This window comes from Chelonia mydas, chromosome 8, assembly GCF_015237465.2.
Source record: "Chelonia mydas isolate rCheMyd1 chromosome 8, rCheMyd1.pri.v2, whole genome shotgun sequence".
In the NCBI taxonomy this organism is placed as follows: domain Eukaryota; kingdom Metazoa; phylum Chordata; order Testudines; family Cheloniidae; genus Chelonia; species Chelonia mydas.
In genome coordinates this window covers 23174083-23750798 of record NC_057854.1, presented here as the reverse complement: position 1 = coordinate 23750798, position 576716 = coordinate 23174083, and the positions used below count along the sequence as shown (strand labels likewise).

Sequence of the window (576716 nt, the reverse complement as noted above, 5' to 3'; positions counted from 1 at the left end):
ACATTGATGCTCCCACGAGATGGTTATTTGACTTGAAGAAGAAGACTGTGGACTCTCTACAGCTTCCCTGTTTCCAGCTGCCTAGTCCTCATCTGACAGCTGACTTTAGAGATCCAAGAAGCAGCTGTTTTTCTACACTACTGTATACTCACCTGAGACTGGCAATCTGCTGGTGATGGCAGAGCTGCATCAAGGTTTGCTGTGACTGCCTGGTGAGGAGCAGCAGCATCTGGATGCCCCTCTCCCCTTCCAGCAACAATCTCCTGGAAAAACCCCAGCTATCTATGAGCCACTCTCTGAAACTTATAAATATTTCTTGGATCTCTTTGGTTCTAACTTTTTCCTTGTGGTGGTGGCATTCTGAATGTCTCAGGGAGAAAGAGATGCCCCTCATCCTATTGCAGGGCAGTAATTATCCTGCTGCCCAAGAAAGTGGACCTATGTGATATGTGGAACTACAGACCTATTTCCTTCTGCTGTTATAATTACAACATATTACCTAGAGCCTTATTAAAGGGACTGAAGAAATATCTGGAGTGCTTGATACACTTTGATCAGACAGATTGCATCCCTGGCAACTGTTAAGTTACTTTTCACGTGATGTATTTACTGTCAGCGGATTTTTCAATCTGGATGTGGGGTTTCGTTAAGTGGACTAGGAGAATAATGGGGTGACTGTGACATTCTTTTAAAATGTTAAAAGCTTTTGGGATTGGGGATAGCATTTACTTAATATATGTTTCCATCATATCATAATGTTGTTAATGGTTTAAAGATTAATATGGGTCTCAGCTTGCACATGTGTTTGTCGGGTATGCCTTCAGTCTGGGATGTTATATGCTCTGAGTCTCAAACTGTTCTTACTCCTCCCAGAAAGCTGAATGACCAATCTCTCCTTGCTAGGAATGTCAGACACTTCCCTTATTTGTTTGTCAGCCTAGGTGGATGCCATCTCAGTTTTTATCACATCCAAGGGTGATGTGTAGGCGGTTTGCACCTGTTCGCAAATATATGAATGAGCATTCTCTACCGGTATCAACTGGGCCAAAAGCAATTACTTACTGAGCTCTTGGCAGAGTGCTGGTCTCCCACCTCTGCCCTCGCAATTGCAATGGGGAACCTCAGGGATTAAAGTGCTGTGGTATCTTTTGGATCCGAACAATATGTGATGAAGAACTGGGAGGGGGCTGACGAGAAGGTGCAGGACCACCTACAGAAATGTGCTGGCTCCATCCTGGCCTTTCTTTTTGGGGATGGGTTTTGGTTGCCGAAAACCTCATGGCCTCAGTGTTGTTGTGACTGTATTCACTGGCCAATCAACCACTTTTTTGGTTTATTTTAGAATAGTTACTATTGGTTGTATCCTGTCCTGCTGTACTTGTCTTTAGATGAGGCCAGTGACCCATTGAATTGCTCATTAGGGTGGAGATCTTTCATCTCCAGTCTGTTCAGTGGCTTCTGTCCTCCAATTCCCCACTGGAAGGCTGCATATCAGAAGGCCCTGGAACTGAGACAGCTAGAGGCTGACAAAGAAATTGAGGCCCAGAACCAAGCCCTGGAGTTGAAAGACAAAGAAATTCAGCATGAATTGTCTGTAATGGAGTGGAGGAGACAGAAGCCCCCACCAGGGGGCTCCACCTCTCCAAAAATCAGTGGAGCAGTTGTGGGAGAAGTTGTGTCCAGCATACAACCAGTCTGGTGACATGGCTGAATATTTCATCACCTTTGAGAGGCTGTGTATGCTCCAAGCGATTTCTGAGGATCAGAAGATGACCACTTTGGTTGCAAAATTGACTGGTAGAGTTCTGGACATATTCAATAAGATGCCAATGGGTGATGCTTCCAATTATGGTAAATTTAAGGACTTGGTTTTGAAACAGTTTCAGATTACACCTGAAATTTATAGAGTAAAATTTAGAAGCCTTAAGAGCGGGGCTGTATTAAGTAATGTGGCTTATGTGACCCAAATGAGAGATTTACTGGATAAGTGGGTGCGGGGAAAAGGTATTCCAAGCTTTGAAGGAATGTGTGATTTGGTTGCTCAGGAACAATTCCGGAATATGTCTAGTGATGATGTAAAACAGTGTTTATGGGATAAAAAGGTGGAAACGGTCAATGAACTTGCAGTTTTTGCAGATAAATTTGAGCAATCCCACCTAGTAGGAATAAATAGTAGTAAAAAGTAGCACCTAGTAGGAATAAATCACAGGCAGAGGGGTTAAAGTTTGGTGAGAAGCAAGGTCCCCGTTTTGCCCCTGGGAAGAAGGAGGATGGATGGGAGGGTGGACGCTCACCTCCCCAAGTTCACTCCTCCATTCCTCTTCCCAAATCTCCTGTAAAAGCAGAAGAGCCCTGAAGGTGCTATTATTGTAATTCCACTGAGCACCTGAAGAATAAATGCCCTGGGTTGAGTGGGAATAGGCAGCAAGCAACTCATGGAAATGCTGCTGCACAGAGGCACCTCAGGCAGTTGCCACTTATCACATAGGATTTGTAAAGGTTGCCACTTCATAGCCAGGCAGTAAGCACCTGAAGACTGTCAAGTAAATGGCAGAGAACTCCCTGCATGGAGAGATACTGGTGCAGAAGTTTCTGTGGTCAGGAGGGACCTGGTTCATGAGAAAGACATACTGCCAGGACAGATGGCAGAGTTTTTGTTAGTAGGTGGTCACAAAATCCTTGTGCCTTTGGCTAAAGTGCACATGGAAACTAAGGATTTGCAAGCTGAATTAACCATTGCTGCGGTCCCTCAGAATCCTACACAAATTCTTCTGGGAAATGACTTTTTTAATGTGGCTAGGGCTGTCCAGAGATCTGTCAGCAGCAAGGAGGAATCTTGTGCTGAAGCCCCAGTGGGAAGGAGCAAAGCTACAGAAACTGCTGAGGAAATGGGAGAGTGTCTGTAATTCCTCTAGAGCAGTGGAGCACTGTCTACTGACCAGGGTGGGTGTGGTTGAGGCCAGCTCTTACCCAGAGGCTGCAGACAGGCTTTTCTCCTGGGGGGAGGGGAGTGTTTTGCCTGATGGTAGGGAGTCTTTCTAGGTTGCTGGCTGCCAGGAAGTGGCAGTTAAGCAAGAAACAGAACTCACTCTAGAATGCATAGGAAAATGTGTCCTAGGAGAAAGCCCAGAGAAAGGAGGTGGAATCCTGGGAACCGCTGCGGTGGTTAAGGATTCCATGGACCCTGTAACTGGAGGCAAACCCAATTCAGAGAGGGAGGAGGGTACAAAGCTTACCAGTGAAGGGTCTGTTGCAGATTCCACTCTAAAGAACACAGGGAGGGGGTGCCTGGGGGGGGGGGAACGGAGAAAGAAGTTGAGAAGGAATGTGGGGGAGTACAGGAATGTCTTCCCACTTATTACAGGGAAGGGTTTGCCCAGGAGAAATTTGCTGGATCTGCATTGGTAATCCCAGGCACCTCACCTGTGGCTCAGGTTTTAAGAGGGAACTGTATAACTGACCTCCCTTACGGGAGCAACCATACAGCTGACCTCTGGGGAACAGAGAGACAGGAGACTGAGAGTATCCCAATCCAGGTCCCACTGTTGCAAAATGTTTTTCCTGTTGTACTTGTGAAAATTAACTCTGTCCCTCTAAGGGGGGAGGGGTGTTCTTCCAAGCATTCTGGTGTCAGTGAATGTGCTAACAAACCACCTGATGAAAGGGTGGAGACAGTCACTTTCCAGGAAGGTAAACCCCTCCCAACAGCTAAACACCAGACCCTGAGTGATGGGGGTGGGCAGCTCAAAGGAATCCCAGGAGTAGGGGTGGATTCTTCGCATGGGCTTAACCCTGGAGAGGAAATGCAGATCGATAGGTGGGCTCAGTGGTATGTCAGCACATCAGGTGGCAACTTAAGGGGTCCAACCCGTCACAACTTCCTTTTTCCTCTGCCAGACAGACACAGAAATAGTTTGCACAAGTTGAGAAACCGTCATGCTGAAGAATGAAAACCTTTTCCTTAACCAGGTTTACAATAGTTAGGGACATGACATGGTTTCATATAGTTTACATGTATTCATTTAAAATAGCCCATCAGAGAACTTCTTGCCTTTATTCTGCTTCTTCATGACGGTTTTCTTAAATAGAGTGTGGCAGTGAGCTTCAACTTTTGAGTGTTACAGACTTAGCTCTTCTACTGCCTGATCCTCCATCATGACAGCGTTCAGCACCTCACGGCATCGGGCCCTTTGGGAATCAAACTAGACATTCCCTTATCTACTGAATTGAATATTGAAATCTAGCATTTACTTTAATATATTTCATGTTTGCTAGAAATGTTCAAATACCAGAACGATTAGTTTTCTCTAAAGGTATTGATACTAGGGTAATCTCATTTGCCTCAAAAAAGTGAGTTCTAACAAAGGCTCCACGGTGCGGCTTATATGAATACAGATGAAACAGCAGCAACAGACATAGGTATTGTATAGAATAATATGCAGAGCACAAGTTGATGAATAGATCAGTAGAATACCACAGCAAAATGCCTTTTTCTGTCAATCAGAAGTGTATTTAGTCTGGCTAGTATTCAACATGTGTGAACAAAAAGGGTATTTTAAATGTCATATGTCTTCTGTGTTTTCCAGTAAAATGATATAGGTTGTTCAAAGGAAAAAGGTAGTGATTACATTTCTCCCATCTGTATTATGGATGTGTGATAGGTTCCCCTAGGGGTGCTACCTGGAACTGGGGTGCCTCTGAGCCCTCTGACCCACTAGCATGGGCTCCCTCTCACACTGTGCTGCTGTGACAAGTTGCAAAGCCCTCCAAGCTTTCACTTTCACCAGCATTCACACAGGTAAGGACACACCCAGCTTCCCAGCCTAGGACCCCAGAGCAGTACCGTCCTGCCCTGCTCAAATCTGGCCAGTTTATGGGTTTAACACCTGGTCTGCCTCTCCCTCAATGTGAAGAGGACCATGCACACATGTGGTAACCAAGCTGAGATTTCCCCCAAGTACTCCACTGAATGCTCACTGGTTTAGATTAAAACATAAAATAAGTGTATCAACTACAAAAGAATAGATTTTAAGTGATAGCAAACAAAACCTCAAACTGAGCTTAACACACTAGATAGGTAGGATATGAATTAGCAAACTCTCTCCCTTAGTGATAAACAGGCTGGCAGATTCTTAAGGCGCAAGCTGCCTTGGCGCTGCAGCTTGGGTTTTTCAGATTTTCATACACAGGCTAGAAATCCCTCTAGCCTGGGACCCTCACTTACCACAGTTCAGTCCTTGTTCCTCAGGTATTTCCAAGTGTGTTGTTGTAGGGAGAGTGAGGACCCCTCATGATGTCATTTTTCCCCTTTTATATCTTCTCCCCACTTGCTGGAAAGCTCTTTTGCTGTGTCCTGGGTCAAACAGTTCCCATTGTGTAGTGCTATCTCTGAGAGATTTCTATAGTACACAGTTCCTCAATAAGCCATTAACATTGTTTGACCTTTTTAATGTTGTACCTGAAAGGCTGCTTCTGGGTGTTTTCAACCTCACAACATGTTTCAGTAACACATACATAGCCAAACTTCATAATTTCACATATGACGATAGGACATACAATCCAATGAGATTTTAATGTCTAGCAGATCAAGACTTTTCGAATGGTACCTCACAAGGCATATTTTGTACAAAACATATCCTAATTACATGACAGTGGTGAATATTGGGATGCCAAGATGTCACAGGATGCCTGAGGCAAAGAGCTATGGAGGACATCACACGTGGTGGAGGAGACATGCGCCAAAAACAAAGCAAATACTATCCAAAGCCACATAAACATAACAGTTCAGCCATTCCAGTCCAGATCAACTGTTCTGATAAACAGGTACCTTCTCACAACAAATAATAATGCTGAAAGGCTTCGCCTATTTTGGTTTTCTGTTGTGAATGTGTATGATGACTGCATTTGTATTACAGGGTGTGTGAGTTGCAATACTAGGTCCAGGCTATAAGTCTCCGGTATATATCAGTGATTATATCCTAGATGAACTGTGAAGTGAATGTCCTACAGTTTAGAGACAAATATCTCAAACAAATCATATTATTTTCTACTTTCAGGACATTCTGTAATTGAATAATCTATTGGGTTTTCAGAGACGTAATTTAAGGTAGAAACTTCCTTTTTCCCTCTAGTTTTTATTCAATTAAAATTAGGCAAACTTGAACAATCCTAGGCAGTTAAAAGGTCTCATGCCTCCTGCAGATATCCTTCAAGATATCAAACCAATATCCTGTGTTTGTCTACTAAACAGCAGAATTTAAGTGTGGTTTCAATCAAACTCCATCTTTTCTGAGCGCTTAAATCTTATGAACGCTTAAACATTTGTGTATCTCGAGGAGTCCCACAGATTTCAGTGAGAGTCCTTTCATGAATGACATTACTCAGGTGATTAAATGTTTGCAGGATCAGGGTGATAATGAACAGCAGTGGTAATAGCAAATAATTTCACATATTTATCTCAAATGCCTAAGACTTTTTATTTTTGTGATGTATACAGTAAATGTATCATGTGTCTGAAATCTATTACACAGCTGTCATCTCCATTTGTTACACAGATATTCCCTCCATATATATCGTGTGTGTGTATAGGTGTTCACCTGTAGGTAAATAGATATTCATTCACTACACAAATCTGATTCATTCCCTGAGCACCCTTCATACTTTACACTGAATGTAGGAGTCATGTGGGGAACAAAATATTATGTCATCATATATTTAAAGACTGTATCACAATGCATGCACACAAGGATGTTGAATTAACGTTTCATGAGTCAACTGAGATTTTCAGAGGGCCATAACTTGAACAAACTTGGGTGGATTTTCACAGGGACAACAAAAGGCAGTCAGATATCTCTGATACCAGGGCAAACTGACCAAATTCCATGTCCATGGAGATGTTTTTTAACATGAGTCAAAACAATGTATTTTACCCTAACTTTATTCTCAGAAACAGTGAGCCATTTTTGCTGAAATTTTCCCCAAAAGTCAGCCTGTGGCAGTCACCTGGCATAGAAAATTTCAGCCTAAATGGTTCAAGTATGGCAAAGGCATAAGCAGTTGAAAACAGGGTCTTAAAATGGTAAGTGTCAGGCAACTATAAGTGCTATAATTATAGGTGTCTGTGTCCTCTATCATTTTAAACCAATGGGATTTACATACAAGCTTACTTACTTCGCTGAATATGGAGAGATTTAAGCACACGCTTGAATGCTTTGCTGAACTGTGGCCTTAATGGTGAATTACAAGCAGAGCCACTCCTTTTGTTGAATGCAGTCTTCAGCTCTCTACCAAGAACTGTTTTTCACATGCAGCTGCCTATCTTTTCCTTAAAGGCCAGTTTGCATTGCCAATAAGTATAAATCAAGTATGACAAAATAATGAATATGACTATATGACCATAATGACTTGTTGAGAAACAGGTAAATGTAAGAGTAAATGAAATAACGATTTCCATACCTTTAAATAAATCACAGCACAAATTACAACAGCATTTCAAAGGAAAAAACTACAGAAGATTTAAAATATGCCAGGTAGACCAACTGTAACTAATCTAATCTAATTCTAATCACACAGTACTCTTAAAGTCAGATTTTTTTAGGATTTTTTTATTTCAGAAAAGAGCCCCGTAACTCCTTTTGAGTATAATCCAGCTCTGAACCCAGTTCCAGAACCACTAGCCTGAATTCTTATTCAGTATATCACCAACATCAAAAGAAACTTTTGAACCAGTCCTGAGGGCCAGAGAAACTCAAGCCAGCAGGAACAGATGTAAAAAACACCACAAGGCAGGTACTGTAGCACCAAGGATAGAGATGGAAAGATCAGGCTCAGCCACGTCTACCACTTCACCTCCCAGCCTCCTTTAGAATCCGAACTGCACAGGGGATACTCCTCTGTTCTCCATTGGGTTTCCTCAAATTGCTTTAAGCCACGTGAGCTTGGGGAAGAAAGGTGAAGCCAGCCCCAGGGGTCAGGGTGATGAAACTCAAGTCAGAAGGAGCCAACTAAAGAAACAACTTTAGCAGGGCCATTGAATGCTGATGATGTCATCAGTGTGCTATCTACAGGTTTTACTCTGAACTTTTTCTCTCCTGCTGATTGGCTGCTAGCTCCCAGTCCTTTCTGTCACCTCCCTCACAGTCACTGCTCTTCAATCTCACTCCAACTTCCTTTTATACTCCTTTCCTTCCTTCTATCCCTCCTTTCTCTATTCCTTCCTCCCCTCTTTGACTCCTGCCCTATAATACATTTAATATAACAGAAATCAAGTGACTCAGACATGGTCCAATTCAAAAACTGATAGGTAGATTAATAATAAAAAAACTTGGGGTGGGGTTTTGGTTGTGTCACTTTATTAATAATAAATTAGTAAAATTATTATTTAAAAAAAACTCACAACCAAAGAGTGGAGTGAGAAGCATGGAATTTACATGAGGCTGGCAAACCCTCAATGTTCACGTTGCCTACTGACATATCTCTTCTATCTCTTTGCCTGACTTGTTTAGACAGTGAATTGGGAAATGTTATTCACCCCTTCACATAACATAAAAGCCAGGGGTCACCCAGTGACATTAGAGGCAGCAGGTTTAAAACAAACCTAAGGAAGGACTTCTCCACACAATGCTCAGTTAACCTGTGGGACTTGTTTCCAGGGGATGTTGTGGAGGCCAAAAGTATAACTGGGTTCAAAAAAGAATTAGATAAGCTCTTGGAGGATAGGTCCATTAATGGCTATTAGCCAAGATGATCAAAAAAGCAACCCCATGCTCTGGGTGTCCCTGACCCTTTGACTGCCAGAAGCTGGGACTGGACGACAGGGGATGGATCACGCAATAATTGCCCTGTTCTGTTCATTTCCTCTGAAGCACCTGCCACTGGCCACTGTTAGAAGACAAGATGGTGGGCTAGATGGACCATTGGTCTGACCCTGTATTGCCATTTCATTCTTATTTTGAGAGTAAGTTCTTTAGGACAGAAACTGTCTCCTGCTTTGTGGTGGGGTTTTTTTTGTTTTTGTTTTTACATTGTTTCACACAATGTGGCTCCCAGTCCTCTAGGCATTACTAAAATACAAATGATATATAATCAGAATAAGCATTATTAGCTCTTTCCTATTCTTATGCTCTGCACACTGTTGAGAAGTATTTGGAGGACTATCAATGCAGCTGAAATGAAAGATCTTCTGTTTACCTTATTATAGAAAGTTGCTTTGACAGCGGAGTGAGTGAAGTTGATGGTGGTGGTCTTCGTCCTGGACCCTTAGGTGATCTTTTAGATATCCTGGGCCTATGCAATTTGGTGCCTTGACGATAAGGACTGAGATTTTGAACTTGACTCTATATTCTATGGGAAGCCAGTGCAGGGGGTGGAAGACAGGTTTAATGTGTTCTTGTGTTGCTGAGGAAATGTGCTGCAGCTTCCTGTACCAGTTGGCGTTTCCTTGGGGCTGAAGGCATCACTTACAGGTATATTGCATTGCTGCAATTCAAACTAGAGGTGATGAAGGTATGAATAACTGAGGCTACATCATTATTTCCCAGTATAGGGCAGAGTCTCAAGCCAACTGGCAATCTTACAAAACATTGGTCATGTATGCTATTACGTGAGAGCTCAGCATCAGTGAGGAATCCAGAAGCTTACTAAACTATGGACTGACTCAATTAATTCTGGGTATGTGTCTTCAACCAAAGGTGTCTGTACTGTGGCACAAACTCTTCAAAATGCTTTCCTCTGCCCACTAGTATCACCGCCATCTTGTTTGGGTTCAGCTTCAACCAGCTGTTCTTCATTCATGAGCTGATCTTGTCCAAGGACTGGGCCATCTTGGTAGTAGTGGTTTAGTTCTATGTGATAAAGGATAAGTAGTAGTGTGTGTCATTTGCATATTGCTGGCACTTCCGTCTATGTTGTCTGACCAGTACCAGAAAGAACTGATCCTTCTGGGATTCTACAAGTGAGGGGTCTAGTGATGGAGATACAGTTTCCACTACTCATTGAGAACATCCCTCCAGGGACTGAAACAATTTTAGCACGTTACCTTGGACCCCTGCCATCTCTCTCAGGCGAGACAGCAATATCTGATGGTAGATAGTGTCATACGGGGCAGAGAGGCCCAAGAGAATGAGAATGGATATCTGCCCACCATCCATTGGCAGCAGGAGATCATCTATCACTAATGCAATGTCAGTTCTGTGCTCTGGCTTAAATCCAGATTATGCCAGGTCTAGGATATCAGCTTCAATTAGATTATATAAATTCCATACGCTTCTTCTGCAAGGTTACATCAAAGCTTCTATTTAATTGGGCTTGTTGCATATCTAGCAACTTCATCATGAAACAATTACACAATGCTTATTTTCTATTAGAATCTTTTGTCTTAGCTAAATTTGTTAAACCCATTGCCCTGTCCCTGGGGCCTACTTGAAGTAATTGGAGTTTCTGCTGTTCGTTGTGAATTGCCTCCAGTTCTCCTTTTTAAAGCTCTATTTCTTCTGTTCAATAGTTTTTGTGGGGTTTTTTTTAAAGCTGTCATTTACCTGATAATTAGAAATGAACAGATAGCTTGTATCATGACAATATATAGCCAGGAAGTTTTATTTCAAAATAAAATAAAATTCTCATTGTTTCAAATGTGCTTCGCTTTTTGTAAAGGGATGCATTTCTTGTTCCTTGTGAACTATGCATTATGTTTTCCAGGGAGAAACCTGACATATGTGTAACACACACAAATGTATGAAGCGCTCATATTGATACAAGCGGGAAGGGATTCTACCGCACGTTATGGCTGCTTTATACTGCAACAGTATAAAGGGGCCATAAAAACCCAGACTGAGCCAGGAAAGAATTTCTCCAGCATAACAGCTGAATAAGACAGTCACAGCTCCCCCATCAAGTTTGAGGTGAGCCAAAGGTGGGATGGGGTCAGGGCTAAAATGGAAGCTATTAGGGTGATTCTGGGTGGCAGTACCTAGATTAAACAAAGTGTAGTAGATCAGTATGGGCAGTAGAGCTGGCAGGAAAATAGGATTTTTTTAATTAACTTCTTTTGAAAATATCCTTTTTCCCCATCAAAGAATACTGATGTTTTTGGCTGGCTCTATTAGGGAGGACACAAAAATAACATGACGACACCTTACTCCCTCTTTCCTAAAATGACACAGAACAAACTCTCACTTATAGTATCCAAGTGTGATGTGTTGTGGGTAAATGATTTGAATGAATAAAGCACCGATAACTCTTATGACACTTATTTATGCCATACCCTGTTGAACAAATGCAAGTTTAAAAAACAAATAGGTATTGGTATGGATGCTTTAAAAATATACAGTGAATAGCCAAGATATTAAAAGTGTATTAGTGATCTTTTGGGTTGCCCACCTTGAGGCAACTTAAAGGGGCCTGGTTTTCACAAAGCACTTTCACTGCAAATCAGGCCACTTTAAGTGTATCAAGTTGTGTATCTAAAATCTGAACCACTCAAAATCCACATGCCATTTTTAAAATTCTTGTCAAATATTTCATTATGAGGCCGTTTCAGTTCTCTGAAGCCTTCCATTGGGTTGTCAGTGATAATAAATGAAAGAATAATTTAGATTATTACATAAAAATACAAGGACTGCAATTCTGGATCAGACCAATTCTCCACTTAGTTTGGTAACCAATCTCCAACAGTGGCCGGTATCGTTTGCTTAAGAAGAACGTGTGAAGTCCCCATAATGGACAAATATGCAATAACATATCCGTGGGGAAAGTTTATTAATGAACTTCACAAACTGTTGGGTCTGTTTTCAAACCTATTGAAATCAGTAGGAGGCTTCTTCTTGACTTCAATAGGTTTTGGATCAGGCCCCCTAGTGAATTTGCACAACCCCAACAGTTTTACACACACCCTCTTGTACTTAGCAATATGTTGTTGCAGATCTCAGTTGGAGGGGAAGTTGTAGGTGGCTTGTACCATGTCTGTCCTATGATCTGGCAGACTTAATACCACCTGGTGTAAACCTATATCAAATTCTAGCATATGCCCTGGAAGAAATCTGGTCATTTATCTACAGAACAGCAGCTCATGCAGCAGCAGTGCACACTTTCCCCTGTTGCCCACCCGCAAAGTACTTCAACTGGAATAATGAGTTTTCTCACTCACTCTTTCACTAACAAGGTGTCAGTTGAAGCCAATTACAATGTTTTTTTTAATGATCTAGGCACTAATGCACATAGAATTCAAGTGACAACTTCAAGCTCGTTTCACATAGGCCAATGATCAGCCATTAATTGGCAATAACTTTCATACACTACCAGCTGAGGCTGTATTTGAACTCTCAGTCTGAGTCAAAAGTTCTCTATCCCTTTTCCACTTTTAGAGTGCGTTGAGTGCTGGTTATGGTTACTTTGTATGTAATTGATGGGTGTATATATATAATATTTTATTATTGGTACATGCACCTAGAGGAGAGAAGTGCTTTAAACTGACAAAGAAAATAGATGTCCCCCAAATTACACTATACTTGCCCTCAGAAATATTGCCTTTTATTTAAACATCTTTAACTTTTAAAATTTGTGAATTTTATTAAACAAACAAACATTTTGTGATATGGGAAAGCTGTAGTAAACAGATTTTATAAAAATCTATCCATGTTTTTCTTCTTGGAGTATGAATATTCAAAGCTGCATTTGAGAACAAAAGTGTGAAGATAAACTAAAAAACACAGTTGACAACCAATCAAAATATTTATATGGAAATAAAAACTTTCTAAAGACTTTTAGGCACTGTCATATATTTTTTTCCCTTTGAAATAACTTTTTAAAATAAGCTTGAGCACATCATTACAGATAAGGATGTCAACTTAATCTATTTCTGCGCTAAAAGATTTAAATCAAGTCTTGTCTGGAAAACATGCTTGTCAACAGAGCGCTTACTTAGTGCCTTAACAGCACTGACAATTTGTCTATCCCAAGAGGATCTAAAAAGGGACTTGAGCAATGCAAAGCACTGAACACCATTTGAAGTGCAAGCATTTGTTTTGGTTTCTTTCTGTATATGTTGTATCTCAGAAGGATTTGGAGGGAGGAAGAGTGTAGAAAAATTGTCATATTAGTGTGCCTGGAATACAAACACATACCCCATTCACAAATCAAAGTTTGGCCATGACTCTCCAAAGCAAAACGATGATTTTTAAAAATCTTCATATAAACATTTAAGAGCCCAGAATAACCTATGCCAGAAATATTTACTGTCCAAGCTTGGGATGTTTCCCTATGTTCTGAGTCACCTAGTTCCAAACTGGTCACATGAAACAATTGTAAGTGCTGTAGTAGTGTTAGAAGCATTAGATGAGTACTGTATATTTTCTGGTAATGGCTTCCTGGAACATAAAGTGAATAACCATGTAATTTCAATTACTTAGGTGGTGCACTTTATGTCGTCAACTATCCATTTCATCTTAACTCTCAAATAGCTACTAAGTAATAGGAAAGTAAACAAAATGCAATTAGAAAGCCACTATTTCAGTAAAACTCCAAATAATATTTTTATAAATAAATGGAAGGAAACCAGACTGGAAATGGTGCCATTTCCTGCTGTATATTAATTAAATTTACTAAAGCTATTCCATTAGTGCACCGGGTAATGCCAGTGCATAAGCCATTATCTTTTTAGAAACTGCTTTTTCCATGTATATAAGACCTAGAGACACAATTGATCCCTGTTGTAACTTCATATCCGTTGAACAGCATCAAGGATAGATTGGGTCCAGTGATGTTTAACGTGGGCCTAAGCCATAAATAATTCAACACAAATGGAAAGGCTGTTTGTTTAAAACAAGAGGGAAAACAATATAGTCTGCTGTGTCAATACTTCTAAGGGCTTGCTTGTAACCTAGCCCTCAGTTAGTATTGATGTGAGGCTACACAGTCGAGTAAAGAGGAGTAAGATCTCCCCATTACTTTCCTAGGTGGCGCTTCAGCACTCCCCTAATTGCAGCTTCAGGTGCCAGAGCGGATAAATGCTGCATGCCCAGGATTTACAGATATGCAGGGTAGGATGGAGAAGAGCTGGAAGTAGGTAGAGTCTTGACTCTGCTTCCCAAGAAGCAATTTAGTGTCTAGCTAGTTCTTTATTCCAGTGCAGTTCCTGTCTTTTACCACCTCCACTCAGCTGAATTTCCCACCCAGGCCACTCAGAAAAGATCCTCACTTTTCATAGCTCTGCTGCTTGCATCTCTGTTCCCTGCTAAGCCAATACAAGGTGGGAGAGTCAGAGTACCCAGCAAAGGGCTCCATGGATGGCTTTAGTCGAATTCCATTGAAATCAATTAAAAGACTCTCATAGACTTCACTGGGCTTTGGATCAGGCCCTAAATTACTTTTTCTTCATGCCCTCCCCAGGAACAGGGAAAGAATTGTGTGTAGCTGACACTGCCATTTGCACTTAAGCTAATGAAAGTAGAGAAACAAAATGATGCATCAGGTTTATAAAATGCTGAGACTTAATATTGCATCATCTTAAATTAAACAGCATAACTGCCAATTTAAATGTACTAAACATAATTTTTCTGAAAATGTAAGATAGCAATTAAGCAGGAGGCAAACTACTCTTGGAGTTACTATGCTCTGGATTAATCAAAGAGTCCTTCAGATGTGATCTGAAATGTCCATTTGTTTGAGCCCTTAAGGTGTAAATGGTTTAAAGAAAAGGAGAATTACCAAATAATTGATCTAGCTCCATGATTTAAATAGAGCTCAAAATCTCAGGAGTACACCTGGTTAGAATATGGAGTGTAAGGAACGAAGAGATTAATTTGAATGAGACCATTCTAAGCTTTGTGAGTAAAGGGATTGCAGAGTAATACTTATAAGATGAAATCAGACAATTTACTTTCAGAAGCCACTGTGACTGTGTTGGATCATATTAAAGAAGTTCTGTATTAAAATCACAAATGAGTTTGATTCCCCATAGTTTAAATTCCAGGGTATTACTAATTAAGAGGTCTCTTGGTTTTTGGTACTGTTTCTCTCCCTCTATGTGTGAAACTTGCAAGCTGCTAATTGTGTTAGTACATTCTAAGACAGAGTCTGTTCTCAAAGCAATTCTTTGTAACAACAACTACTCACGCAGAGAGAGACTCAAAGCAATACTCTGTAACAACAGAAACAGCACCCAGAGACTCCCCTCCCTTTTGTTGTATTCATCTCACTTTGTTAACCATTGTGATTAAAATAGAGATAGAGGATGTATGTGGATGGATGCTTGGTGTGTATAATAATTGAATGATCAGGGAGGTGCCAGCCCAAGAATCCAGTGTCCATCGACTGAAGAAGGCGTCAAGTGGAAGTAACCAGAGGACCCCCGGAGCGCAGACTGGAATCCACCCAACAGCCTCAAGGATGGGAGAACCAAAGAACAAGATAACATCTAGCAGCACGGAGCTGTCAAAGGAATGTGCCATCTGCTGATTGATTCAGCAACAGCATGATGAAGCAATTCCCATAGACTGGCATAGGAAGAAATTCCTATAAAAATGGACTCTAGAAAGTGAGAACTTTGGGGTCTGATTCTGCAAACCAACTTCCAGGAGCATCAGATGAGCATTTGACAAGGCCCTGCTCCCTCCTCATGTCCAGGCCACCTGGCCAGTGGCTTGGCATGAGCAACTCTAAGGCTGGTAACTATGATAACAACCTTGCAGAACGTGTGTGTGTGCGAATGAATGTGTGAATAAATATGAGATTGAATGGAATGTTATAGCTATAACTAACTGCTTGCTATGATTCTTTCTGTATTCACAGTAAATGTGGTATTTTGCCTTTTCCTCTTTAATAAGATCCTGCTGGTTTTTATTTTATTGGTATAACATCTGCTGGATTCTTTACTGTCAAAGAATCCCATACGGAACAAACGGAGAGCTAGAGATCAAACTGAGAGCTAGAGATAATAATTTGTAAAAATTAATCTCTGAGACTATGCAGGCAGAGTGTGACAGGTTTGGTGCATGACTTTCCTATCAAATCAGTCTTTCTATCGTTGACCATGTTTATCCCTCTATTTCACCAGCAATTCCATTTTTAGCTGTTTGATTTTGACAGATTTCTGAAGGAAAGGCTAGTTTCCTGAGCTTTCTTGTATGGACACATCCTAAAGAATTTAAAATGGGTTGATACATATTGTAAAATTAAAATTGCTCTATTTAGATCATAAGATTTTTTTGAAGGTGGGGGGATTGTATTTTACTATGTGTTTATACAGAGCCTAATACAATGGGGCCCTGATCTCATTTGGAGCCTCTGGATACTGTTGTAATACAACCAATACATGTTACTACTAAAATCCTATAGAAATAAATAAAGTAGTATATCCTTTTTAATTCATCCTGTAGAATTTTGTAGCAGGGATATAATTCTGGATTATGAAAAGTATGATAGTACCTACACGAGGCTCCTATACGTAAGGTGGACTAGAATCCTGGAAAAAATATCCAAACATCGGTGCTTTATAAATTAATGTATTTCCCACTATCTTGTGAAGCAACCTTATAACTTTCAGAAAGAGTTGGTCCCAACCCAAAAAGCAATTTAGTGTCTAGCTAGTTCTTTATTCCAATGCAGTTCCTGTCTTTTACCACCTCCACTCAGCTGAATTTCCCACCCAGGCCACTCAGAAAAGATCCTCACTTTTCATAGCTCTGCTGCTTGCATCTCTGTGACCTCATTTATAAAAAGCAGGCCAAAATTATTTGGATGGCTGCTGCTAAATTTTAGAGAGTAGCCTGGCCAGATGGCCCAAACACTCTGGGGTTAATCTGGAACTGAAGGTGCTCAACTGCAAGTAGACAAACTGGAAAAGAACATTCTTAGTTAGGAGGGAGTAGGATAGGTGAGGACTATTTGAGTTCTCTCTATGCATTGGAACCTTCTTCAAGGAGAAGTAAGGGCAGATACATATTTTGCTTATTAATACTAAGGCTACCCCAGTACCAAGGCAGACTGAGGGCAAATCATCATCTACTGCTCCTCATCCCTCCCATCCTTATTTTGTCCCTTTGATGCATCTTAATTTTTTTCTTTTCTGAGACCTTTTCTTATCTCCTGAAATCCAGCTGAACCCTTTCATCAGTAGCTTTCCCTTTCATTATTTCTACCTTCACAGTGCTTTTCCCTTCGCCCTTCTGCCAAAGGTCATCATGACTATGACAAAATATTAATAAAAAATAACTTGAGTAATCTGTAAACCTGAGTCTTGATTTGAAAGGAAGCGATATTTGGGAAAAACCTTTATTCTACTTCTAGGGCTCCAACCTTTATCCCACACAATCTCTCACAATGTTCATAGAATCATAGAAATGTAGGGCTGGAAGGAACCTCAAGAGGTCATCAAGTCCAGCCCCCTGTGCTGAGGCAGGACTGTGTAAACCTAGATCATCCCTGACAGGTGTCTGTCCAACCTGTTCTTAAAGATCTCTAGTCATGGGTATTCCACAACCTCCTTTGCAATGCTATTCCAGATCTTAACTATCCTTATAGTTAGAAAGCTTTTCCTAACATTTAATCTGAATCTCCCTTGCTGCAGATTAAGCCCATTACTTCTTTCCTACTTTCAGTGGACACTGAGAACAATTGGCCACTTTTCTCTTTATAACAGCTCTTAACATATTATTTGAAAAATGTTACTGGGTCCGCTCTCATTCTTCTTTTCTCAAAACTAAATATCCCAGTTTTTTTTAACTTTTCCTCATAGGTTAAGTTCTCTAAACTTTATATAATTTTAGTTGCTCTCCTCTGGATTCTCTCCAATTTGCGCACATCTTTCTTAAAGTGTGATGCCCAGAATTGGACATACTAGTCTAGCTGAGGCCACACCAGCACCAAGTAGAGTGGGACAATTACGTCCCAGGTCTTTAATGTGACACTCCTGTTAATACACCCCAGAAGGAAATAAGACTTTTTCACAACTGCCTTACATAGTTGACTCATACACAATTTGTGATCCACTATAACCCCAGATCCTTTTCAGCAGTATTACCACCTAGCCAGTAATTCCCCATTTTGTAACTGTGCATTTGATTTTTCCTTCCAAAATAAAGTACTTTTCACTTGTCTTTATTCAGTTTTGTCTTGCTGATTTCAGATCAATTATCCAATTTGTTAAAGTCTTTTGAAATCTAATCCTGTCCTCCCAAGTGTTTGCAACACCTCCAAGCTTGGTGTCATCTGCAAATTTAATAAGTGTACTCTCCACTCCATTATCCAAGTCATTAATGAAACTATTGAATAGTACTGGACCCAGGACTGATTCCTGAGGGGCCCCATTAGGTATGCCTTCCCAGTCTGACAGTGAACCACTATAACTACTCTTTGAGTACGGTCTTCCAACCAGTTGTGCCCCACTTTGTAGTAATTTAATCTAGACCACATTTCCCTAGTTTACTTATAAGAATGTCATGTCAAGATAAACCATGTCTACTGCTTCCCCTCTATCCAGTACTCCAGTGACCTCATTGAACCAACACACACAGTCCTCTTCACAATCAGCCACTCTGTGAACCACTCAGCTACTGCTACCCATTCCCAGATCAATTCCCTCTTCCTAGTAATTCAGGAAGGGGGCTTGAAGAAAAGGTATAGGTACCTCTGAGAGCATGAGGAAGACATTAAGATGCTAGAAGTGAAGATAACACAGTGATATATTTCAGAGCAATGATAGAGTGAGTGTGAAAGGAGAATTTCAGCAGTTTGAATGGGATATGAAATTTAAAATGTTCACGCTGCTGCTGAATTTTATTCCTATTTAAATGCCCTAGTTCTGAAATTTGTCAAAATGAGTTCTTCAGTCTTTAATTACAAATTAAAGCACTAAAAGAGAGTGCAGATTTGGCAGCAGTAGCCTACATTGAGAGTCACATCAGATTCTGGAATACCTTTGAACAGCATCCGACATGCAGCCATCCACAATTATAGACTTGGAGGATATTCAAATCAGTGAGAGGTAAATTCAACCAAACCAAAATTTTAATAAAAAGAGCAATGATGCAGAATATTTTCAGAGACAGAACTGCTCTATCCAGAAATTACCGTATCTCTTGTGGTCAGATAGATTTCTTCCAGGTATTCAATCCTGAAGAGGACTAGTTTGTGTGAGGGAGATTGTCTGGACAATTCATAATCGAAGGTGGGGAAACAATGGACTATGTTGTAGCTAACGCCTTTGTGATAAATCTCATAAAAAGTAAACTATATCTCACTGAATAAATCAAACCTTGAAGTCAGAACTTGGAATATAACTCATGATGAAGCTATGTTGATATGCAGATGGCCCATGGTGAAACATTCTCTCTCTCTAAGGGACACAAAGTGTCCAAAAAGGCTTTGAAAGTTCATTTCTGGTCACAAAAGTGAATATTTACAAATCTATCTTACCTAACAGATCCTATACCCTGTGTGTATTCCTTGCGACTCATTAAGTCAATGGCAAAACTCCCATTAACTTCAGTTAAGCCAGGATTTCACCCTCAGTGTGAATCTCCTGATTTTAGTGACTATAATAAGTGACTTAATGCTGCATGGGAGTACTCACAGTGTGGAAAGTTAAGCATGTGCATAAATCTTTGCAGGATTAGGGCCTGAGTTTTTACTGGTGAATTTAATTCTGTAGATCCACAAGAGGATGGGAAAGTGAGCTGGATTTCCTTTTGATTTGCACATCACACATCATCAGCAGAACTGCTAACTAAGTTCTAACTGCAAAATCTTTATTGCAAGGTGAACACATGAAACGTACCTTAGTGTCACCTGATATGCATCTCAGCTAGGTCAGAATTACTCATGGTGGTAAGGTACAAGCCAGGAAGAACAGTGTGTGACAGGCTGAGTTTGTAGATCTGGAATTTAGAAAAAAAAATCTTTACTTGTAAACTGAGCACCTTTGACTTAGAAACCACTGAGACATGATAAGCATGGAAACCCTGTGAGGCCATTTCTACAGAGTCACTTTTCATAGTAGGTACCCACATGGCATTTTAAGAGCATAATGAACTCATGGAATAAAACAATCAGGATTTAATGAGCGCATCTGGTGAATGATACAAATTTACTGCAGAATGTTACATTTAATGTTTCATTATCATGGAAAACTAGTGAAGTGTGATTATATAAAAACATTGATTAGTGGCAGGTACCCCAGCCTCCCAAAGATTTACCCTACAAGTGCGTCAACCATAAAGCCTGAGACAACTACTGCTGCAAATGTCCATAAATCCATGTGGCTTGAATAGATAGCAAATGGCTTACAGATTTCACTAGTACACATTAAGGACAAGTAAAATAATTGAATAGAATATCACTTAGTGGCTGATCTCTCCAGATGCATGTTCGTCTGCATAAGCCAGCATGGCCTATAGGGATCTTTGTTTTGAGTCAAATAACCCTAGTCACAGCCCTGCAGTTAAGGCAGAAATAGGGAACAGAAGTCTGTATTGAATAGCAGTGGGTAACGTTTCAATTGCACAACCGATAATAGGAGCTGAAGCCATCACAGTGAAAGAAGGAGTTACAATAGAGAGGAAATGGAAGATGCAGAATATACTGAATTACACAAGTCAGCAGCAGTCACAAAGCAAAGGAGCAGCTCAGCTCTTAATACACAGCGCAGTATGCAGGAACAGCTAAACCGCTGAAACTTCACAGCTACAGTCTGACAGCAAACTTCAGCCAGTAGAATGCAGGAGGAGTAATTCAGGGAAAACTAAACCAGCAAGGGAACTTCACTAACATGCCTTAAGCAATAGGGACAATGCAGATCTTTAAAAATAATGGCCACAAATCCTAGAGGGCAACCCTATACACCAGGATATTCATATCCTTAAATAATAATTATATTGGACACCAAGGGCACTGCTAGAGGGTAGCAGAGGAGGAAAGTGGAAGAAAAAAATCTCCTCTGAAGTTAACCTGTAATTGTCACCAGTGGAGATTGCTACCTCATGAATTTCACCTCAGGAGAATAATGTGACTGACACTGGTGCAGACTTGATTAGCTAACACTTTGCAGCTATCACATTCAAAAACAAATCCCAGGCCAGGTTTCTTAGCTTCCTGAAACATATTCAAGCAATTCCAGCCAGACATCATGTGCGTGTCCCATCTTCCTACAGGTACACCCCAAAATGCTGAAATGCTGCTCCCCATGGGAATTTTTACCAAGGAGGGTTTGAAGAAAATGTGAATATTGCTAACCCCCAGAAGTTCGGCCAAGAAAAGGAAATATTAACATCCGTTCAGGCTCCGCAGAAGGAGTATATGGAGGATGTACTGAATTATGCATCCTCCATCTTGGCCATGCCCCATCGCAGGCTAGCACCACCATCTTTGGGGCTATGTTTGCCAATTCTGACATCTTAAAGGGAGTGTAGAAACTGGGTGCATTACACTGCTGTATCTCCTCCTCTACACGAGTGGTCTTTCTGACACTGGGGGCCTATACTCTGAGGCTGAATCAAACCCTAGCTCTGCAATATTTTTGCTTTGAATGTTGAACTTTTAGCTTAAATGTCTTAATGTTTTATTAAACAGGCAAATGTAGGCTGGTAGAATGCTGCAGCAATGATTAGAGGCAGAATTTCAGACCAGATCCTCTGCTGCTGTAAATTGATGTAGCTCTGTTTTAGATTTGACTGTAAGTCAGTGTTGCCAGCTAGTGTAATTTTTATCATGAGTCTCACCATATATGGTGTTTGCCTTAAGGCATCAGCTCCTGGAATCATGTGATTATGTAAGAATCTCAGTTTTTATTTTTTTAAAATACAATTCTAGCCCTCATGGTTTCAGAGAAAAGTTTGAACATGTGATGCAAGAGTATTCAAAAGACTGAGAAAGCAGATGTAAAATAAAAAGAAACCAAAAATGCATTACGATTTTTTTCAAAAAAAGTCATCATTTTTTTGAGGTGTGACTCATGATTTTTGTATGCCTGGGTCTAGCAGTACTGTTACATCTAATGCAGACAATGGACCTTCACTGATTTACACCAGCTGAGGATCTCGCCCAGGAGTGAGTTTGACATGTTAAAGAAGGAAAAATTATCTTAAATTCAGTATAAGTGAATGTTGCAAATACTAAGGTGCCCTGATTATGCTAAACAAGGTGGAGCAGTTACAGAAAATACAGTGTTGTGACAGATATTGAAACCCCATGCAGTGTCTTTGGGGCCATTATATTAACTTTATGAATGGTTGATGTGTGATGGTGTTCTTCATGAAAAAGTGTTACTGCAGCTCCTCCAGGAACTAAAAACAGTGTTTGCAGGTGAGTCATTGAGACTAAACAACTAGAGAGGGACCACCAGCTGGGATGTTGGCATATAATGGTTCAAACAGAGTTTTCCAGAGACTCAGACACAAGAAGGAGTTTTGGTATAAAAAAGGCTGAGTTTGACCTGACACAGGGAGCAAATGGACAGGACCTTCTACCCAAGAAGAAGAACCTTTGCAGAAAGTTTGGAAAGACATGGGCCTACTAGGGCCCCATAAGACTGATGGGTGGCTCCTGGTATGTTTACATCTCTTTATTGTTTTTATTATGTTTACTCTGCAGTGCTTTTACTTTCAGAATAAATGTGCTTGCTTAGAAAGAGCTATGTAGTAACTTGTAACTGTTGTCAATATGCTGTTCATAACCCTCAGAAATAAAGCAAATTACAGCTGCTGGCCATGGCTTACTGGGGATATTACAGTGTCTGAGAGCAGAATGTGCAGCCTTAAAACCTCCTGTCAGAATGGAGTAGGACCAGGATCCCTTCCCAGAGAGGTGATGCCTGAGACCTGACTGGTGTAGTTCCCCAAAACTGTGACAAGGGCTCTTTTTGAAGATTAGTTTGTATTTTGGGACTCTTTATTCCTTCCACTTTGTCCATCCACTGTGGCAGATTTTGCATAGCAGAAAAAGGACAGGGGAGTGCATATTTCCCACCATGTTCTTGTTGCTTTAATAAAATTGTCCTGATGTAGATATGTATATATTACACTGGAGAAATTAAAAAACAACATTTCAGGTTTATTTTTGTAACTCTAATCTCTGTCCCTTCAGGATGACTTCTGAATGATGACTTGCTCTTTGGAGTTTAATTAACAAAAAAGGTAAGATTTTCTTATTGGTGTTTGTACAATTAAATGCAAATATATTTAGTAACACTGCCCCCTCTCCCCCGAGTATGCAAAACAGAATTATAGAGCATGGCAATCCAATAAAAACTAATAGTTTAAAAAAAAAGATTAATTTTTAACAAGGGCTCAGAAAAACAACAAAATAACAGGCTTTTATGTTTTATCTTACATTGTTTCAATTGGAGTGGATATTTAATAATGAATCCCATTTACACTCATATGTCACTAAAAATGGTCTCTTCAGCCCATGTAGCCAGATGACTCTCCAGGTTGCACTGGTTTTCTATTGCTTTTACCTTAGGAATTCTAAACTTTTTCTGAGTAGCAGCCGTGTTAGTCTGTATCCGCAAAAAGAAAAGGAGTACTTGTGGCACCTTAGAGACTAACACATTTATTTGAGCATAAACTTTCGTGAGCTACAGCTCACTTCATCTGATGCATTCAGTGGAAAATACAGTGGGGAGATTTTATATACACAGAGAACATGAAACAATGGGTATTACCATACAGACTGTAACAAGAATGATCAGGTAAGGTGAGCTATTACCAGCAGGAGAGTGGGGGGAGGAGGTGGGAACCTTTTGTAGTGATAATCAAGGTGGTCCATTTCCAGCAGTTGACAAGAATGTGTGAGGAACAGTGGGGGGGGGGGAGAAGAATAAACATGGGGCAATAGTTTTACTTTGTGTAATGACACATCCACTCCCAGTCTTTATTCAAGCCTAAGTGAATTGTATCCAGTTTGCAAATTAATTCCAATTCAGCAGTCTCTCATTGGAGTCTGTTTTTGAAGTTTTTTTTTTTTTGTTATAGGGTCTAATCACATCAGTCACACTGTCAGAGACTCGTTCACCTGCACATCTAGCAGTGTGATATATGCCATCATGTGCCAGCAATGCCCCTCTGCCATGTACATTGTCCAAACTGGACAGTCTCTACGTAAAAGAATAAATGGACACAAATAAGACGTCAAGAATTATAACATTCAAAAACCAGTCGGAGAACACTTCAATCTCTTTGGTCACTCGATTACAGACCTAAAAGTGGCAATTCTTCAACAAAAAAACTTCAAAAACCTAACTCTCTACATAGATTTTGTGAGCAAGCTACAGGAAAAAGATTTTAAATCAAAGTAACTATTCCAGAATAACTCCATGTCTGAACACTCTTATTCCAAAAAAGTATCTTGTCCCAATTTAGCTTAATCCACAAAGTTATTCCAAATCACCTCTATGTGTAGACAAGCCTTTAGAGACAGAAGAGTTGCCTTGCTCATATTGTTTTGTGTTTGTTGATTATATGATTTTTGGCGCTGAAGGATTTAAGCTGCAATGACAGGAATGTAGGCAGAGTCCATGAGGGGTTTGGAGATTTTTTTATTCTTTGGTTTCACTAGAACTAAACAAACTAAAATAAAAACCCTTAAACCCTAGAGAAGGTATTTTTTCTTTAGCCTGGCACTCTTGTGGTGCTTCTCACGAGCTGCATAGAACTTGTCCCTGCCCCAATTCCTCTTTACAGGATAAACCACCAGTAGAGGAAGAGTGGCTAAGGGTGATGAATGAAAGACTTAACAACACATGAAAGGTCAATATATATACAAGGTACAAGACAGTGTAAATGTTTGAGTAAATCTGGAAGCCCTTTGTGGATTTCATTAAATAAGGTTAGAAGAATGTTAGTTTTTGTCAGTGTGAACTTCCATAAAACTAACACTGCAAGAAACCAATACAGAGAAAGCTTTATCACCAGTCACTGCTACTGCTGTTCTGTATACAGTGTATTTATTCTATTAAATAAGGAGATGAGTTTATACTCCATCTTAAAAGATCCCACATAGCCTGAATTAGTGTCCAAACTAACCGGCTTCTTGGGGGTTGGATTTATTGGTCGCTCAAGAATAATAACACAGCATAAATCAGTCAGTCAAGCTCTTTTCTTCTCCTTTCTATAGAGAGCAGCCCCCACTACATTTGTATGCTGGATGGAGTTAATTAGTTGCGTCTGCCACTTTGAGACAGCAGAACTTCTGCAGCTTTACACAAGGTTTTAACAGCTGCTGACATAGTGAGTCTGAAGAAGATCTCAGCTACCAAACACTGGTCCAAATATAATGGAAGTGCATGGAAGTCCATATAGGAGGAAGCCTGAGTCATTACATAAGTGCATTAAACTTTATGTAAATGCATAAAATATTTGGAGCCCTACCAAATTCACGGTCCATTTTGATCAATTTTCTGGTCAGAGGGTTTTAAAATTGGTCAATTTCATGTTTTCAGAGGTTTACATCTGACATTTCAGGGTATTGTAACTGTGGGGGTCCCAACCCCAAAGGTACCCCAGAAGTGGGTCTGATTCCTCCCCCTCCGGCCCCCCGCCCAAGCAGCCATGCAGGGGAAGTACAAGTCCTGTCCCTCCCGAGCCGGGCGGGGACTCATAGCTAGGAGCCCCTGGCTGCGGTGCTCCCAGCAGCAAGGGGGAGATCAGATTTCATGGGGAAGGGCTTATTTCACAATCTGTGACACATTTTTCATGGCCGTGAAATTAGTAGGGCCCTAAAAATATTATATGATTATGTGACTGACAAGGAATAAAAATAAGAGACCCAGTCCGTGTGTAAGGGGACTGTTGCCCCCTTACTAACATTCAATGGGGGTGTTTTAGTTGCTAGCTCCCAGTACTAAAAGGGAGAAGGGTCCATGGGGAATCAGGAACCTGAGGCTGACAGTCCCTAGGAGCAATGGGGAGAGGCCAATGCTCCAGGTCAGCCTGAATGACAGGGCGGGCAGGCTAATCAGGGAGTCAGGAGGGCCCGTCCTCCACGTGAGCTGGAATTGCCTGGGTCAGAAAGAGTGGGGCCGAGCTAAAGAGAAAGCAGGGGTGCAAGCTGAGCTGAGGAGCAGTGCTGTGCCAGATCCAGAGAGAGCAGACCCTGTCCTGGGAGCAGAGCTGCAGCCCCAAAGCCAGAGGCACAGCCCAGAGAGAGCAGACTTGCCCTGGGAGGAGAGCTGCAGCAACCAGAGGCAGAGGGGCCAGAAAAGCAGCCCACGAAGCAGGTCAGTGCTGGGAACAGAGTCACAGAAGCAGCCTGCAGAGCAGACCTTTCCTGGGAGCAGAGCTGCAGCAACCAGAGGCAGAGAGGCCAAAGAAGCAGCCCAGGGAGCTGGAGGCAGAGCAGCAGCAGCAGTGCAGAGACAGAGTGGTGGAGCTGGGGCTGGAGCAGTCCGAGCTGGGTGCGGTGAGCAGTTGGGAAGAGCGAGGGGGACCCTGGGCAGCAGGCCCAGCACAGGGAGGCACCTCAGCCAAGAGGCTCTGCAGGCCAGGCTTGGATTGTAACCCCGACAGGGCAGGCACGACACTGGGAAGAAGGGTCCTACCACTTAGAGCCTGAGAGCGGGTGGCCACCACCAGAGCAAGTGTTCAACCCACAGCATCCCTACAGCACAGCCAGGGCCTGAGAAGGAGGCCTGGGACTTGCAAGGAACAGACTGTGAACTACCCTGACATTCCAGAGATGCTGTTTGTGATGTTCCCTGCCACAGAGCAGGTTGATGTGTTTCCTTTAACCTTTCCCATTTTCCCTTATTCTTTTTAAAATTAATTGTTGATTAAATAACTTGCATTTGCTTTAAATTGTATGTAATGGTCCGTGGGTCAGAGAAGTGCCCAGTGCAGAGAGAGTACCCCAGAGTGGGGACACCTAGCCCCTGTCCTAGGTGACCACAGCCGGGTTGGGGGTCGAGCCCCCCAGGGATCCTGGGCCCAGCCTTATTGGGGTTACGAGGACTCTGCCAGACAGGAGAGTGGAAGGGGTGTCCTCATAGGCAGGGAGGCCACTGGGTAAAGGAAGTGGGAGCGAGGACTCAGATCCTTTCGCTAGCCCACTTCACCGGGGTAGTGCGGAAGCCAGGAAAGTTCCCCACAATAGAAGGACTATTCCCCCGCTTACACGTGCCTTGGCATGTCTAGTAAAACTAGCCGGGAGGGGACATAAAGCTGTAGAGACTGTGGCAATCCTCACTTTCCCCCAAAATCTTCAGAAGCCTTTCCCAAGGTTCACTAGCAGGGTCTGGCCATGGGGAAGGGCATGGAGTGGATCAGGGCTGGGAAGAGAGCCAGTCTTTCTGGACATCTTCTCCAAACTCCACAGAACTGATCTGATCCTCACAGACTGAGACTGGTGGCATAGCTCCTGAATGAGCTAGAAAATCATGTAGAGGTAAAGGTCCTCCACAATGATAGTCCTGTCAGATGCTGGTGTCCCAAAATCCGTGCAGAAATGTAAAGATCCATAGGTTTAGGTGACAGGCACTTTGGTAATTCCCCTAAGGAGTCAAGACCGAATGCTCTCTTTTCTACCCTACACAGACAGAAAAATTGTCTTGCTTTTGATGGAATCTTTTGATGCACTGCGACATTTTTTTAATGATCAGGACTGTTTTTCCATCTTCTAGTTTCATGGAAGCCATGGATTGCTTGCCAAAAATTCAGCTTTTGCCAAAGAGCTGTTAGATTTGTGCAGGGAGTAATGACACAAAAATGGAACCAGTGGTAACAGTGAAATGCACTACTAGCAACTACAAAAAATAGTGGGAATTATTCTCATATATGAAAGGAAGAGAAGATCTCCCAAACTGTTTATATACTATGTACAACTGGGTTATTTTAATCCTTAAAATTTGTATACCAGCATTATGCAAAGACCGAATAAGTTTAATCATCCTATTTTTGTTTCTGGAATTGTGAATTATTCAAATCTAAGCTCATCTGGAAGAATTTTGCTTCATTGCAGTCTGTCTAAAAAAGGAATAAATGACATTATTGACATGGATGGAAGATTCCATCCTCTTGCTCTGGGGACAGTTAATTACAATTTATTGTTGAATGAGTTTTGCCTCTAGTGAGTTACTCGGGGGATGCAACGGGTGTAGATTGTTTCTGTCAGAATGCATTTCATTTTTTTTAATTACTAATGATTCAAAACAAAAAAATCCTGTCATAATAATAGACTTGTTGTTCTTTGTGAGTAAGTAGATTTGTGAGTAACTTGCTCTTTGGCTCATTGGTGCTTTGACTTACGAATATAGTTTAAAATTGAGGAGTTGGGCCAATGTGAAATATTCAGGTCTGAGTTCAGGTCCAGATATTGATCCCCTCCTCCTCTTATCCTATTGACCTTCCTTCTAAATTCAAAAACATTCAGATTTTCAGATTCCATTTTGGCGTACTGTAAAGATAATCCTTAGAGCCAGATTTATGAAGGTATTTAAGGTCCAATGATGCAGATAGGTATTTTGGCCCATATCCACAAAGGTCCTTAGGCACCTAAGTCTTGGGTTTAGATGTTTAAGTCCCAGTTTTGGCTTCATTGTGATCCACAAAACTCCTGCCGAACACTGTGGGTGTCTGAATTCGCTTGGTGCCTACGTTTTCAAAGTAGAAGTTCTCTAGGAGCCTATGTTTCAACTTCTGGGCATGAGCACTGCTGCCTCTCTCTAGGCATCCAGACACCTATCTCCCGCCTAAACCCCAGAGCGATTCTTCAATCAGGGAATATAGGTGTTCAGCCACCTAAATTGCGTGCTGGGCTCAATCCAGCGGCCATGCTCAGAGGCCACCTACCGGAGCAGGCTGGAGGAGGAGGGGTGGTGCTCACCTTATAACTTTTTATCCCAGTAATTAGAGCACTTGCCTGATACGTGGGAGACCCAACTTCAATTTTCCCCTCTCTGCCAGAGGGTGTGAAAGGATTTGAAAAGGGGTCTTCCAGCTCTCGGTCTAACCACCTGGTGGGTACCCTAACCACTGGACTACAAAGTCATTCCCACTCACTCCGGCCCAACGACTGTTTAAGTATTTATCCACAGTGGCAGTCCCATTTAAGTGTCCCTAGGATTTAAGCGTAGCAATGGCCCTCTTTCCAAGGGTTAATTTCACCCCTGGTGCTTAATAGAATCCCTCATACTGGAAACATCTTAGAAAAACAGTGACAGTAACCTGTCAGTTGCTGTGGAAAACTGAATGATAATATTATGGTTCATATATATTGTCATTAGTGTGTGTGGATATGTGTTAAATATAACAGACTGAAAGTCTTGCGCTTAATTCCAACAGCTAATTTACACAGCTTGATTCCATTGCTGCCTGTATCAATTTTTGGCAATTTCTGCAAGAAACATGGCATGACAAACTCAGTGATAATTCATAATAAGCCAATATCTTTGCTGTAAAGATAATTGTGAACAGCATTTAATAAACACTGTGCTGGGAGGGTTGGGGGGACGTTCCATTTATCCTGAGGGTGTCATGTACAGCAAACAAATTGTAATCAGCCTGAGTTTCTTGGGATTTCTGGAATTGGACACTTCTCCTAACCTCAACATTAAGTAAATGGGTGTATGTGGAATAGCAGCAAGCGCACCACCTGTTGGTGGTGAATGACAAATCCTAGGCTAGAATTAATTTGCTATTCTATTCCACAAACATGCTCACTCAATCACTTCAGGATGACAGGATCTGTATTCACTCATTATTATGGCCGCATTTGCAAAATGCTTCAGTGTCCTCTGGGCTTAAATAGAGGTAGGATGGGGGAAATGTAGCTTCCCTCCTTAAAATGTTTAATAAAAAAGGAAGTAACTAGGACAGAATGAAAGAGGAATTATCCTAGTAAATATTGACAAACTAATCTACAGATGTACAGTAAAGAATTTATTATTATATTATAAAGAGGCAATATTGGAATGAAAAGTATCATTTGGGAAAAATATCTGGCTGATTGAGCTGTAATACTGTCCATTGAAGCAGCTGGAATTGTGACCATTGACACCAGCTCAGGTCCTGTCCCCCAGTGATTTTTAAGTAAGGACTTCAAGAATGTGTATCCAAAGAAGACTGTCTGATTGTTGAAAAGAGTCCATGAGGACACTTCATGAATATATATTATAGAATAACACTAGCCACTCCATTGTTAAAGTTGCAACTGAGTTTCTATTATAAACCTGCTTATAGATGCACATTCCCTTTAAAATCCACAAGGGGGAATTTGCTTCAAAATTAATCAGGATCTTCCTAAATAAATACATAAATTTTCAAAATAGAATATTTTGATCCAACCCCCAAGGAGGTTGCTGAATTACAAGATCCTTCAAGTAGAGTTTTTCATCAAGCTTCAGAATGGTTTTCAAGGAATTATATTTTTGTAATTGACCCTTCCACCTCCCAGAAATTCAACTGAGTTTATTGGTCTCCGCTGGATGAGATCAAAGGTTAACACATTAAACCCTAATTTGAGAAATTATAAAGATCCTAATTGTTACGCCAGAATGGTATGTTGGCTCCATTGGCTAGATACCACATGACTGCTGGAAGCCTACAGAAAACTAGGGTCTCACTCTAACTCAGGGATTATGGGGAGGCAAGTTGGCTGAGATCCACAAAGATATTTAGGCTTCTAATGCCCACAGATTTCAAAGGAAGTGTCAAGGTTCCTTCCCCACTTTGAACTCTAGGGTACAGATGTGGGGACCTGCATGAAAAACCCCCTAAGCTTATTTTTACCAGCTTAGGTTAAAACTTCCCCAAGGTACTTTTGTCCCTGGACCTTATTGCTGACACCACCAACCGTCTAACAAAAGTAACAGGGAAAGAGCCCACTTGGAAACGTCTTTCCCCCCCAAATCCCCCCAAGCCCTACACTTCCTTTCCGGGGGAAGGCTTGATAAAAATCCTCACCCATTTGCATAGATGAACACAGACCCAAACCCTTGGATCTTAAGAACAATGAAAAAGCAATCAGGTTCTTAAAAGAAGAATTTTAATTAAAGAAAAAGTAAAAGAACCACCTCTGTAAAATCAGGATGGTAAATACCTTACAGGGTAATCAGATTCAAAACATAGAGAATCGCTCTAGGCAAAACCTTAAGTTACAAAAAGACACAAAAACAGGAATATACATTCCATTCAGCACAACTTATTTTATCAGCCATTTAAACAAAACAGAATCTAACGCATATCTAGCTAGATTGCTTATTAACTCTTTACGGGAGTTGTGACCTGCATTCCTGCTCTGGTCCGGGCAAAAGCAACAGACAGACAGAGAGAACCCTTTGTTCCCCCCCCCACCCCAGCTTTGAAAGTATCTTGTCTCCTCATTGGTCATTTTGGTCAGGTGCCAGTGAGGTTACCTTAGCTTCTTAACCCTTTACAGGTGAAAGGGTTTTTCCTCTGGCCAGGAGGGATATAAAGGTGTTTACCCTTCCCTTTATATTTATGACAGGAAGCTAGAAGCCTAACTACCTTAGTGGATCCAGTGCAGAAGGGACCACCAGATCATCTAATCTGATCTCCTGTATATCACAGACCACCAACACCACCCAGCACCTGCACACTAAGCCTAGCAACTGAAATTGGACCAAGGTATTTCAGCCCTCAGGAGACTAGACTATGAAGTTCCACAGGCAGAGGAACTGAGGTGCACCAATGCCTGAGACCCCTGCAGTGGCAGGAAATTAAGTGAGATATACCCAGATTATCTCAGTCAGTGACCTGCACCCCCACACTGCAGAAGTATATGCATATTAGCTATATAAGGTACAGGCATAATGAGTTGTGCATAAAATGTTTCTGGAGGGACTGTATATAGGTGCACATTTAGGCTTGTTCCATACTCAGCATGAACTCATCTTTTATGGCAAAGGGGGAAAAATTACAAAGGAAAAACGTTTTACTTCTAACAAAACTTTTGTGGTGAAATATTTTTTAGATTGAGCAATCTTGATATAAGGCTGAATTTTCTTGGGCAATTAGCCTTACTGATGAACAGCAGAGGAATTTCTCAAGCAAACTCATGCATAACGTGTTGGCATTTAATTCACTGCAGCCCTAAGGCACTTCAGAATCTGGATGGTGCCATCTGGGAAAGGAGGAGGAGGGGTCATCCCTGAGGGGTCTCTGTGGCCTCCCAGCATCTTGCAGATGGGAATATTGTCATTGTCATGTAAACCTGCCACTTTAACACATTGTGTCACTGTACTACTTATTTCTAAATCACTGATCAGTGAAAAAGAAAGTCAGCCTTACCTACCCGCTGTAAGATTAACACATACTAAGTGTGGGAGCAGGGCAAACTTTCTAGATCTTCTGTTGTTATGGGGGAGGACTTGAAGAGTCTGGTGTAAATCAAACCAAGTAATTATGATCCTCCACCCCGGCTTAAAAGACTCTCAGCCCTATCAAGATCACTTTTAATAAAGAAGTTCATGAATCCTGGCTGGGGATAGGACAAAGATATATAATGTTTAAAATGTATTTAAAAGTTGGTTCAGTGGCTATCTGCTTTTTGATTTAACCTGGGCCAGTCTGGATACTCCTCAATTATATATATAAATGTATGGGAATGTTCAATTTTCAAAATTTCAAATGTATGCTTTGTGAGAGTAAAAGCTTGGAAGTCCACATATTTTTGGTATGTGGGGAGGCAGAGGGTAAGATGTTGCACAATTCCTATTTCTTTACATACAAAATAAGTAAAACATTAAGGGGACAAAAATTTTTAGTCTATATGTGTGTGTGTCTATGTGTGTTACCATACGTATATATGGTGGTCTATGAAAGGTCTACTACAGAATTTAGAATCAAGAAAGAAGGATGAAAAGCCATGAAATATTTAACCTAATTAGGCCAAGGTCCCATGTTATAGAAGCACATTTTGATTCAAAGCCTGTTTATTTCAATGTGAGAACATCCATTGAGTGAGGTAGGTATTAGACCAGGATACAGTGATTATTGAGATAATAGGAAGCATGCCTGTCATCATTATTGTGAAATGTGCTGTCCCACTTCCCAGCCTCATGCCTCTCACCACCTCCTCCTGCCCCCCAGGATGCTCTGGAAGGATTAGTTCCTATGCCTACAATCAATAATAACAGAGGGCGGGGGAGAAGAGAAGCCGAGAAACTTATAAATAGTGAAATTAAGTTTTAAGAAAGAGACCCTGTTATGGAGGTTTAAGGGGGTTTAAAGGCTAGTCCTAATAATTCCTCAGAAGCAAGGAGGAGGAAAGGTTTGAGAGGACCGGGGATGGGTATGGTTATTAAAGAGAGAGGTTAAGGTTTGATGTGTGTATGTGACTGATAATTCTGGGGGGAGTGAAGAGATTTGCATGCATAAGGATTTTCGTAGTGACTGTATGGTGATTGAGAAACAACATTTCAGTCCTTATGAAGATCCCGTCCCTTTGGCCTTCAGCCAATCAGAGTACAGGAATGGACATAATTATTGGTTTTTGAGAAATAACCACACATCTGGGTCAGGGACAGTAGAATATCTCTGCTCTTTAACTGAGACCATCCCATTTTGGTATATATAAAAAATAATAATAATAAAAGCATATGTAGTTTATCGCACTCTGATTGCCAGGCTTGCTTGAGGCGGTCAGTTAGAGGAAAACATCTTTAGCTATATCCTGGTTTATGAATTCCAGGGGCTAATGACATTATCTGCCTTGAACTCTCAGTTAAATTAAGAAGAAATCGAGGGTTGAGCAATTAATACTAAAGGTATTTTCAAGACAAATGAAAGGATTTTCCCCAGATTTGGGATATCATCTGAAATGAAACTGCATCTTTCAACATAGGTCAGTACTGTGATACATTAAGGTGCATATGAAGGAAAACTGCTAATTTCCTGAGTTTTCTCACTTTTCTTCCATTCTTTGATTCAGGCTTTATATTCCGGTTGTCTTTTGAACTTAATGTAGATACCTTAATTGCGAATAAATATAAAAATACTGAAACAGTTCTGTGGTCATTCTTTTACAATGATATATACCACATTTTCCTGTCTACAGAAAATTATGTTGTATATAAAGATTTGTTTTATAGGTACCAATCCTGGACTTTCTAAATATATATGGATCCTGAAAAAGTAGAAAACATAGCTACATATTAATTTCTTAAGTCTTGTAGCCCACGTTTGTTCTTCTTATTAATTTTAAGGTTACGTGCAATGGTTTCTAAAAATAAATATATAAATAAAAGCAAACATCAAAATCCCCAAATAGCCCAATTTTTTACATCTAATTACATTAATTAGAGTTGGCTTTCATGATGCAGGCCCTCCAAATGTTGAATGTTGTCCCCTAGCTTTTCACAAAAACCACATGGGACCAAAGTCTATTTTACTGAATCAGGTTTTGTAACACGCTTTTGTCTAGGCCAGAAAATCCTTGAGTGCAGGGTCTGCCCCAGGACTTTGATTGGGACAGAAGACTACATAGGATAGATACCATACTTATAATCAAATTGTTGTCATGTCATTTCTAGCTGCCACCAAGGCACAAGTTAAAGGTCACAGGCCTGTTTCTCCATTGCCTTATATCTGTGTATGCAGTGTTGCTGTAACCTGAAGAGCTCCATGTAAGGTTGAAAGCTTGTCTCCCTCACAAACCGAAGTTAGTCCAATAAAAGGTATTACCACCCCCACCTTGCGTCTCTTGTACCTGTGTAGTCATTTATACTTTTGCAAAATAGGTGTGCTACTCTGTGATTCTGATCTGGTTTGTTTTTACAACCACTTTGCACAGGCATCAATGACAACACAATGTGGCAGGCAAAGGAGAATCAGGCCCATCTCTTTTTTGGCAAAAGTAGGGGATAACTCCAGTATCTTACCTAATATTCCTGCTTAATAAAGCTACTTGTAATCTCCAAGGCTATATGTAAACTAAAATGGCTGCTATATTTGCCTACGCTGCAGTGAAAATTCTAAATTTACATTTTAGATGGGTACTATAAAACCGCTTAGCGCGCGCGTGCGCACGCACACACACGCGCACACACACACACACACACACACTGGTTATTTAGGGGCACTTCTGAAATGACCCACAAATCTTGGTCTGGCTATTGGATTGCTCTTTGAAGAGTTAATCCTTTCCTCTGTTTTTTGTCAAAGTCCGGCTGTTGCTATGGAGCTGCTACTGAACTCCACATTGCATAGTCTGGGGCACTGGAGAAAGTAGATTCCTCATCTGCTATTCTGTTAAATTAACATCTGTGAATGTGGATTTCTGGATCATTTACATTTCTTTTATTTTTCTGCTTGCGGCAGTGTCCCGGGGTAGAGCTGTCATAATCTGAACAACAGTCACTGTGTGGACTCATTAGCTATATAAAGTATGTTAAGATACTGTTTTAAGACCAAATTTCATTCTGAGAACCAGAGGCTGTTTGGAATTTCATTTGATATTATCACTATTTATTAGTTGTCTTGCGGTAGTGCCTAAAAGCCGTAGTCATGGACCAGGACGCCCATTGGCCTAGGTGCTGATCAAACACAACAAAAAGATGGTCCCTGGCCCAAATCATTATTACACATAGTCAAATTAGAGATAGACCAAGGGATCATGTTTTAGTTCTGCAAAGCCTCATCAATCAAGTTTTGGTGTGTTGCAGAACCAAAGTCAAATCCAAAGGTGATTCCAAGCCCGTCTCTATTCCATTTTACCTGAACTACCAGAATCTGGAGGATTTCAGATAACAGTTTTCAGAATTATAAGATCTCATCCTACAGGTTTGGGAATTGAAAAAACAAACCCAGGCATGGTTTGGATCCAAGTTCCATTTGAACCTCTAGAATTCAAAATTTTGGGGAATAAAACATTCTAGTTTTGATGCCACTTGAATGAAAAATGCTATTACTAAGCAATACACAGCATTGCCTTTTAAATGTTATAAAAATGTAGCAAACTAAAGAACCCATGTGAGATTTCCACACTTGCATTTCATGCAAATATTTTTTTTTCTCATGAGATTTCAGTGTGGTATAAAAGGCAGTGCTGTGCAGTCATCAATCCTTGGTGTTTATCCCCTGAATCTGTGATATCATTTAAAAGAACAATTGCAATTATATGCTAATAGCATATTAACTTCTTTACTTCATTATGCAGTTTGCCTCATTCTTTTTGATTAATAGGAGTATTGTTAGCAACAGAAAAAAAACCACACACACACATGACCGTGTGCTCAGTGAAAATAAGGTTTCAGGAGAAATGTGCACATTTATCTTATTTATATTTGTTATATTCCCTCAAGACACTATGTATAATAGATAGGATGAACTGAAATCCAAAACCAGCCAAAGCCTGCCCTTTGAAAAGACATTGGAGACATACTGACCATTTATAAAACAAAATTATGGAAAAAATGAGATGTAAGAATTTTCTTCCAACTCCCACATCATAGTTTCAGCAAATAGGTATAGATTGTCCAAATGCAAATATGAACATCTGTTTCTTTTTCAATCCTTTCTCATAGCTACGGGGCCTAATAATAAGAAAAACAAGTTAATTCCTGTACGAGATTGAAAGACAAGAATTTAAGTAGCCAAGAGTGAAGAATAAATGAATAAAAATGTATTATTTCATCTGCTATCTGATCAGGAGTTAGGATGAAAAATGTAAAATGGTGCAATTAAAGTCCTGGTGAAGGAAAGATATTAAGCTTTGGTTCTTATTTTCTGAAAGAAAAGTAAACCCTCCAGAGAGGTGAATTTGCCTCTGAAAGCAAGAGAGCGTGTGTGTATTTAAATTAGCATTATGAACAATTATTCCTGCAAATCTCAAGCATGATAATGGAAGAACCAGTCCACAAACAGCCAAAATAGATATAATTGCTAAAAAAAAATCTAATCTGCATGAAAATGTTCCGTGTCTTAATTGTGTATAAGCCTATAAAGTACAAACATTTTTCTTCTGTTTTGAAGACATCCCTCATCACTACAAGGATTGGGATAAGTGGGGGGGCAATGCATAGTGCATCTTGCTTGCTATGGAGTGTTGTCTCCTAAACAGGAGCCATGTATTTATACAAAACACACGCAAGGGAGAAATTACCACAAAGCTAGAGTTCCAGCTTTGTCTTCTTTGTTTACCTGGGATCACATACTGTCAGGAACTTTGTACAGCACACAGACACACCTAGTGGATGAATGATATGTTACCACTAAAGATGTTACAAATGTGATTGGCCTTTGGTTCCAGTTAATCAGAAATTTTGAGTGATTCTTTTGATTTCAAAAACCAGGACAGCTATAACTCTGGTCTTCTGTCATGTGTGTTATACATCACCCAGCATTCTCTTTCTACTTCAGCCTCTGGCAATCCAGCCCCTCTTGATTTCCTCCCACAATCATGTAAATAATAAACAATCTTCCTATGTTTCTGGGCTCCACAAGAATCATTGTTGAAACCCAACATTGTAGTGGCAGCTACAGCCTCTGCTATCTCCATTCACCCATGAAAATAAGGGTTATGAGTAGAGTTGCCTGGAGAGGGACAATGGCAACTTTTGGGGTTTCAAATTTTGTTTTCATTGGAATGAAAACAAAACTTCTGAATGTTTTTGCATAAAGAGATTTGTGCTGAAGTGCCTGCTTTCAGATCGAAACCTCAACTTTACAATTCAGGAAGGTTTTTCGGATCTAGGGCACTCTGGTCATTTCTGATACTGCTCGACCTGATTCAGAGTCATCCAGGGTGAAGAACTCTGCTCGGATGCCGGAAGACAGGGACTTGTACCTGGGTCTTCCACATCGCAGGTCAGTGTCCTAATCACCATGCTATAGACTGTGAGAGAGTATCTCTGAGTGAACAGAGAGCCCTAAACCAAAAATATACCCTTGTTGAAACCAATATATAACCAATATATTTTGGCTTCAATGAAATTTAATGTTCTGATCAGCTCTATTTATGAAAACAGTTGAAAATATGACTCTAAAAGGACTTTTCCTTTGCTACATTCAGATTGTTGTGCTGCCCCACCCTCTGCTCATCCTTCTCTTGAGTCAACAACTCAATAGTTTCATCTTTGAATTTATTCTTTTGCCATGCTGGTTTGAGGTGTTTAGGTGCTGCATTATTTCCTGTTTTAGGCCAAGAGTGCACATCCAGAAGAAGAAGAAGAAGCGGGATGATAGATGGACCTTCCAGTCCCTGCTTCTTCTCCAGGCCCTTCTGCAGAGATCAGGCCCAGTATTGTTATTGTGCTCTCCTAACTACACAAAGTCATTGTGGGACTAGCCTCTTCAAAGTAAGCAGAGAGGCATGAGAAGAGGCCTGATGTAATAGCCCTACCATCCTATTACACTGGCCAGCAGAGTCAGATGGGCACAGATGGGACTGAAGCCTATACCCTCTTCAAATGGGGAGCAATGACCATAGTCCCTGAAACTCTGGAAGGCATATGCACATGCTTCAAAGCATCCCTAAGGTCCTGTTGTGACAGCATCCTCTATCCCGTCCAGCAACCCAGCACGGATGGGATAGAGATTCAAAATAGCTTGTATGGGTTTTAATTCCTTGCCTGACATAAAATTTTATTCTGATGCCAGTGCTAAGTGACAGTAGGAATGTAAATACCCAATTTTAATGAACCTAGCAACTTCCATGTGTTGCAAGAATATATTTAACATTTTATTTTTTCCCCCAATTTATTTTCATTATATTTCTTAATTATCTGGAACATCTCCTATCTAAATCTTTGCAACTTTGTATCCCCAGTATCTATTATATCACATCGGGTTGCTATGGCAATGCTACAAAAATATTCAGGATCACAAGATTTTCATGAATCATTGAGCCAGGTTTCTAGAATTAAAGAGACAACAAGTAACTCACATAAACAGACATTTGTGCTAACTTTTAACTCGCGTGCTTGTCGCTAAAGGTCCTGGATCCATTCCCTAACGACGACCATGTTAACCGTAGAGTTAGGCAACTGCATTTTGTTCCTTTAGCACTGCTTGGGCTTAGATGACGTGAGCGTCAGTGTTTTCTTTCGGTTTCTTTTCCCTTTTAACTAAACGATATCTGGTTGAAATGAAGCTGCAGTTTGGCGGCAGTTGGTGCCTTCGTGTCCCTGAGAATGAAAGAAGCTCTGCTCCCAGAGAAGAGGCAAAACAAACAGGATTCACTTGACATGAACAAGTGCTGTTGTCTCATCCAAAGGTTCCATAAACAGGCGGCCCATGCAGCTGTAAAATAAGCTGGCCATTCTGTGAAGAACCAGGTTTAAGGCTCCCACTATTACAGTGGTATTTATATGTATTAGATATTTGTTTCTGGCAGCTCCCATAATGTGATAATCACTTTGGTCCAGATCCTCACAGGCATTTAGGTGCCTACTTCCCATAATGAATACTACTACTTAGCTGCCATAGAAGTATCATTAGTCCATTATATAAACGGGGAGTAACGGCACAGAACAACAAAATGACCTGCTGAAGGAGACCCAGCATGGACAGGCAGAGGAGGGACTAAAACCCAGGACTCTTGAGTCCCATTCCAGTTTTCTATTCACAAGACAACACTGCGCCTCTGGTTTTAGAGTGTATGGGTACCACTTAGAAAAGTGACTTGGGCACTTATTGAAAGTCAATGGAAGTTAAGTACCCACACCATTTTTGAAAATTTTACCCTATGACTCCATCATATCATACCCAGACCCTGTGAACTGGGGCTCAGTGCAACTAAAATGGGCAGGCTGCCTGCAGTGACTCAAGAACATGATTACCAACCTCAGGGCAGATAGTTAGGAACTAAGGCACGAACCCCAAGCTGGTTGTGAATTCTATACTTCACCAACCAATTTTCAAGTGTAAATGCTTCAAGCCCGATAACAGCCTTAACATGGAGTCACACACAGTCTCCTTGGGTACTCTGATCTATCTTACACCCTTTGTGAGCATACCTTTGTGACAGATGGCCCCTTACACCAAGAGCTACAGCAACATTCAGGTGACCCCCAGTCCCTAAGGACTAGTCATTAACCCCAGGTCAGTTGCACCAAAGACAATACTTATAGCCAATCCTATAATAAACTATATAAAGATTTATTAAATAGGGAAAGAAAGCAAGAGTTATTTACCAAGTTAAAGGAGGTAAAAACATGAGTTACAATCTTAGGTTGTAAAAGGTAATAGAAGCGTCTATCATAACAAAGTTCTATATGTCCTTTAGGGCTAACCCAGGCTAAGCAGCTCTCTTACTTATGCCTAGAAAACCCTTGCCCTCTAGAGTACAGGCAGCATAGAGATAATCATTTCCTTCTTGTTAGGGGTTTTATTCTCCTGCTGTCACAGGCTGTGAGCTGCTAGCTCAGCTGATAGGAGAAGTCCACTTGCATGACTCATCTTCATGGGGACAAAGACAGAACAACAAAGTCTTTTGTCCTCTTGTTGACAGTCTGTAGGGAAATTCCAGTTGCAACATCCTATCTGGTATCAATGGACCTTTAGTTCTGGGAAGGGTGTAACATCTGCTGTTGAAGATTAGCCCCTCATGCCGATTGTCTCTTTTCTGTCTGGTGACTTACACAGTCACAGAGGCTCATAATACAACTGCTCAAATATTAGCTTAACATCTGCATCCCATATTGTATTGTAGAATTATAAGTATGTGTTTAGTCTTCATTGAATGTTTGTGAGTGGCTACTTGTCTTAATCAGTGATATTAATACATGTAGCCACTCACAAACATTCAATGAAGACTAAACACATTCTTGTAATTCTAATACCTATTTTAACTGTAACAACCCATGGGTAACCTGAAGAAGAGTTCTGTGTAAACTCTAAAGCTCTCACCAACGGAAGCTGGTCCAATAAACTCACCAATCTGGTCTCAGTACAACTCAGACATTTGACTTTACAGAGGGAGAAATACAAGAGAGAGTCTAAATAAGACTGGAACTTTCCGAAAGTAGTTTTTCTTGCAGTACATATGGTATGTATAGAATACATGAGACTGTGATGCAGCACTCTATGAGGATTTCATCAGCACATATTTTGGATGGAATAGATCATTCCTGAATGAGATAGCCATTCTAAACTCAGGCCACTTCAGACATTTTGCATTAAAATCAGAGCTTATGTATAGCAGGAGAGGGAGCGATCAAGGATAGCAAGGGAACATAACTCCCTCAAAACACACCAGGCTCCAGCTCACAAACTCTCAGACCATTTGCCATCTCAGCCATATCCCTGGGTGATACTTTCTGTAAGGCAAGTTCTACTGCCTTCGCCAATATTTCATTTCAATGTTGCTACTTGCAGAGTGCTCCACTACTCAATCTAGAACCTGCTCCTTTATGACTAACTGCACATGTCTGAGTTCCTTTAAAATAGCCTTTCCCAGCATGCACTTCTGGTAATTGGTCCTTTAAATCTGGGAGAGCCAAGCAGCTGCTGCCCTAAGAGGGTCATTTTGCCTCTGAGTGTTGCAAGTTGCATTTCCCTGCTACTCTTCTACTTGGTAAGTACTTTCTATTCCTGTTATGTTTGCTCTTGGTTTTTGTTTCTCTTGTTCCTCAGAATGTGTCTTCTGCTCACACATTTATTTTAGAAAAGTTGCTTTAATCTTTTTACGGCTCATTAGCTTTATTTTTGACTGTTGTTTTGACTTTCTGTTAAGTTTTATTTTCCCATAATTGGGGCATCCACTGGGATAGCAAGAAAATTACCTACATAGAGGGTAAAACTCAATACTGGTGCAAAAATGGCTATTAATAATTATTCTTATAACTATCAAGTTGCTTATGCCATTATTGACTATTAAGAAATATGTACAATTATCTTCATACACATGATGCTTGGAGAATATCATAGCCTACATACTTATGGTTTAGTTGCTTATTTAACTTTTTGGAATGTTCACATTATTTAAAAAAATCCTTGGCGACCATGGTTTTCTGTCAATCAGGGCAGCTCAAAAGTGTCAAAGAAGGTAATACCTCCTGAATCATAAAACCTCAAGTGTGTTAATGCAGACTCTGGAATGTAGCTTTATTATTTCAATTTTACTTTTACATTCTATCACATTTTCTCTCTTAGTATGTTTTGAAAGATGTTTATAAGTGTTACTGTGCTTTGTATAGAATATTTGAAGGCATCTTTAATTGCAAATTGTAAAAGTACTGAAAATGATAGGGTGTAAATCTAGGAACCTTTTGGTCAAAAAGTAAATAACCACAAGACTGTACTCTTTCTTATCTACAACACCAGTCTGGCATCTCAAGAAAACTGATTTTATTTATATTTATAAATATATAATATATATAAATATATTTTATATATATATATATATATATATGTGTGTGTGTGTGTTTGAGAAAAGGCTTGATTGTGTAACAGAATGTAAGGTGGCTCTCTATTCAGGATCAAAGAGTAATTATGTTTGCAATGTGTTATCAGAGCTATAAACTAAGGCCCAGATCCTCAAAGATCTTTAGGTGCCTAACTTTCATTGAAATTAATGACAAGTGCCTCAATATCTGTGAGGATTTGGGCATAAATCATAAAAGCTGGATACTCTTAGCCCCTCCCCTTTGCAAAGAGAAACCTCAGTTTAAACCCATGCCAAATATATGTCCTTATTGCAACTGATCTCTTTATAAACATTCTGAAGTCTTCATTCTTCAGATATTAAGGAGAATGTTTGTGGGATCACGGGGAGGTGGAAATGTTTGGTGGGTGAACCAGAGGGCAGAATTGGGCTCTGTGATGAAAGGCAAGTCAAAGCAACATGAGATCCCTGCCTTTTCCTCTCTACTATGTCACATAGCTATAACCTTGGCTGATGTCATGGTGGGTGAGGGAGGAGGGTGGCAGGAGTGCTCTGGTTTCCCATCTAGTTCTTTTTTCCACTTAAAAGGTTAAAACTTTTGCTATGTTACAAATGCTTATGACGCCATAAGCTTTTTTTGAGATCTATATTTGCAAATATTTTGTATCTCAGTGCAAGCCTTCATATAATTTTCTGATGCCATTGTTATGTATATTAGTTAAGGTGCATTATATGCCACAGCAAAGTTCCTTTCCTACTTGCCTCTATTTTTTCCCCATTCTCCCCTTTGCACTCCCGGGGCTTGCTTCACTCTAATCCTAAAGCTCATTAATGCCATTCTGGTAGCATAAAAGGCTGTTAAACCAGGCAGCATTATCTTACCCTTATGGGGTTTTCAGGCTGGCACAGAGGTGGTGGTATGGTTCTTTTCCAGCCACCTACCAATTCCTGGTACAGCAGCTGATGTGGTTGTGTGAAGGATGAGGTATGGCAGGAATACTCTGACTTCCCATGCCCTGTAGGCCCTGTAACCAGCTGCCTGATGCTTCCCATCCCTCCCGCATCCTGCTCTGAATAAAACAATGGAGAATTGAGCACATATTGTTTGTTACTTGATATTTAGGTAGATTAAGCAACAAACTTAATGTATATCTTGAAGCCTTTGTGGGAGAGAGGGTCTCCATTTCATGACACACGTGGCTTCTTAGGTACAAGGGCAGGCACTTGATTTAATTCAGCCAAGGTTGTAGCTATGCCACATGATGCATGTAAATAGAGATGGAAAGCCAGGGATCTCATGTTCCTCTGACTTGCCTTTCATCACAGAGCTCAATTCTGCCTTCTGGTTCACCCTCCAAACATTTTCAGCTCCCAGTGATCCCACAGAGCCAAGCTGAGCTCTTATCCAGAAAACTCTGTGAGGTTGAGTCTCCATAAACCATAGATCATTGGGAATTCACCAGACATTAGGTTCAGTAGTGCAGAAACCATATGCCAGCTCTTGGACCTTGTGGCTCTCCCCTGGCTCCTTGTCAGCATGATTAGCTCATGGCTCTATGCAGGTATAGCTTCTACTGGCAGCAGCTGGTATTGAACCCGCCCCGTTGAAGGAGAAATCCACAGCAAAGGAGGGGTTCCCTGACAGAGTTAACATGAATTTCTCACAGAGTTCTTTGCATGGAGATGAAGGAGGAGGATGTTCAATCTACAGTTCCGTCTTTCCCTACTCAGAACCTCAGTCCTCCCGAGGGTGTGTGGACAGGGGGTACAAAGTCAAGGAGGTGGCAGAGTGCTCATTCAACCAGAACCTGCATTCTGCAGGTGTTCTCTCTACCCCAATCCCACTCATTTCTTATCTAATGTACACTTGAAGGTATCTGTGGAGTACTAGCATAGTTATATTCTCCATTAAAGAATGAACAGTATGTTTCAAAGCCTGTATATCTGGTCTGCTGTGCTGAAAATTCATAAACCATGTTTTCAAGTTCCTAAAAGATAAGGTTTGTCACATCCATCATTAATACTCTCCATTTGTGTCAGATACTGTAATCTTTCAGAAAGATGTGGCTTTCAGTGTCTCTGAGCTTATTTCAAAGTTTCTGACTTATTTCACTTTTTTAAAATGTGGAAAATTGTATTCTACTTCAGAATCAAAAAAGCTAATCCTGAAATACTTCACTAATTGTCATTCAGGGAACATCTCAGTAAAACCTTTCTGGTATTCCATATCATCATGCAATTTGTTGATGCCACATATTTTATGGGAAGACTATTTAATAAATGTTTTAAGGAGGAAGGAAAACAAGAATAAAATCCCCAGAAGAATGATAACAGAGCAGAAAATAAGGCAGTACTCAGAACAGACATCCTTGAAGGAACCAGGCCTCCAGAATGAGAATAGAAAACATAATAAATTTAGTATTATTATGACTACACAAAACTCAGGAGGGTACATGCTGTTTACTGTTTTCTGCCCTTAATGTAATGTGTCCTGCTTTCCAATTTTAACAGATAGCAGATGAAAGGGTAAACATGAAAAAGTGGCTTTCACTGCCAATTTTGAGTAATGTTAGAGGATAAACAACATAACTCTGCTGATCGCAAAGATACAAAGCATGTTTTAGCTTCAAACTGATGGATCGGATGAAAATTTAAAATGTAAGGAAAACTCTTCAAATGTGTACGTTTCTGTGTGGATTTTAGGATCTAATTAGTGAAAGTACAATTTATTCCAAGGCTTAATATTGGATTATCTGCATAAAGGTGTGTTCAAAGCCTCATGAGCCAGATGCATTGTAATAAAGCCAAATACAATGTGTATCTACATCTAGGAACAAAGAGTTTAGGCCGTGCTTATAGGCTGGGGACTGTATCCTGGAAAAGATTTCGGGGTTATAGAGGAGAACCAAAGTGACCTTCTATTTGTGATGCTGTGGGAGAAAGGTCTATGCAGTCCTTGGAGATATATATAAGCAGGAGAACACTGAGTAGAGTCAGGGAGGTGATTTTACCAGTGTATCTGGCATTGGTGAGACTACTAATAGAATACAGTGTACAGTTCTGGTAGCCACACATCATAAAGGCTGTTAAATATTGGAAATAGTTCAGAAAAGAGATACAGGAATCATCCAAGGTCTGAAAAACCTGCCCTATAGTGAGAGAGACAACTAACTGAATCCTGGCCATACCACAATACTCAAGGTTTGATAGTTCTCATGAAGATGATGGACACTGGACCTTTTGGCGCGGGTAGCATTTTCCTTTTCCATCAGGGTTTGATGTTCTAACCCATTCTTAGTATTTGTTATACTTTGCCTGGAACTGCTTTGACCCTCTTGACCCTTTTCTACCAGCAAGAAGGTTGACTGTGAACTAAGTAGGTGCTCACATTGGTACCAAGTTGATAGGTGCCTTATAAAACGCTAAGAAGGATAGCTAGACCAAATATGGGGAATCTGAATCAGAGTAATCTCTGGTGCAGGCACTGGTGCAAACAACAGAGTAGAGTCAGCTTGTGCTGCCCCTGTTTAGTGGCTGTTGAAGCTGGTTTGTCCCCAGAACAGGGTAGGGTGCAACCGTAAACTGAGCCTTTACTTCACCAGTTCCATGGAGGTTTGGAATAGCCAAGGTCTAGGGTGCTCTGGTCACAGACCAGCATGCCCATGCCCTGCCTTGACTCTATTCTGGCCTGTGTTGGAACACCCCCACTGTGCCTGGAGCTGCCCTGGAATCTGTTCTGCACTCTTAAGGATACCTAGAGCTAGGGTTATTCCCAGTGACCTCTCATGCCAGTACTGTAGCCCTTTTACCCCAGCCTAATTGGGATAAAAGCATCACAGTGCAACGATGAAGCAAGGGAGAGGCTGATTGACATCTCATTCTGAGCCTGTTTCCATTGAAATCTGTGAGAATTTTTTTACATCAGTGGGACTAGAATCAAAGCCTTTGTTCCCCTCTTGTCTGATTTATATGCTGTCCTCTTCTAACTTGATTTATACGACTGCCACTGACATGTACAACAGATAGGAAACTGACGTCATCCCTGTGCACCCTGGCCTGATCTCTCTCAGCACCTGTCAGTTGAAGTCTCCTCTCAGAAGAGATGTTTTTGTGAACAAAGGTTGAAGATTGGTGGTGGGAATCTGCAGCAGCAGGGCAGCTATGAGGGGAAGATGCAGAATTCATACATAGAAATCAGAGCTGGAAAAGACCTATTAGAGTCTACTTCACAGGATTGTAACTATCAAATGGAGCGGGTGCCGGGCTGAATGAAGCATAGCTCCTGTACTGTGTTGGGCATGCCTGTGATGTTATGACTTTCCCTTGATTTCCAGTGTAACAACCCATCTCAAACATCATGCTGAACGTACACCGGGGTAGATGTGTGGGAGATGTGTGTTTGTAAAAGGTTTAAATAGTTTGTTTTGCTCTGGTGAAATGAAAACACATGGGGCTGCTAACATGTTAATTACTTCTATTGCAAAATCCTTACCATCAGAACCCTGATCTGATCATCAAGTACTGAACACTGCAGTCTCTTGCTGTGCTGCCAAAAACCCACAAAGGAAGGAAAATTCCACTGACTGTTTGTTGACCTCCTTTGTCTGAATCCCAGTTTCCTTAAAGAAACATGATCAAATAACGGACAACAAGCACCTAGGTCTCTGTAGCAATCTAAAGCTTACAGAATGAAGTCGGAAAAGGGGTGCAACTAGTGGAAATGGCCAAAGACTTCCAAATAGGAAGAAAAGGTGTAAAGTACCTGAGAATAAAACTCATCCCAAACATTTGAGATCGGTACAACCATTAGCTTAAAAAAAAAAGTTTCCCAGTATTTAAGTGGAGAAATTTGGGATTTTGCAGCATCCTGAAAGGGCTGTCTGGCATTATGGGCAACTGGGCCCAATGTTTGCAAATGTACAGCCACTAGGGGATTTTCCTCCCCGTATCTTTAGAGATTTTCACATTCTTCTCCCAAATAAAAGTTTTCTTTCACTTCTTTACAAACTGGGCTTGATAAAAATCTGTTATTCAGTAAAGAAACAGGAGTTTAATAGTCACAGGAGTTAACTGGTTGGCTCTGTAGGTAAAATTTGAGGAAACTACATTTATTAGAACCCTGAACTCAGTGGAAATAGTCTTATTTTTCATTTTTAGCTTTTATTGTCAAGGTTACATGGTAAGTTATTGATATAGCTTTTGAAGGCTTCCTAGATTTATATACAAAAATAGAGACATGACACACATTTCAGCATCACAGACAAAGAATGTAAAATCATCTGGAAGCCTAGGTCAACATGCTCATTGTCATACTTAGGGAAAGAAACTCTGATCAAACTGTTTTTGTGGGTGTATAAAACATCTAAAAACTACATAAAATAACCAATTACCTTGCATCTACGTGATTGAAAAATGTAATACATCTAGTTCCTTTATACACTTGTGACAGCTTTCTCCAATCCTACCAAATTCCTGATCCACGGTGAGAGATGCCATAATCAAGATTATGGGACTCCAACTTTGATTTGCTCCAGTTTCTTTTTCTTCAAGCACTGTTTCTGGATATCATTCTGATGAACTTTCTAAAAGATCTTTGCAAGAGTTATTCTTGTTCAAAATGTTACTGACTATACCTAGAAAAGAGAAATGCCACCTACTATTCATGAATAGATTCTTATCACAGGGCCAACAAAGAAGACAAATATTAATACAGTATATGGGCCCAATCCTGCAAAAATTTATGTACGTGCTTGACTATACTATGTGAGTAGTTCCATTCATGTCACACACTGATTACAGGATGGGAAATGAAGAATGTTTCTCTTTGCAGGCTCAGAACTTAAAACATGTTGCAGGAGGACTTAATGAGTGTTTCCTTTGTTTGACTTTTGCAAGCCATGGTTCATAAAGTACTTGTGATACCTGAATAATACAGAATTGTGCTGGTGGTATTTGTTTATATTATGTAAGGCTAAGATTACTCAGTGAGTTAATTCTATAATTTCCCAATTTTCAAGATATGAGACATGGTGAGGGACACTGCTAATTATTTTTGTTCCCTTTGATTTTATGATGATCTATAGTTTTGAAGATCCAAGCTCATAAAAATATCAATATTTTGATATTTTGATATTTAAATACTACATTTTTGCAGTAATTGTTTTCAAGCATATGAGTGTGTTGGTTTGTTGTGTGTATAAAAATAAGAAGAAAAAGAAATAGTAATAGGTTTTTGCATTTGTTATAGTTATTTTTTCCACTCATTTGCTGTATCTGTGTTCTATGTGTCATATAGCACCTATTATCTGGTTTGTGTCAAATATTACTCCTGTCTCCTTGATGTAGCTATAGCAATTCATTTTCTTTATTATAACCACGCCATTTGCCCTGCTACCATATAACCTTGTCAGAACTCCTATTCAATGGCAGTGTTAACCCTATGTTACATACTACTCATATAGTGGTATGTCCTGTTGCCAAACGACTGGAGCGCTCTAGTGAGAGAGATGCCTATGAAGCATCCGGTTTCATGATATGCTTGCAACTCCTGGCTCAGTCTCTCCCTTCTTTTCCTGTTCATCTGGAGGTTATGGCCCAAACTAGAGGCTTTGTACCAGAGACCTTTTCTTATTCTCTGATATCCCTATTTCTGCTAATGACATTCTGGCCTTCTTAGCCACAGAAAAGCAGTACTCAGACACTGGCTTCTTTGAACGGTGTCTGAAGAGAGTTCCTTGAGGTAAGATATTTCAGCATCTTCCGCATGACTGCTGATCAACACAGTTTGTGACTGAAAATATTAGAACCCCCCCCCATCATTAATCTGAAGAAAAGTTTGTCCGTTGGCTTCTTTTTTCAAGATACATGTGGTCTCCTGGATGCTCCATAGTTAGCAGGACAGCCATTACGCAACACACCATGACAGCAGTTTCAGTGAGACGGCTGATGACCCACGGGGGATGGCAGAGGGAAGAAGGGAGGGGGCTCAAAACGGTTGGTGGAATTTGTTTTTTCAATTTACTTTTTAATAGAAAATTACATAAAAACCTACATTAAAACAAAGTTAAGATTCCAATTAAGGTGTCCTGTGAAAAACATGGTGTGTGATCATGTACTGGAAAACTGAATCATAATGTATACGCACAAGAGGATGAATTAAGGTTGCACAGACTACCTTAATTCTGTCACTTTCTAACTTTTGAGTGCATATGGATTAGTCTAGTATCTAATGTTGTTCACAGGATACACTTGTTTCTTAAGTAGCTTGTTAGCCTATTGGTTCACAGAAGGCTTCATCATTAACTAAACCTCCCTTTCCATATCTGCTGCTAAAGTCAGTGGCATCGGGCCCTGTTAAGCTCAAGAGTGTTTCTCAGCCCTAGGTGTATTTGTATCTGAAACACTGTTCCTGCTTTCCTAAAATCCTTCTTGAATTTAACTAACTGGCTTTAAGGTTGTCTCTCAACTGATGCTATTCTACTCTGCCTACTGTAAATTGCTTGTTTTTCTTTAATAAGCAGTTCATGCTCTGATATTTCCCATGTTATATGCCTTTTCCTCTTTCCTGTATGGTATAAACTTTTGCTTGATCTCAGATTCTACCATGTATTAAACCTGAAAGCTAAAAACAAAGTTGAGGAGAAAATACTTCCTGCCATTATGCCCAAGTATTGCTGTACATGTAGGGCAAGATTATACAGTAGTGGTCTGGAAATCATGTCTGCAAAATGTGCATGTGCAACGGGTGACAGTGAGCAGAGGGTATAAGAACCAGAAGAGAATATTTTATCAAATCTTAAGCTAAAATTGTAATGGGTCTGATCTTGCCAGTGCTAAGCACCTTCAATTTCCATTGTAGTTAATGGGAGTTGAAGGTGCTCAGCACTTTGCAGGATCTGGCACTAAATTCATATTTGGTTGTCTAAATATACACTGCTTGATTTTTCAGAAGTGCTGAGCACCCACAAATCCCATTGAAGTCAATGGTATCTGCAGGTGCTAGCCACCTTTGAAAATCAGGTGAGTTTTATTTAGATGCCTAAACATGGATTTAGGAAACTAACTTTGAACACACGTTTGATAACATATGCCAAAGGTTTTTAGTATGCTGTGGTGTTAATGAGTTTGGATGGAAATAATCAAAAGAACCTTAATTTTAGCCTTAGCCTTGAGATGCCCTGCATTACATCAGACAAATCTATAAACTGCAACATGTCTAATGCTAATTTTCTTGTTCGTGAATATGTAAATAGTTATGGTATTCAAATAGTTATGTATGTTACCTTAAACTATTATTTCCAAATATTTAATTTTATTGTTTAACTGGTCTATATTTTTAAATGCTTACTTATTACACTAGGCCCCTATCCTGCACATGCATAACATTTTGCACAAGTGGTCCCATAGATATTAATGACACTACACACAGTGTTTAAAGTTAAACTAATGCATGAGTCTCTTCATTGAGTTTTTTGAGGCCATAAGGGACCATCAGTTAGTCTGTAGTACAGGCTATAGAATTTCATGCAGTTACTCCTGTGTTGAGTCCAATAATTTGTCTTTGGCTAAAGCATATCTTTTTCAGAAAGGCATCCGGTCTTCATTTGAAGACCTTGAAAGATGAGGAATCCACCACTTCCCTTGGTAGTTAGTCTCAATGGTTAATCACCCTCACTGTAAAAACAGGTTCATTATTTCCAATTTGCATTTGTCTCGCTGCAACTTCCCACCACTGGGTCTCATTATGCTTTCTCTGCTAGATTAAAGAGCCTGTTAGTACCTGGTATTTCCTCCCCATGAAGGACCCGAGAACTCACAGTAATAGTCACTTTAGCAAAACCTAAACAAGGATACTGTGGGAAGCTTAACTTTAACTTAATGCTTTGTTTTTGTTCCTGCCTGGAAATTTTATTTATGACAGTTCCTTCTTTTTATTACATTGTTTTTGCTCTGGAACCTATTTTTAAAAATAAAACCCACTGAAAATAGATCCCAGTGTTTTTGAAACTCTAGAACTCAAATAATGCAAAGCAGTTGAGTACATTTTAATGTAATAAACCTTGCACCTTGATTGATAGCTTGTACTACACTGTCATTTTTGTTGATGTGATTTGAAATGGAGAAAGTCTGAAACAGTGATAGAACTGATTTCTTTACTGCACACTATAATGTAGCGTAGTCCACTAAAAGATGGAAAATATTGGATCTGCAGCATGATCTGGGAGCTTAGAGGCTACAGCTGCCAAGAATATGCACGTATAATCAATGGACCTTTGGTGAATCAAGAGGTTATATAACACTGTTGGCATTTGATATACCTTTTCCCCCTGCAAATGCTTTCACTGTTAAATCATAAGCATTAAAGCAATGAATAGAAGGAAACAATATTGGCTGGGTATGTGGGGGTAGTAGATGTAGTCCAGTTTATTGCACCCATGACCAATTGTTTCTAATATTGAACTGTTGCGCATTTTACCAAGAAAATACCAGTCTGGGGGAAATTCTATTTCCTTCTATCAACTGGTCTCTATTCCTGGCTAAGTAATCCAACTTGTCTTCCCTCATCCACTCCCAGACTTCCAGTCTTAATCAGCTATTCTTTATCTTTAACTGCTTATTCAAACATCCTACCAACCCTTCTTCCCACCATCCCCCTGAACCTTCTCTGCCTATATCTTCTTAATTCCTTACAGCCAAAAATAAACATTATCCAGCTGGAACTCTCATTTGCCACCTCCCCTCCTCATCCTGTTACCTTTCTTTCTTTTCTCAGTGTCTTACAAAGTGGACTCTAATCTGTTCTCTGCTTCCATACCTCCTCAGCTTTCTCCCTCTACTCCCAGGGTATCGTTGTATCCCTTAGTTTCAAGCTCTCCTCTGTGTCTTTATTTTCCCCATTTCCCTCTTTCCTTTTGCCTCCAGATGGACTCTATTCTTGGGGCCTTCATTTCCTGTCCTTCAACTCCTTTCTAGATCCTCTCTAATCATACTATTATCCTCTCCAGTCCAGTGAAGATACACTCATTTAAGGCACAAATAAACTTTTTTTCTCACGAAAACCAAAGACAACTTCTTTATTACTGTATCTACTTCATTACTCTGTCTACATTTCTATGACTCTATACTGGAGGTTTTTAAGAACAAGTTGGACAAACATCTTCCAGAGATGGACAAGGTGTACTTGGTCCTACCTCTGTGCAGGGGACTGGACTTGTGACTTCTCGAGGTCCTTTCTAGCCCTACATTTCTATGATTGTGGTGTTATTCTCCTTGGCGTTTCTGTTTTCAACACCATAGACTCTCTCTTTCTCCTTGAAACTTTCTCCTCTAGATTTCTAGAATTCTGCCCTCTCCAAAGTCTCCTTCGTCAACCACTAGTTCTTCAGGGTTAGCTTAGGTGGTTTCTTTTCTTCATAATTCTCCTTAGGTGTTTGTCCTTGACCTTTCCTCTACACCTACACTCTGAATTAGCTTATCTGCTGGTCATCTTTATGCTCAGATCTATATCACACCACCAACCTCTTTTTTGGCATCCAGAATCATAGCTCTACCTATTTCTTTCATATGTCCTCCCAGATCCTTCTTCAAATTACATACTTCATACTTGTTTCAATAACAGTAACATAATGTTGTAGTCAAGACAAAATATTTATCCTTTGAAAAACATCTTTCTTGATCTTGATTCTCTCTCTGTCTCCGAAAACTTCATTATCCTCCCAATATCTCACATTTTCATCCTTAGGGTTATTTTGGACTCCTCCTCATCCTCCTCTTTTCACATCTAAACTCTCACAGAATCTTGTCACATCCCCAAAGATCACTTCCAAAACTTTCCCTTCCTTTCCAAGCTCACTGCCAAAACTGAGGATAATTTCCTCATCATTTCTTCAATCCAAAAGTCTTACTTCTGCTGGAGTATTTTGCAATATAGTAACTTTATTTTAATAATAAAGGGTCTAAGAGGACAAAGCACAATGGACCAAATTCATGACTGGTATAAGTCAATAAATACAGTTAGGGTGGGTGCAATGAGCATTAACTTCATATAGCTAATAGAAGAATGTTGTTTACTGCAAACTTTTGAAAACTGAATTAAAATGCTTTGACTTTTCTAATTTTTGGTAAGTAAAAAGAGATTGCTTTAGGGAACAAAAGACTGAAACCCCATGTTTTCAATGTACTGTAGATGCACTATTCTCTGGTGAACCTATAAGCTAATTGATCATACAACAGTTTTGAAATATTAAAAGCTCTGGAGAGAGAAAAACTGTACATTTGTTTCAATTTTACAGTAACAAAATGCAAATATTTCAGATGAGCTGCTTAGATTTACATTTCAACTAAAAACAGCTATTGGGTTTTAGGGTGAGTCTCTCACTGTTTTACAAGTATGCTGCATTAGTAATATACATTTAAGAACTAACAATTTGACAATACAGAGAGTATCTATTGCTAATTAGTCTGCACAATGAAAGCCAGGCATAATAGTTTGCTTTTACCTTCTGTTCCACCTAACACTTAGCCCCAAATTCTCCACTAGACAGTTTGTTATATAATTACAAATACTTATTTTTAAATATCAACAAATTAGTATATAATGGCCATGATTTTCAAATGTGACCAACAATTTGGGGTACTTCAATGTTAGGATATCTAACCTGAGGGCATCTTAAAAGGGCCTGATTTTTCAGAAACTGCTGAGCACCCGTGTGTGTGTGTAGCCAGTGAGATCTTTTTATTCCTGTCACAGATATGAATATTCTGACCTTTCTTCATTTCTATCAACAGTTTTGCCAGTTGTAAGGGATTAATATCTGACAAGGCTTTAAAAGGTCTGATTCACCGAAGTGAATGAAAAATCTTTTCTGTTTTATAAGGTTCAAAATCATAATTCATCGCAAAGATCAAAGATTCCCAACTTTTGGCTGTTCCAGACATCCCCTGTTCCCTTTCTGCCTTAAAGTCTGTGCTATTGTTCATGAAAACTGGTGATTCATGATGAGGAATGATAATGCAGCTTTTATTCCTTTTAAAATGACAGCACTGGATTCTGAAAACAAGCCTAGCTGATGATGAGGCCCTCGCATAGAATTCAAAACATACTGCACATCTGTGTACTAAAGAATATTTATTTGAACCCCTACGTCTGAAACGGTTTTTCTGTGAACCTCCTGTCAACTTTTTCCAGACATCATTAAAATCATGGACTTCTTGTTTTTAAAAATGAACTTAAAGCTGAAATGAAAAGTGTGGTTATGTTTATTATCTCCTGGACTTCTCACGGATTTGTTCCTGTTCTTAATAAGGAGCCGTTTTGCACAGTTTAGCTCATTCTCCCCACATCACTTTAAATGATGTGTTCACTTATAGAATCCATGTTCAAATGAAAGGCCATATGACTTCCTGCAGCTTGGAGCATTATTTCACAATGTTCAATGTCTTTATAATGGAAGTGAAGATCTGCAAGGTGGTAGAGAAAGAGATGACTCTGTTCAGCTGTACATCTTTGTCTAACAGGTCTTGGGTTAAAGCTTCTGACACTTGATTCACCCAGTCACTATATTTCCACAGAAACAATCTATTACCTTTCCTTCAAATGCAGTTCTGTTGTACAATGACAAAACTTACCCTTGGGTTCATAAAAACTGACATGGCCTATCTGACTGACTGACTCTCTCTCTCTCTCTCTCTCATGTTACTTTCTTATTCAGCAGTAACAGCTTTGGGCATGGGATAATCACAAGTTATCATTTTTTCTCTCTCCCACCAAAGGTAGCATTCCTATTTTAGGACTCTCCTTCTAAAGAAGGGTGAATAATAAAATGACTTAGCTAGTTGCCAGATTGTACCATTCTATGGAGATGCCATGTTGCCTCAGTAGCTATCACCACACTGCCTTTGAATGGCAGCATTTAGGAAAGAAGTGTCATAGGCAGAATTTTCCTATCAATGCCATTTTATGGAGCATTGTCTCTGGGGAGGAGAAGTGGGGGGTGGAGGGGGAATGCAATTCCATGTGGTAATACATAACAATTAAGAAGTTGATCAATATACTTAGCCTTCTTACTGGTACCTTTGTGTCGAAGGTACCGACATCATGGAATTTCTTTTTGGCGTCTCTAATTTCCTCTTGACCTTATTGTTTACAGCTATAGTTGAAATTCCTCTTGAAAGTTTTCATTGGCTTCCTGCTGATCTTAGGGGCTTATATGGCCTCTATTACCATAGTATGTGAGTGCTTCATAATCCACAATTTATTTATCCTCACAAGACCCCTACTAGACAAGGAAGTGCTATTAACCCCATTTTACATATGGGAACTGAGATATGGACTGTGTGTTTTGCTCAGTGTCATCCAATGTCTGCGACAGAATGGAATTAAACCCAGGTCTTCCAAGTCTGAGGTTAGTACCTTAACTGCTTGACAGTCCTTCCTCTCATCAATATGGATATGCATCTAGGTTTTAGAACAGTACAACAGACCTGTTGGACTACTGCTTGCTGGGGCTACTCTAAGGGAATTTGAGTTAGAGAGCTCAGAGACTGCTAGATACTTATTGGTTGCTTGTAAAAAATAAAGCTACATTGCATTTCTAGTCTGTTATCAGACCTCATTCATGGGTAAACAAAAATGCATTAGTAATATTGTTAGATATAGCTGATTTTCAAATGTCTTAAGTCTTTTTTTCTTGACAGTTACTGCTGTCCCATTAGTTCCCCTCATAACTAAGGGTGGCTGTGAGGTAGTATTGTGTCCAAAAAGTTTTTTTTTTAAACTGTGGACTTGTTACTCCATCTTTTAAGCTGGTTTATCTCCATCGAGCAATTATGGCCCTGATTTAGCAAACCACTTAAGCACGCACTTAACTTTAAGCATGTGAGTAGTCCCATTGATGTCCTCATGACTTTCTGATTTTAAAAATAAAGCTTGTGCTTAAATGCTTTTACAGAACTGTGGCCTATTCGGGCAGTACACACCAGAGTGGGCCAAAAACTTGTGAAAATATTTTGTGTTAATTTTTTGTCAACATTTTGATTTTTTTGAAATATTGTAACCAGCTCTAGTAAACCTAGAGCCCAACTGACATAGAAACAAAATGGTAATAATAGTACCATGTGTGGGACACCCACTCCACATGTCAGGTTAATGCTATTAACAGCCCTGGGAGGAAGGCAGACAAGAGGAGCTGGCCTCTCCAGCCCCTTGAATACTGGTTGGCAATAAACCTGACAGGAAATTCCACTATGATTTCCTGCGGCGTGCTCTCCCCTAACTGGTGGATAGGAATACCAGTCAAGAAGAAACTGCACAGGCTGCATGAGCTGTTACCTCAAGGATGCAGCAGCCCCAACGCTTGAGAGCCATGGAGCAGCCTGGTTCTGTGGCCACTGTGAATTTGCTCTGCACTGTATGCATGAACTGGCCAGAGCTCAAAGGGAGGGATTACCCTGATCTGTGACTAAGGGACTGATATTGGAGGGACATGTTTGCTGATCAAAGTTGTTGGACTAATCCCTGGGTGAATTCTTACCTCCCTAAGGGATTGCAGGCTGGTAATCCCCACCCCAAGCAAAGGATGGGAGTTTGGAATGATCTCTAAGAAGAGAGCCCCCACTACACAGGAATCAGGGCCACTCTTTGCGCTGTTCAATTAATTATTTTCTTAAATGTAAGCTCAAATTGTTTGATGCAGAAAGCCCAGGTTGCATGGCTGACATAGTTTGCCATTGTGGTTCTGACGAACAAAGGCCATACAATCATTCTGCAGCCTTTTAAAATAATAAACCACCTACAAATCCTTTATAGGATGGCATCAGCGCTCATTTGTGTATATAACATGAACATCTTTTATCTCAGTTAGTGCATCCACATAGCGTATTTGAGAGTGGGAGAGAGCCTTATATTGTTAGCTAAATTATCTCTTTCTATCAACGCATCAACTGTCTCTGGAAATAAAAATGATACAGTAGCCCCAGTGTGCGTACATTTTTATATGTTGTAATGCTTGGTTATCAACATAACAGGCACCTCGTATAAAGTTTGACACTTTGTATCCAGCAATATATATACTTATGAATCTGAATCTGAAATAAAAAAAGAGGAGGGAGGAATCCATTTACCCTTTTGATTCCAGGTGATTTCCCACACATCCAATCAGTTTTTGAGAGAAGCAGAGACAGTTGTATCTGTATGCAGCCATCACACAAAACCTAGGCACATTCTAACATGTAGATTTGCTGGGCAACTTTTTGCAGAATTTGTGGCTCAGTCTTACAAGGTGCTGGATACCGTGGCCCTCCTTAGGCATGTGTTTATCTTGAAGTCCATAGGAGACTGCTTGTGTGCTTAAGGTTAAGCATATGCTTAATTGCTTTGCAGGATCAGGACTAGAGTGTTCAGCATCAAGTCCATGACTTTTTTTTTTACACCTATCCATTATAATCCTTGTTCATTCAGTCAATTGTCTACTCATGTGAGTAAGGACTACCTGTGCATGAGTTGCAGGACTAAAGCTCTAATCAAGGAGAGGGGAAGATTAGCAACTCTTTCAGTGAGGAAGTAGGAGGACAAGCAAGAAAAGCCGACATCGGAAAAGCCAAAAGAGGACACAAAGGGCTGCTTGGAAATTTATTTTCATCAGAAAATAAGGTCTCATTGAAAACCAATAATTTTGCAGAAAAAAATTTATTTGATGAAATTTTTACTTTTTTGATAAAATGAGGGGAAACTGATTTTTAAATGGTTTGTTTTTAACAGAAAAATGTATGTTTGAAAATGGTGGGTTTTTTCTGCTTTCCAATGATTTGTTATAGTTTTCCAACTGGTAGAAGTTGCGGGGGGGGGGAGTCTGAAAGTGTAGAGGTGGGAGGGGGAGAAGCTACCTTCACACTTTTTCCTTGTTAAATTAAATCAGTAAAATGTGTGGAAAAACTGGGCTTTCCAAACTTGAACCTTTCCTCTCCTCTTTTCCCCTCCCCTGCTAAAGGAAAAAGGTTGGTGTGTAGGGCGAGAGGGAGGAAAATACTCAGAACATATAAATTATTAAATGTCGGTTTTTTAAAATTGAAACAAGATATTTTAAATCAAAATGACATTTTTTGTATTGTTTCAAAATTTCCCTTGGGAAATTATAAAACATTTGATAGAGGGGTTTTTTCCCTGAGAAAATTTCTACGGGCTAAAATTCTACTGTTCAATCAACTTTAAAGGCAATATTTCAAGAAGGAAAAAAAAAGTAGACACAGAGCTCAAGGGTATAGTAAAGGCCCTGAGACTTAACCAAGAATAGATGGTTAGATACCCTGGAGAAAGGGTAGTTTCAGTGAAGCAGAGAGGGTGGAATTAGAGGAGAGGGACTTCAGAGAGCTGTTATAGAAGGTGTGCTCAGTGAATTTAGAAGTCAAGGGGAGAATGGAGGTAGGGAACACAGTGCTTTACAGCAATTTCAGAGAATTTTCACTACAACTAAGCCTTTGATTGATAGAATTTTTATAAAATCAAAGATAATGTCTAATATGATAGCTAGATGCCAATCTACCATCATTTGCATGCAAAATTACTTATACCTACAATTATTTGCAGGCATGAAATGAGAGACCTGTTTTAAACAACACACCCTAAAATGACAGGTTTCAGAGTGGTAGCCGTGTTACACTCTAAAATGTTTAGCGAACTATAAATAAAAATGTGCATTATGTTGCAGATTATCCTTGAATATCACTAGGAAGTTACAGCTGGTCAATAACTCAATGTCACACTTAAGTGAGTTAGCTATTATATGAATGCTCACTGCACTAGTTTACTATTTACTTCCTGGTGCAAATCAGTATGTTGATATTGCTCTTTAAATCTCTAAATACTTTCACAGTTAACTAAAACCTAAACTGGCTCTCCTGCATGCATCCTGATAATAACTGAAATCAGCCAACATGCTCGTGATAAATAGATTTGCCTGTGGGCACATGGTTGGGTGTATCCAGTGGAGGGCTTTGTACTGTGAAAATTGTTTTACTAGTGGGTCCAACAGAGAGCCCAAATTTATTGGCCTTCAGGACATTCTGTGGAGCCTATCTTCTTACTCAGGCTTTAGTGAATACAGGATATTTGTAATAGTTGAAACCATAAAGTTGAGGCCAAATCCATTTATTCTTGGACCCCTTGGCCCACATCCGTTTCCCAGGGTAAGTCCCCTTTGCCTCACTCCAGTCATACAAAAGTGACTTAAAGCTGCACTACACTGGCAGCATGGGATTGCGCTGGTGTAAAAGAAACACCAGGTTGCAATAAAATTGACATGACTGACTTTTTGCCACCCACTCCACATAAAGCCCATTTTACAGCATGGTGGGGTCATTATATAGGGTGGCAACCCTGGGCCCATGGAATACTAAGGAGCCATTCCAGTTGACATAAGTTAGTGTAGCTGTGCAGCTGCTCTGTTGTACACCAGGGACTGATTCCAGTCCTGTTGGCCCAGGATCAAGAAAGGCAGTGAGATGTCTTAGAGCATTACACAGTAGAGTGTTAAGTCCCCATATTGGTTGACCATGTTTGCATTATTTTAATTATATATAATGTGTGTGTGTGTGTGTTATATACACACACACACTCGACACAATTGAAACTGGCCACCCTTCCTGCAGCCCCCATTGGCCTGGAGTGGCGATCGGCCGAACCTGTGGACGCGGCAGGTAAACAAACCAGCCCGGCCCGCCAGGGGCTTTCCCCGAACAAGCAGTGGACCACAGTTGAGAACCACTGGCCTAGGAGATGACTTAGGATACTATTTAGAACTGCAAGAACAACCAAAAGTCAGCCACGAGGGCCACTTATTTAGATGTCCGATCCAAAGGTGTCTTGAAATTGAATCACAGTAAGAGCGGTGTTAATAACAAGTTTTGCTTCATAAGATAAGCATTATAAATGTAAATATAAGTGCTTCCAGCTTGAACATTTGTCCATTTCTGGAGTGTATAATAATATTTATATTATTTTAAGAGGTTTGACTTGGATATGGATTTGTTCCTTATTCTAGAACTTTTGTATTAAATAAAATAATGTTTTAAAACTTCAGATAAAATCAGTGTATATTTATCTATTGATAGATCAAGTGTCCTCTGCTGGTACTGCCAAAGTAATACCATTTTAACCACTTTAGGATTAGCCCTTAATTGTGATAATTTGAATTTCAAAAGCCAAAATAAATGAATGTCACTTTTTTGGAGTGACAAAAGCAATCATATTTATAAAGATATTTGATTCCACCTTATTTTTAGATTGTAAAACATTATGTGATCATCTATTATCTGGAATCTGAAGGGGAAACCTGATGGTGCCTCCATGGTAAACATAGTAAACATCTCCTTGAAGTGTTCATTTTTCAGCAGCAGGCTGTCAGTTTGATAAATGCATGTGTATGATATTGTTCTTCATGTTTGACTAGGGATAATGAGGCTCTGGAAGACCTTCACACTTATCTCCGAGCACTTTGAAAAATCTGCTATATCAAAATGCCTTTAGGAAAGCCTGGTGCTTTCAAATACCTTCTCACTGCCAGCCGTGGGAGAGGACCTTTGACCGGACAGCAGGCAATGAGAGAAGCTGAAAGTGCGTGTGTGGCAGGAAGAGGGGCTTACCCCCATCTACTTTGGATCTCCACTTAGCCATTGGTGGAGCAAAGGGTGAGAGGCCAGCTGGTTGACCGCCAGGTCCCCCCTCCTGGCCTATTTTAGATTGCCTGGGTTTTCAAAAGCCTCTTATAGTCTGGTTAGCTGTCCCACCCTCTCTCCCTCCCTCCCATTAGTTGAAATTAGGAGCTGTGCTGCTTATGTTGCTGCAGAGCTGGATGATCACCTGCTTTTAGGGCTCAGAAAGGAATTTGGCCAAATTGGCATTTGGTTAGGTGGATTTTTTTGCCTTCCTCATATCCTCCAGGAACCACAGACACATTAGAAACAATAGGATCCGAGATACATGTAATGCTGTTAAAATTACTGACTCATTGCAATTTGCAGCTGGTGTCCAGTGTGGCTAAAGGCTGGAAGGGCCAGCTCACAAAGTTATATGAGACTCTGGGTTGCACAGCTGGACCTTGCACATCTGGGGGAGAGGAGACTAAAGTCTTTGTGGACTTCGGCTCTCCCCGCAGCATTGTGGCTTCTGTCACTCTGTGCCCCTTACTGTGGGGCAGAGGGAAAGAGCTGAGTCCATTGGGTAAACCTGGAAGGAGCTATGCCCAGTCATCATTTGATTTATGATTAAAGCCCTGTGTGCTGTAGGAATTATTTTGGGGACGTTCTATGGCCTGTGTTATACACAAGGTCAGATTAGATTATCACAGTGGTCCCTTCAGATCTTGGAATATGTGAACCCGCCCTGGCACAAATTAAAATGCCTGGTATATGAGAGTTGGGGCAGGCAGTGTAGTGATTTGAAGTGACTCTGGAATCTGTTGTACTCTTAGGTTTTAAGCCATAGAATGTCTGTCCACCTAATTGGCTGTGCTTGCAGAGTCTTCATTTGCATGTGCAACTGGACCTTTGTGCATGCAGAACAAGTAGCAATGCACAGTAAAAGATAACGGACCAACCGATTTGTGTCTGCAATACTTTAAATGAATTTTAGACTGTTTCAGAGCACTTAAACATGTGCTTAAGTCCACCTGTAACAGGGCATAGCAGGGCTCCAGAGACCCTCAGGTTCAGCAATCACCAGTGCAGTTTATTTACAGGGTGCAATCCCATCACCTTCTCACCATTTACAGCTTGGGTCTCTGCAGCCAGGAAGGAAAAGCTACCACCCTCTGGTTTCCCCCTTTCTGTCTGCCTCCCAGCTACCTTCCTCTGAGGCTTTTATGCAGCCCCAGGCTAATCAAACTGGCAGCTGTTTCCCCTTTGCCAATCGGGCACAGGTTTCTCTAGCCAGCTCCAATCTAACTCCCTTAATTGGAGCTGGCGTGACAGAGGGCTGGCTCAGGAGTCCCAGCCCAGCACCCTGTCACACCACCCCTACACAACAAAACACAAGCAGGTACTTAAATCCTATCAAATTCAACAGTACTGACATGCTGAAAGCTAAGCAGGTGCTTAAGTATTTTGCAGAATGGAGATGGTCTTAAACAGCACCTGAAATGGCTTGCTTAACTGAATCATCAGAGAGATGCTTTTTCGCTAGCAGAAAATGTGGCCCATTTTGATTGCATCCCTGTATCAGGCAATCATTTCATCACACAGATGGTGGCAGGTGGTGTTCACCTTTAATAATGCACAATAAACTGCACTTATATAATTTATTCCATCTGTAGCTTTCCAAGTACTTTAATCCATTAAGCCCCAGTACACCTTATGGTAATGGTATCCTCCTCATTTCAGAGAGAGGTAAACTAAGGTGTAAAGAGGTAAAGTGACTCGTGCCGGATCATGCAGCAAGTCATGGGCAAAGCTAGGAATGGACTCCCAGTCCTCTGTTCTGACTTGCCACACAACTGAATATGCCTTATCGTTAACTGAGATAATACTTTTATTTTACATTTTAAACCATTTAAAAGTGGCATTGAATTAGCACAATGGAAGAAAAATCCAAGACTAGGTTATATGCACACTAGTGATCGGAGAAACAAGCATCTCTTCATTAAATTCTGAAAACATCCCTCAGTTGTATGACTATATTCATAAAGGATTAAAGTAAAAGCACTACAGACATCTCAAATAATCCATGTTTTAAAACATTGGTCTTGACTGAGTAAGAAAAATTGCACCATCAGAGTTCCTACTACTCCAGTTAATGTCAAATAACTTCTTTACCAAAATAAGTAATCCCGGTACATTAAACCAGAGAGAAATCCACGTCATTTATGCAACTGGTTTCTGCCCATATGTGGCAGCACTTCATGAATAATAAGCCAGCTGTGCTTTAAATGTAAGGATATTGAGCATATTGAACAATGTTTCTCAAAATTTTGTTTCTCAAAATATTCCATTCCATGCATCACTGTTTGAGAACCATATTTATAAACTAATATGAAGAATGCATCTTTCCAAATGCTTTCTAATGTTGATGATTTTTTTCCAAAAAAACTTCTTTAAACTTAAGCATATTGAACAATGATTTCATTTAATCACTGCAGCATAAGCTGAAACTGATAGAAAAGTCATCATTTTAATCCAATATGAAGAAGAGAAATGTATTAAACTTCTGTAGCTGAAAAGTTTTAGTTCAGGAACTTGGGAACTTGATGTAGATGCAATGTCTTTTATTAAATGAATTTACTGGAGTGCTGCTGACAGGGAATGGATTGGCAGCACTAGGCATTACATGGACTCTGGCAAAGAAGGCTGTTCTATCCCAACTCAGCAATGTCTCTCACACCTGGTGCAGAGAAGTGACACCTAGGGATCCTAGTGTAGTTCAGTCTACAGGCGCATTCAAATCCTTGGCCTCTGTATCAAAGTGTCTGAAAAAGGTACCACTTAGAATAATTTCAGATGATAATTCTGATGATGTGGAACTGGACTGAGTTAGTTACCTTCCCTTAAGAATCTGATTTAAAAACTGAATTTCCCCCACAAATTGCCTAGTGAGACGCTTAAATTTGAAGCATAGAAAGACACATTCAGTGACTGCTGATGTTGTCAAGTAGCCTGAGAGGACAAACTATTAGTATGAGAACAGCATGAGCTGTAGTTTGACTCATTTTCATGGAGAGTAAGACAGGGAAGTGGGAGAATTGCTTGGTTAGGTGAGAAGGGGTTTGAGGCACAATTCCAAAGGAGTTTTAGTGGTGAATTTGAAAATAGTTAGTTTTGATAGCTGACAGACAGAAGAGAAGTTCAGAGAGACGTCAGAAAGAATAAAATATTCCAGTGGGTTAGAAGTATCTATCAGGGTATAGCAAGGTAATTGGAGATTGCAAAAGAAAATATATACAGCCATTTGGGAGTCCAAGAAAACAGATGACAACTGGTAAACTTTGAAGGGAGATGAGGAGAAGTAGCTAAAGATTTATCTAAAGGTTAACAAAATGTATATAACAGCTTTGAAATAGTTTTGTAGAAATATTATTGACAAACCAACAAGTTCAGCCATTATCTATCCAAGAGAAAACTAACTGAATACAGATGAGTGGGCTAAATGAAAGACTTTGATTTCTTGCCAGACAAGGCAGGAAGAATATTTCCTGTCCTGCAATGCATGAGGAATATCCGTTGATGACCTCTGCAGCTGGTCTTAAATCAAAGTTTCCAAGATGCTGTGGGAAGAATCTGATCTCAGTTTCACCAAAGTGTTATTCTGGAGTGAATCCACTGAAGGGCAATGGTGTTACTGTGGTTCAGAATCTGGTCCAAAACATATAACTGAACCCCCAAAGTCCTTTTGAAATATCAGACTGGAAACCAAAAGGAACTTAACCTCATTTGATTATAAATTTAAATGAAAAATTTAATGTGAGATTTCTAAGGGTAAATGTAATACTTGTAAGTTTAAAATTAATTAGAGCTTTAATTCCATTCACACAAGGTTGTATAGCATGAGACTTGAATAAGGGAGTATGAAAGAGTATGTGGTCCAGATTTTCAGCTACCCCAGAGCTCAGCTTTGTGCCACTTAACTAAAATCCATTTATTCATGTCTGGATATTGGTGCCAACGTAGCAGAATTTTTGGAAGTCTTCTTGAGCCATCAATAACTTTGAACAGATGCCCTCCCAGTGATCTGCCACACACCATCTATATACCTTCTCACTCATTGTCCCCTATGATGACTTACCACTGTTCCTTCCATGACAGTTTTCTGGAAGTTATTTCCATCTCTACACCTGATTTGACCAAAGTACACAAAATTCACCTGTTGATTTCTGTGACAGCAAAGTCTGCTTTTCTCCAGTAATATTTCTAATTTAAGTATTCATCTTCTCTTCTGTCCAGGAAATATGCAAGAGTCTTAGACAGCACCACAACTCAAAGATCTTGATATCCTTCTTTTCAGCAGCATTGATTTCCCATGATTCATATACATAAGTTTCTATGGAAAAAAATTAAGCTTTTCATCAACTGAACCTTTGTACATTTTGAGATGCCATGGTTTTTCCAAACTTTTGTAAGAGGCACCATGGCTGACTTTCTAGTCATCTTCTGATTTCTTATGAACAGTCTCCTTGATATGTATAATGATATGTATAATTCTGGATAATTGAGTTCATCTATTGCCTCTATCTCTTGACCATTAATCACGATGTTCTCTTGCCTCCTATTGTTACTGATCATGTCAACATGCATGCATTATATTTTTTCCACTTTGAGGGATAGTCCATATTTCTCATTAGTGGTTTTACCAGACTCTAACATTTGTTGAATTGCACCAATGGTGGTAGCAAAGAGCATCCTGTATTCAACTTATGAGGTCAGTTAGGAGGTGTCCACCAATGGAAATTCGATCTCCATTCACTTCGACAAAACTTCCAAGGCTTGTTTCTTAATAAATTCTATGTACATATTGAAACACATTTGTCCCAGGGTTAGGGACAAAACACACCCTGGTCTCTCACCCTGTCCAGTACCAAACCACTTCCTGTTGCCTGCTGCTGTTTGCTTTGTGGTCTGTTGATGGTGGAGACTAGCAATGAGCTTTATGAGATGCTTTGGAATCCCCGTGTCTACTAACAGCCTCCAAACATCAGTCCGTATCAAATGCTTTTGAGTAGTCCAATGAAACAAGGGATCAATGGGTGATTGTACTCCCTGTATTTTTCAATGATGTGAAGGATGTTTGTGATTTGATCACATGTGCCTTGTCCACATTGGCACTCCCCAAATCCTTGGGGTTGCTGGCCTGTTCTAACTTATGCCTGGCTACCCTAGCCCCCAAGGAGCCATTCTGCAGATGGCGATTCAGTGGACAGTGTGCTCTGGCCATACCTCAAATGTGCTCCCCACGCCACTTTTTAAGCTAGTTTTCCAGCTCCTGTGCACTACCAGAGCAGTGCAAAGGGGCTGGCACAGGAGGCCTTATGTGTCCTTTGAGGGTATTGAGGAAAAGGTAATGGAAGAAAGAAGGCCTGTAAGAAACATAACAGGGATTGTGGAAGCAAAGGAGTGGAGGTCTGAGAGACAGTGCAATGAGGTGGGCAAGTTTCCTAATTATAAATCCAAAGCATATGGCAGGTTTATTAGGATGTACACCCACCCCCAACATTTTGCTGATTTCAAACTTAGGGCACACAAATCTCCGTGAGCTCTGTAGCTGTAGGTCTTCAAGACATTCCCAGCTTTCAAGTTACTAATAAGCAAAGGTCAGACGTTGCCTTTTAAAATGTAGGATAAGTGGATAAAATGAGATACAATACACAGCCAATACAATAAAAAACTCAGCAGAGCAAATGAGCTGAAAATGACTGCAGCTGAATTTCTATTAAATGTGGGCACAAAAATAGGACAAAACCAAGCTAGTGTAGTACCGAGGGAAAATTTGAAGCCAAAATATGAGACCATTCAATACATTGGAGAGAAGTAAAAGGACTGGCCTTTTGCCACAGAAACTGCTAGAGTATGTCCCAGTTACCTAGCAATCTTGGTGATTAGTCAACTCACTTCAACCTCGAGAAAGCTGAAGCCTACATCATAAAACTACCACACTCAATTTAATTTTTTTAAGAATAATTCTGTTTCAAAGAGGAATAAGACTTCCCATGACTGAAAATAAATTAAACTCTCAATCACAGAATTGCTTCCCATTAAATCCTCTCTCTGGAAAAGGTCAGCCCTGCAAGAGTTAAATCCAAAAATGTAGCCCCACTACGGGAGTACTGTTTTATTATTTGGCAGGTATGAATCAAGTTTTCTGTCCACAGAGCCATAATAAAGCTGTGATCTCTGTGGGAAAGAGGTCCTTTTTACCACACTATTAGATGGATGTGTCCCACTGTTAACACGTTGGGAAAAAGTTTGGTCCCAAATTAAGACCACCACAGGATGTTAATCGCTGCTAAACCCCTTGGATTTATCCTTGAGTAAATGATCCTCATTTTGAAGTACACGGCACCTGAATTTCCGAGATGCTAGCTAAAGCATAAGGCTTAGTGACTTCTGAAGGGAAAAAAAAGGCAGTCCCTTCACGTCTTGAGTCTTGTTCAATAAGTTTGGGAGATGATGATCATGAAGGAACTCACCCAACAGAAAAAATGGAAGGTGGGTGTAAAGGGCTTCTCAGGTGCGCCCCCGTTTCTCTGGCCGATATGCCTGCAATCAGTCTTTTTCATGGGGCAGCACCCACCTCTTGCAGGCGACCCCACTTTTATTGGTTGGGTTTGAGCCTGCTTTTGGTTTTAGTTCTTACATCAGGGTGGCACCTGCCTCTCGTGAGCGCACCCTCTCCCCGGGCTGACTGTCCTGCTGCTCTTCCTGCCAGCCAGGCACATGGTCTTCAGTAGCCTTCCCTGAGCTTCAGTCCTGTCTGCAGTGAGCTGTCCGTGGTACTACTGCTCTGCCAGCCAGCCAGTCACACAATCTTCACTCCTCAAGCTACACAAAGCAATTGAACATCTTTGCTCTGCTGCTTGTCTTGTATAGGGCCTTTCTGGTTCCAGATTGGCTGCTCCTTTGCAGCCACTCTAGGCAGCCTGGAGGATTTCACTCTGCTCTATTCTGGGGCAGGGAGATGCAGGGCCATGAGGCCTCCAGCAGGGGGCCTCCAGACCTAGTCCACGCTGCCACAGTGGAAAATCCAAATCTCTGGATATCTGGCTTCTTTTTATTGACTGTTCTGATGGAGTGACATTCACCCCTGTGCACTGGGCCACCGCAATGCCTGTGTTCTACTGCAGTCCCGCATAAGCTCTGTTTTGAGGACTTCAGTGGGACTTGTGCTAGTTTGCTGCAGAAGGATACATTTGACTGTGGACAACACTCAACAGCAGCAAAATGGTTACAGTAGAGGTAAATATTAATAGTACCTAGCTCTTCAACAGCACTTTTCATCATTAGAGCTGAAAACATTTTACAAGAGAGGTTAGTATTGTTATCCTTTCACAGGGGGGCGGGGGGGGGAAACTGAGGCACAGAGAGGTGAAATGATTTCACCAAGATCATCCAGCAGGTCAATGGCTGAGCTGGGAATAGAATCCAGTGCCTTGTCTTCTAGGCCACACTGTTATGTTATGAAAGACCTTATATTGGTATGTAAGTGAAAACAGAAAAGCACTAGAGATGTGAAGAATGATCCTCACAGGATAGCTGTACATATCACAGTGAGGGAAAAGCACTACAGAGGTTAAACTCTGCTTGAATAACTATTCTTTATATCAAATAATCTCACCACCTGTCTGGCTGTACTAGATAAATAGTTATAAGAAATGTCTATAGAATTAAATCAAAGGGGATTATTAAAGAAGCCAGGCAATAAAGGCAAAATAAAGGTCTAGAGCAAAATGAAGAGCATCTCCTCAACTACTGGAGTGAGGTTTATAGCTATGAAGAGGGAAACCCCGCAGGGCCTGGCAACAGGGCTATTGGCCAAGGCTGAGATAATGGAAATCAAAAGTAACTGATAAGGATTAGAATTTGGTGGTGGTGAGGGAGTTGTTAGCAGCTGCAGGCTGACAGACGCTGATTTAGAGGTAGGGGTCTGCGCTGGTCCAGCTGTAATGTGGTCCCCAAGAGAACATAAGAATGGCCATACTGGGTCAGACCAATGGTCCATCTAGTCCAGTATGCTGTCTTCTGACAATGGCCAATGCCAGATGCTTCAGAGGGAATGTACAGAACAGGACAATTATTGAGTGTTCCATCCCCTGTTGTCCAGCATCTAGTCCAGGGGTGGCCAGCCTGTGGCTCCGGAGCCACGTGCGGCTCTTCAGAAGTTAACATGCGGCTCCTTGTAAAGGCACCGACTCTGGGGCTGGAGCTACAGGCGTCAACTTTCCAATGTGCCAGGGGATGCTCACTGCTCAACCCCTGGCCCTGCTCCCACCCCACCCCTGCCAGCCCCCTCCCCTGAGCCTGCCATGCCCTCGTTCCTCCCCCTCCCCCACCCCTCCCAGAGTCTCCTGCACGCCATGAAACAGCTGATCAGGATGTGTGGCGAGGGAGGAGGAGGCACTGATCGGCGGGGTAGCCGGTGGGCGGAAGGTGCTGGGAGCGGGGTGGTGGTGGGTGGACCTGATGCGGGGCTGCTGGCATATTACTGTGGCTCTTTGGCAATGTACACTGATAAATTCTGGCTCCTTCTCAGACTCAGGTTGGCCACCTCTGATCTAGTCAGTGGCTTAGGAATACCCAGAGCATGGGGTTGTATCCCTAACCAAAAGTGTGCACCAAGGTTAAGTCATGTCTATCTTGGGGCTTGAGGGGAATGCCAAGTGTAGGTAAGACAGTATACACATGGATCAGTTATTTTAAATCCATTTCTTGGTGGGGTGTCTACCTTGTGACAAAATAAATCATACTTTGCTTGAAGAAGCTGCTTCTGTGGCACTGCATATTATTACTGCCCACAGGTTCCTGAAGGGAAATTCTTGTTGGGCTAAGATAGACAACATGGTTGGCACCAAGAGAGTGTAACCTGTAGACCTAGTCAGAGAGTGGTTGGATCTCAGGATCCCACCTCAAAGAGAAATGGAGGCATGGGCCTGCCACTTGAAAGGGGTGCATTCAGAGGATGGGAAAAGGATCTCAGAAGGGAATTCTACACAGGGACTATGACCCATGGTAACTATCTAGATTCAATCAGACCCATATATTTGCATCCCCAACCTCCCCACCTCCGCAAAAAACCCTGAAGACTGTAAAGGCTGTTACTTCTAACTAAATCTTATTTGTTCTGATGTAGATATTGAATATGTTCCTTTCCATGGTCTCACTACTTGCATTTGTGTGGAAACTTAAAGGCTTTGCTAGCAAAAACTAAGTATTGTAACTACTAAACACACTATGCCTAGCACTCTTCCTGCAGTAAAATCCTGACTCTGTAGAAGTCACAGGCAAAATTCCTATTGACTTCAATTAGATCAGGATTTTACCCTGGTCTTTAATACTTCCTAGGGCTTGCCCAGACTGTAGTTAGCACCTTTCACTCTTTTTTTTTTAGTCTGTGATACCTCTCTGACAGACAACTTATTTAAAGTTGGAAAAAAGGAGTGGAGAAGATTTGGATCACAATTATGCAGGTGTAAATCCAGAACAATTCCACTGAAATTATTGGCGGTACTATGGATTTACACCTGCGTAACTGAGAACTGAATCTGGCCCAGATTCTTACCTTTATTTTCGGATCTGATTTTTTTCAGGCCTGTTCTCCACCCACCACTCTCATTAACTTGAACTGGAATAGTGAGTGCTTACACCTCTGTGGATCAGGTGTCAGGGTGGACACCCAAGAAATGACAGACCAAAAATCAGCATCACTTTTGACCTTTGTGACCTAAATCTGTCAGCTCCCTCATAACTTTAGAGCCTTTCATTTATAAGCCCCTTAATACACTGTGTTCAGGTGTTAAAACCTGTCATTAGCAGGCTAGAGACTGTCATCCTATGACTAAAAATTCCTTGTGCAGGAATACTTTCAAAACTTTAATTGTTTCTGAATGACTAATCAGGGCAATTTCCTCCCAATTTACATATGAGCATCCTCTTTGCTCCGAGTTGTGATCCTTTGTAGTTGTTAGCACTTCTGCACATTTCAGGCATAGCTTGGAATTGTTCTTACTGTTCTTTACTCTTCTCACAGGTTTTCTCCTGTAAATGTTACAGAGTGGAAAAATGCTTCAGGGTACTTGACACAGTTGCCCATACGCTACAGCACCAGACACTTTGTACAGGCCGTCTTTTATAAATAGAATGAACAAAGAATATTGGAAAAGTCCTTGAGCCCCTGGATACAGTTTAAAGGAAACCTCTGCCCCCTGTGAAATAACTGATACAGATGTAACTTTGTTGATACTGGCACATTTTATTTCACAGACAGCCTGATGTAATCATATTAGTTATGTTCACCTCCAAACTAATACTTTGCCTTTGAGAAGTAAGGAAGCTGCAATAGCAGGATCTCTTCAAAGATGGACAAAAGAAACACATTTTAGACACAGAAAACCCCAGCTCCTTCCTTCCGCCTCCCTGTAATTCTTTGGTACTGTTTGGTGCGCTAAATTGGCCTATGGCATGCGGTTATGTCTCCTTCTAGTTCCTGGCCTCAGCAACTATATAGATCAAATATGCTAAGTAAGAGCTAATTAGTGGGGTGTTTTGGTCAGTTTTCCTTTAGCTCAAGAGAGAACCCTGTGGTTTTGGTGCTGGAAGGTCCCAGGCTTTATCCTCACTGATACCTGTGATATGAGTATGCAGCCAAGGCTCATAAAATAACTCTGCAGCTGAGACTCAAACCTCTGTGGACATCAGAATCTTAGAGGAGTATATAATAAGCTCATTAGTGTGTGTGTTCATGTTTTCCTCAAGTGGCTGATCTCAGAAACTAAATAACCTACAACTGTCTTACAAAGAGAAAAGGAGGACTTGTGGCACCTTAGAGACTAACAAATTTATTTGAACATAAGCTTTCGTAAGCTACAGCTCACTTCATTGGATGCCTTCCACGAAAGCTTATGCTCAGATAAATGTGTTAGTCTCTAAGGTGCCACAAGTACTCCTTTTCTTTTTGTGAATACAGACTAACACAGCTGCTACTCTGAAACCTGTCTTTCAGTAAGGGGAGTTCTCCTTGAGCTCAAGAGGTACTGGCCTGTAATGTTTGCTGTCAAAGGTCCCAGGTTCCATTCTTATTTATGACTTTCATGCTTGTGCATGAAACCCTGATCTATTACATTTGGAGTTCCCTGAACACCCACCTGCTCGCCTACACTCTCCAGTTCAAGGGTAAAAGCTGCCACATCCTGGGCAGGGGACCAGGTTGAGCAGCAATGGCTATGCCAGGGGAACCTTCTTGCACTGGACCTGTGCCCAGGCTCAGTCTCTGGATCCTACACAAGAGAGAGAAAAGGAACATCAGTATAGATTTTAAAATACAACAGATCAATATGTAATAAGTGGCACACAAACTAAACAGTATGTATCAACAGAGGCACACTCATGGCTGCTCAGGCTGGACAGAATCTAAGTAACTAGTTCTTAGACCATATTAGTGGTAGCTGCAGTGAAATGTGGGGGTCTCTTATAACTGTAAGTGATAGCGGAGAGGACAAGAAAAGGTTTCAATCATTCTATTACAGTAGCCAAAGCAATGAAACAAAAGCTTTTAGAATGGGAGAGAATGCATGGATTGAATTTCGTGCCACCCTCTGGCATATAAAGGTGGAATATCTGCAACTAGAAACCTATTAACTGTTAGATAGTGTAATGCTTCTATCAGTATTTAACTGAAGGCAAAAGCGAGAAGAGAAATGTTTTTTGTGTACAAGCTCTGTAGTGGGTCAGATTCTGCCCCCATTTATTCCTATGCAGCTCTACTGTCTGCAACAAGATTGCTTATGTTGTAAATCAACAGAGAAATTGGCCCTTTCTTTATAGAGTATTCTACATGAAACTGGATACATGAACCCTCTCAACTCATTCTTTTAGGTCCTCTGTCCCCTTTCAAGCAGAACTGGAATGGCATTTCTGATTAAATGTTGGTTTGATCAGGATGAAGATACAATCACTCTTTTTGCAGAACTTTTGCACAAAGCAGCAGACAACGCTCCAGGTGTCTCTTGCAGCATATTTATGCCATTACCTTCCTCCTCTCTGGATTTACTTGAGCAGGTTTAGAAAAATTTTGTTTTAAATTGATCTCTTTTAAAAAACTTGGTTTTAGTGATTTTCTGCCATTTCTTGTGCTCTCTAATTAAGAAATACTGTATTGTATTTAATAGCCAAGCTGACCGTTTTCCTATTAACTAGATTTTTTCCTTTATTTTTTTTCAGTCCAATTCCTTGTTTTCAGGGATTTATTATTTTCAAATACAGCAGAGGAGGTCTTCAGAAGCTGAAAAATCCTAACCTCTGAGGTTGTGGCTGCAGCTAATTCCATTGCAGAACTCTCTTGTTGCCACTTAACTAGTGTTCACGGATAAAGGCTCAAACTCAGATATTCTGTGAATCACTGTTGTAACATAAATATGAATTTTCCTATTTTTCTTCATCTCTCTCTCTCTTCAACCCTTAACCCTGGTTTGCACTACATTCCTCAAATGTAAACCATAGTAACAATGTGAGATCTGTGACGAACCAGCATACAAATGCAGTATGCATTGATAATGTATTAACCGTGCGTGTGCGTGGAATGAAACCTTTACAAATGCCTCTGCATTTGGTTTACTCTCAAATTAGACTATGGACTTTCTCAAGATCAGATATAGTGGATTAGAAGAATGCTGATTGACAATAATGGAAATTGTATATACAGACCTCCATGCACAAAATTAAAAATATAACTAATCCTGTATCTGTAATCTCCTTTACTGGAATGACACTTGATAAGGAGATAGATATGATCATTAATTGGCCAGAAGTTGCAACTTTAATCATGCAGCTCTTCTCAGGATGGGAATGCATGTAAGATGTTCTATGCACAGCTAGCAAAGGGGTACATTGCCAACAGAGTTGTGAGGCTTTGCTTTCCCAAATAGTCATGTAACCTACCAAAGTTCTCCACTCCATTCCCTCTTAGTGTGAGTCAGGTGGTAGAGGAAGAAATAGAACACAGCTCACAAAACCATGTAAGTGGAAACATTGTTGATGATTTTGCTCTATTGTGGTTTATCAACTAATATCTAGAGCTGGTCAGAACTCAGAATTTCTGGGATATTCCATAGGATATTCCATATTCATAGGATATTCCAACATTTCAAAATTTCCCTTTTGTCCAGTTAAATTTTGAGTTTTCCTGCAAAACAAAACTTCTGAAAGATTTCATTTTGGAAATCTCAAATGACCTTTGTGTTTTGTGACCTATATAGAATTCATAACAAAGCATCTTGAAGTGCTTTGTTATGAATTATATATAAAGGACAAAATGATAAAGTTGAAGTCATAGAGTTGAAACAAAGTTCCTGCAGAATGTTTTAATGTAATCAAATCACCATTTTCCAAAGAAAAACTGTTCTGCTGAAATTTTTTTAACCAATTCTATTAATGTCCTCACTTTTGGAGTTCCAGATTATACAAACAGGCCTAGATAAATGAAGCCAGAGTTTAACACCAATGTCCCCCCCACCCCTTTATTTTTCCTGGTGGTTCAAGAAAAATATAGTGGGGTGGATTTTTGCACAGATGAATTAAAGATCCCTCCAACTATGTTTCATCTTAAAGATGACAGGCTATTTAGATTAAATTATGAACCTTTGTACTCTTCTTCTGAGACTCTCAGATGACTCTCAGCGGCTGACCAGAACATGAGGAAGGGGGGAGAGGGGTTGCTGTTTTGTCTAATTTATGTATCCAAAGGCTAATTAACCTTCCATGACTAAACTAAACTCTGAAATAAAATGAACAGGCTGCAGCCTTTGAACAAGGATTTAATACCCAGTAGAATATCAAGTGCAAAATATATTCAGGAGGCTGTTTATGTGTTTGACATTGATGAAGATGTACTATATATGAAAATGTGACTATGCAGCACTAGTTAGGAAAGAGGCATCAAGGCTTAATACGTGGGACAAATCCATAGAAAAATACTGATACCCTAAAATCTAGTGTTCCACGTACTTGTGTAAATTATAACCAACCACTTTCCTGCACCATTTTGTTAGGTCAGTACATGAAATAGGTATTTATTCCATTACCCTATTTGGGGATAAAAGGCTCAGAATCACTGCTTGGTGCTAACTTTTTGGGGCTTTTCAAAAAGCACAATGCAGTTACATCTATTTCTGCCTTTCTGTCTCGTCTCAGTTATGTTGTTATAATAAACTGGGTCCTGAACTGATCACATGGCAACCCGCCAATACCATACTGGCAGAGTAGGAGACAGAAAAGAATCCCCTTCGCTCTCCCAGAGCTGTGCTGTTTCTTCAAGGTTGACAGTAGTAAAATCTTACTTTTGTCACTACAGCGAGCAGACCTGAGTCTGGATATGCCCAGGTGACCATTGTGTTGAATAAGATTGCCATTTTTCAGAATAGAACCTTAATTTAAGGATTCAGTTGATGCTTGAAATAAATCATGAATCAATTAATAATGAGTTAAACAAGTCCTTGCTCAGTTTTCACTCAGGTCTTTTTACTCCCCTTAAGTGAATCAGAGTGAATAAGAGCCTGAAAATCTGGGTCCACAGAACCTTCAGGAGATGGTAGGGTTGTCATATCTTGGCATGAACAACATGGGGCAGAGGGTAGGCTTTGGTAGCCCCTAACAATATACCCTTTCACAGTTACAATCACTCAGTGATATATTAAGAATTTGCAAATACCTTCTGGATTTTTTATCTTGCAGACCTTAATGCCTTTTTGTTGCTGTCAATATTCATTACTTTAATGAGAACACACCCCTAGTAATAAGTGATTTTCATTGCTCCTCTTCCTTGTTCTTTATCTGAACACTAGCCATACACCTACTCTGCAGACTTTATTGGGACAGATGTTACTCTAATATTTAGCCTGCAAGACTCCACAGTACATTGGGATCTGGACAGGACACTCCCCACACAAAATAAGTGCATCGTGACACTGGGGAAACAAGAATTGTCTGATTTGGGTGGTGAGACAGCTATGATTTTTTTTTCATTTCAGAGATCCTTTTAAAATAAGACTATACTCCCATATCCCCAATGAATTCCTGTTAAGATGTAAACATTATCTGTTTAGAAGCAAGTGTCTGAAGCAGAGGATCTATACTAGCATGGTTTGCTGATCAGATAACTTATTCCGTACAAAACCCCTGTTTGTTTTTTAAAAACAGTAACCTGTATGATTTCTGCTGCAGTGATCTGCCCCAAGTAAGAGTGGTTATTTTTAGCTTTCATTCATTGTAATGTGATGTAAAAGAGCAATGCAGATGCCCTCAGAGATCCTTGAGAAGCACGCAACAGTAGCAAGAAAGCCAAAGATGATCTTTTGCTGATAAGTATCAAAATGAGGTATTTTCATGAATATAACAGAGTTTAGTAGTTTAAACGTTTTATGTATGAATGAAACTGGACAATAAAATGGACACCCCTGGATTCTTCTTCAGGGAACCTAAATGCTAATTGTTTACTGTAGATAACCTAAAAGAATTACTACACATGGTGAAGAGCTGTGTTCTAGTCATTAAGAGAAGATGGACAGGCGACTTGCAGTTAGGACTCCTAAGACATAATTTTGAGAAGTGGTTAGCAACTGCAGTTCCCTATCTTCATCTGAAGTTGTGGGTGCTCAGCACATCTGAAAATCAGGCCCATAAGAGCTGTATTAAATTCTGTACATTTTTGGGTAGCAATAAGCCCTATTGAAGTACATTTCTCTTAACATTGGTGTATTTAGTATTCTCTTACAAAAATGACTTTGGACAATTATGGTTTTATTACTTAAAAATCATTTTAAACCTGATTCATTTATATAATTTTGAGAATGGAATGGAATATAAAACGTCTAATATGCTGTATTACATCATTAATAAGAATGCTATGAATAAATTTGCATATGTTGAAATCTGTCATTGAAATTGTAGCTAATGAGAATGGAAACGATTACAGAAAGCATGAGTAAAACAGACTCTTCCATACATTAAAGTGGTTCACTTTTGATGTGATACATATTTATAATTATTAGTTTTGCAACTTTTTTCTCTACAACATGAAAGGTACATTGAAAAGGCCAAAGAATGAGGTTATTTTGTGAAGTGAAAATAGCTTTAAAATATATTCTTAACACCCAAAAACTAAACTTTTAAAAAATGAACTGTTCCCAAACCAAACTGCCTTCTCAGATGTTCAACAGTTCCACAATAAGTCAGATACAATGTTTATATGCTAGATCCTCAGTTTGTCAGCAAAGGAACCAGACTCCCCATGATTCTTTGTGTTCCCATATGTCTTTATATATAAAACCCCACGATCCTTTGTGTACAAACCAAAGTGTATTGTATCAGTGATTCTAAGGACCTTGTACTTATGTCGAATTTTGGTGTGTGACCAAATAATGTGGGGGGGGGGGTGTAACTTTTTTTTATTGTGACCCTGGTGATCCATGGAGAATGGTCCAGATGTCCAGGAAGGGACCACTTGTGATTGATGAGAGATACTCTCTATTACAAATGTCTTGGGTGATCAAAGAGATAATAACCCGCTGAGAGATGATTTTAACTTATTAGGTTTTATTTGTACAGGTGTTTTCTATATTAAGGACTTAGTTACAGATATCTTTAGCCTATTGACTAAATATGCTAAGATACCATTAAGGATAGAAGCTAAAGATATCTTTAGCTCACAGAAAAACTTCAAAAACAGACTCCAGTGAGAGACTGCTGAATTGGAATTAATTTGCAAACTGGATACAATTAACTTAGGCTTGAATAAAGACTGGGAGTGGATGGGTCATTACACAAAGTAAAACTATTTCCCCATGTTTATCCCCCCCCCCCCCCGGCTGTTCCACAGACGTTCTTGTCAACTGCTGGAAATGGCCCACCTTGATTATCACTACAAAAGATTCCTCCCCCTCCCCGCTCTCCTGCTGGTAATAGCTCACCTTACCTGATCACTCTTGTTACAGTGTGTATGGTAACACCCATTGTTTCATGTTCTCTGTGTATATAAATCTCCCCACTGTATTTTCCACTGTATGCATCCGATGAAGTGAGCTGTAGCTCACGAAAGCTTATGCTCAAATAAATTTGTTAGTCTCTAAGGTGCCACAAGTACTCCTTTTCTTTTTGTGGATACAGACTAACATGGCTGCTCCTCTGAAACCTGTCTTTACCCAGTCACTTTCTGCTGGAGCCTATGCAGCACCACAATGGAAAACCTACCATTTGGTTTGCTGGATAGCATTCCCAGTAGTTTTGGGGTTGTAAGTGGTGCTAGACAGTGCCCAGACCCTCTGCACAGCAGCACCCAGGCCCAGTGACCAGCAATCATCACATATTGCTCAGTCCCCCTTTTGTCATTCCAACATCTGCCAGGTCTTTGATGCACCTGTACTCCAGGAGTTGTATGGGAGTAATACCCCTGAAAGCACCCAGAACTGGCAACAAGCCCTTTTGATATTACAATGATAGGAACTATAGTAAAACCTTAAATATGAGCACCAGTGACACTTAAGAGAATGCAATGGACCATCCTCTTTTCCATACACTAGTCCCAGGATCTTAATCAGTTACAAGGTATGTGAAGTGTTTGGCATATTTTCACAATGAAAGAATAGAGTTAATGAGTCGTACTATTGCCATCATAATGAGCAGTAAAGAAAAAAATTTCAAAAGCATCTAAGTGCTGAGTCCAGTTTCAAAGGTGGGAGATACCTACAAGCCCTCATCCTACTGACTTCCCATGAGACTCGAGCTCCTACATTCCAAAGTCACTTCTGCAAATGGATTTAAGGTGAACTTTTACCATGTGATTAGACATGGGAACAGCAAGATGTGGGAGGAGAAGAGAGAGAAGTAGAAAAGGAAGAGAGGGACTCACTGAGGAATACTTTATCTGGGGTAGATAAGGGGGCCTGGAAGTAGAAGGCTAAGACATTGTAGAAAAAATCCAGCACAGGACATTTATTCACCTAAGAGTAATGTGACACATCTGAAATCTTATATTCTGTTTTTGAAGTGGAGGCCTAGAATGACTCCTGCTGAAATAAACAATTCATCTGTTTGTAAGACAACAGTAATTTCATTCTGAATAATTTCCAATGGACTCCCTCCCAACTTCTTCTTTGTTTTCTGCCAGACTTCTGAACTTTCAGAAAAAATAGACTGTTAAGCAAAAAAATAACATCTTAAGTTTCTCTCATCCTTATATAACCTACTGAGGACAATAAATCTCAGGAATTAATTAGACTGGGGTCAAGGATGAGTGAGTTTCAAAAATATCAACCACATTATCTTTGTTGAGAAAAACTTAACCAGCTAGAAACTCTAGAATTTTTGTATTTAGAACATATAACTATGTTTAATTATATCCCGTCACAGGCAAAAGCTCGTCCAGTTTCTCACCTTTTATTTGTAATGGACAGAAATATATCCCACTGACATGGTCATAAATTTGGCTTTTATATTAATCGGTGGTTTACATTTCTTTGAGAAAAGTAAATCCTCCTTCCAGATTTTTTTCCTCTTCAGACACTGCAAAATAGAGGTGGATGTTCTTACCTTTGGTTTTCCATCTATACCGGTGGTGGGCAACCTGCGGCCCATCAGGGTAATCCGCTGGCTGGCCACAAGACAGTTTGTTTACATTGACCATCTACAGGCATGGCTGCCTGCAGCTCCCAGTGGCCACAGTACGCCGTTCCTGGGCAATGGGAGCTGAAGGAAGCTGCGTGGGCCATCAGGGTAATCCGTGGTGGGCCGCAGGTTGCCCACCTCTGATCTATACAATTATTTACTATTATCATTCAATCAATATTATGATTATCATATCAAAAGTGTGCTAGCTGCTTAGACCAGACAGTAAAATATTGATTCTCCATCTCCCACCTTTGAAAATGTTTGCAAACATGTGGATGCTGCTTTTACACTAACAAGGATATTTTGGGCTTGATTCAAATCCTATTGAAATCAGTCTTTACATGGACTTCAATGGACTTCATAATAGGACCTTACTGAGTGGTTGTGGATGGTGAGGGCTCGACAGGAGATACTGTTATAGGGGCTCAGATGTTTTTCCATGCACAACGAACAATGTACTCTGTCTGAATGGTGTTTATTCTAAAAGCCAACAAGAGAACCAAAAGTCCCTGAAAGAGAACACGTGGAGTCAGATTTCCAGTAGAGCCCAGAATTAGAGTTTCAGCTTCAACACCTCCAACTGAGGCCAGACTTTCAAAAGAACCGAGCTTCTATTTATACTCCAAAATAAGGAACGTGGTTTAAAAAACACTCCACGCCCAGCAGCTCCCATTGCAATGCTTTGGGCCAGATTTGCAAAGCTCAGTACTAATGTGCTCTGCTCTTCTGAAAATCTAATGCTGACTGTACATGTTCTGCACTTCTGAAAGTCTGGAGCAGTGTGTGTCTGGTCTGTGACAGAAGACAGCATACTTAAATGTTTGAAGATGGAGTGCATGGAAAACAAAAGTCAGCATAGTGAAATCACTAAATGAGGCACAAAACTCCAATTGAAGTCAAAAGGTCAAATTCTGCACCCCTGCAACCAGGACCGTCCCTGGGGGGGAACCTAAGGTGAAAGTGATGAACCCGTCACTTCTGGGAATGACCCATCACTTCCGCGACCGACCGCGCCGGCCAATCGCACCAGCTCCCGGGGCTCCCCAAAGTGTGGGGCCCAGAGCTGTCACCCCGATTCACCACCCAAGGGACAGCTCTGCCTGCAACCAATGAAGTTGCACAACTGTAACCAAGGACAGAATATGACTTCAGTCTGAGTTTGTGCTGGATGGAGCCATTCCTTCTGCATGAAACAAAGAAAATCAGACTTCTTGTTAAACAAACTTTCATTGATTTGATTTTGTTAAACAGTGTGTAAAATTGTCTCTTTCTGGGCTTTCTCTTTTCTCTGGTTTTCTACTTGCTGACGAAATTGCTTAGGGTCAAATAATGCTTTCAGTTCAATTAAGTTTCTGTGAATTAATAGTTTCCCTGGATTTACAGCATACTAATTGAGAGCAGAATTTGGCCTTTTAAGCCTAATGTACATATTTAGTCTGAGAACCACTTTCAGCAAAATTTAGTCTCTCACTATTCTTGTAGGGCAAATAGTGTAAATGTTTTGTGAATAGCCTTTTACATTTTTAACAAGTTTGCTTTGACTGTCTGCATCAATACAATGAACCTGAATCTCCATTCCATTAAATTACAATAACATTGACTTCAATAGAAGTACACTGATGTTAATGGAATGGAGAATCAGACCCAATGCATTCACTGGCAGGAATGTTTGCCAAAAGAGTGAATTTTAAGCAAATACTGCAGAAAATTCATGAAAAACAAACTTCTATTTTGAAGTCTCAAGTGTTCAGATAAAAAATCTGATCCCAAGAAGTTAAACTCATGTAGTTAGGGAACAAACATATGTCTCTTACATTTAATTAAAATAGATAAACTTTTGAATTTCAACTATTTGCTATAGTTTATTCACCAAAATCTAAAGACCAAGAATATTTTCAAAAAGCATTTGGCAAATTTTAAATATGGACTACATTTAATCAACTCACTCTCAATGCCATTACAATTCATGAATAGAAAATTAGGCAAAATTCATCCAAAAAAATCCCTTCATTATAAATTATTCAACCATTTCTGAATCAATTATATTTTTGTGTACTTTCAAGCCAAAAATCCTTGAACGAAAGGTTATTTATGGACTCTACAGTAAATTCAGAAGAATCTTATATATAATTCAATAAAGATGCATACATTTTTACTCTGATTTAATTGGAATTACGCCTTTGAGAATGTCATCTACTCAGCACTGTTTCCTTGGAGAAATAAGGAATTTTTCATGCCTCATTCACATAAAAGAGAAGATAATAGAGATGTGAAATAAGCCCAGGGATGTCTTCCAAGATGATTACACAGCTAATAATTAAATCTGAGAATGAGGACCAATGGTGCACATGTTCCCTCTCTTTGTCACCGTGGTCTTGCTGTAACATTGATTTACCAGATACAGCGCCTTTTGGTTTCAGTAGGAAGAGTGCAGCTTAGATCATCGTTGGTTACATTGACATTCCATCACACTCAATATTATGTATAAACCAGCTGCAGGCTCCTACACAAATATGCAATTTTGACTGGCTGGTCATGATAATGAAAATGAGAGAATAGCTAATGATTGTTAAACCATATCATACTATTGGTTATGAATAGCAGTTTGATGGAGGGTATAAACCCCACACTGGTTAACCATGGGTTAACTGGAGCCTTAGCCCATTTAGGCCACTGAGGATATGTCCACACAGCAGAAAAAGACCCATGGCTGGCTGGGGTCAGCTGACTTGGGCTCATGGGGCTTGGGCTGCGGGGCTATCAAATTGCTGCATAGACATTCCGGTGTGGGCTGGAGCCTGGACTCTAAGACTCTTCCCCCACCCCCACTCATGGGGTCTCATAGCCTGAGCTCCAGCCGTGTCTCTTATCACAGTGTTAGATGTACCCTGGGAGTTGGGCTTCATAAAGGAGCAAGCACCTGGCAGTAGGAAGGAGGGCTAGGGAGAAGACACAGTTGAGAGGTAGCTGGGAATGGCCTCTGGTGTTAACAGCAGAAAAATGCTTGGCCTCAGGGGCATTTGAACTGAAGTTTGAGGGGAAGCTCTGGCAGAGGCTGCAGAAAGCAGGAACTACAGGGAGCAGGTTACACCCCTGGGGGGGCCTGAAGTAGAATCTGTGAGAAGCAGGGAGAGGCCAGACCCAAGAGTAAGGGGAGAGGTAAGACTCACAAGCAGAAGGCCCAGGAAGTGAACACTTCAGGGGACTCATTTGCAGAAGCCCTGATGTGCAGTTGATAGGAAGAGGGCCAGGAAGGTAGTAGCAAGCAGTCTGGTGGAGCAGCTCATATCTGCTTGTTATAGGTAAAGCTCCAATTTAGTCATGGGTATTTTTAGTAAAAGTCATGGACAGGTCACAGGCAATAAACAAAAATTCATGGCCTGTGTGCTATCCATGACTTTTACTGTATACCCCTAACTAAATCTTAGGTGCTCTGGCTGCAACCCACCACTGTCACCCACTTGCCACTTCTCCAGTCGCCCCTGGGACCGCTGCTCAGGTGGTTGTGGGGCCAGCCACACCAGTAGCAGCTCGGGCAGTCCCTGGCTGCCTGAGTAGCAGTTGATGCAGCTGGCCCCGGGGCCGCTCCAGCAGTGGCTGGTGTGGCTGTCCCTGGGGCCACCTGAGCAGCTGGCTCCTGGAGCCATCTGCTTGGGTGGCCCTGGGGGTCAGCCACAGTAGCCACTGCAGAAGTCACGGAAAGTCACAGAATCCGTGACTTCCACGACCTCCGTGACAGACACGAAACCCTAGTCATAGGGTCCCTGGAGCGGAATCCGGTGTAGTGTGGGGGCCTGGTTTCATTACCAGTGATGGTGACATGAAGTCCACTGAGAAGGAGATAAGGCAGGTGAAAGCCTTGAGAGAAGACCATGGAGCCCTGAGTCAGGTCCAAAGACCTTTTGTAAGGACACTGAGACTATTATTTGTTGAACTTCTTGTTACCCCAAACGGGGTTGGACTAAAACATGACCTGGCCAGAAGGACAAGTTGTAAGAAGAGGCAGAGCACAGTAGGACCAGAATGACCATCAGCAGGAGGTGCAAGAGAGAGAACTGCTATGCCATGCCAAGCCACGAGGGGGCATGCCTGTGGTGAGTCAACCCTTGTATGGACACACATATCTGTATTTCCCTACTGGCATTAATTAATGCCTGCCGCAGCTAAATGGTAAATTCGAGAGAGTTGAGAGCATGGGTGAAGGGGAGAAGAGTGAAGCTGAAGAATCCTGTAGAAGCCTGTCCTAGCTTTGTTGGCCTGTGAAGCATGGTGACATACTGAAGGATACAAGGAGAGATTGTCCACTGCTGACACCTTATGCAGTCACTTACATTAGTGAGAAGTGAGCCAGACCATTCTAGTCTGGTAGCATCCTACTTCACACAGCTGTGACTGTCCAGGAGATTGTGTCCGTCACCACAGTTTCTGTGCACCTTGCAATCCTTTATGGATTATATCTTTACAACACCCTTGTGCAATAGGAGGATTTTGTTATCCCCATTTTACAAATGGGGAATGGAAGCTAAGGGTAGATTAAGTGACCTCTTCAAGACGACACGGTGGGTCTGTGGCTGAAATGGGAATTGAGTTTCAGACCAGTGCCCTCTGCATTAAATCACACTTCCTACCTCATGAATACACAGATGTACAAGCTAGTGGAGAATCTGTCGCACAGTGTTCAAAGTCCAAATCTTATATGTCTTTAAGTGTTTTATTTACAAGTCTAGAGGGATTGATATTTAGTTAAAATGTTTGCTACCCACAAACCCCAGGACCTGGCTTGCAGAAAGCCTCAACACCTGTGGCAGTATTCTGAGCGTATCAATAATGTCTATGCATGGATCCCTTTGCTTTTCCTTTACATGTAAATTCTGTTACTTACAGTTGTAAGATAAGGAACTAACATTTTTAGGAGATGATTGCACTTTGGATGGTAAAATTATTCTGCCTTTGGCCTTGTACTTCATAACAACCCTTGAGGGGGTTCTATAATCATCTAGAAATGTGCTGCTTGTTGACTTATTGTTTAAAAATGAAGCTTTCCTTTCTTTTTCATAGCTCATTAGGGCCCTGAAACATACATTTAACAGCACAATGATCACTCCTCATTCACAAAGCTTTTGAGTGCTCTCAGTATAGTCTCTGTGCTGTGCTTAAAGGACAGCTCTGATGCAGTTTTGTGCAACCAGTATTTTATTAAGATATCTTTCCCTGATGTGGGACAATGGACTTTATTCACTAGTATTTTATTCCACTTTTATGCCAATTAACTTAGCATAAAACTGGGGTAATGCAGTGGTGAATCAGCCTCAATAGGTTCCCATTTTTAGGCTAAACGCTGAAATTACAGTGATACTTTAAATAAAGGAGTAAACAGGCAAAGTTCCCACCCTGCTCTGAGCAGAACATACACACAATGTGTATAGTCCAAACTTAACCCACCCTTGGTTTAGTTTTATTGGTGACTCAGATAACAGTAATAGAACCTTCAGCCTAAGTTTTCTCCACAAACTCAGCAGTTCTTAGAGTTTCCTGTTCCCTAGTTCCCTCTGCCTCTGACAGAGATAGGTCAGATCAGTCCCCTTACTTCCTGATTGAGGTTAATATAGTACTCTTCAGACTGCTGATGTGCTTACATTTTGGAGCGAGAGCTCCAGGACAAGTACCACTCATCCTTCCCCTGATTGGTGTGTCATTAAAGCAGCAGTTGTCAACCTGTGGGTCAGGACCCTAAAGTGGGTCATGGTCCCATTATAACGGGGTCGCCAGGGCTGGCTTAGATTTGCTGGGGCCCTGGGCCAAAGCCCAAGCCCAACCATCCAAGGTTGAAGCCCAAGGGCTTCAGTCCCAGACGGCTGAGCTCAGGCTTTGGCCTCAGCCCTGGGCAGTGGAGCTCAGGTTACAGGCCCCCTGCCTGGGGCTGAAGTCCTTGGGCTTTGGATTAGGTCCCGCCGCCTGGGGTGGCGGGGCTTGGGCAGACTCAGGCTTTGGTCAGATAGTAATTCTTTGTTGTCAGAAAGGGGTCATGGTCACTGTTCCCTCTAAATAGTGTGCACGCACACAGATCCTAAACACCGCACACACAAAAATTTGCACAGAAGAAATTTTTTGCGCACACAGCCTGTCAAAAATTAGAGGGAACATTGGTCATGGTGCAATGAAGTTTGAGAACCCCTGTGTTAGAGAACAGAACTTCACTCTCCTTGTCTTTGAGAGTGAGCAACCATGAAAACCCAAAGGACAGGCTAGGTGCCTTAAATAAATGCAAGTCTAAAAGAAAACTGAAAGTTCAGGCTTGAAACTAGATGAAGGTTTCTAATCATCAGAGAAGTGACGTTCTGGAACAGCCTTCCAAAGGAAGTAGTGGGAGGGGGGAAAAGCCTAACTTATTTCAAGACTTAGCTTGATAAGTTTATGCAGGGATGATATGAGCTTGCCTTACAATGTGATAAGGCCTATCTGCGACTATTAGGAAATATCCCCAATGGCTGGAGATGTAACACTAGATGGGGAGGGCTCTGAGTTACTATAGAGATTTCCTTCCTGGATCTGGCTGTGGGTCTCACCCACATGCTCAGGGTTTAATTGATTGCCATATTTGGAGTCAGGAAGGAATTTTCCCCTAGGTCAGGTTGGCAGAGACCCTGGGGTTTGTTTGTTTTTTTGCCTTTCTCTGAAGCATGGGCTACTAGCTGGTTTGAACTAGAGTAAGTGGTGGATTCTCTGTAACTTCAGTCTTTACATCAAGATTTAGGGACTTCAGCAACTCAGCCAGAGGTTATGGACCTATTCTAGAAGTGAGTGGGTGAGGTTCTGAGAGCTGTGGTATGCAGGAGCTCAGACTAGATGATCATGATGGTCCCCTCTGGCCTTATAATCTATTAAACAAATTTTATCAAACAGACTAAAAGTGTCCAGTTGAAGACTAGGGTACAGCTCAGCCAAATGGGCCACAATATCAGATGAGCTGAGCCAATGCAATAAAAGTCTTGCAATACACATCTTACCGTCTATGTATCTGAGCTCTTCTGGCTGTTAAAGTCTGACAAACCTAATTTTGCAGTCTCTCATGTGTACACTCACCCTCTCCCAGCCCTGCACTGGACTTCCATTCTCAAAGATCCTGTCAGGTATATGCTCAGTTCCTTTTGAATATTGGTTTGACCAGCCTGCATTACTATCATAGCCATGTAATCAGCATTTGTATTAGCATAAGGAAGTAATGTTTACTCAAAATTGACATTTGTAAGTTTAACAAGGTCTCTACTACTCAAGCATAGGTTGTATTGTCCTTCCTGTGCATATTCCAGGTTTATTCAGTACTGAATGGAACTCTGCTTTCCTGAGTAGATAGTTTGTTTCCCATCTCCTGACACTTAAAAGTTCAAGCTTTCCTCTGAAGAACACTCTTCCTATATCATTACTAGCCTTCCCCCTCAACATGGCTTCCCCTCTGTAGAAGATAGCCTATTAACATTCATATAGCAGGTCCTGTATAGCCTCACACTGAGGTAATTTTCTTTTGAAGTAGCTTAGAAATACAATCCTTTCCTCCATTTCTCAGCAACTATCTTCTTCTTGTCTTTCACAAGATGGTCCCTTCCTTCTGGTTTATCACTGTAAAATGATTGTCTCAATAATTCAAAGTGATTTCAGTAGAATTTCCTTGTTGATGCTATCCAATATGTCACAGTATGTCACTTAATATAGCAGAGAAGAATAGAGCAACTTCATCTACAAATTCTGTTTTCATTGTAATAATTCCCTCTGTTTGGTTTGTGTTCCCTGAGTTAAATCATGGAAGGAAAATAAGCCTTGAAGAAAGTAAGAGGGTATTTGAGTTTTCTAGCTGAAACCGGAATCTGAGCACTCTCTCTCAGATCTGTTTCAGAGTAGCAGCCGTGTTATTGGTTAGTCTCTAAGGTGCCACTAGTACTCCTTTTCTTTTTTCTCTCAGATCTGTCATTCTCAACATTATGGTGTTCTAGTATTTCTACTCAGCTTAAGCTTCTGTGGTTCAGTTTAAGGCTTTTTAGGCTATAGAATGCCTGCTTTGTATGACTAGACTAGAGGATCTGAGTTTCTCATTGTGCATTACCTCATGTTTTCCAGAAATCTAACATGAATTCTGCATATCTCATTCTGCAGTAGTTCAGTGCTGCCTCTTGATCCTTGAAACCAACTCTTCTTAAGGTACTCTCAGCTTGAGCTACCCAGCATAGCTCAGAAGGTTGGAGATGGATCCACAAAGGTCTGGTCTCAAGGAGCAACTTAAAGCAGGGAAAACAAAGTGAAATATGTCAAGTTATTTGTTGTGCATTACTTGCTGATCTTAGTTTGCACGGGACCATCTCTGGAAGACGCTACTAAGTTCTTACTAAGGCGAAATACCAAGAAGTTTTGATTGTAGTATTTATCATATACAGAATTTTGAATATTTATTTGTTGAAGGATACACAGAAAAGGTCTGATGTATATTTAATTTGATATATGAAACATTAAAAAGTAGGGAAGGAAAACTGTTAGAAATATGAGAGTAAAGAAGGGGAAAACCTACTGAAGTTAATGATGTGTCCTGGGTCTAGTCATGACATATATTCTAGTGAAGGGATCAGCAACCTTTGGCACGTGACCTGCCAGAGTAAGCCCTCTGGTGGTCCAGGCCAGTTTGTTTACCTGCCACGTCCACAGGTTCAGCTGATAGCAGCTCCCACCAGCTGCAGTTCGCCACTCCAGGCCAATGGGGCCTGCGGGAAGTGGCAGCCAGCACATCCCTCGGCCCGCGCCGCTTTCCACAGCCCCCATTCACCAGGAGCGGCGAACCGCGGCCAGTGGGAGCTGCGATCGGCCGAACCTGCGGACGCGGCAGGTACACAAACCGGCCCAGCCCGCCAGGGGGCTTACTCTGGCGGGCTGCATGCCAAAGGTTGCTGATCCCTGTTCTAGTGAATTGCAGACAATACTTTACTGTGACAGATAATTTATTCACCAAATGAAAATGACATTTACAGCCTCCAAATTGTTTATTAATGAAGATCTCTTTAGACTGCACAGGCTTAGTTGCTTTGTCTCTGCTCTGGATAGTTAAGGAACACAGTTTCAGGCATACAAACTGTGTGTGTGTTCCTTGCAAACATTCAAGTACTAGTAAAGATTGTGGGTACCTGCCTACCCTGGGGCTCTATACCATATTTGTCACTTGTTTGTTCAGGTCAGCAGGTCAATTTTCCAAGGGCCTGATCCAAAGCTCACTAAAATCAATGGAAAGAATCCCATTGGCTTTAATGGGCTCAGATCAGGCTTTAAAAGACAACAGGGAGGCAGAAATGTGGACTTTCTGGGGCTGTAAAGGAAGTGGTTTATGCAAACTTATGAGAGAGAAGAAGTGGGTAGTATGCAATTATTTGTGCAGGGGTGCCAATAGGTAGCTGGTTGTAAAATATATGTAGACATCTTAAATAACAAGATTTTTCAAATATCTAATCCTGTGGACCAAAGGAACTCCACAGAGCTCAGTGCAGTTACCAAGGTTGAGTTTGGTTGGCCCTGTGAACTTAGCAAACTTTTTATTTGGAAGATAGTCTGTAGTTACTACACCTGTCTCTCTCACCCTGCAGCAAGGCAAATAGAGTGCTCTGGCCAAATCTATGTCTCAAGTGTGGCTTTCATCTTTTAAAATGCTTCATAATAGAGATGGGTAGGACACAGTTTTTCTATCCTGTGAATATTTTTAAGAATTTGAGGTTTTTTCCTTTCTTGTACGGGCCTGAAAAGTTGCTCTCAACTACACACAACTGAAAAATTTCAGGTTGTTTTAATTTGGGGGGTCAACTAAAACACTTTATTTCAGTTTTGACATTTTTTCCCTTTACCTTTTTTTTTTCCAGCCACACTTCTTTAAATTTTGAAATGCTCATTTTGAACTAGAAAACCAGATTTGTTTCATTTTGAAAATGCTGAAATAAAGCATTGCAACAATTCAAAACTTTTCTCCTGATATGTTGTTTTGAGTTGGAAAACTCTTTGATTCATTGAAAATTTCAAACCAGCAATATTCATGGGTCTTTTGAACACTGAGTCACACATCTCCACTTCATGGTGTAAAAGGCAAAATAACCTTCTAGCTGTAGCAAAATTGCATGGGACCTTGCATGGGGAATGCTAGTCTTTCCTAAATGTTGACCCAGTGCAATTTTGATAGAATTCATGGTCTGGGGCTTTAGAAGGCAGAGATGACTTTCTGTTAAAGCTTTGCTTTATGTACTTAGGCCCCTAACATCCAGTGCATATACAGTTTGCAAAACACAATTTATTATAGCTTAAGACTTACTGTAGTTATAGAGCAGAGAATATTGATAAGCCCAGTTAATGGAAAACAACTGCCGTTCTTCAAAATAAGGCTGGCAATTTCCCAGGGTACTTACCAGAGTTTACATTGTTAATCTGATTCAGAGTGTGGAAAAGAGCAGCATGCCAGCTGCAACTCAGTATATGATCTCTACAAAAGGATGAAAAATGTCTTCATGAACATCCGTCTGTAGGTGTTTGGATGTATACTGTGTCCAAGCCACCTCTTTAGCTATCCCCCAGAGTGTGAGGGGACGTAGCCAGAGCACATTGTGTGCTGGGAATCTCTGCCTTTTACCAGGTAATGTCAAATTAGACCTGCATTAGAACTGCTCTAACTATGTGCTATGGGATTTGCACCCCATTGTGCCCTGTGCCAAACACAGCTCAGCTGGACCCAAGGATCTGGGCCACTGCATGGTGTGACTAAGGGCCATACATAGTGAGGAGTGCTGTCCAAAAATCTCTAACATTTTGCATGTTATTTTCTTTCCATTGCTTCATATTGTATCAATTTCTAAGTTGTATTATACTAAAGTAACATTATGGTTCTAATGTAAAGAGGCAAATATGTGAAGATTAGCCTGCATGGCCCATAGAATTCTTTAATGAAATGGAAATTTAAGGCTAGAATGGTCCTGTATCATAGAAAGCTTTAAACACACACTGACTGTTTAAATATTTCAGCAGCCAAATTCTGCTCTGTTCCACTGCTAGATTTCAAATTAATTCCACTGAGTTCATTTTTACATAAGCATAAATGTTAACATAATTTGTCCTCATGTGTTTTGTATGACCCAATGTTCTTAAGCACATCTGACAGTCATGTGAGCAGCAACACACGTTAGGCGGCAGAGATGGAATAACATTACTGTCTGCTCCGAGGGCTTAAAATGTGGTTAAGATCAGAAGAGTCACAGTGAAAGTGTCACCTTGCCACTTAACATTTATACCCTGTGTGTCTTTGAATTTGATCTGCTTCTTTTACTGGAGGGAAAAAATGACTTTCCTCCTATCAGCACTTCAAAAACCAGTACAGTTATGGGACAGTGAGCTGAAGCCTATTTTAACCTCATCAAGCAAGTTGTCCAAAACACACAAGGAGATTCTAATTGCAGAGTGTGTATCACCTATAAGTATGCCAGAAATAGAAAGGGGATAAACTGAATTTCAGAGTCCAGGCTGAGAAGTCAGAAAAATAATCTTTTGATTGAGCAAATCAGGTATGGAATAATTGAAAGGAATCAATACAGGATTCTGTAATGCCATATGACCAGCTGTCATAATGGAGATGGACGCTTGATTGTCTGAAGAAACCACATGGAAATATTTTGCCAGGCAGCTGTGAAGAGACGGTCTATATTTTGCATTGGTATGGGTTGGTGTAGTATACAATAAATGAGCCTGATTTTCAGTGGTGGTGAGCACCCCCGGTTCCCTACAACATTAAATGGAGTTGTAGATGATCAAGCCCACCTTGTATAGAACGATTTTGGTCTTAACCTTTTACAGCCTTTTTCAGGGCCAAAAAGACGACATTTCACCAAAAAGAACTGTCTGCAATACTTCATTTTATAAACGCAGGGAATTTTTGGCTAGAGCTTTACAAGAGAAGCACTTGAAGCTACTAAGAATGTATTTGTTTTGGTGCTCTAATTATTTGGCTTCTTGTTTTGAAGAATGTTATTTAATACTACTGAGTTATACATCTGAGAAAATTGTGCTTTATAAAGGAAACAATACGAGGCCTTAATTTTAGAGTTACTATTGTGTTCTTTGCTTTTCTTATGATCGGCTGTGAAAGAAAGTTCTTTCTCTTTTTGTGGTACTGCTGCACTTTTTCCTACTTCATTCTCCTATGTCTGATTGGCTGATCATCTGATTGCTGCTCACACTGCATATTCCCTACTTTATAGTCAGAAGGTGCCCTCAACCAGGAAAGTCATTTTTGCTGCACAGCCGTGCAAAACCAACCAGACAAAGGCTTATGATGAATCTTTTAAAATGTTGATTATTATTTTTCTGATATTTTTGCCCATTGCTAAAATCCCTGTATGCAGTTGCAAATGATTTCTGAATCTAATCTGAAATGGTGGAGGGCAGAGAGAAAAGATATTCAGGCTGCAGGCTGCCACAGCCTAACCAAGTGCTTTTATGGTAGTGTAACTGTAGGTTGGAGTGAAAGTATAAAGTGATACAAGCAGTGTTCTCTGATGGTTATAGCAGGAGTCTTTGATTCTGCCATAATGTTTCATTTTAAGATTTGGGGCAAATCAATTAACTTCTTGTCAGTCTCTCCACTGATAAAATGGGGATAAGTTTAGCTACATATCTTCTTAATTAAGTTATGTTTCTACAGCACATTCAGATTCTATACGTTTCTAAATAAATGCCCAGCCCTGTTGTTTCAGTACCCTGCAATCTCACCATCTCTAATTTAGACTTAGTGCTGAAAGTTATTCACTTGTAACAATTCCTCAATGCATTCCAATAACATATGACATTCAGCATAAGTATAATGAAAGTTTATTCAAGCAATTGCTTCCAAGACTTAGCTCTTCACCAGTGGCTGTAACTGCCTCCAGAGTTACAGTAATTATCCAAATGTGAACTTCAAGTGGATTAACACTCTTACAAAGTCCAGTCGAGTTCCTAGCTGCGGTAAGCAATAATAGTTATCAATAGGATTATTGCTGTCATGTAATATTTGTAAACTGTTTGTGCCTCTTAATATGTAGGGCAATGTCCTGCCTCTAGCTCGTTTCTCTGTGGCTGTTAGCAACTGCAAGTAAATGAGAAAAAGAAATCTGAGCTACACATATTGCTGAGTGCGGGGGCCTGGGCTACAGCTGGAAAGATGTTAGGAACATGATTGCTCCCATAGCACTCAGACTGGTTCAAAATAAGCTTTGCATTCAGTGCTGTTGGAGACCGGCAAGACTGTTACTGATGAATGGACATTCTGAACAGAGCTGGGCAAAATTCTGTTGGATAAATCCTTTTTTTGCTCAAAAAATGCAGATTTGGGTCAACCAAAATATCTTGCAAATTGTTTTGCTCAAAATGGGGGGGGGGAAAACCACTTTGGAAATGTTGGATTGAAGTGTTTCATCATTATCAAAATTAAACATTTTATTTTTTTTCAGGCTATATCAGGGATCTGCAACCTTTGGCCTGCGGCCCACCAGAGTAAGCCCCCTGGTGGGCCGGGCCGGTTTGTTTACCTGCTGCGTCTGCAGGTTCGGCCAATTGCAGCTCCCACTGGCCGCGGTTCGCCGCTCCAGGCCAATGTGGGCTGCAGGAAGTGGCGGCCAGCACATCCCTCGGCCCACACCGCTTTGCGTGCCAAAGTTTGCCGATCCCTGGGCTAGATTCACAAGAGGATTTAGGCACTATGCCCAAAACTGCTGGGGAGGGGGTGCTGCCACTGCCTCCCTCAGACCTCCATATATCAGTGGTTTTCTGTGCCCATAAAATATATTGGGACAAGTTTTAGTCTATCATTTTTAAACTGTACTTTTTTATGTTTGGATGCTCATCTGTTGTAGCAGCATGTCAAACTGAGAAACTAAGGATCCAGCTGGATGGCAAATGTGCAGAGCAAATAGAATGTCATGGTCTTAATGGGGGAGATGCTATTTCTCCAATTGAGTAGTGCTGATTTTATCTGTATCTAGGGTGTACTCCGAAGACTCAGAAGTCCCCTAATAGTCAATTGATTTATATATTGTATGTGTATGTTGTCTTTTCTCATTGTACAAAACACACTGGGAAAAGATTGTTACTTTACAGATCCTACTGAGTCTTAAGGAATAGACACTGTGTTTCACCTGCCATGTAAATGCCAAAAAATTTGATTGCCTTGCTGAGGCAAATCTGTGAAGCAAAACATTCACAGAAAGCCCTAAAGCGTGTTCATTTCTGTTACCGCAATATGATACTGACACGTAGTGTTCCAATCCATTGAGGAAGATTTTCTTGATCTCCCATCACCCCCCTCCCAAAAAAAAATTATGTATGGTTCTGTATACTTGACTTTACAGAGAATTTTAAAGCTGTTTTAGAATATTTCAAATGTGCTTCAGATAACTCTAGGCATCTTTCTATAACTGTTGCATCAGGGGGGAAAAAAGTCAGCTCTTAAAACGACACACAAACAAAGAACATCTCTAGCTAGCAGTTGTGTTAATTCAATTACCAGAGCATTCTCCTGAGAAAACTAAGGCCCAATTTTTCTAACCTGATTGACTAAAGTTAGTCAACTAAATCCCTCAATAGAAGAGGCCTGACTTTCAAAAGTGCCAGGTAACACCATTTCCCAATGAAATCAGTGAGGGCTGCATGTGCTCGGGACTAGAACTGAGCAAATAATTGATTTTTTTCAGATCAGTGGCCAAACTGAAAAACCCAAAACCAAAATTCCTTTTGGGTCAAACTTAAATAATGTTTCCCCCTTCTTGCTGAAACAAAAACTGAAAGTAATAATTTGGGGTCAGACAAAATGTTTCCTTTCATCCAAAACATTTTTTTGTTAATTTTATTGTTACATTTGGTTTTTACCTTTTTTTAAAATAAATCTAGCTAAGTTTCAAAACAAAGCATCATTTCAAAATGAAAAGTTAAAACATCACTTAAGCATTGAAATGAGCCATCTGGACTTGTTTAAAAAACACTTTTTATTTGGCCAAAAATATTCACCAAATTCAACTTCAATTCATGAAAATCTGCCATTTTTGGCAAATGAACTATTCAAACCAAAAAAATTCACCCAGCTCTACTCAGGACCTCAGAAAATTAGGTCATGTCTACTTAGGAGGCTAGCTATGGATAGGGAAACCCATTATTAGGCATTCATATTTGAAAATTTTGGACAAAATAGTTTTCAACAATTTCCAAATCTCTTTTAAAACCAAGAGATAGTACTGATAATAATATCTAGCTTTTATATAGCACTCTTCATCAGTAGATCCAAAGTGCTTTACAAAAGGAGGAAAATGCATTCACAGAATCTCTGCCTTCTGGCAGAATGACCCTTCTTGGGTCTTTCACGGGCTACCAAGCAATGCTGCTGCCCATCTCCAGTGATAGATGGTTTTTGGTGCTGAGGGCTATGGAATACATGCACTGTAGCACAGAGAGCACTATAATTCCAATCCCTGCTGGAGTTGTCAGCGTCTCTTTTTTTTTTTTCCCTTCCTTTTGAATATATAGAAAAGGTTTCCAATGTTTCTGCAAAGAACAAGTAAAATGCCTTCTGCTACTTGTACTGACCACACTGGGTAGACTTTGCCAATCAGAAAAAAAAACCCAGAAGCAATACTTATGACAAATCGTAACCAGCAAGCCCATCTTGAAAATTTTAAAAACTGAAAGTTGCGATAAGCTGAGCCTATCCGAACAGCACAAATGCTCGCTCAAAATATCAGAGAACTGCTCTAAATTCTTAAACTGTTCCTGAACATGAAGACAGGCAAATTTCAATGAAAAAAGCTGTTTGCTATGAATACTGCAGTGAATTATAACCAGGAAAATCAATCCTCTTACCCCTAACCTCATGACTATTTTGTATCTGCTATTGCTAGTCAATGGAGTGATTATTTTACAGTAAATACCAAATTAACTCAAGTACATTATTCCAATGGAGTTACTGTGTAGACAACACATTACTATGAATCAATAGATATTTCCATGAGATCTCATATTAACTTTATACTGTTACCTCCTGATAGCTCTGCAATTAACTCATCTCTCCAATGTATTCAGCATGCTAAAATATTAAGTTGAATAGTGTAAGCTTATAATACACCAATTTGCCAGCCTCCTGCTGCTTGTTTCAGCTTGCTAAATATCTGGGTATTGGAACACCTGGCTGGACTACTTCTTTACTTGCTAGAGTCTGGACAAAATTGTGGTTTCCTTGGTACATAATCCTTTTCACACCTCCTAATATTTGGCTTCTGCCATTTCTCTTGCGAGATAATTCCACATCTTATCAGATCTCACTGTCTAGAACTCTTTTTCCTGGCAGTCAGGCTAAATTTTCCTTGCCATAATCTCTCATAATTAATTCTAGTTACATTTCTGTGTACCATACTAAATAGTCCATCATGCTCCTTAGTGTTGACATTCTACAGCTATGTATGGCCTGTCACATTGTTCCCTCTTAGTCATCACTTACCCAGACTAGACATAGTTACATCTTTTAATCATCTCTGAAATAAGTCCTTCTGGCCCTTTAGTAGTTTTTGTTTTCTCTGATCTCCCTCCAGTTTGTCAATATATTTCTTACAATGTGGTATCCAGAAACTAATGCAGTTTTCCAGGTGTCTGAGTGTCCCACTAGCTTCATGTAAGAGAAGACTCTTTCCTTTCTGATATGCTGCCCAAAATAGCATTTGTCTTTTTTTTTCCAGCCACATTACATTGCAAACACATTTCCAATTTGCTGTCCACTATCTTCCCTAGCTTCCTTTCAGCATGATTGCTTTCTGGGTTTATTCATCCCATGGAAAATATTCCCCCAGACATTAAACGAGATTCACCCTGGAAAAATGTAAGCTATTTTTTTGGCCAGGCATCACACTCAAATTTCAGCTCAATCAACATCGGGATGAGGTTATAAAAGAAACTGATTCTCTGAACAGTTCAAGATTTTCACTCTGCAAAAGAATAGTTGAAGTCTGAGAGGAAAGCTGCGGCCTTATTTTTACTTTTCCTGCAAAGATCTGATTAATGAATGAAACGAAAGTTAACACAACCTCTTTTTTAAAGGATCTCACACACCCTGTTTTTTCCAAGCTGACAGATGCCATTGTTCAGGCATTGTAGTTACCTCACAAAACAAGATTCAAAATAGGGCACCATCCCCCGTGAACTGCTGAGGTTTTTTTGTTTGGTTAGTGAAATCTGTTGAGAATGATGATGAGTACAGAAAGTGATCAGCCCACCGTGAAGTATTTTTAGAATCCTCACATGGAGGTAGCAAACGAGACGTCAGAAAATGGCAAGGATGGGGAGCAGGCAAGAAGGGAAGACAGGGAAGGGGAAAGGAGAGTCCTCTACCCCATATAAAAAGTCATAACACTAAAAAGGCCATGAAGGTTCAGGTATTAACTTTCCTGTAAAAGAAAAATTCAAATTGGCAAAGCACTAGTCTTTGTGCCATTGATGTTCAGCATTTCACCCCTTGTGACTCGTGCAACTCTAGACTGTATTTTTGTGCTTAAGCCTGCCCATATTTTCTTGTCGAATCTCCCTACCTCTCTTTCAGTGACACTGATTTCTCTGGGTTTCTAAGCATTTTTTAAAAAGTTTGTATTCCGTTGCTCCAAAAAGAGTAAGAACTTGCATTTGAAACTGCAGTGAAAGGATTAAGCTACAACTGGCCAAGATATAACATTTCTGCTTTTTGTGTGCAAGCTATTTTAAATCTAACAGTGAGAATGAGTCAAATCCATAACTTTCCTATTTGGATGCCTAAAATTTGGCAATTAAATTCATACTTGGGTAGCTATGTAAGTGGCCTGATTTTTAGAACTTGCTGTGTCCATTACTAGTCATTAGATGGGACAAACAGAAGAGGAATTGCATTTCACCCTCTGCAGTAAATCATCAAAACCATTCTTTTAAGTTCACGACATGCCATGAAGCCTGAATGGCTGTGGTATAAACTTTGGCATCTATTAAAGTTTTCTGACTGTATCACAAAAGAATTCAGGGATTTAGAGAATAAAGCTACCATTGCCCTCTGAATGCATAATATAATAATTAACTGCTGCTTCCTACTATTCCCTCCCGCTTTGTGGACATAGTTATGCCACTTCTACCTGGGAATGGAAAACCAGTTTGACTCAAATGACTGGGCCTGAGGCCAATCCACCCATTGTCCCTTTAAGACTCCATATTATGCTGCAGTTATTAATTTTTGGGACATGTTCTGACTTTCTTTGCAAAGATATGGAAAAGCTTGTTTTTTCTACCATCAGCAAGTTGGTATAATTCTTTGAATTCTTCCTGAATTCCAGGGCCTTGACCTTTTCTTTTTGCCATTATGGGCCTCAGAGTATGAAGAAAGCAGGAGAGCAGTCCTTCAGTTATTATTGCATTGTGATATGATCCCATCACATTACCAAATCACTTGCTTTCTCTTTTAAAGGAATTACTGGAGAAAAGAAACAGAGAGGGAGATATTAGACAAAGCAATGGTTTAATATTGGATATTGTCTCATGGGTACTCAGGGTACCTAGAGTCTGAACCAAAGGCCTATTAAGTCAATGGGAGTCCTTGTTTTGGGGAGGGGTTTCCAGTGGGCTTGGGATCATTGTAGGTAAATGGACTGCACAATAATCTAACTAAATTAAGGCAGTTTAATTGACATAATCTTAATTCCTCTCTCCACACATAGAGATACATTGGGAGTATTATGTAATACAGGGATCTGCAACGTTTGGCACGCAGCCCGTCAGGGTAAGCCCCCTGGCAGGCTGGGCCAGTTTGTTTACCTGCTGTGTCCTCAGGTTTGGTCGATCGCAGGTCCCACTGGTCACAGTTCGCCACTCCAGGCTAATGGGGGCTGCAGGAAGCGGCGTGGGCCTAGGGATATGCTGGCCGCGGCTTACCGCAGCCCCCACTGGCCTGGGACAGTGAACCGCAGCCAGTGGGAACTGTGATCAGCCGAACCTGTGGACGTGGCAAGTAAACAAACCAGCCCAGCCTGCCAGGAGACTTACCCTGGCGGGCCGTGTGCCAAACGTTGCCAATCCCTCATCTAGTAGCTAGAGATGGAGACTGCAAATTAGGACTCCTGGATTTAAGTCATCTAGGCTGTGACCTGTAATTTTCTGTGCTCAGTTTACTCATCTGTAGAGTGAGTATAACTATATATTTATCACTTACATCTTGTAATATCCTGGTGAGGTAATTAATTTGTTTATAAAATGCTTTCAACCTGTGTTCCTACTCTGGGCCTCATTATTCATTGCTTTATACTTTATGGGGTGACTTACACTAATGTAAAATAGAGTCATTCTGATCTGGCGGTGTTTTGGTCCCACTGTGCACTGGCATAAATGACTTCACAAGGTGCAAGGCTGTGGAGAATTAGGCTCATGATTACTTATAATCCCATATGCGCCCTGATTCATATCCTTTCAGGGCAACGTTTTGCAGTGGCATGTACAAGCAATACCCAGCTAATCAGATCGCCAGAGGATGCAACAATAGTGGGGGCAGGGGGATGCCATTGACAGGGCATTCTCTCCAATCTATAACCCTAGAATTTAAATATTTGGATTTTAAAAAACAAAACGAGCTATTGGTTGCAGAGCTCTGAATTTGCTTCCATAGCCCTTTGTTACTCCATGGAATAAAGCAGATTGCTTTCACTGTCTTAGGAATATCAACAGCAGAATTCAGTATTTGGAATACAACCATAAAAGCACCACTATATATATATATTTATTGGAGATCCCAGCATAAGGGAAACAAATGTGTGTATATCTGTCACTGCACTTTATAATGGTACAGTATATGTCTGTAAACCAGGGTAGCTCTGTAACAGCTCAGCCTGAAAAAACAAAATGTAAAACCAGGTAGCTGGAGCCTGAACCTGAATTGCTTGCAGTGTTAATTCTTTTAACCCCTTTCATACAATGAGCTCTAATGCTTGTAAGGCACTTTATGAACTAAGGGTTTGTCTGTAGGAGCGAGCACTTCGTTTGTGGCAAGCTGGGGTGTAAATCTACCCTGCTCCCTGTGCATCTGGACCCAATTGATGTGTACTACAATTCCTTAGTGTGCTTTGATCTACTCACCTTTCAAAGCAGGATAGCTCAAAGCACACTAAAGAACTGGTAGTGCACATCAGTACGTGGCATGCTAGCAAGGGATAGATTTACACCTCAGCTTCCCACAAATTAAGTGTTTGTGCAGACAAGTCCTAAACCTCTCAATACACCCATAAGTATCACTATCACCAGTTTAAAGATGGGGAAACTGGAACACACAGAGAAGTTAAATAACTGGTCCAACAGGTCCATGGCAGACCAGGGAATGAAGCCCAGGAATCATGCCTACCACTCCCCAGTTCTATACCTATATACTGCTTGATCGGATATTTTTCTGATCTAACATTCTGAATTATATCTGAATACAAATCTTTATATGCATGTCATACTAAACCAGACAGTACATTTTGTACAAGAATGGGACTTTCTTGCATGTTATTTGCAACCATTCCTCCCATCTTTCTCCCATGATACAATCTAGGGTGAGGTGTTGAACAATGGGGGCACAGGTCGGCCCACAAAGAGCGGCAACACCACTCATCGTCTGATGACAGAATTAGGCTCTTTAGTTTCTCAAAGAGAACCAAAGAATTCACAGTGCAGCCTATAGGGACAATGGACAAAAGCTATACACAAGTGGAGTGAAGGCTTTAAATTTTAAACAGTGTGGAAAGCTCTAATAATCCTGATTCAAAATCTGGTTGATATTTAGTTTTAAACTTAGGCTGCTAAATTTGATCTTTTTTCAGTTCACCTTTCAGCATTTTGGTGTTCAGACTATAGTGTCTGTTTTGCTGCACTGTTTTCCTCTATCTTTGCTATAATAATGTTGTTAATGTAGCAGCATTGAATATGGGTGACAGCTCCGAACTGCTGCAGCAAGATCAATAGACATTTCTTCCCCACAAACCAGCAGCTAGTACTAGTATGTATTCAAAGCTGCAGCAAGAGACACCAAGGTAACAGTTAGATACCACTGCAGCACCTGAAACTCCAATGCACTAATGTGAACACCGTCGACTCTTGTTGACTGCACTGGAAACTGAGGGTGCTCAGGATCTCAGAGGAATAGGCTCTTTCTGCAAAAAAATGTAATAAATGTATGGGCACTTTTATCACATCAGCTGGTAAATCAATTTTTCTGCTCTGCCTTCAAGCATACTGTTTCCACTGCCCAGAAGAAATCCTCATGTGACCCTACTTGGTCCAACTTTTCCCACATCATCTTCCTCCCATTTACCATTAAGCTCCTTGAAGCAAGCTCTTTGTTCCCAGTGTCTTCACTAATTCTCCAATTCTATCTGAGCAGCAATTCTATCCTATCCAATCTTCTCCAGTCTGACTTCTTTCTAGATCTCTATGGAGGACAACAGTTCTGTTTTATAGCAAATTTTGAGATTTCAGAATTTGTTTTTGTTCACATTGGAGACTAACTCTCACTAACTAACTCTCACTCAAGTGCAAGTCCCTGCTCTGCTTGAGATGAAAAGCTCTGCTTGATTCAGATCAGAGTAGGGTTTTCCCACAGGCCAGTACCACACCAATAGTCTGAGGGTGAGTCTCTCTCAGAAAGATCTGTACCCAAAAATCCTTCCTGACAAAAGCTTTGTTGAAACAGGCATGTGTTTGAAACACTCTGGTTTCAACAAAACAGCATATCTTGACAAAATTTCATTTTTTGTCACGCTTTCTGCTCATTTCTGCTTCTGCCCATTCCACTCCACTGAAACAGTCACTAATGACCTATTCCTTCTCAAGGCTTAAAGTCTCTTCTCAGCACTCATTTGCTTCAATCTCTCTGCTTCCTGTGACATCAATGACCTTACCTTTCTTCTTGAGTTCCTCTTTCCAGTGGCTCTCTGCCTATCTTGTTAACCAATTTGTGGTTACATCAGAGCCATCAGAAACAGTCACCATTGCTCTATTAAAAAAATTCAATGTCTGAAGGAAAGCAAACCTCAGGGTCAGAATATACACACAGCCAAAGAACTTCCAGGTCAGGGTGCAAGAGAGGAGGCTTCAAAGCAAGCTGTCCCTATGGGAAACACTATTGCATAGTCATCTTAAGTTGATGTACCTACTACTCTAACTTAATGACTGATCTACATTACTGTGAAGCACAGAAGTAGGATGATTTCTAACTTGGGTAGTGGTGGGGAGCAGTCTGTAAACTTGGTAACATCACTGTTAGGAGCTTCTAACCTGTGTTGTGAACCTGAGTACATGAGCTATGCTTCTGACACTTCTACTGGAAAAAAGTTGTGTTTCCAGCTCCTCCCCAATTGCTCAAAATAGTAGTCCCTTGTGTTGGGACCTGGTTTTACCACCCTGTTTCATTATGTTGGCAAACAGTCAAAACCAGAAATATGATATTTGAACTGAAGCTGTTGGCAAGGATTTTATTAATTTCTTCTCTGGCTTCTTTTTTCCTTCTTCACTTTCTCTTTTTTCAGTTCCTGAAAGAGTGTGTGTTAAAAAAACAACAACGCTGGTTGCATCCTTTAGTTCAGAACATTTACCTCAAAGAATGGCTTTCAAATACATATTCAAAGCTGACATTGGGATGTTATGATACATTAGTCAATACTCTAGATTGTCACAAAGGGATATTTCATTGTAATATAGCTTATTTTGTCAAGATGCCAAAAAGATAAAAAGGGTTTCATTGCAGGGAAAGCTTGAATCCTAAGGACTGAATGTAGTAAGGCACCCACTGAACTGTACTATAAGCTTTTATTCCGGATGGTTGTGACCCAAGGACTTCTTGATGCAGTGACAGAGTGTCACAGGAATGCATAAGGGTACAGGAATCCCATGTGTTCACTAAAGAATGTTCTGTAAGGTCTCTAATGAATGCCTGTGTCACACTGGTCATCATAATCATAAGATGTACGTGTGGAGAATGTGCAGTTATTTATATATACTAAAACTTGTGTTGTCCAGGTCTGAATTAAGACAAGTCACTAAAAGGTAATCCACATAGGCTTGTCAGGCAGGGAGAAAAGATGCCTATTTCAGTCCGGCTTGTCATAGGCAAAGTGAATATTGTATCATATACAATGAAGGCCCATTTACCATCTGAGCAAAATGCTAACCAATATATTATGGGGGCTGGAGGAAAGGACAAGAACAGAAGTGTTATCCTGTTTTGGAGTAAGAATGAACTTTTGAAACTATCTCTGGGGTGCAAACAAACACCCAGATGTTCCTTCAATCTGTGAGCACAAGCCACCAGTGGGCTTGATTTTATGAGACAGGATCTCAGCCAAACTGGCTGAAAATGCTGGGGAAAAGGACTTGAGGAATGCCTTTTTAGTTAAGTTTAGGATATATAAAGCATGTTATGATTATTTTATATGTAACCATTTGTTTCCAGTATGCTTATTTTCTATCACTTGAATCTATGTTCTTTGATAATGAACTTATTCTTGTTTTCCAATACATATATAAAATATGTGCTGTGTTAAAATGTTGATCCTGAGTTGAATCTTACAAGTTAGTGTCTACTATTTCTTTGGGAATAACAGATCTAATAGTTCCGTGAGTGTTCAGTGGAACAGAGACTGAGCACGAGGGAAGCTTGGAGGACTTGGGTTGGTGTGCAGCAATCATTAACCTGTACAGGGAGAGAGAGCAAGGCTTGTGGAAACCTAGAAGGCAATGGGATTGTGTTGCCAGAGGTTGGTGATTTCAGGGAGCTGATCTACTGCAAGTACAGACAAGACTTCATACTAAGATGGTGGTGAGGTGCAAAACAACCCTGGGTACACTGGGGAAGTGTCACAGTGGTAACATATTTGTCATTCCACCTGTTCTTATTGTATCTGAGAACCTATATGGTACGAGTACCAGTTACAGTGGTCATCCTTAAAATATGTTTTAAATACATATGGTTACTTCAGTGTTTGCAGTGATTCCTATGTTACGCTAACCTTACCATAGGGAATACCCAGGAAATAGTGGTGATACATTATCTAAGGCTCTGTCAATTTTTAAGAGTGACCATTTTATTTTTTAGGTGGTCTGAAAATGAACCTCCATGAGATCAGAGATTAGCTATTGAATCTCACTCACAATCATGTGGAACATGTCTCTAAAAAGGTTGTTTTATTTAAGGCACCATCGAAGATGTGGTAATAAGGTAATTAAGGAGTTGGCACAAATTTCACTAGTTCTTCCCATTGTGGAATATACTTCTCAGATCCTGCAAATGCATTTTTAATTAATGAACTTGAGGCCAGTCAAAGGAAAGCTGTTGTATTTATTACAAGCAGGTAGGCTGAATTGAACCAATTATTCAAATCCTGGTGGGTCTGAACTGTGTTTCCCTGGAGGTTATGCAGACTGAGAATTATAATTTCTTGTGTCAATTTATCTGGTATTGATACAACTAAATATATTGACAAATCATCCTATGTCCATTAGGCTGGATCATAAGATATTGAATTATAAATGTCTTCCTAATTGTTTTGAAGGATTATTTATTTCCTTGGACCACTAAGGAATGGATAATTTATTGCCTGACATGGTTAATTATACTAATCATGTTTTGTTTTTGGAAGTTGTCGAATAGTTATTTACTATCGTCTACTGAATAATCAATTACATTGATAATTGCTTTTTAAAAATGGTTTATTCTCAGACTGCTTGCTATTTCAGTCAAAATAATTTGAAATTGGAGTGTAAAAAAATCTTGCCAAAAAAAGGCATGGTAATATGTCTATCATCTATATAATATCGCTTTTTTTTGTCCTTCCTTCTACTTTTTCTAATTCTAATACATCTTTGAAACCAGAACTGCCTACAGTGTTCAAGGTGTGGGCATACCATGGTTTTATTTAGTGGCATTATGATATTTTGTGTCTTTTTATCTACTCCTTTCCTAATGGTTCACTTTTTTGGCCTCCAGGATCTCTCTCCTACCTTTCCCCATGTCATTGGTACCTACACAAACCACAACCACCGGCTCTTCCCCCGCACTGCAAGTAAGTTTATCTAGCTGTCTTGAGAAGTCTGCAACCTTTGCACCTAGCCGGCAATTGACCACACGGTTCTACCATTCACCACAGCTATCTATATTTCTAATAATTGAATCCTCCATTACTATTACCATTCTCTTCCTAATAACTGGGGTTCCCTCCCCTGGGAGAATATCCTCAGTGCGAGAGGGGATACCATGACATCATTTGAAAGCAGGGTCCCCAACTTTGGGAGCATTTCCCTCTGCTCCAGCTTGATTTTCTCCTTCCCCAAGACTTTCATCCTCCTCAGTAGCACAGGCTGTCAGACTGAGGGTTTGGATTGCTCTGTGTCCTGTAATGTCTTGTCTGTGTACCTCTCTGTCTCCCTTAGTTCCTCCAGTTGGGCCGTGCTGGTCTCAACAGCCTGTCTCTGAGGGCCATGAGTTGTTTGCACGAAATGCACACACATGCCACCTGCCCACAAGGCAGGTAATAGTACATGCCTCATTCAGCACAATCAACTGCGTAGCCCCCACTCTGCTGCTGGACTTCTGCCTGCATTATTTTTACTCTTGCAGGAGTGTTTGGTTTTTGGGAGCATTTATTGGCCTACGTTTAGAGAATGTTTGTTTGGTGTATCTGGCTCTCAACCTCCCTTTCAAAACTCCCATTTGCCAGCTTCTTTGGTCGCTTAGGAGCTGGCTTTTTAAACCCTTGTTCCCCCAGAGTTAGCCCCACCCTCTTATTGAGGGATCTTACACGGAGTAGGGATCAAAGGCTGGCAGGCTAGAAGCTCATTAGGAAGCTCTTAGCCTTACCTAGCTGACCTCTAGGCTCAGTACACAGCTCCTTTCCCTTAACAGACCTCGCTATAAACTTCCAGGAAGCAGGCACACAAACAAATGAATGTAGCAGAAACCTAACAAACTCACCCCAAGGGTCACATGCTCGCGCCTCCTTCACCTGGAGAGCGCCCTCGCAAAATTCCCCTGTTTGTTGCTGCTGTTCGATATCTCAGTCCACAAAGCCTGAGTTAGGTACCCAGGATCCCTATACAACCAATGGGGAGACATTAGTGCTTTATAATGCAATTCACAAAAGCCAGGATGCTAGGCAGGGAGCCGCTTAAGCTAGCCAACAGGGGTGTGCACTAAACTACATGCCTCTCAGAGAGGGAGGCACTTAGGTCTAGGTCTTACGTCTCTGGGAGGCTTACATCTCTGTAGTAATCCATGCATTGGAACCTGCTGCTGGGAGTCAGGCAGTGTTAGAGGGCTTTCCCTTCACCCTCTCCCCTGATTCTTGTCACACAGACAGAAAGCAGAAGACCAGAACTCTGAAGTGCAAGCAATTAGATGTTTATTGGGGTTAGTTCCAAGCAAGCATATTAACAGGTCTACATGCCGGCAGAGTCTGTTCCATCCTCCCCACCATTCCATCCTCCCCATCTATCCCCCAGTAGTTCCCAGTGAGCTCCTCCCTTTCTTATTATTCCCATTGGGCTCATGGGGACCACCTTAGCTGCCGTCCCATTCCAAGATGATACTACAACTATCACACAGGTGCTAGCCCCCTAGTTGAGCATTTTGCATTCCCATAAATGCCATCGTCGTCCCACAAGTTAGCCTTTTGAAGCCATCCCCCACCTGTGTCACAAGGTTCCCTGTCCATTGTGTTAACCGCAGATTCGCTTCTGCCACCCTTTTCCATTCCATTGCAATTGCAGATAGTTGCTAGGCAAGTAGTTCATTGATTTGTTGTTGAAGTTTTACATTTTGGCTTATCAATTACTTTAGTTACCCAACTGTTCCCCAGATTCCGTACACCCAACCCTGTGGTTCCTACTGCCCATAGATCCCTTCTGCAGAGACAATTCCATGTATATCCCCTCACCCACCAATTAACTTGTTGCTTCAGCCCTTCTATGTATGTGCTGCAGTTGGGGTGTACCCAGTCCACTCACCATTCTGTGGGTTTACCACCCATCCATGTAATGGACTGAAAGGACACATTAAAGAGCTCTGGTTGCACATAAGGAAGAATTTCCAGCTCCAGGCTGCGGCCAGCTTAAATCAGGATCCTTCCAGCTTGGCAGCCATATTAACCATCCTGTAGGGTTTCATTCTGCAAAGCAGTTAAATTGTCATATACCCAACATCCCAGGGGAGACTTCATGCCCAGTCTGATATGTACATAACTGCAAGCCTAAGAATTGTCCTCTATGGAGGTACCATTATGATTATACATGGTAACACCACACCCCAATTGTGGGACCCCATAACCCAAACACCCCAGGAGGCCAGAAGGTTATATTTTTGGGCCCTCCATGATAAACCACATGTCTGGATGACTGTGTTGCCCACCGCCATTCATTATGGCATATTCTAAGGAATACCATGCAATATTTCCTGATAAATTTGACATTCTACACCAGGTTAGGATCCCCGCCCCCCCTCCAATCCATACACAACATACCAACACTGCCAAATTCCTGTGGGGGGATTAGTAGTACAGTTTTCCACAGGTAAATCCTTAAAGTCCTCATCTGTCTGTCTCATTACCACAACCTGGGGGTGTAGCAGTCCACATGTTTCCTCCCTTTGCCACTTCACATCGCTGGATTTGGGTAGGGCTTACAATAGCAACAACTGTGAATAGCAGCAATGATTGTTCTATTCCAGGTCAGGGCATCCTTGTTTTCCCTTTGTGGGTTCGCCTGTAAGATACTTGCAACAGAATTTATCCATCCCCATTTTTAACACCAATTCTGTGCCTTTTTATTTGCGTGCAATAAACCCATTTCCATCCACCATTTTCAATTCCCAATAGCAGCAGGCCGGGCCTGAAGTGGTCAAAGACTAGGTAAGGACCCCTCCATTTAAGAACTGGGAATGGATGGTGTTCTCCTGGAATGCAGTAAATCACTTGATTTTCCTCCCCTCCCCCAACTTGGGTAAACCGTGCTCTCCAGGCAGGTTGTACCATGCGCTGACCTTTGCTGCTATATGTGTTAACCCTCCTTGTACAATATCCACCAGAATAACAGTAACAACAAGACAAACAACACAACACAATCTTCGTCACAACAGTAGATCCATGGTGTTCTGGGTTGTTCTTCCACTGGCCAGCTTGCCCACAGAGTGTCTGAAAAACAAAAGAAACATTTCCCAGCCCCTTAGTCAGGACAGATTATTGCTTAAAAATACCTCTTCCTTTTAAATTTTTTTTTTTTTGGCTGATTGCAGAAAAAAACAAAAGAATTACCTCCATACTTTCCTTCTTTTGTTCTATAGACAGGCTAGGTTTTTACCCTTAAAGGGAAATGATGAATTAGCCCACTGTTCATTTATGAAATTCATGAGGTGGTGTACCTCAGTTTCCCCTCTTGTACAGCAGACCAGGTTCGTAATGGTTTCTCTGCTGTGCCAAGCTGTAAATTTATTCACAGGTAATAGCTGAGGCAGTATTACCATGAGACCTTTGACATGAAATTTGCTTTCAATTACCATTTTTAGCATGCTTAAAATTTTCCCCCAAATGTCATACACATTATACATTGTTACGGGATTACTCACTAGCATTTATCCCAAGGTTTAACATTGTGACAGATTACTCAGAGTCACCTCAAGACTCAGTGTTTCTGACATTGCTTCTTTGTACATTTCACCCCTGCCTTTACTTCTGAGGTACACTGTCTTTTAACTTTTTGTTCCCCTCCTGCAGTTCTTAGCTGCTATTTGTTACCAAAAAATGGATCCAGAACTTCTTCCCATTCTCCCAGTTCTGGCTGCCCCAGCCAGGGTCACATTCTCTGGTCCTTATTTAAAAAGACATTAAACTTTATAAAAACATGGAAGTACCCAAAGGGTTACATGAGAAATACCAAAGCCACATCACACTAGCTGCCCGTGTCTGGCACAAGGGTCTGTCAGTGTTGCAATTCTGAATGAGCGATTCAAATGGAGTTTTAGTGGCACTGTTGGTGTTGTTTTTTTAATTTAAAAAACCAAACCAAACCAACCCAATTTATCTTAAACCTACAAACAGGATTTTACAAACTGAGTGCTAGTTTAGGTCCTTAAAATTTTACATAATTACACACACACACAAATTCTCTTTTCCCCAACACCCCTTGCACCGTTTTCATTATTTTTTTTGCACAGCTGTACCTAGATTACATTCCCATCTTGTACAATCGGAGACAGTCAAGTTTCAATGGAAACCCCTTATATTTCTTCAGTGATTTTGATTAAATCATATTAAATTATTATTTAATATCATAGCTCAGTGGTTTGAGCATTGGCCTGCTAAACCCAGGGTTGTAAGTTCAGTCCTTGAGGGGGCCATTTAGGGATCTGGGGCAAAAATTGGGGCTTGGTCCTGCTTTGAGCAGGGGGTTGGACTAGATGTCCTCCTGTGGTCCCTTCCAACCCTGATATTCTATGATATTTACAAACCACTTCTGTGGGAAACGGGCCCCATTTTCCCTCAGAATAGCTGTAAAGGCTCCTGGGGACAAAAACATAGTGGTGGTAGTAGCCACCTGACACCCTTGTATAATATTTTTAACTACCAGGGTTCCACTCAATGTGACTGTACCAAGTTGCACATATATTTACATTTACATAACTGGGTTTTATTCTCAAACCACAAATTCCCCTTTTATAACACCACAACTGTTATTCTTTAACATCTTCACAACCGTTACCTTTTAACATTTCCACAACTCCCAACCGTTTACTTCCCTCCAAATCCCTCCAAACTCTGTCGTATTAATTTCTACAAAAGCTACTTGTAACTCTTCAGTCATTTTAAATCACTTACTTCTGCATTCAATTTTTTAAGTTGGTACATTGTGCCTGTAAACCCTGCAACACAGCTGCCTTACCCTGTGCTTCCTTTACCTTGGGATTATTTAAAAAGGCAGTAAAACATTTGTCTCCATGATCGCCCATGGATCTTTTACTCCAAATATTTCAGTAGAATCCAGCATACTTCTGTCATGCTTTGTCCAAAAAAACTTTTCACTAAGTATCCAAAGTACCGTCCATTAAAACTTCAGAAAACCAAAAGTGTGTGGGGGGGGGTGGGGGGAGGTAGAAGGCAACTGAGCAACAAAGGTTAATTTAAAGTACAGGCTAACAGTTAAAACAGTTAGGAACCCTTACCCCTGGATTTTTATCCTTGGTCTGGGAGAAGAGTGGGAGTTGTTACCCACTCCTGCAAACCCAGAATTTCTTACCTCAGTGTCCATTTCTTTTGTTTGTACCCCACGTGAGTTGCAGGAGTGCCCTTCTCCCTTACGGTTAACTGCTTTCCATGGGTTAACACCCTCACCCTCTGCTTTTCACTTTTAAACTTTTTTTTCTTCACTCCCCTAGGACCAAATCGCAGCTCCCCTCTCTTAAGGTGGTCTGTTAACTCTGTTTCTGACTCCAAACCCTGTAGTGCCAAATTATCTTTAGCCACCCAAACTCTAATTTACAATCCTTCAGTTGCCTTTGCTGGAGTAGCACCAAACTTGAAAGATTACAGCAGCCTCCCATAATGCTTTCTTTACTTCAAACCTCTTACAAGTGGACTTAAGTACTTCCCTTCCATGGAAGGCATCCTGTCCCAGTGGGCACAGACCTCGTTCTGCTACCCATTTACTGAGGCGGGTGGGCCCCCTAACACCATCCCCATTTCCTTTTTAATCTCATCCCGGTTGACCCTCATACCTGGAATGGGCCCTGATTCTTCTGTATCCACTTATCCAAAAAAACTATTACCCCAGCTGGCACTGACCCACAACTGCCATCATGAGAGTCCACCATAACCCCTTCCAAGCAGCTGCGCTGACTGTTGTGGAGGGAGACTTACCTGGCTGCCACTCACCTGTCCAGCATGATGCATCTAAGTCATGGCACCAAGATGTTAGAGGGCTTTCCCTTCACCATCTCCCCTGGAAGCAGAAGACCAGAAGTCCGAAGTGCAAGCAATTAGATATTTATTGGGATTAATTCCAAGCAAGCATATTCATAGCTCTACACACTGGCAGAGTCTGTTTCCCAGTGTTCCACCACAGAGCGTTCACCCCATGTCCCCCTTCCCAGCTCTAATGCCGCAGAGCCTTGCCTGTGTCCCCGCTCCCAATTCCCACCTCCTCCTCCTTATCAGGCCCAAATATACCTGCAGTGCACACCCCTAGTCACACCCCTTACAACTTATGGTCCTGTTCCGTTTTCGAGTGTTGTTAGTTGGGGTCTTCGTCCCACCCCTATTGTACGCCATGGGCGGGGTAAGGAGTGAGGTTGTGTTCTGGCCAAGGCCAGGCCTTTCTTCAGCTTTTAGTGTTTCTTATGCCTTCCCCCAACCCACCTTGCCCCTCCTAACTGGTTGCTTGACCTTGCCTTGAGATAAGGAGTTGAGGCAGTCTTTAAGTGTGCACTCATATATTACATTCCCACCATCCCCAGTAACACTTCAGCTGTATCCCTATCTTTTCCCATTGTACTAAAAGCCCCATCTGGTTGTGGGAAATGTCTCTTTGTTTACTGTTCTTCACACATATTAGTATCACACGTAAGAGTATCAAAACGTCAAACCTAAAATTCTATCTCAGGCTGACAAACAAGCCTATACACTAAGAGGCAGCATGGGCATCCAAGACATTTCATGCAGGGATGAGTTAAACACCTACCTCACTCCACACAAAAACAGTTGGAGGAGGAAGGGGAGCGGTGTGCCACAACCCCAATTATAACTTTTTAGTCCATTGGTTAAAGCTCTTAGCTGGGATATGGGAGACCCAAGTTCAATTCCTCCCCTCTCTGCCAGAAGAGGAGAGAGGATTTAACAAGGGTCTTTCTCCTTCTCTGGCAGAGGGTGGGGGGAATTGAAGCCGTGGGCTAAAAGTTGTATGGTCGCCGAAGGTACCACCTTCTCCTTTGACCAGATTTTCAATGGGTCCCGATCCAATAGACATGCTCAGAGGCCACCTGCTGGCTCAGGCACCACACGCAAACAAATGCTTATCTTCCCCCAGTTCATGAATCACTCTGGTGGTTAGTGGGATTGGTGTCTGGATGCCTAGAGCGAGGCAGCTGAGTGCATACCCAAAGGCAGAAACACAGGCACCAAGTGAGTTTAGTTGCCCTACAGCATTCAGTGGGAGTTTTTTGGATCTCCATGGAATTTAAGACTAGGACTTACATGACTAAACCTGAGAATTAAGCACCTAGATCTGTGGTTTAGGCATCTAGCTGCCTTTGTGGATCCTACCCTAAGTGTCTATCTCACTTAGGTTTCTAGTAGGATTTATAAAAAGAACCTATATACATGCTTAGGCACCTAAATATTTTTGTAAACCTGACCTTTAACTTCCAAGAGCTGTAAAAGAGAGGAAACAGCAGGTGAATATTTATTTAAGCAAAATACTTATCTGTGCACGGTTGTTGAAATGCTTTGAAAGAATAAAACGTTTCAGCCAGGCCATTGGAGATTGTCAGTGCTTTGAAAAGTGCATCTATTTGGCTGTGTTGCTTTTTCTATCAATTTGCTTAAAAGGAGAAAAGGGGAGAGTCAATTATGACTAAGAAACACTAATGATGTAGATAGCAGATGAGTTTCCATTAAGTTTTTAAACTCTAATTTAAAATAATTGTATGCGAGAAACAGTAATTTCTTCTTTTCTAAGGCATCTCGCTTTTCTCAGCACTTGTCAGACATACAAACTGTGACTCTAGAATCATATAACTATTTGTTCTTTGATGATGAAATAAGCTCCTGGTATAAAAATGGTGCAGGTTGTTAAGTGGCAAGTTTTGCCATTTGTCTCCTTCGTACCTGGCTAATGACCTATGACAGAAATATCAGAGCACAGTGATAATGAAATACAGGGATATAATATGACATAGTGGTTAAGACTTTACACTGAGGGCTTCAGTAATGAGGTTTATCCTCTTCACTGCTGAAGAGCATCACTGAAAGGGATTTGCTGTCCACATAAATTAGTTTGGGTGTCATACAATTTACAAAGCTCTAAATGTGTTGGCTGGCCCATTATCTGTAAGCTCTAACCCTAGAATAGTTAACATACATAACATTCTGAAAGATATCATTAAAAATCATGTTTGATTAAACCAGCCTGTAAAGCAGAGGACTGCTTGATTTGATAGAATGCTTGTGATAAACAGTCATTCTGTGAGATATGCTATGAGGTAACCAGATGACACTGTTCTTGATTTTAGAATATATCTCATTGCACGTTATTTGGTACCTACCACTTTGAGCTTGTCAGCTCTTAAAAGCTTACCAAAAAAAGCACACATGGTCAGTACTTGAACGAATGGCCTTCCAAAGAAGGTGATGTACTGATGGTTACTGGATTGGTATCTCAATGTGGAGTAACCTTCTCTATCAGTTGAGCACTTTGTAGGAGGGTACTGGTGTCTCTAAAAGCAGCAGACTACATATTAAGGAGTATTTTGTCTATTGTGAGGACAAGTAAAAATCCTGATGGACTTCTCAGAAATGGGGTAGGGCGTTTAACCCCAGTGTTTTTTAAATAAGTGTTAAGCTTGCTTAACGGCTTAAATGGCACACCTGTCCTATAGCATCCCCTGGTGGTCAGTGTGGTTCTGCTGAGGCTTACCTCCGTCTCTCCTTTACTCAGAGACCCTTAAAAAAGTCCACAAAGGCCATATATTCTAACCATTCCCCCTCTGAGGTTCAGCTTAATAAGACCCTGCGCTAAGTCTTTCAAAAATAGAGCTCAGACCTGCAAAGTCTTTATTCTAATTTCTACTGAGGTTTTCCCCCTTGCTGACTCAGACCCCACTGGGAGCTTCCTTATATCCTGTAGTGTCAGCAAGCAACTGCAACAACCAGCTGCAGCTGCTCCCCCTTTTTATAAGGCCCAGGTATCTTCCCTTAAGCACCCCTGGGTAGCAGCACCTCTGTCCAGGTGCACTAGACCATAGTCACTTTTAAAGGGTCCAATCATCCTGTGACACTAGCCTAATGCCCAGTGGTGCTGGAATTAGGGATGTTGGGAGTGCTATTGCACCCCCTGGCTTGTAGTAGTAATAACCAAACACCAAATACACAGTTTCCATCATCAGCACCGCACTATAAAAAATTTCCAGCACCTTTGCTAATGCCTGAGTTAAATCACAACATAAATTCACACCTTCCCATCTCTATCCCTACTCTAACTGTAATGGCTGCTGCAATCTATTCCAGAGCTGACTGCACTTCAATAGTCATGAAATAATTCTGCTATCTGACATTTATAGTGCACCTGGAGATTGTGTGTATGATAAGTCTCATTTCAATGCAAATTTAGGCAGACATAGGCAAGGTTTAGAAGCCTGTAATTTGATCTAACTGTTGTTTTCATGTCTGTTTATAAAACCCTCATAATTATTTCTATATAGGCATTTTTTCCTAGGGAGACAACGATTGCTCATTTTTCTAGCAAACAAACAAAAATGCCAGCATTTTACCCTCATGCGCTGCCCTATCAGTGATTTTTGTTCTATACCATAGGCCAGATTCTCAATTGGTGTAAGCCAGCATAACTCTGCTGAAGTCACCTGAGTTATGCTGATGTATGTCATTTGAGACTCTGGCCTCATATCTTACAATACTTAGGCGTCAAATTAATGGCAATGTGGTGGGGAATGTTAGCCTTAGCTTTTATCTATTTGTGCTGTTACCTTATCACAAACAGAGACGTTCTAGTTTAATTCACTGGCTGTTTATTCTGTAAAGCAAACAGGTGCAAAAGAAATAAATGTACATACTGCGATTTATATATGGTACAATATTTTCTTAAGAGAAAAAGCATGTGCGTATCTCAGGTAACTAGGAAATTAATAGGTAAAACAAAACACAACAAAACAACGCACGCACACACACACGCGCGCGCGCAAACTGGTAAACTATATGACAAGCCAAAGCAGCTTCTTAGAATCCTTTCTGGCTTGTTGCACAGTTGCACTGGGACATGTTGTCACCATTCTGGAGTGCAACCCAGATCAGTGAGGGGTTGTCACTACTGTCTCTGTAACCATGGGTGCCTCATAATGCTCTGCTGCTGTAGCTACTGACCTGGGCCCTCACAACCAGTATACTAGCATGCAGGTCACACCCTGAGTGTCTGTGTATAGCTGCAATGCTGGTTCAGCAGCTTGCCAGCAACACACCAGTCACACTCTGGCTTCCACCAGTCTTGGGTACTATTTGCAGAGTGACCCCAACGTACTCCTAGTCCTGGATTTTCCCCAAAATGTGTGTCCTGTGCTGTCCAGCCCTCTCCTGGACAGATCAGATACTAAGGTTTGTTTCCCCTGTAAAGAGTCAATATTCAACAGTTGGTTACTTTAACTGGAGTTACTGAACAGTTTGGCTTAAACACAATACTGGATTGGTTTAGATTAAAAATAAAACAAATTTATTACCAAAAGAAGATAGGATTTTATGTGAATTCAAGTATAAGAGATAAAGCTAGAAATTATTACAAGCAAATAAAAGTGAAAGCACACATCAAAAAGTCTAAAACTTAATCTAGCAAGTTCCAGGCTTTTTTTTTTTTAAGATAGTCTTTCTCACCACAGTCTTCCAGCAATATGATGACTGACCCTTTCCTTGGTCAGAATTTCTCCCAGAGGCCCAAAGGTGCTGGTGCCTTTGTCTTCTTAGGTGAAAGAGATAACTTAAGGTTTTCTGCCCCTTTCTTTTATAGCTCAGTTTACCTTTTAAATGGATTCTTCTGAAGGCTACCCCTCAAAATAAAGTTTAACCAAACAGTGAGGAAGGCGACATGGAGTCTGCTGGTAGAGGCTCCATGCTCTTTCTTTCCTCGCTAGTCTTTGCTAAAATGCCAACTATTTTGTTTCCTGCTATCTCCTCCTACTACTGTCTCAGGGACCCTATTTACTTCTTATATGTAATTTGAAGTAAATACACATTCCTTTGTTTAGGATAGACCTGTTTAACAACTTTTGCCTAGGCAAGGCTGTCTGGTTTTGAACATGTGCTAATAACTTCATACAGGGGGAATTCATAACTTTACATATAAAGTTGCTACATACATTTCACCATGATATTATTGAGCAGTGAGTTGTTAGTTTTCAAATATACCTTACAAGGCATATTTTCTACAAAGACTATAACAACGGTGTGTAGGGTGTGAATACGGGGTGCTTTCGCTCACACATATATCTTCTCAGCAGTAAAAAGACTGCTGAAAGGTCTGGAAACACATGAATGGGCATGTCAAGAAAACAATTGCATAAACCAGAGTATTTTTTAAAAAAATCTTTGAATGCCAAAAACAATTAGTCTTTACTCTGAGCAGTCATTTACTATGTTTTTATTTTTCAAATCCATTTTCTTTTAAAGGAAATGTAGATTAACCCATTGAAAAGGTTTCACTCATTACAGATGGTTCCTGAGTGAACCCTTTGGACTTGACAGATGGTTCCTAAGGCCTTGATCCTTCAGTTGGATCCATCTGGGTGGCTCTTTGTACCTGCAAGCAGCTCTATGAAAGTCAATTGGTGCTCCTCCCAGGCACAAGAGTCTGTGAGCATGGATTCAGTTGAAGATTCAGGGCCAAAGCTACTAAAATGAGAAAGGGGGGAAAGAAGTCTCTTCATGCAGCAGATGTTTTATTTTAATTCTATAGAGAAGATCTGTGGGCAGAAAATAGAAAACTTTTCATTTTGTCAGACAGGGAAAGCAAGCAAAAATCATCTAGACTTCATTAAATTGATTGTTTCTGGTGAGTGAATATCTGTTTTTAAAAGTTTTTAAAAAACTAACGAGTTAAATGTTAATTACTGAAAGAAATTAAAACAGTCAGAACCCTCTGAGTATTATACATGCTGGTTATTGCTGATTGTTATATTTTATGTGGTAATCCCTGGAAATGGTCAAGTGATAAGAATTGCTTAAAGGAGAGTATTGGAAGAATGGTTTTGTATGAGCTGGATTTTTTTAATATAAAAAGATATGATGTGGTCTGGCCCCATGTTTTTAAGAAAAATTAATTATGTATGATTGGAAACTGAGCTGAACGAAATATGGCTTAAGAATTTATGCACCAGGCACTATTCACGAGGTGCATGCTTGTTGAGAGAGAAACCAAAAAAGGGCAAAAATAATTCTGTTGCAAAGGAATATCGGTCTGAGTACAAATCATAAACATTTCAGAACTAGATTTACTGAGACCCAGCATTCCCATTGGTCCCCTGTGCATCATTGTGATGCAGACTGGTAGGCTTTGTCTTTTGTTTCTTATACCAAAACAGAGAAACAAACCAACTAATCACCAAAGAGTGGCTTTCCTACCACTTACACTCCTGGGGATTGGGACTACTGGAGAGAGCAGCAGCACACAGCAAACAGACGGAGTCACCTTAGAGGTTTGTGTAGCCTCTCTCTCTCTGGGGTTGACTTGGTGAGCACTGTAAACTTACATAAGTTTAGGTTGCAGATTGCTCAAGTAGCTAAAAACAGTTTTTTTTTTTACTCTGGCATCTATGTAAGATTATTGAGTGAGACTGGTGAATTTCACAAATAGAAACATGAAGACTTTACTTCAAATCCAAATATATCAAAAGCATGATTATGCAAAGCCAGATACATATAACAAAACACCCCAAGGTTGTCATACTCACAACTTTACAGAGACCATTAGAAATAAACATGAAGAGCCTATTAAGTGGAGAGCACCATAAATGAGCTTGACAGTACGAAGGCCTTCACCATTCTGTCATCCCAGATGTCCCAACTAAGTGTGGGCCTGACAGTCTTTTAGATCCTTTCCCCTTGCATCCCACAGACATCCGGGACCATATTTAAGGTAAGTCTCAGCCCTCTGCCTATGTGTGGTATTCTGGGGAGCTGTAATTCGGCTACTAGCATAGGCTGTCAGCACCGCCGACCGGGCCATTAAAAGTCTGGTCAGTGGTGCTGTGGCGCTAAGGTAGGCTAGTCCCCACCTGTCCTGGCACCACGCTGTGCCCTGGAAGAAGCCAGCAGGTCTGGCTCCTAGATGGGGGGGCCACAGGGCTCCGCACGCTGCCCCCATCCCAAGCACTGGCTCCAGACTCCCATTAGCTGGTTCCTGGCCAAAGGGAGCTGGGGGGCAGTGCCTGCAGGCGAGAGCAGTGTGCGGAGCCTCCTGCCCCCCCCACCTAGGAGCTGGACCTGCTGGCCACTTCCAGGGCACAGCACGGTTCCAGGGAAGGCAGGTAGGCTGCACTGCTGACCGGGAGCCACCCGAGGTAAGCCCGCACCCTAAACCTGCGCCCCAGCCCTGAGCTCCCCGCCACCAAACCCAGAGCCCCTTCCTTCACCCCAAACCGCTTATTCCCAGCTCCACCTCAGAGCCTGCACCCCCAGGCAGAGCCCTCACCCCCCTTCTGCACCCCAACCCCCTGTCCCAGCCCAGTGAAAGTGAGTGAGGGTGGGGAAGAGCGAGTCACCAAGGGAGGGGGAATGTAGTGAGTGGGGGCAAGGCCTCGGCGATGGGGTAGGTCAGGGGTGGGGCCTTGAGGAAGGGGCAGGGCGGGGCTAGGGTGTTCGGTATTGTGCCATTAGAAAGTTGGGAACCCTATACATAAATGTGGTTTCTCCATGGTTATATGTACCAAGAAATCCATTAGTTTAAGCTCACACTGTTCTTATGTGGTTGTTTATCACAAGATACATATAGCAAAAACTCCTCCAAACCTAGGTCAAATACTTTTGCTTATTTCTAGTACATGCCAGGCCTTGCTAGTGCTAACCACTATACTTTACTAGGCCTTCATTGAGCTTATTACAAAGCGTATTTTATTTTTCTGTTCCCTGCTTGCATTATAGATTCTTAAGCAGCTCAGTTTATTCTAACATACAGATTACCATTTATTCTCAGGTATGGACCTCCCAAAGTCAGTCAGAGTCCAGAGTCCAGAACCTTGACTGTGTAACTTTGTAGATCTTTTCCCACATAGTGTGTCTATGGTAAGAAACAAAAATCATGCCATGGGTTGAATTTCACATAACTGTGTTTACAATCTATGTATTAATGTTCCATTGAAATTACACTTGGCCAAATGATCACACGTCCTGCCTATTTTGTTTGTAAGTGTAAATTTATTTATTGGTGGTCTTAACAAGCTCCTGCAGGCAACCAGGAAACCTTGCTTCCTTTTGAACCTTCATGTTAAAGAGAGACTGTGTGGTCCTGTGTCTGAGATATGTTCTCTTCTCATTCTCTCTATCATACACCTCCTTGGTGGCCACTTGGCAGCACCTAGATAACGATCAATCATCAAAGCATCAATAACATTTTTACTGTTAGTTGAAACAAAACCAAAACCCCAAAGCCTTTCATGCGTTGTCAGTTCTTTTTAAGACTACAAGTACAAAAGTTCTGCTATTAAATGCTGTCTGAAGAAGAGTCACTCTGATGACCTGCCAGGATAATCTGCTGTCTTGTCACATAACCTGTATTATGGCTGCATGTTCTCACAGACAGTACTTGGAAGGGACCGACTTAAATATTCAAAGCAGATAAGCCTGACCCTTTCAGCCACAATGATTACCTGTTCTTCTGAGATAACTCAGCCAGTGAATAACAGAGGCCAAAGCAGAGAATCAATTCTGTGCTAATGAGCCTGCTAGCCTATCAGGGAAGCAAATAGCACACAAAATTGGTTAGGTTAAAGGCAATATTAATCTACTAACAAGGTAAAGGGAACAAATGCTTTTGACCCTGTGAAATGCTTTATACTCTTCATGTTGGCTCAGGTTTCCTTGCCCTTTTACTTTGCTTAACTACTTTTGCTCTTGAAAGTTATGAACCCACAGGGGTTGTTCATTAGACACACTGTCCTTCCTTTCCTCGCTAATGTCCTGAATTCAGCCTTCTCCAATAGCCAAAGGAGGGTTTTTTTCCCCAAGTGTGTTGTTTAGGGGTAGTTGGGAGGAAAGCACTAATGTTCTATACATTGTCAACTGAATTTAATAGTTAGTGAAACATACCCATGTACAAATCAGTAGGCATGTGCCAGTCCACTAGGAGCAACTGCATCCATGCAAAACAGGCAAAAACACTATTTGAACATATTTTTTTCTCCATACTATGGTCAATAAAAAGAACATGGTAGATTCTTCTGTGACCGCAAGAGCTGTTTCAGTAATAAGTAAACAGTTGCGAATGACCCCTCTAAAACGTGTGTGATCAGTGAATCAGCATCATGTGCATTTGTGGAGAATGGGATTACCTGCTTGTGATGGGATCCCTTGGGTACAGCTGGGAAAGGTGAGGCCGCTGTGCCCCCTTAATTCTCCAGCCTGGGCTGTCTCACAATGGTTTGCTAGTGACAAGCAGCAAACCCCTCCAGGCGCTGCAGTCACTTAGCCATTAGCATGTAGAGAGTCTCACCCACAGAAATTGATTAAATGCTCTCTCTGCTACTCATGATGCATACAGAGAGAGGCACCAGCCAATCACCCCTTTCACCCCAGAAATATACTGTCTTACAATGCTCAAGACAGTGCAAACTCATTAATTAGTTCACCCCTTCATCAAAGGGGTAAAAAAACAAGGGTGATGTCATGGTAGTGGTGTACAGACCACCAAACCAGGAAGAAGAGGTGGATGAGGCTTTTTTTAAACAACTAACAAAATCATCCAAAGCACAGGACTTGGTGGTGATGGGGGACTTCAACTGCCCGGACATCTGTTGGGAAAATAACACAGTGGGGCACAGATTATCCAACAAGTTCTTAGAATGTATTGGAGACAATTTTTTATTTCAGAGGGTGGAGAAAGCTACTGGGAGGAGGCTGTTATAGATTTGATTTTGACAAATAGGAAGGAACTTGTTGAGAATTTGAAAGCAGAAGGCAACTTGGGTGAAAGTGATCATGAAATGGTAGAGTTCATGATTCTAAGGAATGGTAGGAGGGAGAACAACACAATAAAGAATGGATTTCAAGAAGGCAGACTTTAGCAAACTCAGGGAGTTGGTAGGTAAAATCCCATGAGAAGCAAGTCTAAGGGGACAAACAATTGAAGACAGTTGGCAATTTTTAAGAGAGACATTATTAAGGGCACAAGAGTAAACTATCCCACTGCGTAGGAAAGAGAGGAAGTATGGTAAGAGACCACGCTGGCTAAACCAGGAGATCTTCAATGATCTAAAACTCAAAAAAGAGTCTTACAAAAAGTGGAAACTCGGTCAAATTACAAAGGATGAATATAAACAAATAACACAAGTATGTAGGGACAAAATTAGAAAAGCCAAGGCACAAAACGAGATCAACCTAGGTGGGGACATAAAAGGAAACAAGAAAACATTCTACAAATACATTAGAAGCAAGAGGAAGACCGAGGACAGAATAGGCCCGTTACTCAATGAGGGGGGAAGACCATAACAGAAAATGTGGAAATGGCAGAGGTGCTTAATGACTTCTTTGTTTCAGTTTTCACCAAGAAGGTTGGTGGTGACTGGACGTCTAACATAGTGAATGCCACTGAAAATGAGGTAGGATCAGAGTCTAAAATGGGAAAGAACAAGTCAAAAATTACTTAGACAAGTTAGTTGTCTTCAAATCACTAGGGCTTGATTAAATACATCCTAGAATACTCAAGGAGCTGACTGAGGAGATATCTGAGCCATTAGCAATTATCTTTGAAAAGTCATGGAAGACGGGAGGCATTCCAGAAGACTGGAAAAGGGCAAATAGAGTGCCCATCTATAAAAGAGGGAAATAGGGACAACCTGGGGAATTACAGACCAGTCAGCTTAACTTCTGTACCCGGAAAGATAATGGAGCAGATAATTAAGCAATCAATTTGCAAACACCTAGAAGATAATAAGGTGATAAATAACAGTCAGCATGGATTTGTCAAGAACAAATCATGTCAAACCAACCTGATAGCTTTCTTTGACAGGGTAAACAAGCCTTGTGGATAGGGAGGAAGCGGTAGATGTGATATATCTTGAATTTAGTAAGGCTTTTGATACTGTCTCGCATGACCTTCTCATAAACAAACTAGGGAAATACAACTTAGACGGAGCTACTATAAGGTGGGTGCATAACTGGTTGGAAAATCGTTCCCAGAGAGTAGTTATCAGTGGTTCACAGTCATGCTCAGAAGGGCATAAAGAGCGGGGTCCCACAGGGATCGGTTCTTGGTCTGGTTCTGTTCAATGTCTTCATCAATGATTTAGATAATGGCATAGAGAGTACACTTATAAAGTTTGCAGATAATACCAAACTGGGAGGGGTTGCAAGTGCTTTGGAGGATAGAATTAAAATTCAAAATGATCTGTACAACTGGAGAAATGGTCTGAAGTAAATAGGATGAAATTCAATAAGGACAAATGCAAAGTACTCCACTTAGGCAGGAACAATCAGTTGCACACATACAAAATGGGAAATGACTGCCTTGGAAGGAGTACTGTGGAGTGGGATCTGGGGGTCACAGTGGATCACAAGCTAAATATGAGTCAACAGTGTAACACTGTTGCAAAAAAAGCAAATATCATTCAGCGATGTATTAGCAGGAGTATTGTAAGCAAGACACGAGAAGTAATTTTTCTGCTCTATTCCACACTGATTAGACCTCAACTAGAGTATTGTGTCCAGTTCTGGGCGCCACATTTCAGAAAAGATATGGACAAACTGGAGAAAGTCCAGAGAAGAGTAACAAAAATTATTAAAGGTCTAGAAAACATGACCTATGAGGGAATATTGAAAAAACTGGGTTTTGTTTAGTCTGGAGGAGAGAAGACTGAGAGCGGACGTGATAACAGTTTTCAAGTACATAAAAGGTTGTTAAAAGGAGGAGGGAGAAAAAATGTTGTTCTTAACCTCTGAAGATAGGACAAGAAGCAATGGGCTTAAATTGCAGCAAGGGCGGTTTAGGTTGGACATTAGGAAAAACTTCCTGTCAGAAGGGTAAGCACTGGAATAAATTGCCTAGGGAGGTTGTGGAATCTCCATCACTGGGGATTTTTAAGAGCAGGTTGGACAAACACCTGTGAGGGATGGTCTAGATAATACTTAGTCCTGCCTTGAGTGCAGGGGACTGGACTAGATGACCTCTCGAGGTCCCTTCCAGTTCTATGATTCTATGAAAGGAAAGTGGATATGCAACAGCCTTTGTAATCTGAGCTAAGATTCCCAAGCACTTCAACCAAAACCACACTGTTTTAGGTAAAAATATAAAACAGATTTATTAACTACAGAAAGGTAGATTTTAAGTGATTATAAATAGCAGGCATAGAGATCAAAGCTGGTTACATAAGAAATCAAAATAAATTTTCAGTCTAAATTCTACAAGCGAAGCAAGATTTGCATCAAGCAGTCTCTCATGCTAATAGATGTTATAGGCTGTTCAGAGTTCTCAGTACTCAGGTTGGACTCCCTTGCCAGCCTGGGACCAATCTCCCCAGTTCAAAGTCTTTGTCTTCCAGACATCTTCCAGGTGTTGAGATGGGGGAGGAGAGTGGTCAAGTGATGACATTAATATCCCTCTTACTCTTCCAGCTGCTAAAAGATCCTGGTTGTGATGTGGGGTTTATTTAGCTCTCATTGAATATGTGTCCTCTAAAGAGTCTCTGTGATGGTCATTGGGAGAGTGGATTCCCCTTAATGGCCCATCAACACATGTCTGGCTGGTCCTGATGTAAATCTGTCTTACTAGGTGCTCCTTTGTTGCCGCTGAACAGCTAGCTGTGGGTGTTTCCCAACCTCACAACATATTTCAGTAACACACACTTAGTAATACTTCATATCTTCACATATAATAGTACATACAATTCAACAGGATTGTTCCACAAATCAAGGCTTTTTAAAGGATGCCTCACAAGGCATACTTTGTACAAAACATATCATAATCATATCACAGTGGTGAATATAGAAGTTCCAGAGTGCTATTTTGAGGTACAGAGTGTCACACTCCTTTTACCTACAGGTTCTGGTAACAGGTGTCCATGACAATGTGCTGATGGGCTATGAGGTGGAGAGTTTGGATGATGATCATTGTCATGCTCAGGCAGAGTACAGTCCACTGAACAAACAGACCCAGCAATTTGGGGGCCACCTAATGCTTGGGGAGAGGAGATAAGCTGTCACTATCTCACTTCTCTATTTGGGTAGAGTGAATGCTAGATTATATATTTCTGATCAAATTTCCAAGTCTTTGGATGGATGCTAAAAGCAGGACTAGCAAACTTCAGGAACTATATCCAGCTGCCTTTTGTTCCCTTTACTGGTGCAGAAAAAAGCTCAGCCTGCTTGCTTTGCACTGCAAATGATCAGCTTCCAATACACAAATAAATACATTTTAGCACCTGCATCTCAGAGCTGCTGGCAGCACTTTCTTCCACATCTGAGGATCCTCTATTCACCTGGATGAAGGATGGGTGGTTTCCTTGTGGGATTAAAACTGATATCATTCTCACTAATCTATATTCAACTACATTTTCTCATGATAAAGGAAGAAACACTTAACCATTGCCCTTTCCATCTGTGGTTATCTCAGGTGCCTGATTCATAGTTTCTGCCTCAGGGGCCCATCTTGCACTCAAACACTTGCAAAGCTTGAGGTAAAGACAACTGGATAGTTCTATTTAGGCAAAACTCCTATCTGTCTATTGATATGGCCCCCATAACTGCTGAATCTGAGTTAGGAGTGGAGGAACTGAACCCTAGGTGGCTCTCGTTATTACAATCTTATGGCAGCTTGAAGGTTTATGTCAAATGAGATAAGTAGTTTCTGTCTAGTGCCCAGTAAATAAATGTGCACATTAGAAAACCACCCATGGTACTGACGGGTACCCTTCTTGAGTCTCAGCAGTGATTACAAGAATTGGCTGGACGTGGAGACAAGGGATGGCTGGAAAACAAGAATTCCATTCTGAGGAATTCTGTTCCGTTGACATTTTTCTGTTCTGATGCAGAATGCAAGTGAGATTTCCAAACATTTTTTAGGGAAAAAATGAGACCCCCCAAGCCCCTCATAATAAGCAAGAACCTAGTGGTTAGGGCACTCACTTTGGTCTAATTTCAGTTGTGCGGTTTAGTGTGGGAGTGCAGGGAGGTGTTGGCCTGTGATATACTGGAGGTCAGACTAGATGACTTTGTGGTTCCATCTGCATTAAACTCTATGACTCTGTGTAGGAGACCCAGGTTCTAGTCACTGCTCTGACTGATTTAGAGCAGAGACTTGAACCAGGAGGGGTGCCTCATGCCCTAAGTGAGTGCCCTTAGTGAGTGATTCAGGGAGGTGTGTGGGGGGGTGTCTCTCACAAAAAATCCATCCCGGGCCTCAGAAACCTTCTTGATGAATCATCATTTTCTGATAAACATTTAGTCAAATTCCTTGACCAGTCTAAGGGACGCTAAATTACTCTTTCATCTTGAGAAGTGATCCCTCTACATTATGGATGATGGACCAATGTAAGAAAGTTTGTGCTCTTATTATGCAGCCTGTGTATGTTCTGTACCTCTAGAGGAGTGCTCCAGTGCTGTCAATCCAGCATCTTTCCTGACTATTAAATTCCAAGAATTTTTCTTTAAAGATACAGATGAGAAACTGTGTGACTCTCACATTTTGAAAAATTCATAGTTGCAAGACTGAGAGACAATTTGCCAACTTACTAGTATGTTCACATAAAAGGCTGTTAAACAAATGACAATTTATAAATTCCCTCAGATTTTTTTTCTTGTTTCCTTCCTCTCCATTTTCCCCTGTAGAGATGATGAGACATCTAAGAAAGATGTGCTCAGTCTAATCGAACTTCAGAACGAAAATTTTGAAGATTTCAAATAACTTACCACACAGTGGTGATAGAAAGTTACAGAGACATTGCTGTCATACACGGAGAGCCTCTTGGGAGGTGCCCAGCAGAGTAAAGGATGTTAAATTATTACCTTGCAGGATCAGGATTGTAACATCTGAGTTAAATGCAGTTTGTAAAAACACTTATGAAACTACGTAGCACTCAAGACGGTACCGTGTAAGGAGAACAGCAGCACAATAATGGTGATAGATGGATATGTGGTGTCTCATCAAGACACTCTGAATAAGCGACAAACATAAAATTTCAGTGGTTGTGGCATGCCAGACTCTATTGTCTGCTTGGGGTCAGCTGGTACAAAGTACTTTTTTTTTTCTTTTCTTTTCTGGGGCAGTCAACAGTTCAGACACACGTAATTCTCTCAATCTCCAGCCAAATGTCACCTGCATCTCTCCAACATTGTACAATTTATGACATAAATGTTTCCCCAAAGACATATTTAATCCTTCACAGCTGAGTGAACCAAGGCACTGTGGGCCTGATCTGATTACATCTTTAATGTTACAGCCCTTTGCAGCTGAGCCCGGAATCTTCCGCCTGCTTTGCTGATGCAGCCATTCCGTATCTCTAAATGCAACTGGAGGGGATTTTAATACAGTGCAAAATCCCTACCTGCAGTTTTTATTTAGACTCTATTAATATTTTAATGAGTTTGGGGGAGAAATGGAGGAGAGGGTTCTGAAAATAACCTCAAAAATAAAATTCTTAGATGGAATTAATCTCACAAAAGTCCATTTCATGATAACTAACTGTTGGCCATGTAACTAGCCCCATGTAACATTTGACAGACAGGAATTGTGACTTTTCTGTAGTCAGTGTGCATTGCTTCTGTCTAATCGTAGTTACAAATTGACTGTCTCAATTTGTCTGATTACAACTGATCACAAGGGACAGAGAAACTTCCTTAAAAAATTACTGATCTTTCTGTCTCCCTGTGTCTCAAAAATGTTCATTTAAAGCCAAAGGACCATAGCCTGGCCTCGTAACTTGTACCAGCAACTGACTCTCCCCCTGGCCCTAGGACAGAGGAGACTAAAAATGTCATGAAGTTATCTATGCCCCCTGGCAAGGTCAAGTCCAGGACCTTGCACAAAGATATGTTTTTAACACAGGAGCTGGGAGGACATCATCAGGGAGTAAGTTGCAATTCCCTGATTGTCCTGATGCAGGTACACTGGCCCTGGCCTGCTGGTGTAAACTGAAGCAGCTTATGGGCTCAAAATGATGTAAAATAGAGCTGGCTAGAGAATAACAATTCCATTTTACATTTTTTGAGATTTTGAAACTTCCTGCATTGGAACAAAACTGAACCCTTTTGAATGTTTTCTCACAACACAATTATATCCAAACATCTGTTTTCAGTCCGAGATTATCAGGTTTTCACTACAGATCTTTCCCTCCCTTCCTGGAATTGACCGGAGAGCCCACCCTAGATCTCAAAATCTGCCCCTTGAAAATGTCATTGAAATTGATACGTCTCCATGAAACATTCTGGCTTCAACTAAACAGCATATTTTGACACCTCTCACCTCCCCCCTTGCCCCCAAAATTGTTGAAACTGTTCCAACCAGTGCCAATATAGGAGTTATAGTGGATGATAGATTGAATGGGAGGAAACAGCACATTGTACCCATGCACGCATAAACCTGTATATTGCACTGGACAACAGCTGGAAGAGAAATATAATGCATAAAACAAGCACAGTAACTATCCATTTGGCAATAGCTTAATCCTCAGATAAAATATGGCTTTCCTTTTTGGCCACAATAACTTAAAGACAAATTAGAAGGATTCAGAGGGGAGCATCACAAATGATAAAAAGCCTGGATAGTAAGGCCTCTGAGGAAAGGTTACTAGAGCTGGGCATCTTTAAATCTAGAGAAAAGGGGACTGAGAAATGTTAACTACTTACAAATATTTTAATGGGTATTGTAAGGAGGCCAAAGACTAATTATTTTCCTCGTCATTGAGGACAAAACAAGGGGTAATGGCCTTAATCAGCAGTAGGAAAATATAGATTAATCACTAAGAAAAATTGTGTTAAAAACAGCTATGCTATGAAAGAAGCTGCAATAGTGGGCTGTGGGTTAACCACCATTCATGAAATCCAAGGGTAGACTAGATAATTTGTCTATTACGGATGATCCTTTGTCTATCTATTTGTGACAGTGACTGTCTCCCTAAGGCCTAGTCTACACATAACACTTAGGTTGACCTAACTACATTGCTTAGGGGGCAAGAGAAATTCACACTCCTGAAAGGTGTAATTAAGCTGCCCTAGCCCCATTGTATACAGTGCTAGATCAACAGTAATATTCTTCCATTGACCTAGGTACTACCTCTCGGAGAGTTGGATTTACTAAAACGATGGAATAATCCCTTCTGTTGTTGTAGTCAGTGTGTACACTTGCCTATGTAGCATTTCTAGTGTAGACATACCCTAAGTCTTTGCAGGACTTAGTGGTCCCAGTGGGAGCCTCTTGACCTACTGTAAAACAAACGATTACACACCTCTGCAGATTTTGACACAGTTGAACACAAAGTGTTACTGACTGACTTCCATAGCCAAGTTCAAGTAGAGAAGGCAGCACTACATTGGCTCCAGTCTTTCCTCTCCAGTATCTACATGAGACCACACTGAGGGTGAGGTAGCTTCTCATCACTAGAAGTGGCTTCTCTGGGTCAAGGATGAACTGTATTGTCTGAGGTCCTGCCTGCTGCTCCAGCTGTATCTGCTCCATGGTTAATCAGACATTAGTCTCCCGTGCTGCTAGCCTTGCATGTTTCCCGAGCGCTAGACTCTTTATAAAAAGAGAGAAATATAAATAGTCAGGGTGCTTATTATTTGGTCTCTGAATAAGACCAAGAACCAATTTACCTATCTGAAAATTGCTTTAGAGAAAGATACTGCAATAAATAATGAATTTGATTAAATTACAATAATTCTAAAAATGTGCAGCTTGCATTCGGACATTAGACTTTAAAATAGTAATTGTTAATAGCTGTGCATTTATGTTCCTATTGAGAATGAGACAGAACCCAAAAAGAGCTAAGGGGGAAAATATCAATCATGTTCCTTCATTGCACATCAGATTTCTAAACTAATCTTTCAAACTACATTTGCTTTTATTCTTTGTGTCTTGAGTTAATGGGATGAAAATAGCTTTAGAATATATCATTTCTTTTCCAATTTCCCATAGTCAGAAATCCTTTATTAGACAGAGATGACCTTCAACACTCCAGTAAATGTTTTTTGTTCTCTTAATTTTGTCTTACAGAAGCTACACAGTCTGGTGTCACTCACCAAAACACAGAGCATGCTGATGAGCATTTAATTAGTTTGTGCTGTATATGTAAAATGGAAGGGAGTCTTCATTTGTATGAAACCTCTTACCCCTTTCAGGCTGCTGGAGAAAGGAAGTTCAAGAGAGCTGATTACTCAGCAGCACCAGGTACAGGTCTTATCTGGATAAATAGATCAATGGGAGAGATGCAACTGGAATTGAAAAGGGAATAGCATAAATTGCCTGAAGATGCACCTTTAACAATTCTTTTACTAACTTTTCAATGTGGAGAACTGTCAGGATTTATTGTTGACAGCCTGTCCCCAGACCAATATTTGGCTAACAATTTTCCTCTTATAGGCTCCAGTGCTATCTTTAGGTGTGACCTGAGCCGAATAACTAGTGAAACAAACCCTCACCTCCTTGAGTTTAAAAGTAATATTATTGCCAAAGGTAACCTAATGAGAATGAAGAATGATTTATTCAGTACCTATTCTGACATAGACAAAGTGATGAACCCAGTGGGGTGGAGGGGAGGCAGGCTGTGCCAAAACTATTGGAATTTCTTCTAATTTCTTCTAGTTTCTTCTACTTGAAATTCAGCTCAGGTAATTCAGACCCATATAGCCTTTTAAAGCAGAATGTAGAAGAAATGCGGTCAAAAATACTGGACTTTAGCATGTGTCCATGAATTTTTCCATTCGACATCAAGCAAAGGACAGAGGACAGCCTTTCACTAGGCTATCAAGATTATTTTCTGGGGCATTCTTCAAAGTGTCTTTAAAAACAGTAATCTTTGTTCATTGCAGTGGACGTATGACACAAAAAAACACTGTGCTTTTTAATGGCATGCTCCACGCATACACTGGAAAATGTCTATTAAAGGGTTGATCTTTATTTCCTTTCTTCGGTTAGGGAGAAAAAAATGTATCTTGGAATGATCTTAGGTGTGCAAATTTAAAAAAACAAAGCAATTCTTAAGTCTTTTACTTTCCTTAGCGGGAGTGGCAACTTATTTTCAATGATAGATGCATTCTAGAAGTTTTATCATAGGGACTGAAGTCTCATATTTTCCAGGACTCTCTTTTAGAGACTACTAGCAGGATAGAGCTTTCATCAGTCAGACTGATTGAATCACTTTAGTAGAACTTGTATCTGCCTTAAAAGAAAGGTAGACGCCCCCGAACTATTGGCTATACCTATGTTAGTGTTTCTGATGACAGTGACATGGAGTGTGAACATACCTATTTGACCACTTGTCACAGGCGTATCAATTAAACTCAATTCTAGAGCTGGCCAAAACTCAAGATTTCCTGTTCACAAGAAATTTTGGCATTTTGAAACATTTCTTTTGTTCTGAATCAGAATGAAAGTAAATGGTTGGAATTCCTCACAGACTGAAAATCCTGAAAACAATTTTTGTTTTGGAAACACTGACACATGGTGTTCTCAAAGTCAGATTTGATCCTTGGGACTCACCACTGCTGAGTACAAGGTGGGGCTGCCAGGTGTGCAGATCTGGAGCATTCCCATCATGCAGACTACCCCCAGGCCAAAAGCCCCATTGCTTCCAGATTCCTGTACCCGCTGGATCCCAGAAAGTCCTGTGGTCCTTGGCATTAGGTCAGTCTGTGTGGTAGGGCTGTCCCAGAGCTCCAGAGCCTGAAAGCTCATCCCAGGATCTCCAGGTTCCTAGCTCCATAGTCCCAGGAATTTCCAGACTTCCTGCTGTGGAACGAGGAGTACAGACTCAGACTTCCAAACTCCCCGCTCCACAACAGCTCGAGCATGGCAGGCCTGGCCTGGAGCCATGGAGCCTGGAAGCCCAGGGTCCCCAGCCCTGGGGCAGTCTGCATAGCAGGCCTCCACAACAGGCCGCCAGGCAAGCTGCCAGGAAATCAGCTGCCTGCCAGATGGGGTTCCATTGGAACCCTGCTGTGGATTGGTTGTCGAAAGCTAATCAAACCCGACTCACTTTTGTAAGAAACTTTGAGTTTGACAATCAGCTCTAGTCAATTCTTGAGAAAAGAGGCCTTTCAGGAGATTCCATTGAGGTGCTGTTTTAAACAAACAGCTCTAACAGTTTTGTCCAGTGCAGCAATCCAAAAATACAGGCTAAGAAACCCATAAGATGTGAAGTATGTCTGAGAAGGTTTTAAATACTGCAATGCGCTACAACAAGTTACACAGTCATCAGACACCCATACATGTCTGGGGAGCTTCACACTCATGCCTCAGGCAACGGAGATATAATCCATGCTTTTTATCTTGAGATTAAATTGCTACATGGGGTTACACCTGAATACCTTTCAAAAGCTGAAGCTAAAGCAAAATCCTGTGACCTGTTCATTAGGTAGAGTTGCATATTGGGAGCACATTAGGCGAATAATCTGCCAATCTGGGGGGGAGGGGGGGAGTGTGATTGTTTAGGGCAGAGCTTTTGTTACTGACAGACTATGAGTGTGGGGTAGAAGCCAGTATTGTGGTGGGGACTGTGAATGGAGTGGTGTGTTGGGGGGAGTGAGTGAACAGGCTGTTCTACATTTTCTCCAGCTGCTGCTGTCTCTGCCTCAGTTACCCTATCACTTGTCTGTAGTGCTGTCTCTACCTCAGTCATCAAACCTGGCATCAGATGTAAGATAAACTTGATCATCAAAATTATAGTTGGAGAAAACTGTTTTAGAAATAAGAGCTTTTTTAAAAAAAAAAGGACTGAAGGTAAAAAAGGAGGCAAGAGTTCTGGACGCTTAGGGAAAAACCAAAACAGAGGTGATGTGGTGGTTTTTAAACTTTAAAGCCTGACTATTGCCATATTCGAAGTGGCACAAAGAAATCTGGGATACGGGAACCCGGGAGAAAAAGGTTGGGTTATGGGACAAAAGCAGATTGAAACCCCGCTGGCCCAACCCGTGCAGTCAGTACGTACTTACCGTGGTTTTACTGTCTTACAGAAACGTAGGGCTGGAGAAGTCATCGGGTCCATCCCCCTGCGCTGAGGCAGGATTAAATATACTTACACCATCCCTGACAGATGTTTGTCCAACCTGTTCTTACACCCATGTGTGTTTCTGTGCCCCTTGAAATGACTGTATTTTCTGCCTCCCTCAGACCCGTCTTCCTTTTTTTAAATTCAGAGCCCTTTCTGAAGACCGCAAGTCGAAACATCATCTATCTAGCTTTATTTTTTATTTCCTGCCTGCATTTGTGATAACTCCACATACGGCCCACGCGCTGCTGCAGCACCCTCCCACCCTTTTTATTTTGTTGTTCTGACGTTCATAGCCCTGACTGTTTAATTCATGGTACTGCTGCTTTTTATGGCTATACACACGGCTTAGTGTCAGGAGTCATAGTGCATTTCCAGGCTCTTGGCTGTGAAATTCCTTGTTCTCTCTTCGCAATTCCTTTTGCTGTACTGAAGTGTTTACAGCGTTATTCCTGTAGTGAGATGCAGGAGTGGTGTTTCCTGATTTTTTTAAAAAAAGAGAAACTTTCAAATGCTTTTTGAAGGATTTTTTGTGGATCATCATCGAACCAAATAGCCACTCTCTTCCCTTATCACGTACTTCTTATTTTTGTATAGGTATAGCACGTATTTGTGTTTCTGATGAGTTAAAGTTTTGTTCCGATGGTCCCTAACCCACAAGTGTCCTGAATTCAAGTATGTGCAGACCTTTGACAGAGAGGCCCAGCACCTGGCACACGTCATTCCTTTATTTCATGAATATACCTAAGTGAGTTCTCTCAGAATTCTTTAAATATAAGGGTGGTTTTGTGCCTGCAGAGAAGCCATAGATCCCCCTGTTTCTTGTACATAGATGACTGCCTCTGCTCTAAATGGCTTTTATCCAGGTTTCTGGATCATTGCGCTCACAGACACCGGTGTGCTTCAGTCCATAAGCAACTGTGACAGAGCCATTAATCAAGACAGTGAACCCTATCCTACTTCCACTGAAGTTACTAGGGCAGAATGGGGGGCCTAGTTTTATTTATGTGAAAGATTAGCACAGCAGAATGACTTCATTATTCATCTCTCAACTGCTTTCCAATATTAACTAATCCTCTTGTGAGGCAGGCAAGCATTGGAAGACAGCTGTCTCAGAGCACCCCCTTGTGGCCTGATATGGCCCTGCAGGTGCACTGCCCTCAGTTTCCCCGTCTTTCCGGGCTCCTAAAAAGCTTCAGACCACTCCATATCATTTTATAACATCTCCCTTCTGGTGCAGGATTCACTTTATTTAGTCCATACACACATTGGCCCTTCAGGTCCCAACCCCAGTTCAGTGCCTCGCTCCTTGAACCAGGAGTTCCAGCCCTACCCTAGAACTGAGTTCAGTTCAGTCCCTTTATTCCTTGAAAAAGCCAGTGTTGCTCCCTGTAGCTTCCCAGGCACTCCCCTGCCTGGCACTCCCAGGCTTACCTAGCCAGGAGTGTTATTGGCTATACCTTCCCATTTCTGTTTGACTGGGGTTTGGCATTCTCAGGGTTTTTCTTCTTTCCAACTGCCTCACTCTTCAGTTTAGCCATAGAAGACACCCTTCCTCCCTTGTCCAGCTCTCCTTTGCTGAGCTTTCTTCAGGCTTTTAAGGAAATCACCTGCAACCAACTTGGGAGGGTGGCGGGAGTGGGTGTGTGTGCGCCTCTGACATCCCCCCACCAAGACAAAAAGGTAGGGACATGCTATACATGCTATACCTATACAAAAAGGTGAGTCAGTGTCAAAGCTGGCCTTAGACATCTGTGGGCTCAGACTACTAGAACACAGCTCTCTCTTACTTTCATAGAATCATAAGACTGGAAGAGACCTCAAGAGGTCATCTAGTCCAGTCCCCTGCACTCATGGCAGGACTAAGTATTATCTAGACCATCCCTGAAAGGCGTTTGTCTAACCTGCTCTTAAAAATCTCCAATTATGGAGATTCCACAACCTTCCTAGGCAATTTATTCCAGTGTTTAACCACCCTGACAGTTAGGCAGTTTTTCCTAATGTTCAACGTAAACCACCCTTGCTGCAATTTAAGCCCATTGCTTCTTGTCCTATCCTCAGAGGTTAAGAAGAACAATTTTCTCCTTCCTCCTTGTAACAACCTTTTATGTACTTGAAAACTGTTATCATATCCCCTGTATCTTCTCTTTTCCACACTAAACAAACCCATTTTTTTCAGTCTCCTCTCATAGGTCATGTTTTAATAATTTTTGGTTTCAGAGTAACAGCCGTGTTAGTCTGTATTCGTAAAAAGAAAAGGAGTACTTGTGGCACCTTAGAGACTAACCAGTTTATTTGAGCATGAGCTTTCGTGAGCTGTAGCTCACGAAAGCTCATGCTCAAATAAACTGGTTAGTCTCTAAGGTGCCACAAGTACTCCTTTTCTTTTTAATAATTTTTGTTGCTCTTCTCTGGTTGCTTTCTCCAATTTGTCCACATCTTTCCTGAAATGTGGTGCCCAGAAATGGACACAATACTCCAGTTGAGGCCTAATCAGTGCAGAGTAGAGTGGAAGAATTACTTCTCATGTCTTGCTTACAACATTTCTACTAATACATACCAGAATGATGTTTGCTTTTTTTAGGGATGTCAAGTGATTAAAAAAATTAATCGTGCTTAATCATGCGATTAATTGCACTGTTAAAGAATAATAGAATACCATTTATTTAAATATTTTTGGATGTTTTCTACATTTTCAAATATATTGATGTCACTTACAACACAGGATACAAAGTGTACAGTGCTCACTTTATATTTATTTTTTATTACAAATATTTTCACGGTAAAAAACAAAAGATATAGTATTTTTCAATTCACCTAATACAAGTACTGTTGTGCAATCTTTTTATCATGAAAGTTGAACTTACAAATGTATAATTATGTTAAAAAAAAAAAACCCTACATTCAAAAATAAAACAATGTAAAATTTTAGATCCTGCAAGTCCACTCAGTCCTACTTCTTGTTCAGCCAATCGCTCAGACAAACAAGTTTATTCACATTTGAAGGAGATAATGCTGCACGCTTCTTGTTTATACAATGTCACCTGAAAGTGAGAACAGGCATTCTCATGGCACTGTTGTAGCTGGCGTTGCAAGATATTTACGTGTCAGATATGCTAAAGATTCATATGTCCCTTCATTCTTCAACCACCATTCCAGCGGGGACACATCCATGGTGATGACGGGTTCTGCTCAATAACAATCCAAAGCAGCTCTCTTTTTTGGTGGTTTGGGTTCTGTAGTTTCCACATCAGAGTGTTGTCTTTTAAGACTTCTGAGAGCATGCTCCACACCTCATGACTCTCAGATCTTGGAAGGCACTTCAGATTCTTAAACCTTGGGTTGAACGCTATAGCTTTCTTTAGAAATCTCACATTGGTACCCTCTTTGTGTTTTGTCAAATCTGCAGTGAAAGTGTTCTTAAAATGAACAACATATGCTCAGTCATCATCTGAGACTGCTATAACATGAAATATATGGCAGAATGCGGGTAAAACAGAGCAGGGGACATACAATTCTCCCCTAAGGAGTTCAATCACAAATTTAATTAATGCATTTTTTTTAATGAGCATCATCAGCATGGAAGCATGAAGGGGCATACGATTGTTTAGCATATCTGGCACAAAAATACCTTGCAATGCCAGCTACAAAAGTGCCTTGCCTGTTCTCACTTTCTGGTGACATTGTAAATAAGAAGAGGGCTGCATTATCTCCTGTAAAGGTAAACAAACTTGTTTGTCTTAGCAATTGGCTAAACAAGAAGTAGGACTGAGTGGCTCTGAAGTTTTACATTGTTTTGTTTTTGAGTGCAGTTATGTAACAAAAAAAATTCTACGTTTGTAAATTGCACTTTCACGACAAAGGTTGCACTACAGTGCTTGTATGAGGTGAATTGAAAAAAAAATTGTATTGTTTATAATTTGTACAGTGCAAATATTTATAATCAAAAATAATACACACTTTGATTTCGATGACAGCACAGAATACAATATATATGAAAATGTAGAAAAATTTCCAAAATATTTAATAAATTTCAATTGGTATTCTGTTGTTTAACAGTGTAATTAAAACTATGATTAATCACGATTAATTTATTTAATCGTGATTAATTTTTTTGAGTTAATCATGTGAGTTAACTGCAATTAATTGACAGCCCTACTTTTTTTGCAACAGTGTTACACTGCTGACTCATATTTAGCTTGTGGCCCACTATGATGCCCAGATCTCTTTCCACTGTACTCCTTCCGAGGCAGTCATTTCCCATTTTGTATGTGTGTAACTGATTGTTCCTTCCTACGTGGAGTACTTTGCATTTGTCCTTATTGAAGTCTATCCTATTTACTTCAGACCATTTCTCTAGTTTGTCCAGATAATTTTGAATTATAATCCTATCTTCCAAAGCACTTGCAACCCCTCCCAGTTTGGTATCGTCCACAAACTTTGTAAGTGTACTCTCTATGCGATTATCTAAATCATTGATGAAGATATTGAACAGAACCCGTTTCAGAACTGATCCCTGAGAGACCCCACTCGTTACGCCCTTCCAGCATGACTGTGAACCACTGATAACTACTCTCTGGGAATGGCTTTCCAACCAGTTTTGCTCCATCTAGGTTGCATTTCCCTACATTTCATACTTTTGTGTGACTCTAATTTTAAATGCTTTCACCGAATTTTAATTGCCATGCTATTGTTTCAATGAAGGCACCTAGAATGGTGGGGGCCGATAGGTGCCTCAGAATTAAAATGTATCATTTTATACTCCAGTAAAACTTAATCAGTCTCCTGAGAACATAGTATCATTATTGCTATTTGCTCTCACGCCTTCTGTCTCTTAGGATGTTCAACATATCTGGTAAACATCACATCCGATGAAGTGAGCTGTAACTCACGAAAGCTTATGCTCAAATAAATTTGTTAGTCTCTAAGGTGCCACAAGTACGCCATATCTGGTAAAAGGCACTTCCTTCACATGGAATATGTGCCATCTGGCCCTGCCTGCTCATATGGCCTGTCCTCTCACTGAGAGTAAGTGCAACGTGTTCATAAAGTGTGGCTCCAGGTGAGTAGAGAACCATGGGAGGGGAGCCACTGAAGGAACAGCTGTGCTGTTTGTTTTTAAAAATGCTTTGGTTAAAACCCTACAAATGAGAAACAACTCTCCTCACAATAAAACTAAATTCCCAGGTTCCCTTGTCTCCTTTCCCTGTTGGAACGGTGAACTTAACTTGATCAATCTCTTTTCTGTGATTCTTCTGGGAGTTGTAATCTCCCCACAGTATTTTCCACTGAATGCATCCGACGAAGTGAGCTGTAGCTCATGAAAGCTTATGCTCAAATAAATTTGTTAGTCTCTAAGGTGCCACAAGTACTCCTTTTCTTTTTGCGAATACAGACTAACACGGCTGCTACTCTGGATCCCCTGATGTGTTTCTTAATTTTTTGTCCTTGATGCAGTGATGTAAATTTTGTTATGCTCTGGGAATCCACTATATTAGTGGGGATGGCTTTTATTTCATCTTTGAATGACAAGATAAAAGCAACTGATCAAAGCCCACTGCTCCCATCTATTACACTTATTTCTGTCTTTTTTTAAGTGAGTTTCTCCTTTGGCTGCCATTATGTTTGTGGGGAAGAAGCAGATGTGGAGCATTGTATTCCATTAGACACACTCACTCATGAACCACAGAGGAGGGGCCAGGCATTGGCACTGTGTAGTCCCAGGTCAAAGAAAAAGGGCTAGAAGTTCTATGCTGAAAAGAAGAAGGAAAATAAAATTTTACAAACAATAATTTGCTTCCCATTTGCAATGTTTCTCAGAAAAGCTTCTTCAGCTTTCTGCTTAATGTGGGAGCTCCCTAAAGATCTTTCACTAGGACTGTTATCAAATAGCAGGACTCGTGGTGATTCTTTTTTTAGTTGCTGGGTTTTTTAATACTTCAGGGAGCAGAACACAAGAATAACAATGCTGCAATATTTCAAAAAAGACATACACTTTTAGTTATTCAAATAAATAATGCATTACTATTCCAGCTGATCTGGTTTACGTTCCATAGCGCTGCCATTCCATTTGTCCTGAAATCACTAGCCCATTTCACAATGTGCCATAGGGCAAATATGTCTCCCAAGCATAATCTTCTCCCTAAGTTTAATTCTCTTCCTATACCAAAGTTACTTTTTTACTATTAAGATAACTGGTTTTAGATATACTTTCATTTTATTATTTTAAGGCATTTCCCCAAGCTTAGGCTCTGATTCTGCAATGAGCTCCATGTCTCCCTACACCTAAGTGGAGCCCCATCAGAACTTCAGAAAGTATCTTATCTTTTGAATAGATTGGGGTTTTTTAACCTATGCCTAAATTCACAAAGAATGCTGCCAAAAACATAAATAGGGCCAGAAGTTACAATCTATATAAGTCCAGACAGACTGCTCCTCTTAAGTCAATTGAGTCACGCTGGATTTAATGCATGGAACTGAAATAGGAGTCTGGTTTATAATACCTTACAATCCCATTTTTCTCTAGGGGCTTCAGGGACTAAGTTCTCCAACATTTTCAAAATGCTATGCATAATCTGCATGTTCTATTTTAAGTTCAGTTGTCTCCCTCTCTGGTCACACTTGAGCATTGATGGGCATGCATACCTGGTTAAAATAAAAACCAAATGGAACTTTTCCCCCCTCAAACCAACTTGCACTTGACCATTTCTTAGTTCAGTTTGAGGATATTTTTGTCAGCTTTGAAATATTCCTATATCACTTCCCTTTGTATTTTTGCAAAGAGAGAAAATGAAAGTGCTGGAATATCTTGAGAAAGGAGAGTGTTCTATTTGTGATCTTCCCCCAAACCACAGTTGGTCCAGAAATCTGAAGAGATTTGCAATTTCCTGACCAAAGGCTTTTACTTATCCTCCCTCTCTTTCCCCCAAAATGCAAACTGGATACTACTTCAGAAGACATGCTTTTCTCTTCTATATAGGTTCTTATACCACCTTTCACCATGGTATCTGAGTAACTTCCAGTAGTGCATTAGGTGATGTGACTAACATCCATTACATTAGGTTTGTTCCTTTTTCTCATCCTCTCCCCAGAATTGTATGTGGGTTTTGGTTTGGGGGGATTTTTCTTACATGTACATGATTGTGAGTGCTTTTAGGGAAGAAAGCAAGGCTGAAAAGTATGCCTGGCACTTATGGCAGAAGGTGATGTCAAGCCAGGCCACTTCTTCCTCATCACCTGTTTTCCATTAAATAGGTAACATTAGCGTTTCTAAGTCCTTGATTCTGTAATGTTAATGGGTTTCCATGGGGATACAAGGGTTGGCTCAAGCAGAGAAAGTCGCAGAAACAGGACTGTTTGTACAGCACAATGGAGATCTGATCCCAACCACAGCCTCTGGGGTCTGCTACAATATAAATGAGCATGACATATAGGGTGAAATCCTGGCCTCCTGAAAGTCAAAGGGAGTTCTGCCATTGAATTCAATAGGGCCAGAATTTCACCCCACAGTCTTTTGTTCTATAGGGTTTTCTCTCTATCTGCCTAATCTGCACCTACAGACTAGTCCTGGTCACCTCTGGAGCACAAAGCTCAAATCTCATTGTCCTAAGGGTATATCCACGCAGCAGCTAGGAGGCCTGATTCCCAGCGAGGATAGACATACATGAGCTAACTCTCCTTGAGCTAGCCTCTCAATATAGCAGTACGGCCATGGCAGCATAGGCAACATCTTTGGCTAACCTCCCCTATATGTACGCAGGAGGTCAGGTGAGAGGGTGCTTGGGGAGGAGGCTGCCATGCTGCCGTGGCTACGCTGCTAACTTTAGCACGCTAGCTCAAGCACGGCTAATACATGTACTTCCCTGCAATCACACCTGCCAGCTGCTGTGTAGACGTACCCTAAAATCAAAAGAAAGGGGGTCACAGACACCTCACTTCAATGTCTTCTAAGGTGATGGTAGTTCATAGTACATTTCCAGATAGGGAATGGGTCAAAACATACCACGGATATAGCAGATGCTTCTCATCTTCTATAAAATTAGTCTTTATCACAGAGCTGCACAAGTATCAATTTACAGTAGGAGCACAGAGATATAAGAAGAAACAATTAACTATAGTACAACCCATCTCAAAAGATATTTTTATGTTGGGGAAAAATCAGATGGCACAGGACAAATAATAGAGAGTGTTTGTGTGTGTGTGTATTTTCTCACAGCTTTTCTTTCTGGCCAGTGAGAATTAGTCTGTCAATCCTTTACTCTAAGCAGTGAATAACTGGCATCCTACCAGGTAAATAAATATGGCTTACTCATCCCTTGGTGTGATCTCAGTATTAACACCCAATGCAGTGAGTAGTTCAGAAATATTATACCTCCTCTTTATAAATGAAAACTGTACGGGTTGGCTCTCTAGCCGAGGGCAGGGGGGAGAGAAAGGTGGCTTGTCTCCCCAGTCATGGGGATAGTAGGAGCCACCCAGTCCCTCACTGGTGAGGGAAGCCCTAAGGGGATGCTCCAAGGCAGGGAAGGCCCGGAGGAGGGAGGGGTAATTGTGGAGTGGGAGCAGGCAGCTGGGTGGATCTGCTCCCCTGGTATGGCTCATAGGGCCATTACAACAAAGGTGCAATTAAAGCAGCCACCAAACTGGTCCCCATGGCCAGCAGTCCCTGAGCAGGAAAGTGACAAGGTACTTCCTTGCCGCCCATGCACCTGTAGCAACACAGGGATGAATCTGACCCCCTGTACCTTGTAGATGGACTTGGACAACCGTCAACAAGTGCAATGCAGATATCTAAACCTTCAAATGTGTCATAAATATAAAGGGAAGGGTAACAACCTTTCTGTCCACAGTGCTATAAAATCCCTCCTAGCCAGAGGCAAAACTCTTTTCACCTATAAAGGGTTAAGAAGTTAAGGTAACCTTGCTGGCAGCTGACCCAAAATGACCAATGAGGGGATAAGATACTTTCAAATCTGGGGGGGAACAAAGGGTTTGGGCTGTCTGTGTGATGTTTTGCTGGGAACAGATCAGGAATGTAAGCCTTCCAAAGCCTGTAAAGTTAGTAAGTAATCTCGCTAGAAAATGCATTAGATTTTCTTTGGTTTAATGGCTTGTAAAATAAGCTGTGCTGGAGGGAATGTATATTCCTGTTTTTGTGTCTTTTTGTAACTTAAGGTTTTGCCTAGAGGGATTCTCTATGTTTTGAATCTGATTACCATGTAAAGTATTTTCCATCCTGATTTTACAGAGGTGATTCTTTTACTTTTTCTTTAATTAAAATTCTTCTTTTAAGAACCTGATTGCTTTTTCATTGTTCTTAAGATCCAAGGGTTTGGGTCTGTGTTCATGTATGCAAATTGGTGAGGATTTTTATCAAGCCTTCCCCAGGAAAGGGGGTGTAGGGTTTGGGGGGATATTTTGGGGGGAAGATATCTCCAGGTGGGCTCTTTCCCTGTTCTTTGTTTAACATACTTGGTGGTGGCAGCATAGGGTTCAAGGACAAGGCAAAGTTTGTACCTTGAGGAAGTTTTTAACCTAAGCTGGTAAGAATAAGCTTAGGGGTTCTTTCATGCTGGTCCCCACATCTGTATCCTAGAGTTCAGAGTTGGGAAGGAACCTTGACACATGGGCAGTGCATAAAGGCAGCAGGGTTCTGAAAATAGCCCAAATACACTGATATGTTAATCAAAGGCAGCTAAAACTTGCTAGGCTTTTCCTTTCATAATCACAAAATATTACTTTATTTGGATGCTTGCCAGTCCCGCATAAATGGGGAAGGAAACCACATCTTTTTCCTTCATCTTTTTTATTTTTCCTTGTATACGTTGAAATTATTAACCTCTTCATTTAATCCTTCACAAATTGGTATCTTTTCTCTTTCTTTACCTTCAGTGATGACTACATGTTCACTTTTAAGTAAAAAAAGCAAAGTTATTATTCCTCATTATTTTGCAGAGGCAGGAGCAAGTATCTGGAAAATCACTGTACTTTGAAAGAAGAGGTGGGGTTGGGGGAAGAAAAATAGAAACACATTTTTTTGAACTGCAAAATGTACGTGTCTGCTGCTTATTAATATTAGCTCAACATCTTGTTAATGGTGGTTAAGGTTAAGGTTTCTTCAATTAGCAAACAGACTTTGACTGATTGCCTCCACTTCTCATTCTTCCCATAAGGATTTTTCTTAAAAGACTAGTGGTGTGTGCAGAGCGCACTCTGGGAATTGCAAAGTGCAATGCATTTAAATCTGTTTTTTTAGGGGTGGGGGGGGAAGGAGAATAAATCTGCTATCTCAGTGCCATATATCACAGAAGCCTTCCGACTAGTCATTAGTGATGTTTCATGCAGTGAAAGTTTAGAATCCATAGTATGTTAGTCCTGAGCAGCTGTCAAACTATAACCATTAGGACTACCAAGACCTCAGCATAATGCCAAATAGGATGAGGCCTTTTCATTCTGTGTGTGTTCTGGCAAGACAATAATAAAATCATGTTTGACTGCATGTTTCATTTACAAAAATAATGCTCAAATCATATTTTTTCCTTTTCGTGTCCTTGAGCAACTAGAAGATACTGAGTTGTTTTAGTTACCAGCTAGAAAACACTGCATTGTAGCTTCCTATTATTGCAGAAATCTTAAATGGAAGCTATTTTTCGGGGGGGAGGCAGTTCCACAGCGCTGTTTTTCTTTGATAAGTGAACAGGATTTGACTGTATGTTGCTGAATGCCTAATCCTCACCATTATGCATTATACCCTCTGTGTTTAGGTTGGGAGGAGGGGGGATACACATTATATTTGAATTTGGAGTGCATGTTGTGACAGTTATTAAGAAAAGCTCAGCCGTGCTGATTATCTTGAATAACTGTCATAGAGCAGAGTCTGCAGTCATCTAAATCAGAGACGCCCGCTTTTGTTTCGTACTTCATCAGCCAGTGTGGCTGTGCAGAACCTATTTCAACCTATTTCAACTTGTCAGCAGGTACTTCGATGGGAAGTTATGCAACATAATCGCATTATTTCAATTTTGGAGTATAAATACATCCTCTGCTCCAGCTAGGGGTCATTCAAGTGATCTAAAATTGAAAAGCCTCCTGTGGCAGAATGCAGAGACCTGGCTTGTTCCCATGTACAAAAGGGGTTAACTCCAGTTTCCCTTTCCCTTCCCTTTTGCACAGGTGTTCAGGGCAGGATGGGAGAGGAAAGGCTGCTGCCAAGACAGAAAGAGGACAGCGCTTGAGGAAAAGCAGAGCTTTCTTCCTGGGCTCTGAGGGGATCCCCAGGCTGGGGGAGCTTCTATTTGTTACTCTTTTTGCCTTTGTACCTAGCTTTGGTTTGTATTTACAAGGATTCTCTCCTGCTGAACAGACTTTCCTGCCTGTTTCTGTTCAGTCATAGTACCAGTTCATGGGTAATAGCAGGATGCATATAGAGACTGTGAGGAATACAAAGACCTGTAGCGGGAGAACCTGGAGAAATGGTTGGTGGTGGATGGTCTGGCTATGCCGAAAGAATGACAGGATACATTAGATATGGGTTTAATCAGGCCACAACTTTAAGATTAGATGTCTGGGACTAACCCGGTGGATAAGATGTGCAGTGAAGGTGAAACCCCCACAATTAACCAGGGTGTGTGTGTAAGAGCTTTTTCCAGCCCCCCCCCCCCCCTCCACTGCCCTTTCTGTTCATGTCCGTCCAGCCGATCCATTGCCAGGAACCTCCAATTCCAGCCAATTCTCGGGGGAGGGAAGGGAGGCCTTCCACCAGCTCCCCCCACCCCACCGGCTTTTCATCCAGGTCCCTCCAGCAATTCCCTTGCCGGGACCTTACCGACTACCGGCCCTCGTAGGAGGGGTTAAGGTGGACTATAATGATGGGTGGTGGCTCCCTGCCGTACCAATCAGAGGAGTCCCCAACTGCTCCCGGCTCGCTCAATTACAAAGCACCTCTCCTTAATTCCTTTTCCAAGCCATTTATCTGTTCTTTTGTACCTTAATTTATGGAGTACCTGCACTGAACCTCCGCTATACACTTAAATAAAGAGTAGTGACATATGGCCTACCGCCCGTCTTGTAATGAACAGAGAACCTGCTGCGAGGAAGGCGAAAAAACACAAACTGCACCTGGCCAATATGGTGGTAAGGGAAAAATTCCTTCCTAGCCCCCCTCAATGGGGCGGCTAGCGTAATGCCCACAGCAGATATAGCTAATTACCTGGCATATTTCGGACCTAAATAGGGAGGGAGGAGGGGTGCTGCCTCGCCTGTTCCGAGTGAATGAGGGAGGGGCCAGACCCAGGCTGACCTTTTAAACCCCTCATTCCTAGGTGGCGAGTCATCCACCACGCTGACTGCCTTTCCAGCAGTTTTACATCTCTGCTCCTCCCCCAAAGCCAGAAAGCATTGCCCTCTTCACCCGGCCAGCCAGACAATCCCCCACACCCTGCCACCCCTTGCTCAACGTGCATGGCGATGAGTAGCCCCAACTGCTTTCATTGTTTATTCAATAGCATCAGAAATAGTTGCAGGTGCTGGTGGAGTGGATAGCACAAATAACTCTGTAGACGAGGGAGTTTCACACCTCTTGTTTCCATATCGGGGCAGATGTACTGACCAAAATGAAAGCGGAAGATGACTGAGTTATATCCTGAATATTCTGAGCATCTAGCAAGCAGCGTACCAGTGGCCTCAAGATGAGTGAGTGTGTAAGCTAGTCCACGTGCCTGTGTATGTTGGCCAGGTTTTGAGAAGACTAATGAGGGGCAAAGAGAAATACATTGCTAGTACTTAGACAGGATGCTGTAGGGTTATTTCTCATCTCCTGACCGCTAGAAACAGTCCATCTCAAACAACGCTGTGAAAAACTATTTCAAAATGTGGTGGTCTCCAGATCTGACAGGTTAGGTGGTGCAGTTGAAGTAGACTCACTTTTCAGCTCCAGAGATGAGAGTTTGAATTAATCATGAGCCAGATGAAGTTGCTTCCTATTACAATATGTACCAAATATATTATCTTTCAAGCACATCACTAAATCCACCCTCACAGTTAAGCATGTCCTCTCAAGAATAGCAGTTTCTGCAAACTGGAAGACCAGGATTAAAATAGCAGGAGTGCAGCAAGGCCAAGATTTTCAAAAGTGACTAGAGATTTTTTGGGGGTACTCGATTTTTAAAGGGTTCTGATTTTCAGAGGGTGAGTGCTCAGCCCTTTCTGAAAATCAAGTGCCTCTAAGCTGTCTCAAGATGGAGATTATAGTCACTTGTGCATATTTTAGTGCAAATCAGACCAGATCAGTGGTACATGCTGTGTTCGGGGAAGCTTACACAGTACCACTTGCTCTGTGCCAGGCTCAAACCAATCCTATTAGTTGCGCATTTTCATGAGCATTAAACTTATTTTTATTTTTTTAAAGCAGTGGTGCCTACTCCATTATCTTTGTCTCCATTCATTTAATAAATTAACAATGATTATTTAACATATAGAGAGCGCTTTGAAAATGTAAAGCAGTATATAACTGCAGAGTACTAGTAGTGGCTATCTGATCTGAAATTTTAATGTGCTATGCTGTACCATAGTGCACCATTTATGACATCTGATTATCATGTCAGTTTACATCCAGGATGGAAGAAAATGGTTGAATGCCAAGAGACAGATTTTAATAGATTCACCATCTGCATCATTTGGTACAGCATTAGGTGATTTCCTGTCTCGATGTGTCAAACAAGTTATTACTCTTAAAGCGATGCAGATCCTCCAAGGCTTTGTATGACTAAAATGCCAGTGATTTGCTCATTCCTTGATATCTGATCGACAAATTAATACAGCCTCCATAACTCCTGGAGATAGAGATGAAATGAAATACCCAACCTGCACAGATAGACTCTGCAAGGTACAGATCTCCAATAGATGTCTGGCACCCTAAGAAATTATGCAAAAGTTGACAGGCTGAAGTCAAAGAAGTATCTGATCAACATTAATTAGTGGTGCTTAAAGAGAAAACACACAGAAATGTGAAAAGAGAGGGAGCATATTTGGATAAATAATCACAAACAAATCATTTGTGTTGACTAGTATGTCTCTCAAATCCATCCCTGTACACCTGTTAAACTATGCTCATTTTCAGTGGTTGTAACAGTCATGATAGGTGAGGTCCTCAGGCTGCCTTATAGGCAGCAGTGCTAACTGGAATCTCTGCAGTACTGCATGCTGCAGACGCCCCACCCCCTAGCATTCCCACATGCCAGGGCTTGTGAAGGGTTCCTCCGAAAACAGCATTATGGGTATCTTCCCCAGTACTATCCAACCATCCATGCATCCATAGATGGTTTGTAATAATTTGTCCTATGCAAGAGCAGCACTACCCTGTCAGAAGAGGGAGTACAAATGATAAAGAAATGTTCTTTCCAAAACTGTCCTGACCTCACTGCTAAAGTATTTTACGTAAAGTAACTAAAGCACAGTCCTACTGGGTTGTGCTTCAGGGAAAATTACCACACCAGTAGTGAAAATGCTTTTTGGAGGGTTAAGAGAATATGATAAGCAATGGAAAGTAAACAAAATATACCAATACGGTATATAAAGAATTTGGCAGTATTGATATAAATAATTTTGTTCAAAAATATTATTTAGGAGAGAGAAGAAGGTAACTGAAGTGGACTGGATTGTCTTCCAAAAGCCAAATTCTCTTAAACTCTCAGAACAATATTTTATATGAGTAGCATGTAACATGGCAGCCTGTTTAAAATCACTGTGATCCTTGTGCTTTCTACCAAAATCTACTTTGGTGGGAGAAAGCAGCATTTTTTGTCACTTTACATTCAAATGCTAGAATTCCATAGCCCATGAACAGCTGTCATGCTGGGACTGCATTTTGCAGCTTTCTTTTTGGCTTGCTGTCAGATGTCAAGTAGACAGACCCTTAGACGTGTTTTCACTCATTAAACAGCCTGATTGTGTATTTAAATTCAACCAGATTTTTCTCAGCTGTTTCATTACTATGAACCCCTCTAATACAGCAGTACAGATCAGCTCTACCCAGACAATGATTACTCAGTGCAATTTTATTCCTGAAAAAGGATATTTCCAAGTAGCTCAAGCCCAGTCTAGAAGGACTGAAAGGGTTACAGTTTGGATCCCGTAGCTCAGGAAAAAGCTATGTGCAAAAAATTTCATATGATTAATGCCTATGAATAATCTCTTCCTTTGATGCTAATAGAGAACAATAAAAACATGACTCATTCCTTCACAAAGACATTATAGAATTGCATATTTCTACATTAGTGTCAGCTGAAGGAATGCAATACCAAAAGTTGAGAAATTGATAAGTAAAATTGATTTTACAGACCTCGCCTAGTGATAAGACCTGATATCCAAATAACGATTGAGATTAGGGTTTAATCAATATGCTAATAAGGCAAAGAATCAAACCTTATAGTTAACTCCTTCCTATGCACAGTCTGTGCCTTCATAATATAAAGGATCAAATTATGTTCAAGCTACACCTGTGCGGTTTCCCCAAAATCACTGGGAGTTTTGTGTGCTCTACATCTGTGTTGAATTGACCCAATGTCCTCCATTCCTCGATTTTAGTCTCTTGATAATTAAATCACTTGACCAAAATCCAGTTTCACTGTCACTGGTTCCTTCACAGACTCTGACCTAATCAAGGACTATGCCAAATTTCAAGTAAATAGATTTAGCAGTTCCCCATATTTAAGTCTCCAAGAAGCACCCTCCCTGCTTTATTTCCACAGTGCCCAAAAGCAAACCTTATTATGCAGTGCTTACTGTCATTTACTAGGAGAGACAGGTCAGTGGAGCAGAGGGGATTTAGCATGGACATGGCTAAAATTTCTTCTCATTATACTGATGACTGTCATTCAATTTCATTGTTACATATTCTTTTCACTTTCATTTTGACTCCTCTGGCCCAGTTTTGAAGCTAATGGGTAGTGAGCAACCCAGGAGGTCAGAAAGGATATTAAAAAGAAGTGACGTGGTTTTGCCAACTATGCTGATTGTATTGTTGGTCAACTGCTCCTGTTTCTGTGCTGTTTAAATGTGGTACTAAAGGGGAAACTTGAGAGAAAAGCTGCTATAAGCTCAAATACAGTAATATTACTGGACACAATAGGGGTTGTAACTTATAATTATATTTTATTTTATCATTTATTTGTATCGCAGTAGCGCATCAGAGCCCCAGTCCTGGACCAGGACCTCAGTGTGCTAGGGGCTGAACAAACACAGAACAAAAAGTTGGTCCTTGCCCCAAAGCAATTGTAATCTGAATATAAAACAAGAGACAACAAGTGGATAGAGACATACAGAGTATATGTGTTTTCTGCATCCAGAATAAAGGTGCTGGCACTTCTCAAGTGAATAGTTTTTAAACACTGTGCTAAACTGGTTTCCTTGGCCAGTGTAAACAGAGCTAGAGATACCATTGGTATCAAACTGGGAGAATCACTGAAATGTTGTCAGTTTGTTTGATCCTCGACTATCACAGTCTGAAATGTTTGTATACCCATCTATGGCTTTTCTAAAAAATGAGAACTTAAGATCTGTACTCAAATTTTTGGTCAGGTTACTACATTTTATTTGCAGATTCATGTTACTTACTCATTAACGCTGTTTTTCAGATATTGTATCTGCTGCTTATTTCTCCATAAATTATGTACTCAGTGTTGTAGCTGTGTTGGTCCCAAGATATTAGAGAGACAAGGTAGCCATGTCCAATAAAAGATTGGCCCCAGTTTGTCTTTGCATAAATTATAACATGCTTAGAAACTTTAGTAGTGTTTACACTAGGCATCCCTAAGATTTCCAGCTCTTACTACTACTTGTGCAGCTCTGTCAGTATTAACGTAGACTGGCCACCAGCAATTTAACTATTGGGTTATCTAACCCTGCATTACAGTACAGGTACTAGAAATCAGGCTATGCTAGAGCTGCACCAGGGCTAGATCGATGGTGGGAGAATTGCTCACATGTCTCCCTGCAAACAGGGCCCCATGGCTACACATCTGTTATGAAGTGAAACACCCCCATTTCCATTGTTATGCCTGGGTTACTGCTTAGGATACTGTGATAGCTGTCCCATGTATGCTGAGCAGCAGCATGATAATACTGCTTGCTCTGTGCACTATATCAGGTGCTTCTTTTCTTAATACCAGGAGCACACTTTCTTGTGGCACTATCAACATGCCAAGGCTTTTAATGCCACGATTTGGAAACTGCTTGTTTTCAACAGATTAGAGGGTTGTACGTGGAGTTTCTTGGGGCAGATCGGTTGGAAGTTTTGTTTCTAGCACTTGATGAAATGTGAGGCTCTATGTGGCATTTACAAGCATTAATGAACTAAAGCCTCCCAACAGCCCTGTGGAATAAGAAACATATTGTCCCCACTTTACAGATGAGGAAACCAAAGCACAGAGAAATTTAAGAGTTAGATTCACAAAGGGATTAAGGTACCTAGCCATCCCACCCTCTGTCACTCTTTCTTCTGCATTTAATCTCTGATTATTTAGGTGGCTCCTCACTCAGCTTGCTGCCTTTTGTGGATCACATTTAGGCACCTCATGCACTGTATAGCCGAACTTGGGGCTGAAGGTTGCTCTAACAGGCAGGGCACCTCCAAGTTAGGTGATACAATCCTGAGTCTGTCCCCTTTGTGGATCTAGCCTGAGGGTATGTCTGCACCGCAGCTGGACACATGCTAGTTTTGCTAAAGCCAGCATGCTAAAAACACTCTTGTGAACAATGAGGCACAGGCTAGCCACCCAAGTACAGACCCCAGGGGCTGAAGCTGGGAGTGCAGCTGCTGAGCTGAAGGCCTGAGCCCCAGTGCCCCCTGTGGGGCAGAATTCCAGAGCCCATGGGCAGAGTTGGGGGGCACAGGAAGCATTGCCCCCCAAATTGAAGTGCCTAGAGTGGGGCAGTCCTGGGGGCAGCTCCACACCCACCCTCACACACCTCCAGCTCTCCCCCAGCTCTCCCCACACACACCCCGAGGGCCTGTCCCCTGGTCAGGTCGGAGGCTGGAAGCTGGAGCCAGGCAGTGTGGGGCAGCTGCTGCTCTGGTTGGTGGTATGGAGCGTGGGAGCAGTGGCATTCTCCTGTCTCCTGCTGCTGTTGCTGGTGTCTGGGGTTATGGCTTCTCCTCAGCTCTCAGCCCCCTTTAACTGCTCACAGAGCCGGTAAGAGCCACCCAGGCAAGAGGACTTTGCCTCGAGACCAGCAGAGCTCTCATGAATCAGCGATTTCAGGGGGTCCCTCCTGGCACACAGCCCCTAGCTACCCCTCTCCCAGTACCTTGAGCAACCCCTTGCCCACACACAGCCCCTAGCTGCTTCCTGCCTGCATCCTGAGCAGTTTCAAACTTTTTGAGCTGAACCCCCTCCTTTGAACTATAATTTTTGGTTGCACACCCCACCCCAACAACCTACTGAGGTGAATCAGGGGGTGGAGGTGGCACTCCTTTCCCCGGGCCCTGTTGTGCGGAGCTGGACCAAGCCCTCCCCGGGCCCTACCCCCCTCAAAATAGAAGTCAAACTACACCTATGCCTGAGGGCCTTGCCCAGCCGCCAGAGCCCCGAGTCCACCCTCCCCTCCCTCCTCTCCCCTTCACTGGGCCCTGGAGTTTTTATAGCATGTTGGGGTGCGGAGGAGCTCAGGAGGAAAAAGTCTGAGAAAAGAACCCCTGCTTTAAGCCACAAGCTCATCCTCCTCCACACCACATGACTGAGATTGCATCTTCCAAAAATAGAAACCTCTGAATCTAATAGTGGAAGAATAAGCAATGGCATCTATTTCATAATCAGTTCTCATATACGGTAATTAAAAAAAATACTCACTTCTCATGCAGGATGCTAATTATGCCTCAAAGTTTAGCTTGGATGACTGGTTGCTGAATATATTACAATGTGTCAAAGTGCTTTTGGCAGGGTTTCTTCACTCAGTGATCGTGGCTAGGGGGGAAAAAAAGCCAGCACAAATTTTATAAAGCAGCAGTTAGATGTGGTTCTGTACAGGCCTAAAAGCCTCCGTTGGGAGTCCTTCATATTCTACAAGTGATTTTTATCATTACCACAGCCTAGTCATATCATGATGTGCTGTGCTGTGAGGTACTTTTCTTACATTAGTGACTGGTTTTTGCTATGCAAAAAAAAAAAATGGAAAAATGTAATTGTATAACAGACTCTATTTGCCACTGTTTGAAATCCTATCCATCAGTGTATTTGCAATAATAATGAATGATGTCTATATCATGCTGTTATGCAAGGTAAAAGACTAATGGAGAAGTCACTGATATGTGATTATGGCCTCATAGGAATTTTAAAAACATGTCACTATAATTAAATCAAGTTTGGTGAAGCAGGGAATGTTTAGAGAGCTGTAAGTTAAGGTGAGTAATTTGCTTGCTTCGCATGCGCCTTCTAATTACTATGGTGGTGTTCAGACCAGCAGTCCCAGCCCTTCTGGAAAAGTCCTATGAAATGTTTAATAAGTAATATTTTGTTCTCTCTGAAGTGACCATCTCTCAACATGGAAGAGACTTTAATTTAAACATCACATTATGCAAAGTATTTTTTGTTGTAAGTACAGGAAACATAAAAGAGCTCACAAGTAAAACCAAAAAGGTTTTATGAGCCACTGCTGTACTTCGTTTTGAAGAAAAACACTGATTAGGGCAGTTATTTATTTATCTTACTTGAATGAAATATTATTGCATCTTACTCATATACACATATGGCTAATTTTGATCAGAATATTCATGTGTGTTTGCAGAATTGGATGCCTTAAATAGTAAACTGTTTTTGGTGAAGGTTGTGTCTTATCAACCATACTTTAGGTCTGATTAAATAACTAATCCATATGACTGTGGAATAATCTCCCAAAGGAAGGGAAGCCCACTCTTGGGCATTTATGTATTAGCTTTTGTCCAGTCAAAGTATAACTATCATTAAGATCCATCCTACACTGACAATGAGATGTAGCAGATGATCTCAATAGTCTTTTCCATGGCTAATTTCTGTAATAGCAAAAAGAAAGAGGTCAGAGTTTAAAAAACAAACAAACAAAAAAAAACCTTCCGTCAGAACTGAGCCCTAAACTATGAGCACTGTTTCCATTTTGCAGTCAAGTGAATGCAGAAGGAGGTGAATTCAGAAGTCCAAGGGTAGAAGGAATACCTCTCCTCTTTGGAAATATGTCTGTTTATATCATAAAAAGAAGAGGAGGACTTGTGGCACCTTAGAGACTAACCAATTTATTTGAGCATGAGCTTTCGTGAGCTACAGCTCACTTCATCGGATGCATGCTGTGGAAATCGCACAAGACATTTTATACACAGACGCCATGAAACAATGCCTCCTCCCACCCCACTCTCCTGCTGGTAATAGCTTATCTAAAGTGATCATCAAGTTGGGCCATTTCCAGCACAAATCCAGGTTTTCTCACCCTCCGCCCTCCCACAAACAAACTCACTCTCTTGCTGGTAATAGCCCATCCAAAGTGGCCCATTACCAGCAAGAGAGTGAGTTTGTTTGTGGGAGGGCGGAGGGTGAGAAAACCTGGATTTGTGCTGGAAATGGCCCAACTTGATGATCACTTTAGATAAGCTATTACCAGCAGGAGAGTGGGGTGGGAGGAGGCATTGTTTCATGGCGTCTGTGTATAAAATGTCTTGTGCGATTTCCACAGCATGCATCCGATGAAGTGAGCTGTAGCTCACGAAAGCTCATGCTCAAATAAATTGGTTAGTCTCTAAGGTGCCACAAGTCCTCCTTTTCTTTTTGCGAATACAGACTAACACGGCTGTTACTCTGAAACCTGTTTATATCATATGAACTAAGACAAGAAATAAATGGAGGGAGAAAAATGCAACTTGCTGAAACAACTGAAATGTGAACTTCCAGCCTCCCTGGCTTGTATGCATTCCATACCCAACATAATGCTCCCTTTGAGACCATTGGCATGATTTAAAACTTGTACTGTGTTTCAACATGAGTAATAGATTAAATATTATCTCCACTTTTCAGGAAGAGGTTAGAAATGACAGGAGACTGAAAAGGGGTGTTTTTATTCTTCTCAGGTTGACAGAGTTGAAACCAAACTGCATGTTGAAACAGACTATCAAATGAAGAAGTCCAGAAAAGCTTTTTGTACTTAGTGTAGCTACAAGGATATTGAAAATTGCTGGAATCAATGTGAGGCTATGAAATACTGAAAGCCAACTAGTTACTGTTGGAGTGGTGACATCATAAAAAAAATTCCTTTAAAACATCCTTATATTACCAGTCCACTGTAAGTGGTTACACCTCGGTTCTATATTTGAATGTATTGAACAGAGTATTGAATCTGTTTGTGAATTTGCAACTAGCATTTTGTAAGCAGTTGTTTAGGTTGAATCTATTGCTGTTTAGTGGTGACTATGTTTTTCTTCTCTCTCTGCAATACAAGAGTCAGTCAGCTATTGTGGCTCCAAGTGTGGCTGTGTTTCTAAGCAGGGATTTGAGCTGTATCTGCCACACACAACAACCTCCAATGGGTGTTCTCAGCTCTAATCCAGTTCTAACTCCTTTGTTTCCATTATGTCTCCCTGGAAGTGCCAGACACTAACTCTTATCATTGCGACTACCTAGCCCACTGGTCAGTGTGTTAGGATCACCCTCTGTGCCTGATCTGCAGAGTCAGGGTCTTGGATCAGGTCTTTACGGAGGAAAGTAGATGGCCTAGTTAGAAGATTCTCCCCCGTCCACCTTTGACATCTGACTCATATCCAGCATGAGTTGTACCACACCTAGGAAGGTGCTGTGAATTTCAATAAGAAGTTGAAGAGAGGCACCTCTGAGCGTAAAGACATGTCCTGCAAAAAGAATGTATCTTTTTTTTTAAAACTGTGTGTATTATAGCTACTGCCTTAGTCCTTTTATTTTAAAATACCTGGGAACAGTGAAATTGAGTTTTCTTTTGTTTTTAAACAACAATACTGGTTCCTTAGCTCAAGCTGTTGCTACAAGATCATGGTTTAGCTCTAGAGGTTCAGATCCTGGCATATTAGCCAAGATGGCTGTTTCATCAGCAAAGAGTGAAGCTCCATGTCTAAGCATCTGTCTACTCCGAGATCACCTTCCTGGAGCAGTTGCTCCCGCAGGTGGTGATCCCAAGTACTTCAGACCATTCTGTCCTGAATCAGGGAGTCTGGCTGACTCCAATTCCATTGATCATGATACAATGGCAGCCATCACAACAGCACTATGTTCAAGATTTTTACGGGGAATATTTCAGGAATTATACTACTGTGGTATGACCCAGAATCATCGTCCTACCAGTGCTCCAAACATCTGCCAATCAAATATCACTGTAATGCTAGTACATCATTAGCTAGTGCCATAAAGATTAAACTGAAAGACTTTACAGTTTCCAGTGCCTTCACGTTTTGCTGAATGTTTTTGAGCTTCAATCATAAAAACATATATGGTCAAATCCCACTTCATTCTACAAGGATTTTGCTTTGAGGAGGACTGGAATGTGTGGCCCTTAGCTTGCTGCCAATGACTAAAACAAAGAAAATAAAATAATCCCAGCCCTGAGACACTAACCATTCATATAATTCATACACAAACAGAAGGAAAAGCAATCACCAGGCAAAACAGTGCTGGGCTGTGGGGATGAGTGGGATAGAAATGTGCCTGCATTACTGCACTGTATGGAAGAATGCTAGCATGTTCTGGCTCCATGCCTTAAGTGATGGGGCATTGTTTTGAGGGCTGCTGTTCTGATACAGGGTATAAAAGTTAAATAGCTCCAATAGTAATCCCAGAGAAGACAAAGTGTTTAAAAGAGGGGAACAGGAACACTGTTGAATGAATTTTGCTTCGGGATTAGTTTCCCCCATCTGGTCTGTTATTCTACAAGCATTTTTCTTATATTACAGCACTGTGATTTCTTTTTTAAATCATATAACAGACTGTCTGATTAATAAATTGCAATCAATTCCAATGCCTAATTATCTCCTTAGGAAGTCTGAAAAGCAAGTAATGAATGAAGCATGCTTTCCTCTCAGCATGAGAGGAGACAGCTAGAGCAGCTTGGTAACAGTCAAATTCCTTAAATAAAGGCGAGTAAAGTAGCAAAGTCCTAAATAACAAATGTACAGCCTGATCTTTTGGTTTTTCTCCTGTTTAAATCATGTACAGCAGGTAGATTGATAGTGTACTGCTTACGTCTGGATAATTGAAACAGTGGTTCAGACATCAATGTTTTTAAAATTCTGTCAAAATCCAAGTAAGAAATTTATTTCTGTGCAATGTTTGAGAGAAAAAGCAAGAAATAAGTGCTAGTGGTCTCACTGGAAGGCTGATGTGTGCTGTGTGCAGACTGTATTTCAGAGTACTATAGAATTCAGCATCTCAGGGAAACTAAATCCACTTTCAGAATTTTTAAAGTTCACAAAACAGATGAGGATTTGCTTTTGTTTTTAACAGATCTGGTCAAAGTATAAAATTTCAGGGGAATTTTTTGGAAATTCTAAATAAGTCAATTTCATGCCAAGTTTGTTTGGGGATTTTTATTATTTTTTTTGTCAAAAAATTGGGGATTTTTTTAATGTCAAAAATTGATTTTTCAATCAAAAGTTCAGGAAACTTCAACCACTCTAATTTTTAAATGGACTATAATGCAGTGTCTGTAAAAAGTAAAATAAATAAGAGGAGGTTTGGCAAATGAAAGATTGGGAGGTAAGTGGTAGACATAAGGGAGGGAAAGAGACTCGGGTATTACTTTAGATGGGTTTCTCTTCTCATTTCTTTTCTGGCACCTGAATGTGGTATTTCTGGGTCAGTAGGCACAAGGCTTAGAATAGAGATGAGACCTGTAAATATTACCAAGCGGAGGGATGGGGGAGGGAGAGAGTATAAAAGAATTTTAAAAATCCAGACTGCCTTGGAATACTAAATAATGAGAATAGTTTGCATGTTCTACAATGCGTAGATTTCAAGGTGCTTTCCAAGAGTGTGAAGGCATTGTTATCCCACTTTCCAGATGGGGTAACTGAAGCACAGAATGTCTGAGTGACAGTGTGAGTGACACAGTGAGTCAGAGGCAGTCAGGAATAGAACACGTCTATTGTCTTCCAACCCTGTGGTTGTTCCTCTAGACCATAAACCATTTATTTAAAATATTTTGATTTAATCTTGGAGATTAAATAAAAATAATCATTCCCCTCCCTCCCCCAAAATCCCTATCGGGTTGCTTGTTGCAAAGCAGGCTTGCAGTCTAAAAACAGTGTCTTATTTCACGTGTGCAATACTAAACAAATGTTCTTAATTAGCCATCAAGACCTTGCCTGAGATTACCCACATCTCCTGTTAGTTGCAGATTTATTCCATTAGGTATTAAAGGAGACTTTGTCAGGTAGGAACACAATTTAGGCTTTGTAACAAAGAAGTGTTTACAAATTCTAATTTGGCCTCACTCCCCACTCCCACTCCCAAATCTGGTCCCAGCAGATTGCTTCCAGGTCTACACTGAGGGATGGTTAGAAGAGTGGGTAGATGGAGGGAAGGAGTGGATGGGCAGGTGTGGGGCCAACACACATCAGTCCTGTTTCCGTCCTGCAAACCTTAGCTGGAAAAAGGAAGAGAAGTCCCAGTTGGTGTTACCTTTTCCGTGTAGTACCCTCACTTCCACCCACAAGAATTTCAGTGGCTGCCAATGCCTATAGGTAGTTGAGAGTCTCTGTTAGCTCAAATCCAATGGAGCTGTATTGAGAGAGAGAGAGAGAGAGAGAGGCCTCAATGCATATAGGTCTGGAATCCCACTGGTCCCCGGGAATCTCCTTTCTCCACCGAGGAGGAGGGAAGAGCCTATTATTATTGATTTTTATTACCACAGTGCTTAGGGGCCCCAACTGCCCGCGGTCCAGGACCCCATTGTGCTACGAGCTGTACAAACAGAACAAAAAGACAGCCTTGCCCCAAATAGTTTCTTCCCTCTTTCCAGTGGGATGATGTGGGAGAATCCCCACAAGGGATTCCTTGCAAAGATTCCCCCCCCAAACAATCCCTAACTACAGCATGTAACAGATGGGGACAATCTGGCTTATGGAATTGTTCATAGGATGGCATGAAATTGCCATAGAAAGGATAGCATTTTTGCTTCAGTTCTCTGTCTCCTCCACCCTTTCTGCCTGTGTTGAGATGTGCAAGGTTGCATGAGAGCTGCTCACCATTCCATTGCAATGATGGAAGACAATAAAATGTGCAAACTTTTAAAATTTTTATTTGTGACCATAAGGATTTAAAGTGTGGGCTTTCTTGCGTACTCAGCCAAGAACATGTGCTATGAGCATGTTGTCCTTCCCTGAAGCAGTGTGTCTGGATATAAGGCCGATCCAAGAGAGGGCTACATATCGTGACCCACACTTTCATTTCAGGCTGGTAATCTTCCCACTTTTGACATTCCAGTGAACCTCGCCTGTAGTATCAGTGCTTCAGAAACATTCATGCAGCTTCTCCTAGTGCAATGCTAATCCTTCAGATAAGCCATCCACAATGGGGTGAAGGCTTCAGGTGCCTGGATACCTCAGGGAGAAGAATGGAATAAAGACCTTAATAGATAGCTTAATAGGTCATCCGAAATAGCATTTGCAATCTTACTCTTGTGCACAGGAGTACTTCCAGCTGAACTGGGAGGAGGCGGAAGCAATAAAAATGCTGGCTGAGCCCCTGGATGGGGTAGAAAATGTAGAAAAGTACAGCCTTTTATTTAAAAAAAAAATCCAAGACGGCAAACCAACCTAAGTTCCAAACCATCTTAGATTTCAAAGGAGAAAAAGATGCTAATTGTTATGTATCCTGAGCAGATGGAGCACATACATTGCTTTTGTTGTTTCCCAGGCACAGCCAAAAGTGAAACAAAACCAACCAAACAAAAAAACCCACACAGCCACAGAGCGTGGGCTAATAACATGAGATAAAACGTTTTCCTTACAATTCTCTGAGCACTATATCAATATCTGTCAGACTATGAATTATCTGTCAACATTTCAAGAGTTTTCACTTTTTGGTAAACAGTTCCTTCTCTGTCATTTTTCATATGCTCTCAGAATGACCACTTAAATTTTCAGTCATTCATCAGTAGGTGTGCCATGTGTCCTTTACTGAAAGCTCAGAAACTTATTGTGTAGCAAAAAGAGGTTTGTGTGAGGCTAAGATTTCTCTCCCTTGCCACTTACTGTGTTATCTTGTCTGACCAGCGTAATGCTCTTTTTGATAAGCTTCCCATTTAGGAGACACAAAGGATGCTGGAAATCTATATATATATTTGCTGATCTTGCTGCTTCCCGTCCCTCTGTCCAGTTCCCCCACCCCCACAATGGTTTCATTTGAAAGGTCCCCCCGCATTTTGATCCATAAGCTCAGAAATCCAAATATTCCAGCAAAAAGAATAGATGGCAGCTGGGTTCAGAGCCATCAAATTCTTCTGTTGTCCGACCAATGCTGTCCTCTAGGCAAGGTCAAGCTGCTTCCAATCCCTCTGCCTGACTGTAAGGACAAAACAGTACTTGCCAATTTCATCTGACAAAGTGCGGAACAAATAAACTATTGGTGGACATAAACTGTGTCTGAACTTCCCCTATAGTGAGGGGTGGGGGTTATGATCTTTGTTTTTTGTACAGCCCCTGTCAAGATTCCTTCCCCACTCTGAACTCTAACGTACAGATGTGGGGACCTGCATGAAAGACCCACTAAGCTTATTCTTACCAGCTTAGGTTAAAAACTTTCTCAAGGTACAAACTTTGCCTTGTCCTTGAACCCTATGTTGCCACCACCAAGCGTGTTAAACAAAGAACAGGGAAAGAGCCCACTTGGAGACATCTTCCCCCAAAATATCCCCCCAAGCCCTACACCCCCTTTCCTGGGGAAGGCTTGATAAAAATCCTCACCAATTTGTACAGGTGAACACAGACCCAAACCCTTTGATATTAAGAACAATGAAAAAACAATCAGGTTCTTAAAAGAAGAATTTTAATTAAAGAAAAGTTAAAAGAATCACCTCTGTAAAATCAGGATGGTAAATACCTTACACGGTAATCAGATTCAAAACACAGAGAATCCCTCTAGGCAAAACCTTAAGTTACAAAAAGACACAAAAACAGGAATATACATTCCATTCAGCACAGCTATTTTACCAGCCATTTAAACAAAAGGAAATCTAATGCATTTCTAGCTAGATTACTTACTAACTTTTTACAGGAGTTCTGAGCTGCATTCCTGATCTGTTCCCGGCAAGAGCATCACACAGACAGACAGACCCTTTGTTCCTGCCCCCCCTCCAGCTTTGAAAGTATCTTGTCTCCTCATTGGTCATTTTGGTCAGGTGCCAGCGAGGGCATCCTAGCTTCTTAGCTCTTTACAGGTGAAAGGGTTTTGCCTCTGGCCAGGAGGGATTTTATAGCACTGTGGACAGAAAGGTGGTTACCTTTCCCTTATATTTATGACAGCCCCATAATAAAGTAAACCAAAGATGCCTTTCTGGAATATGCTGGGAAGTGATAACCCATGTACTAGTCTTGCCAGGGTTTAATTTTTTGGGGGGGTACCCCCCATCCACTTAGCCCCACTTTGGTGTATTATCCCAGGAAACAAAATTGACACCTGGAGGTTGCAGCTTTAGAAACATGCACCTCACTGCTTTAATTTATTCCCCACAATGCATCAAGGATGACTGACTCCTGAAAGGACAGAGTTTCAGTTTCCAAATCCAGTTTAAAAAAAAAAAGGTTCCCTGGTTTTCAGAACTCTTCAAAACCTTCCTCCGCCCAATCAATTTCCTACCAAACTCATTCCCTCTGCCTTTAAATATCCATTTTACTTGTCTAGCCTCCTATCCACCTCCTTCATCTCTGTTCTACCAAGTACCTTTCCTCCCATGACTATCACACTTTCCCCCAGTCTCCATCCCTCTTCGCTGACCTTCTGTTTAACCTTTTCCTGCCTGATCATATTGCTTTCTCTCTTTCTTCTCCCTACCAGCTCAATGACTCTTCCTACCGTTCCTCCCTTTTGGTTGCATTCTTCCTTGCAGCCCAGCCATTCACTCCACCCCATTTCCCAATCCATCACCCTCTACCACTCCCTTCCTTCACCCTGAGAGAGTGTGGAGATTATTTGGGGGGGGGGCAGGTTGGGGAGTTAGTGGGGATGGAGGAAAGGGACTGAGCCTAATAGTTTTTTTCAGTCCTTGATGTTGGGTTATGAGATGAGACAGGACAAAACTAACGTGGACATCTGTCCACCAGGAGTACCCGTGTGAGGAGTACCAAGTAATATAACACAGAGAACAGGGAAATGACTTCTAGTTTTATAGAGCTGAACTGGAATTGTCCTAAGGATACAGGGCTCAAAGGCTCTGTATCTCACTATCTACTGTCTGAGAAGTCTGTTAAAATCTAATCATGCCCAGATGCTACCCACCCCAAAGCATTTTTCCCATACTGACAATGTAAAAGGTTGTTTAGCAAGATATAGTCCTGAGCAAAGTCTCTCTCGTAGTGATCCTCTCCACTCCTGATTTTGTTTAACTGTTCTACAGCAGTAAGGAAGCCTTTGCAACACTGCACATCTAATGACAAGTAAGAAATAGCACTGGGTAGGGGGAAAGCAGACTAGTGATAAATATGCAGGGGCAACAATGCCTGTCCCTTTGGCAGACAGACAATTTGCTATCTCCAGTTCAATCTCCTGCCAGGTTTCCTGTTGTCATCATCCCAGTTGACAATTTCTTAGGAGCGCTGCTTTACCTGAGTTCACACCCCTCTTGAGTACAGGATCCAGGAGGCCATACGTATCGTATCTTTAAATACAGCCTTTCCATAAACCATCTGTAGGGAAAATGTTGCATGGACAATCTGATTATTTGGTTTTGATAGTTTAAAAGTTTATCTCATGTTCTCTAATTGATTTCTTTTCCCTTGAGTTTGTTAACTTTTTACTGAATTTCCTTCACTCTTATTTTATGGCAGAACTTAATTTTATTTCTTTCAACTCTTCCTACATTCATCCGACATGTCTCTGTTTTTGTCCATCTTATTTCACTTTCAAAGGCTAAGTGTTCTACTCCTTTATAGTTGTTAAACTGGATATAGATTTTATACATAAAATTAGATTATTATAGAAAGATTATATATAGATTAGCATTAGAATAAGATTATAATTTAATACAATTTTTATAGATTAGTTAATTACAGGAGGCCTCTGTCAAGGTCAGTCTAATTAAAGAGATGCTGTCAAAGTTATTAGGCCAAAAAATTGTCCTACCTTGAGTGGCTCCATCTGGAATGTATTTACCCTCTGGAGTCCCACAGAGAGCTTTTTTTTCCTATTAAACAAATGTTCCTTGTTAAATGAAAAACAAACAAGACATGCATCCTCCTGTCACACAACAAACACAACAGCCCAGTGCTGTATGCTGCCCTAGATCTTGTCATAAAAGCAATATCAAGAAGTGGCAAGCCTCGAGAGAAACCAGGTGACGCTTTTGAACACAAGGACTGAAAACAAGGTGGAATTTTATGTTGCGAGGAGATATACGTGTGTATGAATAAAATTACATATATTTCTTGTCAATCCTAAGAAATGGGAAATGTCAGTTCTTGGTTTCCATGCACACGTTTCATAGTGCCTGTTTTTATTTGTGACTGGACTGGGGTGTTTTCTATGCTTTCCCTAGGGGTTTCCCTGACATTCCTGTACTCAAATGGTTTCTATAAATCAGCCTATTTTGCCCATGGCAATCGAAAACCCCAACAAGCTGCAATTGTATATTGCACTCTGCAATGTTCTCCACACCGATGCACTCAGAGCTGCAGAGGAGACCTGCAAGTGACCTTAGGGGGCACTTAAACATTAAAGCACTTTTACCCTGGAAAAAATGACCATATAAAAAGGGCATCATTTTACACAGAAGATCTTTTTCAGGTGTGTCAGATTCAGAACTGTTTATGTTAGAGACACAAGTTGTTTATCGCTTTGTTCTCCTGAAAACACTGTCGAGCTAATACAGTTTTGATGGAGAAAGCCAGATACTTTTTCTTCTTAGGCATCATCATTCTTCAAATGAATTACCTACTAAGTTCCAATGAGTTACACCAGTGCAACTCCCTTTGCAAAGAGGTTGCACAGATGGCAATGAAGACCCAATTAGGCTAATAGACCCATTATTTGGGATGACAATGTACAAGATGGAAAGAACCCAGTGTAACTCGGAGTCCAGTGTAAGTTTGCGGAGATAGTGGGCAGGATTTTCAAAGGAGTCAGGTACCCATTGAAATCTGACAGGACTTAGATGCCTAAATGGCTTAAGCTCCTTTGAAGAAGCTAGAATAAACCTCTTTTTACCTTTGCACTGCAAATATTTGATTTAGAATCATAGAGACCCACCCTGACACCATTTTTAAAAGAGTAGGGCATAAGCAGAACTTGCATCCTAGACCTTTTTGCACTAGAGAGAAAAGGTTGGGGAGGGATATTGTTTGTTTTTGTTGTGGTGGGGCTAGGAATTCTTTAGGTCTACAACCGTAGACCATTAATGTCTTTCTTTAGACTACAGAAAGGCATATCTCACATTCTGGTCACTCTCGACAAATTAATTAAAAATAAAATAAGTATAAATAAAAGAGGACACATGGAAACCTTACAAAATATAATCCATAACAGTACTTACAAAAATCATGTCACAGGGCTGGGAAAACATACACAGCACCTAAATTTGGAGTCAAGTGGCAGGTACTAAGGACAAAGTGGATTAAACCTAATGGAAAGTTGAGATTGAAGCCTTACTTTCTCCACTGGTTTCTGTTAGAACCTGATTTTTCTTTTAATGGAAATTGGGTGTTTTGACAAAATGCAATTTTTCATGAAAAAAGTGTCTGCATTGGGTGGAAAATTTCAAATTTTCACTGAAAAATCAAACGCATAAAAAGCAAAATATTTGGGGTGAAAATGGAAATGCTTCAGTGTCGATATTCCACTGTGGTGCCTCATGGGAGTTGCACTTTGGTTTCTTTATTTCCCCATTTTCCTTTATGGGCTGAGCTCCTGCACTTGTCAATATCTCCCATAATGCAACCACCTTCCCCTTTCCATGAGGGGAATTCATGGTGCCTCATGGGAGATGCCGTGGGAATCAGACTCATAGATGAGAATGGGAGCATAGGGCACCTGAACTACGACTCCCACAAGGCACCAATGGCAATATTTTCAATATTTTAATTTCTGACCTAAATATGTTAGTTTTAAATTTTGCACTGGAGTTGAAATTTTTCACAGGAACAAAAGCCTATTTTCTTCCTAGCTCTGGTTACACGGCTATGCTCTGTAGTAGTAAGCTGCCAAGATAGGTTTCCCAGATGATTTTACTTACGTATAAGTAGAATATCACAATGATGGAAAAAGTACAGGAGCCCCAGTAATAACAAAAGAAGGACAGGAGACACTTGATACGGTTTTAATCAGGCTGCAACCTTATTATTAGAAGTCTGGGATTACCCGGCATATATAAGTGTACAGTGCAGCTAACCCTATGTTCATTCAGTAATTACTGGGGGGCTTTCCCCTGCCCCCTTCTTTTTCCATCCAGGTCCTCCAGGCAACCCATAGCTGGGACCTTACCATCCACCCTCCTCTTAGGAGGCTTAAGGTGGGCTATGAGAAAGGGTTGCTGGCTCCCTATTGTACCATTCACAGGAGCCCCAATCACTCCCACCACACACACACACCGTTCTGTTCCTTTAACCAACACCTCATTTTTAAGTCCTTTACCAAGCTATATAATCTGTCACTGAATACCTTCCCTCTCTAGTTATCATGCTATCTACCACTCTTTAACTGCTAGGTAAGGATTGATACTCTAAACATAACTCTACCTACGAGGAACGGTGATATTCATCTCTTAACTTCTTAATATTGTAAGTTGAAAATTAATTACTTTATTGTCTTCATATATTGGTTCTGCATGATTTGTAATAATTATACTGACCTCTGGATCAGGCATTTCCTGGCAGTTCATGACTGTCTAACACAGAGGTGGGCAAACTACGGCCCGCGGGACACATCCAGCCCGTGGGACCATCCTGCCCGGCCCCTGAGCTCCTGGCTCGGGAGGCTAGCCCCCGGCTCCTCCCCTGCAGACTTACTTCACTGCGCCGCCGGGGCAATGCTCTGGGCGGCGTGGCTGCAGAGCCCAGCCTGACCCGGGGCTCTGTGCTGCGAGGCACGGCTGCCTGTCCTGGTGCAACCTCGCTGCCAGCCACCAGTACTCCAGGCAGCGCGGTACGGGGGCAGGGAGCGGGGGGGGTTGGAGAGAGGGCAGGGGAGTTTGGGCGGTGGTCAGGGGCCAAGGGTGTGGATAGGGGTCGGGGCAGTCAGACGGCGGGGAATAGGGGGGTTGAATGGGGGCACGGGTTCCGGGGAGGCAGTCAGGAAGGAGAGGAGGGGTTGGATGGGGCGGCGGGGGGGCAGTCAGGGGCAGGGGTTCTGGGGGCGGTCAGGGGACAGGGAGCAGGGGGGTGGATGGGGCAGGGGTCCTGGAGGGGCAGTTCGGAAGGAGGGGGGGGGTTGGATGGGGCGGTGGTGGGCAGTTAGGTCTGGTGGTCCGAGGACAGTCAGGGAGAAGGGGTGGTTGGATGGGGCAGGAGTCCCGGGGGGCAGTCAGGAAGGAGAGGTGGATGCTAGATGGGGAGGCGGGGAGCAGTTAGGGGTGGGGGGGTCCAGGGGTGGTCAGGGGACTGAGAGCAGTGGGGGTGGATGGGACAGGGGTCCCCGGGGGACCATCAGGGAACAGGGGAGTTGCATGGGGCAGGAGTCCCGGGGGGCTGTCAGGGGGCAACAAGCAGGGGGGGTTGGAGAGGGGGCAAGGGCCGAGCCTTGCCTGGCTGTTTGAGAAGGCACAGCCTCCCCTAACTGGCCCTCCATACAATTTCAGAAACCCAATGTAGCCCTCAGGCCAAAAAGTTTGCCTGCCCGTGGTCTAACAGCTAGGAAATGCCCTCACTGTTGTCCATTATTGCTTATAAACAATAAATAGAATTCATAATAAGGTATATGGCATGCATGGGGAGGAGAACAGAAAAGAAGACAAGAAATGGGAATAGAAGAAAATTAGGTGTGGAAAGATTGAGGTTCTCAGATCATATAAACTTAAAAAAATGGTTTAATATAAAAATCTCATATTACATGTGTTTCCATTCAAATGAAACATCAGTAAATTAAGTTTAATGCTAAAATTAGCAGTAGAGGAGACTTTGGAAGGCAGGTGTGGATCTGTTTAATGAGGTAATAAAAGTGAAAATATGATCAGAAAAAATCTTCAGAATTTTAGTAAGAAGCTGGGAAATGAAAGTAGTACAGAGGTTGTTAACGTTTGCATAGAAAAATGACTTGAATACCTTTATCTCTTTAATAGTAGAAAGGAAAATGAAAGAAATGAATACAGAAGCTACCAGATGGCAGAACTAAAAATAGATTTTTATTTTTATGACAGATTAATTTAACCATGGGAATGATACAAGCCTTGTCAGCAGGTTCTGACAGGCACTGATCAAATTGGATTGAAGCACTCAATGTGTGATATCTTATAACAGGTTGATGAGACAAAGGATAAAGAGAAGCTGGAGACAGAAAACAGGATAGCTTCATACAGAGTCAAAAAAACCCCCAGGCTTTAAGGGCTTGCAAATGATGAAAACCCTGAGAATATTTAGGATGAGTACGACAAAATGTCATTGAATCCAAGCGGTGATGGATACGGCTATTACCCTAACTAGTTCAGACAGGAGTAAAAGCTTGGTGATGCTATGCAATGCTAGTGAAGTAAGAACCATGAAAATAGACGAGAGTTGTGTGGGACTTTGTGAAAAATTATGACAGGAAATATTAATGATCATTTAAGACACTGAAGGGATCATTAAAAAACAATCTTCTAAACAGATGTCAGATTGTTTTCCCATGAAATGGAAAGAAGTTTTTAAGGCTAGAAATAACTGAACAGCATTATTAAACTTCCCTTTTCATCAAACAAAAGAACATTAAAAATCCCTTCCCACCCACTAACATAAACGACTTCCCATGCAGCCACACCAAACCCCTAATTAACCCTATGTTCCCTCCTCCTTCCTCTTCCAACCTCACTGCCTACACTTACACCAGGGAAAAAAGCCTGGTAGAACAGAAAAGAAAAAGGATACCAGCATATCATAAACTGCCATATAACCTGTTGACAGATTTGAAACAGAAAACAGGGACATCTACTGTGCCATCTGTCATACCTGGAGATATCTGGCATGTAGTTAGGGTAACGTCAGGTGGGAAAACTACAGGAGACATTCTGAGGTCATAGATACGGTGAAAACAGCAATGCTCTGTAGTATTAAGCTGCCAAGATAGGTTTCCCAGGTTATATATAGGTTATATATAAGTAGAATACCAGAATGATGGGAAAAGTACAGGAGCCTCAGTAACAACAATAACAAACAAATCCACTGAGAGCTGTAAAGAACTGTAGATAGGATGAGTGAAAATTGTTAACCAAGTCTTTGGTGTGAGCTTGCAGCGCTGATCCTCTAGCTCGATTGGCACAGCTCCCAGCGGAGAGGTGGTGAACTCCTGCAGTGGGAATTAAGGGTGCCAGGAGGCACTCAGGCCCTGATCCAACAAAGCACATGCATGAATTTTAAGCACATTAGAAGTCTATGGGAATTCTCAAGTGCTGAAGTGTTCTGTTGGATCCGTGCCTCAGTATCTGGTAATCAATAACAGGTATTTAGAACTTAACGTGATGAGTATAATTTCTATGTGGAAATATTTGATATCTGGTGTTAAATCAGGAAGAAGTCAGTGGTCCTATACTAAATTACACCAACTGAGGATAGGGGTCAAAGATCCTCCTATGTATTTACTAATGGAGATATAGAGAAAAATAGCAAGGTGGAAAATAAGAGTGACTTTGTGCTGGATTTGAAATACACAACCTACCCATTGGACTTATCAATGGGTGTGTTTAGCACCAAGAGATGGAGCTACTATCCTTACTTATCACTCCCAGGTGTACCACCTCCAAAAGTTGCTGCTGCCTGGAAAAAATGGCACTGCAAAGGTTTGTTTGGCCAACATTTTCAAACCTTGGTGCCTATTTAGGGTCCTAAATTGATACGTTAGTAACTAAATAAGTGGTGTTTATTTTCAGATTTGGATCCCTGTTGGCCTCAGTGGGTTGGCTTCCAGCAGGCCTGGGATTAATGAAGGAGGAAATATGGCTCAGAGCCACTTTCGTCTCTCACATGGTGCCAAATATGAGCTTAGTGCAGCTAATTCAGTGTGTATGCATTCTGTTCCTCTCAGCTGGGGACCAGGAGATAAGCCAGAACCCCTATGACTGACCTGCTCTCCAAAGATCCACCAGCGAGTGTTTTGTTGATGATCCTGGTCCACGGACCACAATTTGGGAACCTTTGTGTGACAGTGTGTGAATTATCATCCTGTATCATGACTAAATGGGAAGATAAAGATTTAACATTGGAGAGAAAAATAATTCTCATGGGCAGGGTTTGTGACATGAAAGAAATGAACAGAAAACATGAAGACTTGATTATGCTTAGTGTATGTTATTGACTCATTCCATTCTCTTGTCACTGTGTCTTGGGATGCAATGAATGCCTGTAACAAGAGTTGATGGGAATATCTGTTTTATAGATTGAAACTGATCATTTTGACCCAGAAACAATTAAGAACATAAGTCCAGTGGGGAGCTGGAGCTGGTTTGCACCGGTTCACGCGAACCGGTTGTTAAATTTTGAAGCCGGTTTAGAACCGGTTGTTAAAGGGGTGGGCAAACTCCGGCCTGCGGGCCACATCCGGGCCTAAGGACCATCCTGTCCGGCCCGCCCGAGCACCCCTGGCTGAAAATCCCTTTTTAATTTTTACTCACCCGGTGGCGCTCTGGGTCTTCGGCGGGTCCTTCACTCACTCCGGATCTTCGGTGGCAGGTCCTTCAGTGCTGCCAAAGACCCGAAGCAACTGAAGGTACCGGTTCTTCAGATTTTGGCAGCTCATCACTGGATAAGACTGCTGTAGTCAGGAAGAGGTCTAGAGAAGGGTGCCAACTATTATAATAGCCAGAGAGTCTCTTACAAAAGCAAAAGGAAACCATTAGGGAATTCCTGGTGTTTGCACTGGTCAGAGTGGAACAAATGGCATTTTCTAAGCAAGTGATAACCTTCTAAGTAAATAACTAGATTATTCTGTAAATAGACTATCAATGGAATCCTTTCCTTGAATCCACAAACTCACTTTCTTGTATTCTGCTTGGATACAGTTATCCAAGCTCTAGAGATCACAGTTTTGCAATTCAGTCCTCCTGAGTTACACCAATTAAAATGACTAACCCAATAGTAAGGTATTGTAAGGATTTTTTGGTAAGAGCACATAAACTAGTCAATCTTTTACTGGAATTAATCCATTAATCTTCCATCTGGAGCAATGGCAAAATGAAAATTGAGGTTAGCTCCTTTTGTTGGGAGGAATGGAAATTGGTAGGGCTTGTTTCTTTTGCAGTTTTATATCTGGAGGACTTAAGCGACCTCTGATCTTTCCAAAATGTTTCTAACTCAAGAAGCAATCAATATGTGAGATTTCATGCAGTAACAAGTTATTTGCATTCCTGCTTGCCTAAATTGCCTGAGTCCTCTCCTTTTTCTTTCTTGCACCATCCTCTTCTCTAAATTCTATGGGATATTATTTGGACTCTTATCCAACTTGTACATTTCAATAACATTAAGAGGGATGAGAAAGTAAGTTAAATATATATGTTTTGCTTACAGACAAGGGTAAATTAATTGGACTGTATATCAAAATATGCTGGTGAGGCTAAAGAGAAATGACAATTTAAAATCCTACAATGAATTTACTGGATTCCTGAGCACTTTTTCAAATGTGGTCTAGTAGACAAAGATGTGTGCTGACAGTGGGGAAATCCAGGTAATAATTTGACACAATATTTGACACTATTAGAAGTTGTTCAAACTGCTGGGTGAAATTCTGGCCCTATTGAAGTCAATTTCACCCTAAATATTAATGTTACAAGTAGCACCCAGAGGCCTCAATAAAGATAAGGGCTATATTCTACAAAGGACAAAAACGTGGTCCCTGCCATTCTAAATGTTGAAGGAATAGTATGCCATCATAAATTACTAGATGAGTCAGAACTACATATGCTATATGAGTTTTCAGTGTATGTCAATGATTTTTAGTGGAGAGACATTTATTCAGTATAAAGGTACTCTAGATCCAGGTAATGTAATATATACTTCTCTCCTACCATATTGATGCCACCAAAAATGCTGTGGCCGATCAGTTACAAATCCAGGAAGAAATATTTAGCAGCCTAAATGATAAAGATGAGCAAATTATTTTCAGATAAAAATAAGAACTTACCCAAAGCTTCATCTTTTCCTTGAGCAAAAAACATAATGAGGGCCAGAAACCAAACCTTTGCTTTCCATGGTTCGATAATGTTTAGCTCTCTTGTTCTGCATGCCTCTGTCTTTTTTAAAAAAATTATTAATTATTATTATTCTGATTGGGATTGAAAGATCAAATGGAAAAAAAGGAGAACCTTAGCATTGCTGACCTGACTGGAAACAGTGAGTACAAGAAATGCAGCAAGAAAGCCAGTTGTTCACTTGATTTGCAAATCAAGTGATTTAGATCAGATTCATGTAAGCCTCCAAACTTCTGGGTGCTTATCTAAAGTGAAGCTCTGAAAACTTTCACTCATCACTACTAAACTGGTTTATAGGTCTGGATATTAGAGAAGCTCTCTCCACATTCACAAGGCTAAGTTCTTTTATTTCACAAGTCTTACCTGCAAAAAAGCACTAAAATACCTTCCATAACATAGGACCAGAATAGATCAAACTATTGAGCAAATATAAGGTAAATAGTGTTTAATTTGTTTTCCATGTATTTTTCAATGTTTACTTTCCCTTAACATTCCCCTCATTTCCATCTGGAAGGCTACAAAGGCAGTTGGCTTCCCAGCAGACACCAACTCTACAATTAACTACCTGGCAGGCAACAAACACTTCTCCTGTTCCTGGAGACTGTGTGCGCCTCAGTGGACAGCATGGTGCATTTACCTATATGCACAGGGAAGTTGACTACAACTGTTGGCCCTTGGTTGGTAGCACAAAGGGTTTAATTGGTTTTGCAACAGTGATGATACTGTATATGATTAGGCATTAGAAAACACATGGATAATTCTTAAGTGGCAGTTACAGTAATAAATCCAGAATGCAGCCAATATTGCATGGAATATGTTTGGTATTTCTTTGGGGAAAGCTGCCCTAGTTTTATTTGGATGGCACAACACCAACTGGTTGCCCTTTTATTTTGAGCACTAACTTTTATCAAGATTTAAAATGTAGCCATTTGAGTATGAAGCACAAGCAACTTCCTTCAATTGTCTTTACGGTGGAATGTCCAGCACAGCCTATAATTTCTGAAAAAAGAAAAGGAGGACTTGTGGCACCTTAGAGACTAACCAATTTATTTGAGCATAAGCTTTCATGAGCTACAGCTCACTTCATCAGATGGATGCAGTGGAAAATACAGTAGGGCGATTTTATATACACAGAGAACATGAAACAATGGGTGTTATCATACACACTGTAACGAGAGTGATCAGGTAAGGTAAGCTATTACCTGCAGGAGAGGAAAAAAAACCCCAACCTTTTGTAGGGATAATCAAGGTGGACCATTTCCAGCAGTTGACAAGAATGTGTGAGGAACAGTTGGGGGGGGGGGAATAAACATGGGGAAATAGTTTTACTTTGTGTAATGACACATCCACTCCCAGTCTTTATTCAAGCCTAATTTAATGGTGTCCAGTTTGCAAATTAATTCCAATTCAGCAGTCTCTCACTGGAGTCTGTTTCTGAAGTTTTTTTGTTGTAATATTGCAACTTTTAGGTCTGTAATCGAGTGACCAGAGAGATTGAAGTGTTCTCCGACTGGTTTTTGAATGTTATAATTCTTGATGTCTGATTTGTGTCCATTTATTCTTTTACGTAGAGACTGTCCGGTTTGGCCAATGTACATGGCAGAGGGGCATTGCTGGCACATGATGGCATATATCACATTGGTAGATGTGCAGGTGAATGAGCCTCTGATAGGGCCTAATCACATCAGCCACCCTATGATCGTGTCCCCTGAATAGATATGTGGACACAGTTGGCAACGGGCTTTGTTGCAAGGATAGGTTCCTGGGTTAGTGTTTTTGTTGTGTGGTATGGGGTTGCTGGTGAGTATTTGCTTCAGGTTGGGGGACTGTCTGGTGAGTATTTGCTTCCTTGCTTACAGACAGCCCCCCCCCCCAACCTGAAGCAAATACTCACCAGCAACCACACACCACACAACAAAAATTAATTAATTAGAAAGCACTATGAACCTTGGCTACTCCCAAAGCTTTGCTGACATTCAAAGCTCCTGTTCAGCTTTTCTTAGTTTCCCTTACTTCTCTGAGAATCAGCAGAGCATGATCTGTAGATGCTCGCTAGCTCTGATGCTGGCTTGCCTGCAGATTAGAGAAGAAAAATGTGTTAATATTCTGTGTGGTGAAGCTAAATCACTGGGATGATTTCAAGACAAGCAGTAAGTTGGAATTCATTGCTAACATATGCAATATGTTTTTTAAATTGGGGTCCCTCCATATAAAATGTCCCAAAGCACATAAAACAAAAGGTAGAACTTCAGATTACTTTACAGAGCTGGGAATTTTTAGTCTAACATTTCTCATCCCATTCAACTTTGTCCTCTATCTTCTCCTCATTCCTCTTTCACTTTCTTCCTGTAGTATATAGGAATGGTATGTGTGCCCTATAGTTGCACTAAATGTGTTCTATTTTTTAGAAGGCACCTGAACCAAGTCAGAGCAATCAGATGTATACAGCTAGGCCTGGCGTGTTTGTGTATATTTAGTAAACACTGTTGTTTGGAATCCAATGGTGCCCCTTTAGTTTTTTCATACTGCTTTATCTATATCTCTATATAAAGAACAAAAGACCCAATACTTCCACCTACCCTTTCAGGTACATTTTCCTCATAGGTTTCCTTTTGTCCTCGTCTCACTTGGACACTGCAGCCAGTGTTGTTTTGTAGCTCATCTGTAAACCACACTGTAGTGGGATCTGCAAGGTGGTGTTAACTGAATGTTCAACTTGGGATTTTCAAAAGTGTCAAATAGAGGTAGGAATCCGACTCCCCAAAATCAATGGGAGTCAGGGGCCTAGCTACCTTAGGACTCTGAAAATCCCAGGCCCAGTTTATACTGTATGCCCATCTTCATTTGCTAGACACATACAATAATACTTCATATTTCAATATATTATATATATATATATGCCAGGGAAAATGCAACATTTTACAAACTATTTCTAGCTTCACCTTTACTTGTGAGGTACAAAAGTGTTGTTATCCTCATTTTATAGGTATAGAAACGTAGACATCTGCGCACTTTTGAAAATCCCAATAGGTGCTTATCTGCATCTTTAGGCACCTAAATACCATTTAAAAATCTTGTCCTTAAGGTATATCTACACTGCAATAAACACCCATAGCACTGAGTCTCAGAGCTGGGGTCAGCTGACTCGGGCTCGCAGGGCTCGGACTGTAGGGCTATAAAATTGCAGTGCTGTAGACGTTCAGGGTTGGGCTGGAGCCCAGGCTCTGAGACCCACTTCCCTCAGGCCTCAGAGCCTGGGATCCAGCCTGAGCCTGACCATCTACACTGCAGTTGTATAGCCCCAGAACCCAAGGCCCATGAGCCTGAGTTAGCTGCCCTGGGCTCCGAAATTTGGTGCCATGGGTTTTTTTACTGCAGTGTAGACATATCCCAAGTGACAGCGTGCCAAGGTTTGAGGCAGAGAGAGAGAATCATAGAATATCAGGGTTGGAAGGGACCTCAGGAGGTCATCTAGTCCAACCCCCTGCTCAAAGCAGGACCAATCCCCAACTAAATCATCCCAGCCAGGGCTTTGTCAAGCCTGACCTTAAAAGCCTCCAAGGAAGGAGATTCCACCACCTCCCTAGGTAACCCATTCCAGTGCTTCACCACCCTCCTAGTGAAAAAGTTTTTCCTAATATCCAACCTAAACCTCCCCCACTGCAACTTGAGACCATCACTCCTTGTTCTGTCATCTGGTATCAGTGAGAACAGTCTAGATCCATCCTCTTTGGAACCCCCTTTCAGGTAGTTGAAAGCAGCTATCAAATCCCCCCTCATTCTTCTCTTCCGCAGACTAAACAATCCCAGTTCCCTCAGCCTCTCCTCATAAGTCATGTGTTCCAGTCCCCTAATCATTTTTGTTGCCCTCCGCTGGACTCTTTCCAATTTTTCCACATCCTTCTTGTAGTGTGGAGCCCAAAACTGGACACAGTATTCCAGATGAGGCCTCACCAATGTCGAATAGAGGGGAACGATCATGTCCCTCGATCTGCTGGCAATACCCCTACTTATGCATCCCAAAATGCCATTGGCCTTCTTGGCAACAAGGGCACACTGTTGACTCATATCCAGCTTCTCATCCACTGTAACCCCTAGGTCCTTTTCTGCAGAACTGCTCCCGAGCCATTCGGTCCCTAGTCTGTAGCGGTGCATGGGATTCTTCCATCCTAAGTGCAGGACTCTGCACGTGTCCTTGTTGAACCTCATCAGATTTCTTTTGGCCCAATCCTCTAATCTTGGGACTGGGCTGTCTATGCATGCGTCTAACTCCTTTTCGTTATTTGTATCCCCAGTTTGAGAGCTGCTGAAACACTTTTCCTCTATGGTGGCCTTAATGTTTCAGCCTCCAGCTCTGAAGAGTTACTCCAGCTCAAGGTGACGATCAGGGAGGGACCAGGAATGGCAATATGCTTTCATAATATCATAAAGTTCCTGATATTCAAGATAGTTACATCTATGGATCATTAATGCTCTCATTAATATAAATATCCAGGCTCTTAATTGGCCACAAGCCAGTTCTTGTAATAGGCTTTGTTTGAAAAGGGAAGAATTATTATTACTAAGTATGGGATGGTCAGAAAATGGATTATGTAAAAATGGCACCTTCTTACAATCCCCTTTCCAGGTTATGTCTAACACTGTATGAAATGCATTTGTTTTAACTTCACCAGGGTTTGTGTGAAAATCTTCTTTGGTTTTGAACCACCTGGATTCATCCATACCCCCATCAGCACTCTGAATTTTCCTTTCAATTTCTGGTTTTGCTGAATCAAAGAATTCAACGTTAAAATCAGTTGAAACCTTCCCGTTTCGCCTGGTTTCATGTGAAACCTTGCCAAACTCATGCCAGGCTGATTGAACTACTGTGTTCCACACCCAATGCAGCTTAATATGTATTTAGTAAAATTATTTGTGTTTCTAAAGCACATTGTGATATTTCAGGATGAAACACGCTACTTAAAAGCTGAGATTATATATTGGGAAATTAAACTGAGCATCAACATTTTATCTGTTTATCATAGCAAACCAATACTTTGTATTTCCAATATCCTTCCTCAAGTAAGATGCAACCTATCAAGCTGCCTCTAAATGTTCAGCCTTTATCAACCTGATTCAAATCTTTATGTAGTTGGCAAGTTTTGCCATCCACTTCCTTCTCCATGTTTCCCAGGAACTTCCTTTACCTTATGCAATCTTATCAGGAAGAAGCAGTGGAAACCAGTCATAACGCCTATTGTATTGATTTAGATGGAATGTATGGGCCTGAAAAGCTAAAGGTGGCAACATAACCCAGTTACTGCCCAGCATTACACAGTTTTAAACAAGTTTTGGGGTTCTGTAATTCAGAGACCTCAGCCTTTTTAGTAACATGGAAAACACAACAATATTTTTATTTTTAAAAATTATTACAGAAAAGAAGGAAAAACAAAACATTTGAAATGTAAAGTCTTAAGTAACACGTTCATTGTAATAACACCTCTTGTTCCCCTTTCCCTTTACCTGGAGAGATGTTTTAGAAGGAAGAATACCCCTTGTTCGACAGTCTCTTACGTGGTAACAACTGTCCTTTTGGAAAAAAGAGAACTGTTGTTGTTGCTGTTGTTAAAAGTCTGAGCCCTCGCAGACCAAACAAGACACACACACACACACACTAAGGGGAGAGAAAAGAAAGCAAAAATAGAAAATGCAGCTTCTGTTTCTGCTGTTGACTCCCACTTGCACCCACCCTGGAGAAACATAGGCTCAGCAAACAGTCTTATCAGGCACTGAGAGACCTGGCAAATTTGTACTAGGCTGCCTCTTTCTAGTCACAGACTTACAGCAGTGTTGCAAAATATACAGTCTTGGCCAGCTGAGCCAACTCTTAGACAGAAGGAAAAAGGAGAGGGATGGGAAAGAGAAAAATAGGGTAGGGAAGGAAAAGGACTCGTGGAGGAAGATGGGGAGAGAGTCTCACATCCCAGGTGGTGGTTAGCATTCAGCCAGAGCTGGTAGAGGTAGCAGTGTCATCTGAGTTTCCTCTCTCTGGCCTTGTCTGATCAGACATCTCTCAGGATTAGGACAAAGAAGGTCCCAGATCCCAGGAGATTGTGGGGTTGGCAGCCGTGATGGTGAAGCTCACTCCAGTGGCCAATTTTTCTTCATCAGTCTTTCTTTAAGGAACCCCAAAAGGGAGAGATGGGCAGAATAGCCCATCCCCTCATTATTTTTTCACCAATAGGCCTAATTTCAGACACACCAATTTTGGTTAATTGATTTCCAGTCTCATGCTATTCTTGTTTACCAAGCTTAATCTAAACACAGTGGGACTTTTTGTTTGGACTAATTTAGTCTTTTTTTTTTTGGTACTTTTTCGCATCAACATTTGTTGTAATGTTATTGTGATATCTTACAAACTTATATTCACTTTTTACAGTTAACCTCACAATTAGGGTAAATTTGTAGGCCCAATTATAACAACACTGCCTTGGTTCTGATGGTTTTTGAACAGCTGACTTCCCCTTCCCCTAGACCATTAGTTCCCAAACTGGAGGGGGTGCGCCCCCCTAGGGGGGCACGAAGAAATTCCAAGGGGGGCATGAGGCTGCCTGGCCCTTGACCTCCCGGTCAGGAAGGCTAGCCCCGGCCCCTCCCCTCCTGTCCACCCTCCCCTGTAGTTATGCCACCATGCGGGCAGAGTGGCTTGCGCCTGCCCACCTCCCAGGCTTTCCAATAAGCCAGTCCTGCTGCTCTGAGCAGCATGGTAAGGGGGTGGGGAGCGGGAGGACGGGGGGGTTGGGTAAGGGACAGGAGTCCTGGCGGGGGCAGTCAGGGGACAGGGAGTGGTTGGATGGGGCAGAGGTTCTGGGGGTCGGTCAGGAGACAGGGAGCAGGGGGAGTTGGATGGGGGGGGTCCCGGAGGGGGCAGGGGGTCCTGGGAGGGGGCGGTCAAGGGAAAAGGAGCAGGGGGGGTTGGCTAGGGAGTGAGGTCCCAGGGGGGCGGTTAGGGGTGGGGGTCCCAGGATGGGGCACTCAGGGGACAAGGATCAAGAGAGGTTGGATGATGGTAAAGGAGAGGTGGGGGACGAGAATTAAAAAGGGGGCGTGATGCCGAAAAGTTTGGGAACCACTGCCCTAGACTCTGAGGATGGCATCAAATACCCCATCCAAGAAATGTTCTACTGCTTCCCACCCCTGTCATCCAACAGCTGCAGTCTCCAGTTGACTGTGTTGCTTGTCTACCACTGTGGAGGCCCATGTACACCAGAATTCCTTGCTCAGTAATAACTCTCCAAGATTAACCTGGTTTCAGATTTTGTTAAGAGTTTCACTCCATCCTATTGCTAGTCCTACTTTCTTGGCCACATTACAATACAAGTAATTAGTCTGTTTACATTTCCCACCAGTTTCTACTGGAGATGTTGTTCTTCACTTCTCATTACAAGAGCACTGTGTTGTGCTGCTCTTGCATTTGCAATGAGTGGCTGCATTTCAACAGCAGGCAAAGTTGTGCACAGAGGCCATGAAGCTCCTATTCCGGCTTCCTTTGGGATAAAAGGTGCTAAATAAAAGTAAGGGACTATAATCCTTTTCATGTAGTGCCTCAGCTACATGGAAAAACTCAGCCTAAGTAGTGCATCCTTACTTTAGCTTTCAGGGTTCTGAATGATAACAAAATGGACACCAAACTGAAAACAGAACAAGTGTGGTGATGGGAATAAATAGGATATTAATCATTCTGTTTTCAGAAAAACAGGTTTGGTACATCTGATGCCAAAAGTGTCAAGCAGGAACATCTGTTAGCTATCTGTCCTTTTTATTGAGCATTTAAAGAAATTAGTCCTGGCAATCTGTGCATGCAGTCATAATGTGTGAACATCCAGTACATGGAATTGTAGGGTGTCATATTGTCTGTTAGTATAAATTGGTAAATTAATTTACTTCAGTTTAAACTACACCACTTTACATCAGCTGAGGATCTCGCCCTAGGTTACAAAGATGCCCAATTCAAATTCAGTGTGCAATTTCCGCTGTCATCTGTAGTCTCTATCTTCAAATTCCCAGATTTCTAGGAAATGAACTCCTTAGCTATTAAAAATGTGGGTTTTCTCCCTCACTATTCACTACAATTGTAAACTCTGGTTTATGATGTATAAAAGCGGCTTGTGAAAAATCATCTCCAAGATAAAATTCCCTAATGGTTTTACAGTATACCTTGAAGACAATGCTTTCTGAACAGATTAGGCCATAAATTGATCACTGAGGAAGTAAAGTGGAAGAAAACCACTGAGGTCTATTTTGAGTCTGTCTTGGTTTCGCTGGGCTGGAATTGCTGTGATGTGTCAATTTCAGAAGGGTCAGCAGTGGTCTGGAATAGCATCTTACACGTCTGATACCGTATCATGAGTCACTGGATTTAGCACATACTGCGCCAGAAATATCAGAATAGAAAATTAACTACAGTAAGTTGGAAACTTTATGAGGGAATCTATGGCTTTGAGACAGTCTACTGAGTTCCATAAGAGCATAACATAAGAATGGGCATACTGGGTCAGACCAATGGTCCATTCAGCCCAGTATCCTGTTTACCGACAGTGGCCAATGCCAGGTGCCCCAGAGGGAGTGAACTTAACAGGTAATGATCTAGTGATCTCTCTCCTGCCATCCATCTCCACCCTCTGACAAACAGAGGCTAGGGACACCATTCCTTACCATCCTGGCTAATAGCCATTAATGGACTTCACCTCCATGAATTTATCCAGTTCTCTTTTAAACCCTGTTATAGTCCTAGCCTTCACAACAGAGCTTCCTGCAACAGTGCTAACAGTTCCTCCAGAATAGGTAGATTAACATGACTCTCTGTTTAGAACAGCACTGAACAACTTCTTCCTCTTCAAAACTCTCATTGTGAATAGAATATTCAGCCACTTTACATTGAGGACCACTTCTAACTCACTGGTTTCAGACTGAATCAGCTGATTAGCTGCCCCTTGGTAGGCAGGGTCTATGTGAGGGCAGAGCACTTTTAGGAACTGTTTCAATGTAATATCAAAAATGATTTTTTCTATTAAGTCCATTTGGTTTTTGAAAAAAAATCCACACCACCTAGAACAGAAGCTGAAGTGAATAAACTGTCAGTTTTGGAACTGTAACTCCAGTTAGTGATCTTAACCGTTAGGATACATTCCTGCATACCAAGAAAATAGAGACTTTTTTTGCTTACTTATTAACCTGAATTTGGGATATTGCAGATTATGTACTATATGTATGCTATAACTTTTAAACCAAACTTTGTACTTTTGCTTGAAGAAACATTCTTGTTTAGGTAAGTACTTGGTAAGGTACTTATTATGATATAAACATACTGCTTCCCAAGGTATTTACTGTACAGCGGATGTGATATTACATTACTTGTATGTTATTGAATATTTCTAAATAAAAAAGCAATATAACTTTGATGCTCTTTTCCAGGATATTAGACCATCCTATTGGGCGTTCGTTAATGTGCAAGAGCACAGCCTGATTGGTTCTTCTAGCCTTTTTTCCTTAGTTGATTTAAACTAGATTGTATTTATTTGCAATTCAATGAAGAACTTGCATAAAATTAAATCTGTGAACCTGACTATTTTTCTACAGAATTTAAAAGTCCTTTTGGGAACTGCTTTAATTAAAGAATTAGTCAGGAGAACACCTGTTTAGGTGTACTGTGGTTTTAGTTTGAAAAACACTGATTAAAACTTTTCATTTGACATTAATTTTTTTCACTGCCCCCAAAAAATCTATTGAAAGACAGAAATCAGAAGAGCATGTTCTCTCCCACATATCAAAAAAGGTAAATCAGATCCTGCATCAGGTATCATTTGTAGCTTTGCTATTAAATATGCATTTACAAAACCGGTAGCATAAGTTACTAAACACAAGCATGTTGTGAGTGACAATGCGTGGTCAATTACAGTGAACACTATTCTGTGTCTGTCAGTTGTAACTGTAGATCTCACACCTTTCGGCTTCCACTTATATCAGTGTTGGACTATTGCCCATGACGCCCTTATGTGCGATACATCAGAAGACAAATTCATTAAACAATTTGTTTGACTCACTTATATTTTTTGAAATCAAATTAGCAGTAGTAATATAAATGATTTTTTAAAATTTAATACATTTAGGTGAAACAGAATGTAGCAGTATTCAAATGCAAAAACTCTTATCTTGAAGTAGCATCAGAGTTCTGACTCAAACCTACAAAACCCCAAAAAGTTAGACTAAAATTGCATCCGACGCTTCAGCCTTAACTGGTGCTAGAATGTGAAACTAGTACTTTAGTGCCAAGTATCAGACCGTGTTAGTCTGTATCCTCAAAAACAACGAGGAGTCCGGTGGCACCGTAAAGACTAACAGATTTATTTGGGCATAAGCTTTCATGGGTAAAAACCCACTTCTTCAGATGCATGAAGTGAATCTGTAATTTTCCTGTGAAAAATGTCTTTCTGTGGAAAACTTTGTATTTTTGTTGAAACCCCAAACACATGACTCCAAAAAGTTTCAGCTGAAACACACAAAATTTCAATTTGAAAATGCTGACATTGTGTCTCACGGGAGTTGTCGTTAGGCTATTTCATGTCCGCATTCTCCTCTATGGACAGAGTTGCCCAGCTGGATTATATTTCCCATAATGCACTGTGGCATTTTAGCAAGAGGGGAGATGGGATGAGTCAGTATTTGAATAAGAACTTCAAGGAACACCTTGGAGGTGCTGCAAGAAATTAGTATTGATGATTCAGGAACTCAAGCAAGATGTTAGAGGTGCGCTGTTGCTGTGAAGAGGCCATTTTTTCAATGAGATGTAAAACTAAGGTCTCTTTCATTTGTGGTCATTAAAAGTTGCAGGGTGCTAGCTGTGGTGAACTTTAGTGTCCGAGTCAAATTCCAACTCTGATAACTGCATTCTCCCATTCTAATGCTCCTCTCAGAAACAGTTGTATTCTGTTGACACAACTTTCTGTTCCACCACAAAGATAGCTCTATTTCCTTGGTGGATGAAGTGATCACAATATTTTCTTCACTTTTTTATCAATGTTTGTAGAACACACTGATGCCCTGAGATGGAAACCACTGGAGAATAGTAAAGTATTATTACTACTTTCCCAATGCAAGAAAGAAATATGGCAAAACTCCAGTCCGTGCCTATCATGTGATGGGTAAACTGTTTTTAACAGGACCCAGGCATCCAGGGAAATTCTGGGACCAAACAAAACATTGTTGGGTTAGAGAGGCAAGCACGTAAAATAAGACCACAGTTGATTAGAACATTGAATAAGTTAGTGAGAAACCTTGCAGTTGTGCTATAGTTCAGCAAAATTTCAAAACAAAAAGCCTCAGTATTCGTTTGCCCTGGGCTTGCCAACTTTGTGTTAAAAGCCTTAGCAACTCTGGCATCCTGATTCTCACAAGACAAAGCCGATCCCATCGGAATGCAATGATATGCTTACTCTACAGCTTTGGCCAGGCTTCTACATTCATGGAACGCTGGAAATCAGCACCAAGAGCATCTTGCCTGATGCCTCTGCAAACAACTGTGATTCCTCTCTCAAACTTTGGCTGCAGCTTCCCTGTAGCTTTGCCAGAGAAACGCTCCAAAAAAACCCACCAATCCAAATGGAAAGTTCTGTCCTTAACTTTCTTTTTTGCAATGAAATGGCATGGATTCTCAATTTGTTTTGCTACTATGGACATTGGGAGGAGAAAATGTAATCTGTTTTAATTACAGGCAAAGTTTGAATGACCTTTTACGAAGAGATCTTTATTGAAACTGTAGTTGTATAAGGAGATTATCTGAAATACGGTAGTAGAATCCAGTACATAGCAAATCCAGTATTTCTCAAACGTGGGGTCCTGACCCAAAGGGGGTCTCCAAGCTTTTGTAGGGAGGTCGGAAGATGGTATGGTATTGCCACCCTTACTTTTGCACTGCTGCTAGTGGCAGCTGGGGAGCTCTGGAGGTAGAACAGCCACGAGCAGCAGCACAGAAGTAAGGGTGCCATGGTATGGTATTTTTGGGAGGGGGCTCATGACAGCCTGAAATATTTTCAAAGGGGGTCCCAGCAAAAAACCTTTGAGAAGCCCTGCTATATCTGAGTTGCAGTTGTAGAGAAGATCAAACTTGTGCAGATATCTAACAACATAATATGGCACCGATCCTGTGAAGACTTATGCACGTATTAACTTTATCTATCAAAGCCAATGGAATTCCTCACAGGACTAATCAAGTGCCTAAATCTTTACAGGACTGGGGCTATGGTGAATTCTGAAATACATCTGCCTAAATTCCACAGCTAGCCTTTCACTTCTGGAGAGCTAAAGTAAAATTCTACTTTTGCTAATAAACAGAAAATCGATTAGGGATCGCTTTCTAGTTCCCATTTGTGTTTATTCCCAGACTACTCCATTAACAAGGCCTGCTCTGGAAAATAGCAGAGCTGTACTGTGTGTTTTAGGTGCACTGCAGACCTATTCATCATCCTCACTGGTGGGTACTAAATTTATATGCAACTGAGGTTTTTTTTTTTTTTTTTTTACAAACACAGAGAAGTATAAAAATATCCTTTCAAACAAGACATAACTTTGCTCAACAAGGCCAAAAGGTGTGATCCTACCCTTTTTTATTCTGAGACAACAGCAGATGACCATCGAGGGAACAAAGGAAGATTTATATTTACATTATTGTGATATATTTCTTTCTTTCAGTGCAGGTGGATTTTTGTAAAAAAACAAAAAAAACCCAAAAAAACAAAAAAAAACCTGACTTCTAATTGCTGCATTTCTAAGAGCAATAATGGTCAGACATAAAAAGACTGATATCACGAGGGGTGAAATCTGGGCTCAGGAGAAGCCAATGCTATTTTTGCCATTGACAGCTTTAGGGCCAAGTGTCTAAAATGAGTGATAAATGGGTACAGATAAGAGGTATGCATTGAACCCATTTCTGAGCGAGGAGTAAAGTGCACCATTTGGAGAATTTTGGACTTCCTCGAGAAGTGAATATTTGAACACAAAAAATCAAGACTATCTGAAGAAGGCAAGCATTTTAAAAGCAAAAAGAAAAGGAGTACTAGTGACACCTTAGAGACTAAATTGGTTAGTCTCCAAGGTGCCACTAGTACTCCTTTTCTTTTTGCAAATACAGACTAACACGGCTGCTACTCTGAAACCTGTCTTTTTAAAAGCAGTGCCTCTGATGGGAGACAACTTTCTGTGAGGGCTTTCTTGTAGGTTATTTTTTTCCCTCGTCCTGACTTTTTATGTGAAAAACAAGCTGCGAGCACAATGTTTATAGTAAGTATAGCTTTACAAAACATTAACACAGCCTCAAACAGTGAAAAGCTTGAGAGGCTCAACAGCAATGGAGTGGAAACTGCTCACACATCTCAAATAAAGGGAGATAGTTTAACGCTGACCTGCTGGGGAGAAATGGCCTTTTTCTAGAGTTGGGACTCAAGAATGCCTTGAGCTTTGCAGATGAACTGTGAAAGCATGTGTTAAAGTAAAAAAGGAAAATCTTTTTTCAAAATGGTCCTATGTTTTACTTCACATAGATCCACTACTCTCTAAAAACTGTGAGCTCCACTGAAGTATCAATGAAAGTTCCAGACACAGCTTAAGGAAAGTATGTGGCTCACAATTTTGGGGGTGGGATAATCGATTTTTAAGTTGCCCAATTCTCTCCACCTGTACCAACCTTATTTTTTTTTAGACCCCAGCCCTTCTTTACAGTTCCAAAATGTTCAGATAAATATGTTGGGGGGGGGGGGGGGGAAGGTGGATGGTCATGGGGGTGGGTCCCTTAGTTCCAGTCCCACTCCAGCTGACTGAGGCTGGAACCAGAAATACATGGATCATATGATGGCCAGCCTGTTCTTTGTGAAGTTTTTAATCCAATTTTTACAAACTTCTGAAGCTTGCATACAAATTTTAGCTACTGAACCAAATTCCAAAATTGTTGAATTTCTCTCATCAAGAAATAGTATCTAGTGTCCATTGACAGATAAATTCGTGTCTTCAATGATATTAGGGCACGCTCTACCCAGGAAAAAAATATTAAATTTTCTATACTGAATTCTGTTTCTATACCGTTTAATTGTTTTACTTGAATAGTATTTTACTTGAATATGAACTTTTCTAACTGTTCTCTTGAGTAGGAAATAAATTGTGCACAGGCCACAGAAATCTCATGTAGATCTCTTTAGGTACCTATCCTTTCTTTAAAGGGGTTCACAGCTCTGCCATCTCAAGGCTCTTTATAAAATAGAGTGAATACTATAACCCAGATTTTAAAGATGGAGAAACTGGGGCCTGGATCCTTAAAGGTATTTAGGTGCCTAACTCTCCTTGATTTTAATGGGAGTCAGGCATCTAAATACCTTTGAGGATCTGGCCCAGAGAGCACAGCCAGAAAGAAAAGCCAAATCTGTAGTCTCCCTGCTCAGTGCCCTCGCCATTAGACTCCAGCTGCACTGTGCCATGCACAGCTTCTAATGTGGGGCTAGCACCATGGTGTAATTGAGAATTCTGGTTGAAGAAGTGAAAAATGGCATGAACATCTGAAAGCTACACAGCAATGTAACTAACAGCTGGTGGTGTGTTTAGCATATGCTCATGCAAACTACAGCAGTGGGGGGAAGAAAATACCTTCCCTGACTCTTAAGTTATTGAACATTCATAGAAAATTATGGAGGAAAGTGGCTTTTCCGCATTACATATAAATCTCAGGCATTTCTGCAGTATGTGGTTGCTCAGAAATGTGTCACACAGTGTAGATGAACATACATTGAAAAAAGATTTCCCTGCTAGTTCAAGTGATATGACATAGTAAATATTAACTGAGATTAACTGGTTAAATGTTAATAATGTACTACAAAGGCTTATTTCCACCTTGAGAGGACAAGAGCTTAATTTAATATAATAATAGCTCAGTTCCTCAAAGCTCTGCACAGACACTAGCCAGTTAATTCCCCCTGGCTAGCACTTGCTAAACTATTTCGTTCCTTCCACCCACAAACTTTTGACTGCAAAATCTGCAGCCAGGTTCAAAACCCCACTTTAGTGCAACGCCTGGATTTTAGCAGCTCGCTCTCCAGCTGCGTAGAGCTGCACCCTGGGCGCCTCGCTCCTAGGCTCTCTGGAATAGCCACCCACCTTGCTACACCCTTCTGTAATCACAATGCCCCACTAGCCGAGGGAGGGGAACTGCGCGTTGGGAGGTGAGCGGTTGTTTGCAAATAACAAACAGTGGTTTCAGTCCAGTGAGCAGTTGTTGACCTGCTCGCTACCAAGTGAAGCGAGACAGGAGGTTAAAGCCATCCAGCAGCTCCCCCCTCTCCCCAGCCTACAACTGGGGATCATTTGCAGAGTGCCTACCTTTTCTCTTGCACTTGGCAGCTCCTTAACCCAGCAGGGAAACAATAGGCAGCAGCCTGCTTTCTTAGCGCCTGACAGCCGCCCACTCCTACCTGGGAGCTGCCTGCTCCTACACTAAACCTCCCCCTGGATGAGTTGCTCCTAGGAGGTAAGCAAGTTCCCTTTGCTGAAGTTTTGTTCCTCCCTTTCCCACAGCTGAGTGGCTAGGTGGGTGTGAAAGTTACCAGCGATCATCAGAATCCAAAGGGGGTGCAGGAGGTGAGGATGTGAAACGCTGGGGCAGGCTGAGACTGGAACAGGAGAAAGCGGCAGGCTCCTTATAATTGGAAAGGGGGAGTGTGGGGGTCTTTCTCCCTGCTTGTTGTCTGCCCCTGCTGCGCCCACACCCTGAAGCTGGAAGGCTGAGGAGCGGTTGTTTGTACTTGTCACTCTGTGTCTTGGTCTTGATTTGTCTATATCCCCTGGTTATTGCTTGCTGCAGCTTAATTATTTCCTACATCTGAGAAGCCACACATCATAAGCTCAGCAGGGATCGTGTTAACAATAATCCTTGCAGTGATGAAAGGCAAACAGGCAGTGTTTAACTGCAAACCAGTTCTTCCAGTACAGAGGGACGTGCCTTATTCTTACAGCTATTAGGAGAGCTTGTGTTCTGGTGTTGGGGTTTTTTTTTTTTTTTGTAAAAATCTTCACCAAAAGATTGACCTTGGTGGTGTTGGGGGAAAAAATTGAAATTTTAGCTCTAACTTACTATAGCATCAAACTAGAAGACATAAGCCCTGGCTCAAGGGAATTACAATAGGAGGCCCTGATCCAGCAATTGGGTCTTTGTGGGTGGACCCTTGGAGTTTCTGTGCTGGTGTGTGTGTGTATCTGAGGGGCCAGTTGTGCAGCTGGGCTGTAAAGGCCCAGTTCTGCAGACACTTAAGCATGTCCTCAACTCTATTGACTTCAAAATCTGTTTTACTATTTGGCAGTGGGGGAAAGACACCCATATCAACAAGTCTCTAACTTGAGAAATGGCCAATTAAGACTAACGATACAAAATGGGGAACGGTGAGAGAGCTGCACATATTTTTTTTAAATCCAAATAAAATACAGTACTAGTGGGATACCGCAAGCACTCCAGACAAAACTGTGAATGTGTTTCACTTTCTCTATCATATCAGTTCTGCAAGGCCCTGTATATTTGTGGGAGGATTTAGGAAAATATATTTTTAAGATTCATTTCAAAGAGTTACATGTACGAGAGAAAGGAGTATGGTAGAGAGGATCAGGCTCTGTTCCCAGTAAATCAGTACTCTGGGGCAATCCCACCACTTGTTTTTTAAAATTGCCAGCTATTCAGTTATAGTCCTAACACAGAACTGGAACAGTGTGCCGCAATTTTAAAATATGTGATTTTTAGGTAAGATCTGTGCGGTATTTGATACTGCATGGGAAGATGATTTGTACCAATAGATAGAGGGCTTGTCTTCACTATGGGGGTAAGTCGACCTAAATTATGCTACTCCAGCTAACATGAATAACGTAGCTGGAGTCGACGTAGCTACGGTCGACTTACCCCGAGGTTTTCACTGCGTTGCGTCAACAGAGACGCTCTCCAGTCGTTTTCCCTTACGCTTCTCAGGAAGCTGGAATACTGGGGTTGATCATAGAGCGGTCTGCTGTTGATTTAGAGGGTCTTCACTAGACACGCTAAATCGACCCCTACTGCAGCAGTGTCGATCTCTCCGTAGTGCAGACCAGCCCAGTGTACCAAACTGTTGTCTTATTCCAAAACTAGTATTATTTTCTTCATTAGTATCATGTGTGTCCCATAGATGCTTTGATGAATGGAACTTGTTTTCTAAGTAAAATAGAGTAGTTTAACAGTCTACCACCATACAAAATTCTTCTAAAAAACAAGAGTTCAACATATGCTAACCAGTTTTTTGTGTACCAAGATGTCATTATTGCCAAAACAATGAACTTGTAAAATTCACATGTTCTCTGCAGAAGCTGATAGATCTTTCCATGCCAGAGTAATATGATAGTGGGCCAAATCCTGGGCTCCTTACTCAATAAAAATTTGGACTGAGTGCTGCTTGCATAAGGTGGAGAGGATTGGGACATGAATGTGTTACTGATTTCTCATTGATCCACAGATGTGCGGGGGGGACGGGACGGGACAGGCAAATGTTGTTCTTTGGAACTGTGAGGAAAAACTATTTTTCTGGTAGGTAAATTTTGAACATAATAAGGTTGAAGTAATGTAGCATATGTTCCCATGGCTTGTGTGGTAGAAAAGCAAAATGTTACTTCAAAAATGTTATTTATTAATTATACGGTGCTGTAAATGTATTTGGCACTATATGCTAGGTGGAGTGTGCCAAACAAAATACAATGCACCCTTTTATAACCCAATCATGTAGCTGGACATCTATTCTTCATGGGAGGTATACCTTTGAGATAGGCTTCCAGGCCTCTTTACTTTCAATAATGTGTGTCTGAAGCAGCCTCTGAAAACAAATGTCAATACATGTATGACTGGTGACATGCATGACATTTCAACATGGCTTGTTAGCATATATTGTAGTTGCTAAGCAACTTTTTAATAAATTCAGATTAATCAATGTTAAACAAAGAACAGGGAAAGAGCCCACTTGGAGACGTCTTCTCCTCAAATTATCCCCCCAAGCCCTACACCCCCTTTCCTGGGGAAGGCTTGATAAAAATCCTCACCAATTTGCATATGTGAACACAGACCCAAACCCATGGATCTTAAGAACAATGAAAAAGCAATCTGGATCTTAAAAGAAGAATTTTAATTAAAGAAAAAGTAAAAGAATCACCTCTGTAAAGTCAGGATGGTAAATACCTTACACGGTAATCAGATTCAAAACATAGAGAATCCCTCTAGGCAAAACCTAGAGACACAAAAGACACAAAAACAGGAATATACATTCCATTCAGCACAGCTTATTTACCAGCCATTTAAACAAAAGGAAATCTAGCACATTTCTAGCTAGATTACTTACTAACAAGTTCTAATACTCCATTCCTGATCTGTTCCCAGCAAAAGCATCACACAGACAGACAGACCCTTTGTTCCCCCCCCCAGCTTTGAAAGTATCTTGTCTCCTCATTGGTCATTTTGGTCAGGTGCCAGCGAGGTTATCTTAGCTTCTTAACCCTTTACAGGTGAAAGGGTTTTGCCTCTGGCCAGGAGGGATTTTATAGTTCTGTATGGAAAAAGGTGGTTACCCTTCCCTTTACATTTATGACAGCTTGGAAACGGGTTGGTTTTAGTGGTGAGAGCAAAAGTCTGTGTGTATCTTGGTTTTATTCCTGACTCACCCCTGTGGCATTGGGCTACTGGTTTCCTCTCTCTGCTGCCCTTTACGGTCCATAAAATGGGAATATTTATAGCCACCATCATGGGGTGTTTTGATATCATCAGACTGCAACCCTGGGACCTGTTGGTACCAACTGGCAGAGGACACGGGAAGCATAGTGTTTTACAGTGGCATGTGAGGTCTCTACCAAGAGCCAGTAGCCCACTGGTCGTCATAATCATTGTGAAATGTACGTACGGATAATATTTAAGGACTTATATATGTATACTAAAAATATGTTCTTAAGGTCTTGGAGTTATGGCAGGTCACCGGGAGACGACATACCTCCTGCCTGAAAGGAACATTTCCAAGGTAATGAGATCTCTTTCCTGTCTGGTCATTTGCGAACTGTATGCCTCACAATGTAGGCCTACTTGCGTGTGGAGCCAGGGGCCGAATGAAAGATTGCAAAATCTACAAGAGAGGAAATTTACAGGATGAAACAAATAGCAGGGTGTGTGTGTGTGTACTGTTTCTGAATAAAGACAAATAATTGTTATATATTGGGGGTGTAAAGAAATATGCAGGATTCTTCACTGTGGCTGCAAACTGACAGTGTGTTTGTTTTATGAAAGAAGGGTCACAGAGGGCCATCCGATGAAGTGATCTGTAGCTCATGAAAGCTTATGCTCAAATAAATTTGTTAGTCGCTAAGGTGCCGCAAGTACTCCTGTTCTTTTTGAGGGCCTGGCAGTAAAGCGTTGAAAGGGTTTTTGGTGAGCAATACAACGTAAGCATGAGAGTATCTAGTTAATTAAGTTTAGGCTCTAGAATGCATGTTATGATTTTATTTTATGTGTAACCATTTGTTTCCAAGACTTTGACTTGCTATCGCTTGAATATCTGTGCTTTGTTAAATGAAGTTACGTTAATAGTGAAAGTAAGTCTATCTGAGTGCTGTGTGCTAGGCAGAGACGTGACCTAGGGTGTACTGTTCGATTGTTTTTGGAAGCAGCGAATCAGTGAATATTGCAAGAGGCTGGGGCTGACAGTGCAGGGAGACACTCAGAAGGCCCAAGGGTCGGGGTCCGTGTGCCAAGCACTAACCTGTAGAGTAACAGTGAAGCCTGTGTGACCTAGAAGGGAGGGCTTGTGTTGCCCATAGTCGGTAGAGTTGCGGAGCTGACCTATGTCTGGTTCAGACAAGGTTTCCTCACGCTGAAACTCCATGAAAGTGCTATTGTATGGTAGGAAAGAGTCAGTTCAATATAACTTGACACCAATAAGACTGTCATCAGGTATAGCAGCATGCAGAAATCAGAAAACAGATTTAAAGACTGGGACTGGGAAAGTCTGTCTGTAACAAAGATTAGCTAGTGGTTTATGCTGCATAATGCTTATGCGAGGCTACTGTTAGGGCCTCCCTTTCGTTGTGTAAATAACCTCAGTACATATGTCATAAGACCTAAGTAGTGTGGGACAGTGTCATTATCCCCCTTTTACAGGTGAGGAGACTGGAACACAGACATCCAAGTGACTTGCCCAGTAGGCCTCTGGCAGAGCCCAGGTTTGCTGAGTCCAATCCAGTGCCCAATTCCAATTACTCTAAAAACTTACAGAGTTGAATAGACAATAACACTCTGTCAATAGGTTTCTTAAATTATCTAATAGAACTCTGAGTGTGGAAGAGGATATAGCTGCCTATAAAATATTACAGGTTGGCTCATTAAATTGTATGGCAAGGTTACAACTTTCTATTCATTTCTCTATGATTGTTTTCATCAGTGTTCAGTGGGGTGATTCCAGCTGTGTAATCATGCAAATGAGAGCAACATTTGGTTTAGCAGCTTTGCAGGGATAAGCTGAATCTGTTGGCTAAGACTCATGTTTTTATTTTAACTTTTGTTGTTGTAATTGCTTTTCTGGAGAACTTGCGGGGAAAAAAAAATTGGGTTTGGGGTTGTGTTCCCCAGTACATGCAATTTTAAACTTTTTATAGATCCAGTGCCCACTGAAGTCAATCTGGTTACTCCACTGCAGTCAATGTAGTTACATCAGGGATGAATTTAGTCCTAATGCATTTGACTTTCACACGTGTTCAGGGAACAGCATAACCTGTTCACCACCCTCCTTTAAACATGTAAGATTTCTTGAGCTGTAAAATGATACCCCTATAAGCAGTTATTTCATTCTCAGTCCCTTTCCTAGCCTCCTGAGTAGTCCTTGCATATTTGATAAAGTGAATAATAACCACTCAAACGCAAATGATGATGTATTCATCTAACATTATTCCCTTAAAATACAGATAGCCCCTCTTAATATTTCTTTAAATTACTTGATGGCTGTGTACATCTGACACATTATTACATGTATGAATGACTTCTTCTAACTTATTTTGGTGCCTACATTTATATCAATGTTTGTTACAGAAATAGTCAAGACCCTTTCACCGTGAAGGCTTTGTGGAAAGCAACTCAGTATTGTGAGAGAGAACCTATTTGTTTTCATTTTAGACAATGGCACTAGCAAACTGGAACTTTTCTTTCCTTATGCACATGGCATATAGATACATGAGCACTGAAGTAACATAGAAAATGTGTGGTGCCAGACTGAAGTATTGACAAGTGAAACATTGTGCTTTTATCAAGTGACTGGGTGTGTGCTTCTAAGGCACACCTATTAGTAAGCAGTAAGTGAAGTTTTTGTATCCATTCAAGCCATGACCTCTGTTCAAGCTGCCAAAAGTTATGACAAAGGGTTTTGAGAGTCTGTACTGGGCTGAAGCACTCTTGTATCTTTAACCCAACAGAACTGTTTCCGGAGGATTCTTTGCCTAGTGCAGCTTCCAAATTAAAAGAGGAAAGGAAAATGAGAAGATCACTGCAATATGTTTGGATGTCTCTCCTTAGATTTTGCTAGTTAACATTTTATCTTGTAAAAGCACTTCCTTGGCTGTCTGAGAGATTCGACTGGAGATTTTGAGTCCTGTAGATATGTAGCATGAAGTATTTTCCCCTTTTGTTCTCCTGAAACCTGTTTAGTGATAGTGGAAAAGGTTAAAATGAAAGAGGTGCATTTTACGATCAGTATTTGCTTTGAATATATAGATCAGTGTTTGAGTATTTTCTTTTCCTGAAATGTAGCCAGAGCCTTCAAGGTGATAGACCACAAGCATTATTAGCAGCCAAGATTCAGGGTGCTGGATTCTAAAATCTGTGTGATGTACACCTCCTACAAACAGCCCTGAATGGAACCCAGTGTGCTGAGCTCTTTTGAAAAATATTCTTTGACTATATTATGATAGTGCTTAGCAGCCCCATTATGTTAGGCACTATACAGACACATAGTAAGACAGTCTGTGCTCCCAAAGAGCTTACAATCTAAGCAAACTGAATAGACAAAAGATGGGAGGGGAAATAGAGGTGCAGCATTTTGAAATTATTTGCTGAATATTGCTCAGCAGGTTGGTGGCAGAGGTGGGAATGGAACCTAGGCCTTCCAAGTCTCAGTCCAGTGCCCTATTTGCCAGACCACATTGTCTATCATCAAAAAGATGTGTCAGATTGTGGGGACTAAACTGCATTGAAAAGTCTTCCAAAGAGGACTGAAGTTAGAAGAGAAAGCTGGGAAGCTGGGAATCTGGGTTAGAGGGTTCTATCCGAAGCGCTTTTACCAAGTGAATTAACTTCTCTATTAACTTCAGCTATCCTTCTATAAAATAATAATTTTTTTCAACCCACAGCTGTTTTAGGAGAACTGTTTTTAAGCATCATGAGCTTCATGTGAATTTACATAGTCCCTTCTACACACAGTATTTGGATAGTAAACCAAATACTTTATTCTCTCTATATAAAATGCCTTATATCCAAAGGTTTCAACATGAAGCCTAGAATATTTTTTCCTGTTTGGTCAATATTAGTACCACATTTCATATTGGTGTGGAAATAATCCTTGCTTTTAGAAAGAAGAGGGCTGGATTTGGTGTAATCAATTACATGTTTTTAAGAGGATAGAATAAAGGTAAAGCTCATCAGTGTAGGAGACAACTTTCTTGGGGGCTGATCTGAGACTGTGGACCTAAGGAACACAAACTTTACCACCTTCTACTCCCAGTGCATGGTACATTACTTGTGGTTTCTAACATAAATACATAACAGCAGGTATATTTATCCCCCCACCCCCCAAAAAGACCTCTTCCAAAACAAAACTCTCCATTGCACATGCTTCTCCCCCTGAGCAGAAGATGAAACACCTAACCAAACAGCATATGGCATGTTAGTCATGTTGCCGAATGCACTGCAGAAAGGTGCTCAGACACTATGGCGATGACTGCTGTATCAGAACCTCAATATAACTGAGATCTAATATGGAAGTGAGGTGAATACTGGAGACAGAAGCAGAAATGGAGATGGATTTTATACACGGTCACTGTGCTTTTTTGGTTTTCTCATAAAAAGTCAATGTGAAGTAGCATTCTCTGCTTCCTGCATCTGTTGTTGTAAAAACATTGGATGGAACGTCTCATTTGCACTCTGCATCTTCAGGCAAAAATTAATTGTATGTCAAACCACATTTTGTGGTGGTGTTCAGACAAAATTATTCTTTGGATTTCTTTCTTTCTCTTCCTCCTCCCTTTGGCAGCATTGGCAAGCCTGCTATGAAGGCAGTAAGCTCTAAAGACCTAATTCCTCCTCAGCTACGCTAGTGTAAAAATCAGGAGTAATTTGCGAGGAGTCAGTGTAGTTATACAATTGTTATGTGGAGTGTAAGCGGGAACAGAATAAGGCCAGCGGTTTGGACAATATTTAGGTAATGACTTATACTGACTTACTGACAAACACCTGTATTTGTAGTGAACTCTATCTTTCTTATTAAAGCATACTTGCCTATATGTATTGGAAACGCTGTACAAACAAAAAGTTAAACATTGTTGTGAAGTTATTTAGTGAGTTTCAAAATTACTGGACCAAATGCAAACAAAATCTAAGCTGGTATATTTACATCTTTTCTTGGGGCCCTTAGTTTATAAATTACATTGGTAAGTGAGCATGAATTTAAGTTGATGTGCATCTTCAGTCTCTGTACTAGAACACCAGACTGAGCATTCAGAGACTTGACTTCTATTCCTTTCTGCCACTAGCTTGCTGTGTAGACCAGGGGCAAGTCATTTCCACTCTGTGTGTCTGTTTTCCTTACTATCCTTTACCATTTTATCTGTTTAGACTGCAAACCCTTTAGGGTAGGGACTTTCTCTGTGTGTTTGTACTGTGCCTTGCCTAGTGTGGCTCCAACTTCAGTTTTGGCCTTTAGGTGACAAAGTAATACAAATAATCTCTGATTTTGGCCGCCTGAATCTGCGTCCCTAAGCTGATACATTTTGCATGCCAAGGAACCAGAAAAAGCTGTAAGCTAAAGAAAGGGCTGAACTGTTTTTATTTGCATCCTGCTGTTGGTTACTTTTTATCCTACACTCTTCTACTGCAGCCCTGTGCATATCAGTCACATCATTGTAGAGTTCTATGGACTCATTCGGCCAAATTCAGATGAAATGTGTAACGAAGGGAGGAAGATGGTTACATGTTGGTAAACTGATGGTAATTTAAATACTGTAAGTCTGTTCAGAGAATTTTTTTTTAATTGGTGCAATACATTCATTGGTGAGACGTGAAGGTAAAAATTACACCAGGGTAAACTTTCTAGACTGAATTAGGTTCTCTTCTAAATTTGGCCCCTTAGCATCTTTTTCGTTATCACAACTAATTCCATTAATCTTAAAATGGGTTTGTAGCATGTTGCTGAACCTTTAAAATCACAGTGTGCTCAACAGGAGAAAACAAACAAAGAGCAAACCCCCAAACTTCCTGCTAGAGCTGGTCAAAATTTGTTGGAAAAATGTGGACAAGTTTGAGATGAAATTATCCCAACTGTTTCCCCTTGTTTGTTAAAAATCTATAGAGCTAGTCAATAAACTTTATTTTCAACAGGTAAAAAACTAATTTTTTTCCAAATAGCTTCACTTGCCACATGCTTTGGCGTCTTCACTAAATGCCTAGACCTGCTAGTCATAAAAAAAATTTCCAGAAACTATCTAAATCTGCCCAGTATTTCCAGTAGTGATTTTTGTTGTTGTTTATTAATCTAATTGGGACACTAAAATGAACCCCGTCCCCTGTATTTTAAAAACATTGGGATGTGCTGCTTCTGTCACTTTGGCTTTCGGTGGGTGTATGTAATAAAAGTACATTGTTAGTTTGAGTAATGGCTCATTGATCGGTTGTTTAATGCCTTCTTAGGCTAGAAATGATTTTCACCCTGCTAATTTGGTTCTGTCCTATTAGGAGACATACTTTCTCTGCCATGTTTAGCAGATTGCTGAAATTAGCCTGGCTATATTCTGTTGAACAACAGTCACATCTTCAAGTTGTCAAACGCCTGGTCTTGCCAAAATGTTTTTGTATCTTCCCTAGTTTCATCTCATTGATAATGTCGGCGCAGCTCTGAGAAGTGTTTGCTACTTAACTGCAGCTTTGAGACCAGGAGGGTTAGGTACAGAATGTGTCATTTGTAATAGCTACTAAAATATAAGCTGTTGTTTCTTTTGATTTAAAAAAAAAAACTTGTTGATGGAGGCAGGGAAGAAGTGGAAGGCTTCCCTCATCAGATCAAATCGGAGGAGAATTATATTTAGTCTACTGACTTTAGGGTAGAATGTAATGTTGGTGTAAACTCTGAATCTAAGCCCTGATTCAGCAAAGCATTTAAGGAGGTCTGTAGCTGGAAGCATGGGAGTAATGATCCCATCCTTATTCAGCAAATCATTGAAGTGAATATCTAGTCCTTTGAAAATCCAAGTGTAAGCTTTTGCTTAAGTGCGTTGCTGAATCAGGGTCCTAATCAGTACGAGGAGGGAGTCAAAAGTCATTACAGTCTTAGTTGTTCAGCAGCTTCTGTAAGAGATGGTGGTGGTCGTAGTCTGGTTCCTAGTAAAGAGTTGTTGTCACCATCAGAACTGGTGCTAATTCATATTCTTGTTGGCAGTCTCCATAGATACTGGAGCACAGAGAGTGAAATACTTCCTTATCCACCGCAAGGCGGATGATTCAGGGCTGAGGCATGCTGGCAGGGTGTGATGTGGGGAATCTTACTGGGCTGCTGCGCATGCTAGACCAATTCTGTAGATCAGTAGAAAACTTCAGTCTCCCTTGTTGTAAATTGGAGACCTTAATCAAGCGTGAAGATATATTTTATAATGAATGTATGGGATTAACACTAATGAATCATTAGTTGGCAGTATCCACCTTCAGTATCTGTAATGCACGTCCTCAACTTCTCTATAGAGCTTGCCGACTACACTGGATGGAAAATTGTTTTCTGTCCCCATAAGGATTTTGAAATTTTTTCCTGTACCAAATTGGGATGAAGAAAATATTTTGCAAACTAAAAAAGCCCCTTTCATTTTGGTCAACTGAAATGTTATTTTTCAATTTTTACGCCTTTCCTCCCTTCCCCCACACACTCTAATTTATACTTTAACAAAAAGTTAAAGAAAGTTAAATTTTGAAACAAAAAGTAATTTTGATCCAAAAAACTTTTCATTTTGAAAATGTCAAACTGTGACACTTTAACAATTTCAAAACCTTTTCAAGTTGGGAAATTTGTCAAAAGTGACTCTTTCCCTGGTTTTTGGTTTTGACAAATTGGCATTTTTAGGGGGGAGGGGAGCAGGAAACAAAAGTTTAATTGAAAAATTCCTGACCAGCTGCACTAGCAAGAACCTTAAATCCTGTTCACTGTTATATCTATATGCATAAATTCATAACTTGTTTTGTTTGTTATAACTCTGCCATTGTTCCATGTATTTTATGTTTTGTTATAATATTGCTATCTATTAGTCTTCTTTTTAAATGTTATCCACTTAACTAACAAATTTTGGTTTGTAATGAGGGGAGAACTATTTCTTTGTGGATTACGGAATACAAAATTTTTCCTTCTGGACAGAAATGACTAGCTCTGAGATCAAAGTACATGGAAATCTGCTCTAGATTCTGGAGCTCATGGGGTCATTTGTGCTTCATACTGTTTCCAATCTAACAGTAGAGTGGGAGAGTCCTGTGCATTACTGCAGGCATGTGTTAGACACAATGATAAAGTCTCTTTGCTGTGTAGTTTTTAATATGCTGATATGACAGACAAGTTTTAATGAGTATTCTGGTAATTAATTCAGACTAATCTGTTGAACAATGAACAATCTGGTAATTAACTGAACTTGATATATGATAACTAATTAGTTGATATAACAAATAGCCAAAGTACAGTTAATATTTTTAAACAAATATTTTAATGATATTACAGAACATCTTTCAAACATGTTATAAATAGTTTGTTCCAGGGGGATCTTTTATTTTAGGACTCCATATTTTTTTTAAACTTGCTGTGCAGATAGGAAGGTAGAAATTTAGCTTTTAGCACAAAGCAATAACTAAGAATTGGAGGTCTCTGTCACTGACTTGCTGTTTGACCTTGGACAAGTTAGCTGACCTCTCTGTTTCAGTTTAGCCATTTACAAAGTGTGTAATAACAAAGTATTTATCTACCCTGCAGAAGACCTATAAGAATTAATGTTTACAAACAGCTTTGCAATGCTTGCCTGACACAAGCTTCCACAGTATCCACTAAGAAGCCCCGATATGTGCCTCACATTTATCACAGATTTCTTTAAATTTAGAAGGAAACCACATATCTGGAGTCTGAGATTAACACAGTAACTATTGGCAAATGTTTGTTTTTTAATTGCAGTCACTGTGTATAAGTAGAAAGTGTTGCTAGAACTGTTCAGGCCACTGGTTATAAATAATAATCACTGAAAAGTTAGCCCTCTCTTTTCATGAGTCACTGATTATAAAACAACCTGATTTATGCAAATCCAGACCAGTTTAGACATGTGTAAACAAGTCATGGTTCAAACACTTCTTCAGCCCCATAGCCAATGGATGTTGGGAGTAGTTCATGGATTTGGTGGTGGATGGAAGGGAACAAAGCAAGGGTGGCTGAAGTAGCAGTGGAAGGGAGAGGTGAAGTGAGCTGCTATTTTTTGTCTTGGCCAAGACTCCTGCTGGATCCTGAAGACCCTCGGTTTTGCAGGTCTCAGCTGCTTAGTGCAACCCAGTTGGTACTCTCTCACAATCTGCTTTTGGGTCATGTCCCACTATTTGAAAACTGCTTACCCAGTCCATCCATCCTTTTGGTGAACAGAGCTATGAAGTGGGGGAAAACATTAAATAAATTTATTTTTAAACATTAAATAATTTTTGTTTTTGCTCTAATCCTCTGGGGATAGGTAGAGACCCTGGGGTGGGATTTTTCAGAAGTGCCATGGGTTGGTTTAATTCTGTTCCCATTGAAGTCAAGTCCCATTGACTTCATTAGGGATAGGGTTAGGCCACCACTGAGCCACCACCACTTTTAAAAATCCCACCTTCTAAGCCCACGGTTTTGTCCAAATTTTCCAAAGCTGAACAGCAAAAATAGAAACTGTTTTCTCAGGGACGTTTAAACTGAGATATAAAGAGAAGTCTCAACCTCTTATCTTAAACAGAGTCCTTGAGAATTGGTCTCTTCCTTCCTCCTGGAGTATTTCTTAAACCTTTTACCTCCTCCCCCACTACAACCTGACACCCAAGTGTTTACAGGTTTGATGAGATATTTTATGTTGGGCTGCAGGTATGGCGTGAAACTTGCATAAATCCACTGCCGATGCCTGTTTGAATAACAAATGCATATTTTAACATCCCCATCCTTTAACACAGGAGACTTCACTGCAATTCTGAGGGAGCTTACCTAGATAATGAAACATGGTGGAATCTTCAACTCTTAATAATTAAGGTTGAACCTGGGATGATCCTTATGTGTATCCTGAATGGGTTAAATTATCCTGACATAAAGGAAATAGGTAACTTCTGAGATCATAGATTTTTGAGGATTGTCTTTCCAGGAGCATATGGTGTACATTTCAACTCCTAATTCTCTAGCAGGAGTTGTGCCCAACTGTTTGAACAGTTGCTCTTAACAAATTATATAAGAGAAGAGGGTTTTGCCTGCCTTCCTTTTGAAGAGATAGAAATGATTTAGAAATAAAAGAGGAAGGGAGCTGAAGAAAAGCTTTTTAATTAACAGTCTTGGTTGTTATGTTGTTTCATGGGGTGTGAACTACCCATTTCATCATTCCGTTTCTTTATTGCTCTAGTCACACGGGAAACCTCTGCACAGTGTTCTTCATTGTCTCATTAGTTGATTAGATTAAGACAAGTTTTAGTGGAGTTAATGGTGTTAATTAAAAGGGTGATTCTGTTGAAATCTGGAAAATGGTCCTACTTATGAGAAGATAGGGATTGGTGTAGCAGAACAGACCAATGATCCGACTAGTTAAATATCTTGTTTCGTGCTGTGACTAATACTGCATGCAGTTGGTACCCAAAATCTACACAAAGCACCTCATTGTCTAATACTATACAATAGGAGGACACTCTTTTTACTTCAACTTACGTTCTAAAGCATTTTCCACTTTTAAATTATTCAAATATAATTATAGCCAAATATCAGAAGCTTGTATTATAGATACATGTTCACAGAGTAGGGTTTTTGGAGGGGTTGGGGGAAGGACGAACAAAACCCCAAGAAAATATTTCAACAAATTTTGGGGGCAGTCCAGCCCTCGCTGAAGTCAGTGTTGACGGCAGTGGTGCAGGGTTGTCTTAGTAAGTAGAGGAGTCTCAAAAGCCATATTGAATATTTTTTTCAAATTTAGCTCTGTGACGTTTTTCCCCTTACAACTCCTGCTTCTCTTTTGATTTTTGCTGACTTGCTAACATGAATCATCTGGTTTGCATAGGCTATCATTTTTTTTCCATTTGCTTCCGTCAGTTTCTCTCCAATGTGATATAAATCCCCCACAGTCAATTCTGCGTATTAAAAATGTGATAAGAGAAGCTTAGAGGAAATTTAAAGGCAACCACCACCCTCTCTCTTTGTTCCTCTCTATTACTTTTCCAATGTGCATTCTGCATCTGCATTAAGAAAGCTGCTCTGTGGGTCTGGAAGGTTCAGTGGGCCAGTCCTGTAGACCAGCCGTTCTCAACTGGCGGGTCTGGGGACCGAGAGCAGGTTTCAGGGATCTGTCAAAATAAATCGGGCTTCAGCCGCAGATTGGAGAGAGCTAAGGGAGAGAGCTCTACCTCCACCTCCTGACTCACCTCAGCAGGCCACCCAGCAAGAAGTTTCACACTGGTTAAATAAAACAAAAATAATGTTCATTTTTTTATATTTGTACCTATATCATCCTTTTCTTTTATATATTGTGTGTGTTTAACTGCATTACTATCACTATAAAATAGCTTTTAATCTACTGGATATGCAGAAAAACAGTTCTTGTGACACAGCTGGGCCATGAAGTTTTTATAACATGTTCTTGCACTTGGAATAGCCCCTTTCACCAGCAGGTGTCACTACACTATAGTCATTGCCAGATGGAATATCAGAAATTAGAAGAGTTAGTTATCTGGGGGAAAGGTCAGAGCATGGTATGAAAAGAAGACATTTCACAGATCTGGTCTCTGTCTGAAAAAGATAAACCTTTTTCAGAATAAATTCTATCACTGGAGAGAGAGAGAGGTTTAAGAAATATCTTGAAGAAGAAAGATGAACTTCTTAGAACCAAAAAAAAGTCTTTCCCTCTCATTACTGTATTTCTCTGTAATTAACAACCTCATTTTAAAGTTTCATTGATTGCAGGTGGACAGAATGTGCTCCTAATCCTGCATTCTTTGCACACTTAAATCTCCCACTAACCTCAGTGGTGGTCAGGGAGTATTCAAGGAATGCAAGCTCAAACTTGAAGCCAGTGCCAAATGCAAATAGAGTATAATTACAGGGGCTAGATATTGTCTTGACAGTAACTCAAATTCTGCTTCAAGTTCAGTCCTGCAGAAAGAGAACCCGACTTATGTTCTTATTCTCACGTTTCACTCTAGTTACTTGCAGTGTGATGTCAGTTCTGCAGTGAGCTTCATATGGGTGTAGGGGTCATTGCAGGATCTCATTGCAAATTCAGGGCCGTATGGTCTGATCACAAACCTATTCAAGTCAATGGGCTGACTCCCACTGACTTAGACTCCCATTGACTTACCTGGGATTTTCATGATGCCTTGAATATCAAATGTTTTGTCTGTCATATGTATATCTATGTTTAAGTTAAGGAAAGCGAGCTCTTAGGATCTGTCAGTCAAGAGTTTAGCCAATAGGAAAAGAAAAAAGATTTAAATGTTAATGGTTAAAATACAGCAATTTAAGAGTGCCCTGTAACGGGAAAATCCAGTTCTTTCCTTTGCAGGTTCTTGCAGTATCAGATTAAAAAAAAAAGTAGTAAATAAAGTTTTAATGTTCATTATATGTGGCATGCACACTGAACTTAGTATCTACTGTGAAATGCAGATGGTTTTAGCTCTGTAGCTGAAAAGAAACATTTTCATCTGTCTTAGTCAATTTCAGCCTTTCTGTTATTTATGGGACTTTGTCAGCTCCCTCTGGTGGTAAATGTCTGAAATTTACTTCTGTATGCAGCATAGTTGTAGCCATGTCAGTCCCAGGATATTAGAGAGACAAGGTGAGTGAGGAAATATCTTTTTTGGGCCAACTTCTGTTGGTGAGAGAGAGACAAGCTTTTGAGCCACACAGAGCTCTTCTTCAGGTCTGGGAAAGGTACTCCCAGCACCACAGCAAAATGTAAGGTGGAACAGATTGTTTAGCTTAAGTAGTTAGGACATATTGTAAGGGAGCATTCAAGGTAGAGTGGCCTGTTAACACCTCTGCAGACATAGGACAAAAAGAGGGGGTTGGTGGGTTACAGATTGTTGTAATAAGCCATAAATCCAGTATGTCTATTCAGCCCATGGTTTTTAGTGTCTAGCAGAGTTATGAATCAGCACTTTCTGATTCAGAAAGTTGAGGAAACAACTAGGAGGTCATCCATTTTGGATCTGGTTTTGATCATGATCTCATAGAATTCAAGATCCTATGGAAAGGAGGACATGAGAACAGCAAAACAAGGACATTGGACTTCAGAAAGGCAGATTTCAACCAGCTCAGAGAAACAGTAGGCAAGATTCCATGGAAAGACCAACTTGGAAGAAAAGCAGTTGAAGGGAGCTGGCAGTTCCTAAAAGATGTATTATAGAAGCTTAACATCGAGCTATTCTGACACTGAGGAAGGATAAGAAGAGCCACAGGAGACCAATGTGGCTGCACAAGGAGCTTTTTAGCTATCTAAAAACCAAAAGGGATACATACAGGGAATGGAAGGAGGGGCATGTCACCAAGAAAGTATACCTGGTAATAGTGTGAGCGTATAGGGACAAAATCGGGCAAAGAATGAATTACACCTGGCAAGGAATGTGAGAGATGACAAGATGGGGTTCTTCAAATATGTCAGACAAAAAAGAAAAATCAACGATGGTGTGGTGATCAATTGACAAGGTGCGCTGGTAATGAAAGATGAGAGGAAGCCAGAGCTGCTCAATGCCTACTTTGCTTCAGTCTTCTCACCAAAAATAACATGTGACTGGATGATTAGCAAAGTTACCATGGACAATAAAGGGGATGGGATGCAGATCAGGATAAGTGAAGAACCCATCAGAGATCTTCTGACCAATTTGAATGAATTCAAATCAGCAGGGCCTATTCACCCAACGGTACTGAAGGAATTGGCTGAAGAAATCTTGGAGCCACTGGCAATAATATTTGAAAACTCATGGATCACAGGAAGGGTCCTGGAAGACTGGAGAAGGGCTAGTGTAGTACCCATCTTCAAAAGGAGGAAAAAGGAGGTGCTGGGAAACTATAGACCAGTCAGCCTGACTTCGAGACCTGGGAAGCTACTGGAGAAATGTATAAAACATTCAGTTTGTAAATACCTGGAGGATGAAGGGTTAATCACTAGCAGCCAGCATGAATTTACTAAGACCAAATCCTATCAAACCAGCTTGATTTCCTTCTTTGACAGGGTAACTGGTTTGGTGGATGGGGGGATGTGGTGGACATAATATACCTGGACTTCAGCAAGGCTTTTGACACAGTCCCACATGACATTCTGATAAGTAAGCTGGAGAAACACTGTCCTGGCAGAACTACTATTAAGTAGATACTGTGATAGACCCAGGCTAGTTGGGTACAGCAGAGTAGCCTTATTGGGATCCAGGGGTACAGCAGAGTAGCAGAAGGCAGATATACTGGCCACTGGATGAACAGTTTTCTGTTCCTTGACTGACCAGAGCAGGGGCTACTCCAGGTTAATGAGAGCACCTGACTCCAATTAACCTGCAAAGAGTCAGGTGAGGCCATTAAGCTAATGCGACCACCTGACTCTAATTAAGGTCCCTCTGATAATATAAAAGGGCTCACTCCAGTCAGGCAGAGAGGAAATGGGCTGAAGGACTGGTTAATGAAGACACCCTCAAGTCATTGGTAAAGGAGCCCTAAGGTAAGGGTGAAGAAGGGAGAAGCAGGAGAGCTGTGGGGAAGTGGCCCAGGGAAATGTAGCAACTCTGGCAGTGAAAGGTTGGCTGCCAACAGCTGCTACCATTAGGTCCCTGGGCCGGAACCCGGAGTAGAGGGTGGGCCCAGGTTCCCCCCAACACACCACTACACAAACACCTCCTGGGAGGGGAAAACAGGCCCCTGTCAGGACAGGAGGCTAAACTGTTTTGGCATGAGGCCGTAGGAACAACAGAGACTGTGGGAATTCTCTTACCAACCTCCATTGCTGGCTTATGATGAAAAGGGCTCAGTAGACTGTAACCCTGGCCCTAGAGAGAGAAGGGCTATGTGGAGGGTTGCAGTGAGTCTCTGAAGCTAGCATAAACCACCTGGAAGTGCGGGACCCATGGGGACAAGGTTGGGGCTCTGCCACAATATATAATTGGTTAAACAACCGCAAACAAAGAGTAACTATTAATGGAATGATGTCAGATTGGAGGGAGGTCTCAAGCGGGGTTCCACAGGGATCTGTTCTGGGTCTGGTGTTGTTTAACGTCTTCATTAATGATGTAGATGTAGGTATAGAGAGCACACTGATCAAATTTGGAGATGACACAAAGCTGGGGGTGGAGGATACTTTGGTGGATAGAGCTAATATTCAGAGGGATCTTGATACATTGGAGAACTGGGCTAGAGACAACGAAATGAAATTCAACAAAGACAAATGTAAGGTGCTACACTTAGGGAAGAAAAACAAAATACACAAATACAGAATGAGGGATAACTGGCTTGGCAGCAGCCTTGCTGAGAAAGCCTTGCTGGGAATTATGGCGGATCACAACCCCAACATGAGTCAGCCGTCTGGTGCTGTTGCAAAAAAAGCAAATGCAATTTTAGGTTGCATTAATAGAGGCATAGTATGCAAGTCATGGGAAGTGATTGTACTGCTCTACTTGGCGCTGGTTAGACCTCAGCTGGAATACTCTTTGGTCACCAGTGTATAGAGAGGATGTAGAGAAACTGGAAAGGATCCAAAAACAAGTGACAAAGATGATCAAGGGGATGGAATGCAAGCCATATGAGCAAAGGCTGAAGGAACTGGGTATGTTTAGTTTGGAAAAGAGGGGATTATGTGGGACATGATAGCAGTCTTCAAATACTTGAAAGGCTGCCATAAAAGAGATGGAGAAAAGTTGTTTTCTCTTGCCACTGAAGGCAGGACAAGATGCAATTGGTTCAAACTACAGCGTAGCAGATTTAGATTAAATCTCAGGAAAAACTTCCTAAGTGTAGGAACAGTAGGACAGTGGACCAGACTGCCTAGGGATGTTGTGGAAGCTTCTTCACTGGAGGTTTTGGTAAGGAGGCTGGATAGTCATTTGTCTTGGATGGTTTAGACCAGGGATTGGCAACGTTTGGCACGCAGCCCACCAGGATAAGATCCTTCCCACAGCCCCATTGGCCTGGGATGGTGAACCGCGGCCAGTGGGAGCTGCGATCGGCTGAACCTGCGGACGCGGCAGGTAAACAAACCCTGGCGGGCCGCATGCCAAAAGTTGCCGATCCCTGGTTTAGACATTAACAAATCCTGCATCTTGTCAGGGGATTAGACTAGATGACCCTTTCAGTCCCTTCCAACTATATGATTATGTGAATTTAAGCTCTCAGGCTTGTCCTTTGAAAGTGTTGTGCAGGTTTCCTTTGAGGATAGGGCTGATTGATCAGATAGAGAGTGAGCACTTTGTGAAAAGTGGTAGAGTCCTGTGGCACCTTATAGACTAACAGACGTATTGGAGCATAAGCTTTCGTGAGTGAATAGCTTTGTCGGATGCATGCAGTGGAAATTTCCAAAGGCAGGTATAAATATGCAAGCAAGAATCAGGCTAGGGATAACGAGGTTAGTTCGATCAGGGAGGATGAGGCCCTCTTCTGGCAGTTGAGGTGTGAACACCAAGGGAGGAGAAACCGCTTTTGTAGTTGGCTAGCCATTCAGTCTTTGTTTAATCCTGAGCTGATGGTGTCAAATTTGCAAATGAACTGAAGCTCAGCAGTTTCTCTTTGAAGTCTGGTCCTGAAGTTTTTTTGCTGCAGGATGGCTACCTTTAAATCTGCTATTGTGTGCCCAATAGCAGGTTGAAGTGTTCTCTTACAGGTTTTTGTATATTGCCATTCCTAATATCTGATTTGTGTCCATTTATCCTTGTATGTATAGACTCTCCAGTCTGGCCAGTGTACATAGCAGAAGGGCATTGCTGGCATATGATGGTGTGTATTACATTGGTGGACATGCAGGTGAATGAACTGGTGATGGTATGGCTGACCTGGTTATATTACCAATATTACCTCAACTGCTAGAAGAGGGCCTCATCCTCCCTGATTGAACTAACCTCATTATCCCTAGCCTGATTCTTGCTTGCATATTTATACCTGCCTCTGGAAATTTCCACTACATGCATCTGACAACGTGGGTATTCACCCATGAAAGCTTATGCTCCAATATGTCTGTTAGTCTATAAGGTGCCACAGGACTCTTTGCCGCTTTTACAGATCCAGACTAACACGGCTACCCCTCTGATTTGTGAAAAGCGTTTGCCCACAGGTGATAGGGTGTTTTTGTCTTTTGCCATTTTCCTGTGTGAGTTCATTCGAGAGCATAGTGATGGTCTGGTTTCACCCACATAGTTGTTGTTCCTGGAGCATTTAGGGCACTATATGAAGTACACCTCCTGTTGTGGTAGGCGTGTGTAGGCTCCATGGATCTTGAAAGGGGTGTTGTGGTAGGTGTTGATCATTGTAGCTGGGGAGATATGTCTGCAGGTTTTGCATCTGTTGTTCTGGCTTGTCTCTCTGAAATGAACTTTTTTTTTTTTAAAACAGGAGTGTAGTGTGATGGGTAAAAAGCCTCAACTCTCCTCCAAGGTGCACATTTAGAATCAATGTATCTTGCACCTTCATAATGGAAAGTAGAATTGAGCTCCTTATTCTGTGGAGGAGGTACAACTTTGGTATGATGGAAAAATAAGTTTATCCTCGCCTGAGATCTGGGTGTTGTTCTATTTAGTCTGAAACTGTCTCTCCTCCCCTCTAAAAAAGCCTTTCTGGCTGGAGTAACCTTTACCAAGTTTTGAAGGATGGGATTCCAAACTTCCAGATGGCATAAAGAATGGTGCTGGGGAGCTGCATACTTTTCAATTATTGCTACAAAATTAATGTCAGGCTTTCTTTTTCCATGTAATGATCTGAGGTCAAAGAAAGTAGATGCTTAAGAAAGTTCCAAAGCAGTGAGTTTTCTCTGTCTTGGGTTGAGCCCATATACTGGAATAGACTCAGGGTGTGGGCTTACAAACTGGACTTGTTGCAGACTAGTATCTGCATTAATGTGCTGTTTAGGCTGCTGAAAATGTAAATGATTCCCACTCTGTGTGCTTGCGCTCTATGTGTTGGCCACATGGTCAGGTTTAATGTCTGATGGCTAATCTTGCCCTATGTGGAATTTAAATAGACTTCCTACGTAGAAAGTGTGTGAAGCCTCAGTGATTAGAAGGCCGCTGGAGATACAGAACTATGTGCCTGCAAGTCCTGGTGCCGTGCTCAGTTTAGTTAATGAGGTGCCCACAGACTATGGAAATGAAATGTTTTGCATGTGATGTTTGTCCTCTCTGCAAGTGAATTTTAATGGGAGTTCTTCCTGGTTTGAATCCAGTGATTTAAGGAACACTTTACTAGCATTGTTTTGTCTCTGGCCATTACTATCAATCAGTCACTCAGACAACTAGTGGATCTAATAATGGGTTGCTTCTTTGTGTAATGGGGCGGCTGCCCCACTCCCACAGAACGGGGGTTAAAAGCAGCCCTGGAGAGGGCTGTGGCTGGGATATGGAGTGAGAACAGCTGGGGGAAGCTGAGGGAGTAGCTGACCACAAGTGTGGCCAGCTTAATATGAGGGCTAGGGACCAGGAGTTGAGGGAGTCTCTCTCCAGCCCTGGAGGGAGAGGGCCTAGGTGCTGGAGAGCAAGGCACTTGAAGCAGAGCAGTGCTGGGGAAGGGCAAAGGGAGCTGGGGAGCTCCAGCCTGGTAAACTCCCAGGCTCCAGGTCTTGTCTAAGGCCCAAAAAGGTACTGGGGCTGCAGAGAGGCAGCCCAGGAATAGGCAAAGGCAGCAGGTCCTAACCCCTTGGCAGTGATTACAGCCATTACAGACTGCAGTCTGCCCCACTGAAAGGGGGCTAGCTGACTGGCAGTAGCCACTGAGGCAAGGTGGGTTTAGAGGGTTGGGGGTTCCCCTGGAAGGGAAGACCCACAGTAAGGGAGTACTGCTGGGGGCTGAACCCCAAGGTAAAGAGGCACTGGGGTCCGGGAGGGACACGGGGCCAGCGGCAGGCAAGACACTGGCCTGCAGAGGGCGCTCCGTATTCTGGAAAAGAGCAAATTCCCTGGACAACCAGCAGGAGACACCGTGCTGGTGAGTCCCACCTCACTACACTTTGCATCCGTGCTCTCTCTCCCCTTTCAAGTGACTCTGCTGAAGGTAGACGAGTGCCAGGTTGATAGCCGTAAAATCTGATATTTGTAAGGCAGAAACAGCATATGCAACAGAAGTGCAGACTTCAACCTTTTTCTTTTCAGCACACTTCCCTTTCAGCATGCTTCAGCCTGGTGTGGAGGGACCATCTCTAGTGACAGAGTAAAGCAGTGTAATCTCTGTTCAATCTTTGGCCTTTCTGTAGATATGCTTAACAAAAGTCCCAGTTGCAATGGTGATGTTAGTCATGTGGCCATATCCACCAGGAACTGGACTGAGGACACTAATTCCTTTCACACAGGCTAGCACAGATCCATCAGATGGTAATGACTTTTGGTGACTACTGACCTAGTTGAAATTGGATCTTGTCCTCTTCTAGAGTCAAGTATCCATGTGTTTAACAGAGCATTTTCTGGAGAATAGCATCTGCAACAGACTGAATTCTGCAAACTGTGGACCTGATCACATGAATCATGATTTGCAGGAAAATTCAATCCCACAAACTCTCATGAGTGAAGATTTGTTCAGGCCCTAATTTAGCATAATTCCAAGCAAATAGTGAGTCATATTTTGCCATCTTTATGTATGTTGAGAATCAGCTTACTCCATATGTAGTCTCACTGAAATCAATTGTGCTGTTGATTTACACTCCAGCTTGTCTTGAACTTGCTGTTTGTCTTGACAAACCATAAACTGTTCCAGATTATGTACTGTGGTCACAAATGACAAAAACCATCAAACTGATCCTTTGTGATTTTAAACTAATGTCACGTTCCAAGTCAAGTGCTACTGAAATGCTGCCAGATAGTTACATGAATGGCGTCATTTCACGACTTTTTATTTTCTTTGTTAATTGATTGACATTTTATGCGATTTCTTCTGAACAAAATGTGAGAAATTCGCCATGATAGAAAAACCAAAGCTACTTCCAAATTCACAATAACTTGCTTATAGTGCACTGATTTCTCATTAGGAATTGTTGTTTTTAATGTAGTATGAACCAGCCTGCTCGTTGCAAACCTTTGATAATATGCACACTTTTTCCCCCTGCCATCACCATTACGATGTGTAACTTATTTCAAGGCTCTGCATCTCCTCTCTGTGCTGAGAGACAATATAAAGCTATGCCAATCTCTTTACTTTGCAGAGGTTATTGAACCCTTTTCTGCTTCTCGTGGGTTCACGAGCCATAAGTTTGGCATTGAGTTATGGGTTTCCATGTACCCAAAGTCTTAAAGCAAAATTCACCCAAACTCAAGGGGCTTCTATTCAAAAGTAACACTGGGATCTTCAAAGAAGCCTACGGGAAATAGCTGCCCCAAACTCTTTGAAATTCAATGGAGTTTGGACACACAACTCCCTTTAGGTTCCTTTGAAAATCCTATTTTAAATTGGCCTAGTTTTGCCCATCTCTGTAAACATCGTTTCTCAGTTTATAACACAACTGGGTAGATTTCACTTAGTGTCTGATTTCATAAAGTACTCCATTCATAAGAGATCTTATTCTAGTAAGCAGCACCTCCTTTCCTAGACACCCTTACTAGAATTGAAATTTACAACTAACATAATTATTCCTTATAATACATTTCATCGCAGGTCAACAAACAGCTAACTCTTCAAACCATCCCTTCCCAAACATGGACCTTGTGAGAAAAGATGGAAGTTGAAACCTGGCCAGAAGGTTTGAAACTTATAAGTTTCATTTACCTCTTAGTCATAAATAAAAAACTCACTGTCTGGCCAAGACAGCAATTTCTGTTTCTGATCCTTTTTACAAAATTTGTCCTCATGTCCCAGATAGTGTTAATTTAATTTCCTCTGCTTGGAAATGTATTGGGACACTGTAACAATTGATTATTTGAATGATTACCAGTTTATTGTCAGTTACTGCTACTTATTCAGGTTTCAGAGTAGCAGCCGTGTTAGTCTGTATCTGCAAAAAGAAAAGGAGTACTTGGGGCACCTTAGAGACTAACAAATTTATTTGAGCATAAGCGTTCGTGAGCTACAGATGAAGTGAGCTGTAGCTCACGAAAGCTTATGCTCATATAAATTTGTTAGTCTCTAAGGTGCCACAAGTACTCCTTTTCTTTTTGCTACTTATTCAGTACAACTTCAGTGTTTCCTTTACTGTTCAGAATTTGGTTGACCATAAGTAAGCCACTGCTCTAAGGAAAGAGTATAGTACTGCTCGAGGGGTTAGCATGGATATGATTAAACTCTTGTAAACCCATGCTGTTCATAAGGAGTAACATTTATTACATTATGTACTGAGTTCTCTATATGACTGTACTTAAAAGATGATTGCTGCAACAGGGTAAGAGTTTCCTGCTGTTATATAAAAGCCTCGGCTTTTATGGAAAATTTGGAGGCAAAGCTAAGGTTTTAAAAGCAGAAGCACACTGAAGCCTTGACAAACTTCTGTTGGACCATTATTTTGGTTATATGAAATGGTTGAGAAACTGTCCTTCATTGATCTGATGGCAGGGACAGGTAAGCCCCTGTTTTGCTGGTGCCCAAAGCCAGCATGAGGTCTAGTAGATACAATGGGTATCTGGAGAGAGAAGGCCCAGGTTCCTCCACTGTGCTATAGATGCAATGTGTGACCTTGGGCAAGTCAGTTAACACCTCTGTGCTTCAGTTTATCTATCTGTAAAATAAGGACAAAGATACATACTCATCTATTAAAAGTGAGAATCAGAATCTACCTACTTTACACAATCTGAAACAAATATGGGGAAAAGTGCACTGTGTCTCAAGGAATAAGCTCGCTTCTGACTGCCTGAAGTACTGTCACTCGTCAGTTTATTTTTAGGCTTTTATTTGTGAATAATGGTCAGCCATCCACGACTGTGACTCAGTTGCTCTGCTTCCTTTTGGTGTCTTGTAAGATTTATTCCACAGTGAGTCATAACTGAGAACTTGCTTTTAATTACAAGCAGAAATGCCTTGAAATAGATGCTCTGTTAAAAGAAAAGGAGTACTTTTGGCACCTTAGAGACTAACACATTTATTAGAGCATAAGCTTTCGTGAGTCTCTAAGGTGCCACAAGTACTCCTTTTCTTTTTATGGATACAGATTAACACGGCTACTACTCTGATGCTCTGTTAAGTGCACCAGTATTTCTTATATCCATTTATAGATATATTATTGTGTGCTATAAGTCATCCATCTCACAACACATGATTATAGCTGGTTAATTTCATGTGTAATAGTCAAATGAGTGACATCAGTGTAACCACTGGGCACCAGTTTGCAACTTCAAGGACTGGCAGACGGTCTAGGTTCCTGACAGGATGCAGGTACTTTGGAACAGTTGCAGAAAATCTGTTTGCTCCTCTTATTACATCTAGTATGTACCAGTCACCAGAATCCCAGTGTAAGCATCCCACACACTTACTGTATCTGCACATATTTAAGGTGATTCCACTTACAAGTAAAAAAAACACATGTTCCTCCTATATGGGTAAGGAGTTTCTTTTGTAAGGCTTGTGTACTTGGATACTACATCACATTCAATGATTCTTTCAGTGGTTAAGAACCTTTAGAAGGTAATGGGTCTGGTACCTCTACTGCAACTGTCCAGAACCTAGCTTCATGTACTTTTTGCATTTGTGCTCAGTGTCTTTCTCTGTTGCTCTCCATGCTAGCGCAGGAGCCATCACATCAAATCTTTTTTCATTTATTTATGAATGGCACCTGCAAAGCATTCAAGTGCCTCATAGCATTAGACTGAAGTTTCTTTGAATTAGGAACTTGTTTGGCTGTCACGATTAACATGGCACAAAACAAATTGTATTAAACACTTCCGTAATATTTCATTTCCAACAGACCACACAATATGTAGTTATTTCGCATTTTGAACAGAAAACATCAAATTAATATTATTGAATGTATCCATATACATAATAAAAGTCCCATTGCTTTTTGTTACTTCACAACTCTGTAAAATCTACCGCAAATGCATTCTGGTTGACTGAATCCAGATTTAAATCTGAATGCTGGCAATAGCTGTTTATTTACCAAAGCAAACAGATTTTTTTAATGAGATAAAATTTGAAAGTTCACAGGGGAGCATATACAGTTTAATCCACAGAAAAATGTTAAAAAGAAACTACCCTTGTAAAAATAAGTACTGGGTACGGTATGTGGGTTTAAAATTTTTTCCAAACATTTACAAGAGGCTAAATTTATTATGTTAGGTCAGGTGTAGTTTTGTTATATTACACTTTGTAATATAGTGGCTGTAATTATCCCATGGTTATACATGGTGTAATTACATTTACTCTTCATATCTTTTAATTGTATTAATCCATATAACTGGAGGATCTACATCGATGAATTACATATTTTGACTCATTTGGATACATAATGAATGTATTTGAAGATTAAAAATGCATTCACTACATTGTGTTCACGATCGTGGATTTATTTTTAATGTAACCACTGAGAAAAGTGTAACTTCAGCAAAGTCACTGGGTGACATTCACTCTAGTGCAGCAAAAGGTCCATATACCACAAAAGGTCCATGTACCACTTAAGACACATCAGCTTAAGCAGGACTTGAGTGGTTCATAGGCCTTGAACTTGTCCTCCGTACAGGAGTTCATCTGGTCATTTTTCTACATCTATACCTAGTGTGGGATGTCTGCATGTCAGACACTAATTTCATTGTTTTAATTACTGTGTATTTACTGTGCATGGAGTCTAAAATACATGAAGGAAGGAAGAGCCAGTGGTTAAGGCACTGGACTGGGGCGTATGTGATTCTACCACAGCCTTCCTTTGTGACCTTGGACAAGTCACTCATTCTCTCTGTTCAGTAACTGTTTAGTGAAGATGCTTCCTTTCTCCCATCCTTTGTATTCTCTTTAGTTCATTTGAATTACTTCATTACTGTGTAGTAGTGCAAGGTATTCATGTCACATGGCTGAGTGCAACCTTGTGCATTGCTCCCAGCCCATGGATGAAGGACAGGAAAACTTAAGCCTCGCTCTTTTGTATAACGTTAATCTGCATTGCTAGCAGCCTGGACAACAAAATGCATATAATAGAGGTAAGAGTACGTGGAAAAGAAAATAAAGACTTGCTTGGATCCATTGGCAATATTTTAAATTGAAGCAAGCTCAAAGAGGTACAGTTACTGTTTCATTTGGCTGTTTTAAGTCTGAATACCTCTCTGCATTAGTTTAATCAGGAATAGAATTGTAAGTGCCAGCATACATTGGAAAAGCCTGTTGCAAGATTCCTATCCTAACTTCGAAGGCCTCAAAGATTCAGATAAGCACGAAAACCTTTTGTTTCTAATCCTAAAACAACCTGAGGTGTACCCATCAAAAATTTAAATTCAGCAATATCTGGCTCATTCATTCCACCTGTTCCCATTATAACTTTGTGGCTAGTGTTAAACAAATTGCCTCTCTCATGTTCCGTTAGTTGATTGAGCGATTTAGGAATACCTCAAGTAATAACATTTCAAAAATAAAGCCCTTTCCATGTGCCCTTCACCAAGCTGTGTATTATTTTGTTGAAGAAGACTCATTCTAAAAGATGCCTGTCTTTGCTTCTGCAGAGTAATAGAGTTATGCATTAATTTCTTTCATCAGCTAGTGTAGCAAAGCCTTCAGCCTTAATGAGAAGCAGTGAAAGGCATTCAGGGACTGAAACAATATTTTCCAATGCAGAGCTTTGATTTTGAATGGGTGCAGTGAAGGTTATGACTACAGAATTAACCTAAGTGTACATGTAAGGAATGGCAAAATAACTTGAACTTTTGAGAAGCCTTTTGTTTTTATTTTGTAAAGGACGGCTTAAAAATTCTATTAAAATCTTAAATTTAGATAGGCTTAAGACTGGAAATTGCCGTTGTCCCCTCTTGTAACCTTGGGTATTTTTCCCCCAACCATTCTTCTTTGTCGTTAATTTTTCTGTGCTAATACATTTTCCTTATCTTCTAATTAGTCGTTGCTCCTAGCATATTTATGATGGTGTGTTCACATCTGCTCAGATTTCTCTCCCTTCTTTCTCATGCTGGTCCCCAGCTGTAATCAACACAGTTGATGCTTCGACACTGTAGAACCATTCTGAATCTCAGGGGAGTTCAGATTTAAATTCCTGGATCATAACCTTTCCCCATGGTTTTGGTTCTGGGTACGATACAAAGTTAGGAGGGAGGCCTATTTTCTGGCTTAGCGTTACCTAAAATGTCACGTCTTCTGTTATAATCTTGTGAGACCAGCTTCTTTTGAGAGTTCTGCTATCTTGAATGAAAGTAATCTTGCAAGGTCTGCAGTTCTCTTGAGATTTCAGCTCAGAAGAACAGACGCCTTGCAAGGAAAGATTTGCAAAATTTCAATACTGTCAAATCTTACCCTAACCCTGTGGCTTCATGTCACATATAGTGTAATTTAAGTGTAAAAAATAATTTAATCTCATTTGACCAGTGCCAACTTCACACTTCTCTAATAAATGACTCCCTGTACTAATAACCCACTTATGGTACCTTAGTGGTATCAATGGTACTCTTTGCATTACAATTTTCCTGTATCTTTCAATTCTTTTTAAAACAATAGTGTTAGAATTCTGATTCCTTTGGCCTGTTTTGTGTATCTTGTGTTGTGAAATTGTATTGCTTGGTGTGGTGCTCTGTGAAAAATCCTTTGTGATGCACAGGAATGATATTCCGAACGTGCAACTAAAATGATATTGGTGGGCTAGCATAAATAGTGTTTAATATAAGCTACTGACCGGGTTAGAAAAATAGCTATTAAAATGACACCTTTGTTGTCTTGTGTTTCTGTGTAAATCTTCTACATGATTCATCAATCGTTTTTATTATCTTACAATGCAAATTACAGGAGTGATTTTACTCTCCTGTTTTTTCAGACTCCTCTAAATGAATATTATTGCGCAACTGAATAAGATACAATACCCAGCCAGTTGTGCAATGGTTAATGGCCTTGAATGCTTCATGGACTAGAGAGGTTGTCAGAAGTTTTTTGAAGGAAGATAGTGTATGTCGTGGAGAAAACGTGTGTGGAATTGGGAAGCCATTCCAAAGTCTTAGTAACACTGTTGCACATTCATTTCAACACTCCAGTCCTCAGGTCCTTTCCCCTTTTGGGGGAAAAGAATTAAATGATAAGCCGAAAGTGCTGGAAAAGGGAAATGTTAATAGGAAAGAATGATTTGGGTGGAGTTTTCACTGTATTTAATCTGCTTTCATTTTCTGGAACAATTTAGCCTTTCAGATTTCCAGGCCTTGATGGCAAGCTTATGCTTTTCAATTTCACGCATTAGAAATAAAGAAATGATTGCAACTGTGAAAAGGGTGTTGCAAAAGATGATTTGGGGGGGGGCATATTTCACACTAAAGGTGTAAATTAAATCTGGGATAAATGTTGAGGGTGGTGATATTCTGTAGTGATGAAGTGTTAAGACCATGTGCAATACTGCATAGAGTATGTACATTTAATAATTATACAACATATATAGTTAAGTAGGTTCAGCTGCCCTAATCCTTATATATCTCCTAATTCACACAAGTTATTAAAACTGAAAATTATTTTGCAGCTGTTTACCTACTTGTACAAGAGAACTTCTTGGCAAAAAAAAATCTTCTTAAAATCTGATTTTCAAGTTACTTTTCTGGGAAGCAAATGTAACTTTAAAACTGTCCATAAATGGCTATCTGTTCCGTCACAGAATTCCTTATTTGCTTCAGGAAATGTAATTGACGACATCTGTGTGTAATTTGGTTTAGGAATCTAATCCTTTTTAGTGGTGGTGAAAGAAACATGGCTCTATCTCCAAATCCCAGATTATCATAGAATCATAGAATCATAGAATATCAGGGTTGGAAGGGACCCCAGAAGGTCATCTAGTCCAACCCCCTGCTCAAAGCAGGACCAAGTCCCAGTTAAATCATCCCAGCCAGGGCTTTGTCAAGCCTGACCTTAAAAACCTCTAAGGAAGGAGATTCTACCACCTCCCTAGGTAACGCATTCCAGTGTTTCACCACCCTCTTAGTGAAAAAGTTTTTCCTAATATCCAATCTAAACCTCCCCCATTGCAACTTGAGACCATTACTCCTCGTTCTGTCATCTGCTACCATTGAGAACAGTCTAGAGCCATCCTCTTTGGAACCCCCTTTCAGGTAGTTGAAAGCAGCTATCAAATCCCCCCTCATTCTTCTCTTCTGCAGACTAAACAATCCCAGCTCCCTCAGCCTCTCCTCATAAGTCATGTGCTCTAGACCCCTAATCATTTTTGTTGCCCTTCGCTGGACTCTTTCCAATTTATCCACATCCTTCTTGTAGTGTGGGGCCCAAAACTGGACACAGTACTCCAGATGAGGCCTCACCAGTGTCGAATAGAGGGGAACGATCACGTCCCTCGATCTGCTCGCTATGCCCCTACTTATACATCCCAAAATGCCATTGGCCTTCTTGGCAACAAGGGCACACTGCTGACTCATATCCAGCTTCTCGTCCATTGTCACCCCTAGGTCCTTTTCCGCAGAACTGCTGCCTAGCCATTCGGTCCCTAGTCTGTAGCGGTGCATTGGGTTCTTCCGTCCTAAGTGCAGGACCCTGCACTTATCCTTATTGAACCTCATCAGATTTCTTTTGGCCCAATCCTCCAATTTGTCTAGGTCCTTCTGTATCCTATCCCTCCCCTCCAGCGTATCTACCACTCCTCCCAGTTTAGTATCATCCGCAAATTTGCTGAGAGTGCAATCCACACCATCCTCCAGATCATTTATGAAGATATTGAACAAAACCGGCCCCAGGACCGACCCCTGGGGCACTCCACTTGACACCGGCTGCCAACTAGACATGGAGCCATTGATCACTACCCGTTGAGCCCGACAATCTAGCCAGCTTTCTACCCACCTTATAGTGCATTCATCCAGCCCATACTTCCTTAACTTGCTGACAAGAATGCTGTGGGAGACCGTGTCAAAAGCTTTGCTAAAGTCAAGAAACAATACATCCACTGCTTTCCCTTCATCCACAGAACCAGTAATCTCATCATAAAAGGCGATTAGATTAGTCAGGCATGACCTTCCCTTGGTGAATCCATGCTGACTGTTCCTGATCACTTTCCTCTCCTCTAAGTGCTTCAGGATTGATTCTTTGAGGACCTGCTCCATGATTTTTCCAGGGACTGAGGTGAGGCTGACTGGCCTGTAGTTCCCAGGATCCTCCTCCTTCCCTTTTTTAAAGATGGGCACTACATTAGCCTTTTTCCAGTCATCCGGGACTTCCCCCGTTCGCCACGAGTTTTCAAAGATAATGGCCAAGGGCTCTGCAATCACAGCCGCCAATTCCTTCAGCACTCTCGGATGCAATTCGTCCGGCCCCATGGACTTGTGCACGTCCAGCTTTTCTAAATAGTCCCTAACCACCTCTATCTCTACAGAGGGCTGGCCATCTCTTCCCCATTTTGTGATGCCCAGCGCAGCAGTCTGGGAGCTGACCTTGTTAGTGAAAACAGAGGCAAAAAAAGCATTGAGTACATTAGCTTTTTCCACATCCTCTGTCACTAGGTTGCCTCCCTCATTCAGTAAGGGGCCCACACTTTCCTTGGCTTTCTTCTTGTTGCCAACATACCTGAAGAAACCCTTCTTGTTACTCTTGACATCTCTCGCTAGCTGCAGCTCCAGGTGCGATTTGGCCCTCCTGATATCTTTCCTACATGCCCGAGCAATATTTTTATACTCTTCCCTGGTCATATGTCCAACCTTCCACTTCTTGTAAGCTTCTTTTTTATGTTTAAGATCCGCTAGGATTTCACCATTAAGCCAAGCCGGTCGCCTGCCATATTTACTATTCTTTCGACTCATCGGGATGGTTTGTCCCTGTAACCTCAACAGGGATTCCTTGAAATACAGCCAGCTCTCCTGGACTCCCTTCCCCTTCATGTTAGTCCCCCAGGGGATCCTGGCCATCTGTTCCCTGAGGGAGTCGAAGTCTGCTTTCCTGAATTAATTCTGGTTGGTAGGAAAATCTTGTGACTACTAAAATGAGCAAATATGATACTGAATTTGCTGTCTGAGGAAGAAAAATAGAACTCCAAGATGCCACATTTGAACAGTTATTTTTCTAGCCATAATTATGGTCTAAAAGGAAAAATTTGTAACTAATATTACGCGGAACAGGTCGTTTGACCAGCTCTCCCCAGAAGTATCAGCCAACCTTCCACACAAACTTCCTCGTGCCTGGACTTTACAAAAATTAGACAAGCCATTTACAGCACACACTTTGCTTCTCTACAAAAGAAAAAGGACACTAAACTATCTAAACTACTACATGCCACAAGGGGCCACAACAGTGGTTCCCTTAACGCACCCAACAATATTGTTAATCTATCCAACTATACTCTTAGCCCAGCAGAAGAATCTGTCCTATCTCGGGGCTCCTCCTTTTGCCCCAACACCCCCACAAACATGATACAGTTTTGTGGTGACCTAGAATCCTATTTTCGACGTCTCCGACTCAAGGAATATTTCCAACACGCCTCTGAACAACATACTAATCCACAGAGACCTCCCTACCAACACTACAAAAAGAAGGATTCTAGGTGGACTCCTCCTGAAGGTCAAAACAACAGACTGGACTTCTACATAGAATGCTTCCGCTGAAGTGCATGGGCTGAAATTGTGGAAAAGCAGCATCACTTGCCCCATAACCTCAGCCGTGCAGAACACAATGCCATCCACAGCCTCAGAAACAACTCTGACATCATAATCAAAAAGGCTGACAAAGGAGGTGCTGTCGTCATCATGAATAGGTCGGAATATGAACAAGAGGCTGGTAGGCAGCTCTCCAACACCACTTTCTACAAGCCATTACCCTCTGATCCCACTGAGGGTTACCAAAAGAAACTACAGCATTTGCTCAAGAAACTCCCTGAAAAAGCACAAGAACAAATCCGCACAGACACACCCCTGGAGCCCCTACCAGGGGTATTCTATCTGCTACCCAAGATCCATAAACCTGGAAATCCTGGGCGCCCCATCATCTCAGGCATTGGCACCCTGACAGCAGGATCGTCTGGCTATGTAGACTCCCTCCTCAGGCCCTACGCTACCAGCACTCCCAGCTATCTTCGAGACACCACCAACTTCCTGATGAAACTACAATCCATCGGTGATCTTCCTGAAAACACCATCCTGGCCACTATGGATGTAGAAGCCCTCTACACCAACATTCCACGCAAAGATGGACTACAAGCCGTCAGGAACAATATCCCCGATAACGTCATGGCAAACCTGGTGGCTGAACTTTGTGACTTTGTCCTCACCCATAACTATTTCACATTTGGGGACAATGTATGCCTTCAAATCAACGGCACTGCTATGGGTACCTGCATGGCCCCACAGTATGCCGACATTTTTATGGCTGACTTAGAACAACGCTTCCTCAGCTCTCGTCCCCTAATGCCCCTACTCTTCTTGCGCTACATTGATGACATCTTCCTCATCTGGACCCAGGGAAAAAAAGCCCTTGAGGAATTCCACCATGATTTCAACAATTTCCATCCCACCATCAACCTCAGCCTGGACCAGTCCACACAAGAGATCCACTTCCTGGACACTAAGGTGCTAATAAGCGATCGTCACATAAACACCACCCTATACCGGAAACCTACTGACTGCTATGCCTACTTACATGCCTCCAGCTTTCATCCAGACCACACCACACGATCCATTGTCTACAGCCAAGCTCTACGATACAACCGCATTTGCTCCAACCCCTCAGACAGAGACAAACACCTATAAGATCTCTATCAAGCATTCTTACAACTACAATACCCACCTGCTGAAGTGAAGAAACAGATGGACAGAGCCAGAAGAGTTCCCAGAAGTTACCTACTACAGGACAGGACCAACAAAGGAAATAGCAGAACGCCACTAGCTATCACCTTCAGCCCCCAACTAAAACCTCTCCAACACATCATCAAGGATCTACAACCTATCCTGAAGGATGACCCATCACTCTCACAGATCTTGGGAGACAGGTCAGTCCTTGCTTACAGACAGCCTCCCAACCTGAAGCAAATACTCATCAGCAACCACACACCACACAACAGAACCACTAACCCAGGAACCTATCCTTGCAACAAAGCCCGTTGCCAACTGTGTCCACATATCTATTCGGGGACACCATCATAGGGCCTAATCACATCAGCCACACTATCGGAGGCTCATTCACCTGCACATTTACCAATGTGATATATGCCATCATGTGCCAGCAATGCCCCTCTGCCATGTACATTGGCCAAACTGGACAGTCTCTACATAAAAGAATAAATGGACACAAATCAGACATCAAGAATTATAACATTCAAAAACCAGTCGGAGAACACTTCAATCTCTTTGGTCACTCGATTATAGACCTAAAAGTGGCAATTCTGCAACAAAAAAACTTCAAAAACAGACTCCAACGAGAGACTGCTGAATTGGAATTAATTTGCAAACTGGGTATAATTAACTTAGGCTTGAATAAAGACCTGGGAGGGGATGGGTCATGACACAAAGTAAAACTATTTCCCCATGTTTATCCCCACCCCCCCCCGCACTGTTCCTCAGATGTTCTTGTCAACTGCTGGAAATGGTCCACCTTGATTATCACTACAAAAGGTTTTTTCCCCCCGCTCTCCTGCTGGTAATAGCTCACCTTACCTGATCACTCTCATTACAGTGTGTATGGTAACACCTATTGTTTCATGTTCTCTGTGTATCTAAAATCTCCCCACTGTATTTTCCACTGAATGCATCCGATGAAGTGAGCTGTAGCTCACGAAAGCTTATGCTCAAATAAATTTGTTAGTCTCTAAGGTGCCACAAGTTCTCCTTTTCTTTTTGTGGATACAGACTAACATGGCTGCTACTCTGAAACCAGCTATTGCAGAATGTAGCTACCTGCCTTTTGAGTATGGTAGTCTTTCCAGAGCATATTACAGTGTGTTCCCATCCTCTGTCAGGTAACTTCCAAAATGAAATGTAAAGTGTATGTGTTAACATACTGGCTAGATGGGTGCGATCATGTCTTGCTAACCTGTCTCAAGGAGAAGAGTCCATTGCTACCATCAGCAGGGGGAGTTCTTTTCACTACCTGTTTCACAGTTTCCTGATCTTACAGTGCTGATGAGGTTTCCACATTTCTAAAGCTAGCTAGCATACAGCCCAACTCCTCATGAGCAACTATACAATTATGAACCAGGTTGTCAATGTTCTATAAAAGCAACAAAAACCGATAAAGAAGTTGATTCCATTGCAGTCTTTTTAAAGGGGTTATCAATTAGAGATAGATCCAAATCCAAAAGCCCAGGCTTTGACACCCTCAAGTCAGTTTATATGACTTAATTATTTTTGGCTTTATGTAAAACTTTTTTCTCTCATTCTTATAGAAATTTATACAGAACTCAGTCTCTTGCTATAGGTATCTATAAGGAACATTAAGAACAACTTATAAAGTTTGTCATTCTTTCTTAAATTCTATAGAATATTACTATACAAATGGGGAAATCTGTAGTTTAGCTTTGTGACTTGACCCATTTGCATTTAGAAGCAGTAGCTCTTTTAAAAATTCTGAAGCCTGTTTTGACAGTGTCCTTTTAAATGTCCTTTCGCACTTTCCTTCTTGAACAGATATTTTCCCCATTCACTAAAGAAATCTCCCATTGTGAAGGGTGAAAGCAACTTTCTGTTATCAGCATTTCAGTCTATGGACTCTGTCAACTGAAGCCTTTTTCTAAGTAAATCCACCTTTTGAGTTGCTGAATTATGATATAAATCTTGCAATTTTAAACTATATTTTTGTTTATCTCTCATTAATTCAGACCATGTTTCGTTCCCTGAAAGCATTTTCCAGAACCATTAGCTGTGCAGGCAGGAATTTTATTTTAGTGGGATATAAAGTAGGAATCAATATGTTTCTGTCTGGAGTTTATCTAAGGTGACTTTATACTACAAGCACCTATAATTGCTTGCAAAGTAATTTCTAGTGCAGTTGTTTACTTGAGGGTATCAGCTGGACCTCTGAATGCATACAAAAAGCTAAGCAAGCATTCAGACAACTCAAGACTCCAGTTTTGAGCCACTTTTCCTCTAGTTTGCCTCAAAAATAAAATAATAAAATGTGTTACAGTGTCTGTCAGTAACAAAGTTTGTAGTTTTATCTGAGGAGTGGAAGGATTCCATAGTTGTTACTTGTGTAATTTCTTCCCTCCCACCATGCCCCTGGCAAATCTGTTGTGCATGCAATGGGGCAGACTCTCATTTCTCTCTCTCTCACTGAGGCCAACTACCCTCCAACTGCACAGTTTGATCCAGGTTCTCACTAGACATGGCTCCATGCAATGATCCCCCACAACACACACACACACACTCTCCCTCCCTTGCAGAGTATTCCTCCCAGAAGGATAAGGATTCTCTGCTGGGAATATACGTGCAGAATATGTTGGATTGGGTTATGTGTGTGGAAATATGAACTACTTCCTCTGACGCCTAAGCCTGACCTGGAGAGCCCTTCCATGGCTATGGTCTGGAGGGTGCATGGAGTTGAGTATGTAGGTATGGAGAGGGATGGATTAATTCCACAGTCAACTCTTTCACCTGCAACTTTCCATTTTTTATATATTGTCCCTTCACCTTTGTAGAGAGATGTTTGGGGAAGATTATAATTTAGAGATGCTCCCTCAAAAGGGGCAGTATTGTGAATGTAGGAATTTAGATATGTGCCCTGGAAGCTGGGATTGAGAACCCAGTGTAGCTGTGTACAGCAGTTCACCAGAGAAGCACTATAGTTTGTTTCATTAAAAGTTTTATTCCTTTCTAATTCACTCATTTTTTGTTTGATGAACCCCAAGATCATTACAACTTTTATCTGTTCAATGCTAATGTTCAAAGTGTGTTACTTGGAGGTGGGTAGTATCTCAAAGTGTCAGGATGGCACCTGGACAACTCTGAAAGAGCACAAGTTTGTGCTCCGGGGCATGGTTGACCTTTTTTATCTCAAGGTCAATGGGTGGAGGAAGCTGCTGGCTCATGTCAGTACTTAACTTCATACTTCACGTATTCAGATGTCTGAAGGAGATAAATCACCTTCCTGTATCATCAGTACAATGCAAAAGCCAAACTGTTAACATTGTTCAATATTAGTACGTGGTCTTATCTCTTTCAAGATCTCTGTATTCTTAATAAGAACTATGCCAGTGATGAGTGAGGTTTGAGACCAGTTATCTTTCTAGAAATTCCAGTTCCACCTGTTGCTGCAGCAGAGCCAGTAGGGCTGTTCAAACTTTTGCAAGTGAAGTAAGGTGAGTAACCTTTTTTTCAAAAGGGCTGAAGGGCTGAGAGAGGATTGCTTCCACCACCAACCCCTTATCATATTGGAGCAAATACTGTGTGACAGATTACACAAATCCACTGCTGGGAAGCTTCAGGCAAATGAGTTGAGAGGAGAGGCAAGGAATCTGTTCAGTAAGTAATACCGCCCCCACAAAGGGGTTATAGGAAATATGCTTTATTACATTATTCCAGATAATAAATCATTGTTTTTCAGATTATCAGCGTCTAAATGTCAAACGCTTTGCAGAAAGATTGTAAGAAATAGCCCCTTCCTCAGAGAATTTACTATTCTAGTCATGCTGTCTTATTTGCTTGTGCATGTTCGTATTCTGCATTTTTTATTTCCATTTGTCATGGAGTGCATGCTCCCAAAAGTTAATTTTCACATTTGAAATTGAGAGAAATAAGTGGATCTTTGAGAGAGGGAGAACTGCAATTGAGTAGAGAGTAATATTTTATTTGATTTGTTGAGGGTAAAGTTCAGATAATTATCTAGAATATGCAGTGCTTTCCTGTCAGCCTTGATACGTAATGAGAATTTACTGGTAGATATCCATAGGGAAAGTTACCTTGAATTATCACATTGAATTTTGTGCTGTACAGTTTCTGTTTGAGTGAATAAATAAAAATAGATAAAGATAGAATAGTTGAACATGTGCATATGGTGAGTCACAATCAAGACTCAGGATGGTGTGTCTCATACTGATCTGCAGAGAGAGATAAAGAGACTGACCCATTGCAATGGTAATGCAGCACCAGGCGGTCTCTTCAGTGTTGCTCTGAACACAAATGGATTGTTCTTGGAAACCTATGATGGGGAAACTTCCTGGTGGAGAAAAGGAGTTTCATTTGTCTTTCCAAAAGAATGGAAGCATGTCGGGGAAGAAGGGCTAATAACGGATGACATCATGAAAGCTGAGGTGTTTAATACCTATTTTGTTTCTGTTTTCTCTAAAAAGACTAATGATGACAGGTACTCAGCACAATTAATATTAACAACAAGGGGGAAGGAATGCAAGCCAAAATAGGGAAAGAGCAAGTTAAAGATTATTTAGATTAGTTAGATATAATCAAGTCAGTAGGGCCTGATGAAATTCATCCTCAGGTACTTAAGGAACTAACTTAAGCAATCTTGGAACCATTAGCAATTATCTTTGAGAACTCCTGGAGTACTAGGTGAGGTTCTAGAAGACTGGAGAAGGACAAACACAGAACTTATCTTTATAAAGGGGTAACAAAGAGGACCTGAGGAATTATAGACCAGTCAACCTAACCTGAATACCTGGAAAGGCACTGGAACAAATTATTAAATAATCCAATTTGTAAGCATCTGGAGGGTAATAGGATTATAAAGAATAGCCAGCAGGGATTTGTCAAGAACAAATCATGCCAAACCAACCTCATTTCCTTCTTTGATAGGATACCAGGCTTAGTGGATATGGGGAAGCAATAGATGTGACATATCTTGATTTTTAGTAAGGTGGTGGGTACGCAACCGGTTGAAAGAACATACTGAAAGAGTAGTTATAAATAGCTTGCTGTCAAACTGAGAGGGCATACCTACTGGGGTCAGTCCTGGGTCTGGTATTAGTCAATATTTTCAATAATGACTTGGATAATAGAGTAGAGAGTATGCTTATTAAATTTGCAGGTGACACTAAAATGGGAGAGGCTACAAGCCCTTTGGAGGACAGGATTAGAGTTCAAAACAATCTTGACAAATTGGAGAATTGGTGTGAAATCAGCAAGATAAATAAAGACAAGTACAAAGTATTTCACTTCAGAAGGAAAAATCAAATGCAGAACTACAAAATGGGCAGTAACTGGTTGGGGCAGTACAGCTGAAAAGGGTCTGGAACTTATAGTGGATCATATCTTGAATATGGGTCAATAATATGATGCAGCTGTGAAAAAGGCTAATATCACTTTGGGGTATATTAACAGGAGTGTTGTGTGTACGACAAGGGAGGCAATTGTCCCACTCTCCTCGGCACTGGCAAGGCCTCAGCTGGAGTACTGTGTCCAATTCTGGATGCCACACTTTAGGAAAGATGTGGAGAAGTTGGAGAGAGTCCAGAGGAGAGCCACAGAAATAATAAAATGTTTAGAAAATCTGACCTGCGAGGAAAGGTTAAGAAACTGGACATTTTTAGTCTTGAGAAAAGAAGACAGGGTGGGGGAACCTAACAACTATCTTCAAATATGTTAGGGACTGTTTTAAAGAGAACAAAGATCAATTGTTCTCCACATCCACTGAAGCTAGGACAAGAAGCTGTGGGCTTTATCTGCAGCAAGAGAAAATTAGGTTAGATACTAGGAAAAAGCTTTCTAATTATAAGGGTAGTTAAGACCTGGAACAGGCTTCCAAGGGTGCTTGTGAAATCCCCATCATTGGAAGATTTTTAAAAACAGGTTGGACAACAACTGTCAGGGGTGATCTCAGTTTCCTTGGTCCCGCCACAGTGCTGGGAGCTGAACTTGATGACTTCTTGAAGTCCCTTCCAGAAATATCCCTACATTTTTATGATCCTATGATTCAGATGGAGATCTTGTACATGTCTGTCACCTTGAAACTAGTGTGTTCTATATGGGGCTACCTTAAATCTATTCAGAAACAGAGGCTTGTTAAGGGCATCTTGCCACAGGCACACTAGATCAGTGCTCTGGGATGTTCATTGGTTGTGTATTGGCTTCTGAATAGAGTTTAAAATGTTGGTAGGTTGACCTATAAAGCTCGGAATGGCTGGGGGACTCTTTCTCTCTTGCCCACTTCCGCCCTTCCCCGGTGACATTACTGCGGCTGTGCTCTGCAGAACCACTCAAAGTGAAACAATGTTGGTTTAGAAAGAGGAGATGCTGCAACCACTTTCTCCATGGGGCCAGTAGTCTTTGGAACTTACTTCCTTGATTGGGTCTGAAATTTTTATATATAATATAACTTGTTTGAACATGTGGTCTTCAGAGTTGCATCAGAGCCCATCTATTTTCACAGCCTTTGCAGAGGGTGGGGTATTATTGAGTTTTTGGTTGATTAATGCTGGTTATAAAGAATAAGGACGGATCTGTGATTTGTGTGTATCTCTGTGTGGATGGGATTTTTAAAAGCACCAAAGGAAGTTAGAAACACAAATCCCATTGACTTTCAATGGGATTTGAGTTCCTAAGTCACTTAGGGCAGGATTTTCAAAAGTACATGTGTTTTTAATTTTGATAAAAAGCATGGGGGAATAGGGTGTTTTACATGGGGAAAAAAACCATGTACACATAACTAATAAAATATCCTAATGCAATAATTCTGCACAGAGTACCACAACTTTTGTCTTTGCTTTCTAGCTGTAGGAGTTGGACAAAAGAATAATAGATCTGAGCAATTCTTAAGCTTTCATATCCTATTTCTGTAGTACTGGGGATCTAGAGTATATTCAGATGTTTACCTCTAATGTTGTTTTGCTACGGATTGTGTCTCAAATGTTCTTCTAAAGTTCTCCTGATGCAGACTTTAGAAATGGTAACCCCACCATGAAACTCTAGTCTTGTTCAGATGTTGTGTAACTCTTGCTAGAACTCATTAACTTTTTATTGTGGCTGCAATTAAAACGCACAGATTTAAAGAATCCACCATCTTAAGATCCAAAAATACCAGCCAGATGTTTATTACAAATCACAGTAATTGCATTTTTTTTTTGCCTGCGTTCCTTACTGAAGGTTCTTTGGCACTATGTTAAAAAAGAAAATGGGCTACTTGGATCTGAATCTTAATTCCAGCCTTACTGATCACACAGCAGGACACAATTTGTTAAAAATATCAATTCGTTTTCACTGTAAATTTCACCACTTTCTAATCTTTCCCTCTAATTTCTATATTGATTTGAATTAATTGTTATTCAAGGAGTCACAAGCTCTTCCCTCTGACCTCCTCATGACTTGCACTGATGCTCTATCATACTTGATTTGCATTTTAACTGTCAACGGTTTTTCAGCATCAGTTACTGGCTAGAAAGGAGATTTTTTTTATTTGAGCAGTTCAGCTCAGCACTTTTAAAAAGTCTCATATTTCAAAGAACTGGAGTAATCTATTTTTAAAATATATTTAATGTTTTGAAAGAGCTGAATTTAAAACAGTGTGACGTTGTAGTCTCTTGATTCCGGGATGGCCTGGTGCGGAAGGTTGCCCTTGTGCTTAAGGCTTAAGGCACTACACTGAGGCCTGGTCTACACTGCGTGGGGGGGCGGGCGTTGGGGGCAGGCGTTGGGGAGGGGTGGATCGATCTAAGGGCATGGCTACACTTGCAGATGTAGAGCACTTTGAGTTAAACCAGCCTTCATAGAGTGCAGTAGGGAAAGCGCTGCAGTCTGTCCACATTGACAGCTTCAAGCGCACTGGTGTGGACACATTTGCAGCGGCATTGGGAACGATGCATTATGGGCAACTATCCCAGCATGCAAGAGCCTGCAATGTGCTTTTCAAAATGGGGAGGGGGGGTGGAGTGTGACAGGGAGTGTTTGTGTGTATGTGGGGGGGAAAGAGTGTGGGTTTTTGAGTGGCTGAGAGCATGTCAGCATGCTGTCTTGTAAGTTCAGACAGCAGCAGACTGCCCTTCCTCCCCAGCCCCTCTCCCTCACAGCATTCCACACTAATGGTTGCTTTGTCTCGGAGCAGATAAGCAGCCAGCTGTCAGAAACAGAGCTTTGAAAGGGCATATCCGCATTCTTGCAGCAATTCAAAAACAATGACAAGAGTGGCCACTTGACTTAAGGGGATTATGGGACCTTTCCTGAGGCCGATCAGAGTGCAATAATGCAACACCTCGTTCACACTGATGCCCAGGCATTGTAGCCAAGACGCAGCAAACATTATTCCACTCGCTGAGGTGGAGTACCAGGAGCTCTCTTGGTGCGGAGTCAGAGCGCTCTACGTGCCTTGCCAGTGTGGATGGGCAGTGAGCTAGGGTGTCTGGGGCTGCTTTAATGCTCACTAACTCGCAAGTGTAGCCAGCCCCTAAGTTACACAACTTCAGCTATGTGAATAATGACGTACTTAGATCTACTCCCCGCGGTGTCTTCACTGCGGTGAGTCGACAGCTGATGCTCCCCCGTTGACTCTGCCTGCGCCTCTCACTCCGGTGGAGTACCGGAGTCGACGGGAGAGTGCTCTGCGGTCGATTTATTGCGTCTAGTCTAGACTAGATCGCTGCCCGCCGATCCTGCAGGTAATGTAGACAATCCCTAAGACTCAGGGTTCCATTCCAGGCACTGCCATGGACTTTCTATGTGATGCTGGGTAAATCTGTGAATTTCTCCATGCCTCGGTACCCAAATTTCTGTGTGTAGATTATTTCTCTGCCCCTCTTGATTACATAAATTGTAAAGTCTTACAGAGCAGGGAGTATTTTAGTATTGATGCGTGTATATGGCTTTCCACAATGGGGCCCTAATCCTGATTTAGGTCTCCAATATGTAATGTAAAAATCTCTTAATGGCACAGACAAGCAGGCTAGGGATGGTCTTAGTACTAGATTTCTAATAATTGGCTAACTTTAAGTGATGTCACACAGTCCCATCTAGTGGGTAGAGCAGGAGACTAGGAGTCATCCAGTAACTAGCTGTGTAATAAGTCACTTAGCTCATCTGTGCCTAAGTGCTTATCTACACGGAGACTTAGTGTGTGGCAAGCTGGAGTGTGAATATATAGCACATTAGCCTGCTGCTTGCTAAGTTGCTTTGTGATCCTGCTACTGTGCACTAAAAGTTCCTCAGTGCGCTTTGACATGCACGACATAGTGTGAAGTTCCCAAGTGGTTATAGATCTGTTTATAAGCATCTGAAAGAGTACTTGAGAGTATCTTGCCAGAGTGATTTTTCAAAACTAGGGTATCCTAGAGACCGTCTAGAACAGGCATATGGAAATTAGTTCTTTATACGGAGCTGCAAACACCTGACTCGTGGGTAGAGTATCTAACTGAAATATAGTGAGACAGTCATTGAGACTACTTCTTCTTCTTTATCTACCCAACTGGTACATTCAAATGCTTTCAGCTTTCCATCAACTGTGAAACAAATAAATAGGTGACCAAACCAGCATGCTGTAGTACCATTGCAATGTCAGAGTTCTCTAGAGAGTTACCAAAAGGCAACTGTTGGGAGCCCACAAATTAACTTGATCATGGTCCATTTTTCAGGTATGCAGACTTCCAGTTAGAATAACTGACTTTGTTGTTTTTCTGCAGCCTGTTGATTAAGAGACAGTTTAACCCTATGCTTTTAGGATCAGTGCTAAGGTGATCTGTATGCTAGTATATCCAGAGACTACAGGACTGCCAGTTTGCTTGTGAGATGGATGACTGATGATTTGACATGACTGTCTGAAAGTGTTTCTTTCAATTATCTGAGTGACTGACAACTCAAAAGATTACACATGGAAACATCCTTGGTTATGTATAAATCAGTTTGATCAGCAAACATGGAAGTGCATCTGATTCTCTGTATTTGCTGATGATGTACATAAATAAGAATGATTGGTTACTTCCACTTCATAGAATATCAGGGTTGGAAGGGACCTCAGGAGATCTAGTCCAACCCCCTGCTCAAAGCAGGATCAATCCCCAATTTTTGCCCTAGATCCCTAAATGGCCCCCTCAAGGATTGAACTCACAACCCTGGGGTTAGCAGGCCAATGCTCAAACCACTGAGCTGTCCCTCCCCCTGATTTGCCTTATCTCACATGATCAAACTATAATCAATAGCCGGTATGTCAGGCTATCTCAAACAGCAGATTTATGGACCTTGGGGATGGTATAATAGCCAACATACAAATTAAAAACAGTACAAACTGCCTTTACTTTTATTCTCAAGTGTCCTTGAGATGCAGCAGCTGAACTGGATTCCACATAACAAAAGAGAGATCAACAGGTTCATAATAAATCTAAATCAAACAAATTAGATTATCCTAACCATTAATTATTTCCAGACATTTGGTTGAAATGGAAGGCAATAGATTTCTCTTTCCCTCTGCACAGTGAAGCTTTTTAGCAATGTAAATATAGCCAGACTATGTATTCATAATATTAAAAACAAAATACAGCTTTCTGTATTTCCTTACATAGGACCCTTTAGTGTTGTTACTTCTATCGCTTCTAATTTGAGACTCTAATGCGGAAAGCAAGAATAGAGGTTGAATACGGTCTGCTTAGTACAAGCTGTAAAAGAGAAACATTGCATGCTTAATGTTTGTTTGCATTGTAGTGATGTGTACAATATATAATACCAAATGGCAGTTCTTCAGCTTCATTAGATAGTAGTTTAAAAAACTTAAATATTTCTTTAAAATATATTTGCAGTACCTTTTTATCAACCTTTTGAAATTAGTACAAAACCTGTACATTCCAGAATTGTTTTGTGCATTGCATAGATGAGAAAATCACTGGAAGTTCAGATAGCTTTTAGAACATTCGTTAAATGATCACAATACTTATGTATGTTTATGTGCATACATTTCACTTTAACAGTTTTTAGAGTAACATACTTTTACTCCATGTTCCTTTTCTTAAATCAATGGCAGTAGGAGAGTCCTGTAGTTAGTTATACTGGGAAGCGGCATAATCTAACAGTTTTTTTTTTCCCCCTCATTTGGAAGCTGCCATTTTCTGCTCCAGAATTTAAACTTTTTTTAAAAAAAAAAGTCACTAGCTCTTTTGATTGAAAATGTAACCTTTTAAAATTGGGAGACAATGAAGGGTAAATGGTGAGTCTGCAGACAGCTGAAACACTAGCTTTGAGAATTATGGACTTTCCTCATTCATCTCTCAGTGGTGCGTACTCTGAAGTCAAATGACAGATGAAATATTTCACAGCTGACCAAAAGGGGAGGAGGGAAAAGTCAGTCATACACACCTGTTGCCTCTTTCATTGTGGCTGGAAGGCTCCGTTTTATAGCTGCTTCCCAGACAGCTCTGACTAGGCCAGGGATCGGCAATCTTTGGCACTCAGCCCGCCGGGGTAAGTCCACTGGCGGGCTGGGCCGGTTTGTTTACCTGCCGCGTCCGCAGGTTCAGCTGATCGCAGCTCCCGCTGGCCGCGGTTCGCTGCTCCAGGCCAATGGGAGCTGCTGGAAGCGGTGCGGGCCGAGGGGTGTGCTGGCCGCCTCTTCCCGCAGCCCCCATTGGCCTGGAGCAGCAAACCATGGCCAGTGGGAGCTGCGATTGGCCAAACCTGCAGATGCGGTAGGTAAACAAACTGGCCCAGCCCGCCAAGGGGCTTACCCTGGCGGGCTGCGGGCCAAAGGTTGCCGATCCCTGGACTAGGCACTTCATTATCCTGGTCTGGAGAACTGAGCTGGTGTCCTGTGCTGTTTCTTCATGAGTGGGGCCACTCTAGGTGGACTTTAACAGTAGGAACTAGCTGAGAGGACTGTCTACACAGAGATATAGGCTAGAGCATAGCCTACTACTCAGCCAAGGCCATAGACTTGGAGCTGGGACTAGAGCAATGCTGGATAGCGCTCTAGCCATCTCTCTTGGGCCACAGAGGCTTGCTATCAATTACCAGTGAACAGTAGGCAGAACACTCCAGCAGGGGAACAAGGCACAGCCAGAGCTGGGCATTTGCTTATGGCAGGAAGCATTTGACCCCTCACCCATGCTGGGACAAGCAATGACCAGCAACCCAACTGTAGCCCTCCACTGCTCCAGGACAAGGAATAAATGGGGCAGAGTCTCAAGGAGCTGCTGGAGTCACCCAGGGTGATTCCAGAGCCATCTTGGAACAGAGCAATTCCTGTGTTCCTGCAGCCATATCACACTTAAGTTCTGGTAATTATTGTCATTTATGTATTTACTTAATACATAAGGTATAGTCTCCAAATATGCAAATTTGGGCTCAGGTAATTTAAAGAGAATTGCCACATTTCTTAACCTTCAGCCTTAATAAGATATGTTGGTATTATGAAGATGAAATGAGACTGAAGTCACAGTTTAACTCCGAGTGGGAGAGCATTGCTTTGTGCGCTGAACTTAGGTGAGTACTACTAGTTCTTCCTTTTCTTTTTTTTGACCCCTTCTGATTGGCCAGGAGTCTATGCTATTACACTAATCCTTCAGGCTGCACTATGTATATTTCTGATTATAGTTAAATCTTCATTGTGAGGAAGCAGATGCAGTCTATGCCATTTTAAAAGTTCCAATTTTTAAGGACTTGATAAACTGTTTCATGGCATTATGTGTTTGGGCTGCATGGAAACTTAAAGCTTTTAGCTGGAAAATTGCTATGACCTTAAAATTAGGATTTCCCGATGTGAACTTTTTTGATGTACGAAAATGAAATTTTTCTACAAATGAAAGCTTAATGAATAGCTCAGTGCCTGACCTTGTACCATTTTCAAGTCCTGAATTAATGCAGTCAGGATTACCAGGGGATTCCAGATCATTAAAAAAATGAACTGTTATATTAAGTCGCTAATCAAGCAAATCAGATATGTTGTTTTCTTTTTAGATACTACTATAACTTACCCTTAATAACATCTACTGAATGTTTCATTTCATTTGAATTGATGGCCTTTTTTTCTTCTTACCACAAATGTATGAAATTATTTCAATTCTGTTTTCCTCCTAAATTGCAAATATTTTTCTTATTTTCATACTTGTTACTATTGTCAGAAGTGCAATTTTTAAATTCTTTGGTTTAAACTGATCAAATATACCTAATATGTTGTTTGACAGTGATTTAAAATATACCTAATTCAACTGCAAGGTGTGACTAAGAACATATTAAGCGTCACAATCAGGGACCCGTTGGGTTGAGATTAGGTATTACTTCACTTATCCAGCGTTAAAATGAGGAGGAAAAGAAAGTGGTGACTTTTTTTTTTTTTTTACATTCTGGGTCTTTTTCACATGAGATGACACTCAATAGATTGTGCAGATCTTCATAAATGAAAGTCTTTCTCTGTTTTTGCATGCTTGCATCAGCTATAAAATATAGTAGTTCTCAATGTTGACATCATCAGGCTTTGGCACCAATAACCTACTGAGATGAATGTGTCGATCACTGCTCTCAGGATTGCTGTTTTAAGTACTCTAAGTCTGCGCACTCTGGCAGACATTACTGCATCTGTTTATAATGTGAATTTTTAAGACCTACAGATGTAATACTGTGTAAATGAGAGATTAGATTCTGGAGCACAACATGGATAACTTCAGAAAAGACTTGCTGAGCTAAAGCAAACCAACCTAACACAATCCCTACTTGTGCTTCCTGATAATGAGTTTTAAATAACTCTTATGCACTAAGGTTTGCAATCTCTCAAAAGTGTTTGTGTCTCCAGCTAACCCCCTCCATTATCCGAAAAGGAGAGAAATCCATCCTCCTTGCTGACTTTATGGAGAATGTGCTAAAATTGACATGTTCTAATGACTGAGTTAGGCAACATCATGTATGGGATGTCTATCTGTGACATCTATCTTCTAAAATGTTTGTGCGTTGTTTTTGAGAGTTACATTTTGTGGTAATTTTTAGGTGTCAGAAATGCTCCTGGATGATAACATTTTAATATTGGACAAAACATTGGCACGGGTCAGAGGTGATGAGAGTGTTGGAGACTATCAGTTGCTACCTAGTGAATGGGCTGTAAGTTGGCTGGAAAGGTACCACTTCATACTTAGCTGCAAGTATAAAAAGCACCAGGAAAGCAGGAAGGAAACTACAGTGTGGGCAAATGCCTCAGAAGATAAGAACCTTGCCACAACTACTTTGTTGTACAGTAACAGCCATTCCTAAAATGACTTCTCAGCTTGGCTATGCCTGTTCTAGTTCAGACTTGGCAGAGTTTGTCACATGCCAAAGAGGAGAATGAAAGGAGCAGTTTTCAATTGAATGCCAAGAAATCCCATCAGACAATGTGGGACTGTATCCGATGGACAGAGTTAATGTGTCTGGTGGTCTTGCTGATTGGAAGCGCACAATTCTGAAAGCAGGCCTGGAGATTAAACCCAGAGTGACAACTGCATTGGACAGCTCCCTGGCAAAGATAATACATATTTCCAATTGCTAGCGTATGTTTTCCAAATGGTATGATACACTAGTCTTGAAGGGCCTGCTATCCACTACAGATCAGAAATGCTTGTTCTTATTAATTCTTCTGGCAATGTGTGTAATAAATTCTGTCATCTACTGTACTAAATCCTTTGGAGTATGGTAAAAGAGAATATGTGTTTGGATTCTGTGAATACAGCTGATTTCTTGAGACACCCCAGGGGATGGGGGAAAGAAATTTCAACCTAAGCATCTGTCTGTTATTGTTGGTATCCAGCAGTCCACGTGCCCACTGCTAGTAATAAACGAGGTGAAAACATACTGTTTCCTTTATAAAATTCTCTCCCTCACAAGCTTCTAGCCTATGCTTGTACCACTGTTACTGAATTAAGTAGTAATGATTTGGCATAAATGGTCTGGTGATTGCTACCTGCCAGAGAAGCATCTGTAAGAAGCTGTACATATTCCTCATTGCCTTTGATTTGTTCATCTTTCTCTGCTCTCTGTGTGGTCAAATCTCTTGTTCTTTGGTGGGCTAGATAGTGGCTCTAACACAATCTTATTAAGGGCAGTTTGGCTCTGCACCAACCCAGGTTGCATACTAGAGAGACTGTCTCTCTGAGACACACTCTCTCCTGGTGTTGCTCCTAGCACATGGGAAGTGCACATTACTTCCTCTGGTGTGCAGGCTCGGCTTTGCAGGTGGGAACATGGCCTTGCCTCCTCACCACCCCTTTTTCAACATCCTCCTTACTGGGGGTGTAAAAGCGCACCGTGCCTGTGCTCTCCAGAGTGCAGGGATCTGAGGGCAGTACTGTTGTGAGCAGCCTTTGCTGCACAAGGGCTGCTTATAACAAGGCCATAGATTTTTTTTTGATACAGTGAGTTATCAAATGTCAATTCTCCAGTCCCCTTCCTCTCTTAACCAATGAGTCAAGGTTTTGATGTCTTGGGAGGACATTCAAACTTGGTCAAATTTTACAATACTAGAATAGATGCGAAGCAGGGCTTTTACAGACCTCTTGATCTGAATGGTTATTTTTAGGGGGAAGGTGAGGTGGTAGGTGCTCCCTGTCAAAATGGCTGTGGCTCTTCAGTGTCAAGGAAAGGGGTTTTAATCAACTTGCTTCCTAATACCCCCCAAAAAGGGCAGCTGGAGGCCCATCCACAATCTCTGCTATCACAACCACTTTATTCACATTTGCCAGACTCAACCGTTGTTACCTACAAGTATGGCTTGAAACAGTGTACTCACCAAGCACACTGCCCATGAATGCCACAGTAACTGTGCCCACCAAAGGAACCTCATCTCTACTATGGTGGAAGAATCCCCATCATGTATGCATGGGTGTTCCCTTGCTTTCCCTTTCACCAGACAAGGCGATTATTACAGATGCTTCCTTTTCAGGCTGCGGGTGGGACTCACATGGATAACCACACAGTGCAGGGCACTTGGACTTTCAGAGAGACCAGGATGCCCAACAACATTCTGGAATTGCAGGCAGTCCAGGAAACTTGCTGTCAAGGTTCCTTCCCCACTCTGAACTCTAGGGTACAGATGTGGGGACCTGCATGAAAGACCCCCTAAGCTTATTCTTACCAGCTTAGATTAAAAACTTCCCCAAGGTACAAACTTTGCCTTGTCTTTGAACAGTATGCTGCCACCACCAAGCGTGTTAAACAAAGAACAGGGAAAGAGACCACTTGGAGATGTCTTTCCCCAAAATATCCCCCAAGCCCTATGTCATAAATATAAAGGGAAGGGTAAACCCCTTTAAAATCCCTCCTGGCCAGAGGAAAAATCCTCTCACCTGTAAAGGGTTAAGAAGCTAAAGGTAACCTCGCTGGCACCTGACCAAAATGACCAATGAGGAGACAAGATACATTCAAAAACTGGGAGGAGGGAGAGAAACAAGGGGTCTGTGTGTCTGTCGGTATGCTGCTTTGCCAGGGATAGAACAGGAATGGAGTCTTAGAACTTTTAGTAAGTAATCTAGCTAGGTATGCGTTAGATTATGATTTCTTTAAATGGCTGAGAAAAGAATTGTGCTGAATAGAATGACTATTTCTGTCTGTGTGCCTTTTTTGTAACTTAAGGTTTTGCCTAGAGGGATTCTCTATGTTTTGAATCTAATTACCCTGTAAGGTACCTACCATCCTGATTTTACAGGGGTGATTTCTTTACTCCTATTTACTTCTATTTCTATTAAAAGTCTTCTTGTAAGAAAACTGAATGCTTTTTCATTGTTCTCAGATCCAAGGGTTTGGGTCTGTGGTCACCTATGCAAATTGGTGAGGATTTTTACCAAACCTTTCCCAGGAAGTGGGGTGCAAGGGTTGGGAGGATTTTGGGGGGAAAGACGTGTCCAAACTGCATTTCCCAGTAAACCCAGTTAGAGTTTGGTGGTGGCACTGGATATTCCAAGGACAAAGGATAAAATTAATTTGTACCTTGGGGAAGTTTTAACCTAAGCTGGTAAAAGTAAGCTTAGGAGGTTTTCATGCAGGTCCCCACATCTGTACCCTAGAGTTCAGAGTGGGGGAGGAACCTTGACACCCTACACCCCCTTTCCTTGGGAAGGCTTGATGATAATCCTCACCAATTGGTACAGGTGAACACAGACCAAAACCCTTGGATCTTAAGAAAAATGAAAAATCAATTGGGTTCTTAAAAGAAGAATTTTAATTAAAGAAAAGGTAAAAGAATCACCTCTGTAAAATCAGGATGGTAAATACCTTACAGGGTAATCAGATTCAAAACATAGAGAATCCCTCTAGGCAAAACCTTAAGTTACAAAAAGACACAAAAACAGGAATATACATTCCCTCCAGCACAGCTTATTTTACCAGCCATTAAACCAAAGAAAATCTAACACATTTTCTAGCTTGATTACTTACTAACTTAACAGGAGTTGGAAGGCTTGCATTTCTTATCTGTTCCCAGCAAAAGCATCACACAGACAGCCCAAACCCTTTGTTCCCCCCCAGATTTGAAAGTATCTTGTCAAGGTTACCTTAGCTTCTTAACCCTTTACAGGGGAAAGGGTTTTGCCTCTGGCCAGGAGGGATTTTATATCACTGTATACAGAAAGGTGGTTACTCTTCCCTTTATATTTGACACTTGCAAAGCCTTTTTCCCATTCATTCAAGGTCACCATGTCCTCATCATGTCAGACACTATGACTTTTTTTTTATATCAGCAACCAAGGAAGAGCAAGATCCATTCCCCTGTGTGCAGAAGGAGCCACCCTATGGAACTGGTGTATCAGCAGTCAAATCACCCTGTCAGCAACTTATCTTCCAGGTGATCATAATGTGCTGATGGACTCCCTTGGCAGACACTTTGCTATCGACCATGAGTTGGAGTTACACCGCTTTGTGGTAGAGAGTATTTTTGCTCCAAGGGGATCCCCGGCAAGAGACCTGTTTGCCTCTCAAATGATCAGATATGTTCCAGAGGGGCCATGGATCTTCAATCTCAGAGCTTTCCTCTGCTCCTCCTGTGATCAGGCCATCTGAACTATGCCTTCACTCCTTTACCACTCCTACCTCAGGTTCTGCAGAAAATTCATCAAGAAAAGGCACAAGTCATCCTCATCACCCCCAACTGGCCCAGACAATTTTGGTGGCTATTGAACTATGTACAAACTACATATCAATCATTCTATGCAATAGAGGAGTGTTGTTTAACTGTTTCTAACTCTCCCATATGCATGGGATAAAATACATCTCGTATGTTGCCCTATGCACTGTATTTGGCATGTTATTGAAAACCAACATGTCAGTGGATCATTTGTACTTAAACGAATACTGTAGCTCAAGGCTAAAGTAATATCTTTCAGTTGTACATTTTCTCTGTCAGTGGGAATCTGGGATGGTGACCCAGGTGCTGTCTCCTGTCTTACTAAAATGTAAAAACTCATGGCTGAGTGACTATGCGTATATATGCTGTGCTGAAAAGGTCAATATGAATTTGGAAACTGATGTATGCTTTGGGGCATTTTCGTGTTATTACACTGAGCTCAGAGGTAAATTCATTGTATTTTAGTATAATCCTTCAAATGTAAGGCTATTCTGATTCTATTAAATAGTGTGTCACTGAAAGTTTCTTGAGGACAATGTTTTTTAATACTCAGTGTAAATAAATTCAACAGACCTGGTCTTGTTTAATCTTTCTTTTTCTCTTGAATTGCTGACACATTACCTTATATCATGTGAAAGGCATTTTGTCCTCTACTGTCAAGCAGACTTGATATAATAATAGAGCATTCTGAAAAAAATCAATCAAATACTATGACATCCTCAGGGAATATCTAGCTTAAGTGTGAGAATGTGAGTGTGAGAGAGATTTATCCTGCTTGAAAACCAGCCTGTTTTTTAACAGCTTGTAATATAATAGGGTCTACCTTTCTGCATTGTGTTGTGTGCAGATATTTAACTTATTACACATTGTGCATTGAAAGATTTTAAACAGTAAACACTTCCACAATTATTTTACCAATTGCTCTGGTACTTTTGAAAGTAATTCCTTTGAGTTTTATATGTTTACATTTTTTTCATGTTGTGTTTGTGGTTTGGGGTTTTTTATATTCAATTAATCAATGTTGTTTACAGACTTATATGGAAGATTTATTTGGCTATAGTGATGCAAACACTTGTGTAGTTGCTTCATTGCAACTTTCTAACAATAAATTGTAAGCTGATTTTTAATATTGTTTGCAGGGACCACCTACTGGTGAAATCAGAGCTACCTATGTGTGAACTCCTGTTTATCATACATTTGTCAGCCAGCCTCTCTTCTTCCTTTCTTTTCCCAAATATACACACACGTACATAACCATGATGTGTACTTATTTGGCATCTTCACATAAACAAGATGACTTCTCATAACAACTTTTAGAATCGGTCTAGAAGCTCAAGGGACTGGGTAAACTACATGACAGAATATTTCAGCTATTTAATAAATATTCCATGTATTCTTCTAGAAAACTTAATGTGAAGTGTATTAGAGCTTTGGTTTTGATCGTTATCCATTTATGTAGTAGAAAAGAAATCCAGTCACAAACTTAACTTCTTAGCTTGGTATCCTGCAATATCCTGTCAGAGACCAGAATTGCAACTGTTGCCCCTGTTGTGTGTTTGTGATGTCCAGTAACAACCTTTTTCTAGTGTAGTGGAGGATGTGTGCTGATTCACTAATGATTTGACACTATTTGAAATAACTGTTTCTAGACCTGCAATGGGAAGGAGAATGAATCATACGGGAAGGAGAATGAATCATATGAACTGGGTTCATAAGAACAGTGCTTGTAGGCTAAGGGACGGGTTTTGTGTTGTCCGTTTTTTAAGCAATATTTGCAGAGTTGATGTGACTGTGAATGAGCAACCCACTGAATGAAGGTCAATGGTTATATTTAGACTGGTCTCTTTCAGAAACCATGATTGTTCCATATGCAGTATAACGAGAACATTTTATGAGCCAACTTTTAAAAAATAAGTTATTCAAATTGTTGCACAAAAGAGAATTGTTCAAGCATGTTAAAGGATATTTTGTATTAGTTTTTTAAAATGTAAAGTATATTTTCATGCTGTACATCTGTTCCAACAAAACAGATTGGCATATCTCAAGAATCTTTCCTACAAGCCAGAGCAGAAAAATGTCTTTTTAAGAACTGTATACTTGGGGCGCAGGGGCCAGGGGGAGTCCAGCCTCTGCTTGACTTCATACTGATGGGGTAGCTTGCATCAGTTCTCTGGAAATAAGAACCAACAGGTATTCCTTCTTGATGGTTCATAAATTACTTAAAAGAAGGCATGTTTGACTGATTGGGAGTAGTACATGAAGGAGAAGGAATTACAGAGCTGGTTTTTGCTCAGAAACACTTACACTTCTAAAGGATAGAAGCTATCATCACATAGTCTGGAATTGACTGGTTAAGCAGCAGTAGATTCATCTGGGAAAGGGTACTGGACACTTTTAAATCTTTAGTCACAAAAGCCCATCATGAATGGATCTGTGTATCACTAAGGAAAACTGGTCTGCTCTCACAGATAATCAGAATGGGAAGCAGTAATGACAGAGGTGGCATTCACATTTCTCCTGACTTTGCTGGTTCAAAAGGTGTAAGAAGACTTAGGTCATTTTAAGCCTTTGTGGGTCATGATGTTGTGCTGTGCAGCTCTAGTCGGTATAAAAATTGATCATGATTCTAATTCGGGGGAGGGGCGGGCAGGCCTCTCGTGAAGTGATGCCTCCAATATGGTGAATAACCACCACTTCGTCTTTTGCAGTCACCGTAGTTATAAAGTTTCCACTCTCCTTTGGATACCAGTCCATCTGGTGGTGGTTCTGACATAGCTGGCTCTCCTACCTTTTCCTGGTTTGCTTGTGATATTACCTGACAATATGTGATCAGCGAGCAATGTGTCTGCAGAAGACATTATTCTCTTACCTATGGTCTCCAATAATTGTGCTGTTTTTCAAAATTCATCCTTCTCTCCACCTCATCATTTGTAGTTTTGGTTATCCAGCCAATTTTTAACATTCTTCTGTGACACCAGAACTTGAACCTCTGAGTTGTCTCTATGTCCTTTGTAAGACTCCAGCTCTCACACCCATTCAGGAAGGTTGACCATATGTAGCACTTCAGCAATCTAGTGTGGATGTGCAGTTTTAACTTTCAACAACACAGAAGGCTTTGGAAGTTAGTGAAAACATTTTTGTAAGCTTTATCCTTCTCCTGATTTTTTTCACATCTCCTGTCTGATGATGATGATGATCTCCCTAAGTAGGGAAAACTAACTAATTCAAAAGATGTTAAGCTAAAAATCGTTATATTACAACAGTCCTGAAAGTGTGTGTGAAAAGAAAATCCTGCCTCTTTCCTTGAAGAATAGATGGATAGAGAGATTTTGTGCAACCCTGTAAGGTGGGAGAAAGGAGGATATTGAATGGTTTCCTTCTGTTGGTGGAGACTTGGAGTTACTTCTCTCTTTTATAGGAGGTTATATACTGCTTATATTTTGTGAGTTCTGTAATTATCACTGGCTGTGTAAGAGCAACTAGCCGGGTGAGGTAATATCTTTTGTCGGACCAACTTCTGTTGGTGAGAGAGACAAGCTTTCAAGCTTATACAGAGCTCTTCTTCAGGTCTTGGAAACTTAGGGCAGGTCTCCACTTAAAATGCTGCGTCAAGCACAGCTGCACCACTGTAGCCCTTATGTGAAGATCCTCCTATGCTGAAGGGAGAGCTTCTCCCATAGGTGTAGTTAATCCACCTCCCCAAGGGGCAGTAGCTATGTTGATGGGCGAAGTTCTCCCACCAACATAGCGCTGTCTACATGGGGGGTTAACTGTCACTCACGGGTGTGGATTTTTCACACCCCTACATGGCGCAGTTATATCAATATAGGTCTGTAATGTAGACCTGGCCTTACTCAGTGCCACAGCTAAATACAAGGTGGAACAGATTGGTTAGCATAAATAGTTAACATGCATCTCAAGGGACCATTCAAAGTGAAGTGACCCATTAACACCCCTCTAGCCATAAACAGGAAGGGAAGTGGAGGAGCAATTGGCGGAATATGTTAGTGAGTTGTCATAAGTCATGAACCCAATGTCTGTTGTTCAGTCCATGATTTGTTTTTTTAAATTGTGGGTTATGACAACTATCTGTAACCCACTAAACTCTCCCCGCCCCCCCAGCCGCTTCCCTCCCCTTCCTTTCCTCTCTATCACTGGAGGGATTTTAACAGACCACTTCACCTTGAATGGTCCCTTGAAATATTTGTTAACTACTTATGCTAAACAATCAGCTCCACCTTGTTTTTAGCTGTGATTCTTTGAGTAAATTTCTCAGACCTGAAGAAGAGCTCTGTGTAGGTTCGAAAGCTGGTCTCCCTCACCAACAGAAATTGGTTCAATGAAAGACACTACCTCACCCACCTTGTCTCTCTAATATCCTGGGATAGACACGTTACAACAACACTGCCTACAGTATTGGCTCTGAAAGACATTCTGAGGTTTGCTTTCTGAAGAAAATGCTCTGGCATGTAAAATTATGTTGTTGTGTATCTGTTTCTTTGTTACTTGAGAACATGGAGTGAGGCAAGTTACCTGGATATGAGCAAATGTGGGTAAAGGCTGTAGCTAAAACAGAAGATGCTTGAATCGGAGTAGGGAAGGATATATGACATTGGTGAGAACATTGCATTGTCGTTTCATATTAGCCAAAGGCACGTCCTCACTGAGCTAGGGATTTAGGATAGGAAGCTGATCCAAGAGCCTTCTCCACCCTTTTGAGGGGTCTGCAATTTCCGACTCTTTTTAATTCTCCCTCCTCACTCCTTTTATCACAGCTATGGTGCAACATGCGCCGGCAGCCTGTGGGGCCGGGGGAGCTTGACCAGTCTACCCTCATTCTTTATAATAAAACCAAGCTGTCTGTGCTGATGGTAATGGTGATTATTTTTTTCCAATTCAAATTCATTAACCTTTAAGAAATTGGCTAGAGTTCTGGAAGGGGTTCCTCTTCTGAGGACTGTGCTCAGGAGGAGAGGGGGATTCCTGGCCATTGAGTAAATCCAGGAACCATAGTGCAGCAAGTCTGACCCTGACTTGCCTCTTCCCTTCCTAGGATCCTTTCCCATGGTCGGAGTTGTCAGTGTGACCTATACTGCAACCAGTTCCTGCCTTATCCCTCAGATTGGAACAAATGAAGGAAAGTGTGAAGTATAGTAGAAGGCAGGGAAGAATTAGCACAGAATTGACAAGGAGGAAGTGGAGCCACAAGGAGTGATGGGGAGTGTAAGGCCACTAGATCCCAGTGTGTGTGCATGTGGACATTGCAGGTCTTAGCTGAGAAAGAGATGACTGGGGAGGGGCAGGAGATGGGATTTGGAGCACATATGTTCTCTTTATGGGGGCATGGAGAGAACTCATGGGAAGGAGAAAGCTGAGGACACATTTACTAACATTTAGGCCCTTGGTGTGTTAAAGGTTAATGCCTCCCTAACTATTGGTGTCCTTATGGGATACTTGCAAGAAACTATCAATATTTGTTTGCAGCCCTGTTGTTAAGCTGCGCAAAATGAGGACTGAACTAAGTCTTTTGCACTTTTCAGCGCAAGTATATTTGCAGGCACGCTTAGGCTCTGTATTCACAGAGGATCAGGATGTGTACTGAGACTGTAGGAGAGAAATGTGCAACTGAACAAGAGGTGGCAGATGCTATGGTTACAAATCAGAAGCAAGTCCTTGTGGAGATTTTAAATAGGTATGATAGATGCAGACTTATTACAAATCTAATTGCTCTGTGCTTACATTGATGATAGCTGGAGCTGGATGCATGGATTAAGGGTCTGGCCCATAAGGCAAAAATCTCCTCTCCACCTTGAACTCTTATGTGCAGTAGAGATCTCAGGCATATTCTGTCCTTGTTCCCTGTGCAGAACTTGCATGGATTTCAGTGTCTACCTTTGGAGTCTCTCCAGTGCAGAATGTCTAGAAGGGTGGAGAGGAGAATTGTGCTCTTGAAATACAAACACAATCAGATTAATGCACGAGGGGTAGGTTGATGTCCCATTTCTAAAGGAACAGTCCCGTTTTTTGGGACTTTTTCTTATATAGGCACCTATTACCCCCCACCCCCTGTCCTATTTTTTCATAGTTGCTATCTGATCACCCTAATGAGGGAGGAGAGGCGCTTTGAAGTGTATTAGTTTGTGACTCTACTAAATGCTAGGAATATGTAACACCAGATGTAGAAATTAGACATGTTTCCCTCTGAGAGAGAGAGGAAGGAAGAGAAAAACAAAACCTCTGAAGTCAGTGAAGTTAATCTGGTTTTGCACTGGTGTAACTGAGAACAGAATCTACCCCAGTGTTACAGCCTGAGATGCACTGAAACATTTGCATTTTCTGTTCGCCTAGTAAGAAATGGCCAGTATGGCTACAGAAGGAAAAATTCTTATTCATTCAAACTCTTGTACACTCTCTTTTAAGGACTAACAAATTTATTTGAGCATAAGCTTTCGTGAGCTACAGCTCACTTCATTGGATGCATTCAGTGGAAAATACAGTGGGAAGATTTTATATACACAGAGAACATGAAACAATGGGTGTTACCATACACATTGTAACGAGAGTGATCAGGTAAGGTGAGCTATTACCAGCAGGAGAGCGGGGGGAAAAACCTTTTGTAGTGATAATCAAGGTGGGCCATTTCCAGCAGTTGACAAGAACGTCTGAGGAACAGTGCAGGGGGAGAGGGAATAAACATGGGGAAATAGTTTTACTTTGTGAGTATTTGCTTCAGGTTGGGGGGCTGTATGTAAGCAAACACTGGCCTGTCTCCCAAGATCTGTGAGAGTGATGGGTCGTCCTTTAGGATAGGTTGTAGATCCTTGATGATGCGTCGGAGAGGTTTTGAATTGGGGGCTGATGGTGATGGCTAGTGGCATTCTGTTATTTTCTTTGTTGGGCCTGTCCTGTAGTAGGTGACTTCTGGGTACTCTTCTGGCTCTGTCCATCTGTTTCTTCACTTCAGCAGGAGGGTATTGTAACTGTAAGAACGCTTGATAGAGATCTTGTAGGTGTTTGTCTCTGTCTGAGGGGTTGGAGCAAATGCGGTTGTATCGTAGAGCTTGGCTGTAGACAATGGATCGTATGGTGTGGTCTGGATGAAAGCTGGAGGCATGTAGGTAGGCATAGCAGTCAGTAGGTTTCCAGTATAGGGTGGTGTTTATGTGACGATCGCTTATTAGCACCGTAGTGTCCAGGAAGTGGATCTCTTGTGTGGACTGGTCCAGGCTGAGGTTGATGGTGGGATGGAAATTGTTGAAATCCTGGTAGAATTCCTCAAGGGCTTCTTTTCCAATGGTCCAGATGATGAAGATGTCATCAATGTAGCGCAAGTAGAGTAGGGGCATTTGGGGATGAGAGCTGAGGAAGCGTTGTTCTAAGTCAGCCATAAAAATGTTGGCATACTGTATTATGTGCATCCCTTTCCTTTTCCTTCCCAGAAATCCCATCAGCTTTGTAATGAATCAGTTTGTACAACTGGGCTTCTAGTTCTGATTATGCCACTCTGTGCTTTATTTCAATTCACTTTGATGTAATCAGATGCTACATAAATTGCTTCCATATTGCTTCTCCTTCTCAGCTTCAATTCTTGACCTTCTGTATTTGAATAAATAACTGTCTATACACACTCTGGCTATTCACACCCTTTGCGGGGTCCTAAGAATTCCTAAGGAAGATCTGAAAAGAGTAATAAAAATGATGGGGGGCTGGAAAGGTTGAAAACTCAATATGTGAAGTTTGGCTAGATAATTACGGTAATGATATAGGTACAGTTTAATGTTTGAAGGGTATCAACACAAAGGAGGGAGAGGAATTGGGCTAGCTTGTGAATCTCTTTCTCATATTTCTGAGCACTTAGTTCCAGTCAGACTATGTGTAGTAGTAACTGCTCATCAGTATAAGTAAGAGCTGGTTCACAGTCTGGTTCATTGAAAGGTACCTGGCGGTTCAGCTAGGAACAATAAACTGAAATAAGGGGAAACTTCAGGTTCCTGACTGTGAGATTTATTACGGTGTAGACTAGAACTCCACGGGGAAGAGGTGGAAACCTCATCAACTGGGACTTCTAAAAAGACTGGACAGAAAGTTTAAGACAAGTGTACTCTACAAGGACAATTGTGCATTGGCAGAGATCATCCAAACTTCTACTTCTTTCCAAATTTCTCCCTCATGCACTTTATTAGCCATTTGTCCTCAGCAATCCAAGTCTGAGAGCTGAGAGGAGGCACTGCCAAAAGCCTTCCCTGGGAAGTTCATCTGCTCTACCTCTTGATTAGCCAGTATTTGCTTCAGGTTGGGGGGCTGTCTGTAAGCAAGGAAGCAAATACTCAGCAAACAGCCCCCCAACCTGAAGCAAATACTCATCAGCAACCCCATACCACACAACAAAAACACTAACCCAGGAACCTATCCTTGCAACAAAGCCCGTTGCCAACTGTGTCCACATATCTATTCAGGGGACACCATCATAGGGCCTAATCACATCAGCCACACTATCAGAGGCTCGTTCACCTGCACATCTACCAATGTGATATATGCCATCATGTGCCAGCAATGCCCCTTTGCCATGTACATTGGCCAAACCAGACAGTCTCTACGTAAAAGAATAAATGGACACAAATCAGACGTCGAGAATTATAACATTCAAAAACCAGTCGGAGAACACTTCAATCTCTCTGGTCATGCGATTACAGACCTAAAACTGGCAATATCACAACAAAAAAACGTCAAAAACAGACTCCAACGAGAGACTGCTGAATTGGAATTAATTTGCAAACTGGACACCATTAAATTAGGCTTGAATAAAGACTGGGAGTGGATGTGTCATTACACAAAGTAAAACTATTTCCCCATGTTTATTTCCCCCCGCTACTCAGACGTTCTTGTCAACTGCTGGAAATGGCCCACCTTGATTATCACTACAAAAGGTTCCTCCCCGCCCCCGCCCCGCTCTCCTGCTGGTAATAGCAGGTAATAGCTCACCTTACCTGATCACTCTCGTTACAGAGTATATGGTAACACCCATTGTTTCATGTTCTCTGTGTATATAAATCTCCCCAGTGTATTTTCCACTGAATGCGTCCGATGAAGTGAGTTGTAGCACACAAAAGCTTATGCTCAAATAAATTTGTTAGTCTCTAAGGTGCCACAAGTCCTCCTTTTCTTTTTGCGGATACAGACTAACACGGCTGCTACTCTGAAACCTGTCTTTTAAGGACGGAGTTCTGGTTTTCATAATGCAGTGCATGTGGCTGAATTTATGAATTTTGAGGAAGGTCTTTGCTAAAGTTCCACTTCACAGGCTCCTGCGTCAGCTGAAAGCTGCAGCTAGCCAAGGGAGGACATCAGGGTGGATGCAGAGGATAAACACTGGCTATAAAATGGGAACAAGCAACTGCTTGTCAGAAAAGCTCTTCAAAATTGGAAAGTAGTATTAAATAGGGTCCCAAAGAGGGTAGTCCTTGGGCATCAACAGTGTCTAATCTGTATACATGACTGACAGGGAGAGTGAATTAGTTAGTTGTTGATGAAACTAAATTTGGAATAGTAGAGGCTGTGGAACAAACAATAAGGGAGACTTGAAAGGATTCCAACCTGAAGTATAACTGAGCCGCAGTGCATTAAATGAGCTTTAACACAGACAGATGAAAACGCAGCTATCACAAAAGTAAAATAAAGTGTTCCAAAGAGGAAAAAGTCAACTTGAACTGTGAGGGAGTAAAGTGTGAGGTCTGTAACTTCCAAATACATGGAGAAACAAAAACTATACACAGGGCAGAAATCCACTCTTACCCACATGGTACACCTCCACTCTAATACTCTGCCCACCATAATAACACAAGGTTGCCACTGACATATTATGTCATGCATGAAGATTTTACATGGTGTGAAGCATAGAGGAAAAAGAAGAGTTTTGTAATAAACATCCACTTCATAGATCCAAGATCTGAATTTTTCTCACGAAGGAACAGATTCACATGGGCTTGACACTGTTTTATGTCAGTATCTATGTTGGTCGAGGTCTATGGTGTAAATGATCTGCTGGGGATTCGGGTTGTCAGGGTGGTGATCTCAATCATATCACTCTTGGGGTCAGTGCAACCCAAGCAGCACTGACGGGAAAGTGGGCGTGGCTAGAGTGGCCATGGAAAGAGTTGATTGGTATGCCCCTCTGCAGGTCCCAATGGCTACCTACCCCGGGAACAAGCCGCAAGTGAATCCTCCCTCTGTCTTGGAAGGCTTAGTGGACATATACAAAATTACTCTCCAGCATTTTTCTCTGAAATTGATTCAAAGTATCTACCATGAGTAGCAGAGTACTCGGAGAACAGAGAAAAAGAGGATTCCACAGTTACTGGATGTTTAAAAACTGCCCTAAAATTGTTTGCTCTTCCTGTTTTCTGTGTACTATAGGCCCATTAAAAGAAACCAGGCTACATTTAGGACTAATGGCTCTAAAACAACTCACCAATTTTTTTTTCAAATTCTATTCCTATAAATTTTAGATATGCTAGGAAAATATGGTGAGCCAAACCATTCCTCAAACAAATAGGGCATTAATGTTCATTAAACACACACAGTGGGAAGAGGTGGGGTATGCTTCTTCGTGCTGTACTGTTGATGTGCCTCCATGCTATTCTGGAGCCGTCCGTTCTAGTTCACTTTTTCCTCACCCCATTTGGGCTATGTCTAGTCTGAGCTCTTCCTATCTCCCCTTTGTACAGTAGCTCTGCCAAGGCTGGCAATGATGTTGACACTAGTGGCAATGGGATTGCAGGTGTTTTTACCACTGTGTTGTCTAACTCCATTCAGAGCAGATCTAGAAGATGCCAATGGCTGGACTGTGCAGAATACTACACTGGTGCCAGTTCAAGGGTGGTTGATATTAAAGAAAAGTTTGGTGTGCAGAAGTCTGACATCCCTGGCTTTTGTATTTACAAGGTTATACTGTAAGTGACAGACGAGCATATGACCCATGAGTCCTGACTCCTAATCCTCTTTTTCTAACTACTAAACTCTGAGCATCTCTGAGCCATCGTAAGTCAAATTCAATAATTGTAATATTTCACTCAGCGTGCGACAGTCCAGAGGGGCCTCATGCACTTTGTCTTTACACACAACCCATAATTTTGTGTGGTCCTTATTATTTTACATACACCTATAACACTAGCAATGAGGACTCCAAGGAGATTGTCACATGCTGAAGGGAAAGCATTTTGTTTCTGTTAATGCAGTTATATTTTATTGTCCCGTCTGTCTTGGCAGTCGGGTTGGACAGTTTTCTGGCTTTGGCTGATGTGGGTTAATTATGGTTGGTAGGCGGGGGAGAGGCTTGTGTGTATATTACTGTAGTCAGACTGGAGAAGAGAAAAATCAATAGTTACTTCAGATGATTTTATTTCTAAAATGGACTGGCAATAAGTGATTTCAGCAACAATTTAAATTGCATCTCGGATATGGATTTTAATTAAGATTTAGAAGACAGTTAAACTTAATAAGATACAGTTAAATACCAGTTGATTATTAAGCATGGTTTTGTTGCCAGTTGCACAAAGTACATTTTTAATATTCGTTAAACCTAAATTCATGGTTTGGATAATCAATTGGCATTTAACATTTTAATAATTGAAAATAGGCATGTAACTTCCAATACTTCAATAATATTTCTGTCCTTCTGTACCCAGCTCTTTGTTCTGTTAAAGCTGCTCTGAGTCATTCCAGTGGAGCAAAGCTGCTGGAATTCTGGATGAACCGGCTCCATAAGGATTATTCACCTGTACAGGAAATCCCAAAGTGGTGCAGAGCCAGCATAGCTGCTCTGACAACCCATTGCATAAGGGCATGGCCAGAAAAATGGTTCATACTTAGGGTGTCCCCCACATCCCACTTATCTCTGGATGACAGAATAGCCCACTGGGGCTGTGAGCAGCAAAGCACCGGTTTGCGTAGTCTTCAGGTTTCTGTAATGCCAGAGAATCGTCTAGGTTTTAGTCAGCCCCAGTATTGGAGGAGCAAAAGGTGGCTCAAAACCAACATTTTTCTGCAACCCGCTTCCTGCTTCAAGTTTTATGCTGAGAATAGCTCAGCTAGAACAGATAATTTGGGTCATGGGCTCACTTCAGCATGATACTAATCTGCTTACATCTGGGTTCTGGACTCCTGCATGAAACCCAGTGCCAGTTTTGGTTAAAACTGCAGTGGTCAAAAGGTAGCTCTGAGTGAAGAATGTTAATTCTGTTTAGTTTTGAATTAGAATACACATTTATTTTGTTATTCTTGAAAGTGTTTCTGTGCAACACTGGGGACTGTGAGTGTTTGAAGTGCATAAACTCAAGGCCACTTATATTTTCAATCAGCATCTAAACCTGTCTCTTTTTGGCAGGCTGGCTTTGGCTGTGTTTTCACATAGGGCTTTAAAGCCTGTTAGAAATGTTCTAATCTACGTGCAAGGTTCTGGGATGGCATCTGTTACAATAAAATACTCTCTGCTATCGTCAGTCAAGTTTTGGATGCTTGCATATTTTGGGGTGCTCTCCATAGTATTGAAAAGGAAAATGGTCCTTACATTTCCAGTAAGTTTTACATACAAGGGGCATGATCTGAAGTCCTTGTGCACCTAAAATTCATTCGATTAATTGGGTGTCTGGGTTACATAAAGACTGCGGAAGTTAACCTAGGTCTGTACTGTTATCTGAATTGTAGTAGTATGAATTATTATGAGGGGCTGAAGGAAGAAACATGCCTTCTATTATAATCTCAGTTTTTACACCCCAGCTACCTTGATTAATATAAACCAATGCACTAGAAATTTCATCGGTGTGACTTTATGCCCTGGTGGGACTTATCTGGAAAATTTGATTTTGAAATCAAACCAGATGTTTCTGAACAATGAATGTTGTGAAAAATGAGGTGATTTCATTTGAGCACCCTTGGGTAGATATAAATGAAAAGCTTAGCTGGCCTAGAAACTCACATTTGCTGTAGTATGTTGGTCTTGGAGGTGCTGATCTTTTGGACTGGTTCTGGGCTGTAGGGTGTCTGGAATTGCTTAAGGCCCAGCTCTGCATCTGTTGTTTGTGTTTGATGAACTTACTCCTCAGTTAGCCCTATTACTGCTTGATTGTAAGTAAGGGTTGCAGAATCAGGCCCTTGATTATTGATGTGGCCTCTCCATGCACTGGATACTCTTACCACTATGTGCCTGCCAATGTGTGTAAGACATGCTTGTATGGGGGGGGGGGGGCGCGGGGGATTTGGTTACCCTCTGTGGGAGACTAGGCCAACTAGAGGATGATGAGCCTGCTACAGCTGTGGCTAACAGCACCGTGTCTTTTAGCTCAGGCTGTAGAGGCTCATGCGTAAGATCCAGAGATCCTAGATTCAATCCCTGCTGCTGCTGACCTACTGGGGGTGTCAGCATTACATGGGCACTTCAGGATACACTTTCTGACCCACCGCATGTTTCCTAAACTAGAGGATTTGCGGTTCTCTAGTGGCAGCTCTTAGCTAATGAGTTGGATAGGCCTCACAACCTTGGGTGCCCCTGGGAAGCATCACAGTGGCAAAGAGATAAGTATCAGTGACCGGAGTAGACCTAAATCTTTGGATAATCAGAGAGTAAGTGGGCGTTGTCATTTAATAACCCTTTTGATAATCAGAAATAATATGGTCCAGTGACATTTACATGACTTATTCTGCTATGCAACTGGAATTAATTAAGGCGTTTTACTGCCATTGCAAGTAGTAGGTCTTCCCTTGTGGCAGATATTACAGGGGAGCGCACGTCCATCGGGGTAACCAAGATTTTATCAACAGAACATCAGAGGTTACTGTAATCCAGTCCCCCTACACACTCTCTAACAAAGGAAATTTGTGCCTCGATTCTGAACTGAAAGGAGCAGTTTAAAACTCTGATCCTTTCTGTTCTTCCCCCTCCTTCCCCCGCCACACACCCCTTTGAACTGTTTTTAAATCAGTGATTTGTAGTATTATTGATGTCTGGTTTGAAGAGAAACTAAATGCAGCCTTTTTAGCATGTCATGCTTAGAATAAAAATCCAAGATGAATGATTGTATTAGAAACTTAGGGACTTTACTTGTGCAGTTGAATTACAAACCTGAAGCCAAACTGCCCTCTAATGTACACCCTTTGTAAGTGGTTCTGCACACAGTACAATGCAGTCCCTGAACTGCAGTCAGGGAAGGAGCAGAAGAGAAGCCTCGGAAGCAAGACTCAATTCTGCAGTTACACAGCAAACAAATATTTAATAGCTTCTGCATGCAGTCTTTGTTTGGGCAAAACTCTTTTTGCATTTAATGGGTGCATTGCCTGAGAACAGACTTCTGTAGCATCCTTGCAAGAAGATTACTAAATGGTAATAGGGGCATTAAAAAAAATACTACTACAAAAAATACCCCAAACCTTCCAAGTATCAAAATCAAATAAAGATTTGGAATTTTGTTCTGATATGCTTGCAAGGAATCTAAATAATCTCCCCACAAGTTGTCTGTCAGCAGCTCCTCTCTGTATGTGTATTTGATATATTCTTTTAACTTTAAAACAGGTTTTCTCCTCTCTTTTTTTTAAAAGCAAATCAAGTCACGTTGAGAATGAACATTTAGTGCCAGATCTTCAGCGTATGTAAATAAGCATAGCTGTGCTGACTTCAACTGCACTATGTGATTTTACACCAGCAGAGGCGCTGGTCCTGGCTTTGGGAGTTTAGGGGTCTGAGTCAGCAGGTGTTCTTTGGCCTTCCCATTGAAATCCATGAGAATCCTGGAGGCAGAGCAGTTGCTGCAGCAGGTCTTAAGGGAATAAAAAAAGAATGCATGGAGCAAACTTAACTTGTGTTGGGCACTAGCCATCATTGCTAGAGTCATCTCCAGTGTGTGTGTGTTAATATTGAACTCCTCTGATCATGAACACTGGGTCATGGAAAAGATGGCTTCCTTACATGCGGAATGTGGGTTTTATTCATAGTCTTCTACCAACGTGGTTTAAAACTGTACTTTTCTGATTTCTTAATTTTTATTTTATTGTGCTGAAATTCTGCTCCCACAAATAAGCTTTTGGGCCTCGAGTCCTGGCGTGGGTAAAACTTCCATTGTCATTAATGAGAGTTCTGCTTTCATCGGGACTTCAGCATCAGACCCTTACGGAGGCCACCCTTGTTCAGAATGAGCTGCCTTTGCAACAGTTATTGGGGGCTCCTCGTTGATCAGTCAGCTCCTCGCCCTGGCCTCACTCCCACACTGGCTGTTTATGAAAACATCCTGACCAAAAGGAAATGATGGTCTTTCCCATGAGCACTCGTGGTTTTTGTGAGCCTGAATAAGTCCTTAGACAGGCTGCATGGGTTAGAGTACTGGACTGAGACTCTGTAGATGTAGGTTCTAACCCAGCCTCTACCACTGACCCAGTGTATGTTCTTGGGAGAGTCAGTTTACCTCTCTTTCCCCTCCCCATCATTGCCTGCCTTTTAAGCTCTTTTGGCAGGATTCTCTCTCTCACCTCTCTATTTGCACAGTGCCTAGAATAATGTAGTGCTGATCTTGCTGAGGCCTCAAAGCACGGCCATAGCAGAAATAAATAATAAGATGACAAGACATTACATTTCAATATCGCTTCCTCCCACTGGGAATCTCAAAGCCTTCGACAAAATGTGTATTTCAACTCCATTTAGCCACATTAACCACAGTCTATTGAAATGGAAGTTACTAATCTGCAATTTTATTTAATTGTGTCTCCTCTGCATTTCAGGGTGAGATCTATTTGAATACTTAGTGTCTATCTGTTACTAATTCTGTATGAAACTTAATTTAAAAATAACAAAAGATGTTAAAAATAGATTTTTTTTTTTTTTACCTTTTGGCATCATGTTTATTTTACCACTGCAGTTAGAAAGATGAGGCAAAATCTGAACCATAATAGAGCTGCTAGAAGAAAAGACTGCAGATGAATTTGGCTGAGACAGGTAGAAAAACATCTGCGATTGGTTTTAATAGTGCAGTTGCATTGCCTTTCCTGCTGTTTTTCTCTTTTTAACCACGCTGCCTAAAGTGGTTCTGCAAGCTAATTAGATTAACATGCAGACATTTTTGTCCCTGTGGCTTTGAAAAGGCATCAGCATAGCTTCCCACAAGACAGATAAGATTTGGTTAGTACTCTTAGGTTAGAGAGCACTAGACGTATAATCAGAATGCTGGGGAGTTCATTACGAGGCTTCATTAGTGCTGCTGTCCTATATCCAATATTGACTTAACCTTGAATTGAGCTTTGTATTTTCCCTGAGAAGGTGGAATGAGAAGGAGCTCTGGCGTCGGCACCACTAAAATTATATTGTCATTTGGATTCAGAAAGTTCTATTCATGCAGCAGCTTTTTACTGTATTCATTTAGTATAAATATTGTTTTTGATTAAAAGGTCATGAGTAGGAGGAGGAATGACTGGGACTGAAGGAAAATGGCTTTTGATGGTGTTTTGGTATGGATACTGTGACAGCGATGGGATTCTCCCCAAACCATGCTATTAGGGTGCGTCTACACTGCAGCAGGGAGCCTCCCAGCATGGGTAGACAGACTTGTGCTAACTTCACTCGATCTAGAGCAGTGTGGAGATTGCAGCTCTAATGGAGATTTGGGCTAGCCATTAGAGCTCAAACCCAGGGAAAATAGGATAATTGAGTTATTTTAGAATCCATGCCCCCTACAAGGCTCACTTTCCCAATAGAGAATATATACAAGGCATAAAATTGGATGGATGGATGGATATACCAGTTAGCACAGAGAAGTGACCCACTTACTCTGCATATATCACAAAATGAAATCATTTTGCTAGTCCGTGCTGAGTGTTGGGTAATAAAATGAAAGCATGTTGCTTTTATTTATAAATATCTTGCTTGTTTGCATGTAGTGAGTAATTTATTTTGTCATTTCATATGGCATGGTGATTACTAAAATACAGAGAGAAATCTAAAATGGTAGTACCTTATTCCAATCCTTTGACTTTCCATTTCCCTTTGTATGGTCAGAGAAATAAAGAGTGTTATACAGCAGAAGCAAATGAACAAATCGGAGGGAGTTTTAAAGCAGGAAGGGAATAAACTGGTTTCTGTGCATTGACTAAGAGTTTGGAAAAAGGAAAGACAAATACTTCAAGAAGAAGACAATTACTGCTGCTGTTAGATATGCAGAATAACCAAGATTACCTGCAATTTACGTTATTCTCTGAGTCAGTGAAGTGGATCAAATCATGCATTAATGTTCTGGACTGGAGCATCATCTCTCCAAACAGATGGCCCAGTAATATTCGCAAATAGCTTATCAGATTATATGTTTTCCATCCACAGTTGCATATCTTATTTGCAAATATTGTATTTCTTTGACTACATCCATTTGTCCAGGACAGAGAAGTGGTGGAATGCAAGTTGAAGATAATGACCAATACAGAAGTTTTAGCATTCCTCAGACATTTGAGGGAATTTGCAATATGCACGTAGGAAGAATTTGGTAGAAGAATTCTTAAATTCATAGGTGCCAGTAAAAATGAGTTCACTTGTTTCTCATTTACTTTTAAACATTGGAAATATATGACATAACTTTTTAACATACTCTGAAGAGACTAGAAAAGAACCTTGCATACGGTATTGTATTGTCTTCTCTTGGTGCATATATGCTTCATTACCACTATTTCGTTATTATACTTGAATTATTTTATAACCCAGTATGTTGCAAGAAAAGTCGTTTTCACTGATTCCTACGATTTCAGATAGATTATTCATTAGGGCTCAGTTCCTCCCTCCTTCCCTAACCAGACCAAACCAGACTTTTCCTTTGCTTTTGTCCAGAAGGAGGTTTTTCCTTCTCTTAAATCTGGTCTATTAATTAATTACATCAATCACATGACCAAATAAAATCTAACACTGCCATCTAGTCTCCATATATTTTATTACATTGAATATTTTTTAATTCAATGGCATGCGATAGCTTCCATAGAAGTCAATGGGCATTTTGTTAAATTGCCCAAACTTACTTTTGTTCTAAATTCTATTTTTGTTTTTGTTTTTTTTGTTTTGTTTTTAAAAAGTAAAAGCTTATGTGGCTAGTTCCTGAGTGTGATGATAATACTTAGCTCTTACATAGCGCAGGCCATCCATAGATTACAAAACACTTTCCATATTGGCATATCGGGGTTAAATACAGTTACCTTCCTTTTGTAAAGTGTGATGTGGAAGGATGAAGTAACCTAAGGTAACAACAGCAGATAAGAGAGAGGAACAGAATGAATGTAGAATGCAGGTGTCCTGATTCTTAGTCCAGTGTCCTATTGTGATAAATAATAGAGTTCAATAGAGATTTCAGTATCAATAAAAGTAATTTCCATTCTTATTGTTTGTCTGTTGTGGCAGAGCCCAGAGGTCCCAGTTAGGTTCAGTGCTGTATAAAAACACAGGAAGACATGGTCCCTGCCACAAAGAGCTTACCATCTAATTCATAAATGTATTTCAGACTCTAGATAATTCTATGGATGTAGCAGGTCACTGAAAGCAGTAGGAGTCCCTGAATGCTATATTGCCCCAGATTCTGATCTCCAATTACACTGATGTAGAGCTAGTTTGCATCAGTATTACTGAGGTCAGAGGCGGGCTGATTTGTTTCCATCAGAGGTCAAAAGGGATGTACGGTGGATTTCAAAGTGAAGTTTCAAAAAGAAGGGGGAGGGAGATCAAACTTCCTAAGATCTTGTTTCTGTCTCTGGAAATCATATGTTCCAGAAGAATTAATGTCTCGTATCTGCACAGCCATGCTAAAAAGATGATTCTAATTTCATTAGCCTGGTGATGCATATGCATAGAAATGCAAATGAGTTTTGTAAAAGTTGTGATTCACAATGGGATAGTTGAAGATGCTGCTCACAAATTGGATTTGAAATTCTCTCTCGTGAGCACAAAGAAACTAGAAGTGTTTTGGATGTGAAATTATATCTGTTCATGGCTCCCAGCTTGCATAGCTCGTATCTTGTGTACTTGAATAAGCAAGATATGGATGGTACAGTAACAGTTCCTGATTTGTGTATTAATATTTAGGGAGAAAATGTTTCCCTGCAAATAGTGCGTACCAGATGCACCTCTGTAGCTGACAAATCCCACAATTTTAGGACATTGCAAAACTCCATTAAACCCGCTTACAAAGAAGTGACTCATACTGTAAATTTTTTTAAAAAGACAAAGAAAAGAAAAAGGGAAATTAACCATCAAACTGAAAACTTCATCTTCAGAGTTTAGTTACAACTTGATTAGGAAAGACGCACTTCAGAGCATGTCCTTACCTTTCAATCTGTCCCACCTTCGTGTATTGTCTGGAAGAGTCATTGCACCCAACTCTGTGATTCACTCTCTTGTATATATTCCCACTCCTGAACTCCCTTCCCTATTCTTTCTTTTTTCCCCCTGTCATAAATATAAAGGGAAGGGTAAACCCCTTTAAAATCCATCCTGGCCAGAGGAAAAATCCTCTCACCTGTAAAGGGTTAAGAAGCTAAAGGTAACCTCGCTGGCACCTGACCAAAATGACCAATGAGGAGACAAGATACATTCAAAAACTGGGAGGAGGGAGAGAAACAAAGGGTCTGTGTCTGTCTGTATGCTGCTTTTGCCGGGGATAGAACAGGAATGGAGTCTTAGAACTTTTAGTAAGTAATCTAGCTACGTATGTGTTAGATTATGATTTCTTTAAATGGCTGAGAAAAGAACTGTGCTGAATAGAATGACTGTTCCTGTCTGTGTGTCTTTTTTGTAACTTAAGGTTTTGCCTAGGGGGATTCTCTATGTTTTGAATCTAATTACCCTGTAAGGTATCTACCATCCTGATTTTACAGAGGGGATTTCTTTACTTCTATTAAAAGTCTTCTTGTAAGAAAACGGAATGCTTTTTCATTGTTCTCAGATCCAAGGGTTTGGGTCTGTGGTCACCTATGCAAATTGGTGAGGATTTTTACCAAACCTTTCCCAGGAAGTGGGGTGCAAGGGTTGGGAGGATTTGGGGGGGAAAGACGTGTCCAAACTACGTTTCCCAGTAAACCCAGTTAGAGTTTGGTGATGGCAGTGGAGATCCAGGGACAAAGGATAAAATTAATTTGTACCTTGGGGAAGTTTTAACCTAAGCTGGTGAAAGTAAGCTTAGGAGGTTTTCATGCAGGTCCCCACATCTGTACCCTAGAGTTCAGAGTGGGGGAGGAACCTTGACACCCCCAAATACAATTACAGAAAATTGGCCCCTGGGGTTGGAAACCTAACCCTATCCCTGCTTGGCTTTTGACTGACTAGAATAAAGTGCCCTTTCTAAGAAGATGTTTGTCTAAAGGATTTTATTACAAGAAACCTACTGTGAAAGGTTTAAAAAATAAGTGATTGACTTGTGAAGCCATACTTTCTCATGTGCATTTGTGAAGTTGCATGTTTACTTATGGATATGGATTTGCTGAAACTTGCTGTATTGACACAATTTGAAATGTTATCTTCATGTGTGTGACTTTCTATGTCTTCAAAAATATGTGCGGGGTATATGTTGCAGGATGGAGTGGGGGAGGAAATGAGATGGGGGAAGGGTGGGTGTGGAATGTAAATGAAGAAAAAAGTGAGCATTTGGAGATCTTATTTACAAAACTAACTGTTTGGATCGGGTACCTATTTCTCTGGCTATTTGCATGTACAACTATAAATTACACACTCTCTTAAATTTCACCAGAGGGTTCTAGAAAATTTTGATGTCCAAAGTATAATATTGCGATCAGTCCTTTTAGCCTTGTTTGTAGAATCCTGAGCTCCAAGTCAGGCAACATGGAGTCAATTAATATAAATGGAGAAGAGGAATTGGATCAACAGCTCTAACTAGAAAACAAACAGGACCATAAAAACTGTTAGCAGGACATTCCCTGTGTAATACAAACAGTCTTCAGTGATGCTATGTTGACAGCTATGGTGTGATGAAAATGAGGAGAATAATTTTGTCATTGCATCCCCCAGGATGGGGGTTATGATTAATAGTGTTGCTAATAGGAACTGCCATACTAGGTATGCATCTAGTTGAGTATTCCAGCTTTGGTATTGGCCAGTTCCAGATACTTCAGATGTTTCAGGGGAATTGCAAAAAACCTCATAATGGCAGCTAATCAGCTCTCATATTGGATGAGGCAGGGTGGATAAAAATCAATGATTTTTTTTTAAATAGCATTTTTTGATAAAATGCTTTTTGAGGAAAAAACCTATCTAAAGATAGTTTTAATTAAGATACAGTATAGCTCAAAGATATCTCATCATGGAATAGGGATTATAAATTCTAATTCTATAGTATGAAACAATATGTTCATGTAGTGTTTAAGAAAAGTTTTGTAAATGAGTTCCAATAGTTCATGGATTAGGGATCTAATTTTATGGGGTTCTGGGGGCTTCTGTATAGATTATTTAGGTTAATCTTTCTATCTACCCAATGGGACTCAGTGCTCAGTCTAGAAGATACCATCAGAGATGCTTAGTTTTGCAGTTCTCAAAGTGTGGATTTGTCTCTCCAGAGATAACATGCTTGTTAACAGCAAAAATGTTTTAAAATAAAGAAATAAATAATATACTGAGATGAGAAATAACAGACCTCAACCCTATTGTCCCTCTGCAAATTTGTGTATACAAAGTCAATCCCTTACCTCTCTCTAAAAGTGCAAAGTTTCAAAAAGTTCAATGAATAGAAGATTGTTGGGGGGCGGAATAGATCTGGACAAGGAGAAGAAGTCTGGAGATAAATGTGAGAAGGGGGACGGGACAGACAGTAGAAACAAAAGTGAATCTCTTTGAGCAGCATATTCCAGAAATCTTGAGGTCTTTCTGAGTGTAGCCTTATTTGATTTGAGATCTCCCATACCGTTCTCTCACTAGAAGGGAAAACCTGTAATGGCAGCAGGCCGTGAAAGAGACCCAGTTTGGGAATATTTTAATGAAGTTCCTCTCCCTGTGGATAAGACAGGCATGCGTGCAAAATGCAAACAGTGCAACAAAGAAATGCAAGGCGTGGTTGCCCAAATGAAACAACATCATGAGAAGTGTTCCTTCTCAGGAGGAAGCTGTGCTGAAGATGATGAAAGGAACATGTCTGAACATGCAGGATCTTCAGGTTGGTAAACTTTTATATTTCATACTTCTTTCTTAAGGTCTGCCTGTCTTCCTTCTGGACTATTCTTGAATTCTCATGTTTGAGCAAAAAGTATAGTTGTTACTCTCTATGGTACTATCATTTTAGATGCAGTTGTGATACAAAATAAATAGCTGAAATAGGCAGATCTTCCTTTTACAGTTTCACCTTTAAGTAGTACTGAGTGTCAGTGAATGTAATGAGTAATACTAAATGAGCAGTATGATGATAATAATTAAATAATGGCATTGACTTATTTTGTTTAGGAGAATCCATGCTCAACATACAGGATTCTGAAGACTATCTGCCTTCAAGATCACCATCATTTTCTATAGTTTCAGAGTTATCTGCCAGTTCTAGTGTTTCAGTCACATCATGTATGTCACATAGCCACAGTATATCACCTGTAGCAAAAAGGAAAAAAAAATCTCCATCATCAAGAAACAACCATAGATAACTTTGTGATAAGAACCAGCAGATTACAAAAAGAGGTATGATGAAAAAATTGCCCGATTCGTTTATGCAACAGACTCTCCTTTCTGTATGATTGAGAACCCACGCTTCATTAACATGTTTCAGAGTAGCAGCCATGTTAGTCTGTATCCGCAAAAAGAAAAGGAGTGCTTGTGGCACCTTAGAGACTAACAAATTTATTTGAGCATAAGCTTTTGTGAGCTACAGCTCACTTCATCGAAGTGAGCTGTAGCTCACGAAAGCTTATGCTCAAATAAATTTGTTAGTCTCTAAGGTGCCACAAGCACTTCATTAACATGGTTGTCATTAAGACCAGGATACAGTCCACCCAACAGAGCAGTTGTTGCAGGCAAATTGCTGGATAAAGTGTATGAAAGATAAACTGAGCAGAGTGCAAAAGCTCTAGAGGGTGAAATTGTTGACCTGAGTCTTGATGCGTGGAACAGTGTCCACAATGATCCTGTTGTATGTGCTTGTGTGACAACAGAAGAAGGGAATGTCTTCCTTTCAGAAACAATTGATACATCAGGAAATGCACACACTGCAGAATACTTACAAGAAGTAGCAGTAAAAGCTATAACAAACTGAAAAAAAATTCAAATGTCTAGTATGCAGCTTGGTCACAGACAGTGCTGCAAATGTATCCAAGATGAGAAGATATTTAGAAGAGAGTTAAGAGAGTCCCAAGCTCATAACATACGATTGCAGTGCTCATTTGATGCACCTTCAAGCCAAAGACTTCAGTGTTCCAGAAATAAAGGCTAATGTTGTTGAAATTGCAAAATACTTCCGTAACCACCACTTTGCAGCAGCTGCTCTGAAAAAAGTGGGAGGAACCAAGCAAACTCTCCCACAAGACGTGCGATGGAACTCAGCAGTGGACTGTTTTGAGCACTATATCAAGAACTGGCCTAATCTGATGACAGTTTGTGAACAAAATCATGAAAAAAATAGATGGCCCTGTCACAGCCAAAGTTCTCAGCATTGGGCTTAAGAGAAATGGTGAACACAAGCTGAGTACCCGAAAGCCTATTTCCGTAGCCTTGAACAAAACACAGGGAAATAGCTGTTTTATTGCTGACGCTGTTGAAATTTGGAAGGAACCGAGTGAGATCTTAACTTTGTCATTGCATATTTTTTTTTAAGTTACAAGCATTAAAAAAATGAATGGGACAAGCACTATCTCCAGCTCACTTTCTTGAGAATATTCTCAATACTCGGTACCAGGGTCAAACCTTAACTGCTGAAGAAGAGGAGATGGCTATGACATGGACATCCAGCAATCATCCCTCCATAATGCCAACTATAATAAACTTCAGCGCTAAGGGTGAACCATTCAAGAAATACATGTTTGCTGATGATGTTTTAAAGAAAGTCACACCAGTGAACTGGTGGAAGTCACTTAAGCACTTGGATTCAGAGACTGTTGAAGTGGTAATCTCACTTTTAACAGCAGTAGCTTCTTCTGCCGGTGGAGAGAGAATATTTTCTTCCTTTGGACTAATTCATTCCAAAGTGAGAAATCGTTTGGGACCTGAAAAAGCAGGAAACCTTGTTTTTCTTTTCCAGATTATGAACAAACAGGAAGATGAAGGTGAAGATGACTGAATTAGCTGCAGAAGCCAATATTTTAAGTTTCTCATGTTGACCTGGCTGACCTAGTCGATTTAATTTTTTTTTAATATTTCATTTAACTATTTTCGTTAAAAACAATTTTAACAAAAATAAACCTGATTTTAAAAAACTTGAACGTTTAACTAAATTCAAACATTTATATGCTTGTTTTGTTAAAATATTATATGTTTGCTGTTGAAGAAAAAAATCCAGAATACATAACGTTGTTTTCGTTAAATAAAACAATTTAAATGTCTGTCTGGTGATGTTCTCCTCCTAATACTGCATGGCAAGAAAATCCTCCAAATATTAATGATTAACCTGTTGAACTGGAGATAATTCACCTCCCAATGACTTCATAAATATCTGCTTGAATTACCTTTGGTAAATGAAATAACCAAACCATCATTCATTTTCTGATATAGCTGTAAAACTAATCTGAAAGGTTTTCAAAATAAATCACTTTAAAAATGTATCGTGTGTACCTTCTAAAAATGAAATCAACATCTATCTCTGAGTTGTGAAGGATATGTATTAAGGTTATAACAACCAACAAGAATTCACTATTTATATAGAAAACAATGATTAAATTGAGTCTTCCTGACTAGTGATTTAAATCATGATTTAAATCAAATTGATTTTAAATCATATCCACCCTTGGATGAGTTGACTTTTCTTCAGAACAGGAGGAAATTTGTCAGTTAAAGGTAAAAATACAAATTTTTAAGGTAGGTTCAACCGTGTTCTCTTACTGGTGACATTGCCCATTTTAAAATAACAGACTAGTAGATGCTGCAGTGAGTAGATAACCACACATAAAATTGCTGGCATCCTGCTTAATAAAAAGGAGTTTTTAAATGTGTTCTGGAGCTTTGGAATTTTATTAAGAATGTTTGCCTGGGAAGAGGAGAATGTCTGTTTGTTTGTCTGTCTGGATTGTTAATGTACCCTTACGTCTCTGCAGTTGTTCAGTAAAGAGAAATTTTAGTTTTTTAGTTTTATGAAGCTCTCTATGAATATTTTATGTTTATTACTTTGTTTATATGGTGCTTGTATTTTTTTGGTATCTATTTTATATTTCTGCTTACTGAGATGATCTAAGAATTAAAGGTCCCTGAAAACTGCTAAATCATATTGCGAACAAACATCTTTACCTATGTTAGTGAAAACACATTAGAATAACTATTTTTGCTTTGAATTTTGCTGTGCGATGCATATCAGTGAAATTGGTTTACCTTTTTGTTTCATAGTCTCAAGTTCTCAATACAGCAATGTTTAGAATACAAACATTGCAGGTAAATATTTATTTGGCTTAAAGGAACTGTTCCTGTGGAGGTACAGGGGAGAGAGTTTGTTTGCATGCACAGTCATGAGACACTTTATACACTCTCAAACCAAAGAAATGGGATTTATTTGGGGCCAAAAAGATTCTGGAGTCAGATTTGAGTTTACAGTGACCCTGTATACCCTTCAATGACCCTTTTTGCCGTTTAAGTAATTATTTGTTGTTATAACAATAGCTGGAATCTAGTGAGATTAAATGTGTTATTTTATAAACTTGCCATGTGATTTACTGGTCCCCCCCACTGCATCCCTTGCATCAGTTATAGGAATGAGGGATGGTGAAGGAGCTATAGCAGCTCTGCATTACCAAAGGAACTACATAAAGGGCTGGATCTGCCAGGTTATGGGCAGTTTTGTGCCCTAATCGCAAGGTAGGATACGGCCCTTTATGTATTGGTATGAATGATCCTATATGTATGAATCATTCCCATAAAGCATGTCCCAACAGCCAAAGTAGGAGTACCTGGTTGGATAACACTAGACTACTGAGAGACTCATTCTGCCAGTCTTTCACTGAATCGTACCAAACTACTAATGTAGTCCCGTTGACATAAAATGAGATTACTTGTGTAATAGATACTACTACATTTGATTAATCTTGCAGAATTGGGCCCTAAAGCAAGAGTTAGGAATAAGACCAACTGCAATGCTATCACCATCTCCTATTGTGTAATTTATACATGGCCATGTCTAGAGCAAGATTAGCTCTTCATCTTTTGACGCAGTCAAACAAGCAGTGATTTAGCCCTCTGCCCCTTGAAATAGCTGCAGATTTTCATCCTAAACAAAGTCCCATTTGAATTGCAAATCCCTTTGAATATCATCAAGCAATCAAAACCTAATGAAGAAACTCATGCAGAATTAAAGCAACTGTTGTGCTTTCTAGGTCTAATGAAAAATGTCATCCTGTTACCCCATAGTCAGATGCTGCACATCTGATCTATCTTTGTTAGATGGTGAGAGAAGCCAACAATGTGCTTAGCAGAGTAGGATGTTTTTTCATTTCCATTTTCTATAGAAATACTTATTTAAAATAACTTGGTAAGAAGTACAAGAACTTTTTTCCATACAATTGTTCTGGGTGCAGCTTTTATAGTGTGTTCCACCCTTGAGATTATTACTTTGTTGCATCATTTGCCTTGTAACGGGATCTGCAAACACTTCATTAAATGGCTTAATGTTGGTTTGGTTTCAATGTCCCTCTGTCTTATGTTTATAGCAATATTTCCTATGTCTCTCTGCAGACATCCCTACTTCTCCTACAGGCAAGCAACACTCGGGAATTGTTTCCTCCTTTTCCTGCAGTGGAAGAAACGCCATTGGCACCACGCTGTTCTAGCATAGGCCTTTTACACTGATATTGATAAGCTCACTGATTTGAGGGGACTGGGGAAACACACGGTCATTTGTTTGGGTTTTTTTTAAAATTATCCACAGGTTTCCAAGGTGCTATACTGTAAGGTTATGGAAGCTGGCAAACTCCACCCCAATCCCATGTGGCAGTTCTTTTCCAGTGGCACGTAATGAATTAATATATTTGTAACAGAAGCTTTGAAACCTCTTTTTTTTTGTGTGTGATTATCATGTTTGGAGGCCGATCCAATCTTATGCTGGGTCTGATCCAGGTCTTTTTTTAATAGTGTGGAGACTTTTCTTGGTATCTGGGTGCATATTGCTGCTTAAGAACTGCAGAAGGGCTTTCATGGGGATTTTCAAAGGATTCCATGATAGAGGGTGATCTCTGTCAGCATCTGTTGGAAAGTAAGGGGAATTGACTGAATGGGCCGGGCCTCGTTTGCACTTCAGTTTTATGTGATCGTTTGGGGCACATTGCTTAAAATACAGTTAAGTTTTGGGTTTGCAGGCAATAAAATGCAGTTGACACTTTTGCGAGATGAAGGAGCAAGAGCTCTATATCAAACATGCCTTGGGTCACCCTGCCTGAAAGAGCAGTCTGGCATGGTTGGGTATCGGAGACTGGACCGGTGATGACTCTAAGGTACAAGATACTACTGATTACTCCCTAAGAGTTGAGAGGAGACTGTTGCAAAACAGTGGACCGTGCGTGGTGGTTGCAGGTTTGAGAAGGCAGAAGCAGCGTTGAGGCGATAGATGTAGAGTAGCAGTAGCAGCAGCTTCAAGGCAATGGATGTCACAAGCAGTGGTGGTTGGCTCAGAGGTGGTTGGCTAGGCAGCTTAGGCTGAAGCAACCAAAACGAACTCCCTGTCCAACACTTAAGGCTGAAATCATTTCAGCGATAGATGTAGAGTAGCAGTAGCAGCAGCTTCAAGGCAATGGATGTCACAAGCAGTGGTGGTTGGCTCAGAGGTGGTTGGCTAGGCAGCTTAGGCTGAAGCAACCAAAACGAACTCCCTGTCCAACACTTAAGGCTGAAATCATTTCAGCGATAGATGTAGAGTAGCAGTAGCAGCAGCTTCAAGGCAATGGATGTCACAAGCAGTGGTGGTTGGCTCAGAGGTGGTTGGCTAGGCAGCTTAGGCTGAAGCAACCAAAACGAACTCCCTGTCCAACACTTAAGGCTGAAATCATTTCAGCTGAGTCAGGTAGTAATGTCCCCAGAGCAGCCCAAGCAGCACTGACCTGCTAGAATCCTTAGACCTCTCCAACCCAGGACAGCTAACTGTGAGTCAGGAGCTGGGGGAGCAGGGGGGGGAGTGGTAGAACACATCAGCCACTCACATCTGCCAAAAGAGGACTGAGGTTGGGACTGTTGTTAAGACACCCTGGGGTGAGGGTATTTTACCTCACAGCATTTGTTAATTTTTTAACTGTTGGTTTTCCCAAATGTAACCAGTTGTCTCCCCATGTCCTTTCTTAATAAAGTTCTCTTTCTCTTAACCACTGGGCTCAGTGCTTGGGAGGGGGGAAGTAATAACCACCAAGAGATCCCAGGGTTGTGTATAGAGTTGCCCAGGTTTCTGGCTGGGTGCTTGAGCAGGTGCTAAGACTTCAGAAGGAACCTCTAGGAAAAATTGACTCTGGTCCCTTTTTTTGCTGCCAACACCACCAGGCAGAAGGATTACACTTAGATTTGAAAATAATAGCAAAGTATACTTCACTTCGCTTCTAGACTTCTTTTCCTATTTACGTGGGGTTTAAGGTACCCACAATTTTTCTCCACTCCTGCCAATCCATGGCATTGGTTTATAGGTCTTGGATTTCCAGTCCTTTTCTCTTCAAACATCCCTTGAGAGCCTTTCCATCAGATCCTTGGTCTTCTGTGTCCTTTCTTGCTGTCCTCTTCCTTCCATACTTTTTTTGGTATTTGTTCTTCTCCTATTCTTATCACATGGTCCAGCTCACTTCAAACATGCACTCTCCAGCGTATCGATTCCCAAATCCATCTTCGCCTAACTTCTTCCCTGTGCTCTCTGTCTACTCTCCACTTGTATGACATTCCCCTCTGCATATTATTTTCTACAACCTGTATCTTCCTTTCTTCCATCTCCACAGGACCCACCATTTCCACACCACAGAGGCGGCAGGGACACACAGCACACAGATTTCCTTTCAGTTTGGAAATAACAGCAAGTAATAAGAAGAAAATAGTGCATTAATGGTGAAGCAATTTAAAGATGGTATTTAAATAGTTTATTTAAATCACTTATTTTATTTTTTTAAATCACTTATTTACAACAGCTTGAGGCTTTGTAAAACTATCTGAAATTCTACCAACAATAAGAAAACTAAAGATTGAGCAAAATGGAAATAAATTTGATTTCAATAAAAATAAATGAAAGGTTCATTAATCTGTGGGATTATTATTTTTTAAATCAGTATTTTCATTCATGCTAAATTCACCCAATCCTGATTTCACCACCTGAAATAATGTTGCTGCTTTTTCTTTTATTGTTTCCAGCAGCCTAGAATATGGACTGCAGCATTGCAGCTGCTCTGAAACTTGTAAGATTTTCCTTGTCTAGTTTTTATATATTAGCCTTGCCTATTGCCTAAACTCACTGATAGGAGAATGTAATCACTGTTTGTTTTGAGCAGAAGGATGGGAGCCAATCATCTGCGTGATATTTGAAGAGTATGAGTGAATGGAATAGCTTTTTGCATGGGGAGGAATGTTCTTAGTTCCAGCAAGAAGCTGCAACCTTGGGGGTTTAATGACCAGTAGCAACGGGACGAAGTATACTGGATTACTGGCCATGAGAAGCTGAGTCCAAGGATGTAACATTAGTAATCTTTACACCAGTCATTTCTTTCTTGTTTTTTAGAAAATATATTTGGGTGGGAGCAAGCACCTTGGTGCAACACACAGGCAGAAGGATGATGTATGGTGGAGGTACTGGACTTCAACTCCAGAAACCTAGGTTCTATTTCTAAGCTCATCAGGGCAGGGACGGTCACATACTGTGGCTTGATAAAGTTCCTAGCACAATTATCACCTGACTGTAATTAAGGCCTCTAGGCACTACTGTAATACAAATAATAATAAAATTAAACAGGACACGTCAGAGTTTTTGATCGAGTGATTTAATTAGAACTTCACCTTGTTCTCACTGATGTCTGTGGGGAAATAAATGGAGCCCTAAGATCTATCAGACCATCTTAACCACAGGAGAAACACGCCATAGTGGTGAATGTGTGAGCTAGTTATGGCAACAGAAATAGCAATCACATCTGGGGCTTTGAGTCCTCCCAACTCTGACTTTGCTGGATTATTTATTTTTCCTTTTTGGTCTGCTTCATGCACACAATGGACACCATAAATCTGTAAACTGTTTGAGGTTATGTGAACTCAACACTTGTCGTTCATGGCTGTATAAGCACAAACTTATGCAGTTGTCTTGCATTGCCACCTGATAGGCACGGGTGTTCAGTATCAGACTTCTGCAAATACATAGCCAAAGCATTATTGGATCAGACCTCCATGCTACACAGGCTGCTCCTTAAATAGCCACAGGGTTAAAGATGAGCAAATGTAAAGTTTCACAGAATATCAGGCCTGATGGCACATACTCTGGCCTTCTCCTCAGCAGAGTACTCAATAAAATTATACATAACATTAAAGTAACAGGAGACAGAATGCTACCCATTTAAAGATGATTCTTAAATATAAAGGAGCAATTGTGAAAGAAAAGCTAGCTAAAGGGGATTTTAAAAAGAGGGAGAAAGAAGGCATTGATAACTGGCACTGTAGATGGTAATATTTCCTCTTAATGGAAGTGTTTCTGTGCACTATGCTTCAGTCTGCTAGGAACATAGCAATAGTGATGTTGGTTCAGACCAGTGGTTAATCTAGTCCACTGTTTCTAGTAGTAACCAATAGCAGATGTGTCAGAGGACAGTGTGAGAAACCCCATAATGGACAACTATCGAGTAACCTGTTCATGAGGGAATGTCTTCCTAACCCCAGGAATTGGAGGTTGATTTATCACCTGAAGCAAGAGCATTTATATTCTTCATGTAATTACATGAGCTATCATGGAAAACTGTGAAACAAATACTGCTTCCTATTTTTAAAATGGGGATTAGGGCACATATAAAATATAAAATCCATTTCCAAAAGAATTGCCAAAGGTAACAAAAGTAAAAGACAGGCACAGGGCAAAAACTTTTGCCAAAAAGATATTTTCCCTAGGTTCTCCCTGTTGATTAAGAGAAGGAAACTTAGCAATACAGTCCCGTCGTCCCCCCCCCCCCCCACCTCTGAGAAACTAGCTGAAAATGGGTTCTGCTTTGCTGGAATCTGTTGATCCCAGGAAATAGCCCTAGTCAGACACAGGAAAGGCCATGTGACTCCAGTCATGATTATTTTCTCTATGAAACTTACCCCAATGAACTAATCTTGAACTACAAATACATTAATACATGGTGAACAGTTTCCTAAAAAAGTTTACTGCAACCTAGATAACAAAACTTTTAAAACTCTTGCAGGAAGTGTTTAGATGTTAACATAATCCAAGCAAGCACAGCTGCTTCACAGATACAGTTTAAAACCCTAACCAGGACTGAGTTTAGTACTTTTGGGACTTGAGTTGAGCAGTTTGCACAGCACAGTCTACACCCTGGGCTTGCACTGTGGTTAATAAATGGTCTAATTAAATCCCCTCCTAAAAATGTTCATCTGAAAGATGAGTGAATGGTTTGTGCCTCACGTGCACAGTCTAAAGCAACCTTTGATCCTGAACCTATGAGCGCTGAAACAAAGCAGCCATCTTTGGTAGGTGGAGGGTCCTAACTTCAAATGAGAGGCACAGGGGTTAATAGCAAAAAGTAAAACCCAGTTAGCCAGTGTTGAAGGGAGAGCCCTTGGTATCTGATCAGGGTAAGGATTTGTAACCATTTATATCTTTCTTTTAACCATTGTTCTGTTTTTTTCCCAAGATTCATTTAAGAATCTTCACCAAAGATGTAGAAATAGTGCATGCTAAGTGCAGCAGGTCTGTCTAATCAGAGAATCTGGGGAGTGAGAGTTTGGAGTGTTGAGCTAAACTCTTGTCTAGCACTAAAACAAGCTGATACAATACCAAAGACTTGAAAGGTTCAAGTTAATTCACCTACAGAGCACTGAATGGGATACAATATTGAGGCATCCATGACAAAATGCCAGTCAAACCTTCACAGTGGGAATTTCAAAGGAGGGGAGTTTTGTACTAGCCTTGCCTTTGCCTAGACTTATTGATATGGATTGTGATAGGTTTCCCCCCTTCTCTCCTCCCGGGGTGCCACCTGGAACTGGGATTCACTGAGCCCTCTGACCCGCCAGCCTGAGCTCCCTCTCACATTATGCTGCTGTGACAAGTTCCAAAGTCCTCCAAGCTTGCACTTTCACCAGCATTCCCACAGGTATGGACACACCCAGCTGCAGTTACACACAGGCTCTCTAGCCACCAGCCTCCCAGAGTAGGACCCCAGAGCAGTACCGTCCTGCCCTGGTGAAATCTGGCCAGTATATGGGTTTAATACCTAGTCTGCGTTTCCCTCAATGTGAAGAGGACCATGGACACTTGTAGTAACCAAGCTGAGATTTTAATCAGATACCTTAGTCAAATGCACACTGGTTTGGATTAAAACATAAAATAAGTTTATTAACTACAAAAAGATATATTTTAAGTGATAGCAAACAGATCAAAGCAGATTACCTAGTAAATAAACAAAACCGCAAACTGAGTTCAACATACTAGATAAGTAGGATGTGAATTAGCAAATTCTCACCCTACGTGATTAAACACACAAGCAGATTCTTAAGGCACAAGCTGCCTTTGCTTTACAGCTTGGGTTTCCCAGGTTTTCATACACAGGCTAGAAATCCTGTTAGCCTGGGACCATCACTTCCTCCAGTTCAGTCTTCGTTCCTCAGGTGTTTCCAGGTGTGTTTTTTGTAGGGATAGTGAGGTACCATCATGATGTCATTTCCCCCGTTTATATCTTTTTTTCCCACTTGCTGGAAAGCTCTTTTGCTGTGACATGGGTCAAACAGTTCCTACTGTGTAGTGCTATCTCAGAAAGGTTTCTATTGTAAACGGTTCTTGGGATGATCCTTGTGCTTGTGTGCATTTCTTCAATGAGCCATTAACATTGTTTTTCCTTTTTACTGTTGTACCTGAAAGGCTGCTTGTGGGTGTTTTCAACCTCAACATATTTCAGTAACACATACATAGCCAAACTTCATAACTTCACATATGACGATAGCACATACCATCCAATGAGATATTAATGTAGAGCAGATCAAGACTTTTCAAATGATACCTCACAAGGCACACTTTGTACAAAGCATATCCTAATTTAGGAATTGGCAACCTTTGGGATGCGGGCCATCAGGAAAATCTGGGGCGGGCTGGGATGGTTTGTTTACCTGCAGCATCTGCAGGTTTGGCTGATCGCAGCTCCCACTGGCTGTGGTTTGCCGCTTAGGCCAATGGGGGCTGCGGGAAGTGGCGCGGGCCGAGGGAAGTGCAGGCCGCTGCTTCCCACAGCCCCCATTTGCCTGGAATGGCGAACTGCGGCCAATGGGAGCTGCGATCGGCCAAACCTGCGGACACTGCAGGTAAACAAACCGTCCCGGCCTGCCAGCGGATTTCCCTGATGGGCCACTTGCAAAAGGTTGCCGATCCCTGTCCTAATTATATGACAGGGGTGAATAAGGGGGTGCCAGAGTGTCTCAGGGGTATTTAATCACTGTTTGCTTAGCAGACTACTGGGAGCCAATCATCTGGGTGGTATTTAAAGGATATAACTGAGTGGAATAGCCTCTTTTTTTTTTTGCATGCGGAAGAATGTTCTTAATTCTAGCAGGGTGCTGCAGCCTTGAGAGTTTAATGGGCCAGTATGGATGGGACTAAATCAGAAAAGCAAATCCACTTCCCCACCCTCAGAAAAAATCCTTAGATTATTCTGCAGCATCTGTTCTTGCCAAACTAGGAGTAGCATTGGTGAGCGCCCAAGGTAGACCTGTCCAACCCTCTTTACACAAAATTGGTATGATGTGGACCTTTAGAAAAAAGTTTACTTTGGACAAAAGCAAAAAGCTCTAAAGTGTGAGGATGGAGAGGTGGTGTTGAAAATGCTTTTTTTTCTTTAAGACAAATTTGATTAAAAAAAAAATCCTCTCAAAATATCATGTTAGGTATTCAGCTTAGAGCAACTTTCACCACACCTGAGTTATATTTAGTCCTGAAAAATAGAGATTATAGTGGAAATGATGATAGCACTGGAGTTGCTTACAGTATAGTTAAAAATCTATCAAAATGTTGCAATGCTTTGCAAAATGTTAAGTTGATGCACATAAATAATTTAAGTAATTTCCTAAAGCCAAATGTCTGCAAACGTACAGAGGTAGCATATAAATGCTGAAAGACTGTGGCTACTGCTGGAGACATAGGTACAGAGCAGTGGAGCATAAGAAATGCAAACTGAATAGTACAGAAGACAAGCAGCATTAAAGAAATGCATCTCGACTTCTAGCCAGTGAACCTAAATATGTTGTACACTATGCAGACTGCTTAGCAATTTGCATAATTATAAACTCCCCTCGAAACAGTAAACATAGCTGCAGACTTCAATAACACACAAAGCAACATTAATATGCATTGCTGATTTGACTTCTTAATTTTTCCAGGGTCTATACACACGCACAGGTCCTGGAACAGACAAAATAGAATTGTTTTGGGGGCTTAACAACATAGCAAGTAATCTATATAGGAAAGAAATCGAACATAAAAAATAGGACCGTTCATTTTTAATTTGGAAAGCTTGTCCTTGATGGATTCTGAAACTAACATTTACTGTTAAAAGTTTTATACTTTGGGTAAAATCTTAAACTCCCCCAAATAGTAATCCATTAAAACTCAGGCTGTCATTCTATGCAGCGGATTCAGAGAAGATCATCTTTATTGCTCCAAACAATCTGATTACTTTAGGGTATTCTGCTGCATGACTGTGAAGCACAATAGTTGGATTAACAATGGAAAATAATATTGTTATTACTTAACTGGAGAGTATAAAAGAGCTGTTTTGAGGGGGCAATGTGCAGAAGTTCAGATATGAAAATGAAGGAATTCTCAAGGGAATATGAATTAAAAACAAATGTCTTTGTTTTTCTTTAAGAGAACACCAATCTGAAATAGAAAACTGTACAGTGGGCTTCCTTGCTTTTTTGTGGGCCATGTCTTGTTTTTCTTTGCTGTCTCAGACAAGAATTAAAAGGACACTGATAAGGTGTACAGTGTTTTCAGATTTAAAATGGACTGTTTGTCATCCTAGGCAGTATTACATTTAAAGCAGTAATGCGCTCTTCCTTTACCAATGTGTGTATTCCATTTTAGCCCTCACATTGACATTACTGTAGTATATTTGGGTTTGTTCCTGTAGAGTTGCTTATTGTAACATTGGGTTTCTGGCATTGGTTAAAACACTGAAAGCTTAGTTTTGAGAAAAATGTCTTTAAAGATTATATCGCCTTTATATTCAGCTCTTGGTTGTATCTGTAAAATGAGTGATCTACCAACCTGCAGAGTTACTACTCAGTATAATATTTGCATGCCAGTACCCAGGATGCTCTTGAGCGCAAAGTCATTTCATAAGCAAACTTGTGTCTGAACACTGGGAAGAGGGCCGATGGGTTTATGGGTGCAGGGAGTTCTTGTCTGTATTTCTTTGCAGGTCAGAATGGTGGGAAAGAAATTTTCCTGCAGAGTAAGCCTCCACTCCTTTTTACGAAGAAAAATATTTCCAAGACCTTAGTGCACAAAATGATTATATTTCTTAGAATACAAGTGACATTTTTAGCTTTGAAAAAATTGTTCGTCTAAATGAGGAATATTTTGCTAACTTCAGTCTCTGAAAGCTTTTAGAAATGACCCCGCTCCGAGAAGAAATATATATAAAATGCAAATACCAAATGTAAACACCTATGCAAAAGATAGTCCACTGGGAGCTGCGGGCGGTCGTGCAAATGTAAATAAACGGTCTGGCAGCCCGCCAGGAGATTACCTTGACAGGCCACCACTGAGCTAGAGCAATAAAATTGCTAAGCATTATCATCACCCACTTTTATAATGAGCGGGAGACTGACAAAATGGAGGCACCAGGACTTTAGTGACATTGTCTCTATTTAATCAACAAGGAATCTTTCTAAGTGCTCTGCCTTAAGTCACTGTAATTTTTTGTTTTCAGATTGCTGATCTTGATCAACACAGCTGTTACTACCTCACTGTGTCAGTTCTTACATTACCAACATAAAAATGGGATAAAATAGAACTCTTGTTTTCTTCATGACACTTCTCCTTTCCCAAAGAGTATTGGTTGCATAAACAGAGACTGGGGGAAAGTTTCAACAGCCCTGCCACAAAAGCTGTTCCTTATGACTTAAAAACCCAGAACCTGAAGAAGACCCTGTGCAGACCATGGAGGGGGTTTAACTGTGTTGTACAAATCTCCTTTGCACTCTCCCAGCTCGGGATTGGCTGTGCATTGGTTCAGTCCACAGGTCCAAGTTAGAACAGCCTGAAGTCTACTCTAGATCTGGCCCTCTACCACTGACCCCAACAAGCTAGTATGTCTACTGGGCATAGAGGGAAGGAAAATCAATGCCTCCTTTTCAATGGCTGTCCTCCATATACAGGCTGCAGGCTGGGATATAGCATTGCAGCCAAAAACCTTCCCAAGGGTTTTTCCAGATGTCAGGCTGCAACCTGGATGAATGCCATAACCAACCTGCTTCCAAGATAACAGATTTTACTCTGACTTCTTCCTGTCTGGTGTCTCTCAGCACCATTCACTGGCTACAAGCTTCCTTTAACCCTCACACATAAGCAAACCAGCCATCTGCTCCAAATCAGTCTATTCCTGATCCTTCCCCATGTTGTTCTTCTGGAAACTGAATAGTGTGCTAAGGGTTAATTTTTAATAAGACCTTGTTACACTGTCATACCCCATCGGTCATTTAGCTCTCTTTCAGCCGTTCTGTCTCACCAATCCAAATGAAGTTTGCAGTCCTCTTCATGCTCTTGACCTTGTATTAAAGCAGTTACCTCATTGCTATTCTGAAACAAAACTGAATGCAGCAGATTATTACATTTATGACATTATTTAAAACTATGGGCTATACCAGCCTGGGAGAGGTACTATATAGCATACAGGCCCGTTGAAGAGGATCCTCTAGTGAGTGAGTGTGTGTGTGGTTTCCAATCTTCAGTAATAAAGTTCTATTCCTTCTTCATGAGGCAACGTTCTCTGCCTTTTTACTTCCTTGAGGCTGTCCATTCATTAATAAGACAAATATTAATTTTCCAGTAGCATGTTCTGCTAAACAATATTTGTTTCTCAAAGCTATTTGGATGTTAAGGTAACACTGTGCTCTGGAAGCATTCATTTCCAACTTCTTCTCAACAATATATGCCAACTCCACAATTGTTCTCCCTAGTCATTTGCAGATATGGATGTCTCTCTCCCCTTTTGATTGCTAGGCTTTTCCTGTGCCCTGCAGTGAAGGTTGAGCAGCAATCTGGTGAGACTTAGACCAAGTACTGCTGCAGATTCCTACAGGCCAGTGTCCCTACTTGGACTTATCTGAATCCTGAGGCTGTATTTTCCTTCACTGTTAGAAAGGGCTTGCAGCCCAACAATATGTAAACCCATCTTATCTGAAAGTCAGATTTGTCAGCCTCAGAAAACGGAGAGTAGAGAGAAAATCAAAGGTAAGTATTGCTAGATAGAAATGGTAAAATTCCACCTATAACAGAAGTACAATTCTCAGATTTGCTGGGTGTCTTGTCTCTGCCCTTTTACTGTCTCATGTCTATTTCTGTACCACCCTGAGTTCTGTGGAGGTTTTACTGCACTCTAATCATCTCCCATTGTCCTTCCCCTTCTTCCTCAGGCTTTCAGTAGACTTTTAAAAAGCATATGTCAGACACCTTGATTAATGTTTAGGGATGGGCCCAAGTGTACAAAGATGTGCCATGCCTATGTGGCTTTGCACTTTTGCACACGCACATCTTGGGCTTTGCGATTATGCATACAGCCACAGAACTGAGAGCAGTCACTGGGAGTTCTGAACATCTAAATGGTGTGTGTGTGTGTGTTAGGGATGTGTTCTTGGAAAATTTGAGAGCTTTAGTCGGATAATTGTCATTTTTGAATTAAGTGTTATGCAAAAAATAAACACACAACACAAGAACTAGTTGTCACCCAGTGAAATTAATAGGCAGTAGGTTTAAAACAAACAAACAGGAAGTACTTCTTCACACAGTGCACAGTCAACCTGTGGAACTCTTTGCCAGAGGATGTTGCGAAGGCCAAGACTATAATAGGGTTCAATAAAGTTTGGGCAATACACAATTAAGCAAAAAAAAAAATGTTTTCTGAAGCCTGTGGGCAAACACCTGTTTTCTGTCTGTTTGTCTGTCTGTCTTCCATTTGTGACATTTCACCCACAGCATTCTTTGTTTCCTTGATTATCTTGTTAGTCAATTTAAGGCAAATGTAATTCCCTTTAGTCATCATCTTAGTTATTATATTTCTTTAATAATTGCAATGTATATGGGAATATCAGGGTTTAGAGTATTATAATCAGCATGAGCTGATTCAGCCAACTACTCTGTCAAAACAACACCTTTTAGTAATACTTCATTTCCATGAAGCTGGAGGTAGGCCTGTGATGCAACATATATATTCTATGCAAGAATAATTAAATGTCTTTTAAGAACTGATATTTATACATCAGGGAATATTCCTGTTGAACAGGCTGGACAGTCTTACTGAACCTGTCATACTAAGGCAACTGAAGAAGAAACTTTCCAGCCTCTTATATAAACTAATTTGTGGACTGACTCTTCCAGTTGTTGGAGCAGCTTGTAAATACCCTGTTCTGGTTTGAATATCAAATCTTTAATGCTTATCTAAGAGGTGGGTGGAGGCACCAGAATCTAAACAAGTCCTCTTGTTTCTATCACAGTACACTGGGCACCTGTTTGAAATGGCTTATTATTATGTATTATTTGTATTACCATGCCACCTAAGATCCCTACTTATGGATCAGTAATATGGAGCTCTACTTATATGCTCGGTGCTGCACAAACACACAAGAAGCTAATTATACCGGGAGAGGGAAAAGAGTTCAAGAGAAACTGTGGCTAACGAAAAAGGGGGAGAGAGAGAAGTGTAGAACGTGATATTCTTTTGTCAACTGAAGTAACTGCTGGTCAGAATTGTTCTTCCATTACTATTCAGTGGTCATTATTGATTATATTTTTGTCATAAGGGTCAACCCTGACCATATAAAAGATTAACTCATCTTATAACTTATATGTATTTGATTATTCAGGAATTAGCCTGTATGTGTTTCTGATGTTTTATTATTTCATTCCACCAACTCATTACACTCTTTTTATCAAAGGAGCTTCCAAGATATTGCTCCTCTGAGTTTCTCTGGGAACTGGATAGCAGAGAGAATAAATGGCTTACGGAACTGATATGAGTTTTTTCTCTTTGGAAATTTAACTGGCTGAATTGGTCTTTGATGACATGGGGAGCTCAGACTTTTTCTGAATGAGGTCTTTCTTTTACTTGTTCTCACCTTTTGCCTAACTCCAATTAGAATTTGTTGCTAGGTTGTTTTTGTTTTGTTTTTTAAGGGCCAGATAGTCACGTTTGTGATTAATAATTGTGCCTGCAAAACATGCACACATCTGTTGTATCCCAAACATATTTACTTGCCCCTTCTTGCAGTTCAGGTAACTGTTTTTACCAAAACACTTGAGTGCATAACTACCTGACTTATAAATGCATCTGTGGTTATTTTGGGTTCAGTGCAAGCAAATACATTTTATAGGCACAGCCACTCTACCTACATTTGGACTACGTGATGGTGAGGGCAAGGTGTGTCTTCACAAGAGTCAGGCAGCACTTCCTCTTCAGAACTGGAGATGGACCTGTCCATGTTCTGTCCTGTATCCTAGGACTCTACTATCTGCTGACATCAAACACTGAATAGGGTGCACAGCTGGGGAGAAAGTGGCATTTAAAAGGAACATTTTTCCATTGGACTTCACTCCAACAGATGGGGGAAATGAGGTAAAAGTCTACTGCTAAAGATATTCATTTGAACATATTGTTGGTTTATTATTGCATTTTTTCTAAATTAAATGCTGTGTTCCTTTCCCCTTTAAAGTTTTCCTTGTTTTATGCACACACTCAAGAGTTTTTGAGAGTGCTGTGGGAAGTATTTCCTGTTAAGGGTCCCCAGAGAAGATATTTAGTTTTTCCAGGTTTTTTGCGTGCAGGCTTGAGATGTTGGTATTTAAATTCAAGAGACCTTTTTTGCTGCCAGTGACACTTGGCAAAAGGATTATATAGCTATTTATCAGAGAAGCAGTAAACTGAAGAAGTGAGATATTACAGTAGCACCCCATGTCAACTTGGAAACTAGTCAAATGTAGAAAGTGTTAGTTGTTTCTGATACTATATACATTTGAAAGCCTACTCATTTTGTGCCTTTTACAGTCATTTATACATGATTCCCTTCTTTGTTACTGTGAGTAAGACCTGCATAAATGGGAAGTTGTCCGACTAAAGACTTGTCTATAATTGTCTTTTTCTCACTCTCCCACCCTTGTGCTATCACCAGTGGGTAGCCTGGCCACTGGGATCTTAACCAACATGTCACCTAACCCTGCTCAGAGTAAGTCTAGGTGACATGATGGTTAAAATGCTGATGGCTGGCTGCACTTGTACTCCAAATCATTACGACCACCTGTGGTATTGCAATGCTGGGAAATTAAAAACAAGTGGTGTAGACGCAGTCCAACAGACTCTACAGGAAATTGGCTTAACAGGAAGTGCTGTCAAAGTAAAGGAACTGAGGGGAAGATAAGATGTTTTTTTCTCTAATTTTTTGGTTATAATAATCTTAGGCGTTAAAGGCTATGTAACAATTGTAGTCAGTATACCTTCAATGGCTTCCCCAAGTTTACACAGCAAAGCAGTGACAGAGCTAGGACTAAAATGCAACAGTCAGGATGGTTTAACTCCTATTATAATCATTGTTATTAAGGGGAATCGAAACAACAGCACAAAGCAGCAGTTAAAAGGACTGATGGTACTTTTTTTGTCTGTCTGATAAAATATGTATTTAAGAAATGTTTGGTAACGCAGTGATCTCTTTCAACATTTAATTCAGCCCTCGGGTTAATGGGTGCATTGATTTGGCTGGAATTTCACCCGTTTGCCTCATGGCTCTTTTGGCTGTATATATATGGTGTGGTGGGGCCAACGGGGGGGGGGGGGGGGGGGGGGGGCTAAAATGGCAAAAGGCTAAGTCTTGTACAATGTATTTTATTTTCTCTTACACGGTGGTGCTTTTTATAAACAACTTGTATTTGTTCTCCCCTGGTAATAGAGAACATTGTTTGTTTTTACTTTGGCATTGCATTGCAGTACGAGAACATGAGCATGTAATGAAGTTGCTACGCCCCGTGCCTTAAGGGCAGCACATGAAATGGGTGGAAATAGCAGCTGTGCTGCCCTGAATGCTCTTTTGCGGTTCCTATTTCAGGACCCTATGAAGCTCTTATTGAGAGACAAGATGAAAGAATGTATAGAGTTAATACATCATGTCTGGCAATATTTTGTGGCATTGTTCAATAAGCCCCCTTGGTGTCACCTTCTGGCTTGGGAGTAAGGGTGGAACTGTCAAGTTGTGCAAGTTATATTAAGACTTGAAACTCTAGTAAAAGTCACAACATTGTATGTTGTTTCTTGCAAAAGCAGTTTTAAGGCACTCTCCCAGTAGTTTTTTTTCCCCTTCCCACTTCACTTTTTGGAGATTAAATCACATTAACTCAAGGATATTTGGAAGATTTTTCTTTCTATTGAATATTGCAGTGCTGAAAGTAGGAATAAAACTCTAGGAAAAGATTCAGGTTGGTTACTACTGCTCTTGAATTAATGTGTAGCTTTTCTATATAGCATTTCCTACCAATCAGTAGATAAGCTTTTTTGTGGCATGAAGGTGACTCATTCTCAGGTGATGTTGCCTCCTTTGGTGATTGACTCGAGAATTTGCTCACTGTGAATGCAACTCTTACTGACACATAACTTGAAAATTTCAATTTATAGGAAGAAGTATCTTGCTTATATGATAGGCTGCAATTCCAAATGGAATATTTTATAACTATCAAACAGCTGGCCTAGCTGATGAAAGAAAAACCTGTCCAGAACTTGTGAATTATCAATACAGGGTGCTGGAGATTATTGTACAACCGGTCATGAACTTCTATGTTTGAGTGGGAATAAATGCCTGATCTCCTGCAATTAGCTTTCAAGCCTTTCTTCCACATAGTTGAAACTCTCTGCATTTATGCCTTGACTGGAAAGCATATTCCAGTTGTCAGTCCAGTTGTCATAAATATAAAGGGAAGGGTAAACACCTTTAAAATCCCTCCTGGCCAGAGGAAAAACCCTTACACCTGTAAAGGGTTAAGAAGCCAGGATAACCTCGCTGGCACCTGACCAAAATGACCAATGAGGAGACAAGATACTTTCAAAGCTGGATGGGGGGAGAAACAAAGGCTCTGTGTGTTTGTGTGTGTGATGCGTTTGCCAAGAACAGAAAGGAATAGAGTCTTAGAATTTAGTAAGTAATCTAGCTAGATATGCGTTAGATTCTGTTTGTTTAAATGGCTGAGAAAATAAGCTGTGCTGAATGGAATGGATATTCCTGTTTTTGTGTCTTTTTGTAACTTAAGGTTTTGCCTAGAGGGATTCTCTATGTTTTGAATCTAATTACCCTGTAAGGCATTTACCATCCTGATTTTACAGAGGTGATTCTTTTACTTTTTCTTCTATCAAAATTCTTCTTTTAAGAACCTGATTGCTTTTTCATTGTTCTTAAGATCCAAGGGTTTGGGTCTGTGTTCACCTGTGCAAATTGGTGAGGATTTTTATCAAGCCTTCCCCAGGAAAGGGGGTGTAGGGTTTGGGGAGTATTTTGGGGGGAAAGACGTTTCCAAGGGGGCTCTTTCCTGGTTATATATATATATATGGTGGCAGCGATAAAGTACAAGGGCAAAAGGTAAAATAGTTTGTACCTTGGGGAAGTTTTAACCTAAGCTGGTAAAAAGAAGCTTAAGGGGTTTTCATGCTGGTCCCCATATCTGAACCCTAGAGCTCAGAGTGGGGAAGGAACCTTGACACCAGTTGATTAAGTGTGTTAAGTACTGGCTTTTGTCTTTTTCATTTGACAGAACATCCAAGAAAGGATAGTTTTCCAGAGGTCTCTTTTCTGATTCCAGTTAGCTTCCCAGTGCTCAGCTTCTTACTCATATATCAAAAATGGAGCATAGTTATGTGATTTAAATGTCAGTCTTTGCTCATTGCAGCCTAGTCTCTGAGCTCAGGTCCTTGGCATGCTTGTGTGAGCCATGGCCCCAGATAGGCAGTAGTAATAACTAAGGCTAAGATTTAGTCACAAGTATTCTTGGTAAAAGTTATGGACAGGTCACGGGCAATAAATACAAATTCACGGCCCCTGACTTGTCCATGACTTTTACCAAAAATATGCATAACTAAATCTCTATGTCTGGGCCCCTGCTGCTCTGGGGGGCCCCTATTCCAGGGGGCCCTTGCTCCAGTATTGGGGGTTGACTGCCCCCAGCTGCTGCTCCCTGGGCCCGCTCTCTAGACGGCCTCTGGGTGCCCCTGAGGACGCTGCTCTATTCCCCCCACCTCCCAGAATGTTGCTGCTCGAGTGGTCCCCAGGGCGCCCCCAGGACCTCTGCTCAGATGCTCCCCAGAGCCAGCCACACTGGCCGCTGCTTGGGAGGTCCCTGGAGCTAGCTGTCTGGGGCTTCCGGAGCTAGCTGCCCGAGGATTCCCGAGAAGTGGTCAGTACGGCTGGCCCAGGAACCCCCGAGCAGCTGGCCCCAGATCGCTCCAGCAGCGGGTGGTGCAGCTGGTCCTGTGGACCGCCCAAGTAGCGGGCCCAGAGGCAGCCCAGGTACCAGCTACTCAGATACCCTGGAATCAGCAGCAGCTGCTGCAGAATCCATGACTTCTGTGACCTCAGTGAGAGAATATCACTCTTAGTCATAACTAAGAGTGATAAAACTGGAGATATTGCATTATAATCCCTAGCTCTTACACAGTATGTTTCACCATTAGATCCCAAAGTGCTTTATAAAAGAGGACAGTATCATTATGCCTGTTTTACTGATGTGAAAACTGAGGCACAGAGGTTACCCAGCAGGCCAGAGGCAGAGCCAGGAATAGAATCCAGTTCTCCTGAGTCCTAGGCCAGTGCTCTATCCACAAGGCCACACTGTAGAGTGGTGTCCACAGCCTTACATACAGTGCGTACAATTGGCAGGGGCTCATCAGCATTGGGCCCTCCCAGTGGCAGCAGCATGTAGGAGCAGTGCCAGCTTGCTCACTGCCCACTCAGGCTTGGCCCTGTGGACTTTCTGTCATGGTGAGATGGCAGCTGGGCCAAACCTAAGCTGTGCTGTGGCCCCTGTGCACCAGGTGGTATGCCACTCATGGAAATTTAGCCCTGTGTGGGCCCCCACCCCTGGCGTGATGGAGGGGCCATGGGGCCAAACCTGAGTAGGCAGTGGGGCAGCCAACACTGCTGTTCTTTGCTGTTGTGGTGAGGCAGGCTCCTGCACCAGGCCTACCCCTTGAGAGCCTTCTGGTCTTGCCCTGCTTCCCGCAGCCCATGTGCCCTCTGTTCTGCCCACAGAACTCACTCAGAGACAGCCTCAGCAACTGCTACAAGAATGGGGACCTGCGGTGAGTGCCAACAGGGGGGAGCCAGCCAGGAGAAGAGAGACAGGGAGCACTGGAGTGTGCCAAGTGAAAAATTTCCGGGGTGCCTTTGTCTCTGTATTGCCTCTCCCATACACTCCATATTCCATAACCCCTCCCCATCATGCTGTGCCGAGCCTCCTCTCTGTGTATGTGTTGGGAAAACCATGTATGCCAAGCAACACGAGGCTTCTGGCTTTCTGCCCTTCTTCCAGCATTGTTCAGCGGACAAAGTAATCGTTACCAGAGGACAAGATTGGAAACTGATAAAGCTGCTGTCAGTTTGATTCTCTGTGGTTGTATCAAGGGACCAAAAAAACAGGTGGTGAATATACAATAATGTAACTTATCAAATAATCCATTTGTCATAACTTTCCCAGGTCAACCCGCTATATCATTTCTTATCATTCAGAAGTGCCTTATTAAATTGGACTTATTTGCTACTCTTCTGTGGTTGATCAAGATAGCCGGCTAAATGGTGCAAAGCCAGTTGCAGAGGGGAGAATGTCTTGCATCAAAACGCATTGCTGGCACATTCCCGTTATAACCCTGATTCTGTAGTTCATCCCAGCAAGGAGAGAAAGTCAAGAGCTCTGTAGAGTGATTAAATCATTTAATTAATCCTTGTAGAATAACCTTCGCATCTGACTGCTACAGCTGTAAACCTCAGCAGTTCTTAATCACGCTTTCCAGCCACTTGGATCAGAACAAGTAGGAAAGTTGTTTTCCAAAGTCTCCCATTTTCATTTGTTATAGGTCATAATTATAAGGCATTAGAAGATTTTTAAATGATGAAACACCGATTTACTGAAGTTGAGAAAGCAACTATTTCCTGTCCTTTACCAAAATGTACATTAATGAATGATTTTATCTGGTTTTATCGCCTTTCCTTGTTTAGTGTGATTCAATTTTATTTCTTTTAGCACAATATGCACTTTGGGACTCATCATTAACTTATGTGGGCTACCAAAAATGGACAAAAGTTGTAATGAATGATTAAAAAAAAACCCAAAGAAAACCCAAGTAGGCTCACAGTCATCATGCTGCTCGACTAGTTGTATTGATGGTTCTTGAGCAGCAACCTCCATTTTAGACTTCCATTTCTTTTCCTGCAAGTTGGACATCAGAGAGGTGGTTTGTGGGATTGATCCAGTGCTTTTAGCTACTATATGCCAGACAACAACTTGAGAAATGGATTTGGCCCCTTACTTGCCAACAACAACAATGTATGTGTGTGTGTTGGGAGGGGCACTTTAGAGATGGTATCCTCTCCACTGATGTCTTGTCCTGTAGTGACATCTAGTTGCTGCACAAAGAGTGACTCTTCCTAGCTTTTGGAGAGGGCTCTTGTTGAGGTCTGCTGCAGTTTGGAAGGGGGCAAGGTGGTGGGTATCCTCAGACTCCTGTCTGATTAGATCAGACTGGGCCATTCCATGGACTTCACTAGTCAATACAAACTGTTTTGTTTTCGGTATAAATCTAATCTCATCTCCACCTCTTTTTCTTTCCCCACTCCCATTTTTATGTTTTCCAGACTTTAGAAAAGAGAGATTCCAAAAATCGCTAGACAGAGTGAGCATATGTGTGTGGTGTGTAAATACATATCAACACACGCCCAGAATTAGCATCACTAGCTGCTTTTCCCTTATGGAGCTTCTGAGAAAAGAAAGCAAGCCCCTGTGGTCTCATGTGTTCAGAATGATTAACCGTTCATACTACATTAATTAATTAATTTTAAAATGAAAGAAAATCAAACCCCTCTATCTCAAAGCAACCAAAAGTCACACTTTCATTCTAGTTCTTATTGTAACTGCCATCCTCCCAGCCACCCTTTTTGTTAGTTTACCCTGCCCCATTTCCCAGGCAGTCTGGACCGGGACCTACATGGTTGCGTGAGCTATTGTTGAGTTCAAAGTAGCTGCTCTGTTGGCCCACATTGTTCCTCTGCTACCTATATCTAAATCAGTGGTTCTCAAACTTTTTTTCTGCAGACCATTTGAAAATCGCTGAGGGTCTCGGCGGGCCACTTAATGATCTTTCCAAATGTTGTTTGTACCGTTAGCTATTGTAAAGCGCTTTGGATAAAAATGCAATATAAAAAAAACCTTAATAATAATAATAGTTTTTTTGTTCTACAAATAAAAGCACACAACTCATATTTTAATATCAGTAGTCTTACCTTTCTAATGCGATGGATGTGCCCTCTCTCCCCTGCCGCGGCAGCCCACGAGTTGGGGCTGGGAAAAAGAGGGGTCTCTCCCCCTCTCCCCCACTGCAGCAGCCATCTAGCTGGGGCTGGGAAGAAGGGGGGTATCTTCCCCCGCCACAGAGCTGAGGCTGGAAAGGAGGGCTGTCTCTTCCTGGCAGCTGCAGCCCTGGAGCTGGGGAAAGTCGTCTCTTTCTCTGGCCACCACCGCAGCCCTGCACATCCCCAATTCCCCCCACCCTCTCTTCTCACCCCACTGCCCCCTCCCACTTACCCCCAAGTCCCCCACCTCACCTTACATGTGCGTCTTCTCCAGGATCCAGGCACCTAATTAGTGGAGCCATGGTTGGGAAGCAGCACGGGCCGAGGGATGTTCTGACTGCCCTTCCTGCAGCCCCCATTGGCCTGGAGAGGCGAACCACAGCCAGTGGGAGCTGCTATCAGCTGAACCTGTGGACGTGGCAGGTAAACAAACCAGCCCGGCCCACCAGGGGCTTTCCCTGAACAAGCAGCGCCCCTAGTTTGAGAACCACTGTGTTAGAATATCTCTGAATACAGGAAGAGACAAAGTGTGTGAAATGTTCCGATAACACACCACCAATCTTTCCTGCCATCACAAAATCCTGTTTCTCAGGGTGTTTTACAGCACCTCAACCTGGGTGTTATACAGCCAAGTAATGATTGATGTAAATGCTGTGAAGAAGTGAAGACATGGGAGAACAGATGCAAAGCCTACACGGCAGAAAATGTGGAGGTTATGCTCTTTAAATAAATACATTCTGAGGCAATTGTAGTTGAATGTCATATTTGGCTTTCATGACTGCTGATCAGTTCACAGCAAAGTAGTATGCGGTCAGCAAGTTTTGTCTTCTGTTTCCAAAATTGAAATTAGCAAAATATATATTCTAAAATGCAAGTTTGTCCTTCATGGATCAAACCCTCAGCTCACAATATGTATCGTGTTAGCTTCAGCAAGGAAAGCTCAGTGACCTGTGGTGCTAATTTGTAGGCAGAAAGTTTGTAAAATGTCAGTAACAGCACGCTCTAGATCAAGCTGCATTGCCCTCCTGCCAACCTGCCTCGTGGTAGTATGTTCCAATGCCACTTGTCGTTATTTATTTGCCTGCTGTGTCAAGAATTATTACTCTCATTAAGTTATGTCCAATGTGAAGCCTATTTTATTCTGTGTGTGCACGTGTGGTTTTTTTCCCAAGGGGGAAAAAAATAACTCCTCTCAAATGTTCATTGACCTAAGACCTGATGTGTAAATAGGGGCGGGAAAGTTCCACACCACTGAAAAAAATCTGTGTAATTATTATTATTATTCAAGTGAACTTCATTATTCCTCATTGTGGCAAGTGGCCAAGTTTCGTTCTGTGCCACCATTTTGTCTTCTGATTAATTGTTTTTAGTCTTAGTAAAGTAAATATTATTAATTCCTCCTGGTACCCTAATGACGTTTACTGCACAATGGAGCAGCTGATATAGAAAGTTTATCACCATAACTACCTTTTGTACAGTATCTGTTCACTGCTGTTTTATTCTGGAACCAAGTTTTAAGGGGCCTCTGAATTGCACAATATTTCTTGGCAGTTTTCGGTGCTCTTTATGGGACAATGCCTTCTTTCACCTAAAGGGCATATTTAACAGGGTTGTCAGGGCTGCTTTCTCTTACACACTGTAATGATTTCATGATTCTTCTTCTCCTTTTGGAACTATGTAGAGATGGAGCGTTTTCAGGTTCAGAGCACCCAATTAAAATCTGGTCTTTCAAGACACATGCCTGAGATGACACTGGGGTTGCTCAGTTTCTTCTCCTCTAATGTAAAATACAAGAAACCATGAATCAAAAGTTAGATGCTCGTACAGGTAGATGAGGTGTTTGGATAGAAATGCCTCCTCCTCGCAGGATATGGCAATAGAGGATTGAGGCACACTGAGAATTAAAGTTACTCTTTATTAGAGTTCGACAAAATGTTTTTGAAATTTAAAGGGACAGTGGAACAATTTTCATTATATTTCACCCCACTGTTTCGACCAAATATAGAACTGGCAAAAAAAGAAATTAAAAATAGAAATTTCTACTTTCAAAATTGGAAAAAATAAAGGGGGAGAAAATTAAAATTGTGGTTCTCCCTCCCCTCCTCTTCTTTTCTGAACATTTCTACTCCATACCTTTCAGACTGTCCCATATTGAATAGGTCATGGGCACATCATTGTCATGTCATCACATTTGTAAAATAGCACTTCATAATTTGTTCATTTTCTCTTGATAATCTGCATCGTTTAACTCTTGAGAATAAATTGTTTACCTGATTCCCATGGATTACTTCCATTAACATATATATTGTAAAGGCAATATAGCACCCAAACGCTGCACTTTTATTGAAAGGAGGGATATTTCTAATTGTTTGAAGATATTCCAGTCTGTGTTTCCTGGATATGTTTGAATCCTCATTCATCAATTGCATGACTTGGTTTTTCCATTCTTTTATAATGAAGAATTAATGACCAGTTTCTGATTTGCTGCAAAGAGCAGTGAGAAAAATTGCTATATATTTTTACACCATCATTACAGTGGTAAGGATGGACAAGTGGGTTGTCTTCCTAGGCTGGAAGATCTTCAGTGTGATTTTTGCAAGGATGATTTATACCTACCAATCCAAAAAGACATATGGATGTGCGCTTCTGATGATGATTATCTGACATGGTACTGATAGGAGCTGTCAAAGAAACATCTGCCTTAGGGTTCCCAACATTGCAAGCACTGCTGCACAACAGTGGGAAACTTTCATAAAAAATTCCACAACTCTTGGGTGGACCTGAGGGGATTGTGGATTCATAAATTCCAAGGTGACTGACAACCTCTTTTTTCTTTAATACCTTCTTAGAAACATTTTCAGATTATTCTTAAATGCAGATAATTAAGATTTATTTAATCTTGGATTTTCATAACATGGAAAAAGAGGGAGAGCTATTTCCAGCTGTTTTCAGTTTTAGGGTATGTCTGCTTTGCAGTCGGAAGTGTTATTGCAGCACAAATGGACATACCTGTGTCATATTTAATCTAGCTAGCATGCTAAAAACAGCAGTGAAGACGTGGCAATGCAGGCAACATTCTGGGGAACCTGCGTGTGTGTCTGTATTGGTAGCACATGCTGAAGCCCATGCTGCTGTGTCTTTACTGCTATTGTTATCACAATAGCTAAGTTAAAGCTAGCGGAGATATGCCTACCTGTGCTAGAAGCAAACCTCCACCTGCAGTGCAGACATACCAGTAGAGTGAGGAATTGCAAACCCCCAGTGGGCTATTTCAGCACTTGAATTCAACTTTCTTTTTGATCTTAGTTTCTTTGTAATTAAATGGGGTTTTTCAAGAGCATGTGTGAATACATTTTTGTGTTTTAAAAATATCCCTGCTCCCTCCATACCAACACATTGTGTCGGAAGCCACTGTCCTATGTCAAAATGTTGTTGGCATCAATGATTCCTCTTTTTAATTCTATATTTTAATTAGACATTGACATCTGGTATGGACTGTGAATGCTTATTTGCACACCTGCAAGCTATTTGTTATGAAGAGACCTAAGTTATCTGGAGAATACAACCACAGATGGAATTGGGTCATTTAATTTAATGTAGTAATTGTGTAGAATTTTTGAATGTACAGTTGTTATACAGTTTGTACACCATGTAGATTCCAGGTACTTCGAGCTGTTCATTCTATAAATCACACTTTACCCCTTCTGTTGATTTTCAGAATTGGCTGAATAGTGAGAGGATAAACTTGGCAATGTTATTAGAGAGTCCTTGAAGGGGGGAAAAAAGTTGCATTTGGAACCCAATTGAATTTATAATAACAATTAGGATTTACAGAGGACTTACATAGTTATCTGCTCTGTTAAGCAGTACTTAAGTCTTGCCTCATGTATATGTACGAGGAGTCTTCTTTCAGCAGACTGAAGAGGGGGAAGTTAGTTGGGTATACATAAGCATTATAGTGACCTTGTTTGCTCTGCAGTTTAAATAGTATTCTACGCTTCCTGTCTGTAAATTTAGTGTTAGCTCCAACTCAGAGGTGATTATGTTTCAGTGGTAGATGAAGTGATTGTGGTAAAACTTGTAAAATGCTCTGGAATCTTTGGGGATGAAATTAAGGATGATACCATCAAACTCCTTAGATCCCAAAGTGTGCTTCCCAGGAAGTCTTTCCACTGTTAGCCTTGTAAACCATGGTCTGTAATGCTGTTAAAATCCCAATTTCTAGGATGACCATCTCACCACCACTATATATGCTGCACTCAATTCTCAGAAAAACTCCCACTTATCTTTGGGAGTTAATGACATGGATAAAGGTCTGCATTTGGCCCAATTCTGTCTTCAGTTACATGGGGACAGTTTCCATTAAAGATTATAGGAACTGCACGTGAGGCAGAGTTGAGCCAATACTTTGCTGCTCTTTGGGTTTCGCTGTTCTCTTTTCTTTTGGAAAATGAATTGGTTGCATTTTGGACTTGCCAACCTTGAAACTATTTTGTGGGACTATAATAGTTAAAATACAATTAATTTGAAATGGAAAGGAAGGAATAAAATAATAAGACACACAGAAGATTTTCCCTTTAGCCTGGGTTTGCATTGTTCACTCAAGCTTATTGTTACCAATTATTTATATTGCACCAAATGTTGGTGAACTGGAGGAGATGGGTGTGCACTTCTTGTTAACAGAGTCAGCCTTTGCACCTTCTATAGGGGAAACTAGGCTCTTACTCAAAAACCATGCCATACCTCTGGCCCTTTTCCTTGCCAAGGTAGCCTTGAAAATGTAAACTGTTTGCTAAGATTGAAAGAAATATGCTCCCGGTCTCCACAACATGACACTGAGGAGACCTGAAGTTCTCTACCTCACATGTGCATTCCAAGCTTGTCTTTTGTTTAAATGAGTCATTAAAAGGTAAGTGTATCCCAAAGAGTCACCTCAGTATCCCTTTGGTTAGCCATGTGTATAGACAGAGGAGTAATATTGACGGATAGACGGGAGCTACATTTGGGGAGAAGGTGGCAAAAATGTGTTTTGCAGTCTACAATATGCTAAGTCTCGCTCTGCTTGTTAAAATGCTCAGCTTCCTGAGACCACTAGCTATTGCTGCAGCCCTTATTGCAAGGGGAGCTCCCTTCTTTCATCTCCCACCATGAAGAATACACCACATAGTCCTGGAATCCTCAGCACCAGCCATTGAATCAGTGCATGAAGAAGACACCAGCACAAGCTGAGGCTATTGTGTGTGGAAGTTCTATTGCTTCTACAAAACTGTCTCCACACTGGTGCCTGTGTGGGCAATGCAAAGTTTGAAGCACTGGTCCTGGGAGGGAATCTGGAGCACTGTTCCTTCAGTATCTTAATTAGATCTTGACAATTGGTAGGGACAGGCATTTGATATAAAGAGACACAGGGTGCCTGGTTAGTACAACAGTAAATGGAGTTTGGAGTCACTTAATTTCCCTATCTATGGAGAGTAGTTGGAAGGGGCGGGGGCTGGTGGAGAGAGACCCCTGCACTAGATAGAAAAAAATCTTACCTCAAAAACCAAAGGGGACTTATTCCTCAAATGACCTCCCTCAGCCCACCACCAGAGAGGACCCACCCCACCCAACCAACTACACCCAACCACAGATCACATAATCTCTCTCCTACTGCTGCTGCTGAAATACACAACTGTCCAGTAGGAGGGGCCACCTAGAGGAAACTCACTGAAGTATTATGGATGGACAAGCACCGTGGGTCAAAAGGTAATGGGGTCTGGGGTAGGCACTGGAGGTCTGATGGGTGTAGGAGTGGGGAGAGTGTGGAATTGATTTTGGGGAGAGAGGGGAGGTAGAGTGGGATATGACAGATGGGTTTATTTTGCCTAAGGAATGTCAAATATATCACTGAACGGGAATTGTTTTGGGGAAGCCTCTTGTTAAAATGTTGGCAGTGCATCTGTATCTAAAATGCCTAGTAATGACCCTGTCTCAAAGACCTTACTGTGATAGTAATGCATCTATTTTAAATATTTTTTTTGTTCCACTTTGCATCTGGTTAAAAGCAATATGCCATTTCAGGATGTAGGATGCTGTAATGGGAACATGCTTTAAAACCCAATGTCTAACAGTTCATGGCATATGTTTATACTAAATCATTAGTGCGCAGCTAATAGGTGGGAGCTACTTCAGCAGGCATTGTAAGGTACCAAGGTTGCAGGGCCGGGGTGACACAGCCTTCCACCAATCTGGATTGTGCCCTCTCTTCGTGTTAGTTTTAGAACTTTCAAAAGGGGTCCCCCACCCGTCACAAGCCATGTAACCATTCTCCCGTTTCAATTCTGTCATTCATTGAGCTGGTTGAGCATCTTTTACTATGTCAAGTTTCAGAGTAGCAGCCGTGTTAGTCTGTATTCGCAAAAAGAAAAGGAGTACTTGTGGCACCTTAGATATTTGTTAGTCTTTAAGGTGCCACAAGTACTCCTTTCTTTTTACTATGTCAAGACATCCTCTGGATCTGTCTGTCTAAAAAGATCCTCTGAGTCTGTCTTGCATAAAGAGATTTATGCAAGAGCTCAGAGTGAAATGTATTTGAAACTATTGGTGTAAACTTTTGCTTCCTTTGATTTCTCTTCTGTTCTTAAATTCCTGTAAAACAAGGGCTGTAAGACAAAGCCTGTCTTGCCCATCTGCTTACCGGTCACATAACATACATTAGGTTAGGTTGATTAAATAATTAGTTAACCAAGGGGAAAAGTCGGTCCTGAAGGCTAGATACAAAGTACTGTGCCACTGAACATAGGAACAGCTCTGCTATGCCTGCCCTGTGCAACCTCTGGTTAACCGTCCATTGTAATAAGTGGACATTAATTAATGATGAACTGCAGTGAAATCAAGGAGCACAGATACTCAATGGCCAAATGAGCTTTTCATATTTCAGTTAATGCAGAAAGAATTCAGATTGATTTGCTACCTACTGTACAGAAGAGCAAACCTCTGACACACTAAATCTCAGACACCCTTAAGAAGCTGTACTATGTATGTAAATGTGGCTACAGTTGGGTTTTTGCCCCCTCTCTCTCATACATGCCCCTGTGCATCATGCAGGGCATTTCTTCGGTCACATAAGCAGCCACACGACAGTATCTTTAGCGTGGATTCACTGCATATCCATCTAATTATACTTTTCCTCATTTATAAGTACAAAAATACAAATAATTAGTCACTTCTGCACAGAGTGGAAGTCTGTTATGACTCAATGATTTTAAAGGTACTTAGTAATAGATTCTAAGGTTCAGTTCAGGAAGGTACATTTCAGGAGTCTAAAGGAAATTAAATTCTATGTTGATCAATAGTAACTGTGTTTTTTTTTTTGTTTGTTTGTTTTTTTCATATGCCAGCTTCTTCTCAGATTGGATCTTTATTTTGGAATTCTGCTCTCACTAAATGGGTAGACCGCTCATTGATCGTAGTAATGGGAAATCGGTGCATGCAGGCTGAGCATAAAGTAATCAATCCTGCATAGATCTGAGAGGAGAACTTTGCCCTTCATTAGCAGAACTGAAAGGCTATGTTTAGATAGTCACATGAAATAATATTAAGACATGTTAATATATTGCCTCTACAGGGATCTGAGTTGGTAACTTAACTTCATTGATATAAACAAGGATTAAACTAGTTTAAATGCTTTTAAATTAGACACTGCAATCTGAGGTGTGATTGCAGTGCAGGTAGCCATATCTGGTCTTGTATGGCTAAAAATAGCAGTATAGATGTGGCGGTACTGGCTTCAATGTGGACTAAGAACCTGAGTATGTACCTAGGGCCCCAGCATGCTTATACAGCCCATCTTGAAGCCTGCGCCACTTCATCTATATTGTTACTTTTAGCCATGCTATCTCTGGTAAAGCTAGCGTGGGTATGTCTACTGCAATCGCACCTCAGATTGCAGTGTAGACGTACCCTTTGGGGCTTGCACTAGTTTAACTATATTTTTTAAACTGATGTCTACACTAGTAAATCATACTGATTTAACAAGGCCTTCTGACACAGAAAGCAGACAGATGTAAACAATTATTAAGCCCAGTTCAGAATCTGCTTTGAATTACACCCCATGCATCTTCAAAAGGGAGATGTAAATCCAAAAAGAATTGGCCTGCTAATATGTCAGAAATACTGTAAGAAGTCATTAAAGATCATTGTAATCCTGAAACAATGCTCAGCTTGATGGTGTGTAGCTGAGGTGGGTGTTCATGTGTTTGGGGGATATGGAGAGAAGTGGTAGATTAAAAAGGAAAAGAGAAATCAATTACCAAGCCAGAAACACCTTACAGATCAGTACCTGATTAGATTTTTATCTGTTACTCTAGAGATTTTTATAACATTTTAAATGAAGGACAGCTATTTATTATTATTTATATCACTGTTCTGCCCAGTGGCGCCAGTTGAGACTAGGGGCCAATTGTACTAGGTGCTGTACAGACCCAGAGTAAGAGACAGTTCTGCCTCTAAGAGCTACTTAATTAGACAGACAACTCAGGGGGAACAGTATCACAGAGAGGTGGAGTGACTTGCCCACAGTCATGCAGCTGATCAGGGGTAGAACTGGGAATAGAACCCAGGTCTGCTGATTCCCAGCCCAGTGTCTTATCCACAGGACTATAATGGCACTTAGACTTTAGGCCACAGACCTCAAAGCGAAAACCATCACAAATACAAAATTTAGAAGAATATGAACATTTCTCCAGGGATACCCAGGAGTTAGGAAGATCACTTTGGGCGGGGGGAGGGGGAAGAAGAAAAAAGTGAATGTGCTATTGTGCAATTTTGAGGTTGGACAGTAGAAAACAGTCTCCCTTCCTTAAAAAAGTCCCCCTTTAATAAAACGCTGTTTCTCCTTTACATCAAACTTAGATAATTTTTGGGAATGGGGTGGGGTGGGGGTGGGGGGAGATGGAGCGGAAGTCTATAGCTAAAAACTAATTATAACATTCTTGGCTAATCAAAGAACAAGTGAGTGAATTTCTTGTTAGCATTTCACATCTTGTTTCTTTCGAATGGCCTTTGTTTTTGAAGCTCCCTGATTTCCAACAATCAATTCTGCTTGGAAACTTTATTAGTATATGTGTGGTATTTGATTTCCAATGCTAAAGCTTTTTTAATTTTTTAAAGTATCTTCTCACTGTTTGTGCCTTGTTTGTCATTGTTCCTCCCACAAGGGAAAGATTGCACTTCCCAGTCTAAACACAGAGCTGTGCCTGATGTCAATTTCATCATCCCTAGCCCCTTTGCTGACCTCTGGTTTCCTTCAACTCCTTTAAGGCTGCACTTATCTCACCCTCCAGGAGTAAATAATGATGGATGTAAAGGGTCATCATTGATCTATAACTGATTGGCCAGCTGGATAAATGGGGAGGGGGGTGATTTAAGAGGAGTTTTAATCTATCCTGTACATTAAAGTGAGAATGTGCTAAGCACCTGGCTACCAATAACAGAAGGATCATTTATATAATTGGTCAGCCTATCATACTTCCTATAGCTGTAAATTTGAATTTTACTTGGAATGCACGGTCCTTAGAGAAATAAGAACTTAGCTTGCCCAACTCAACAAGAGTCATTTAAGAGCCTGATCGTATCTACTGTAGTGCTATGCAGAAATGATGCCTGGGGTTAGATAGAACAGCAGGTTATAACACATTAGTCTTTTCACCCCTGAAGGCCTGAGTTTAAATCTTGGTTTGAGGGATGGCTGAAAAATGGTTTGGTGGTCTTACCTTACTTGTCTTCATGCACCTCTCCAAACTACCACACCATGCCAATCTCTCTTTACATAAGCGCTCTAACTGGAGTTCCTTAACTGTTAGGACTGAAGTTACTGGGAGAATTGCGGGGGGGATTTTTGCAAATTTTGTGCGTGACTAAAGCCAGTGCTTTTATAGTGCTTTCCTTTTGTTTAATGTCTGCATAACTTGTTATTCCATTTAATCGGATTAAGACTTCAGGAACTAAATAATTTGTGTTAAAAATAATACATCCTCCACCCTTTTTTTTAATCAATTTTGATTACTTTTGGCGGTTACTGGATAACACAGTCATTGGTTATAGAGAGATGTCATTTTATATAAAAAGGCAAATTGGGATTCTGAACAAGACTGAGCCTATATGATACGATGTCAACAACTGAAGGTTGTAGTGTCATCACTGCTAACACTATAAGTATTATCCTATGCTGTGCAAACTGCCCTGTCCCTGGGTGATTTTATATGGTTAAACAAGATCAATTACATAAATCAGCCAAAATGATAGATATGGATTAGATCGAAATAAGTGGAAGGTTCAGTAATCTCATTCTCATTCCCCTAAAACGATTTACAGATTTTTAACCAGGGAAATAAGAGTCTTAAAAGGCTGTAATGCAATTTCTCCACTAATGACAGGTAACATCAGCACTGAACAGAAACAGACTGATAAAGAACCAGTTCCAAGCTTTAACGTTTTAGCACACTATGTGACTCGTATATAAAATTTGGGGATTCTGAATGTAAATACAGTTGGATGAGGACTTCTAGATTGCTAGTACTGTTGAAGGTCATGCTGTATCTTATTCAAAGGGTAAGTTTCCCTGCATTTGCGGTTTGACTGAAGATCTTGCTGTCATGACAACTTGTCCATTCTTAACATAGTAGATTTTTTAGATGTGTCCCTCCACTCAGGTTTTTATGCATAATTTTTAATTAGAACAACCCCCATTCTTAATGTTAAAGCTGCGAGGAGTGTCAACTTTCATTATTTTATTTATTTGTCCTCCATTTTTGTGAAACGTGAAAATTTCTGAAAGAAATTTGGAAGTAACTGACATGAAAGAAACAAATGACAATATTTACCTGCCTGATATAAACTAGGGCACAGGGCTCCAGCTGGTGGAAAGCCATCCCTTACCAAAGTCCACAAAGCAGCTGCAATTTCCCCTTTATGACAAGGGAAGGGACCATGTTGGGCTTTTCACCTCAAAGCTGGGTGACACTGATTTGGGAGAGCATGTAGCCATGGCAGGCAGGGAAATAAAAAGCTGTTTCTGCTAGTGGTTTTGCTTGCTAGTTCTTGTTTGCCTCTTGTTCTTGTAATTTTAGTACATGACGCGTTCATTGTTTAGGTAGTACCTAAAGGTCACCTAGACCAGGACTGTTAAGTTGCTGAGGTAACTGCACCTCTGACCCCTTCATGGCCTTCTTGAGAACCCCTCAGGTATTGGGCTTCTAGACATCACCTCTTAGGGTGGAAACATGTACATCTCTCTCTAGGCCAGGCATTCAAGCAGCAATTTCCTCCTGAAACTCACTGTCTGTGATCACCTTAGTAAGTCTGAGTTTAGTTCAGCACCTGCTGTCCAGTTCTTTCCAAGGGGTTATGACAGGATTAGCCAGTGATCATCCAACCTTCATAAAGCAAAAGAATGATAGACAAAATGCTTCTTGAAAACAATAAGCAACTTGCATGGATGCCAGTCTTACTAGGTGCCACCCATTTTCCTCCTGAAGACCTTGATAGGTTTCAAAGTCCTTCGAACCATTTCTGCTGGGTCTGTCCCTCCTGTCACAGCCTCATATCTGTTCTTGGATTGGGTGAGAATGACCCCTCTTCTATATCAGGCTAGTTATTTCATACAATTCTCTATTTTCTGGGTTACTTTAACTCAGTCAGACCAGTATGCAATTTCCCCCAGTAGGTGGTACTTCTGCAAACTTGTTTATCTGTTTCATAGAAAGGTAAAGCTTGAAGGGACCTCAATAGGTTATCTTGTCTGGCCCCCTGAACTGAGTCAGAACCAAGTAAACCCAGACCATCCCAGGCAGGTGTTTGTTTAACCTGTTCTTAAAAACTTCCAATGGTGGGGATTCCACAAATTCTTGTGGTAATGTGTTCCAGTGGCTAACTATCCTTATAGTTAGAAAAACTGTCTTTAATATATGACTGAAATCTCCCTTGCTGCAAATTAAGCTGATTGCTACTTGTCCTGCCTTCAGTGGACATGGAGAAACAATTGATCACCATCTTCTTTATAACAACCCTCAACATAGTTGAAGACTGTTTTCAGGTCCTTACCAGAGTCATCTTTTCTTGAGACTAAATATGCTCAGATTTTTTTACATTTCCTGACAGGTCATGTTTTCTAAACCTTTTATCTTTTTTTTGCTATCTTCTGGACACTCTCTCCAATTTATCCACATCTTTCTTAAAGTGTGGCACCCAGAACTGGATACCATACTCCAGGTGAGGCCTCATCAGTGCCAAGTGGATCTGGACAATTACGTCCCATGTCTTATGTAGGGTACTCCTGTTAATACACCCCAGAATAATAATAGTCTTTCTTGCAATTGCATCACATTGTTGACTAATATTCAATTTGTGATCCACTAAACCCCTAGATCCTTTTCAGGAGTACTACTGCATAGCCATTCAATTCCTCATTTGTTAGCTGTATATTTGATTTTTCTTTCCTAATTGAAGTACTTGTCTTTTTTGAATTTTATCTTGTTGGTTTCAGACCGGTTCTCCAAATTGTCAAGCTCATTTTATATTCCTGTCCTCCAAAGTGTTTGTAACCCCTTCCAGTTTGGTGTCATCCACAAATTATATAAGCACACTTTCCACTTCATTATCCAAGTCATTATTGAAAATATTGAGTGGTACCAGATCTAGGACTGACTCCTGCAAACTCCCACTAGATACAGTTTGACAGTGAACCATTGATGACCTCTCTTTGAGTATGGTAAATCAACCAATTTTCACCCACTTTATAGTAATTTAGTCTAGACCACATTTCCCTAGTTTGCTTATGAGACTATTTTATGGAACTGGAATTTAAGGATCTACAACTTCCCCCCCTATTTACTAAGGCAGCAACCCTGTCAAAGAAGGAAATTAGGTTTGTTTGGCATGATTTGTTCTTGACAAATCCATGCTGGCTATTACTTATCATCCTATTATGCTTGAGATGTTTACTAATCGATTGTTTAATTATTTGTCCCCATATCTTTGCAAGTAGGTTGACTGGTCAAAAATTCCCTGGGTCCTCTTCCCCTCCACACTCCTTTTTAAAGATAGGTACCCTTTGCTCTTCCCCAGTTCTTTGGGACTTCACCCATCCTCCATAAGTTCTTGAAGATAAATACCAACAATTCTGAGTTTGCTTCAACTACTTCTGTAAATTCCTGGGGTGAATTTTATCAGGCCCTACCAACTTAAATACACCTAAGTTATCCAAATAGTCTTTAATCTGATCTTACCCTATTTTGGCTTGCGTTCCTTCCCCCATGTCGTTAATATTAATTGCATTGAGTATCTGGTCGTCATGAATGTTTATAGTGAAGATAGAAGCAAAATGGGCATTTAAATATCTTATTAATGTCATCCCTTATTAGCTTTTCTTCCCAGCTTAGTAGAGGAGTTACACTTTCATTGGTTTTTCTATTGCTTCTAATGTACTTAACCTCTTCTTGTGGCCCTTCATGGTCCTTGCTAGGTGTGACTCATTTTGTGCCTTTTTGATTCTGTCCTTACATGCTTGTGTTATTCTTTTGTACTCATCATGTTTCCACTTTTTGCAGGGATGGTGGAGCCTTCCCAAAAGTGGTGGGGCCAGAGGCCTCTGTGGCCTTGCCCCCACACCTGGCCAAGCCCGGGCTCCTTGCCCAGGGCTGGTGGAGGGTCTGCGGCTCCCTATAGCTGCCCATGCGGCTCTTACCCCGACCCAGCTCCGCCAGGGGGCTGGGCCTCAGGGGTCGAAGAGCCACAGCTGGGCCATGGTAAGAGCAGCCCAGGCAGCTGTGGGGAGCTACGGACCCTCCATCTGCCCTGGGTGAGGCCCCAGGGGAAGGGAAATGGGCCGGGGCTGCTTTCAGCCCCACCTTAACCCTGGTTGGTGAAGAGTCCATGGCTCCGCACAGCTGCCCTGGCTCCCTAGCCGGGCTCCAGCTGCTGGCCTGACCAGGGGGTGGGGCCTCAGGGGAAAGAGGAGGGGCAGGGCCTTTGGCAAAAAATGGATGGGCCAGGCCAGTTCCGGCACCTCAGTCTTTTTGTAGGATTCAGGTTTAGGGACTTGCATTAATCACCCCCCTCCTCCCAGTGATTTCAGTTCCTGATAGTTCACTTGTGTGAGGTGACTTTCCCTCCCTCCCCGCAATCTCTGCATAACTTGTCCTGTTCCAAGAAACAAATAAACCCCTTCAAACCTCACAGGTATCAGTATAAGGTGAGAGGGGAAACTACGTCACACTTTTCCATTATATAAACAGTCAGTTTCCCAGTTCTCCACAAGAGCTATATTGTGCTAGGTACTGCACAAACATATAGTAAGTAAGAGCTGTTGCCTTAGAGCCTACAATCTGAAAGCCATAACAAATGGATGAGAAAATCAACCAGGGCTGGATAGAGAGGCTGGGGAAGAGGGGATAACAAAATAATAGGATGGGTGTAATTGTTAACCAAACAAGGGAAGCAATTACAGCCATTCTTTCATAAATGTTAATATCCATGTAGAAAGTAAGAGAACAATGATTTGTTATTTGTGTGTGTTAATACCTCCATTTAAAGAGAATCTTCTCCAGCTATGGTGGGTTACGTGGGACCCCTCTTTTCCAGGATCACAAGCATGGACTTATATTTACAAACTTCTCGTTTCTTCGAGTATTAGAACAGCTTTTGGTACATTTCCTGAGCATCTATTGATGAGGCATTTTTTGACCTGCCGTCGTATTTTTGCATTTTATTTATTTATTTATTTATTTATCCCCATCCCTCCCCCGAGCATTTGTTATGTGAAAGGCAAAAAAATTAAATTACAAAATGATAACATTTGACAAAAAAAGGCCTATTCTTTCTACCAAACAATGTAATTTTATACATTTTCTGTTTTTGACAGTTAAATGTTACATTAAAGATTTTGCAGCTACTGTGGGTCATGTCGATGAGCATTGTCAGGCACTTCGAAAGATCCCTGTCAAATTACCATCCATTTAAGAAAAATACTAACTTTGCTGTTATATTTCTGAAGACATCTAATAAAAATGTCCACTTCAATAAATCTCTTGAGGGGGGAGAGTCTGTATCGGGGATGATGGTTATCATCTGCTTTTGTGAGAATAATTTGCAACCATGATAGACAAGAAGCAGAGTAATGGTTGGTGTTGCTTTGGTTAAGGATCTCTTATGGCTATAAGGATCTCTTATAGCCATTCAACTTCATTCTATAGGGGTTCAAAATAAATGGAAACCACCCACCAACTCTTGTGGGGATTACCCTGAGGTGGCAAGAGTCCCCAGCAGGCTTAGAGTCAAGGTAGGTGGGATCTATGCTTATATCCCTCACAGGTCCCAGTGCAAAGGACATATCAGGAGTGGAGAAGGACATGCTGGGAGAGGGGAAGGGGTTTGGTTTGCAAGCATGGTGTGCCAGCCATCCTCAGCTGGTGTGTAGTTCATCACACACACTCAGCTGTCACAAGTTAGAGCTATCCTCTAGTTGTTCTAAACTGCTCTGGGGCTGGGGCAGGGAACTGGGGAGCTGAGCTGGCGCTAAGCTTTCCGTGCCTCTCCCTCACTCTGCTCCTGACATGTGTGGAAGGGTGCTCCCTGGGGCTAAGGCAGAGTCACTTGAGCAGCTAGTGTACTGTCCCCGGATTTCCTATAGCCTGGCAAGGAAGTCGGCAGTGGAGCACCTCTAGTTACACTCCTTCCCCTGCACAGTAATGGGCAGTCACTGCGGGTGCTACTGAGCTGCTGCTGCAGGAAAGGGTTGGCAGCTCCTCAGAGTATTCATGGCTCCTGTCAGCTGTTCCCAGGGCTGCCGGCAAAGTGGTCAAGGGAGTTGGGGCAGCAGTGCTTGCTACCTCTTCCCCCTGGTTAAAGGGCTCTTTCAAACCCGTCAGTTTTAAATGTCTCAGGGTGTGGCCCAGGAAGCACATTTTCTATACATTATCAAATCCAGTTTCTTTAACACAATGGATTTTGGAGCTGCAGTTTAGAGTAACAGGAGCCACAAACTGGACAATCTTGCATTACAGATTTCCTTCCTTAAAATATAATGTGTCCTGTGTTTTCTAGATCATTTGACTAATTGTTTCAGCCCTAGTTAAGGGGGTGTATATATATAAAATATATATATATACATAGTATCCCTGTCTATGATGCAGAAATGATCCTTCTGTCGGATGCTGCCTCCCGGTAGTCGGCCTAGCAGTTGGAGCAGAGATCAAAGACAGAGGTAGGGTTGGGACTGGGCTGAGGGTAGCGCTGGAACTGAAATCCGAGAACAGGCCAGGATCAGAACTGAGATCAGCGTCCATAGCCATGCCAGAATTAATACCGTAGCCAGAGTCTAGATATAAGCCAAAGATCAAAGCCGAGAAGTCGGAATCTGGGGGTCCAGGGAGGGTCAGGAGGCAGAGGCAGGCCTGGTGTGAGGTCAGAGTAGGGTAAGGACAAGACTAGAACAGGGCTTGGGCAAGACTGGGGCAGGAACAAGATCAAGAGCAGTCTGGGAGTCTGGAGGCTCTGTTACACTTCAAGGCAGTTCCTCACCAGATAATGCTGTTGCACAGTTTGATCTGCTGTTTCTGTGGGGTTGGGGAAATACCTGAGCCTGGGGGGGTCATCAGAGCCAGGCTCTGCTAGGGGACAGGCTGCTGTTGCATGCTTTGAAGGCCAAGTCACCGCAGGCTCTGTCAGAAGGGTAAGTCAGTGCAGCTGAGTTACTGCATGTCTGTGAAAACTCACTGTCGCTCTCTTGGAGGGATGGCTGAGCGAGCAGCACTGGTTTGGCTCTAGGTTTGCCTCACATCCTCCCTCATCCTAATAGGCAAAAAATGCTGCTGAGCTTTCGCTGAAGATTTAAAATGGTAGTTCAACAAAGACGAAGCTAAAAGAGAGGCATCCCCTACCCCTTCTGCGCTCTCTGGTTTCTGCTCCCAAGATTCTTAGATTTCTCTTATAACGCCTCAGGCTACCGAACCCCCAGTAGACCCAGGTCACGGAACCAATGACCGAGGGCTTTGCCAAATCAGCTTGCAAATTAATTTGCTAATTACATTTCTGAAACTGGTCACTTTTCATGGTTAATTTAATCAGTGGAAAACTTTAAACATTATGCTGCTACAGAATATATATGTTTTATGAATATAATTACTTGGAGCACAGCAGAAACCAGGACTTTGAAGAGAACAGATATTTTTTATAATTTATAATGTGAGGGAACAGGCTGTACTCTTCACAGTTGCCTGGGTACCAGGGATCAGCAGCTTACCTGGTTCATTCTGTTACGAGTGGAAGAACACACACTAATTTCCCTGTCTGGGTCCAGTCCAGTTGTAAGGCATCTTATGGAGGAGGTAAGGGCCAAAAGCAGATTAAAATCTGTCTGCCGCATGGGCACAGGGTCGAGAAGAGGGATCAAGCAACTGAGAGCTTACATGAGGAGACACTGTGTATACATGCAATTCAAAGAGCTTTGCCCAGCATTTTGTTACTTAAAATTGCAAATTCCACCATAAGGTTTACAACTACTGCCCATCACATGTGAACTGAGGCTCTGATTGGATTCCCAGCTGCTTCTGGCTGTCCACGTGATAAGTGGCAGTGTAGTTTTTCCATCTGAGTTAGTCAAGATTGTAAACATTTATTTTGGGTGCAGACTGCACTACAGGGATTTATGTTTTTGTTGTCTCCAGGCTAAATTACTATGTGGGGCTGTATCTGAAGAGCATTCCGAAATTTGAGCTGGTAGGGACTATGTGTATCTGCTTTCTTAATGTTACTTCCTGCAGGGAACACATCAGAGCTTCCAACATCTGGCTATGCGCATTTCAAGGGGTTAAAGTCCTAAAGGGCTTTCAGGGTCCTGCCCTTGGAGACCAGATCTCTCTTTGCATGGTACTGCAGCAACTGAGATCAGCTGAGCCCAAGTTTGCCTGATCTTCAGGGCATACTGCAAGGCCCATTTCACTGGGCTTTTGTGAAGAGGGATGGCTTAAAGGTGAAAAATTCAAGACTGATCAGTTCTGTTCGTCTGGGTTAGATGGGGAAAATGTTTTTCTTGATATACTGATCCAGTTTGCAACATTGAAATTTACTTTATTGAAAACAGTTTTTACGTGTGACTAAAGCCTTAAGGAGAGCATTTTATGAATGTAAATAAATTCTGCACCTCAGGGGATCTCTGCAACTCTCAGCCAACTGCAGTGTTTCTAGGGGTCTGAGAAAACAGAGAGCCATTGTACCACTCCATGCATCTGATGAAGTGGGTTCTAGCCCACAGAAGCTTATGCCCAAATACATTTGTTAGTCTCTAAAGTGCCACAAGGACTCCTCATTGTAAGGAATGCAGAGGTAAACCTTTACTTAGACCTTGTTTGCATGGAGAAATTGACATGAATAATGGCCACAGGGAGTTGTTCCAGAATAGTTTATTCCACTCTAGCTATCCTGGTCAACTTCCCTGTGTACACAAGCCCATTGGCTGGTGTACAGAGGTAGATACCCTTCCGTTCTTTCCGGCCTTTTATCTTCCTGACTGACTAGCCAAAGGGTCTCCATAAATCAAAGACTACAAAATCATGGAATGGATTGAAAAGCCTGAAATTTCCCTCTTGGCTTCCAGATTTCTCTCTGTCATTTGACGTTTCAAAATTAAATAAATAAAAAATAAAATGATATTCCATTTTCCAAGCAAGTCTAGACAATTGTGGATCTCTGCCTTCTTTGCAGCCTGCCTGGGCAGGACAATCTTGGTGCTATTCCTGTTTTCTATTCAGCACCACTTTGTAACTGTACCTCCAAAACCTGGAAACCTTTTGGAGGAAGTCTTAAGGGTCCAAGTTTCAAGCTGAAAGCTTGAGGCATGGTGACATTGACAGAAGAAACACCGACACCAGGAATGTAACCAATCCGTCCACACATGATACAGATCCACGTAGCCACAAACCTGCATAAATAAAGAGCAGCAGGTCTCTTTCCCTTCCCTTCCGCCCCACCCCAGCAATTTCTAATGCAATCCTTGTTTCCAGGTTGGGAGTGAGGATTTCACCCCTTTCTTCTCACTTAGTAAATCCCCCTTCCTTAACTTTGCTTGAGGACTCCATCAGCCTGCTCACCTGTTATTTTCCCTGGTAGCTGCAATTGTTTCCTCAATTTCTCTTCATCGAGACTGAGAACTCGAGGAAGATGTACCAGAAGCTTAAGCTGCTACAGGAACAGAGCAGGGTCATGAAAACTGCTACCTTTGCCTTTGTATTCAGAATTCACTGTTTGACAGCATTCTGACTTTCTGTGCAATCCTAGCTAAATATAGTTCAGAGGGTCTACCTCCTTCCATTTCCTCTGGGCACGTTTGTGCTGCCCCAGGGAAAGCCGTAGTGAGTAAGGATTGAATTTCAGATCTTGCCCCCCTTTTAGGTGCCAAAGTAGGTGGCCAGATTTTCAGAAGCACTCAGTATGTGTTGTGCTGAGCAGGAGCCAGGAGCATCACAAAGGAAGCCAATGGATGCTGTGCACGTTTGAAAATGTGGCCTCAATTGTGGGTACCTGAGCACTTGTAAACTCTTGAATATTTAATCCCATGTGATTTAACACAATAATTAGAGATGGGAGCTGTGTCCCCAGGCATACTGCAAGCTTCCCCAGACAGCTCTACTCCTGAATCTGTGACACTGGGAGACACCTGGCGGGAGTTTGTCCCCAGCAAAGAGTGCCAGTCATGCCAAATAGTGCTGCCATTTTATGACCAGAACAAGTACTCCTGAGAAACTGACCAGCTCTCATTTTCCTTTGTGACCTAAACAGGATTTGACCCCTGGACCTCCAGAGATGAAAACCCAGTATGGTATTGTTTTTTCCAGGAGCTTTAACAGAACACCATTTGCAAGGGTCAGTTCTTTATTCTAAACAACCTGTTCTTGGCCCTGCCATTGGATAGACTGTTTAAATCCATGGTTTGCCTGTTGCGTCCCTCGTCAAGAAGTCCACAGAGAATCTAGAAGGACTGTAGCATCTTATTTGTTATGACGCTCTTGGCTGCTGTGGTAGCAAACTGAGCTGTTTTGCAAGTCGTGCTCCTGTGAGTGAAAATATAAGTCGCGCAATGCTCCTCTTCCATGTTGGTCAGGCTGTTCAAAGCCTGCATGCAAACCCTAAACAAAATCCGATAATAAATAGCAGCTGACGTGACTGAAATTGAAAACTCTGCAGTGGGGTGTTTAGAGGTTTACTGGTTCCCCCAGTATCATGGCCTCTTTTTTAGCCAACTCACTTGCAGTGCTTCTGAGTAAACAATGCCAGACAATTGTATTATGGGCTCTTGCTCTCTGCTCCTTACCTGGCTTTGCTTTCACCGTTCTAACAATACCTTTCTAAACATGGCTTCTCTTTTTAAAATGATGTTTCAAGCGAAGATGCCATGAGCATAGAAAGTAGAATGCTGAAGACTTGGAAACAGTGGTACCTGGCAGGTAAATTACTAGGTGGGGATTTACCAAGGGCTAGGGGGAAAAGGTTTCTGCCAGCAAACTGTCAGTGTGCTGCTGCAGTTTGAATAATTCATCCAGAAATGCCTGCAGAACAGGTCTGATCCCTGCTCAATGTCAGCCAAGCAATAGTTATCTGGAAAACGTGCTGCTGTATTTACTTTTGGATTCTCTCCTTACCCTTCTGTCCTCTTTAGCACTTTGTAAGAACAGCTCATCTCTAATACGAAACTTGTGTCCAACCTGCATATGAATCAGTGCAAACTTCTGTGTTGCAATGTTTAATACGCTCTTAGCCAAAGGCAAAGCGGAAATAATCTCTGTAGACTAGAACTCTTGTAATCATTACACATCAGACCTAGGGTAACCCATCAATCCCAGAATGATGCTCCACACTGCACCCTAGGGATGGATTGTAATAGAAATGGATTCAGCCTCTAAAGCTTTGGTAAAATGGAAAAGTTGAGTCTAATTTTACTGATTAGTCTTTTGTTAATAAGACCATTAGTTTAAAATAATATTGATTTATTATTCTGAGCATCATAGTCAATTTCAGACCAAGATTGGATGTATCCATTGGCTGGACTAACCATTAAGCCCAGTATTAAAAAGTTAGCAGTCTGTTTTAAAAATAATTAATAACACAGGCAGTCCCTAGTTAAGTGTGATGGACATTTAATTGACAGACTACCTTAATTGAAGTGATTGTTGCAGCTAGTTTCTGGATGAAAGCAAATTTCATATATTGAGAAGTATGTGTTTTTTCTTTTTGGATGAATGAATCCCTGACCGCAAATGAAATTGCACAGAATGGTTTCTGCTATCATTTAAACTATTTCATGTTGGAAATAAAGTACATGTCCCTTTTCTGATGTAGTAGCTAATTAAAGGAAAGTTGTCAAGGTAGACAAGCCCAAAATGTGTGTCCCCCTGATAAAAGTAGTAGTCAGCCTTTCTACAATAAAGGCTACAGTCATGTTAAATTCTTTCATTGCTAAAATGTTTGACCCATCAGTGATGCCTATCCTGGGCATTTTAGAATCCTATAAATTACAGAAGGAAAGAAATATTAAAGTCAGCTAGCTTATCCCCTGCTAGTGCAGATTTTTTTCCCCTACAGTCTATTTTCTATTATTTTGTTCACTGTTAAGTGTTGGAGCTTCCAGTAATTTCCCTTGATGTTTTTCCAAAATCTAATAAATGTTGCACCCTTTGTTGCACTATCCTTCTCTTAAACCTACTTGCTGCTTTGTTGTAAGTGGTGTTGGGCCATAAGAAATTGACAAGAGTCCTACTCACCAGCACTGAAAGCAACACCTGGAATTTGGCAGGTATTTCTATTCTCAATAGATTTTTGCACCGCCCTCCTTGCTGTAGAATTTGAGTACCTACGAGTAGCGCATTAAGCAACATGACTGATGTCTATTACGTGTGGTTCATTTGAGGTTGCAGAATAGCAGTGCTGGGTTTCCCTGAGCTTTTTTCTGCTAATGACAATACTGCCATAGCTAGTACTAATAGAAACAAGAATTGTTATACTACGTCAGGCCAGTGGTTCATCTATCTCACACTGCTTTAGAGGAAGGAGCAAGAATCCTTGTAACAGACAGTTTATAATGGAATAATCTGATCATGGGGAAAGTTTCCTCCTGGATTATGCCCTGAAGCATGAGCATTTATTATATATTTAAAAACTACCCGATCGGGACCTCTGGACATTATTGTAATAAAAGTATTAATTTGCTCCTTTCTTCTAAACATCTCAGTAATTTTCTAGAGCTGGATGAATTTGTTAGGCTGAAACTTTTTTCACTGAAAAATACATATTAGCGTCAGCTGAAACATTTAATAAATTCATGTCTATTTTGACAAATTGGTTCAGTCAAAAAAAATCAGAAGTGTTGAAATGGTTGATTACAAGCTTTCCAAACTAAGCATTTTGAATTTTCAGGCTAGATTTACAAGACGATTTAGGCTCCATTCAAAAAACTGAGAAGGAAGAGGTGCCCTTTCTCTCACTTCTCTCCCCCTCCCCAGGTAAGTGTTCTAACCTAGTCCCTCTCAATCTTTCAAGACTAATGTATCACTTTCAGGAGTCTGATTTGTCTTGAATTCCCCAAGTTTCACCTCAGTTAAAAACAACTTGCTTACAAAATCAGACATAAAAATGCGAAAGTGTCACAACACACTGTTACTGAACAATTGCTTACTTTCTCTTTTTTACCATCAATTGGAATATAAATATTGTACTTATATTTCAGTGGATAGTCTATAGAGCAGTATAAACAAGTCATTGTCTGTATGAAATTTTAGTTTGTACTGACTTCACTGATGCTTTTTATGTAGCCTGTTGTAAAACTAGGCAAATATCTAGATGAGTTGATGTACCCTAGGAAGACCTCTGCTTACCACCAGGGGCACACATACTGCTGGCTGAGATCCACGGTCAAACCCAGGGATCGGCAATGCTTGGCACGCGGCCAGCCAGGGTAAGCTCCCTGGCAGGCTGGGCCGGTTCGTTTACCTGCCACGTCAGCAGGTTTGGCTGATCGCAGTTCCCACTGGTTGTGGTTTGCGGTTTGCAATGGAATAACTCGACACACTGGTTGTGAGTGTCCTAACCTGGGGGAGAGCGGGCAACCTCATGGATCTTGCCCTTTGTTACCAAATTTCCTTTGTGTTTATTTTTAAAAAGTTAAAAATGCCAAAAATTGAAATTTTTTTCCAGAATTTTACTTTCACTGAATTTTTTTATTAAATGGTTTCAGGTTGACCTGAAACAATTTTGGTTTTGATCAGAGCTGCTGGCCAGCTGAAAAATCTGTTATTTACACAATTCTGTTTTACTGCTGTCAACAAAGCTCTTAATACTGCTGACACATCGGCTTAGAACTGAGAGGTCAGCAGAATTGACCAAGATCATTATAATGAATCAGAGGGAGAGCTGGCTATAGAAATCAAGAATCAGGTGCCAATTTTCTATACTGTGCTATGCTGTTCAAAAAGGAGTAAACCAGGCACTTATACCTCATGATGTTTCTTCCATCCAATGCTAACTATGTGGAGTGATCTGGATGGGCTGAATTTCCATCCCAGAGTGTTGCCGTGTCGTTAGTTGCTAATATGCTCGTCCGCTGAAATGGATAGCATGACGGGGAAAATCTGATAGCTGCAGGAAAATATTGAATATATGCCTAGAGGATTTTAGATGGCCTGTTAAATGCATAGAATCTAGCTTCCTAGCACACATTTCCAGCTTCACTAATGTATTTGGAAGCAGAAATCCAAATGTTAGCCAAAGCACTAATATGTAGGTTTATAAGAAGTTTGAGAGGAATGTACCCTGTCAGCCTGCTGGAGTTGTCAGAAATGTGTGAGGTTCCCAAGGGCCATTTAAATAAAGGAGGTTGTGTAGGAGGGAAGCCAGATGGCAGTAGCTGCTTGTGTGGAGGTTGATGTGCCAAATAACTTTTTACATCTTTAAATGTGAAAGGGTTTGCCTTTGACTTTAAAATAAGAGATGTTGAGAATTATCATTCTGTGTGATGTTCAATTTTTTTTTGTAATTCAGACCGCAGGATTCACTGTAGCAGACGGTCCAAAATGCTTATCAGATGACCAGTACTTAATCTGTGATCTGGCCTAGCTATAGTACCATTGAAAAGTTGTGGAATGCGGCGTTAACTCAGATTGGCAGCATCTGCAGAGTTCAGTGAGTTGTGTGTGTCCTGGCCAAATTCCAAATGGGTAATTAGATCCTGCCTGCCTAAATTTCCCCTTGTACTTTTTTGAAATCCCTCACTAAAAGCTGTTTTACAGCATGGCTATATGCTGTTAATGGCTACCGTATTCCACCCTAGGCAATTGCACCTTAGTGGCAAGTGAAATGACCCGGTGTCTGTGTTGTGGTGATGTCCATGTAATAAACTGTAAAGCCATGTGATATATTGTTTTCAAAATGCACATCTCGACTCCTGCCCTCTGCCTACTGATCTATTTGTGCTAAAGTTCTACTGCCAATTTTTTGGAAAATCTAATTCTGTTTACAAGAATATTTAATTTTTACCTGACATTTAATTACTTCTGGCTAATTTATAAGTAGTTCTCCATCAGTTTCTCTTTTCAGTTTTTTTTTTTCTCTTTATTGAATGTGTAGGGCTTCGTTAATAGCATGTTAACCGTTAGTGTCCATGATGGCTAATGTGAGTAATGTGTCCTGAATTTTAAAAAAAACTCGAGCCTTGTTTGACCAGCAGAGAAAGCAGGTTCCAGAGCTGAGGGCCCTCTGTTGAAAATGCCCTGCCTCTCAACTTGAAATCTAAGGTCTATGAGGGAGTGTACATCAGATAAGCAGAATTGGCAAAGTAGTGCACAGGGATATATGCCATCTTGAAGGTAGCTAGGATGCAAACCGTATGCCATAGGACTTTGAAGAAGAAGACCTGAAGAAGAACTCTGTGTAAGCCTGAAAGCGTCTCTCTCTCACCAATAGAAGGTCCAATAAAAAATATATTATGGCACCCACTTTGTCTCTCTAATGGGACTTTATAGTTGAATATCAATGCCTTCAATTACAAGGTAGGAGTTTGTCTGTTTACTGGGTACACTCAGGCACACATTGTGGATCTCTTCTGTTCACCTGGATGTTAGAAAAGTTGGCCCCAAAAACTCTCTCTCACTGTGTTTTATCATTCAGCTCTCTAAAATGAATACTTCAGGGTGCTTATACTGAAGGAAGAAGTTATACAAATTCTCCTACAATTAAGTGCATTTAGCAGGCAATTCTGTATCTGTTTGTTTTTGTGCTTGTGAACGTTCAGTAAATTCGATGTTGTAACTTTACCTCTCTCCCTCTCCAGTTATACATATGCATGAAGCTATAAAAAAAAACCCTTTCAATTATTCAATATAGACTAAGTACTTATTTTCCAGAAAATTGTAAACTAACTTAATTATTTGGGAGACCTGAAAAAAAGTCTTGACTTTTGCTGTTCTGTTCACAAGTGGCAAGAAAGAAGAAGAAAAAAGAGGAATAAAGGTTACAGAGTACAGTGGAGAGTTGCAAACTTGTTTTCAGCAGCTGAAAACAACACAATAATGACCATCCCGCTAAAAGATCTGTAGATTTGAATAAGTAACATTGCTGCTATTCAAGAAAACTTGGTAACATCCTCATGGAGTCTATGCTCTGTGAACTTTGTAATAATGAATAGAATTCACTGCCATGTAATCTGTGAGTCTTTGAACTGGATCACAGTTTTTGTTTACTCCATTTTATTGGGGACCCCTTGAACTGTTCTCTGTCTCTCTCTGCTCTATTAGAATGCAATTTGGTCTGAGGAGATAAGTCTAAAAATAAAACATGTCATGGCATGTTAACAAATAATGAAAAATTGGAAAGATACATGGCATTGGATATGTATAGTTATGTTGCTGAATCCACTCTTATTTCTAAGTATGAAGGAGTTTATATGTGGTATAAACCTAAACTTTTTATAAATTCTGAAAGACTTTAACTCCTTCCTCAAGCATGTTGCAACATCAGGTTGAATCCGGTCCACTCTCCATTATTTGTGTCATTCTTCAAAAAAGACACAGAATGGCTGTAGGCTGAAGCACAGACCTAAGGTTTATTGCTGACTCTAGACAGATTTCCTGAGTAATCTTGTGCAGCGTTCTTCACTTGGATATCTGTATCTGCAAAATGTGTATAATAATACCTCCAAACCTCACATTAGCTGCGGAATCTTAATTCATTAATGTTTTGTACAGCCCTGTGAGATCCATAGTTAGAAGGTGCAGGAAAAGTATTGAGTAATTTATTATTAAATAAATACAGTAGACTAAATTAATTAACCTTAATGAGGAAGTAAGTAGTTCCATTGAACTCAATTGGACTACTGCTGTAAAGAATAGGAAGAAAAGCAAGAATTGGCTTCATGTGGCTCTAATAATAACACCTACCATGTTTTTCATTAGTAGATGTAAAAGCACTCTACCAAGTGGTATCATCCCCATTTTACAGATGGGGAAACTGAGGCACAGAAGTGAAATGACTTGTCCAAGGTCACCCAGCTGGCCAGTGGCAGAGATGGGAATAGAATCAAGTGACTGAGTCCCAGTCCAGTTCGCTATCCACTAGGTCACACTGCTTCCTTCCTATTATAATCTGTTAGTTTATTTCATAGAGACTTCAGTTAGTTATGCCCATTGGCTTTCCTGTTCAAACACTTGAGCTGTCCTTGTCAGGGCCATTGGACTAGAATTCTGATTCCTGTTTGGGATCTCTGCTCAGCCTTCTGTGATTATTTGTATTGTACTGTAATTATTAGTTCTGTAACAGTATACTGCTGTTAGGAGGGCAGTCCCACAAACCAAACCCAGGGAATTTTTACAGGCTTTGTAATCGTTGGGGTAGCAAAAGGGGATGAAACAGTGCATCTTAAATTTTTGCTTACTAGGTGAAACTAAGAAGATTTAAACAAAGCCTTGGTGTCATTAATAAAACAAAGGTTATGGGTAGTGTTGTGCAGTTATTTGTCTGTCTGAATTTATGAGGACTTTCCATAAGAGACATTTTTCTTCACCCTGTTTCCTTTTCCTCAGAGTGAATGATTGTTCAGCTGCTGACAGCTGGCAATGTGAACAGCACGCAAAGAGTTCATAAATGTAACTGCTTTCAGGAGAGCTGTTTGTGTAGGAAAGTGCTCAACAGTGAGAACTGGCAGGCAGGATATTTAGGTTATAAAAATAAATATGGTTACTTAAGGAGTTGTCTTTGTGCTGTTTAGACCTTCTTACTCACTGTCTGATAGAGGCTGAAACTTTAGTGGAAAATCATTTGTGAGCTTTCTCCTCGGTTACCTCATCTCCTGCTCTGAAGTTTGTAGCCATATGGAGATGTGCACTGCTGCGCACTATATATGCCTGATACTCTGTTACCTCTTTATAGTGTACATCACTCTATAACATATGGCTTTTCTTGACTGATCAGCTGGTGAACTGGTAAAGGAAAAGTCTGAGGTATCTAAGAATTCCCTGATAAGGAATTCGATAATTCTGTGTAAATGTCTATGGACTGGCACCATGTTGAACTATCCTAATGTCGTTAAATTCAGTTAAAGGCTTCTGTTGATTTCCATGGCTTGGGATCAGAACCCAAGCTGACAGAGAGAGATGCATATTTTTCCATTCAAGGCTATAAGATTTTCCCATAAGGGCAATAAAGCAGAAAAATCTGTTTGTTGAAATACATTAGTCTCTCTAGGCAATTTATTCCAGTGCTTAACTAACCTGACAGGAAGTTTTTCCTAATGTCCAACCTAAACCTCCCTTGCTGCAATTTTAGCCCACTGTTTCTTGTCCTATCCTCAGAGGTTAATGAAAACATTTTTTCCCTTCCTCCTTGTAACTTTTAAGTTTTTTATGTACTTAAAAACTGTTATGTCCCTCCTCAGCCTTCTCTTCTCCAGACTAAACAAACCCAATTCTTTCAATCTTTCTTAATAGGTCATGTTTTCTAGACATTTAATCATTTTAATCATAGCTCTTCTCTCAACTTTCTCCAATTTGTCCACATCTTTACTAAAATGTGGCACCCAGAACTGGACACAATACTCCATCTGAGGCCTTATCAGTGTGGAGTAGAGTGGAAGAATTACTTTTCATGTTTTGCTTACAACACTCCAGAATGATGATCACTTTTTTGTAACAGAGTTACACTGTTGACTTACATTTAGCTTGTGATCCGCTATGACCACCAGATCCCTTTCTGCAGTACTCCTCCTTCAGCAGTCATTTCCCATTTTGTATGTGTGCAACTGATTGTTCTTTCCTAATCGGAGTACTCTGCATTTCTCTTTATTGAATTTCATCCTATTTACTTCAGGCCCTTTCTCCAGTTAGTCCAGATCATTTTGAATATTAATCCTATCCTCCAAAAGCATTTGCAACTCCTCACAGCTTGGTATCATCTGCAAACTTTATAAGTATACTCTCTATACCGTGATCTAAACCATTGATGAAAATATTGAACAGAACCGCACCCAGGACCAATCCCTGTGGGAACCCCCTCCCCGATATGCTCTTCCAGCTTGACTGAGAGCCACTGATAAGACTTATAGTAGCTCCATCTAGGTTGTATTTCCATAGTTTGTTGATGAGAAGGTCATGCGAGACAGTATCAAAGGCCTTACTAAAATCAAGATATACCACATCTACCACTTCCCCTCGATCCACAAGGGTTACCCGGTCAAAGAAAGCACCAATTTGTCAAGAACAAATTGTGTCAAACCAACCTGACTTTTTAATCATCTTTTTATAGATGGATACTGTATTTGTCCTTTTCCAGTCCTCTGGAATCTCCCCCATCGCCCATGACTTTTTGAAGATAATCACTAATGGCTCAGATATCTCCTCAGTCAGCTCCTTGAGTATTCTAGGATGTATTTCATCAGGCTCTGGCGACTTGAAGACATCTAACTCATCTGAGTATTTTTTTAAATTAGATTTAGAGGCAAGGTGTGGGGGGTTGCATGTGGGGGCACGTGCATTCCCCCCCCACACACAACTTTTCAAGCCACCTCTCCCTAGGATGCCCAGCAGCAAGGAGGCAGCAGCACCCCCTGGTGCCAGCACTCACTATGTGTCCATGCCAAGCTGAGAGGGAGGAAGCAGCAATGCAGCTGGCTGAGGGCTGAGCTCCCTCTCTCCCCCACCCTCCGCTACATGGGTTTGCTTCTCCTTCCCTGCTGCTGGAGTCCCAGTGCTTCCCATTGCCTGCTTTGCAGACTGCCCGCTGAGGTGAGTCAGGGGGTCATCTTCGAGATCGGGAAGAGGAGCTGCGGCGTGGTGCTTAGTGCCAGGCAGCTCAGGTAGAGCCCCCCTCCAGCTTGAGGGTCCTGAGGGCAAGTGAAGGGAGCAGGCTGGGCAGAGGACAGCGGGAAGGGGCTGCTACTGGGGATGCATTGAAACAGCAGCATCAGAAGAAGACATGTGCCTATCAGAAGAAGACAATTTGGGAGCGTCATATTTCCCCGCTCCCCCAACAAGAAGTTCCAACTTCTTGTTAACTGAGAGGATCCAGCCCAAAGCACCATCCCACCCTGGTGCCACCCACCCTGATGGCGCATGGGGGCTCTGCATCCCAACTGTGTTTCCCCTTTTGTTGGTCTTGTTTTGGACACTTGCTAAATTGATTGAGGATAATTCAGGCAGGGAGGGACGCCTGCAGCTTTTCAAGGGGCTGGGCAGCCACAGGACAGAGAACAGCAGGGGGAGGAGGTGATAGTTGCTAATGTATATTGTGAAGGCCAAGACTATAACAGGGTTCAAAAGAGAACTAGATAAATTCACGGAGGATCGGTCCATCAATGGTTATTAGCCAGAATGGGCCAGGATGGTGTCCCTAGCCTCTGTTTGCCAAATGCTGGGAATGAGCAACAGGAGATGGATCACTTGATGATCACCTGTTCTGTTCATTCCCTCTGGGGCGCCTGGCATTGGCTACTGTTGGAAGACGGGATACTGGGCTAGTTGGACCTTTGGTCTGACGCAGTATGCCCGTTTTTATGTTGTTTACATACATATCAAGTTTCAGGGGTGAAGGCAGAGGCAACATGTGTGGCGGCCATGTGCTCCCCCCAGAACCTTTCAATTGTGCCCCACCCCGCTATCCACAGTTACATGTCACCTCTGCTCAGACCTTACCTCATTTTCACTGGCGTTCGCTATGTTAGATGTCCAATTGCTACAACACTTTTTGGCGAAAACTGAAACAAAAAAAATCATTTAGCACTTCTGCCATTTCTACATTTTTTGTTATTGTTTTTCCCCCTCTTTGAGTAATGGGCCTACCTTGTCCTTGATCTGCCTCTTGTTCTAATGTATTTGTAGAATATTTTCTTGTTACCTGATGTCTCCTCTAGCTAGTTTAATCTCGTTTTGTGTCTAGGCCTGTCTAATTTTGTCCCTTCATGCTTGTGGTGTTTGTTTATATTCATCCTTTGTAATTTGACCTAGTTTCCACTTTTTGTAGGACTCTTTTTTGAGTTTCAGATTATTGAAGAGGCTGATCAAAGATGATAAAGTATGATCCAGGGAACAAAGACTCAAACAGTCCCCAAACACACAATCCCAACTGACTCCAGAACTTTAAATAACCTGAAAGAGAGAGAAAAACCACAAACAGCCAAACAAGCTTACTCACCCCAAGACTGGTACTTGCACCTTGTTTGGTCAACATGGGGATCTCCTCCTCTCCCTCTCAAACTCTGTTTGCTGTCCCTTGGTCACTAGCTAACTTCCATTAGCAATGTATTTTTGGCTGTGGAAATATACAGTGACTATACTTTTGGTTCCTAATGTTACCAAAGAGAATCTCCATTGCTGGTGATGTCAGTGATTGGGACTTCTGCAGAGTATTCTTTCATTTTGAAGTTTTCATGCATTTTTTTTTTTGTAGAATACTAGATATGAAGGCTGTTTTGCTGAAGTCCTGACCTGTACTTGTATAGTAACAGCCAATAGGAACTGACCCTACCAAAATAATTAATGTTATAGAATTAACATGTGATCATAGCTCCCTATGTCACATGCATCATGCTATGATAATGAGCAGCATGAACAACTAATGATTTACTGAGGTCACCAGCTCTAGGGATTTGAAGTGATGAAGAGATTGACTGGTGACTACATAGGAGCCCACGTTTGTAATGTATTTATGTAATATAACAAAACATATTATTTTAGAAAATCCTTGATATGATCACAAAATATCTAACAAAAAGAAGGAAAAACAGGGAGAATCTGCTTTATGGAGATAGGTACGGTAACTTCAGAAAGGCAAACTACCAAACTTGTGGAGAAAGGAATTGCCGTCTAACTGCTTTGCAAGCAAGGTAAGAGAGCAGCTTTTGTCTCTATCAAAAGTGGACCAGTGTAACACTATCTTCTTCCTGCAGTGGTGAATTATGTAACCTGGACCCATGTAAAGTGACTGGGGCCAGGATATAAAATCCAGTCTCTTACAAACACTCCTTTGTTAGTCCTACCTTTATTACAGGAAATATATGACACACATCAGTCTTTGATGTTTGTAATCATCATATTCCTTGGTGTAGCAAGAAGGGGCGTGTACAGAAGCGGATTTACTGTAAAACACGGGGCGTGTACAGAAGTGGATTTATTGTAGAACACTGGGTGCCCTGGCACGAGGCCCCCCAACAATGGGGGCCTTAGGACCGGGAAGCTGCAGGGGCAAAAGTTTGGTTCTGCCGGCTCCTGCTGCGGGCTCCGCACCCACGGGCAGCCAAGCTCTCACTTGCCCCCTCCCCCCAGTGTGCCCCGTTCCCGCCCCGCCCCGTGCTGCTCCCCCGCCGAACAGCTGTTTGCTGGTGCTCCAGGAGGGAGGGAGAGAAGCGGGGCTGCAGCACGCTCGGGGGAGGAGGCGGGAAAGAGGTGGGGGTGGAGCCTTGGAGAAGGGGGTGGGGTGAGATGGGCGCAGGGCGGAGCAGAGGCAAGGCCCCCGCCCTCCCGCTACACCTACCCTCTCGCCAGCCTCCCCTCTCGTGAGCCGCTCAGGGCAGGGGGGCTGGAAGCACCCCCACGACTACAGCTCCCTGCCCTGATTCCTGCAGCCCTGTCACACACGCCCAACCCCCTACCCTCCCTGACTCCTGCACCCCCAACACATAACCAGCCCCAACACACCCTGTGCCCTGACTCCTGCAACCCCCCACAACCCCACCCCACCCTGAGCACCAAACGGGAGCTCCTGCACACACCCCCACAGATTCCCACCTGAACCCCTTGCACCAAATGGGAGCTGCCCCAGGTAAGCATTCCACACCCCAACCTTCTGCCCCAGCCCTGAGCCCCCTCCCGCGCCCTAACTCCTGGCCAGACCCTGCACCCCAACCCCCAGCCTGCTCCTGCACCCTAACTCCTTCCCAGACCCTGCCCTTCCCTCACAAACCCCCAGCTCCCTCCCACACCCTAACTCCCTCCCAGACCCTGCACCCCCAGCCCTGAGCCCCCTCCCGCACCCTAACTCCTTGCCAGATCCTGCACCCCAACCCCCAGCTCACTCCCACACCCTAACTCCCTCCCAGACCCTGCACCCGTAGCCCTGAGCCCCATCCCGCACCCTAAGTCCTGGCCAGACCCCACACCCCAACGTTTTTTTACATTTTTTTAAATAAAGCGCTATGATCCCAAGCGCTGTACAATTGTTAGCTAACAGTACAAACAATATTTGGAAAGATCATTAAGTGGTCGGCCAAGACCCTCAGCGATTTTCAAGTGGTTTGTGGAAAAATAAGTTTGACTACAAAAACAATCAAGGTACCTCACTTTATTTTAATTTACTTCTGTCATAAACATAAAGGGAAGGGTAATCACCTTTCTGTATACAGTGCTATAAAATCCCTCCTGGCCAGAGGCAAAACCCTTTCACCTGTAAAGGGTTAAGAAGCTAAGGTAACCTCGCTGGCACCTGACCCAAAATGACCAATGAGGGGACAAGATACTTTCAAAGCTGGAGGGGGTGGGAACAAAGGGTCTGTCTGTCTGTGTGATGCTTTTGCTGGGAACAGAACAGGAATGGAGTATTAGAACTTGTTAGTAAGTAATCTACTTAGAAATGCATTAGATTTCCTTTTGTTTAAATGGCTGGTAAATAAGCTGTGCTGAATGGAATGTATATTCCTGTTTTTGTGTCTTTTTGTAACTTAAGGTTTTGCCGAGAGGGATTCTCTGTGATTTGAATCTAATTACCCTGTAAGGTATTTACCATCCTGATTTTACAGAGATGATTCTTTTACTTTTTCTTTAATTAAAATTCTTCTTTTAAGATCCTGATTGCTTTTTCATTGTTAAGATCCAAGGGTTTGGGTCTGTGTTCACCTACACAAATTGGTGAGGATTTTTATCAAGCCTTCCCCAGGAAAGGGGGTGTAGGGCTCGGGGGGATTTTGGGGGGAAAGACGTTTCCAAGCAGGCTCTTTCCCTGTTATTTTTGTTAGACGCTTGGTGGTGGCAGCAATAAGGTCCAGGGACAAAAGGTAAAATAGTTTGTACCTTGGGGAAGTTTTAACCTAAGCTGGTAAGAATAGGCTTAGGGGTTCTTTCATGCAGGTCCACACATCTGTACCCTAGAGTTCAGACTGGGAAAGGAACCTTGACAACTTCCTATTACTTATTGGAGGAGGATAAAGAAAAAAAGAATGAAAAACAGGGGCGGGGGGAGATAAGAGAGAATGTTCTTTTTCTTGGCTGGGTCCCAAGGGGTCCCCAAAAATGAAGCTGAGCACAGGGCTCCACTAACTCTAAATCCACCACTGGGCGTGTAGCAAATCTGGGACTCCAGTTAGAGGGGATATTTAAGGAATAGCAGAGAAAAAGGAATACAAATTAGTGGCTTGATTCTGTCCCTTTGAATTCAGTGAGGAAATTCCCATTGACTTCAGTGAGAACCCAGCTGGAACCTACAAAAAATAACCTGTAAATTAGCAGAATACAGGCAAGTTAAAGTGTTATATTTACATTTGGCAAGCAGTATTCCCTGTTCACAACAAAGCTGTTAAACAGCCATAATTTTTGTGATCCACAAAAGGCTCGTAGCTAAATGTGGCTCATTTAATAATTAGGTAAGAAGACTGAATCAGGCACTGAATTTATGGGCAAGGTGTAATCAGCTGCTGTACACGGGTGAAAATCTTAGCCATATGCTTTTAAAATCTGTAGAAGTCGCAATAAAATCATCACTGTAAAATGCAAGTTGGCTGCTTTGATGAAAACATGGCATTTGAGAATTTGAGAAGCATGTTTCATGCACTCTGTAGGTGTTTTGCAAGGAAGTTTATCAAGTCCCAGTGCTTGGAAAGCTTAGGAAATCCAAGATTAGAAATTTTAGTTCAAGGGGTAAGTAAAAGGGGGTGAGTAGCTTGTATTTTCCACCTTTTGCTTCAGGAGCAGGCATGCATATTGGTACACATTTAACATTGCATTGTCTTCCTTTAAAAAGGAAGCCTAGCAATGAAACTATACATCAATTCCACACAGAACTCATCTTTAGATAATGACTTTGGTTTGTGGTATTTGTCCTTGAAAGCTGGCCATTTTGGATTATAATGGAGTGTAGCACTGTGAAATAAGCATTCTGCTGATTTCCAGTGTAAATTGAAGCAGCCAGTCATGGATTAGCCACTGAGCCAACAGGGCTCCAGCCAACTAGAAGGCCCTTGGAAAAAAATCCACCTCTGGGCGGCAGAAGCTCAGAGCCCCAGCTTCTGGGCGGGTGGAGCGGGGAAAGCCCTCACTCCCCAAACTTGCTCCCTGAAAGCAGCACCAGGCAGGGTGGGGGCGCCCCAGCAATCCCTGACCCCATTCCCAGCAGAAGATGCAGGACGTCAGGGGAAGCCCCAACGCCCAGACCCTGGTTCCCTGCAGAAGTGCAGGAGGTGGCAGGGAAAGCCCCAGCACCTCAACCCCGCTGTGGCCCTGGGACTGGAGGAGCTCTCACTCTCTGCTGCGGCCCCGGCATGGGGACAGAGCTTCTCCGGTCTTGGGTCTGCAGTAGCGGGGCAGAAAGGAACAAATGGGTTGCGGGCTGCAGTGGGAGGGGTGGAATGGAAGGGACCCTGGGTCGAACAGGGGCGGGGCCCCAGGAAAAGAGCAGAAAGGGGTGGGGCCATGAGTGGAGCTGCAGGCGGGGAGGGGCCCCCCACTTGCTCTAGCCCAGGGCCCCAGGAAACTTTAATCCGCCTCTGGAAGCAGCCATACTATACAGGCAATGAAAAATGTATTTCCATCTTCTGTTGAAAACGACATTAGTTACTGATTATACGAGTAGCTACAGACTTACTATTCCATTTTATAGCTGCATGGTTTGTTTTGTCAGCTCACGTTATACTCCTATGCTTGTGTTACTGTAATATTGTTAATAGTGTATGCCAAAAGCATATAGATTGTGTGGTGAATCTATCCTAAAAACTCTTTCATAAACATTAGACTCTGGGATCTAAAATAATTTTAATTAAAAAATTTTTTTAAATTAACCTTTTAAAGCTGTCCTTTCTGAAATATCTTTTGTAGCATCACGTTTGCCTCAAGGGTACTTTACAGTCTGCAAACCTCTAAGGATGGTGGTGGTGAGTTTACTTTTTTTCCCCTCAGCTATCTCCTCTCCTCTCCCCTTTTCTTTTCTTTCTTTCTCCCCCTACCCCCCGCCTTCTTAACACTTGATTTTGAGCTCCTCTGACTTGACAATGTCCTAGAGTTCAAGGTTCCTTATCTCTGTTGGCTAGGTAAGTAACCAGACAAGTTTTGTTAATGTCTCAGAGGCCTGTAACCAGTTGCAAGCTGATAATTTTATTAAGAGCCTAGCTCTGCTTTGGAATTCGTTTTCTTAAATCCCCTCTAGGTTTTCCTCTTTACACTTGTTCTTCTTAAACTATTTATAGTGAGTTTTGCCTCTTGTGCTGTTCAAGCCGATACAGACTAACACAGCCGCTACTCTGAAACCAGGTATAATTGCGACAGTTTTAGGCTACCGCACAGCACTTCCTATGCAAGCTGTTGATTAATTGAATAGCCAACTGTTTGACCAGACTTTGGTTTGTTGTGACATGTGTTTGAGACCAAATAATCAATAGCACTTAGAGTCTATAATACAGGAAGAAATGCTCAATATGATAACAGCTTCTGGGAAGCCATCTTGGGAAGTATTGTTAAATTGTGCTTACACAGAAAGTGTGCTCCCAAAGTTACAGGTTTCAGCTAGGAGTATTTATAGCATGGTTTTACAGATTACTAAAGTCTGTGTGTGCCACTAAAATCCAGCCCACCAGTTCATCCTAGTTCCTTAATGTGTTCTGCCCCTTTCCTTATCTTTCTTTTGGATACTAGTATTCCAGGTACTGGTCTGTGAAGGTATCTCCCCAGCTTATATTGGGACAGAACACTGATGTATTTGGTCTTTGACAAGTTTCTTATTTTCTTCTGCCAATGCTTACTTCAGCATGGCATAAATGAACAGGATTATAAAAAAATATAGGCCCATTCAGGCCAAGAAACTGCTAGAAATAAATGTATACGATATAATGTTATATTGATATTGTGTGCATAATGCATATTAATATATGTGATATCAATAGTACATAGTGATAATGTGATCTATCTGTAGATAATTAGCCTAGCATATATTGGGCAACAAAGCCTACTTTATTCTTCAGATAAAAAAGCATTACAGAGAAAACAAATTAAAAACCATAAAAGAGCCTACACATATGCTAATATGCTTACCAGAGTTCACCCCAACCCTAATGTGGAATCCCCCAAACTCGGGGATTCCTTGTGGCTACAAGTTCATCACAGACTCAGCTCAGAACTAGCCCTCATAGAATAATAGAATATCAGGGTTGGGAGGGACCTCAGGAGGTCATTTAGTCTAGCCTCCTGCTCAAAGCAGGACTAATCCCCAACTAAATCATCCCAGCCAGGGCTTTGTCAAGTCTGACTTTAAAAACCTGTAAGGAAGGATATTCCACCACCTCCCTAGGTAATCCATTCCAGTGCTTCACCACCCTCAGAGTGAAAAAGTTTTTCCTAATATCCAACCTAAATCTCCTCCACTGCAACTTGAGACCATCACTCCTTGTTCTGTCATCTGGTACCACTGAGAACAGTCTAGATCCATCCTCTTTGGAACCCCCTTTCAGGTAGTTGAAAGCAGCTATCAAATCCCCCCTCATTCTTCTCTTCTGCAGACGAAATAATCCCAGCCTCTCCTCATAAATCATATGCTGCAGCCCCCTAATATTTTTGTGTCTTGTGAGCCCTCCATGGACCAAGGGTCCTGTCCATTTGCTGGATCAGGAAGAAGGCCCTGAGCCTGTTTAAAACCAGTCCATTTATCCAAAAACCCTTTCTTTGTCTGTTGGTCCCTGAAGAATCCAGTTTGAAGCCAACCCTAGGAGGAGCAATGCTAATATACTTTCTCTGTTATCAACCCGTAGAAGCCCCCTTCCAGGTCCGCACCACCTCCCACCTTTTCACCCCCTCCTGCACCCCAGCCCCCTGCCCCAGGTTGGAACCCCTCCCAGACTCTACACCCCAACCCCCTCCTCCAGCCCTGAGCCGCTTCCCACACTCCAAACCCCTCACCTCCTCCTGCACCCCCAACCCTCTGCCTCAACCCAGTGAAAGTGATTGAGCCTGTTTAAAACCAGTCCATTTATCCAAAAACCCTTTCTTTGTCTGTTGGTCCCTGAAGAATCCAGTTTGAAGCCAACCCTAGGAGGAGCAATGCTAATATACTTTCTCTGTTATCAACCCGTAGAAGCCCCCTTCCAGGTCCGCACCACCTCCCACCTTTTCACCCCCTCCTGAACCCCAACCCTCTGCCCCAGGTTGGAACCCCCTCCCAGACTCTACACCCCAACCCCCTCCTCCAGCCCTGAGCCCCTTCCCACACTCCAAACCCCTCACCCCCTCCTGCACCCCCAACCCTCTGCCTCAACCCAATGAAAGTGAGTGAGTGTTGGGGAAGAGCGACTGATGGAGTGGGGGGATTGAGTTAGCGGGGGACAGGCCTCGGAAAAGGGGCGGGGTGGGGGCAAGGGTGTTTGGGTTTCTGCAGTTAGAAAGTTGGCAACCCTAACTCCTCCCTACCAGCGAAGGTACATACAATGCCATATGTACACAATTTCATTTTTAATACAGTTTACCCCAGAGGTATTAACCCTAATTCAGTAAGGTTTATTTAATTTCACTGAATTTAATCTTAATTCCATAAGGTTAGTTCAGGACAGTGTCAGGCGGGCACAAAGGTTTTTTTGTTTTTTTTTAAATGTGAAACCTTTAAGATTTAAAACGAGCAAATTCTTATTTTTGTAGTTTATTTCTGGTTCCTTGGGGGCATATTCTTTTGCTGTGCCTTGCAGGGAGACACAGCTTGGGGGAAAAGGGCAAACAAGGTGGCTTTATATCATCTGTGTGTTTTCCAAATTATGAGTAAAGCCGGCTAGGGCCCATGACACTATTTAGAGAAGCTCATGGGGATGCTCTCTGTTATCTCAGTCTGTATATCACTGTGTGCCCCAGAATAGCCCGAGCACAGTGTGCTTCAGCCATAAACTGTCCTTCTCACGAACAACTTCCTCCTGGACAAGTCTTCTCCAGGCCTATACATCAGAGCTGCACTGTAGAGTAATATAGAGCTGCTCCACCAGCTCTATACCCATCAGATACACCTATTAACAAAAATGGTATTCCCACAGTGCCAGCCTGTCCGCTTCATGGCCTCTTTCTACCATGGGAGTGGTATAAAGGGGAATCGGGGTGGGAGGGCGCAGAAATAGGACAGAATTGGCCCCTTTTGCTTTAAATTTATATTTACATTTCCATCGTGCTTAAATGTAATCACTTTTTCTATCTTTGTACTCCCTAAATAAATGTATAAAACTAATTATTCTATATCTCTTAATCTCTGCTCACACTATAACTCACTCAACTTGCCCGAGCTTGTGTCATTTCACAATCTGATTATTTCCCACCTTCTTCTCTGTGGAACGTTGCCTGAAAAGCTATCATGTCATGAATTCCTGGTTTTAAAAGAGAGTCCAATACGTGTAATTAATTTCAGGCACCTGCAGCAATTTGCAGATAATCTGAGTGCTGCAGTGTTTACACCCTTCCTAGTGTCACGACAATACAGGGCAAAACTGCCGGCCTGTAAAAAGTTTTTGCTTTTTGTGTTGGTTTTTGTTATTGTTGTTGGTTTTTGGTGGGTAATCGTGTAATTCCCAAGATTGATGCTTTGTCACTGTGCACTGGCAGAAGCAGGGAAAGGAAAGGTCACGGAGGATGTGAATTTTAAATGGAATATAGTATTAGAGAACTCTTACACAGCTGGCCTTGACTGACAATAAATTTTGGTCCTTCTAAAGATTTTATTAGTGCAGGGATGTTAAGAAACGGTGTACAACAAATGAACTTCTGTGCAAATCCTTTTCTTGTGTTCTTTTAACATGGGTTTCTCTTCATTATGCAGTTCTGATCCCTCCTACTCCACATGATTATTTTAAATAAATATACAAATATGCATTAAAATATCCTGAATATCCTTATCTCATCCCTAAAGCAGAATGGGAAAACCTTTAGCAGCGTTTAGAACGTCTGTGATAAGTAAAACATGGGTCTTTTCAGTGGTATTTGGGTCACTATGTATTTTAGGTCCAGATTGTTAAATCTTTTGTCGTTACAATGTTAGCAAGTGGACAAAGTGAAAACCTTTTAGAAATGTGTATTAAATCATATTCAATGAAAAACAAGCAGTTTGGTTTAAAAGTAACAGAAAATAGAAATCAGCAATTAGATTCCAGAAAGAGCAGACGTGGGATTTTTAATTTAGAGCTCTATAGCATTCTTTTCTCACCAACTCTGCTTCTGGTCATAGGACTTTAGTTCTTCAATGGGAACACCAGAATACTCTTGCTTTCTCCTCCTTCTGTAGTGGTCTTGCACCAGTTAGCGTGGTACATCTGAACCTGACAGAACCTCACATATTGTACTCTCTGCAGATTCAAAGGACAAAGCATCCCAAATTAGCCAGAGTGAAATTAAGAAATAAGTCAAAGTATGGTAGGAAAGGTAGCTGGAAGAATTTTCAACACTTTCACAGGACCCTAGGGACTTACAGTTATCAAGGTATCTGCTGGTGCAATTTCATGAGTGCAAAATGACAAACAGCATAGAACCAATAAATTGACCTGATCTTTTTTACCCTTTCTCATAATACAAGAACCAGATGTCATTCAACTAAATTGAAAGGCAACAAATATAAAGCAATAAACTTACTATATAATACTTTTTAAATGTTGCATAATTAATCTGTAAAACTCATTGCCACAAAATATTGAGGCTTAGAATTTAAGTAGGATTCTATGCAATGGAGACAGTTACTGTATTCCCTCTCCCAAGAAAACCCCAAAGCTGTCTTTTCCTCTACTTTGGACTTTTGTTCCAGCAGAGGGAGAAACACAGCTGTATTACTGAATAGTTAATTGAGTGAATGGACTTCATTAGCCATACACAAATGACCCTAGCTTTTGAACCATTTTCAGTAGATTTTCCCTCACTTCAGATAGTTGGTGCTGGAACATATTAAGCAGTTTTGGACTCTTACAACAGTCCCTGGAGGTTGGTTTTATTTGCAAAGGCCCCCATTTAAATTAGCTGTTGCCAAAACCATTAATTTAAATGGGGCCTTTGTTGAGCTGATTGAGGAGCTGTGGTGTGTATGTGTGTGTTTTTTCCTTCTTTAAAAAAATCCCAAGTTGAATAAATGAGTTCTGTGACAGGAAAAATTGTGAGGGATTGCAGATCTTGAACCAAGATCTGTGGGTCTATAGGCAAACCTCAGACATCAGCCACCAGCTAGCAGCTTGCTGGTACCAGCACATTATGTGAGCTGGTGGATCCTAGCTCACCAGAGGTACTGCCCATAAAGCTCCTAATTGAAGGAGACATCCAGCCTCCCCACTTGGCTCAGACTCATTATTTAAGCCAGAAGGAGAAACAGGGAGTTGTCAGAGTAATTAGGTGAATCCCTGTCTGGCTACTACATTAGACCCTCCCTTCTCACTTCCTCCTGAGCCCTGCCTTATTCCTGATTCCTGCCTTCCTGTCCTGCTCCTGGTTCCTGATCTCTTCTCCTCTGACACCACCTCTGACATGCTTGGCTTGATTCCTGACTGAATCTGGCTTGATGACTGACTCAGTCTCTGACACCTGCTCTGACCATTCTGATCATCTATATCCTGGTCTATGACAAAAACGTAAAACGGAGTGTAACCCTTCTGCCCATCAGAGTTGGCAGCAACAAGGGCCGGGTTCAGTATCTAGGGGTTCCGTTCCAATAACACGATGCAAAACTGGCTCCGCCCCTTCAATCCCCACTGTGACCTCTGCTCAAGGCCCTATCAGTCCTGTGGGGATCCCTGATGGACAGTCTTTTATGAGGGAATCTTCAAATCCTGCAGGCCTGGGTGGTCTCTGTCCCCAGACCTGCTGGCAGTTACTGGATCTCTCCCAGCTGATCCTCAGTTTTCCATACACTAAGGAGGGATTCTCTTCATTATGGCACTTGGCAGCCCCATGTCCATCCTGACCACATCGGTAGCAGAAGAATTGCCCTTTCCCCCTTTGCCTGGGTGGGATGGTGTCTCTAAGTGCTGGCTTCTCCATTGCTGCAGTTTGAGGCTCCTTATTCCTGGAACTCTTAGCTCGGTCAATGGTGCTTTGCAGCTCAGCTGTCCATTCCGTCAGGACCTGCATTTGTTGGGCTAGTTCCAATCTGGTGCTCATCATCAGTACACTGGCCGTTTGCAGTGGTGTTGTGCTGGCTGGCTCCGATGTTTGGCCTTCGCAAAACTCGCTGGCAGCCTGCCTTTCTTCCTCCTCTCTGACCTCTTTTATCAGCTGGGAGTAACTTGGGGGATGTTCTTGTCATTCTTTTAGCCAGAGATGAAGTAGAATCGGGTTCTGATACTGAGTTCCTCTCATGATTTGAGCCAGTCTAGTCCAATCCATCTGCTCAGCAGTCACTGCTCCCCTCCTGACAGCTCCCTGAAGCAGTCTCTCCAGACTCTGTATGTAGGCTGAAGCCTTCTCGCCCCTTTGCTGTTGGGAATTAAGGAACTTGCAGCTGTCTTCAGGGCCCTCTACGCTTCCAAAGGTGTGATCAAGGGCCTCTAGTCAGTCCTTCACACTGACCGCAGGGTCAGTGAGCTTCAGAGTGTGCATCACATCTAATGCTGGGCTGCCAAGGCTCTCTATGAGGCATCTTCGCTTTTCTGCATCTGGTACGGCCTACGCTTGCAGCATTTCAGTTTTATGCTCTATCCAGGGTTCAAACTCCTCCTCCCCAGCAAATAACCTTAACTTATGACAAGAGTTTGATGTAGCATGGGACAGCACAATCTTTTCCATTGTTTGCCCCAGTGCTTTTGTCCAGTCATCGGCAGAGGCTGCAGCCTCTGAGCATGAAGCTACTGAGCTGGGGCCCAACAAACCTGACATATTAGCCATTATACAAACAGTAATTTCCTCAAAATATAAACACAATTGTTTCCCAATGTGGTGGATCACTCAGCAGGTGCTTGCGAGGGGTACTGACCCAGGGATCCTGGATGAGCCCCCAAAATGTAACCCTTCTGCCAGTCAGAGTTGGCAGTAACAAGGGCCGGGTTCAGTATCTAGGGGTTCCATTCCAATAACACAATGCAAAACCGGCTCAAGCCCCCACTCAGTGACCTGGGACAAATATATACCACCCCCCCCGGGCGCCTCTAAGAGGCAATACTTCCCCTCTCGCAAGCACAGAGTCTGAGTGTAGCAAAAGCCTTTTAATAACAGAGAGAAACAATGTGGCATTATGTTGGGGAAACACCACCACCAAGATTCATAACACAAACCATGAGCAAAAACCCACCCCAAGCAAACTGGGCCATGTCCTTTCCCTTTGGTTCTTGAGTCCAGCAACCCAAAAGTCACCAAAAGTCCAACAACCCCAAAGTCCAGCAACCCAAACATCTCTGTCCTTGGTGAGTCCAGAGTTCAAAAGTTCATCTGCAGAGTTTTAACCCCACCAGCCTGTGTGGAAATGGGGTGGGGGGAAGTAAAGGGGCACCTTACGTGCTCTGATGGCCAACTGCCCCGCCTCTCCATGGGTTTCTGCTGCAGTGTTCACTGCCAACTGCTCCTCTCCGTTAGCTGTCCTGTGAGCCGCTCTGCCAGCTGCTCCTCTCCGGTAGCCATCCTGTGTGCCACTCACCATTATATCTTCAGGCCCCCTACTACTTAACACAGTACTCAGTGATTTCAACTCATAGTAGGGGAGCCCTAGTGCTGGTGCACCATTGGCCCAAAGTGAATTCAGCTCTGTAATCTGTAACCAGACTCCTAGTAGAATCAAAATTAGCTCTGCTATTACACAGTGGAGAGAGGAGAAGGAGGTGCAGTGGGCATTTAGGGCCCTCAGAAGGGGCCCATACCACAAGGTACAAATGTCTGTCCCCAGCCTCTCTCCCTTCACTGAGTTTTGGCACTTGTGTCCCTTGCCTAGCGAGTGCTACTTTGTTGATGGCGAGTCCCTCCATCATAACAAAAAGCCAAGTACAGTTCCACGGTCCTTGATTCACATAATCAGGATAACAACACTTTATTCTTCCTGCCCCAATAACAGAGAAACTGGGGATCCCACAGCAGTCAAAGTGGCCATCTAGGCAGGGTGGGTATGCAAATGAGATCAGCCGCTGTGCTGCGGACCTGTGGGATCGGTCGATGCTATGCATGGCTCATGTGGCACCTCGTGGTCTCAGACACCATCCGATGGTCCAGGGACATCGAACACATCACCGGCCACGGACAGTACCAGGACATCTGGAGGTGTGAGCTGGTACGACATCGTGCATCAACTATGAGAAAGGGACCGAGAGACTTTTTTCATTGGACCATATGAACTGGAACCATAAACTCACCGAACATTAAATCTCACCAAATGAGGGTAAATCCATCCTCATCATCGTATCCACTCATTATACTCCACACCTGAACATAGTCATTATATGAACAACATACCCTCATGTCTCAATGTCTGTACTTTGACCCGTTAACCTTTTATCCCCAATCGGGGATATTGCAGATTATGTATTCCTTACACCACCCGATCCTAAACTAAACTTCGCACCCCTTGATAATCTGTACCTTATTCCCTGATAACCAGAAACTTCTACGCTTAAACTCTGTACAATTTTTTTTTATTTTAACATCTTAATAAAATTATTGGTTTCAGAGTAACAGCCATGTTAGTCTGTATTCGCAAAAAGAAAAGGAGTACTTGTGGCACCTTAGAGACTAACCAATTTATTTGAGCATAAGCTTTCGTGAGCTACAGCTCACTTCATCGGATGCATACTGTGGAAAGTGTAGAAGATCTTTTATACACACAAAGCATGAAAAAATACCTCCCCCGATCCCACTGTTCTCTCTGGGGCATTTTAGTTTACTGTATAGATATGGGGAATTGAGATCAAAACAAATCAACATGTTCTTACAAAAATCCTTGCGTAAAAGGTTTTTACACACAGAGGATCTTCTGGTCAGTTCCCAATTTATTTTTAAGTTTTCTGCTTCCTTCTGAACTTGTTCATATGGGAACTAAGCAGTGTTGTACATCTGCAACATAATAATCTTGATCACAAGAGCTTTATACTCGTACATGCTATAAATATTAGATTGTCTTTTAAAGGCCACTCTGCTTTGATTTTGAAAATTAAGTGGAACAAAGAAGTTTATTATTCAAAGGATTGCTTTGATTCCAGTGTCCTCTTTTCTGAGTTAAGAAGTAAATAGATTCCACAATGGCATGATGAGATATATCGTCTTCTAAGTACAGCTTAGGAAAACTGGCACCATATACATGCAGTGATTGTATAATACAAAAAAAGATGCAAGGACATGAGTGAGACAGTAGAATTCCATACCGCACTTTAACTGACCACCCATGAAACACAAATAGTAGAGCAGCAAGACGCCCAGTTTGGCTAGAACATGAAATAGACTGAGAACACCCAGATAAGGAAACAGGGGGAAAAACACCAGTGCAGATGCTCTTCATGTACAGAGGAGTAATTAGCTGATGATCAAATGGGCACGCACAGATACTAATGAAATAAGTCTAGGGTGGACCTGCAGACCAGCATGCTATTTCCAATCAAATGGGCTGCTAGTACAATACGTTTACATTTGACCTTATGTTGACTGGTCCCTGTAAGTTGGAATGTATGTGTGTCAGGTTACTTATTCACATATATATCTATATCTCTGACTGGTACTCATCTCTTGCCTACAATACATAGGTGAGGATAGTTAATAATTGGCTAACCTGAGACTTAAACCTGGCTTGTGTACACATGTATGCAGTGGAATGCAAGTCAGTTATGGTTGCTACAGCCAGCTTTAATTTATACTTTTGGTATGTACTTTTGGAGGGCAACCTAAGAACATTCATGTTTTCCATAGTGATTAATTTAACGTCTACATGAGTCTGAGCCCAGGGATCTCTTTCCCATTAGACTGCTGGCTCAATCCAAGGGATTCATGTACCTAATAATTTTCTAGCATATCCTGTTGGAGATAGCTGCTCAACTGTTGAATCAGGCTACTAATGCATTAGTGAGATACTAAAACAACCTGTAGTCCGCAATCATTGAAAACTCTGGTCCTGGCCACCTCTAGGCTCAGGTTAGTAAGCAGTTGCCTCTGTAACTGCTGTGAAGAACCACTGTTATATTCTCTCTTCCTGTTTTGCTACTCAGCTGAAATGACAGGAAAAATGTAAGTAGGCCAGATGTAATTACAGAACTGGAGTTATGCTAGGATGCCAAGGTTAACACACCCTATGCTTGTGAAAAATGCCATGGGAGCTTTCCTGAGCATTGGGTGTAGTGGAGCTGGATCACTCCATTGGCTATCAGGTTGACAGTTCATTTTAGAGAAATACTGTATGTTTAAATAGCACATAACTCTTTTAAAGTTAGGCTATGCTCAGAATTTTCTTACACCAACAAATGTATGGCTAGGATTTATTTACTTATCCTTTGCTCTATCTGAGAAGGGCAGATTGATAGTGACAGTGCAAGAAGGGCTACAAGAGGATAGTTAATTTCTGCGTAATTCTGCATATGGACAAGCAAATAATATTGGCAGCAAGGCAGAATGCTTTCCTTGTGCAGTATCTGACTTCTTCCATAAAAATGAGCTAAACCAAGCATCCAGTATTACTACATTCAGACTGACAACATCCTACTTGAGAAAAAGCCATTTGATAATCATAGTTGTCTTCATGACCTGTGTGTTGGCATCTGCTCAGAGCACATCTGTTTGGAGCAAGTCTTAATAATGCAGCTGTAGCCTTTTGCAAAATCAAATTCTCTGAACATGCTGCTGAAGCTGAAGGAAAATTCTGTCAGGCACTAAAATCTTTTGTCTGCCTTGGGAAAAGTGTTCTAATTAACCCATTGTTGTAAGATTTCAGGATAGATTTCTCCCACAAGGAAACAAAATCTAGTCACTGCATGAAAAGCCTGTGTTAATCTCATAGAATAATAATAGAATAGCAATACACTGTAGTCTAATGACACACTAGATTTATGTAAAGCTCCTTTCTATTTATCCTGCAAAAAAGAAACATTATATAAATTTTAATCCATAATGCATTTCTGTTCACTGAATGACAGGGCAGCTTGCAATGGCTAGCATTTTTGGGTAATCATTTCTTTAGGACCTGTTTTTAACTCTTGTTGATGCCACCCATGCATTATTTCTTCAGTATAGTGTAACATAATTCCAGACAGCATTTTATAGGCTGCTAATGAACTACAATAGCCTCCCTCTCTCACCCCATTCAATATATTCATCAGCCTTCACTAGCCAAATATTTTTTTCAGGATTGGTTTGACTGGATCCTGATTACAGGAGGCTTTATATAGCATAGCAAAAAACAAATCAGGCTGCTTCCTAGCAGATAATTGCCATGCAGATTAAAACCAGTGTAGTTCAGCCTTCTGTAGTGCTCTGCTCACTCAGTGATGTTTATTTCCCTAACCAAAGCATCCTGGAAATGATTCACTTGAATGGGTGCCACATCTTTCATATAAGACAACACAAAGAATAATTGCTGCTGTTTTCAGTCAGGAACTGTGAGAGAAAACTTGAAAAAATTGGAATTAAGTGTTTCAGGGAGAGTGAGTGTGTGTGCGTGCTCTTAGTTTATAGGTATGTTTATGGGTTCTTTCAGTGTGGAAATGTAAGGTAATAGTTTGGAGAGAAAAATTACCTCTTTCTTAGTAACATTTGATTAATGCACACATCCCACTGAAAGGTCCTAACTGCAATTGTTCATGTTAAAATGTTACATTTAAAACTTCCATTCTGTCTGAGCTTTTTCCCTGGAGTAAAATTTTCAAAAGCACCTGCATCCCATTGGTGTAGGCTCCTAAGTAATTTAGGAACTTTTGAAAATGTTGCCCCTCGTTTTTTACCTTTATATTGCTAGTGACTGTTTGTTTTTACATACATATCTGTGTATAGGATATTTTCCAGAATTTGGGCTAATTATCCCTCTTATGAACAGAATACAAGGACATGATGCTGCAAACCCTTGGTCACACAGACACCAGCAATAGAAAGATATAAAACCATAGTATAATATAAATCAAGGCATAATACATTTGCTAAATGTTGCCCTTTGACAATGGCTAGGCTGATGGCAAAATGACACTATAGAAAACCATGCTTGTTTTACTGATACCTTATTTTCCCACTTTCCCCTCCTTTGTCCCTTACACCCACCTGTTGCATATTGTTATAAACCGGGATTATAATCTCTCAGGCAGGGACAGCATCTAGCACAACAAGGCCTTGTTCCTTGATAAAGGCTTGTAGGCGTTAGGGTTGCCAACGCTCCAGGATTGGCCTGGAATCAGCATCCATCTCCCAGTGACTGTTGAAAGCAATCCAGGAGATTTTAATAGGATATTTTAAGAAAATTACATTGTCATGTTGGGGGGGAAAAAATCTCCCTAAATAGCTTCAATCAGAGTTGGCAACCCTAGTAGGTGTGGGTCTCTTAATGCTAACTGTCTATGTAATATAAGGAAGACTGGGAAGGGGGTTCTCATTAGTGGCAGGTAGGGAGAAAACTGCAAGATCATAGGCAGTCTGGTAGTCACACCGACCATGTATGAGGAACTGTAAATTCCTATAGAAGTGAAGAACCAAGAGAGAATCTCCCCATTATTTTGGGGGTGGTGAGAGAGGGAAGGGGAAGAATTTGGCATCAGGGAGTTGCAGCATGCCTTTCACAATAAAGGCAGTATTCTACAAATGGACCGTGCTGGGTTTGTGCTTGCAGTTCTGACAAATAGGCTATGATATGTGGGGTAAGTATATAAATGCCCTGTTTTATTGATATACTTGTTGGATATGCTGTTCAGATTCTAGTGGCCTATCCCAGTCATGGTTTATTTCTCACATAAGATTAAGTTGTCACCATGAAAGTCCATATTATGTGCTTTAAATAAATGCCTAGGTAAAGTCTTGAAGGATTGGACATGCAGAACATGATATAGAGATGAGGCTTGGGTGCACCTTAAAAGACTTGGTACAGACAAGCAACCAGTGACTCATGCATTGATATAATATATTGAACCATTTGAGCCAAACCTCTACATAGAGAATTTGAATAGCATCCCTTCCACCCCATGACTAGCCAGCATGCCGGCAAGCTTCTGCTCCATCATGGCACCTGACCTGTTCCCTCCACTAAAATGAGTACATCTTAATCTTGGGTCTCTTTAGTTTTTGCAGGTGTTCAGAACCCTTCTCAGACTGGGGGACTTGAATCTCAAGGATCGTGGGTTAATTCTACTTCGGTTTTTGGGAACACATGCCTTAAAACACAGTGAGGATTATCTAGGAGATGCTAACAAGGTGTAAGGCTTGAGCACATTTCATTTCTGGATGAGATGTCCAAGGCAAATATAGTGAATCTGTAGCGTTAGTCTTAACAGTGGTGACAGTTCTCCTCACAAATAAAATGAGAGGAAAATAAATGAGTCTTTTAAAATAATGGGTTCAGGAATGGCAGCGTTGGGCTTTACGAGTTGTATTTCATGGCAGCTTATTGCAGTAAATACATTACTGTTGTTTTTGAGCCATATGTAAAATCCCTGACTGTGACAGTATAGTCAATAGTATTTCACAACCAATGTATTTTCTACAGTAGTATTATAAAACCTTTAGGCAAAAAATTTTATTCCTTTCCAATAATAGCATGGAACACACTTTTGAAGTTAATAAGATGTTGCGTAGTTTAATCTATGTGAAAATGGCAAGGAGAAATCTGTTTAATGTGATTCTCTTCGAATAGTTTGTTGTGCATTGACATGCTTGAGGTAAACTTGAAGCCACTCTGAAATGCCCAGAAATAAATGCTATCAAATTGCACCCCAAAACTTATTGCCAATCTCTGAAGAAATAGCATGATGTTAGTTCTCCTTATATTGCAAAGAAGTTCAGATTTTTCAAAACCTTTCCTGTTGATTGAGAATTTTATCACTTTTGTTTGTAGACTGGCTTCTTATTCCATTGTCTTGTCAGGTAAAGTGTGTCTTGTAAATTTTCTCATATGTAAATCTTTCCATAGCTGTCTAAATCTCCCCACTGTATTTTCCATTGAATGCATCCGATGAAGTGAGCTGTAGCTCACGAAAGCTTATGCTCAAATAAATTTGTTAATCTCTAAGGTGCCACAAGTCCTCCTTTTCTTTTTGTGGATACAGACTAACACGGCTGCTACTCTAAAACCTAAAGAAAGTGAAATATCTTTCAGATATCTGTGGGCAGCTATTTTGTGTGTGTGTACACAAAACAAGAGATTGTAACTGAGGCACATGAAATAACCATAATGTCTGGGCTTCCTAAACCAGCATCATGTGCCTCTCATTCTGCAAAACTGTGTATTATGTGCATCCCTTTCCTTTTCCTTCCCAGAAATCCCATCAGCTTTGTAATGAATCAGTTTGTACAACTGGGCTTCTAGTTCTGATTATGCCACTCTGTGCTTTATTTCAATTCACTTTGATATAATCAGATGCTACATAAATTGCTTCCATATTGCTTCTCCTTCTCAGCTTCAATTCTTGACCTTCTGTATTTGAATAAATAACTGTCTATACACACTCTGGCTATTCACACCCTTTGCGGGGTCCTAAGAATTCCTAAGGAAGATCTGAAAAGAGTAATAAAAATGATGGGGGGCTGGGAAGGTTGAGAGCTCAATATGTGAAGTTTGGCTAGATAATTACGATAATGATATAGGTACAGTTTAATGTTTGAAGGGTATCAACACAAAGGAGGGAGAGGAATTGGGCTAGCTTGTGAACCTCTTTCTCATATTTCTGAGCACTTAGTTCCAGTGAGACTATGTGTAGTAGTAACTGCTCATCAATATAAGTAAGAGCTTCACAGTCTGGTTCATTGAAAGGTACCTGGCGGTTCAACTAGGAACAATAAACTGAAATAAGGGGAAACTTCAGGTTCCTGATTGTGAGATTTATTACGGTGTAGACTAGAACTCCACAGGGAAGAGGTGGAAACCTCATCAACTGGGGCTTCTAAAAAGACAGAAAGTTTAAGACAAGAAAGACAGAAACTGGGACAGAAAGTTTAAGACAAGTGTACTCTACAAGGACAATTGTGCATTGGCAGAGATCATCCAAACTTCTAGTTCTTTTCAGATTTCTCCCTCATGCACTTTATTAGCCATTTGTCCTCAGCAATCCAAGTCTGAGAGCTGAGAGGAGGCACTGCCAAAAGCCTTCCCTATGAAGTTCATCTGCTCTACCTCTTGATTATCCAGGGGGCTAATCAAACATGAGGAAGGCATTTCCTGCACCCATGCCTGAACATGTGCCTCTCCAGCACTTCTAGCTTCTGCCTGCTCAGAGACAGACTATGACTATACCTGGCCTTAAAGCACACTGCTAAGGCCTGCTGATTGCCTTTTAACAACAATCAAATATTTTAAATTTCTGATAACTGTGGTGAGCATTGAGAAAGCACAATTGTTTTCTTGTATTGGAATAGGAATCGACACATGCTGTAACCCTAACACTGGAGTAATGTAGCAGGCAAATCCCAAGTGACATCACAGCATCTGGAAAAATAACTCGCTGCTCTCTTTGCATCTTCCCTTCTTTTTCTTTAGGGGTGCCTCTGGTGGTACAAAAGCATCACCTTCAAGGTGGGAGATGCTCTGTTGTTCTGGTAATCATATGTTGAAAAGATCTGCTCTTTACTTTAATCAGTTATAGCACACACACCCCCACCACCAATATATGCATAATATAGAGCTATAAATAATGTGTTCACTATATTTGTGGGTTTGCAAAGATGGCATTCTCTGCTTCTTTTTAGCTTTATACCTTAGCCTTTTAAAGGAGAGAGAGAAATCCTGTGGGAACTGCTAGTATGCTTTTACTGAGAAGTAAATGTTTGAAATGAATTCCCTGTCCTTCAGAAAGTGACCCAGGTGACACACCAAAATGCAGTTAGTACACTTGGGAGATCCTGGATACCCATTGGCTGATGTAAGGTGATACTGAATTTACAGAATAATGTCTTTGTGAGATCTTCCTTCCTTTCCCCTAGTCATCTCCGAACTGAAGTGCCAGGTTAGGTTCATCTTTATTATTAATGATCTCAAAATATATTGGTTGCTTTCTGCAGCTTTGTTTTTTCCAACAATTTCATCCTTGTGACAAGGAAATCACTAACTTCTGCTTTGATTATATATCCATCAATATAATTTTTTCATTGTATAGCCGTTGTCCTTTTGCAGAGTTTGTATTATGACATTTTGACATCTCCTGTGACTCAGTTAATTGTATGTTGGCACTAGTCAGCTTCCTTCTCCATAGATATACAGCACTATTCACAACCTCAGTACAAAGGAAGCCATGATGAGAAAGTTGCTTCCTAAACTGAATCAAACTAAGTAGGGTGAGTTTATTCTTTCATTAATTTGTTTTAATGAAATAGAATGATAATAAGAAAAGAAATCAGCCTGAATGTCAAGTAAAACTTCATAGTTGTGAGATCTGTAAGGCTGTGGAATAGTCTCCCAAAAGAGGTGGTGGAAGACATTATTTTAGACATTTAAAGCTAGACTGACCAGAGAACTGGCAAACAAACTTGCGTTGGTTGGAGGAGATGCTCTGTTTTAATATATATTTTCTACTTTAAATACCTGATTCTGTGAATGAACTCTGCTTTTATTTACCTACTTTTATTTTAACTCAGTGGAGAACTAGGAGTATTAATAATTTGGGGTTCTGATAGGTTAGTCTAAGTGTATATGTTTCAGAGTAGCAGCCGTGTTAGTCTGTATTCGCAAAAAGAAAAGGCGTACTAGTGGCACCTTAGAGACTAACCAATTTATTTGAGCATAAGCTTTCGTGAGCTACAGCTCGGGATGCATCCAATGAATTTGAGCTGTAGCTCACAAAAGCTTATGCTCAAATAAATTGGTTAGTCTCTAAGGTGCCACTAGTACGCCTTTCCTCTTTCTAAGTGTATATGTAATTTTGTTGGAGTCAGATAGAATATAAAAAAAAAATCAGTAAATAACTAAGAGCCTGATTCTTTCATATTCACTTATGTTGAGCAGTATCTCACTCCATGATCAGCCACATTGAAATACGTAGGTTTTCAGAGATTCAAGTTAGCCACTCCACATTCCGCAATGGCACAAGACACCACTGGGCAATCTTAACTCTTCATTAGCTACGTTTTTAAGTATTTAATAAATAGTAACGCATAGGTATGACTTGCATTACATTACTGTAACTGCATGCCTATAAGCACTATATCAGTGTAACACATGGCATAAACTGTCACAGTATGTTATTTTTCCTCCTTATGACTCAGTCATATACATCTTTGAAAATAATTTTTAAAATATAAATATTTTGTATATGGCTCTTCCAGAGAAGAATGTGTGGCTGTTCACAGTTTTTAAAAGGAATGGGGATTTGGAAGGGGGCAGCATAGGCAGTAGCTTCGCGAATGTAGGGAAACTGAGAATTTGTCTATATTAAATGTGCATTGGTCAAATTTTAAATTGGTATAAAAACTAATTTACTTGAACTGGTGCAAAACATAATGTGGATACTCTTAATCCTCTTTAAACGAGGTTGATATCAAATTTGCTTAAGCAGATTCTTTACTGAATTAAACTAAATCAATACTAAAATAATTTAAATAAGATTAAGATTGTCCATATTGTGTGTTCTGCTAGTTTAAGTCTGCTGGTTTCAAATCACAACTAAGTTAAACCAGTGCAGCTTTGAATATAGTCAAGGCTTTATCCTTTTTCTTGTTTGTGCCATACCATTTGTTTTGTGTCTCCCTCCAGCCCCTACACATGCATTTTACTGTGGTTTGAATTGGGCATAATGGTATAGAGCCCAGTGCCGTACCTTTGAAGTCAGTTAGAGTTGTGCTATTTGTCAGCAATCCCTCGAGGTTGAAGACTATCTCTTTCAGAGATTTCATTTTTCATGGGTCCTTTGGTGACCAAGGAGTCCAATTCTTGAGCCACAGGATCGTTGGCAGACATTGCAAGTGGTGTTGGAAGACAGGGTTGGGCCGTGATTGCTGTGTGACAGTTGTCTTTCCTTTCTTTTCTGTTATTTTTCTGCAATCTGGGCAAAGCGATTTTCCTCAAAAGTCTTCACCAGTTATCCCTATCCTGGGCTGCTGTCTCCCCGTGTGTGTGGGACTCGCCCAGCGCCAGAGGACTTCTATGGGTAGGGGTGAGGAAAAGTTCTCCTGTGAAAGAAGCCTGCGCATGAGTAGTTTAGTGTGGGGGAGCTGATGCTCACCAGCAGCCACACAAATCTTGGTGGAAGAGGCACTGATATCCGGTGGCAAGGAGGTCCAAGAACTGGGGGTTTCTCCTCTGTTGCAGCCTTTGTCCACCTTCACAGCCATTGAGAGGTGATCCTGCTTCATCCACCCATTCTGTTGTTGAGGTCTTATACTGGGTTGCGTTGTGCTGGGCTGCATGTTGTCTGGTGTCTCACTTCGACCTTACTGCAATGGGTGACCCTACCAGGAGTACAGGACTCCAGACGGCATCACTCTTAGGGTCTTAAGTATATGCAAGCTTCTCCACTACATCAAGTTGGCAGCCCAAGGAGAAGGTTGTGCTAGTGGGAACAGGATCAGGGTCTTACTGTATGATTGTGTTTCAAGCTGTACTGTTACATTGTGTAAGAGCACTAGTATTTACTAATCAAGTCGCTAGATCTATCCAACCAGTAAAATGCCCATTGTTGCTTGTTGAGTTCTGCATTTGAATCAGATTTCTATGGAGATTAAAGAATGTTTTTTCTTTTGTGAATGTAAATGAATTTAAAATGACCATGCAGTTCATTCTCATCGTAGTCTTTGTGCGTGCCTTTAAGATTCAGCACCTGAGCCAATCACCTTTGTAAAAGAACATGAACAGAAAAACCATCATGCAAAAGTCTGAGGCAGTCAAAGAAAAACTACCAAACAGCTTTGGTTGTGGCAGTTTGATTAAAGAAAATGATATAGACTTGGATAAAGATAAAATGATATAGATAAAGAAATGATATAGACTTGGAAGTTAAATTGTGAACAATCAGCTTGAATCTGCCTTATTTGCATTAACTCACAGTTAGAACACACTGCTCATAAAGCATTTTTCTCATAGAGTTAGAAATGGATTTTTTCCATATTAAATATTTTTGTTGTACTAGTTAACTTCAGTACAGAAAGCACTGAGCATGAAGCTGAACAGGTAATATGCTGAATTGTATTGTTTGCTGCTTTAAAACCATCACTGGCAAGACACAAAGTGAATTTGTTACCATAATGGAATTGGTTTTCAGTCCTTGTAATGCATTTCTCTTTCAGCCGTACCTTGCTACTGTGGATGGCTTTGTCAGTGGACTCAGCTTTGTATCGTTGTCAGCGGCTGGCTGCCGAAGGTTCCGCCTGGACTCAATCGGAATCAACACCTCTGCTGTCTTCTGTCAGAAAGAGGCTGAGATACAACTTGAACAAATGGAGGATTGTGTTTCCCAACAATAAGAGACTTCAAAAAGATTGGGAGAAGGTTTCTAGGTTTTATTCTGGAAATGGGATACAGACCACGAAATACACCTTGCTCTCCTTTTTGCCTCGAAACCTCTTTGAACAGTTTCACAGGTATACACTTGCCAAAACTAAGGAAATGATTGATCAGCTTTAAGATCTGTCCCATCATAAGTGATATTTGATAAAAATGTGTAAAGTTTCTATAGGTTTTTGAATAATCCTATAAGAGAATTAAGATCTCTGATTTAGAATTACACAAAGGGCTCAAAACAGCATGCTGAAAGCAAATTATTCTCTTAGATTCTATAGGATTTTAGCGTAATTTTATAAAATTATGTTAATTTTTGCATAAGCACATTGATGTCATCAATATTAAGTTATATAGAACTTGTCCATAAAGGGTGGTCAGAGCTGAGTTGCTTGTGTGGCTCAGTCTTTCCCATCAACTACTGGTTGTAGGACTAGTGACCTTGGCATGAAGAATCCTGCCAAAGGCAGCCAGTGGGAAATGCCATTGCGATCACGATAGATGAAATTTGCCCATCCATCTTTCACTTTGAAATAAACATTCTGTAATATGGTGCCAGGTTCTGTCATCCCATGGTTTGGCCTATCTTTTTGTTTACCTTATGTCTGTAAATTCATAGAGGGCTTAGTCTGTTGCTTGTAAAAACAATCCCATACATTTCTGAATATGAGTTTTAAATACTTTGTTGCTTTTTAAAGTTGGCAATCCTTGAATGACAAATGAATGCAAATATGGGAACCTGGATGTGAGGGACGTCATGAGGTTTCTGGGTTTCTGGATTTAAACAGTGGTATAATACACAAATTAAATGAAATTCTTTTTAATGTTATGAAAATATATCTCCTATAGAATCCTCATAAGGAATGGAGACATCACAATGTAGTCAGGAAATATTCTGTCCTTTACTGGGGAAGGAAGGGAGAAGGAGGGGAAGGAGAATTGTGTGTGTTGACCTACAAACAGTGATGTGAATCAGGAAAGGACATCTTTAATTTCTGGCTATTGTCATTTGTTTTTGACCTTCTCAGGTTGGCTAATCTCTATTTCTTCTTCCTGGTTGTCCTAAACTGGTTCCCACAAGTGGAAGTTTTCCATAGGGAGATCACGATGCTACCTTTGGGTGTGGTGCTGCTAGTAATCATGGTTAAGGATGGCACTGAAGACTGCAGGAGATACAGATTTGATAAGGCGATAAACTCCTCTAAAACCAAAGCATATGATGAGTAAGTGGAATGAAACAATGACTGTTTGTTTTTACATTACATTACATTACATTTGTTTTTACTTTACATTGTATATATGTGCAATTTAACCACATTATTTTGCAATATTTTTCCCATTTGATCACAATAAGTGAAATTAATAAATTTGGAAAGGTTTTTATTTTATTTTATTTTATCCCCCTTTACAAAGGGACTTGTTCCTAATTATATTAATGGGAAAAAGCTAGGGAAATAATTTTAGCCCAGACTGATGTCAATAACCTATAGCATTTTTCTCTTAAAGTTTTCCAACCACTTTACCAATACCAAATAATTAAGGCTCAACACTCCTTCTCAGTAGGTAAAGGATCTTTAGGGATGGTGAGGATCCTTCACCCACCATTGAAATGCAGCCAGAACATTGCAGCTGCTTAACAACATGGCATAACACTGCTCATTGGCAACAGGAAGGGAAGAATATTTTATCCAACTGAAACCAGAAATTTCATAAGTTGACTGGAATGTGACCAGGACATAAGTGTTAACACTTCATCTCTGCCATCAGATCTCCAATAACCAAAGGTGGCCAGACCCTCCAAGTTTCATGTGAATGACCGCACCTCCAGAAGTATGATACCCTTTACATTTGTTCTGGGGCATTTGCCAGTACTGATTCAGAGGGAAGAGAATGGCTTCTACTACCTTCTTAATTACCAGCAATACTTCTTACAGCATCAGAAGTCTCTTGTCTAAGTGCCCTGACTAGACTCTTCTTAGCTTGCCACAACTGATGGGACTACATGACAAGGTGGTAAACTTGCATTTAAAGAGGTTGATTACATTGTGTGGTCCTTTGGTCAAGAGGTTTTTTTTCCTCTCTTAAACTTGGTTCTGTAGAGACAAAAGCAAATGGCAGATCAGGATAGTTTTAGGAGATGAAGTCCTGGCACTATTTAAGTCAATTGCAGTCTTCCATTGACTTCAGTGAGATCAGGGCTTCCCCTTTGAACTAACTTACTGGCAATAGTTTTAGCTTCTAGCAGCTTTAAAAAGAGTGTTTTAGAAAAGCCTCAAGAAAAGGACTGGGCATGACTTCAAAATTATCCACCAACTATAATAATATGCAGAAAGAAGATTTGCCTGGCACAAGTTTCAGGAGGTATAGTAACACAAATAACAGCACATTTCAGCAGTGCTTTTGTCATCAGTGACTTGCAATGGGGGAGACTTTAGGACCCAGAGTCATCCTGTCTGACAGTGGCAGAACTGGTTTCTAGGAGGATACTACCTATTCCTGTGACGTCTGTTTTCCAACAGGTGTAGCTTTCCATCAAGAGAAAGACAGCAGTCGTTTCAGGGAAACTCAAATCCTCATTCCACTGCTTTGCATTCTTCTGGATTATTTAAACCACTGTACCTTATCTTTATTATTACTTGAAACGACATTTTTAAAGGGGAGGTAAGATGTCCAGGAAATATGCTCTAGGCTGCTGTTCTATGAAGATCATAGGGGAAAAACTTTTTTTCAAGAAAGCTTGCTGCCAACATGCTGCTTCAGATTCTGGGACACAAAATGAGGAGTCAGAGAAAAGAGGAAAAGGAAAGAAAAGAAAGAAGCAAAAAGAAAATAAATGGGTGGTCGTATCCAACTTGCCCTTTGCAAGCTGCAAGTGGAAAGAGAACCCAAACAGACATTACGACTGTAATAAAATCAAGACCACCAAATACACTCTCCTATCCTTCATCCCAAAGAATATCTTTGAACAGTTTCACCGCTTTGCCAACTTATATTTTGTGGCCATTGCAGCATTGAACTTTGTGCCAGTAGTAAATGCTTTTCAACCAGCAGTTTCTGTGATCCCAATTTGTGTTATAATGGCTATTACAGCAGTTAAAGATGCCTGGGAGGACTTTCGGAGATACCAGTTGGACAAAGAGATCAATAATATGGTCTGCCTCGTTTACAGCAGGTAAATAAATCGTACACTTTTTCAATGTAAACCAAAAGTTGCTTCAATATTTTTCAGAAGCATCTTAAAAAATGAAGGAGTCTCTGGGGGAAAAAAATAACTACTGGGGAACAAGGTCTTCCACAGAGGAAACCAATGAATTTGTGTATTTGATAGCTAAAATAAAGGGGTCCCACAAAACAAACTTTACAACTAATGCCTTGTAAGGGGAAATTAAGATGATCATCCTACTAGATTGACTAAGAAAACACTAATTTCTGAAGTTCATAAAAATGTGTGACCTTATCTAAAAAGTTTCTCTCTCCCACCACCAAAATTGTCCATGATCCCAGTTTCCCGTATTGCCTGCAGAATTGCTGCTTTCTGTTTTCCTTCGAACTGTAGCAATGATAGTATTTTCACTCTTAAGAAAATGACACATTGTAACAGAGGTAATGAAAAAATATTGACATCTTTATAGGTAAGACAACGATAAAAAGTGTTTTTTGTTTTGTTTAATTTTACATTTGCTCAGACAAAGACAACCGAGAGAGAGAAATAACAAATACGCTAGGCATTAGCTGAGTGAGTCTGTGCAGGAAATCTTAATTATCTCTCTTTTGCATAAAAGAAGCATGATAAATTGCTTCTGAAAACCATTTACCAGAGATGGCTAATTCTAAGTGCTAAATGGGGAAAGCACAGACGACGTTTTCTGCTCTTTACCCTTCCTCTTGTGCCATTTTGTATTGCTCTATGTTCTTTCTGAACCTAGAAGCCTTAGTACAGCAATGAACTGTCTTTGTGTTCCTTGAAAATTCTGTGCCTGTGGTTTTCCCAAAGATCCAGTATACGTGTTTAACTTTTTTTGTGTATGAAAAATGTCTGTCAACTTACAGATAGACCTGTGAATGCTTTGCGGACGTGAACATCATGCCTCTGGCTCACTTTTTCTCCAGCCATGGGATACGTAGTCAGTCAATCATTAAAAATAGTCATTGGGCTATCCCAATATGTTGTGTTGTTTTGGTTTGCAGTGATGTCAGAGGGCTCTGAAAAGAGCCCTTTCCAGTTGTCTTTCAACAGATATTTGTGGCCTTAAAGGAGGTGTAAAGCCAGAGGGAGTGGGGTGTCTTCAGGACAATAGAGGTTCCCTTCTCCTGGAAAAAATGGTAGATAATATAACTACCATCAGACTTGTTATGTGCTGTAATTACTATGAATAACTTTAATTTTTTGGGAAGCTGACATTTCTTGTTCTTCTTGTTAGCTGCACTTTCACGGAGGAGCTTGGTGTCTCCTAGTTTTCTTTTCTTCCCTATGACTCATCTGTCATACGTTATTTTGTACCATGGGTGAAACTCTTTTTCTAGACACTAGAAGCCTTGTAAAACTGAATTATAATCTTGTTGCAGTAAAGCATTCTCTTTTAATACAGTAACTGATCTCCCATCTAAAGGTGAATGGTTAATCAGATTTACAGTATTACCTTAGGAGAAATTGAATTGGAGACTGTGTTATCTCTGTTGTTTCAGACTTCAACATAATGAATTCTGGTTCCCAGTTTTAATGGAACTATGAGGGCAGAATTCTGTTTTTTTCATCTCTGATAGAAAGATGCTTTTCTAAAAACTTGCTCGGAGATTGGTGGGGGAATCTCCCATCTTGCCTTTACTCAGATCACGGGGGCGGCTAGTGAATTTAAATAGAGCATCTTGTAACATGGCCCTTTTCATTTTGCCTTTTTTAACTGAGGTAAACTGACATGTCAAGTCAGGACTGGTAAGAGATAACCTTTCCTAGCAGCATATTTAAATAAGACTCAGCTGTGAACAGGAGAGAGGGCAGTAGTCATTGAAGAGTGTTTTAGGCTCTGTTGGCTGGCTTATGGGCTTAGTAATTGGTTATGGAGGCTTGCCACCTATAGGCTGCAGGTTCACAGAATCACAGTAATTGTTGTTTATAAACTGTATCACCAGATAAATTAAAAAGTTAATAATCTAATTGCAGATTGAACAGACCTATCTGTAGTCACCTCCATTCCCTGTGCCAGTACAGGATTCTCCCTACATATACATTTTCTGCCTAGTTCTAAATTTCATTATCAGGAAGTCATCTGTGATACTCGGCTTATATTTTCTCTGTCTTAATTGCATTCAATTTCTTCTAGCTGTACTCCTTTGTATAAGCCTGATTAATTCATTTCTTTATCCTTAGTGTTTAATTATATCCTTTAAATATTTGTGATCAAAGTCCCTTCCCCACACTCCCAGCTATGTCCTGGCAAAGATATGCTGCATTCACTCATTTCATCTTTTCTCATAGGTCAGTTCCTCCAGCCCCTCACCATTTTAGTTGCTCTTCCCTGAACTCCCTTCAGTTTGTCATCATCTTTCTGAGATAGGGGCCTAGAACTGAATGTGGTATTCCAAACTAATAATGGTATGGTTCAATCCTCTTCCACCCCCCCAATCTCCACCCCCCCCCACACACACACAAAAGAGGCAGGAGGAGATGAGCAATTAATTTCAAATAGCAAAAGTCCTAGGTAAAAGGTGGTGGTATCCTTTCACCCAGTAAGCGCAATGATCTATAATAATCCAGGAAAGCATAGTTATACACACTGCATAGAGTACATATGTGAGCCTGCTGTATACACAAAGAGCCTGAAACTGGAGTGCCGTTGTGTCACTTTCAATCCCTAGGGATTTCTGTCTAGGTTCCACAAGCATCCCCAGCTGTTTCTCTGCTGATTCACTGAATGACTGCATTATGATAAACACAGGGTAGCTGTCTATGTGACTCTCAAATTTACTTAGCATCAGCTTTAAAAGCAAGTTTCAAAATTTCTACATCTGCACTAAACATTGGACATACAACCATGATAGTAAACCCTGAAGTGCTGTAGAGCTCATTTCTTCATCAAGTCAAGTAACAGGACACTGCAGGCTACTGGAAAACTTTGCTGTAATGTGCATTTTGCTATATTTGCTGCTTTGAAGGAAAATCAGTATTTCATTTGCTTTAAACGTTACATTGTAGGGGACAAATCCTGGAGTCCTGATGTGGTTTTTACTCCGTCCTTACTCAGGCAAAATTCTCACTGACTTTTCCTTTTCCACCTATTGGTGACTATTCTTGCATTGTTGGCCATAGCAAGAACAATACCAGACAACTGGCTTTCTACACTCCAGTGAGGCCTTCTTGTTGTGGCATATACACAGATTGCCCACATGCAGGATCTCCTACCTCTCATCCCAGTCAACACATGAGCATGCCACACTGATGATGGGTTTTGCCTGGGTAAGGCATGAGGACATGAAATATAATTTAAGCATGAATCATCTTAAAATTTGAAGTTTATAAAATAAAAGCATATACATCCATTTGAAATTTTACATTAACTGCAGAAGGATAATTCTGACATCATATTTTAGTGCTCATCTCATGAAGATCCCCCATTGCAACTTAGTGTCATCAAATATTGGTGCCATGTCAGAACATCACTCCATGATTATCTCATGAATCTGTAATTCCATTTGATGTAATATCTACTCTCTCCTCCCTCTTTGTATCCTTTTTTCCCGGATACTGAGGGCATCAGGGAGGGATACTAACAAATCCTGTCTGTTTGCTTATAACTAACCACTTTGCCTGATATGCCAGTGTGGTGAGCACTCCTGTGATTGGTGCTCCACTCATATGCCCGAGAAGCACAAAAGAAATCCATAATTCTACAAGAGCTGCACACTGCTCTAAAATCTCAGGTTGAGTATTACTGATCTAGCATCTTGCATACTGAAAGGGTATACCAAAACCAAAGAGATACTAGTTAGCTAATATAGGTCCATTCTACTATTCTTTAAAAACTGTCTAGGTGAAACTTAGATTCTCTTGGAATTTTCAGACCTGTATGGCGTGGGTGGATGCATACAACGTGCCCCTGTTATGCAAGCCACATGCACTTTTGGGGCTTCTAGCAAGTTGTGAAGGTGGCTCTAGAATCATAATAAATGAGGTCTGTGTTGTATGCTGCCAAGCAACTTATTGAAACCAATGGTATCAAAGTTGTGAAGGAAAAATTAAAAATTGAATTCATACCATGGAGAGCCTGTTGACTATGTGGTAAAGGAATGTCTAACCTTCTCAGCTGACTAAACTTAAAAGAACTTCAGATTATCAACATTTACTTTGGTTAGGCCCAAGCTACAGCACTGCAAATCAAGGAGCAGTGAGTTAGCAATTCTCGTTGCCAGTCAATGCACATTACTGTAGTTATGATCCTTGGCTTCTTTAAATTAACACCTGCCATAACATTATTAATGCCATCACCTATTTGTGCACGGCTTTAATAACAACATCTTCAAGGTCTATCGCATTATTGTATCTATCAGATTTTTTGCTTCACCAAAAAAAAACCCGTGTGTGGTACTTTAGCAGACTGCAACACCAAACTAATGACTAAAGGCAAAGAGCAAATGGGAGTCTATGTTTCTGGTTTAATGAACAGCAGAATCCCTGACATCATGGCAAGGAATGCCACAGAGAAGGTGCTCAGTGGCTGAAACAATGGGTGAACAGCTTATTGAGATGCTACAAGGAGACAAGCAGCAGGCCACAGTCCGGTGCCCTCAGAATTGTGCTTGGGGGTGTCAGGAGGTGACAGAGGTGGTTTGGACTGAGCTTCCCAAAGGCTTTACAGGTCAATAGGAGCAACTGGAAGCTAATGCAGAATCTGATTAGCAATCATTAAGTAGCTGAGCTTTAAGTGACGTTGTGCTCACTCCATCTGCTGTCAGACAGTATCCTAGCAGCAGCATTCTGCTCTCGGTGCTAATACAAAAAAACCTGGCACCAAAAACATTGAGGTGTGAAATCAGAAAACTGTCAAATGAAAGCACCGTTAAGAAAATGAACCTCAAAGTTACTGGACAGTGAAGTTTGAACAACAGTCAAAAATGCTTTTTGCAAAATAAATAAATCAATTTAAGTTGATCTGGCTCATTGTTTTCAAAATGGATTCTGACCAAATCAGGTAAATCAAAAAATATATGTATATGATGATAAAGTATTCCTGACTAGTACCTGTTTTAAGTCAGTACAGACTTGGTGTTTTTAGTCCATAAGTTAAGAATATAGGCAGCTTTTAGCATTGAGAGAATAGTGCCCATGGTAGGAGGCAATAGATTATTTTATCAAGTAGAACGTAGGGTCCTTTTGTGGCATTAAGAACATTCACTCCCCAGACAGTAGGATTATTTTAACTGCATACTTTGTTAGCTTCTAGAAAATTGCATGTCATTGCAATATCAAGGGTGTTCATTGTTACCTTGCTAGCTTATCATTCAAGGCCAATCTTAAGAGTTTCCAATTACAAGGAACATACATCTCTCTTTGCAAAATAGGACTTATCTGGCTGCACAAACTGCAAATGATGTACAGAACTTTCACCTCTAGGTCACAGGTATGAATCCAGTCTAAGAATGTAGTGACTGAAAGATTGGTACAGAATTGGCCTCTGGGAAACAAGTAGGACTCTTCTTTCCAAGCAGACGTGTCAGCCTCACAAAAATCACTTATATGCGACTCTAACAGAGACCCTGGTGACAATGTTGTGAGAGTAGCCAATGAATGGAGCAGCATGGAGATCTAGCTACTTTCTTGCTGGACTGTTCTTTTGTTGAATTTTTTTTCTATCCTCTCTGTTTGCAAAGATAACCTACCAAGAATAAACAACTGCAGTAATTCTGTTTACTGACTATATAGCATCGACGAATGTAGACTTGGTTACAATTTCAATCAGAAGCTACAGATGATGCTTCTTGATATAGTTTTAAAATGTGGAATGTTATCAAATGTATATGTGATAAATGAAAATGTCTGCTTTGGTCCAAATGTGGCACAGTAAATGTTTAAAAAGGTGTACCGTTCAGCATTTTGCTGGAGGACTGGGAAAAAGGCTTTTTAAAAGGCTGCAAAAGATTCTGCGGGGGAGGAACAAAAGAGTCAAGGGTGATGCAGTCACAGGAGAAAAAAAGCAGCTGACTCTGGGACGCAAAATACACATGGTTTGGAAGTTGTGAATGATGAATAGATGAGGACTCTTCCTTTCAGGGAATTGACTAGATGACTATTTCAGAAGGACTCACAGATAAATCCTCTTGTTTGTGCCCATGGCTGACTGGCTGGCCTTTTAAGGCAAGCCAGGCTCAGCCTTGCCTGTGACCAGACAGCTATCCCACAGCTGAACGTGATGGAGTCTTAATTACGACTGTCTCCAGTTGCAGGGGACCAGAGAGAAGAGTACTTAAACACGGCTGTGAACTCATGCTAAGGAAGAGACCCAGGAGAGTGGAGGAAGAGAAGTTATGGAAGGAATGACCTGGGGAAGTCAGGTTGGAGGAGACGCACAGAAAGCAGGTCAGGTTAGTGTAGAAAGGACTCTGAAATAGGGCCTGTCAGGAACAGGGAGATCTCTAATGGAATTGGCCAGAGTCCCCAGGGAATGGAGACAGTGAGGGAAACTTCTGATTAGAAGAAGCACAGAGAAAAAGCTCTGCAGGGCTCAGGAATAGGGGCAAAAGCAGAAAACTTCTGAGTAGCCCAAGAGAGGCATAAGAATTACTAGTGTGGTTATTAACTTAAAAGTTGGACCTTTGTTACCCTGAAAGGGGACTGAACGTAAATTTGACCTGGCCAGCGGGTGGGGGTGATCAAGAGGGGGCACTAGAGGCAATGACCCTTGCAACGTCCTATTGAGGGGCACAGGGGCACCCTCAAGGTAAGGGCTTGCTATTACAGTGCTCCAGTGTGGCTAGCTTTGATTTGTCTCCACTTGGACAGATTAATGTAATTTTTTCTTCATACCCATTTGCGCCCCTTCACCTTCCTCCCTATCCCAGTCTTGGTTTGGAAATCCCAGTCTTGTTTGAATCCAAGAAATAAATTGAGAGAACATTGTTGACACAATGTAAATAATTTATTCATGTCCCCATATCCAACAATTTTCAGCCACTCTATTTTTTTATGAGCCTTTCTTCTCAGATACAGATTGAGAAAGGACCTTTGATCCATGCCCATGGATGCGTCAGTGGAAAAGAGGTCAGAGCAACAGACAGTAACCGTGGCCCAGGGCACAATGGATTGCTGTTGGCTGACTGTTGGGTGGGCCTTTGGGACAACTTGGGAGGAAGAGAAAAGCATGAGAGATGCAGGCCCATCAGCAGGAGGTGGGAGCAAGAATGACTCTGTTGAAAACCCCTAATTTTGAAAAATCCAGGCCTGGTGGTTGTTTTTTTTGTTCAACTTTTTTTGCCTACAGACTCCTGTTCTTCCTGTACCCCACCCCCTCAACTCTCTCTCTGAGCAGAGACTCCACACTGACGTCTCTCATCTTTTCTTATTTATTTAATCAGGTGCTGCTTTTCCTGATTCCAATGTCCTAACACCGCTTTCTGGAAGCAATAGCTCAGATGTTAAGTTCCCCACCTATCAGAAATCACCTCATGTTGTTTTTAAAATTGCATAATTGTTCGCTTTGTATTTGTTCATTGCCAGAACTGACTAGATTTGCAAAGACACTGTTTATTTAGCAATGGGAGCTTCAGATTGTGCTGTGCACTTAAATCCATGAATAGCAAATGGACATTGCTCCCTGTCTACATGAATCACTAAGAGGAAACTGCTTCATTTGAAAGGTCTTATGTGGTTTCAAAGCTGATAGCTGGGGTGGTGGTGGCGGTTGGGGTGGGAGGGGTTGCTTGTAAAGAGCTTCTTCCTTCCTTGTATCCATAGAGAAGGCACTACAAAGTGTTAAAACATACCTGATGCTTTGTACTGAAGAAACTTGTTAATTTCACTGCAACAACTGTATAACAGGTAGTGCTGTAAAATGTTTTTTGGGAAACATAGTCTTTTGATACAAAGCAAATACATTCATTCAATAGATCTAATTCTCTAGAGAAGGGAGGAAGAGTCTAGTGGTGAGAAAACAGACCTGGAAGCCAGGAACTCCTGAATTCTAATCCCAGCTCTGAAAATGACTCTCCTTGGGGCCTTGAGCAGATCACTTGGCATTCCTGCAGTTTACAGTTTCCCCTCTGGAAATGAGTTAAATAATACTCTGTGTCATAAAATTAAAGTTTCTAAAGCTCCTTGAAGATGAAAGGCATTATGCATTGTAAATGCTTTAATCAGGCTCTAATCCCCAGCTGTTTCTGACAGTTCACTCTCTCAACAATTTTATTATTCAGACAACTTTCCTGTAATTTTGTGTAATTCATAAACAAGTTCATTCTTTCAATAGGCTATTTTTAATTACCTGGGCTCTTTGGTCCCTTCTGGATGTCAGGTAATTGGGCTGGGCTTTTCTAAAGATCTTTGTGAGCAAGATTAATGGAAAGAAAGAGTTTGGTAGATATTGGAATTAAACAAGAGGTGGAGAGAGAGAACGACAGGACTGCATTGCAGCAGTCTCTAGCTCCGTGCCCAGGTATGTCTCGCAAAGGTTATGACACGTCATCTGCTTACTGTTGGTTGCCTCTGTCCTTTTGTTTTTATGATCTGTACAAACAGATTCTAAAGTTGTACCAGGAAGGTGTTAGATGCTGTTAGTGTTAAAGGTCACTCAGCATTTGTGTCCTGTTAATACGTGTCCCCACTTTTGTGAAGCATTTAATGCTCAGCTGCTTAAATATTTTTAAGCAGCAATTTGTCAGAGTTGCTGGGATGGAAACTTTTTATTTTTTTAATATATAAATAACATTGAACATCAGCTTAACTTAAAATAGAATTGACTTTTTAGGGTTTGGCTTTCAGCTCATTGTTGCAGAGCTCTGTAAGCAAGGAAATATTTCTTAGCAACCAGCTTCACAGGTGGGAGAGATTTCTGAGAACAGCGGTGCTAACAGAATTAACATGTAGGGCCAGATTCTGTCAGGCCCCTATGTGGATGTGCATAGGGGTGCAGAGGATGAGGGTGTAAGAACTTGCTCCCTGTGCATGATCTAGCCACAGTTGCAGGTCTCTGGCTTGCATAGGCTCAAGGACTGTTCCCTGGCTAGTGCTGCTAGTTCCATTACCCACCCCAAATGAAGTGGGGGGAAATGTGTACTCAATGCCCTATTCCCCCTCTACCCTGACTAGCCAGCTGTGAATGGGGCACATGCCACACCCTGCAAGGAAGGCAGTAGTGGGCATGATCCCCAGGTGCTCCTGGAAACACAATGCCTCCAAGAGGTCTTGCTGGGGCAGTGCACCTCTGTATACCTCCATTGCCGACTAATGCCTTACAGACACAAGCCTTTAAGAAGTGAGTCAGCTGTTTATAAAGGCAGTTTAGAGTCCTCCTGACTGCCATGATATTCTCCCCATGTGATCTCCAGGCCCTTGGCTTTACACTCAGGATACTGGCAGAGCACTGTCCATCTGTGGGTCCAGTGGATTGCTGAACTGGTATCGCACTAAATAACTTGTCCACAATCAACAACATGATGTTTCATAAATGCCCTTTACGTCACCCCATTAAATCACCTCTGTTCACCAGTGTGCTATACCAGATAAAGCATAAGAACAGAAAACTACAGTGTTGGTGGCATGAGACTTGTTCAGGGTTCAAGTGCAAACTTATGCAGTAGCTATGCAGGATGGTGAGAGCTCTTCTTTGTCATCGGGCATCTGCAAAATCTTGACTTATGGAACAGTTCTAGAGCCCTCTGATCAACTCATACTACTTTCAGTCAGAGCTCATTAAATGTGACTAGTATTTGGCTCTAGGTAATGATTAGCCAAATTTGAAATAGACTTTCCAACTCTGAAGAGATGGAGCCAGGGAAGAAATTAGTGATCACAACAGAGTTTGTCACAAGCAAGGGAAATCTGTACTGCCAAATACAAAATGGACCCCTTCACCTTGTAGTGAATGGGGAATCCCTGAGACAACTGCTGATCAGACTGTCCGTGCCTCAAAATCCTTGAAAAATAAATAGGAGTACTTGTGGCACCTTAGAGACGAACAAATTTATTAGAGCATAATTTCCTTAAGTTAAGTATCCTCACACCTTCTTGTCAACTGTCTAAATGGGCCATCTTGATTATCACTACAAAAGTTTTTTTCTCCTGCTGGTAATAGCTCATCTTAACTAATTAGCCTCTCATAGTTTGTGTGGTAACTTCCAACTTATCTGTATGTGTGTGTGTGTATATATATATAATCTCTTACTTTATGTTCCATTCTATGCATCCAAGGAAGTGAGCTGTAGCCCACGAAAGCGTATGCTCTAATAAATTTGTTCGTCTCTAAGGTGCCACAAGTACTCCTGTTCTTTTTGATGATACAGACTAACACGGCTGCTACTCTGAAAAATAAATGTTGCTCAAGAAAACAGCACTTCCTGCAGCACTGAAGTCAGAACAGCAGCTTCAGAAAGCAGTTTAAAACAGTACTGCTGCACAGGGAGTGAGGGGAGCAAAATAGGGCCCGAGCAGAGCACCCAATCCCTCTTCCCCACCCCCAAAGATCCCTTGGATCCAGAACTAAGCAAAAGAGACAAACTGAGAGACACAAGGGAACACTAGGACCTATGCTACATTCCTCATCCCCAAGCCGTGTGGCCTTTGGCTGACTCCCCCCTGCACTTTCTATCTCAATGACTACTTTCTGCCAGTGCTTTTCTGGATTCAGTTTGAGCAAGGACCCGTGGACACTGATGATGTCATTGGACTGATCCCTGCATTTTTCACTCTGAACATCCTCTCCTCTGTGCTGTTTGGCTTCTTGTAGCAAACTTTTCCCACCTCCTCTCTCCCTTTGTCTTTTCAGCTAACTAATCTCCCTCTCACACACCCCAGCAAAGCCCCACTGAAAGGATTTTAAATAACAAAACAAAATTACAGAACTGACATGACATTTGCCACCATTGCATTGTTTGCTTTGCTTATATGTTCTATCCCTTTCCCCCTCCTTTTGTCTGTCATGTCTATTTGGAGTATAAGCTCATGGGAGCATGACAGATGTCTCTTCTTCTATATTTGTGCAATGCCTAGCACAGCGGCGCCCTGTTTTCAGCTGGCCTTGAGGCACGGGTGTAATAAACATGATAAATAATCATAAAAATGACCAAAACAACTACCACATCCTCTCTAATATTTCCTTCCTATTCAACGGGATTGAGAAGGTGGTGGGTGAATTAGAAGTTTTCTGAGAAGTTGCAAGTATTTTTTTTTCTTTGAGAATAGAAAAAGAGCTTGACATCTATTCATTGAGAAGGTTTTCTGGGCATGCAGGATGGCATGAAAGAAAGCACAAAGTCAGAAATGGGTGAAGGATACAAAAAACAGCAGTGTGTGTGGTGCATAGGAGTAGAAGGGGGAAAAAGAAGAAATGAGGGAAGATTTAAGCATTAACGATTTTTGCTATAAATACTTAGCAATATTTAAACGCATTTCACACCCAGTGTATTCACTGAGAGGGGTTTGCGAAGATTCTTACAGGATAGGTTTTTAAGCAATAATGTGGAGTGGATGCAATGAGGAAATGATGCACAATTATATTGCATTCAAAAATGTTACCAGAAAATGGTATGTGTTGGCATCAAGACGTTCCTGGGTAGCAGTATTTTATGTTCTTCCTTTTTAGATACAAGTATTTAAACACCTAGTGGTAGATAATTTATATATTATCTGTCAGTACGTAAGCAGGTTTATTGGGCTGCAGAATTATTTATCTTCTGAGACAATAAATCTTCTTCGTGAAAATCAGTAGTAATTATGTGTGTTGTAGGTGGAGCAAACTTTATATTGGTTCAACATCCGGGACATGGTTTTTTTTAATATGCCCTGAGATTTTGTGTCTGCTCAGAGCTATAAGTTAATACTTGTCGCTAGTCAGATGTAGGATTCACTACTAGCCCTGATAGCTTGAGGGATATTAGACATTACAATCACGTATTTCTGATTGTTATTGCATTTTTCCCCTCCCACTTGAATTCTGACCTAATTTTGAGTAGGTCAAGAGTATTAGAGCCAGTACTTTACCCTGTCTGAACTCTTGGCATTCAGATTTTTTCCGATTATGTAAAACATTTATTTCTAGCTCTTGGGGTTCGTGAGACATGCTGGCTGTTAAAATCATGGTTGAATTGAGGACAGTGTTACAGAGAGTAAGCAACAGTTATGGGAATAGGCTGACTTTTAAAACTAGGGTGTCACAGAATCCAAGAAATATAGGGCTGGAAGGGAACTCGAGAGATCATCTAGTTAGAGGTAAGCCCTAGTAAACCTATAGAATAGAATCCTAGGAGTCCTGACTCCAAGTCTGGTGTAGATACCAATTCTTCTCTTAATTAAAATGAAATTTAAATTCTGGAAAAGCCTTGAGTGGAGTACTGGTGAGATATTTATGTAAAGATGAAAGGAACCTCAGAATGAAATATCTGGCATGGCTCCATGGCCTTTTTTTATAGCACTTTAAAAATGAATCAAGCTGCAGAAACTCTTAGGTTCATGCCTGGTAGGCTGTGTTTGTGGGTTCAAAGCCAGCGTTAGTGAATAGGAAGCGGGGCAGTTGCCCAGGGCCACATGCCACAGGGGACCATGCGCAGTGGGGCTCCGGCTTTGACTTCAGAAACGTTGCAGAAATCCAGTGAGTGATCAGGTAAGGGAGGCGGGGTGTGGCCCCACTCCTTAGTTTCTGCCCTGGGCTCCAGCGAGTCTAACGCCTGCCCAGGGTGGGTTTTTCAAAGGCACTCACCATTGACCTAACCCTACTCCCACTGTAGTCAAATGTAAAAGTCCCTTTGATTTCAATAGGAGTAGAGTTAAGCCAATGGTGAGTGCTTTTGATCTCACCCTATAGGATGCTTAATCAAGTTACAGTGTCTGGAATGCTCCAGTCATGTGCTGCTGCATTATTAGCTTAGCATTGACCATTCAGAGCTGTTAATATTCCTCTGGGCTAACTGGGGTGGTAAATGAAGCCCATATCCCAAGACAGGAGAGAACCCAGCAGAAAAGTGCATGACCATATTTTGTGTGTCAGGGTGCAGAGCTGGATAATCAGAAAGTGTGGAAGAGAATTCAGTGAGCACATCAGATCAGCTTCCATGACCACATTGAAAAGAGAGTCACCTGCACAATTAAAAGATCTGTTCCAAACTTCCTAACGAGACATAAAAAGAAAAAGAGGACTTGTGGCACCTTAGAGACTAACAAATTTATGTGAGCATAAGCTTTCGTGACCTACAGCTCACTTCATCAGATGCATTCAGTGGAAAAACATAGTTATTAATTAAGGGATAACGCTCCAGGTGGAGAAATATACAGGGCAATAAATAGCCTTTCTGGTAATTAAACACCGAAGAGAAACTGTGGTGTTGAATCACCACTTAAATCATTTAGTAAGCATCTATTCTAGTATCTTTCCCTATTGTAGGTTCAGAAGTAAGATACTTCAACAAACCACATTACAAAAATAACCTCTCTCTTGTAAGGGTTTGAAAGAACTATGCTGCTGTTTCCAGCTCAGACTTTCAATTGACCATTTTTATAGCATGCTATAAGATTCTTTAGTTTGCATAAGTTTTCCCCACTAACACTAGCTGATGGACAACTGAGCATCATGGAGGAGGAAAGGGGGGGAAAAATCCCATTACTAACTCATGGCTAAATGAAGAAATTATGCAGAGAAATGAATGTGACATGTGTTTATTGCCTGGATACGCAAATGATGAGTATTTCAGAAGTTTGAAACAGATAACCTAGGGGTCAAGGCTTTGATGAATAAACTGTTCAAACGAAGGGTTAAATAGGATATAAGTGTTAAATGAAAATTGAGTGATGTGTTAGGATACACATGCTACTCCAGTGCAAGAAAATTGTATACACCTGGGGAGTCAGCAAAGAACACAAACTTGGTGGTAAGCTAGCAAAGCAGGAGGAGTGGAAATATAGCAAATATATGACAGCTGTGAAGAAGATTCCTCTACTGTGCAGAAAGATAACTACTTAATCTTTCTGCAATGGAAGATTCTCTGGCTTTCCTGTTTTGACTAGTGCAAAGGTTGCAGGATCACTTAAATCATCTGGGAGCTGGTGACAATCCATGGATTCTGGTGTCCAGGAGGCAGACATGAGGATGGGGGACTGATTTGCAGCTGTGTAGTTGTGTGGGAGGATCCCTCTTTCCAGCCCACTGCTGAGGAGGGTCCAGTCCAAGCACTCCTTACTGGGGAGAGCTGACCTCTGGACCCAACCAATGAATTACACTGTTTTAAATGGCTTTGTCACTTCTCTTCAGTCAGACTATACCCCACACATGCTGTATATGAAACATGCCCTAGATTTCTTTATTTTAGTAGCAAACATAATAAGCAGAATTATAGCTAATTCCTGCCCTGTGCGCTCTGGTTTTAGGAGAGGACTAAAAGTTTCCAGCATCAGAGCACACTAATAAAATGTTTGCATATGCCACAGATACTTTGCTCTGTGACACAGCTAGGCCAAAATGCAGCAGCCAAATCAGCCATCTCGTGCTTCCATTTATTTCCTGTAACGCATGACTGGCCTGGGGATAGGTCTGGTAAAGGGGCCTGGAGACGGGCCTCAGGGAAAAATCCAATATAATAGAAAGTTTCACACATCCAAAGGGAATCTGTGTGGAATAAGAACTAAAGCAGGCAGCTGAGTATCAGAACCAGAGAGGCCTGAAGCAGCAGACAGTGTTCCAGTGACCCCAGATCTGCTCAAGCCCAAAGCTGCAGTCTGCACTCACTCTCAAAAAAGCTTGCCCTTCCTTGAACCATAGAGGGAAGGTCTGTTCCGTAGTTCTTATTTTGTTTATTATACTTTGAAACAAGCCATATTCCTTTTCCTTAAGTCCCGAGGCTATAATTCTTTTCTGTTTTCACTCATTCAAAACCTGTAAATGTTCTTCACCTTAAGATTTTCATTGCCATTTAAAAAACAATAATCACAGTATGTTACTTATTTTTAATGTGGTACCTCTCGGTTGTTTCATGTGTTGAAACTATGCATATGGGCTAAGCTTGAGAATTGTCGTAACCTTTCAAGATTTATGAACCAGAGAGAGCTGAAATAACTGCAGCTGAGAAGTTGGTCTGACTTGTTCAAGTGTCTCTATTTTGGTGTTGGGAAACCCCAAGGAAGTAGCCTTCCAGTCTCAAGTAATGTAGCATTTTCTGTGGAATATCTGAAACTCACAAAAGAAATTCTATTCAGTGCATCTTTAGGGCTTCAGTCTTAAAATGAGATATTTTTAAAAGTGCCCACCATTGTGAGGCTTAAAGACCTAATATTGTTTAGTAAGAGACTAAACATGGCATGGGGTGATGCTAGTGTCTTAGACAGTTATCACCATGGTATCATTTTACTTCGGTTAAAGAGCTTATTGCGTATGTTACACAACTTGCTTTCCAACAGAAAGTGTAGAAATGATGCTATGAGACTACAGATCAGTGCTCTATGTTTTCCTATGCACCAAAACTTAAATTATGGAATAACCCGGTTTTCTTTTCTTAAAGAACTAGTACTTATAGCCTTTTGCTCCTCATGTGGCTATTCAAATGTGGCACTTCTTTAACACAACAGGAAAGAAAGCGACTATGTTGAGAAGTGCTGGAAAGATGTGCGAGTGGGAGACTTTGTGCAGCTGCAATGTAACGAGATCATCCCAGCTGATATCCTGTTACTGTACTCCTCCGATCAGAATGGGATCTGTCACTTGGAGACTGCAAACCTCGATGGGGAGACCAATCTTAAACAAAGACAAGTTGTGAAAGGGTTCTCTAATCAGGTAGGCCTGTTGGAAATGTGACAATATTCAGGCTAGTCTGCCTCTGTTTCCATGACAACTAGTGTCATGAAATGCAATATAAGCATGTTCTGAAGGGCTGAATAATACTTGCTCAGTCTCATACAGCCACAGATCCATGCCATCTCAGGGCATGAATGTATAGTACGGTAAGCAACAGATTTGTGTAGGTGTGCTACAGACATGCACAATTACAAATGAATGTTATCTGACACAAATAAGTGCTTATATTACCGTGTTTCCTGCTTGTAAGACCAGATGACAGTACCTTCTGGGTTGCAAGTGGTATTCTGCTTCCCATTGGGCACCTGAATCTGCAGTGGCCTTTTCCCAATGTCAAAAGAATTCCATCTCCTTTAGACTGTGATGGGATACAAGACAAAAACAAGAGAGTTGGGTGAGGGATGACCTGCCTTCTGCACAGAACTAGCAATGTAATTCACTACACCCTTTCCAATTCAGTCTTTCTGCAAGAAAGAATAGGTGCATGTTTGTGCATAGATTTGGAGGTGTAGCTTTCACCACATTCCCAGCCACCCTTATGCCCAATGAGTTTTTATGGTTATGTTCCTAACCAGCACTTTGGCATATATTACCTAGTAGATAAACAATTCTAGTGCACACTAAGCTGAAAATAACTTTGTGAATGGCCCTGCCTGAGAGTACAATATATTATTGTGTATGCTATTAGGACAAATGTGAATTTGAATTAAAATTGAAGATTGGCTGTCTAGTCATCAGTTTGAATGTTGGACAGTGAGAAATTAAATATTTGATGTTGACATTATTGCATAGTTCATATTGTTCCTTTCTCATAAGCAACTGATTGAATTATTCATTTGGTGCCACTTTTTGAGAAATCCTAAAATTGAGACAGTTTGACATTAGAAGAGTTGTATTCTTCACACTCTTGAATGACTTTTCAAACATACTAGTGACAGGTGTCAGATAAGACAAACCAAGTTTAATCAGCTACATCAGGAGGAATGGAACAATTTGCACTATTGGACTCATAGTTGTGAATAGGGCAAAAATAAAGAACCTGTAGATAATTCCTGGAATTAAACATCAATGTTTTAGTTAGCAGGAAGCGAGAATACACATAAGGCACAAAAATAGGAACAACTATTGCAGAAATCTCCAAATAGATATTTGTACCACAAAAAATGCTACTTTTTTTTTTAGTCCCATATTTAATTCACTTCAGCAGTTCAGTAGTTAGGTAGAACTGGCAGCAAGTTCATCCCCCACTCCACCCACCTCATTTAATTCAGTGGAGACTCTTACGGCTGTTATACAAGTCATTTCTCAGAGATCTTTAGGGTCTAAGGAAGTTAATGCTCATAAGATCAAATGCAAATTGTGGTCTTTTTTTTTTTTTAAAGGAGGAGGAGTTGTACTTAGATGAAAATTTCTGTGAAAGGATGGGGAGAGAACAAAGAAATAATTTTACTCAGTAGATTTTATGTTTTGTGCTTTTCAGATTTCAGAGCCCATACTATTATTTTGAACAACAATAAAATTCCATTATTTCAGATGACTGATGAAGATAAATGGAAGTTGAAGGCAATAAACACCTCCCAGCATCAGGCCCTAAATCAGTATGGCCCATTACACTGATCTGTTGTGTCTTTCAAATCACTTGTCTTCCCACTAGCTTTTGTTCTAGCTATTAAGGTACAGGATAATAAACTGCATTGTGCAGTAACTATTATCTAGCTGCTGCAAGTTCTGAATTCTCCACTCCATTTACAATATGAGAGGATCTGTGGTTTCAGTTCATCTCCTAATGCTCCAATTAATATAATCTTCTATTAATCTAATAGTTTTATTTGTCTGTTTATTTCACCGTTTAAAAATTGGTCCTAATTAAAATTCCCATTTAATAGAATTGCAGGCCACAGTTAGTTTGCATTCTTAAGACTATTTACTTAATTGATTACAGCAGTCCAAAATTGTAGCTAGTCCTCTTTGCAAATGAATATATTTACTTTATTACATTAAACATGAGGCTACTTTCAGCACAACTGATCCTCTGATGAAACAGATCATCATCATTAGTGTTACAGTTCAGGGCAACTGCACCTGTATTTCCACCTTGTGGTCCCTCGAGGGGACCCACTCTAAGCTCCCTGCTCCTCAGCCATCACCTTTTTTGGGCAGAAACTCACGTTTATGTCCCTTCTGACTGGGATTTTTTCAGGCTGCGGAGTCCCCTGCCTAGATTTTGTGACATCCCCAGCAAGCCAGACTGCCTAAACAGGCCAGTGTCTGTACTGTGTTTTCTCTCTGAAGGCTATGAACAGCGGTGATGGACAACAGTCACAAGTTACTACACCACTTTTTCTAAGCAAGGACATTTATTCTTAAGATGAAAGCGCTACACAGAAAACACTAACAACTATAAAAGAATCTATGCACATGCTAATAAGCCTACCAGAGGTCACCCCAACTCCAAACTCGGACTCTGGTAGGTGTCAGTCTTCCAAAACCCACAATGGTCTCAGGTTTAGTTCATAATTGTCTCAGATTTGGAACCAGAGAAAGCAGCTGGGCAGTTCATCGATTTCTTAATACAGCTGTGGCTTTGATGTCTAGTATCCAGGAACAGGTAATCAGCAAACCAAAATCATCTCCTCAGAGAGTAGCTTCAAAAGGTAGGGTTTTTGCATAACTGGAGATGGGGAACTTGCATTTACCTCCCCTTGGCATTTCCCAGGAAATCCACTTTGCAAATGTTGTCCCAAAAGTCCATTCTCATCTGGTATGTCCTTCAGTATAGTCCTTTGATCAGCCAGGCCTTAAATCAGATCTCTCTTCCTCCTGACCCCCAGAGGTTACATAAAGTCTCAGCCCACAATAGTACATAAACTTTGCATAGAGTACAATGGACCCCAAAGATACTTAAACTTAATTCAGTATGGTTTTACAAGTATATTGCAGGAAATTGCCGTATCTGTGGCAATTAGTTCATAAAGTCGGTTAGGAAATTTTGAACACTTCAAATTTTTGATGAAAAAAGGGTGAAAATGTCTGCATTTTCCTCTCCATTTTCCCAAACAACATTATTAGTTCATTGCATGTGGTTTATTTTTTGTTTTATATTTTTTAAATATGAATATCAGTACTATCCCTTCACAGTTCAGATTTCACTCCTCTGAATGTAGGTGCAGACAGGGAAGAAGCAGTTGTATCCTTTAAATGAGGGTAAACCACCACCACCACTGGTTGCAGGCAGGTGCCATAATTCTATACATTCCTCACACTTAGCGTGGAATTTATCTTGTGCACGTGCTTAAGTGCTTTGCTAGATCAAGTCTATAGTTCCATAAACCTCAAACTATCTATAAGCTTTGTAACAATAAGTAGGAGAGGTTTCAGAGTAACAGCCATGTTAGTCTGTATTCGCAAAAAGAAAAGGAGTACTTGTGGCACCTTAGAGACTAACCAATTTATTTGAGCATAAGCTTTCGTGAGCTACAGCTCACTTGTAGCTCACGAAAGCTTATGCTCAAATAAATTGGTAAGTCTCTAAGGTGCCACAAGTACTCCTTTTCTTTTTGCAAATAAGTAGGAGAGTCTCTTCTTAGTGAGAAGAGTTGAAACTAGAGCCGATTGAAAAATTGTTGATGAAACTTTTTTCTCTTGAAAGATGCTATATCATCAAAAGTGAAATGCTTCACAGAATCTTATTGGTTTCAACAAAAATTTTGCTGGGAAGTTGTTTTGGCTTGAGGATGGAAGGTAGGAGGTGCAAGAGGGAAATCAACCCATCCCAGAATAGCCAGTAGCCCAGTGGTTAGGATACTCACTTAGCATATGGGGGACCTGGGTTCAAATCCCTGCTCTATATCATGATTATTGGCTATTTAAAGGGGTTTCTTTTTCTCTGCTTTTCACAACAGAATTTCAAAAAGTCTCATTTTCCTTCACATTGAAATGAAAACAAATTTTTAAACTTCAAAATGTTTCATGAAACTAAGTTTTCTGCCCAGCATAGTTGAAATCTGTATATTTTATTGTATAGATTTAACAACATAAACCAAAATGTATTGAACTACATATTTAACAAGGAAAAAAGAAGAATAGAAAATATTACATTTGTGTGATATTGCCATGTTACTGGTACCTTATGAACTACATCTTTTGTATTTCCTACCTTTTATATTATAACTGACCAACCCGAATGTTAAACAAGACACAACATTCTGCACTAATAGCAGGCCATTCTCAATCCATCAGCTATTAACTCAGTAACAGTTGTGTTCTGAGTTAAATGTGCTTTGGACTCAGATTATTTAGCTTGGTTATTACCTTGTTACCTTCAAGTTACCTAAACAAACGACATGCCCTAATGTATGGTTTTTGCATGTATAAACTGTTGACCTCAGTAAGCTTGGTGGAAAGCAGTTTGGATTGTGGTGGTATCTAGTAGTGTTAGAGGTTAGAGTTTAATGAACTAATCAGTTTGTTCCCTTCTCATCCTGCTGATTGTATGTTTGTTGTCAGCATGTCACTGGGTATTTGTGTACTGTGTAAATGTTGAAACAATAGAGCTAGTGCTCCCAGAAAAGCCGAAGATTGAATGAAATGTCTACTATGCTGAATGGGATGAAACGGCTCAGTTAAATCTAAGTATGGTCAGTTTTACTTTTTGTTAATTGCATAAGGAAAAGGCCTGGATTGATTTACATAAAAAAGCTTATATTGTAAATACCTCATCAAAACAAGATTATTGGAGAAGCTAACAACAAAGTTTGACCAACTTCTGCCTTTGGATGCATCCACAGCTCACTGAATTCAATAAAAGCTTTGGATACAAATCCAAGGTCAGAATTCGTATTTTATACAATAATGGGAGACAAAAAACTGGATGTGTCTGTATGCTGCCAGCCATGAACTTGCCCTCAGGAGCTCTTGCCCATAGATCTTTATTTTGCAGTAGTGAAGAGGATCTGCGGGGATTGTTGCATTCGATCTAATATTATATGACCCTTCCAAGAAAAGGCTTCCCGTGCTAGCAACCACAGACATGTTTTCTAGTCACAACTACCATGAGATGTTCTGATTGTTACATTTTTATAAGTATATGTTGAACTTAATTCCCAATGTATTTTCTTTTGTAGAACACTCCATTTGATCCAGAATTTTTCCAAAATACCATAGTCTGTGAAAAGCCAAATAATGATCTCAATAAATTCAAAGGTTACATGTAAGTACTTGCTATCTGTTTCTATAAATGAGTCAAATCACCTCTGAGCTTTAAACTATCACATTTTAAAACTAAGTATTTTACAGAAAGTAATGGGTTTAGAAGCTCCACCATTGTCTAAATGTGGGCTGTGGAAGCTGTGTTGTAGGTCCAATGTAGATGGGATTTGGAGTTTGTGGCTAAGTCAAAGCCAGTACTTGGGTTTGGATTCAGTGTTTCCAGAATCACATGACCCCTTCTCATAAGGCTTCAGCTATGTCTGAACCCAGATATAGGTCCCTTTAAATTTTAAATCTGACCTGAAACCTACACCAGACGGACTTGTCTGGGCCAGGATCTAAATCTAAATCTCTCCTAACATTCAAAGTGGTTCAGGTTCTAGTTTCTTTATGTGTATGTTCACAGGAAATAAAAGGCATCCAGGGATGACCTGCTGTGGTCTAATTTTCTTGTACTAGCAGAAATCAAGAGTAAATCCACTGAAGTCAATGGGATTATACTAATGTAAAATATGTGCAAGTGAGGAAAGAATCTGCCTCTTATTTTCTGTTACCTTTTGTAAAATGATTGTAAGAGGCATACATTAATGCCTCTTCAGAGGAGCAATGAGAATATTAAAACTTCTGGAAGATACAGGAAGGGCCAGTTTTTTTGTTGGTGTGTACTCACTGTGCTGCTCCATTGGTGTAAACCCATATGAATCTGGCCTGGAGGATATACCCAGTGTAAGGTGATCCTCCACTTACTCTCCTATCTGACACCTTAGAAGAATCAAGAGGTGCAGCTAGGAAACCCCTATTTAATATTGATCTAGTTTTGACCTCTTGGGACGAGTTGGTTGAAGTGTAAATTATGGCAGCCCTCTCAATTAGGCTGCTGTTGCACAGGGCAACTGGCCCTACATACAGGCTGCACCAGAATAAGGGGAATGCAAGGATGGGCTGTATTTCACCTATGCACACACACCGACTGCACTGTCTGCAAATCAGATGGAACCAAGGATCTGACCCCAAATTTTGGAACTCTAGCAGGAGTTTTGTATGGGAAATCCATTCCAGAAATATTTACTACTTCCCGAGCTTAGTGGATACAGAATCCATTCAGTGTTTCTCATCATGTTGGTCCAAGGACAGCAGGAAGAATCTTCAGCAAAATATATTCGTTGTAGTTTAATGCCTTTAATGATCAATGAGGCTTGAGTTCTTCCCTCTAGTTTTACTATTGATTAAGACAATTTAGAAGCCTAGTCATAGGAAACCAGCATTATTTTAAGCAATTTTCCAACAAAAGTTGATGTTCCAACAAATGAGTGTGACCCAGCATACAATGAACACAATGTCTTCAGCAAAGAATTTGCTCTAGGACAGTGGTTCTCAACCAGGGGTGCGTGTACGCCTGGGGGTATGCAGAGGTCTTCCAGGGGGTACATCAACTCATCTAGATATGTGCCTAGTTTTACAACAGGCTACGTAAAAAGCACTAGCAAAGTCAGTACAAACTAAAATTTCATACAGACAGTGACTTGTTTATACTGCTCTATATACTATGCATTGAAATGTAAGTACAATATTTATATTCCAATTAATGTATTTTATAAATATATTGTAAAAATGAGAAAGTAAACATTTTTTCAGTGACACTTCTGTATTTTTATGTCTGATTTTATAAGCAAATAGTTTTGAAGTGAGGTGAAATTTAGGGGTATGCAAGAGAAATCAGACTCCTGAAAGGACTACAGTAGTCTGGAAAGGTTGAGCGTCACTGAGATTCCTCCAAGAATCGTTTGTAAGTTGTAGTTATTTTCTTTAGCTTCACTATAAAACTATAGTAACTCCTAAGAACTGGCTCTGCTGAAATCACAATGCCTGTCTGACATGCTTGAAAAAGTGTCCCTTCCTGGATTGAAATTTGAGCAAAGGGACACACAAAGGCTTTTAGGAAATGATCTTACCAATGCATTATCTAGACAAGGAAAAAAAGAGGTTGCTGGAGTTTTTTGTGTGTTAGTGAAGACACTTAAATTAATGCAGTTTAACTAACACATTACTACTTTACACTGCTACATCACTGACTGCCTGATGTTCATGTGCAAATTGCTTTTTTGTGAGCAAATGAGAAACTTTGGGCACCTATTATAGGCTGCTTTTGAAAATCTGTCCCTTCATTCCCATGACTGATTCATGGGTTTACATTGCAAACTGGAGCGTGTGCTACTTTGCCTAGCTCATGAAACTTAAGAATAAAGTGATTCCTAACAGTCATGGAGTTTGTTTATAAACATTCTGACCTAATTCTTCATTGCCTTGCACCTTGTGTTGTCATTTACAAGTGGGCAAACTGGCTTGAAAACATTGTGAGTGCACTCGTTTACCTTGCATTCATTTGCACAGGTGTAAGTGATTATACAAGGTGTGACGTATAGTATAATCAGGCCTCACCTATGTATAATATCATACTTAACCAACAAAAGTGAGGCTGAATATATTTTTAAAAAAGTAAATGGAAGCCATGAACACTTGAGAACCTCCTGTTCAATGCTGATGTTTAAAGTAGCAATATCAGTTCCACCATGTTAGGACTGACCCACATCATAAATCCCAACTTGAACCTCAGCAGGAACCTAGCTTGGTGTGTAATCGAGACTTTGAAAACATCAGACTTTCGCTGTTGTGTCACTGGAGGCAGATAATGAATTGTTTACCTGAAGGAACAGCTTCATAGTGATTTGCTCAGCGTGTAAATCAAACCTCCACCACTGTCCATCTTACTAGCAAGGAGGTCTGTCTTATGAATATGCATCCTAAACTGGGACTCTAAAGGAGGAATAATGCTGGGATCAATAATAGTGAAGGGGAAGACTCACAGGCTTTTTTGAAAAATCTCTCCTCCCAGCTGGTGCATCACAGAGGTGAACTCCTGAATGGTAACCACAGCAGACAAAGGATATTATTTATATACACATGTGGTATCTGTACAATGGTGCTTCTACAATATTACAAAATCTATTCATTTTAATCATTAACCTCAGAGAGAGAACACCTATAAGATTTCTCTAATAATTCCCTCTGAATTGTGGGTTAAATTGCACAGTTTCTCTTATCTTCATTTATTAAATACTAAATCTGCCAGGCAAAGAACAGAATCAGAGGCTCCAACCACATAATTTATCTTCAGATTTAAATTTTGATGTTTTAGTCCATACAGACAGGTTCTGTATTATAAGATACAAAGACTTCTATACACCTCCAGTGTGGATCCCTGACTGAAGCCAGATACAGTGAAACATTTCTCAGTCGTCACAATTCACTAGTTCAAACCTGAAGGGAAAAAAAAAATACATAGAACAGAACACAAAGGGAAATCATATCATTTTATTTTCTTCTTTGTAGGGAGCAGCCTGATCACAAACGGATTGGTTTTGGAAGTGAAAGCCTTTTGCTTCGTGGCTGTACAATCAGAAATACTGAGATTGCAATAGGAATTGTCATTTATGCAGGTAACAACTCACTTTTTACCCTTTCATTTAGCTAAGCATGAAGTTGCTCTTGAAATATCTTACAATGAATATGTATAGTCTAATACTAAGCCATAATATTTTACTTTAAGAAGTAGTAGTTTATGGGAATAAAATAGGTTGATAAAGTCAAAGCACTTGCCATTTATCTCTAAGGGTTTGGTTCCAATCTGAAGCTAAGGTGTCCGCCCATTGGTGCCTGGTGGCTAATAGTGATAGCAGATGATCCCGCTTGTTAGTTGATTTCAGATGTCCTGCGGTGGCTACTCAAAAATTGCCAGAGTGAAGAAGGCATAAAGTGATCTGCTCCACATCCCAGGACTGTGTCCAGTATAGGTGACGGGGAATGGAGCTTAGGGAAACCACGTATACATACACAAGCCATGAAGACATCAGTGCCCAGATCTGTAGCAGCATCACAGGGTTCACAGCTGTAGTCAGACCTTCTATTTCCAGGCTGCTTGAGCTGAAATGTTTTCCATGGGTGACTGTTGGGCTATAGAGGAAGAACAATGGCCATTCCTCCCAGCACACTTGCTAGCTGATATGTGAAGTGACATTCACCATGAGTGTCATTCGTTTGCACCCGTGGCTAGATGCCAAATGCTGTGACAATATCCATTTAACAGAAATACCTGTTTCTATGATGGCAACCTTTGTACCATTCTAGCACAGACTGCCAAGCCCCATCACTCACCTCCTTGAAATAGCTACTATAAAAAAAATTGGGGCAAGTGTTCACTGTGAAGTTGGGACCATTTCTCTTCACTTGTCCTTTTAGGAATCCTGCTTCTCTCTTTGCATGTCTAGTGCAGTCATTTTTTGGTATGTTGTTTTGATCACAGACCCTAATATGTTTGCATCTCTGCTCTTTACTTGAGTGTCTGTTCACTGCTTCCTCTGCTCATTTTGAAGGTTAGAGTCTCACAGTCATTCTTGAGCCATTGTGACTGTGACCTTAGCATGCCTTCAATATGATTTTTTTCAGCTGATACCCACTTGTTAATATCAATGTCAGAGTTTAATCTTACTTTTTTTGTTTCTAAAATTAGATTCACCTACAGCATCTTCCCTGAGCCAGCACTAGCTTCATTTCTGGGACTCATTGACATTGATTATACTGTGACTTTTAATCAAGATCTGTAACCTCTTTTTCTGAATCTCCATTATCACTTATGTTGTATTTATATGATGTGTGGCAGAGCTCCAACCTTGTCCCCATGGGTCCCGCGTTTCCAGGTGGTTTATGCTAGCTTCAGAGGCTCACTGCAACCCTCCACATAGCCCTTCTCTCTCTAGGGCCAGGGATACAGTCTACTGAGCCCTTTTCATCATAAGCCAGCAATGGAGGTTGGTGAGAGAATTCCCACAGTCTCTGTTGCTCCTACGGCCTCATGCCAAAACACTTTAGCCTCCTGTCTTGACAGGGGCCTGTTTTCCCCTCCCAGGAGGTGTTTCTGTAGTGGCGGGTTGGGGGGAACCCGGGCCCACCCTCTACTCTGGGTTCCGGCCCAGGGACTCTAATGGTAGCAGTTATTGGCAGCCAATCTTTCACTGCCAGAGTTGCTACATTTCCCTGGACCACTTCCCCACAGCTCTCCTGCTTCTCCCTTCTTCACCCTTACCTTAGGGCTCCCTTACCAATGACTTGAGGGTGTCTTCATTAACCAGCCCTTCAGCCCACTTCCTCTCTGCCTGACTGGAGTGAGCCCTTTTATATTATCAGAGGGGCCTTAACTAGAGTCAGGTGGTCACATTAACTTAATGGCCTCACCTGATTCTTTGCAGGTTAATTGGAGTCAGGTGTACTCATTAGCCTGGAGCAGCCCCTGCTCTGGTCAGTCAGGGAACAGAAACCTGTTCATCCAGTGGCCAGTAGACTCGCCTTCGGCTCCTCTGCTGAACCCGACTGGCCTGGAGGGAGGAGGGAGGCTGCTGCTCCTGTTGCTGGGCCTTGGGCCCTTGCTGCTGCCGCCACTGCCCCTGCTCCAGCTGCTCCTCTGGCCGGGCCGGACACCACCCACCCACCCCCCTAATCCGCTACCTGGTTGCTGGCTAGCTGCTGGACTCCCCCACCCACCCGCCCTTGGGTGCTGCTGTTACTGCTCCAACTACAGCCCCTTCGGGGGCGGGGGGGCTGCTGGCCCACTCCCCAGAGGGGGGGAGTGAGGGACCCCTACCCCAGTCGTTGCTGCTACTGCTGCTGTGGATACCACCACCACCACCATCAACACCACCTGTGAGGGGTCCTCTCTGCCTGCCTCGCCACCGGGCTGCTGCCTGGAGCTGCTGCTGCTGCCTGAGAGCTGCCGGACCCCGAAGGAGGAGGGGACGAGGCCATCTGCCGCTGGGGGAGCGCACAGGGACTCTGCAGACCACTGTGGAGGGGGCCAGAAGGCTGAGTACCTTTTGGACTGTGCTCTTGTGGTGGGGGTTTTGACTGTGTTTGTGGGGACATGGGGTGTGGCGTGGAGCCTGCCCCCTAGTCCATCAGTGTGTCCCCCCCCCCAACCCTCACCACCACCACCATCGGCGCTGCCCCCTCCACCACCCCCAGTGGACACTTACCATCTGCCTCAAGCTCCTGCTTCTGGGACTCCGCTGCTTGCTTGGCCTGCTGCCCCCTTTCACCACTTTTTGGGCCTGCAGCAGCAGCCAGCCCGCACTGACTTTTTTGCAAGCGCACGTAGGCGCACGTGCCCCCCGCCCCATCCTGGACTGACCCCCTTCAGCAGCTCCCAGCTTTGTCCCTGGCTCCCTGCCCCATTTTGCCCCTTGCAGCCTTTTTGCCCTCCCCTTTACCCCAGCACTTCGCTGGCTTCAGTTTGTTTGCCTGCCCCGCCCTTCTCCCTCTGCAGCCTTTGCTGGTTTGCCCCGCCCTTGCCTCTGAAGTCAGCCCCTAGGTTCCCTGTCCTGCCTCCAGCCTGGTTCTCCCCCCTCCCCATGTGATACCCCTGCCCTGCTTGGCCCCTTACTCAGTGCGCCCATGCCCCCTCCCATGCGCTTGTGCCCTTCCTCTGTTTGAGTTTGCCCCGATCTCACTGCACTCCCCGAATGTTGTTATGACCCCCCTCCCCTAGTGCAGCTAGAGGAGCCGGTTTTCTACTCTGAGTCGGTGACTGTCCCCCACAAGCCCTCGAAAGCCCCCCTGTCCAGCCTATCCCCTTTGGCGCCCTCCTCCCCTGCCTGCAGCCTAGCAGGGAGGAGTGGTTGACCTGCCTCCCCTTTCCCCTCCTCTTTCTGGTGTCCTTCCCTCCCTCCCTGATCATTATGGCAGGGGATACGACGGGTGGGGCCCCTCCAGCAGCCCTAGATACCCCTCCCCCGCGTGCCCTTCCGTCACCCCCCCAAGCCTCTACCTCAGCCGCTGCTGCCAAACCACCTGTCACCGCCCCCGCTGGGGCGCCGGCAGCGGCGGGCACTGGGGTGACCTCCGTTGCTGCCACATCCCTCCCCCTCAGATTCTGGGGGAGCCCCCCCAGCCGGCGGGAAGGGCCAGGGTAGGAAGAAGGGGAAGGGCCCTGCCAAAAAGTCCAGGCCCTCCGTGGCAGGGACTGCCCTCACTGCCGCGGCCCCGCCACCAGCCGCGGCCTCCCACCTCGCTGCTCCTTCCACCAGCTCGACGTTCACCTTTGTCCGGGTGGAGGCCCGTTGGTCGCGCTACTCCCGGTTGGACCGCATCTATTTATCACGTTTCCATCTTTCACAGGCCCACTCCTCCAGCATCCGGCCGGCCCCATTCTCCGATCATCACCTGGCCACCGTGACGGTCTCTCTCTGCGCAGAGGCCGGGGCCGGCCAATTGGCATTTTAATAACAGCTTGTTGGAGGATGTGGGTTTCGTGGCGTCCTTCCAAGAGTTCTGGCTGGCCTGGCGAGGGCAGCGGCGTGCCTTTCCCTCGGCGCGGCGGCGGTGGGACCTAGGGAAGGTGCGCGCCCGGCTCTTCTGCCGTGACTACACTCGTGACTACATCCCGGGGAGGGATGCGGCGATAGGGCAGTTGGAACAGGAGGTCTTAGAGCTGGAGAGGCGTCTGGCCGCCAGTCCCGAGGATCCATCCCTCTGCAGGGCGTGCCGGGAGAAGCTCCGGGCCCTCGAGGACCATCAGGCCCAGGGTGCTTTTGTTTGATCCCGCATCCGCCTCCTTCGGGAGATGGATCGCGGCTACCACTTCTTCTACACCCTGGAGAAAAAGAGGGGGGCCAAGAAGCACGTCACCTGCCTCCTCGCAGAGGATGGCACCCCCCTCACGGATCCAGCGGAGATGTGCGGGAGGGCCAGGGCCTTCTATGTAGGCCTTTTCTCCCCAGATCCGACCGATCCTAACGCTTGCAGAGTGCTCTGGGACGAACTCCCAACAGTCAGTGCGGGCGACCAAGACCGGCTTGGGCTGCCTCTCACTCTGGCCGAGTTCTCGGAAGCCCTCCGCCGCATGCCCACCAATAAATCTCCGGGCATGGACGGACTGACCGTGGAGTTCTACCGCGCGTTCTGGGACGTCCTTGGCCCAGACCTAGTCACCGTCTGGGCCGAGTCTTTGCAGAGTGGGGTCCTCCCTCTTTTGTGCAGGCGAGCTGTGCTCGCCTTATTGCCAAAGAAGGGGGACCTCTGCAATCTACGAAATTGGCGTCCCGTCTCGCTGCTCAGCACGAACTACAAGGTTGTAGCGAAAGCCATCTCGCTGTGGCTAGGGTCTGTGCTGGCGGACGTGATCCACCCAGACCAGACCTACACCGTCCCGGGCCGCACCATCTTCGACAACCTGTATCTGGTCCGGGACCTCTTGGAACTCAGGTGTAGGGACAGTCTGTCGTTCGCCCTCCTGTCCCTTGATCAGGAGAAGGCATTCGACAGGGTGGATCACGGGTATCTCCTGAGCACTCCGCGAGCGTTTGGCTTCAGACCCCAATTTGTGGGTTTTCTCCAGGTGCTGTACGCCTCCGCAGAGTGTCTGATCAGGCTCAACTGGACCCTGACCGAACCGGTCAGCTTCGGGCGAGGAGTACGGCAGGGGTGCCCCCTCTCGGGCCAGCTGTACGTTCTGGCGATCGAGCCCTTCCTCTGTCTCCTCCGTAGGAGGTTGACGGGGTTGGCGCTACGGGAGCCGGAGCTCCGGAGCTGTGGCTGGTCCTGTCGGCATATGCTGACAATGTGCTCCTCGTGGTCCAGGACCTGGGTGACTTGGCGCGGGTGGAGGCTTGCCAGGCCGTCTACTCGGCAGCCTCCTCAGCCCGGATCAACTGGGTCAAGAGCTCTGGCTTGGTGGTAGGGGACTGGCGGCAGGCGAGCTCCCTCCCACCCGCGCTTCAGGCCATCCGGTAGAGCGCGGGTCCGCTGCTCTATCTGGACGTTTACCTTTCTGCCACGCATCCGTCTCCGCCGGAGAACTGGCACGGTTTAGAGGGCAGGATGGTAGAGCGGCTCCGGAGATGGACAGGACTGCTCCGGTGTCTGTCTCTTCGAGGGCGGGCACTGGTGCTCAATCAACTAGTCCTGTCCATGCTCTGGTACTGGCTCAACAGCCTGGTCCTGGCCCCAGATTTCCTGGCCAACCTCCGGACGTTGATTCTGGAGTTCTTCTGGTCAGGACTGCACTGGGTCTCTGCACGGGTTCTCCATCTACCCCTGGAGGAGGGAGGGCAGGGCCTGAAGTGTCTCCGCACTCAGGTCCATGTCTTCCGCCTCCAGGCCCTGCAGAGGCTCCTTTATGGTGTAGGTAGTCCGGCGTGGAGTGTACTGGCACACGCCTTCCTGCACCGCTTCCGAGGGCTCCGATATGACCGGCAGCTCCTTTACCTCCATCCGAGGGGTCTTCCGCGAGACCTCTCCGGGCTGCTGGTCTTCTACCAGGACCTCCTCCAGACCTGGAAACTGTTCACAGCGACCAGGTCCATGGCGGCCTCCATGGGGGAAGATCTTCTCGCGGAGCCCCTGCTACACAACCCCCAGCTCCGTGTGCAGGTGGCGGAGTCCCCCTTGGTGCACCAGAGGTTGGTCCTGGCAGAAGTTACCAGAGTCGGAGACCTCCTGGACTACAACCAGGGAGGCTGGCTGGATCCCCTGACGCTCGCTCAGCGCATAGGGCTCTCCAGACCTCGTACTCCCCTGCACGTACTGCAGGAGGTGAGGGCCGCTTTGCTGCCCTCTGCTCGGGTTTACCTCGACCAGGTCCTATGAGAGGGCACGCCCCGCCCACCCTCCACCCCAGGCCCTCCGGACCTTTTCATCAGGCCCCTGCCCCGTGGACCTGACCGACCCCCCCACCCCTTCACCGCGAGCCAGCTACGCGAGCTGCAACCGGTCCAGTTCCAGACCGCGCCAAGGAAACATCTCTACATGCTCGTGCTCCACACCCTTCACGTCCTCACACTCACGTCCCGCCCTGACACAAAGTGGCGGGACCTCCTGCCACCTCTAGAGGTTGAGGAGCCCCGGTGGGCCAGCCTATATTCCACCTTAGTCCCGAGGCCCGCCGGGGATATCAGTTGGTGGCTCCTTCACGGGGCCGTGAGCACGGGCGTGTACTTGGCGCAGTTCACCCCAATCCCAGACACCTGCACCTTTTGCGGCGTGAGGGAAACCCTGGCGCACGTCTACCTGGAGTGCGCCAGGTTGCAGCCCCTATTCCGGCTCCTCACAAATATTTTGTTAAGATTTTGGTTGCACTTTTCCCCTCACCTCCTTATCTATGCACTCCCTGTCTGTGGCCCCGCTAAGTCGCAGGACCTCCTGGTCAACCTCCTCCTGGCCCTGGCTAAAGTGGCCATCTATAAAACCAGGGTGAGGAGGTTGGCCAATGGAGTCTCCTGCGACTGTGGGGCCTATTTCCAATCCTCTGTCCGTTCACGCCTCCGGGCAGAGTTCCTCTGGGCGGTGTCCACTGACTCCCTTGACGCCTTTGAGGAGCGGTGGGCACTGTCCGGGGTTCTCTGCTCGGTGTCCCCGTCCGTTTCCCTTCGTTTGACCGCACTCCTGTCCCTGTTGTTCATTAGTTGTCCCCCGTAATTATTTGGCTTTGCCCGCCCACTTCCTGGATGCCAATAAGGCTACTCTGCTGTACCCAACTGGCCTGGGTCTATCACAGATGACATGTTCTCCATTTGTATAATTCTTAACTTACCTTTAATGGAGACATCAGTGAATTGTGGAGCAATCGCTGAATGTGATTGCCTAGCCTGTGTGGCTCACATCTCACTGGTGTGTGACTTTACTTTTCATGTCTATGCAGATGGCTAAATGTGAGGCAGTTGTGCTAAGGGAAAAGTGCATATAGGCCTCATTGCTGAAGCTTCAGCCAACACAGGGTGATGCACTCTTCCAATCATGACAGCGGAGGGGCTACATGAGTTGCACTCACCCCAGACATGAAGGTGGTAGGAGACAAGAGAGAAACTTCAATCCTGCAGCTAAGAGAAATTTCTCCATCCATTCAGCAACTAGAAAGTGAGAGAGACATAACTGTTCATTTGCCACCCCCTGCAGCTAAGCAAGGGGGTGAGTTAAACAGCATGTTCAGAGTTACGGGGAGGTCCTAGAAATGCAGTGTAATTCATACCTCTAATTCATAGTCTTAGCCTGTCACAAGATGATGAGATCAAATTTTCATTCTGAGCTTGCTGAGCTACTCATTTAGATTTTATTATCTTTGGGGTCAGGGAGGTGTGTCTATGTATATGTAAAACACCTAGCACATTTGGGCATTCATTTTGATTGGGACCTGTAGTCACTACTGAAATAGGAACAAAGAGTAATCATAGATGCTGTGCAATATGAATTTGGGCTACGATGTGGAACAGCAACAGCATTAATGGCACTGCTGGACCACTTGCTGCTCACTTCCTCTTCATGTTCGAGGCGTGCTTCTTTGACCTTGTCTTCCCAAATAAAAGCATCTAGCATATCATAAAACAAGGAAAAAACAACCCATCATTCGCATATACCATGCAGTTGCAAACAAAAATCTATACATAGTTTATCTTGCGGAAAGATAAATGGAGAAAGAACCACATACGACATCATTTAAAACACCACTGGAGATTATTTAGACAACACAATGAGGGGTGCAGTATGAAAAATTAATAGGATAGAAAAAGTAGGCTCTACATGCAGATTTCATGTTAGCACTTCTTATACTAGTCTCTTATTAGCATTACAAGCGTAGTAACTTGATTCAAATTGAATAAGTTTAATATTTTTTCTATCCTACGGTGTTGTTCATACTTCACAATCACATAATGAAGAGTTAAATAACATTAAAATCATTCACTTCTGGATCTGACGTATTGGGTTTTCTGTAAGTTTGCACATGGCAAATGTGACTAGCAGCTTCTAATTAAGCCAGTTTAGCTGCTGAGATATTCAAAAGTAGTTAGAAATCAGTAGACCACCTAATCAAGGTTTTTATTTCTATATATAAAAGGAAGTAAAATAAGATGTTATCTTATTGTATAAGATTTTTATATTTTACAAATATTATTTTACTTCCTTTTCACATCAAGCAGATTTAGCTGTTAAGTAGAAGCACGTACATGTTTCCCCACATCTTCAAATGTTGGTACAAGCCTTGTGGGCCTGCTGACTCTGCTGCCCTTGTGAGAGTGAAATGTGTGTGACAGCTGAAATCTGTAATGTAATTGTTTTTTTGGAATCCTTCCAGACCTAACTGGAAGCTTTACTTTCTTCTAGTGCTTGTAAAGCTGGACTCTAATGTGAAACATGCTCCCCCTAACGTCTGTCTCATAGAAATTCTTCTTCTTAAAAGTTTCTCTGTCTTCTGTTTGTAGTTAAACATATACATTTTACAGTGTGTGTATTTATTTGTGTGTATATCATGAAGATGTCAGAAGCAACTCCATAGTTAAGGTTGCATTCAGATTTTCACTTTAAATCAGGATTCAAATTCTTGGCCTCAATTCTCAGATACGGGAATGAAGTGTTTTAGACAGGAAGTGAGGGTGGGAAGGAAAAGTAGCTTTTTAAGCTGCCTTTGAGTTCTGGGGAAGGCAGGACCTGCCTGGCCCTGGTGTAAGTTAAGTCCACTCAGTTTTGCTCTAATGTATGCTCTGCTTCCTGTGGTCCCCAGAAAGCAGACATTAGCCATTGTACATTATACTCCAGCAATAACCTCAGTCAGCCCTTAACATGCCCCTGTATTGCAGGAACTGGGACCAGAGCCTTATGCTAGCCAGGGAGACCTCTTGCAAGCGGCTATTCTTATGGGGCCTTAGTGTAAGTGAGAATTTGGGGTCCTTGTATTTACCACATAAATGTATCAATTTAGTATAAATATGAATGCCTGGAAGAGTGGCATGGATGGTGTGTGATAGGCTTGGGCCCCATCAGGCTGTACAGGTAAAATGCCCTGCTGCAATGCTTTTGCTGTGACTTAGGGCACAGGAACGCGCCTTCTTGGTATGTGATACCAGGTGGAGAAGGCAGGGAAACACTCCCTCTCCTCCTGTGGGATCCTCCAGCCCTGACACCACTCCCATCTGAGCCGCCCCTCTCCTCCCCCCCATGAAATGCTTGGAGTCAAGTGAACGTTGTGGGCACCAGCATGTCGGGTATAAATGTATATTAAGTCTGTCTCTCTTCTCTCTCCCCTCCCCCAGGTAAGAAACTAAATAAATAAGGTTCTCTCCATTTGTGTTTTTGAAGGTCATGAAACCAAGGCCATGCTGAATAACAGTGGGCCGCGCTACAAACGCAGCAAGATAGAACGGCGCATGAACATTGATATTTTCTTTTGTGTGGGGCTTCTGTTCATCATGTGTCTTATCGGAGCACTAGGTATGGAGCAACAGTGAAAATCTCCTCTTCCATTTGAAATGTTTGGTTTTCTTTGTGGTGATTAAGATTTGTTCTTATTAGGCGTGTGTATGTTCCAAAACTTAGATCTGATCACCTTTACTCTGGGGAACTTAACTGAAATTTCAGGGTTGATGCATATCTTTATAATGGGTTTGAATCAAAATCTCAAATCTGAATAATCCCAAATGTGGGAGGAAATTCAGTTGTGGGTATGAATTTTCATCTCCAGTTCTAGTAGGATTTGCTAGATGCTAATCGTGGAAGAGGTCATCTTCACTGCATTGCAGAAAGCTGCAGAACAGGCTTGCATTCCAGTACTGACTGTGATCCTATCCTAGTCAGAGCAGGATCAATACATTTTCTTAACTCTAATGAATAAAGGGCCAAAGTTGGAGCCCAGTGAGTTTTCCATGGGCCATGACTTTACAGAGATTACAAAGGCTCCTGTAGGTTTCTTGTGGTTTCTAAACATTTTCACTAAACTGCAGCACAGCCATGAAGTTGCCTAGTGCTACAGCTTTGATGTAGTTCACACACACAGAGTTGTATCGTACCATACTGAAGCCCTAACAAGTGTCCAGGTAGCTGCCCATGAGAGCTGTAATGAGACATACAAGCAAGCCATTAGATTAGTACTTCTAGAAGTAAGGGAGCATCAGAAAATAGGAATCTGTTTAAGACGAACAGTAGAACTGAGTAAATCCCTTTTTAATTTTGCCACTTCATGTTGGAATGAGCTTTTTTTTGGCTTAGAAATGGGATTTCAGTTTAACAGCTGAGTTGTATGCATATGAGAGAGATTTTATTTTCATTGTTCCTGGGCTGCTGTCATTTAGATTTAGACTCTTGTATTTGTCATGCTCATGTGCAGAGACCCCTGAGTAGCAAAATCCTTTAAGTTCCAATTTGATGTGTGGACACAGATGCAAAAAGTCAACATTTAAAAACCAATTTATCTGCTTATCTTAAAAAAGATAAGAATTAAACATGAAATGTTCATACAGTGAAACACATAAAACAGTAATAAATCCACTAGATTTCATCCTCTTAAAATGACCTTCAGCGTCAACAGTGGTTTAGTAGTTTGTTTTATGTGATAAAATTGTTTGAATATAGGATTTCAGAAAAAAAATATTACTGATGATTTAGTGATCGGTATCTTGCTTGCAGATAACATAATATTAGCAAAACTTGGGGGAGTAGCTAACTCATGAGTGTGGTAATGGGATAATCATCCTTGTTCAAATATGATAAGGTCTCTAGCAGCCAAAGCTGTTGCTATCTGACAGGTGTTTTCATGGCCAGTGTAAACGAGGGAATAGTCCCACTATTGTGGGGAACTTTCCTGGCTTCTGTACTACCCCGGTGAAGTGGGCTAGCGAAAGGATCTGAGTCCTCGTTCCTGCTTCCTTTACCCAGTGGCCTCCCTGCCCTTGAGGACTCCCCTTCCACTCTCCTGTCTGGCAGAGTCCTCGTAACTCCAACAAGGCTGGACCCAGGATTCCTGGAGGGCTCGACCCCCAACCCTGCTGTGGTCACCTAGGGGCTAGGGTGTCCCCACTCTGGGGTACTCTCTCTGTACTGGGCACTTCTCTAACCCACTGATCATTACATACAATTTGAAGCAAATGCAAGTTATTTAATCAAAAATTAATTTTAAAAAGAATAAGGGAAAATGGGAAAGGTTAAAGGAAACACATCAACCTGCTCTGTGGCAGGGAACATCACAAACAGTGTCTCTGGAATGTCAGGGTAGTTCACAGCCTGTTCCTTGTAAGTCCCAGGCCTCCTTCTCAGGCCCTGGCTGTGCTGCAGGGATGCTGTGGGTTGGACACTCACTCTGGTGGTGGCCACACGCTCTCAGGCTCTAGGTGGCAGGGCCCTTCTTCCCAGGGTTGCCCCCGCCCCGTCAGGGTTACCAATCCCCCTCCAAGTCTGGCCTGCAGAGCCTCCTGGCTGAGGCGTCTCCCTGTGCTGGGCCCACTGCCCAGGGTCCCCCCTCGCTCTCCCCAGCAGCTCACGACACCCGGCTCCGGACTGCTTCAGCCCCAGCCCCAGCTCCACTCTGTCTCAGCTCCAGCTCCACTCTGCCTCCAGCTCCCTGGGCTGCTTCTCTTGCCCCTCTGGCTCTGGTTGCTACAGCTCTGCTCCCATGACAGGTCTGCTCTGCAGGCTGCTTCTGTGACTCTGCTCCCAGCACTGACCTGCTTCATGGGCTGCTTTTCTGGCCCCTCTGGCTCTGGTTGCTGCAGCTCTGCTCCCAAGGCAAGTCTGCTCTCTCTGGGCTGTGCCTCTGGCTTTGGGGCTGCAGCTCTCCTCCCAGAACTGGGTCTGCTCTCTCTGGGCTGCTTTTCTGGTCCCTCTGGATCTGGCACAGCTCTGCTCCCCAGCTCAGCTTGGGCCCCTGCTTTCTCCTTAGCTCAGCCCCACTCTGACCCAGGCAATTCCAGCTCACACGGAGGACGGGACCTCCCTGGCCTCCTGACTCCCTGATTAGCCTGCCCGCCTGTCATTCAGGCTGATACCTGGAGCATTGGCCTCTCCCCATTGTTCCTAGAGACTGTCAATCTCAGGGTCCTGAATCCCCATCGACCCTTTCCCCTTTTAGTACTGGGAGCTAGCAACTAAAACACCCCCACTGAATGTTAGTAAAGGGGCAACAGTCCCCTTACACTAGCATAAAACAATTTGGGAGTCTCTATCCAGTTCTTAGTAGGACAGATGTCCACATCACAAAAACTGCTTCCACAATTGGCATTAATAGCATCTTCTTCAAGAGTGTCAGGAAAAAGGCCAAGATAAAGGCCTGAAGAGTGAAGTACTAGAGGATTTGCCTTTTGAAATGGGTCTGGAGCCACAGACAGTGCAGGGGAAGCTTGTGTTCCTGCTGACTGCCTGTACAGTATCAAACTACACTAGTTCTGTATGGAAATTCAGTTTCCAGTGCTGTTAAGCTAACAGCATTCTTGAACAACATGCATATCTGGGAGGCCAGAAAGAAAGATTTTGCAGTAGTCATGGCAGGAAGCAATGAAACCTTGAACAAGAGATTTGTCTTCAGGAATGGAAAGAAAAGGACAGAGATCTTGGAGAAACTGAGGAGGAAGACCCATCCATTTCTGGATGTGGCCTAAGACTAGTAAATAAAGGGAGAGGGAGGAATCTAAAATAAATGCCAAACTGCAGGACTGAGTCATGGGGAGCGTGAATGGTAGTGTCAACAGTAAAAGAAGGGGGGAAGTGAAGAAGTTTAGAAAGGAAGAGAATAACTTCAGTTTTGGCCACATTAAATCTCTGTCTCCACTGACCTCTTTAACTTGAGTCATTAGTATAGCTGATACTTGAATCTGTGTAAGCAAATGGAATCACCCAGAGACAGAATGTAAGTGAGAAGAGCAAAGGGTAAAGAAAAGAGCTCTGGGGAAACTCCCACAGACCGTGGGAGAAGGGAGGAGGAAGAGGATTCCCTAAAGGATACCCACACTTAAAGTTTACTACTAATCTAACCTTTATAAAAATGTGCAATGGTGTTCTACATTAATGGTGCAGTTTACAGTAGACTTACAGCATTGCTTGGGGCCATTGCTGTGGAATATTTTTCCTTTTTAACAAGAGTATAAGAAATAGAATATTCCAGAACTCTTGCCCCACCACTGTTTTGCTCAGCTTACTCCACTAAAATAGTGTTGATTTTGTATAGGTCATGGCATTTGGAATGGGAATTTTTCAGAACGCCCACCATACGAAGTCCCAGACGTGAATGGCAACTACCTTTCCTCAGCTCTTGCTGGTTTCTACATGTTCTTGACAATGATAATCCTATTACAGGTAAAACAGAAATTTTAGAAAAGCTGTAGCTTTGGAAATGGTGATATAATGGCTGGCAAGCAGATGTCAAGTTACACCCTCTTGATAGTTGAATTTATTTTTAAAACTTTTGTAAAGATACTATAGTATTTTACAGAAATTTTTACAGAAATTGGACCATTACTGTAGAATGCTTAAATGATAACAGCCTTTTGTGTATTTGTAAATAAAGATCACATGGTAGAGAACCAGCTGCTATATACATCAGGTGGAAGCATCTTTTTATCTTGAAAGCTTCTTAAGTTTTAGGGTTCTACAGCATCTGAAAACCCATACTTAGTTACAGTCAATTCACGATAGTCACTATAGTATGGGTATGTAGGTATGTATATACCCACAATTATATATATTTAAGATACAGTCCTTTTTTTATTTCTTCTGACCCTTCCCTAGTGTATTGATATGAAGGCGGTGGTAATATCATTAAACTAGTTCCAGAATTGATCGCATGCACACGAAGGAGGACAATTCCGTCAGTATGTTAGAACTGTCAGTGTTTTCTCCCCTGATTCAGAATCAGAATTCTACTTAGTAGCTCAAGGAAAGGGTGAAACAAAAATTTTTGTACATTTTACCAACAGGGAATAATAACTAGATAAGGCTGTGTTGGCGTGGAAAAAGAAGATAAATTAGAACTGGGAGACCATATATCTAAGTCTGATTAAGCCTAACTGAGAACATTTTATGGAATGGGGATTTATTTTTCATATTTATTATTATAGCCACTGAGATATAAACAGACAGAATTTGTTTAACATGAATAAAATATGAGGACAACTTTCTGAGCTGTTGGTAGAATCCCTAGGGAAGTTATGCATTATTTCTGAAACAGAATACTTGTACATTTTGGGAATTTAGAGGTTTTTGGGGGTATAACAGGAGAGGGGAAAGTGGTAAACAAAGCAGTTACTTGTGAAATGTATTTATATTAAGAGTTGAAAAATATGCTAGTCCATCCTATTTTAGGAGCAATCTGAGAAAGATGCACCTTGACCTAGAAACACATTTTGGATAGTGTTGTGAATCCCATCTGAGCAGTTCCAAATATAGCACCTCTTGACCCACATCCACCGCACCTATCCATAGGGTGCTATTATGTGTACAGCATCATTCCACTTCTGGATGGCTGTTTCTGGCACCATAGCCTCAGTCCTAGAATATGAATTTCCTGGTAGTATACCATTCCCATAGATACATGTTTAGTGAGAGTCAGCAGATGCATGAACATTATTTTCTGTGCTTATGGTCAAGATGCTACATCATGGAGGTCACAGCGCTTCGGTGAGGGTGACCATGACCTATAAATTCCCTGTGAATTACAGGGACAGTGAAAATCTCCCTGCCACTGAGTTAATAAGACTTAGACTCCAGAAAGAACAGGTTCTTTTTCTTCTCCATAAAGTGTCATGACTGCAACTGACATGGGACTTGACTGATAGTGAAAAGTACAGCGAGAAAAAAGACCCACCACTGAGGTTCTAACATCTTGTGGAACATTCTTCTTCCAGATTTTAATCCCCATTTCTCTCTACGTGTCCATCGAGTTCGTCAAGCTGGGCCAAGTTTTCTTAATTCACAGTGACATTGATCTGTATGATGAAGATGTAGATTTGCCCATACAGTGCCGAGCCCTAAATATCACTGAAGATCTGGGGCAAATCCAGTACATTTTCTCGGATAAAACTGGGACGCTAACAGAGAACAAGATGGTGTTTCGGCGCTGTACTGTCGATGGAAATGAGTTTTCACATCAGGAAAATGGTAAAACACAAAGAAATATTATTGTATTATGAGCCTACTATACCTACTGTACCTTAGTGGCTTAGTGTTTCATTTTGTGGTTTGTTTGGGGGTTTTTTGTTTTGTTTTCTTTGTCTTATTATAAGGTTCACTAGAGAGTGGAAGTTTTTAAAATTATTGTGAAGCCACACAACTAATCTTCATATTCCCACATCAAGCACCTCAGCCTCTGTTCTATTGTGATCAACAATTCAGGACTGCAAGGAAGAAATATCCTCTTAAATTCACCTCGCTGCAGTAACTGCCACCCCTACCTTTCCCTGATTCTTACTAAGTGAGATAAGTGGTAATTAAACTCAGTGGGTCCAAAAGTAATTACCATACAACCATCTGGGTAATGTGAAAGGTAGGAACAATTATGCGTTTGCTAGAAACGGGCCTAAACTACAAAGTCCATATCTGAAGTTCCCCAGAGTTTGCAGGTATTGGAATCTGGGTTTTTTGGCTAGGTCCATTTGCTGATAGTTACTTTTTCATTAATAAATACTGTTATGGATTTTGTTAAAACCTCATTGAAACTGATGGGTGTGAATGCTGTCTTCATTTAAGATAGCTGTAAGAGATAGTTAAGGAGCCCCACCTAAAAATAGGAATAAACTCACACCATATAGGCGGAGGGCACAATGTGTGTGTGAGTGAGAGAGAGAGAGAAGCTGACGTACAGACAAACTGAACACACGGACAGACAAACTGAAGCAAGACATACTGAGAGAGCCTGGTCAAGCACAGTCTATGGCCCTGAAAGAAGCTAGAGAATGGGCTTCTGGGTCTGGTGCTGGCTAAAGATGCTTGGGACTGTAAGCAAAGAATGTGTCTTGTTTTGGTTCCTTCTGCATTCAGAGATGCAGGATTCTGTATGTTCCTTTTAAATAAATAAGTTTGTCTCAAAGAAAACACCAGACCTCATCGTCAGTTTTTACACCCAACTGCAACCCCCTCAGGGCCGCAAACTTTCACAAACCACTTGGGTCAAAAAAGGATAACAGTACTATTGGTCTAATCTCGCAGTCCTTGCTAAGGCAAAATTCCCATATGACGGCAACTCCCTTTCATGTTGTATTCTTCAGTGGGAGTTTTTCCTGTGTGGGTAATGCAAAATTAGGCCCAAAGTACTTTATTATGCATATAACTGCTCCACCTCTACATTATATTTAGAATGTCATTATGCTGGCCAGCATCTGCCAAATAGATTTTCATGCTCTGTGAGTGAAAACATTACCAAATTTGTGAATTACCATAGTTCATTCTTCTCTTCCACTGAACTGCAAAAAGTGCAGCTAAAGATATTTTAGTTAACAGAAGTCCATAAAAGTGATCAGTTTCTTGTTTGGTTTGGTTTGGTTTGTAATGATAAACATTTCAGTGGGAGGCTTGCCAAGAAACTGAACTATGCATGGAAGTTTTTTTCTGGTGATGGTTTAGAGATTGTGTGATGGGTCTCCAGTGTACAACCTGGAACTGTGGGACTGCTGTGCCCTCTTAATGCTCCAGCCTGGGCTGTCTCTCAGGATGTTTTGCCAGTGACAAGCAGCAAACCCCTCCAGATGTTATAATCACTCAGTCAACAATATGCAGGGACTCACCCAGCTAAATTCAATAAATGCTCTCTAAGCCAGTGGTTCTCAACCAGGGGTATGTGTACCCTGGGTGTATGCAGAAATCTTCCAGGGGATACATCAACTCATCTGGATATTTGCCTAGTTTTACAACAGACTACATAAAAAGCACTAGTGAAGTCAGTACAAACTAAAATTTCATACAGACAATGACTTATTTATACTGCTTTATATACTATAAACTGAAATGTAAGTACAATATTTATATTCCAATCAATTTATTTTAATATCAGATGGTAAAAATGAGAAAGTAAGTACATTTTCAGTAATAGTGTGCTGTAACACTTTTTTGTATTTTTATATCTGATTTTGTAAGCAAGTAGTTTTTAAGTGAGTTGAAACTTGGGGTACACAAGACAAATCAGACTCCTGGAAGGGGTACAGTAATCTGGAAAGATTGAGAGCCACTGCTCTAAGCCACTCATGAACCATACACAGAGAAATACCAGCAAATCCCCCCAGGCTTCCACCCCAGAAATGTACCTGCTCAAGATCTTCTCTTGAACAATGCAAGCTCATTAATTAGTTCAACACTTCATCAAAGGATAGTGGACATGTACCAGCCTTTGTAATCTGAGTAGATTCCCCACGCACTCTAGACAAACTCACTGGTAAGGATAAAACATTAAAATAAGTTTATTAGCTACAGAAAGATTTTAAGTGAATATAAGAGTTAGGCATAGAGATCAAAGTTGGTTACATAAGAAATAAAAATAAAATCACAGTCTATATTCTAAACTTTATCAGACTAAGCAAGATTTGAATCAGTTTTTCTTACCCCACTGGATGTTACAGGTAGGTTACAGTTCTTAATACGCAGGCTGAATTTCCTTCTTAGCCTGAGACCAATTTCCCGAGTTCAAAGTCTTTGTCTTCCCAGTGTTCTTGTTGCCTTCAGAGTAGGTGGGGGAGGAGAGAGGCCGTGGCTGTTGTCACCATCCCCAATTTATACTCCCCCAATCCATGTGCACGGAAAGATAGTGTCCCAAACATGGAGTCAGAGGTCACCTGTTCTAAATGCCCTGCTGAGACACTGGGTCTACGTCTATGTGTTTCAGGAGGGGCCCTCTGGGAGAATGGATTCTCCTTAATGGGCCATCAACATCTGGCTGGCTATCCCTAATGTAAATCTGGCTTGGAGGTGTTAGTTGCTCTTTTGTTGCTACTGAAAGGCTGTGGGTGTCTCCCAGACTCACAACATATTTCAGTAACAAACATATAGCAAACTCCATAACTTCACATACAGTGGTAATGCATACAATTCAACAGGGTAGTAATATTCCACAGATCATGACTTCTCAATTGATACCTCACAAGGCATGCTTTGTACAAAACATATAACAGTGGTGAATATGTGAGTACAGGGTGTCATTTTGAGGTTCAGAGTGTCACAGATTATCAGAGTTAGTAATAATAATAATAAAAATAAAATCTTCTAATTAATACTGCTAATAACAAGAAAAGATTAGGCAAGATATTGGTTTCTCTCTTCCAGCCAAACGCCTGGAGACCCATAAGGAACTGGACTCAGATGATGAAGACTGGGCAAGATATCAGCATTTCGCTCTTCCTGTTATCAAGATAGAGAAACCAGACACTTTAAAACAGAAAAACACTAAGCCCATGAGGAGGTGCCAAAGTGCCCGAGCACGTTTTCAGGGACATGCAAGGAAGAAATCATTGGGGCGTTGTGACAGCCTTCAGTCTCAAGTGGCGTTCAGCAGTACCATAGTGAGTAACTTCAGATTAGGTCAATATGTTTTTGGGATCTCTGCTTTATGCAGTTTTTTGAAGGGAGGAGGGAGCTGAAAAGAGTCAATGAAATAGCACTCATTTACTAGATTGGGAACAAGGAAACTGTAACCTGCTACTTGCCAAAGAATGCTACATGGTCACCTCAGATGAATTTCAGTCTATTACACTACATCATGAAAAAGTGACAAATTGAGCCACCCAGGAGAGTTACCAGTATCTTGTTATTCTGTCAGAAGAGAGGTCTCACACTTCACTACAGATAAAATACAGTGAACATAGTATGGTTTTTAGTACAAAGTTAAAAATTATAAAATTTGAGTTTTATATAAAATGTAGTTCCAAAATAAGGCTGTAATCCTACAAAATGCTGAGCACTCTGGTCTCAATCCAGCAAAATACTTAGTCACATCCTTAATTTCAAGTACACGAGTAGTCCCATTGACACCAGTGGGACTATGCACATGCTTAAAATTAAACACGAGTGCTGATCGAAAACTTCCAGAATTTCACCACAAGTTTGTCAGAACTTCAACAGAAAAAATGGGTCAACATTTTCCGTTATAATTTTTGCAAAAATTTTGTCCTATTTTTGTGACCAGCTGTACAGCAGGTTGAAATTTTTCAAAATTCAGAATTTGGATTTTTTTTTTTAAATTTGAAAAGAACAAAATTTTCCCAAATATTGTTGGGCTTTTTCAATCTGCTCTGTTACACACATATTCAAGTGCTTTATTGGATTTCAGCCAGAGAGCTCAGGACTTTATGGGATCGAACCCTAAGCCGTCATTCTGCAAAGAAGCTCCGGATGGCAATATCTTATGCCCACTGATTCCCAGTGACTTTTCTTTCTGGGATGTGGACTTATGAATGTATTTATTACAAGCTTCTGTCTTGCTAACTCAGTATCTCTGTTATGTAGAAGCAGACATCAGTTAGTATTCTGTTAACTTCTGGAATCTGTTTATTTCATGATAATCTTATTGCTTGCTGGTCTGTTGTCTTCCATCCCATTTTCCCACATAGTACATTGAGAACTTCTCTGTATCTATTTGCTTTATGGATCATGACATTTCAGGTGTGTAAAACATCTCCTTCAAGAGAATTTTTTCCCAGCTACTTTTCCTATTATTGTAAAATCATTGAGTCAGAATCAATAGCTTTGTGCCTCTCTCTCCAATTCTTCTCTGCATTTTTTAAGGGTGGGAATTAAAAAATGTCTCACTTCACTTTGCAAATTCAGTTAAAACTAGGGTTTCCTGCTTCTTGGAGTAGCTAACACTGCAACCCACAAGTGGAGAGGCAATTCTTGATTTAGTCCTAAGTGGTTCTGGTCCAAGAGGTCAATATAGCTGAATGAAAACTACTTTAAAACACCACAGTGAAGCGTCAAATTAATGTATTCCCCAAATTAAAAAAAAAAAACAGGTAGAGGACCAAAAAATGCCACTATGGCTAAACAGCACAGTAAAAGAGGATGTTAGAGGCAAAAAAAAAAGGCATCCTTTAAAAATTGGAAGTCAAATCCTACTGTGGAAAATAGAAAGGAGCATAAACTCTGGCAAGTCAAGTGTAAAAATATAATTAGGCAGGCCAAAAAAAGAATTTGAAGAGCACCTAGCAAAAGACACAAAAACTAACAGCAATTTTTTTTAATGCATCAGAAGCAGAAATCCTGCTGAACAATCAGTGGGGCAAATGGGCAATCAACTTCCCTGAGTGCTAAAGGAGCACTCAGGGAAGACAAGACCATTGCAGAGAAGCTAAATGAATTCTTTGCATGGGTATTCATTGAAAAGGATGTGAGGAAGATTCCCATGCCTGAGCCACTCTTTTTATGTGACAAATCTGAGGAACTGTCCCAGACTGAGGTGTAGTAGAGGAGGTTTTAGAACAAATTGAATAATTAAGCAGTAATAAGCCACCAGGACCAGATAGTATTCACCCAAGAGCTCTGAATAAACTCAAATATGAAATTGCAGAACTACTAACTGTAGTATGTAACCTATCACTTAAATCAGCCTCTGTACCAAATGACTGGAGGATAACTGAAGTAATAACAATTTTTTAAAAAGACTCCATAGGCAATCCTGGCAATTACAGGCCAGTAAGCCTAACTTCAGTACCAAGTCAATTGGTTGAAACTGTAGTAAAGAACAAAATTATCAGACACATAGATGAACATGATATTTTGAGGAAGAGTCAAGCCGGCTTTTGTAAAGGGAAATCATGCCTCACCAACCTATTAGAATTCTTTGAGGGAGTCAACAAGCATGAGGACAAGGGTGATCCGGTGGATAAGTGGACTTTCGGAAAGCCTTTGACAAGGCTTTCTGTCACACTTATGACTGTTTAGTTTACTGAAGAGCCTGGGATAACAGGGAAGGTCCTCTTATGGGTCAGTAACTGGTTAAAAGATAGAAAACAATGGGTAGGAATAAATGGTCAGTTTTCAGAATGGAGAGAGGTGAATAATGGGGTCACCCCTGGATGTGTACTGGGAGTAATGCTGCTTAACATATTCATAAATGATCTGGAAAAGGGGGTAAACAGTGAGGTGGCAAAATGTGCAGATGGTACGAAATTACTCAAGATAGTTAAATCCAAAGCTGACTGCAAAGACTTACAAAGGGATCTCACAAAACTGGGTGACTGGGCAACAAAATGGCAGATGAAATTCAATGTGGATAAATGCAAAGTAGTGGGCACTGGAAAACAGAATCCCAACTACATATGCAAAATGACGGGGTCTAATTTAGCTGTTGCCACTCAAGAAAGCGATCATGAAGTGATTGTGGATAGTTTTCTGAAAACATCTGCTCAATGGGGTGACAGTCAAAAAAGCTAACAATGTTAGGAACCATTAGGAAAGGGATAGATTAAAAAGACAGAAAATATCATAATGCCACTATATAAATCCATGGTACGCCCACACCTTGAATACTGCATGCAGTTCTGGTCACCCCATCTCAAAAAAGATATATTAGAATTGGAAAGGAACAGAGAAGGGCAACAAAAATGATTAAGGGTATGGAGCAGCTTCCATATGAGGAGAGACTAAAAAGACTGGGAATTTTCAACTTAGAAAGGAGGTGACTAAGAGGGGATATGATAGAGGTTTATAAAATCATGAGTGGTGTGGAGAAAGAGAATAAGAAAATGTTGTTTACTCTTTCACATAACACAAGAACCAGGGGTCACCCAGTGAAATTAATAGGCAGCAGGTCTAAAACAACCATAAGGAAGCACTTCTTCACCAATGCACAACCTGTGGATCTCATTGCCCGATGATGTTGTGAAGGCCAAAACTATAACGTGGTTCAAAAAAGAACTAGATACATTCAAGGAGGATAGGTTATACACGAAAATTATAGGGATGCAACCCCATGCTCTGGGTGTCCCTAGCCTCTGACTGCATAGAATCTGGGAGTGGATGACAGGACAGATCACTCTATGATTGCCTGTTCTGTTCATTCCCTCTGAAGTGTCTAGCATTGGCCACTGTCAGAAGTCAGAATACTGGGCTAGATGGACCATTGGCCATTCTTATGTTTTTAGAATTTGTATTTTCCATGTACATTTTCCTGAATCTTTGTATCAAACAGACAAAAGGCAAGACAAAAATCTTTTTTATATAATAATTGACAGGAGTGTCCAAAGGGTCACAAGCTGGGATCCTACTTTTGCGGGGCGGCGGGCTTCTAAATGCCAACTTTCCAAGTGTTGTACCAGCTATGAAAACTGGTAGCCCCAGATAAAAGGAAAACTGAAGAACTTGGCAATGCTGAGAAGAGTGTTTTTTGGATACAGGTTAGCACCGCATCTGCTGTGAGCACCTGCATGTTTGGGGCTGTTGCCAAGAGAAGTGTTAAAGCAGGAGAGCTGATAATATAATAAGTATGCTATGGAATGTGCTGAGCTTCAATGGAAAGTAATAGTGTTGAACAAGAGAGAATCTTCTGTAAATGCCAAATAGGTGTGGAACCAAAAGGAAGTATAAAGAGTTCCTTTTTTTTTTAGTTTAAGCAATGTTCTCTGTATGGTAGGGCTGGCTGGAAAACACCAATTCAATTTTGCAGAAAATGTCAAGGTTTTAACATTGTTTCCATTTTGATGCAAGACAAAGCAAAGACCTTTCAAATTGTTTCATGAGAAAAACGGAGACAAACAGACACTTCCTCTGGATAGCTAATCGTCCACTGGTTAGGGGTATTCACCTAGGAAATAGGAGACCCAGGTTCAAATTCCTCATCTGCCTTTATTTGTACCATTGACTTGAACCTGGGTCTCCCACATTGCAGGTGAGTTGTCTCACTATCTGGCTGTACAGCTAGTCTCCCTCAATCTCAATAATTAAATATTTGTTGACTCAGAAAGAGAAAAAGAGAGAGAGAGACTGTTTCTGTGAGCACTCTCCAACAGACTATAGTCTATTCTGGGGCAAATGGGTCTATTTCACTCATCAGCAGTTCTTTCTGGACCTAAAAAATCTTCCTGATGAAAGGTTAATTAAAACCAACACGTTTCTGTAATGAATCAGCATTTTCCAACAAAACGTGTTTTTGTCAAAAAGTTCCCAACTACCTCTACTATACTGTGATTGCAAAGCCAACTGGAAAGTGGTCTTACATGAATCAGTGATAAGCCGTCTGCATTAGTTACAGTGTATTTGTACCGTTAGTAATCTATTGTCTGGCTATACCGAAAGAAAGACAGGTGATATTTGACATGGGTTTAATCAGGCCACAACTTTATTATTAGAAGTCTGGGACTACCTGGCAGATAAAAGTGTGCAGTGCAGGTAACCCTATGTTTATGCCATAATTACCGAGGGGGCTTTTTACCAGCTCCCCCTCTTTTTCCATCCAGGTCACTCAAGCAAATCCATTGCCGGGACCTTACCATCCACCTCCCGCCCCCGCCGCCTCAAAGGAGGGTTAAGGTGGACTATAATAATGGGGGTTAGCTCCCTGCCATATCAATCATAGGGATCCAACCACCCTATTGGAATGGAACCCCATTTGCTCCTTTACTGTCACCTCTTTTTAAGTCCTTTCCCAAGCCATTTATCTGGTCACTGTATACCTTCCCTATGGAGTTCCTGCACTGGACATCCGCCACAAGGAGGTGCCTGCCATTAGCTTGGTTGTCTCCTCCCCAAACCCAGTCGGGTTCCCAGACATCTCCTAATGCCCTCTTGTATGGGTTTTACACTTTATCGCTATATCTTGAGACGTTTTAGGATTATGGAGCTAGGTGGCTACAAAAATTATCCAAGCTTGAATGTTTTGTGAGTTCATCTGTGCTTGACATGTTTTGCTGTTTTGTTGAAATATGAGACGGTTTCGTCAATTAATATGTTGATGTCAGTATAATTCTGAGAAGGAAACATGATGATGATGGTTCTTTCATGGCATTTGATAGTTAATGAAAATGGAATCTGCTGATCCTGGAGAAAAATATAAACAGCACTGTGTGGTCCATTCTGGAATAGAAATTACAAAGATATGATGCAAGAGGCAGCATAGTCTGCTTTACAGTAGTGTCCTCTATTTGTGCTCCTGCAAATACTTGTGTCCACATTTTTCACCTCATAGTAAGTTTTAGCATATATGACAGCAATTGGATACTGAGCTACCTGTTTCTGGTGCAATTAACAATTACCCCTACAAAATTAAAGATTGAGTTAAAGCCAGATTGAAAATCAGTCTACCTAATCAATTCCCAAGACGAAAGAGAAAGATAGTATTTAAAGTTCAGAATACCTGTCAAGTTTGTAGTGTTTATACCAGTGCCAGGGAATTTGTATTGTCTCTGCATAACTGAAGATCATATGGGTGGGAAAGGAATAAAGAATGGTAAAAAAGCTGTATTTCAGAACGCCCCAGAGAGAGTGTTTTCTGTGTCATTAATTTGTCCCTGTTTCAGTGAGGAAATGGGGAGGCAGGGTGAGGAAGGTGAAAGATCCATCTTATTGAGACGTTTATAGGCGAGAAATCCGATTTCTCTTTCCTCCATGCCACAGATGAAAATGAAAACTAATTCTTTTTGTATCCGTCAAAACCCAGCTTCACTGAGAAACAGCCTGCAGCCCAATCAGAATTACCCATTTCATGCTGGGACCTACAAATGTTCCCTTATGTTGGCCAGCTTCATGGTTTCTATTTGTGTCTCAAGTGGAGAGATGGCCAATTTCTTTTATTAATTTTGTCTCCTGCTGCTGCTGCAACAACTTCTCTGAGCGAAAAAGGCTGCATCAGATCATGTGCTACAAAATAAAAAATAGATCCTGGGTTGGGGAGAGGACTTACTTGTACTATGAAGAATGGAAGGAGAAACGTTACAATATGAAAAGGAATAAATTATGGAAGAAGATAAAAAGAAGATTATTACTGTCCATTTTCCCTTTGCTATGCTTTTTAAATTAAGGTTCTTACAGCTCTCTTGATCTAGATTTAATAAGTCTGCTATTGCATGTCCTATAAATATCACTATTATTAGAAACATTGCTTGAAGACTGGCAGTTTTCATAGTTAACGTCTTTTAAAGTCAGTAACTTATTTTTAATTTTGTATTCATTTAAAGGGACACTCAGATGAAAACTATTAATAAATTACCCTTTAAATCTTAAATGGTCTTACCCATTTTATAAATAATGAACAAGCTTACTAACAATGGCGGGATTTTTAAGTGTTAATTGATTTTTCATTCTTAATGCTGATTGTTTAATTTCTGCATTTCACTCAGCTTGGTCAGTGAAAATAGATGTGTCAGTTTCGCTATCTGTCTCTTATACATTACCATCCAGCTACATGGAAACATATAAATTCAAGCCAACATCTGTTTTCATTTTTTAAGATAATGAAAACTTTTCTTCTAAGCTTCAGTTGTGCACTATCTAGCTTTTCAAACCTGACAGTGTCCTCTTAACATTCAATAACTGTAATACGCAGAGAAATATAGTACAGAAAGTTTCTGCACAAGTAGCATACCTGAGGTTAAATAATTCTTCGTCTGCTGCATGGTGCTGCAGTACTGGATACTAATGATATAGATGCAGTAGAAACTGGATGGCTGGATGATGGACAGGAGCAAGAGAGAGGTGTATGTTATTGTGCTTTGCTGTTGCATGAGTGTACCTTGGGGGATTTGATAAAAAGAGCACAGATACAGCATAAATAGCTAGATGTTCAGTAATCAGTTACTATATTAGAACGTGTATGGATCCTGGAAAAATTTGCTTTAACTTTTGGGATTTTGTATGTACAATTTGTATTTTTTCATTGAAATTATGCAAGTAATAGGGAACCTCAGGTTGTGTTTTTTTCCATTGTGTGATGCTTTAGCAGCCAGTAAACACAAATGCACTGTCTTTGCTGCTGAACATACTTGGTGTGTCTAGATCTTCCACTTATTTCAAAGGAATGTCAGTTTAAATCAGCAACCCCAGAGGCACAAGAGGGTCTCCTGTAGCTGAAAGCTTGATGCATCATCTTATTTTGTCTTTGGGTCTCACTCAAGCTCTGTCCAGTATAATTAGAGAGAGATTTATTTTCAATTATTAGATAATTTTAGAATCTCCATTCACTTTAGCAAGCGGGAGTTAAAATGTAACACATTCAGCTCAGCACAACACAACCCTGAAGGTTATTGATTTATTGTTGTTGCAGATTTGGGAACTTTATAATAATTGTGCCAGATTGAAAGAAGAGAGGGCAATGGCAGAGATGAACTGAGAAGGAAGCTAAATTGTTTTGGCAGTAGTTTAAAGAAGAAATCTAAAAGCCTGGGCTCCTATTTTAAAAGTGGAAGCTCTTATTAAATATGGCCTGAACTAAATTCAAATTTATTAAAAATCAAGTGGGGGCTAGGGATTACAATACCACATCACAGAAATTAATGATCTTTTTTTAAAAATTGAGTGAAAACACTTTGAAGGGTGCGATTGATTTCTTGCATTTTTTGGAAATGACATTAGGGCATGAGAACAAGAAGTGAAATTGACCATACAGAGTGAAGAGCAAAAATTAAACGTAGACCCTGAACTTGCAACTGGATTCATTGGGTGGTCACTTATCCCTATTAAGCATTCCATTTAACTCAATGATCGGGGGTTTCAAGGATCTGCCCATTTAGGTCTGCTTCTGGGTTTAGGGCAATAGTGCAGATTCTATAACATAAATTTTAATGATCTAGGTTCAGATTCTGGCCTGACTTGCACTTTTTGCAAGCCCAGTGAAGTGACCACTTTTCTATTTTGTAGGTTCTTATTCTACCCTCCATCATCATAATATCTGAGCACCTCATTGCACAGTCTCCAAGATGGAGAATCTTCTCTTCTTCAGAAGATCCTTGAAGATTTAATCAGTAATGATAGAATAGAATATCGGGGTTGGAAGGGATCTTAGGAGATCATCTAGTCCAACCCCCTGCTCAAAGCAGGACCAATCCCCAATTTTTGACCCAGATCCCTAAATGGCCCCCTCAAGGATTGAACTCACACCCCTGGGTTTAACAGGCCAATGCTCAAACCACTGAGCTATCCCCGACCTTGACCATCTATTTATGCAACAGTGGGAATTCTATCTTTTTTTCTATATGCTGGGTACAATAGAGTATATAGTTCTGTACAAGCATTTCCTAAGGTGCAGGTCGTACACAATCCCAAATGTGGGGAATCCTTGCTGAATAACTTCTCTTCCAGGAAAAGGATGTGACCCCTGATAACAAGCTGTTGATGAAAGTGAGAAATGCTGCACTCCAGATAGAGTCTTCGGCATCATTTCCATCTGCAAAGGATACCTACTCCTCCACGTCTGTTATGGACTTTTTTCTTGCACTGGCTATCTGTAATACTGTTGTGGTCTCCACAGCAACTGAGCCAAGACAAAGGGTAATCTCACTTTAAATACATAAGGAGAATTGATTTGCTTAAAATCTGTATACTAAAATTGAAAGCTATCTGCAGTGGTAAAAAAGCACTGTTTTGGATTTGCTATATGGTTTTCTATCTTCTGTCTGCAATAACTCCAATGACTGCTATTCAACCATTAAGGTCAGAAGGGCCCATAATGAACATCTAGTCTGACCTCCTGCACGTTGCAGGGCACAGAATCTCACCCACCCACTCGTGTAATAGACTCCTAAACCCTGGCTGAGTTACTGGATCATGGTTTAAAGTTACTGAAAATCATGGTTTAAAGACTTCAAGTTACAGAGAATCCACCATTTACACTAGTTTAAACCTGGGCCCAATGCTGCAGAGGAAGGTGAAAATTCTTTCCCAACCCAAATATGGCCTTCAGTTAGACCAGGGGTTGGCAACCTTCTCCACGCGGCCCATCAGGGTAATCGGCTGGTGGGCCGTGAGACATTGTGTTTGTGTTGACCATCCGCAGGCACGGCCCCACACAGCTCCCAGTGGCCGTGGTTTGCCATTCCCAGCCAACGGCAGCAGCGCAGGCAGATTACCCTGATGGGCCATGTGCCAAAGGTTGCCAACCCCTGAATTAGACCCTCAGCATGTGATCAGACCTACCAGCCAGACATCTGGGAAAGAATTCTCTGTAGAAACTCAGAGCCCTTCCCATCTAGTGTCCCATCACCAGTCATTGGAGATATTTGCTGCTAGCAGTCGCAGATCGTCTACATGCCTTTGTAGGCAGTCTCATCATACCATCCCCTCCATAAACATATCAAGTTCAGTCTTGAAGCCAGTTAAACTTTTTTGCCTGCACTGCTCCCCTTCGAAGGCTGTTTCAGAACTTCACTCCTCTGATTGTTAGAAACCTTTGCCTTAGTTCAAGCCTAAACTTGTTGATGACTAGTTATATCCCTTTGGTTTTGTGTCCACACTGGCTCTTAAATTAAATAACTCCTCTCCATCCCTACCTACATATTTCCCTGTCTACCACGGTGGCCTTTAAGAACTTGCCAATCTTAAGTAAGATAAATCATTATGGCTACCTCAGTGTCTGCAGCATTCCCTTGTACTTGAGGAAATATTTTGATTTTAATATGCTACAAGGTTCTCTTACTGTAAAACCTTGCTTAATTATCTCAGGTAGTTGGTGAGGTTTTTAAGGCACCACTCTGTCTCTGCCATAGATCACCATTGAATCTAGAAGCCAACTTAACTGTTGTCCTGAAAATCCCTTGACATAATTGGTTAGAAAAAGTACAGCCGCATATTTTTAAAAAAATCATTACTTTGATTCACAGCACTGCAGTGGGAATTTGTAAATGTTCTTGTGGCTCACCTTGTTTAATTTCAGGTGTAATGTTCCCAATGTCTTCTCATGTCTCAAGGTTACAGTGCCACCACTGATGAAACCATCAGGGATCTCCCTGGAGAGGATTCACCAGCTACTTCAACGGCTAAAATTAGCAAACCTTGGTCAATCTTTCTCATTGACTCAGTCCAGTTCAGACCTCGGAGCAAGTGTTAATGCAAAGAACAGTAAAGAGAATCCAGCTGCCACAGACTCCTATAACAAAGATGACATTTCCACCCACACTTGCTCCAACTCAGCAGATGGTGATGGTAGAGCAGATGCAATGCCCAGGAAAGACAGCATAGAGATTGGAGGCGCCTCCCTGGATGAGGTGTTTGGGTCTGTTAGTGAAGGCCATTTGCAGCCAGAATTTTGTTACGAGGCTGAGAGCCCAGATGAGGCAGCCCTTGTCCATGCCGCCCGGGCTTACAGTTTCACTTTAATGTCCAGGACCCCTGAGCAGGTAACTGTGAGGTTGCCACAAGGTACCCTCCTGGCCTTTGACATACTTTGCACCTTGGGTTTTGACTCAGTCAGAAAAAGGATGTCTGTGGTGGTGAGGCACCCCTTTACCAATGAGATAATTGTCTACACCAAGGGAGCTGACTGTGTCATAATGGATTTACTGGAAGACCCTGCCAAAGGTAATTAGTGCACCAACTAGCGAACTATTATCACTATGTTGTCTGTTAAGTTTACAGTACTTTTTCCTGAATACAATATTATATCCAAGCTTTAGGATTATACAGGAATAACAAGTCCCTTATAGCATTATTGCTGCAGACCAAAACTGAGGTGTTTATTTAACCTGAAGAGTGCTTGGAATATGGAAAAAGCTAATTAAGATTCACAGGCAGCCTAGCCTAACCTAACTGGATGGTGTATTTCGCAATAATATTGTCATACAACCCCAACTGCTGTATTTTAACTTGGCAGCAATAGAGCAGTAACATAAAGAAGACCAAGAAATGCCATCCTGAAGCATATGCTTGTGGGGTTATGGAACACAAATTAATATTTATGGGCTTTGCAAGGAATTGCTGTTTTGTTAGTACACCAGCTCCTATGTTGCCTGTTACTTATTATTATTATTTTATTATTTTATTTTGCTGTTGGGTTTGGAATGCTTTGTACTAGAAATAAGTAGCTGACTGCTTATATTTCACAGCTGACATTAATATGGGGAGGAAGCTGATAAGAATACATTCTAAAACACAGAAACACCTGGACTGGTATGCACAATCTGGCCTGCGAACCTTGTGTATAGCGAAGAAGGTAAGAAGTAATTGGACTAATGCTATTTGTTAACGATGTCCTGTACATGTGAACAGATTTATGACTGGAGAAATGTGAGAATTATAAACCCTTATGCATAAAGGTACAAGCCAAATCCTAACTGCCTAGGATTAGAAGGGAACTTTTCCTATGAACAAATTGATCTTACACTTTTTTCTGAAGTATTTGGTCACTGTCAGAGACAAAATCTTTTATCTAGATGGGTTTGGTCAGCAACATCTCATCTGTCTCCTAAGACTACCCTATCTATTCCTAGTTAGTGATTCCAGGCAAGATCAAACAGAATCACAATTTATTAGCTGTTCTTTTAAATTTTATTTGGCATTCGGCTTTCAAACATCTTGTACTCAGTTTGGAGCAGTTGTGCTTTATCCTGATGGCTTTAATACAGTGGTGATGAAAGTTCAGCCTATGGGTAAAATCCAGCCCATGGAGGTCTGGAGTCCAGCCTTCAGAAACAACATGTCCCAGCATGCAATGCTCTCGGTCCTTGGTGAGCAGCACTGGGACCAGTTGTCTTTCCAGGCCATGCCTCTCCTAAAGATGAGACAGCGGCTGTCTATAGCATTTTATGCAAATTGAGAAATCAGGTCTGTTTTTCCTCATTTCTACTTGTCCATGCAGCTTTCAGTTGGGGAAGGTTAAAGGTGAGGTGATATGTTACAAATGGACTCTGGGGTAGTAATTACCACTCTGGGATCCAAAATATTGCTGCCCTATTTCTCCAGTTTCAATCAAGGTGAGCTCTTCTTAGATTCAGTGAGAAAGACATAATGCTGAAACTGTTGCATCCAAATATTTTATACCAATAGACTGACGTAATAGATGCAAGATTGTGCTTTACAGGATAAGACTCAAATGCAAAGAATGAAGTTATTTTTAAAACACAAGCATCTTCAATTGTAGCTGATGATTCTCTAAAAAATCTATTACTTGGTATTCTACCTCAACAATACTCTGCCTATGCAAACTTTCCATTCTGCATCCATACTGCTTTGCTGAGAGAGTGCTCCTCTCATGGATACCTTTCCTCGTACCACTCCCCAATTCTTCCCCACTGCTTGATTCTTGGTTCTGTTTCATTCTGTGAACCACCAGAAAAGGGTTGTGTTGCACCATGCTGGGCCACAGACTACACACAGTTTGAGCAACTGCTCTACCTAAATCTGAATATGTGGCATACCTGTATCCCTGTTGCACAGGTTTTAAGTGAAGATGACTTTCAGAAATGGGCCAATTTTCGTCGTGAGGCAGAGGCAGCGATTGACAACAGAGATGAGCTACTAATGGACACAGCACAGCATCTGGAGACCAAACTCACCTTGCTAGGTAGCTAAAAATAAAGACTCGTTACTGAGTGAAATATTGCTTGCTTTCAAGTGATGGTTTTGGTAACCAAAGAAACAATGACTCAGACAAATTTATATTAAAAGGTCTTCCTGTGGCCCTTTGCAATTCTTTGATACCAATTTATTAGCGCTGGGTGTAGCTTCCAAGGGAAATATTTTTATATGCATAAGCTGTTTCCAGAGCACTAACGTTGGTGCACAGTGTTTTATATTGGTACCTAAGGTTTGTGTGCATATGCACTCTTTCTGTATACACACATGCTTACCAATGGATTTGTGATTTATCTGTGTTCCGCTGTTAGTTTTCTCCACTTTGAAAAAACTATAGTACATCATGCAAAAAGTTATCTATCTAGGTACTTATATGGCACCCATCCCTATAGCATCAAAGCACCATTATTTTCTAAAATGAGAGTAGTCTAATGTTCTCTATCTTGAGTCCAAATGTTTTGCTATTTTAGGCTTGGCTTTTCAAAGGAGCCTAGGTTTAACCTATTTCCCTATGTGCTGTATGTTCAACACTTTGTCATCCTGATCTATATAATTGCAGCCTGTTGTTATTATGGCTCTCCATAATCTCTGCAATGATGTTTGTAAAAAATTAGGATAATAACAGTAAATACTGTAAACAGCGCTGTAGGTGAGCTAGTGTAGCTGTCAGAATCTATCACCTTTGCCAACTGCAAACCCTCTGTATGCACTCCTACTTAATTTTCCTCAGGGAAGTATCCTTTTCTGCTTTAAGTAATACTGATCTTTAATGTACAGTATCACTGTTACAGCAACTTCAAAGTGGCCTCTAGTGGAAGAGATAAGAGATGACTGTTTATCACTCTTTCATATGGTGATTTACCTTCAGTATAAGTATTGGCTTCTTCATCTAAGTTTTCACATTTCAAAAGAGGAAATTTGATGTATCCTATCTCATTCTTTTGAATGAAGAAGCATCTGACTTGCCGTAGAGTGTCTTTCAATTAAACAGCCAAGATTCAGTGTAGAATTGCATCCTTTCTAGTTCCTGTGATGGGAACTGATACCATACTTCTTAAAAAATGCACGTAGTGTATTCTTTGGCCAGTACATTGTCATTTTGGAGTATTCAAAAGAAATGAAATGAGACACTACAGTGCCAAGTAAAATGAATGGTCACTAGTCATTGATTGCTGGTGGTTTGTTTGTTTTTAAATCTCAATCTAAATGCACATTTTTGTATGTGTTAATCACTTAGAACTACTCAGTATTCATCCATATATTTCCTGCAGGACTGATGTGAGGCTTGAGATAATGCAAAAATTTAGGGAATCTCCAAAAAGATTTTCTCCTCAATGCAGGTTTAATTTTATGCCTTTTGAAGTCTATATCAACCACTGGACGGTAGCATTGGCTTAGCTGTCGATACATGCAGGGTCTTTATTTATTTAGAATCAAAGATTTCTGATATTTTTTTAAAGCCATCTCACCACAGCTTTCACAGGGAAATAAATTGGCTGACTTCTCATCTTCCCCTTTTACTAGGAGCAACAGGGATTGAAGATCGGCTGCAAGATGGAGTGCCCGATACTATTGCAGCTCTCTGCGAGGCTGGGATACAAATCTGGGTGCTGACTGGAGACAAGCAGGAAACAGCAGTTAATATTGCATATTCTTGTAAACTTCTGGACCAAAAAGATACTGTGTTTACCATTAATACTGAAAATAAGGTACGTCCAGAAAAAGGTGAAAAGCCTGCTGGGAAGTGCATTCCATTTCCTTCAATGATTTGGGGTTTGGAAATGCTTCATTTTGTGTTAATGCTTCATGAAAAGCCAAAAAAAAAAAAAATCCTTCAAGGCCTATTGGAAAAAGGTCTTTGACTCTTTATATCACACATCATGCTGTATGATTCAGAGTCCAAGCAGGTTTTATAGATTATTTTTATGAGATTAAAATATAATGAATTTTCCACATGAAAATAATCTTTTTTTTTCCCCAAGAAAAAGGGGGCATTGAATATTATGCTTTTGAGAAAAGGTAATTTTGCAGTTCGAGTGCCTGATCGTATAATAGTGTTGATGTTTGGCTTTGCTCCTTGCAATGGAATTTTCACTTGCCATGATAATTTAGCTCCAGGTGATTTCTGTAGGAGGACAATTTTAAAGTACTGCATGAGTCAGCTTGGAAAAAATATGCACATGTAGATTCCATTCCCTTCAGAACCTTATAGCAAGGTGTACTGCATGCTCCTTAATGGAGTTAGAGTAGTTAGGCTTCAAAAGATATTAGTTATTTAGTAGGGAACATTTAGCGCTGCCTCTTTGTCTGGGTCAGCAGTGTCCATTCCATTTAACCTTCTCATAATAGTTCTCATGGTCCTGTAAAAATAATGAGATCATTTCCTAGGTACTCCCTGTGGTGTGTCTAGCATTGATTTGCACAAATATTACCTGTATATTCACTGGAAATAAAAGGTTCATACAGTGAGTAGCACAGGCATACTCGACAAAATAGTGGATAAAGTAACTTTTCTGGAAAAACAATGAGGGGTCCTTGTGGCACCTTAGAGACTAACAAATATATTTGGGCATAAGCTTCTGTGGGCTATAACCCACTTCATCAGATACATGGAATGAAAATTACAGTAAGCAGGTATAAATATACAGCACATGAAAAGATGGGAGTTGCCTTACCAACTGGGGGGTCAGCGCTAATGAGGCCAATTCAATTAGGGTGGATGTGGCCCATTCCCAACAGTTGACAAGAATATCAACAAAGGGATAATTATTTTTTGTAGTGACCCAGCCACTCCCAGTCTTTATTCAGGCCTAATTTGATGGTGTCCAGTTTGCATATTAATTCCAGTTCTGCAGTTTCTCGTTGAAGTCTGTTGTTGAAGGTTTTTTTGTTGAAGAATGGCCACTTTTAAGTCTGTTATTGAGTGTCCAGGGAGATTGAAGTGCCCTCCTACTGGTTTTTGAATGTTACAATTCTTGATATCTGATTTGTGTCCATTTATTCTTTTGCGTAGAGACTGTCCGGTTTGGCCAATGTACATGGCAGCGAGACATTGCTGGCCCATGATGGCATATATCACTTTGGTAGTTGTGCAGGTGAACGAGCCCCTGATGATGTGGCTGATGTGAATAGGTCCTATGATGGTGTCCCTTGAATAGATATGTGGACAGAGTTGGCAACAGGCTTTGTTGCAAGGATAGGTTCCTGGGTTGGTGTTTTTGTTGCGTGAAGTGTGGTTGCTGGTGAGTATTTGCTTCAGGTTTCGGGGTTGTCTGTAAGCTAGGACTGGCCTGTCTCCCAAGGTCTGTGAGAGTGATGGATCGTCCTTCAGGATAGGTTTTAAATCCTTGATGATGCGGTGGAGAGGTTTTAGTTGGGGGCAGTAGGTGATGGCTAGTGGTGTACTGTTACTTTCTTTGTTGGGCTTGTCCTGTAGTAGGTGACTTCTGGGTACCCTTCTGTCTCTCTCAATCTGCTTCTTCACTTCCCCAGGTGAGTATTGTAGTTTTAAGAACACTTGATGGAGATCCTGTAGGTGTTTGTGTCTGTCTGAGGGATTGGAGCAAATGCGGTTGTATCTTAGGGCTTGGCTGTAGACAACGGATCGTGTGATGTGGTCTGGATGAAAGCTGGAGTCCTGTAGGTAAGTATAGCGATCAGTAGGTGTCCAGTATGGAGTGGTGGTTATGTGACCATTGCTTATTTGCACTGTATTTGTCCAGGAAGTGGATCTCTTGTGTGGATTGGTCCAGGCTGAGGTCAATGGTGGGGTGGAAATTGTTGAAATCCTGGTGGAATTCCTCAAGAGCCTCCTTCCCATGGGTCCAGATGAGGAAGATGTCATCAATATAGTGCAAGTAGAGTAGAGGCACTAGGGGACAAGAGCTGAGGAAGCATTGTTCTAAGTCAACCATAAAAATGTTGCCATACTGTGGGGCCATGCGGGTACCCATAGCAGTGCTGTTGATTTGAAGGTATAAATCGTCTCCAAATCTGAAATAGTTGTGGGTGAGGACAAAGTCACAAAGCTTAGCCACCAGGTTTGCCATGACATTATCGGGGATACTGTTCCTGACGGCTTATAGTCCATCTTTGTGTGGAATGTTGGTGTAGAGAGCTTCTACATCCATAGTGACTAGGATGGTGTTTTCTGGAAGATCACCAATGGATTGTAGTTTCATCAGGAAGTCAGTGGTGTCTCGAAAACAGCTGGGAGTGCTGGTAGCGTAGGGCCTGAGGAGATTCCACCTAGCCAGATAGTACTGCTGTCAGGGTGCCAATGCCGGAGATGATGCGGTGTCCAGGATTCCCAGGTTTATGGATCTTGGGTAGCAGATAGAATACCCCTGGTTGGGGCTCTAAGGGTGTGTCTGTCTAGATTTGTTCCTGTGCTTCTTCAGGGAGTTTCTTCAACAACAAAACTTCAAAAACAGACTTCAACGAGAAACTGCAGAACTGGAATTAATTTGCAAGCTGGATACCATCAAATTAGGCCTGAATAAAGACTGGGAGTGGCTGGGTCACTACAAAAAATAATTTTCCATCTGTTGACACTCACCCCTTTTTGTCAACTGTTGGGAATGGGCCACATCCACCCTAACTGAATTGGCCTCATTAGCACTGACCCCCACTTGGTAAGGCAACCTCCATCTTTTCATGTGCTGTATATTTATACCTGCTTACTGTAATTTTCACTCCATGCATCTGATGAAGTGGGTTATAGCCCACAAAAGCTTATGTCCAAATAAATTTGTTAGTCTATAGGGTGCCACAAGGACTCCTCGTTGTGTTTGCTGATACAAACTAACACAGCTACCCCTCTAACTTTTCTGGGTTATCGTTCAGAGCCACTGCTACTCAGAGATGTTATCTTTCACAGCATACACACATAGAAGTTAGATAAAAACATAAAATACTCTTTCTGGAAGGTTGCAGTATAATACTACTTTCGTTCTTAAAGTCCAGAACCCTAACACACATGAAACGAAAACCCAAGAGAGACAAAGCAGGCTGCTCCTTAAAGCAGGGGGTCACAATTCAACCTACCTTGCTGTAGACTGGCTTGGCTGCACAAGACCCAGATTGCATGCTTCCTTCTAGAGCCCATTAGTTTGCAAGCAGGACCAGGAAACCTCTTACTTTTACAAAGTTAGCTTCTAATTTTAACAGTTTTCAGTACACCACAAGGGAAGCCACAGCAAGCAATCGATGGAGCGACCTATAACTTTCTGAAACAACCAGAGCAGAGTGAGGTGAACTCTTGCAAATGGAAGGTGCCAGTGAGGATAGACACAAGTTTGGCCAAGTGACCACAACTTTTTCATAACTTCAGGTGACAAAATAAGATGCCATGAGAAGCCATCCTGCCCTGGCATCCCTAAAAGGGGGGAGAAGCAGCTGCCACCCACCTTCTCTCATTTCATTACTCACATCCTGAGCATTCTAACAGTCCACTAACTAATCAGCCCACTGAAACCCAAGTCCCACCCAATAGGCCTGCTCATTTCCAAGATCTAGCCCACCCCTGCACAATTACTGCACAAAGAAGTATTGAATTGTTCAACAAGGACTTGTTTGTTACTGCCAGTTCAGCTCTAATCTGCATAGATGGTGAGTTGATTCTTAAACACCATGGAAGAGATCTACCCATTTCCCATACTCTGCCGTGGTAGGAAGCCAAACCCAACCAAAAGACAGCCTGAACATTACCCCTAATCCTGACCAGACTTGTGGACCAGCCCACAAGTTGGCTACAACAAGTCATCTCTAGGCTTTGCTTGGGATCAAGAGTGATGCTTGTGATACAGCTCAGATGGCATATGGCAGGATCATGTAATTTATCTGCCCAAGTGAGAGCCACATTACTTTCACACCTACTTCCATGCAGCTGTTGTGCAGATTAACTAAATAGTGGTTTGTAAAATGCTTTGAATGTGAAAAGCAATGATTAAGTGTTGAATATTTTATTGTGATGGACACTTTTATAGAGCAGTTAGATGGCCTACTTTGTAGCTTCTTTTGTCCCTGGCTAGCAGCTCCCCAAACAGGAACATAATTCTGTACAAATGTCATATATATATATATATATTTTCTTTTTGGAAATAGAAAGCATGCAAAGCTGATACAGAATCTGGCATGGAATATGTTCTCTGCTTCAGTGTGTAAATTTGATTTGATACGCATGTCTGCTTTAAAGAAAAGAGGCATGTATTTTACTAAGTGCAATGCCCTGGTTGACCTGATGGGATATACACTTAGTACCTGCAAACTTTCATTTGTATATAAAGTTGAAGTTTTTTATTTCAAATGGGTATATGGGGGCCTTTTGGCATTCAGTGTAATACTGAAAAGCACCAGTGATTCTGTGAGCCCAATACTGAGAGTGAATAAACTTGCACCCGACTTTAATTATATTTAGCAGTCTGAAAATAAATTTTTAATGTTAAAAAAAATTACTGGTGAAATTGTAAATATAACAAATCCCTGATCACCTTTGACTTCATAGTTGTCACAATTACTACCAAGAATTACATGGCAGCAGTTGGGATATGACTCAGATCCTCTTGTTCCAAAAGCACAATCCCCAACCAGTTAAACTAAAGGAAAATCTCCTTTAACTGTTGCCAGTATATGACTCATAACACACAGCTGAGCATTCTGATCCCATTCAGCAGAGGGCAGTGGCACACATATGCTATAGTAAAGTTCTGGTTGTTAAAATGGAAATTCCTTTACTGTATTTGTGATGTCACTTTTACTTAAAGACAAAAACACACATACTCAGTGATGTGTTCAGGAGTGCTAAAGATAGATATGCCCATTTTAGGCACCTTGGGGTGCACTGTTTTCCACCCCACTCCCAAGCCCAAAATTACATGACCCATTTCTGCACAGGTGGGAAACTTCTCCCCAAATCTCTAGTCCACCATATTCACTGATACTGCCACTCTTCAGTTGGCAGGGAACTTTACTCTTCTTACCTACTCTACAAGCTGCCCAGCTTGGGCTACGACATCAAACCTTCCTTGGCTCCATGCCAGGACATCTGTACCCTCAGTCACTGTTCTGCATCACTCAACTTCTTCCCAAGTTGAGGAAGAGGTGGGGCCCAGCTGCAGGGGTAGGCAGCTGTCATTAAGGGCTATGGTTCCCTGACAGGAATTAGTGGGGAATGAAGCCAGATGGACATACTGCAAGAAGGGGTCCCAATCCTTCATTCTTCCCACTGGTCTCAGACATTTCTTCTCCTGGGTACAGTTACCCCAAAGACTCACCAAAACTCTGGAAATTAGATGCATTCCTAGTGACCAGCATTAGGCAATTAGTCAGTTTCTTTAGGATTAGTTAAAAAATACTTTACATTTTCAGTATATATTTCCTGGTTTACACAAGGAAAGGTGCTGTTCCCCAGGAACATTTTTAGAACATTTTAGTGATGCAGCTTCATCTTAGGTGTCAGAGGTATATTTGGTTTCAGAACCTCCCACTTAAGTGTAATTTAAATCTTGCAGCATCCTACGGGTGCACCTTATGCAATATAACATGAAAATAACATTTTAAAACTGAATCATCACTCAGTAAGGCTGAGAGAAGGCAAAAATGGGGAGTGATTAGCTCTTCAGGTATTCTATGCCATGCCACAGAAAGACTTTTAGCACTAACAGCAAGATGAACTTTGGGTGACACCGTATGTCACACTGTTACTGTGCCCTTATGAAATCTTAGGGAAAGGAAGGCAATTTGGAACAAGTTATCCATCCTTGGATATGTTTGTACCCAGCTCCTGCTTAAGCCACTCTAGGGACTGTGTGCCTCCGAAAAAAGAATTCAGTCCAAAACGGGGAAATGCACTAATGGAAGAAGTATGGTTTTGTGGCTAAAGCACAGAAGCAGGTGCTGTTGGAACCTGGGTTAAGTTCCTAGCTCTTCCATGCACTTGATGTGTCACAACGCATTATTTAATTTTCAAAACCTGTGGCTACTTTTAAAAATCTGGACCTGTCAGGTTCTGTGTGTGTGTGAGAGAGAGAGAGAGAGAGAGAGAGATGAATCATGCCTTCACCATCCCCCATATGGGAGTTGTCAGATTTCATGTGTGCGTGTCCGAAAGAGAAATATGATTCATGCCTTCACGATCCCTCACAGGGATGTTTGTTGTTATTACTAACATTATTCTTCAGAATGCATGTTAAGATCCTTGCATGGAAAAGGCTACAACAATGCAATTTATTATTAAAAACAATTATTCCATGTTGCTTTCCCTAAATTCTTTGCATTGCATACACAAATATAGGCTCTCTTTGTAAAGGTAGACTTTCTTTTAAAATGAATGGTCATATTGGAAGCAAATAGCTGTTAAAATGGTCAGTGTTTTCAACATACTTTTTATGGGTGGAGAAGCTGAGAACATCACTGATGTCATCTCCAGTGTGATTCTATAATGATTTCATCTTCCCCCAGGAAACCTGTGAATCCCTCTTGGATTTAACATTGGAAGAAGTAAGGAAGAATTCTAATGTTGAAAGGACAAAAAGGAAATTTTTTGGCATTAGCCTGTCATCATCTTTACCAGCCTCTGTGGCCCCCAGTCCTAACATTGGACTGGTAGTTGATGGGAAAACATTGAACATCATTTTCCAAGGAAAGCTGGAAGAGAAGTTTCTGGAGCTGACAAAGTACTGTCGCTCCGTTTTGTGCTGCCGTGCCACTCCTTTGCAGAAGAGCATGGTGGTCAAACTAGTGCGGAGACAACTAAAAGTCATGACACTGTCAATAGGTACTTAACTTTCTTAGTCTCTTGCAATTCTAAATTACTGTGGTTTTATGCTTTTTATATTCATCATGAGCATGTGGGGAAAAGATGGTGCTAAATATTCTCTCCTTAGCAATAGCCATACGCTTGCAGGTGAAATTTCCTCTTGAAGAGCCTGCTACCATTGAACAACCTCAGTCCCCGTTAAAATCAAAGATCAGATGAGGGCACACAGCAACTTTCAATATCAGCAATTCTTCCTCCCCGCCTCCCTCTAAAACTCTTCAGTTCAGGAAAACCAATCATAATAATAGTTACTGTGCTTGTTGTGTTAACATCTCCCTTTTACTCTTGGATTTTTTCCAATTCGTCAAAACACGACATATCCCAAAAGCAGCATTGGATACTGACAGGCTTGCTTTTAACCTGCAAGTAAACTAGTCAATGTGAAATCTGCAAGTTTCTTGTTTCACTGTGTGTGATTCTACTAAAATCCTTGCAGAACTGACTTTAAAACTTACAACATAACCAAAGCCTGCGGGGACCAAACAAAATATGAACAGGAAGGGAAGGGTCTGATAAATTTTTACATTTATAGATTTGCATCAGTTTTGTTTTAAAAAGGAAAATGTAAAAAGCAAGATATATATTGCCACACTTCCATTTTGTTTATGCCACTTCACTAGTTTACCTTGTTCACAGACTACATGTTTACGTACAAACCTGAATATTCTTGCCACAGGGATATTCTTTGTAGTCAAAGATCTTGAAAATGCCACCAAACGTTTTAAAGTGGCTTGTTATACTGTATAATTTGCATTATCATTTCTGGTTTAAGTCAAAGAAATCTACAAAATGAATTATTACAAAAGCATGCTTTTGACAATTTGGGTTCCACAAAGGAAAAACGTAACAGTGATTGTTAATATGCTTTATATTTGGTATAAGGTGCTACAGATAGTGTGCGAGAAGGAAGTTGTCGTAAAACTATTGTAACTTCTGTTTCTCTCACTCAGAACTTTTGAAAACATGCACCTTTGGGCTGAATTTTTCCATGCATTGTCCCTGGCTGAATCTAAATGTTTTAAGCCATTTTTGAGTAATGATAAGATGGAAAAAATCGCTTTTTTGCCATAGGAGGAAGGGGGGAAAAATTGTTCTCAAAGGCTTTTTTGTTTGGCTTGGTTTTAGTGATGGTTGAAGTAAATAAGCTGAACCTCATGAAGTAAATTTATTTTTGTACAGAGTCCATAAAGAATAGCGTGTACTTTGGGAAATTTGAACAAATGTGATCGTTAAAATACATGAGTTTATGTATTGCCACCTCAGTCACTGACTCTGCTTACTACTTTATGGTTGCAAGTATTATAGAGGGAGTTTTGCCATTGATTTCAATGGGGCCAGAATTTCACCCCCAGAGTTTGTGAACCAAAGGCTCACAGCATGGAGCTATCAGACCCAATTTTCTTGACTGCTTGACCTAATCCTAATCCACTTGACCACAAGGCAAGGCACCAGCAACCCTAAATGTGTTGTTGTAAAGATACTTGTCTATCAGCAATAGTTTGAGATGTTGCTCTCAGATATAGGCATATAACACTGAACAATCCAAACCTTAGCATTATTTTATCCTGTATTTTCATATTTCTGGAAATCGGTTCTTTTTTCTCTTCAAGGTGATGGTGCAAATGATGTGAGTATGATTCAAGCAGCTGATGTTGGGATTGGAATTTCTGGCCAAGAAGGCATGCAGGTATCCCTTCAATTTATCCCCCTTTCTGTTTTTATTAAGTAGATCTGAGTAGCTTCAAGGGCTTATAGAGGGACCTTTATTTTGAGTAACAACTTGAAATTAAGATACAAGTTGGCATTATTGCTATCCTGACATTATCCTTTCCATCATTGTGGGGCTAACTAGATCATCAGTTAACATGTATGTATGTTTATCCTAAGCTTGAAAAATCAGCAGATGAATATCCATCAATGGAATAACATCTGCTTTCTGGATCACCTCTTCAGTAGAATTTCCCCAAGATACTGGTACAAGGCTGCTTTTCATCCTAATTTCATTCCAAATATTTCCCGTCTCTCATCATCCTAAACTCATTAATACATTTTTGTGGTGCGTTTTATGGAGGCAGAAGGATGCAGGTTCATATTGGGAAGATTGAGAGTAGGTTTTTTGGTTAGTTAATCAGCCTTAAAGTGTCAACACAATAGTGGGTGGTTGCCTCATTGTTCATTCTTAAATCCGGTTATGTTGGGTAGAGAAATAGATAGAATTTTTAATAAATAATCTCAATACTTTTTTATTTAAGGCTGTGATGGCCAGTGACTTCGCAATATCTCGATTTAAACATCTCAAGAAACTGCTTCTGGTCCATGGACATTGGTGCTACTCTCGCTTGGCAAAGATGGTGATTTACTTCTTCTACAAAAATGTGGTAAGATGCAAATGATCCTGGATGCCTTGGTTTACTTCAGTCAAGGTGACTTAAAGTACCAGTTCTTGTAGGCCATGTTTCTTTAATGTTCATTGAATTGCAATTCCTTTTTCTTCATTTGGACAGTTCATGGTTACTCACAAATTCACTCTTACTATTCTACTGACCTAAAGCCTTCAGAAAAAGTAACATCTAGATCTTTCACTGTATGAGTTGAAAATAGTACTGTCCCAGAAGAGGAAATACCTCAGTTCAGTGACTTTTTTTAGTTCAAAAACTTTTCCAGTAACACTCATGAGCCTCAAAATAAAATTTGCATAAGGAATGGTAGATTAGTGCTAGAAGATGGAAGATGACTTTACATTAGGCAAGAATTTCCTGTGAAACTTGTGAATTTTTGTTATTAATTTGATAGGAATTGCTTGCAAGCACTGGTGCGGTCATATCTAGCATTTTTATTAAAAGTTTAATGTGTATGCAAATAAGCTGTGCCTTGAAGAATAATGTAAAGTGGATAAACTTGAGAGTAATACTCTTTCAGCAAGCCTGTGCAAACAAGTCTATTTGACTTGAAATACATTCTGAGCATGAAAGACTATTTACTTAAAATTCAAAGTGTTCACGTTTTAAATTTTTTTTAAAGTCATCATTTTAAATAAGGATCATGTCTTATCAATATTAAAATTTGTAATGGAAAACTTTTTTGGTCTGGGCATGCTTTCAAAGCTTAAATGATATTTATTTGCGACATGAAATAGTTTTCTCAACTGGAATGCTGTTGTTCATTATCTCCCCGCTACCGTTTGGGAGTGGGGAGAGACCTTTTGATTCCACAGTCACAACCAATTTTGTAAAAGGATTTAAAACTTGGTGTTCAGAACTGAATAACTGAATTGCTCTGCTGTATTTTCTTAAAGGACATCCACTGTGATGCATTGATTTAAAACCAAAATATTCCTTAAAGGTACACTGCATTGATTAAGTGAAGGAATGCAAAGCTATCTGTTTAAGATCTCTCTAGGTGAAATGAATGTGTGGTGTGGAATATTAAGTAGCTAAAGGTGGAATGGATATGTGGTGTGGAAGGATATCTCAGAGCTCTCCATGCTATTTAAACCCCATTGGTGGACCTATTGGCTGGGATTAACTCTGTACTGCAAAATGAGAAACTCACACCAGCCCCAAATAGACCATCACAATTGGTGAAGGTTCAAAGAAGAGGCCACAGGAGATCTGTGACTTTGTGGCTTCTGGAGCCCAAAGTAAAATGAAATTTATACTTACCAAAAGCAATTTTTCTTGCAAGTTCGAAATGTTGGGACTGCGTCCATTCATAATGCATTGTGGTGTTTTCTGTTCACTTTTCTCACAGAGCTACGTCAGCCTGCTCTTCTGGTACCAGTTCTTCTGTGGCTTCTCAGGGACCACTATGATAGATTACTGGCAAATGATCTTCTTCAACCTCTTTTTCACCTCGATTCCCCCCATCCTTTTTGGAATCCTGGATAAAGATATATCTGCAGAAACACTCCTAAGTTTGCCAGAACTATACAAGAGCGGGCAAAATTCAGAGGTGGGTCTTGGCTGCTGGCGTAACTGTATGAGATCTTATCTGTTTGATAAGACAGTGGTTCTCAACTCTTTTCATGCTCCCTCTCCCTGATATCCACTATCCACCTATTTTTTCTCTTCTGCTGACATCCAGCCAAAGGCTTGTGTAACTGGGGTCATGGCAAGTACCTGTGAGTGGACTTGGAGTGGAGGTGATGGTGGAAGCTGGGGTGGGTTCTGGTGCAAATGATGGGGCTGGGTTGGAAGGTGTAAACCGGAGGATTGGTGTGGTCACAAATCTCATGGGCCTGATTGGCCACTGAATCACTCCAGTTTCACTCCTGTGTAAGTCCACTGAAGACATAAGGTGAGTGAGGTAGTACCTTTTATTGGATCAGTGTCTGCTGGTGAAAGAAACAAGCTTTGGAGCTTCCACAAAGCTCTTCTTTGATGGAAGTTGGTCCAATGAAAGATATTACTTCACCCACCTCATGTCTCCAACATCCTGGGGCCAACACAGCTACCACACTGTAAACAACATAAGTCCATTGAAGTCAGTGGAGAGCTGCATTGGTAAATCAAGCCCGAAACATTGCAACCCTGAAGACTCTCTTAACATCAGAAGGGTGTAATGTCTCTGACCTGAAGAAAGATGAAGTGGAGGAATTTGTAAAGACTTTTGTTTTTCATTATTGGAGGGTGTAGGGAGAAATAAATGAGTGGAGTTGAAAGGTAACAGCTGAGTGTAAAAACAGCGTGGCCCATGATTAAATTGTGATGGGGTCTGAGTATTTGTAACCTAAGCAGGAGTTCTAAAGGAAAAGCTTTTAAAGTGAAGATGACAGTAGAAAGTGACACGTAAACTTAAGCCTTTAGATCAACAAAAGGCTGGCAGACTGTGTGTATGCACTCCTGCTGTTATGTTTAGAAATAGTCCTTTTAATATACAAAGTACTTCTTTTGCCACTGTAAGAGTTTGGTGTCCCTGTTTCTCCAGGCCTGGATGCTTTCATTTTTTCCTTGAATATTCCAAAATTGATAAAAATCTGGGAATATGTGTAAGCGATTATATTAAGCTTTTTCTCAAACCTCCCTGTCAACTTCAGAGAACCAGGCTGATCTTCTATTTATTTATTACAAATGCACACACTTTTTTTCTGTCATTTTAAAATGCCTTAGCCTAGTTTGGGCTCAACTGCTCTTTTCTAATCTGTTCTAAGCAAAACCTTTTTGGGGGGCAGATTTTTTACCTGTCCTTTCCAGGTCCCAGAACAGTGGAATACAGAAGGAGTCAGGGCTCCTCCGTTTTATGCAGCAGCCACATTTTTAGTCTGGGGTGTGATTTTCAGAGGTGCTGAGCACCCATGACTCAGACTGGTTTCACTTTGATGTTCTGACAGTCCAGCTCTTGGAGTGCAAAGTGTGGAAGGTAGTCAGACTGCCAACAGACTCTCTGAAGAGGTTTCACCCTCTTCCAACTCCAGCTGTTGACCTGGTCTCAGTGGAATGTATTTCTTCATGTTTTCAAAGGGCATAGTCATTGGTGCTCTGGCATTCTGAAGGCCTCATCAACCTGCCACTCCCGTAGTGACCCTACCTGTTACTGCAACTGTGGCATTAAAAGTCATGATAAAGGCCTAAATGTCAACATGTGCAATCGCATTACATTTCCCTAAACTTACTGTTCCATGGAAAAGAGTTTTAAAGAATAACATTTGACCCAATCCTTCAGCCCTTATGGGAGTTTTGCCTGAATAAGAACTGCAGGATCAGGTTCTTAAAGACAATTACTTAAATGAATGCAGTACAAACTAGGAGAAACAGTGTGATAATGGTTATCCCTCACTTTCTACAGACCTACAAGCTGTCAACTTTTATTATTGCCGTGTTGGATGCCTTCTACCAGAGTCTCATCTGCTTCTTTGTCCCTTATTTGGTAAGTACATAGAGGATTTAAACACTGCTTCTTTAAAAAAAGTTTAAAAAATACCCCAAAACACCACTGTTTTCTTAAACCTTGACTAGTCAGAATGCATATCTGATTTTTGTCTATTTTCTAGACATACAAGGACTCTGACACTGATGTTTTCACATTTGGAACCCCCATCAATACCATCTCTCTCTTCACAATTCTCTTGCACCAAGCTCTAGAAATGAAAACTTGGGTATGTCTGTAAACGTGATGGGTACAGATGACAATTTTACTTTTTGTGTATTTAAATATGATTATATGGTAGTGTAGATAGGGCCTACAGAAAGCCATGGAATTGTCTTTGAGTCATTTTTTAACTCTGGATCACACAAAGGAAATAAGTTTCTTTATATGCAGTGAGGTATCATCAGTGAGCCAACAAAAATGGATGATTTGCCTAGAGTAATTGCCTCCCTGGAATACCTTTGATTATTCATACAGTGTCTTTGGGACAGAACAATGCAGAATTCTGCAGTTAGGCATCAGAATAGGAGACTTTATGCCATGCTCTTAGAGATAGTCTTTGTTACTTGCAAGTTATTGTCCTTTGAATGAGTTATGTGGAGGAGGGTGTGTTTTATTCTGTAATATATACATATTGCATTATGCAGTAGTTCTCAATAACATGATCTATACAGGTATGTTCTTTCTAATATCCTTATATGTTCCCCTGTACTAAAACTAAAGTCATGGGATCCAGCATCAGTGTTTGGTGCCATTAATGTATTCTCTGCTTCTGTTCATAGACACACTTCCATTGGATCACAATGATTCTAAGTGTTGTGCTTTACTTCGTCTTCTCAGCTATCTACAATGCTGTCTGCGTTGTTTGTAATGAACCCACAAGCCCCTACTGGATTATGGAGGATCAGCTGTCAGATCCTAGCTTTTATTTAGTGTGCTTCCTTACACCAGTCGTAGCACTTTTACCAAGGTTTGAACATTTGATTTTTTTTTCCTTTCCACTGTTGGGATTTGAGGGCATTAGGGTAAGATGATGATGATAATGATGCCTTGTACAGATAAAAACGATATTGTCCTTAGCTCTCTCAGAGTCATGTTTGGTCCAATGTGGAGACATGGCTTCTATTCTCAGTTCAGCTGTTGGCTCATACAATTATCTAATCTTTGACAAGTCACTTTACACCTCTGTGCCTCCTTTTGCTCATCTATAAAATGGACATTGTCATGCTTACCCTCTTTTGTGAAGTGCTTTGCGATTTTACAAGTGAAAAGCTGCTATAAAAGTGTTCAATATTATGGGTACAGCAATATTCAGTGTACCACTGTTTGGTAAAGGGTAGGTTTAAGTTTTGAATTGTCCCCAAATGCAGTAAAATCTTGAAAAATATCTACTTCTATCATGTCTCTATATTATACGACATCTTTAAATAATTAACATCTTAAAATTTGGCAATGCATTACTGCAGATAATTAATAATATCTTCTTTATATATAAATGTCTTCGTACAGCCAGAATCTTAGTTTACTATTGTGACGCTTTGGGGGTTCACTCAGACAAAAAGGGCTTCTCTCACCACCTGCCCTGGGACCCTGATTGCCTCTGTGCTGTGCATCTTTGGCTCAGAGCCCTGACACCAGCAGCACGCTCACAGCCCAGTGGCTCACCCGGGTTCCACCCACCCAATTACTGCTAGCAGAGTGAACTCAGCGACCCTTCTGGTTCCAGCTCTCCCCAAAAATATCTCCTCTGTAGTGTCCAGTCCCTCTTACTGGACACTTACAGAGGTAACCCCAAGTTCACTGCCTCCTGAGAGCCAGTACATGCAACAGCTTGTTAGCTCACCTGGGGCTATAAACTCAACCTTAATAAATGGCACTGGGATGATTTATAGTAAACTAAGAATACATATATTAACAACAATCATAGATTTTAAGTGATTTCAAGAGAGAGTGACAGCAATCTCAAAAGGTTACAAACAAAAGAAATATAATATGCTTTCTAGTGTCTAAAATTCAATTCTAGCAAGATATAGCTTTGCCTAACAGTTTCTTACTCACACTAAGTTGTCAGCGTTCTCCAACTAGTTTAGTAGGAGGACTCATCTTTTGTAGATACAGCAAATTGGCTTCTTTGTTCTCCCAGGAGATGGATGACTCAAATATCTCTTTGCCCCCACATATATTACCCCAAAGTTCATTGTTTCTGTTTCAAGAGCCAGGAAGGCTTCCTGAGGGGTACAGACTCTGTCTGTGGTTGTGATCATTAAGTGGTCTTCTCCCCTGCTTGTTGGCTTTGTTTACCTTATATGTAAATGTACCTGCATTGTCCTCTGCCTGTGATCAAACTGGTCAGACAAGGAAAAAATGAGAGAGAACGGTTTTGCCTTCTATGTCTGTTTACAGACTACAAAACAATATCAGAGGGCATGCGTAATTTCACAAACAACATTGTTACATACATTTCACGGTAATATTAATGACCAGCAGGGTGGTAGTTTTCAAATGACATATTACAAGACACCTGTTAAATGAATATCATGGCAATGATGTGTTGAGGGCAGTGAGTGTGTCAGGCCTATTGTGAATTACAGTATAGTGTGTCCTCTGCCAGCAGGTATGGAGTGTCTCGCAGGGTCACAACTATATGCCAAATAATGGATGTATTGAAAAATATTCACTGATAATGTTATTGTTTTAACAGGTGACAGGCTAAAATATATACTTTCACTTCCTTATGTGTGTTATTGTTAACACCTTAGGTTATTAGAACTAAAATAGTTTATAAAAACAAATCTCCTATTCCCAGATTATGGTGCTAATTTATTTTTTGCACTACATTCAACTTGGACAATGAAATAAGACTAGTTTGTTTCACTTTTTGTTTCTAGTCAGTTTCACTTTTGTGGTTGTCATGAACTGTAAATACTAGTTATGAAAACAGTTCCTTTAATATTGGATTCTGTAAAACCACTTTTCAAACACTTTATAAAATATGGGCCTAAATGATCGGAAAGGTGACCATTTAAGACTAGATAACTTTTTTTTCTCAAATAATACCTGTCCAATGAGTACTATATTTCCATGTGTTTTTAGATTTACTTCTGTTTATATGCTGTGCTATATAAGGTAAAGATGAAGTGCCTCATAGTTCAGTGCAGTCCCATGTCTTCAGGGTACAGCATCTTTTACTGTCTGTTTTGTTCCTGTATGATGGTTGCGTTCCTATCAGCCCATATTCACTGTTGTCATTTTTGACCCTGAGCTTTCTAGGAAGAGCTACATCAAACACATGGTTAAGAATTCATGTCTCTATCGTGGGGATTCATTCGTTGAGATCATTGCTGCCTCAGCAGGATACTGAGCTTAAGGATTTTTGTCTTGATAACAGGGGTGGAGCACTGCTGTTCCCTCTTGCAGGCACCCCAGAATATTGTCTTTAGGAGTTTCTGTTCACACAAAATCCAGCTCAAAGTCCCCCCCTAGAACTGAGTTATATCAAAAACACTCCTTCCTGTGATGTACAGGCTCACACTCAAGTTTTCTTTTGGCTGTGACTGACTTCCTCTTGGCATGCTGATTGTTCCTTATCTCCCCTGTTTCCCACCTGGAGTTTACAGCTTTCCGACTCCTCACTATCTCTAGGAGGTAGGATTAAAATTCTTGAGCCTCAATTCCTCCTCTTGTCCACAACTTCTTGTACTTATTGATTTTATAGGTTGGAGTTGCTAAGACATTTACTGTTTGGTGAAGGACGTCCCCATTTGCCCTTGCTTGTGTGCAGGGGTTTTGTAGTAGCTCTGCATAGTAGTTCTTTGAGATATGCCCCATCCACACGACCAAAAAAAATTTACTATGCTTTCCTGTTCAGAATAGAAAATGAATCTTGCTGCTTGTGAGCTCCCAGCTTCATGCAACTTTCCTCAACTTTCAGGCACTGCCAGGGAGCTGGAAGAAGAGTGGGTGCAGCAGAGGCAGGATAAAAGCAAGGAGTCTCTGCCTGCCTGGCCCTAGTCTCTGCAATTTTCCAACAGTCCACAAATTCTTGGGACAGAATCCTCTGTTCCTTGTACTGGGAGAGTGAAAACCCCCATGCCCTTCACCTTTCCCTATTTCCCTGCCCACTTCTGCCTCCACACACCACCTGATCTCAGTGTGAGGGGAACTTCAGAGTTAAGATCCCTTCCTGCATGGGAGAGAGGGGAACTGGGTCCTTTCTTAACACAGTTTCAAACAGCACTCCCTCTGAATTGGTTTAGGATATATATTGGCCAGCCATGTGGACAAAGGCCAAATCATGTTCCAGACCCTTCTCAGAAACTGTCCTTACGGTGAGACTTTGGTTTTCAAATACGACCTGGTAGTGTAAAGACAGGCACCATCTCTCTAGGGAGGCCAACTGTTTTGCTGGTTCCTGAGCCACCCACAAGCTGGGATTGTTTTTACTTCCAAGCCTCAGATGAGATGTTAAACTAAGATCCTGTCTGCCCATCCCCTTTCTGAATATGGGAGAATATAACCCCAGTGTCCTGACTGATAGTGCTTCTCTCAGTGAAACTAATCTGTGTCTGACCTTCCTTGCCCTATGCAGTGACTGCACAACCTGTATTATCATAATTTATATAGCACCATAAGTGTAAATGACTCTGTACAATAGGAGGACTGTGTGTATTTAAGTGCCTCCATTAGAAATATTACACCTCTCTGCCAGAAACCTGCATAACAATGGAAGCTGAAAGATCAGAGTTAGATTTTTGTCATGTTGTGGCAAATTACCAGTGAAGCCCATTATTAATGCAGTACCCTTCTTCACCTTTCACCAGGTATTTTATATTGGCCATGCGAGGAACCTTCAGAGTATCTCCGATTCTGAAAGCTCAGCAGCTGGATAAGCTCCCTAAAGAGCAACGAGACCGGGAAATCCAGAGGTGGAGGTCAAGAAAACAAGGCATCCCAACCACATCTATGGTATCACCCAGCGATGAGGTTGACCAAACCAATAGTAATTTACGTGTGTCACAGTTTCTGGGCCAAGCAGCAGTTACACCCCATGGGAATAACGATACCCAGGGACTCTCGACTCCTGAAATGAATCACCTCAGGGACTGGATGCTAAATGGAGAAGGTAATTCTTCCACCAGGAGGTGCGCAGGGGAAGAAACTACTGCTGCCAGCTTCTTAGCAAGACCCTGTCCTGGGCAAAATCTACTTGATCCCACTAGAATACCATCTCCTGGGCCGTTCGCTAGCCAGCTGACAAGTGATAACGCTGAAGAACTTACCCCTGGAAGCCATCGGAGGTCTGTGAGCTCAGTGACACTGTAAAAGATTTGCGGTGGCGGGTGTTTGAACTCTGGACATATTGTGCTGCTGCTGTGCGGCCCACATGGAGGGGGAGTACAGAAGTGGGAGAAAACGTTTCTATTTATATTCAACTGTGAAGCTTTCTAGACAGACAGACACACGGATTTACAAACCTGCTGGAACAGTGCAACATAATCAGTAATACTTACATAGCCCATGTTCATGTATCTTTCTGGGGAGGTGGGAGTCACTAGCTGGTTGGTTTTGATTAACTGGGGGAATATGACATGAGCATCAGTTAGTCACTGTGAAATGCACAGTTTGGATGAAAACCAAAGATGTTGCTCACCAAGGAACATTTTCCCTTCACAATAATAGTAGTCGATGTGTTGATTAAATGGTAACTACATGCTTAGTTCAGTGAGAGGGAACCGTCCTCTAGGTCTTGCCTTAAAGCAGCAAATCCCATTCCAGCTCCTTTCAAGCTCTGCTGCTTTTCCAAGGGGCACCAGCAACTTAAAAATCACACTTCTGTCTGACAATGTGTTATCTCCTACTGTTACAAGTGATACCTAAGATGACTGTAACAGAAAGAAATTAGAAAAAATGGTATATTTTTCAGTCTGTATGCTTTATGCATGTAACAATACTGTGTAGATAGTCAGTTTCACTGCTTCCCTTTTATAGTCCGTTTCACCCTTTTTGTCTGGGTTGATCTTCTACACAGCAGTAGAGGGCAGTGAAGAAAAGATTTTAATAAATGGAAAAATGTGCATATAAAATTACAACAAAAAAAAACTGGCAGGAGAACTTCAAGGGAGGTGTAGGATTGTAGTTTTGAAAACTACCTAATATAAACCAAAATGTGAAATAGAAATATATTAACCCTTGCCAAATTTCAATTCAAGTAAATATTCAACCTAACTAGAATTCTCCTAGCTTTTTCATTTGGAGATAGTGTTCCTCCCTTCTTGCCCTATACTATTATGGAGTGTTGCTGTGTTCTGTCAGACACACATAATGTTCTACCCCAGAGCTGGACGCAGTCAATGATAGATGTGAACATCCCTATATGTTTATCGATATTCTTGGGATTGTTTTGAGTTGAAAGTTGCTGAAGAGATAGAAAATATTTTAATAGTGAACTATACAAATCTATACCAGATCTGAGAGTCAGGCAAGTAAATTACTTTGAATGTGAGATATACAATACGAAAGGGTGCTAATCACATTATCGTTGTAATAGCAAATGGTAAGTAAAATGTGGTGTGTGTCTTCAAGACTTTTAAAAAATACATCTCTAGATCTTTTTCAATACCTCAAAGTAATAAGAAATAAGAATAATCATAAATGACTCCAACATTACTAGCTGTTGCAATGCAGTGAATGATGTCTCTATTGTTTCTCATAGAAATACTGACTTATTAGCACTATGTCAAGTTGCAAGATGTCACAGGAAAATCTTCACAATGTGGGGCTTAAACTGAACCCAGTCATGCACTAAATCTATCTTGCCTGGCACCTGTGACTCAACCACTGACTCTCTATTTTAGAAATATTTTTAGCCTTTTATATATGTATTATTTTAGCTAATTTATTATGACACATCACAATGTGTGATCCCTTTTTAATAACCCATTTAGCAAACACTCATTTGGCTTTCAGTGTATTCTGAGGACTACTGTAACTAATATCTTCAAGTTGTGGTTACTTTAAAACAAGTGAGGCAGGACTGAATATCATGCCTAGCACTTAGATTTGTACTAAAACTGTAGCTCATTTATAACTGTAACCAGTACAGTATTGTCTGCTCTGATGGAAGTAGAAGGCCACTTAGAAAGAGATTTTGTGTGTGTGATATATGAATGAAGGGAATTAGATGTAGTTGAGATTTTTGTTAATGGGATGTGAGATTGCTCAGTGGCCTGCTCAGTGGCTAGGAATGAATTCTTTGGTGACTATATTTGATATCAACTCTTTTCCACTCCCAGCAGTGGTTTTATGTGATCTAGTCCATTTTCTCTGAATTCAGGGAAATGAGGTGCCATTCACCAGTTTTTTCTCATGTATTTTATGATGACAACATGTGGAATATTTCCACTGTAATAAAATTGATACATTTATGACTCAGAGTGTTATTCATGATGAGCCTTACGTGATGGGGGGAAAAGTAATAATACCAAGCTCTTTTATTTCGTGATTTTAATCAGCAGATCTCAATGTGTTTTAGAAAGAAGGTTAATATCATTATCCCCATTTTAAAGATGGGGAGACTGAGGAAACAAGGTCACCCAGCAGCCAGTGGCCAAGACAAGATCTCCTGAGTCCTATTCTAGAGCTTTATCCACCAGGTCACACTGGCAACTTGTTCAGGGCAAAATAATGGATACCTTGTAGGTCTGTGTGGGTGTATGGAGATGATACAGGGGGGAGCCAAGACCAGTTCAAGCAAACCTGGGGACTGCAGTGGAGTCTCTTAATTGAGTCTCCTGTCTACAAGCCACAAGAATCAATGTGTGATTTTTCTTCTCACCACCTGAGAAATTGCTGTGCCATACAGGCTGCCCTCTCAGCTGGGAAGCCAAGAGCACTGGGGGGGAACGTGTCCAGAACTGGTTTGAGGATGCAGTGCAGGGAATAACAGTTCTCTGTTAAACAGGAAGAAAGAGGATTTCCTGCCATGTGCTCACCTGTCTGAATATATCCAGAGGTTCCATGATGCTTAGGGCCACCTATTATACAGAGTGAGAGAGAGACTGTGCCTGCCCAAAGAACTTACAATCAGAAGTATTTACTCCTAGAGGAATGAGTAGAAGTTTGCAAGTGTGCCTTTTAATCTACTTGTCAACAAGCTACCTGCTAGCGCCATCAAGTGGTAGATGATTACAATAAATGGCTCAATTTACTCCTCTATCTGTGGAATCGACTGTGGTCTTCAATACCAGAAAGCTCTGTAGCATCAGAACAGTGTAAACCACCCACTCATTTAGGGAGTAGAGGCAGAGTGAACCATGTAGCCCACAAAATGCAAGGGACCAGGCAAGGGACTCAGAAGCCTAGCAGGACACTAGCTGGAGAGTAAAGCAGTCCTCTGGCAGCTCTCCACTTGGGGCGAGAAAGGTGGCAACACTGTTACCTGTCCTGCCTTAGGCTCAGAGCCAAATCAAAGCCCAAAGTGGATTTATTTCCCATGGGGCTGTTTTGTTTGCTTGACAGAGGTTGCATATTTTTATGAATCTAAATGCACCATGGCTTATTTAAATGAGTCCTTTTCAGGACACACTCCATCAGTTCTAGTGTGAACGGTCAAAAAGCAGAGTGGGTCTCTAGCATTTTCATGTGCCTGCTGCTGGTATCAACTTCATTGTTTCATTTAGTTGGGCCACAAAATATTAAAAATGAATGAGTCTCATTAAAATTGCCACGTAATCTTCTTTTGGTCTGTGACACTTTATCATAATAAAGTAATTGCACAAACAACAATGCTTCAGACCACATATAGGAGGCACTGTGACCTATGAGACATACTGAAGGTGACTTCTCTTATGTAAATGACCAGCTCTCTCACTTACACAAGGCTATCCACAAAGTAATGCAAACTACCCCCGAGCTGCTTACAATGATCAGAGAAAAGCCATCCATCGTGGTAGAGGAGGGGACTTTTAAGTGCATGGGGATGGAGGTGTGCACATACCCTGTTATGCTTTAACTGAATTTGTGCTTGTACCTCTTAGTGCAACATTTTGGAAATGTGCCCTTTGGCCTACGAAATATTGGCTGTAATTGTTCGGATTAAAAGCCCGAAAGAAGAAGAGGTGGGGGGGAGGACACAATTTGCTCTTTTGTTCAGCGCAAGTATAACAGTAACATTATATACAGAGAGATGGGTGTAACACCGCAGCAAAGAATGTTTTGCCTAAAGGATAGATTGCCATATATTTTGTAACTTGTGTGCTACATCTGTAATGTTTAATTCATTTGTGTGATTGCAGTACCAGGCACTGTAGAAGTACAAAGCTGTTTGCTTTGGAGGGCGGGGGGGGGAAAGGGGGGTCGATGACTGAAGACAGGATGCGGTGTAAATTAGATACTTGCACCCGGTGCTGATGACTAAAAATGTAAACGATAAGATAAGAGACTCTTGAAGATAATGATCCCAGAGAGTGGGAGATAGAGGGCTGACCAAATAACACTGACGATCAATAAAGTACTTTTGACGTTACTGGTGATTGGAACTCACAGCAATTATCAGTACATGAACCAAATGTGACTAGGACTTGTCGTCTAACTATTATAATCTAACACCTGATTTTCGTTACTTAGACAAGCCAGGCATGGAAAACAGAGATTGAATTTATTATGCTTTCAAAATGAAAATGACTTGGAGCTGATTCTCTGTTGCCTTAAAGCCCCAAGAACTAGCTCCTGTATAAGGCAGCTCCCCCTGAGCATAGAGCTGCTAGAGAAGCCCTTGCCAAGCTCCTCCATTTGGGGGGGATGGGAGGGAGGTGCCAGGGTGCGGTAAGGCGGGAGTGTGGCCCATAGCACAATGCTCTAAGGCCCACGGGTTGCCTGGGGCTGCACCCACCCCCAAATATGGGAGGCATGTGGCTGAGCACAGGGATGGTCTAACTGAGAATTAAGGCCTAAATGCTTCTCTTGATATCAGCAATGGCCTCTTCACTGGACACCGTCTAATGTGTTTTAATCTCATAGTATTACAAAGAAGAATCCACCTTCTACACTTGCCAGCTAATTCACACCCCTCCTATACACCCTTCCATGCTTCCATTCCCTTGCTGCCACCCTGACTTCTGCTCCATCAACCAAGAAACTCAGCTTGATACACAACCCCCCTTGATCCCCACCTGACTCAGCCTCTTTGTGCTGGTTGAACCTGGCTCTCCCTGCTGACTCAGCACCTGTTTCTGCTTTCTGTTCTATTAATTTAGATGGAATATATGGGCTAAAACTGTTTACATAACCCAGTTACTGGCCAACATTACACGGTGTTAAACAAGGTCCAAGGTTTAGAATAGAGACCTCAATCCACAGACTACAATGGCCAATACACTATAAAATTCATGCCTAAGGTTAGAAATGTATTGATTGAAGCACATAAAAGGAAAAGAATCAAAATGAATTAAAGAGCATTGAAGCTGAAATCGTTTATACAAAAAAACCAAAACCTCCCTTTTTGGAGACCATGAATATTGGTTACAGTCTGACTATATGTTTTAAACTCCATGTAAGTTGACAGTGATCTATAAATTATCATAATGACAAACTAAACTCTCAGGGAGAAATCTTGGCCCTTCTGCTGTGGATGGGGGCTTTGACATTAGCTTCACTGGGGCCAGGATTTCACTCTCTTGTGTTTCATGTCTTCTGTCTTATGTGCTTGCAATTCTCATTGGGCAGGATTCTGGCCTCAGTTATACCTGTGGAACCCCACTGGGAGTTTGAAACATAGCTGAAGGCAGAATTGGGCTCATGAGATTTAAGGTACATGGGTGACAATTGCTTGATATATAGTCCCATAGACACCTGTAGTGCATTAGCACATACTTTAATGTATTTGGAGCATCATTCTAAGTGTGCTATCAGTTGACTCTGGGGCCAATCCAAAAGAACCAAAGTGCAGAGCATGCATTATCCCAGGACATTTCCTAAAAAAAACTTTAAATAAATAGGTGACTGTGTGGCTAGGTCAGTGGTAGTGTAGCCAGTGCTTCATATTTTTGTGCTGGTTTTCTTTCCAGTAGAACTAATTCAATTCTACTTAGCTCTAAAGAAACCAGGTGCAAACTCCTTTACGTGTACTGGTTTTATTTAAAACAAATAAGCACACATGTAAATCAATAAGGCTGAGGTCAAGTGAATAGGGCTCAATTAAAAGCAGTTAAATTCAGTGTAACTCTATTAGAGCCCACCTTGTTCCTCTAATCTGTTAATTCTACAGGAGCTTGCCAGGAAGGTTTCCCAGCATGAACATACCCTGCCATCTGAGCAGGCACACCCTTGCTGTGTCCAGCCACCCAAGGGGCAAGAATCTCATTTTCTTGAGTCTAAATTTTGAATTTCTTGACGAGCCAAAAGAGTAGATCCTCAGTTCTGTCCTTTGTACCGCTGATGCAGAGCAGGAGGGGATGAGTAAAGGTGCGTGGCACCTTGATCAAGCCTGCAGAATATCACAAGAGGTGAGGGGCACTTTGTTCGGTAGCCAGGGCCATTTAGAGGTTTATAGCTCAAATCCCTAAACTCCACCCAGAGGCCATTGCACATCTTGGAGTACCCAGGTAATGTGCTCTCTGTGACGTCATTCCTAAGCAATCATCCATGTTCCATAGCAGCTTAAATTTGAAGGACCATGAGGTGCATCCCTGTGCACTTAAGAGATTGCAATAACTTTGTTTGGCATCTTATCTTTGAGGAGAGGAGATGAAGAGGGTCAAGGGTGATCTCTCTCTCTCTCTCTCAAAAATGTTGGATGCCCAAAAAAACATGGGGGCCTGGTGCTCAGCCCAGCCTTAACCAGGCCTCCTCCTTCATAACCCACAATTTTGCAGGAACAAACAAGTACATAGACATCAGAATGACCTAAATTGCACCTGCAATTTAGGGTCAATCTTAAATTCAGTCCCTGCCCCGCTGCCCCAGATATCCAGCTAAACTTCCTATCTTTATAGCACTTTCCTTTGGAGATTCTCAAAGAATAAAGACAAATACTATTTTCTGGGAGAAGAAAGAAATATTTAGGATCCGATTGCAAATTTGGAAGGGAATATACTTTAAAGGGAGGTAAGGTTTTACCCTATATGGTTGTCATTTATTAGCTCTCTAGTCTTTACTCTGATTTTTCCTCTCCCCCATGCCTGTGCATTTAATTGATCGCTTGCATGTGGAAGCAAATGAAAAAATAAACATCATGTATTTAAAAATTAGGTATGAATATTCATGAGCATATAGAAACACGTGTAGTATCCCTGGTGATATTATTGGTGTGTACTACATTATATGTTAGTGAATCTGACATGAAATTAATCAAGCTGTAATCTTCTCATTTACACTAGTTTCTGTGCCCATCTCCTGGACCACTGTGATGTTCTGTATCTTGTGGGGAAAACCCTACACCCCCATGTTATCCTTATAATATGATTGTGTGGTATCTAATGCAAAGGTTTATCATGTTGGGTGTCTTCGGAAGGCTCATGATACACAGAGCATTGTTGTTATAGTGATGTTATAGTAATTGTTGTTACAGTAATATTATAGGTTATAATTTCATGTATATAGTTATGAGGCTGAAAATGTATCCTCATAGCTTAAAGCAAGCCCAAGCAAAAACTCTCTAAGAGCAGAGGGGCAGTTCACACCTCATCAAAGCATGTATGGGACAAACCCAGCCCAGCTTCACAGGAACAAAGAACGCTGGCCTAGGCAGCAACAAAAGAATCTGTTGGACTCTCGAGTGAGTCACCTCCCTTCCTTTGGTCAATTTGGGACTGTGATGAGGTAATGCTCACCTGACTCTGAACTGGGGGGGGCAAAGCCAAGGGGGAAGAAAGAACATGATAAAAGGGAGAGACGTTTGCCACGCTCTTTCTCTCTCTTCCACCTACGTCTACAAACACCGTCACCACCAAGGACTGAAGCACTGATCAAAGGGGAGAGCCTGGCTGAAGGCAACCAGCCAGCCTGTGGTGAGAAGCATCTAAGTTTGTAAGGGTATTGAAAGTGTTAAGATCAGCTTAGAATGCGTTTTGCTTTTATTTCATTTGACCAAATCTGACTTATGTTTTGACTTATTATCACTTAAAATCTGTCTTTATAGGTAATAAATCTGTTTGTTTATTCTACCTGAAGTAGTGTGTTTGGTTTGAAGCATGTCAGAGACTCCCCTTGGGATAACAAGCCTGGTACATATTAATTTCTTTGTTAAACTGGTGAACTCATATAAGCTTGCAGCGTCCAGCAGGCATAACGGGACGCTGCAAGACAGAGATTCCTAGGGTTGTGTCGGGGACCGGAGGTGTTGGCTAGTGTCATTCATTTGCAGGGAGCAGCTTACCTGCCAGAGGCTGTGTGTGAACAGCCCAGGAGTGGGGGTTCTCACAGCAGAGCAGGGTAAGGCTGGCTCCCAGAGTCAAGGATTGGAGTGACCTAGCAGATCACTGGTCCAGATAACACCAGGGGACTGTCACAACCACACATATAGGAAAATATCCGTATATACAGAAATCGTTGTAAAGCACCATACACACTCAGCACAATATTGGTAAAAGTGTTCCTCTCGATAGCAGTGAGAGATGATCATATGAGGAGAACCACTCCTCATGTTTGTCCATGTTTTGGCTTAAGAATGGTTTGGTTTATATTAACATTTCCCTTTTTACAAATGAGTGTAATAAGCAGTGTGCATTTCATGACTGCATGCTCTAAGGATTTTCCCTGGATTGCAGTGCACTATATTAGGGGAGTTTCAGAATTCAAATGTGAGTGGCTGAAGAAATGTCAGGAGTTAATTTTATATGCGGTAGTGTTTGCCTGACTTTCACTGTATAGATATGGAAGACAGAAACAAAGTAAGAAATGTACAGGCATAAATCAATGCCATACAAGTGACATACACTTATGAGATGTGAATTAAAAGAAAAATTCCAGTTTTACTGTTTGCTCCCCATTCCATCCAACTGGAGGAAGTGTGTAGGGCAGTCAATCATCTCAAACCTGCTTTTAGCTCACCCAGGTCCTGAGCCTGCAGCCACTTAGATTATTGCCATAGTTATGATGGGATATAGCATACATACACTGCACACACCCTCCGCAAAGGTATAAATAGCATTGCTTAGGTGAGCAGAGTAAAGACATGCCAGACCCCATGCAACTCTCTACACACCCAAGCAGGGCCTGCTGCCTCTACACAGTGTAGTGTCCTGCTGCCTGCCCACTCACCCTGCCAGAGCTTTTCATTCCCATGCGTAGCTACACACCATACTGTGGATGCAGCCTGCTTTTTACTATGGTAACTACACATACCCCACATGCAGCTGCCAATGTAGACAAGGCCCTACACATGTGTCACATGTAGACACATGACTAGTGTCATTGACCTCAATGAGACTACCAACATGCCTGAAGTTACACAGCAGTACCTTTGCAGGATTGAGCTCTAATTCCTTCAGATAAAGTAGAAATAGTGTGTGTGGTGTATATAGATAGATAGATGCACACACGCAGAAAGACAGAAAATTGCCTATGTATCGACAGATACAAATATTTTAGAAGAGAGCCAAAACTGGAGTCCTGAATACGTACCCATTGATTTTCAGACAGGTTTGGAATCAACACCCTGGTGCCAAAACTTCCTAATGTTTTTGTTCCACAGCACATTCAAAATCAGAAGGGGGGGGGTGATCTATTTTTCTGGTTCGTTTGCATGCAAAAATTCATAAAACAACTATTCTCATGAGATTTTTGGCCATAAAAGACATGACCTCATGAGATTTCCATCACTGAAGATTCCATAAATAGTGCAAGAACAGCTGACGTTATTGGGCCATCAGATCCAAACCAGACCTCTAACCTTAACATTGATTTTTGTCTCTGGCCCTTGCCTAAACCAAGGTTTGGTCTCTCAAATATAGTTCATATAGTTCATTGATAAGTGCCAAAAATTTTGGCTCCTTGCATCCAGGTAACTGGAGCCCTAATAACTAGTGTTAAAGGATCTATTACACTAGGATGGAGGAAGGAAGATGGGTGGGAGGAGCATCCCTTTATTGCTTTATATTCTTCACTGGTCTTCTGAAACAAGTTAATCCAAACAACAATTTCCTAATTTTCTTTTCCCCCACCCTCACCCCGACACCCTGTGTCTTTCCTGAAACAGTAAGAATGTAAAATTGTGTGTTTGCTAATTGACCGAGGGGTTTCTGCCTACTGGTTTGATACATGTCCTAGAAATTTTCCAGCAGGTCAAAATCTATGGACTTGGGAAATCCCCTAATGGGACCTGTCTGATGCTAATGAGGAACTAAGACGCCCCAAAGGAGATTGTGGAGGGGGCTATTGGTTTTCAAGACTTTGTTCTGGATATCTATCAAAATTTTCAGGAGAAAAATAACCAATGATTTGAGATATGTTACTGTGCATGGTAAACAATAGCTTCAAGCAGCTGTTAATTAGCTTGGCACCGTTCCCCTCCTGCCTTTCATGTCTGGATACCTTCTTCAGATTAAAGAAGCAGAAGGAAAACAACCAAGCATAAGAATCAGAAGGCAAAGAAAGAGCAGTAGCTCAGGATAACAACTGAAAAATAAATTAGATGAGACCTCCCCACACAAAGACTAGGGACCCAGCAAAAAGAACTTTCTAAGGAATTAGAAGCTAGATGTACAAACAGCAGAGAAGTTTAGTAGTCACTCTCTGCCATGCGTATACATGGTGTGAGTACACACAACATTCTCTAGGACCCATCTTTTTCACTTTCAACCCACCATTTTTTCCTCTGAAGTTTAGTGTTTCAGGAAATAAAGCTCCCAGCACCGTGCACAGTTAAAAAGGCTCTTTGCCACCTACTGTGCTGAATCTGAGCTCAGAGAAAATGCTCAGTTCCGTTAGAATGGCCTGTGTAGTTTATTTCAGGGCATCAGACCTATCCATCCATCCATTCATAACATCAGCCTTTCTCTGGCAATGAAGAAAGCCGCTGGCGCACTTTACTTGTCTACCACAGTAATTGACAAAGGGTTTGCCTGGAACTCTTGAATTCTTTGCCTATCCAGGCTGTTAGGTAAATTCATATTTGTGTGCCTGGGGGCGACAGAATGGAGAGCATTCTTCCTGATAATTTACCATTCAAGTTCTCAAGTGTTAGCCAAAGCCATCAGCCATCATAGTGGTCATGGAAGAGAAAGAAATTGAGTATACTATATGACTGTTCTTTAAGTTATCACTCACTGTTTACTCCCTGAAAAATGGGCTATTCCCAGGTTTTCCCTGAAAAAAAGGAAAGAAACATCTCTACTAGCACAGGCCCAGGAAAATTAACTTGAATATTCTCATGTCTCTGTTTGTTTACCCCCGCAAGAGGGGACTTGAGAAAATCGTTTCAAACAAGGGTGCTGTTACATCTTCCACACAAGAACACCACTGTTAATACTGAACTGTTCTTCAGGTAATAACATAGGCATTTACCTCTGCTGCTAATTACTCATGCCAATCTTTTCTTTCCACTTCAGAAAACGGAAAAGGTCATCAAGGCATCATTTGTTATCTCATATTATAGGCTCATCCTTTGAGTAGTATTTTCCATTAGCATTCAGTCTAATGTGATTGTTTCCAAACCAGAGAGGACAGCTGTCAGCCTCCTCTCATAACTCACTCAAAGGCTATAATCAAGAAATCTTCTCTGAGCAGTTGTTTAAGGATGTGCTTATCACTCTTCAAAAGACTGTTAAAACAATAAACCAGTCAATTTAGTCTAATAGACAGGTGTAATCTGAGTCTTTAGTGGCTCATAAGTATTGATTTGAAAATCTTAAAAGAATCTGAATGGCATGGATGCCATCCACTAGCCTGACAATAATTGAAACATTGTTGTTAAATATTTACATTTACAAGCAGCTAATTCTAGGGGATTTCTCCAAGTGTTGAGATAACTATTAAAGTGAATACTATTCTGCTTCTCACTTGCACATCACTAAACGTGCATCAGAATTCCCTGGTAGTTCCAGTTAAGAAGGTATGATTGTGAACCAGGATAAAATTGTAGAAGGGAACTCCCCCTCTCTAAGCCCAGAAGGGATCTGTCTATCAGAGGTACTTATAAGACCCACCTCACTGTACTCTGAGTGCCTCACAATCTGTAATGTGAAAAGAAAAGGAGTACTTGTGGCACCTTAGAGACTAACAAATTTATTTGAGCATAAGCTTTCGTGAGCTATAGCTCACTTCATTGGATGCATGCTTATGCTCAAATAAATTTGTTAGTCTCTAAGGTGCCACAAGTACTCCTTTTCTTTTTGTGGATACAGACTAGCACGGCTGCTACTCTGAAACCTGTCAATCTGTAATGTGTGTATTTTCACAATGCCCCTGTGAGGTAGGGCAGTACTATTATCCTCATTTTACAGCTGGGGAACTGAGGGGACGGAGAGGTTAAATAACTGGCCTAAGGTGTCACAGGATATCTGTGGCAGAGCAAGGACTTTAAACCCTGCTCTTCCAAATACTAACCACTAGTACCATCCTTCCTCCATAGAAAATAGCTTAGCACCTTTCCATTTTGAGACTAACAAGGGGCCAGCTCCTATTATTTCATTTTTAGTAATTTTAACTCTATTTTTTCAGAACTTTGTTTTGAAACAAGAAATAGTACAAATGCAGTAACAAATCCATTTAAAGAAATAAAAGAATTAAACTTTAACACATAGAGGATTAAAAAATGTCAAATATATGAGCAAACAATAAATATTTAGAGCAGGCTGAAATTGTTCAGGTTTCAAAATTTAGACTAAACATTTCCATAAAATTGCTGAAGTTTGCAAAAATGTAGTCCCAGGTTTCAACTGGCTCTAATAAACATCATGAATATACTAAGCAAGTTAATTACATATCTCAATACTGCCTTTGTCTGCCTGGGTCTAGTACTAGGGGCGCTGGAACAGGAGGGACCAGGGGCCATGGCCCCATCACTTTTAAAAGTGGGAGGCCTATGCCTTCCCACTTTTTCCTGCCTTAAGGGAAAGCGACTGGGAGAGAGGAGCAAGTGCAGAGCGGGGCCCCGGGGGAAGGGTCTGAGCAATGGGAGCCATGGTTCGGGTGCCAGTGGCCCCAGACACACGCTTCTAGGGAGCTTCTGGCGCTCCTGTCTGGTACTCCCTGTGCTATAGTATCTAAGCCCTAACTTCAACAACTGAATGAAGTTCTGCCTACGGGCATGGCTACACTTGCAGTTGTAGAGCGCTGGGAGTTAAACCAGCCGTCGGAGACCACAGCAGGGAACACACTGCCGAGTGGTTACACTCTCAGCTGAAGTGCACTGGCGTGGCCACATTAGCAGCTCTTGCAATGCCACAAAGAGCAGTGCATTCTGATAGCTATCCCAGCATGCAAGTGGCTGCAATGTGCTTTTCAAATGCAGGAGAGGGGTGGGTTGGAGTGTGACAGGGAGTGTGTTGTGTGTATGTGGAGGGAGAGAGAGTGGGTTTTTGGGAGCTCAGAGTGTCAGCATGCTGTCTTGTTCAGACAAGTTCAGACAGCAGCAGACCTCCCTTCCCGCCCCCTGCCCCGCCTCTCTCTCAAAGCAAGCAGCATTCCTCAGTGATGGTTCCTTTGTCCCGGAGCAGATAAGTAGCCAGTTGTCAGAAACAGAGCTTTGAAAGGGCATATCCGCATTCCTATAGCAAGTTCAAAACAATGACAAGCGTGGCCACTTGGCTAAAGGGGATTATGGGATGTTTCCAGAGGTCAGTCAGAGTGCAGTAATGCAACACCTCGTTCACACTGGCGCCACGGTGCTCCAGCAGGGGCACAGCAAACGTTATTCCACTCACTGAGGTGGAGTACCAGCAGCGCTGTAGCTACGGAGTCAGAGTGCTCTACGTGCCTTACCAGTGTGGATGGGTAGTGAGTTAGTGCGCCCGGGGCTCCTTTATTGTGCTGTAACTTGCAAGTGTAGCCAAGCCCTAAGTATGGGCATCTTCTCCACTCCCTGTTTTTCACTTAGCTCATAGTCTTGTGGATCTTTCTAAGGTGCCTACGGGAAAAAAAAGTCTTTCACCAGTTGTGAGTCATTCCTTATTTCAGTCCTTCACAGAGAGTTGTGTCTTATATCGTGCTCTAGGGCAAGAGTGAATAGGACTACTGCTTTAAATTAAAGCATATATATAAGTGCCATGCTTGACTGGTGTCCTATCTGTCTACGGTACTTACCAGTCCTGCCACATCTGAGTGCCTCACAATCTTTAACGTGTTTAGTCTCACAACACCTTTGTGAGGTAGGGCGTAAAAAGATTAAGTGACTTGCGCAAGGTCACACAGGAAGTCAGCTGAGGAGCAGGGATTTGCATGTGGGTCTCCTAGTTCCCAGCCTAACACCCAGCCAGAAAGAGAAAAGACAGGAACTCATTTTAATATCTGTTAATAGGAAGGCCCACAGTCCAGGACCTCCACAGGAAAGGCCTCTGTTTCCTGAGAGTTTTAACCTGGCCTCTAGCAGCAGTAATGACCCTGTTGCTTGCAGCTGGACTAGAAGATAGGCTCCCATGTTGATAGGCACCATGATAGAATAATATTTTGAAACAAAGAGAAATGAGCCCTACGGTAGGCAAGCACTAGCACACTGAAAGCAAGAAAGATGAGAACAGGAGCCAAGATTTTCATATGTGACTAACAATCCGAAGCATTTCCATTTGTGGATACCCAGTCTGACACACCTTAAAGGGGCCTGCTATCCAGAAGTGCTATACGCCCACCCTCTGAAAAAATCAGGCCCCTTTAGGGTGTCTCAAATTGGGCACCTACAAATCAATGCATCTCAAATCACTAGCTACTTCTGAAAAATCTTGCCAGGACCATAAAGGGGATGTGGAATTTGAACAAGTGGATAGATACTTATGAGGATGATATCCAGTCATGACAACTCCTGGGGTAGGGTGGGTATTTTCAACATACCACCTTTTTTCAAGTAACTCATCTTTCCTCTATGCAGAGTACCTAAAGCACTGATTAAACGGGCCAAGCAAACTAAAGATTAAATCAATTAAAAATTTAAAACAGCCTTAAAAGTCTGTACATTTTTAGAACTTTACCCTGGGCTGCCACAATCCTAGCTAGCGTGCTCAGTGCGGGCACAGGAGTGGCTGTGTTATGCATTTTTTATTTGTAAATTCCATTTGATAATCGCAGTAAGGAGCACCACAGGCCGCACCTTTCAAGGTGATTAGTGCCCTTCCCAGCTGGTTAAAGTGACTCGAGCCTTGGTTGTGTGCCTTACAAGACCTCCTGAGACCTGCCATAATTGCCCGTGAATGTACTGCTTGCCTGAAGCAGAAAGAAGCAATTATTCATGCAATCTATTGGATAGTTAAAAATCTCTCGGAAATTATACCCTACACGTTTTCTCAAACTTTGATTCGATCTGTGTTTAGCAGCATATTATCCATTTAGAACAATGGCTGACTTAAGGAGCGCTGCTCGAACCGAAGTACATTCCTCTAGGTTGGTTCAGGATCCACCTGTTAACTAGAAACTGCCTTTTTAACCTCAAGATACTAATTAAATTATGCCCCTGAGTCATCTCCCAGTCAGGTAATACAACATCCTTGAAAGTGCCTGGAGTGGGGTGTTTAGTAAATAATGAGACCTTTAGACCTCATGATAATAAGAGAGCTTCGTATGCACAGCCTGAGGCTTATTGGGTCATAATGTGCAATTTACATTCAGAGGCATGTGTGTGAGACACACATGCGTTACCCCACATTTAACACATATGGATGAGCTATGCAGAAGCCAATATTGAACTGGTATTTCCATTATAAACCCTTTGTTTGCTTTTTTTGTGAGCTGGAAGAGCCTTTTAGGTATTGGCGCACAACTTATTAGAGCAGGTAGAATAGTATTAGTTGAACAAAATGTGATGAATTTAAGCATTTTTGGAGTTTGTGAATAATTTGCAAACCCTTTCTGATTTCTACAAGAGTTTTTATTATTCATAAGTACACAGTGAACAGCCCAGATGAATAATTTTCAAACGGTTGTGCACAAATAACTCACACTGACTATTTGCTGTTCATGTTACGTGACTGATCGTGTTGGCGTATTTCCTGCTTTCTCATTGGATTCCTGAAAATCTTTAATAGGAGAATTTAAAACAAACAACAGACTGATTAGTGCATAGCAAATAATGCACTACTGCCTATAACAAGTTGTAAAACTTTCAAAATCTGTGATCATTGTCATGAATACCAGTGGTGCTCTGAATATGCATGAATACCAAATAGTATGGCCCCCAAAAGAAAAGCAAATTGAATTTGAAATATTAACGTGAATCTATTATTTTATTATTTGGCCAGCTTTCCAAATCCCATTGTGCTTCAAAATTCCTGTATCTAGCAGGACTACTGGGACCAACAGTGCCTCAAGAAGTAGCTGATAAACTGAAACAGAGAGGTATGGAACAATTTTGAAGGGAAATCAATAGATTCTAAGCTTGTCTTCTTGACTGCATCTTCATAATACACATACTAAAAAAATTAAATAATTATCAATTAATTTATGCTATTTTTGCTGATTTAGGGGGAAAAAGTCAGTAATATTTAATATGCAGTAATTACTAAGTTCCATTTACCATAATTACACAGATTTACATTGACTGCGCTATGTAAAATTTAACATGTGTGAAACAAGTTTGAAGTATACTATATAAAAGGTTTTTAGATCTGACAGTAAATAGGTCCTCAACTACCCCACTGAAGTCAATGAAGGTTTTGTCATTATGTTCAGTGGGAACAAGATCAGGGCCACGGTGCTTTTCATCCATCATGATACGTAAGAATATAGCTAGCCCTGGTTTTGCTGCATTATTCTATTCTATCTCTGATGATCCCAAATTCAGTCTGATATATGTCAGCAGAATTGCTCTAACGTATTGATCAATGCAGAGATGGCCTCACCTATCAGTCAATGAGCAGAAACAATGACCCGTATAACAAAACGACCCCCCGGCATGCAATACCCATAGCTAAAACGTCAATACCAGAAACATGTACGAAATATAAAACAAAAAGATGAGCCAAGACTAGTTGATTTCCCTGTGTAGTTTCTCTATTACTCTCCTTGGTTGCTAAGATACTAGCAGAACTATCTTGTAATATGTCTCCATGGTTTACAGTAAATTACGCTTCCTTACCATTCTTATCTCTAGCCTGTGAACAAAAGAAAAAAATCTCCCCAATATCCCAGGGTTGCACTTGTGTCTTCTTTTACTCCCCGGGAAGAAGCTAAGCAATTCTGGCCCAGACATTCAGCTGGTGTAAATCCAAGTCGTTCCATTGACTTCAGCGGAGCTATACAACAGCTGAGGAGCAGGCCTGTGCTCTATGTGTAACAGCTTTATGGAGAAACTACTAGAAGCTGGTGTGCTTGCACACCGGGTCATGCAACTTCTCACATAAGTGCAAATAACTTTACTGAGAGAAAACAAACTTCTCTTGAGCATTTCAGTATTATCTTACATGAGGCAGTTGAGGCCTGATTTTTAAAAACAGCCCTCTATTTTGTGTGTGAAAATACCTGCACCCCTCAATTGATGGAATTTTGATCAGAAAGTGCCATTGTATTTCAAGGAGCACTGTCAAGCGATTAAAATAATTTATCGAGATTAACTGCATGATTAAAAAAAATAATTGAGCGAATAATTGCACTCTTACACAATAATAGAATACCATAAATTTAAATATTTTTGGAGGTTCAGGTTCTCTAGTTCCCACATTGGAGTGTTGCTCTTTTAAGACTTCTGAAAACATGCTCCACACTTCGTCCCTCTCAGATTTTGGACGGCACTTCAGATTCTTAAACCTTGGGTCGAGTGCTGTAGCTGTCCTTAGAAATCTCACATTGGTAGCTGTGAAAGTGTTCTTAAAATGAACAACACATGCTGGGTCATCATCCGAGACTGCTATAACAGGAAATATATAGCAGAATGCGGGCAAAACAGAGCAGGGGACATAGAATTCTGCCCCAAGGAGTTCAGTCAGAAATTTAATTAATGCATTTTTTAATGAGCATCATCAGCATGGAAGCATGTCCTCTAGAATAGTGGCCAAAGCATGAAGGGGCATGTCAATGTTTAGCATATTTGGCACATAAATACCTTGCAATGCTGGCTACAAAAGTGCAGTGCAAATACCTGTTCTCATTTTCTGGTGACATTGTAAATAAGAAGGGGGCAGCATTAGCTCCCTTAAATGTAAACAAACTTGTTTGTCTTAGCGATTGGCTGAACAAGAAGTAGGACTGAGTGGATTTGTAGGCTCTGAAGTTTTACATTGTGCAGTCATTTAACAAAAAAAAAATCTACATTTGTAAGTTGCCCTTTCACAACAAAAAGATTGCACTACAATACCTGTATGAGGTGAATTGAAAAATGCTATTTCTTTTGTTTATCATTTTTACAGTGCAAATATTTGTAAGCAAAAATAATATACACTTTGATTTCAATTACAACACAGAATACAATATATATGAAAATGTAGAATAACATCCAAAATATTTAATAAATTTCAATTGGTATTCTATTATTTAACAGTGCAATAAAAACTGCGATTAATCATGATTAATTTTTTTAATTGCAATTAATTTTTTTGAGTTAATCGCGTGAGTTAACTGATATTAATTGACAGCCCTAATTTCAAATAATCTGTAACCAACATCGACCCGTTAAAAAGTCTCCAATTTTTAGAAGTAAATTTTAATGTTTTCTCAATGATATACATGATGTCCATAAATTGCTCCTCTTCCAGGAGACGCTATGAATCAAATGTAAATAATTCTTTAAAATTCATTATTCTCGTCAAGATATGATTAAACACTATATAATTTCATATCTCTTGCTAATAGGAAGTCAGAGCATTTGCCCCTTGTTTGTTGGCATGCTATAGCAGTGGGGAACTTTTGCACATCCTGTTCTCATAACAACAGACGAGGTCTGAAATGGAATCTGATAATAGATTGAGCACCTCAGAGATCCTGCCATTTATCATAGTATACAACAGGGGCGGGCAAACTTTTTGGCCTGAGGGCTGCATCGGGTTTCTGAAATTGTATGGAGGGCCAGTTAGGGGAGGCTGTGCCTCCCCAAACAGCCAGGCATGGCCCGGCCCCTGCCCCCTATCCGACCTCCCCTGCTTCTCGCCCCCGATGCCCCGCAGGCCGTAGTTTGCCCACCTCTGGTATACAAGGTTGTTCTGTGATCTTGGTAGTAATCTCTAGCTTGTTGTTACCAACCAGAAGCCAAAGAGAGTTCTGTTATAATGAATAATGAAACTCAGAAGGGTCAGAGATTAGGTTCCTTTCAGCTCAGACACCATAGTTTGAATGCTTTTCCAATGCTTATACAAGCCTTTGATGTTGATCCAACTCCCACGGACGTAAATGGTAAGACTCGCATTGACTTTATGAGAATTAGATTGGACCCTAAACCATACATGCTGAATAGTATCATTTGATCTTGTTTTGGAGTAAAAGTAGCACGAGGCCAGTTGGAAAAAATTGTGAATGCTTTCGGTAAAAGCTACATTCAGCTGCAGGAGCAGGGGAGAATGAATCTCTCTAGCGTGGAAAATCCCACTTCTAAATAGTTCTGGAGAGATTCCATCAAAGTTCTGAAGCCAGACACCAAATTACAGGTAATACATCAACAATACAAGTTCCCATTACTTCATTACTACATTACTGATGGTTGTTCAGACAGTGTGGTGTAGAAAAACATCCAAAAATATTTAATAAATTCAAATTGGTATTCTATTGTTTAACAGCGTGATTAAAATGGATTAATCGCGATTCAGTTTTTTAACTGTGATTAATTTTTTTTGTTAATCGCATGAGTTAACTTTGATTAATCAACAACCCCACATTTTACATATTAAGCCCTTTTATGGGATTCACATTTAACATTAAGAAACCACCAACTTTGTGCAGGAGAAAAGGAACCAAAAATTAATTCTCACCCAGTAACCTAGGTGATGGAAAGATTTAAATTAAATAACCCTGAAACAACCAAACCCTATGGAAGCAGAAATCTGCATTTCCAGCATGCGTGCTTATAAATATCCCCCATTTTTTTCCAGCCAGAAAACTGAGATACTGAGTTTTACTTATATTACCTCTCTTTATATAAAATTCCTTACATTTAAAAATAGGTATAATTTCCTCTGCTTTGCAGGCCATTGACAGAATAACGTTTGATGGAATAATTACAATTCAATTAATACTATTTTGATTTGTAGGCTAGATGGTTGCTGACTGCTTTGCCCACCTCCATAGATGTCATTTACCTACGGATGGTCACCCATAGATTCATAGACTTTAAGGTCAGAAGGGACCATCATGGTCATCTAGCCAGACCTCCTGCACATTGCATCACAAATCACAGGTAAAAAAGTGTGGTTCTAATTCATCTCCTTTACTGTGAAGTCTCCATCCAGATATAGTAGACGTGGATTCTACCTTTATTTCTTTTCTTCAACTGTCCTTCAAAGCTGGCACTCCAAAAATTGTTATCTGTTAATGTAAGCCAATGTCCATTCTTAGAATGGTGGTATATTTGCTGTGGTCACAGGCAGTGCTAGGATTAACCTATACCATTTTATAAACAATTCTAGTTCTGGAATGTATTGCGGTGACTTCCTCTTGGGATATACTTTCCAAAGGTACGTAAATTTAGCATAATTCCCTAGCACAAATCCATATACACCAGGGTTTAATCACAATTGACTGGCACAATGCTCAATACAATTTAAAAGATATTACCTAATCCACCTTGTCTATCTAATATCCTGGGGCTGACATGGCTATAACTACACTGCATACTACAATGATCAATCAGTTGTGGTCAGCAACATGTTACCTAACTCTCCTCCTCATAATCATGTTTGAACAGAATAATATTTTGTAATATAGACAAGTCCATGGTGATTAAATCCATAGGTAATCTGGATAATACCGATCAGGCCTTCAAAATTGTTAGAGTTAGTCTTGAGTGTTGGAAGGGGATTAAAGATAAATCTGAAACTTGAAACAAACTTGGGAAGAATTGTCTGCCAGCAGACAAGTAACAAGGATGATCTAACAACAGACCCAGGTCACAATCACTTGCTGAAGTGTGCTGGAGAACTGTCATGGAACCAGAATACAACCTAGAGAGTGAAACAATGGGCTGGATCACGGTACAAGTCAGATTCCAATACTCGCACAGTTGTTAACATAAAAGGAGCTCTCTAAAGTTTGAGAAGTGAGAGATACCTGTCAAGATTTTGTGAACTTCCCAGGGATTCAGTTAACTGAAATTAGTTTTGTAGTCGTCTTTGTCCTATAGCCACAGATGCAGTCTGTGTAAATGACAATGAAAACTGATTCATAAAGACAGTCTTAAAATGCTTACAATAAGTCATAAAAGTGGCTGTATAAAAATGATGTGGAGTTTCTTACTGATTCTTTTCATTTCATCTGCTCCAAACTTCCTGGTTACAAGTCACAAGATTTTTTTCCTATCTGCCAACACTGCAAATTCCATCTGGGTGCTGAAAATCAAGCTAAACTATTCTGAGAGCAATACGCGTTCTACAAAAGAGTGAGCAGGGACTTGTACTATTATACATGAAAACCATCGATTTTGGTTGAGAGGAGGATACTCAAATGTCTATGAATTAAATTATCTACAAACAAGGGGGATTCCAGTTTCCCAGCACTGGAGTGTATGACTTCATCATACCTCCCAACAGTATTTATATGTAGCACAAAATGTTCTGGTGCAAATTCATATAAAACAGGAATTCCCCTCTCTTGCTGCTCAGTCTCCACATCCACATGGAAGATCACAAGTAACAGATGTTACCAAAGGAGTCTGACCTAATCTAGCAGCAAATCTAAAAAATTTTAAGCCATTGCTCCATAAGAATTCAATGCTGTGGGACAATTCAACCCTGCAAACTGGAAACAACCCAATGATGTGGAACCAATGGGTATTTTCTCTCTCTCTCTCTCTCTCTCTCTCTCTCTCTTGCCTAAAACCCACAGGAATACTTCTAGGGCACTGCAGCAAATACCACTTACAAAAATTATGGCACTGCTTACATATGAGATATTTATTAATTAATCCGATTTGGCCTCAGAGCAAAACTAGAACCAGCCCAGAGAGAGCAGTGGCGGTATCCCAGAAAGGGTTAGCAGTAGCAAACACACTCCTGGTGAGTACAGGGAGGCATTCCGCTTTGTCTATCCCAGCGGTTCTCAAGCTGTGGCCCGCAGGCCACTTGCAGCCCAATCAACACAGAGCTGCAGCCCATGTGACATCCTCAGGGGCCATAGAGTTAGTATTGGATGCGGCCCACATAATACAGTGTGGGCCACATATGCGGCCCACAGTGGTAAATAGGTTGAGAACCACTCTAGCCCTTGCACGGCAGACTTGGTCTCAGCTTTTATCAGTTCTATATTGTTAATAGGAATGAATACTTGTTTTCTCTCAGTAAAATGAGCAGATATCACTTCGACACACCCGGTGAATAGTATGTTGAAAGTGTCACTTATCTGACTAGGGACAAAATTCAGCTAAGGTGTAAGCAACATAGTTCCAACTGAAGTCAACGGCAATTGCACCAAAGTTGAATTTGATCCCATACTGAAAGATGGTTCCCTCTCTAAACATTTTGTGAGGAAGTGTTTTAATTTTGAGTGGATGTAAGGCTTAGTTGATATTTTTGAGCCTATTTCTATCAATCTATCATCTATCCACTTGCCTATCATTTATTTATTTGACCTAATGTATTTATCTAGCAAATACAGTTAGCCAGTGTCTAGTCACCATGCTGAACCGTTGCAAAAGTGCCATGTTACCTGTGGTGATTTTCCAGCTTGGGTTTGAATTATCAAACAAGCCACAAAAGCCAAAATGTTAGGAAATAAGCAAGGAATTTCCAGGGACTCCTTGAGAATCATCAAATAAGAGGAACAGAAGTTCTAAATATTCTAGGAAAAAGGAAGGGCATATGCATATCACTTCAGGCTGAAAAGAAGCCATTAATGCCACTCCAACTCTATTGTCTGTCTAGGTGCGTGCCCTGTAATACTTTTCCTCTATATACTCATTCCCTACATACAAACCAGTTGGTCTCTGAATGTATGTTCACAGTTGTGACTTCCGTTGCTTCCCGTGCTAGTCGGTTCCAGACATTAATTATCTTCTTGGTTATAGAACTCATAAGAAGGTATTTTGCAAATGTAGGGGAAAGTATGCATGCTAATGGGATCTGCCTACAGGCATGTCTAAACAGGCAAACCATAACCGCTCCAAGCAGCCCAACACATTTTACATCAAATATAAATCTGAAAAAGATGAACCAGCATGAGTGTAAAAGAAAAAAAAATTACTTTAACAGCAGAGGGTGACAAAATATTTTACAGAAACTCAATAATGGCTCTAACCCTAACCTTCCCTTTCTCCTTTTCTATTTTCTTTGCTCCTCAGGCTTATTTTAATATGTTTCAGACTTACACACAATGGGCCAGATTCTTAACTGCTGTAAATTGGCATAGCTCCGGTTCTAGAATCCCGCAAATGTCCCTCAAAGCGGAGCCTATGCTGCTCCAAGCCCTCTGTGTCACAGCATCACAAACTTCTTCAGATGTTAATTGGGGAATTAATCGAACTAATTTACTTTACTTAGCATTTATACCTTTTGTTCTCAAAGGAGTCACATGTCCCAGAAGTACGCCTTGTGGGCATTTATTACTGGTGTACTCTAATTAATATTTTGGAAGGGGGCTGCAAAGCAGACAGACCAAAGCTCAATCATTTACCCTCTCATCAATCATTCACTTAAGCTCTTAGCCATGATGCCATCCAAAGTGGTCACTTTGATCCAGGTCAGCTTGCTCCAAGCCCACTGATCGCATGATATTACATTTTCTTTACTCTGTGAGCTGGTTCCCTGCTGACATCCCAAAGTTCAATGTTGAAGCATACGCACAGATCCAGCCATGATTAACCATTCCAGTGCAGTTCCAGCACCTCCAGTGATTCTCCACATCATTTATGTAATGCTAAGAGAATCCTGCTCCCAGAATCCTCTAGCAAATTCAAACATACCAAGCCATACCACAATTATTCATATCAATCACAGCAATTCATAATAATTTGGCACCATCTCAACATCTCTTTGATCTGGGGATCCAGAAAGTTCATTTCTGCCTTCTGATTGTAATAGAAAATATTCCTGTCACCTTTGAATGGACTTCCATTTTTTTCACCCATGTAATAAAACATAATTTTCCACTGTGTCCCTTTTTAACATTAGGTTTCTCTGCAGTCACTGGACCCCTGATGTTGATAATGTAATGTGTTCGTTTTATAATCATATTGGCTTTTCAGTATGGGGAACAAAGGTGTTTCATTTTGGACGGAAGGAATTTGATTAGCTCCATAAATATGCTGTTATAAGTTTTTAGGCCCATGATGGGACGATCTGCATTTTAATGTTTTCCCCAGCAGTTTTGTCATATTGTTAGATATTTGTATTGTATTTTATTTATAAAATCCAATAAAAGAAGGTAGGGGTGGAGAGAAACTCTGTAAATATATTTAAACTGTAGCTAATATTTTGGAAACAAAAAAGACTATATCGCCATTTCTCCAAAGGATTACACAGTCATGTACCTTTACTTGATCTAAAGAACTGCACTGACATGCCAGGTGCAGTAAGAAAGTTCTCTGAAGCTAAATTATTACATTAAATGGCATTAATACTTTGTATAGGCAAAAAAATGCATTTTCTAGCTAAGTGGATGAAAGCCCTTTGTGTTTATCAAGGCAATGCAGAATATAGGATGCAGGTCATTAAGTCAGCAGTGATATGGGGTATAAAGCTGTGCTGCAAGTTTCACAGCAGAACATTTTCTCTCTGCTATACAGGTTTCTGCAGAATTGGGCAAACATGTAATTCCCAAAACTGAAGGAGCAGCCCACAGCTATTCATGACTGAAGGACTAAAAGCTCAGTAAAGTGTGGTAAAATTCCCATCTAGCATCCTCGTACTGACACTGATGATAGGGGTTGATTGTTCTTTCCCAAAGAGACCTATTGCTGATATGTCTGCAGTTTCAGAGGGCTATTTGTTTGCTTTCATTAACATTGGAACTTTGTGTCTAGACATCTAAAACCTCTGTGCAAGGGACTGAGGCTTTCCAGTTTGCCTTGTATGTAACTAAACATGTAAATAACTGTGACACATGCCTGAAAAAATGAAGGTACAAATAATGAATTTCAGAAGAAGGCATATTTCTACCATTTCTCATTCATCTAGGTAGCGCTAGGCAAATACCACAAAACAGTGACCCTGTGTATTCAGGAACGCTTAAGCAAAAATTTACTTCACGTGGGTTTGTATCCCTTTTATGTTTACTTTCCAGAGATGTTTGAGTGAATGAGATTTGCTAATAAAAGCACATTTTATACCCACATGCACAAGCACTGTTCCAGGAAGTGTGAATTTTAAAAATCGCAGGTACCAATATTCACCTACTTGTGATCTCCTTTTGGTCCAATACAATCTTCTTTCCCTCCACTCCAGGATGCTGGTGAAGTAAGACATTAGCCACTATAAGCACTTGTTAGCATCATCCATATAATTTCCCTCATCAGTAGCCTCTGACTGGCCTTTTAAAAAAAATGTCACCTCTAAACTTTCTAGTTTGGGCCAAAGCAGAGATACTAAATAATTGGCAGATAATCATGTTATATTCCATCCCATCAAGATCTGAAATAACTGTCTTATGGCTGCTTATCCATAGCAAACCACCAACCTTTTGCCATGCACACCCCCTGCCAATCATGAGGGCAAAGTTAAACAACTATGAAGGCAGCTTCCAGTTCTGATTCCCAGTTATGGTATTAGGCCTTAAGCAGGCACATTGGATCCTGCTAGTCTAAGGTGCTCGCACCACCTGGTACACCCAAGCTGCTGGACAAAGTACAACCATCCACTTCCCTATCAGTGGTGTCATCTGACACTAATGTCAACAGCCCTGTGGGAGACAGTGAATCACCCTTGGTTCACTGCTTAGAAATTTGGACTTTGGCTCCATGTCCCAGTTCATGTAGAGGATTCAATAAAAGATGCAAAATGTGTTACTTCCTATAGAATCTTGCAAACCTAGAGACAGGTTTGTCATTTCCTCTTTATAGACTCCAGATTTCCAGTGTAATTCAAGACGTTGTTTTGGTTTCCTGCAGTCCTGTTTTGACTAGGTCCTCCTACTTTAGAAGGACCCTTTGTCATATTCTGGGATGCAGTTGTGAGAGGTTGTGTCACCCCTTGAATTATAACCCTGAGTTCCCCAAAATGCTTCTGCTAGTTGTGACTCCCTGCCCGGGACACACACACACAGCCAGCAGCTAGCATTCACTTCATGTTCCCTGCGCTGTACAGCTTTGATTCAACCACTTTGAATCCAACAGCCTGCCAGCAGTTATCACAGACACACTCCTGGCTGTCCCAGACTTGGTTGATGTTGCAGGTGACCCCAATACACCATCAGCGTCAAACTTTCCCAAAGCCAAGTGCTCTCTCTTGCGACATTCAGAGGACTAATAAGAGCCATTTGCTCATTTAAAGAGGCAGAACCCAGCAGCTTGCCGTGTTAACTGGAGTTAACATTCACTGTAATTCAAACACAATACTGTTGGTTTAAATTAATAGTAGAACAAGTTTATTAACAAAAGAAGATAGGATGTTCAGTCAGTTCAGGTGCAAGAAACAACATTAGAAATGGTTGCAAGCAAATAGAAGTGAAAGCACACATCTAAAAGTCTAAAATTTAATCTAGCAAGGTACAGGCTTTGTTCAAGATGGCTTTTCTCACCCACAGTCTTCGAGCAATATGGTAGCTGACACCCATACCAGCATCAGCATCTCCTCCAGAAACCCAGAGTGCTGGATCCTTTGTCTTCTTAGCTGAAAGAGATAACTTGGAGTTCTCTGCCCCTTTCTTTTATTGTCCAGTAACCCTTTGAAATTGATTCTTCTAAAAGGTACCCTCAAAGTAAAGTTTCTTCAAGCTGTGAGGAAGGTGACATGCAATCTGTTGGTGAAGGAAGCGCTGTGTTTTTTCTTTCCGCGGTGGTGTTTGATAAAATGCAAATTGTTCTGTTTCCTGCAGTCTCCACCCCTTGTTAGTTTGATGCCCCTGTGTACTGCTTATATATAAATTGAGATTAAACCCACCAGTCTTTGTTTAGGATAGAACTGTTTATCAATCTCTCCCTACCCCCCACCCCCCGACATGCCTGGTCTAAACACACTTGAGTCATACTTCCTCCATATATGCATAACTCTTAATACATCCTGTGTACATACATCATCCAAGAACATTAATGATCCATGAGTTATTAGTTTTCAAATAATACCTCACAATGCATATTTTGTACAATGTTTAATACAATAGTGTGTAGGGTGTGAATACAGAGGTCCTTAAGGTAACACCTGCCTCTCCTTCTTATGTCCCAGCATGTGAGATCAGCTGAAGTCTGAGGCCCTACCCCACAGATTTAAATAATAGATGACGAGACCCACTGGTCTGACAGGGCTTGAGTCTACCGACCTGAAGAGCACACTATACTGTTTCCCTGTTTGCACAGGCTTTTGCTGGGGTAGACTGAGAAGAACCCTTTTGGTGGAAGAATTATACTGAGTTTGTTAATTAGGTTTGTGGTTGAGACCCTTAATTGAAGTGGGATCATTTTTGAATGTTATTTAATTAAAGTGTTTCATTTTTGTACATCTACTTGATGATGGTAGAGAAGTGCATTTTAAAAGTCTACAAATAAACATATAAATTAAATAATAAATTATATAGCACAGATGTTCTGCTTAATTGTATTTTTTAGGTCACCGGAAAGCACTCTGCCTAGTGTTTAATTAGTTTTATTTCTAGTGCAGACAAAAATAGGAATTTACTTGTCTTTTAAGTAAATGCCATCTGCAGTGTAGTTCCGTACTGCAATCCATTGTAAATTACATCTTCAGCCTAGCTGGTCAGTTTATGGAAACACATTGGTTCAGAAAGCACATTGGTAGAGTTAAGGTAAAATTACTGCAATATTTGATTTAAAAGTTGACATGACAGCATGACTCTACCATATAGAATATCTTGTGCTTAGTTTAATTTACCTCACCCATGTTTATTATTTATTTGACTTCATCCTGATACTGATGAGGGCACAATCAAAGACTGATAATTTTTGTGTGTGTGTGTGTTTGTGTTTTGCAAGACAGTTTGGGGTTGGGGAAAACTCAGGAAACTAGACTTCAAGAACAGGGATTTACATAGTGAGACCTTAAAACCCCTATGAGAGCTGGACTATCAGTTGAAATATATGTCAGCATACAGCATCTACAGCAGAGGTAGGCAACCTATGGCATGCGTGCCAAAGGTGACAAGCGAGCTGATTTTCAGTGGCACTCACGCTGCCTGGGTCCTAGCCACCGGTTCCGGGGACTCCGCTGCTGGCCTGGGGTACGGCCGCCGGCCCCCTGCCAGCCAGGGTTCCAGCCGCCAGCCCTGCTCAGCCCGCTGCCGGCCCCAGGTCCCGGGGGCTCCACTGCTGGCCTGGGGTACTGGCCACCAGTATCCAAATAGGTTCCAGACATTGGAAAACTCAGCAAAGAAAAGCAAAGGCAAGCATCACACTAAACTGATAAGATCTGCATTTTAATTTAATTTGAAATGAAGCTTCTTAAACATTTTTAAAACCTCATTTACTTTACATACAACAATAGTTGAGTTATATATTATAGACTTATAGCAAGAGACCTTCTAAAAACGTTAAAATGTATTAGTGGCACGCGAAACCTTAAATTAGCGTGAATAAATGAAGACTCAGCACACCACTTCTGAAAGGTTGCCGACCCCTGATCTACAGGAAACAAATCAAAAACACCCATTGAAGGCTAGCGTCCTTGAAGGCTAGCATCACATAATGTGAAAAAAATATCCTGTCACTTCAAAATTGTCAAGTTTCTTCATTTTTTAAAGTCCATTTGGTGAAAAAACCTAACACTGACTAACTTTCCAGCTCTTTTATTCTGCAGGATTATTCTTTTTTTCTTATCCCTCCAGAGAAAAAAATATACAGATACAAATGTAGTGCTCTGGAAGACTGAAGCAACGTTTTCACTACTAGTGTTTATGTAGAGTCCAGTATCTCCTAGAAGCACATTTACCACAATGTTTGTGTGGGCGTTTTGTTTAAGGAGAAATTTAAAATGTGGGGGTGTAATTCGAGACTGGGCCTTGCATGAGCTACTCATTGTGGCTTCTGTCTGGTAGACCAGCAATACCCCTCTGAGAAGTGTGAACCAGATCCAAAGCTATTTAAGGCAGCTAGAATCTTTCCATTGACTACAAAGGCCTTTAGATTAGGCCCTAAAAGAGGGAATCAGATGCATGAGTGAAAGCATAGGTGGGAGACAAATGGGCCTTTCAATATGACTGGAAGAACTTTTCTCCTTTACTGGGAAAACTGATGGGACATTAAGGGTTCATCTACACTGGAATAAAGACCCACAGAATGGCTGTAGCTGGCCGGGTTAGCTGACTCGGCCTTGCAAGTCTTAATCTGCAGGGCTAAAAATGTTGTATAAATGTTCAGGGTCTGGCTGGAGCCTGGGCTCTGGGGCCTTCCCCCACGTGGGTCCCCTGAATGTCTACACAGCAATTTTACAGCCCTGCCCCCCAAGCCACATAAACCCAAGTCAGCTGACCCCAGCCAGCCTCAGGTGTTTAATTGCTGTGTAGACATACCCTCTGAAAAGCCAATTCTGAAGGCTGATTAGGGCAAGTAATGGGTAGGATGAGCTCTGTAGAGAGGAGTGCTCTGCCCAGGGGAGTTATGAATGCACCAGCAGACGTTACTGGAAGTGACTCTTTCCATCTTAGACGGAAGAATCCAATGCACCGCTACAGACTAGGGACCGAATGGCTAAGCGCAGTTCTGCAGAAAAGGACCTAGGGGTTACAGTGGATGACAAGCTGGATATGAGTCAACAGTGTGCCCTTGTTGCCAAGAAGGCCAATGGCATTTTGGGATGTATAAGTAGGGGCGTTGCCAGCAGATCGAGGGACGTGATCGTTCCCCTCTATTCGACACTGGTGAGGCCTCATCTGGAGTACTGTGTCCAGTTTTGGGCCCCACACTACAAGAAGGATGTGGAAAAATTGGAAAGAGTCCAGCGGAGGGCAACAAAAATGATTAGGGGACTGGAACACATGAGTTATGAGGAGAGGCTGAGGGAACTGGGGATGTTTAGTCTACGGAAGAGAAGAATTAGGGGGGATTTGATAGCTGCTTTCAACTACCTGAAAGGGGGTTCCAAAGAGGATGGCTCTAGACTGTTCTCAGTGGTAGCAGATGACAGAACAAGGAGTAATGGTCTCAAGTTGCAGTGGAGGAGATTTAGGTTGGATATTAGGAAAAACTTTTTCACTAGGAGGGTAGTGAAACACTGGAATGTGTTACCTAGGGAGGTGGTGGAATCTCCTTCCTTAGAAGTTTTTAAGGTCAGGCTTGAAAAAGCCCTGGCTGGGATGATTTAATTGGGGATCGGTCCTGCTTTGAGCAGGGGGTTGGACTAGATGACCTCTTGAGGTCCCTTCCAACCCTGATATTCTATGATTCTGTCATCTCATTGCAGTAAAAGTCCGGTCAGCTTCCCAAGCAAGTGTTTCTGTGCATGTATATTCCTCCTAGCCCTCCCTTCCCTTCAGAATGCAACACAAACCCCTTCTGTGTTTAATGACTTTCTTTATTCTTGCCAAGTAAAACTGCAATCCCTCTTCTTTTTTTTAACTGGTATCCCTAGTCACAGAGCAGTGGAGCTGCAGAGGAATCTTCATTTCATTTCTCCTTGTAAGCAACCCTTTCTTAAGGGAGAACAGGAGGAACAAATTACCTATATTGCTTTTTGCAGGGTTTTTGCATTTAAACCCTATTCCTTGCTGTTCCCTCCAGGCTCCTCTGTTGAAATATATTCAGACATGAAAGGATAAAGATTTGTATTAACACTTTTACTGGGAGATAACACCGTTTATGAGATCTCCTGGCTCCTGCCTTTCTGCTTGAGAAATTCAGTCTTGTGAGTGGCATTGTCTTCACATATGGCTGGATTATTTCATTCTGTTCTAAAACAATCAGAACTAAAGTCTGGACACAAACTGAACAATTTAGTAGCGTCCTTTCTTTCTTGTAAAAAAAAAATAACTAAAGGTCTCATTGTGATACTAAGTAAATGAAATCAGTCTAGTGCATTTTGATCAATTGTCTTTGAAATCTTAGATATTTTCACATTTTACTGCACCTGTTCAGCATGTAAACAGAGAAGCAACCTCACTAAATACTGTCAGTCATAATCTTCCTGTATAGTTGACAGAAAAACTCACAGCTGCACTCTGGCATTCTTCACCAAATATAGTATTTTATCTAAGTGCTATTCAGCTGTCATGCCCTTTTCTAGGAATTTATCCCTCACCATTGCAGACTGCCAGAGTATTTGTGTGTGAACAGAAGAAATATCTCTTTCCTATTTAACCGACTCCCAAAGCTTCAAGTGGTCTTGCAGCAGCAATGGTCCATTTCTCTCTGACTGATTCACAGTACGGTGCCATTCACAATCCAATATCTGGGAGGCCATAATCTCATTCATAGGGAAATTGTCTGGATTTGTGACCCCCAGTAATGGAATTTGGCAAGAGGAGGGCTCTGATTAGTGAGAAAATGGCAGGTTCTGTTAAGACATGGAATGCATGATGGCAGACTGGGGATTTTTTAAAGTTAACTAGAGGCTAGTATTGATTTTATAAAGCATAAATGAGTGGGGAATCGCACCATGGGTGCTATACTCCTCATTTGTGCAAAGCTTGGAATCTTACCCAGCGGAACCACTGCAAACCTACTCCAGTCATGGCAGCAGAGCCCTACTAGCTATGATTCTGCTCTGCTAACTTTCTACCCATGCTGCTGTGGAGAGAGCCAACACGGTGCACTGATCCAACGCATGCAAGCGTGCACCTGTGCTCACTCCCTGCAGGCTTCCCCCCACCTAGCAGAGCTGTGGTGATCCTACTGTGGTTTGGGCTTTGAACACTCCCATAAGGTGAAGAGCATGGGGGCAGGATTCCCCACAGCATGCAGGATCTGTGAGTCTGACAGAGTGGGGAGTCTGACTGTGAGTCTAACAGTCTGCCCTGAGATTTCCCAGCGCACGCACAACTCTCCCCCCCCCCCACCAACCCACCCCCCTCGATGTCAGTAGTATCCATTCAGCACTGTGGGAAAGCTAGCCATGAGTGTGCCGTGTTGCTCGCTCTCAAGTGAGATTTGAATTTTCAAGAGCCAGGTTCTCAGCGGATGCGAATCAGCATTGCTCCATTGTCTTGAGTGGTGCTACAAAAATTTACTGGGGCTCTCACCCTCAAAAAGCGCAAAGAAAAATTAAACAGAAAATAATTAGCTTCAACCATTGTTTGTTTTTACTTTTTTAAGAAATCTTGTCAGAATCCAGACAGCCCCTATTTTCTCCTGTTGTTAAATTCAATGCGATTAAAAGAAAGCTGGGTAAATAGAGATTGCTCCAGGAACCAGAGAATATTAGGTTATGTAACTTTTTTTTTTTTTAACGCATGAGATCAAAGTTTTTTCTTATCATCCTTCAGGTACATTGTGCTCAGGAATAAATTAAACCGTCTACTCAAAAAAGAGGAGCCAATTTTTCTACTGCTAATTTTCGATCGTTCTAGTCTCTATTATTAGGGGAAATAACAAGCTTAGCAGAAGCAGGAGGAGGAGAACTTTCAGCTCTGTGCATTTCACATTACTGTTATGAGGTTGCACAGTCCAAGTGGTCCATCTATTGGTGTCTTAATGACATGGCAAGAGACAAAGTCAAATGTACAATGATGTTTTCTTTACATAATTACTTGCTGATTTTGGCAAATGGAGCGACAGCTGTGCCCTTTTAGGGCTAGATTTGTGCAGAAATCAAAGTCATGTAAATAATTCCCCTAGGTCTTTTTTCCCTGCGTCTCTTCTGTGCCATACCCAGGCTGACAAGTCTGCTGACTTGAAGGCAGCCCTAGGCCTGCATGATGATGAGTACGTTCCGGGACTGGCAGGTAAGCAGCACTTGAGATTACAGCTGCAGATGCTCTCCATTTGCTAACTCCTTCTCCTGCATATTTGCCTATTTTTCTATCATCACTCCCCCTGCAGATTTTTTTCCATTTTGATAAATGTAAAATGTTGATTAATATTACATCACTCCCAACTCTCCAAAATTTGGGGGTGGGGGTTAATGTGGGGCTGGAGGAGGACGGACATTAACTGTTTATGAAATTCAGTGAGAAAACACAATCACACAGGGCTAAATTCAGGCTCTGTTGGCTTTTGCCCTCCCAAATTGCCCCTTTGAGGCTATATTTTGTTCAGCCTTGGAGTGCTGGGATAAATGCCATACAGCCCTTTTTACACATTATTTGTGACAAAGACTGCCGTGGAATGCAGCTCAGCATGGAGCGTCTGTGCAATGTGAACTATGTTGAGCTGTGAGAGCCAGGTACAGCGTACGGTACATCCCCTCCTTATCCACATAGTTAAGTGGCCCCCATCACCACAGGTTTGGATACACAGCTGGTTTGAAAGGGGATTATTTTCATTCCCATTTTAGAGATGGGGGAAATCAAGTACAACAAACAGATCAAGGAGCAGCTTTTTGATAGAGCTCACAGGCAGGTTTTCAAACGCTCAGTGCTCACAACTGGGGCCAGATTTTCAGAAGTGCTCACCCCATTGTGGGGTAAATGGAAAATCTGACCCCCGGGTGACTTGCGCAGGGTCACACGGGCAGTATGTGGCAGAGCCAGAAATTGAACCCTGATGTATTAATAATTGCCATCACTACCATAATAATAATTAAATACATAGCTATTATAGAGCTGTCACATACTGATCACAAGCACTTCTAAATGAGGTAATATTATCCCTATGTTACTGATGGGGAAAGTGAGACAAACTGACTTGTCCAGGGTCCTCCAGCAGGCCAGTGGCACAGCCAGGAATAAAAGATAGGTCCCCTGAGCAACAGTCCAGTGTGCTAGCCACTGGACCACACTGCTTCAAACTGCTTCTTTGTGTGTGTAATGGCCACCACCTTGGCCAACTTCAAGGAAGGATTGAATCAGTGACCTCCAATGCTGAAAGTTTGAGGCTGAGTACAGAGTCAGACTCTATATCTTGGGTCTGGAACACAATTACATCCTCTGTGGATCAGGAACAGAGGGGGAAACATAAAACGCCCTGACTAATGGGTTATATGTGCTTAAGTGAGGATCATAACTGAGCCCAGAGCCTTTATATTTCATTACACTACAATGTACATTTTTAGGTGTACAAAAATAAATAAATAAATAAAAGTCTGATCCTGCAAAGTGCTGAGCATCTGCTAAGAGGCATCTGAGGATCAGGCCCTATTAATATACATTGATTAATACACTAAACCTCAACCCACTAGACAAAAATTATATGTTATATTTTCTTCTGTGTTTTCAAGACCAGCTAGACAGATAGAGCATTGGGATCACACTGATGAAAAAGCAAGAACATGGAAAAACATTGTGCAGAATGTGCTCTTTTTTAACCCAAGGACATTAGGATTCATGGCACTGAAGGGAGCATTTCTTTCCAGTCTTTTTGCAATCATGCTTTAACTCAGAGTTATTTACTAAATAAATAAATATTATTTTTTTAAAACTACATAGATTTTGGATTCTCAGGAGATCTCTCACTAACCTCTTCCCTCCAGGGCTTCAGTTCTAGCTTTAAACCATGGAGATGATTGCATGGCTTGCACGGTCACTGAAACGAAGGCAGACATTATAGATATTTGTGTATGACACTGATTCTGCAAACACCGCTGGAAGGAGCATTTGCATCAGTGACACAATGCACACCAGTAAACACTCCAGTTGGTAGTAAAGCCCCGTCCAGCAAAGCATTTAAGCACAGGCCTAACTTTAAACATGGGAGCACCCATGGATCAAGGCCTCGGACACCAACATTTTCTTCTTTAGTAATGGGTAACTATGTAATAAAGGAAAGCTCCAGTGTTTTCCTATTGAAAAAATATGCTGTGCATGTTTATACATTTAAAAAACTACATTGTTTAAGAAATACTTCTTAAAGTACCGTCTCCTTTATGGTTGAAGTTTTCCCTGAACCAATTACAGGCAGTTATTTTCTTGGTAACAGATAGAGAGTAAGATAAAAAAGGATGAGAAGCAACTCATCTAATGTAGCTGAGGATAAAACCCACCAGGTACATTTAGGAAACAGAAAGAACAGGAGGACTTGTGGCACCTAAGAGACTAACAAATTTATTTGAGCATAAGCTTTCATAGGCTAATATAAGTATTAATGTTGTGATGCAGGGCCTACAGGCCTCGGGCCTGTAAGATATTTAGCTTAGCCAAAGGAGGCCTCAAGTCCAAAGAAAGACTTGACATGAGAAACTCACAAAGTGACCCTAAATGATATGTTGTTACAAGATAGCAATGACCCTATATCACAAGCTGTCATAAGATAGAATGCTGCATTAAGTGTGTTAAACTGCTGGGTTTTAGGAAATATATACTGCAAAGTGCCAGTTAGAGTATTTTGGAGATTTTTTTGCAGATGTAGAGTATCAGCAATGTGCTAACCACCAGTTGTTAGGGTGATTGAGTAACATAAATGTTAGTGAGTATAAGGGGAACTAACAAGTTAGCCTATGACAAACAGGGCACCACAAAAGTAGTGGGGTGTGGAAGTTCAAATAAGGAAAAGGGGCTGAAACCTTCATAAATATGCATAAACCCATTTGGAGTCAATGTAACATCATAAAAGTTGTAGCCCAGTGTTCATGCCTGGGGAGACAGCAGGATGACAACCACTGCTGATGAGGAGGAGGAGGATAATGAGGAAAATAATGACTGGCACTCAGGGTTCCACAGCAGGAGACATGAGTGATGCCAGTCAACTCTTTGTACTATCGCTCTCTCTGCTCTGTTATTTCAGTGTTTGTGAGAGTGTGCATTTGCCTAGTGGACTGGTTAATAAAGGGACTTATGATAAGTTGCAATTGTTTCTCAAGTGGTCCTGGGGTCTCTCACTCTAATAATATTAGTAATAATCTTCCTGATGTGGTAGCTGTTTAGGAGACTGGACCCTTATTAATACTGCAGTCTAAGAATCTTTAGTTAGTTTACTGTAGAATTAGCTGCCAGCGTTGTCTTTGGTGAAAGATGTGGAGTGCCCGTTGACCTGGGATAAGTGACTGGTTTCTTGGGACTGGGAGAAACCTGATGTGGTGTGATTTTTGGTTTAAGTGACCATTATCACAAAGTTCAGTTTGTCTGGGTGGCAAGATAGACTGGAGAGTCTAAGGGGACTGTCTGTGACTCCATGGTAAGACTGGTATCGTGATCCAGCACTTCAAATTTGTTACTGGCTGGGTGAAATCTAATTACAGAACATACCACCATCTTGGGGTGTCTGCCCTGTTTCTGACAGTCTGCCCTGAGGTAGACACTCACAGTTGTGAATCACTCCAGACAGCGTGACACTAACAATAAAAGAAAAGTAAGTAAGTTAAAGGAAAATTAAATCCCCATATCTATCTATATATAGAGTACTTAAAGTTGGCTTTCAAAGTCTAATACTTTTCCCATTATTTTCATTGCAGAATGAGTTTCTTTTTCTTCTAACAGCCACAAATGGCAAGTTCCAGCTATTAGGCACGTTTTAGCTTCTTTTTTTTTTTTTTTTCTGTTAACGATAATGATCACTTTTCTATAAAGGCAGTTTCTATTATTCTAGTAAAGGCCTTGTTAATTCTTAAATTAAAACAACAACAAAAGCCTGTTTTTCCCCCAAACGATTATAAAGCTGTGAAATCAGGTAGAAAAATAGTTGTGCTGTACTTAAGAACCGGCAGGTATGAATAATGCTGTAGCTGGAACAAACCTTTTTAATACTATGAGACGGTGTTAGGCAGGAGACTGAGATGGGAGGGCCAGCACAGCAGAAGATGTGTACAACAAATAATGTAAGATGCAATACAGCTGGGCAAATACCACACTTTTTCTCCCCAAAAGCATTGTGATACCGTCTTTTGGATGAGATATAAAACCAAGGTCATCCTGACCATTTGGCTCTGGGAGTTTGGCACCTAGGCTCTCTTGGAAATCCTAGTAGGTATCTATCTGCACCTCTAGGCTCCATAATACCTTTTAAAATCTGTCTGTTAGGCACTTTTGAAATTTATACCCAAAGGCCTAAAGATCCCAGGTGACTTTTCACAAGAATAGGGGTATTAAACTTGAGGTCCAGAAAGATGCCAATTTAGGAAGTCACTTTCTACGTTCCTAAACCTGCCCTGAAGATTTTGTTCACTATTTTAAACTTCTCAACTTCACTTCTTAATCATGTATGTAGTTTATACGCTTCCTCTTGTGCAGACATCAGAGCTCAATGTCCAGATTCCATAACCAGAGACATTGCAAACCACCTTCCAGAGGTTGAGCTGTGCACTCTTCTACCGCATAAGTTATTGTCTGCAAGTTGCCCCACAGTCCCAGCATGGAGAGGAAACTAGGCCAAGCCAGTTGCATAGTTGTGGTAACCTTGGACAAGCCAGAGAGTAGCCTGTTGAGCCTGGTCCAGGATCTACGATCAAGTGGACAAGTAGTCAGGTGCAGCAATGGACTCCTGAATTTACTTAGCATGTTAAAGTCTTTTTCCCACCAATGCTGGCATGCTATAAGATTATAGTTTGCAGCTTTCTGGCAGTGCTGGTCGTCTATGCATGGTAAAGGACTCTTGTCCAGGAATGTATGAGCTGCCATAGGAAAGGGGTGTTGAGAGATCAGGTGAGGACCACAGGAGTAGGAATCCTTCCCTGAATAAAAGTACACCTTCTTGTTAGTGCTGCATGTTGTTTCCTGTCTGTGAATGTGGCATCAGTCTACTGACAATTTAATAGGTTAGTTTCATCTGTCACAGCTCTCCAGGCAGACTTAACGCTAATGGCATTTTGTCGAAGGTCTGGCAGAGCTATGCACGCCAGCACATACAAACTGAAGGTTGGTGTATAATTCAAGCAAGTACTAATAATACGAGTGGCCAAATTCAGCTCTATGTCAACAAGCTGAGTGCTGCAGCTGCAACCCCCAGAGCGGTATTTCAGCTGGAGCCAGGGCTAGTACAGATGTATGAATGCCCAAAAGGTCAGGTTCCTGAATATTTTTATAACAAGGCCCTGTGGGAAAAGATCTTCATTTTCAGGTGTCAGATGAGATCAGCATGTCAGGCTATAGTTGAGTTTAACTCCTAAGTATGGAACAACTGGTTGGAATGACAATAACCATCCTTTATACTATCGAATAGCTACCGTGCTCCACCACAGGTGTGTCTGCAATGTGCATTTCAGTGTGGGTAAAATGATTGAAGTCTATAAAGTTTGTAAACTAGATGAAAATTACTGTAGAAATGCACGCTGGTCAATAACAAGACTTTTTTGTGAAATTGTTCCTGAAAAAATTGTCACTTTTTTGTTGGAATTGGACATTTTCTGATTAGTTCTACACATATTGCCAGCATTCTTGGGGTTTAAATATGAAAATTTCATAGTCATTAATGTAATCTTTTAATTAGAACACTCTTGTTGAAAACTGTAATGGAAAGATTAGAATTGTCCTCATTATTCTTCATTAAATAAAATACATGTTATTTCTCTTCCTTTCACTTACTATCAACTATTACAAGTATTTTCTTTGTCCCAGAATTTAACTAAGAAAACTACAAAGCTCGGTCAATGAAAAATAACTTACAACAACTGATAATGACCATATAGTTCATCTTTTTTGTGTTTATTAGTTTTTCTGTAAATAGAACACAACATCTTTGTGTTAAGAAAAGGAGTACTTGTGGCACCTTAGAGACTAACCAGTTTATTTGAGCATGAGCTTTCGTGAGCTACAGCTCACTTCATTGGATGCATAGCATATCGTGGAAACTGCAGAAGACATTATATACACACAGAGACCATGAAACAAAACTTCCTCCCACCCCACTCTCATGCTGGTAACAGCTTATCTAAAGTGATCATCAGGTAGAGCCATTTCCAGCACAAATCCAGGTTTTCTCACCCTTCCCCCCCCCCCCCCCCCCGCCACACAAACTCACTCTCTTTGAAACCTCTCTTTATAATGCGCATGATAATCAAGGTGGGTCATTTCCAGCACTAATCCAGGTTTTCTCACCCCCCCCCCCCAAAACACCCCCCTCCAAAAACCACACACACAAACTCACTCTCCTGCTGGCAATAGCTCATCTTACAATGTGCACAGCAATAATCCAAGTTTAACCAGAACGTCTTGGGGGGGGTTTGTAGGAAAAAAACAAGGGGAGATAGGCTACATTGCATAATGACTTAGCCACTCCCAGTCTCTATTCAAGCCCAAATTAATAGTATCCAATTTGCAAATGAATTCCAATTCAGCAGTTTCTCGCTGGAGTCTGGATTTGAAGTTTTTTCATCTTTGTGTTGTTTACACTAATGGAGAGATCAAAGCAGCTTATATTGTACTACTTAACACTTATACCTTTGGGGGACGGTAACAACAGGTATTTCAAAATCATTTACAAATTAAAATGATAAAGGATGCTGGAGGGGAATATACAATCTTTTAGAATTCCTTGTGTGTGAAAGATTATCCCAGGAAGAGGCTGATTTTCAGTAGGAGTTGTCATGGTTACAGGACTAGCTGCACCTGGGTCCCCTCTCTGAGGACACCCACTAAAGTGTTATGCCTCTGCCATTACCTGTCTCAGGTGGAATCTTGTGATTCTTCCACTCTCAGACCAGGACCAAATACATCTCCCCTTCTATACCAATAACCAATTCCAACACAGTTTTCAAATACACCAGAACAAGGTCCCCTGTAAGTCTGAGGGTCTCTCAGTATGGTTCTCTCTACCTGTCTCACTCTATTCACACTGGTTTTTGTGCTCTGCACAAAAGAGCAAGAAAGAGTTATTAAGGGGATGTCTACATTGCATAGTAAACCCAAGTTCAGACTGAGGTTTAAGCCCCAAATCTCCTACCAGCCACACACAAAGACTTCTGACATGCACTGGAAACCACTCAGGCCTGCAGAATCTCCCAAGGGCATGGGCTCAAGCCCAAGTCCCACTGTGACATGGGGCCAATCCCACTCATTTTGCAGTGTGGAAGCCCTGGTCACCAGGCTCATATTTCAGAGAATCCGCCCGCCAATGATACTCATTCTGGCATGGTGTCTTAATAACTTTTAAGAGCTTTAAATGACTATTAGAAAGGGTATCCTCCATCTGCTACCCAGTCAAATTCCTAGGGGGAAATATCCACTCCCAATTATGGGACAGACACACCACATTAGTGACAGATCCAGAGACTGTATTAACAATCACTAAAGAGCACCCCCACATTTGTCACTGGAGCATATATTTACATTCACTTAGCTTTGGCTGTATTTTTCCTCCTGGGTGAGTCTCTTTTGCCATGCTAAAACACAACTCCATTTCCCAAGTTCCACCTTTCCAGACTTATCCCTCTTCCGTGGCTAACCCCAGTGTCTCTGTCCTTACCCTCTTCCCAGTTGCTTCATCTGTGTCTGTCTCTCGTCTCCTCTGGTTGCCCTCTTTATGTTCATTACTACCCATTTCCCTCTCCTGTCCCCACCCCACAACCCACATCTTCCTTTGCTCCATCCATTATGTCTGCCACTTCAGTGAAGTCAGTGGAGTTCTAACACCAAATGAAGAATTGGGCCTTAATTTAGAACAGCAGCTATTGAGAGTGAGTGATTTTCTTAAAGGTTTCCTCTCTATTACCACACTGACTGCATGTTACTTCTCCTCACCTTCAAGGCCCTATGTAATTTCAGCCCCTTCCACTTGTCTGATGTCATTTTCCTCCTGTGCTCCTCCTGACCCTCTCAGCTTGTCCTTCCCTTTGTCTTTTTTAGCAGTCTCACCAATAATACTTACATTGTTGTAAATATTGTGCACACAGCATCACCACTGCTAGAGGCACTGTGGAGTAACACCACCAAATGATGGCATCAAATTCAATTGCTGATTAATAGAGCTACCCACTTCTTCCCTCTCCCTGGGAAATATGCAGAATTTGGCCTACCAAAAATTTTACAAATTCATGTGAATTTCCGCCAATTGTTTTGATCAAAAAATGTCAGAAATGCTGGGCTAAATCCATGAACTTGCGGGGAAGGCAGAGAAGGATATGTTGATGCTCTAGAGTAGGGATTTGAGCATGAGGTTCTCACATCCCCAGTAAATGCCTTGGCCACTGAGGGGAAAGCACCACCCCACGGGTTTTGTGAATCTAGCCCAGTTTCCAAATTTGATTTGATTTAGTTTTAAAAAATTGGCTAAAACCCCCTGAAATATAAATAAACACTTCATTTCAGGTTGAACAAAACCTTTTGTTCAACCCAAAACATTTTTCCCAACTTTTTGATTTGCCAAAAATTCTGAAAAACTTTGGTTTCAGGGTGAGCTGAAACTATTCTTTAAAATTCTTTTTCAGATCTGCCAGTGAACCAAAAAAATCAATTATTTGCACAGGTCCACTAATGAATACCACAAGCCAGGTCACTATTACTTAAGAAACCAAGCTTCACAAACATACTAGCTAGTCTTGCCTAGTGGAGGGATTACTATAAAAATAAATGTTCTGATCCCTTCATAGTAATAATATCATTCCAGTAGTTTTACAATAGTTCCGTTGTATTTCAGTGGCCTTAACACCAGCGGAACTAATTCAAAGGGGGCAGGGAAGAGATGAGGTTGTGCTAAGCAGACTGCATCAGCCCAAAATGCCAGCATGAATTTACTGTCTTTTATGGGGCCGTTGACCCTTTAATATTTCTTTTGACATTGTTTTTTCCATTTGAATTGCTAATTGGATAAGCGTGTCACTAGCCTGATATTTGCATCCCTTTGTCCTCACAAGCCACTGGTTAACATTAGCAAAACAGTGGATTGTGTAGTGTTCCAAATGAAGACATCACCCCTGGAGATACAGGTGGATGTTTCTACCAGCTGAAAGGTGACAGCACATCATTAGCATACCATCTGGTCTGCCATATCAACTGCTGAGCAGCAGTTTTGGTGCTGTCCCATGCTGATGTGCTGTTGACATCCTTTAATTGATGCAGTTCACCTATGATATCTAAGATTATGTTGAGTTCCACCATCAGCCTGTTGAACTTAGCTTCCTGACTTCGTCTGGGTACATGCGCAGTTTGCTCCAAAAAGTGAGCAGACAAATGCTGCAACTTGCAGAAAAATTTCATTTACATAGTACAATCAGCATAAGCGTAACTGTGACAGGGGCACCTGGATGCATTTCTAGGGGACTGGTTCTTATCTGGAAGTGTCACTGGAATTGAACAAAAACTAACACTTAAATTGCTATTTTTGTTTATGGTTAGCTTATAGTGTTTTGTTATATCATCCAGGGTGTCATTTTTTTGGCATTAACCATGCACACAACACAGAATTCTCATGTCCCTTTAGGATGGGCCAGTAAGGGGAGAGTGTTGTATATATAAACACTGTCATGCCACGAAGCGATTTCTGCTCAGTGCTATCTATGTATGAGCCATTGAAATGAAAATGTTATCACATCACCACAAAAGACCTGCAGAGTTCATCCTCCAGGCATGTGGCACAGATGGCACAAAACGAGTTTGGACAACTGCTGTCAGAGTTTAAGGGTCTTCTGAGTTCTTGTCACAAAGCAAGACAGAGCAGGGCAAATGCCATGCTGTTTGCTCAGTGAAGCCTCTTTTGCTGTTGGCTAAACTTCTGTAAGCTTTCTCGTATTTCGTCGTTTGATACTCTTCACTAAATAACTTCTGTGGATGATCATTGGCTGGCACGTCATTCTGAAGTAGTTGCAAGTATCTGATGGTTGAAACTCAAGTTCTGCTGACTAGTTTAGACTGGGTATGTAGAGGACTTCATATGTTCCTGGCAAATCTACTGAGATATTTAGCAGGCTGAGCCTGGCAATCTAAAGTCTGAATCTGAGTCTGTCAAGCTAGCAGGTGGAAAGCTAGATATTCACTGCCTCAAATCTATTGGTTTAGAAGGACTTAAGTATTTTTTTAAAAATTTGCTTATCCCTATTGCTAACATCAATAGACTGTTTCCTTCAGAAGGCCAGGTTTTAATTGTTCATAAAGATTCACCATCCAAATCCTGAAACTGTTCAAACATGGCTGACTTCTTCCAGAGCAAAGTAAAAGTCTGCCTGGCGGGTGGTGTTTCCATCCCATTCAGTAGGGCCAAAAGTGGTTGCCAACAACTCACTGCCAGACCCCATCTCACAGCTCCTTCTGGCAATGGGACTGGAATGTCCTTTTCTGCTTGCTTGTGATCCTTCAGATCATAAGGCCACTGTGTGTCCAAGACCAGATATAATTTGCTAGCTTTGATTTCCATATTTGAGCATACATCATACTTTTCAGCCCTTCCCCTCTGAAAAAAAGGATTGGAAGGTGAAGTAAAGGATGGGTAAAGGAGAAAATGGTTCTGTCCCTCTTTTAAAAATTTTAATTTATTAATTTTATCAAAAAATGAAACCCCATTTATTTACAGAAAATTTTGACTGGATTTAGTGATGGCGGCTAGTACCAAGCTAAAGTCCCAGAAAGCTTCAGTGGTGAGGCATTTATTTATGGCAGAAATCCAATCACATGCATCATAAATTCCGTACAAATTTCAGTGCAGTTTTAATGGTGTATTTCTGTGGAGGGAAATGTACAGGTTACTTTCCCATAGCAAGAAAACGAACTGAATATTGAGCATGAGCTCTAAAGTGAGCTCAGCACAAGCCATGTTTGAGTGGGTTACCCTTACAGTATTAGATGTGGGGATGTCCTACTTCATGTTGAGTGAGCTAGGTTCTAAAGATTACCTTTAGGACCTACTCCTGTTGAAATTCATGAGAATTTTGCAATTAATGGGAGGAGGATCAGGCTTTTCATACCCCCTTCAAAATGGGGTGTTTTTATGCCTCAGGATGACCTGTGCCGAAAAGAAGATACCTGGGCAACTCTTCTTTCAGGCTGCTCAGATAAAGACTTTAGAGTAACTTTAGAGTAACTACTATCTCCTCTTCATCAGTGTCATAGTAATCTGCTTCAAACATTATCTGGATGGAATTTGGGTGCTGAATCTTTGTAGCCTACATAACCTCTGGGAAGTTCCTTTCACCTAATGCTGTATAAATTCAAGAGAAGTCAGTGTCTGGGGGGGAAACGTCACTGTGCACCTGGCACAATAATTCCTTTTCTAAATAAGCTGCCACAGTTCCTGGCCAATGGGAGCTGCAGAGTCAGCGCTCAGGGCAGGGGCAACGGGTGGAGACATCCCTCCCCCTTAGGGGCCGCAGGGACATGCCAGCTGCTTCCGGGAGCGGCACAGCATGGAGGGAGGGAGGCAGAGCGGGCAGGGAGCTGTCTTAGCCCTACTGCACTGCTTCTGGCACGTCTCTGCAGGCCTCTTGAGACCCTGTGCCACTGCACGGTGTGTTTACTGGTAAATCCTCTCCTGGCTCCGTGTATCTGATCAGTCTCTGTAGGGACTAATGTGACAACTTATCTGACAATACCCTCCTAGAGAAGCTCTCCGTTTTCTAGTGTGCTATGCATATCAATGAATACAGGAGTAAACAATCCATGCAGCAGTGGCAAATTGTTTATGCATCATCACATCAATCTGTACAGAAATGGGCCCTGAATTACAAACCAAGTATCAGTATTGCTTGTATTTTTGCTCCTGGGGAGGAAAAACTTGGGGGGAGGTCAAATTTCTAGTCAGAAGGGCTCTCTTTCTTCCATCAATATAAGCAAAGAACTGGTGCAGCTAGAGCAGCGTTTGTTGGCAAATACCCAGAGGTACTTCACAGAAATCAATCTGAGAAAAATAGCATAAAATATAAAAACTACAAAACCCAAAGACAGGCCTTACTACTCTGCAGGGGGTTGAGGTCCTGAATTTTGCAGAGTATTTCTCATACAAATGCACTTTCCAAGCCCTAAGAACCATACCAGTTACAGGTCTGTTCAGTCAAATTCAAGGACAGGCGAGATTGCAAAAAGGAAAACAAGTGGAATTGGCTACAAGCTACAGAAATGCGTATCTAACAAGAATTTCCATATTGAGGCAAACTGGGAGGAGAATATTTCTGCAAAAAGCAAATGACTTGGCTGGTAATTTTCCATGCTCCTTTTGGATACATGTGTACTGCAGCTGGGTGCATGCTTCCCAGCATGCGTAGACAGACACACACTACCTCTGCTTGAGCTAGTGCTCTAAAAATAGCAGTATAGCCAGGGATAGCATGGGCCGTGGCTCAGGATACCTCCAGGGATCTGGGCCAGTTTGTACTCAGGCAGTTGGCCCAAGCTGCTGCCAGTGCTACCTCCAGCTACACTGTGATTTGTGGAGTGCTATCTTGAGCAAAGCTAGGACATGCCTGTTTACCCGCAGTAGGAAGAATGCTCCCTGCTGCAATGTAGATTACCCTTTGCAACTATGTTAGACATCTGTGTGCATCTCAGATGCTCACTCCCATTGCCACTTAGCTAAGCCACTCTTCCTGAGTGATTGGTGAAATCCTAATGCTGGGTCTGTGACGTCACACAGCATCTTGCCATGGAAGGGACAGTGATAATATAATTTAGCATGATGCCTTCAGTGTGGGACAGGGCAGAGGACAACAGAGGCCGTGAATAATGTACTGTATTCATTAATGTTGTATTTGATTATGATAATTTGCATACTTATTTTGCATACTGTTATCTTTGGCAGTGAATTTTTTTAGAAAGCATATTAAGGGCTGAGTGGGTTTAAGTTTAATACGTAAATAACACTGAAGTTTCTATGTCGCATCTTCAGGACTGCACAACTCCAACCTTTACCACCTCTCTGCTTTCCCCTCCTCCTATAGCTCCCCAAGTCCCCAACACTGCTCCCCAGCCGCTCTGCTCACTCCATCTCCTTCTGCCACTCTTAGCTTCGCCCCTTCTGAGGAAGCATGGTCTACAGGTCAGAGCACAGGACTGGGAACCTGGAAGCCTGTCTTCTGTTCCTGGCTGTTCCACAGACTTGCTGTGGGACTTGCCCAAGATCACACAGTAACTCTGTGGCAAAGCCTGGAACAGAATCCAGATCGCCTTTCTCCCTGTCCCTGCACTTCACACACAGAACCATTCTTCTCCTCCTCAAAAATGGTTAAAAAGATACGTTTACTGTACTGAAGTGGTTGAAGGGTTAATGTTTGAAAGAAGCTTTGAGATGTCTGGATGGAAGGCACTGTAGAAACGGAAATTACCATTTCATGGCACCTGTTGTGCTCCTGGTTGTGTGTCCTACACCCTCCACGTCCACCTTCAAATCCTTCCTTAAAACCCACTTCTATCACAAAACCTTGACACTTTGATCCCATTGCCAGGGATATCTATGAGCCTTTACAAGCTTGAGTTGTTTTCTGTTATAGCTTATTTGAGTTAGATTATATATTACTTGGGGTCTGGTGTAACCAAATTCTATTCCACTCAGAGTGGAATCAAGTAGAATCTGAAGTGAGCAGGACAATAAAAAGTCTTAAGGTGAGAGGGAAATTCCATTTAGACTGAGAGATGGTTGAACATCAGAAGATCTAGAGGTTGAGTTCAGAGGAATGAGTTGATGTTTGATTGTTCACCCAGATCTTCAAGTCTGGAAAACTGGGATGGAACTTCTGACTATCTCGTGAGATTTCAGGTACTTCCTCTTCCTGGTTATTCCAGAAATAGCACAAGAACAGACTCTCTCAAGATGTCTTATTTGGTCATTCTTGCTTCATGTTTCTGGAGTCTGGCCAGCACCAAGAGATGCACAAAGATAAAAAGAAGGGCAAACAAAAAGATAATTTAACAGACTCTCTCCTTTCAAACTTCAAAAATATTTCAATTCCAATTATGGGTGAAGGTTCAAGTTGTTTTATTGATTAAAAATTGAGTGTTGGGTGGAATTCATAGTAGAAAGGACATGAGATTTTTGCAGAGGCTTTTGGTAACGATTGATTCATATCATTAAGCTTTAGAAGGCTAAAGGAAATCCACACAGAAGGATGTGGAAGATTTTCCAGGTCTCAGAGACCATCAGGGCCATAAATGCCCCCATTCCTTTTAGCAAGTGATAAACAGGATGTTCTAAGGCAACCTGATGTTCCAGCATTTTGTTTTATTGTTAAGTGACCTGTAGATTTCAGTGTAGAGTTTAGCTTTCTTTTGTAATATGTGTTTCACATTTGGTCTTTCTTTTCACCACTGTTTGGGGGTAGTAGAAAGTTGGAATAGAAGAAGCTCAGAAGCTACAGTTCTGCAGTTTAGAGCTGTTTGTGGCATGAGAGAATGGGAGAGTGTGTGCATGGTGTGTTTGTGTACACACACACACACACAAAATTCCAATGAACATTTCATATGGAGGAAACAACTAGACAAGAGTCTTCTCACCCATCCACTCCCATTACCTACATCAGATTTGTACCAGTAAATGACTCAGTGGAATTCTTTGTATTCGATTATCAATCTCCTGAACAATCCACTCTCCTGATCTGAGCCAGTTTTAAACCAATTAAAAAGTCCAACAGGTGACTTTCCTTCCCTTTTTTCAGGGTTTTTTTAACTCTGGGGTGTTAAAAAGCAACAAGAGAGAATGCTTCAATGTGCCAGGTATGTACGCAGCACCCCATTTTTCTCCCACGCTCACACATAACGGGAGTAACTCCACCAATACCCATGGAGCTACAGCAGAGTAAATGGCTGCCAGCGAGAAGAGACTTAAGCCCCCCCGTTGTTAGTTAAAAGGACACAATGGAGCTGTCTCTTAGATTTCTTTTCCTCTGACAAATTTTACAGATACACAGGTGTAATTAAATTTTCTACAAGCATGCTATTTGGCCAGCCTTCCTGCCCCTGCTCCTTCTGCCCCGACAATGTGTGCGTGCCGAAGTCACTTATAACGAGATAGCAAACAAGGATGAGAAAATGTTTCATGGAACCAGTTTCATGGCTCAGTTCCATGGTTCCTTAGCAGTTCAAGGTCTCTAAAATGTGGTAATTAAACCAAGATAAAAATACAGTTTGTAGAGTGGAACAATTCCTGGGAGAAGAGGGACTATCCAGATGGGCCTGGTTCCAGCTAGTTTGGACAGCAATCTGCAAAATAATTTCTGATCTAGTCAGATGGCATTTGCGTAGTTTGTCACTTGTTGCATGTGGGACCAATTTCTAATGGCAAGCATGGAGTTTGGCTTGGCTGAGAGTTGTAGCATTAGGCTTCCAGAAGAGGGTGTGCCACCAAGGACAGTTTTATTAACTTGCTTTTATAATGATAATTTCTGTTATCTCTAAGGTTCCCAAACCATTTCACAAGCCTGGCCAAATGATTGGACACATGTCTCCACTACCCTGCTGCCCTTTCACTTTCACAAGCAACGACTCAAGCAACAAAAAAAGACAGATGATGGTGATATCCATTTGAAAAGAGGTGACACCATGTAGCATTTGCTGTGCAACTTTGGTTCACCTCCCTATGCCATATCCTCCAGGACTACTTCTAACACTCCACCAACTCAAACCACTGCAGTTTTTTAAACACCATTTATCCGAAAAAAAGATTGATAAAACACAAATGGGTGTCTTAAATACTGGTTATGAATAAGAATTTGTTGATACTTGTATGGAATGTTAATAATGAACAAATACAAAGTTGAAAAAAGTTTCCTCCCTTCCAATAATTGTGGCATTTCTACCTCTACAATGGAACTGACGTGATCTGAGGTGCACGGCAGGCAATATGTGGCCAAGATGCAAGACCCTAAGTCCCATCAGGGCTAGAATTAGGCAGTGTATGCCTCTGGGGAGCTGGAATCCTTCTTTCCTCCACACTGTTCCAGTGGTGTGGGGAGTTAGTGATATCTTAGATTTTAAATTCATCACATTCGGGTTTAGAAGAAAGCTATTTGGGATTATGCATTTTTAAACAAGTGTTAGTTATCATTTCCCCCTCCCGCTGAGGCCTGTACCTGGGGGTCATGGTATTAAGACAGTCTGGCTTTACAGGCTAAGAGAAATGAAAAACTGTACCAATAAAAACATTAATTCTCTCTCACACATTTCTAAAAAGATTTGTTTGATGGTTTTTCCTGGTACTATATCCGTGGAAATATGGATTAAAGGCATTTTGGGCTTGAGGGGGTCTGAGACTGATGGAGCATGGGGTTGGAGAAAGCAAAGTGGACTCCAAGGTTGGAAGAGGTAAGGGAGACCTGTGGTTGGCATGAAAAGGAGATATGGGGGACTTGAACACCACTCAGGGAAGGTGCAGAGTAAAGGAGAGACCAAAGTTATGGGAGAGAATCTACACAGAAATAAATAGCTAATTACTTTAATTATTACACTATTTAATGAAAAAAGATGGGAGGGGTGTGTTTTGGGCATTCTTTCTAGCCACATGTTCCTTTTATTATTGTTTCTTCTGTTTCCCACTGTGTCTTTTTCTTTTGCTCTCCATTCCTCCTCCTGTGTGTGGGAGTGATTAAGATATGGCTATTCAGTGTGTGACTTTCTGGCCCTTTGCACCACCTTTCTATAATGTGTATTCATTTGTATAACATCATCTGCTGGTGTTTGACATAAACATGGTTGAAGCAGAACCACAGAGTACCAAAGTTCTAAAATGGAACATTCCTAATGTTTTGTGGGGCAACATCACTGCAGATTCCCACCTTCCTGGCAGAAAGGCGTTATCAGAGTTGCTCATCTACTCGCAGGCATTGCTAAGCTTCCCTCTTTGCTTCTTACCTTTCACAGCAATAATCATGGCTTTATAACATTCCCCAGCCCTGACCCTTTAAAGTGAGCCAAGATTTTCATTATTAGAATCTAGTTATAGAAATGATTTAACTATTTTGCTTTTAATGCAGCTCCAATAGAAGAAAAAAGCCTTTTCCTCTTTAGACATGGCAGGAAATTAGCAGTTAAATAAGTGAATATTATAAGATGAAAATCTTAAAATGATTACAACTATGAAAGGAGAGAATACCAAATTGAAAGAACCATTTAATCAAGCTGAAGAATCAAAATCCAGCCCTTGACTTGTTTCCATGATCTAGTGGAGGTGCATGGAAGCGGTAGCTTAGTGTAGCACTTATGGTATGAGTCAAGTTCTGCTGAATATCAACACCTCAACCTTTACAGCATTTAACATGCAAAATATCTTCACTTGTGAGTTACACTTTGTATTAAATGGCTGTAATTATACTGCAACTGAAATAAAAATGAATAAGTAATTACGATTTTTATTGCTCTAGTAATGGCAGGAAGTTCAAGTGACTTAAGTTTTGCAAAGTTAGCAACAAGACTAAGTTTGGTAAAAGGACATTCATCAGGTTCATGGAGGATAGTTCCATCAATGGCTATTAGCCGATATGGTCAGGTACGCAACCCCATGCGCTGGGTGTCCCCAAACCTTCAACTGCCAGAAACTGGGACGAGATGACAGGTGACAGATCACTTGAAACTGCCCTGTTCTGTTTATTCCCTCTGCAGCATCTGTCACTGGCTGCTGTCAGATGACAGGATACTGGGAGAGATGGACCATTCAACTGACCTAGTATGGCCATTTTTATGTTATATTCTCTGGAGAGGGAGGGGAAACCATCTCTTACTCTCTCTTTTTCCCCTTAGCAACCATACCAACACATACCATCTCCTAAAATAATGAGACTGTTTGGCTTTATGAGATAGTGACATGTTAAAACTGAAGCATTTTAGCCATAAGCAGTTTTATGGTTGAGAGATTTTCTTGTAATTTACTGGGCTTCTGTGCAGTTCATCAGCTTGAAATGTTTGCTTACCCTAAATGTCTGTGGCGTATGCAATAATAATCCCTTGAAGACAGGCTCTGAGAGATTCCCACAATGCAGTGGGAGGTTTTGGTGATGGTGGCTATTACACAGGGAATATAATATTGTTTAATAGGCATCTCTTGCTGGCTAATGTACAGCCTAGTACAGCTCTGCAAAGGGGAGAACTTGATTTAGGTGCCCCATCATTTATAATCAGCATTCTTTCTTTTCATCCATTCTGGCTGATTATGGAAACAAGCATTTCAGAGCAGTGAGCAAATGGAAAGGATTTTTTCCCCTCTTTGCATTTAATGTGTTCATTACACTAAAGGGTAGGTGGAGGCTGCTCAGCAGAGCTGGCATTGGCTGTGACAAGTAGTGACACTGTGCAACCATTTATATTTGAGGGAAGTTTCAAAACCTTAAATAGGTTGTCATTAATGCCACCTGGGAAATTATGATGAAACCCATTACATGTTAGTGTGAATGTATCACCACTGAAATTCTCAATTATCACAGTGCTGGTCCTTTTAATTTGCTACTGGAATGGACTCGTGCTGTGCTTTTTTCAGTCTCTGTTACCATCTCTATCACAGTTGGGGGTTTTAATCCCTCACACAGACGACACACTACAAAATAAGATTAAATGCTCACAACTGGTATGCAACTTCTCCTGTTGCTATACCGCCTAACAATGTAAAAGGCAGAAAGAATTAGCCAGGAAAAAGACAAGAGGCAACAGAAATGCAGAATGAGGCTACTGACTCATTTCCAGATGTGAGGTGAACAATAACTAAAAGAGGTCAGATTAGATCATAAATGTCCCTTCCGGCCTTAAAATCTATGGCTCTGTGAATGCCAGTTGTAACATTACAATCCGTACTCGGAAGCAATACATAGCTTCATCCCTCAAAGAACAGACCAAGGAGGGATTTGAACCACTATATTCTCGTTGGTCCCTCCCCGGCTTGCTCCTGAGTGTCTGTGGCCAAGGTGCCGGCTATTTCCCACTTCTGCCCATCCATATAAGAGAAAGAAGGAGTCACAGCTCCAGGGAGTCTTCACTCCAGTTGACCCTGTGGTTTGCAATATGGGTAGCCTGTGCAGAGGGTGGCGTAAAGGTGTATCTTGCATCCTTTTACTCCCCTAGTCACTGCTAAGGGTAGGTCAGAACAGATTGTCAGAAGCCCCAAGAAATGTTTAGCCCATCCAATCACTAGACACTAGGCCTTTCCTCCTAAACTACATGCACCACCCTACAGAAATGCAGCCCCACCTGGGGTGCAGGGTGGTAATTATCTAATGCCTAGCTCTAAGCACAACAGTGGGAACAGAAAAATTGTGACCAAAGGGTCCCTTATGAGAAGTGCCATGGGAATCCACACAGAGCAGACAGGAAAGAAAAGTTACTTACCGTGTGCAGTAATCAGCATTCTTCAAGTTGTGTTGTCCGCATGCACTTTCCACTGATGGTACACATGGACTTCATGGGTAGGGATCGGAGTTTTGGGGGCTAGCAGAATCTGTAGGTACTGTAGGGTGTGCATGTGCTTTTCAGTCCTCATGCTCTGCCACAAGGGTATAAAAGGCCCAGGCATGCCTGCTGCCATATACTAGAACCCCTAGGAGAAGATTCAGTGTTAGAGGGAATGGAAAGATGAGATGTGGAATATGCATATGGACATCACATCTCAAAGAACTCCAGTTACTGTACACAGTAAGTAACTTTCCTTTCTCCTTCAGTTGATTGTCCATATGCTCATTCTATTGATGGTGCCTACCAAGCAGTTATCATACAAAGGAGGTGAGAGCTCAGACTAATTAACAAAATAATGATTGAAGGACAGCTTGCCAAATGCAGAATCTCATCGAGAGGCTTCTGTCAAGGCATAATGCCAAGTAAATGTATGAATTGGTGCCGAAGTAGCTGCATTACAAATGTCTGATAGTGTATGATTTGGATGGACTATCCACATGTTAAATGGAGAAAGGACTTGCAGGTCTTCCATACAGCTCGGCATTCTAGGAGGTTGATATGCGTTCACCTCTCCCTCCGAGACCATAGACCTTGAACTGTTAGTTCTCCCACTGGGCTACCCAACCCTGTAGAGATATGTCTGAGACTATGGCTTTGGAAGGCAGAGGTGCTCTGAATGGGACCCCTTTGCATGTATTTGATGGTTCTTCCACCATTTCAGTGTTGAGAGGATAAACAACAGGCTGGTGAGGGGGGTGTCTGTGTGATGTTTGGAGAGTATGTAGACTGACTGCAGCCAACAGCGATGAAGTCTGGCACTCCCTTGCATAAAATGCAGCATTTAAACCCCAGGTGAACCGTATGATGTCATAACTAGTAAAGATTGCAACACAACTGAACTACTAACTAACAAACTACTAACTATTCAAACACTAAAATTCTAGCTGTGTAACTAAAGGATAACAAGAAAACATTCTACAAATACATTAGAAGCAAGAGGAAGACCAAGGACAGGGTAGGCCCGTTACTCAATTGAGCGGGGGGGGGGGAGAAATAATAACAGAAAATGTGGAAATGGCAGAGGTGCTTAATGACCTCTTTGTTTTGGTTTTCACTAAGAAGGCTGGTGGTGATTGGACGTCTAACATAGTGAATACCAGTGAAAATGAGGTAGGATCAGAAGAGGGTAAAATAGGGAAAGAACAAGTTAAAAATTACTTAGACAAATTAGATGTCTTCAAGTCACCAGGGCCTGATTAAATGCATCCTAGACTACTCACGGAGCTGACTGAGGAGATATTTGAGCCATTAGCGATTATCTTTGAAAAGTAATAGAAAACTGGAAAGATTCCAGAAGCCTGGAAAAGGGCAAATATAGTGCCAATCTATAAAAAGGGAAATAAGGACAACCCGGAGAATTACAGACCAGTCAGCTTAACTTCTGTACCCGGAAAGATAATGGAGCAAATAATTAAGCAATCAATTTGCAAACACCTAGAAGATAATAAGGTGATAAGTGACAGTCAGCATGGATTTGTCAAAAACAAATCATGTCCAACCTGGTAGCTTTCTTTAGCAGAGTAACAAGCCTTGTGGATGTGGGAGAAGTGGTAGACGTGGTATATCTTGACTTTAGAAAAGCTTTTGATACTGTCTCACATGACCTTCTCATAAAAAAACTAGAGAAAGGCAACCTAGATGGAGCTACTATAAGATGGGTGCAAAACTGTTTGGACAACCATTCCTAGAGAGTAGTTATCAGTGGTTCACAGTCATGCTGGAAGGACATAATGAGGGGGTCCCGCAGGGATCATTTCTGGGTCCAGTTCTGTTCAATGACTTCATCAATGATTTAGATAATGGCATAGAGAGTACACTTATAAAGTTTGCGGACGATACCAAGCTGGGAGGGGATGCAAGTGCTTTGGAGGATAGGATTAAAATTCAAAATGATCTGGACAAACTGGAAAAATGGTCTGAAGTAAATAGGATGAAATTCAATAAGGACAAATGCAAAGTATTCCACTTAGGCAGGAACAATCAGTTGCACACATACAAAATGGGAAATGACTGCCTAGGAAGGAGTATTGTGGAAAGGGATCTGGGAGTCACAGTCGACCACAAACTAAATATGAATCAACAGTGTAAAGCTGTTGCAAAAAAAATCAAACATCATTCTGGGATGTATTAACAGGAGTGTTGTAAGCAAAACACAAGAAGTAATTCATTCTTCCACTCTACTCCGTGCTGATTAGGCCTCAACTGGAGTATTGTGTCCAATTCTGGGCTCCACATTTCAGAAAGGTTGTAGACAAATTGGAGAGAATCCAGAGAAGAGCCACAAAAATTATTAAAGGTCTAGAAAACATGACATATGAGGGAAGATTGAAAACAAACAAGGGTTTGTTTAGTCTGGAAAAGAGAAGACTGAGCGGGGACATAATAACAGTTTAAAAGGTTGTTAGAAGGAGTAGGGACAAAAATAGTTTTTCTTAACCTCTGAGGATAGGACAAGAAGCAATGGGCGTAAATTGCAGCAAGAGAGGTTTAGGTTGAACATTAGGAAAAACTTCCTGTCAGGGTGATTAAGCACTGAAATAAATTGCCTAGGGAGGTTGTGGCATCACCATCATTGGAGATTTTTAAGAGCAGGTTAGACAAATACCTGTCAGGGGAGTGCAGGGGACTGGACTAGATGATCTGTCGAGGTCCCTTCCAGTCCTATGATTCTATGATTCTCAGACTATCTAGAAGGCTGGCCATCTCTCGGACCGTAGAGCTCCATCTCTAAGCTGTGAGGAGCTGAATAGCAGTAGGTGTGCTTCACCCTTATATACCCTTGCACAAGGACTAAAAAGCACATATGCACCCTGCAGGTACTGCTGGCCAAAAATACTCTGATCTCTGAGACATGAGGTGCATGCGCACCACCAGTGGAATAGGCATAGAATGGACAATCATTGAAGAAGATTTTCTGTTTTAAGGTTGCATTTTAAAAAAGCCACATACAGTTAGATACATGCCCCTCATCTTATAGAAGCGTTAGGAGAGAAAACAAGAGAAAAGGTAGGTGAGGTAATATTTTTATTGGACCAACTTCTGTTGGTGGAAGGTACAAGCTTTCAAGCTACATGGAGTTCTTCTTCATGTCAAAGGGTTGAATTAAGGCAACCAAGACTGAAATCTCTGTTTCTAGTGATGCTAGCTCTGCAAGCCAGCTTTGATGCTGAAGGCGCTAAAGCCACGTCCTTTCCAGAAAAGGGATTTCATGTTCAGTTCAATAGGCTGTTACACTGTTGTAGCTTTTGGGAGGAAAGAGACTAAGCCACTTGAAAAGTGGGACGCTTTAGGGGATGCTTTAGCACTGTATTATGGAGGCAAGATCAGCAATAAAATCACTGTTTCACACTTTAATTAGCTGAATTTTGCCTCCAAATTTGGCATCATACTTGTTGTGGGACAATTTTCAGTTTCAGGGGACAACTGGATTTTCTGCGTGACTGTAGTAAATCTGTACAACCTCTTATGGAAGGGATCATTTACAATGCTGCCTTTTTGAAATTGTTCCTCTTTTCCACATATTTATATAGGGTCTCCTAGCTAAACAACCACAGGTCTCACAAATTCCATACTGCTCCGCAGACAAGGTAGTGAGAGAGACCAGCTATTGAGCTTACACAGACAAAACTAGGAGTTTCCCAGACCTGAAAAAGAATTTTGTGTAAGCTTGAAAGCTTGACTCTCACCAACAGAAGTTGGTCCAATAAAAGATATTACCTCACCCACCTTGTCTCTCTAATATACTGGGACCAACAGGGCAACAATAACAGTACATACAAACTGCTCACACACTCACACTCTCTTTCTGATATCCTGGATATGTGGTGAGCCAGGAAGGAAGGCAGACTAGTACCAGAGATAGGGCAATGGCCTCTCAGAGGAGAGACAGGATTACAGGAAGCCAGAGGATGAGCTAGCAGACAGTGGGAGAAGGAAGATTAAGCAGGAACATGAGGACTGGGGCAGGGTATTTGGAATTGGAGGTAGGTTATCAGGAACATGCAGGTATCCTGGCAGAATAGGGCTTGTTGGTGGGCAGACCTAGAGTAGAAAGGACTATGTATGTGCAGAAAGCCTGAGGTGTGGGGTATATGTCATGTGAAGTCCCTAATAAAAGTTTATGTCATATTGATCCTCATAATTATTGCAAGATGTATGGCTGGATAATATTTAAGGAGTTATGTATATGTGCTAAAAATATATTTAAGGTCTGTCCCCAACCAGTGTCTGGCAAGGCTTGGTGCTTGAAGAGAATCCCACCACTGCTGCTTTGGCTGCCCACCTCACCAGCAGAACCAAGTGACTCTGCACCAAGGCATTGGTGCACCAAGGGCTACCCATAGCCTGCTCCCTTGTACTGCTGTTTGGAATGAGAGCAGAGATGTGCGGGTTGAATGGTGGAAGGAGGAAGCTGAGGCTGATGAGTGAAGTGTAGGTTTGACGCTTACTTGCTTATTTCATTTCAGTGGTTTACATTATTGGGCTATGCAATCCAATAACCTCAATGCCAACTTAATGAAGATTTTGTGTTGAGATATATTAATAAAGGCTCCCAATGACACCATATTACACCACCCTTGTGTGGCCAGTTTGGTGAGGCAAGAGCAGAGACAGGTTCAGACCAAACCCCTCCCTGATCCAAACATCCCCGAGCTTTAGGCAAATTCAGATCCAAATCTGGATACAAACTTTTCAGCTGGCTCCTATCTCTATAAAGGATTAACCAAAATGCAGGATATGAGCACGTCCAGATGATGGGAAAGGTCAGATATAGATCTGAACTTTGTGGTTCTAGCCCAACTCTAGACAAGACCAAAGATCTTAGTCTTGTATGGCTCAGCCACATTCTAATTTGCAAGGAGTCGTGAACCCAAAAAGTGAGTGATAGCTTAATCCCTATGTTTTGGTTCTTGGGGTACCCAGCACTGTGAGTCACCTTGTTACATCTCTGCCTCCAGTGAGACGAAGACTTGTTTGTGCTTAACTGGGCATCAGCTCCCTGACCCCACCAGTCTGTTAGCCATCCAAACAATCTCCTCAGAGCAATGTCAGTCCTTACTTTGCCTTTCAGGTTAACAAAAGGTGCACCCAGTCCCTGAGCCTCTTTTGAAGCATTCCCAGGTACAGCCCCTTATCCACTGAACTCTCAGAGTTATACCAGGTTTGCTGTCCCCCAGGGGACAGTGCATAAGCCAGCTCCAATGATTCAACCCAGGATCAGTTCTTGTATAAACCCACAGCACTGAATTATGATTGTTTTCACTACACATGTAAGTTTATTAACAATGATTAAGTTCTAAGAGATAGTGAGAAAGGATAATGGAAACAAATGTTAAATATAAAATCATAATATGCTTCCTAGAGATTAAATTTAACAGGCTAACCTTTTGTCTAAGGCAAAAGTTTATCTCACCCAGTCCTTTACACTGCTTCCAATCTGCCCTGGTTTTCATGATTGTAATTGCATGATTTCATAATTTTCATGAATGTAATTGCACTTCTTGATTGCTTCCTCAGGTACAGGATAAAGGGGTCTGTCAAGGTTCCTTCTCCACTCTGAACTCTAGGGTACAGATGTGGGGACCATGTAAATGGGTTGTCGATTGTGATAATTAACCGTGTTTAATTTGCCAGAGATTCACATCTTACTTCCCTTCAGAAAGGAACTGTTTTTCTCTTTAGTTGGGGACAGACAAATATTTTTAGTACATATACACAACTCTTAAATATTATCCATCCATACACCTGGCAAGAATTGTGAGGGTCACTATGACATGAGCTTTTATTAGAGACCTCACATGACATCATTTATGGATAAATACCATGAATGCAGTGTTCTGGGTGAAGCACGTGTGTCAGGATTGTTAGGAGTTGCTGTTAGACAATAGTGCACCCTTTGATGATTGGCACTGAGGGTTCCATTAAAAACAGCAATGAGATGAAACAATAGACATGGAAGAACATGTGGCCTAATGTAGTAATGTGTTGATGGTGTCACTTCAGGTTGGCCCCATTGTGAGATGAGTGATAGGCTCTCATGGGAAACTGGGATCTGTCTCAAATTTCTTCCTTTCATGAGGTGATTTACTACAGAATATTGCTCCAAGCTTTACAGTAATGAGCCAACCAATGGCTCACTTACTCCACTGCAGCCCAATTAAAGTCTTGACAGTGGCAAAGACTCACAACTCCTCTTCCTTTCCAGAGAACTACATAATTCACACTTTGGTCCTCATCAGGATAATTACTGGACACCTGGTGGTATTTCAGTTTTATTATTACCTAGTGTGACAGAAGAATATAAGAGAGTGCTGGAAGGCAAGTATATCAGCCTTCAGAAGGAGCAGTCCCTTGTTCCCTGTCTGACAGGGTTGGGACTCACCACCGCAGCACCTCCTGCTGTTCAGTCCAGGAATTAGCTCAGTTCATGCAGAGCGCCCTCTGCCGGTGGTGTCCCATCTGTCTCTTGCCCTCGGTTGGCATTTAGACCTGCACTGCTCCTAGTGTCCTCTTCAGGACACTGCCCGCTGGCAGTGCCCCCAAGTCCACACTCGCTCCCTTCCAGGGGAGGGAGGGGTTAACAGCAGTCCTTCCAGTTCGCTCCTGCTGCGGTGGCCAACCACAACCCCTTCAGTCTAGCCCCTCTGTTCAAGGGGTGGTTGCAGTCTGTCACAGCCACCCTTTCACAGCCAGGTGCTGTACAAGGAGGGGGACCCAGAATCATAGAATCATAGAATCATAGAATATCGGGGTTGGAAGGGACCTCAGGAGGTCATCTAGTCCAACCCCCTGCTCGAAGCAGGACCAATTCCCAGTTAAATCATCCCAGCCAGGGCTTTGTCAAGCCTGACCTTAAAAACCTCTAAGGAAGGAGATTCCACCACCTCCCTAGGTAACGCATTCCAGTGTTTCACCACCCTCTTAGTGAAAAAGTTTTTCCTAATATCCAGTCTAAACCTCCCCCATTGCAACTTGAGACCATTACTCCTCATTCTGTCATCTGCTACCATTGAGAACAGTCTAGAGCCATCCTCTTTGGAACCCCCTTTCAGGTAGTTGAAAGCAGCTATCAAATCCCCCCTCACTCTTCTCTTCTGCAGACTAAACAATCCCAGCTCCCTCAGCCTCTCCTCATAAGTCATGTGCTCTAGACCCCTAATCATTTTTGTTGCCCTCCGCTGGACTCTCTCCAATTTATCCACATCCTTCTTGTAGTGTGGGGCCCAAAACTGGACACAGTACTCCAGATGAGGCCTCACCAGTGTCGAATAGAGGGGAACGATCACGTCCCTCGATCTGCTCGCTATGCCCCTACTTATACATCCCAAAATGCCATTGGCCTTCTTGGCAACAAGGGCACACTGCTGACTCATATCCAGCTTCTCGTCCACTGTCACCCCTAGGTCCTTTTCCGCAGAACTGCTGCCTAGCCATTCGGTCCCTAGTCTGTAGCAGTGCATTGGATTCTTCCATCCTAAGTGCAAGACCCTGCACTTATCCTTATTGAACCTCATCAGATTTCTTTTGGCCCAAACCTCCAATTTGTCTAGGTCCTTCTGTATCCTATCCCTCCCCTCCAGCGTATCTACCACTCCTCCCAGTTTAGTATCATCCGCAAATTTGCTGAGAGTGCAATCCACACCATCCTCCAGATCATTTATGAAGATATTGAACAAAACCGGCCCCAGGACCGACCCCTGAGGCACTCCACTTGACACCGGCTGCCAACTAGACATGGAGCCATTGATCACTACCCGTTGAGCCCGACAATCTAGCCAGCTTTCTACCCACCTTATAGTGCATTCATCCAGCCCATACTTCCGTAACTTGCTGACAAGAATACTGTGGGAGACCGTGTCAAAAGCTTTGCTAAAGTCAAGAAACAATACATCCACTGCTTTCCCTTCATCCACAGAACCAGTAATCTCATCACAGAAGGCGATTAGATTAGTCAGGCATGACCTTCCCTTGGTGAATCCATGCTGACTGTTCCTGATCACTTTCCTCTCATGTAAGTGCTTCAGGATTGATTCTTTGAGGACCTGCTCCATGATTTTTCCAGGGACTGAGGTGAGGCTGACTGGCCTGTAGTTCCCAGGATCCTCCTTCTTCCCTTTTTTAAAGATTGGCACTACATTAGCCTTTTTCCAGTCATCCGGGACTTCCCCCGTTCGCCACGAGTTTTCAAAGATAATGGCCAAGGGCTCTGCAATCACAGCCGCCAATTCCTTCAGCACTCTCGGATGCAGCTCGTCCGGCCCCATGGACTTGTGCACGTCCAGCTTTTCTAAATAGTCCCTAACCACCTCTAACTCCACAGAGGGCTGGCCATCTCTTCCCCATTTTGTGATGCCCAGCGCAGCAGTCTGGGAGCCACCCACTACTCTGTTTCCTGACCCAGGGACCCTCTAGTGGCAGCCTCCCTGCCCTCCTTCTCTCCCCCTGTCTAACTTTCCCTGGGCCACTTCCCCTCTGGCCCTTCACACCCTCTAGGCCCTTTCTATCAGGGCCCACAGTCTGGCAGGTATTGGGCCAGAGCCCTTCTATGCTCCCCCGAGCCTGCCCAGCACTACTCTGTCTGAGGTACCAGTCTGCTGCTCAGGAGACAGACCTTCCCCAATGAAGGTCTGGGATAGACTGCCTGCTCCCTTCCTGGGCAGCCTTTATATAGGACCTAGCCTAGCCCTGATTGACTGGCTGTAATACTGGCCCTGATTGGCTCCTAGAGGCCTTTTCCTGATTGGCTGCCCTTCTGTGCAGCTGCTCTGGCCTATTCTAGCCTATCTCTCATAGGGGTTGGGCAGCCACCCCACCACACCCTGGATAGCCAAACAAAGGCTACTCCAGGCCAATTAAGACACCTGATGCCAATTAACCAGTTAAGGCCATTAGGCTAATGGAGACAGCTGGGACCAATCAAGGTCCCACTTATACTGTTTAAAAGCTCTCCTTCCAGAGCCCTCCAGGAGGCTGAGGTGAAAGGACCTGGAGGAGAGGAAGCATTGCTAAATCCTGAGGTAAGGGTGAAGCTAGGAAAAAGGGACCATGGGGGAAGTGGCCCAGGGAATCAAAGCAGTGTCAGTAGTGAAGGGACAGCCACCAACAGCTGCTACCATTAGGGTCCTTGGGCTGGAACCTGGAGTAGAGGGCGGGCCTGGGTCCCCTCTTCCCCCCCCCCCCCCCCACCATACTCTACAGAGATCCCCTGGAGAAGGGAAGCTAGACTTGGTCCAGGCAGGAGGCTGAACTGCACCTACTGAGCTCTATGGAGCAACGGAGACTGTGGGGTATTCCGCCTTTCCATCTCCATACTGGCCAGTGATGAAAGTAACTCAATAGGCTGTGACTCTTGCCGCTACACTGAGAAAGGAAGGTCACGCTGGGGCCTTATCGAGATTCTGAAGCCACTGAAACTGCCCAGAAGCATGGGACCCACCAATACAGGCTCAGGACTTTGTCATACTAGACAGAGCCACAAAGCTGATCATAGCGCTGACCAAATCCTGAAAAAAAAAAAAAAAAAAAGGGAGACCAATCCCATTTCCCCAGGAGCTGAAAACACATACCAGAGCTGAAAATAACAACATTGCTCCACCTAATACAGATCCATCTTTAGTTCAGAACCAGCCTTAAAAAAGGATATGGAGATGCTAATGTGTTCAGCTAAGTATTTAGAAGTGCGGATGCTTGTTGGAACCAGCTAAACCACCTACATCTATGACGTTGTGCTTGCAATGTCACAAAAAGTCGTTTTATTGCAAGACGACTGTACTTTCTGCTTCCATTTCAAAGGGAATTACAACAAACATCTTATTGTTATCATCAAAATACTCAGCACCTATTTTAAACAAGCCATCAAACTTACTATAAATAAAGTGCTAACATATTCTCGTGTAATGATCCAAACACTGCATGATACAACAGGGATACTTCATTATGCTCAGCTACTGTTGTAGGATAATGTAATTATTTTTCACATGGGACATTACTATATTTGACTACCATTGATACAAAACAGAACATAGCAAATACATCATATCTATAATTCCATTGGGTATAGTGCCTAGAAAGTTTTCTGATCACTAGTCAGAAACTTAAAAAAATAACTATACCAATGCTATCCCCACAGGAAGATCCAAAGGCAATCTATATTAATGGAAAAACTTAATCTGAGTGTGTGGAAACATACGCTACAGAGATTGTTCCACCTTGCACTTCGTTGTTTGGGTTAACTTGTTCAGTGAATACTAAAACTCTTATTCAAAGGAAAAATAGCTTTGCATAGTTACAGTGTGCAAAGCACTGTGCAAACAATAACTGGAAGGGGGAAACATTATCAACTAAGAACATGGCAATTTGGTTTACAAGTAAACAGACAGGAAAATGTGACAGGGAGCAAACAAAGAATGGTTCTTACTGGGTGAAGCCACCTGTATGGTACATTGGTAATGTGGGTTAATTTCATAGGCATTACAAAATATCCTGAGGGGCACACTGTGTAAAACTGTGGTCCCTGTCACTTGCAGAGGAAACAATAGAATGTGGCAGAGTAGATCTCAGGTCATGACAGATGTGAAATTAATTGCTGTGAGTTAATCAGTTTCTTGGCACAGTTTGGATAAGGCTGCCCTACTGCCTAGGTAAGGAACGCAGTAACAGAGGGTGAAACTCAAATTGTGCAGTTTGGATAAGCATTGAGATGTTTGGATACCATTCATCTGCAACTTTAGTGCCCTCCCTTAAACCTTGGGACTAACCCTCCCTAATCCCAGCACAACAATCCCACCAACCAAATTTATGACCCTTCCTGGAGATTTCCCAATCTCATGGGCTCAGTTTCTCCATTACCCAGTAAATCATCTCCTTAGGAAGGGAGCCCTTGAAACTACCTCTCTAAGGGTATGTCTACACTACAAAATTAGGTCGAATTTATAGAAGTCAGTTTTGTAGAAAGTGTTTTTATACAGTCGAGTGTGTGTGTGTGTCCCCCCACAAATGCTCTAAGTGCATGTAGTCAGCGGAGTGTGTCCACAGTACCGAGGCACCCATCGACTTCCGGAGTGTTGCACTGTGGATAGCTATCCCACAGTTCCCACAGTCTCCGCTGCCCATTTGAATTCTGGGTAGAAATCCCAATGCCTGATGGGGTGAAAACATTGTCGCGGGTGGTTCTGGGTACATATCGTCAGGCCCCCCTTCCCTCCGTCCTTCCGTGAAAGCAAGGACAGACAATCGTTTTGCGCCTTTTTTTCTTGAGTTACCTGTGCAGATGCCATACCATGGCAAGCATGGAGCCCGCTCAGCTAACCGTCACCATATGTCTCCTGGGTGCTGGCAGGCACGGTACTGCATTGCTACACAGCAGCAGTTTATTGCTTTTGGCAGCAGACAGTGCAGTATGACTGGTAGCCGTCATCGACGTAGTCCTGGGTGCCCTTTTAACCGACCTCAATGAGGTCGGGGCGCCTGGGCAAACATGGGAGTGACTCAGCCAGGTCATTTCCCTTTTAAGTTTTGTCTCATGGCGATTCAGTCCTACTGGCAGTGCACTGTCTTTTAATTAGCAGCTAGCAGAAGATGATGGCCAGTAGTCATACTGCACCGTCTTCCGCCGAGCACCCAGGAGATGACGATGGCTAGCAGTTGTACTGCACAGTCTACTGCCAGCAAGATGTATAAAGATAGATGAAGTGGCTCAAAACAAGAAATAGACCAGATTTGTTTTGTATTCATTTTCTCCTCCCTCCCTCCATGAAATCAATGGCCTGCTAAACCCAGTTTTGAGTTCTATCCTTGAGGGGGCCATTCTGTTTCTCACAAAAAAATGTGGGCATCATGGTGCTAATGGGGCAGGTTCATGCGGTGGAATGCCAATTCTGGGCTTGGGAAACAAGCACAGGCTGGTGGGACTGCATAGTGTTGCAGGTCTGGAACAATTCCCAGTGGCTGCGAAACTTTTGCATGTGTAAGGGAACTTTCATGGAACTTTATGACTTGCTTTCCCCTGCCCTGAGGCACAAGAATACCAAGATGAGAGGAGCCCCTCACAGTTGAGAAGCGAGGGGCAATAGCCCTGTTGAAGCTTGCAATGCCAGACAGCTACCAGTCAGTTGGGAATCAATTTGGAGTGGGCAAATCTACTGTGGGGGCTGCTGTGATGCAAATAGCCAATGCAATCAAAGATCTGCTGATATCAAGGGTAGTGACCCTGGGAAATGTGCAGGTCATAGTGGATGGCTTTGCTGCAATAGGATTCCCTAACTGTGGTGGGGCCATAGACGGAACCCATATCCCTATCTTAGCACTGGAGCACCAAACTGGCGAGTACATAAACCGCAAGGGGTATTTTTCAATAGTGCTGCAAGGTGGATCACAAGGGGACGTTTCACCAACATCAACGTGGGATGGCCGGGAAAGGTACATGATGCTCACATCTTCAGGAACTCTGGTCTGTTTCAAAAGCTGCAGGAAGGGACTTTATTCCCAGACCAGAAAATAACCGTTGGGGATGTTGAAATGCCTATAGTTATCCTTGGGGGCCCAGCCTACCCCTTAATGGCATGGCTCATGAAGCCATACACAGGCAGCCGGGACAGTAGTCAGGAGCTGTTCAACTACAGGCTGAGCAAGTGCAGAATGGTGGTAGAATGTGCATTTGGACGTTTAAAAGCATGCTGGCACAGTTTACTGACTTGGTTAGACCTCAGCGAAACCAATATTCCCACTGTTATTACTGCTTGCTGCGCGCTCCACAATATCTGTGAGAGTAAGGGGGAGATGTTTATGGTGGGGTGAGAGGTTGAGGCAAATCGCCTGGCTGCTGGTTACGCACAGCCAGACACCAGGGTGGTTAGAAGAGCATAGGAGGGCATGGTGCGCATCAGAGAAGCTTTGAAAACCAGTTTCATGACTGGCCAGGCTACGGTGTGAAAGTTCTGTTTGTTTCTCCTTGATGAACCACCACCCCCCTCCCCTCCTCCCTTCGATCACCGCTTGCAGAGGCAATAAAGTCATTGTTGCTTCACATTCATGCATTCTTTATTAATTCATCATAGGGGGATAACTACCAAGGTAGCCCAGGAGGGGTGTGAAGGAGGGAAGGACAAGGCCACACAGCACTTTAAAAGTTTAAAACTTATTGAATGGCCAGCCTTCTGTTGCTTGGGCAATCCTCTGGGGTGGAGTGGCTGGGTGGCTGGAGGCCCCCCCACCGCGTTCTTGGGCGTCTGGGTGAGGAGGCTATGCAACTTGGGGAGGAGGGCGGTTGGTTGCACAGGGGCTGTAGCAGCGGTCTGTGCTCCAGCTGCCTTTCCTGCCCCTCAACGATTCACTGGAGCATATTAGTTTGATCCTCCAGCAGCCTCAGCACTGAACCTGCCTCCTCTCGTCACATTGCCGCCACTTCAGCTTCAGCCCTCTCTTCAGCCGCCACCTCTCCTCCTGGTCATTTTGTGTTTTCCTGCACTCTGACATTGTCTGCCTCCACGCATTCGTCTGTGCACTGTCAGTGTGGGAGGACAGCATGAGCTCAGAGAACATTTCATTGCGAGTGCGTTTTTTTCGCATTCTAATCTTCACTAGCCTCTGGGAAGGAGAAGATCCTGTGATCCTTGAAACACATGCAGCTGGTGAAGAAAAAAAAAAAGGGACAGTGGTATTTAAAAAGACACATTTTATAGAACAATGGGTACACTCTTTCACGGTAAACCTTGCTGTTAACATTACATACATAGCACATGTGCTTTCGTTCCAAGGTTGCATTTTTCCTGCCCCCACCGTGTAGCTAGCCCCTTCCCCCTCCCCATGGCTAACAGTGGGGAACATTTCTGTTCAGCTACAGGCAAACAGCCCAGCAGGAATGGGCACCTCTGAATGTCCCCTTAAGAAAAGCACCCTATTTCAACCAGGTGACCATGAATGATATCACTCTCCTGAGGATAACACAGAGAGATAAAGAACAGATGTTGTTTGAACACCAGCAAACATACACTGCAATGCTTTGTTCTACAATGATTCCCGAGTACGTGCTACTGGCCTAGAGTGGTAAAGTGTCCTACCATGGTGGACGGAATAAGGCTGCCCTCCCCAAAAACCTTTTGCAAAGGCTTTGGGAGGACATCCAGGAGAGCTGTGAATGCCAGGGCAAATTAATCATAAAACATGCTTGCTTTTAAACCATGTATAGTATTTTAAAAGGTACACTCACCAGAGGTCCCTTCTCTGCCTGGCGGGTCCGGGAGGCAGCCTTGGGTGGATTTGGAGGGTACTGGCTCCAGGTCCAGGGTGAGAAACAGTTCCTGGCTGTCGGGAAAACCGGTTTCTCCGCTTGCTTGCTGTGAGCTATCTACAACTTCATCATCATGTTCCTCGTCCCCAAAACCTGCTTCTGTGTTGCCTCCATCTCCATTGAAGGAGTCAAACAACACAGCTGGGGTAGTGGTGGCTGAACCCCCTAAAATGACATGCAGCTCATCATAGAAGCGGCATGTTTTGCGCTCTGACCCAGAGCGGTCGTTTGCCTCTCTGGTTTTCTGGTAGGCTTGCCTCAGCTCCTTAAGTTTCACGCAGTACTGCTTCGGGTCCCTGTTATGGCGTCTGTCCTTCATGCCCTGGGAGACTTTGACAAATGTTTTGGCATTTCGAAAACTGAAACGGAGTTCTGATAGCATGGATTCCTCTCCCCATACAGCGATCAGATCCCGTACCTCCCGTTCGGTCCATGCTGGAGCTTTTTTGCGATTCTGGGACTCCATCATGGTCACCTCTGCTGATGAGCTATGCATGGTCACCTGCAGCTTGCCATGCTGGCCAAACAGGAAATTGAAATTCAAAAGTTCGCAGGCCTTTTCCTGTCTACCTGGCCAGTGCATCTGAGTTGAGAGTGCTGTCCAGAGTGGTCACAATGGAGCACTCTGGGATAGCTCCCAGAGACCAATACTGTCTAATTGTGTCCACAGTACCCCAAATTCAACCCAGCAAGGCTGATTTCAGCGCTAATCCCCTTGTCGGGGGTGGAGTAAGGAAATCGATTTTAAGAGCCCTTTAAGTCGAAAAAAAGGGTTTCGTCGTGTGGACGGGTGCAGAGTTAAATCGATTTTAATGCTGCTAAATTCAACTTCAACTCCTAGTGTAGACCAAGGCCTAATCAACTTCTGCTCCTTAAAAGTGACTGGCTGGTCTGCTCTCCTGCTCTTTTATTCAGGGAATGGCCTAATAGCCCACTACATCCAATCCTTGCCCAAATTTGGTTAAGGACATTTGAGGAATCCCTCACTGTTATGGCAGCCGGATCTTTAGTGGCCACAAAAAGCAAACTAAACCTAGGCCTTTATGGTCTTTCAAAAGACCTCTGCATTGTAAACTGCATGGTATTCACTGTACTTACCTATATAAAAGGATGAGTCAACCATACTAAGATTTGGACCTATGGTGACTCCACAGTGGGTAGATATTTCAAACCTGATGCTAAGGCCATTAACTTCTCCTCTCTGCATTGTAAGCAATCGCTGTCCTGAACAGCAAACATTGCTCCAGGGGATTAATCAAATTTGTTCTTCATTAAGGTCCCAATCCTGAACTGAGAACCACATTGGCCATTGACCTCACTGGGGCTCCATTCAGGCACAGATGTTTGCTTGAAGATCTCACTGCAGGATCAGGTCTAAGAATCCAGATGTTTTTTTTTAAAAGGGTTCATTTTAATTTATATTTTTAAATTAATTTTCTGCTCCTGAAAGGTGCTGCAGTTCCAGCCTTGAAGACTGACATTTTTTTATTTCTCCACAGAAGCTTTATTACATAGGAAATGAGTGAAGCAAGCTTCCTCACTTACCTGTGATAATGGGCCGATACCCACGTTCCAGTGGAAGGGTTACCTCCAAAAAAGAGTAGTTCAGACACCAGGAACATTTCATCCTGGGCTTCCCCCTTGAGCCTGACTGTTAATTCTGGGGCCGTTATGATTTTCTTTCTTAGAGGTCCTGTGAACACCTCTCCACAACACACTGGATGGAGGCCACCAAGACTTTTCACATTAGCTGCCAAACAAGAGTAAGAGTGCTTACCCTCCCTCCCCCCCCCCATCCTCCAAACACTGAGACAGAAGCTCAACTTTAAGCATGCGAGGAAGCCCACTGAAGTCCAACAACCTCACGTGTGCTTAAAGCTAAGCATGTGCTTGCATGTTTGTGAGAGGGAAGCTTTGGTTTGGAATCCTAGTGACCTAAATAGTGAGAGGCCAATTAACACTCCCCTGATCCATCATCTGGCTCTCTCCAGGGATGCTTCTTGATGTTGTACTATTGAAGAGCCAGGATTAATCCCTGTAATTTATTGCTTGCCATTATTACAGAGTTGCCCATTAGGCTTTTCTGAGGCTGAGGTATTTCAGGTGCTTCCAGACATGTCGGTGATCAAGTGGATCAATACTTTAACATTGGGAAGCTGCCCCTTACCATGTCTGAAAGAGAAAAGAAACCTGTTCCTAGACAAAAGAATTATTTGTTCTATAGTGAAAGGAATTGGGGAGAGGAAGAAGAGGTGAGGAAAAATCAGGTATTAATAATATTACAAACAATAATTAATAACAAAACCCAGCAGTACACACAACACTCCATGACTTTCATGGAGAGGAGCTTGTTTGATACAGAAAGCTTGCTTCAGCCACCACTGAACTGGCTGGGAATATTGATGTGCTTAACAATGGTTTGATTTGGGAAATCAGTTTGGGGAGATGGTTGTTTGCTCTGTCCAGTTTAGCCCATGCAGTACTTGAGGTACTTGCTTCAATAATGGAAGAAATTCAACTTATGCTAGAAGGTTTGGGGGCGGGGGTTGTTTGTTGTTTTATCAGGCATCCGTCTTGATTCTAGAGGGTGAAAACTTGAACATTCACTCAAATGTTGTATATGTGTCTATAATAAGCTGAACAAAGGAACAGCTGACAGCTTGTGATCATTTACAGATAGAGCAGTTTCTATTTAGCAATCTTGTGACTGCATTTTCTATCTCTACGTGCAAAGCCTCCTAATTGGTATGTGGATTTTGTTGCAATTTGGTTGCAAATGAAACGCTGTGAATCTACAGAAAACCAAACATAAATGCTAATATGTTAGGGAGGATATTAAAACTCACACTCTTATATCATGGAACAGAGATTACACTATCTGAATAAACACAGCCATTAAGAGAGCAGAACTTTTCTCCTAATTCTCAGTATCCACCATGAATACATTAGCAAGAGAGGAGTCTTGCGTAATCACAAGTGACTCCTGCAAAACGCTGATATTAGAAAAGGAGAAATAATTTGGAAAGAATTTCTAAACTTCAGGTGCAGTATGTTTGGCTCCTCTGAGATTCTAGATATGCTCTAGTTCAACCACAACCTATTGAAATTAATGCAGAAATCACTAGGTGGAATTGTATGGCCTGTGTTATGCAGGAGATCAGAATAAATGATCGTAATGGTTTCATGTGGTCTTAAAATCTATGAATCTAGGATTTCCCAATATATAAAAAGAAAAGTTCAGTGATTAGTCCTAATACTAACTCAGGGCCAGATTCTGTTCCTTTTACTCATGTTAAGTCACTGGTGCATTTTACTCCACAAATAGTCCCAGTGAAATCAACATCTGTGAGGACAGCAGAATCTGGGTCACAATATTTAGCCCTAACGTACAGCCATAGTCTTGCCTATTGGGATTTTCTCTACGAGAAGGAGCATGACCATCAGCAGTCTAAGTCTGTTCATTATTCCTTGGTGGATGAAGAGGGCAGGGGTTGCCCCCTGCAACAAGCAATGGAGGTTGGGTCCCTAATTCAGTGGTCCTTCTTTGTCTGTCTGCCTAACCACACCATAGCAACACGGCTCCCTCAGTGTTAAATCAAGCGTCAAGATTTCCAGTGTCAAGTCAATGAAGCCTGCAAGGGAGCTATATAAAATGTGGATGCAACACAGCTCCACTCCTTGTACCAGCCACACTTCAACCTCAGTTGTCATCTCCCAGTGCGTACTTCCATTTTGCAGAATTTTCTGACTGGAATCTATTGTGCTTGTGTGGTTTGTGACAAAGCAACATTGAGTGTGTAATGGTGAGAGGTTGAAATACTATAGAGAGGGAAGAAATGCTGTTTCTCTATCTCTTTACAAACTTCCATGGCAGCACTGATGTATAAACCCAAATAATGGCCCCAATTTACTCTGCTGGTAGAAATGGTGTAAGATGCTTGTAATTTCTGTTCAGCCAGACGGGTTGGAATGGGCCTTCTACAGCCCACACAGTGGGCATGACTGGCCAGGGAGATTTTCGGGATTAGCACATCTCCTAGGCATCCTCTGCTGCTACAGCTTCTCTAGAACCCAGGATGAGACCCTGCCTTCTCCCTGTGTGAATCCTCCTTGGGTCCAGCTTCTACCAATGCTCTGAAAGTCGTCACCCCACCCCGCCCCCCGGTTCATCTTTTCATCTGCTGGGGCTGGAGCATTTGTTTTGTCACAAGCCATGTAAGCAATTTCAAACTATACATCAGTTTGTGATTTCCACTTGTCTATTACCAGATGTAGTGACTACACATTCTCTGCAATGAACTATGTTTTCCCTTTAAACATCTCAGAAGAGCTGAAATAGCTTCAGACCGAAGGAGGGGGCCAGGATATTAGCTTATACAGGCTGTTGCTGCTTAAAACGGATTAATACATTTTACATACCAGAGCACTGACCTGAAGCACTGAGTGGCTCTATATTTTGACACAGGGTGATACCAATGTAATCTAAAGAGAAGTAGGGGAACAGTCATACAGTGGGAGCTACCATGAGTAGTAGGACTAACATTGGACCCCAGAAAGTATATCATTAAAATAATTATTCCATTTTGGGTTGTGATCTTGCTTAGCCTCCCAGGCTCAGTGGGGTTGGTCCTTTTTATTCCCTGCCTGGAAGACTGCAAGGAAAATTCTATGTACAGTGGAAAGTAACAGTGATGGGTTGCAGTCATCTCTCTGTGTCATTACTGAAGACATGCTTAAGCAAGGGGTGTTGTCTTTGTAATGGGATATGAAACTTTTTGATCACATATGATTATTAAAAAAATGCAACCCACCGTGGAAGTTTTACATTAACAGGAGTAATAGTGCTGGTGAATTGATAAATTCCTAACCAGGTAATTAAATTCTGAGTGGAGATGTTCATATGGTGTTTTTCACTCACTGTCTATGTATTTGCAGGGAAGCAATTTGCTGCAGATGCCCAATACTCACACCCACAGGGAACTGGAACTTAAGCCCTTGCCCTTCAAATCCAGAAACCCCAGGCATCTGCCACCTCAGTAAAGGAGACCTCCTTTAAGCAATAGCAATAGTAGGCCCCTTACATAGCTCTTAGAGAACATTACTCTTTCCCTCATGCACACACTGTCTCATTATCAGGGGGTAGCCGTGTTAGTCTGTATCCACAAAAACAAAAAGGAGTCCGGTGGCATCTTAAAGACTAACAGATTTATTTGGGCATAGAACCCACCTGTGCGTTGTGAAACAGCAGTTCTATTCTAGCCCAGCTCTGACAGTACTTCAGTGGATGGTGTGAATTGTTCCCTTGACATATTTAATAGACTCACAACTACATACACTTCAGTATCCAAAGATTTTTCTCCTTTTTTTTCTTCTTAAATTAGTGTTAAAGGTGCTGGACTGAGAGCCCCAGAACCTGGCGTGCTCTAATTAGCTACAAAAAATGTACATGACAGAACAGTGGAAACTCCTGCTACACTACCGTTTCAATATGCCCCTCCTTGGAGAGAATACTTCCAGGGTCCTTCAGTCTCCATGTCCTGGCCACTTAGGTTTCTACCACCTGGTGCCAATTAGAAAAGCTGTTTTGTGCAAGGTCAGTACCTGAACCCTAGGGCTGGATTGGAACCACAAAGATGCTTTGCACAGGTCACCACCTGGTAACAACTTGCTGCTAAACCTACTGATGAGGTCCAAGTTCAGGCTAGCAACCTCGAGGCAAATGACTCCGCATCTTATCATCGAGTTCTGAAGCCATCCAAACCCCTAAGTTTTTCCAGCTAGTCTGGCCCATTTTCAGTTGATTCCCTCTGAGTTAAAAAGTAACACCACCACCTGAGAAACAATCTCTCAGCTAGATCAAAACTGTGTGTGTGAAGTAAACACTACATAGGTTCTTGGCTTGACTGCTAAGGTGTTTGCCCTGTTCCTCACAACATCAGCACTGCTGAAGTAAAAGCAAGTGATGCATTTTAATGAACCTGGAGTGCTGTGTTTGGCTTCCCAAGTAGCTTTGCAGTCAGCTGTATGAAAGCACACTACACACTGCAGAAAACCAAGCGTCTTCTGAAGGAAGAAACATTAAGAGAGATTCATCTGAGCAATCTTCTGTGCAAACAGCCAATCCTTGAAGCAAAGGTGACTGCAGAGCTGTTTTGATTAAACAAACCCAGGATCACACTATGAATTTCTTCTGCTGCTGAGTCCAGGCAGGAAGTGAAACAAATTCCTAGGGTTGGTCAGTACAATCAGTGATTTTGGAAGCACCCTCTCCCACTCCCCTCCCCCGCCCCTCCATGGTCAGTGGATTCAACAGATCCTGTAAACTTACTGTTAAAACTAATATTTTTAAGAGGAACAGCTTATCCCTGCATAAATCCTATCAACAGAATAAGCTGCCAAAGCCTTCAGTCCCTTCTTTCCCCTTGGAATGCCTGTCTGGCTGCTTAGCATCATATTTTCCCAGCTGCCCCTGTTTTGATATATGCTCCCCTTCCTTTCTTTCTCCATCTAAAACTCTGTAAGACCCTTATTTTAAAAATAAAAATGCACCAACACCAATTTGAATTCATAATGTACAGCCTGTGCCGTCGGAGTCTAGGTCTCTGTGATCTGTTCTGAACAGGCTGCTGTCATGGTGTTCTGTCGATCCATAATTACCTCTCCCTCACTGACTGACATTCTTGCAGGCACTCACCAGTGACATTTCACACCGGTTCTTTGCTGTTACATTTCTGCCCTCTCGTGGAAAGTAGCATTGCTGCTTGTCACTTTATTCTGAGGGGAGGAAAAAACAAAACAGAAAATGATTTAACAGTCGGATTGTATTGTCTAAATTGCGCTAAGCGTTTAGAATGGATACCCATCCACCCAAACTAGAAAAGACCCAAAATTGGTTGAAAACATTTCATAACCTCTGGAAACAGGGAAGCCAGGTGGTGATAAAGATCTATAAAGGTCAGATAAATATTTGTTCTGTGCAGATAAATATCCACAATTTCAGCCAAAAGTAACTGGTTTCAAAATCATGAGAGAAACAGGTTTCATCACAAGATTTCTGTACTTCTAAAAGGCTTTTCTGTGGACCGAGCTTATTTTGGAGGAGGTTCAGGGAATGTTTTCTTTCCATAAGAATCCAGCTAGCTCTTTGTCATGGGGAAAAGGGAAGGGCCCTTAAGGAAAGGAAAAATAAAATGGCAGGGCTGGGGGGGGGGAAGAGAAGAAGGGTAGAAATGTGGGGTTTGGTCTTCAGATAGTGGAAATCATCATAGCGTCCTAGATGGCCACCAAGGATGTGGAAATAGAACTTTAAAGGTCAACTGAGAAGCTTATGGATAAGCTTTTCAAAGGTGACTAGGGGATCTACAACTCCCTTTAAATAATGGGAATGATGGGTCTAAACCCCTCCGACAGCTTTGAAAATCTCAACCCATGTATTTTTTTTAAAATATAAAATCTTCTTAAGTGCTTACTCTAGCAGCCACGCCCCATTGTGCTGTCAGCCCACCAGATCATAAAAATTTGAGTAGGGTCAAGATGCACCAGTCATTGGATGGATGACCTCCAATGAACATGTAGGCAACGGGATGATGCAGTACTTCCATGACACAGAGAAAAGAAAAAAATAACCTCCATAAGACTATAGTTTATATCTATACAGTCACTTAGCTGATTCCCTGCAAGCATAAGGTTTTATTAGAGCTGATTACAAACTTTTGATCAAAAAATTTCCTGCCAGAAAAAGCTGTTTAGTAGAAAACTTATATTATTTTATTTTTGCTGAAAAAATGTCTTTTGTGATTAAAATATTTTGATTTTTCAATGGGAAACGTTGAACAAAATGCATATTTGTGTTTCATTTCAAATTGCATTTTTCATTTAGTTTTGGTGTTTGAAAAACCAATTTGAATCCAAAGAACATTTTTTTAATTGTTATTTCTAAAAGAATGAAACGTTTTGAACAAGAAATGGTTGTTCAAAAATTTTTGGAAGGGGAACAAAGAAGGATTTTTAGCAAGCTCTGGATTTCATATAGAGTGATAGATCCATGCACTTATATACATAATGGAAAAAAAACAACAACAAAATGCAAATTTAAAAAAAGTGAACAAGCCAAAAAATAAATAATCCACGAAATGGTATACCTTTCCAAAATAACCAAACATCTGCATGAATAACTTATGTAAGAAGCCAATATTTTTTTAAAACTGATTCACTAAATAAAATAGCCCATCTTATGCTTATAAGATAGTTTCTTGGATGCTTCTCTGCTAGATGGGACTGATGGTCATGCTAAAACCAGACAGTTTTGCCTTGTTTTATTAGAGCCTCAATACAATATTTTGAAGCAAGTGGTGTGAAAACTATTTTAATCCTCATTTTGGCCCCTATCCTGCAATGCGTAGCACATGGCCAGACTGCGACTTCCATGCACAGTCACTGGGGCTCTGCATGGGTGCAGCAATCCATCTATACCTTGTATGTTGCAGGATCGGGGCCTATGTTTTCAGAGGGGAAAAAATGGGCTCTGATCCTTGGGTCAGACCCAGCTGTTCTTGATACAGGATCCAAGGTAAAGGGGGACAAAATTGGCTGTAAGCCCTCTTCGGTTCTCCTCTAAACCCCAGTACCTCAGGGCTGCTTTAACTTGCGCTGATCTGTAATGGCTCTAAGGAGCTATTATTCTGGCCAGGGATGGAGCAGCACTCCACACCAGCCCCTCCCACTGGTATAGCCTTGTTCTGTCTATACCAAGGTGACATACAGCCATGGGATCCCAAATGGTATGGTTAGGGAAGCCTTTACAACACAAAAGTGCCAGAGCATGGGCCCAAATCTGATATCAGATAATACACAAAGACCCTCAGAAAGTTATCTTTATAATGTCTTGTAGCACCAGTTATTTTCTCCCAAAACAGAGAGGATTTTACAGCTCCAGAACACGGTACCATACTTCCAAGCTCCATTTTGGCCCTTCCAGTATCAATTAGCATCTCTCAGACCTGAACCTAGGGCTGTTTAGTATAGTCAGTGGATTGTAAAGTTTTGTCATTTTAATTTGACCTCTTTCACAGCAGCGAAAATCACAACACTGCAAATTTCCAGAGTCCTGTCCCCAGAATGTGTATATTCTTTCTCAGTACCTTGCTCCTAGATGGCTTTCAGATACAGGAGCCGATTTTTAATAACAAAGGCTACAAATTAAACACGACATTGGTTGTGTCTGGTTTTCTCTCGGTGTGTGTGTTGGTGATGAGTGTCTGTCAGTTCAAAAGTGGCAGGTTTTCTTAAATTTAGGCTCAGCATGATTTCTCCTAGATGTAAGTATTGCCAGAAATGTGACCTGTTCCAACATCCTTTTCTGCAGAACAAAGAAACCATCTCTCCATTTTGAATACATCTTCCACCCCTAATATCTCATCCTTAGTTCAGTTTACACGTCTATTTGAAGGCACTTAAAGATAGAGCATTTTTGCCTTAAGAGGCAGTTCTGACACAAAGAACATGAATGAAGTTATGGAGTCAAACCTGATTATCTGAACAGCTGTTAACCAACAACCGTGGTTATCCCAAACTCAGATACATGTCTTCCAAGTTATGTAACCAGTACATCACAGACCAGCTTCCCTGAAACTGGCTGCATGGAGGGGAGGGGAAAAAAAAGGCAAGAGAAGAGATAGGAGATGCTGTATCACTGAGCAGTTGGAAGGTTGGCAGATTGAAAAAGACAAAGGACAGTTTACTGAAACTGGTGCTTGGAGGAGAAAGGACAACACAGTAGGGAGAGCTGCACACAAGTTTTTCTGCGTAACAAAGCTGCTGAACAGTCAAAGGTTGTGTGTCACTCTGGACCTTGGCTAATTAAGTTTGACCTATATAACCTGTTTACATCACAGGGCTGTTGTGAGGCTTACTTCATTCATGTTTGTAAAGCTATTTGAGATGCATCAGATGATGGATGTTGCAAACTGCAGTTTTATTATATTTGTTACATCAGTAGGTTTATGGATAGGCTAGACCAGGGGTTCTCAAACTGGGGGTCAGGATCCCTCAGCGGGTCATGAGGTTATTATATGGGGGGGTTGCGAGCTGTCAGCCTCCGCCCTAAAACCCGCTTTGCCTCCAGCATTTATAATGGTGTTAAATATATAAAAAAGGGTTTTTAATTTATAAGGAGGGTCGCTGATATCATGGTGAGATGAACCTTAATAGAGCTAATTAATAAACCTGATTTTTTTTTAAATCCAGCAGATAATCCAAGATGGCTGACAGCAGAGACAATTCAGGCACAAAGTGGTGATTGTGACACCTGTGGTTTAACCTTTTCCATTTCTGAAGGTAAGTAATTTTGAGATGTCTCCCTTCAACTGTTCAGTAATACTTGTACTTTTGTCAAGTGGGTGGAATCTAATCCTGTGAACCATCTAGGAGCCACACTTGGAGAAATTAACTTTGTTGCAAGCATATCCAATTGCTCCCCTTCAAAAAGCCAAAATCTATGTGCACATACCAGATAAGTGCATGTGCAAATGGTCAAGTGGGCACCTAGCTACCTACTTTCATGTGTAATTATCCAGCTTGCATGAGCAAGTGCAGGGTTTGAGACATGCAACTAGAGGTGCCTGACAGTTTTACAGACACAAGTGAGGCCTGATCCAAACCTCATTGAAGTCAATGGGAGTTGGATCAGACCCTTAAGGAGGCCTTTCTACATATAGCCCTTATTGCTTGAGAGGTCAAAGTATGTTTGAGAGTTCAGTTCAGGCCAGATCTACCTACAAGACAAAAGATGGTTAGCCACTATAGCCCATTTTAAAATCAGCAGGCCCCCAGAGGTAGCTAGATCAGGTCATGCATTGATCAGAGTAGGAGCAGCAATCATTTGGAAGGGGAAGTGAGATCCCAGATTCTCAGAGAGCTGAAGCAGGCATGACAAACTTTAAAAAAAATCACCCCGGGCACAAGCCCAGACAGCTTAAACCTGACCCTAAAATTAATGACATTTTGATAAGCCCATTTAAATGGAACATTTTCATTAAAAATGCACAAAGGCTAAGGGATCATAAATATCCTATTAAGAAACTTTAGCTTCCGCTTCTGTTTTAAATTTTAAATTGAAATACTCTGCATGCAGGTTGCCATGGTTACAGGCAATTTTTTAAATAACTGCATTTCATCAAAACAGCTGCAATATCATCATATACAACCAGGGAGGAATGGGGAGTCAGGAGAAGATTAGAGGCCTGGAATTGTTCAATCAAAGGATGGAGTCAGCTTCGTGAATGTATCTGAGAACTTCTAATACATTTTTTTTGGGGGGGGAATTGGCTTTCAGTCCTTGGCAATGACCCAGAACATGCCTACACTGCACACTGTCTAAGACAAGAGAAGAGTTTTTTGTTCATGATGCAGAAGTTAAAAATTTCCATTGACAACCATCTAAAATGGTTTCATTGCGCAAAATGTTGACTGCTAAGTGATGTTCTTTGGCCTTAGTTCCCTCTCTTCAGGACTTCTTATCTGAATCTCTTGATTTGCAGTGTTGGGCCAAAAATACCACAAGAGCAGCCTCTATGGTGGTATTCAGGTATAGCTCCTTCCAGTCTGAGCTGGAGCTAAAAAGCCCAGAGATGAGCCAACATGAAACATAATTACAGTTGTAAAAAGTTTTCTGGAGTCTTTTGCACAAGGGACATAAATTAGGAGATCTAGGTTCTATTCAGCTCACTGACTCAATCACCACTAGCATTTTTCTTAAAATCTCCCACCATTACAAATGCACTGGTTGGAGCACTAGCTTAGGCATAGCATGGGAATTTCTACTCCATGTTATCTATACCTGTTCAGAGCAAATTTAAACAACATGGTGGTTAAAATGCTGGTCGCCAGTCTACACTAGCCCTTTGACTGGTGACATTTCCCACACTGCCCATCCAGTGACCTTTTTGTGACTGAGGCCAAGAAACCTGCTTCCTAATAGGTACCTCTGCATCCTAATCAGTAAAATAAGTGTAACAATGCCCAGCTCTAGGAGTGCTAGGAGACTTAATTAATATGTGTAAAGTGTTCTGGATCAGTGTAGGAAACTCACCATAGAAGTGGAAAGTTTAACAACAAACTAATTATTATTGATGAAAGTTTGATTCAGTTCTTACCCAGTCTGGTTCAGTTACCTATCACCTACCACCAAGTACCAAATGTTATGACTACCCTGAGCCATTGCTTCCAGGACTGCTGCTGAACCTATTTGGGAACAATATATTAAGACCCATGCATGGATTGTCAGTGGTCTCCACTGTGCCTAGATTACTGTGTACAGGTAAAGGGTACATATAAGCAAGTCAAGAGTGAAGTATTCTTGTTCATAGAGCTGGCTGGAAATGTCCTACCACATTTTGACAGAAAATGACCTTTTTTTCCCTAAATGAAAAATTTTGTTTTAAAACCTATTGATTTCTCAATAAAATAGTGGGAAAGAAATAATGTTTCTAGGGGAAAGGAGGGAAAAAATAGTGGGTTATTTTTATTGTTGAAACTGAAAAGAATAACTTCATTTTTTTTAAAATTCTCATTTATTTCAACATTCTCTCCTTCCCCCCCCCCCCCCAAAAAAAAAAGGCATTTTTGACCAGCTCCATTTCTTATTATTGACTTAGGGTGCTGTAATGCTCCAGATCCCTACACAGAGAAGGGCTAAAGCTAGAACAAGCCATTCCGCTCTATAGAGACCACATGCAGAACTTTCTCTTGGCAACCAGCGATGCTTGAATGTTTAAATGAGGTAATGAATACAACCTGTTTTTGTTGAGTCTCTATGACATTCCTGGGTGCAATCCAGACCAGTGAGGAGCTATGTCACCACTTGCCCTGCAAACTTGGATGCCTCACAATGCATTGCTGCTGTAGCTCCCACGCGGGCCACGCACAAACAACCAAACAGCATGGAGGTCACACCCTAAGTATCTGTGTATAGCTTCAGCCTGCCAGCCACACATCAGTTACACTCTGGCTTCCACCAGCCTTGACTACCACTTACAGGGTGACCCCAGCACACTGCCAGTCTTGGTTTTTTCCCAAAAACATGTGTTCTGCACTGTGCAGCCCTCTTCTGGAGAGTCCTGATAATTAGGTCCAGTTTGCCTGGTAAGGGAGTCAACATACAACAGTTTGCTTCCCTAAATGGAGTTATCCACACAGTTCACAACACTGGATTAACTTTGATTAAAGAATAAAACAAGCTTATTTAACTACAAGGAGCTAGATTTTAAGTGAGTACAAGTATAAGGCATTAAAGTCAGGAATGGTTACAAGAGAAATAAAGATAAAACACTTCCTAGTACTAAAATGTAACAAACTAGACTTGGTTCAAGGCGAAATCCCTTACCACATATTTCCAGTAACTTGCTGACCAAATTCTCAGATCCCAAAGTCCAACAGCTGTTTCTTTTGTCTTCTTAGGTGAGAGATGGTTAGGGAGAGATAACTTGGGATGTTTTGCCCCTCACTTTGATAGTTCAGCAACCCTCTGAAATGCATTTTCCTAAGGTTTACCCCTAGATAAAGTTCATTCCCTCTGTGAGGACAGAGACAACTCTGGTGATAAAAAGGTTCCATGCTGTTGTTTGCTAAAAATGCATATCAATCTGTTCCTACCTCACTTTCCTGCCAAAGAATGGCCAGTTGGCAGCCCATAAGCTTTGATGACACCTGGCTAGAGGCATCAGCTTGTCCTTTATCTTTGAGAAACAGGTTTACCCACTATAAACCTGGTCTAGTAAACACACTTCAGTCATGACTGCAGCTTATGTTCATAACTTTACATAGAATGTTTTTACATACGTTTCACCATGATATTATTCACCAGCAAGTTATTAGTTCTCAAATGGTACCTCACAAGGCATATTTTGTACAAAGATTATTGCAATAGTGTATAGGGTGTAAATATAGGAGTGTATTTGGTCACAATCTGAGCCAACAGTACTTTAGGAAGAGAAAGTAGGGGGCTGTGAGCTTTCAGACAAGGGAGGGAGAAGATGGCACCCAGGGTGCAGTGCTACCTAAGCTCCTCAGAATGAATATGATTTAATGTAAATTAAAATATGCTGTCTTTTACAGTACAAAGATCCACTGGTACAGCAAATCCAGGGAGGGCTGTGGTTAGAGAGAATTATACAGCTCAGTACATGTACAATGTCAAATAGAGGGAATCGTGAGATATTCCAAGATGTAGCTAGGAATTAGCATTTCTGACAGACTATTTTTTAAAGAAACAAAACAAGTCCAACATGTTCTATAGTTGGGTTGCCAGAAAGACAGATTGCGAGTCACTGAAAGCTGGTGACCTCAGTCAGCAAACTGTGACTCCATAGCTGTAAAACCCTGCTGTTCCTTTTCCAAGGCAGATGCCCAGACTTGTCAACACTGTGGTTTCCATTAATAAAGAAATATATCGATGAACATGCCCTAAAGTGCTATTTCCCTCGACTGTACAGGCGAATCTGAAATAAACTCACCATTTTCCTGGAAACAAAGAGAATGGTATCTGAAAAGATGGACATCAGGCAAAAGGCATGCTGCCCTAGGATACTGATGGATAATAAAAATGCAGCCCTCTCTAGAGAATTACCCAATGCACAAATATTAATTTTAAGGGCTCAAGATCATCTGCCTAAAACAGCTGTCTGCCTGCACCAAATATTGTCTTATAAACACTCATTGGGCAACACTGGCACAGCATGGAGGAGAAAAAACACAGGCATAAGGAGGAGAGAACTACGGTGCATGAGACAGAGAAGGAATGTCCTCACCTCACTCTCCTGCAGCGCAAAAAAAAGTGCCTGGAGATCTGTATTATTGCTGCTATACCAACTCCTCCTCATCCAACTGGCTTTGCTCATTCACCCATTACACTTCCTTCCTCCTTCTCCTTATTATCTATCTAGGTATTTATATGGCCCAGATTACTGCAGTGTCCAAGCCCTTCCAATCCCTTATGTTGGTTTGTTTTCATCAAATTCAAGCACTGTCTATCCTGCACTGAAAAGTGAATTAAAAACATGAACCGTGATGCTGTTGTCAAGCGAGTAGCTGTCCCTCAGCCCCACCACTCATTGCCTGTGGCATTGGCAATGGATAAAGAATGGGAACACACCACCTTACTATGAGTAAGAAATTATCTCTGGTCTGTTTGGAAGAATACATAAGCTTTTCCAAAGCCCTTCACGTTCCTCTCATTTTTATTCTTCTTTAAACTTCTTCCTACAATGGCTGAATGAGTACATTCTGAAGAGAACTCCTAACTTTTTGCAGCCATATACTATATCACACTTTTTTAGTCTTCAGAAAGTTTAGTTGGCAAGACAGGGGAGGGAGCTACAGGAGCTGGTGACGGAAGGGGAGAAACAGCTACACGAGGCAGGGGAGAGAAGCATGAGCGATGGAGAGGCAGAGCAGGTTATGGGGAAGGAGCCTAGCGAGAGGCAAAGGGAGATGCAAAATGGGGAGAGAAGAGACAGACCCAAAATATGGGGAGAAAGCCTTAGTCAATGGAGACAGGAGAGGCAGCACACTAAGAAATGCTGCGGGGTGTACACAGTAACAGATGTTGTTGTAAGGAGATAGAGTATGCAGCCAGAGTGGTGAGGATGCTTGGCCTCTTATTTGTGGTGTATAATAACTGAGAAGCCATTTATAATGAAAATAGCAAGTATATAACTGACCTTAACAAAGCCGTCTGCTCCATCTTGGGTTTACTGTGGCATTTGCTCTGCTCAGATTCCTTGGTTTTTATAGCCCTTCAATAGATTATGAGCCCATGGTAACTTTGTCTAATGGTTAGATATTTGAATTCTTCTCCCAGACCAGCCACTGACTTGCTGTTTGACCTTAGGCAAGTTACTTAACCCATGTCTCTCAGTTTGCCTATCTGTAAAGAGTGGACAATCGTAGTTGGCCTGTCTATCACGGGGCTGTTGGGAGGATTAGTTAAAGAGCTTTGTATGTGTAGAGCATTACGTAAGCAGAGCCTCTGTAGTTGTTAGTAAACATCAGCAGGTAGCACACATGAGCTTGAGTAACACATATACAGGTTAATCTTCCCTTTCCTCATAGGTGTAAGGGAGTGGCCATTACCAACATTTAAGCGTACTTTCCAGGGATAATTCTTCAAAAGTTGCAGGTTTGAAGGCCGTAAATCCCTTGGCCACTGGCTGTTCATTGCTTTGTGTACAGAGTGGGTGAATTGTTATTTTAAATTAATACACACACTCCAACAATAACTTTGTTTGCCACACACATAATATATCTGGCACAAACCTATGGAAATTAAAAGGTACGCCACTTTACAGGGTGTATCCTGTATTACTCCCCCCACTGATAAGTACCTTAATACTGCAAGGTGATGGAAGGCTGGTATCTCTGTGGGGCAGACATAATGTTGTGGTGCATTGTTCGTGGTAGATAGCACTCTTGGTAGTAGTAAGGTCATGGTGTGGGTGGAGGAGTAGAGGGAGTGTACTACAAGGTGAGTACACTACTAGAGTGTGATGCCTGATAGTGAGTTTTAATCTGTATGATCTTATCCAGCAATACTTCACTTTAACATCTGTAAAGTAGATGGAGGCCTTTGGTAGGAAGGGGCTATACAAATGTTATTGTACACTCCTGCAGGAAATGATCCCAATTTTTGGTGGCTGTATCCCACTTACAATATGTTAAATCCTTCATGTACAGTTTGGGCTAATTTCCATAGTGTCAGCTTTAATCCATGCACTTACTTTTTGTTTTCTGGTGAAAACAATGTCACTTAAGCTACACGCCAGGAACTGCACTTGAAGAAACATGACTGCAACAACTTTTCTGCATCAAAGACTATCTTGACTTCGTCAACCAGCCTGTGTGGCTTAGCATTACACAGTATGTCAGCTGATCTGGCTTGGCACTCAAAGCTGTGCCTGTTAGTGAAGGAAGTCCAGTCATTTTGTGCCTTCAGCTTTAAAAAAAAAGTTTAATTTAAGTGTTGCTGGCACATTAGATATTGAGTTAATCATTTCTTTCCTCCTCTGCTTTTGTAGAATCTTCTCATACAAATGACCTAAAATTTCAGCTCCCCTGCCAGGCAGGAAATGAAACTTCAGTATGTGTGTGTGTGTCTTTAAATTGGTAACTACGGTACACTTCAGTCACTGAGAAACACATCGATCCTTAGAATATAAATCTCTGTGAAAAGGGCATCAGTTTGAATTCATGCATGTTTCCGTGACAGCAGTTACAGCGGGGGTGGGCAAACTTTTTGGCCCGAGGGCCACATCGAGGCTGCGCAACTGTAAGGAGGGCTGGATAGGGAAGGCTGTGCCTCCCCAAACAGCCTGGCCCCCACCCCTTATCCACCCCCTCCCACTTCCTGGCCCCCTCAGAACTCCTGACCCATCCAACCCTGCCCCTGCTCCTTGACCCCTGACTGCCCCCTCCCAGGACCCCCTACCCCTAACCTCCCTCCAGGACCCCACCCCCTATCCAACCCCCACTGCTCCCTGTCCCATGACTGCCCCGACCCCAGAACCTCCGTCCCATCCAACCGCCCCCTGCTCCCTGACTGCCCCTCAGGACCCCCTGCCCCTCATCCAACCATCCCGCTCCCTGCCCCCTTATCATGTCGGAGCCAGCCACGCCGCCACGCTGCCCGCAAGGCGGCGTGGCTGCGAGGGAGGGGGGACAGAAGAGGAGGGGCCGAGACCTCAGGGGCCAGGCAGGATGGTCCCACGGGCCGGATGTGGCCCGCAGGCCGTAGTTTACCCACCTCTAAGTTACAGCCTCTTTTCATTTTTAGTGTAAATATGATCCATTAAAAGAAAAAGAATGCAACTGGATAATATGCTTTAGGATGCTTATCTGAACCTATCCCAAATTCTGAACATTTAGGTTTCTGACACCACTGACTTTATGCATCTGTACTTTTAAGAATGTTGCATCATGGTGGCAAAAGGAATCTCATGATCCACTGCAGAGAAAGTATAATTTGGTGGGGGTGGGGGGAGAGCTGCAAGATAGATTTGGAGCAGGCTACCAAATTCATTTTCACTTGTGACCAAAATCATAATCTGAGCTCACGTCTCCAGAGAGGAAAGGCCATGACCAATGGCATCCAACCCAGTGACTTCAGTGGAGCTGCTTGTAAGGAAGTGGTTGCAGTACCAAGCCTCTAGATGCTATACATTCATCGACTTCACCACAGAAACGCTGCCACTTCTCATGCAGAACATGGCAGCTGTTTTAAAGAGCACAACACCCTAATTCACATTTTAAGACATGAAGTAAGGACTATAATAGAATCAATCAGAAAAGATAAACATAGATCTCTAAATAAGATGGAGTGGGGGTGAAATGGTGAACAGCAATAAAGAGGCAATGAGGTAGAGGTTTCTTTTGGAAGATTCACCCTTTACATACTTATTTATCATAAAAGAAACTGGCTCCTGAAATGAAACCTCTCTGACAAAAAGTGTCACATCATTTATTCTTTTTCTTTCCCATTTTCTGCTATTGCCATCCAGAAGAGTCAATGAATGATCAAGTGATTCTTTGATTTCCTGTGTATATGAAGACACAGATATCCAAGCTGAAGAACTGAGCCCCATGGGTCTGACAGAGATTCAATTACAACCCATGGAATTCAGTTCTCAAAGCTGAGAATACATGATGTTCATTTTAAGGATGTTCTGATGCACGGTAGTATTTCTCACTCCTGTTTTCTCTCTCTGCTGCCTGGCAATCTTCCAAGGGCTGTAAAATATAAGAGTGAAATCTTCACTGCAGCCAAAGCAACTCCATCCACACTATGGGTCACAGATGCAATTATGTCTGTGGGACATAAGTACTGGGAAAAGGGCTAGTTTACATTTTTCTTTTTTTACACAAGAGCGGGCCTCACCCATTCACAAGAGGTGCCTCAATTTGCATTATTATTCTCAGTAATAAAAAGTAATACAGTCATTACAATACTTGCACTTACATCCTATCTTTCATCAGAGGATTTCAAAGACCTGGGCAGTCATTACTATTCCCATTTTTAGATGGGGACACCTAGACACAGAGGCTCTAATCCTCAAAGGTACTTAGGTTCCTTACTCCTATTGAAATCAATGGGAGTTAGGCTCCTAAATATCTTTGAGGATCTAGGCCACAGAGGTTGTGTCTTGTCCAAGTGACACCCAATTAGGCCTTTACAGACATAAGAGAAGACACTACCTTCCTTAAGGTTCATATCCAGGAGCCTGGGCTCTTTGAAAGCATCCTCTTCCTACAGGGAAAGGAAATTATATAAGCACCTGTTTAGAGTCAGTGGATTAGGCATTGTGTCTGGACAGAACTTCTTGCAAGAAGACCCTTCTCCTGACTGGGGCACCTAGGCACCACTATCAATTACATGGCACATAATAATCTGCCCATCTGTCAGCATTCAAAGCTCGCTCGTGAGGATGTAAGCACTGACGAGGAAAACTGAAGGCGATGATATCAGAAAACACCGTGAAGGGAACCCCATTTAAGCACCCACAGAGCCATTATGGGATGGAGTGGACATAGAATCATAGAATATCAGGGTTGGAAGGGACCTCAGGAGGTCATCTAGTCCAACCCCCTGCTCAAAGCAGGACCAATCCCCAACTAAATCATCCCAGCCAGGGCTTTGTCAAGCCTGACCTTAAAAACTTCTAAGGAAGAAGATTCCACCACCTCCCTAGGTAACCCATTCCAATGTTTCACCACCCTCCTAGTGAAAAAGTTTTTCCTAATATCCAACCTAAACCTCCCCCACTGCAACTTGAGACCATTACTCCTCGTTCTGTCATCTGGTACCAGTGAGAACAGTCTAGATCCATCCTCTTTGGAACCCCCTTTCAGGTAGTTGAAAGCAGCTATCAAATCCCCCCTCATTCTTCTCTTCCGCAGACTAAACAATCCCAGTTCCCTCAGCCTCTCCACATAAGTCATGTGTTCCAGTCCCCTAATCATTTTTGTTGCCCTCCGCAAGACGTTTTCCAATTTTTCCACATCCTTCTTGTAGTGTGGGGCCCAAAACAGGACATGGCAATAGAGCCCATTATACATCCTATTCTACAGCGGTAGCAATTATAGGATGTTTTTCTAATTAATTTTATTTAGCTGGAGATATCATTTAAAGATGCTTTCTAACACCTGAACCTCAAATTAACAACAAATACCATATGAAAAGTAAAATATACTGTATTTAATAGCAGTCACTGTAATTTGCAGCTTAATTAGCAAAGCATGCAGCCTAATCAGTGAAGTATGCAGCACAGAATGCATTACCTGGCACTCTGTCCAACAGCTCAACTGCTATAGCATCCAACAATGTATTTGTGTCTTTATTGCAGTAATTGTTATTTTGGGCTATTGAACCAGTCAAGCTAACAACGGAATTTAAAAATATACTTCTTTCACAATCTGTCTTGCTGCCAAGCAGACTTCAGAACGTACAACCTTGCAAAATAATAGCCCTGAGGTACCCAGTACTAACTCCATGCTACTGATCTGTCTGCTGACTCTGTAAGATTCGTATGCAAGGAAAATTTAAAAAAAAGGGGGCCTAATAAAATTCCTTTTAACAACCTCCCTTCTTCATTTGTCAGTTTTAAAGGCAGCATTTGTCACTGAGTCTCTCAAGCAAATATCTTTCAAAAACTGTGGTTTCTGTCAATCAATAAGCAACTGAACACTTTATCAAGAACTTTATCAGAATCTTGTTTTTCAAATGGAAAACTGATCCTTGAAAAGAACCACCCACATCTATATATGCTGATTTAGTCGGTATTGTATTGTTCACTGAGAAGATCGGTGTTCATTTTTAGTAAAACAGCATGGTCTCCAGTTGTCAGGAATGTGCTCCTTTCGGGGCTTCCCCCCCGCACCCCCATCATGGCCTTTTCCCCCCTATTAAGAGCAGAAAAAATAAAACAAATTCTCTTCAATGAGGGCATGATTTGATGACATGGACACAGGCTTTGGGGAAGAGTGCACTGATGGGTTTCTAATAAGTGCAGCTATTGCTTTAAGTGTGAAATTCTTTAAGGGCAAATATTGACTGGTGTGTCTTTGCAGCCCCACACTTATTTTCTTGCACTTGGAGGTTTCTAAACCAAGCACAAGGAAAGGCCAAAATGTTTCCTTCAATTTGCTGGTTGAGTTTAATGCAGTCTCTGTGCATTAGTTCTCGTCTGTCTTAAAGATGTATTATGTAGTGACCCTGCACTATCACCTCCACATGCACTACCCCTTGAATGCTTTCTCAGCATCTCCTTTTCCTTATAGTGCTCATTTATTAAACGCTCAGACTTGTGCATTTGCTAACAAGGAAAAAAAAGAATAAAATAATATTGTCCTGCCTTTGCAAGATCCATAAGGAGGTGAATCTTTCTTTGCAGTCTTCAACAGGCTGTGAAACCATAAATCTACTCTCTGTAGACATTTTTTTTATATTCCACCAGGGCCACTTAGTAACTTATAGCTTAGAGATCTTATTACACTGAAAATAACTATCCCTACAGGACAGATACTTAACAGGCAATCATCCTATAAAATTTAACAGTTTTACATAAACTGCTACATCAAAAGGCAAATCTTTTTAGAGTGACTCAGTAATGTTAAGGGTCTGAAGACTATTCTTCCATAAGGCTCCTTTTGAATTAAAATATGATTATATGTTTTAATAGTAAATGAACTTAATGATCCCAAAGCCATCCAGTTAATGATACATATAAATTCTCAGCATTTTCCTTTTCACCCCATATTTTTATCCACTGTGCTGTCATCATTACTACCTGGCTTTTGGATATAAATTGGAGGTTTATATACTGCTGAACATATAGCGAGGAGTGAGATTATAAATGAAATCCTTCCTAACTAACCTGTGTTTATTGTTCTACCGCAACTTCATGTAAGATTCAGACGCTATCTAAATGAGCTTATTTGGTGGTAATTAATTAGCAGTGATGGGACACTTACAATAAAATATGGTTACATCCCATTAGGAACATAATGTAACTTCTTCACACATCTTTATTTAAATGCATTGTTTTCACAGTAGGTGGGGAAAAAAATATATCGCAACTATAATGACATCTGGTCAGTGGAAGCTGGAGGACAAAATGAAACAGAGTCATTCTACAGCTCTTGATTGTTAGCAAAGGAATGTTGGCTTCAGACAGGAGCACAGCATGAAAAAGATTAGAAGAGGCAGCTGGACATTTGTATCTTTTCAACCTGCTTAAAGTTTGTGGATTTAAAGCATGACCACTGCATGGAACGGTTACAGGCCCTGGGAACTGGACTAGCTGAGTTTTTAGAAGTAACACCATGCTGTACTGTACGGTTTACAGCAGTGTTTTCAAGCTTTTTTTTCTGGGGACCCAGTTGAAGAAAATTGTTGATGCCTGCGACACAACGGAGCTGGGGATGAGGGGTTTGGGGTGTGGGAGGGGCTCAGGGCTGGGGCAGAGGGTTGGAGTGCGGGGGTGAGGGCTACAGGGTGGGGCCGGGAATGAGGGGTTCAGGCTGTGGGAGGGGGCTGGGGCAGGGGGTTGGGATGTGGGAGGGGGTCAGGGCTCTGGGCTGGGGGTGCAGGTTCTGGGGTGGGGCAGGGTATGAGGGGTCTGGGATGCAGGAGGGGCTCCAGGTTTGTGGGGAGCTCAGAGCTGGGGCAGGGGGTTGGGGTAAGGGAGGGGGTCAGGGCTCTGGGCTGGGAGTGTAGGCTCTGGGGTGGGGCTGGGGATGAGGGGTTTGGGGTGCAGGAAGGGGTTCCAGGTTTGGGGGGACTCAGGGCAGAGGCAGGGGATTGGGGCGTGGGGTTGGGGTGCGGACTTACCTCCGGCAGCTCCTGGCCAGTGGCGTAGCCCGGGTGCAGAGGCAGGCTTCCTGTCTGTCCTGGCACCACAAACCGCGCTGCACCCCGGAAGCAGCCAGCAGGAGGTCCAGCTCCTAGGCAGAAGCATGCAAGTGGCTTCCTGCGACTCTTGCCCACAGGCACCACCCCCAACCCCCACCCCATTCCCATTGGCCGGTGCTCGGGGCAGGGGCAGCGCGCAGAGCCCCATGACCCCCCTGCCTAGAAGCTGGACCCGCTGCTGGCTTTTAATATCCCGGTCGTCGGTGCTAACCAGAGCAAGGTGACCCAGTGCCTAACATACCGTGACCCACTACTGGGTCGTGACCCACGGTTTGAAAAACACTGGAATAGTCTGCATGGTTTGCTAGCTGAGCGCATCTCATTAAATTATCAGATGGGATTCTACTGAAAGGTGACACCACAGAATAGAACACATTATCGGGCTGATATGGCTGTCTAGTGACCAGCAAAGTGCTGCCGATATTTTAACACAGAGTTCTCACTCATTTACTTATTTATTTAAGCCAGTGATAACCCCCATGTTGTGGCCAACGGTGTGTGCTTGCAGAGAACAACTAGGAAATCTATTAGTCTCTTTTCCTATTTAAACAAAAATGCTTTTTCATAACCAACAAAGGAGGCAACACCACTTGGCAAACAAAATAAGATCAAGGTTTGAATTGGGGAGAAATGATGCTCCCAAGCTCCACCCACTTGTAATGTCTCCTCTGGCTCAGACCAGAGTTAGATAACATGGTGCTAAAACTGCCTACACCCCCACCCACATTACATCTCCCACTGGATTACTTATCTGCTTTTGCCAGTGTAGAAACAGCCTGTAGGTACCCTCCCTCCTCAACTCTCCCATAAGCTTAACATGCCACCTCCATAACACTCCTAGCCCAGGAACTAAGTAAAACCTTTCAACAGTCTTGGGGGAGGTGGCGGGGGAAGACAGAAATATATTATTTGCATCTGAAAAACGCATCATACCCCATGATCCGTCACTGGATCAAGCACTAATTTTGGACATGGCATAGATGACTGTTTACGCGCACTATGTTATATGCAAAATCAATCAAAGCACTCAAGCACGCTGGCCATTTATTTCCAATGGGCAATTCTATTTTCACTGCCAATGTCATCTACAGTGAAGGTTCAATTTCCTCCCATGTAATATTTTCTACTCTGTTTACCAGGAGGCTCAAAATCCTTATGATCCCATTTTTAATCACATTTTTGTAATAATATATTTTATGCAATAGATTATTTGTCTTCAGTAGAGATTAAGAAATTGCAAATAGTGTTTGATTTTTGTTCCACCTAATAGTTTGGTAGTTTTTTGTTTTTCACTGGTATTGCACATTATGAATAAAATCACACAGAGATATACAGACTGCATCTAAATTAATAGGTAGCACACAAAGATATTTGTACATAGACACATATGCCTATACATTACAGCTGGTTGAAAATGGGGGTGGGAGAATGGAGTTGTCAAAAAGTCTTTAAAAAATTTCATTTTTCATCAGCATTTAGTTTTCATCAGAATGTTCTGACCAGCTGTAATATACATGCTACACATTGCAGGTCTAGCAATAGTCCCAAAGGCCTCTAGTAATATTCATTTTTAGAGCATTGTGTGTAGACTCATTCATTTACATTGTCACAATATTATATTACTTCAATAGAAAATCTGGAGAGGCAACTTTAGCAGGGGGTTTCTTATGCACACATTCAGGTATCTATGCACCGCTGATATATGTTATACATGTTCGGATGGCAGGATATAATCCAGCCGCCACACACGAAGGTATGTGAACACATTGTAGGTAGTCTAAAAGACAAGGATTTTGCATCTTGAAACACTCACAGAAACAGTTAGCTGTGTTAATGCTGGTGCTGCAAGAAACAGCAAGGAGAATTGGGAGACTAATTTTCAAAGTGCTAATAAAGGATTTAGCAAGCAATTCCCATTAAAGTTAATGAGAGTTGAGAAGCCAAAAAAGTCCATACAATTCTATGAAAATGCACTTCTCAGTTTTTCTTATATTTTCAGCAATAAACTTCTAATCTAACTAAACAAAAAATCTCATGTCAATTGACTGTAAAAATATACAACAAGGAAAAGATTTACCTGGTAGAATATAGAGTAGTTTCCAGTTGTAGTGAAACCTTCTCACTCACTTGGACCTCTGATCACAACATACACATATATACTAAAAATGGTATATGTACTCTGTATTATTATGTAACGATATAGAATGGTAAGATTAACCACAATTTGAACCAACTTCCGATAAAGATGGAATCAAAAGCCCTCAAAATCATTGCTTGATGAGTATCTATCAGAACTGATCTACATATATTAGAATACAGGAAGGAAAAACTGCCCAACAACCCAGGCTAGATGATGTCCTTTTCTGCCTCCCTTCTAGCTTCCAATATTTCTTTTATAATTCAGAAGAATTGTTGGTTTTTTACTTGTTGAAAGTTACAAAATAATTACAGTACTCATCATTGCACAGTTTTACTGCATTCTATCTCATTAGCTCTGTTAAAATTATTAAGTTCAATATGTTTAGTTTAAACAAACAAACTGTAGTTTAATAATTGATTCCAGCCCTCTCACTGAATTTGCTTTAACCCCGGAAGTATTTTATTTTAACCCAGCACCATATAGTAAATAACTGTAGAATTAGAATTCTAACTGTAGAATTCATCACAGGACAGAGAAATATTTTTCTTAAAACAGGTTCAAAATGTGCTTATTAAAAATATATATAGATGACTCCTTTATAAATAAACCTGTGTGTGTGTGTGTGTGTATCTGTCTTACACAACGCATGCACATGTGCGCACACACATGCAGCCTGTTTAATTCTTTGAGCTCAAATACTGGGGAAACTGTAGTGAAGTCAGATATAGTTAAACTCCATTCAGTGAAGTGGAGTTAAAATGATAAGTTGTAACTCATATGAAGGGACCTGCTAGTCATTCCAAATCATGTAGGCAGAGTAAGGTGGGGCCTGCAGCAGGCTTCCACTGAGGCAGACTTTCCTGTCACTAGGAAATATAACTTTAAAGGGCAGCGTCCCCCTTTTGCAGATCAGGCGTTAAAGCTTATCAGTTTAGCCAAATGTTGTGAATAAGTGTGGCCTAATTTAGAGTCCAGTAAAGTATGCTTCTAAGTCGGAAAAATTAGCTGTCTTTGATGACAAGAAGCAAATATGTCCATTAACACATGCACATATCTGACTATATGCAGACAGACATTTCATAGAGATTTTCAAAGCTTTGAAAAGCCCACCCTTACTCTATATATACTCATACAAAAGCTGTGGGCCTTCGCACACTAGTTTTACTGGGACTGTACATCTATCTCTAATGTCCTTACTAACACAGGAGGCATTGCTTCTCTGCATACAGTAACAGCTGGGGTGCCTACACCACAGTTCCAGTTTGTACGGATCTTGCCAGTTCTGTCAATGTAAATTCAGCATACACTGACATGGTCAACAAAGTGCCCTCCACCAAGTCAAGAATCCAAAATTTGCTCCACATCCTAAGTTAGTCTCTTCACCGAGGGCACAGAAAGCTATTGTCATAATCAAAATCTTTCCTTTACATGAAGATTTCATTTTGCGGTCCTAAGGCCCAGTCCTGCGTTCCTGAAAACCCTGCAACCCCAGGAGTTCACGGCCCTACTTTTCTCAGAACTATAGCCTTGTTACTACTCCTCCCCATTTTGAGGCACAGAAAGGCAACTCAGAATAAAATGGGGTGGGGAAGACTTGAAGGTGGCAGAATAGGGAGAGCAGAGGCAATGAAGCACCAGGAAAGTAGAGTGGGTCCAAAAAAATTTTTTTAAACTTTCATTTTGATTAAAAAATGACCCTTTTGATTAAATGCAAATTTTCCTAGAAAAATCTTAGCCGGCAGGGGAGGGGTGTTAAAAGGATGGAAATACTTTAGTTTCTGACAACAAAAATGAAAATAGAGTTGGTATTTGAATTTTTGACAAAACTTTTAAAAAAATCTGACAATCAAAATAATTTTCATTTTCTTCTACATTTTCTGCAGAAAATAAATTACATTATTTACCAGGTCTCCAGGGGATCACTTCTGTGTGTAATTCCGCAGTGTGTGAGGTCTGTGAAGGGCCAGATAGCAGCTATTGTACACCATATGCTCCCCTCCAGTTCCTCTGGACATCTATGCAGAATTTAATGCTACTCCCAGCAATATTAACTTCCACACCATGGATGAAATCCTGGTCTCACTGAAGTCAATGGAAGTTTTGCCATTGACTTCAATAGGCCCAGTATTCCATCACATCTTGACAGTGAAAGAAGTGTCGGAGTAACAGCCGTGTTAGTCTGTATTCGCAAAAAGAAAAGGAGTACTTGTGGCACCTGAGAGACTAACCAATTTATTTGAGCATAAGCTTTCGTGAGCTACAGCTCACTTCATCGGATGCATACTGTGGAAAGTGTAGAACATCTTTTTATATACACACAAAGCATGAAAAAATACCTCCTCCCACCCCACTCTCCTGCTGGTAATAGCTTATCTAAAGTGATCACTCTCCTTACAATGTGTATGATAATCAAGTTGGGCCATTTCCAGCACAAATCCAGGTTTTCTCACCCCCCCTCCTTCCCCCCCCCCCACACAAACCCACTCTCCTGCTGGTAATAGCTTATCTAAAGTGACCACTCTCCTTACAGAGGTGTGTATGTAGGGGGCTGCCTCCCCATCAAAAAGAGGAGGTTAATAAGCAGGCTTGGACCCAAGATCCAGTGGCAACACATCTTCTAAGGGATCTGTACTACTGAGGAAGATTGGTGCTGCCTGGACAGTTGCAGTGGGTCAGCACCCTGCAGGGCAAGGCTGCAGCTTCCTGATGCCCCAGACCCCCAGAAGATGTATCCTTTGTCTCCTTCCTGGCCTACTAGAGATGTGTTAGAAATGCCACAAGGTGAACTTTGTGGATTTTCCTGAGATCCCTGACCTCCTCTTGCCAGCTTTGTTGCTCATTTCATAACTTAAGACAAATTTTTAGATGTCAGTGCAACCACCCGAGAAACCAGAGAAAGAACAAACAAATGAATCGACTCCAAACAATAGCAAGTCCGATGACAAAGAAAACCCTGTAAAACCAGCTATGATCCACTGGTTGCAACTATTCTGTGCCCCTTCAAAAATCAGTGACATTTGTTGGAGAGGCAAAATTAAAATGCCATAGGTAAATACCTAGCAATCATTAACTAATGTCACTTCGCTGTCCAAATTAGAAATCATAAGAAAAAAGGAATGAAAGGCAAAAACGTTTGCTACATTAATAAATGTCCCTCAAATGCATAAAGAAATGTTTAAATATTATATAGTGAAATATTTAAACATTTCTTTATGCATTTTAGGGACATTATACACACATTATACACACATATATATCACACTTTAGACTTACATTGCTATTGAAGATATAATTTTAATATCTAAATGAATGCACATAAATCACATCTCAAGGAAAATATTCAAGCTAATAATGTATCACCTAGCCTTGCTTATACTATAATTGTAGGCAGAAAAAAAATAATCATCGTACCATTGTGACTATGCAGCCTACTCATACATGGTGACAGAGGTACTAGAAAATATGCAGCTTCCCTGACTTATTTATATTTATAAAATCAGTCCAAAAGTCTTATCTGCTTTAGCTCAAATAAAATTCAGTGTGTCTTAAACCTCTTTGGATTGAATTTCTTCCCATTTAAACAAGTTTAAATCCAGTGAAACCAATAGATTTACACCAGTTTAAACTGGTAGAATTGAGAGGACAATCAGGCTTCTTGATTCTATCTTTAATGTTCAGTTTACTCTTCAAATTTCTTATATACAGCTCTTCCTGGCTCTCAGATAGAAGATAAGTATGTAATAAATCAGCTTAGAATTTTTTCCAGATCTTACTCACAGTGGAATCCTAATATTCATATTACTTTATCTTTTCCCCACTCTTCAGCTTTTTCGCTTTCATTTTCTTTCCTCCTCTTCAGTGCATTTCTTATTTTCTATTTGACACCACTCCACTCTGTGCTGTACAACATAGCCTGACAAGAAAGAAAGAAAGAACGAAAGAAAGAAAAGAAAGAAAGAAAAAGATGTCCCAGGTAAAAATCTCAAATATCCACATTCCGAAGGATCTGTTTCACTCTCAAACACATTTTAACTTTGTAAAGGGAAGAGAATCAAAACTCATTTGCATAAGGGTTCATTCCATTTATTCACCTCATATGTTTATAGCTCTGGAAAGTCCCTTTTTGATTCCTTGGTTGATAAAGAGCCAGGAAGGTAACACAAACAAGGGGGAGAGGTGAGAAATGTTCTGCTGACCTTGCAAATGGAGATAAACTAAATTGTTCTATTCTCCTTCTATCCAAGATCCAACTGGGAGGCTAGGGTGCTTTTTTTTCCTGCAGATTTCAGGGTTCAGACCATGCATTCAGAGCTAAAAATTCAAGTTAAAGAAAGCCCCACTTTTGCACAGGAGGAAGGTCTGGTCAGGAGCTCGATACTTCAGCTTCCTGTCTGTACACTCCGCGGTCTAATCTGGGGAAATCCTGAAAACATCAGATGCCTGATAAGCTCCTTAGCTTTCAAGTACCTAGTAATTCAGTTTCGGCCAAAACCTCATTTGAATAAGTTTAAACAAATAAATAAAAAGTTAGACTCTGATCAGGAAGAGATTAGACGTTGAGTCTAATACAGTTGGTCACCAAAACAATTCACTTGTTATTTAAAATTGACATAAAAAATTATTTTTCCATACCAGTATTCGTTGCTCTGTGTGCATGTGTGTGAATTTAATGCTTGTAAAAGATGCTGCATTAACAACCCTGCTTAAATAAAGGCCTATATTTATCAGGTATAGTATAAGCAGTAGTAGTGTACTTTCCTTACTGCACTCTGAAAGCACTGACTTGGGAGAGATCATTTCTAGAGAAAAGAGATTACTTGAGCCTCTGTGGCCTGTCCCCATCAGTCTTTCTGCTATGGCTCACAGTAGTGGTGGTGGTGGTTTGAGTGATGTGGACACTTATCTACTGGACAAAGTCCACCAAGTCTATTTCACATACAGCAGTCATATGGTAACAGTTGTCAGTTACTACTGACATGGATTTGACCCAGAGATCTAGAGTGAAAGATTATATATCCCTAGTATTGATCCCATGAGCTATCTAGTCCCTCACCAAAACTGCCTACTTGAAATCAGTACGAAATCAATGATAATGCACAGGGTATTTCTCTTAATCCATAGCCAGTGGCTCCTCTAGATCTTACCAGGTCAGGGACTTTTTCACTGATGTTTCACAGCACATTCACTTGTTAGTACAAATGGTGGAAAACCTCAGAAAAGGTTCAGAGAGGCACCTAAAAGTTTGGACGCATCTGGGAACATATTCAAAACCCTTCAGCCTGCAAAATCAAGCAGTAATGGCTTGATTTTAAAAGGTACTGAGCCCCCGCAGCTCCCAGGTCATAAACCATACAAAAATGAGCTCTCTCTCACCAGAACTCTGCTCTTTCCTACATTGGTTGGGTCTAGGTTTACCACAAGAACAAGCTTACGCACAGTATTTTAAAAACACTTCTGGTCCTGAGTTGATTCAGGCACTTCAGAGAGAAGGGAAAATTAAGAGAAAATTTTTTAAAAGTTGACCAAATTCTTTTGAATTCAGGTCAGTTTGGTTCATATTTTGGACAAAGGTTTGTGTTGTCTCTTGCTTTATCATAGCTGGTTTATACATAGCTGCACATTGCAGAGACACAACAGAGAGTGCAGACAAACCACCAGCCCAAACTCAGATGCTTAAAATGGTCTGTATTAAAATACATAAATAACAACAGTAATTAATATTAATTAGAGATGATCCCAATGCCTTAAAATTCAAATCCAGATCTGAAGTGTCCCAAAGTTTGGGAAGAGTTTGGATCTAGGATTTTGGTTTAGTTCATTGTAGATGGAAATAGGGGGATAGATTTAGTGTTCCACTCCAACAGCACAACATACCTTATCACTGGCAAAACAAGCCTGCAGCATAATAGGCTTCCCTGGGCAGCACAAAGCTACCAGGAGTGCTTTAAGGTAAGTATATGATCCATGCTGGAGGCAAGTTAGGGGAGGGAAATGCATGCCCATGGCCCACAAAGTGTTAATGCGGCTCTCAGACTGCTCTGACTTATACAGATCATTTTGATAAGGGAACTATATGAGTTCTCATGCTTCAGGCCATAAAAGTATCACCAACGGGGTCAGGAAGAAATTCCCACTACAGTGTAGAGCTCCATAATTAAATGCAGTTCAATGCACTGTCATAAAGGATTTACACCTTCCACGGAAGCATCCAGCACTAGCTGCTCTGTCAGAAACAGGATGAAGAACCATTAGCCTGCTCCATTCAATATAACAATTATTACATTGCAGTATATAAAAAATATTAAATACTTTGCAGTTCTCTAGTATCATTCATTTTATCTGCTTTAAAAATACTGATTATTTAAGCCTCGTGGCAACCCTCTGAGTCAGGTATTATCATCATCCCCATTTGACAAATGGATAAACTGAGGCACCAAGTAGTTAAGCCACTCATCCAGGGTACACAGTGTGAGAGCCAGAATTCCCCATTTTCCTCCTCTAAGCACACCTACCACCACTATATATGAGCTGGAAAGTACCCAGTAAACCTGAGCATTTTGGCGAGCTCTTAGAAAATAAGGATGACAGCATGAGTTTGCCTCATGCAACTGAGGCAAAGATACAAGGAAAAGAAGGATTGCATGTACAAGATGACTGAGTGGGAAAACAAAAGATAAACATTATGCATTGTTCTCAATAGCTTACATCAGTCAGGATGGTTATTATCAACTTGCCATCTCATCTGGAAAGTTTTGACTTACAGGGTTTATTTTTTGACAGGAAGTCTAGGTTTTACCTTATTCGGAGAATGGAAGCTCTTGAGACAACATTATGTTATGCTACGCCAAACAAGATAACATTACAGCCCTGTTTGAAGCACTATCAGAAAGACAATGGATGGCCACCCAATGCTTTGCAAAGGCAACACATCATAATCCAAGTGATAATAGTTATGTCATCGTAGCTAGTACTAGCTCCGCCAGATTATATACTGCACTCTGTCTGAGCATAATGGATCTCATTCTCCTCTTACTTTTAGGGGAATCTCTCAAGAGTAATGCTACAAAAGCCAATGGAGTTACACAGTGTATAAAATGTGTACAAGCAAAAGGTAAATCAGACCCAATATCTCAAATATCTTTCACAAAAATATATCTTCAGTAAAGAACAGTGAACATGTTGGCAGTTCTCTGGTAGTTTCATAAATCTCCTATTGCTGCCTACAGTGTTTTGCTGAGATGTACTGGGAGATAACGCCATGAGATAGAGTTATGAATAGTACTAAGGGCCAAAGCCTGATCCCTGTGAAGTGGATGACAAAATTCCCATTATCTTCAATGCAACTGGAATTTCTCCCTAATCACATTGTTAAAAAAGATTTTCTTGCTTCCTTTCCATAGGAATTGAGCCCTATATCCTTCCATCCTAAGATATGTGATGCCATACGATTATTTAGAGCAGCAGTTCTCAAGCTGTGGTTTGGGACCCCAAAGTGGGTCATGACCCCAGGGCTTGCTTAGCTTTGCTGGAGCCCAGAGCCAAAGCCTGAGCCCCACCACCCAAGACCAAAGCCTAAGGGTTTCAGCCCTGCGTGTTGGGCCTCAGGTTAACAGGCCCCCTGCTGGGGATGAAGTCCTTGGATTTCAGCTTTGCCTCCTCCTCCCCGCCCAGGTCAGTGGGGCTCGGGCGAGCTCAGGCTTCGGTCCCCCGTCCTGGAGTCGTGTAGTAATTTTTATTGTCAGAAGGGGGTCATGGTGCAATGAAGTTTGAGAACCCCTGATTTAGAAGTTTATTTACTAGTCAATTTATTTTAGCACTGAATTTATAAACCTCCCTTTTGATTTACGAATCATAAGAGCTCTGTTGTTGATTTATAGGCCATTGCTTTAATATTAAATTTAAAAGCTGATTCAAAAGACATTCTGTTGATTTAGAAGCCTGGGAAATTATTTGCAAATCATGCACCTCCTGCAGATCCTACTGCACAATTAAAAAACCTACAATCAAGTCATAAATCAGTTAAGATTTGATTTGCAAATTGTTACTTGGCATTTGTCACAGATTTATAAATTAAGACCCAGTGCTCCCATCTCTTAGAAAAGCAGACAGCAGGCGTGTCTGGGGAGCAGAGCGCAGAAGTGGAGAGGAAAGTAACCTTGTTGCATACTCCCCTCTCCCTTTTCAGCCCACAAAAGCCCCACTTCATTGCACATAGATACGGATCCATAAATGAGAGGAGGATTATGGCAAGACAGGGGAGGAGAAGATGGAGAGTAGCTGTTCTCTATGGCATCTTCTCCTCCTAAAATGAGAAATGTTTTCATTAGGAAATTACTACAGGATTAATGCAGAAACAGCCTTAACCCTCCTCCAGACCTTCTACCTTCCCAGGCATGGGTGTATCTCTGGCCAGCCCTAAGGGAGGCATGTTGCCATGGGTAGGAGAGGGTTGCAGCGGGGGGAGGGAAGAGAGGGTGTCAGTAACACAGAGGGTCATGCCAAGGACCCATATAATTGTGGTCTGTGGATTTTCCAGCCAAGTTTTGCCCTTTCCATTGGAGGAAAGTCAACTATCCGGCCCTATGAACTTAAAGCCCTGCCAATGGCATCCTGCTTAGGTTTATCAAAATTATCTCAGTTATTCTACTGTGAAAAATACATGAGTGGATTTAATATCTATGAAAGCAGTATGCTGCTAATAGCATTGGAATGAACCAGGCATAGTGCAGTCAAGCTCCGTGCAAGCTACCATGCCCAGAGAGACCTGCCCACAAAGTCCTGAGTCCTGACCTGCACCTTTGCTATTTCACTCCTGCCTGGAGGCTGCTACTGACTGTGGTGTGCATTGGTTTGTGATGTCGAAAAATGGCTCTTTGAAATAGAGACTAATACAGTAGGTCAAGTGGTGCACAAAATAGATCCATGAATCCACCTATCCTCTTTCTTAGCCAGCATGAGTGAAACACAGTTTTTTGCAATGGGCAGCACATTTCTGCTAGCACAATATAATTTATAGAACATCCTTCAGACATGGCTTCACTGAATATTTTATAGTCATAAGCTAAAGAAAACAGGAAGGTTGAAAAGCGAAGACAGGAAGTGACTCAGTGGAAAGCAGTTCTAAGTAGAGGGGGCAGCTAACTGGAACCCCTTCAACTGCATAGAGTCAAGGGGGAAGAGAAGGAAGAGGACACCAGGACTGGAGGAATGGAATGAGTGGGCTGTTGAAGTGAATAGATGGAGATCAGATAAAAGAGGCATTGTAAAGTGTATCGTTGGGAGAGGAAATTGGAGGGAAAGGGGTATTCTTAATTAGACAGGACCTAAATAGTGGTAGCAGAGGAGTGTCTTCCTGGAAGCTCCGCACAAGCAGGTGCTCATATTGCCTGGGTGCAAACAGAAGCACACTGTTGCCAACTCACACAGATCTCTCAATTTGGTGTTTTTCTTAAAGCTCCAGCTGCCAGAAACAAGAGTTTGCATGAGAATCTCATCTCACGTTGTTAAAAAATGCAAATTTCTCACCCTAAAGGTTGCAGAGAAAAGCTAGAACACATGATCCCAGTACCCTAAGGGCTCAGACACCAGAACACAAAACAAAAGGGCCCAACATTTATTATGTTATACAAATCTCATGATTTTTAAGCCAGTGTCATGATTTTGGGCGGTCTGATTCATGGTTGTTGAATGCTTGGGGTTGGCAATGCTGAAAGGGATCCCATTCCACTACGAGCTTGTTCTTACTACAACTACAGTCATGTTCAGCCCAGTTCTCTACTACGGTTAGAGAGGCCTGTGTTCTAAACATGTGTATTTATTCCTGATGTGGATGGGACACAATTCTGTAACAGATAGACCCTAGGGATAACATTTTCAAGAGAGCCCAAGTGACTTAGCAGTCTAACTCCCATTGAAAGACTTAAGATGGCCAGCAATGCTTTATTTAACCTGAGATCTCCCCCACTTCAACCACCTGGCATCTTCCTGTAGCCCGGAAACATAGAAACCAATGGAAGTTAGGTGCCTCAATACCTTTGAGGATCTGGACCTAAGTCACTTTTTAAAATGGAACTTAAATCCTACGTCACACAGACTCATTTGAAAATTTTACCTGAGTAAAATATTGCCTGACACATAGAGCTGTTGTGGAACCACGTTGTTCTCTCCACATGAACAATAAAAAGAACACATTAGAACACAGACATCCCTACGCATGGTAGACAACCATGTCAGCACATAGATGGGCCCTAAATTATTGACATCCCCCACTCCCTACTATAGGCTCCTTGGTGGGAGAAAACAATTAAAACAGTGAAAGCGTATTAATCACTGCTACAAGTACTGCACCGACCTCCTCAGTCTCTGATGCACCATGCTGTTAAGGCTCAGCTAGTAGGTCGCACAGCTGCTAATCTGGCTGTATTTATGGATCAGGAGAACTGGAGGGTGTTACTTCTGTTGACAGTCTGAACAAATGTGGTCTAGATAAAATTAGTATAAAGTGGGTGTACAACTGGTTGAAAGACCGTACTGACAGACCGTAGTTATCATATCAATGGTTCACTGTTGAACTGGAAGGACGTATCTAGTGGGGTGCCACAGGAATCAGTTCTGAGTTTGGTACTAGTCAATATTTTCATTAATGACTTGAATAATGGAGTAGAGAGTATGCAAAGCAAAAGCAATACCAATGCTGAACACCTGCAAGGGCCCACAAACCCTGAAAGTGCAGCCAAAGTTGAAACCAATGTGGGGGTGGCAGCTGCCTACTGCTGAACAAGAGTTTAGGACAGGAAATAAAGGAAAATATTGTATCCAACTGAAACTGCAGAGGGATTTTAAGTAGGGAGGATTTACCTGCAAAGAATACCAGGGCTAATATCCCTATGTTTCTGACAAATCTCATGTGATCTTTAATTGAAGTGTAGGGCTGGATGGGATGTCGAACGGACATGTAGTCTAGCTCCCTGCACTGAGGTAGGACCAAGTAAACCTTGACCATCCGTGACAGGTGTTTGTCTAACCTGTTCGTAAAAACCTCCAGCAATGGGGATTCTACAAACTCCCTTTAGAAGTCTATTCCAGAGCTTAATTACCCTTTTAGTTTGAAAGCTTTTCCTAATATCTAACTTAAATCTCCCTTGCTGCAGATTAAGCCCATTACTTCTTCACCTACCTTCAGGTGACATGCAGTGGGTCTTCAGCTTTCTGCCATTCTACCCGTCACAGTCCTCCTTATAACATATTGGAAGATTATTATCAGGTCCCCCATCAGTCTTATTTTCTAAAAACTAAACATGCCCAGTTTGTTTGTTTCCTTTTCTCATAGGTCAGGTTTTCTAAAGCTTTTATCATTTTTGTTGCTCTCCTCTGGACTCTCTCTCCAGTTTATCAACATATTTCCGAAAGTGTGATACCCGCAGTTGGACAGAATATTACAGCTAAGGCCTCACCAGTGTTGAGTAGTGCAGAACAATTATCCCCCATCTCGTATGCACACCAGAATGATATTAGCCTTTTTCGCAACTGCATCACATTGTTGACATGTTTAATTTGTGATCCACTATAACCCCCAAATCCTTTTCAGCAGTATACATAGGCCATTTTGTAGTTATGTATTTGATTTTCCTTCCACAATATAGTACTTTGCACTTGTCTTTATTGACTTTCAGCTTGTTGATTTCAAACCAATTCTTTAAGTTATCAAGGTTGTTTTGAATTCTACTCTTGTCCTCCAAAGTGCTTGCAATCCCTCCTAGCGTGGTGTCATCCACAAATTATATAAACATACTCTCTACTCCATTATTCAAGTCATTAATGAAAATATTGACTAGTACCAAACTCAGAACTGATTCCTGTGGGACCCCACTAGATACGTCCTTCCAGTTCGACAGTGAACCATTGATACGATAATTACTCTTTCAGTATGGTCTTTCAACCAGTTGTACTTTATACTAATTTTATCTAGACCACATTTCTGTAGTTTGCTTATGAAAATGTCTCATAGGACAATGTCAGAAGCCTTATTAAAATCAAGATCTATCATGTCTACTTTTTCTCCCTATTCATTAGGCCAGCAACCCCATCAAAGAAGGAAATAGTTTGGTTTGGTGTGATTTGTTCTTGACAAATCCATGCTGGCTACCCTATTATCCTCTAGGTCAGCAGTCTCCAACCTTTTTATGCCCAAGATCACTTTTTGAATCTAAGGGCAACCCAGGATCTATCCCGCCTCTTCCCCAAGGCCCTGCCCCACTCACTCCATCCCCCCCTCTCTCCGTTGCTCGCTCTCCCCCACCCTCACTCACTTTCACCAGGCTGGGGCAAGAGGTTGGAGTTTGGGAGGTAGTGTGGGCTCTGGGCTGCGGCTGAGGGGTTCGCATTGTGGGAGGGGGCTCTGGGCTGAGCCTGGGGCAGGAGGTTGGGGTGCAGGAGGGGGTGAGGGCTGCAAGCTCTAGGAGGGAGTCTGGGTGCAGGAGGGGGCACAGGGTGCTGGCTCTGGGAGGGGGGTCAGGGCTTGGGATGATACTGGCTCTGGGAGAAGGGTCAGGGCTGGGACAGAGTGTTGGGGTGCAGGAGGGGATATGCGGTGCTGGCTCTGGGAGGGGGGCTCAGGGTGGGGCTTGGGGTGCAGGAGAGGGTTCGAGGTGCAGGAGGGGATATGGGTTGCTGGCATTCTACTCATCTACAAGGCTCAGAACCTTAGAATGCCCTTCAACTCCTCACGCTTCATCGTCCCACACAGAATGCAAGCTCGCTCTATGTCCTGCCTCACTGCTAAAACCCTGGGCCATGTCTCTCCCTTATTAGAGTGCCCTTGTCACCTCAGGCCTCCTTGCTTCTCACCTTTATCCACTCCAGTCTTTCCAAAATACCACCACTAGAGTCGTCCTGCCCACAACACTGAATACATCATTGCTCTCTCTGAATACCTTCACTTGATTCCTCCCTCCAATATTCAAGCTCCTTGGGCCCGCTAACTCCCCCTCCCCCCCCCCCCCACACACACACGTGCAAACTCCCCACACTGATTAACCAGTGTTACACTGATGTAATTCCGTTGACTTCACTGGAATAAGAGAGGAAAGAATCAGGCCCCTTGTCCTCCATCTTCCAAGTCCTTGGCTTCTTCTGTCTCTTTCAGAGGCTGATCCTGAAAGCATCTGTTTGCTCTCATCTCTCATTTGCTCTAATGAAAGTTGAGGATGCTCGACACTTGGCAAGATGAAGCCCTTAGACTGCAAGCCCTTTGAGGAAGGAAACATGTCCTTTCTTACGTTTTGTAAAGTGCTAGGCAACTGTGCAGCATTATAAATATTATGAGCACAACGAACAAACATATGCACATTTCAAACCACCTTGGACCACAACCTCTTTGGGGCAAGGACTGCTATTTTGTGCATCTTCTGCAGCACCGAGCACCTTCTCCGTGCTTAAAGAAATAGTACTGATGACTGTACAGCAATACAAATGCTATTTACAAAACTGCAGTTACAGAAAAAAGTGTAGTTCCTTTCCAGTATGTTCCACTGCATTATATGCCGGGTATTTTGCAACATCGTTCAGCATTATCTGATCATGAAACAAAAGACCCTGCTAATGCATACATACACACAAGAAGCAAAGTTAAAGCTGCTGTGGGAACCTTAGGGGTTCTCAACCTTTTTCTCTCTGAGGCCCCCCCAACATATTGTAAAAACATCACAGCCCACCTCTGCCACAACAATTGTTTTTCTGCATATAAAAGCCAGGGCCAATGTTAGGGGGTAGCAAGCAGGGCAACTGCCCGGGCCCCATGACATATGGAGCCCTGAGAAGCTACATTGCTCAGGCTTTGGCTTCAGCCCTGGGTGGTGGGGCTCAGGGCCCTGGGCTTCAGCCCCATGCCATGGGTCTTCAGCTTTCTGCCCTGGGCCAAGCAAATCTAATGCTGGCCCTGCTCACGGCCCCCCCAGGGGACCCCAGACTCCTGGCTGAGAACCACTGCCTTAGCCCATCCTTGCTTTTGTAACACTACAAGTCATTTTTGCCTATTATTTTCATCGCTTTGTTAATTTTTAAAGGAAAAACAAATGGTGAAAAATATTTTCATGAATAAATAAGTTGGAGGAAAGGCATTGGCTGGAGAAAGCTGTGCTGGTGATGAAATTGTGACCCCAGTCTGTTACCCAAGGTATACACATGGGCCACAGAGAGTCCTTTTTCTCCTTGAAGGGTTCTCATCCAGGCACTTAATAGCTCCATGAATGCTTCTGTTCTTAGACCCGGTGAGCCCATGCGGCTGGATTAGTGTAGCCCTGATGAGTAAATGAATCAAGATCCAGTTCCTCACATACCACTGCAGAGCTCTCCCACTAGTCAGGTAGTAATGAAATGTAAAAGCTGAACTAGATTGTCACCCCTAGAGGTCAAAGGGGAGGCACACTGCGGGAAAGGGGCAGCTTGCATTGTCACTGCCTGCGCTGTGCCCATTCTGAGGATAAGTAAAGGACTTCTGTTTCCAGGGCTGTCAACCCAGCCCCATTCAAAAGCAAAAAGTGGGATTTTCAGAAGTGCCCGAGTGATTTAGGAGCACAAGTCGCACCAACTTCCAATGGGGTCCTTCTCCTAATTCACTTAGGCCCTTCTGAAAATCCATCCACAAATCCTGAAATACCAGAGTCAGTTTTTAACTCAGTGTTTACTTAACTCTTGCTGATACCAATTATAACAATTCTGAATAAAGAATGAGTAGGGGATTCAGGATCTGGCCCTCAATTTTTTAGATTTAAGGAGGTAAACATACAGCCTGATTTTCCACAAAATGTTGAGTGTCCCCAAAGAGATGTCAGGGGCAGTGGAGAGCACTCAGTCCCTCTCAGGAGGGTTCAGCCCTGGGCATAGACTGTGCATGTACAGAGCACTATTTATAAATACCATAACTGGGGCCACCTGATGCTCTGCTGATTTACCTACAGATCTAGGCCTGAGGAGAGAGGATGGCATCAACTGCCTCTCCAGTACTGCCCCTTCCAGTCTCAACAACCTAACAAATTTTCTTTGTCAGGTCAGGATCCATGCTGAGGGGACAATGTGCATCATCCTCACAATCACCTCCACAAAGATCAGGAGAGAAAGGTAATACAGCCAGGGTGTGCCTTTCGTGGGGAACAGCCATCCACACTTGGGCAAATCCCCTATTTAAGGAAGTAGCCACGTACAAGTAGTCCCTGACAAAGCAACTCCAATAGAGGCACATTGGGACTACACTGGGCGAAGTGTTAAACCAAAGCCAGGTTTAAATTATCTCCGAGGCAAAGAAGAGCACCTGAGAAGAAATAGATGGTTTTTCTAAATGTTCACCGATAGCTCAAAAGTAGCTGAGTGCTTGTCACAAAAATTTCACTAATATTCCCCTTCTGCCTGAGGCTGTGTAGGAGTCAATTTCCTGAAAAAGTTACAAGCATCTAAAAACCAAGGTTTTGAATGGAAGTGTCATCTCAGCTTTAAGTAGGACATTGCTGCCAGGAGGCTCCTCAGCCCTATGATCCAGGTAATAGAATTTAAATACATTCAATTATAACAGAAATGACCGTATTATCAAAGGGAATGTGGGAATGTGACCTTGGCTATTTAAAAATCTATAATGCGTGCAGAAAAATTCTGATATTTTATGTACAGTTAGAGGGATGCTCCAACTGACCAAGACTTGGACCTATGTAAATATCCCCCAACGTCAGTATCATGTCATGCTTAGAACACCCTCCAACATCTCTTGCAGCAGAGTCCCTCTCTTTCCCGCCTTCAAATTCCGCAAGTAAAATTATTTTTTTTTGTGTAAAGCTCCCCAAACTCTGATCTTATCACTGAGGAGATGCCCTCTCCTTTGCAGTGCTAGCCTCTGTATCATACATTGCAGATGCTCAGGATGGAACTCTTGAATCTGTTCTTGCCTCATCTCTATCATCTATGCCACCCAAGTACTATTTCAAGGTGAGGACAGTCAGCAGCTCCCCAGAGTTGCTTAGCATCTCACAGAATTGGGCAAATTGGACACAGTTACAGTTGTAACTAAACAGTCATTGCTAATAGCAGCAATGGGGCCAAGCTGCAAAGCTCAGATCCAGATCCCAATTTAAACTTCCACCAAGTTGTTCATATTTGGGATTTTGACTCAGATCATCCCAAAGATAAGCATAAGATACAGAGTTCAGATCTGGATCTGATCATAACTTCCCCAATGATCTGGGTCATTCAGTTCTACTACAGGAACACCAATCCTGAGAAATATTTGAACTTAACAAGATCTTTTACTCTCCTCCAGCAGCACCCTTCTTTCCCAGCATGGTGAGGTTCTATTTCTTGTTGAGTTCTCCCTATGGCCCTAGGAGAAATTTGTTTGGATTTTATTATATTCTTTGCAGTTTAATTGTGAGAAAATATAAATCAATATTTTATGTTCATTCGTACAGATTTTCCCCTCATTTGTGTGCAGCACCTTTCACAATAAGCTCCTTATCCTTGACTGTGGCCATTATGTGCTACCAAATACAAATTAGAAATAATAGTACTTGTCTCATTTGCTCTTTACACAACAAAAATACTATGGTGTAACCATACTGGCACCTCTGGGTCCCAAATAAGCGTATTTACTGAATATGTACAAGGTGCCAGGCCTACCTACATGCATACTATTGCTCTGTTGGTTTAGGGTGCCTTCTAGAACACAGTGAGTCCCACTAAAGCAGTGGTTCCCAAAGTAGGGGTGCCGCTTGTTCAGGGAAAGCCCCTGGCGGGCTGGGCAGGTTTGTTTACCTGCCGCATCCTCAGGTTCAGCTGATCGCAGCTCCCAGTGGCCATGGTTCACGACTCCAGGCCAATGGGGGCTGCAGAAAGGATGGCCAACACGTCCCTTGGCCCGCGCCGCTTCCCGCAGCCCCCATTGGCTGAGAACGGCGAACTGCAGCCACTGGGAGCCGTGATCAGCTGAACCTGAGGATGTGGCAGGTAAACAAATCGGCCCGGCCCGCCAGGGGCTTTCCCTGAACAAGCGGCGCCCCTAGTTTGGGAACCACTGCACTAGAGGACTCTCAAACTATTCAAAGGGATATTATCATATTCCTATATATTAGTACTAACACTAATGATTCTACAGTGAAACTAAAGCCTTCAAGACTCAGTGCCTCACTAACCCTAAAGAAATCTATTGCCTCTAACAATTAAATTTGTGCTCCTCTGTTTCACTATGAAGAGACATAAATGCCTTTGCCTGGTATACTGTTTACTGTAGCCAGTGGATGAAAGTAGAATGCATTCCTAAGTGCTGACAGTTATCATCCACCATCCCACACTAATGAAGCACTGAAACCCATTACAGACGCTTGTAATGTGCGTGACATACAAAGGCAAAGATGATCACACCACAGTAGTTTGACTGGGGGAGTGAGAAGTCATAGCACATGCTGTTACCATGGTGCTTTTCCTCCCACTATCCAGAACATTACAAGTTAGATGAGTTATGTGATGTACAATGGGGCAATTTTATTGAGTCCCCAGGAGAGATTGTTTTTGTATGCAGTTGTGGATTCCTGGTAGAGAAATCCTGGTAATTACTTAAAGTGATTCAAGCTGTCAAAAATACTGTCAGATGTAGACACTTTACATGTAGATAACTAACTAAGAAAGCATGTGGAATATGTACTTATGGTACAATCAAGCATCCATGGGCTTCCTAGCCTCACCAAACTTTGTCAGAGGCCTTTATCAGAGAGATGTCAATGGAAAGAGAAAACATTTAACCAACAGCTTGAACTGTCAGATTCATGTTCTTAAATGTTTAACAGCCAGAAGCTGTAATTTTAAAGGGGTTGGATCATATTTTCTAAGGAAAACATAAAAAAAGTGATCAAGCAATCAGAACAAAAAATAGAAACCAAGAGAATGCTGATCTGAGATCGAATTGTGGTAGTTGGGGAATAGCCACCCTTTACATCCAAGCAACACCCACATGAGACATTACTCACAGTAGACTAATTGGAGCTTCCTAATATGATAATCACTCTTTATTGTGTGCTTTTCAGCAGTGAATAAAGTTTGGAAACTTGACATTTTAACATCCTTAGGATTCAGAGTTAACACTCAATTTACAATATATGGGAGTTCTCTCTGCAAACTCAGGGAGAAAATACTGTATCTGTTTACACTCAGTTTCAAGCTACAGTTTATCTTTGCAGCCATACATGCAGTAGCAGATTTAGAGTTAGTGGGGCCCTGTTCGTAGCTTCCCTCAAGACCCAGCCAAGAAAAAGAAGATTCTCTCTTCTCTCTCCATTTTTCATTCTTTTTTAATTCCTCCTCCTCCTATATTATAAGCAATGGAAAGTAAATGATAATAAAGTGAGGTACCTTGATTGGGGCAGGGGTTTGGGGTGCAGGAGGGGGTGTGAGCAGCAGGCTCTGGGATGGAGTTTGGGTGTTGGAAGTGGGCTCTGGACTGAGGCAAGGAGTTGGGGTGTAGGAGGGGGAAGGGGTCGGGCTCTGGGAGGAAGTTTGGGTGCGGGGTGCAGCCTCTGGGCTAGGGCAGGGGGTTGGGGTGCGGGAGGAGTGCAGGGGGGCAGCCCTAACCTCGGGCAGCACGGCTCCCAAAGTGACTGGCACACACACCCCTCTGGCAGCAGCTCCTAAGCGGGGGGGGGGGCTAGAGGGTCTCCGTGCGCCGCTGCCCGCAGGCGCCGCCCCTGCAGCTCCTATTGGCCGCAGTTCCCAGCCAATAGGAGCTGCGGAGTCGGCGCTCAGGGCGGGGGCAGCCCATGGAGATACCGCTCCCGCCACCCCTCCAACCCCCTCCAAGGGCTGCAGGGACATGCCGGCCGCTTCCAGGAGCGGCGCAGCATGGAGGGAGGGAGGCAGAGTGGACAGGGAGCCGCCTTAGCCCTGCTGCTGGTATGTCTCTGCGCACCCCTAGGAGGGAGAGAGGCAGTGCGCGGAGCCGCCTCCCCCCCACCAGGGGGGCATAGAGACATGCCAGCAGCCGGCCGCTTCCGGGAGCGGTCAGGGGCCACTGGCCACAGCATGCAGGCAGCCTGCCTGAGCCCTGCTGCACCACCAGCCAGGACTCAGGAGCAGGTTGTCAGATGAGATTTGTCCTGCATTTTGGGGGGCCCCCTGTTGTTGGGGACCCCGTGCCACTGCAGTTTGTTTCATTGGAAATCCACTCCTGCATAGATGCTAGAGATTTTGGGGTATGGTTTTTAAATGAAAAATTTGATGCTGGAGCACAAGATGGCAGCCTCCGGGAAAGTACCTTCTAACCAAGTCACCAGAAGTTGGCTCAGTTCAACCCATTATTATAATAGATCTAGCTCCTAACTTGCTCTGTGACCTCGGGCAAACAACTGATCTCTTTTACCTCAGCCAACCCAGGTGAAAATTGGATAAAATTCAGGTGAAAATTGGATAAAATTCAGGGAGGGGGCAATAGTTTTAAAATTAACATTTTTGTCAAAATTTTGGAAAAGCAACATTTTGACCAGATCTAGTAGAAACTTCAGTGAAAACTAGAAGTTGCATTGGAGGTAAAATTCCTTAGGGAAGATCATGCTAAAGAAAATTTGAATTACCTGGAACTTGGCTTTGATAATATAACCATTACAAATCAGCTGATGACATCTAAACTGAAAAGAACTTCCTTTTCATTTGTTGTAGAATGTTGCCTCTTTAAGGATGGCTGGTGGAGGATATCTTGACCGAAAATAGTCATGACTAAGATTAAAAAGCTAATGATTAGGAATTACCAATCTTTATTAATAATAAGTCTCATTTTGCATCAGGTGTGCTATTGAATGTCAATTTAAACTCCATATCTGAATTATATTGCAACACTCCATAGCGTTTGCACAAAGACTAGCTAGATAATATAATACGTCTTTTTCATTTCAAATTTCTATGGGCAAAATCCTAAAATCCTTTGTTGCATTTTACTCAGTCATTACTCTCACAAAACTATATATCCTGCAGACAGCTGTAGGGTGGCAGCATTTCCAGAAAAACAGGATGAAAAATCCAGAAAGGAATCCCAGAGGAAAAGTTCCTTTGCAATAATTCCAGACCAACTATGCCTTTCAAGAAAGTTTCAGGGATGAAATTCCTAGAAAGGTGGGAACAATCACCAGAATTTACAAAATAGATTCTGGTTTCTCTCAATCCTGGTCTACTAGGTAATTAAATCCTTCCTAAATGACCAGAGAGATTGCACCAGTTTAAACACATTGACTCCAGTCTAGACTTGCTGACTCATATTCTGAAATGCTGCTGTTTTGCCCCACACATCCACCTCAGCAATGTATCTAATCATTGCCTTTGCAATGCTCTCTGGTACCCCACAGTTTCCAGAAGCAGTGGCTTCTGGAAGATTTCAAAGGTGCACTGTGGGACAGTAGCAAAAGACCTATCAGAATCATCTATATGAGCAGTAAGCAGATTCAGGCTGAACTGCTTCCAATTAAATCAGTATTGAGTTCTGCTGAAAGCAAAGTCTAGTCCAATGCTGAAAAGGACATGGTAAACCAACAGGAGCATGAGTGTGTATGGACATGAAGTCAATTGGATTTGTGGGTGCTCAGCACCTCTGAAACTCAGGCCTCATGAGTTTTTCAATCATTTTAAGACCACTGTTTTTAGAAGGATAAGTTTCTTTAGGGTGTCCAAGGTCCTGGTAGATGAGTTTCATGACACAAATCTGATTGGACCTGCTAGTCTGTGACACTAATTTATTTTTTGTATAAATTGTAAATATTGGGCTGGTTGTTCATATGACATCCTGGCACAATTACATGTCACACTTGATACTGATTATTTGAAAACCAGGAAGCTGTAATGCATAAACATGGCCACATGATGGTACTGTGTAACTAGCTTCTAAGTTAAATACGTTAAGGTTTGGGTTTTTGGTTTTTTTTAAATGTATAAAGAAGGCATTAAAAGTTTTTCCCTTCTCACACCTTCTGCAAAAAAAAAAAAAAAAGGGTGGGGGGGCGGGAAGACAGGGACTAATACTCTACTTGTTTGTTTCCTTAGAAATATCCATTTTATAATCAGTCTTTCCACCCACATGTAAGATCAGATCCACCAAATTGAGATCTCAAGTGGACTGCCCACATCTTTATAGAATGTAATTCCCATAAATTAATAAGAGTTAAGATCAGAGGCTGGACCCCTTGTGCCATCTTCTATGATCTAATTCAGCATGTGCACATTGGAAGACAGCTCCTGTTCCCTAACTTCAGATCTGCAAATCCATATTCCTCAGTAAATTAAGTGTAGCATTTAGCAATGGTTTTCAGCCTGTGATCTGCGGATGCCTGAGGGTCCACAGACTATGTCTAAGATTTCCAAAGGGGTCTGGCACCTCCATTTGAAATTTTGTAGGGGTCCACAAATGCAAAAAGGTTGAAAACCACTGGTATATGATATTAGGGTATATGATATTAGGGTAGTATCTCTTCAAATAGTTTGAGAGCCCTCTAGTGGTGTTCATCATGGTCTATGTTTTAGGAGCAACCACAAACCAGTCAGAGCAGTAACTAGCCCTGAGATGTGTGTGTATGTTAGTAAACAGAGTTACTTGGGATCCACCGTGTCTGTGATTTCTTCACATTGTTTTTATTGTGTACAGAGCAAAAAAAGACAATACTAAGGCAATGCATGCAAATGGAGAACAAAATAGAAATTACTTTTACGTACTACCTCACAAGCTTAGTAACCATGTGAGCTGTAGCTCACGAAAGCTTATGCTCAATAAATTGGTTAGTCTCTAAGGTGCCACAAATACTCCTTTTCTTCACGTGTAAACTATTAAAGATTTTTTTGAAAATCCTCATTAGCATAAATAATTATTTTTCATTCTTTTTTTCCCAGTGAAAATCACCTGAGTTTCAAGTTTTTTCAAAAATGACCTGTCAGAGAACATTATTTTTTTTAGCAGCAGATTAAAAACTACCATCTATGACATCAGCTCTTTGTTCCTTCATCATCCATGGAATGGAAGCTCATTTTCTGAAGGTAAAGCCAACAATTTTTAGAGCAGTGCTCTTTTAGTAAAAGCAAGTTACTGTAGCCCCATATTGGGTGAAAGCGATCCATAGTAAGTAGGGCTGTCAAGTGATTAAAAAAATTAACCGTGACTAATCGTGCGATAAAAAAAATTAATTGCACTGTTAAACAATAAGAGAATACCATTTATTTAAATATTTTTGGATGTTTTCTACATTTTCAAATATATTAACTTCAATTGCAACACAGAATGCAACGTGTACAGTGCTCACTTTATATTTATTTTTGATCACAAGTATTTGCACTATAAAAACAAAAAAAATTGTATTTTTCAATCCACCTAACACAAGTACTGTAGTGAAATCTCTTTATCATTAAGGTTGAACTAACAAATGTATAATTATGTACAAAAAACTACATTAAAAAAATAAAACAATGTAAAATTTTAGAGCCTGCAAGTCTACTCAGTCCTACTTCTTGTTCAGCTAATCATTCAAACAAACTTGTTTACATTTGCAGGAGATAATGCTGTCTGCTTCTTATTCACGTCACCTGAAAGTGAGAACAGGTGTTCTTATGGAACTGTTGTAGCCAGCGTCGCAAGATATTTACGTGCCAGATATGCTAAAGATTCATATGTCCCTTTGTGCTTCAACCACCATTCCAGAGGACACGCATCTATGCTAATGATGGGTTCTGCTCGATAACAATCCAAAGCAGTGCGGCCAGACACATGTTCATTTTCATTATCTGAGTCAGATGCTACCAGCAGAAGATTGATTTTCTTTCTTGGTGGTTTGGGTTCTGTAGTTTCCGCATTGGAGTGTTGCTCTTTTAAGACTTCTGAAACCATGTGTTGGGTCACCCTCAAAGTTATAGAAGTATGATAGAACTATAATTATGTAGTAGTAGAAATAAAGATAGACAAAAGAGTATATAGGTATTGTAAAAAGGTATGAACATCAGTTCCATGCTGTTGAATTTCACTCTGTAACAAATGCAAGGCCAAAGTGCTAATTATTTCAGGCCAGTACAGGACAAAGAGTCTGTGCTGGAAAGTGATAAGAACTTTGAGGAAACAATGCTATTCTTTAAAACAACACCCTGATGCTCTTCCGCCGCGGGGGCCCCTTGTCATGCTTATGTAAATCTTGGTATCCAAAGAGGGAAAAATAGATAGTGGGATAAAACTTGTTAAATGAATCAAGAGTCATAGATTGCGTTGTGAAGTAAAAGAATGAATGATGAGTGCACGGAATTGAGAGCCTGAAGCAGGGAAATAATTGGTTAGTAAATGGTGCCAGCCTAATCCTAAGAATTTCAACCTTGGTATCGATGGGCCGAAGAATATGCAAAGTGGAGATAACCGGATGACCCCCGAAGGGCAAACCAGAATCCACCCAAAATGCATCAAGGAAGAACAAGAAGATAACACCTAGCCATCATGGATGTACCACCTGCTGATTGATGGTCATCTCAATTGTAAATTCAGCATGATGAAGCAACTTCCTTAGACTTGTATTGAACCAGAGACCTATAAAAATTGGGTCCAGGGACTGTGTTGTTTGAGTCTGGTTCTACGACCACCCTCCAGGAGCATCAGATGCGCATTTGACATCGACTCGGCTCCACTCTCGTGTCCAGGCCACCTGACCAGTGACTTGGCACAAGCAACATCTAGGCTGGTAACTATAACAACCTTTATGTAGAACCTGTGTGTGAATGTCTGTGTGTGTGAATGGAGCTATATAGAAATAGTATATAGGAATATTTTGTTGTGTTTACAATAAACGTGGAAATTTGCCTTGTCCCTCTTACAAGATCCTGTTGGTAACATTTTTATTAGTGTAACACATGCTCCACCCCTTGTCCCTCTCAGATTTTAGAAGGCACTTCAAGTTCTTAAACCTTGGGTCTAGTGTTGTAGCTATCTTTAGAAATCTCAATTTGGTATCTTCTTTGCGATTTGTCAAATCTGCAGTGAAAGTGTTCTTAAAATGAACAATATGTGCTCTCTCATCATCTGACACTACTATAACATGAAATATATGGCAGAATACAGGTAAAACAGAGCAGGGGACATACAATACTCCCCCAAGGAGTTCAGTCACAAATTTAATTAATGTATTTTGTTTTTAATGAGCATCATCAGCATGGAAGCATGTCCTCTGGAATGATGGCCGAAGCATAAAGGGGCATACCAATGTTTAGCAGATCTGGCACACAAATACCTTGCAATGCCAGCTACAAAAGTGGCATGCAAATGCCTGTTCTCACTTTCTGGTGACTTTGCAAATAAGAGGGAAGCATTATCTCCTGTAAATGTAAACATGTGTTTGTCCTAGCGATTGGTTGAACAAGAAGTAGGACTGAGTAGACTTGCAGGCTCTAAAATTTTACATTGTTTTGTTTTTGAGTACAGTTATGTAACCAAAAAAAAATCTCCATTTGTAAGTTGCACTTTCACAACAAAAAGATTGCACTACAGTACTTGTATGAGGTGAATTGAAAAATATTATTTCTTTTATCATTTTTACAGTGCAAATATTTTTAATAAAAAACAATATACACTTTGTATTCTGTGCTGTAATTTAAATCAATATATATGAAAATGTAGAAAATCATCCAAAATATTTAATATATTTCATTTGGTAGTCTATTATTTAACAGTGCAATTAAAACTGCGATTAATCGAGATTAATTTTTTTAAGTTAATTGCATGAGTTAACTGCGATTAATCGACAGCCCTAATAATAAGTAGAACAGTATGCAGAAAAAACAAACATGGCAAAACCACTCTTTGGGGAGGTTGGTGACCATGGAGAAGACTGGAAGAGTGACTTCATGCACTGGCCTGTGGGTTAGTGACCTTCCTAGTAGTTGCACAAAATCCAGTGTGAAGGTTGGGTTGTGGAGCCAGCCTGTGGAAGGAGCAGAGCACCTGAGTTCATAATTACGTGTATTCAGTGGCCATAAACCTGTACACAGAGGTGCATAGTATGTGGTTCTGATTCTAGCCTAGAGGCTGGAATACCAGCCATGGAGCAACCCTATACCTTCCTGCAGGTGGAGCTGGGTTCCAATTCAAAACCTCCACAATGTTCCTTGCACAAGACAAATTTTCTCAGGAGCAGGTATGAAGTTCGCTTTACATGAAAATCTGAGCTCATCAGGTGCTGCTGCTCTGTTACTAGTCCTTTAGCAAACCCAACACCAACGTCACTGAATTCAAGCCCATGACAGTTGAACCCAGAAGAAAGATTCACTAAACCTGAGAACCTCTACTGACACAGTTTGCACTGCTTTATTGATCACACATCATACACACGCTATCATTCATTCTCTTACCTTTGCTTTTACTAGCTATTTGTCTCTCTTCACCCCACATCTCACTAAGGGAGAAAATATTTTCTTTTTACTTGACAAAAACTTGTCTACTTATCAAAACCATCACAACATTACCACAACGGATTGAATCTGTAAAAGCAATTGGGCAGGGATGTATCTCCTACGAGATGTTTCCCCTCAAGTCTCCTGTTCATCTCTAGGAGCTAAGTCATTGTGTTCTGTGCATGCATCCTAAGGGCCATGGACTGTGAGCGGACAGTCTGAAAACAATTCACTATCCTAGAAGCAAAGAGTGAGATGAGAAGGCTGGGGATGAGGGGCAAGAGTTAAGAAGAGATTTAGAGAATCAGAAAAGGTAAGAGATAACAGACCTCTTCTTTTGACCCAGATGGAGGAGTGTGGGTGGGGGGGGTATTAAAAAAAGAATAGATTCTTTGCAGAGGTCACCAATACCAGATCCAACTCACCTTTTGACAGAGTTAGAATTCACAGGAAATGATTATTTATCATGAACACAAGGTTTTGGGGTTTGACTTGAACTATCTTCTCACATCAGACTTAACAAATCAAACTCAATCTATGGCTTTAGATAGTAAATGATTATTTTTGTTCTGCAGCCAGGAAGTCTCAACTTTGTTATTCTGAACAATGAAATGGCCTCAGGAAGTCAGGTTCATCCTATCAGAAACAAGTAGGTTCAGCCAGTGACACCACCCTGCTTCAAACACTGAATTCATAGATACAGAACTTCATACCAGATGCATGAGATATCGCACAGAAAAGCCTTTGTTCTACTTGTGATGGATCTTAAAGTTCTTACATGCAGACAGAGAAGCATCCTGTAGGAAGATTTAGATTTCAAAGGCTAAATTCTGAAGAAGGTGTTTTAGAAGGTAAGTTTTATAAGCAGCAGAAGTGAAAACAACAATTTGTTGTATGGTATTGAGTTATGGCATGACTACACTTGCAAATGTAGTTGAGAGCTTTGAGTTAAACTCGCCTTTGGAGAACGCACTAAGGAAAGCACTGCAGTCTGTCCACCCTGACAGGAACAAGCGCACTGGCATGGCCACATTTGCGGCACTTGCAGCGGCATTGGGAGCGGTGCATTATGGGCAGCTATCCCACAGAGCACCTCTTCCCATTCTGGCGCTGTGGCTTGTGGGAAGGGGGTGTGGGGAATTCTGGGTCCTGTCCCAATGCCCCATGATGCATCGGTTCGCATCCCAGCAATCCCTGTGCATCCGTCCACATCTGGCACCATCTTTCAACGTTTTTTATACTGCACGCTCTGTGTTCCCTTTCCGTCTGTGGGATTGGAGCCCAAACTGCTGAGGAGTATGCTGACGACTCTCACCAGCACGTCACGTCTGAAAGTCAAGTTATTCCTTATGATCCAAAGTGACAGTGAGGGTTCCGACGACGATATCGACTCGAGTAACGCATATGACACGAGTTTGCTTGTGGCATTCACAGACATGCTCACCACCATGGAACACTGCTTTTGGGGTCGGGAAACAAGCACTGAGTGGTGGGATCACATCATCATGCAAGTCTGGGATGACAAGCAGTGGCTGCAGAACTTTTGGATGAGAAAAGCCACTTTCATGGGACTGTGCGAGGAGCTCACCCGCACCCTGTGGCACAAGGACATGAGATTGAGAGCTGCCCTAACGGTGGTGAAGCGGGTAGCTATTGCAATCTGGAAGCTGGCAACTCCAGACAGCTACTGATCTCTTGCTAACCAGTTTGGAGTGGGAAAATTGACCATTGGAATTGTGTTGATGCAAGTTTGCAGGGCCATTAATCGCATCCTGCTCAGAAGAACTGTGACTCCAGGTAACATGCATGACATTGTGGATGGCTTTCCACAAATGCGTTTCCCTAACTGTGGAGGGGCAATAGATGACACATTCCAATTCTGGCACCAGCCCACCTAGCCTCCGAGTACGTTAATCGGAGGTGGTATTTCTCTGTGGTTCTCCAGGCACTTGTGGATCACTGTGGGCATTTCATTGACATTAACGCAGGCTGGCCCGGAAAGGTGCATGACGCATGCATCTTTCGGAACACTGGTCTGTTCAGGAAGCTGCAAGCCGGGACTTTTTCCCCAGACCAGATCACCGTAAGAGAAGTCGAAATGCCAATTGTGATCCTTGGAGATCCAGCTTACCCTTTAATGCCGTGTCTCATGAAACCCTACACAGGGAGCCTTGACAGCAGCAAGGAGCGGTTCAACAACAGGTTGAGCCGGTGCAGAATGACTGTGAAGTGTGCTTTTGGCCATTTAAAGGGCCGCTGGTACTCTCTGCATGGGAAGCTGGACCTGGCCAATGACAGCATCCCTGAGGTTATATCCGCGTGCTGTACCCTCCATAACATTTGTGAAGGGAACGGTGAACGATTCACTCAGGCTTGAAACTTGGAGGTTCAACACCTGGAGGCTGATTTTGAACAGCCAGAGAGCAGGGCTATTAGAGGGGCCCAGCGCAGGGCTGCAAGGATTATGGATGCCTTGAGGGAGCAATTTGAGGCTGAAAGCCACCAGTAATGTTTTGTGCCCTCCACGGGAGTGAAGTGCAGTGGTTCCAATGTTAGTAGGAATCTGTGTTTGCTACGCTGACTTTCAGTGCCTGTTCCTTTCCTGGGTTAAGGTATCTTTTAGTTTATGTAATAATAAAGAATGTTTTCAAAGCCAAAAAATCCATTTACTGAAAAGAAACAACTGCTTGGGAAACAGAAAGGGCAAGGGTGGGGAACGGTACAATCACAGATTTGCGTATGTCCTGTTATCATACTCAGTCTTCCTGTCTGGAGTTCTGTGCAATGAGTGGTGCACTTCAGGATGGCTATACTGCATGGTGATGGGGGTTGAGTGCAGAGAGTAAGGGTGGTAGTTTTCAGGGCTGGGTGGTGAAGCTACAGGTGCTGGAGGCAGCTGGTGACAGTAAGGACCCGGATGTGGGGGAAAGTGGGTTGGAGGTGACATGGGGGCACAAGGGAAAGAGTTTTGTGACAAGGGCTGAAGGGGGAGTCGAGCACAGTAGTGCTATGCCTGCATGGCTACGAACGCCTGGATCGAGTCTGCTTGGCGCTCCATTACGCTTATCAGCTGATCTGTGCTTTGCTGCCAGAGCACTGCACTTTTGTGCCGGCGCTCCTCATTCTACTAGTAGATCCCCCTTTCACTGTCCCGCCACTCCTGCACTTTTTGATTTTCATTACTTGAATGCTGCATTACTTCATGCAACAGGTCTTCCTTGCTTCTACATGGCCTCTTTCTGATTCTTTGGAGTCTTTCAGCCGGTAATAACACGGACGGCTGAGATCTCAAGATTGCATCTGTAAAGGCAAAATGCAACACTTAACAGAGGCAGCATTGTTCACACCAGACAGAGACAGGATTCCCCCATACATAAGGGCAAGCACAGTCTACACAATAGCATAATTTGCCCATCCCAAAGCGAGCACACACAACCTATGGGAGCCCCAAAATGGTGAGTAAGCACAGGGTCAAGCGTGAATGATTGTTTCACAGCTGTACTGTCCTCTGGGTTTCTGTGCTTTGGGGGAGAGCCAACAGCAGCAGGGGGCCCCTCTACTGAACACTGTCCCCACATTTTCCACAGGAGTTCATCCTGGAAAATATCTGTTTCTTTTCCTGACAACTATATTTCAACAAACTCTTCAAGCAGCATTTCTTTAATGAATTATAATTTCAATATAATTCATTCTACTTTCACACTTCCAACGCTGATATTCTATGATCCATTGCCTGGTTTCCCTTTTGTAGTTAATTTCCTGTTTGCATGGGTCCAAAGCAATCAGGAAAGAAACAGATGAAAATAGGAAAACATTGCAAAAGAACAAGAACAGTAAGGGCAACTTTTGGCCAATGAAGACTGAAACTACTGACAACTCATTTTTCTGAACTGATTAGATTTCAAGTTGATGGGTACTCCTCAGACTTTTTTTTTTTTTTTTTTTTTTAAGTTGCTGGTGTAAACATGCCATTAAAAAAAGTAATATTTACTTCTATAACAGCTAGCTTTACTGTGAGATTTAATATTTGAAATGCTTCCTGTAAGTATGGGAAATTTTAAGAACACAGCATAAAAAAAATATACTTTTCATGTTACCCACTATATGCACCTTTAGCTAGGGGGTGTTGCATGAGTAACTTGTTTTAGGGCTCTTTTGAAACACTGAAATGTTGATTGTTAATCAACAAGATCAGCCTTTATAATAAGACAAGACTAGAAGTTTTCATATCTCATGCAGCCACAACTCTGCCAAGACTTGAATTCATATTGGCTCCTGTCTGCCGACTAGTGGCAAAAACTTATAGTAGACTAAACTAGTTAGTGTTCTTTCCATCTGAAGGAAGACAGGACTCTGACAGAGGGTGAAAAAGTCAGAAGAAGGAAAGTAGAATTGTGAAGATGTTTGGCTGAGTAAAACAATATGTAGACCTACAGCAGAGCTAAACTATTCTGCATGTAGCTATTAAGGAAAATCCAGAGTGAAAATGTCTAGGCTGGGAAACAGAAAACTTCCTCCCAGAAGCAGAGGGCTGTTAACTCAGTATTTCAGTGAGGGGCAAGATTAGTCCTACATTAGAAGGCTCTCTCCACAGTAAGAAGATAATTTGGACACATGAGTGTTCCATTTATTTCTACTGATCGAGTTAACAAATCTAAAGGGGAAGCTGCTTGACCCCGCGGCTCAGGCAAAACTAGACTGTGGAGGGGAAACCAAACTGTGACCTAGAGGTAGAAGAGAAGCAGTTTGTCAGTCCTGAATCTCTAGCCGCCATTTGCTTTGTGATGATGACCAACATCTGGAAAGACTACATTTGTATAAGCTACGCTAAATACATTCATATCATTAAGCATCAAACCTAGATGGAATAAATAGCAGAACTTCTAACTTTATAGTCCAGATTAGACTTATTTAGTGGAATACACAGATGCTAAGGGCCCAGCTGTCATTTCTTCCCAAGCTTTACTTGGAGCAGGGTCTGGAAGAATGATCTTTACATCTCCCTTTATTCTAGGGTGGGCTACTCTGTCTAACACTCAGCTGCCCACAGCCTTGAAGGGCTGTTCGATAAATCAAGAATGCAGTGACACTTCAGCCATGTCACCTTTTCCTTGGTCAAATCCCTGCACCAAGGGCTGCAATTAATGTGTGTATGAGGGGAATTTACGTAGAACCATTACATCAGCTCTATGCCATTACAGGCCATGGGAGAAGTGGGACCAAGAGTTGTAATTCTAACCTCTTCAGGAGAAAAGATAAGTTACTCATACTGTAAAAGATGATTGCTAGAATAAACGGTAAATTCATTCTAAAGGGTTAAAACATCACTTGATTAATACGAAACCTTCACCTTGTAGGTCTGACTATTATTTGAACTAAACCCTGAATCTACAGTGTAGTATCTTTTGCAATGCAACGTATGAACTGTCTTACTTCACTGTGTTGCAATGTGATTTATCTTTGATTTCTTGCTCACTGATGGGCAGGGATAAAAGCTGACTCTAGTTACTCTAGATGGAGTCTTAGAGTCCTGCTTCTTTGATTATTTTTATTATTATATGGGAAGGCTCAGCATTTTGGGCTTTAGGGCACTGCAGACAGCCTTTTGAAGAAACTTTCAAAGGTTTAACACCTCTTTGCTTGGCTTGGTTCCCAAGTCACCTCTAGCCTATGCATCGCCTCCCAAGTTAAAATTCAAAACCTAAATGAAAAGTTATTTATGTTATTTAAGATATTGTCTGACTCATTTCATTGCACTTGGTTAAAATTAATTATGGGCTTTCTTTGTATTGCCTGAAGCAAATTGCAACATTAATTAGCTTCAGACAATTTATTTCAGTACCAACAGCTATGAAAAGGCAATTAAGGGTGAAGAACAGTATGCCTTTGCCATATCTGCATTGTTTCTCCTGGCTAGTTTGGTTTGAAACTTTAAGACAAATTACTCGCTGGAAAGTCAGATACAAGAAATCCCAGGTAAAGCAGGTATAAAAACATCCTTAAGTTCAATTTCTAGCGAGTCAGAATCATTGGATATTTTCCTGACAAACCTTGGGGAGAAACAGAATGAATATTTGAAAGACCAGACACCTGAGAGAATGAACCAGAAAATAGAATTGATGCCACAGAAGATGTTCTGGAAAAAAACCGAGATGGTGGTCCAAGACTGCAGCAGGGAACGTAGATAAAGACCTCAAGGATCTCCTGAAAAATCTAAGAGGAGTTTAAAGACACGTTCAGTAAACATCCAACATCTGGTAACAATGAAAACAGACTTCCTTTTAGCTCCACCTGCCACCCCATTCAAGTCCAAAGCCAGTCTTCATGTTTGACTACCATTTCAAGCCCCATATTCAGCCTGCTCCTTCAGGATTTTGACATTTCATTCAACTGGTGGTCAGTAAGTAATATGTCTTGTTGCTGTAGGCATTGCATTATATAGCAACATGGACTAAAAACCTGGTCCTATTGCAGTCTGGACTGATGCTACACATTACAAAATGTCCAGCCAAAATTCAGCACTTTTCTGGCCTGAAGGTGTTAAACTACAGAAAACTGGGCCCATTTTGATGGGCCATCTCAACCAACTTACATAAAATACACTTAGATCTCCAAGGGAAGTTGTGTTGGATAAATGTTTGCAAGATGTACATTTTAAAAGGTTCCTCTCTGAAAAGGTCTTAGAGATGCCACATCATATTTGATCAGTTTACAGGTCAAGGCTAATGGGATCTAAAAGTCAAGCTGCTTTTTCCTCTTCCCTCAGAGCTCATCACCAGTCATAAGGCTCTACAGGTCAAATTATAATCTCATTCACACCTGAACAAACCCATTGAAAACTAGCTTGGTTACATGTGTTCGGACAAGACACAACAACATGTCCGCTGTGTCTGTGTAAAATGGGGATAATGATGTTTACCCACCTTTGAAAAGTGCTGAAATTGATTCACTGACACCCAATGAACATTGCACCCCACAATGCCATTATCACAGAGCTACTTTTCAGAGTGGAACTGCTATTTGATACAATAGACTAACCACTCACAAAGCAAATGAACCATTCATTTAAAATTATTTAAATAGCTACATACAAGGACATTTACTATAACATATTATGTAATGTGACAAGAGATATTGGGATCCTGACTCTTTTAGGTCCCTTAGAAAATCCCAACCCAGAATACTTCTTGCTAGTTTAAAATAATCCAATAGATACATGAAACACAAACCCCATTGTCCATGGCTTTTGTCTTGTTACTCCCAGGGTATACAGCATACACCTGTGACTAACAGCTGCTCACCTTGCTTTGAAATCCCTGTTCAAAGTTATTCCCAGCGCGGGAGTCCTTTCATGAGAGAACATAAGGAAAAGTATCTCTTCTGCGTTGGTTAGAAACTAACCATATTAAAGGATCTGTGTATGGAAAACTCATTGAGAGATGCACAGGTTTTCAGGTAACGTTGAAAAAATTAGACTAATATTATCTAAAAGTCTCTGTCCGCATGCCCTGGCAGTTTCTGCTTTCACTGTGGGTTAGAATATGCCTTTAGGCACAGCCCTGAACAAAGGATGGTGTATAAACTGTACCACCCCATTAGTTGGCCCTGGAGACTTCCTTTTGAGTCACAATTTCCTCTCTGCTTCCTCCTTGCTCCAGGTGCAGGGATAGTTATTTGTTACCCAGCAGTAAACCGCAATACCCCTGCACCAGCTCTTATGTGCTGGCCAGTGAGTAGAAATGGGGTGTGGAACAAAGGTTCCACCATTACCCACCCCTCTGTAACCACCTATGCCAGAAAGAGAGTATATGCAGCACCTGCTTATTCCTGTGTGTCCAGGCCCAAGGTCTGGGTAGCTTATTAAGGGGTATGTAAAGGGGATTCTTGCTGTGCAGGCATGTCATCCAAGGAGGGTTCATTTCTTATTACCTTAGCAGCTTTATCTTTAAAAAAAACTTTGCTCACCTCGGACAAATATAGAGGTTGTATTTATTTTAAAGGGGTTTCCTCCCGCCCAGCCTGGGAAGATAAATCTGCCAACATAGCTTGGAGGAGTTATGGAAAAAATATATTTGTTCATGTTTTAAATTTAACTTTTCAGATATCTTAATGCCTATAAATATGCTGTTGTAAGAACAGAATTGTTTTTCTAGAGTGTCTTTCATCCTCTATATGATACGGAGATTCCTAGAACAATGAACTGGACACTACTGGAACTGCACAGGTAAATACAACAGCTGTTATATACTGAGTAGCTCTCTCAACCTCTTGGATATTCTTCCCATTCTTACTAGGAAAGGTCAGAGTAGTACTCAGAAATGCTCTGCATGTGACAAACTTGAGTGTGCCTTTGTGACATCTTAGTTATCCAAACGCACTTGATTTCTCTACTGGGACAGCAGATCTATTGCATCCTAAGAATTGTTATAAGTAGGTATGCTCTCCCTGCCGTATTACTATGCTACAATATGCCTTTCATTACAAATATATTTGATATGATTTTTTGCATTGTATCCCTTTTTGTGGGTGTAGGATAAATAATGCTCCTGTGACTGGTTTTGAATCAAATGTGGGATCTATCACCACCCACTGGTACCACTACCCAGAACGTGCTAACGAGTTGCCAGAAAACATCAGTCTTATTTTTATCCCCTACAAAACTTGTGATATTCAATAGCTTTTCAGTGCACTCACCCCTGGAGCCATCAGCAGGGTAATTTTTCAATCATTCTTAATATGCTGAGTCTGTCCAATACACTATAAGTCAGTAACTATCAGTGTTGTATTCTGTAGGACTTACAAATCTGGGGGGGGGGGGGGGGGGGGGGGGGGTGTAAAATGAAATAGAACCTCCTGGGGCAGGGGAGGGCTTGTGAGGATAAAGGAATGTTTGTCCAGTTTAAGTTCTTCAGATATATAATTCCTTATAAGTAAGGCATTACTGTGACATACTGAATCAGTTGAACAGGCAATAAACATCCATGACACCCCTTCTTAGCCACATATAGTGAAAGTATTACAACAATCTGATTCCACTGAAGAGGTTTTGCTTTTCTGGTGCTTCTAATTGTTAAGTGTGCATTTAAACTCTAGTTACAAAACTTAAAATATGCCAAACATTTAAATTTGTATGAGATCCATTTATTGTGCAGTCCATTGTTCCTGAAATAGGTCTGGAAAGTCTGAACAAAATGTTATGGCTCCTATCCATCCAGTGGCCATGTTGTGACTATGGCTCTTGCATTTATGTGATTAGGTCAGTTTCAACTGCTGATCCCCACTTTTCCTTAACTTAGGAGGAACTACTAAGAGAAGTTTTAGAAGTGGCAAAGGGAATAGATACAGGGTGATAATTCCTTTCCTTTCGGAAAGGTTTTGAGAAGTCACCCATATTTCTACTAGGTATAGCAATGGCAGGATTGAGGGAGATGAAAATCCTAAATATTCACTCATTTCTGGTATTCTTAACGCTGCCACTGGTCCATTATTGCTGATGCAAGTGACCCTTTTGGGATTTGGTCAAAGTAAAGATGCTTCTTGGGGCTCACTGCTGGGAGACCAAATCAAATAGGAATGCCGGGGGGAGAAGAGAGAGAGAGAGAAATGGTTATGATGAAGCTCTGATTCTGGACAAATTAAAGAAAAAAAAAAAAAAGTCATGTCTACAGAGGGCAGGCAGCATCCTGACAACTTCACCTTTTTCTCTGAGCAATGGATTTTACATTTTCTAAAACTAGTTGCAAGTTCTTTGGTTGGCTTTTAAGGAAATCTGCTGCGCTGCAGGACCTGTTACCAGCCTTTTGCTAAGAATGACTGGAGCAAACCACAATATTCTTTACACAAAACCTGTGGCCTTAACACCCTAGGAAGTGCTGAACCTACTATTTTAATCCATAGGCTGTGTCAACATTTCTGCTGCAGCTCTATTCCCTGGCAGCAGCTGCAGTTGGTGGGGGAGGGAGAAGTAATGTTCATCTGATTACTTGGACTGTGTGGGGTTTAAATTCTGATAGTTATTTAACCTAAAGATTTTCCCTTTACAAATTAAAATCAAATACTGTCTCCCAGAATTGCCTAAATCCTTTTTAATAGCTAAAAACAACCCAGGCTAATTATAATGAAGTTGTCCGTTTTAGGGACATATGCAGAATAGTCACAGTCCAAACCTCCAAAAGTTAAATGTAATACTGATTTAAGGTCAGGAATACTGGGTTGTTAAAGCTTTTGACTGAACAACTGTGATCAGAAAGGTAACCGCTACTTGATTCAAGCGTGCCTTGCTTACATCAGAAGTATTTACTCCACATAAATGCAATAAGCCTTGTAATGTGGGGCCTCAAATGCTGTGATCTATATGTGCATACAACCTGGGGAAAACCCCATAATCTAAACTGATAATGCATCTCATACTCTGTCTTTCAGTTGTAATACAGGAAGCACTCCTTGCCCTCACTGTTACCAGTGCTAATCCTCCCCTCAGGCCTGTAACCTAGGGTTCATTTTTGACTGTTCCCTTTCTTAAACAGCACATCCAGGTTGCATTTAAATTCTCGTTTCTTTATCTGTAAGGTTTCCAAAAGTATGACCTTTTCTTTCCATCCACTCAACTAAAACTAGCTGAAGGCCTCATCTTCACATGCTCCTCGTTTGCAGCTTCTGTAATACCAACTAGTACCACCCCATCTGATCCATTCAAAGTGTACATGATAGGCCACTATGACTATCTTAGCTCTCAGACCACATGGGCTGAGCTTCAAAAACCTACACAGGCTCCCACCATTTCACCACATCAAGTTTCTAGTCTTTGTGTTTAAGGCTTTTTATATCTTAGTCACACCATACATGCCCATCCCATCTCCTTCATTTTGCCAACCAGAGAAAATTGAGTCAAGGGGAGTTAGAGCTAAAGGAGTTAGACCAGGTGAGCTGGGCGGCTATCTTCTGAAAATTCCAGCCTCAATCTGTAAAGCCACTGACCTTCACATCTCTCCTCAACACCCACTTCTGTCTCAACACTTGTTTGGATGACTCAAGTAAATGATATTGCTGGACACACATCCTGCACTAACAAAATCCAAAGAAAAATACAATTGCAAAATGACTGTTCTTGATGGTTACAATTGCTACCTATTAAATATATGATTTTGGGTTGTTTCTTCTTGCTCCCTCCTCCTATTGTTGAGCACTCACTCAAAATTGAGTGAAACAAGCTAGTTGTGCAGCACAGGGACTATTGTTTATCATTTGTGCACAAAGTACAATATGGTACTGATCCTGTTTGTATTGTAATAGCACCTGAAGGCCTTGTTCTATCCCCATGGAGAATGTTGGCTCTTTGCTTTGTAAGAGATTGTGGGATTCCCTCAGCACAGTGATTTATGAAATTGGTTGTTAGGCTCTAATTTCTATGGACTAACTAGATAATATTTGAGCTGCCTCCAAGTATGTGTGAACCCATCCTATTTGATTTAAAAGACAAATTCTACTTAAAATTGGGAATAGGCAAAAGCAGCAAGGCAGCTAATTTTAAACACTACAGTAGCCAGAGGGTGTCTTACAATAACTTGAGGTTGTATCCATGCAGAACAAAAAACAAACAAAACCTTTCGAGCAATTTTTGCTAAACGAACTTGTGGTGAAGTGGTCTGTTTTCTGATCAATAAAGTCAAGTTTTTGATTTGAGTCTTTAATCAAAGAGCCTGGGATTTCAGAAAAAACTTCCCCTCTAACTCAGTAAGTCTCTGCAAAACGTTTTGCTTTGGTGAAACATTTTGACAAAAAACACATGTGGTCAGAAAAGGTTCCAAGCTGCTCTAGTTAATGTGCTGCAAGCTATACTAAACGTAAATGAACAAACAGCTTCAGAATAATATTCATCCTGAAGTCATTCTACACAACCAGAATATACCTACCTACCCTGATTCTTTCAGGAAAGAGTTATTTGACCAATATGCTGGGAAAAGCTAGGCTAATTTTATATTCTGCTATTACACCTGTCAAATCCTTCTGTTGTGGAAGATTCCACTGAACTAAGTGTTATTGCAAGCAGTATGTTACTGAACAAAGTTATATCAATGGCAAAAGGTTGTTTTATTGTCAACATGCTACAGCTTCTGAAAAGGTAGCTTTTCAGCCCTATCACAAAGGCTGCTACATTTGTTCGGCTGTGGGAACCATTGCTGATTTGAATGAACTTGACAGGATAGGAAAGAGTGAGCAATAAAACTGAAGTTTATTAGCCCACTGCTACACACTCCCTTATTATTTTAGTGTGATCGTGTAGCATCAGTTAGGATTTCTGGAACAGTGTGCCTCTTTCCCACTAAGCATCTCTCCCCACACAGGGGGGCAAGGAGAAAGGCAGTTTGCATGTATATTTCAAATAAATGTTACAGTAGATCCTAGCAGGAGAGAACTGTTCAACCCCTAAACAGGGTTATTAAACTGTAGTGAAGGATGACCACTAATTATAGATTGAAAGTGTAGCTCTTTCACTCTTAGAGCAAGCCAGCTCTCTATATTACTTTACATAAGTTTAAGAAATGCTTATATGACAAGCTACCAGGAAAAGCAAAGCTTTTCCTCTGCTTGGCAGAAATTAGTGAATTTCATTGTATAAGTTGTTTATAAAACAAGGTCTTAGCCCAGCTTGATTGTTCTGTCCTTGCAGCATGAGCTATTTTCACATGGAGAAATCAAATGTAATCAAAATCAGATCAATCACTTACTCACTTGACATCAACTCCAAGCCTCTGGCATGTGTCAGATGGGATAGGGCCTTGTATCTCCAGGTCATTTGCTCTTCTTTTAAGCAGAGTCTGATAGTACTACAGTCATTACCCTACTGCTGACTGCAGCTCATTTCCATTTCAGTTAAAGGACACTAAGAACCTTTCTCCAGCTATTAAGTTGGCATTTACTGGCCATTAACAAAAGAGTGAAAGTAACAAATTAGAGACTTACCACTTAACATGGGAACCTATACCAAGACCTCCAAAAAGCAAGCACCAAGAGGAGCTCCTCAGACAAGTAAGCAGTCGTTTGATTCAAATCAGCTTTCTGCAGCCCTCCTCTAAGGCTGTTCCTCCTAGAAAAAAACGTGGGTGGGCAAACAGCCCACTCCTTTTATGATTCCTCATGCTCTGAAGTGTCAATCATTATCATACAATTTTACTTTTAAACCAATTAGCAGCAAGACTGAGTTCGGTTTCAATTGTAGCTATCCTTTGATATTGCACTAGTTGCTGAAGTCTCCCCCATGCCAATTAGTCAGAGGGTTAACTTAAATGGTTATTGAAGAAATAACCATGTTGTGAATCACCTCATTGTTTTCACTTGCTAGTGTAGCCTGTACTTATTGCTGTCACTTACAGACTTTGCCTGAAGTTCAGCTCAGCAGAGTCCATCCTTCACCATCATTTGATTTTACGTTATTGGTTTAAAAATCTCAGGATTTTTTAAAAAGGGGAGTAATAATTGCTTAATAAATATTTTCTGCAAAACAAGGTTATGCTCTCAGCTGGAATAATATGGTTACTGCATCTCACAAAAAGGGACTGCACAATCAGGAGGTTCAAAGGGTAATAAGAATGATGGGGCACAAATGAGAGAAGACTGAAAAGTGGCTAAGGAAAATGTATATTAAAAAGGTAGATGAGAGACCAGAGGCAAGACACTTCTTAAAGCAACGGCAAGGGGGGAAAAAAATTGAATTAGGTGACAAATTCAGAATAGACAGTAGGAAATGGTTTATGTAATTCAGAATGCAGAGGCCAAGAACTCATCTGGACTTGATAAGTGACTGGACATTTATAGCTGATGTTTTTATCCTTGAGAAGTTAAGCCTTTTGGAAGCAATGTGAGAATTGCTTACTAGCTTTAGCTGGTCACCACCCTGGAGGCGGACACCAGGGCTGGAACAAGCTGTCCAGCATCTGTTAACTGCAGGGTTTCTTGTACCTTTGTCTAGGTGGTCTGGTGCTGGCCACTATTCAGGCAGGCTACTGAACTAGATGATCATGGCCAGTATTGGAGCTCGAATGCAGTGCAGTTGCTCTAATACCTAGTGCTCATTTAGCCAATTATGAAGCTCAAGACCACCACTACAGGTGAGTAAACTGAAGAACAGAAGTGAAAAGACATCAAGGCTACCCAGGAGGCCCATGGCAGACAGCCAGGAGTAGAACCCAGGTTTCCTGATTCCCAATCCACTAGGCTGGATATTCACTGCAGGGAGGAGAGTGGTGTTCAATTTAAGTGAAGGACAGAGAGAAAAGGGCAAAAATCTATGCATTCATCTCTACTCAGCTCATCCAGTTGTTTTTGGCTAGTATTTCTACAGAAAACTAGAAACTGGATGCTTAATGCATGAAGTAGCATCTAATGCAGCAATTATCAAGGACAGTTTCTAATCTTGTCAGGTATCAAACTGCCTACCCCAAAAAAAGGTCACCTGTGCTAGAGACCTGAAGGTTACAATGAAGGCAGTAGGAGGTCTCCACCACAACCCAGGAATAAAGCCACTTCAGTTAGGCACTCAAGTAGAGATTTTGGCTAAAATTTTCCTTTGCTAAGACAGAAGCCTAGTTTTGGTTAGATTTCAGGTATTGCTCAATTGAAGAGCAAGACTCTAGTTTTGCTGCAATCCTTTGTCATCAAACAAACATTCTGTCACTGTCTAGTTTCTGGTAACCACCCATCTGCTATAGGCAAGATCATTTCTACATAGATCAGACCCAAGTCTTAGGTTATGCAAGTTAGCCTAGTTCTTTATTATTAGAAGATACAAAAAAGATTCAAAGCTATTCAGTGCTCAATTAAAAAAAGCTTCCAAATTCACTTTAAAAGTCATCACTCAAAGGTGGCAAGTCAATGATTTCATCCAAGGTAGAGAGAAAGTTGGCAGTTGATTGTAGCAATTCTGAAAGAGTTAAAAAGGGAGTAAGTCAATTTCTCATGAAACCCCACATTCTATTATGTCTTATATTTCAGAGTTTAATTGCCAACTCTTAAATCATTAGAGGTTTCAAAGATCTAAATCTTTTAGCTGGTGGTTTAGTGCTCTTGAATTAGCAATAGAATTATGCACAATACCACTTACAGACCAGTTCAGTCTGCGTAGACTATAGAGACAAACCCTGTTTCTGGATGCCTCGTGTTGAGGAAGTTACAATAATCTCAATAACTGAGCAATCTAACAACAACTCTCATGTATATACAACAAGGACTCTAGTGGCATACATAATACACTGGTATGGTTGCAAAACACAGTAGGTAGATGCAGCTAACAGCAAGAGAAATGGTCGTTCCCCATCCACGCAGTCACCTCCTTGAATGAATGTAGGATTCTTAACTTATCTGTGTCTACACAGTAGATTAGGTTGGCATATTTATAGCACCCAGGGGGCATAGATTTAAGTCTAGACCAGGCCTTTGTAATTATGTTGGTTTCTAAGGGCCACATTATGCATTCATTTGAATGAAGAGTAGGCTTGGTCATGTATCCCAGAACTAGTTTTATTAGTGCTAAAGTAATATTTCAGTAGGTTAGACTCCCAGTAACTGTTAAGGGTTGTTACCAATGTTCCCTCTAATTTTTGACAGGCTGTGTGTGCAAAAAAATTTCTGTGCAAGTTGTTGTGCATGTGGTGTTTTGCCACATGCATGGGGTTTAGGATCTGTGTGTACATGCACATGCACAGCTTAGAGGGAACAGTGGTTGTTACGCATAAGTTCCCTGTCCTCCTATCCACCCACCACCACCCCACCAACCAACAAAACAAATCACACTGAAATCCAGCCCAGGCCTTACCACATTCCCATGAAATCTGGGACAGCTTCACAGGTGACGGGACCATGTTTATACATCTGTCAGGTATATTTTTGTCAAATATCAATAGAGGAACCCCAGTCAGGGACATGTGGCTTAGTCTGTGTTCTTCAGGAACTTCCAAACTCTCAAAGTCTGTTCAGAGAAATTAGTTTATTTCAGGTTTGAGAGAGCTAAATGACTTTCCACCAGACTGCTGTTTGTGTGAAGGCTGTCCCCTTAGACCTGAACATGTGTTGAAAGGCTGACTGTTCACAGGCAGCTAGATGCTACAAGTATGTTTACTCAATAAGTTCAAGATAGCAGATACTAAGAATCTGCCAGCATATGGAATCATGTAGGCAAAGGCTGTGCAATCCATTTGCCTCTTGGTTAGAGAATACAGAGCTGTTAGAAGTGAAGTTCTACTAAGAACTAGAACGTTAAATCTGCTAGATCAGGTAGTGTAGAAACTGACAGAGGCAGTAAGGGATCCCCCTCCTATTAGGCTGCCTGGCATTTGAGGAGTACCCATGGAGGCGTGTGTGTTGAGGCATGTGTGTTTAAGAGATAGTAACTTGTTGCAAATAAGCCCTGTGGTAAGTTTCATAATTACTAGAATATATGCTTCCAAGAAAGGGCATGTTACCTTGAAGGTTTGCCTTAAGGGAGCACTGAGTTTTTCAAAATGATTTAGTTTCTTTTCAAATATACTGGAAAGACAGCTTTTAGTAATCAAGCACCTACAGTGACAATTTAAATGCAAACAATTTGTTATTTTAGATTAAGGGAGGTGTTATGTTCATAACTAAAGTGTAGTACACAAGAATGTCAGGACCACCTTCCCACTGAAGGCCTGCAACTTCATTTACACAACATCCTGGAAGGATCTCATTATTTAAATGCAATTTAGCATAAGGCATGAGCCAGCACTCAGTGCCCAGCCTGCTAGAGATTTTAGTGCTACAAGTGCTCACCCCACAGTGAATAAGTTAAGCATTTATTCAGAGCTGGCATGAAAGCTCAAGAATACCTACCATCAAGACATGAACCATTTCATCAAGTTTTTTAACATGATCTCATTCTCTCTTGTGATACTACTTCTGAAGTACTTTGAAGGGTATCAATATTTACCAAGGTTCCCTTATATTTGTTTTAGTAAGGCTTAATAGAAGTACCATCAGCCAAGATGGTACTAGTTCTGAGGAAAGGAGGAAGAAAGACTCTGGAAGGCAAATGCAGCATTTGCCAGACTCAAACATCTCCCTCAAGAGGAAACTAAATGTCTACAAAGCAATCACCACCATCACAACATATAACAGTGAGACATGGCAACTTACCAAGAAAGATATCCAAAAGCTGGATGCATTCTATCACAAACATCTGAGAAGAATATTGGGAACAACAGATAGGAAGACTAATGAAGTAGTCACAAAAATTACTGGACAAGGCACCCTCTCACAAATAATCTACAAAAGACAACATCATTGGCTGGGACATGTGCAGAGAATGGAAAAAGAACACTTACCAAATACTGCCCTTGAACGGAAGCCAGAAAATGCAAGAAGAAAGCAGAAGACTGAACAACATGGAAATTAACAGTTCTGAATGACATCAAGCACCTCAACATGAGATGGTAAGATCTGGAGAGAAGGGCAGTTGACAGGCAAGGATGGTAAGTGCACTGTGCAGCAAAGCATGAGATGGACCAAGGTCTAAGATAATAGCCAAGGGATTTCAAGAGTTACATCCAAAGCTAGCTCTACAACATCCTAGCTAAAACCCACCTATGGAAAGCAAGGTTAGGCCTTGACTTTCAGGCTCTCTTTAGGTCTACTTAAGAGGCTAAGACAAGTTCAAAGACAAATAGGTCTTATATTTACATCAGTTAGTTCTCACCGAGAGGATTGAAGGGAAAGAAGTTTTCAATTTCTGGATAGGCTTCTTCAGTGGCCACATTGCAACTTTTCACTTGAGTGGACTTTCCAGTAGTCTAAGAAAGAGTAAATGATTAGTCATCCTCCAGTAGTCTAACAAAGTGTTCATCCTCTACACTGCAGAGTCATTTGCTAGCAAGATCAAAAGCAGTTTCTGGAAAAGAATTGAGTCCCAGAATTTGTGCACATAAGCAAGACTCCTTAAGCTAGTTTTGCTTTTAATAAAATATTAATGTTCCAGTTAGATTGTTGGGAGTTCCTACAAGATCATACTTGATGCAAAGGACTCCATATCTGTCAGACAACATGTAGTTCACTAGATACTAAGACAGACCAGCTCATTTTACACAGGGCAGAGAGATTTGGAGGGTTGCTGGGCAGGGTCTACCTGATCAGGTAGACCTCAACATAAGCAGTACGCTGTATCTCATTACTTGGGATTTGGGTTAGGTCACTCCCTGCCTAACTGCTTTTCTACCAGAAAAGCTAACATTCCACATAGAAGGCAACATCTGCTTCTTCCAATCTGGGGAAGATATTAGTAATAGTATTTGGTTTCCATAAACATTGAGTCTTCCTGCACTCAGACACCATTTCCCTGTACAGAAATACTAGTATCCAGCCTCTGCTCTTATTTCCAGGAACTAACTAGGTAGAGAGCTATAGTGCATGTTCAGTTTCTGCTGAAACCTTTAGGTACGTACTTTCTTGGCAGGCAAAGCCTGTTTTTTCTGTTTCCAAATTTCCTTCTTGTCTGTGGTTCCCAAAGTCCTGTTTACATTTCCCAGAGCCTTTCTGACAGACTGAGACCGGGCTGGAGTTGCATTAGCTGTTCTTCCAACAAGTGGAGTCTGGGTCTGTGATCTTTCGAATAAGACTTTTGCTGCAGGGAGAAATTTTTTTTTTTTTTTTTTTTTTTTTTTTTTGAGTTTTACTTAGAAAAAGTCAGTACATAGCTTTGCAAGTGCTTGAGACAGGCTACTTTTAGCTATTTCAAGTTTTCTGCCTAGTAAGAGGACTTCATGACCTAGGTGCAGTCAAATGCTTCCAGACAGAGTTAAGAATCAAAGGCGTGGTCTACATTTAAAACAGATATTGGCATAGCTGTGTGAAAAACCCCATACCCAGACTAACAACAATGCTGACAAAACAACCCCAGTGTTTATACAGCTACACAGACAAGAGAACTTCTGTTCATATAGCTAACTTTGTTTGGGGAGGTACTGTTCCTATACCACCAGAAAGGCTCCTTCTGTTAGTGTAACCTGTGTCTGCACTAGGGCCATGCCAATATAGCCATAGTCTTAAATGCCTCTCTATAGTCACACCCACTCCAGTGGGCACAGAGGAAGTGGTCTCTGAACTCAGTTACAGGTTCTCAACATACCCCTTAAAAGGGAGAATGGGACAGGTAAAAGTAGCTTAAATGATGTTCTGAGAATAGTTTACCACACTGAATCTTTGCCACAACTTTTAGGCTATTCTTCAGATCTGAAGAAGCAATGAACCAGGCATGTTCCTGGTTTATGTCACTAGACATCTTGTTTTGGTTCGCAGATTCAAAATTTAATTTCTATAGCAACATATACTCACAAGATACTGAGGACAACCTTAGCCGATCCTTAGGAGCAGCACGAACATCTCCTTCATTCTCTTTGTCTATGAATATAAGGGTTGCCATCTTCAGTGTAATGAGATCACTGCAAGAAAAAAGTTACACTTGTCTCTTGAGTTACAACCAAGTCCTCAGGGAACACAAGCACCGAGGACAGTCATGACTTTAGTGACTCTCCTAATACAAGCATACATTGGGGATTCTGTCTTTAAGAGGGAGCATTCATGACTATGCTTTCCATTTGATGTTTCGTAGATAAGAGTTGGTTTAAGTGAGACCTGTCCTCATTTTGCACAGCCATACTTAGCAACAGCTGTGTATTCAACTATAAAACTTCGAGTTAAGTGGTATCTGAGTTTAGATTACAGAGGCATACACACACCCACCTTATTTTGGGCACCATATTCTTGCCAAGCTTTGAGCCGGACATATTATTGTAGGAAGTCTCACTGCCTGATCTGGATTACTTTTACAGAACACATACATTTATTCTAATTTAGAAGTCAACATTAGACAATTTGACTAATTATAAGAGAATAAACAGAACACATTCAAATGTAAAGACTACTACTTGCAAGTACAAATTAATGTTTCCACTATAATGTCAAAAATGACTGCCAAATCTGGAAACCCAATCACATGATTTCCCAGCCTGCTTTAGTAGTCTGCAGTCAGCTCCTAATTAAGGTAAAGGGTCAGAAAGAGGCAGTTTTCAATAGAGACTTTAAAGTAGGCAAGAGAACCTCAAAGGGGCATCAACTTGAAAACTTCCCACATGAGCATCATTTGTGCCTGGTCAGCACACCTAGTCTTACTATAATTTAAGGAGCTGAGACAAGACAAGTCTGTTTCCTCAACCTTGGGTTTAGTCAGTAGATTGTGGAAATCTAATGAAGGGGAAACATTTCTGGAAGATTGTTAAACTCAGATTAGTGTTACTGCACGAGAACAACTCATGCAATGAGATGGCAGTAGCTAGACCACCACTAGTGTTAGCACTTTGCATCTTGTTAAGCGTAAAGGGGAACAGAGGAAGAAGCTCTGAACAGCAAGCCAAGGTAGTACTTGTACCATTTACATCAAGAGATGAGAGGGTGAAGATTGTGCCCTGTGGGATGTGATGAAGGAAACATTGCCCAGAATGAGGTTATTTGCAAAGGATTACACTGAAGTAGATAGTAGTTTGAGGCTATCAGACACTTTGAACAGACCCCACCCCCACCCTACACTGTCAAAGGAGCCTGCACTTACCTGGCCAGAGTCCCCAGGAGGCACTAGGAGGAGCCAGAACAATGCAATTCTTAGAGAAGACAGCAAGACTCCAATCTGCAGAGGGGAACAGACTGCATAGGTGGTGAGTTATATGGGACCATGGTGCCTGTGCTCCACCAATATTCAGGAACATGGGCTCAGCTCCACCAATGTTTGGGCTTATATTTTCAGAGCCATCCCATCCACAGGCTAGACTGGGGCAACTGCCCCAGGTCTCACACTTTGGGGGCCCCCACACTTCAGGGAGACATGGGGTTCAGGGGGACACCAGGCATTAGCAGGGAACCTAGGCCCAGCAAGCAACCTGGCCCCAGCCCACCCCACTCTGCCCACCTTTTCCCAGCCCCTCTCCACTCCCCACCCCTTCCCCCAAACTCCCACCCTGCCTCATTCCAGTTTCAACACCCTCCCCCAAGAGGCACCAGGAGCCAACAGGCTGGAGCCAGGTCACTCACTGCTGCCAGCACCAGGCCCCCCAGGAGCCCACATCCCCCTGAAGCACAGGGCCCCTCAAAGCCCAGGGCAGTGTCTCCAGTCCATCCTATGGACTGGACAGCTCTGCTTGGACCCATTCTGGGCACCACCAAAAATTATACAAACCTGGCACCCAACAGAGCTTAGCCACAGCCTCATCCTAGACACCGCCATGCCACGCCCAGGGAAAACCAGAAGTAGTGGAGATTAACACAAGGCGGAAAAGGAAAACCAACCCCAGCCCTACTCCCCCTGCAAGGAGACAGCTCAGCAGCTCACTGGAGGAGGCAGCCACACGTAGAGAGAAGGAAAAGCACAGACAGCGCCACAACCCAAAGCCCCTGCAACAAACCCAGCCAGCGCCGCTCCCAAACAGCCCCAGCGCGCAAGAGGCAAGCGCACCCCCTACCCAGCGCACTCACCAGCCGCGTAGCGCAGACACCACGCGCACCCCCAAGCCACAGCGCGCCCCCTCCACTCCCCCCGCTCGCGGGGCCGTTTTTAAACATCAACCGCCCCTCCCATAGGCTGCTTGACACGGGGACTAACGTTCCGGCTGCGCCAATGGGAGACGGGATGGTTCTGGGCAGCTCTCCACCAATAGGGAAAGGAAGAGCCGCTGTCAATCAGGGTTGGGGGTGGGGCTGGCCGCAGGTACGCCTGTCACCGCCTGGGCTACTGAGCCGCCCGCCTTGCGCGCAAAGCCCAGCCCGTGCTGCTCACCACGCGTGAGGTCACTGTGCCCGAGACTGAGCTTTAAACGCTTTCGCCCCTGGAGGCTGTTTATTGTTTTGCATTTCACTGAGGCTGGGTCGTTCGGCTTTCTGGGTCTCATGAGCTATTTAGCTCATCATCTAGCCCGCTGCTAACTGTGGTGCTATTCGATACGTATTGCTTATTTGTTAAGCACAGACAAGCTGCCTGCTGGAGCTGTCCTGGCCACAGAAAACAAGCAACCCCTGCCCCCAGGCGTTGACAGTCTAAGGCCTGGAGGCCCAATCCTGCCAAGCGCTGAGCAATTCCTGAGAGGCACTGAATGGGCTCCTCTCCCGGAGGCGAGCGAGTTCAGCCCCTCCCAGAAGATGCTCAGCCCCGGGCGGGCCCTAAAATCAGGCCTACCTTGGCCACAACGACATCTATTTATAACACTCGCATCAAAACACTACCCCGGGCACAGTACCACAGCACTACCGCCCTCACTTCATAAACGCGGCAGGGCAGTATCTAAATCCAAGCCGGACTCGTTTGGGTTGGGATTTGCACAAAGAGCGTGTGGACGCATTTAATTCGGTGCCATTGAGAAGTGTTTTATTGCCCGGAGAAGCTGCGTAAGATTGCGCCCTGAGGGATGTGGTGAAGGAAACGCTGCCCAGAATGAGGTTATTCTGCGGCCGGGGAGCAGAAGGGGCGGCCGGGGGCCTGGCGGAGATGGCTGGCGCAGGGCAGGGCTCTGCAGCGTCCCGCGGCATTTCGGACCGATCTCAGGGCGTGTGACGGTCACAGTCCCTAGCCCGCCGCACAGTCACACGCGGGTGCTGGGCGCGGGGCCTGCAGCCCAGGAGAGCGGGCGGGTGGCGTCCGCCGGGGGTTGGCAGAAGCAGCAGCAGCACCCCCACGGGTTCCTTTAAGAGGCGGCGCGAGAGCCGGCGGCGCGGTGCATTATGGGATAGTGAAGGGGAGCTGAGGCCTAGTTGGTAAACACGGAGTCGGGGCTTGTCTTGCGTCGTCTGCGCTCTCCAGGTAAGTCCGGCTGCGTCCCGCCTGCTGGCTAGGCCCGGCCCGATTCTCCAGCCTGAGGCGCTGCGGTCGCGTCGGGGGACAGAGTAGGGGCAGTTGCCGCCTGGACGTGGGGCAGCAGGGCCAGGTCGAGGCACTGGGGCGGCAGCTGCGCTGCCTGGCTAGGCACAGCGTAACTCCCCCGCTCGGAGTTTCCCTGACTAGAGACCCACCCGCCTGGGAAGGGGCTCCCTGGATGCGTGTCCGCCTGCCTCGGTGCTGGGAGCCGCTAGACCTCCGGCTGCGCGCGATTCCCCGGGTCCTCCCGGATCACGAGTCTCCAAATAACTGCGCAGGCCAGGCCGTGTAGACAAGAACCGGCGTCGGGTCCCGGTGCGCTGCGGGAGAGTAGCAGACACGGGGAAGTGGCTGAGGCAGGTGTCAAGGGCTGCAACTTGGGCTCTCTGAAAGGTTCGCGATCCTGGTCAGTCCAAGGGCCAGTGACTAGCTGGTAACGAAACCAGCTGACTGTCTCGTGGGTTTTCATAGAAGGCTTGTGTGATTTGAGACAGGATTCCCGAGTTTTATAGCCAGCTTTGTTCCTACTTGTCCTCTTGGGTGAAGTATCTGACCTTGCTGTGCATTGCTGTTTTTCTGTCTGTAAGGTTGGGATAATACTTATCAACTTTATTTCCTGACTTTTTGTGAAGCCTTTTTTATGCATGGTCATAAAACGCCCTGAAGTCTTTGCAAAAGTACTGCATAAGGGCACGGTGTCTGCTCGCATCCCGGAACAGAAGTTGGTTCAATAAAAGATATATTACCTCACCCAACTTATCTCAAAAAGTATATCTCGTTCTTTACAAGAAATGTATTTTGTTAATACAGACCTATGATCTGCTTGTCCACATTGACATGTTATTGATAGTCCTGAAACTACTCACGCTGTTTTTTATTTAAAAAAAAAAAATTGTACAATTTCCTACTTCATTTGCAAGAGATAAGAAAGTATAGTGTATTGACTGTGTATTTTTCAGTACTTATTTAACTGTTTAACATGGTTATAAACCATAAATGCCAGTGATTTTTAGTTAAGCCAATATGCTTAACAAAAAACTGGAAGGAACTAAGTGATGTGAAAAAATATAAAAGATTGTGATGTCAAATAAAAATAACTAATATATTAAACATTGATTTTCCTTTAATTTTTAATAATTCTTTAGAGTATTAAATCTATTGTCCTTTTCAATATACCCATATGTGTTCGTGTCAGAAGGAAAAAGACAATGGCATCTGGGACTGTTGAAATAATTAACTCTACCCCTGCGGGAGGGTCGAATGATGTCAGCTTGGAGGAACCAAAGAAGATGACAAGAGAAGACTGGAGGAAAAAGAAGGAACTAGAAGAACAGAGAAAGTTGGGTAATGCTCCAGCTGAAGTGGATGAGGAAGGAAAGTAAGTTTCATCTAAGATTATGCTTGATTTTCTGATACAGATAAAACACACTTGCCCTGCTCATTACTAAAGAAAACGTTGAGGAAAATGGCTAGATTCCAGTAATGCTGGGGAGACTTTTTGTGAAAGCTGAACTTTGTGAATTAGCTGCTCAGGCGTAAATCATCCCCACTTTTCTGCAAGTTAGAGTTTCCTTTAACAAACAAACAACTGGTACTAATCTGGTATACAGTGGGTGGAGCTGCCAATTGTAGATGGGGGCTCTTGTGGTTGAGTACAGTGGGATTATGGTAGGGATTATGGGATTATGATTAGGCAGAGGGTGGGACTGGAGAGCCTGTTATGGAGATTCTCCATTTCTTTTCCTCTACCTCTGATCTGTACCAAAGGCTATTTCACTAACTTTGGCAGGAGTAGTAGTTATGGTGTAGTAGTCAGTTTTGCACCTCAGAAAGGGGGATTGCTCTGTCTCTGTATCCCCTGGTATACTGTAGCACCAAGCCAAGTTACTTGATTTGGAGGCAAGATGTGAGCGTATGTGAACTGACTGCAACAAAGAAAGGAAAATCATTGTTTACTTATTTTGACAATTATAGTTAGTTTAAATTCATTAAGATAATGTTTACTACGGCTCATCTGTCACAAAAAGACTAATGCTAAATATAATAAGACATTATACTGTTTTTCACTTATGCCACATTGTTTACATCATTTGCATGTGTCTAAATATTTCTGATATCTTTTTACAGAGATATCAACCCTCATATTCCTCAGTACATCTCTTCAGTGCCATGGTACATAGATCCTTCAAAAAGACCTACATTAAAGCACCAGAGACCTCAGCCAGAGAAGCAGAAAGAGTTTACCTCATCTGTGGAATGGTACAAACGAGGTGTTCAAGAGGTAAAATATCTTTATGGTGTAGCAAAGATGAGACTTGTGGAACATTGTTTTGGGAAGGGAAGAATTGTGATAAATATAGGAGAATCTTCTCTGAATGAAATTGATTTTTCTTTGTGATGATTTTATTATGAAAAGTGTTTCACTATAACTAATCTAAGTTTTGGTAACTCCGGTGTTCAGTTTTGTCCTCACTTACCCCACATGGAATATTTTTTCCTTCTTTTTCACTTGCTGGAAGAGCTGCACCCCTACACACCAAGACTGAAGAACAATTACAGTATATCTAGTCTGGTTTTTTTTTTCTGTTGTGATCTTTTCTGACTACTGAAAAAAATTGAAGCAGAATATTATTTTTTCTCTTCGTAGAGAAAAATTGGGGATGTGGAGTGTATTTTAGTGTAAGAATTGCCAAGAAGGGCTCCCAACAAGTTTGATCATGGTTTTCCTTTGATATCCAGTGGTTTCCTTAACTGTATTAAAGCAATGTAAAATTTTTTATAATCTCTCACTAACCATAAAATGGTGTTGGATTGTAATCCAGAGATTTAATTTCTTAGTTTATTTAGACACAGTGCTCCACTAATAGGTTTCAGATCTTTTCGAAAGGGACTGTGTCTGTGGGTATAGTTCAGTCTTTATTACTATTTTGATTCTCTGCATCTGCGTCCAACAAGGGTGGAATTGCTTTTTCTTTTCTTGGTAATGTAGAAACTGCTACTAATAATGCTACTAATAAAAATGAGACCACTGTTTTAAAATAGGTTATTAAATAGCAATCAAATTAAATTACTTTAGTTTACATGCTAAGGTGAATGTATTTAATTGAATAATCTAGTCTATAGGAGAAAATCTGAGAGCTCAATCCAGCACTATTAAGTTTGGGAGTTTATAGATTCCTATGATCAATTCTTCTGAAATATCTATTCCCTCTAGTTTCTATACTGATTGGGGGGAGGGGCGGAGTGAAAGTGGAAACCTTTGCCATAGGCTTTCCAGAGCATTTGGGAAACAACTGAAACTGTGTGTTTTGGCTTTGTTGAGCTAATTTTGTGTGTACAGATTCACCTTCACTTAATCAGGCTAATGAAAAATGCACATCAGCCAAAGCTGTTTATTGGAAATGTGTGGGTCAGTGTTATATCACAGTGTTTGTTCCCCTTATATTTAGAATTCTGTTACAACTAAGTACCGCAAAGGAGCCTGTGAGAACTGTGGTGCAATGACACATACAAAGAAAGACTGCCTGGAGGTAAACCTGACTACTTTTGGTGTCTGACTGTTTCTTGGAAAATATTACTGTGAATGTGCATTGGTGGAAAATATGTAGTTTGGCACATCTAAACTAGCTCTTCAGAGTGATTTTAATCAATCTCTCAAATACAGTTTGAGATGTTTGAAGGCTGTTGAACCAAACCAGTTTTATGTAGGAGGAATACATAAGGAAAAAACTGTTAGCATATCAAAAGACTTATCTTTTCATATTATTATGGGTCAACCCATATATATAAAAAAACATTTACCAATTGGGATAAGAAAACGGGCACTTCAGACTACCACATCTCACCCGTGCTTTTCTTTTCATTGTATAATTTATTGAAGTAATTGTCTTACACTGCTTTGGGTCAAGCACAGCCCAGGATGCCTTTTTCAGCTCCAAATCTGTTAAAATGGGATTTCTTAAAAGTACTCTTAAATGTCTGATGATGGGACACCAACTTCAATCTGTTCAGTTTAAAAAGTAACTTCATGTACTGCAAAAAAGCGGAGGAGTCCTTGTGGCATCTTAGAGACTAACAAATGTATCTGGGCATAAGCATAAATACATGAAAGGATGTGGGTTGCTTTACCAAGTGTTTATACCTGCTCCTGTATCTTTTACTTCATACATCTGATGAAGTGGGTTCTAGCCTACGAAAGCTTATGCCCAAATACATTTGTTAGTCTCTAAGGTGCCACAAAGACTCCTCTTTTTTTTTTTTTTTTTTTTGCTGATACAGTGTAACACAGCTACCACTGAAACCTGTCTTCATGTACTGCATTTGCCTCTGAGTCTTCGTGTCAACTTTTTTTTGGTGGTTTTTACAATCACACTTTATTTAAAAAAAAAAAAAAAAACGTTTTTTCTCTCTCCCTTGCGTGTATGACACACAAAAACAGGGGAAACTAACACAGGCTTTGCTCACATGTATGACTTTGCAGAAATCCTCTCATCTTTGTTCTAGCACTGGTACAGCTCCACCAGCTCTAGTGTAGACCAGCATTGTTCTACACTACTTGTGTTCTCCAGATCTCCTCTGATTAGGATTAGTAGTCAAAAACACCATTGTTAATCTATACTAGCATTCTTGCCATTTCTAGAAGTGATCCAATAGTGGGAGAATTCCCCAAAACTACCTCTGTTGATGCAGCCTAACTGTCTAAACAGGGAAATGCACAGTGAAGGAACTAAAAACTAATCTTCCAGTAAAGAGTTCTTTTAGGTCAGTGGTCAGCAGCCTTTCAGAAGTAGTGTGCCAAGTCTTCATTTATTCACTCTAATTTAAGGTTTTGCGTGCCAGTAATTTATTTTAACATTTTTAGAAGGTCTCTTTCTATAAGCCTATAATATATAACCAAACTATTGTTGTATGTAAAGTAAATAAGGTTTTTAAAATGTTTAAGAAGCTTCATTTAGAATTAAATTAAAATGCAGAGCCCCCCAGACCGGTGGCCAAGACCCGGGCAGCGTGAGTGCCACTGAAAATCAGCTCGCATGCCGCCTTTGGCACGCATGCCATAGGTTGCCTGCCTCTGTTTTAGGCGGTTTTGGCAGCAGTAGATAAAATAAAAGCGGCTACACTTTTGTTAGTTGTTTTAAGTCAATGTCTTTTTAAGCTGACTTCAGTATATAAAATCTAGAAGTAATAGTGGACATATATGTAGAGCTGTAGGTTGCTGTATTGTCAAGGTATCTAAGAGGAATTCAGTTTTTTAAAGAGATGTATATAAGTGAGTAATGTGGCTGTCCTGTCCTTTAGACTAAAATAATGCAAAGGTAACGGTGGCTTCCCTTTTTCAGAGACCTAGGAAAGTTGGAGCAAAATTCACAGGCCTTAATATTGCACCAGATGAACATATGCAGCCTACGCTAATGTTTGATTATGATGGGAAGAGAGATCGTTGGAATGGTTATAACCCGGAAGAGCACATGAAGATTGTAGAAGAATATTCCAAAGTTGACTTGGTATGTAGGTATTTAGGTGAATAGACTTACTAAACATTCTTCAACATGTGCTGCATTCATAATGCAAAAGATATGTGGATTTTCTCTTTGGTTATTTAGATTTCTTTACTTGTTGAACTAAAAACTCAAAAATAAAAATGGAATTGCAGAAGGATTCACCCTGTAAATGAACTGCAGATCAGAGTTGCATACACACTATTGCAAGCACTTCTTAAATTGACTTAATTTTTCTGTATGTATAATCACCAACAGTAAATACTTGATATGGGGTAGGTAATATTGATAATGATTGACCACGGAATTAAAATATTTGAGCTTAGCTGGACTTTTAATGTTTTCTATAGCAGAGATGAATGCCAATGCTGAAAGCTGACACTTTGAATTTTAACTCGTTGAAACTGACATGCCTTACTGTGTCAGCCCAATGAGCCAGAGTATTTTAGAGAATATGGACCTGTAAACTTGCTCATATTAAGTAAACTGGTTCTGACAGGAAGATAGCCTTTAGGTACTCTTCCCTCCCTCTAGTAATCAAGAGACTAGCATGATGTAGCCAGTAGCTAGGGATTTGGAAGAGCAGTATAAAAACGGACGTTGGGGCACTGGGTCCGTTGGATAAGTCTACACTGCAATCAAACACCTGAGGCTGGCCCGAGTCAGTTGACTCAGGCTTGCGGGGCTATAAAACTGCAGTGGAGGTTTTGGGCTCCGGCTGGAGCCTGGGCTCTGAGACCCTTTTCCTTTTCAGGTCTCAGAGCCTCGGCTCCAGCCTAAACTGTAACATCTGCATTGCAATTTTTTAGCCCCACAAGCCAAGCCCTGCAAGCCTGAGTCAGCTTGTGTTTCGTTGCAGTGTAGACATACCTTGAGTGGTAGCAGTTGGTTGGTAGCAACAAATTCGGGTCCTAACTAGTGCATTTAAAGTTCTAAATGCACCCAGAGGTGCTTATGATGAGTGTTTTTGATAGATCACTTTTATTTAGCAAAATAAAATAAAAACACCGTCTTTCTATATTTAGGCTAAACGTACTCTGAAAGCCCAGAAGTTGCAGGAAGAGTTGGCTTCAGGAAAACTGATGGAGCAGGTGGTAAGTAAGCTAAAACCTGGCATATTTTACTTAAAACTGAAACAAAAAAAGTGCCTTTTTTCCTTTTCTGAATAGAACTGGTCATCTCTGCCTTCAGATGCTGGTAGCCCAAATAACCAGTAGAGGACATTTTAACATATATGTGCTTCATTTGTTGTCTTATCTTTTTTTTGTGTGTGCAGATCTGAAGCTTCTGTTTTGCAACTGCTTGCTTTTCAGCACATGCCGCTGATAGGAGTAGCACCTAGCACTGGGGCAAGTGGTAGAGCAGTGATTTTTTTTTTGTCTGTTGGGCATTTTTATAAAGCCTGTTTATCCTATATTGTCCAGTACTCTAATCCTTTTTATAAAGTAAGTACGCTAACAAGAAAAATGTACTTGTATCAGGAAGTACTTTAAAATACTCTGAATTAAGTGAAAAAGGGTTAATCTTTGCTTCATAGTTAGGCTCCCATTTTCCAGTCCCGGCAATTGATGGCCTTGCCAAGGCATGGAAAACAGAGTTTAGAGAATCATGCTGTCTGTTAGTAACTTTTATTCAGGGAGTGAAATACTTAGGCTTGAGAGGTTTTATATAATTTTACTAACTTTCAGAGTAACAGCCGTGTTAGTCTGTATTCGCAAAAAGAAAAGGAGTACTTGTGGCACCTTAGAGACTAACCAGTTTATCTGAGCATAAGCTTTCGTGAGCTACAGCTCACTTCATCGGATGCATACTGTGGAAAGTGTAGAAGATCTTTTTATACACACAAAGCATGAAAAAATGGGTCTTTACCACTACAAAAGGTTTTCTCTCCTCCCACCCCACTCTCTTGCTGGTAATAGCTTATCTAGAGTGATCACTTTAGATAAGCTGTTACCAGCAGGAGAGTGGGGTGGGAGGAGAGAAAACCTTTTGTAGTGGTAAAGACCCATTTTTTCATGCTTTGTGTGTATAAAAAGATCTTCTACACTTTCCACAGTATGCATCCGATGAAGTGAGCTGTAGCTCACGAAAGCTTATGCTCAAATAAACTGGTTAGTCTCTAAAGTGCCACAAGTACTCCTTTTCTTTTTACTAACTTTCTAACTATGAAATCTTCCCATGGATTGATTTGTCAATGGTTAGTATGAACTCGGTTCAATATCTGAAATCCACACTTGTTCAGATTTTTGTGCCACTATTTGTCGTTTCTTGGTTAACCGTTATTTTGAGGTTGGGGAATATCAACACACATTCCTCTTAGCTTGCAGATCTCTTTGCTGTGGCTTTAGTTTTCATTTTCCTTCTCACTAGTGGCTCTTGGATTATAATTAGGGCCTTAGTAATTAAATTAACTGAATATTCTTGTAAGAGGGTTTAATGGTAACTTTGCATGTCTTCAAAAAAAATTAAATATAAAGAGATGGCTATAAGTGAGGGGTAGTTCTCAGAATATAGTATACTGTGTTTACTCTGTTACTGATCAGCAACAAAACAAAGAATTTATGCCATTTGTCCTCCATTTTCTAGGGAATGTAACCACAAATTTTGTCCCTAGACGGCCGAGTAAACTTGGTCTCTAATCCTGACACAGGATATACTCTTCTTCCTAAGGACTAAACAGAACAATCAGAGCTAATTAAAGATAGCACCCATCTCTTTCCTTCTACCTGCCCCAGCAGGAACCTCCATCTCCCTCCCAGAGCCAAAAAGAAGGCCCTTTCACTCTCCACAACAAGCCATTCTCGGGGGGGTGAAGAACTTCATGCTCTTTGTTTCCCTTCATTAAGTGGTCAGACACTCTCTCCATAGTTTCATCCAAATGCCAGATCGCGTTCAGCCTCCCCCGGTGACTCTGGGCATGAGGGAGGTGGCAGACGTGGAGCATGTGAAGAATGCAGGGAAAGATTTCTGGGAGAGAGAATGTGGAGTGGGACTAGATGAGTTTCTCCTAGGACTCCTTGTCCTTCCTTCAGTGTCCCCGTGGATCTTCCCTTCTCCACTCCAGAGGTCACCTCAACCTGGAAATTAATTGGTCCCTCTTAAAACACTTCAGCTGACTTCCTCTGGGTTAAACCAAGGGTTCTGGTCTCTAAACAAAAATGACTAAGGTACTTTGCAACCCTGTTAAATCATCAATTCCAAAATACTTTTGAAATGTTAAGGTCTAATGAGACATTAATTTGGAACTATCAGTGTTGATAGACAGAAGAACTGACTTTATGCAACACTCTCACAGTTCAGGGACTCATCACTCTTGCGAGATATATAGTGGTTTGATGTGAAAATAATTAAAATATTTCTCAAAAAGGTTTCTGTGCTGTGAGAGGCTTGTAAACTTTCAAGCAAAAAATGTATATCACAATGATCTGTTCTGCAGTTTGTTCCATGGTTATCACATTTGTCTTCCACTGCCTTTGGGATAAGCCCTGCTTTGATTGTCCAACAATTTCCTCTACTTTCCCCTCCCAAATATCTTCCCACCCTAAAATTTTGTATTCTCTGCTCACGTGCTCTTTTTTTTGCTGTAGAACTCCCCAAGACACCACTGGGAAGAGGAGGAATCAAATTCACAGACCGTAAGACACTTATCAAATGATTCACTCAAAGGAAGGAAAACCAGATGCTGGATGGGGTTGGCATAAGACCTGCTTTGGTGGCTTCATGCTATCTATGGATTCCCTGAGCAATGGAAGCTCAGCAGGGGCAAGGCCTGGAGTTACTGGCTTTGCAGCTGCTTTGTGCTGCCAGAGTGGTGCAAAGTAGCTGGAGTTGGGTTCCAGGATCTGGCTCTTTGTCTTTGAATCTTATTGTGGTACAAACTCTTAGAAACAAGTTGTCAGGCTGGAGAATAACTGACTTTTAAAGAAAATCCAGGCCATATCAAGAACAGTGGCCATATTTTTTTAATTGCAGTTTTATTTTAAGTGTATTTTAACTCTTGGGTTTCATAAGTAGAAATGGAAATCCTCTAACAAATTTATTTCTAAATTTTTTCAGTGTAACTGTAGAATAGATTCTAACACTTAACCCAGAATTTACATTGCAAATGCCTAATTAGAGAGACTGGGGGATGGGCTGAGGGGTTCTTAAAAATTTTTTTAACTAATCAATTTAAACTAATAATCAGGTTGTTGTATTTATTTCTAGATTGAATGCCCCATCATTTTACTTAGTAGTTTTCTGACTCTGTTTTCAGGAAAGAGATCATAACAGTGAAGGTGAGGATGAAGATAAATATGCAGATGATATTGACATGCCTGGACAGAACTTTGACTCCAAAAGACGTATTACAGTCCGAAACTTGCGTATTCGGGAAGACATTGCTAAAGTAAGCCACAGCAAATGAACTGGGTTATATTATGACTTTTCTCTTAATAAAAAAAAACAGTTTATAACCTGTTGTTTCTAAGGTTGTGTTCTCTTAACTAGTAGTTCTGACTAGTGGATTCAGTATGGGGCTTGGAGCCTGTAGACTTAGTTTCTGTTCCTAGCTTTGCCACTGATCTTCGTATGTCACCTTGGGTAACTCATGACCTTCCTTTACCTATTGCCCTTTTGTCAAAATATAAAAATTCTGACCTTTAGATAGCGCTTTTCACCTACAGAGCATCAAGTGCTTTACAAAGGTAGGCAAGCTATCATGGTTATCCCAACTTAAAGGAAGCTGTTGTAATACCAGTTGGAGGCATGTCATCTAACACTTTAAAGTATCTATGAAGGTATTACAGTAATATTTTCAGTTCTGTTAGCATCCCAGATTTCTAAGTAAACATTTTGTATGTCTCCTTATTTTAGTACTTGAGGAATCTAGATCCAAATTCTGCCTACTATGATCCCAAAACGAGAGCAATGAGGGAGAACCCATATGCCAATGCAGGCAAGAATCCAGATGAGTAAGTCTGAAACTGGGATTTTGGCTACACATCTATAACAAAACCAGATAGAGTTAAAATTGTCTTAATATTAACCTTGTTTCTCTTTGCTGTCCTCTGTATCTTGCTACCAATGAGCGACTAGTCAGTTATGGAGGAAGGAACCTTTTAATACTTTCTTGGTTACCTTCTTCTGCTTATTTTGTTTTTTTCTTCTAACTTACAAGAAGCACACACAGTGCTGATGAGGATCATTTTGTTGAGAGTTGATACTTTAAAGTGATCTTGTCAATTTAATTACCATAGGATTGATACTAAGTTTTTGAGTACAAATTGTAAAGTGGGCAGAACAGCAAATTGCAGGTTACAGCAGAACCCCTCTAAAGTAGAGATGGTATCTCTAGACCACAGTGATGTATATGTAAATGTATTTCAGTGGTTGGATGTTTGCAGCTATTCTCCTCTTTACGTGCAATTATCACACCAGAAATAACTGCCAAATTCAGACAGCCCACTGTCCAGAATTTGAACTTCATGCTTCCCTGTCAAATACTTGTTAGAATCCATAGGTTGGCCTCTTGCTCCCCAAACCAGCAAGTATTCAGAATGTTGCAGAGCTAATGTGTTAACTCTCAGGGAGAAAGCAGAGGAGTAGTGATGTGAATTACATTTGTGTATGTTTTTCTGTGGCCCAGGTAGGGAATAGAAACAATGTTGCAGGAGGGTCTTACCATTTTGGGAGTCTTGGTGACGTGTTCTTTTCAAGCAAGAGAGATTCACAGTTAACAAAAGTAACGATGCCAAAAATGGATGAAAGAATTTATGTGCTTAACAGAGAGTAAGGGTGTTGCACATTACTTAAATAATTGTTTTTTGGGGGTTTTTTTTGTAGAGTTGGTTATGCAGGTGACAACTTTGTTCGTTACACTGGAGATACCATTTCAATGGCACAAACTCAGTGTAAGTATTTCATTAAATCAATTTTTAAGGTATGATTTTTCTGAAGTTCCATATTTCTGTGCCAAGGAAGAAATGTCTCTTGTTACAGGTAAACTTGACTGCATGATGATTCTTAGACAAAGAATAGGTTAAAGGTCCTATTTGAAAAGCATGTATAGGATTCAAAATGATCATTTTAATTAAGTGATGGCTCTTTGTTTTATATATAGTGTTTGCTTGGGAGGCTTATGACAAAGGCTCCGAAGTTCATCTTCAAGCAGACCCTACAAAACTGGAACTCCTGTACAAATCCTTCAAGGTGAAAAAAGAAGATTTTAAGGAACAGCAGAAAGAAAGCATCCTAGAGAAGGTAACAAAAACAAATGCCCAACGAACAAGAATGCTGTAAAGAGCGGGTCCAGCTTGGGTTTTTTCTTTTTTCATTTAAAAGAAAACAAAAATAACACATTATTAGTGCGGGCCAAACCACCTGTTAACCTTTCCGATCAAACTCTAAAATTATGTAGTCTTTACCTGTTGTGTCTGGTAAGTTATTTAATATAGACACATTAGTATAGCTGAAGGTCTGTTAGCATTTTCTGTGGTCACGGGCCTCATCCCTCAGCTGTCAGAATGTACCTCTGGTGAAAACTTGTCAGTGCAAGATGTGGGGGTCTGGATTTATGTTTTAAAATACACACAAGTGGTGGAAAATAGTTTTTGCATTGTTAAAATTGATCTTTTAGGAAGAAGATAACTTGGAATAGTTTAGACTAAGTATTTGCAAATATTTCACAACACACACAACATAAGTGCTTTTCAAAATCTTAATTTTCAGACTTTGGGATTGCCATAATGAGTGCAGTTTTTTAGATGAACATTTTTCTATTTTGCTGTATTACGATCAGTTTTACTTAGACCACGTGGTAAAAATAAATCATGAAGGTGCTAACATTTGTTAAGCACAAGTTGTTGACAAACTGTATTGTCTAATTGTTCTATACTTGGATTGTTTTTCTAACTTTTTTGCTTTGAAAACTTGTAGTGGGTTAAACGAGATGTTCTATACGTAAATTGGGATATAGCACTGGAGCTGGTAATATTTCTTCAAACAAAAAAAATATGAAGTGTTACCACCGTAGCAGAAATTTGAATCTTTAGCTAGTAAATCAGAAGCACAAAAAATGGATCACTGTTTACATTTTAATGTTCTAAGTGCTTGCATAGCACCCAAAGCCCAGGGAAGGTAGTGAGGTGATGAGTTTGAAATGCAGTTGCAAGTCTAAATGACTTTTTTTTTTGCTATAGATCTTCAAAAATGTTGCTTGTATTGTTGTTGTAGTATGGAGGACAAGAACATCTAGATGCTCCACCAGCTGAACTGCTGTTAGCCCAGACAGAAGACTATGTGGAGTATTCTAGGCATGGAACAGTCATCAAAGGACAAGAGAAAGCTATTGTCCGTTCTAAGTATGAAGAGGATGTAACTATCAACAACCACACAGTAAGCACCTACGTTGAAAAACAATAGCAAGAGCTAAATTTCCTGGTAAAGCAGAGGAAATATGATCAAGTGCCATGGGAACCGATGCACTGTCACTAAAGTAGTGAACTTATCTTTTTGGATAAGTTGCTTGCTTAAGTCTCTCTCCCTCCAAGTAGGAGAATTTAATTATCGCTAATAGGAGCTGTGTGTGAATCAAGTGGAGCGTATGTGGGGAACTTTCAAAGGCACAAATGGCAGTTATGCTTCCAACTCCCCTTGAGTTGTAATAGGAGTTGGGCACCTAGCTGTCCTTTGCCTTTGAAAATCTCCCCCATGTGCTAATTCTTGTAGATCTTCAAAGTTCATCAGTTTTCCCTCCTAAGATTTTTGGATGAACTACTACTTTTCTGAAAAGAGTTAAACAAAAATCATGTATGATTTGCAATGTTCCTATTATGTGGCAATGTTCCTATTATGTGATTGCTTCAGTACTGTGTTTGTCTTGCAGTGTATATGGGGTTCATATTGGAAGGAAGGCAGATGGGGATATAAATGCTGCCACTCATTTGTCAAGTATTCCTATTGTACAGGAGAAGCTGGGAAAGAAATCGCTGTAAGTATCACTTCGTTTTTAGACATTAGAACAATGGGATGCTGCTATAAAAATACGGCTAATAATTCAACTTGTCTTTCCATTTTGGTACATGCATAGTGAGTTTTCATGCCCTTTTTTTAATCTTCATTGTGCAGAATACTGCATTAGACTTACCAGAGGAAAAACCTACAGAGGAAGAGTATATGGCAAAATCCAAAACGTTGATGGAGGTAGGTTAGCTCCCCTCCCACATGTCTTCCCTTTAGAAAAGGATAACTACTTTAAAAGATTGTGGGAAGGAAGATTTTTGCATTCTGTTAATCTGGAGTTTTAAAAGGTGGAGTGGTGTAGTGACTGTACTACAAAGATGCATGGGCCAACTCTTCTGAGCTTGACTAGGAGATTTATAAAGTATTGGATCATTAATGTCTCATCTCTCAATGTTCCCAAACTAAACTCCTGACATATAGAGTTGATAGACCCTAGAGATAAGTTCCTTGGACATGCATGTTCATAACCCATGGCATTTGTCTAAAACTCCTGCTTTCCTCCTCCAGATACATCAAGAAAAACAGAAAGATGAGAAAAAGAAGAAAAAGAAGAAGCAAAAGAAGAGTCCAAATTCAGATAGTGAGGGTGAAGAGAAAAAGAAACATGAAAAACTGAAAAAGGTGCACTGTGCTTTTTCAAACAGAGTTCTTGTTCTTCTTAAGAGATATTTGGTCAGTAGTATGAAGGTCCCAAAATCATGGTTCTTGTGGTGTTGTATATAGGGTTTCTCTTCTGTTGACTCTGAGTTGAAGTGACTTTTAGACAGAGTTGTGTAGCTGCTTTGAAGTAAATGGTAAGAACAGTGGGTGATAGCAGAAAAGTGGAACACCAACCTAATTAATCGTGTGAAGCAAGGTGGGGAACAAACCAGCAAAACTCCTCTCTCCTTAAAGTGCCTTTTATCCCAAGGAGAAAATTAGGCCCTATCCTGCAATTGATGGCGTGCATGAGTAGATTACGGCAACTGTACAAAGTCCCAATGAAGTAATTGAATGGGGCTCCACAGAAGTACAGCAGTCTGCCCGTGTACTATCAGTTACAGCATGGGAGTCTTACACTGATATACTTTAGCAATCTTTTGGATAATCCACAGCTTCTGCTGAATAGCAAACAGTAGCACTACAGTAGGGAAGGAATATTCAATGTCTTTAAAAAAAAAAAAAAAAAAACGGGGGGAAAAGCTATCCTTATTCAGTCTGGATGAAATTCTCAAAAGTTCTTAAGTCACTAAAACGCATTAGAGAATTTCACCCTTTATGTAAACTTAGCTGAAAATTCAGGAATCCTTAAAATTACCACACCCTAACATCCTACATTTACACAAATTTTAAAATGGCTAAATTAAATAATACTGTGAACAGAGAAAACTGACAGCAAAATTAAAACATTAAGCGTGACAAATTCTAATTTGGCACAGTAGTTGGAGGTTAAACACTTAAGGCTTGTAGGTGTAAAATAAGAACTAGCATTAGCTGTTTTGTGTGGATTAACTAAAAGTACCAGCAGCAGACAGAACAGTGGGATTCTATAAAGTACTAGAATCTGTCCTGATTCTTAACCTCATTTCTGCTTTTACTTCAGGCATTAAATGCAGAAGAGGCTCGTCTCCTCCAGGTTAAAGAAATCATGCAGTTAGATGAGAGGAAGAGGCCATATAACAGCATGTATGAAACAAGGGAGCCTACAGAAGAGGAAATGGAGGCTTATAGAATGAAACGCCAAAGACCTGATGATCCCATGGCCTCCTTTCTTGGACAGTAATTATGTGAAAGACATTCCAGCATACAGTTCTTGGCTATTGTATATGATACTTGGTAAACCAGTAACTGGAGCTTTTCTTTCCACGTTTCTGTAAAAAACTGCACAAGTCTGCTTTGCAGAAATGGCCTGGCTTTTGCCAGGGAAAAGAAGTCTATGAATGAAGTTAACGGCTGGTGCTATAAGCATAGTAGCGCTTTCCTTTTTTTGAAAAGTATACTTGGTACAGACTTGTATTACTGAAAGGGTAAGTTGATACCTTCTAAAATTCATCGTAACAAGTAACGGGAGAGAGGAACCTATAAATTCAGGAAAACAAACTGCATCTAAACCAGTTGGCCAGCAGGTGTCACTGTTATGTAAAAACTGATGAATGTAACACAGACTATGTCTACACTAGGGACCTTACAGCAGCAGAGCTGGACCGCTGCAGCTGCGCCACTGTAAGATCTCCTGTGTAGCCGCTCTGTGCCAGCAGGAGAAAGCTCTACAGATGGCATAACTAAACCACCCCCAACAAGCAGCGGTAGCTATGTTGGGGGGAGGCGCTTTTGTCAGTGAAACTTCTGTTGGTTGGTGGGGGGGGGTATTTTTTTCACACTCCTGACCGACAAAAGTGTTTATGTAGACAAAGCCTTAAAAGTGGTAGGGTTGGATGACTGTAAGATCTTAAGACTTCTCTTATGTGTGGCTCAGTAGGAGGGAAATAGTCATTCTTTATCATTTTGGTAATTTTAGGAATGCAAAAATGTGTAAAAACTGATGTGATTTGATGTACAGACTTGGTTGAATGTAATATAAATGTTAATGCTGTCTGGTAACTGGGAATATTTTACTCTTGTCCTGAAGAGGTTGCAAGAAGTTGATATACTACACAGAGCTTTGAAATTCTTCCTGTGTTTTAGCTAACAGTGTAGCCTTATGCATACACCCCGATATGCAATGCTGACATCCAGTGAGATAAATTGCATTTATCATGAAACTTTGACGGGTTTACCTGCTCTGTCCATACTCATACATGTCCAACAAAATTCAATCTCACAATCTAAACATTTGAGCAGTTCAAACAGCCAACGTTACTATTATGTATTTTAAAAATAAAAAATGACCACATTTCTTTAACCCTTTGCTCCTATCAAAACTCCATCTTGCAATATTAAGTTTAAGGTCCAATATCTTATGGTATCTCAGTTAAAAACATGCTGTCCACACCATTGGAAAGTTGTGATTCCCAGATTTCCAAAGAGGCAGAGATGCAGCTTCTGGTTCTGTCCCTGGATGGCTGAGATATTGGATATGACACTTTCAGTATAAACTTTTAAACATTTATAAGAAATATTATAAAATCTCTCTCTCTCTCCCCCCCTCAAAAGTCTGTATGGGTGAATTAATATTAACAGAACCTAGCTTTACAGCTAGAAGGATTAAGAAAGCAGTCCTAATAGTGTTTTTAAAACATGTAATTTTCTCTTAAATATGGGATATATCAATTTCTAGTGGTATGATATAGGAAGCTTTATTAGCTTGTTTGAGTTATGCAGGTCATCCCTGAATAGCAAAGTCAGACATCTGGGCGTCCTCCTCCCATGCTAATATTTTTTCTACCATAACCATATTTTTCTTATTTTTTTAACTCTTTTATAAATAGAAGCCCAATTTCAATGTGGAAAAAATACTGACATACCATACCATTTCAAATAACTAGGAAAGTTATCATTATCAGTTAAAATCCAGCGTGTTACAGTATACAGTTAGGTTGATTTCTTGTCACTCCATTTTGTATTGCATTTGTCTTGTCCCTGTTTTTAATGCTCCTGTCTGCTCTGGAGCATCTTTTACTTTCAGACCATTCTGATTAATACAAAAACTTCAATAAAAAATAAAAGCTACATGTATCTAACACATAATGCACGCAAGAGAAAAGAAAAGCTCTAACAACTAGTGTTCTGGTTTTGTGAGTTGTTTAATTTAAAAAAAACACAACACTGATTTAGCACATCAGCTAGAGTTTAGAGTAAGATGCACCTATCAGAATAGAATGTGGCTCTACACAAAACTCTTAAGACTAGCAGCATAATTTCTCAATTCCCTTTGGACCACCTCCCTCAATTTCCTTTGATACTGTAATACTGTCTGGTGGGGGTCCAGGAGTGGCTCATGATTGTGAGTGCCTGCCTTTGGGCAGAGTGTCAGAAACAGTGCATATACCTAAACTGGTAGTAGGTTCTATAATGCAATTTCACTAAGCTAGTAAGAAATGTGAAGTCCTGGCTCACTGTGACAGTCTCACCATGGAGTCACAGAAGGTCCCCTTAGAGGCTCCAGTCTACGTTGCCACCTAGACAGAGTGGACTTAGTGATAAATAGTCACACCAAAAATCACACCATGTTCAGGCTACTTCTAATCCCAAGACACCAGTCACT

General features: G+C 41.5%; 3 protein-coding genes and 3 long non-coding RNA genes across 8 annotated transcripts; 3 read left to right on the top strand and 3 right to left on the bottom strand.

Moving 5' to 3' along the window:
• Positions 1-159416: 159416 nt before the first annotated feature.
• On the bottom strand, positions 159417-184899 carry LOC114018873. The gene is made up of 3 exons (XR_003564077.3): positions 184775-184899; positions 161143-161203; positions 159417-160706 (listed from the first exon to the last, which is right to left on the bottom strand). It is a non-coding gene; the product is annotated as an uncharacterized LOC114018873 (long non-coding RNA).
• ATP10B (ATPase phospholipid transporting 10B (putative)) lies at positions 184740-421239 on the top strand. Its single transcript, XM_043520957.1, has 23 exons — positions 184740-184922; positions 339304-339597; positions 340543-340737; positions 358269-358473; positions 363618-363703; positions 367093-367199; positions 376876-377007; positions 380729-380856; positions 382404-382656; positions 385807-386042; positions 394768-394956; positions 396372-396981; positions 397506-397612; positions 398836-398962; positions 400498-400682; positions 407434-407749; positions 409402-409478; positions 410044-410169; positions 411542-411742; positions 413576-413656; positions 413781-413885; positions 414439-414626; positions 418477-421239. The coding sequence occupies exons 2-23, from the start codon at positions 339323-339325 to the stop codon at positions 418976-418978; spliced, it is 4431 nt and encodes a 1476-aa protein (XP_043376892.1). The 5' UTR covers positions 184740-184922; positions 339304-339322; the 3' UTR covers positions 418979-421239.
• Positions 421240-480146: 58907 nt separating this feature from the next.
• Positions 480147-501147, top strand: LOC122461485. Its single transcript, XR_006283411.1, has 4 exons — positions 480147-480348; positions 495864-495953; positions 498272-498396; positions 500108-501147. It is a non-coding gene; the product is annotated as an uncharacterized LOC122461485 (long non-coding RNA).
• Positions 501148-504109: 2962 nt separating this feature from the next.
• On the bottom strand, positions 504110-514787 carry LOC122461486. Its single transcript, XR_006283412.1, has 2 exons — positions 514493-514787; positions 504110-504395 (listed from the first exon to the last, which is right to left on the bottom strand). It is a non-coding gene; the product is annotated as an uncharacterized LOC122461486 (long non-coding RNA).
• Positions 514788-550881: 36094 nt separating this feature from the next.
• On the bottom strand, positions 550882-557976 carry PTTG1 (PTTG1 regulator of sister chromatid separation, securin). Of its 2 annotated transcripts, none has more exons than XM_027819649.3 (7): positions 557663-557976; positions 556746-556820; positions 555473-555579; positions 554584-554762; positions 553842-553935; positions 551946-552098; positions 550882-551054 (listed from the first exon to the last, which is right to left on the bottom strand). In XM_027819649.3, exons 3-7 carry the CDS (start codon positions 555558-555560, stop codon positions 550975-550977), a joined length of 594 nt encoding a protein of 197 aa, XP_027675450.2. In that variant the 5' UTR covers positions 555561-555579; positions 556746-556820; positions 557663-557976; the 3' UTR covers positions 550882-550974. The 2 variants fall into 2 exon arrangements, with proteins under 2 accessions (XP_027675450.2, XP_027675451.2); XM_027819650.3 differs by having other exon boundaries at positions 556746-556837; positions 557663-557781.
• SLU7 (SLU7 homolog, splicing factor) lies at positions 557869-576227 on the top strand. Of its 2 annotated transcripts, none has more exons than XM_037906562.2 (16): positions 557869-558980; positions 560233-560412; positions 561162-561315; positions 562484-562564; positions 564374-564538; positions 565558-565626; positions 568120-568167; positions 568788-568919; positions 569387-569484; positions 570356-570423; positions 570633-570772; positions 571745-571906; positions 572397-572501; positions 572639-572713; positions 573041-573154; positions 574116-576227. In XM_037906562.2, the coding sequence occupies exons 2-16, from the start codon at positions 560243-560245 to the stop codon at positions 574293-574295; spliced, it is 1761 nt and encodes a 586-aa protein (XP_037762490.1). In that variant the 5' UTR covers positions 557869-558980; positions 560233-560242; the 3' UTR covers positions 574296-576227. The 2 variants fall into 2 exon arrangements, with proteins under 2 accessions (XP_037762490.1, XP_037762489.1); XM_037906561.2 differs by having other exon boundaries at positions 558478-558980; positions 560230-560412.
• The last annotated feature ends 489 nt before the right edge of the window (positions 576228-576716 follow it).

Excerpts from the sequence above, each read along its gene's own strand:
- PTTG1 (XM_027819649.3), bottom strand. The coding sequence starts at position 555,560 with ATGGCAACCCTTATATTCATAGACAAAGAGAATGAAGGAGATGTTCGT. Across the intron at positions 553,936-554,583 it reads AGGCTTTGCCTGCCAAGAAA|ACTACTGGAAAGTCCACTCA; the intron begins GTACGTACCTAA and ends ACTCTTTCTTAG. Across the intron at positions 552,099-553,841 it reads CTTTCCCTTCAATCCTCTCG|ACTTTGAGAGTTTGGAAGTT; the intron begins GTGAGAACTAAC and ends TTCTCTGAACAG.
- SLU7 (XM_037906562.2), top strand. The coding sequence starts at position 560,243 with ATGGCATCTGGGACTGTTGAAATAATTAACTCTACCCCTGCGGGAGGG. Across the intron at positions 565,627-568,119 it reads GAAAACTGATGGAGCAGGTG|AACTCCCCAAGACACCACTG; the intron begins GTAAGTAAGCTA and ends TTTTTGCTGTAG. Across the intron at positions 568,920-569,386 it reads TTCGGGAAGACATTGCTAAA|TACTTGAGGAATCTAGATCC; the intron begins GTAAGCCACAGC and ends TCCTTATTTTAG.
- ATP10B (XM_043520957.1), top strand. The coding sequence starts at position 339,323 with ATGGCTTTGTCAGTGGACTCAGCTTTGTATCGTTGTCAGCGGCTGGCT. Across the intron at positions 339,598-340,542 it reads CTCTTTGAACAGTTTCACAG|GTTGGCTAATCTCTATTTCT; the intron begins GTATACACTTGC and ends TGACCTTCTCAG. Across the intron at positions 358,474-363,617 it reads TGAAAGGGTTCTCTAATCAG|AACACTCCATTTGATCCAGA; the intron begins GTAGGCCTGTTG and ends TTTCTTTTGTAG.